Here is a 573,963-nt window from a genome sequence, read left to right on the forward strand (position 1 = left end):
ACAAAATAAAACCAAAGTTCCCGGGAGAAATTTAACAGAAACTCTGGAGCCCTGGTTGAAAAGGCTGGTCTTGGATCAGCTCCCCGCTTCCACAAACTGCACCACGCTGCCTACCCTGCAGTAACCCAGCACCTGCGGCACGAGCCCATTGCCCCATCGGGCCTCTTTGCAGGGCCCGAACGATGCTCTTCGTTCCGCACCTCCTGCAGCCCGCAGCTGGGAGAGCAACGGGGCGGAGTTTCCCCTGGCACTTGCCGATGCCCCACCCCTTCCCGGGTCAGCGCCGGCTCCGCGTGCTGCTGGGGGGCGGTGCCTGCCTTTGCGTCGCCTAGCCCGGGCTCCCCAGTCTGCTCGCCCGCCGGCGCTGCTGGGCATGGCCGCCCCTAGCGCGCCGCCCCGCGCACGGGCTCTTCTGCAGCAGTGTTTGGCTTCCCGGCTGCAGGTGAAGCCCACCGAGCCGGGCTCCGAGGCCGAGTGGGTAGAGGTAACGTGCGCAGCGGGCCGGCCCGCTCTGACGCTGCGTTTGCAAAGCCATCGCGCCTCTCCTTCCTAGCTGCTGCTGTCCGCCGTGGCAGGGACAGCGCCTCTCTCCCGGCTGAGCCCTCCCGCCGCTATCCGCTCGGCGTTTCCGCTCTGTTTGCAATGGGCCTGTTTGCCCCAAGCCCCAGCCCTGCTGCGCTGGGAGCGGTTAGCAGCGTAGCGTGTTTCTTGGGGAAGCCACGCGCCTACCTTGTCTTGTTCTGCTCCTTGGGGACCGGCTCCCCTGGCGCAGTGCAAGGCAGAACAGGGAAGCATTGGGCAAACTCATTGGGCTTGTACTGTTCTCCCTTTCACCCCCAAGCATCCCATTGCGAACATGCTGCTCCCTCGGCCATGGGCGAGTCTCTGGACCTAATTCTCCACCGTTTTGCCGCTGGTCTATTTACTTACACCTGTGCAATCTGTGTGTAAAATACCACCAGCTGGCACACGTTGTACAGATTCGAGTGCCCGTGTAAGGCCGTGGAGAATCAGACCTCTGGGGTAGTCCTGTACATCATTTTGGGCAGGAACCTTGTCTGTTTTAGTAATCTCTTAGGAAGTGCCATGCAGAATGATGGCACTCTATGAATGTTTCTAATAGCCACTTTTCCTTCTCCTTGTTCTCCTGTGCCAGTCATTAATGCACTAGTTGGACATGGGAGCAGTTCATGTGTGGGGGATTATAGGATCCAGAAACAATTTGTTGGCCCAAGTTTCTTTTCTTTGTAATGCTTCCACAATATCATATGTTTATGCCACATTGCCCCAGCCTACGCTTGAGTGAGTTAGGAGGTGGAGAGTAGCAATTGGAAAAGATACAGAGAGAGAATGCACAGAAAAATAGAGACAGTGACATTTCTGCAGTGGACATAGTGAAAAGGGACAGTCTATTAATCATTACAAAGGGGACTCCAATTTACAGGATTGGGAACCACTGTTGTACCCTGCAGCATATATAACATCTGATTCCTTCCTACTGTAACTCCAGCAGAAGTACATTAGGGATGAATTAGTCCCACTGTGTGGTATTTATTGTATTCAGAACTGTTGGTTTTCCCCATTATGAGTGGCTTTTTCAGATATAAAATACAATTTGGGAATGTCAAAAAAACTGCATCCATGCAGCATTTGGAAATGTATCATGGGATATTCCCTACCAGATACTGTAAATGGTTTATTAGTACCTGAATACTCTGTCTCCAGCAGTGGCCATTACCTGGTGCTTAAAAGAAAAGTAACCCTTACAGACATATACAGTACTATATAAATCTGAATCTAACAAGCTTCAGAGCACAATGGAAGATGTCTTATTTTGTTTGTTTTTGTCCTTAGATTTGATTTTATTCCAGATAAAAGGACAGTGGTTTTAGATTGTATCAGGGTGGATGGTTTTGAATAATGCCCTTTGAAAAACTGTATTTTCAATAAGAACTTAGCTGCTATAGCAATAAAGAATCTAAAAATAAATATAATACTGTTCCCTTTCAGCTGTGTATTGCTATAGGTTTGAATGAGGGGTCAGGTGTAGCATTGTGAAAGTACTGCAAGACCCTGTGGTGATATGTGTTATTGTCGATGAGCACTTTTGCTAAATTAATTCAGGTGTATATAGGACCCATCATTTTGTAGCCTATAAGAAAAGATTGCTGAAACACAAAGTCCAAAAAGGTGTGGCATAGGGGCTTAGACAAAAAAGAGGTAGACGTGCTAACATGTTTAAAAGACATATAAATTTAAAGACAGAGTTAAAAGTAATTTTATGTTCTATACCTGCCCCTGAATCCACCCGCTACCAGTTTTTGTTGCTTTAGAATAATTTTCCACCTGTTTTTAAACTGTTTCTCTCCAGTTGCAAAAGAACCACATAAATAACAGAGAAAATAAGGCCTTCATACTGCAATGTGATGTGTGCAAGCTGACCCTTGTAGAGCACCATTGAAATCGTTGGGGCTCTGTGGGTGCAGAAGTCCACCTGCATGAATCATATTACAGAATCAGCATCTGCGTACAAGGAAAACAGCAAAATTGGCTAGGCACTAAGTAAATTAACTTAAATATTTTTCTCTTATCATTCCATTATAGTAATCTTAGGGATTTGTTGTAACAAGAATAGATAAAGTTGCAGAGGGAAATATGATTGACGACTGTGTTCCTTTACATATTCAGAAAAGAGGGATAAACTACAGTATGTTGTGATTTAAACCATTCCAAGAATGCTATGCTGTTTAAATAAATCTCTTATTTCACGTTTTAAATTATTTAACCTAAATCTGTGAAAGAGCAACATCCAATAGAGGAATTTGCGTGAGGAGTTGTACTATATAAGCTAGCAGGTCCCTTCCAGCCATAAAGTGTATTATCAGTGATCACTGCACTTGTATCTTCCCTAGGCATTTCACTGGTATTACAAGATGAGGCGAAAGCTAGTCACTCCACAGCAAAAAGTATGGAAAGAGCTGAATCCCTTAGCATGACTTTTCTTTAGAGGGCAGTGGAAGGTTTGATCAGTAATGAATTTCTGCCATTGTATTTTCTTACTATAATGTTACCACTTACATGCTCACCAACACAAAAATAAAAAAACTAAGACCCAGTAAACTATTACTGATACAAAATTTGTGTGGCTTGGTGATTTACAAGCAATTTAAAAACGTGTCCTTGCACTGAGGAGTTTATAATCTATTGTAAAATAAAATAGCACTTGATGTAGATAACCTTGAACAATTCCAGAGCCATATAAACTCACTATAGGTATTCCCAGAGTATATGTTTGACAGTTCTTTCTTAAAAAGAAAGCCAACAGGTCTTTGTGGGCTCACTCTGGATGGAGAAAGGGTTTGAATGTACATTGCATTTACACTTATGTACCCATTCTTCCATAATCACTTTCATATCATAATGTTTCTCAGCAATAAATGACTCCAACAGTGGAATGGCCTATTCATGGGGAAACCTACATTAGAAGGAATATATGTAATACAAACAAAGTCTTACAACAGAGTACGTGCAAACATAGGACTTCTCTTTTATACATGTAACAAAATAAGATGAAATCCAATGCTTTTCTTCACAATAATAAAAGTGAATACTGTTACAATAAATATAAAGTATGCAGTGGGAACTATCTGGACCACTTCTAATTTTATCTTGTACTGAAGCAGGATCATTCTGTGATTAAGGCACCAGATTGAGACTCAGGAGTTTGGTTCTTGGTTGTGCAACAGATTTCTTGTGTGATTTTAGGCATGTCCATTAATCTCTCTGTGCTTTAGTTGCTCATATGTAAAATGGGAATAATACTATTCTATCCCCGGGTATTGTTAAGAAAATTTCATATAAATATATGGGAAGTGTTCAGCTTCTGTAGAGGTGGGGGCCATGTTACAAGTACATAGAAAACCCTTATAATGACTTATTCTGCAATGAAAACTGGAACAAAATAAAATGTCAAAGAATAATTTACCTGACTACCCAATTTATCACAAGCTGACATCTTAATCATTATGGAAGGGTTCCTACTATATTATATTATATTTTTCTGCAAAAGTTGTAGAGCAGAGATGAAAATACACCTTTTGCAGAATGCATGTGTTACAGCTGCTGAAAGCCTGCACGTTTTTAGCTAACTGTGTGCTGCTTGCAGATTCAGATGAGAGTGCTTAGTGACCAACTGCTAAATAATCCTTTGGTATTAACATTACCTTGGGTAATGCCTGCCCTATAGCATTGTTATTAGCATCAGGTACATGCATTGTGCTGTGTATTTGAATATGTTTGCTTGGTGCCAGGTCTGAGAATTTTTAGTAAAAAAGCCAGGGGTGCCAGGGAACTTGCTGTGCTAGTCTATTTACACAGGCATTTTACTGACAATAGCAAATCCATATACAGTGTGGTTTCCCCATGTAATCCTCTTGGGCACCCTTAGGCCACTATGCAGGTTTACAGCAATGGTTGTCCAGATCTAAATGTTTTGAATTTGTAACCCCCTTATTTATTTTATTTTGCTTGAGTTTTCTAGTGCTGAAGTTTGGACTGAACAGCCAATTGATTAGGCCTTGACTGTTTACAGAGCACTTTATGAACACCGTTGTTTTTGTTTCAGTTCAAAAAGCTTAAACATTCTGAGTTGCACCTCTTACTGGAAACAGACCATCTGACTGAATCTGTTCTTAGAGGATTTGATACAGTACCATTATTACTTAAGCCTTTAATAGAGTGTCCAGCTTGCCAAAACTTAATATACTCAAGACATTTTTTAAAAAATGAAATGTTTTGAATTGGAGTTGTGCACAGTTAAATATAGATAGGGGCTCAAAGGCCTTACACCTGCAACATAAACTGAAGCTTCCCCCAGCAGCTTTAACTTACACTGGGACTGTGCAGCTAAGAATCAGAGCGATACAATCCACTCTGTGTCAGCCCCCTTCTCTCCACTGTGCCCTAGCTTTGTACAGGTGCTGTGGAATACTGAGCCCAAAGTCTGTATCACCTTTTGCCATAAAAGGCTAGGCATGACTTGTCTCCAACAACTAGAGTGTTGCCCATTCCAAGGATTCAGAAATGAGAAGTCAGACCTCAAATCATGAGATTGGCTTGAGTTCCTATTTTTAATTAGGGTTTTATTTTTACTTATTTGTTTGTATTTATTCCTTTTCTTTGCCTCAACATTTAGGCTATATTTGGTTCACATTTTCAAGGTTGTCCTTGTAGCAACAAGGGCTAAAAACTCTTTTTGCTGAGATTCTCATACAGTAGATGACCTCAGGGCAAGGACTTTAAGGAGAACATCAAATATTGAGAGATGTGGCAGAACTGATTATCTCTTACACTGTGTGCTATATACTGTAGGCATTTTTCTCTGGTATAATGGTATAAAAAGTATGATATGATAAAATTTTGATTGGATTTTTCATTACAGATTTATTGGGTCTGTTTTACCAGGACCTTTTACAATATGTATTTTTTCCTTACCAATATCATAATGTTAATCTAATTCTGGAACTAATATGTAGGTGAGGCATATGTATCAATAATTGCAACTTTTGGAAATCTCTTCCAAATGTGTATCTCTCCTTCATTTGCTAGGAACAGATAGTATGGAATCACAGCAAAGCTCACTTGAACTTTGAAGAGTCTAACTTCTTAAATACTTAATGGAATTTGGAATTTAGAAAACTGCTATATATTATTCCACACTGGTCAAAATGAACTTTTTGGAAGGAATTATTTGGCTTTCCAAAAAATATCAGCATGGGACATTTTAGCCCCAAAGAAAATTCTTTATTAGGAAGTCAGCAACTGAAAAATAAATAGGGACTTAGAATGTGTTGCTTTTTTCACCCTTAGCCTTGAGCATACTGGTGAATCCGATACTAACGTATACAAGAGAACAAAGCAGAAGTCTTTACAAAAATAGTTAAGGAAACACAGTAACTGTTACCATAAGCTTAACAAAACAGAAGATATTTGTGAGTGATCTTTCAAAATGCCTTAAAAATTTGGTTGAGATACGGTATTTTGAGGTGATAAACTTCAAGTCCCATCACTGAACTGGGCAGCGTCTCCTAGGGTATGTCTATACTACCTGCCGGATCGGCGGGCAGCAATCGATCCAGCGGGAGTCGGTTTATTGCGTCTAGCGTAGTCTAGATGCAATAAATCGACCCCCGAGCGCTCTCCCGTCAACTCCTGTACTTCACCGCCACGAGAGGCGCAGGCAGAGTCAACCGGGGAGCGGCAGCAGTCGACTCACTTCAGTGAAGACACCGGGGTGAGTAGATCTAAGTACGTCGACTTCAGCTATGTTATTCACATAGCTGAAGTTGCGTAACTTAAATTAATCCCCCCCTCCTAGTGTAGACCAGGCACTAGTTAGATGACTTTCAGTGGTTACTGCAAGTTGTACTCTGTTTTGCTTACAGAAAAAAATATGTTTCTCAGAAGAGTACTTGTTCCTTGAAACTACAGTGGTAGAGCCCTGGGTATTCTGTGCACATATGCTCACAGTAATCCCTCTTTTGCACACAGACCCTGTAGTTAAAGCAAGATATTTAATTTTTTTTTCAATCAGACTAAAGGAATAAGGGACTGAGTACTTCACTTATATTGATGGGTGGAATGCCATTGGCTAAGGGCAGCGATGTTTGTCATTCTCCCTTAATGTAATCACAGTGGGCCACCTATGTGTGTTGAGGGATCTAAATGAGAGAGTGGAAAAATTCAGCACAGTATCTGCCTTACATTTTTTCCACCTCTGGGGCATGATCCCTTATGCACATAACTAGTTCTTACTCAAAACAAGTAGTTCCATTAAATAAGGATTAATCTCATAAGGAATTGTTTGGAGGTTTGGCCCTATATTTGTAACATTTCCTTAAGATCAGTTATTCTTCCTCTGTTGTGCAAAGCAAATTAATTTATCCGTTTAAAAAAATTAAGGGTGAAATCCTTGTTCCATTGAAATCAATGACTTCAGCCAGGATAAAGTGATAAATTATGTTCTCAATAGTTTTAAATATTCTGTCATGATATTGGTCTCTGTGTTTAACAATCTGAGTATGTTTTTACAAAATTGTGATGTGATTGAATATTATGTTAATTTCCTGAGGTATAATCTACTAAATTAGCCATTACCATGATTATCACATTTCAAATGAAGATGAATTCATATTTAAACTGAAAGTGACTTATTTGCATGTTTGATAGGAGAAAAGCTTTGGTTATTATCTGTCTTGAAATTAAGTAATCGAATCCATTAGGTATGAATTGTTTCTGCTGCTTATTTTAATTACAGAGCATCTTTGAAGACACAGTGTCACTATTCATACCTGTCCATGGCTTGTTCCTCCATTAAGCCCAGCCTGGTCATGTCCCTGCATATGATGTCCCAGTGTCTAGTGAGTGGTTGGCCTCTAGGTCAAACTCACCTTGGTTGCGTTTGCATTATTTTCTTTGTCATGCTACCATCTGTTTGGCTTCTGCAGTGTGCCTATCATTGTAATCTTTTTGATTGTAGTCAGTCCTATAACCTGATTTCACACCCTACTCTCCTAACTTCATTTGTCTTAAAATCATTCCACTTTACAACTGCTTCTTTCAAAACACCGTCATCTCTGTTGCGTCCCTAGTCTTCTGATGTCTGTTTCATTTACTGCACTCTCCAGACCATGGAGTAGTACTTTTAGTACACCAGTTTGATAAATTTTCACTCTGGTACCAAATATAATGCTTTCATAAGTCCATAAATTCATCAGTTTCTGTGCAGCACTTGTGGGTATGGCACATCTCTTTTTAATCTCATCCTTCATGGAACCATCAACACTGATCAAGATTCCTAGGAACATATAAGATTCTGTTTGTTCCATGACTCCACTACTGCTGCATTTCAGCACTCATTCCCTTGTCCCTTTTCTAAGATGCAACCACTTTGTCGTCTTGGCATTTATTGTAAGTCCAAGTCGACTACACCAGTTTTCCAAGTTAGCAAAGAGTATCATCGTTAATTCAGATGTGTCTGCCAGTTGTTGTCCTCTGTATAGGTTAAGGACATTAAGAATATCAGCCAAATTGGAGGACATGAGATTGGACAATATAGTTAAACTCGTCCAATCTCATGTCCTCCAATTTGGCTGATATTATTAATGTCCAGTTTAAGAACATGATGACAAGTGACACTGATTCCATGCCCCTTTGTCTTACACCAAATTTTTACTTAAACCAGTTGCTTAATTTTCCACCAATTTTTATGGCACTGCAGGAGTCTTATACATAGCTATTATAATTGTAGTGATCTCATCTGGAACTTGCTATGATTTTGCTACTTTCCATAATGCTTCCCTCCAAACTGAATCATATGCCTTCATGCAGTCAATGAAAAGAGCAAAATCTTTAATCCCCTTTCTCACTTTTTCCCATCAACTATTGGAGCATGGATATGTGATCAATGCAACATTGGCCTGTTCCTTTCCTGCTACTTACCCATAATCTGTTGAAAATTACTTTCATTGTGATTTTTCCCAATACTGACAATAAGCTTGCACCTCTATAATTCTTTGGATCTCCTTTCTTTAAGATTGTTACTGTTACCTTTAGCTAGTCGTCTGGTACCTCCTGTTGCTCCCATAACTAGTAACTTTTTTTCTAATGCTGTGATAGCACTTGTCCTGCCAACTTTTACCAGCTCAGATGTTATATTGTCTATTCCTATTTTTAACTGTTTCACTGTTCTTTCTGTATCTTCTTCTGATGGTAGTTCAGTGCTGATATCCGTTCTGCCTTACCAGCTGCCTTGTTCATCTAGAACATTTAGAATGCTTGAAGCTGAATGATCTGCAGTGCTCAGCATTTTATCAAAATGCTCCTTCCATACTTCCGGCATGACTTGAGTATTTGTTGTCAGTCCACCAGTAGCTTATTTTACTGCTTGCATTGTTGAGCTGATGTTTCCATGCAACTTACCCTTTTTGTATACTGTTTTCATATCTTGTTTTCTTGATGCCTCCTCGAGTTATTGAGCCTCTTCTTTCCAAAACTATTTCTTGTCCAATCTTTGTGATTTCTTTACCCCCCTGTATAAAGCTTTTACTTCTGCTTTTCCAGTAGTCTTGGCTTGGTTACACTTTTCCAGTAACTTTCTTGTTTCATTGCTTGTTTGTTTGCTTACGCCTTCCAGCAACTCTTCTGCTGTGTTTTGTATTGCTTTCTTGTATATTTCCCATCTGGTCTGCAGTGAGATTTCTTCATCATTCAAATTAATGTTCTGAAACATCCTCCAAGCATCACCTTGTGTGCTTCCCTCAGAGAGCTACTGGCACACTCGGCACTTCTATAGAATCTGACATCCAACAATGATTGACTATGCCAGGGGTGGCCAACCTGAGCCTGAGAAGGAGCCAGAATTTACCAATGTACGTTTCCAAAGAGCCATAGTAATACTTCAGCAGTCCCCCATCAGCTCCACACACACACACCCAGCTCCCAGAGCCTCCCACCCACCGGCAACCCTGCCAATCAGCGCCTCCTTCTCCCTTCCTGCACCTCCCGATCAGCTGTTTTGTGGCGGGCAGGAGGCTCTGGGGGGGAGGGGGAGGAGCGAGGGCATGGCAGGCTCAGGGGAGGGGGCGGGAAGGGGTGGAGTGGGGGCAGGGCCTGTGGCAGAGCCAGGGGTTGAGCAGTGAGCACCACCCGGCACATTGGAAAATTGGCGCCTCTAGCTCCAGCCCCGGAGTCGGTGCCTATGCAAGGAGCCACATATTAACTTCTGAAGAGCCGCATGTGGCTCCAGAGCCACAGGTTGGCCACCCCTGGACTATGCCTTTTACTGATCATGTGATCAATCTGGTTTTTGGTTTGACCATCTGGTGAGTTCCATGTAACCTCATGCATGTCTTTGTGAGGAAGCCAAGTACCACCAATAATCAGATTGTGCATTTCATAGCAAGTTCTTAATCTTTCCCCATTATCATTTCCTGTCTTGATGCCATGTTGTCCATCACTGTTCATTTGCTTACCATGCATGCTACCAGCTTTTGCATTCAGATCTCCCATTATCAAAGAAATCTCATCTACATTGCTATCTAGCTGTTGATAAAACGCATCCTTCTCTTCCTCTTTTGCTGTTTCTGTTGGTGCATAACAGCAGATCATAATTATGCACAGTTTATTGTAGGCAGTAGTAAACCTTGTTATGACAATCCGCTCAGACATTGGTTTCTGCTGTTGAAGCTGACTATTCTCTTATTCACTGCTATAGCAACACCATCTCTACGATTCATTTGCCCACTTGAATGTCCAGAATAAAGGAAAGTGTAGTTTCCAACTGTCATCTTTCCTGTGCCCAGCCAGTGTCTCCCCCATATGGCAGCAAGGGAAGCTAGTAACTTCCTTAACTCCTCCACTATGAGCTCAGTCTGGTCTGGAGTCAATCGAGTTCTAATATTCCAGCTCACAATATGTATAATATATGTAGCTATTATCCGAAATCCATGACCCACTTCCATTTGTTAGGTCTGGGTTGAAATCCGTTTAAATCAGTTTGGTTTGTTGTTCTGTTTCTATAACAATTGAGTTTCAGGTATAATGGTTTGTTAGGCCAGTCCACCCTATCCGGTTCATAGGAATGTCTTGTCATAGCCTGCTAGGTACAGATATCAGTAGTTCCACCCTAGTTTACTTGCGTTCCAAGGCGAATGATCTTGGACTGCTCAGTTTTGAAATCAGGGGTTTCCTGTCTCCTAAACAGACTTGCTTGAAGAGGCTCTGAAATTAAATGAGTTTTCCATCTCCTAGATACTCTTGTTTCACAGCATCTTATTCCGTAACCCCTTCTGGGTTTTCCCCATTCACCATGCAGTGGACTTGTCTCTATGCCATTGGATCCCAGCATGAGGAAGAATTGTATATCTGCTTTTAATTTTAGCCTGTGTATTAATATATTGTAAATTCCAATTAAATTTGGGTTAATGTACAGATAATGGATTGTCTTTAATTATATTAGTAAGTACTGTGCAGATATATAAACATATACACAATACTTTTTTTGTGTGTGTGCAATCTTTCATAGATCCAAAGAGGACTGGTTATCTACATATGCTTCTTCAAAGGAGCCAGTGAGGAACTCATTCCAAAAATGGGTATGTTTTATTATTGGTATTCTTACAATAAGGGATAAGCAAAAAATAATGGGCTTAATTATCCAGCAGCTAAATGCATGGAGAAGCTACAGAATCAGGCCCAGTATGAGGTATGACTGGAGAGGGCAATAAGAACAATATCTTTCAAAAGAAACTTTGTAAATGAGAACCTGTAAATTGCAAAATTCACTCCATACTGAAATTATTCTGAGCTGGTAATTTTATTCTGAGTTCTACCTTGTATCTCCCCAGTCATGAGTAGCAGGTAAGCCAAACCCTGGTTGTTCAGCTCCTTATCCTTAGTGAAGAAACTCATTTCTAGTCTCCTTTGCTGTCCTCCTTTCAGTGACTGTTTTGGCATAGCGCTGTAGAGAAGCTCTGTATAGAAGTCCATCAAGCTTGATGACATCAAGCTCCCTGCCTGTGAACCAAGTTTGTCTTCCTCAGTCCATTTGACAGGTGTTTGCTTCTCATCTTGTGTCCATGTACTAGTGGTAGACCCTCTTGGAAGAATGGGTATATTCAATGTAAACTGATTTTATTCTTATTAATAACTGTAATGGGGTTCTCTCACTATGAAGGTGCCTTATGGCTGCTCAGGGGATTAGCTCTGTTCAAGATCTGACACCATCTTCCGTCATTTTCTCTCACTACGGTCCCTTTAGCTCTCTGGGACTCACTCTTTGTGAGTGCTCCCTCTTTGTGACTTGGCCCTCTGCTCAGGTCATTATATGTGTTTCCCCTTCAGGGTGTACCAAAATCTCAGGATTGACTGTCAGGCTACCTTTCCAGGCTGTCCTATAATTCAGGACTATGCTACTTTCCTCAGTGGCAGGTAGGGGAATCCAGGCCCACCCACTACTGTGTTCCAGCACAGGTGTTATGCTATACAAAGCACACAGGATCTTTTCTGGGGGGGAGGCAAATACGCCGCATTTATTGAAAATACAACAGTTAGCGTATGCTACACACACACAGTCCTGCCAGTTGATGTTTATAGTTACCAGTCTGTTGTCACTCTAGTCAATCTAATGGAGCTGGGCTCTGTTGGTCACGATCCGATGCTTAGCAGGACTGAACCCAAAGTTCCATGGCAAAACACCCCAACTTTATAGTTGTAAATTCCCCTTTGAGTCTATGCATTTTGCAATGTCATCCTGTAATCATTAGTCCCTAAGGGTATGTCTACACTACGGGATTAATCCAAATTTATATAATTCGAATTTGTAAAACAGATTGTATAAAGTCGAATGTATGCAACCACACTAAGCACTGTAATTCGGCGGTGTGCGTCCATGTACCGGGGCTAGCGTCTATTTCTGGAGCGTTGCACTGTGGGTAGCTATCCCATAGTTCCCGCAGTCTCCTCCGCCCATTGGAATTCTGGGTTGAGATCCCAATGCCTGATGGGGCCAAAAACATTGTCGCGGGTGGTTCTGGGTATATCCTCCCCCCTCTCCAGGAAGCAACGGCAGACAACCGTTTCGTGCCTTTTTCCTGGGTGAACAGTGCAGACGCCATACCACGGCAAGCATGGAGCCCGCTCAGCTCAAGACAGCAGTCATGAACATTGTAAATACCTCGCACCTTATCGTGCAGTTTATGCTGAACAAGAACCTGGAAAACCAGGCGGCGAGGAGCAGGCTACGGCAGCGCGGCTGATGAGGATATGGACAGGGAATTCTATCGAACCGCGGGACCCGGTGCTTTGGAGATCATGCTGTTAATGGGGCAGGTTATAGCCGTGGAACGCTGATTCTGGGCCCGGGAAACAAGCACAGACTGGTGGGACCGCATAGTGTTGCAGGTGTGGGACGATTCCCAGTGGCTGCGAAACTTTCGCATGCGTAAGGGCACTTTCTTGGAACTTTGTGACTTGCTTTCCCCTGCCCTGAAGCACCAGAATACCAAGATGAGAGCAGCCCTCACAGTTGAGAAGCGAGTGGCAATAGCCCTGTGGAAGCTTGCAACGCCAGACAGCTACCGGTCAGTCGGGAATCAATTTGGAGTGGGCAAATCTACTGTGGGGGCTGCTGTGATGCAAGTAGCCAAAGCAATCACTGAGGTGCTGCTACGAAAGCTAGTGACTCTGGGAGATGTGCAGGTCATAGTGGATGGCTTTGCTGCAATGGGATTCCCTAACTGTGGTGGGGCGATAGATGGAACCCACATCCCTATCTTGGCACCAGAGCACCAGGGTACCCAGTACATAAACCGCAAGGGGTACTTTTCAATGGTGCTGCAAGCACTTGTGGATCACAAGGGACATTTCACCAACATCAACGTGGGCTGGCCGGGAAGGGTTCATGATGCTCGCGTCTTCAGGAACACTACTCTGTTTAAAGGGCTGCAGCAAGGAACTTACTTCCCGGACCAGAAAATAACCGTTGGGGATGTTGAAATGCCAATAGTTACTCTTGGGGACCCAGCCTACCCCTTAATGCCATGGCTCATGAAGCCATACACAGGCAGCCTGGACAGGAGTCAGGAGCTGTTCAACTACAGGCTGAGCAAGTGCAGAATGGTGGTAGAATGTGCATTTGGCCGTTTAAAAGGTCGCTGGCGATCGCTACTGACTCGCTCTGACCTCAGCCAAAGAAATCTCCCCATTGTTATTTCTGCTTGCTGTGTGCTCCACAGTCTCTGTGAAAGTATGGGGGAGACCTTTATGGCAGGGTGGGAGGCTGAGGCAAATCGCCTGGCTGGGAGGCTGAGGCAAATCGCCTGGCTGCTGATTACGTGCAGCCAGACACCAGGGCGATTAGAAGAGCACACCAGGAAGCGCTGTGCATCAGAGAAGCTTTGAAAACCAGTTTCATGACTGGCCAGGCTACAGTGTGAAATTTCTGTTTGTTTCTCCTTCATGAAAACCCGCCCCCTTTATTGACTCATTCATTCTCTGTAAGGAACCCACCCTCCCCGTTCCCCCAGCTTTCTTTCAAAGGAAATAAAGTCACTATCATTTAAAAATCATGTATTCTTTATTAAGTGATTATAAACATAGGGAGAGAACCAACAAGGTAATCTGGGTGAGGTTTGGGAGGAGGATAGGAGGGAAGTAAAAGGCCACTGAACAAATTCAATATAATGACAGCCTTTTGGTTGGGCTGTCCACTGGGGTGGAGTGGGAGGGTGCACAGAGCCTCCCCTCCCGCGTTCTTACACGTCTGGGTGAGGAGGATATGGAACATGGTGAGGGGGGAGGGAGGTTATACAGCGGCTGCAGCGGCACTCTGTCATCCTGCTGCCGTTCCTGAAGCTCCACCAGACGCCGGAGCATGTCCGTTTGCTCACGCAGCAGCCCCAGCGTTGCAGCCTGCCACCTCTCATCTCGAGCGTCCCTCATGACCTCACGTTCACTGGCATCTTTCCTAAATTTAGATACAGTGTCCTTCCACTCATTCAAATGAGCTCTTTCATTGCGGGTGCATCCCATTATTTCCGTGAACATGTCGTCTCGCGTCCTCTTTCTACGCCGCCTTATCTGAGATAGCCTTCGGGATGGAGGAGGGAGGCTTGAAAAATTTGCAGCTGCTGGAGGGAGGGTTGAAAAAAAGGAGAGAAGTTTTTAAAATGATACATTTTACAGAACAATGCTTATACTCTTTCATGGTGAAAAACACTATTCACATTACATAGCACATATGATTTCAGTACAAGGTCGCATTTTCCATCTTAATATTGAGTGCCTGTGGCTTTGGTGTTAGAGATCACAGACGCAGGTCCGGGCAACAGAATTCAGCTTGCAGGCAGCCATGGTAAGCCATTGTCTTTCGGCTTCTGCGCCCTCCTTTCCCACATACCAAGCAAAGCCTGTTGACTGCTGCGGTTTTCCTGTTAACCTTCAGCAGCAGAAAACAAACTAACCCCCCCCCCCCCCATCCAATTCTCTGGGATAATCGCTGTACCCCTCCCCCCACCGCGTGGCTGGTAACAGGGAAGATCCCTGCTAGCCAAACGCGAAAAGCTCAGGGCCAATTCCCCGCCCCCCTGCGCTTGGCTAACTGCAGGGAAGGATTTCTTTTCAGCCACAGGCAAACAGCCCAGTAGAAACGTCCACCTCTGTCCCCTTAATTAAATTCCCGTATTTCAACCAGGTTACCATGAGCGATATCACTCTCCTGAGGATTACACAGCAAGATAAAGAACGGATGTTGCTTGAATGCCAGCAAACACCGGGACCATACGCTGCCAGGCTTTGTCAGGCAATGATACCAGATTACTTGCTGCAAGCATGGCGTGGTCAAGTGTCCTACCATGGAGGACGGAATAAGGCTGCACTGCCCAGAACCCTTGTGGCAAGGCTTTTGGAGTACCTCCAGGAGAGCTTCATCGAGATGTCCCTGGAGGATTTCCGCTCCATCCCCAGACACGTTAACAGACTTTTCCAGTAGCTGTACTGGCCGTGAATGCATCCCAAGTCCTCAGGGCAAAGTAATAATTAAAAAACGCTTGCTTTTAAAACAAGTTTTATATTTTAAAAGGTAAACTCACCTGAGGTCCCTTCCATGGGGTCATGGTCTTGGATACTGGCTTGGGAGGGTACTTCAGTCAGGCTGAGAAAAATATCCTGGCTGTTGGGGAGAACGGAGTGCTGGGTGCTCTCTGCAAGCTCGTCCTCCTCCTCCTCCTCTTCCCCATCCGCAGAATCCTCAGGTGTAGCTGATGAGACTATCCCCGACCCGGAATCCACCGTCACAGGTGGGGTAGTGGTGGCGGCCCCCCCTAGAATTGCATGCAGCTCGGCGTAGAAGCAGCATGTCTGCGGCTCTGACCTGGAGCGACCGTTTGCTTCCTTTGTTTTTGATAGGCTTGTCTGAGCTCCTTGACTTTCACGCGGCACTGATCTGAGTCCCTATTGTGGCCTGTCTCCATCATGCCCTTGGAGATTTTTTCAAAAGTTTTGGCATTTTGTCTTTTCGAACGAAGTTCTGCTAGCACTGAATCCTCTCCCCATATAGCGATCAGATCCAGTACCTCCCGTACGGTCCATGCTGGTGCTCTTTTTCGATTATCGGCCTGCATGGTTACCTGTGCTGATGAGCTGAGCTATCTGTGGTCACCTGTGCTCTCCACGCTGGGCAAACAGGAAATGAAATTCAAATTTTCCTGGGGCTTTTCCTGTCTACCTGGCCAGCGCATGCGAGTTCAGATTGCTGTCCAGAGCGGTCACAATGGTGCACTCTGGGACAGCTCCCGGAGGCCAATACCATCGAATTGCGGCCACACTAACCCTAATTCGAAATGACAAAATCGATTTTGGCGCTACTCCGCTCGTCGGGGTGGAGTACAGAAATCGATTTTAAGAGCCCTTTATTTCGAAATAAATGGCTCCGTTGTGTGGACGGGTGCAGGGTTAATTAGATTTAACGCTGCTAAATCCGAATTAAAGTCATAGTGTAGACCAGGCCCAAGTGGTGTTAATCTTGGGGTTTTCTGCTGTTATCATTTGATGGTTATTGTCAGGCTTCCCATCGTTATCTCCTATTTGTTGTCTCGCCTTCGGGGGTGCCTGCCTCACCTCTGAGGTCGTCGATGCTGCTAACATGTTTAGCATCAGATACAATGGATGTTTTCTGATTGTCTCCTGGTCTTTCCAAGTCTCTCCTCTCACTTTTTCTTGACCATCTGGACATTTGTGATGACTTTCACACCTTATCTTTTCCTGATGCATGCATTCCTCATTCACACAAACAATCTCTTACAGAAACCTTCAAAGGTATACAGACAGCAGTATTTTATGTTCAGCAGAATACATTGTAAATCAAGCCTTGCTAAATCTTATAACTAAAACAATTCACATTGGGGCTTCAGGCCCTCAACATTCCTCTAATCTCCTTAACATAGATACAATACAAGATCCTGTCTCTTACTTACTAAAACCTTAAAACAAAGAAATGTATATTTAACTAGAGTGCCTAATTTGTAATACATATAGGAAACCATAGTAGACATTATAACTTATCCTAAAACAAAAGGGTGACCATAATCAGTCATAAGGATTGTTCTGGTCTGTCATTCCTTTCTGCTATTCAAAGAGGGTGGCTGGCAGGATGAAATCAAATCATACATTAATTCTCATAGTACAATTATAAAATCCTGCTCCTACACAGGGACCCTCTGTTCAGCAACCACAGTTTGCTTACTCCCAGACCCCATTACTATTTCCCTATGCTCCTTCCTATTTTCTCTTCTAGCTCTGGCCCCGCGAGGTTACTAGCAGAGCACCCTCTGCTCCTTGTGGCTATTTAACTTATTTCAGGTTCTTGCCAGAGTGCCTATTCTAAGCACACCTCCCTTCTCCCAGGCAGTGACTGCAGACTCCTTTCCCTGCAGCCTCCTTTTGTTCTCAGCTTGCTGGTTTTGTACCAGCCCAGCATACACCTGTTCACCTGAGCTTCATTTTCTAAGGGCTTGGCTGTCTACCCTAATTCTTTCCCAGGGCGTGCCTGTTAGGTTAACTAGCCCCTTTCCTGCTACGTTAACCTTTTCAGGTGAGGTGTGGAATGAATACCCCATCACAATAACATGCTAGAAAATCTGATCCAAATGATCATATGGTTCCTTTTGTGACATATTACTTATATGGATGTTAAGGGAATGATTTGGATCCAAGATGCAGTTGAACATCTAGAGAAAATAACCTTTCAAATGACACATGGCATGACCTTCAGTTCCTAATCAATCAATCAGACTCCAAAGAGAGACTGCTGAACTCGAATTAATATGCAAATTAGACACAATTAACTTAGGCCTAAACAGAGACTGGGAATGGTTGGGTCATTACACTAATTGAATTTTTTCCCCCATGTTAAGTTCTCCTCACACCTTCTATGGGTCATCTCAATTATCACTTCAAAGTTTTTTCTTCTGCTGCTACTGATAGCTCATCTCAATTGATTGGCCTCTTACAATTGGTATGCGTACTTCCACCTTTTCATGTTCTCTGTATGTATAAATATCTTCTGTCTGTGTGTTCCACTCTATGCATCTGAAGAAGTGAGCTGCAGCCCACGAAAGCTTATGCTGAAATAAATTTGTTAGTCTCTAAGGTGCCACAAGTACTCCTGTTCTTTTAATCAATTAGGAGTATTTTAATACCGACCTCACTATATATTCAGGATATAATGATGTACCGTGAGCCAGCAGAAGGAGTTGGGTAAAATTATTTTCTTCCCTTTTCTTATCAGAAATATTAGGTATATAGTTGGACATTAAAATTCAGGCATAGTTCTCAAGATAAAAAAAAATATAGCAGTGTCTGCAGCTCCTTGCTTCTTGACAGCATAAGTCTTAATATTTGCATCAGGATAGAGATGCTAGGAATAAGGTCAGTTGTTAATGGTGTTTTTTTTCTGTCACTATCCTATGCATCCTTTATTTTCTGTTTCATTTCTTCACTTTCCTTGTTTTTTAGAAGTAGAGATGGATTACCAATGCATTACAATTATCTCTTTGCTTAGGAGCATTTTTTGGGCAACGGTGATATAGTAGCAGTTTGACTGTGTGGTCACAGAATATTTCAAGCTATTTGCTAGTGCTAGCAGAAAGACCGCACTGTGCAAAAGCACAGATGCAGAAGTGCTGAAGGAATGTTGTGCTTGTGAAAATTCCATGGGGATGTCACTGGAGAACAAAATAGTTTTTCATAGCAAAACGGATACATCCAGGGCAGCAGCAGCAGCAGTGCAAGTTTCCCCATACTGCCCACTAACATAATCTGACAGTGATTTAAAGAATAGCTCATTCTCTGTGAGCAGTTCAATCCTTGCCCTTACTGGGACGCCAGTGACACTACCAGTTATTTCTAGGGCCCTATCAAATTCACAGTCCATTTTGGTCAGTTTCATGATTTAAAAAATCGTAAATTTAATGATTTCAGCTATTTAAATCTGAAATTTCACACTGTTGTAATTGGTAGGGGGTCCTGACCCAAAAAGGAGTTGTGGGGGGTCACGAGGTTATTGTAGGGGGGGTTGCGGTACTTCTACCCTTACTTCTGCGCTGCTGCTGGCAGGGTACTGCCTTCAGAGCTGGGCAGCTGGAGAGCGGTGGCTGCTGGCCAGGAGCCCAGCTCTGAAGGCAGAGCAACCGCCAGCAGCAGAGCAGAAGTATGGATGGCCTGGTATGGTATTGCCACCCTTACTTCTGCGCTGCTGCGTGAAGAGCTGGGCCTTCAGTCAGCAGCCATCACTGTCTGGCCACCAAGCTCTGAAGGCAGCGCAGAAGTAAGGGTGGCAATAGTGTAACCCCCTATAAAATAACCTTGCAACCCCCCTGCAACTCCCTTTTGGGTCAGGACCCCCAATTTGAGAAACCCTGGTCTTCCCCATGAAATTTGTGTGCTTTTACCCTATACTATACACAAGACCAGATTTCATGGTCCGTGATGTGTTTTTCATGGCTGTGAATTTGGTAGGTCCCTAGTTATTTCCCATTGGTATGGTGGGTTTGTGGCATGGAGGCCTGTTCACTGACAACTGGAAGGGAAAAACAACTTGGTTCGCATTGCTATCAGATGGCACAGCTTTCAGTTTCTGCTGTTCTGACTTGCACTTGAACTAGTGACCTAGAGAAGAAAGGCTGAGTTTCCATTAACAGTTTTTTAAGTCACCACAGTGTCTATTTTATTAGTTACGTAATCTTTCTAGTTAGTAGTACATTTTCCTTATGTGAATTTTAAAGTTATTTAAAAGAATAGCTGGTTTCTGAATCATAATCCCACCTGTACCTCATTCAAACATCAGCCCTCAGAGAAATTTACATGGGTTTGGAGAGGGATGATGTGGGTTTCCCATTCTTGTATCCCATGTGTGGGGCGGGGGAGTGCCGGTGGAAAATAAATGAGGAGATGATATGTTCTATAATAAGCATACTATGGAAAAAGGGGTATAAGGTAAATAGAATTATGATTGCCTGTTTGTATATATTATGGTTCAAGGATGAAATCTACTTTTGGCCTCTCCCACAGTCTCTTTGTGGGCACCTGTTGTGACAGACCTACAACTGTGCTTTTCTCAGAATGGAGTCCCACATTCACCTCACTTCAGATGGGACTGACTATTCTACACTACCCTCTGTTTACCAGCCATACTATCTCAGCAGGCCCAAGAGGGTTTGGCTCAGACTGTTGACTTCTCTCTGGAAGTTTGTGACTAGTGTGAAATTACAGTGACTCAGGACAGCTACTTCAAAACAAGTATTATTTACTGGTCTTCAGGTATATACCAGAGAGAAAAGGGTTAAAAATTACAAAAGCCTACACATATATTCTCTTACCTATACTTAGCCTTTCCTTGCCATTTTAAGTAGGCCCCACTTAACCCAGGCAACCCCAACACTGGGGCTCGGTGAGACAAGCTTCTGCATCTCTGACAGGCTGACTCCGGAATCAGTGTCCCTCAGGCTGTCTTTTATCCATTTCAAAGTTCCTTTGTTCAAGAGTTCCTGCCTGAGGATCTCCTGAGGTTTCCAGCAGGGCTCCTGAACCTGGTTAAACTGCTTTATGCAGTTCTTCACCAGAGGGGGCCAGGGGTCGTCTCCCCATAGTAGATTCAGTGTATTGGCCCTTTGAACACCAGGCAGAGCCATGTTCCTGGAGTCCTGAGGAAAGCTGCAGCTGGAATTAACCATTCGGGTTCCATAGAGTTAGCCACCCCACAATAACCATCAAGTCCACAGATGTATTAATACATCAAGTTAATACAGATATCTCCCATGTTCTTCACAATATATAAAAACTTTCTTCAGTATGGAAAGTACTGATCTGTGGTTAATATTAACTGTATGGAGATATAATATTTGCCTGGTGTGCATTGATTGATTAATCTTTAGATTTTTTTTCACCTTAGAATATAAATTTCTCTTCACAGCTCTGCTATGTAATTTGATTACTAAAGTTCAAATATAGACATTGTAATGAACCATTTTAAAATGTTTTATTTGAATACATTCTCTTAACCATCCTGACTGAAGTATTTGTTAATATATTGCTTTTCACAGTTATAGTAGGTTTAAGATTAACTAATTTTAGACACACAGTACATTTTTTAATTTAATTTTATTTGATTTTTTTTTTGTTTTGCAGTTAATACGCTGTTGAATGTTAAATTAAGTGAAACTGAAAGTGGAAAGTATGTTTCTCTTCTGGATTTACCAGGCAACTTATTAATAATACCCCAAGCTACGCTGGGTGGTAGACTGAAGGGAAGAAATATGCAGTACCATTCCAACATTGAAAAAGAAAAAGGGATGGAGCTTTATTCCCATTTTGTAACATTGTGTGAAAAAGAACTGGCTGCTAATACGAAATGTGCTGAAGCAGGTGTTGTTGTCAAGTATGGCACATATGGAAACAGACAGGTGTTAAAACTGGATACAAATGGACCTTTCACTCATATGATTGAATTTTGAAAAATCAATTTTATGTATAGTATTATCCAGCAACTGTAGAATTTCTCATTTATAAGGGACAATGCGCTTAAATTGATTGGAATGTGAAGAAACAGACATGTTGTTTCAATAAATTTATACAAGTGTTGTCCAGCCATGAAATACATTGATTATTAAAAATGAGTCTGACATTCTCATGTGTCTTACCCATTTGTGTATCTGAAATATTTTGTTAATAATGATTACTTAAGATTCATTGTAGTGAAAATATGTAAAGCAGTTCTTTTAAAATATATTTAAGATGGGAATAATACATATTTTTGTTGCTTTAAAAAACATGAAGAAAGGTTTAAATTTATTAGGAAGTAGATTAAAAAATTTTGGGGGAAAAGGGGAGCCTATACAGAAGGGATCAATTCCCCAGGTTCAATTCTCCATTCCTCAGTGATGTGGGCAAGTCATTTAGCCTTTCTGTTCCTCAGTTCCCCATCTGTAAAATAGTAATAACAGTACTTTCCTGTCTCACAGTGGTGTTGTCTGAATAAGTATATTAAAGATTGTGAGGCATTCAGACACTACAATAATGGGGGCCATATTAGATCAATTGAACGCACACACAAACCCCACAACCAGAATGGTGCAGGGAAGATGTCTTCTGTGGTGGCACTAGGACCCATACGGCACATCCCTGCCTCCAGTCAGGTACCTTTTTGGAAAGAAACTGCAGGGAACAAACAGCCAAGGAATGAAGCCATCAAAGTAGCTGCAGAAAGCAACTCAAGCAGGGACCAAAGGACACTGATGATGTCATCAAGCTGTGTATTGGAGTTTTCACTGTGAGCATTCTCTGCCCTGTGCTAATTGCTTCCTTTTTCTTTCCATGTACCTAATCCTCTCCTAATATAACTCAATGGAAAGGAGTTAAATAACAAAGGAAAAATAAAAAATCTGGAATTAACGTGACCTCTGCAGCCATCACATACCCTGCCTGTGTGCTGAATCCCTTCCCTCCTACCTTTTTCTGTCTTGTCTGTTAAATTGTAAATGCTGCAGGACAGGGACTGGCTCTTATTTTATGTACAGTACCAGCATTCGGGGTTGGCCTCTAGGTACTGCTATTCTAAATATGATAATTAATGGTGTATAGAAAGTAGATTGGAAGCGTCTTTGTGTTATGAGCCATGGACAATGGAACAAAGGGGCATTCAATTAAATTAGGTGGCCGATTCAAAACTGATAAAAATTTCACTCAATCTGTGATTAAAGTGTGGAATTTTATTGGCACATGTTGAGGCAAACAATTTAGCAAAATTGGACAATTATATGGATATCAAGAATATCCACAATTGTAATGTGTGTGAAAAGAAATCCGGAAAGGATATAAAACTTCATGCCTCAGGATTTATGCCACTCTCTATCAGGGGGTTAGGATGACACCTTCATAGGGGGCGGATTACTCCACCTTGGTTTACTTCACTGTGGAGTTTCTTGCACCTTCCTCAGAATCATCTAGTTCAGACCACTGTGGGAGACAGGATATTTGACTAGGAGGCCACAACTCTGATCCAGTATGGCAATTCCTATGCAACACAATGAGCTGTATTCTATTCCAATGCATACCTTATGAAATCCTTAATTATGGCCCTATATCTGAAAATATTTGACTTGCTTTTAGTTTAGATTCAAATCAAATATACTTTAATAATCTCCAGGCTCAAACTACACCATCACAACAATCTAAATTTTCTCCATAGATATACAGTTTATTTTTTAATACAGGAGATTGATAGGATTATTTCAGATTTGTCAAACTATACATTTGGTGGTAATTACAAAGTGCTTAGGGATGTCTATTTCCTGGCAATTATTTTTTTGCAATTCAAAAGAAAATGGAACTATGCACATAAATCATTTGGAAACATTTATTTATTACCCTCAGTCCCAGATTACACATTTACTCATTAATAATTCACTATCTGTTTATAACAGACACAATGACTCATTTAAATTCCTAGTAAAGAATCCTATATAAGAGAGATTGTTCTTGTGTGAATAATTTGTGCAAATTCATTAAAATTCTATCCACTTGGAAAAACTTTGTTTTTCATACCCTCCTCTGTTTTAGGCCAACTCCTGAAAAATGCTGAGGAGTGGCAGTTTTCACTGACTTGAGGAATATCTGGTAGCCAATACATCTCAAGAATTGATCCTTTTATGTGTTTTCTAATAGAGAATCTGTAGGGTTTCATGCCCTTAATAGCTTCAGAGAATCTTTTGAAGCTTATGAGTTATTTTACTATATTTGAAATATTTCTGAGAAGGGGTGAGGTTGGAGATTAACAAAAGTACAACACAGACGAGATTTCAGGCCAGATTATACCCTGATTTGTTATTGTCCAACTTCACTGACTTCAGTATGGCTCCAGGGCATGTAAATTGGAATACAATTTGTCACCTCATGCCTACAAAAACTTACATTTGTGTGGGTTGTTGCCATTTTGTTTATTTCTCCAAGGGTACTATTTCCTGCTTGCAGGAATTGCCTTCTACCGTCTTCTGTTTCTAACAGTCTCAAAGGTCAATAGTTGCTGGTTGGTGAGCTCATTTCTACTGCTACATCTATTGCTTTATGAGCCATTTATTGAAATAAACTATTTATAAAGTGTCAAATACACTGATTTTTTTCAAATCCAGATGTGCCTATTTCTCTGACGTTAATATATTCCTTAACAGATATCACTACACCATTTTAAACAACTCTTATTCTGTGCCTAGACAAAAACCCGAGTAATGCTTTTCTGTACTGAGGTGCCATATCTTAGTTTCCTAAAAGGTAATATTTAGTAATTCCCCAACTCCCTTTCATAGATTATAAAGCCAGAACCATTATGATCATCTAATCTGGCCTGCAACCTAACACAGGCCATTGAATTTCATCCAATAATTCCAAATCATGTCCTTATGACTTAATTTGAAAGTGTGCACACAAAACACTTTCTAAACTGAGCAATGCACAGACCACAGTGTGGTAACGTGAATAATGTCCTCAGATGCAATAGTTTTCTTTCTGTCCTGAGGCTGCTCTAAGTGCTGCAGCTCCGTTCCCTTGCAGATTGTGGAAGACTTTACCTTTGCTTTCACATACATTATGCAATAGGCAAATATTATAAATGTTACATTAGGCACTGAATTTGGATTGGGGTTAATAGACCTATCTCTATTTTTCAAACAGTCTCGCAGAAGCACATTTCACTATGACCCTGTCTTCACCTGCTTAGAGTACAGGTTTGTGTAATCTGGAAATTGTTTCATTACCAACTGCAAAAGATGATAGGCGAGGTCACCCAACATCAAGTGGAGATAGAGACAGCAATGCTAGAAATAGAGTTCCCTCTGCCCACTCCTTAGAATTCCAGATTTCTTAAAACTTCTGGCATCATATACTTTGCCTGGCCACCCTATGTACAACTCCAAAAATCTGCAGCAGTGATCCACTGAGTCCTCAGTAGTACCCTTTTCTGTTAATGCGCTCTTAGTTTATTGTGGGAAACAGAATGAGCACCTAGGCACCATTCTGCAGGATTTGAGAACCCCAGTTATTTAAATTTCTGAATGACCTTTGGCACATTGGCCACCTTGATCTCACACTTATGCCATGCATACATTGCCATATGCTATGTGACACCTCTCTGACAACAGCACTGAGTGTGTACTTCCAAAACTTAAACTAGTGCTAACTGATTGGCAAATACCTGTGGTAGCTAACACTCCCTTTTCCACAGCTAGAGGTACTCTAATGTAACTGCAGTGTCAAATCTAGTTTATCACTGAGGTATTTGAAAGTCTCCTTCCTCATCCAGAAATTATTCAGCCACTGCTACTCATTTCATGTCTTGAGAATAACTCCATTCCACTAAAAAAGATATGTGATATCTGATTCAGATACAACCGCATTTGCTCCAATCCCTCAGACAGAGACAAACACCTACAGGATCTCTATCAGGCATTCTTAAAACTACAATACCCACCTGGGGAAGTGAAGAAAGAGCTTGACAGAGCCAGAAGGGTACCCAGAAGTCACCTACTACAGGACAGGCCCAACAAAGAAAGTAACAGAACGCCACTAGCCATTACCTACAGCCCCCAACTAAAACCTCTCCAGCGCATCATCAAGGATCTACAACCTATTCTAAAGGATGATCCCTCACTCTCATGGACCTTGGGAGATAGGTCAGTCCTCACTTACAGACAGCCCCCCAACCTGAAGCAAATACTTACCAGCAACTACACACCACACAACGGAAACACTAACCCAGGAACCAACTCCTGCAATAAACCCCGTTGCCAACTCTGTCCGCACATCTATTCAAGGAACACCATTATAGGACCCAACCACATCAGCCACACCATCAGGAGCTCGTTCACCTGCACATCTACCAATGTGATATATGCCAGCACTGCCCCCGGCATGTACATTGGCCAAACCGGACAATTTCTACGCAAAAGAATAAATGGACACAAATCAGACATCAAGAATTGTAACATTCAAATTTGACACCATCAAATTAGGCCTGAATAAAGACTGGGAGTGGCTGGTCAGTACAAAAAATAATTTCCCCTCTGTTGATACTCACACCTTCTTGTCAACTGCTGGGAATGGGCCACATCCACTTTGATTGAATTGGCCTCGTTAGCACTACAAAAAGTAATTTCCCCTCTGTTGATATTCACCCCTTCTTGTCAGCTGTTGGGAATGGGTCACATCCACCCTAATTGAATTGGCCTCATTAGCACTGACCCCCCACTTGGTAAGGCAACTCCCATCTTTTCATGTGCTGTATATTTATACCTGCTTACTGAATTTTCCACTCCATGCATCTGATAAGTGAGTTATATCCCACGAAAGCTTATGCCCAAATAAATTTGTTAGTCTCTAAGAGGCCACAAGGACTCCTCATTTTTATTGATACAGACTAATATGGCTACCCCTCTGAAATCAGTTCCACTAATCAGTGGTCATGATCTGGATCTTCATCCCCAAGTACTGCAGAGAGCCAGGTTCTTCCAGGGTGAGGATTCACCACCTTTATATCCCAAACTCCATCAATGTTTGGTGTTGGTCTCTGGCTATCTGCAGATACTGCTGGAACACCCTCTACTACCTTGCCACAGACACTGGGAAGTTGCTATTCTGAAGCTCCATTAAATAACTTTCAGAGAGGAAGGATGGTCTTATGAATAGTTAAGATACTGGACTGCTCCTCAGGAAATCTGGGCTTAATTCCCAGCTCTGCCACAGATTTCCTTTGTGACTCTGGCCAAATCCCTTAATTTTTTGTGCCTTTGTTGCCCATCTATAAAATGGGGATACTAGCACTTTCTTTCTCCAGTGCTTTAGCATTTCTATTTATATTGTATATTTGGCAGAACAAAGACTGTGTGTGTGTACAGTGCATAGCGCAATGGGGCCTTGATCTCAGCTTGATGTGCTGCAACAGTAATAATAACTTCTGAGCAAGGCGTGGGAGCTGAGAATTCTTCCTGACCTCTATTCTAGGGAAGGATTTAGGAAATTATGCCAGAACCGAGAGGCTTATTGGAATTTCCCCAGACAGGGGGATTTGACAACTTCCACAATTCCCTGAAGATAATTCAAAATTTCAAAGCCACTGCATTAGGGAGCTGTTTCAAGAACTGTAGGTTAGGTACCTGGAGGGCTCTGCAAGTTCAATTGTATAGTTAAGAGTATTTGTAGATAGGAAATAAAAATGCCCATTAAAATAGCCTGGCTAACATGAACAAACTGTAGAGTTGCTAAATTAGTGCTATCCATTTACAGCCGTTGTGTGACTTTGAGCAAGGCAACTCTGCTCCATTCTCTCCATCTGTAAAATGGGGATAATAATCAGGAGTTAAATGGGCAAGAGAAGGATTTAAAGCACATTTCTTTCTCCTCTGCTAAAAACAGAGGGAGAGCTTCCCCCACCTCTTGGCTTCCATAAGGAGCACTCTCTCATGGCTATTTTCTCCTTTTGCTGGAGCCATATGAGCTCTCTATCATCTTTCAATTCTGCCTTAACTACTCATATTACCACTTAACTAATCATGTGGGTGTTGTGAGGCTTATTTAACATTCATAGAGGACTTTGAATACTTAAGATGAAACGTGGTATATAACTATTAGATAATATAATTGTGTATTATTGATTTATAAAATAGAAATGGCCTATGCGGAGAAACTAAATGAATTCTTTGCTTGTGTCTTCATGGCTGAGGATGTTAGGGAGATTCCCAAACCTGAGCTGGTTTTTGTAGGTGACAAATCTGAGGAACTGTCACAGATTGAGGTGTCACTAGAGGAGGTTTTGGAATTAATTGATAAACTTAATATTAACAAGTCACCGGGACGAGATGGCATTCACCCAAGAATTCTGAAAGAACTCAAATGTGAAATTGTGGAACTATTAACTAAGGTTTGTAACCTGTCCTTTAAATCGGCTTCTGTACCCAACGACTGGAAGATAGCTAATGTAACGCCAATATTTAAAAAGGGCTCTAGAGGTGATCCCGGCAATTACAGACCGGTAAGTCTAACGTCGGTACCGGGCAAATTAGTCGAAACAATAGTAAAGAATAAAATTGTCAGACACATAGAAGAACATAAATTGTTGGGCAAAAGTCAACATGGTTTCTCTACAGGGAAATCGTGTCTTACTAATCTATTAGAGTTCTTTGAAGGGGTCAACAAACATGTGGACAAGGGGGATCCAGTGGACATAGTGTACTTAGATTTCCAGAAAACCTTTGACAAGGTCCCTCACCAAAGGCTCTTGTGTAAATTAAGTTGTCATGGGATAAAAGGAAAGGTCCTTTCATGGATTGAGAACTGGTTAAAAGACAGGGAACAAAGGGTAGGAATTAATGGTAAATTCTCAGAATGGAGAGGGGTAACTAGTGGTGTTCCCCAAGGGTCAGTCCTAGGACCAATCCTATTCAACTTATTCATAAATGATCTAGAGAAAGGGGTAAAAAGTGAGGTGGCAAAGTTTGCAGATGATACTAAACTGCTCAAGATAGTTAAGACCAAAGCAGACTGTGAAGAACTTCAAAAAGATCTCACAAAACTAAGTGATTGGGCAACAAAATGGCAAATGAAATTTAATGTGGATAAATGTAAAGTAATGCACATTGGGAAAAATAACCCCAACTATACATACAATATGATGGGGGCTAATTTAGCTACAACAAATCAGGAAAAAGATCTTGGGAGTCATCGTGGATAGTTCTCTGAAGATGTCCACGCAGTGTGCAGAGGCTGTCAAAAAAGCAAACAGGATGTTAGGAATCATTAAAAAGGGGGTAGAGAATAAGACGGAGAATATATTATTGCCCTTATATAAATCAATGGTACGCCCACATCTTGAATACTGCGTACAGATGTGGTCTCCTCATCTCAAAAAAGATATACTGGCACTAGAAAAGGTTCAGAGAAGGGCAAATAAAATGATTAGGGGTTTGGAGAGGGTCCCATATGAGGAGAGATTAAAGAGGCTAGGACTTTTCAGCTTGGAAAAGAGGAGACTAAGGGGGGGATATGATAGAGGTATATAAAATCATGAGTGATGTGGAGAAAGTGCATAAGGAAAAGTTATTTACTTATTCCCATAATACAAGAACTAGGGGTCACCAAATGAAATTAATAGGCAGCAGGTTTAAAACAAATAAAAGGAAGTTCTTCTTCACACAGCGCACAGTCAACTTGTGGAACTCCTTACCTGAGGAGGTTGTGAAGGCTAGGACTATAACAGTGTTTAAAAGAGAACTGAATAAATTCATGGAGGTTAAGTCCATTAATGGCTATTAGCCACGATGGGTAAGGAATGGTGTCCCTAGACTCTGCTTGTCAGAGGGTGGAGATGGATGGCAGGAGAGAGATCACTTGATCATTACCTGTTAGGTTCACTCCCTCTGGGGCACCTGGCATTGGCCACTGTCAGTAGACAGGATACTGGGCTAGATGGACCTTTGGTCTGACCCAGTACGGCTGTTCTTATGTTCTGCAGCATGGAACTGAAAGGAAATAACATTCCTGTCAAATAGTTTGGTATATAGAGCTATGTACATCTTGTTAAAAAAAAAATAAAAAAATATATTTTAATAAGGTTTCTTATTCACTTTAATAGTATTTGTAGAAATGTCATATGTGACCTATTAATCAGTAAGTACTAAAAATGTGGAAGTGAGGATCTTAGGTTGTTTAGATTGCTGCTTTAGAAAAGAGACTGCAACATACATTTTGAATTACTGATGAAGGGAGAAGGTTCTTGGGAGGCCTTAATGGTCAATCAGCAATCCTTATCTGCACCATGTTAACATTTGTTTAATTCTTGTCAGAATAACTTTATTGGTGCTTCTCACAAATATTTCATTGTAGACCTGTCAGAAATAGGATATCTTGTTTTTGATTAGGGAAAATGATTTAAAATATTGATATAGTTAACTTTTCTTTTAAATGTTTGTAACACTTTCTAAATAGTACAATTGCTTCCTTCATGATATATTTATTTTATTATTGTTTCTAATACTGAAAGACCTGTCTAGGAAATATTTGTTTACTTCTCAGCCTACACGTTAGCCAGAGAGTGCACAACTGCAGAAACAGCGATCACTGCTCAGCAGAGGGAGCTCATACATTTTATTTTGCTGTAGTTGTACAAAAAATTAGCAACTGCATTGAAAAAAACAACAAATAAGCAATAATATTTTTAAATGTTTAATTTTAAAAAAACAACACCCCCCCCCCCCAAGACAAATAGCCTCTGCAAAAGCTAGGACAGACTAGACTGTAATGACCAAAAGGGTCTGATCCTAAAGACACATGAGAGTCCTGTGGCACCTTTAAGACTAACAGATGTATTGGAGCATAAGCTTTCGTGGGTGAATACCTACTTCGTCAGACGCTTTTGCTTAATTTTTGCAATAACATTTTTAATCTCTTAATTTACCTGCTATGATATTATTTCTTTAAGATTTTAAAAGGCAATTGAATTTGATTTTGTTTAAACATATTACTGTTTCATAATGTTTAATCCTCTTTAAATAAAGGGCCCAGCCCTGCAACCCTAACTCATACATACATGAGTAGTCCCATAGAAGTTAAGGAGCCAAATTATTTTGTTCTATTGCCTTGGTGTAACTCCACAAATTTGGGGGGAGTTATTCTGGATTTAACACTGATATAAATAAGAGAATTTAGCTCAATGGGATTATTTGATTTTGTAAAGACTACTCCGATGACTTAGGTTTGCAGGATTGGACTGAAACTTTTTTAAATCATTCAACACATTTTTATAAAAATAGGTTAAGTAGTGGAAAGTATAATTAATGGTCTTGTTCATTGCAATTTACTTTCAGTCCTTTGTTACATTAACTACTCTGAATATGGCATTCCCATGACTCCTATGATCAGGAATAATGGGTGAATAAAGAAAAACTGAATTCATATGTAGTAACAGATATAATTTTAATTGTTTTTAAATTTTATAGTAATATTATATTAAAATGTTTATAAATTACGTCTAGAATACCATTTTTTCCTGAGAAGGATTAAGATAAAAACTACATGCAATATTGCCAAAGCATATCCCAATTAGAATTAGCACATGCTAAATTCTCTGTTTATAAATTTTGCAAAAAAACTTTCACGTTAAAGAGCCATAGTTAGCTGACCATTATGAGTAATAACTAGAAATTGGATTAACTGAGTAGGTTAGATTTTCTAACATAAGAATGGCCATACTGAGTCAGACCAATAGTCCATCTAGCTCCGTATCCTGTATTCCAACAGTGGCCTGTGCCAGATGCTTCAGAAGGAATGAAAAGAACAGGGCAATTATTGAGTGATACATCCCCTGTTGTCCAGCCACAGCTTCTAGCAACGAGATGTTTCGGGACACCCAGAGCATGGGTTGCATCCCTGACTATCTTGGCTAATAGTCATTGATGGACCTATCTGTCACGCTGCCTGGTGTGGGATACAGCTAAGAATGCCAGTTTCAGGTCAGACTGCCAGAAACCAGGGCATGTATCCCAAACTGGTGGTATATTCTATCATAAAACTTAACTAAATCAGTAACAAATGTGTGCTTCCAAATTACTATTCTAGTTGTTATGAAGCCACAGATGGTCCCCTTCAGCCCTCTCACCCCTCCCTCATGCTTCCCCCAGACAAACCAAACTTTATGATGAAAACCAAAATTCATCTCAGATTAGGTTCTTCCATTTCCAAAGAACCAGCCACTCACTCCAGGTCAAAATATACTTCAGGATCCCACTCAAAAACCATGCTGGCAGCCATCCTTTAGTAAATTAAAACTAAAGGTTTATTAATATGAAAAAAGAAGAGTTATTAAAAGGTTAAAGTGAATCATATACATTACAGTTGATTTCAGAGTCTAGATCAGGGTAAGAGCAGTGACATTAAATCTGTTAGCTTGTAATAAGTCTCTCTGGTACACCCAAAAGATGGGGGTCCTCAGTCCATTTTTCAAAGCTCCCGTTGTTAGAAATCATAGTCCAGAGACGTGGGGCAGTAGTGAGGAAAGGAGGTTATGTCATTGTTTTCAGTTTATACCCCCAGTCCATATGCATGGAAAAGTCCTGGCTCAAACATGGAGCTATGTGTCATATATTCTACCTGCCCTGCTGAGTCATGGGGCATCCATTGTCCATATGCTCTCTGAGGCGTCCTTGGGAGAGGCCCACTGGAAGAGTTGATTCTCCTTAATGGACCATCAACACATGGCTGACTAGTCTTCATGTAAATCTGTCTTGTGGGTATTACCCAGGAACACATGTTTAGTAATAAGCAGACAGTAAAATTTCATACCTTCATACACAATGGTGAAATATACATTTCAACAAGATAGCACTGTTCAACAGATTACAACTTCATGGGTGATACCTTACATAGCATATTTTGTACAAGATTTAGAGCAATTATGTAACAGTGGTGACAATACTAGTGTAGATGATCAACTTCCTTTTTATACAGTGTCACACTATCCTCCTTATTTCTTTTTAGAACCGAGTTATACTTTTGGACTTCACAACATTCCCGGGCAACAAATTCCACAGTTTGACTGTGCATTGTGTAAAGTACTTCCTTGTGTTCGTTTTAAACCTGCTGCCTATTAATTTCATTGGGTAACTCCTGATTCTTATAGTATGTGAAGGGGTCAATAACACTTCCCTATCCACTTTCTCCAGACCATTCATGATTTTATACACTCTATCATATCCCCCCTTTTTAATCTTTTTTCTAAACTGAACAGTTCCAGTCTTTTTAATCTTTCCATGTGGAAGCTGTTCCATATCCCTAATACTCTGTTGCTCGTCTCTGTACCCTTTCTAATTCTAATATATCTTTTTTGAGATGAGGCAACCAGAACTGCAGATAGTATTCAAAATGTGGGCATACCATGGAATTATATAGTGGCAGTATGATATTTTTTGTCTTATCTTACCCTTTCCTAATGGTTCCTAACATTGTTAGCATTTTTGACTGCCACTGCATATTGAGTAGATGTTTCCACACAACTGTATACAAGAGCTCTTTCTAGAGTGGTAACAGCTAATTTAGAACCCACCATGTTGTATGTATAAGTGGAATAATTTTTATCAGCATTGAATTTCATCTGCCATTTTATTGCTTCATCACCCAGTTTTGTGAGCTCCCTTTGTAGCTCTTCGCAATAATGAGTAGTTTAGTGTTATCTGCAAACTTTGCCACCTCACTGTTTGTCCCCTTTTCCAGATCATTTATGAATATGTTGAACAGCACAGGTCCCAGTACAGCTCCTCGGGGGGGGCCTTGCTATTTACCTCTTTATACTTACGTTTTTAAAGGTCCTTGTGCTAGGCACTGTTAGAAAACACAACAATAAAGGATGTCTTAAGTTTCAGGTCTGAAAAGGCTGTAGTACTGGCTGGAATCATAGGTTCATATTCCAACAGGGCCCCATGAGGTCTTCAGCATTTTGAGGTACCTAAATTGAGTATTAAGTAGTTAATATATGATGGGGTTTTGAAAAAGACCCTGACAACAAGGCCCTGTCTGTTCCTTTCCCTACACTATTTGCAGTCTGCTATGTGCCAGTTGTAGGACACTCTCCATCCCAAAAGTAGCTGCATCTCAGAGGTGCTTGTAAAATGGAACCTGTACAGGAGACACCTCCTGTCACTCCCTTAAGCAAACTGCTGTGTGTCTCTGCCCCAACGTGTTCCCAGCAGCCATACCAAATACAATTCTGTCCCAATGCCACCACTTCTACTACAAAACCTCCTCTTTTAAACAATCCGTTGTTGTACACTGGGTGCCTTAGACATGTTATTAGACAGTAGGATTGTCTCCGCCCCATAAAAGAAGAATCGGGCGGGTTAAAACTCACCAGAGTAAGTAAAATTAAAGTGACGTATTTTTAAAGCAGCTACTGACTTCTAACTATGGCACCCTCATGGTACCAGACCCTTAGCCCTGGGGATCGGACCACGCCTCACTAGGCCGTCGCTGTCTCCCTCGGTTCGGCTGCAGGACTCACACACTTCCACCCCGGGCCGCCCCTGTTTTCATGCGGCCGGGCTGGGGCCGTGCGGAGGCCAGTGGCCGGGGTGCTACGCTGCAGGGGTCCAGATGGGGATGATGCCAAGGCCCGCGTCCCCGGGCCGGCGGTAGCTGCAGCCCGGCGCGGTGCTGAGCACTCTGGCGGGGAGGGGGCGGAGCCCCGGCAGCTCCCCCCCCCCCCGCCAGGCTCTGCCGCGGAGCAGCGAGGCCGCGCCTGACATAGCGGGCGCTCGATGGCTCCAGACCCGATTGCACGGCCCTGAGCTGCGCCTCCCTGCAGCCCGGGGCGGCTGCGGCAGCTCGGCCCGTGGGATAGCGTCGCCTCCGGTGCTGGAGGAAGCCGGCCGGAGCAGCGGCTTTTCCCGGCAGCACGGCGGCACCTCGCCCTGCGGATCCGGAACGGGAGACTCGCTGGCTAGCTCCGTGCGGGCCAGGTAACGCGAACCGGGGGGAGCTCTGCCAGCCCCTCCCCCCCAGGCTGGGCATGGGGGGCTGAAGGGGGCAGGAGCTCTGCCAGCCCCACCCCCCACAGGCTGGGGCATGGGGGGCTGAAGGGGGCAGGAGCTCTGCCAGCCCCCACCCCCCACAGGCTGGGGTATGGGGGGGCTGAAGAGGGCAGGAGCTCTGCCAGGCCCCACCCCCCACAGGCTGGGGTATGGGGGGCCTGAAGAGGGCAGGAGCTCTGCCAGGCCCCACCCCCCACAGGCTGGGGTATGGGGGGGGGGTTGAAGGGGGTAGGAGTTGTGCCTGCCCCTGCCCATTTGGTATGGGTGGCTGAAGGGGGCAGGAACTCTTCCCCCCCCCCATGGGCTGGGGATGGAGTTGAAGAGTGCGGGACCTGTTGTGAGATGCAGCTGGTGGTTCTTGGTCAGGAGGGATGCGGTAATGCTAAAAAAGTGTGTTGAACTCCTGCCAGGTTTCCTTGGCCCAGAAAGGAAGAAGGATGTCTGGACTTCAAAGAGTGATCAGATCCTGTCAGGAACCTCTATAAAGGTGAGGGCGATGAAGAGGGTCCAGGAGCTTTTTCTAGACTTTTTACCTACTCTTTCTTTCCAAGCTCAGGGGGAGATAAATGGAGGAGGTGAGGTCATGCTCGAACTCCACACCCATGTCAGAGAAAGGGACAAGAATGGCAGAACTGGCTTATGTGTTTCTTTGGGGAAAGTGTCTGTCTTGCTGGGATTGGGAACTTATGTGCCCAGAGCCTTACTGCTCCACACAGAAGAACCTAGGCAGTCTGATGGTCTGTCACGTCAATAACCATATTTATTGATCAACAGCAAAAAGCAGAGAGAAATAAACCTAACTCCTCTTCCCCTTGTAGTTGCTGCTGATAAGACAGCTTAGACTGATTTGACAGGGTCATCTCTGTATGTGTGTAATTCTAACCACAGAGCAGAAAGAAAATGAAATAAAGCTCATTCTTCGCTGGATAGTTTCCTGGGGTTTCCGAGCTTTTTCTGGATTAGTTTCACTAAAGGGAGGAAGATAGAAGTGTCATTTCACGAGAGAGACCGTGCCACTTTATTTTCTATTCTTACTTTCATGTGTACTGAATCCCAAAATGCGTTGTGCGGGTAAGTAATACAGAGGGCTAGAGAAAGAAAGAGGTATTGGCAAAAAAGAATAGGTCTTTAACTGAAATTGAAATGGAATGTAGAGTAGATGAGGTTGATGCCCTGTTTTGTTATAGGTAGGCTGTTAAAGATAACAGGTGCTGCAGAAGACAAACAACCCCATGCTGTGAGTATGCTCGGGTTTGGGAGTGTTTATTTTGTCTTGTGAAAAATATGCCACTGGGGGTAGCAGCATTGGAAATGCTAGTATAGACAAGGCTCCTGCAGCTGTTGGCATTTTGAAAACCTCATCCAGTCTTGCCCAGGGCAGATCTAAGTGATGCCAGAGTTTTGTCTGTACAAGGGCTCCTAATATTTCTTCAGTTTGTGGAGCTCCACCTGTGCGGTGATAGTATGAATTTTGGAGAAGAGGGGAAAATCCTAAAACCCTAGTGTAGTCAAGGCTACAGTGATGAGATTGGTTTGGGTGGTGGGGGGACAGGTAATAGAGTTGTGATGTGCAGGAAGGGATTAGAAAGTGTCAAATTGTAGATTTAAGGGTACTTGCTTTCTTTTTGATGTTTCTATAATATAAAGCTGTTTTGTTTTTAAATGTTTCTTTAAATTTGGTTGGATTTTATTTTTAATGAGGGTTAAAATGCTTTTGGTTATTTAGATCTTCTAAGTTGTAAATGCTGAACCTGTGGCAAAAATTGCCTTGCCGTTTTCATAAAGATAGATATAAACAATCAGGAGATATTTATCTTTCTTTTGTTATATGTCATGTTTAAGTATTTTATAATGAGTTGTATTTAATTACTTCAGAAATAAGTTGTGTAGAAATGCTGAAGCCAGATTGTTCCAGTTTTTAATTTATTAGTTGATAGTTAAATCTCAAAGAAAAGAAAGAGAACTGTGTTAATTCATTGCTACAGTGTTAAGTCTAGAGATATTTTGTATACTTGTGTTTGAATCCTAAATTAAATATTTGCTTTAGGGCCAATAAAATATTTGGATAATTGGCTAGTTTATGTGGCCATTGTGCCAACATTTGAAATCTGTGTACAGCTACATCTGCTTTGAGCTGTTTTAGAATCTTCTTTATGAAGCAGTTATTTTCAGTTTCTAGAGAATCAAGTGACACGTAGTACTAACTAGGGTCCTGATTTTGCATTGTGATGTGATAGAACAGGCCCCTGCAGAGTCCCATTGACCGCATCTGTGAGGAGTCCCATTGCTGGACAGTATATCATGTTTCTCAACCTTTTTGATACCAGGGACCAGCTTGCTGCCTTCCTAAACTGTGTCAGGGAAATCTCAGGGACCGTGGCTGGTCCACAGACCAGTTGTTGAGAAACAATCATATCCCAATACAGTTGGAGCCTAGAATATTGCACCTTTAACTTAGAGATGTGATGTCCTGAATGATTTTGGTAGAAGTAAATATGGTATTTGAGAATCTTAGGTCCTGATCCTGCAAACAGTTCCATGTGTGTTTAACTTCATGCATGTGACCATAATACTACTCATGCATGAAATCAAGCATGCGTGTAAGTATTTGCAAAATCAGAGCCTTTTTGAAGTCTTATGCGGTATCTACTCAGCAACACAAAGCATAAAATAATTATTTTTTTCAGTATATGGTGCCTCTGATATGTTTAAAAATGTTCAGAATCCATATAGGTGACTTTTTCTTTAAAACTGATTTCATACTGTTTTGATTTTTCTCCTGATGCTGAAATATTCCAAATATTAACATTTAATAAACATTTAATCTAGTTTCTTATATTTGTTTGTTTGCGTGGAAATTCACCCATTTAGCCATAGAATGAGAGAGCAAGAATGAATTGCAAAGCTCTGAAAATGGACCATACTTGGACAGGCCAATGCATATCTAGTCATAGCAGCAGCAGTCTGTAATTACGTTTTGTGGTTCTGTGCAGTGAGAATTTTAAGGTTTTGTCTACAGAGAAAAGGCACAGCATTACTGGTTAGAAATGCTGATGACATTGACACCTCCCACATGATATTAAGGAAAGAGAAATCATTGGGATAAAAACTAAATATTTAGAGTTTTCCTTGCAGTCATTCTTTAGTTAGTTTTGCTTTACTTTATTGCTGGTGTTTAATCAAACTTTTTTTTTTTTGAATGCTTTTTGTGTACATAGGTGGGTAATTGTTGTCATACCATTTTGAGCAATCTGAGCAATGCTTTGACTTTGTTTAGACTCATCAAAAATTTGTATAGCATGGGGATATGTCTGCTTAAATGCAGTGTTGTCCATGTTTAAATTTCAAATTGTTTTAGCAGCTAGGATGTTGTATTTGTCATTTAAATCAGCAATATCTACTTCTTACTTCTTCTTATTGATGTGTTAGAATTCTATCCTTTGTTAAATATTTAAACTGGTTGAATCCTATTTATATTATATTATGTCACAGTCTTGGTTACCCAAGGATGCATTCCTGCATTCCTTGTGCAATCTAATCTCCCTTTGAAGTCTGCAGGAGTTCGGTATGTGCAGAGAGGGCATGATTGGACTCTGAATCTGTTTTGGTTTTGGTCTGGAAGATAATGTTTGAGACTAAAATTAGGATAGATGCTTTAATGCATTTAGTTAAAAATTTTGGGACAGCATCTGCTGTCAGTTAACAGTCATGCAACCTCAATAAAATTGTCCAGTGTGTTAGCATATATTTTGACCCATAAGATGAGTATAAACACACTCCATCCAATTTTTATTTTAATGAAAAAGCTCGAGAAGTCACATAGAAGCCGTGTTTCTGTTTTGAGGACATAGAAGCCGTGTTTCTGTTTTGAAGACTTTATAGATAGGTATGTTTAAGTGCTTAAATTAGGTTTGAGCATTGATTGTCTTGTCATTCAGTTGGCTAAGAAGTAACGATCATCCTATTAAACTTTTACAACAACCCTGCAGGAATAAAATTGATTAGAATTGTTAATGACCACAGACTAAACGCCTGAGGTCGGAAGACCCAATATATTGGTTACATTTCTTAGATTAATGTTAGAGAACCCAAAGCTTTAAGAAGAAAAATGTTACTGCAAACTAGTTAAAATATTGCTACTTTGGACTTCCCCAGTACCTTGCACTGATGAACAGATACTTGCTATTAGATAATTTGAGTGGCGTTTTGATTTTGGAGGATTGTTGAGGGTTGGTTGTGTTTTGGTAGCCTGCCTAGGTTGATTTTGATTGTCTAGCTTACAGAGTATATGATTAGTTTCAGGTTAGCATCCATTTTTCATTATGGCTGGAATGTAGGGTAGGTGTGTAGGGGAGATTTCATCAGTTTATTGGTTGAATATTTATTTTTATACCAAATTTATTGCATAAATGTTTCAGAACTTAATGTTCAATATTATTTGTCTGAAAATAATGTGTAGGGTAATATTTATTATGAGTAAGTAACTGCAGCTCTTACACTTTGCTTTGAATTTTCACTACTAAGGAGAGGCAGTTGATAATGATTTACTAGATCTTTATTTGAATCTAGTGTCTAGGCACCCAAATCTTACTTGAATAGCAAGAGTCATTACTGTCAGCATCGCAGAGAAAGGCAGCAATGAGTGATAAAATGTTTTTTTTATTCATAAATAGAAAACCTGCAGGTCTGAAAGGAAATTTGTAAATATTGTAAAATAATCACTGTCTACTAGTTCCCATTATTAATCAGTGATCACTCTTGGAATAGTGGGCCATGATTAAAATCTCAATATTTGAGTATGGGAGATTGGTAGGGATAGTTTTTATTTTTTCTGCTCAAAACAAATGAAACACATCTGTGAAAAAAATCATAAAATTGCCATTGTTGCTTAGTAATTGAAAATTGCAGTTCATTAATGTCAGCTATCCTTGTTACACAGTCACATCTGGAGGAAGACAGTAATCAGTGGTAGATCTGGAGTGTTGTTTTTTTTTTTCAGCATGGGTGTGTTTTTAAAGCACAAGTGGGTTTGCCACCACAGATGGAAGTCCAAAGCTGAGACTCATTATCTGTCCTGTCTTGAATTTTACCTTATCTGTGGCTTAGTCAAACCCTGGAATGAATAATATTCTGATGTTCTTGTTTAGGAGTCAGTTGCTAAAGGTAACTTCTCCAAATGTCTCTGACCCCAGTTTACCAGTTCTTTTTTCTTTTTATATAACAAGTTATGTATTTCACTTTACTGATGTCAGGTTTTGGAAACTGAATTATTGTTGAGTGTGTGTGTGTGTGTGTTTTGATGCTGTAAACTCTGCACATTGAAATTATTGTGGAATTTATAAATCTGGTGCCCATTCACTAGGAACTTTTCTTTTGGGAATATATTCTGACTCAGCCTTGCAAAATTCTACTTGCCATGTTGACAAGAAAAATATCTTTCCATTAATATCTTTGCTATGGTAATGAATGGTGGGTGGGTATATTTTCTGCCTTGATTAGTAAATCTTCATGATTCTGCAAGGATGTTATAACTATAAAATGAACTTGACAGCTCATGGTAGAAAGAGCGTATTTAGAATGACACTGTGATCTAGAGCTGTTTGGAAGATATATTTTGTGAGTTTTTTGTTTTTTGTTTTTTTTTCAGCACCATTTTCTGATTGGATCTCCTGCTGACTTGATTTATTATTTATTTATTTTTTAACTAACTACTAAAGATTCTTGTTTAGGATACCACAACTTTCAAATAGCGTATCCTGAAATAAATATCCTGAAAAATGATGTTTTTAAAAATGTTCTTTAAAATAACTTCAGGAACCCATTGACTTGAGGAGTTGAAGAGCTGTCTGCATGGATCCAGTTGCAAGCCCAGGCCCTAAGTTGGTAAATGTAGATGGTTATTTAGGAGCAAATACAAGAGGACAGTAGACCTAACTAGTTTTGGGGACTCAGTTATTGTGTCTTTATTTACAGAATAACCAGCTTTTTTCCTTTGGCCTGCATGTGCCTTTTTTGTTTGAAGAATAAATATGCTTTCAAAGTGAATTGCATAATATGCAGCTTGTTTCATTTAATGAAGATTTTATTTTTCTTTTCTCAGTGGGTTTTTTCCAGAATTTTTAAATTAGAGGTTGAGAAAAATCACAACCTTGATATTCCCCCAACCTTAAGGAAATGCCATAAAATTATACCTGTGTCATATATGGAAACACACTTGTATCCTTATATTGTACACTCTATGGGGTTGAGGTGTTTCTTCCTACATTTGGAAAGTGGCTAGCACTTTTGAGCATGACTACACTAAAAATAATTAATAATATTAGGATCCACCTCTTCCTTACACCATATGTTGACATCCCACAGTGGACTGTCATTGCTCCATCCATGATTTTTGTATCCATGCTCCTTTCTGACTCTAGCACCAGCATGTTGCAGTAGACATTACATTTCCTCACTATTCTCCTTGATTGGAAAGCTGTAGATTGGTACTCTCTTCTGATTTCTTTTTCATGTTCGTGGAGTTGCCAGAGGCTGTAAAGGTTCAGAATAAGTGGGTGGATTGTAGCGGGCACACTAGAGGTGTCTGTAGGAAGGGTGTCGTAGATACACTAAGCTGACGGGAACCTGCTGATATTCAGCCCAAAAAAAAGTCTTGGAAGGCTTGCAGGATGTATTGTGTCGGAAGTTTTGATTACGAAAGGAATACATTGGTGACTGAAAAATGTGAAAAGTCTCCCACCCTATTGGCTTTAAAACAGCATTCATTCATTCATTCCAGTATTAGAATTATCCTTGGGAGAGCAGGAGTCTGGAAAGATCCACTCATCCTGATCTTTTGTCTCAGAGCCCACGATATTGTTCACAGATGCTTCAGAAATCCCTGAGTCATCTTTGTTAGTTACCCTCTTTGTTGATTCATACTTCAGTTCCTCTTTCCGTTTATCATTAGCACATTAAACCAGTTTGAAGATTTTGAAACAATCATGAATTTGTAATACTTTTTATATGTAGATGCATATTTCTTGTGTATAGGTTTATTTTTGCAAGTCCCATGAAGAAATCAAAGAGTGTATCCTTCTAGAATCCTAGCCAGGATATTACTTTAGCTGTGGTTCTCCTCCCCTCCCCCCCCAACACCTTTTTATTTATTTATTTATTTTTTGTTTAAAAACAATTTAAAAGTTGAATATAACATAAACAGAGAAAAGAGATTGTCATAAACTACTGTAGTGAAATTTATTAAATTTTAGGTGGAATACAAAGAAATAGTACATAGACGATTTGAATGTTTTGTGCAGGAGCTGTTCAGTATTGTGATTTTTGGTAGGTGCCCTGAGATGGAAACCAGAAGTAATAGTCGGAACTTCTGAAGTTAGGTTTTTGTCTTTGTGTTCCATAAGTAGGGCAGTATTTCTTGATCTTCATATGCACTGGGTTTCATATTTTATTGCTGAGTAGTATGGTTCTTGATATCCTTCATCCAAGCTGACTCGAAGGGGGAGAGACTGGATTTCCATTGCAGAGTAATGCTGCATTTGATAAGAAGTCCCAGATAGAAGAATCTACTTTTTTATTCCTTTGAAGAGATTTTTTTTTCAAAATAGATTTTATTAATATATTGTTTAATATATGAAAATAAGCTACCCTTTAGCTTAATTTTTTTTTTTTTTTTTTTTGTATTTTTACAACTTTTTTATACGTGGGGTTCTTCTTTGACCATTTTGGGATGCCAGATTTTGCAAAGCAAACGATGCTAGAAATTTGAATTTGAGATCCTTTTGGTTAGCAAAAAACTGCAGCTTGTAATCATCTTTTAAGATGACTTGGAATTGACTGTAGTAGATGATTTAGAAAAGCTTAGCTAGAAACATGCATTGGATGAGCATTAAGGAGATTGTGCAAAGACTGTGTGTAGTATTTCCACACTGTAACAAAGAAGAAACTTTGCCCAAATATGGAATGAAAAGTTTAATCCTCTAGCTCATGTAGGTTAGAGAAAAATGTAAAGTGGATAAAATTAACTAGTATGAATACTCTACTTACAGAGTAAGAATGCTAGCAAGCTGTGAAAGTACATGTAAATAAGCAATTTATATATATAATTAGCCACTTAAATATTTCTTTTGGCTGTCAATTTCTAGTGTAGTGCATTGTCAAGGTGCCTGGTATTTCAGGTATATTTCAAATGATAGTTCATTATAATAAATGATATATGACTAATTTCCTTCGGGAGTAAGAGGTGTGCAGAATGTGTTGAGGGTAATAAAGATAACCTGCCACTGTGCATATGACAAGCTGAGCACTAAATTATTTAGCACTGCTTTGTGCTACCGATTTGCTACTTGATATATCATTTTACAATACAGTATTGCTGCTGCATAGAAAAAAATGCATGTTCAGCAGTCTTAATGACCTCTGGAAAGGATCATTTGTTTTGGAGTTTAAGATATGACACTTGCTCAAAGAATATTTTTGTATGTTATAGATACAAAATTCCTTACTAAATCATATATTTTTGCTTATAAAACCTATGTGACATTCCTGTAGGATAACAAGTATATATTTAGAATTGGTTTTTATTAAATTTGTTTTTAATTATGTTTGGGGGGGGGGGGTGTTAGACCCAAAATATAGTTTTTTGAAGGACTGGTGCAGCAAAGAATCTGGATGCAATTTGTATTGAATTTATTTCTTATTAATTAACTTGTAAAAATAAATTGTCATATTAATTAACAGGAATTAAAAAAAACACATCTCTGACGTTTCTTTAAGAATAAAATTAAGTCCCTATATATTGTGGATAGATATATTAACAGAGTAATGCACTAGGCCTGTATGTGAAATGGGGTTTATATCCATATAGGGCATAAATTAACATGACTTTTAATCTCTGTTTTTATCCCATGATTTTTAGTGCCTGATCAGTGAACTTTACTATAGATTACAAAATTTGTCACCATTGGGCATCATTTTTTCAGTAGATGCTCAACAAGGTACCGGAATTTCAAAATATAGTTGTAGGTGAACTGATAGCTTTGTGAGCAAGCTTACCTGGCGTATTTTGTACTATATCTGGCTTTAATCAGCATGTTATATTAGTACTATCAGTCTCTTACTTCCATGAGCATAAATATCACCAAGTGCAGCCAAATAAAATATTTAATAATGTGTGTATCCATGTGCATTGGTTACTCTTTTACTCTGAAAATTAGTGTTGATATCAGTAAGCTAAGATTGAAATGTGGTATGATTTCTCTTTTTTAGGAGTTCAGTCTTCTGATTCAGTCACTCGAGATTGATGAGGAGAACCCTGATTAGCTACAGCTCTGGGTGTCTTAATCTGTAGTCGTTGAGGAGAGAGATTTCAAGGAATGGAGTTGGCTCACAGTTTACTGCTTAATGAAGAGGCATATAACCAGCTTGGTGAATTTCAGAAGGCAGAGTTCATTTTTGAATGGTTGAGATTTTTGGAAAAACTTTTACCAGTGACTAGCAGGGTAAGTATAATATAATTGGAAAGAAATAACATTCCTTAGAGAGAACTATTTTTCTCCATATTCCTTACTCCTTATACTAGGTGTTTTATAGCTAGGGTTAATTTTAAAGATATACTTGGATGATGATAATATTTTAGATCTTCTACATAATGTTCTTACTGAATTTCAAGCAAACACAACTTTTTAAAAAATTGCTGAGAATTTATGTCCTCTTCTAGTAAAACAACTCTTTGAATCTGGTGAAAAAAATATTTCACAAGATTTCATATTTTACAGGTTTGCTGAATAATTTTTTAGACAGCCTTATAGGTTTAAATGAACAGCCTTTTTGTATTCTTTGTATTTCTGTATATCTGTAGTGTTTTTTTTTTTTTTTTTAAATCAAAACAGTGTGAGAGCTGCTGCTTTTCTGTTTTATCTCCTGTACATACACAGAAAAAAAGTTGAGTTAAAAGTCTGTTTAGTGGCCATGTGATAGAATAAACACTACTATTGCTACTGTTTAGGCAGTAGATCAATGGTGGTAATCCTTGAGCTGGAGAGCCTCTTCATCAATAAAAGTAGTTGGAGAAATAACCACAATGTGGTGATATGATTGTTGCTTCATGTCCTTGCATCAGAATGTCAGCACATCATGGCATAATTATTTTGTGGCTCTCTGGAGCTCCATCTAACACATTTCCTCTGTGGTTCCCCTTTTCTTATTGAATGATAGAAGAGTTGGGGAGGGATCCTGCCAACTCTGGCTACTTGGCTCAGTATTGTCTTGTGTGTTTTAGCTGAGATGGGAATGCCCATATGATATATACTTTGTTTGCTCTGCCTAAGATTAGGCTAAACACAAAGATCTCTGACAGAAACATAGGATACCTGAGAACTTTGTGCTGGGTCCCAAATGCGGCATGTGGCTCCAAAGCCAAAGGGTATATACTTCGCTGATCTAGCTTACTAGTAAATTGATCTAGATAGTAGTCACTTAGGAACTGGGGTAACTATGTTGGAAAATTGTAAAGTGTTTTGACAGTTGCCAATTACAATTTCTCACTCTTTAAAAGAGAAAATATACAAACTGAGATTTCCTTTAACCTCAACACTGTAGTCTAATAGAGGAAAATATTTTCATTAAATTCTGATATTTTTAATTACTCTAATGTTTTTTTCCCAGTGTACATTTTCAATAGTTGTTTTTCTGCAAAGGTGCACTGTTTGTGTGTTCTCTTATGCATTATCTTATCTTTTTAAAGAGAGATGGTGAATGACACACAACCAATAAGAAGAAATTACAGTTTTGTGTCAGAAGGATACAGCTGCTCTGATGCTGTTGAAAATATTCCTGGGAATAATACTAGAGAAAAGTGTAGATGTAAGAATCTATAACTGGCTCACATATTTCAGACTGTCTTCCATTTAGTGGAAAAGCCCAGGAAAAAAATTGACTTTATACATTGAGAATGTCAAACTAGCTGAAACAAAGCAATCTGGGGAGAAGTTAAAGATAATCATGCTTTAATTTAACTGGTTACTAACTTTATTTCCAGGCTGATGTAAGGGAAAAACAGAAGAAACTGGCTGAACAACTAATATCTTTGTTAAATGGTTCACCAGGCCCTCCTACCCGAAGGCTCATAGCCAAGAACCTAGCTATACTTTATAGTATTGGAGACACTTTCTCTGTTTACCAGACAGTTGACAAATGCAATGAACTAATTCGGAGCAAAGATGATTCACCAAGTTATCTACCCACAAAACTGTAAGTAAAACCCCCCCCCCAAACTAGTAATAAGAATAACTGTCTTTTTATATCACATCTTGCTAACCTTCAAAGACTTCTGAGCATTAAAAATAAAGACTAAACTAACATGAACATTGAAAGCTAATTCAAATTACACTCCTGCATATCAGAAGCATAGCAATTTTATTTTTGATGTTTCATATGCTTCCTTTAGGATGGAATGGTGAATGACTTAGTTATTTTGTAACTTTTGATGTGCCACTTCAATGTGATTTCTATCTTTGCAATTTTTGGATAAAAATCTCAGCTCTACCTTCTACATACAGCAGATCAATATTTCACCATAGAAATAGACCATGAAGGCACAGTCAACTTGAAATATCTCCCTTTTTTCCCCTTTTTTCAGAAGAAGCTTCTTGCTGTTCTCATAAACATGATTTCAGAATATTTAGGTTAGGCAAATAGAGAGAGCATTGTTAGGAACCTCAGAGGTAACAAACTAAGCTAGGCAATTGGACAACCTAACAGCCAATAACATTGTGCTTGTCTACATTGAATCTTAATAGGTGTAACAAGGAACAAGAGTTCTAAGTTAACTGTAGCCACTTAGGGTATGTCTACACAGCAACTAGACGCCTGTGAATAGCCTGTGCCAGCTGACTTGGGCTGCAAGGCTGTTTCATTGCTGTGTAGACTTCCAGGCTTCTGCTGGAGCTGGAGCTCTGGGACCCTCCTACCTCGCAGGGTCATAGAGCCTGGACTCTGGCCCAAGCCCAGAAGTCTACACAGCAATGAAACCGCCTCTCAGCCTGAGCCCCGCGAGCCCAAGATGATTGGCACACGCCAGCCACAGATATCTTATTGCTGTGTAGACATACCCTTAAAGAAAACACCCTGGGGCATATCTATGTGGGGATGCTCAGGAAAGTTAATCTGAATTAACTGAAGGTGTGAATTTAAAATGCATTAACCCCTGTGAGGATACTCTACTACTGTAGAATCTACTTAATTGAGATGACCTGTTGTGCAACTTTACTAGTTATATGATTAAGTCCTCTGTAGAACTTTTAAGCTCCACAGGGTCCATAGTCATCAGGCCATAGGTATATTCCACATATATTGTGGCTACTCCTGAGCTAACCTATGTAACAAGGACCGAAGCCTTTGAGCTTCTGACCTTAGAAACACCTTTCCTTAAAAGCTCTATAGTGGTTTCCTTGGACAATCCAGGGGTGTTCATTGAGAGAGACTGCATCTTGTATCTTAATGAAATGGTATGGTAGTCTCCAGTTAGCATCTCTCTTTATCATTAGCAGTTGGTGGTAATATGTTAATTCACTATGAACCCCATTACATAGGTGTTTCATTTAAGACAAAAATAATATATTCATCTTAAAATGCATTTCATTGTTTTGTTTAAGTATACACAGTTGACTGATTTGGAATGTGACAGTTTTAGGTTAGCATTTTCAAAGGGGCCTAAGGTAGTTGGGTGCCCAGTTCCACTTGAATTTCAATGGGAGCTGAGTGCCTAACTGCCTTAGGCTCCATTGAAAATTCTCACTTTATTTAGTAATGGCTGTATGTGAAGGTGTGTGGTGTGTTTTTTTTTAGCACTTCACACTTACTTACAAAAAAAGATGATTGGCAATGTTGTGCTGCTCAATTAATTGTCACAGATGCTTTAGGTGCTCTTTTCTTGCGGCTAGAATTGCGGTGCAATTTTAAGTGTATTGAACGTGGCTTTTTAGATGACATCTCCAAGTACAAATTTTGGGGAGGAATTTGAGAGGAAAGTCTTAAAAGATACTGAAATGAAGGGGAAGTTCAATGGGACAAAAGGGAGTGGGGAATGTTAAAGGGACAAAAACCAGCACAGAATGCTTAAGAAAATACCTATTAAGCATTCTAAATATTATAGATTATATACTGTAAATGTACAGGTTTATTTGGAAGGTTACAGCTTTTTATTATTGCTTGCAATGTAACAGTTTAAGAAAGATTTTCACAATAAGATTGTCATGAGAAGTTGGTACTGTCTGGACTTAAGAGCATCAAATATAGAAAAGAAATGCCTGCAATTAGGGGAGGGAAGCAGCCCTACCCTGGAGGCAGGCAAAGGAGCTTCATATATTCTTTACTCATGACTCTTCTGGGTTGTTGCATTTGTGCACAAGAGGAGCTAGTATTTTTACTGAATATATTCCATTGAGAAATTCTGCTAATAGCAGTGAATTAGTAGGCAACACATTGCTAGAAACTTTTGATTCCTAGGGGCCTATTCACATAACTTGTATTTATGTGAGTGATAGGGTAGTAAAATTACTTGTGTGAGTAAAGATTGCAAATGGGGCCATTATATTAAGACTTAGTTCTTAGTGAAATTTTTGTTAACTTCCTCCCTACAATTAAAATTTGAAGGGTATAGGTTTGGTGTTTCTTGACGTTAGAGTAGGTTCTTGCATCCATCAAACAAGCATTCATACAGGACGACATTACCACTGTACTTTTTATGCCCAGCCAAATCATGGACAAAATTTAAATCTAATCTGTCAGTCTGTAAATTGCTCTAATAAGTTAATCAAGCAATAATGAAGTGGCCTTTGAAGAAACAAAGATGAGAAATGGGAATTTTTCTTACTGTATTTTTGTCATTAGGGAATGACTGTTAATCTTAGTTTAAATGAGTTATTCTGAGAATGTTTTAACTCCCATATTGCTGAACTTTGTGTTTCCCAATTTAATGGAAGTATAATATTAGTTGAATGGATTTTTGGAGAATGTGCAATATTAATACATATTCAGTAGGGCTGGTTGAATAGCAAGACAAATGTGTAAAATATATTGTTTGATTAATTTTGTTGATATTCATCAAAATTATTTGACTAATTAATTATAAATCAGTCAATACCCCAAAAAAGTTTTAATTAAGAAATCATTGTAAGGAAAAACCCACTACTTATATTTTTTTAATACTGTATATGAATATTCAGTGCTTAACAATTTTTGCTTTTGCTAACTGGAGTGCTTGAAAGAAGACAGTATATCAAGTCCACTTATTACTTATTTAACCCTGAAATAAACTAATTTTGGAGTGTGTGTGTGTGTGTGTGTGTTTTGTTTTTTGTTTTGGAAGGGGTAGTGTGTTCATATTTTCATTTGTTTCTTTCTGTTCCCTCATCAAATACTGGAGTAGTTTAGTACTTTGAATTCTGGTACTTACATATTTAATACCTTTGGTGCAAGTGTGTGCCACACTTTTCAAAGACTCATTTTTTCTCTCTGATGTATTTCAGTAATTCATATGTATTACAGGACATTTCTGGGAAGTTGTAACACCCAACTTTTAGACTTGAATTTAAAAAAAAATTGAAATAGATCAGCTGATTACTTCAGTCCTTCAGCCTCTCCTCTGTTGTTGCATTCATCTTAACAAGTTTGGATCTGCTTTGTTTTAGTGCTGCAGTGGTATGCTTGGGATATTTGTACAAAAAACTGGGGAGAATCTTGGGAAACAGCTTTACTGATACTGTAGGAAATGTGCTTAAAGCAATGAAGAATGCAGAGGTAAGGAACCACAAGTTTAAAATATGTTTGCAGGTAAAATTAATAGATTGTGTTTACTCTTAGTAGTGTGAAGAACAATGAATGGGACAAGGTGACTGGTATAAATAAATCATGAAGTTGCTGTAGATCATAATGCCATATAGAAGCACCATCTGCAAATCCAAAAGAATTGTTAGAGAATTTAACTGTAATATATCAATTGAGAAGGATGAATCACAATTATTGACAGTCCCCTTCATGAATGATCTTGATAAAATACAGTTTTGTATCAATCGTAAAACAGCTACTCAATTACGCTTTTTATTCCAAAGCTCACTTTATAAAACTATCTTGAATTTTAATATGTATGTTAATCCTTTCCAGTAGAATTTAGAAGAATAGTTCTTTTCTTTTGGTTACAAAGGTGTAGAACAAATTACCTGCTTTAATTCACCTTAACATGAATAGAGCTCTAAAAATAAAAGTACCAATATATTGCAAACATGTTTAAATAATCTGTATTTTCTTTTTTAGGGTTGTTAGTGTTGAAAAATAATATTTACATTTTCTTCTTTTTGTTTTATCAGTCTCAAGGTCGTTATGAGATCATGCTTAGTTTGCAAAATATACTGAATGGCTTAGGAGCTGCTGCTACCCCATGTCACAGAGATATTTACAAAGCTGCTCGATCATGCTTAACAGATCGCTCTATGGCAGTTCGCTGTGCTGCTGCTAAGGTAAAGTGGCCCATTAACTAACTGTTTTTAGTAATTAATCTTCCTAAATATATCTGTTTAAATAGATGATAAAGAAAAATTAATTTTGCTGCCTAAAAACACAGAAAAGGTTTGCTTATAATATGCATAATTTTTAATTGGTAAAATGTAAATCTATTCTAAAATTGTGTTTCTAGCAAACAAAAAAATGCCCCCCAAAAAATAACTCTGGAATTTTAGCACCTAGCAACAATATTGGCACCTAATTTTGTTTTCTATGTGTCTGAAGTTATGTAGGGTTACCATTCGTCCGGATTCCCCGGACATGTCCGGATTTTTGAGCTAAAAATAGCGTCTGGGGGGAATTTGTAAATGTCCGGACTTCTCCTTCCCCTCCCCCCCCCCCCCCATGCAGAGCGGCTAACAGGGCAGCCGGCCGGATGGTGCCACTTACATGAGGCTCCGACAGCCAGAGAGAGCCCCTCCTCCGCTTTCCCTGCAGCTGAGATCACTCCCTCCCTCCCTGCATTCGCAGATCGCCTCCGGCAGTCTGGAGCTCCTCCCCCGCTCCTCCTCCCCTGCCAGCCAGCCTGCCGGGATGAACGGCTCAGGCCGTTCCTGAGCAAGTTCACAGAGACATTAGGCGAAGGCCAACAACAAGGGGGCCAGGGGGTCGGAGAAGGGGCAGGGAGGTTTTGGATGGGGCAGTCAAGAGACGGGGGGGGGTCGGGAGTTCGGGGGGGGCTTTCTGGGGGAGGGTGTGGATAAGGTTTTGGGCAGTCAGGGTACAGGTAGGGGGTAGGGTCCTGGGGGGCAGTTAGGGGGGGTCTTAGGAGGGGGCAGTCAGGGGACAAGGAGCGAGGGGGGGGTTGGGAGTTCTGGGAGGGGCTGTCAGGGGGCAGGAGTGGGGAGAGGGATCGGAGCAGTCAATGGGACAGGGAGCAGAGGGGTTTAGATGGGTCGGGAGTTCTGGGGGGGGCTGTCAGGGGGTGGGGAGTGGTTGGATGGGGCGTGGGAGTCCCAGGGGTCTGTCTGGGGGTGGGGGTGTGGATAAGGGTTGGAGCAGTCAGGGTACAGGTAGGGGGTAGGGTCCTAGGGGGCCAATTAGGATGGGGGTAGGGTCTCAGGAGGGGGCAGTCAGGGGACAAGAGGCAGGGAGGCTTAGGTAGGGGGTGGAGTCCTTGGGGGCAGTTAGGGGCAGGGGTCCCAGGAGGGGGCAGTCAGGGGACAAGGAGCGGGGGGGAGGGTTGGGGGTTCTGAGGGGGGCGGGAAGTGGGAGGGGCGGGGCTAGGGCAGGACAGGGGCGGGGCTAGGGCGGGGCTCCTCCCGTCCTCTTTTTTGCTTGCTGAAATATGGTAACCCTAAAGTTATGCAAGGTAAGGTTATTACTTCCAAATGTGATTTAAGATGTTATCATATGTCTCACACAAACTGTTACACCCAGAACAATGAGTAAGTTTAGATTACTTGCATTATCTGTTCAGACATTGTCCTGGCAGTAAATAGTCAGATCTCTTTGATGTCAAGGACTGTACGTATTTTTATGAAATCCTCTTATCTTCTATGTATTATCTTGCAAGCTAAAAATTGTATCAAATGCCTAAATGCTTTTACACAATATCAGAATATTTATGGTCAATATATTTTTCTCTCCCCCCCTCCATCCCTTTCTGTCTAGTGTCTTCTTGAACTTCAGAAGGAGGCAGTTTTTATGTGGAGCACAGGTCTGGATAGCGTTGCAACCCTATGTTTTAAATCATTTGATGGTTCCAATTACGATGTGCGGATAGCAGTTTCAAAGCTTTTAGGCACAGTGTTGGCTAGAGCTGTGACATGTAAACAGGCAACAGGTAAAGCATATGTTTTGTTTTTCAGTAAGAATTTAGCAAACCTATCTTAGTTCTAAAAGTCATATATAATCCATAAAATGCAAACACCAGATACTTTGTTTAAACAAACTATTCATACCACTCTTTTTTGCTGAATTTTACAGCATTTTATAATGGTGATGTAGCCCTGTGTTTTTAGTTGGATCATCTACCTTTGTGTTAAAAAAACCCCACATTTGGGGGAAAATTTACTTGGAAATACTACTGTATATACTCGTTCATAAGCCGAATATTTTTGGTAAAAAAGTGACGCATCAAAGAGCGGGGGTCGGCTTATAAACGGTCTACACCAAATTTTGGTGATTTTAAACTCTATGGAATATCTAATACATTGTTGTTTTGTTTACCTGGAGCATCTGCAGGCATGGAGCCCCTCAGCTCCCTGTGACTGCAGTTCACCGTTCCCAGCCAATGGGAGCTGCGGGAAGTGGCACGCCGTTAGATGGGAATGTCAAACTGCAGACACTGGGAGCTGAGGAGCTCCGTGCCTGCAGACGCTCCAAGTAAACAAAACGTCCTGACCCACCAGCAGCTTACCCTGACGGGCCGGGAGCCAAAGTTTGCCAACCCCTGAAATATAGGGTCGGCTTATGAAAGGGTCATATAGTTTTTGCTATTTTTACCTAACCATCTTGGGGGATCGGCTTATAAACTAATGGGCTAATGAACGAGTATATACGGTATTTAGTTCCATAGGCATATCTACTCCTCAGAGTGTGAAGGGATTTTCAGCTACGTGAAGGTGGAATGTGGCTTTGTAAGGGCACAAAGCCCCAGGATCTGTGGGGAAGACTGGTTATATAACCCCAAAGATTTTGAGGACATCAACTCAGAGTGCCTGTCCTTCAAACTCATTGGTAGCATGTTCCTTATATACAAGCTGCACTGACAGTGACAAGTGGCAACAACTGCATGTTCAACCTTTTTTGCTTCTTGAATGGTAGAAGTTCTAGAGAGTTACTGCTCCTCTGTGTAGTGTTTAACATGGGATTGATTTTTTTTCATTGGTTTGCCAGGGCACAACATTGCCTAGAATGGCTTGTTGCTGTATCTTTTCCTTTTCAGCTAGCCATGCCACCTGAAATCAAACATAGTCCCAACTGTGTAGTTGACTGAGTCTTAGTCACACAGAACTCCCAGCTGTGTTCATGCGGAGAACCTCTTGCCCTCTGAGGAAGGGCTAGGGATCACAGATGTCTTCCCTCTTTCTCCTCCCTCTCCCCCCAGAACTTCAGTTTTACCAGTCAGATATGGCAGTGCAGCTGAGGAGCACTCTTATTGGGGACCGTGTCCATAGTATGTAAGCTAAAGCAAGTCATTATGGTTTTCATTGTTGCCCAGCCCATTAAATTATATGTAACAATAATTGAATTAAAGTTTTCCTAAAACAAAAAACGTTTTCTTGACTTTTGAGGAATTTTAAATAGAGATGATATAAATGGAACGTGAAATTTTTTAGGGAGCATGTATCTGTTTCAACGGAGTATGGTACAAGCTGATTGTTGAATTAGTTCACTTAAGAGGCAGTATCAGTGGCTTCAGTGTTTTCAACCCAGATTCCAAATGTAGGATTCTGTAATCTGATCACTGAGCCACATACAATGTTAAGTAATATTCCTATAATAAAGCATCCGCACAGTTAAAGCTTTATCAGTTTATTCCAACAAATTCACATTTAAATCCTCAAAATCTTTCCAGATGGAAGGTCTATGAGGAAAAGGTGATAAAATTCATAGCTGGTATTAGTATACAAGCAAACTAATCATCAGTCCCATCAGTTCAAGAGGTAATTGTAATAGATCCTCATTCAGTTCTTCATGGTGTTCTGTGTTTGCCTTTGCATCCATCATGTTGTTGTTTTTTTGATTGTTGATAATGTGTTATGTTAGAAGAATGAAATATTTAAATTGATCCTATACTCACTGAATGTAACAGGATAGAGAGCTGAATACATGAGCCCACACTCTGACCTACACTCTTGACTTCACAAAAGGCCTTAAGTGTCATGAGTTAGGGTAGGAGAGTAGCCAGGGAAATTATGAGAGAACTTGATTTTAATTAAGACTAAATTAGAAGCTTTCAGTATTTTGGAACTGGGTGTTTTTATATATTCACTCTCCCTTCTCAACAAGCTTATTTATGGATTATTTGACTGCTAAATATCATGTTAAAGAGAACAACTAAGTTAAAGAAAACTACCATATTTTTTTCAGTTTCAAAAAAATTAATGTCTTTTGTAATGTACTCATTCTACAGATAATGTCTATTTGCCTTATTTTCTTCTTTACCCCTTATGGACAGTGTGGTCATAACTACCTAATCTTAGCACTTTAGCGATGGGTGCCTGAGAAAGATAGGTAGATCTTTGTCAGAAATGTCAGGGTTAGTCACCTATTCCCTTCCCTGTTAGTGTTTTCATTTTTCAGTTTAATATTAGCTTAAGACACTTAATGCCCTAAAATTCTTATCAAGTATATGAGAGAGAGAAAATGAATTTTTGTGCTCTTGGCCTTACCATCTGTTTTGTCATGAAATTAAATCCCACAGTTCATCTCTCTCTCTCTCTCAGGAGGCCTGCTGTTTCACTTTTAGCATTAAATTTTTCTTTTGAATGAATATGAGAATTCTAATGGAAGAAAAGTTGTAGGAGAGATGTTAGATGGCCGCTCTTGCAGCGTGGAACCGCCTAGAATCATAGAATATCAGGATTGGAAGGGACCTCAGGAGGTCATCTAGTCCAACCCCCTGCTCAAAGCAGGACCAATCCCCCCCATATGTACTGTAAGCCTTCATAGAAACCCACCCCACTCAACCCCAGATCAGCCAACACTTGGATTATTAGCCTTGTTGCTTTGATACGTGTTGCCACATGGCGGTGAGCACCAGTGGGCTAGGTGCGTCAGCAGAGCAAAGGAAACAGTGATTCAGATGTATGCTTCCTAAGGCCCTGCTCTTTGAAGTCCTATCTGACTTGTGTTTTGCGTGTATGCCTCAAAGTGTATCTTTAATAAAATCAGACACAGAATATGAAGGTATTTAATAATTCCCACCATCAGTAGTGATCTGTAGTGACAAATTTAAGGTAAGGTGATTTTGTTGTTTGCAGACCCTGATGCACTAAAATGTTAACATCTTGATTTGATTAATATTTAAGAACAAGTGGTTTCTACTGTGCTATTTTCAGAAAAATTGAGCAGCAAAATGTTTATCTTGAAGCAGTTCTGGATTTAGGATGGCAGTACTTCCATGTATTTCTAGATCATATTCATCAAAAGGACTCTGAATCCGCAGAGCTTTGATTCTGGTTCTGTTATGAAATTTTGCTTTCAATATTTGGATTTACTAATGTATTTGGGAAAGATTAATTGGTATTCATCACAATTTTTTTAAAGATGCAAAGAAGTTGAAACTTCCCTTTACAGAGGTTTTATTTTTATTTATTTATTTATTTTTAAAAAAATACATTTATGCTTAGCGTCAGCCCGGCAAAATGTTCGCAAAATTTCTCTGGATGAAGCCATGGAACTACTAGGAACAGGCTTTCTGCGTGGGAGTTCTGGATTTCTCCGAGCCAGTGGTGATATACTGAAAGGAATCAGTTCAGTCAGCAGAGATATTAGAGTTGGAGTTACTCAGGTTTGCATTATATTATATTTTATTTTTCTAATATTGCTGTGCATATTTTTAAAAAGCTGTTAGTTTTGTTGTTTTGTGTACTTATTTACTGTTTGTGACAATAAGTATGAAATAAGATTTTAGTGTACCATAGTATGATCCATATCTTGAATTATACTGAAATTAATAGTACACAACAAAAATTACATGAATGTTGATGACTCATCTCCTAAGGGATCTCTGTATTTTAGTTGAATTCCAAATATAACTTTCTATTTACTATTTTTGGAAATTGTTAGGAGTAAATTTGTATGTGTTAAAGCTACAACTAATATAACTTACTGAGTGTTTTGGAGTCCTTTCCTCCAAGTATAATTTTTACATTTAAAATTTGAGGAATACATTATTTTATGTTCTTGTGGCTTTTTTTTATTATTTTTAAGAATTTTAAATTGGAATCTGTCTCCTGATGTATAGTGAAATATGCATTCTCATAGTGCTAGTATTAGAGAACATTCAAAATGTTCTCTTGCTTTCTCTATTAATTTGGCTCATACTCAAGTTGAAAAAGTGGTTCTGCTCTGAGAAGTGATTGTAAGAAAGGCAGCATCTTATTCATTACATCTGATCGTTGTAGGTAAACAGGGTCATTGCTGTTTGCTATAGTAACAAAAATAAGATTTTACTTTTCTACTACTTCTAGCCCTGCAGACCTAGCGCTGCTCAGAGGACGTGAGCTGGATTCTATTCTATTTCTTGTGTATCATAAACAGAATTATTTTCACACAGCTATATTTAGTGGTCCTTAATCAAGCAATACTCCCATTCCCTTCAATAAGAGGTTATTGGCGCTTTCTTACTGGTGCAGTCATTTGCCTGTTATGAACAGTGTGGTCATAATTACCTGATCTTAGCACTTTAGTGATGCGTGCCTGGGAAAAGATAGGTAGAGCTTTGTCAGAAATGTCAAGGTTAGTCACCTGTTGCTTTCCCTGTTACTGTTTTCATTTTTCAGTCAATATTCAATCAGTTATTCCCACTAACTGCTGCTAAGAATGTCCTGAGGAATCTGAAAGACTACACTCTTTCCAAGCCTCCTACCCTTCTGAAGGGAGGGCCTTGGATAGATGAGTCCGTTTTCTACTCCCATCAACTCAAAGTCAGGACCTTTTTAATCTTGTGTCACCTCCACTATGGGGGACACAGTTCAAAACATTGGCAGCTGTACTTCCTCTGTCAAATCTCTTGTCTGAGGGTCATAGAAAGGGGTTAATAAGCTATACGTTGTTGTATTTTGATGGCCAGGTTGTGGAGTTGGGTTGTGGATTTAATACCTGCACACACATCTCACACATCATCCTTGGAGCATATCAGTTAAGAGGAGATCCTTGGAAATTACGGGATCTTTGATAACCCTTAAACTCGTGAGAAATAAGGGGGGAGGGGAGTAGAATTCAGGGAGAAGTTGATCCCTATTTACTGTTTTTGTTACATGGCTCCGGGATGATTTACAGAGACATGAGCAAGAGGGATGGTGCTTCTGATGGTAAATAGAAGATTCAGGGGCCAGAGCATAAGGCGCACCATGTTAAAAGTAATTCTTGAAAAAGCTTTTAAATTTAAAGTCTAGCACACTTTTTTTTAAAATGTGAAAGTAGTGAATCAAGACTAAGGTCTGGTCTACTCACAGACTAGTATAGTTAAAGCTGTACAATATCTTTGTGAAGATAAAACCTAAGTAATTCTGTGTAAAAGTGTTCATAAATTACAAAGTTGTAGAATACTTGCATTTTACAATGTGTAATAATAAAAGTATAGATTATAAACTATTGAAAATTGGAGCACTTCAGAAATAACTCTTAAAATACTGGAAAATGTTTTGTATTCAAGAATATTTAGTATTTTTAGAGCACATAGCAGTTTTTTGTGTACACACAGTAAACTGTACTTTGACTTGCCTAGTAAATGTTCTTGATAAATACAGACCTCCTTACAAATTCAACACAATATGTTTGCTCAGTGAGTTGAGTTCATCATATATAATTTACAGATTGAGGAGAGGTTGGAATACCTTGAGATGAATTTTGAGGGCTATTAAAGTTATTGTCTGACAGTGCTGCAATGTGTGTTTATATATTTGTCAACAATAATTTAGGAAATTGTCAGTCATCTTATTACCACACTGCCACTCCATGTTATCTTAATCCTACAGTTCCCATATCTGTTCTGCTGTTCTTGTTGTCATAAAATATATATTATATTTTTGCCACAGTCCAGTGAAAACTTTCCTTAAGTTGTGGCATTCCCACTACACTATTGTTTTTTTATCCTTCCCTTAAAGTCTATCCCCATATCTAACTTAATCTATACTAATACCCGTGAAAAACTTTTAAGTGGTTTCGTTTGACTTTCATGTTTTTTAGACATCTGGCATATGGATTGAAGCCATTTACAATATTTGCCTTGCCTTTCTAAAATTGAGGAAAATTCGTCTTTACATTTAAATGTGACTGTTTTGTTTTACTAAACAAAGTGCTTTTGAATGCCTCAAGGAATATATTTTTGATTGGCTGTGCAGCACTTACTACAAATCGAGTTGTGTGGCCAAAGTCCTAGACATTACGTATATTCAGTACAAAGTCCCTAGTCTTTAGTATTTGTACTACAATAACACTAGTATCAAATTGGGATCAGGGCCCCGTAATACTCAGTGCTGTACAAACATAAAATAAGACAGTTCCTGCCTGAAAGAGCTTGAAGTTGAGAACTGATGTTATAAATGCATGGTGCAGATGTTTATTAAACACAGGTAGTATTTTTTTCTCCTGACACCCAAATTTCAAGAGACATATTTCAGTAGCATTAAATAACCCTCTAAATTTGTGCCCAAAATTATACCAATAAGTTTGTGTGCAAATTTTTGCAAGCCCAGACTTGTATTTTTATGTGCAAACAGAATGTAGACACTTGTGTGAGCATGTTTTGCATATGGATCTTTGTGTCCTTTGTTTAAAAATATAACCCTGAAGATTTTAAATTGCTCTTTTTAAATGTAAAAAGAACTTTAACAATTGAGACTTCACATCCAACATAGATTTAAGAAAACATTTGTGTTTTGTGGTTACTTAGAGGGTTATAACTCATATAAGTTCCACATCCTGAGCATTCAAAGAAATTCTCTTGAACATGCACATCTGAATGATTCTGTTTAATCCCCATTACCAAAAAAACTTTAAGAATTGATGCCCATACTTACTATAACTGCTGTACAGTAGATATTGAAACAATTTAAAATTGTGATGATAAATTATCTCATATTTAGAATTAAAAGGTCTATGGTTTAGTGGTTAGTATGTAGAATTAGGAATAGGGAGATGTGTTCTAATCCTAGCGGTATTATTGATATACATACTCACAATTTATGAAAATAAAATTGTTGACTCTGCATTTTTTTACATTCAAAAGGAAAGGAAATATAGCAGATATAAGTGGAAGTAGGTTGTTACAGTAAATGTAGAAATTGTTTTCAATTCATCCCATTTGCCCCATCTTTCCTCAAATAGTCCAGTTGTTATAATAATACAGACAGTTAATTGCTCCCTTTATCTTAATTTATTCTGGTTAACCATGTTTCTGTAGTTGGTGTTTGATTTTGCAAACATACTGATGAAATTGATTTCATCTGCCATTGTTTTACTATGAGACCTTGGACAAGTTCATTTAGCTGCCCTATTCCTCATTTTTCCCATCTGTAAAATGGAGATAATACAATGGTGTGTTGTGAGGCTTAATTAATATCTGCCAAGTGCTTTTAGATTGGAGGAAGAAAAGCAATATAGAAGTACAAACTAATATACTCTTTTTAGTTAGGGTTTTCCTTCTCTGCATCCTCAGGTAAAATGATGGGAAACCTGCATACTGACAAACTATAGTACTTAACAAATTACAGCATAGAAAGGAAGTTGTTATAATCAGACATGAGGCAAAATATGCATGGGTTATTGCTATTTTTATAGTGAACACTGTTAATTGCAAACTCTTGTTGTTGAATTTCATTCAGATATACTCACATTTTTATGTGCTCGCTTTTCATGGTGATGGCAAATATGTGCATATAAAACATACACTTGTTAAGCATTTGTAAAGAACTATATTATGCAGCAAGATAAATAATCTTGTGGTGATTAGATTTGTAAAGTAGCTCTGCATTCTTTCTTTTGGTTGTTTGCGACATCTGTAGCCTTTGTATGGGTCCTCTGTTGCAAGACAAAAAACTAAAATTCATTAAAATGAAGAGCTGTGCCTGGTGGTTGCAAATATTCCCTAAATCTAGGCCAGCAGAAACAAAATTCTCTTAGGGATATGGGTTATAGTTTTGTAACACTGTGGTTCTTAAAATGCATTCATACATTAAATTTGGGCTCCATGTGCAGAATGTTAAATAGCTGGAAGCTGTTGTTCAGGGAGGTCAAACACAATGTTTTACATAACAAGTGCCTGTTCAGGGTAAACTGGCACTTCTCACACACTGAAATGAAATAAAATAGACAAGCATCTTGAATTAACTTGCAGTTAGACCAGACTCAGTGCTCCTGGTACAGTGTTAATTGAAAGTAATTTTTAAACACTATTGCCTAAATTGACAGATAAAATAACCTACATCAGAAAGGCAAAAGAACTTCCAACTAAATTAAAACTGAGAACATACACAAAATTGTCCTATAAAGGAGATTAAATATGGTTTCTGTAGAGAATGTGCTTACAGACGTAACAGCAAGCCAACATATAGTGCGGGGTGATATTAAGCATTTACATGGATCTGTAAATGTAAATGGTAATTTTCCAGATGACTTTATTCTAAATATTACTTTCTTCAAATCTTTTTCAGGCATATGTGGTATTTGTCTCCACATTAGGAGGACAGTGGCTTGAAAGGAATTTCTCTGCCTTACTTTCCCATATTTTAGATCTAGTGTCTCAGTCTCACCCTAAAGCTATTCAGACTCAGATGGATGCTATCTGCTGTCGCCGTTGTATTTCATTTATCCTTCGAGCTACAGTAGGAGGTCTTCTTGGAGAAAAAGCCCAAATTGCAGCTGCCAAAGAGATTTGTCAAGCCATCTGGAAGCTGAAGAAAGTTGTGGGTATGGGAATAACAAGATTATCTGTTTGTGGGGGAGGTTGGCTTTTTAAACCAGTGCTAAAATGATTGTTTGCCTACACTAATCCTAAAGATTCTGCAGAAATAGAACTTCTACTTCTGGTTTATTACCATAATAATGTAGAGAAACGGTTTTTGTTTGTTTTGTTTTTTCAGGTAGTTTTATTGATATAAAATAAAAAAAGCTTCTTACATTTGTCACATAGCAGAATGATTTTTAACAGTAAAACACAGATAACAGAATAGATCAAATAAATTTAAACTGTAATTGATACAAATGGGGCCAGATTCTCTTTCCCTGCTCCAGCTATTTCATACTACTCAGGTGGTGCAAAATGACAGATCCTGGCCCAACTAGCCATCTGCAAATTCCCTGGGCGTAAGGGAGATTTTAGATGGCGTAACGTCTGTGCCTGGCTCCTATGCCAACTACTTCTATAGCATTGGGGTTGTGGTGAGGGGACTAGAGCATGCCTTTGCTGTGCCAATTCTCAACTGGTGTATAGTCCTATATTTTACTGCTGGTTAAATCTGTAGTGTCCTAAAATAAAATTTAGTTGACTAACTCTAAATTTTGCTGTGTATGTGCTCCTAGCTTTGCTGCCTTATAGGCTTAGCTGTCTTGCACATCTCTTACTTTTTTTAAAGTGCCATATAATGAAGGTAATCAAACCTGGCACCCATCCCATGTCAAAATATGGCCCGTTCCAATCCCATGGGTTTAGTTGAAAATAGAATGGTTCTTGGTTGCTACCATTCATTGTCACCTGCTAAATTGACAATGTGGTGTTTTTTGTTTTATGATTGTTTTCTACTCTTCCCACCCACCCGCTACTTACCCTTGAACTAAATAATATCCTTTTCTGTGGCAACTTGATTGAGGTATGGAAAGTCTCAACTAAGTCCCATTGAAAATCCTAAATCTTATGTGAGACAATTAATGATAGAAGAATATTTCTAATGTAGCTACCATATCATTGCATTCCTTTATTCTGTCTCTTTGTATTTTATTATTATTTTATTTTAATGTGCAATGATTTCACAGTTTTTAATGTGTTACCAGATGTTGTAATGAGTGACGGTAACTTGGAAACTCGGATTGGTACAACAGATGTAACAGCAAGCCAACATGTTCTTGAGTGTGCATTACACGAACTTGGAAGTCTCATACATGGTTTAGGCACGACTGCTGCACCATTGCTACAAGATTCCAGTACAGGTAATGGATTTGTCTGCAAAATATGTTCCTTGAGATTTTTTTGCAAATTTAATTGCAACAGTGTGTTCTTATTTTTGCAGAATATTCAGGCTAACGTATGGAAAGATAGGAACACAGAGAAGATATAACACATAGGAAATATATGAACAAATTGGAGAGAGTCCAGTAGAGAGCAACAAAAATGATAGATGGTTAGGAAAACCTGACCTATAGGAAAGGTTGAAAAAAGTTGACGTGTTTAGTCTTGAGAAAAGAAGACCTGAGAGGGGACCTGATATGTCTTCAAATACATTAAGGGCTGTTATAGAGAGAACAGTGATCAATTGTTCTCCATCTCCACTGAAGATAGGACAAGAAGTAATGGGCTTAATCTGGAACAAGGGAGATTTAGGTTAGATATTTGTAACTAAGAGTAGTTAAGCTCTGGAACATGCTTCCAAGGGAGGTTATTGACTCCGCATCACTGGAGGTTTTAAGAACAGGTTGGACAACTCCCTGTCAATGATAGTCTAGGTTTATTTGGTCCTGCATCAGCTCAGGGGGCTGGACTTGAGGACCTCCCTTCCATCCCTACATTTCTATGATTCTGTGATTCTATATCAGAAATGCACTCCTTTTTTAAATGTGTAACTTCTGTTGCATTCAGGCTCTTGAAAATTATTGGTGCTTCATACACTGGATCTCTAAAATCTATCAATTTCTCCTTCTGAAGCCTTTGGTTCTCTCCCCCATTGACCACTGCAACCTCCTTTCTGCTGTGCCAGCTTATCATCTTGACCCATTCAGTCTGTTCAGAACACTGCTACTAATATCATCTAGCTGTGTGGCTGCTCTGATTGCAGTTACGTTCTTCAGATCCTTGCTGAAGAGACTTTTTCTCTGTGAAGTTCAAGCTCATCAAGCTCATCATCACCTTCAAGCCTCTGCATAACTCCATCTCAGCTTTGCTCTCATTTCCTCCTGTGCTGTTTGTGACCCTCCCTCCTGACCAGTCCCTTTTGTAACCTTTTCCCATTTTCCTCCTCTTTGCTTAAACTCCCTCTCTCTTCATGCATCAGATAAGAAAAAACGTGAAAAGTTGGTTATTTTTATCCTAAAATGTGCTGCTTGTATAAAGCCTTTCAAAGACTATCACCCAAACATCTCTGCACCACCTCCTGCCTGTACTGTTACACAATGTACTTTTTATCTGTACTCTGAGTATCAGATTGAAAGTATATACTACTTAGGGTAAGAGTTGTCTTTTTAGTTCAGTGTCACACACACTGTGCAATGTGCTCAGTAAATATATTTGACCAAAGTTAAATAACTAAAAATTTCTATTCTCTTATGTTTTCATTTTAGTGAGTGGTCTGTCCTATTTTGCTTTATTGATTTAAAAATCATTACTCCAGATCTGTTGTTATATATTTTACCTCCAATCATGCAGTTGATCTGTGCAGGTGGACATTGGTATCTATGCAGAGCTGTATTGGTATCCATCCATTATAGGCCTCATCCATGTATTGTTATTCATGCAGAGACACTGGTCTGCCTGCATGGATTTACTTGCTGGGTCAGGCCTGTAATTACTTACCAAGGGGCTTTGTAGACATTTCATGTTTGCTTAATGTATTAGAACAATGGTACAAATAGGATGACATTGATAAGAAATGTTGAGTTTGATATTGCAGTCTGGGTTGATAATTTAGTGTTATCTCAGTGCTCCTGGAAAAATTACACATACAGAAGCATAGTATATTTAGTGCTTTTGTCCAAAGAAGTAATTGTGTATTTGTAAATGTAATACTGGACTAGATAGGCCATAAAGAAGCTATCAGGATTTTATATCATTGTCGCTATAGACCAGTATGACGTGGAGGGGATGTGTTAAACAGAAACCACACTAAGTAGGAATAACGTTTCATGTTTCAATCAACTTTGTTTCTCAGTAAGGAATAGGCATTGAACTAATTGAAGTACATGCAATTATGATCTAGTGTAGTGAAGCACTTACCTATGTTTTCACTGAATTTATGTTTGTATTCAAGAAAATATAATCTAGGTAGGTTTATCTGTCTAGGTTCTTATGTAGTGCCCATTACTGTCGCTCAAGGTACACATTTAAAGTGTATACATAAGGCATGTTTCTCTTTCTCCCCTTTCCCTCCGCGCCCCCATCCCCTTCCAGGCAGCAGGGGCAACTGGTCTCTGGTGGTTTTTATTTTCTTATACTTTATTTTTTTGTGGTGTTATGTGGAAAAGCTAAATCAAAAGTGAGTTTTTGCTTTTAACTCTCAAAGCTCTGAGGTTGGGGGTCCTTCTCCTCTCTTGGGAATGTGTTCCAAATTTTGGAGCCAATTGCTCAGCAAATTCTTTCTCTTCCTCAAACACTTTTTGGGTTGATAGTTCCATGGAATGTAGCTGTCATGGAAGTTCAGGATGAAGCAAGGTGAAGCAGTCTGTCTGGTACCTGGGGAAAGTCTCAAAGAGGATTTAAACATTGTGTTTAATCCAGTCCTTTACAGAGAGCCAGGGAAGAGAACAGACAGCTGGATTGTTGTGGTTTTAGTTGTTGAACAGAAGGACTATGTTTTGAAACAATTGTAGCTATAGCTTTTGAAGTCAGCTGCTTCATACTTAATATGATCATTCTTGAAGGTCACAAGTGCATGGATCACTGCTGCCAAGTCTGAATCTTATAAAAGGAGGTGTAATATTCTTGCTGTCTGTAGATGGAAATGGGCATTCTTTTGCAGCTTTGGCTGTTTTGGTATCCATTAGCAGTGTACAGTCTAGATATACACCATGGCTGCAGGTTGTCTTAATGACCAGGGTGGTGTTTCAAAAAACCTTGACCGCTTTGTAAGTTTTTTCCTCTCTCCAACAGCACCACTTCAATCTTTCCAGAATTTAGTTTCATCCAACTGCTCCTCAGCTGGGTTAACTTTTTTAAAGTAATAAAATATTTTAGATTGATGACATTTAATGTGAAATCTCTCTTATTTGTGCTTCTCATTGTTTAAAGATTAGCAAATGCTTAAAAAGTGACCTTCACTATCCCTCAGTGAATACACATGCATGCCTTTAGACAGTTACCTTGTTCATCAGCCAGACTGCTTTGTCCATGTCTTAAGTATATTTATTTTTTCTTTCAGGGGTTCTGGATGCAGTAATTTCAGTTATTCTTCATCCCAGTATTTCAGTTCGACTAGCAGCAGCTTGGTGTCTACGCTGCATTGCTGTAGCATTGCCATCCTATGTGTCTCCACTTTTGGATCGCTGCATCGAGCGGCTTAGTGCCCTTAAGTCCTCCCCTGAAGCAGTGACTGGATATAGTTTTGCTGTTGCTGCTTTGTTGGGAGCAGTAAAACACTGCCCATTAGGAATTCCACATGGAAAAGGGAAGGTAATGATCCTACTAATTTACTTGTAAGCAGTTCTGTTGTGCTCCTTCCTGAAGTGTCTCAAATGTATTTCTTATTTAGTTGTGATATTACAACGCTGATTTTTTTTTTTTTAAATCTCATGATTAGAACACTAATATTTTTTTCTCAAAATATTGATGTAGTAGTTTATTTTATTAGGAAGAAAAGGATCCCTAAGAACACACACAATAATGCTATTTTCTTTACTCCATACATTTAGTCATTTAAATCACTGATCAGGTAGTGTAACATTTCTGAATCGCAGATTTTTCAAAGAAGATCCATGGCATTGTAACAACAGTAAATATTCAGTCTGCTAACTTTTGCTAATTACAGAATAGAGATGGACAGGGTAAGTTGCTGTTTAAGCAGGTTAGCAGTGTGTGTATGTGAGGGGTACTCCCCTTTTTTATACTCTTCTCCTTCCTATTTCCATTAAATTATAAGAAAACACACCTCTTTGAGTCTAAACAAGCCTGAAACTTGGTTGCAGTCACTTGTTGGCTTCATGCATCTGGGGTTTGCTTAGGTGACGCCTTCAGCTCCTGAGGTATGCAGTCTGTTTAATGAATATGCAAGATTTCTAACTTCCTTTGTTTGGGAAAGCATCAGATAACTTAAAAGTTAGTGTTTAACTTTTCTCTTTTTATTCAACTCATTTTCTGAGATATTCCATCAGTTGTATTAGAGTTCAACAGCAAATGAAATTCTATTTTCAAAATTTACAAACATTCCTTTTATATAAAGTTTTTTGTTCTCAAACCAGTCTTTTAAAATTAAATCACTTTATAAAAAGTCTTTAGCTTAAATAGCTGTAAAAGAAGTTGTTGATTCTTTCTTACAGTTTTTCTAGAGATGATTCTTCATCTTCCTGAGTTGGGTGAGTGAGCTGCTTGAGCACTGCCAGTAATTAATTAATTAAATTCCCATTAATATAAATACTCTATATTCAAATGGGTTCTTTCATTAGCAATCAGTTTAGCAAGGTCATTAAATTTTAGGTTAGTGCATAACACGTTTTACCATTTAAATAGCAATGATATTAAGAGCTTTTCATTTAGCAAACAAATTTGCAAGTATGCATTTCAGGTGTTTGGCACTTGAACATTTAGGAAATAAACAAAAAAAATAAAATATTTCCAACTACAATGTTTTTCCTCAAGGCTTTTCTGAATGAAGTTTATAGAGATTATAAAATTCATTTAAGCAAGAATACTTCTAGAATTCTTTGTATGGGTTTACTTAGAAGTTTTTCTGTGAGGATGAAAAAAACAAATGACTTTACACCAGTCAGGTTTTTTTGTTTTAGTTGGTGTCCTGATTTACATAAGACACTCTTAAGGTCTGTTTCTTGACCTAAGCTACTTACAGTTACAATTTGTTACAGCAATTAGATTACTATTAAATATTTTGTACAAAGCACAAATTTCAATAACCAATATATAATACAAAGGAAAATAGTATAAAAGTTAAAGCAAGGTAAAGTTTAAAATGCAGCTTTCCTGAGTTTGAATAACACTCTTAGAGCTAATAAACATGGTTTTATGGCTAAGGAGGGGCTATCTTCTGGATGTTTGCTTACCCGTGGGAGACAGAAACAGACACCACCTCGAATTTCTTTAACCAGCCTGAATATAAGTAACTAAATTAACAGATATTGTTATATTTTCAAGCATCCTGGCTATAACATACTTGTATTTATAAATATTCATTCAATAATGATGCAAACAAGTTTTTAACAACCTAATACTAATGTAAGTTATAATAATTGTATGAATATTTTTGCATTAAGATTGAGGTCTGCCCACCACATATCACTATTGCTTCTGGGAATGAAGGTTGATTCTAAAGAGCTTTGGCTTAGAGAAATTGGAAAGAGGAGGGAGACTGTAATTTGAGAGTAAACTTCTTGAGACCAGTTATGTTTTCAGAATTGTAAATCAGTCAGTTCTGTTTGAAGCCAGTAAAACTTTCTCTGAAGATTAAAGCTTCTGTAACCCTGGCCTGACTTGCAAGTATCTTAAATTGGCAGGCTACCATTACTTGCCCCTTTCCCATGAACATCACAACTGCATTGTTGAGTAAGAAAAGGCTGTGTTAGTCCACAATACAACTGAAGCTCATTAGGTTTTGCCAAAGAAAATGATCTTCTTTTATAAAAACTAATTGGAAGTACATCCACAGATCTGTTGCCTTGCTCACTGTTTTATAATTTTCCTGGATGGACATTCACCTACCACCGACTAAATTGAGTTAACACCTTCCTATGCCTTTAGGTGACTAACCACTGTACAAAATAAAATTTTATTTATCCATATATCCATTCTGCCAAAACTTCCACTAGTCCAAGGTAGAAATTATATAAGATGGTTAAAACCCTTAACTAATTCCAACACCAGTTACATCTGTTCAGGCCATTTGATAGAATTTCACAAAACTATAATTAATTTCTCATATCAACATACCTGTAACATGTTCACACCAATCTACTCCACTAAGGAGGTAGGATATACTGTTTTCTATTAGCTGAAGTTTCTGAGTGGCCTTTGTGAGAAGACCCAAGAAGAACATATTGCAGTGATCTAACCCGGAGGCAATAAAGATCTTGTGATGGAGACTGTTTTGCATCAGTAAGAAAGGCTTTGTCCTCTTAGTGAACTACAGACAGAAAAATATGGTACAGCACCAATGTCAGCTTTCTCTTTTTCACATCTGAGAGAGTCATTTTTCTCGTTTTCCCCCCTCTTCAGCCCTCTGTTTCAAAGCTCAGGGAGCGGGAGCATGCCTATAAAGATGCAGAGATGTTGCTTTACTTAATATTATACCACAGTAAGGTCAAGGGTACATTTTGATAACAGATTTAAAATTTTTATTAAAGCTAATGTTAAAAAAGTTATATAATACATATATTGAGAAAAGTGTCTGTACATCTGGGCATAGTGCTTAGATTATCCACAAATACAAAGTTTGTTTTTAAAAGTAATATACATAGAGTACATAATCATAAATAACCCAAATTTAGGTGAATAGATTTAACAATACAGTTTAGGTATTAGAATCTGAATACTCGGGTACATCACTCATGATGCAAAGTTGTACAGAGATTTGGTTGTGGAAAGCAAAATATATCAATGGATGGAGATTGTCCCTCAGTAATTGAGAATTAGGTTGGTTGTCCATTTAGAAAATACAATCCATGAGGAAAATATTTGTTACTTTCCTGACTGCACTTCTCATCGGCACGCCAGCTCATCCCTCCTGGTATTGCTGGTGTCCAGTGATGTGTTCTATCTACATTGGCAATAGTCCTCTTCACCTGAAATTAATCTTAGATATCTCTTAAGTATTACTGACCACTAACTGTACAGCTGTATTGTAGTGCATACAGTATTAATGGGTTAAATTTTCAAAAGTTCCTAAGTGACTTAGGAATTTAGGTCCCATTTTCAAAAGTGACTTCGGCACTTAGGAGCCTAAGTCCAGGTGATGGAGGGATTGTTTTTGGGACTGGGGAGGAGAACATTCTTAGATGTTAAAAACTTCATTTGCTGATTACTCAAAGCGCTTGAGGTTGGGGAAAAGAGAGAACAAACTAAGTATAGCCTGAATAGCTTAATAACTTAATAGTTAAGAGCGCCATTTAAAATACTGTATACCCAAGTAGAATAAAAGAGAGACTGCAATTTATCTGGAAAACAACACTTTAACAAAGATTTCTTTTAAGAAATAAAGTAAGATGGCCTGGCCTAGGTGAGGTGGGGGGAGAACAGAACAAAAAAAATTCTGTACCAGTTATAGAAGAGTTATAGTAGCTGTTTTCCATTCTATCTCAGGAAAGCTGCCAAATTTCAGAGAGACCAGTCTAAATAGAGCAGTTGGGAAAAGGGAGTATCAAATATTTAGTATTCTGGATAGCAGCTATAGTGTATTAATGTTTTTCCCTCTTGTGAGAGAGAGAAGTTAAAATTGCAGGATCAGATGAAGCAAAACAGGTAGCATATTAGCATATATTTAACATTCCAAATTATTGCTTATATTTCATGTAAAAATACCTCAAAAATAAGTCTCAGCTATTGGTGCATGAAGGGAAATACTGTCAGAAATCAAGACACAATTAAATGAAGCCAGTTGTATGACCCCTGTCATTCATCTGATAACTTCAGTAGAGGTTTGTGAGGGGTGAGAGGTTGTTTTTTTTTTTATAGTGTCATTTTTAGAAGGTTGTTCTTTTCTTTTGTTTTAAATGTACACCCTTTCAGATTATGTTACTTGATGTATAGCTTTAGATTAGTATTATGGAATTGAGAAATTAATGTTTTCGTTTCATTGAGTATATCATGGATTTTTTTTTAAATGTGCAAATTAAAGGAAAACTGTAGTACATTATAAAGCTTTTATGATGATTACCTTGATGCTGATTAATTGTAACTGTACTTGGAAGTCTTGTCTTGACAGTCTCTGACATAATGTGAAATACAGTAAATGCAATTCAATATATGGAAAGCATGAGTGACACAGATGATTTGAAAAGCCTTGTGGAAAGATATGTTCTATTTGGTTGCTTAAAAATATACAATATTATGTATATTAAGCTATAAATAAACTAAGTGATGTACTTAAATAACAACATTTACCTTACAGCAAATCTCAAAAAATCTCCTGCCTTTCCCATCCTTCCCGTTTACTGAACTTTACTTCCTACGTGTCAAATTACCTATTTATTTGTCTAAGGTACATACATGACACACACACCCCCATTACCATAGGTTGTACCTCACAGACTTTCATGTATTTAATTAAACAACACCCCTGTGAGATAAGGAAGTGGTGTGTTTCCCATTGTATGTTTGGGGGCTGAGGCACAGAAAATCTAAGTCACATGCCCAGGGTCCCACGGAAAGTATGTGGCAGAGCAGGGACCTGAACTCAAATTTCTCAAGTCCTAGGCTAGTGCCCTAACCACTGAGCAGTCTTTTCTACCTCATGAGATTGGATATCCTGCTGGAGTGTAGCAGCAAAATGGCACCCTACTCAGGAACATATAACTAGAGTTAGGTATTTCTAGAAATTGTGTTGAAAAAATTATTTAATAGCAGCATCTATCTCCACTGAACTCTTCCTGTGAAGACTGAGATAGCCATGAGAGCAGTACTACTGTTCTCTGTCTGGACTAACACTCAGCACTACCAAAGTCCTGTCTTCATTCATCTCTTGCTGCTGGGGTCAGAATGACTCCCTTCCTGTGACAAGAAACTGTTATGGGGATGGGCCTTGTCCACCTGTTTGTCAGAATCTCACACATCCTCTGTGCGCCTTCTTAATGCAACCCCCCTCTGCATGGTACGACCTCTCTGAGCTCATCTGCAAGGTCCCTGTCATGACCACATTTAATTCCCTTTTAAAGACCCTATTTTCGTTATGCTGCCTGTAGTGAGTTAAGCTAATTTATATGTATATACATTGTATATAAATTGCCTGTTGTTATTCCCTTTTCCATGACCTCTGTCTACTTGCCCGTTCTTAGAGTGTGAGTTCCTCAGAGAAGGGACCTTTCTTTAGGTTTTGGAGAATACCCAGCATATAGTGGGCTAAATAGTAATGCTAAAGAAATATATCTTGATAGAAGGGTGGAGGGAATTACAGCTCTCAAATTGAGCTCAACCAAGGAGAAGACTGGTCCCATGGCTTTATATTTATTTGTTATTTGTATTACCGTAGCACCTAAGATCCCTAGTCGTGGACCAGGACCCCATTGTGCTAGGCACTGTTGATTTTTATTTCTTTTCATTGGTGATTGAGTATAATTGTGAGGCAGGGGGAGGAGGGTTAAAAGGACTGTCCCCCTCATTTGCAGTCCCTTATTCAGTAGTGATCTCAACCCAAGACGTGGGGAAGAGACTCCCTGGGAATAGGGAGTAGTACTACTCCTACAGAAGTGGGATGAGGGCGGTACTTCGTTTTTGTCCTTGCACACAGTGGGGGTGGGAGGGAGGGCATTGTACCAGGGCCCTAGTGAACCTGCTGTACTGGGGGACAGGTTGAAAATTTCTCTTGATCTGCTTACACACCACGCCAACCTGTCCCCTAAATAGTTCAGTCCTGTAGCCTCTCTTTTGGGGCTTATGTTTCTCATAAGGCTTTGTTATTCATGTGTTGACATGAACATGCTCCCATTGAAATAAGTAGGGAAATTTGCACATAACTTCACTGGGGGCAAAATCAATTTTTTTTGTTAGAAATAATCATTTGCATTTTTTCTTTAAGTTGTGTTTGATTTCTGTGTACAATTACAAAGGTAGTGATGCTCTTTGTTTTTCAAATTTTGAATAGGTAATCATGACAGTAGCAGAGGATTTATTGTGTTCTGCTTCTCAAAATAGTCGCATTTCAATACAACGAACGCAGGCTGGATGGCTGTTGGTAGCTTCTCTAATGACATTAGGTAATAGGTTTCTAAAAGTACATATAAGACTAAATTAAAGTATGTGTTTTGATAAATCCATATGACTAGCTTTAATACTTGTGGTCCTTCATTTGCCTGTAATATTTCTTAGTAAAAAAATCCAAAAATTATTAACATAAATTTAAATCTCTGATAAGAAAAGATGCATAAAAGCATTGTTTGTTACCTTAAAACTTCTTATTAACTCAGTGGGAGCTCTGCCCTCAGAACAATGGCAGGATTGGACCAATACTACTTAAATATTAAAGATAATTTGCAAGATGAGTCCAGTAAAATTTGTCATGCCTGTAAATGTTCAGAATTGATTGGTATAATATGTGTCAGCACAAGATGAGGAGGATATCAAGATGCATACAAGATGGAGGGAATATCAAGATCCTTCCTGACTCTGTCAGGCACATGAAATGTTATTGAACTCTAATCATGCTTAATATTGTCAGAGTAATGACCCTGATATTTAAATCATTATTGAAGCCCTCACTAAGTTTTTTTGTGTCTCTTTGCATGTTCCTATTCTCCTTTCAGCATTTGAACCTGTTACTTCTGTCCACCAATCCTCTATTTCCCTTTGATAAGAGAGAGATTTCTATATACCAAGAGGTGCCCAGAAATTTTGCATTTCTGAACATCTCCACCAAATGAATTTTTTTTTCTTTTATGGTGTTCCTCAGCTGAGTCCCTATATGACAAAACTTGGCTAAAGCTAAATAACAGGTTTATAATGAATTTGGGAGAGACAACCTTAACAGTAGCAGTGGGCATGTTCTGTACAAAATGGGGGACAGTGGCAGTAGGTTAAGGAATAATGCAAGAATGGGTGAAGGAAACAGTACAGACCTTTTTGAACATAGGTGAGCTGATTTAATATTTTACCTTTATGGTTTCTCAGATTTGTAATTGACTGTTGTTAAAACTTACAGGTCCTGCTGTTGTCCAGCACTATCTCCCAAGAATGCTGTTACTATGGAAGTGTGTCTTTCCACTATCTCCTAAAGATCTAGAAACAGAGAGGAGTCGGGGAGATTCATTTACATGGCAAGTGACATTAGAAGGCCGTGCTGGTGCTCTCTGTGGTAAGCAAAGTTTAGCATATTCTCTCTCTTTGATTATTTGTCCTTCAGACGACAAAGAAAAACATCAATGCAGAATTTATGCTTGTTTTTAATTACCTCCATAACAGACGCTGCTTGCGTGTGTGTATGTCTGTACGATTATATCGGTAACACTTGTGGTGGTGGGTTTTTTTTCTCATCCTGATGTGTTATATTTCCAAAACAACAACCTATGTAATAACTGTTGCTAATCTTTTTATTATTTTGTATTTATGTTGCAATAATGCCTAATGGCCTCAATCAGGTTGGACCCTGTTATCCCAGGTACTTTACAAATATCTGATAAATGACAGTCTCTTCCCCAAATAGCTTATGTTCTACAAGACAAGATATAATAGGTGGATGAAATAAACGTGGGCTAGGTTGGGGTGGGGATGATGGGGTAACAAATATAATGGGGCGGTTGCACTTCTTAGCCAGGGAGTAGCAGGCTTCACAACTCACCACCTGCCTACCTTTTATCAGGGTACAGTTTTCTACACACATTATTAAAGATTAGGGCTGTCAAGCAATTAAAAAAATTAATTGCGATTAATCACATGATTAAAATAATCGTGATTAATCATGCAATTAATCGCACTGTTAATAATAGAATACCATTTATTTAAATATTTTTGGATGTTTTCTACATTTTCAAATATATTGATTTCAATTACAACACAATACAAAGTGTACAGTGCTCACTTTATATTTATTTTTGATTACAAGTATTTGCACTGTAAAAAACCAAAAGAAATAGTATTTTTCAGTTCACCTAATATAAGTACTGTAGTGCAATCTCTTTATTGTGAAAGTTGAACTTACAAATGTAGACTTATGTACAAAAAATAACTGCATTCAAAAATAAAACAATGTAAAATTTTAGAGCCTGCAAGTCCACTCAGTTCTACTTCTTGTTCAGCCAATCGCTCAGACAAACAAGTTTGTTTACATTTACAGGAGATAATGCTGCCCGCTTTTTGTTTACAATGTCACCTGAAAGTGAGAACAGGCGTTCTCATGGCACTGTTGTAGCCGGCATTGCAAGATATTTATGTGCCAGATGCGCTAAAGATTCATATGTCCCTTCATGCTTCAACCACCATTCTAGGGGACGTGGGTCCATGCTGATGACGGGTTCTGCTCGATAACAATCCAAAGCAGTACGAACTGATGCATGTTCCTTTTCATTATCTGAGTCAGATGCCACCAGCAGAAGGTTGATTTTCTTTTTTGGTGGTTCGAGTTCTGTAGTTTCCGCATCGGAGTGTTGCTCTTTTACGACTTCTGAAAGCTTGCTCCACACCTCATACCTCTGAGATTTTGGAAGACACTTCAGATTCTTAAACCTTGGGTCAAGTGCTGTAGCTATCTTTAGAAAACTCATATTGGTACCTTCTTTGCGTTTTGTGAAATCTGCAGGGAAAGTGTTCTTAAAATGAACAACATGTTCTGGGTCATCATCCAAGACTGCAATAACATGAAATATATGACAGAATGTGAGTAAAACAAAGCAGGGGACATACAATTCTCCCCCAAGGAATTCAGTCACAAATTTAATTAACACATTATTTTTTAAGGAGCGTCATCAGCATGGAAACATGGAATGGTGGCCGAAGCATGAAGGGACATACAAATGTTTAGCATATCTGGCACGTAAATACCTTGCAATGCTGACTACAAAAGTGCCATGCAAATGCCTATTCTCACTTTCGGGTGACATTGTAGATAAGAAGAGGACAGCATTATCTCCTCTAAATGTAAACAAACTTGTTCGTCTGAGCAATTGGCTGAACAAGAAGTAGGACTGAGTGGACTTCTTGCCCCGAAGTTTTACATTGTTTTCTTTTTGAGTGCAGTTATGTAACAAAAAAAATCTACATTTGTAAGCTGCACTTTCACAACAAAGAGATTAACTACAGTACTTGTATGAGGTGAATTGAAATACTATTTCTTTTATCATTTTTACAGTGCAAATATTTGTAATAAAAAACAATATACACTTCGATTTAAATTACAACACACAATACAATATATTTGAAAATGTAGAAAAACACCCAAAATATTTAATACATTTCAGTTGGTATTCTATTGTTTAACAGTGCGATTAAAACTATGATTAATTGCGATTAATTTTTTTGAGTTAATCATGTGCATTAACTGCGATTAATCTACAGCCTTATTAAAGAGAGACGTTTTGAAGAAGAATTTGGTGGTGGCTATACAGATTTTGTCTGGGAGTTTCTTCTACTTGAAAGTCATGGGAAAAACAATGCAAGTTCTTGTCAGAGAAGTGGAGAAGTCGGGTGATTGAGGCTATCATTGGCAGCAGAGCAAAGGCGAGGAATGATAAATAATGAGTGATAAGTTGAATCGGTAGATTTGGACCAGTGCTTTAAAAGTGCAGCAGGTCAAAATAACCTGCAGGCCCAGGGTATAAAAATTCTAAGAGGCAAGCCTGTATTGCTGAGGGGTGCACATTTTTAATACCATCTGTTTGGCTGCTTTTCCCACTTACCCACCTCATGGGAACAAGAAGCAGGTGGAGCTCTCTTTTCCCTCCCCCCTACCCCTCCCCGCTTCCCCAAGGTGAGTCTGGGAGATGAAAAACCCCAAGGTGAGGCTGGGGAGCAGAACAGATGGGGTCTGGAGAGGGCAAAACAGGTGTGGAGATAGAACAGATGGGGGACTGCAGAGAGGAAAACTGATGGGGGAGCTGGAGGATCAGAATTAATTGCTAGACAGGGGGATGGGCAGATGTGGGAATGGTGAAAGCTCCCTTATTTCAGACCACTTTAAGCGCTAGTTAGGACTACGTTTAGAAAGTGACAGCAAGAAGTTTGTGTTTGATGCCGTGGGAAAAGGAGGCAGTGGAGAATGCTACAGAGAATGCTGATGTAGTCCAAATGACAAGCCAGGAAGATTATCTTAGTGGCTGCATTTTGAATGAACTTGAAGGGGGACAAGGTTGCAGGCATCAAGGACATAGAGGCGGAGATAACAGAAGGCAACACATGAAATTATCAGATTTGGACAAGATTTTTAGTGTTATGGGCACAGAGAAGAGGTTAGATCTTGGAAATGTGCAAGATGAAGCTATAAGATACAGATATGACCTGGGAGTTGTGTGTTCTTGATTGGATTTTATTCATGTCCTTTAAAAATGTTTTCCCAGAACAAAATATTATTTGTTTGTAAGCCTACTTAATTAGGTGCTTTGCTTCAAATAAAATTAATAAAAAAAATAATATTGCAAAATGATGTAACTAAATAGTGAATGAGAATCTTTGGTAATACACATTGACTGGGGAAGAAGCTATTTACTTTAGAATTTTAAATACTAATATATTGGACATTTTTCTCTCTCTAGTCAAACTTGATGGAGGTGTAAAAAAGAATTTTTGAAAGTGACTTGGTCAGTTAGAAAGGCCTTGTCTACTCTAGAAAGGGATTTCCAGTTATCACCACCCCCAGTGGAGATGCAGCTTATGCTGCCAAAATAAGTGGCCTGACTTTTAGAGGTGCTAAAAATGTGCAGTTTCCATTTTAATCAGTTTTTTTTCCTATTTGTCTTTAAAATCCTAGATCAATAGTGCTATAAGTATTTTCTCTATTTGCTTTATTTTGAAATGAGCCATGAGATAATTGGGTGTAATTTTCAGTTAAATAAATTCTACTAAGTTACTACCCATTTCTTTTTTTTAGCTATCAAAACCTTTGTTTCCTATTGTGGTGGTCTTCTTACTGATGAAGTTATTCAGAGACTACTTCCTCCCCTCCCATGTGCTGTTGATTTATTGACACGGTAAATGCATCATTAAGTTTTTAAATAAAAGTAAGCTGTAATTTTATGTTAGAAAGTGCTGTAGAATATTCCTCAGGTATCTTCCTGATATAATGGATTGTTTAGACAGATCAATAGACTTTTAAAGTAGTATCTTACAGAGTACAAAAGCTACAGCAGTGATGTAAATAAACTGGTACAGTACTATGGGCTTGCCTTCACTGCACTGGTAGCTCAAGCTATAATTCAAGTTGTGCGCCTAAATCGACTCATGTACACACACACAAATTTCTAGCTCATGTTACGTAGTGTCTTAAGATCAGGCTAGCTGGCCCATCGTGGGTGAGGGTTAGGGCTGTAGGGTTAGAAGTTGAAGTTCCAGTACAGCTGATGCTGGAGCTAATAATGCAGTGGGGATGCAGCAACTCAAGCTACAATTACTCTTCAGTGGCTAATCCAATTACTCAGATGCTAATCAAATCACTTTGTGTAGCTTGAGTGTTTCTCACTGTGGTCACTCATGCTCTCACTCAAGCAAGGCTAGCTCCAGTTACTCAAGATAACTGTTGTAATGAGGACAAGTAGAGCCCTACAAATTTGCAGATATCTACAGACCATTTTTGCAGAGCGGATACAGATACAAATTTTGTATCTGCACGGGGCTCTAAAGACAAGCCCTGTGTCTTGTGTGTTGCATGTCATGCTAAGAAACAGAACATGAAATAACTTTTTTTTTTTTGTTAATTTTTATCAGACACCATGTTTGTCTGCAGTATTTTTATTTTTTATTGTTTTTGCAATCAAGTACAACACTAATAGTGACATTTTCCTGTTTATGCACATACCTCGATAACATTTTTGTGTGCTCTTTATACACATAGCGGGATAGTATTTATGTGTGCATCTGTTCCATTTTGTAAAACAAATATATACACAGTGTAAAATTAATCTAGAGACAGAAATGGTTTATAAACGGACACTTTTTGTATTTATGCTGTTTTTCAACATCAAAGTTGTTCTTTTCCCCTCCTTTGTGTTCAGTATTTTAACTGTTCTGTCACTCTAGAACATTAATGTCTAATATCTTTTGGATGTCAGCTAGACCATGGTGGGACAAAACTACAAAAAGGTTAACTGCAAGAAAGACATGTAAAGTACAATACAATATAAAAGCTTATATATGTCTATAATAGTGCATGAAAATACAGCTTGGGAATAGGAAACCAGGGTTTTATGAGTTAATAGAAATGTAAGCTGCTTGTTGGTATGCTGGCATTGCAAATTAGGCAGCATCTGTCATGTATGTAGCCTCAAGGGTAGTGAATATGAATTACAGTACAAATTAAAGCAAATCTATAACGGAAAATTGTTACATAACTCTTTATCTCTCTTTAACATATGTTATGTGTTTTCTGTATTTTTTCAAGGCTCCCTTCAATACATAAAATGTATGGAAATGCTTTAAAAACACCATCAATGACTTACAGGCACAGACTTTATGAATTATTGGCTTTATTGCCCCCAAAGACTTATGAAGGTATGTATTTTCTTACCAAGAAATACAGTTTTAAGTGAAAAATACTAAGGGTTCATTTGTGAGTTTTCACTTTAATAACAAATGTACAGCTAGCAAGATTTGTTTTCATCTTTTTTTCTGAAATGCCCATCCAAGTTCACATTTCACGGAATTGCATTGAAGCCACTCTGTTTTCAGTTTCCTGTTTGCAACACACTTAAATGTTTATGATCACCCTTTCCTTCTATTAGAAAGCCAGAATTTTGTCCTGAATTTCTAGAAAATTGAAGATAGGCAACCTTTATAATTTTAATTTAACTTTCGAGTTTACTCACTCTGATAGGAATCACTGAAAAGTAAAATTAGTAAATCCAGGAGGAATAATTGCAGTATAAACAAATTGCACATCTATTACAATAGGTTTAATTTACTTTGAATTACTCTGACTAGACCATTACATTACAAATATATTAATCTGGGCCTTGTAGATTACTGGAGCTAAATTTTACCTCAAATGTGTAATAGCGAAGTCTTAAAACAGACTGACTCTTCCATAGCAAGTCATAATTAGCAGCATTTTAACCTGATAAAGGTCAATAATAGCTTGAATAGCTTAGTACTAGACTGCTCATTTTAATTAATTCAGTTGAAACTTCTATCTTTGAATTATTTCTGTTGTGTGTAGGGTTGTGTTTTTTTTTTTTTTTTTTTTTTTTTAATGCTACCATTAACTTAGTTTGCAACAGAATTAAGTGTGGAAAGTACACACATTCATTGTAACAGTCGTTTAGTGACCTGGAAGGTAGAGCTGGAGTGTTTGGCAACTGAGAGCTGGAGAGTGGGACGTTTCTCCAGGGCAGAGGAGAGCATTCACCTCCCTGCCATCTGCATTTTGCTGTGACCTCAAAATCCTGAAGGGATTTCTCACCTTAATATCATCTGCTCCATCGAGCGGTACCAGCTAACCAAAGTTTTAGAAGGATAAATCATCATCATCTCGTTTTAAGTTGTTATACTGGAGACATAGTATAATACACAATTGTGAATGGAGTTAAAAAGACAAAAGATGAGCTACTTATTTCCCTTTTCATTATTTTTACTGAAGGAGCAAAGCTTTATAGAATTAAAATTTTATTTTTCTTTGTAATATTTGGGGATTATTTAATGCAACTGAAAAATAGGCAATGTAATAGCATCTGGCATGTTTAGGTCTGAATAGAGTGATGCAAGCGCAGTGCCCACCCCACGTTGATGTTGCAGCGATCTAGAACTAACAAACACAACGCATCAAAAGACATATTCAAATCAATAGTCACATTGCTAAAGACACTGCAAACAGCCTGAAACTATTATGTCTTGAGCTCATGCAGAAGAAATATATAAAAGTAATTCTTCCTGACAGTTGTTGTCCTGAAGCTGTTCATCCACTTGGAACACAATAATATGGGAATATAAAGTTAGGATATGGAGTTTATTTTCAAAGTCCTTTGGTTTTTAATACAGTTAACTATATTTTTATCTAATGAAGCAAAATATGTTTTACGGAGAAGCTAACTACAGAGACACTTTTCTTTCTGATAGATTTTTCTCTATAATACCTCTCTGCAAATGCTGCTTGTTTAATATTTCCTGATAGAAATGTTAGAGGTTTTTTTGTTTTGTTTTGTTTTTTTAATTAAATAGATCTGAAAACAATGTGATTGTGTAATGTATAATATTTTCTGGATAAACCAGTTTTATATGTTGGAAAGTCCTGGGTGATATTTTACTTTTGTTTTGCATTGTGTTCCTTTTTTCGTGGCTCAGGCAAGCACGAAGGATGAGAAACGTGTAGCAATTCATAGTTTTCTTTTTGTTTTTTATATTTCTGTATATTTTGTATGGTCTGAAAACAATACTGTTTGTCAAGCAGCCCATAATGGCATTTCTTGTCCTCCTTTTTATGCTTCCTGTGTAGTGCTGTCTAAACCAGTTGTGAAATGGGAGGCATTCATTCATTTCTGTTTTTTCTTAACGAGACAAAGATGAACACTTAGAAATAGATCAACCTTATCTCCTCTCTTTCAATTTTCAGTTGTTCTGCATTGGTATAATATTGTTTAAAAGACAATACCTGGACAGGTGGTTGGGGCTAGAAAATGCAAGGTAGCCCTTTGAAGGGTGATTTGAAAAAAATTATTAAAGAATTGGGCTTATGGCAGTGTTTCTCAAACTGGGGTCGCCGCTTGTGCAGGGAAAGCCCCTGGCGGGCTGGGCCAGTTTGTTTACCTGTCCCGTCCGCAGGTCCGGCTGATCGCGGCTCCCACTGGCCGCGGTTCGCCGCTGCAGGCCAATGGAAGCCGCTGAAAGCGGCGTCCAGTACGGCACACCCAGTTTGAGAAACACTGACTTATGGTGTTGGTTTTTTATTTTTTGTTTTTGCTTTTTATATCTGAACTTCCCTGGTTATATTGAAGATCTTCTGTGTCTCTCAGAATCTGTATATTGTGAGTGTAAGCCTTAATTGAAAGTGGGGAGGTTTTCATTCTTTGTTAACAAATATGGCATTTATCCAGAATGTTAATTAGTCACTGAAGTTTATATATGTAGAAGCAGGGGTGAATTAATAAAGGCCTGGGTGGTAGGGACAAGTGGGGAACAGGATCAAAAAGTCAAATGTATGTGCCGTCCCATTGTGGCTGGTCCACATAGAGGATAACAGTCTACTGCTGCTGCCAGTTACTCTAAAGGTCCCAATCATACTAATGAACTATGTAGGCATCAATATAGTTCCACATGATGGAGTTTTTCCTCAGTTTGCTTTTTTAAAAACTTAAGAAAGTTCAATGCCACTGAATGAGTAATAACTGTATGTGATCATTTAATTAAAGATTGTATCATTACGGTTGCACAGGAAAACATATTTCCTAATTTTTGCATGTTTGACTTTGCAACTCTAATGTTCTCTTAAATTGGGGGAGGGCTGTATGTAATATCTGTTACTCCTGGGGGAATTCTGTGCCACTGCATGCATACAGAATTCATGCAGATTTCTTTGCTTCCACGCAAAAAAAATGACTTCTGACAGGGAAGCAAAGAGATGCCGCAAGAGCCATCATACACACCCCTCCCTAGCAGTGCAGGCACATTGTTTTGGGTGCCTGGAACAGCTGGCTGAGAGGTAAATCACCGTGGGGCTGGGGCTCCTACCCTGCACTGGGCTCAGCTGCTAGTCCCTGCTGGGCTGGGGAGGATGGGACTTCCTCTTCCCCTGCAAGGAGCAGTGGGGGCCGGATCAGACCCACCCCTAGAAACCTTCCACAGCTTCAGGAAGCTCCACCCCCTCCCACACACTTCCTTCCCCCATCGCTCCTCAGCTGTGGGGGGAGGGGTCCATGTACAGGGAGCTGCTATCCTGTCTGACCAACCCCCGTGCATCTGGACCGAGCCATACCCAGAAAGCCTCACCCCCTGCATCTGGAGCACCATCCCGCATCCAGATTCCCCCTCTGGACCCCCACCCCTGCACCCAGACCACCCTCCACACTCAGACCCCCACCCCACTAAGCCTCACTCTCCCAGCACTTGGATACTCCTACTAAGCCCCCCATTGAACCCCATCCCCCCCCACACACACCCAAACCACCCCTAGTGAGCCCCAATCACCTTCACCTGGACCCCTCTGTAGAGTCCTATTCCCACTGCATCCGGAACCCCTCAACGAGCCCCTGTGCATCCACATCCCCCACATTCAGACCCCCAGATTGCCCCACACAAAACTCTCTCACCCCACACCTGGATCCCCTCCACACTTGGATCCTGCCGGGCTGAGCCTGTCTGCGCACACCTGGAGCAGGGTTCAGGGCTGAGCGTGCATGCGAGACTGTCCCTCTCACTTGCTATCTTGGTGCATCTGGCATGGACGGGCAAGGCCCTGGGGTGTTTCTGGGGCAGGCCCAGCCCTTGCATTTGTCACAGTCGGGTGAAGCCTCGCTGAGCCCATGTCCTGGGGGTGGGGGGGGGAGGGGCCTACAGGGTGATTTCCCACCTCTGTGCAGCCCGTGGCCTGTGCTCCTCAGTACCATGCTGGAGCCTCCACATTTATTTATTGACAAAATGTGCAGATTTCTGCAGAATTTTAATATTTTTGGTGTACAATTTTTATTTTTTTGGCACAGAATTCCCTCAGGAGTAATCTGTATAAGGTGTGTGGGGGATAGTGTTTGTCAACACAGTAGCTGTAGTGGACATAATTCTGGCTTTACACCAGAAAATTTATCCCAAATCATACTCTTATAGTGGTGACACTTGGATAGCTTAAAATATGCTGACTCTAAATACTTTGTGCCATTGTGCTTTATGTACAGTGAGGCAAAGACCTGTCTAAAGGTTAATCTGATAAAATGAAGAAAATTAATTTAATACCCTAAAGGTTAAATTACTGATCAAAATATCATTATACTACTTGCTGCTGTAGTCTATTCATGCTCTGCTTGATGAGCGCAAACTCCTGAAATATGAGGGTATATACCAGGGGTCGGCAACGTTTGGCACGCGGCTCGCCAGGGTAAGCACCCTGGCAGGCCGGGCCAGTTTATTTACCTGCTGACGTGGCAGGTTCGGCCGATCGTGGCCCCCACTCGCCGCGGTTCGCTGTCCCAGGCCAATGGGGGCGGCGAGAAGCGGCGCGGGCGAGCGATGTGCTGGCCGCGGCTTCCCGCCGCCTCCATTGGCCCGGGACGGCAAACCGCGGCCAGTGGAGGCCGTGATCGGCCGAACCTGCCGTGTCAGCAGGTAAATAAACTGTCCCGGCCCGCCAGGGTGCTTACCCTGGCGAGCTGCGTGCCAAACGTTGCCAACCCCTGGTATATACTATACTACTTGGCTATCTATATTGCTGGAGGACAGACAGCTGATCACCACACTCATAGACTTTAAGGCCTGAAGGGACCATCATAAACATCTAGTCTGACTTCGTGCACATTGTAGGCCACAGAACCTCACCCGCCCACTCCTGTAATAGACCCATAACCTCTGGCTGAGTTAGTGAAGTCCTCAAATCATGATTTAAAGACTTCAAGTCATAGTGAATTCACCATTTACAGTAATTTAAACCTGAAGGTGACACGTGTCCCATGTTGCAGAGGAAGGTAAAAATACCTCAGGGTTTCTGCCAGTCTGACCTAGGTCAGTTGGGTCTTGCCCACATACTTAAAGTCCAATAGCCAGACACCTGGGAAATAATTGTTTGTAGTTAACTCAGAGCCCTCCCCATCTAGTGTCCCATCACAGGCCAGGAATATTTGTCTACATGTTGTTGTAGGCAATCTCATCATACCATCCCCTCGATAAACTTATCACTGCTCCCCTTGGAAGACTGTTCTAGAACTTCACTCCTCTAATACACCTCTACCTCGATATAACGCTGTCCTCGGGAGCCAAAAAATCTTACCGCGTTATAGGTGAAACCGTGTTATATTGAACTTGCTTTGATCCACCGGAGTACGCAGCCCCGCCCCCCCGGAGCACTGCTTTACCGCGTTATATCCGAATTCGTGTTATATCGGGTGGCGTTATATTGAGGTAGCGATGTAGTTAGAAACCTTCACCTAATTTCAAGCCTAAATGTTGATGGCCAGTTTATATCCATTTGTTCTTGTGTCAGCATTGGCACTTAACTTAAATAATGCCTCTCCCTCCCTGCTATTTATCCATCCGTGTATTTATAGAGAGCAATCACATCTCCCCTCAGCCTTCATTTGGTTAGGCCAGGGGTGGCCAACCTGAGCCTGAGAAGGAGCCAGAATTTCCCCATGTACATTTCCAAAGAGCCACAGTAATACTTCAGCAGCCCCCCATCAGCATACACACACCCCACTCCCAGAGCCTCCCACCCACTGGCAGCCCCACCAATCAGCGCCGCCTCCTCCCTGCTCGCTCCTCATGATCAGCTGTTTTGTGGCGTGCAGGAGGCTCTGAGGGGGCGGGGGGAGGAGCCAAGGGCACAGTAGGCTCAGGGGAGGGGGCAGGAAGGGGTGGAGTGGAGCAGGGCCTATGGCAGAGCCAGGGGTTGAGCAGTGAGCATCCCACAGCACATTGGAAAGTTGGTGCCTGTAGCTTCAACCCCGGAGTCGGTGCCTATACAAGGAGCCACATATTAAACTTCTGAAGAGCTGCATGTGGCTCCGGAGCCACAGGTTGGCCACCCCTGGGTTAAGCTAAACAAGCCAAGCTCTTTGAGTCTCTTCTCATAAGGCAGGTTTTCCACTCTTCTGATCATCTTAATATCCCTTCTCTGCACCTGTTCCAGTTTGAATTAACCTTTCTTAAATATGAGACACCAGAATTGCACACAGTATTCCAGATGAGGTCTCATCAGTGCCTTGTATAATTGTATTAACACTTCTCTATTTCTACTGGAAATACCTCACCTGATGATCCTAGGATTTCATTAGTGTCACATTGGCGGCTCATAGTCATCCTGTGATCAACCAGTACACCCAGGCTTTTCTCCTCGGTCGCTTCCAGCTGATATATCGCCAATTTATAGCAAAAATTCTTGTTGTTAGTCCCTAAGTGCATGACCTTGCGCTTTGCACTATTAAATTTCATTCCATTTCCATTACTCCAGTTTTCAAGGTTCTTCAGTTCTTCTAGTGTGATATTCTGGTCCTCCTTTGTATGGGCAAAACCTCCCAACTTTGTATTATTCACAGATTTTATTAGAGCACACCCACTTTTTGTGCCAAAGGCATGCATGAAAATGTTAAATAAAATTGGTCCCAAGACCTATCCCTGAGGAACTATGCTAGTAATCTCCCTCCAGCCTGATAGTTCTCCTTTCAGTATGACCCATTGTAGCCTCCCCTTTAACTAGTTCCTTATCCACCTTTCAATTCTCATATTACCCCTCATCTTTTCCAATTTACTAATAATTTCCCATGTGGAATTGTAACAAATGCTTTTCTGAAATCCAGGTAGATTAGATCTCTTGCATTTCTTTTGTCTAAAAAGTCAGTTATCTTCTCAAAGAAAGAGATCAGGTTGGTCTGGCATGATCTACCTTTTGTAAAACCGTGTTGTATTTTATCCCAATTACTGTTTACCTCTGTGTCCTTAACTACTTTCTTTTTCAAAATTGGTTTCACGGTCTTGCATGCAATTGAGGTCAAACTAATAGGCTTGTAGTTTCCCAGATCATTTCCCCCCCCCTTTCTTAAAAACTGGAGAATTGCTAATACCTGTCATAGGGTATAACTCCCGAGTTTATGGTTTCATTAAAAATCCGTGCTATTGGGCTTTCAGTTTCATGTGCCAGTTCCTTTAATAGTCTTGGATGGAGATTATCTGGCCTTCCGCTTTGGTCCCATTAAGCTGTTTGAGTTTGACTTTCACATCAGATGTGGTAATTTCGACTTCCATATCTTCATTTCCATTGGCCACCGTGACAGTACCCCTAAGCTCATGACCCTTATTAATAACTGAGGCAAAGTATTCATTTAGGTGTTAGACCTAGATCAGTGGTTCTCAAACTGTGGGTCAGAACCCCAAAGTGGGTTGAACCCCGTTTTAATGGGGTCGCCCGGGCTGGTGTTTAGACTTGCTGGGGTGTGGGGCCGAAGCCAAAGCCCGAGCTGCATCCCCGGGGCCGAAGCACAAAGACTTCAGCCCTGGGGATTACAGCTCAGGTTACAGGCTTGCCGTACAGGGCTGAAGCCCTTAAGCTTGGGCGCCTCCTCCTCTCCCCTGTCCCCCGCCTGGGACGGTAGGGCTTGGACTTTTGGCCAATCCTGACCCCCCCCTGCGCAGGGCGACGGGGCTCAGGCTTCAGTCCGCCTTCCTGGGGCTGTATAGTAATTTTTGTTGTCAGAAGGGGATCGCGGTGCAATGAAGTTTGAGAATCCCTGACCTAAATTATTTTTAACCTCCACCCCAGCCTCACTGCTTAGCAGTCCCACTTTTTCTTTCCTTGGTTTTGTTGTTGTTTTGTTTTTTGGTATTTATATCGCTATAGAAACGTTTACTATTGGTTTTAATTTCTTTTGCAGGGTTTTGGCAGTTCTCACTTTTTCCCTACATTTTCTGACCTCTGAGAGGTAGCTTTCCTTGCCAGTTCTTCCCATCTTTCATTCCTTGTAGGCTTTCTGCTTTCTCTTAGGCCTTGGCTACACTTGCGAGTTACAGCGCAATAAAGCAGCCCCGGGCGCCCTAGCTCACTGCCTGTCCACACTGGCAAGGCACGTAGAGCGCTCTGACTCCGCAGCTACACCGCTGCTGGTACTCCACCTCGGCGAGTGGAATAACATTTGCTGCGCCCCTGCTGGAGCGCCGCAGCGCCAGTGTGAACAAGGTGTTGCATTACTGCCCTTTTAAAGCTCTGTTTGGGAGAAGCCGGCTGCTTATCAGCTCTGAGAAAAAGTAAACATTTACTTACTTGAGTGAGTGAGAGAGAGAGGCGGGGTGGGAGAGAGGGGGGTCTGAACTTACAATACAGCATGCTGACACACTCTCAGCCCCCCAAAAACCCACTCTCTCTTTCCCCCCACATACACACAACACACTCCCTGTCACACTCCACCCCACCCCACCCCACCCCCATTTGAAAAGCATGTTGCAGTCACTTGCAGGCTGGGATAGCTGCCCATAATGCACCGCTCCCAACACTCTTTTGAAATCAAGGACCCTAGTTGCAGATACATTTTTTTCATCCTTCCAGTTAGCTTGAGCTGAATTAGCTCATGATCACTTGAACCAAGGTAGTCCCCTACAACCAGCTCTTCTATGAGGTCCTCACTACTCACGGGTGTATTTTTTTTTTTGGGTGTATTCAATCTGGTCAAGACAAGCCACAGCATTTTTATCAACAATGTTCTAGGCATGACGATCTCCAGGAAATTGAGTCATTTTGCAGTCCTCAACAGTGTGGGTCATGGTTTGTGGCTGCTCACATTGACATAGTGGACTGTCTCTAAAACACCACCAAAATTCTGCTGCAGCACAGATTCCATCTCCAGTACAAAACCAATTGAGAAGGCTCCATTGCCTTCCTGGTAAATAAAACCCAGGTTGATGTGGAGTAGGGGCCCAGATAAGATGATTATTTGTCACTTTCTCTGCGGATCAATGAAGCTCTATCATAAATCCCTCACCCAGTAAACTTACCCACAATGGGCATCATGAGAGCAGACGACCATGTGGTGAATTAAACAACTCTTTAGTTAATGGTAGATGTGACATATCATGCAATTTCATCACAATCTTTGCTACGCTTTCCTCTCTGCGAACTGGATGGAGCAATATTGCAGAGAACTGGTAAGCATGGTAGAGGAGTAGATTTAAGTTTGTCTGAAATAATACACATGGTGAAATTAAGTTGTACATTGATAATCCTTGTGTGAGACAAGCGAGTCCATACTAGAGTGCAGTACTCCGCCACTCACCAATACCAAACCTAAAATGGCATCACCTCTTTTAGGTTTGGTGACAATTTGGTAAAGAAATCTGTTAGCTATCATATCCAGGAAAATCTAGGCCCTACTATTATTGGTAGCACTTGTCCTCCAATCTATATCTGGGAAGTTAATCTCACATAATCACACAATTCCCAGTAGTATTTATTTCATTAAAAACACTAAAGAGGTCTCTATTGATATCCAAATCAGATCCTGGGGGTCTGTAGCATACCCGAAGCACTATCCGAGGAGAGCCGCTGGTAGCTTTCTTCCCCAAAGTGATTTTGACCCAAACAAACTGTTTTATCCATTCATCCCTTCTGATTTCTTTACAATCTACCTCATAATTAATATACAATGTTCCTCGACCACCTTTACCTTTATTTCTGTCTTTCCTGAACAGTACATATCCTTCAATACCTGTATTTCAGTCATGATCTGTGTTCCCTGTAAGCTGTGCACTTGAGCGGCCATGCAGAAGAGATTTAAGTGCTGCCCTGCTGATTAGGAGAGTGTGCACAGCTGGCAGCATGTGTTCAGGTTCCCCTCCCCCCACGTTGCACCATCCTGCAGCTGCTCCTGGGACCATCCTGCTGGCTGTGCGGGGCACAGAGGGGAGGAGGATGCTGATGTTAGGGTCTTCCCCCCCCCCCCCCATGTACCCCATCTCCGCAGAGCAGGGCACGGGGACACAGCCTGACTCAGGACTCAAGCTGCTGCGGGGAAGGGTGAGTGGCTGAGTGCCTTTCTGAGAGACAGTGCAGTGTTTCTGAGATTTCCCCAGCAGCCAACTCACAGTCTCTGTCTGTCTGTTTCTCTCTCCCCCTCCCATTGCCCATGTTCCCCATCTCCGCTGAGCCGGGGAGGGGAAACAACAGGGCTCAGGACAGACAAGGAGAGCTTTCAGTGAGTGTCTTAAAGAGACAGCGCAGGGCGTCTCTCAGAAACTTTCCCAGCAGCCAGCACACTCACTCTGTGTGAGTGTGTGTGTGTGTCTCTCTCTCTCACTCACTCACTCACTCACACTCACTCTCTGTGTCAAACACACACTGTCTCTGTGTCACACACAGTCATTCTACTGCAGAGGTCCCCAAACCGTGGGGCACGCCCCCCTAAGTGGGCGCAGAGGAACGTTCGGGGCAGCATGGCTGGGGCCTGTGCCAGCTCCCACCGGGGGCATGGAGGGGACGCTACCCAGCTCTGCTCATGGCCCTGGCCCCAGCTGCCAGCCCCGCACCTGGGGTCCTGGCCCCGGCCATTGGTCCTGGCCCCTGGCTGAGGCTCCATGCCTGCCCTCTGCTGAGGCCCCAGCCTCAGCCTCCTTATCCCTATCCACATCCCCCTTATCCCTATCCACATCCCCCCCTCCCAGAGCCCCACTCCTGGCCCTGGGGGGGGGGGGTGGCGGTGAACAGGGATAAGGGGTGAGTGCGAGGTAGAAAGTTTGGGGACTACTGTGTTACTGCCAGTATCACCTACCTAACTGTTAGCTTCATTGGTATTGGCACTGTTTTTCCTCTTAATGTCCATTCTCCTCACTGCTCTTCCTTTCTCCATTGCTTCTATTGTCTCTCTTCATTTTCTTCTCCCAGTCAATACAGGGTGAGTATTTTAAGTAACATCTAAGTCCCAGATATTTCAGTTTATATTTGGACATGTAATGTATCCCACGCTAACTTGGCACTAACTTCTAGAAAATTGATAGGAGAAATTGGTCTCTCTTCATGGACTTGCATTTGTCTATCTACACAAGCCTGGCTAACTGCTCTGTTGCCCACCAAGTAACTTGTATTGAAGAATAATGGTTTGGAGTCACTTGAAAAGGATGCATTTTATTCTATTTAGCCTTATATAAAAACTAAGACCCTCAATCCCACAACTTCTTGTGTGCAGATGGATTGGTTTGCCCACATCGAGCTCCAGTGAAGTCAGTGGTTCTCCATGTGAATGCAGTAGTCTGTCACACACAAGAAGTTGCAGCATTGGGGGGTCTTAGGAAATATTTTAGATTGTAAATCAGCTTTTCTGTATAAATGCCTTGTTCACAAAACTGCAAGTGGTCAAGTAATTAATCACTATTTTGAATAAAAGTTATTTTCTTTGTCCCTATAATTTGCAGGAAAATTCTGTGCTATTCTCAAGGAGCTAGTGGCTGACTTCACTGCCACTGATAACCAAATGGCTGCCTCTACGTTCTTGCTTCCACCTCTCTGTCACCAGGATGATCTTCTTTTACTTGGTCCTTTCTTGCAAGAGACTGACCACAGATTTATTGAAGAGCAGGTATTTGCAGTACTAGTATAACAATTAGTTAACAGTAGGGTTAGCAGTGATTTGTGACTTAGTCAGGAAATGTTACTGTCATATTTTTGCCTTTGCAGCTCCTCTTAGGTAGCAGTATAGCTGGAGGAAGCCTGGAGTATGACCCTTACTCAATTTATGAGAAAGCTGCAGAAGGTGATTCAGTGCCTAAACCTCTACCTCCCGCACTATCTGTTATCAGTGCTGCAGTCCGTCTCTTTGGAGTTATATTTTCCCATGTAGCAGAATCTCAAAGGTAAAGTATTTACTTAAATTCACCATTAGTTAAACAGAGCCTAAAGAGAGTTAGTATGTTTAAAATATTATTAAAATGTAGACTAAAGGTATGTGAATATAGAAGGTATGAATTATGAAGGGAATTTTCATGAGCTAAAAAGATAGATTTATGGCTGGAAGTTAATGTACAGTCTGAAAATGTCAGCTCTCAGTCTGCAGTTACCGGTATTGATGAAAAGAAAGAACCAGTAAAATGGACCATTATATTGCATAGACAAGATGGGCAATGTAATATCTTTTATTGGACTAGCTTATGTTGGTGAAAGAGACAAGTTTTCAAGTTTACACAGAGTTCTTCGGGTCTGGGAAAGGTACTCAATGTCACAGTTACATAGCACGTGAATGAGATATAGTGTTAATAAGTTTTCCATCCATGTTTAATTGACGGAGAAAGTATTATAAAATGTCTTAGGAGGACAATTCTTAATCCCTGTTTTCTTTCCATGCTTAGTACACCTCTACCTCGATATAACGCTGTCCTCAGGAGCCAAAAAAATCTTACCGCGTTATAGGTGAAACCGCGTTATATTGAACTTGCTTTGATCCACCGGAGTGCGCAGCTCCGCCCCCCCTCCCCGGAGCACTGCTTTACCGCGTTATATCCGAATTCGTGTTATATCGGGTCGCGTTATATCGAGGTAGCGGTGTAGTAGTCTGTTAATACTGAACGTTGTACATTAACAGTTCTTTTTCCAGATAAATATAAAATTTGTCTTGAGAGGATTTTATTGCATACTAATTGTTATAAGGGCTCTTGAACATCAGGGGGAAAAGGGTGGGAAAATCACAGTAAAATATAATCCTCTATACTTGACAATGACAGGCTAAAAATATTTTTTAAGACCGTAATTAGAAAAGTAATAAGGAAAACAAAGTAGTTTGAAAAGTCTAAAAGAAACAAGAATACGTACCCTAAAACAGTAATTTGCAACCACAAGAGAACATAACGGAAGCAACAAAGCTTTGTTCTGTTTTTTTAAAAGTTGTTTTGATTTAGCTTTATGATAGTATTGATTGTTGAATAATGAAAAACATCAACACTTTTTTATGCTGTTGGTCGTTCTCCATTTTTTAAATACAAAAATATAACAATAAAATATTTACTTAGAATATATAAGATTTGATTCAGGATAAATGGTATCACTTATGTTGTTTTGCATTTTCAAAGTACTGTACAATTAATCCTGAAATGAGCATGATTGCTAGTGCTTATGTTCTGTAATTCTATGTAAGGAAGAGAGCTCATTTTAGGGGTCCTGAATCTCACTGTCTTGGCCAGCATAAATTGGGAATGCTGCAGTACTATTATATGTAGCCCTGCTTTGAGTCACTATAGGGCAGCTGCTCTGGCTGACTAAGCAGCAAGCATTGAAGGATCTGAAGGAAATCTTATCCAGGATTATTAAATCAGAAAAAAAGATGGTAATGTGTGATATGGTCTTTCAAATGAGATAGTATAAGATAGGAATTGGCTGATTCTCTGGGCTTCAGCAAGAATCAACCAGTTAACGCAGTATTTTGTGTTGAATTAAAGAAAAAGAAAGAAAGAAAGTGCCACTCAATCTCCCTCCATTCCAGTGACCCATCTGATATCTCATTATCCTTTCCAGCCCACACCATCCCCAAATATTTACATTCACATATCTTTCCTCGCACCATTACTTCGCAAAATACATTCCTGTGCAGTTACCACCATCTCTCTCCTTGTTCTCGCTTCACTAACTTTACTCTTCTATATTTCGCTCTTTTCTGCATCTTTGGTCTCTCTTTTCTTTCTCTCTCTCTCTCTCTCTCTCTCCCCCCTTGCTATTTTTGGCTTGTTTTTTCCTTTATCTGTTTCTCATGATCTCCACTAGTGGTGCTTATAATTTTGTGCCCATAAGGCATCCCAAACTATACCATTCCCAGACACACAGTCCTCTTTAATAGGAACCACTCATTGGTAATCAGATAATGAAAGATGATCTATAAATAAATATCCTGTTATAGAAGCAAGGACAAAAAAAGTACATAAGGATAGTGGAAGTACATGTGCCAATATGGACTACAAAAAATCTTGTTGTAGGCAGAGATATCAAGCAGAGGCAAGAAAGGGATCTCTGTATGTGCATGCAGGAGGATTAGCAAAGTAAATGATGATAAGAAAGAGTAGGATGGGAAAGGAATAAGAGAAAATCTGGAGAATATTACTTAAGAAAAGGAGCTTAGAAAGACAGTTCTATCTTAACTTGTTTTGGTGGTGATGTAGTTCTCTAAAGCTCCCTTCTAGAGCTTTGTCACTTCCTTGAACCCATCTTCAGCATTATGTTGTTTTATGTATGTACAAGGCTTTGTAAAAAGCTAAACATGTGTTGCCCAAATATAGCAGTCTTTGCCCTGAAGTATGTACAATACCAGACAGAGCTTATAGAGTGGATAATATTCTTTTTATCTACAAAACAAATGACAGGAATCTGAATTAAAATGCTTCTCTGCTGACCTCAAACAATTGGCATGTAAATTAGTTGATGAGAAGCCACCACTATATGGTGATGGTAGGATATGGGAAGTCACTTGATGCTTTAGAGCGTTGCATTTGCTACTCAAATGCTTCCATAATCTGAAGATTTTGTTTTATGGTTTTTTTTAAAAAAAGGCTTGACAAATATTTTTTTCTTGTTTTGGTTTAAGGCTCCAAGTGTTAGAAAAACTGTTGGCTTCCATAAAACAAACAAAAGGAGCACGACAGCAGACAGTACAAGTAAACATTGTATCAGCATTTTCTAGTTTTCTGAAGGTAAATCTGCTCTTTTTATAAATATTGGTTTTGATGCTAAAACTTGATGTCATTCAGTTTAAGTGCATATCTTGCCCTACCATGGGAACATTTATGTAATCCTTTCCAGTAACCAGCTTTAATTTATCAACCAACCTGAGGATCAGTCTTCAAATATTAAAAATAAAGTATTGGTGGAGTCCACATCTCTAACAGCCTCTCAGACTGAATATCTGCTTGAAGATTCCCACCTTCCTAAACCACTGGGGATCACAGTTGGACCTTTCCTTATTTCTTATCTCCCCTCCTCTAGCAGAGAAATAAAATACTACACTGGAAGTAAAATAAAGTAGCCTAGCAGCTATATGACTGTTTTGTTTATTCTGCCTTCCTTCATTTTTTTATTCACATGTTCTTGTCTCTGTCCATCTCTCACTTTCATTCTTCCCTTCTTTGGCTTTCTTTCAAGTAGCATAGAAAGTGTTTGTCTAAAATCTTAGTCTAGACCAGGTGTATTTATTTTCTCCTTGCTGTCTAGAGATTTCTCTCCTTTAATTTTCTTGACTCTGAATTTTCTTGAAGATCTGGATGACCTTGTAAACTGGAGTAATAGTAATAGGATGAAATTTAATAGTGAAAAGTGCAAAGCCATGCATTTAGGGACTCATCGGTTAGAAGTAACAGAGGAGGAGAAGGACCTCGGAGTATTGGTTGATCACAGGATGACTATGAGCCGCCAATGTGATATGGCCTTGAAAAAAGCTAATGCGGTCTTGGGATGCATTAGGCGAGGTATTTCCAGTAGAGATAAGAAGGTGTTAGTACTGTTATACAAGACACTGATGAGACCTCATCTGGAATACTGTGTACAGTTCTAGTCTTCCATGTTTAAGAAGGATGAATTCAAACTGGAAACAGGTACAGTTAAGGGCTACGAGGATGATCCGAAGAATGGAAAACCTGTCTTATGAAAGGAGACTCAAAGAGCTCGGCTTGTTTAACCTAACCAAAAGAAGGCTGAGTGGAGATATGATTGCTTTCTATAAATATATCAGTGGGATAGATACCAGGGAGGGAGGGGAATTATTTAAACTCAGTACCAATGTGGACACAAGAACAAATGGATATAAACTGGCCATCAGGAAGTTTAGACTTGAAATTAGATGAAGGTTTCTAACCATCAGAGGAGTGAAGTTCTGGAACAGCGTTCCAAGGGGAGCAGTGGGGGCAAAAGACATATCTGGCTTCAAGACTAAGCTTGATAAGTTTATGGAGGGGATGGTATGATAGGATAGCCTAATTTTAGCAATTAATTGATCTTTGACTATTAGCGGTAAATATGCCCAATGGCCTGTGATGGGATGTTAGATGGGGTGGGATCTGAGTTACTACAGAGAATTCTTTCCTGGGTGTCTGGCTGGTGAGTCTTGCCCACATGCTCAGGGTTTAGCTGATTGCCATATTTGGGGTCGGGAAGGAATTTTCCTCCAGGGCAGATTGGCAGACGTTTTTCGCCTTCCTCTGCAGCATGGGGCACGGGTCACTTGCTGGAGGATTCTCTGCACCTTGATTTAAACCATGATTTGAGGACTTCAGTGGCTCAGACATAGGTTAGGGGTTTGTTGCGGGAGTGGGTGGGTGAGATTCTGCGGCCTGCGTTGTGCAGGAGGTCAGACTAGACGATCATATTGGTCCCTTCTGACTACGACTCTGATTTTATCTTTGGGGAGAAATATCCTCTCCCCTTTTTGCCCCACTGAATTTTCTCATTAAGGTTGTCCTTTCAGCATCTCGTTCTTTTCCCATGTTTTCTTTGTAGCCTTCATCCCTGCCATCGATCTCTCCCTCTTTGTTTTTTTCCTCTCGTTATTTTCTATCTCTGCGTTCTTACTACTGAGTCTGTAGCCTCCTTTTTCTGTCTCTCCCATCAGAAGATTATCTTTTTTGTGGAAGTGGGGTTCTGCATATTGATCCTTCCACTCCTTTCTCTCTGAAAATGTGTATGGCATTTTCCCCGCCAGTGAAGGGGAGGTCTCAGTGACCATTTTTCCCTCCTGCAATGAAAGAGGGAGGAATCCTTTGCAAACTCTTCTAATGCCCAGTTAGTAAGGGAGAGGCAGGGTTTATACTTCACTTTGAAAAGGAGTGAGTAGGGCTCTACTATGCCAGAGGGAAAATCGATGCAGTGGGGGACCCCTTTATCCCATAAACTTTAAGGCCAGAAGGGACCATCATGATCATCTAGTCTGACCTTCTGCACATTGCAGGCCAACCTGCCCACTCCTGTAATAGGCTCATAACCTCTGTCTGAATTACTGAAGTCATCAAATCTTGATTTAAGGACTCAAAGTTTAAAGTGTAACTTTAAAGTTACAAAGAATCCACCATTTAGTCTAGGTCAAACCAGCAAGTGCAGAGAGGCAAAAAAAAAAAAACCCAACCAAACAAACAAACCCCAGTTTGATTTTGCCAGTGTGACTTGCGGAAAAATTCCTTACCAACCCCTAATATGGCAACCAGTTAGACCATGAGCACATCCCAGCCAAACACCGTGAGGATAAAATTTCTGTAGTAACTTGGAACCCTCCCCATCTACTGTCCCATCTCCAGCCATAGGCTTTCCTTCCACTTGCCAAACTGCATGAAGTGCTAGTTTGGACTCTATTGGTATGGATGCAGGGATCTTGCTCTCTTTCTTTGGCACCTGGAGCAACTCTGAGGCATGCTGCCAGTGGGGGACGATTCCCACTCACTGTCCTATCTGGAGTGCCCTGTGGAGAAAAGAATGGAGACGATGAAACCAGTCTTGTAGTGCTCCTATCCATTAAAACAGATTCTTCAGTAGCAGTGCTCTAGGAACACCCTGTTCACAGCTGGAAACTATGGAAATAGGCATGGTAATCTTGGATGTCAGGAAGTGAAGATAGCAGCACTAAGGAAGGAAGGTGCTCCATGAGGAAGGATGATGGGAATGGTGGAGCAGGAGGCAGTACGCCAGCACGGAACAGAGGAGTCGGAGGCCCCGGTCAACTAATATTGCCAGTGCAAGTGGTTGTCTCATTCAGAGAAAAACCACCAGTATGGTAAAATGTCTGGTAAAACTCTCTCTTAAAAAAACAAACAAACAAAAAACCCTAGAAACACAGTACCTGATTTTGGTGTAAAAGTGGAGTAACTTCAGTGGAGTTATACTGGTGAAAGTGAGAAGAAAAATAGGCCGAGTATACTTTTATGTACATTTCAGAGGATAACTGAAACGTGTCTCTCCTCTTGCAGCATGAGTAGTGGTCATTGTAGCTGTATAGCATATTGTTCATTTGGAAATGACTGCTTGTCAAAACACCTTTCCAAATATGTGGCTGTACAAAGGGTCATTTTTACTTTTTCCCATTAAAATCTCACTGATGTTTCCTGAAAGTGCATTATATTTTGATAAAAATGTTTCCCTTTGGTTAATTCATCATTCTCTTTTTCCTTCCTCTGTTTGATGTTTCAGAGTAGTATAACAAAATACTACGGACTGAGTTCATTGCCTGCCTTTTATGTTTGGTATAAAATTATATATTATATTATATTATATTATATTATATTATATTATATTATATTATATTATATTATATTATATTATATTATGTTTGTTTGTTTGTTTGTTTGTTTGTTTGTTTGTTTGTTTCACAACACCCAGTTTCCTGGAATTCTATATTTTAATGTCTTATTGTTTGATGGCTTTGTTTGTTATTGTCTGAGCTTCAAGAAGGGTTGTTCTCTCTTTCCCTCTTGATGTTTAGAGTTGAGCAAACTTAGCTCTTAAAAGCAATTAAGCAGAACCAAATAATTGATATGTTTCTTAAGGATATGTTGTATTTCTGTAATGGTGTTCCTCCAGATTTAGGGAGGAACCAAGAGTGCTATTACCCAAGGTCTACCAAGATTAACAGTTTTTCCATTACAAATACAAAATAAAAAAATACAAAATAGTAAATAGATAATTCTTTGTAACATTGTAATACTTTAGATAGAACTCTCTGGAGTTGATTGCCACTTTGCTTTTCTAACAGACCTTTTGGCTGTTAGATGCTTTATGCCTAGCTCTTGTGTAACTTTCCGGTTTCCTTCTATCTGTAAATATAATGTGGAATGTTTTCTGTCTCTAGATGTGCTGATATTAGGTAAGATCAGCAGTTGTCATCATAAAGGGACCTGTTATATTTTCTGCATTAGCGTTATCTAGTCTGCCCTTGGATACTGTGATGATAAGCACCTTAACTATGTTAAGTGGCAAACAGAATTATGGAAAATTATAGAAGGTGAAAATTATGCTTTCCTCTCTGGCTGCATCTACATTGAGTGTTTTAGGGACATCTCCCACCATTGCTTTCACACCTGTGCAGTTCCACTGGTATTCGCCAGAATCGGCACAGTCAAATTTGAACAGTGTGATGGTAAAACTCAGATGCTACAGCAATAGTTGGAGATGTCCTTAAAATTCTGTGTGGACATGATTTTCTGGCTTTGCTAAATTTCAGAGGAGGTTGTCTGTTCATAATGACAGGGCTTGTCTACACTTAAAGTACTGCAGCGGTGCTGCTGTAACGCTTCAGTGAAGATGCTATCTATGCTGATGGGAGGATATCTCCCATCAGCCTAGCTGATCTACCTCCAAAAGAGTCGGTAGCTAGGTTGACAGAAGAATTTTGACATTGACCTGGCACTGCCTAGACCAGGAGTTAGGTCAGTTTAACTGTGTCGCTCATGGGTGTGGATTTTTCAAACCCTTAGTTTTGACGTAGTTATGTGACTTAATTTCCTAGTGTATACTAGGCCTGATTTTTTTTTTTTTTTTTAATGAACATCATTTCTTTATTTTAAAGGTATGTTGTGGTTTTCAATCTGAATGTTATCAGGTTTGGGCTTAGTATGATCTCCTGGCAAAGACATTACATAGTTCCATGGAACACTTTAAATAGAGTAGCAGGTAATCTATGCCTGGATCTATCTATCTGCATTATCACTGGAATACAGATCTGTTAGGAGAGTTGTAGAGACTTAGCTGGCTTCTAAAATAGCCAGGTCCCAGACCACAGGAAGTTTGACAATTCCTATTTTAATTGAACACTGATTGAATAAATCCTAGTGTTTTTATTAGATGTTCTCCATCAGTCTCAATCACATGCATGTGCTCTCATTAGAACTTTTAAAATCTATATTATTTTATTTTCCTTAAGTGTTTTTCATCCTAATCTTTTTTCCCAGGTTTTCTGCTACAAGCATTTACTTATTGTAGACTACTGCAGGAGAAAAGCCCATTCATTAATTCTTTTATCAGGATTATTTTTGAAATGGTGGAAGTGTTATGCCTTGTATATATTACGTCGCTTATCAGTGCATACTGTACTTCTCTGGAGGCCATATCTGTTAGTCGCAAAGAAGGAGGGGTACAAATATAGTTGCCCGATATTAAATAGAGTGTGCTCACTGAGAAAACCAAATTAAATATTTATGTATGTTTGTTTTTATTGCTGAATCATAATATTTAAAAGGGGAAATGATCTTTATTATGCAGTCTTACCAATTCAATTATTAAATAATTTATTTTTAGCACTTGGCTAGCTGCAAGGGAAGTTTAGGTCCAGAAGAAGTTAGAAGACCTGCACTGACTCTAGTAATGGGTGCCTTGGAAAGCAATAACCCACTTTTAAGATGTGCTGCTGCAGAATCTTTGGCCAGACTGGCACAAGTTGTTGCTGACAGTGCCTTCACTGCTGGATTGGCCCAAGTTAGTTTTGACAAGTAAGTCATTTTAAAAAATGTTCATATTAAGCTGTCATTTACTCAAGTTTATACAAATACTTGCAAACTCAACATGGCTTCAATATTCGTAATATTTTAAAGGAAATTAATTCCTATAAAATAACTTGTGTGGTTGAATCTTGGATACCTTTAAATGTATGGCAAAAGTATTGCCAAATTTATGCACATAGTTTGTGCTTCTGTTACTATAAAAAGACCTGTTAAATAAAGAAATTATGCAGGCATCCGTGGAAGTTGAGTACGTTCAATCTAAATCTAAATACTTGAAAATTGGCTGCCTCACCATTTTTAACACAGTAGAACATCAAGAGTTATGAACACTTTGGGAATAGAGTCCGTAACTCTAAACAAAACATTATGGTTGTTCTTTCAAAAGTTTACAACTGAACATTGACTTAATACAGCTTTAAACTTCACTATGCAGAGGAAAAATGCAGCTTTTAACCATCTTAATTTAAATGAAATAAACACAGAAACAGTTTCCTGACTTTGTTAAATCTTTTTTTAAATTTTCTTTTTTTTTTTTTTTAGTAGTTTGCGTTTAATACAGTACTATACTTTATATTTGCCTCTTTTTTTTTCTTTTTTCTTTTTTTGGTCTCTGCTGCTGCTTATTTGCGTACTTTCAGTTCCAAATGAGGTGTGTGGTTGACTGGTCAGTTTGTAACTCTGGTTTTTGTAACTCTGAGGTTCTACTGTATATCATTATAACATATCACTGTTAATAGCATGGTAACTGTGTGTGTATGCCACATTCACATGGGTAAAAATCACTTCACTCACATAAAGCATGAGCACTTGGTTGTTATGCAGGTCAAGTACTGGGATTTGAGGGAGACTAGATAGGTGAAATCCATCCTTAAACCCAGGGCCACAACATTCAGCTCAGTGCAGCTTCTGCTATACTGGTACTCTGATCTATGAAGGAAAAAGCTTTCTGTGTTGGCTTATGCAGTAGTGGCAAGGAGACAACATGGAAGATGTGTGGAGGCCTACCTGGGTGTTAATTCTACCGACAGCTCCACCAGCTCCGCTTAGGTGCTGCAGAGGACTTTATACAGGTTATCTGCGCCAGGGTAAACTTGTAAAAAGTTAAATTTGTAAGGACAAAATAGACACACCATTTTCTGTCAACATTATATTTTTATTAAATGGTACAAATAAGATTTAGCAAGTCTTTTTAAAAAAATACAAAAAGTCAGCCTGATTTGAAGGTAATTTATATACAGAAATGGTTTTAATATTTGTGAGATATTTGTGACAAAAATAAGGAAATTCAGGATTGAAGCTGAAACTTTCTGGCAAATTGTTTTTAACTTGTTTCATGATAGCTGCACTTCAAAGAGGCTTGAAATGCATTCATTTATATAACGTGTTTTGTTGTATGGCATGGTTGGGTGTGGCAGAGAAGAATATATTTTTTTTAAAGCCAAGGGGTTTTTTTCTCCGACTTTTTCATTTTAAATTTCTATGTTACTTGAAAGTATTTACTTGGACATATCAACATTTTTAAGTGTTGGTGGTTTTTTTTTTTTTTTTTTGCTGTGATAATGGAAACATTTAGGCTCTGATTTCAATCTGTAATTGGAAATTTTATGTATTGTAAAGTTTAAAAGGAAATGCTTAGATTTTGAATCCTCTAAGTGTAGGGACTGTCCTAATGTGTCTGGAGAGTGCCTAGCACATAACGAATGCTACCACAAATAAATAAGACCATACTGATTATGAGACTATCTAGGTTCTTGTTATACCTATTAGGACAGTGGTCTCTAACCTTTCTACGCCCAAGATCACGTTTTGAATTTAAGGGCAACCCAGGAGCTACCCTGCCCCTTCCCCAAGGCCCTGCCCGCTCACTCCATTTCCTCCCCCCTCCCCTAATCGCTCACTCTCCCCCACCCTCACTCATATTCACTGCTGGGGCAGCGGGTTAGGGTTTGGGAGGGGTGCGGGCTCTGGGCTGGGGCCGAGGGGCTCGCAGTGTTGGAGGGGGCTCAAGGCTGAGCCTGGGGCAGGGGGTTGGGGTGCATGAGGGATTGAAGGGTGCAAGCTCTGGGAGGGAATTTGAGTGCAGGGCTCTGGGCTGGAGCAGAGTGTTGTGGTGCAGGAGGGGGTGTGGGCTCTGGGAGGAAGTATGTGTGCAGGAGGGGACTCCAGGCTGGGGCAGGGACTTGGGGTGCAGGAGCAGATTTGGGGTGCAGGAGGGGGCATGGGATGCTGGCTCTGGGAGGGGGCTCAGGGCTGGGGTGCAGGCTCCCACTGGGGGGCACTTACCTCGGGCGCTCCCAGTCGGCAGTGCAACAGGACTAAGGCAGACTCACTGCCTGCCCCGGCCCCACTCAGGCACATTGGCACCACCTCCTCCCCATCACAAGCCGGGCTGTTACCCGGGGTTGTTTTAACCCAAAGCTTTCGGTAACTTTTACTCTGTGCAAGATGGTATTAGGAAATAAATCAAGGGAGACACGGCCGTCCGACCGATAGATGGCTGGCACAAACAGGACAACACAAGAGTGCTTTTACTTAAAGCTAAACTTTACTTAGTCTTAAGCACTTACACACATCCGCAACAGGTTAGTGAAACACCCCCAACCCTCGATAATTACCGAAGCTGAGCGTGGCTTTTCAGTGGCACCGTGACAGGCTTCAGCTGGCCAGGCTTCCGTCTGCCGGTGGGGACCCGAAGATGCGTCCGGAGGGAGCATCCCTGAAGAGCCCCTCCTGAGAAGTCCAATTACCTCAAACTTTCCCCCCTTATTTATACATTAGTAATACAATGACATATTTCTTAAAGAAAACTTGCTAAGCAAGCAGCGTTAAAAGGTCAAACACCTTATGATTGCCAATTAACCAGAGATATTTTTTTTTCCCCAGAGCGTTTATGCCTTTGGGCCCTGACAAACATTCCTGGGGGCACATATAAACAGACTTCTTGGTTTTTTACAATACGTGCATTAGCAATTTTAACACTTTTAGCAGAAAGGGTGCAGGTAAAGCTGATCTGTCTGTGGCACCCGAAACCCCCGCCCCTTCTGTCTGGTTACACTGAGGCCGCTGCATGACCAATTTATGACCTGGTGACTTAGCTATTTTTATTAGCAATAAGCAAGAATGGTTCAGTATGGCCTGTTAACTTGACTACTGTTAGCAATACACAATAGTGGTTTAGGCACTTTACTGGTTTGCCAAAATTTTCCTGAACAGGGCCACCCCCCCACCCTGCCAATCAGTAGTGCACATGTGGCCATGCCGCTCCTGGAAGGGGCCAACACACCCCTGTGGCCCCTGGGGGGGGGGGGCATGTGGCACCGCGTGCTGCCCCTCTCTGCAGGCACCACCCCCGCAGCTACCATTGGCCACAGCTTCCCATTCCTGGCCAATGGGAGCTGTGGGGGCGGTGCTTGCCGGCAGTAGCAGCGTTCGGCGAGCCCTGTCCGTTTCTCTTCCCCCAGCCTACAGGGCTGCTTCCGGGAGCAATGTGGGGCCGCGGCAGGCAGGGAGCCTGCCTTAGCAGCAGCGGGCAGCCCCGCTGCACCCCCGCAGCCAGAGATCGCGATCGACTGGGAGAGTCCCCAGAATCGACAAGTTGATCGCGATCGACAGGTTGGTGACCACTGTATTGGGAAATAGTAAGAGAGCTCCAAAACTGACTAGAAACCTAGAAGGCAAGGGCAATAGATGACATCATTGGTGGTTGGAGAGAAAGATGTGGCTAATGGGGTGGAACAAACTGTCATTGATGCTGAAGATGGGAATGGGTTGGAACTGATTAAGAGTCTTGGTTTGTTAAACTCTGGAAACTTCTGGAAGGTGCATTTAATGTGGTTCCCTGCAATTTCACAGTATTGATTGTATCCCATTTTAACAGTAGCTAATGTAAAGCTGGTGTGACATACCAGGGTACAATCCATACCAATGAGTAGCTGTGTCATCCCTGCCCTGTAACCTGGGGTACCCTTTACAATCCCTTGCTGCTGTAGCCTCCTACTTGGAATGCTCACAAACAGCCTCCAGCATGTAAGTCACTCACAACTATGTCTGTGTGTGCTGCAGGCAGCCAGCCACACCTTGGCTCTTACCAGCCTTAAAGATTACCGCAGGGTGACCCCAATACACTCCCAGTCTTTCTCTCAGAAACGTATGTCCTGTACTGCCCAGCCCTCTTCTGGTCAATACAACTATATTGAGTCCATTATTCATTTAAGGGAATAATACGCACACAACTTGGTACCCCAAATGGAGTTCCCCAGACACTTCAGCTTGAACACAACAGATTTGAGAAAACAATAAAACAGATTTATGAACTACAAAGAGAGAGATTTTTAAGCGAGTACGAGTAAGGAGGCATACAAGTCAAAAGTGGTTACAAGAAAAATAAAGATAAAACATTTATTGGTGCGTAACTTAACAAACAATGTTAGATTTAAAGCAAAGTTTTCTCACCACATGTTTCAGCAGATTACCAACCAAACTCTCAGGTCACAACCCCTCCCCCAGAGTCCAACATCTGCTTTCTTTGTGTCTTCTGGTGCAGTGAATGTGATGGGCAGGGAGAAAGAGAGGGGTCTCTTGGGGTGTCTGCCTCTTCTTTTTATAATTCTGTCCCCCCTTTGAGAAGCATTTCCAGCTTGGAGCAAGGCAACAAGTAGTAGCCTGTGTGGAAGGAAACTCCATGCTGTTTCTTTGCTAAGATGCTCTTGTCCCCTTTCCTGCCAAAGAATGGTCACTTACAGGCAATGGTCCATCAGCCTTGTTTACAGCTGGCTGAGGAGTCCATTTGACCATTGTTTCTGAGGAACTGGTTTAGCCTCTCCCTAGTCTTATCTGGAAAACCTACTTTTAGTCATGATTTCAGCTTATGCTTATAACTTCACATATAATCCTGCTACTTGCATTTTGCCATGATATTATAGATGAGCAAATAACGAGTTTTTAAATGATACCTCACAAGACACGCCTTGTACAAAATTATTACAACAGTGTGTAGGGTGTGAACATGGCTATATTCTGTCACAGCCAGTGGTTACAGTTTATTGATTACCAATAATGTGTGAATTTATTGGAGACAATATGCCTCAAATAGAAGGAAACAACGATTGAAAGGAGTGAAGTAATGAAAGCAGATAATTCTTCTACACTAACATGTAAACCAATTTGTTGAGGAGCAAGATGGAAAGAATTTTTTCTCATTTCAAAATGCTGAAAACAGGTTTCTTTGTTTATTTGGACATCAAATGAAATTTTATTAGAGTAATAAGAGCAGAACATTGAGTTTGGCAAGTGAGACAATTTTATGCGACTTTTATTGTTAAAATGCAGCAGTGATGACTATTTTAGTCCCTATTCCAGGCCTTCCAGCAGCTCTTCAACAGTGTAATTCAGGAGCAATCTGTGTACATCCTAAAATGGCAAAAATCAAGGTGTGATCATGCCAAAAAATTGCACTTGTTTTAATACTGTTTTGTGCTACTGGTATCACTTACAGTGTAGTGCAAAATGAGAATTTAAAGGAACGATTGAAGCATTTCACCCTGCATATAATTTCCTGAAAGATTTTGAACTCCTGCATGCACTGCTAGATACTGCATTTGAAGAAATAAAAATAGAGGTTTGTTAATACAAGATGGTCAGTCATATATGAAAAATGACTTGATAATAGCTTCAAGCGCCCACACAAGGCACATTGATTCTTTGTGCAAAAAGAAAACCACAGAATGTGGTAGCCAGGCTGTTGAAGGTGCCATCTAATGTATAAAGAAAAATATGACAAATTAGGTCTCTTCCATTTGTTCAAACAACAAATATGTAGAAGATAACTTTTCAGATGCAGTCGTCCTAAACTTCTAATGTATGGGCGGGTATTCAGCGTACTATTTAAAATTTTCTGGTTTAAAATGTAATGCCAAACAAAGTGTGAAAGCACATTTGGGAAGTTGGTTGACTGGAAAACACTTGAAGGAACTTTTTAGTGACTCAGCAGACTACAGTCTGATGATACCATTGACACAGTCTCAAACTGGAAATCTGGCTAGATAATTAACAACAATCAAATGGAACCACATAAGGACAATAATTGAAAAAGTGATTCAGAGAAGCTATGAAACCTTTCCCTTACTTAGCTAACATGACTGATTCCAAGTACAGAGTTTGCAGCATGGATACTCAGACTGTGGCTCTTTTCAGCATATGATATTAAGAACATAAGAATGGCCGTACTGGGTCAGACTAAAGGTCCGTCTAGCCCAGTATCCTGTCTACCGACAGTGGCCAATGCCAGGTGCCCCAGAGGGAGTGAACCCAACAGGCAATGATATTAAAACACTGTAATTTAATTAACCAATCAGGATGCTTTTACTATGTTGTTAAACAATTGTAGTTCATAAAATAATAGTACTTATTCATTTTGCTGTGAGAATAATAATATTATATATTTCTCTAGACATACTATTTAAATATGAATATATAGTACTGTAGTAAATGAAACATTGAATTCACACAGAATTCAGAATTAAGACAGAAAATATCATATCATATATTGCCTCTATATAAATCCATGGTAGGCCCACACCTTGAATACTGCGTGCAGATGTGGTCGCCCCATCTCAAAAAAGATATACTGGAATTGGAAAAGGTTCAGAAAAGGGCAACAAAAATGATTAGGGATATAGAACGGCTTCCATATGAGGAGAGATTAATAAGACTGGGACATTTCAGCTTGGAAAAGAGGCGACTAAGAGAGGATATGATAGAGGTCTATAAAATCATGACTGGTGTGGAGAAAGTAAATAAGGAAGTGTTATTTACTGCTTCTCATAATACAAGAGTCTATGAGTCTATAGATTCATGGAAGATAGGTCCATCAATGGCTATTAGCCAGGATGGGTAGGAATGGTGTCCCTAGCCTCTGTTTACCAGAAGCTGGGATTGGGTGACAGGACTTCATGATAACCTGTCTGTTCATTCCTTTGGGGCACCAGCCATTGGCCACTGTCCGAGGACAGGATACTGGGCTTGATGGACCTTTGGTTTGACCCAGTATGGCCATTCTTATGTTCATAGATCGCACTACTGTGGCTCTTTTGAGTAATGTTGATCACTAATTTGGCTCCTGAACCACTGAGGTCTGAGTATCATTAGTTTTCAGGCTGAATTCAGAGCAGGAAAAAGAGACTGAAACATAATCCTGAATTTGTTCCTTCTCTTTTAGAATGTAAAATTTAAGATCCAGATTAATTTGATTTTAAATAGCCTGTATTTACAGAAGAGATTGCATCACAGTTGCATCAAAATGGTGGAAGAATGTGGAGAAAAAATTCAGAAGGCAGGACAGTTGCATTAAAAATTTTGTTAATTTTAAAAAGACCTACAATCATGCCCAGCCAGTTCAGTATCAGCTGAGTGTGTGTCAAGAAGATTGGATTGGATTGGTTTGGTTGAAACTTTATAATAGGCTAAATGTTGAAAAGCATTAAGTTGGTAAAAGGGTGTCAGTGCCTAACTGCACATACAAAAGAGTGGTAATCCTGTCTAGGGAGTAGAATGAGGTCTTGCTGTTGTACTCTTTTATTTTATTTTATTTTATTTTATTTTATTTTATTTTATTTTATTTTATTTTTTTTAAAGCTTAGAAATTTGCAGTCTTCTTAGTTTGGACAATGTTTCTGCTTTTGTCATGTTTGAAGAAATAACATGATTATGAAGTGAATCAGATAGTGTATGTTTTGTCCTAAATTTAATAAATCTTTTGTAATTTTTTTTTTTTTTTTTTTTTTTTAGTGAGTTTTTCCCCCACAGAAAACAATCTTGTATGTTACTGTTTCTAGGCTCAACAGGCAGAATTAAGATTGTCAGCATATCCTAGCTAGTACCAGTTTTTCACAACCCTCTGTTTAAATTGAGAAATGTCCCTTTGTTATTTTGGTGCGACTCTGGGGTAGGAGATAAGTAGTACTAAAATGTCTTAACATATTCAGGCAACATAATGATTAACAAAATCTTTTGCTGATTGCATTCTGCAACCAAAGCACTGAAATCTACTATGTATAAAGATTACCTGGCAGTATCAGCTATTGTAGTCACATATTCTAACAACTTTTTTTCTCCTTGAAATTAACAGGCTGAAATCTGCTAGGGATGTGGTGTCAAGAACAGGACATTCTTTGGCTCTGGGATCACTGTATAGATATTTAGGAGGAATAGGCTCTACTCAGCACCTGAATGCATGTGTTGGAATCCTTTATACCTTATCTCAGGACAGTACTTCTCCTGATGTACAGGTACTTTGTCACATAATTCAAAATATCTGCCCTCTCTATAGATATTAAAACAGAACCAATTGTTTTTTGGGAGTAAAAGTTCTTCTTACATGTAAGAGGAGATTAGACAACAATTCCTTCAGCAGAATTCATGAATTCATACTATTGTTTTGAATTTGATGTACATTCACCTGAATCTTGCTTAATTAGATAGTGCCTGCTTTTTCTTTTCATCTGTATATCATTTTTTGTGTCTGCAAATCTGTCTGTTTCATAGCACTTTTCTTTTATAAAGATGATGTAGTAAATAGCTTGTAGCTAGTGTGCTGCACTAGCTACAAAGACCAGCTTGGTCAGTAGAAAGCTTGCTTGCATGAGTCAAATCGTTGTGAAGATGAAGTCACATGGTTCTTCCTGAGCTAACACTTCCCATATCTGGGAAGGATATTTTAATCACACGTTGAAATAAAAAGGGGTATACATCAAAACTCCTTAAAGTTTAAGTGAGGGGTGATAAAACCCCCTACATGCCCTTTTAAATAGACTGAATAGTAGGCTTAAATTTATCACCTCTATCTACTATCTTCCATACATAGAGGATCACTACAAAATTAACATGTAATGGGTTTGAATGTAGGGCAAAGTGACTGAGATTAAGGCCTTGTCTACATTAAAGGGAAAAGTCGATCTAAGCTACGCAATTTGAGTTACGTGAATAGCGTAACTGAAATCGACGTAGCTTAGGTCTACTTAGTGTGGACCCCGCAGTATGCGATGTCGATGGGGGATGCTCTCCCGTCCACTTCCCTTACACTTCTCGATCTGGTGGAGTACAGGAGTCAACGGAAGATCGATCTGCGGTTGATTTAGCGGGTCTTCACTAGACCCGCTAAATCGACCGCTGATGCATCGATCACCACGCGTCAGTCCCCCGGTAAGTGTAGACAAGCCCTTATGTAATTAAAATACTCTTCAGCAGTTCTGCCTTCATACTTGCTGTAATTCCATCATCCTCGCTCATGAAACAATGAAGAAAAAATTTTATATCTGCAAGTTAGAGCACTTAGTGGGGGACTAACATTACACTTCATCTAAGAAATCAGTTGTCACTGAGGTTTTTGGGTACTAATGATGACAGTGTTAACCAGTTGTGCCACTCCAAAATGTAGAATTTTCCTTACAATATTTATCAAAGAGCCGCCACAGTTTCCAGATATTTTGTTATGAAGAACAAATTGTCTGTAGCATCTTCATCCATCCACTCCCTTCCCACTTCAGAGCACTAGTTGTACCCATGTATTAATTTTTATTTTAATCACAGACTTCACAAAACAGCTTTTAGGTTTATTTTATTACATATAGGTGTGACATGCCTACATCTTTTATTTTACAGACTTGGGCACTGCACTCTCTGTCACTGATAATAGATTCAGCTGGCCCTCTGTATCATGTGCATGTGGAACCTACCCTATCTCTTGTTGTCATGTTGTTGTTGACTGTGCCTCCTGCTTATGCTGAAGTTCACCAGAGCCTTGGTCGCTGTTTAAATGCACTTATCACTACGTTGGGGCCAGAGTTGCAAGGTATGCATAAACAATATTGTCATGTTTGTTTGATTTGGTAATTAGAACACTTAAACATAAGTTGAAACATTACAGACAAACAGTGAATGTGTTCTAGGAACTTTCAGGAATCATTCAGACATTTTTTCTTGTAAATGAACTGTGAAGTAGTTTTTCATAGGCTATGCCTTTATGGGGCCAAGACATGGTGGTAATTACCCTTCCAGTGAGCTTTTTTTTTTTTTTTTTTAAATACCCTTGCCAGAACGTAGTCCTAAAAGCTTCTCATTGGGTTGAAAGTTCTTATGCTTAGTGTCAAGACACAGAGAATTTTATCTGAAAAATTGAGAACAAAATCCAGATTTAGGCACCTAAATAAAAATGGTCTGATTTTTCAATGGAGCTCTGCACTCACAGTATCCATTGAGTTCAGAGCTCAATACAGGTATTCTAGGACTTGTCTACAGAAGGGGGTTAATCCAGTGCTTTTTGATGCCCATCAGATAATGCGCAATATGAAAGCCACACTAATAGCATGTACACAAACCTCCTTTCCATTATTTGAAAGGGCAACGACACCAGAGATCTATGGAGCCTGGGGAAACAAGGCAGGTACAGTGACTTGACAGGAAAAGCAACTGAAAGACTTCAGGGAAGACATTATATCTGGCCTTCCCCTGGGGGGTTAATAGGGAATGTCAGATCAGGCACCATCAATTTCTTCTGTTGAGGCCTGGGTCCTGCAAACTGCTTCATGTGTACAGACCTCATTGATTTTCATGGGGCTTTGTGTGGATGCAGGGTTGTGTATGACAGCTTATAGGATCAGAGCCTTAGTTTCCTGCATCTGTAGCTGTTTCAGTGCCAAAGTCCACTTCCATCCCATTGACTCACCTGCAAGTGTATTCCTTTTATTTATTATTTGTGTACTCTGTCACTGATGATAAATTCACCCAGCCCTTCATATGATGTGCATGTACTACCTTGATACATTTACCTGCCTGCCAATCCCAGGCTTTATTAATCACTTAATCCTTCTCCCCCCCATCCCCGAAATATTATCTTAAAAAAGAAAACACACCTTTTGTATTGGTATGGAAACTTCTACTGAATAAGTGTGCCAGTAGTCCAAAAAGTGGGGAGTGGGATCTAGAGGCTAGAGAAAAGAATTGTCAGGTCTTCTAAGTTTACCACTGACTCACTGTTTGACCTCTCTGTGCCTTATTGTCCCCCTCTGTTAACTGGTTATAATGCCTGCCTACCTCTCAGTGGTATTTTGAGGCCTTCTTGCTTGTTTGTAAAGTTAGAATCATAGAAAGGTAGGAAGGAACCTTTCCTTCTAGCCCAGTCCCCTACACTGAGGCAGGACTAAGTTGTCTGTAACTGTCTGTTTAAAGGTGCAGTAGAACTGCTAAGTATGGTGATTATTATTCTACTTGACTCAATCGCTTGCAGAAACTCCTATGTGAATCATTTTATTAAGAGTGAATGCTTTGTATAATTACTCATATTTGTACCTATTTTTTAAAAAATAAAGGAAAATTAATATGTCGGAAGTATTAAAACACTGTTTTTCTAACTGTAGGCAGTAATACTGCAGTTTCAGCCTTAAGAACTTCTTGCCTCCTGGGCTGTGCGGTGATGCAGGATAACCCTGAGTGCCTCGTTCAGGCTCAAGCTATCTCTTGCTTACAGCAGCTTCATATGTTTGCTCCACGACATGTCAACTTGTCGAGCCTTGTTAGCTGCCTATGTGTAAGTACAGCTATGAAAATGTATTTTTCCCCGTTTTTAAATTTTTCAACCTTTGCCTTGAAACATAAAACATTTAAATAAATTTTCCTTAAACCAGCCAGTTATCAGTTGTTAAAATAAATTTAATACTGTGTTTTAGTAATCAGTCATTTTTTAATAGGGTGAGGTTTTGTGTCTTTCATATGCACGTGGTCATTCTCTCTTCTCCCCTTTCTATTTATCCATTTTCCTTCCTTCTGTTTCCTTCCTTCTGTATCTCTCCCAAGAGCATACCCATTACTGAGAATACGTGCTGCCATTCTTACACAAGCCAAACTTTTGTTGACAAAATGTATGAGTTTTGGGTTTTGCCCACTTCTTAATTCTGGCCAGTATTTCTTCTCATTTATGCGAGGTTAAGGTTTGTTGAAGTAACTGATTACTTCTCAATATTCAGTATAAGTAATATAATTATAATTTAAAGAAATCTAGATTAGTTTACTTTCCCTGTCAATTCTGTACTGCTAGTGAGCAGTTGTTGTTGTGGTTCTGGTACTCAAGACAGCTGCCCCCTCTGACTTAAGTTTCCAGGCATGAGTGATAGGGAACATGTCACTTTTCAGGTCTGTCATCTCATTTGTAAAATATTATACATTACCTTTTAATTGCCATGGTAGCTGCCATGCCCCCAGAATTAGTTAAATCCAAGAAAGCAACCCTAATGCTAACATGGCTGGTTAGTTCTTCGTAAGCAAAACAGTGCGTGCTTTCCACTAAGGTCATGTCCACAGCACCAAATGCAAACTCTACTTGCACAAGTATTGGGTGTCCTAGTTCTATTTTTTTTTCTTTAATCCTGTTCTAGAATCATAGGACTGGAAGGGACCTCAAGAGATCATCTAGTCCAGTTCCTTGCACTCGTAGCAGGACTAAGTATTATAGACCATCCCTGACGGGTGTTTGTCTAACCTGCTCTTAAAAATCCCCAATGATGGAGATTCCACAACCTTCCTAATCAATTTATTCTACTTTGCCTATTCTTCTTCTATCTCAAACTGTTTCCCACACAATAAAATGCCTGCTTCCATAAGAACATACTGTAGCAAGAGAAGGATTTAAAAAGATTTGATCTACCCTCATTATGTATACATGAATTAGCTGGTTTCCCTGTAAAAGTTTTTCTCAGAAGTCAAAAAAAGAGTAAATTTTCTGGATTTTTCTTGTATCTCTACCTTGTCTGTCTTAGAGTTTTTAAGTGTTCTTTTGTCTGAGCAGCTGTTGCATATCATTAGTAGACATACGTTCTGATTTCTTATGGAGTTCACATTTCTTCCATATATGTTTGAGGTTTTCGTAGAAATGTATCTGCAAGATTCAGAGAGAGCCCCACATTACTATTGGGTTTGAGCATGAGCTTGTTTATTTTGGGAGAATTGTACCCTTTAGGGATTCTTCTTTCTTCTCCCCCTTCCACTGTACTTTATTCTTGATCTTCCTTTCAATAGTTAAAAAGCATTTCCACTCACCTTTTATGAAAGCACTCCAGACTCAGGAGTTGCTATCCTTTGATCAGTCAACTCATTAGCATTTCCATCTATTTGCAAATCTATGGAATAAATGTCTTGTCCACCGCTGTTTACAGTAGTACCTCTCTAAACTGCACAAAAAATTGGTCTCTCAGCAAAGATTTCTCAGCAAAGATTTAATAATAGTGTGTTTGTAGTGAGGTTTTGTATTACGAAGACTTCATTGTTTTTACAGAAAAATACTTCAGTATACTTGTGAAATTGTTACAGTAAATTATGGAATACTTCATAAATTAAAACTTACCTACACTTGTCAATTAAAAAGCAAAGTATATTTTGGTGTGTGTGTGCGCGTGTGCGTGCATGTTCATTTAGGCCCCAACCCTACAAGGAGATTTACGTGGGTAGATTCTTGTGCCCACACAGAGTCCCAGTGAAGTCCGGGACTCCACGCAGTTGTAGATTTCTGTCTGTGAGGAGCTCATTGCAGAATCAAAGCCCTCCACACTAATACATACAGTTTAGTAATTGGCAATAGGTCTCTCAGTCATAACTATGAATAAGTGGGGTTTGATTTATACTTTTCTTATTTAGACCACATTCCTGCAGATATCACCATGCAGGTGGACCCTGCACCTGTGCTGAAGCCTCACTGAACTCAGTAGAACTTTGTAGGGCATGCGGTCTGCCTGAAAAATTAGCCTTGTTGTCTTAATAGGAGGCGTGGACACTGTTTTGGGACATGGGAAACATAAGTACAATTCCCAGTTCTGCCACTGGCTTGCTGGGTGAGTTTGGGCAAGTACCTCTCCCTGTGCCTTAGTTTCCCCATCTGTAAAAGAAGGATGATACTGACCTTCTGTAAAGCACTTTAAGCTCTAAAGATGAAAAATGCTAAGTAAGAGCTAGGTGGTATTATATTTTAGTTTTAATACCACCATTCTGTGCTGAGGAGTTATTTGTAACAGACAGGGAGGAAGGTAAAGAGGCTCTTGTCAGAGAAACAGACTGTATTACTGATGTCCATTGAGACACACTAGTGAGGAGAGAGCTGAAAACACTATTGCTGAGAGTGGTTATGTTAATTACCAATTGTAATTACCAGTAGTTATTTGGAGGGGTTTTTTCCTATTTCTCCAAGGCTGTTGCCAATATATTGAAAACTTATGAGTTCAAACTTTATTTTAGAATGTTCTTAAAATATTTAATAATTAAAAGAGGACGACTTCTTATACAAAAAGTGATATAAAAAGAACATCATCATCATCATCATCCCACTTTCATCTTCATTTCCCCCTTCTCCCCTAGTCCCCACCCCTACCCCAAAACAAAACAAAAAAACCAGCATCTTAGAATTTTCTTCCTTTAGAAAGAGGATTTTCTTACCCAGGGCTTTGCATCTAACTGCATGATACTTAACATTCTCTGTCAAGTTCTCACAATTAAATACTTGGTTGTGGAAATAACCTTTTGTATCTAGTGATGACTAATATTAATTTTACAGCTAACTTTACAGATACACACTACGTTCTTATTTATATATCTCATATACATAGGATGGCTGCACGGGGTGGATGCTCAGGTTTTCAGCTATAGGACCCAAAAGAAAACATGTTCAAATACAAATATATATAATAGTTTCGATGACCACTTTCAAGAGCTGTTTTTACATTTATTTTAACCAACGAGTTTTATGGGCTGTTGGTGTACATTTTAAAGATGTTCAACATTATATGATGAGGTATCTGAACTAAGCAAATGTGGAATGTTTGAGATAAGACTCTGAATTTAATATTCTGAATTTACATTTTATGGGTTCCTTGCTGTAGTGAGTATCGTGGTATCTGTATTTTGATTTTGTCATGACTGGTTTGTCATTTGTTTTTGTGCAGGAGATCTTGTTGGATAATTCTGTGTTGGTAGGTCCCTGTGCCTTGTTAATCCTAAAATTTCAGCAGTTTGCAGTGGCATTTTTTATTTCCTCTTGTCTCTCTCTCTGTTTAACCATTAATGTAAAGTAAAATATCTTTAGCATGTCAAATGATGTTCATCTGGTATCACCCTAACCAAATCCCTTCTAACCTTTGGCAGCTGGCACATGTGTTTCATTTTGTGCACTTAATTTTGCATCTGTTTGACTTTAACATGTCCAATGGAGAAATGGTTTAAGTTAATTTTTCTGTGTTGCTTGCATTGTGTGTGTTCCCTTTTTCCCTACTTAAAATGTGGGAGAATGAGAGATATGAAGAATGTGTCTCTTGAATTTCCCAGTAGCCTGACTTGAGTGCTCTGTCCTTCCCTATAAAAATTATCTGGTGAGCTGCAATTTTAAGCATGCCAGATTTCCAGGAAATGTGGCCTGCTTGAATAAGTGTTGCATTAAAGATTCAATTGTACCCTTTAAAATTTCAGTTAAAGTATCTTGCAGAGATACTAATTGACTCATTTCTTTTACAAAAGAATTGTTATGAAGAGCAAATCTTTGTATCTATTAAATGTATAATTCATAATGAGTTTTGCAGATTCACATGCATAAGCATACGAAAGCAGGAGAGACAAATTAGTTTTAAATATAATGAAACTGAGATTCCATATCACTTATTCTTTGTGTCCTTAATTTTTTTATTTTTAATCTCATTTTGAGTGACTGTTGGCTTATCAATGACAAATGAGGAGCATGACCCCTCAGCAAAGGCTCTCTGCAGCAGACTCTCAGCTCTGTCCTTTTTTAGTTACCTTAGAGCAGAGGTTTTCAACCTGTAACCCGTGGACCCCTGTGGGTCCGCAGACTATGTCTAAGCGGTCCACAAAAAGTTGTTGTTACAACAGAACAGTGGTTTTCAACCTGTGGTCTGCAGACCCTTGCACAGACCTTGGAATTATTTGAGCTTGGTTTCCCGTCCCTAGTTGTATCGTAATTTTCTTTCATCACTCATAGCTCTCTATGATGGTGATATGAGTGGAGTTCATTTGGACTGAGTTTTCATACCACACTGTAATTTTGTACTCTGGATAAGAGTAAAATAGGCATTCAGTTAGATCACGATTCAACTTCCATTGAAGTCAGTGACTTCAGTGAAAGATGGATATGACTGGCTCTGTTGGATAATTTCACTGAGAGAACTTTAAAATTACTGTGGTTACCAAAGCATTTACAATATTGTAAACTTTTAATTTTAGATCTACAAAGGTACGCAAAATAGGACAGTTATTTGGTGATGGACTTCACAGTCTATTTCATAACAGTAATCAATCAGAAAGCGCTGGACTACTGCCGTATTGGATAGTTACTACAGAGATTGTGAGCCATCTTACTCTCTCTGTTTGCATATTTCAGGTGAATCTCTGTAGCTCCTACTTGTTGTTGAGACGAGCAGTACTAGCTTGTTTGCGTCAGCTAGTGCAAAGAGAAGCAGCTGAGGTATCAGAACATGCTGTTGCCTTTGTTAAAGACTGCAGAGAAGACTTCACTCCAGGTAATGTACGTCCATTAAGCCTTGAGAGTGCGGTGCTGGACTCATGCTGAACTTGGTTTGTTAAGCATCCTCCCTTCTAAATTAAACTGAGATGGCAGATTATTTGTTTTGTAGCATTTTTAAAAACCTTTAACTCAAAATATTTATTTCTACTAAAACATGATATTTATGTGGTTATATTTGTTGAAGCTTTTTAGGCATCTCCCAGTGATAAAACAATGCTAACAGCAGTGTTGTCAAGCCTCACAATTTTGTCATGAGTATCATAATACTTGGTGTTTTTCTTAAAGCCCCAACTCCTGGAGCCATCCAAGAGAGCGAAATCTCAATTTTCATTTAAAAAAAAAAAAGTTTCTAGCCCCCATGGTTGCAGAGAAGAGCTTGAAAATGTGTCCTGAGTGCACCCTAACAGTGACCATAACCAAATAGTAGATAAAAAAACCATTTTTAAAATTTGTGATCTTTAAGTTAATCTCATGATTTTCTGGAACCTTACTCATGGTTTTTGAAAGCTTTGGGTTGACAGTACTGTAACACTGCAGTAGTGAATTAATATAAATGTGCCAAAAACTTTAGGTCAAGATTTTTAAAAAGGGGTTCCATACTCCATTGCGGTAGGTGCTATTTACGCACACAAAGTCAGTCCTTGCCCCCCAAAACATACAATTTAGTCGGGCATGTAAATACAGTAAGGGGTCTGGTTTTCAAAAGTGCTGAGCACCAGGTGTCATAGGTACTACATATGTGCAAGTTCATCAGCCAGCTTCCATTGCACCCTTTGAAGTTTTGGTGGAAAAAGAGGAAGCCCCGAAGGAGACGCAAAGAAGTTTTAAATTATTTTTGTTTGTTAAGAGGTCCATGGGCTTATCTATATGAATATTTAGTTTGTGGCAAGCTGGGGTGTAAATGTATACCACAGCAGCCTCCCTTACACTAAGGGCTTGTCAACATAGTGCTATGGTGTGTAACACGGGGTGTGATTTCTAAAGCAGGCTAACATGTTGTGCGTTAATTGGTCCATATAGACCCTGCTGGTGCACACTAATATTTACTGTACCTATCTAGAGAAATTATGTGACAATGCTATTTAACATTTAGCAAGCCTCTTTTTTGTACAGTACAGGATTACACCATAGGTGAATTTAGTTAAGGGCCCACTTTACGTTTTGATTTGTAAATTTAGTGATATTAAGCAAATGAGAATAATCAAATGTCGGTAACAACTGAGGATTTCCAGATGTCTGTGTATGTGTATTTTGTTACTATAATGTTCTTTCAGAGCTGTTTCTGTAGATGGAGAATCATTTACCCTTAACTTTGTAGCCTGAACAATTTTTGCACTGGTAATATTTATTATCATCACAGGTTCTTCCCTTCGGGCAGCTACACAGATGATAGTTGTTGAGTACGGAATCAATAGGGGATATATAGATAAATGCTTTACTTAATATCAGAACAAGTCCACTCATTAATATAACTAAACAGCATAAAGAGCTCTTAGGATTGTAAATTTACTCACATACTCCTAAGATATGGGAAAACAAAGATAGAATCAGTAAGTGGAGCATATCAGAGAACAGGTCCTGATTCAATTGACAGTGTTTCAGAAACCTGATGTACCCAGAGTATAGGAAAGTATCCAGTGTTCGGGTTTTTTGGGGGGTATACCTTTGGATTATATAACCCACATGGATCTTGGCCATATTTGCCCATTTCTGTTACCATAAGAAACTTAGGCCTTCCCTTTTGTCTGTGTGTGACCATACTTAGGCTTTCAACTACTGACAAGTTATTCACATCAATTAATTTCTTAATAAATAAAGTGGTTATCTCTATAGTTACATAGTTGCAAAAATCCTCTTTCCCTCCACTCCATTTTAAGCTTATTTATGCAACTACTGCATGCGGTGTACTCGTCTTTCTATGCTTGTCTGTCACACAGCATGAGAAGACACAATTATATGACCTTGGGTTAAGCCTCTGGACCTATTTTGACTAAAAATCAGGCCTGCCACATTGGGCCTCACACTAAAATAAATGTTGCCTTTTTAGCAGAGCAAATCTTAATTCTCTTATTATTTAAATTCCCCTACTTGTGTTCAGCACATTTCACTCTACTAATCAATATAAACCTGTTAGCATTAGCAGTGTTAAAATATAAATTGTGAACTTGATACCCTATGATCTCTACCAAATTCAAGACAAATTCAAAGTTGAAACGGTCTTAGGTCAGCAACTTCAAAGTTAACATTTTTTTTAGGTGTTCAGATATCAAGGGGGGGATGGGCACAGTATGAGAACCAGAGTAGAATAGAATGCTGTCAGAAGAAGCATTTCTTGTTGGTCAGGGACTCAATTTACAGTTAATTAAAAATGCCTTAACTTGAAATCACTGCTACTTCTCTTTGCTCCTCCCCATCCTGGCTGTATTGGTGGCATGAGTTTCTGCCTACAGATCCTCATCATAACTCTCTCACTGGATGTTATTGATGTCTAAGGCCATTTTCAATCTTGTACTTTTGTAATCATTACAATAAATTCTAAGCAAACTATTGAATGACTAGTTACATTAAAAAAAACCTTAATAACCTGCTACATATTCAAAAGCTAATAACAAGGGTTAGCAGACAATGAAGAATTCTTCAGAAAGTAAAACATTAATATGGGTATAGGGATTTTAACCAAGCTAAACATTAACATCCCCACTGGAGTGGATTCTAGTAAATCAGCTTAACATAACACAAAGCCATATTCACATTGGACAGGCATTTCATGACCCTGGGAAAAGCTAGAAAAATTACTGGGGTGCAGTTCATTTGGGGCAATATTGAATAATGTGGTGATCTTAAAGTTGGTTTTGTACCGAGATGGCATGGCATTAGAACTTTAAGCAATCATTTTAAGTGTTTCAAGACCAGATATTTTCTGTTTGCAATATATGACTTGTTATTATTAAGTACTGTAACTGAATTTCTGCACTCCTGTGTTATGGCAATTTTGTGATGCATACCACGCAGGTGATAGACTGTGTTCTTAACAGACATTAACATCAGAGAAGTTGGCCTGGAGGGAGCATTGCTGAGCTTGCTGGACAAAGAATTGGATCAAAGACTATGCCAAGATATCAAAGAGACCCTAAGCCATATGCTTACATCAGTGGCAGTGGAAAAGCTCTCATTCTGGTTGAAGCTTTGTAAAGATGTTCTTGCTGCCTCAGCTGGTAAGTGCTAACATATTCTAGCTGGGAATGTAATAAAAACAAGGCCTACGTATATGATCTCTGCTTTACAGGAGAGAAATAATCAGTCTCATCTCTTAGAAGTGTACAGATTGTGAAAAAGTATATTACTGCTATTTATTTTAAATTGTTTGATACTTGAACTTTTCCCCCTAGAATGGGAAATTACTTGATCTTTCCTGACTGCCTTTTGCATTCTGAAAAGGCCTGGTGAACAGTAACTCTTTCCATGACTAGTCATATCCTACTTGATGAAAGGCATGAGCCACAAAGTTCAAATTTCCACAAACTTTGGAGTGGAACATATCGTAACATCTGAGATAATGGTTCAGACTAGTCATTAATACTAGTGTATAGTGTGTGGATTCCTTTTCAATGAATCTTTAGTTGCTATAAAGCAACATATGCTGAGGATCTTGTGGTATTGGTCATGTCCATGTTATGCAGCTGTGCTTGTACATAATGAAATTTATAGTCCGCACCCATACAGTTAGTAGAGTCTGGGTTAGCTCTAACTAGACAAAGAAAATGATATGTCAATAGCAAGACTCCTTCCTGAAATGTGTGATATAAAATTAATCTTGACAAGCCCTTTTGCTTCGGTCTTGATTCTGCTGTGTTGTCAATTTCTTGTTAATTAGTGGCTGTTCTCAGTAAATAAATAAGAGCAACTAAAATCTTGAAAACCTACATTCTTTGAAATGTTCTGCTGAAATGTAGTCATACAAAAATTATCTGCTATCTTTTTCTACATTTCTGTTATGCTTTAATGGCATTCTGGTATTCAGAACATTCAATAAAAATCATTTTCAACCATAATTCAATAGCAAGTCAATCCTTGTTTTTATAAAGGTCTTGGCTGATAATAAATTTATAAAATCAAGGTTTCATAATAGATTTTGGTTTTCAGTATTGAATTTTGGATATAGGACAAGATATGAGTTTTTGGCAACATGGAGGTTTGGAATAGTTAATGTTCAGAAATTTGGGGTTTACCTCTGGTCCTAGATTTTATTTATTCTCATAGCAGAAATTAAAATGCAGTAAACACTGGGGCTGTGAGGCCTTTTGGGGAACCAGAAGAAAATTCCCTTAAGCTATTGGCTCTCTGCTGTTAATGGAGGAAATGATGCAGAGCTATGGTTCTAAATGAATCATTCAGAGCAGGTTGAACTAGCTACCCTACTGAATATTCTGAAAGGACTGAATTCTAAGAATGGAGAACAAATGATGAGGAGGAACTACAAAGAGAGGCTCTTGGGGAATATTGGGTTCAGGTAAAAGCTATGCCCTCGAAAGAATCAGTTTTGGTTTAAACTATTTTGACTGTTATTTTGATTTATTTTATTCTGGCTAGTTGTACATGAAGAGAACAACTTGCGATTTGGGACACTGATAGTTTCTGTTGTGTCTAAACTCTTTCCTGGGATTTGTTTTGTTTCATTCATAACTCAGTGTCACTTGGGTTTGCTTTCATGATATTGACCTCGGCCGTCCTAAAAAGATTATGTAAGAAACAGAAGATAGTTTTGGTCCATTTGCCTTTTTATTCTAGCTCTAGGTTCTCCAACAGAAGTGGGAAGTGGTGACTCTGAGGAGAGAGATGAACTTGTTAAAAAGTTCAGCTTGCAAAATCGGCTGTAACTTTTCAAGTGAATAATCGTAATAGTAATAAGGAATATTTAGTTTCTTCATGGAGACATGTCCTATAAAACAGCTTTTGGTGCAGATACCAACATGTACTAATATCATCAGGACTACTTTAACCCTAAAGCTCAGTAACATGTAATCTACCTTGAGTCTAGTAACATGACCAAGCCATGACTGCAGAATATCTTGAGACAAAATTATTGACCACTGTCATAACTATAAAGGGAAGGGTAACAGCCCTCCTGTGTACAATACTATAAAATCTCTCCTGGCCAGAGACTCCAAAATCCTTTTACCTGTAAAGGGTTAAGAAGCTCAGGTAACCTAGCTGACACCTGACCCAAAGGACCAATAAGGGGACAAGATACTTTCAAATCTTGGTGGGGGGGGGAAGGCTTTTGTTTGTGCTCTTTGTTTTGGTGGTTGTTCGCTCTTGGGACTGAGAGGGACCAGACATCAATCCATGCTCTCCAAATCTTTCTGAACAAGTCTCTCATATTGCAAACTTGTAAGTAAACAGCCAGGCAAGGCGTGTTAATTTTAACTTTCTCAACTTGTAAATGTACCTTTTTGCTAGAGTGTTTATCTCTGTTTGCTGTAATTTTGAACCTAATGCTTGGGGGGGGTCCTCTGGGCTCTTTAAGTTTGATTACCCTGTAAAGTTATTTTCCATCCTGATTTTACAGAGATGATTTTTACCTTTTTCTTTAATTAAAAGCCTTCTTTTTAAGAACCTGATTGATTTTTCCTTGTTTTTAGATCCAAGGGGGTTGGATCTTGATCCACCAGGAGTTGGTAGGAGAAAGGAGGGGGGATGGTTAATTTCTCCTTGTTTTAAGATCCAAGGGGTTTGGATCTGTATTCACCAGGGAATTGGTGAAGAGTCTCTCAAGGCTACCCAGGGAAGGGAATTAGCACTTTGGGAGTGGTGGCAGTGGACCAGATCCAAGCTGGTAGTTAAGCTTAGACATTTTCATGCAGGCCCCCACATCTGTACCCTAAAGTTCAGAGTGGGGAAGCAGCCTTGACAACCATCTTATGGTACTAACTGAAATAAGTAATCCGTGGAAGGAGCAGCCTGGTCATCTTCGAGGGCTAGTGAGATTAGGTGCTGCAGGAATCTTAAAAGCCACCACATACTTTCTACAGTTTTCCATTAAGCTGTTAAAGGCTAGCACTTACAGGTCAGTAATGTGTTTGAATTCCTTCAGTAATCGGTTGTGTTCCTTCCCTTTTCGGTGTTTTTAAAAATATAGATTTCACCTCAGTAGCTTCAGTGGATACTACCCAAGAAGAGGAGGGAACTAAAGAGGATGATGATGTGTTAACCTCTGAAAGTGATGAGAGATCCCACCCTTTCACTAATCCAAAATGGTCCACTAGAGTTTTTGCTGCAGAGTGTGTTTGTAAAATTATCAGCCACTGTGAAAATGCAGGCAGGGCACATTTTGACATAACGCTGGCTCAGGAAAGGAAACAAAGGGATTCAAGAGGTATGTGTTACACTAACTGAGATACCGAGAGAATTTTATAGTGTGCAAAGAATACTTAACATTTATGTTTTAACATTTGGTGACTTAAGTGAAATTCATTATAGATTTCTTCATAACCTCTATTGCAGCCTTTAATTAAAATGATTAGAAGCCTGTATTCATTCAGGTACAGAGCAATGGTAAATTAGTCATAACATTAGCATATAATTGCAGTGTTGACGCTCACTTACCCAGCTGTTGTAGCATGACATGCAAATAGGGTGCCATTGTTCCTATAGAAAACATTGGCAACTAGAAGCGATAACTGGTGCCTCTGTACTGCAACACAATTTTGTAATCTAGGAATATCCAAGAAAACTAGTGTCACTGCTCTGTTTATTCCATAATCTGCATAATTACCGATGAACACACCATTAATTTTCTGTGCTTCCCCATGCTGATCTGAAGATGTTGATGCCTCAAAATCTCTATGGAAATTTGCTTCAAATATAGAGGTTTTTATTTCCTTCAAAATTTTACCTTAAAATGGAAAAATATTGGCTGATACCATTGCATGATTGGGGAATAGACAAAAGGTGCTCGTTTGAAAGCAAAAGGAACTCCTCACTGTAGATTCTTTGGGGAGTAAAGGCTCCTGTTTAAGATCCACTATATGGTAGTACTCACAAGTGACATGCTCCTGGGTATAAACAACTCCTTAAAGGAAATGCAAGCTCCCTTAGCATATGGTAAAGTAGAAAATAAGTTTGAATGCTTTGGGGCCCAACTATGTAAAAATAGAAACAATTGCATCATCTTTAATATAAATTAGACTTTAGAACAAGTTTGTTTTTATTAAATGATTTTTTCTTTTTTCCCCAGGTGACTTTTTGGTATTGCATTTAGCTGACTTGATCCGCATGGCTTTTATGGCTGCCACAGATCACAGTGACCAGCTCCGTCTTTCAGGGCTTCAGACATTGTTAGTTGTTGTTCGGAGGTTTGCATCTGTTCCAGAACCAGAGTTTCCTGGTCATGTAATTCTGGAGCAATATCAAGCCAATGTAAGCACCCATTGATTATAAAAATTTTATATAAAAAATGGACACCTTGATAACGAAGAGAAAATTTTCAGTAGCTAGTTCTGTAATCAGGGTTCAATTTGTCACTGAAACTGTTGTATTTATTTTCACTTTAGGGTTGAAATTTTCTGTGCTTGCTTAGACCAAAGATTTTGGGTTTGAAAGCAAAATCTGTTTTGTTTTTGAACATGGCAAATGAAAAAGTGAAGACGTTACGTTGTAATTTTTTAAAATAACATTTATAGGTGTGCCCAGAATACAAGAGAGAGGTGCATTTCAAATCTAAGGAAATGGTAAAAACCAAAAAAACTGTGCTCAAGTAATTCAGGTTCCCATATTTTTACAACTTCAAACTTAATGAACATAGTCCTCAGTGAGGAAAAGTCACTGGATAGCTCTGATCTACATAAATAAGAAGTCTTGCAGTGTCCCTTAAATCCTTATTATCCAACCATAACACAAGCAAACAAATATTCAACCCTCCCTATCAGTGCTAACCCTCACAATCCTCATTTCTCCAAAAGCCTGTGAAAATAGACGGGCTTCACAGTGACCTGAAGATCAACAGATTCAGGCTACTTCAGACCGAGGGTGTGAGAGTAAGTTCCAAAGACACTCTCCTCCCAGCAGCCTCTCTTCTCCTTTAAACTGAGGGAGCTCCAACCGAAGGACCTCTGTTTTAGTGTTGCATGGAAAGGGAGGCAGATAGGAAGCCATTTAGGGCTTTGTAAGCTATAACCAACCCCTTTAAGCTCCACTTGGTAATCAATAAGACAGACACTCTACATTTACACTAGTGCTTTGTTATCTAGTCATAATGAGATATCCCACTTAATAAATAGGTTGCTGTATTCTTGCTTGAGTTTTGGTTTCCTAAAATATTTTATGATTTAGTTTCACAAAGAGGTCCTTGCAGTCATCTCCTCTCGAGGTAACAAAAGTGTGGGCTGCAATAACAAGGTCCGTTTATGAAAGAGAAAGTTGAAACCTTCTGCCTGTCGTTGATGAAAAACGCTGTCATGGTCATTTCTCTGGCCAACTAATCTAATCAAACCCTCACACTACACTGCACACCCGCATCAGAAATAACAGACACGTATCCTATATTAAGGCACAGGTATAACTTTTGCCATATTTTTCAGTTTGTATCCCAATCCACCAGCATCACTTTAATTTTATCTGGGTCGATCCTTGGCCAACTTCCATACTCAAGTCTCTAGCAGACATTACATAGGGCACTTAATATATCATCTGGGCTGATAGAAATGAACACACACAACTTTGTGTTACCAGAAAACTTAAGGCTTTGTAGCCCATTTCTCCTTCTTAGCATGCCCTGATAGTCCTCTGGATGAGTGGTGAGAGACCCCGTAGAATCTCACGTTGACATGTCCAGCAACACCCAGCAAGAAAAGAAATTGGCTATCTGTTCCTGCCACGTAAGACAAGTCAACAATACTTTTATGATCAATGGTATCAATGACCACTGATAGATCTGATAATATTGGTATGGGCACCTGGTCTTCATTTAATACGCTGAGGATTTCATCTAATGATGTAACCAGCTTTAGCTTTTTGCTATACTCAGGTCTCCTCATAAAATGATAGGCGTCCAGGAGATCTGAAACAGTTAGATACCCTTAGAGTTGTGTCACCACAACCTGTTCAATAATATTTAGTCAGAAAGAAAAGAAGATCGATATAGGACAACCATTTGGCAAGATTTTCAGCATCAAACAATGGCTTCTTGAGGAAAGCCCACACAGAATTCCTTAAAGGAAGCCAGCAGCTTGCCCCCATTCAGGAAGGAGTTACCCATTTCCACTTGTTATAAATCCAGCTCCTCTCTATTGGTCTGCACCAGCCAAGATGGGCGTAGGTGTGAAACACACAGGCTCTGGCCTGAAGTACTCCCCATATTTCTGCTACCACAGAAAGTTAAACTAGCAGAAACTCCATCTGGATTATCTGTCCACAACAAATTTGAAGATAGAAACTTTACAGATACCCTGGAAACAAATGAATGCTCATTTGTATCCTGCACAGCATTACTTAAGACTTCAAAAAAAATCTTTGACACAATCAGTCATTCAGCATGAGATCTGCGTGGCAAAATTTATAGTGAAATTTGATCTTTGGCTGCAAGAAGCATTTCAATCTCTGGGTCTATAGAATGAATGGTTTAAGCAACTAGCAGGATACTTTTTCAATAGGAATTTGGTCTATAAAATAAGTGATTTTTAAAAAGGGAATTTTGAAAAATTTGCACAATTTAATGAATGTTTCAGTTCCTTTGGGGGGCGGGAGGTAGTTAAGATGAGCACCTTTAGCGTCAAAGTATCAGCTTTCGAAGGATCCAGTGTAAGGGAGAAATTTGAAGAAGAATTTCCTAACTATAGAGACCAGTGCTTAGATCAGGTTTTATCTGTTGTTTAATAATTTTCTTATAGTAGTGCCCAGAGGCCTCAGTGAGCCTCGCCCCATTGTGCTAGGCACTGTACAAGTTCATAAATACATTCCCTGCCCCAAAGAGCAATGCATCTTAATTTTAAGTTTTCGTACGCAAACTTAAGTGCAATGTATCTTAAGTTCTTCTACAAGAACCTTTTGAATCATCAGGGAAAATTTCTCTTCAGTTGCCTTCAGTGAAAGTAGCCCTCAGCACTAAGGATTGGTGAAATCCGTGTGCCTTGATCAGTGTCACTCCATACCTTGTTCTTTGTGAAATGAGTGGGGTTTGTGTTCTGTCTCTTTTACTCCCACAGGTACACAAGTTAAAATCTGTTTGTGCTAATTATTAATATTGTGCTGCTTTCTTTTCCTTAAACCCAACTTCCCCTTCTTATTAAGTGTCTTTAGGCCTATCAAGGTTTGGAGTAATGTTTTGTTAGGTTTGGGAAACTTTTTATCAGGTCAATAGTTCAGGGAGGAAGAAGTTTTCTTTGTTCTGGTTTTAAGACCCTAGCAAACAGGGGAAACAAGCCTCAATCTCACTGTCTCAAAGAGGAAACCATCTCTTTTATGGAAAAACCATAACTGTTCTGTCAGATTGCTCCTCAGTCTCCCCTTTTTCTACCCTCCTCCAAACAAAGACTCTTCATGCCCATCACTGAGGTATCTGGCCACAGAACCAGTTTGTATCTGTAAGACAGCAACATCTTGGGATTCCAAGTAATACTTGGCAGCTAGCTACTAGAGAGAACAATACAGTTCTCCAACAGGAACATAACTAACTTCTAATCATTTTCCCAATCAAATCATGGTGTAAATAGAAGGGAACTGTATGATTTATAAGAAAAATTGAAACAGACCATTATTTTGTTAAGTGTTGAATGATTTCTCTTTAGGTTGGAGCTGCACTTCGACCTGCCTTTGCTCCAGAAACCCCGCCTGATGTCACAGCAAAAGCATGTCAGGCAAGTGTTTAAAGCTAAAACTTTCAAGTGAGACCCTCTCTAAAAAATAATCTCCTCTAATGGATACATACATAGATTTTTAAAGCTTGAAGACTAGTCTGATCCTGTACATCACAAGCAAGAGGATTTCATCCAGTTACCCCTGTTTTGAGCCCAATAACTTTATGCATTGTCTTAAAAGTTCTTCTGAGCAAATTATTTATCACCTTTTGCCAAGTGAGCCTTTAACCTCACTCCCTGTGAAAACAATGGACGATAGCAGCCATTTTGAAAAGAGCAATTCTTTTTTGAATTCTCTGTGTCAAAATATTATTCATCAGCCTGTGCTGAAGAAGATTGTCGTTTATGAAGAATAATGTCAAAAAGTTACCATTATTCTAACAAATTATTTTCCAAAACTATCGCTTACTCTGGATCCATTCAGCAGGGAGGGCAAGATGAGGTAACTCTGCTGATGTACAGGCAAAATTGGGGAATAGGAGGGAGAAGGAACTGTGGGTGTGTTGGAAATGTTGAGGTCACAGGAGGGAGGTGTAGAAGTGGAGGAAACTAGCCAGCATGCTCTGGCTGGTTTCCACGGCCCCGAGTTGGATACAGTAACCAGAGTGTATTCAACATTAATTCCAGTTATTCCATCATCGTTAGTCCCAAATTAAAAATACTGTACCTGACTGGGGAAAAAAGCTTGTTTAGTAACTTTACAGATAAAATTGGACTATCTAAATTACATTTTTTCATGTGATCACACTTTCTATTGTACATCACTAGGTTTGCAGTGCCTGGATAGCAAGTGGTGTAGTCAGTGACCTTAATGACCTTCGAAGGGTTCATCAGTTGCTCATATCATCCTTGACCAAAGTACAAGCTGGAAAAGAAGCACAAAGTCAGTTGTACAATGAAAGTGCCTCAACTATGGAGATATTGGCTGTGCTCAAAGCTTGGGCAGAGGTTAGTAAATTAGATTTATAACAAGACTCTTAGTAACTGTGTGATGAGAGTATTGAGCTGTCCTTCAAGCATAATGAAATAACTTTATACAAATTACAATGATAAGTTTGCTATTCTCTACTGAATTTACACACAACCAAATGCATGAACACCTATACACTCAGGGTATGTCTATACTTACTCGCTGGTTCGGCGGCCAACAATCGATCTTCTGGGATCGATTTATCGCGTCTTGTCTAGACGCGATAAATCGATCCCGGAAGTGCTCGCCGTCGATGCCGGTAATCCTGCTCTGCGAGAGGAGTACGCGGAGTCGACGGGGGAGCCTGCCTGCCGCGTGTGGACCCGCGGTAAGTACCTTGTAGTTCGAACTAAGGTACTTCGACTTCAGCTACGTTATTCACGTAGCTGAAGTTGCGTATCTTAGTTCGAACTGGGGGGCTTAGTGTGGACCAGGCCTCAGTTTGTGATAGCAAAACATGCTTTAAAATAAAAATTAAATGTGGTCACAGAGGTGCATTTTAAACCTTATAAAGTAGTAAACTTGTTAATATTCCATAGTGATTCAATGTCAATTTTATATTGAGATGGCTTGGATACTTGTGGTTGTCCACTGTAGTTATCTACGTTGGATATACATCATTCACCAGTGAAGTTGTAAATTTAATTGGCATTTAATTTGTCACAGGGAGGTTCTGTAGGCAAACATGTCTCAGGCCAAATATACACATTTCTCATTGTGTGACTGCCTGCAAGTTCAGTTAGGCAGTATGGACTTACGCATGTGATCTCAGTGAGTTGGTAAGGTGGGCTCATTTGAACAACATACATTTTAATACAGCCAAAAGCGAGGACATACAGCTGGGAATGAAGAAATATAGATCACACTTACAAGGTGGGGGACTATGTCCTGCAGTGCAGTGATAATGAAAATGATTTAGGGGTAATAATGGATAACCAGTTGAACATGGGCTCTCAGAACAACGTTGTAGCTAAGAGGATAAATACAATAATTGGATGTAGAAGCAGGGGAATATTGAGTAGAAGCAAGGGGATGGTATAACCTCCGTACACGGGATTATTGAGACCATTACTGGAATGCGGTCTCCAGTTCTGGTGTCCACACTTGAAAAAAGCTGTCAGTAAACTGGAAAGGGTTCAAAAACAGCTATATGAATGACTACAGGTCTGGAAAACATGTCTTATAGTGAGAGACCCAAGCAGGTCAGTCTGTTTAATTTATCCAAGAGTAGAATAAGAGGTGGCTTGATACTGGTCTACAAGAAACTACATGGGGAAGAGAGTTGATAATACACAGCTCTTAAATCTATCAGGAAAAAGGATTAATGAAATCCAGTGGTTAGAAGCTGAAACTAGAGGTAAGAAGGGCCATACTGGGTCAGATCAATGGTCCATCTTGTCTTTCAACAGTGGCCAGTGCCAGATGCTTCAAAGGGAGTGAACAGGAAAGAGCAATTTACTGAGTGATCCAGTCCCAGCTGCTAGCAGTCAGAAGTTTAGTGACGCCCAGAGCATGGGTTGCATCCCTGATCATCTTAACTAATAACCATTGATAGATTTATCCTCCCATGAACTTATCTAATTCTTTTTTGAACCCAGTTATGCTTCTGGCCTTCACAACATCCATTGGCAATGAGTTCCACAGGTTAACTGTGTTATGCGAAGGAGTACTTCTTTTGGTTTGTTTTAAACCTACTGCCTAGTAATTTCATTGGGTAACCTCTGATTCTTGTGTAATGTGAAGGGGTATATAACACTTCCTATTCGCTTTCTCCACACCATTTAGGACTTTATAGACCTCTATCATATTCCTCCTCAGTCATCTCTTTTTCAAGATGAAAAGTTCCACTCTTTTTAATCTCTCTTCATTTGGAAGCTGTTCCATGCCCCTAATCATTCTTGTCCTTCTCTGTATGTTTTACAATTCCAATATCTCTTTTTTTGAGATGGGGTGACCAGAACTACATGCAGTATTCAAGGTGTGGGAGTACTATGGATTTATATAGTGACATTATGATATTTTCTGTCTTATTGTCTATTCCTTTCCTAATGGTTTCTAGCATTATGTTGGCTTTTTTTCACTGCTGCATCATTAAGCAGATGTTTTCAGAGAACTCTTCACGATGATTCCAAGATCTTTCTTGAGTGGTAACTGCTAATTTAGACCATCAGTTTGTATGTGTAGTTGGGGTTATGTTTTCCAATGTGCATTACTTTGCATTTATCAACATTGAATTTCATCTGCCATTTTGTTGCCCAATCACTCAGTTTTGTGAGATCCCTTTGTAACTCTTCGCAGCCCACTTTGGACTTAACTATCTTGAGTAGTTTTGTATCATCTGCAAACTTTGCCACCTCACTGTTGACTAATTTTTCCAGATCATTTATGAATATGTTGAAAAGCACAGGATTCAGCACAGATCCCTGGGGGACTGTGCTATTTACCTCTTTCCGCTGTGCGAACTGACCATATATTGCTATCCGTTGTTTCCTATCTTTTAACCATGAATCTTTTACTGATCCATGAGAGGATCTTCCTTCTTATCCCACGATCGCTTAGTTTGCTTAAGAACCTTTGGTGAGGGGCCTTGTCAAAGGCTTTCTGACAGTCCAAGTACATTATATCCACTGGATCACCCTTGTCCACATGTTTGTTGACACCCTCCAAGAATTTTAATAGATTGGTGAGGCATGATTTCCCTTTACAAATGCCATTTTAACTCTTCCCAAATATCACGTTTATCTGTGTGTCTTATAATTCTCTTCTTTCTTTACTATAGTTTTAACCAGTTTGCCTGGTACTGAAGTTAGTATTTTCCAGGATCACCTCTGGAGCCTGTTTTAAAAATCAGCTTTGCATTAGCAATCCTTCAGTCATCTGGTACAGAGGCTGATTTAAGTGATAGGTTACATGCCACTGTTAATAGTTCTGCAGTTTCATATTTGAGTTCCTTCAGAACTCATGGGTGAATTCCATGTGGTCCTGGTGACTTATTACTGTTTAATTTATCAATTTATTCCAAAACTTCCTCTATTGATACCTCAATCTGGGGGACAGTTCCTCAGATTTCTGTCCTAAAGAGGTATGGGAATCTCCCTCACATCCTCTGCAGTGAAGACCAATGCAAAGAATTCATTTAGCTCCTCTGCAACAACCTTGTCTCCCTTGAGTGCTCTTTCAGTACCTCGATAGTTCAGTGGCCCTGTTGATTATTTGGCAGGCTTCATGCTTTCTAATGTACTTTAAAAAAATTGTTTTTAGTTTTTGTGTCTTTTGCTAGTTGCTCTTCAAATTCTTTTTTGGCCTGCCTAATTATATTTTTACACTTGACTTGCCAGGACATATGCTTCTTCATATTTTCCTCAGTAGGATTTGGCTTCCAATTTTTAAAGGATGTCTTTTTGTCTGTACCCATCTCTTTTACTCTGTTGTTTAGCAATGGTGGTGGGGTTTTTTGGTCCTCTTAATGTGTGTTTTGTTTTGTTTTTAATTTGGGGTACACATATAGTTTGCGCCTCTATTATGGTGGTTTTAAATAGTTTCCAAGCAGATTGCAGGCATTTCACTCATGTGCATGTTCATTTTAATTTTCATTTAACTAGCTTCCTCATTTTTGTGTATTTCTCCTGAAGTTACATGATACTGTGGTGGGTTTCTTTGGTATTTTCTCCACTACAAGGATGTCAAATTTAATTACATTATGGGCCACTATAAAAATATAACCAAAAGCATGAATGTATTAACAAGGGTAAATCAAGTAGGAGCACAGAGGTTACATTACCTCTGTGTTTGGCACTGGTATGACTGCTGCTGGAATACGGTGTGTGGTTCTGGTGTCCATAATTCAAGATGGATGATGATAAATTGGAGTGGGCACAGAGAAGAGCCACAAGAATGATTAAAGGGTTGGAAGATGTGCCTTATAGTTAAGGTCCTGTGTCAAGGTTTGTTCACTGCAACATCACAGGAAAGTATTTTTGAATTTCATGCACTGACTCTAAGTTCTGTTCTCCCCACCCTTCCCTCCCCAACTGCTGCAATTTTTCCAACAGTGGGGAGACAGAAGTGGGCCATTCCAGCTTCTGCCTCCTTGCCAAGGCTGCAGCTGCTCATGGAGAATTAGCAGGCTGGTGCCATCCTGGAGGAGGGTGGTGAGTTGGTGGGCCGAGGGGGGTCGATGTCTCACCATGTAGTGCCGTCTAGCCCAGCTCACTCCACACTAAGTCCACCACTGCTATTTTCCGTTTGTCTGGCCAGTAGGGAGAGTGGGGCAGTACTCACAATGCGTAGCTATTCGGAGCCCCAGGCCCATCCCCTCACCAACAGGACTGGGGGGAGACACTGCAGCACCAGTCGGCAAGGAGCTGAGTCCAGAAAGCTGAGCCCAGGATCACCATTTGGAACATGAGCAAGTGTGTGTGGGGTGGCGGGAGTGGGGGGGTGGCGTCCTGCCCTGAAATGGTGTCGGTGGGGGGAGGCCTATAACTGTTGCTCTGTGTCTCAATCTTTGAACAGGTTTACATAGTTGCAGTTGAAAGAGAAAAAAACCAAAGTGATGCACACAAGCAAACTTTGACCATCACAAACTCTACAGATGAAAGCTACAGAGATTTTACTTCGTCAGCCGATGGACTTCTGGACCTAGTCCAGGCGGACCTTGGGACCCTAAGCAAACTCTGGCTTGCTGCACTTCAGGATTTTGCTCTCTTAACTTTGCCTTCAGAATATGCCTCTCAACTTCCGGTTGAAGGTATGAAGGCACCTGTGTACTTTTATTCGTGTTTGATATAATTTGTGTGTGTGTGCTTAATAACATCTCAGCTGAATTGTGCCTACTCACAGTATATAACTTTTTCACAAAAGAAGATGTGGTTGATCCAGAACCAGCACACTATAATTTTACAGCTATTTACTACAAAATCAATGACTAAGTTTAGGATAGAGTTTTCTCTGGGATGGAGTGGTAGTGGATTTTTAAGATGAAAGGAAGAAAAAAGACTTAAAGAAATGTACTTGATTCTACTTGCTTTGTTATTGATAATTTTATTTATTAACCACAACCCACCAGGTCAGCTCTGGCTGTTAAACAATTAAGAAATACAATGAAATGTTATAAAACACAAATACCATTATAACAACAGAAAAGAATCCCAAACCTGTAAGAGAAATTATTTCCAACGGAAAATAGTCACATCATTTAAAACTCTGACTGTTCTTTTTTTGTAGGTGGTGCATTCTATACTGCGGAGACAATTGAAAATGCAAGACCACACTATCACAACTCCTGGGCTCTAATTCTTTACGCTACAGCATTATGGCTCACCAGCACAGGTTTCCTTGTGGTTGATCCAGATGAAGGAGTAACTAATCTCTCTAGACCTGTCACCCCAACTACAATGTGTCAGGATTCCTCCTCCAGGGCTGCAGTGAAATCTCCTGAGGATGTGAATACTGACATATTTCATCTTATCTTGGGTTGGTTGATGAGCGTGTAATCTGTCTGGATTTTAAATTATAAACAGTCATTTTAGTATAAATAATACTGTTGACACTCTGTAATGCTTTGGTTGTCTGCTCTTAATTGTGTTGGTGAAGAATTGATATGTTGGAAGTACCTATGGCAAGAATTGCTTTCTGTGTTGGGGACAGAATTGCTTCCTGTCTTTCTGATTATGCTGGGAAAAAATATCCAATGCAAGGTAAACAGAACACATGCCAATTTACTACTATGCTCATAAACCTACTAGTGCTTCTGCTTTGAGCTTAGGAACAGATTCAATTTTGGTTACACTGGTGTAATTACAAGGTGACGCTACTGACTTGATTGGAGTTACTCTGGAATATGGCCCACAGTTTTAAATAAGTTTTTGTTTAACCTGGCAAAACATAGACTCGGCATCCGAGGCCCAACAGAAAAGTTTTGTTATTTCCTTCAGGTCTAGGGTTAGCAGGCCCAGGGTTCATATAGACTTCTTTACCACATTTAGCTAGTGAGGTGGGGTTGGTAAATACATGATTAACTAAAAACTTCAGCCTTTTTGTGAAATAAAAATACTAAGTCTCAGATAGCCTTTAAGTTTCTAAGCTATTATTACAGTTTCTCTGTAAACTCATCTTGTCATGTAAATCTGTATGTCAAGAGTTCACATACTACATTCCAGGTTCTCAATTTCATACTAAGGCAAAAATTCTGTGGGGTGCCTATAAGAATTTTCCTCCTAATTAGTGGACCCAGATCTCAACATTTTCATCTTCTATCTCTGTGATTTTTGAAGCTGATTATTATTTATTTCTGTTCTATTGCCCAGAAGTTTCAGTCTGTTCATCATTGTCTTAGGCCTGGTCTACACTCGGGGTGGGGGGGATCGATCTAAGTTATGCAACTTCAGTTATGTTATGCTGAAGTCAACATACTTAGACCTACTCACCGCGGTGTCTTCACTGTGGTGAGTCGACTGCTGCTGCTCCCCTGTCGACTCTGCCTGCGCCTCTCGTTGCGGTGGAGTACAGGAGTCGACAGGAGAGCGCTCGGGGGTAGACGCGATAAATCGACCCCCGCTGGATCGATTGCTACCCGCCGATCCGGTGGGTAGTGTAGACATACCCTTAGATTCTGTATATACATAAAGGAAGACAAGGTCTATAATGTTAATTTAGATGGAATATAGGGGCCCAAAGATGTTACCATAACACAGTCACTGTCCATCATTAAACAATGTTAAAAAGGCCTGGTGTCCCAGGAGATGGTGGGGGTGGCAGTCATGATGATGAAGCTCACTCCAGTGGCCTCTGTCTTTTCTTCCATACTTCCCCCAAAGTCTTTCTTTAATGACCCAAAAGGGAGTGATGGGTGGGTAACCGATTTTCTTATTTTGCCCATCAGTTAGGCCTAGTTTCTGACACACTAATTTTGGTTCATTAATTTCCGGACCCACATTTTCTTGTTTACCATGCATGATCTCAATTTGGTCCTTCAGTTATATCAGAGGGCCTTTTTGTTTGGACTACTCCCGGGGGGAGGGGGGCTGGTCTGGTTTTCTTGCACCTATTATAAATTCTGTGTTAAAAATAACTTGACCTACTTTTCGTGGTTAATTCCCAAGCAGGCAAGAAGTTATAGGCCCAATTGATACAAGTCCCTGCCCAAAATGTTTACAATTGAAGATTAATTTGCTTAGGCATACAGGAATATAAAAGATGCATATGCTATTTCCATGTCTTTTCAGCACATTGACAGCGTACTTATCTTGATTTACAAAATTACTTTAAATAGGTTTTCAGTAAAGCCTGTTTTTGTTTTTTCTCCTGCCATTTACAGGAATAAGTGTGGAATTTCTCTGCTCACCTCGATCAGATTCAGCAATGGAAAACATTACTGCTTGCCTACATGCTCTGCAAGCATTTCTTGATGTTCCTTGGCCTCGGTCTAAAATAGGTGGTGATCAGGTAACATGCTAATTTAGAAAATATGAGTTGGAATTCCAGGGTATTGTGACAGTGTCTGGTATCACTTAGATCTCTCAGCTGTCCTTGAATCTACAATGATTTTTCATTTACTGTTCTGTGGCACTGATTGTAAACACTGTTGTCTGGTAAGAAATGTGGCAGTTAGTTATTTCTCTCTCTCGTAGATTCTGAGACTTTTTGGCTCTCTTTGAATGTGTTGGTACATTGACCTCACCTAAAAGTTCAGATTTTGCATTCCAAACGTTGTTTTATTGAAAATTTTATAGAACTGGAAAGAAATAATAAACTAAAAGTTAATTAAAAAGAAACCCAGCTATGTGACTACTATAGAAATCATTGCTAGACTGCAACTTAGTTATAGTTTGTTGGAAGATGACTTAGATGTGTAGCATGGCAGGTTGTCATTTCTCTGACTGCAGTCAGGGAACAGCATGTCAGTCTCTGGAAGGAAGGAAGGAAGCTCCCAGGGTATAAGTTAATGTAACTGGGAAAACTAATCAGATAAACCATCCTTTCAGAGGATATGTCTTCACTACAGAGTTAGCCTGGGCTAGGCTAGCATGGGTGGGCATCCCCACTACATAGCCCTATTCATGCCAGACCTATGTGAATGTGTCCACAATGGGGCTATACTAACCTATTTGCTGGATTCTACTTCTAGCAAAATATTCCATGGGTCTTAGTGGTATATTAAACTGAGCCCCTCTATGAATTCATGGAAGTGCTCTTGTGGTTCTTATTAATATCACACCACAGCTTTACCAGAAGGCTAGTGTCAGCTTCTGGTCAACTGGCAGCGTGGGAGAGGACTTCTTGGATGGCATCTCTGTTCAAATGGTGTGGAAAAGCAGTAGAAATATTTTAAACAGTGCAGAAGAAGGGAGAAATTAGATGAGAAAGTATAGCCAGGGTAAAATTGTGAGATTGGAGGATTAACAGCACCCAGACTTGATTAGCCTGTATTCTCACTGCAAGGTAGGCAGTGAGCAAAACCCCTGAGCCCAAACCTTCACCCTCAGTCATGCCTGCTAACAATGAGTTTAAAGCACCCTCGAGCCTGGGTTAGATGTTTTTCTGTGTAGATGGATCTGGGGTTAGGGGCAATGCCTAAGCCAGGGGTCGGCAACCTTTGAGAAGTGGTGTGCCAAGTCTTCATTAATTTAAGGTTTTGTGTGCCAGTAAAAGGTTTCGCGTGCCAGACTGGCAGCGCGGGCGGCAGACGGAACCCTAGACCAGCAGCGGGCTCTGTCTGCCAGCCCCTGCCATCCAGGGTCCCGGCCGCCAGCCCTGCTTAGCCTGCTGCTGGCCCGGGTTCCATCCATCCAGGCCGACAGCAGGCTAAACGGGGCCGGCGGCTGGGACCCCGGCTGGCAAGGGCCAGCAGCCGGGACCCCAGACCTGCAGCAGGCTGAGTGGCTCATCCCGCTGCTGGTCTGGGGTCCCGGCCGCTGGCCCCACTCAGCCCGCTGCCAGCCCGGGTTCCGTCCATCCAGGCTGGCAGTGGGCTGAGCGGGGCCAGAGGCCGGGATCCCGGTTGGCAGCAGCATGCCACCCAAAATCAGCCCACATGCCGCCTGTTGCCGACCCCTGGCCTAAGCTATAGCCCGGGCTAATTTTGCATTGAAGACATGCCCTGTGTAGTCTCTTTTTATTTTTATTTTTTTTTATTTTTAAAGTACAAATATGAAAAATGTTTGGTTATTACAGGACCACATTTAGTTTTTCTTTTTACAAATATTCACACTTCATCCTAGTTCTGATATCTACAATCTAGGGGGATAATATTTTCTGTAAGTATCAATTTTTATTGTATCCTTTAAAGTACAAATTCTACCCACCCATCAAAAAAGTGTTGCTCTTTTATCCGTTAGGCATTGCGTACGTATTAACCACTCAGTCATTATTTTGTTGTTCTGAATGAAACTTTTAAAATGACATCTTTAGAGGCCTGCCTGAACACATTACCTGGGCAAGTCCTGACTGTTCTGGGCCATTGTTTCCAAAACCACATTATAAAATAAGGCCTCTTCCATTTCAAGAGCAAACTGTGCTGTACTGTATCTTTCAAAGTACTGTAAATAGATATGATTTACCCTTTTGGAAGTAAATATGTATCACATTACTTCTGATTATGACTAATACTCCTCCAAAAAACCCAACCTTGTTTAATTAAAGGGACATGTCATGTTTTAGTTGCCATATGACAAATCCACAAACTACTCAGAGTATCCCAGCCTGGCCTCATTGTAATCTCTGTTTGTGTACAGCACAGTTTAAATGAAAAATATATACTTAGGAAGCAAAGCAGATATAGCAGTCTCCCTTCATTTGTGTGAAGTAATACTTGTGATTTTTTTTAACAAAGAATTGAATGCATGCAAAATGTTTACCTAGCACAAACCATGACAAAAAGTATTTGTTTGAAGAAGGCACGAAAGCTGATACATTTGTGACCAGAACCAAGACTTTTGCTGGCACAACTGAACTCCTCATACCGTTTTAATTGGAATTCTACATTTCAGTTGCCCCTTAAAGCAAGGAAAACTGTCTGCTTTTTAGACCCCAATTTACCTCCTCCTTATGAAAACCTTGTCTTCCCCTTTTACTGTTGGGAATTCTTATCACTTTACAGTTCTGTATCATACAGAACATTCAATAACTTCTGTAGCTTAAATAATACTGCTTACATCTTTAGTTTCACGAATCATTGTTTTAATTTTCCTACTTTTTTTTCTTCCTGATCCTATGTTTGGCGCTTGACAGGTTGGAAACTAATGTATGTTTGGTGTAAGCAACGAGGCCTCTCCTTCCTTTAAGATTTTTGGGAACATTGAGGGGGAAAGGTCCTTCTCACCATATGCTCCAAAATTTACAAGTGTAGATTGGTGGGTTGTTTGTTCAGCTTCAACTTCTGATCTTCTGTGTGAAGGCAGTGGGGTTGCATGTGCACAGAAGTAATTAGGAACAGAATTTAGCTTGTCGGCTTAGGTGAAGGTAGAGGGAGGCTTTCAATAAAATGACTCTGTGGAGTTAAAAAAAAAATTGCATTAATTCCTTCTGTTTTAATTTTATGCATTGAAACAGTAACATTTCAGACATCAAGTACTTGAGGTTAGACAATTAATATGTAGGGGAGCATCTGCGCTTTGGCAAAAACATTAGATAGATAAAAAGAAAAAGAAAAAAAGCAATGATTTTCAGCTTCTCCTAATTAGAAATGAGCAAATAAATGCAATGAGAATATAGTTCACAAGACTCTGACAAAAATGTATACCATCTTATTACAGTTTTATATTTACACAGTTGTCCTCAATCTGTTTATCACGGATGACTTTGTACTCGCATCTTAAGCAATGACTCTGTGGAATGGGCAGTCTAGACACAGTCCACATAGGTATTTTGAAGACATTATGTAAAGACATAATAAAGGAAAGCCTGGAGCTAGAAAGTGAATACAATAATAGCTTACTACTACTTTGAAGCTTCATTTTGTATCTCCTGTCTCACTCTGAGGTGAATAGAAGTTCACCATAGAGTATTCTGCAGTCCAAGCTGTTGTTTATGTTCAGTTTATGTAGTATGTTACATTTTCAAAGCATTGTATAAATTTACATTAGAATACTGAACCTCTGATGCTTGTGGGTAATAAGTAAATGAATGTGAATAGCAAGACTTTGAACATTTCTCTTGCTACAGGAGCTTGGTGTGGAGTTGTTGAATGTTCTGCATCGACTGATACTAACCAGAGAATCGCCTGATATTCAGCTTGCTACTCTTGAAGTAGTCCGACAGATTCTTTTTGCAGCTCAAGAACATGTGAGAGAAAAACGGAGAAGTGCAGAAGGTATACAATATACTGTTCTACAATATACTGTATAAACTTTTTATGACCAAACTTATTCCATCTATAATCTGTAGATTAGTGGCTTTATTTGTCAAAGGTGCTAAGAAGTCACTAATCTCGTTGACTTCATTGGGAGCTAAAGATATTCGGTACTTTAGAAAATCAGGCCACGCAAGACTAAATAGGCCAGTTGTGAATTTGCAACACAGGAAGCATCAGCTTTTTCCTCATGTGGCAATATAAAGTGGAGTTTTTAAATAAAGCAACTGTGATCAAGTTACTCATCCAGCTCCTAATAGCATTGAGTACAGCCATTGAATTAAGCATTTTCTCCTGGATTAGATATACCCTTTAACATTCATTATAATTAAATTACAGGTTTTTCTTCTGTTTAGAAGATGTGGAATGAAACCAAATTTTATTTCCTATATAATTAGTACATATGCACAGAATTTTGTACCAAAACATTTTTTCTTCTTCGAGTGCTTGCTCATATCGATTTCAATTAGGTGTGTGCATGCCACGTGCACAGTTCACTGGAAGGTTTTTCCCCATCAGCACCCGTTGGGTTGGCTCTGGAGCCCCCTGGAGTCACGCCTTCATGGCGCTGCATATAGGGCCCTGCCAACCCGCCGTCTCCATTTCCTTCTTACAGTCCGTGATAGTGAAAGGAGCGTTTCGTCTCGACTTCAATGAGCGATCCTCTAGTGTATTTTCTGCAAATAGTTAAAGATAGTTTAAAAATTTGTTTTAGTTAGTTAGACATCTGGACTTGGGGCACTGGGGGGTGTTTCCCTCCCCTGCTTCCACATCCCTCTCCTGAGCCCAGGGCATGCCTCAGACCCAGGGGTTTAAGCCGTGCGTGGTTTGCCAGAAGCCTATGCCCAAGGGCGACCCGCACTCAGCTTGTCTAAAGTGCTTGGGGGAGTCTCATGAAGCAGACAGGTGCAAGATCTGTCAGAGCTTTCACCCCTGCATGAAGAAGGAGAGGGATCACAGACTAAAGTTGCTGCTAATGGAAGCAGCTCTCCGCCCTCAGTCTGAGTCAAGCCCCATGGGTATGGCACTGGGCTCCTCAGTGTCGGTGCACAGCACGCTGGCTTCGGTCCAGGAGGTGCTGAGAAAGGACTCTGGGGTCAGAGACCCTCGGCACCGGCACTCCCCGGCGCCAAGCACGGCACGGGATCAATCTTGGCACTGCTCACAGTCTCCCGTCCCGAAGAAGAAGCACAGGAAGACTGATAGAGGGCGCTCCACTTCCCGAGCATGGGAACGTGAACCCAAGGGAGGGAAACTGGTGCAAGACTGTACCTCCCCTCCAGCTCAACAGCCGGCACCGTCGACTCCAGGCCCATGAGAGGGACTGTTGAGTCTGGTGCCACCGGAGGAGACCCAGGTGGAGGATGTGGACCTCTCTTCCACACCCAAGACTTATGAGGCAGTGTGGGACCTGATAACATTGACAGGTCCACACTCCCCCGATCATGGTGTCACAGCACCGGTCCCAAGGCCCCAAACGACTCAGAGACCAAGGGCAAGCCAGCTATGACTTGGCAATGATCTACATCGCCCTGGCACTGATTCCCGACACTGACAGGCACTGACTCATACGTGTCCCGGAGAAGCCGACACTGTAGCCACTGGCACTCCCAGTCAGCGGGGATGACACAAACTTTCTCCCCGGTACCGTGGCCACAACAGTGGCAGGTACCAGCTTAGATGCCGACCCAGTAGCCCTTCTGGACCCCGTGGGCTTACCACCAGTCCCAGGAGTCCACTTCAGTATGCTCCTTTTCAGTCACATCTGAGAGAAGGACTGCGTCTAGGGCCAGGGATTTTTCCCGGGCATCAGCCACCGCTACCGCCACAATTGGTACCGCACCCAGCACCGGCAACAGACTCGGCACCGTGGCTACACTCAGTGTCACGGATGGTACCAGGGCTGGCACCAAAGTGGACTACAACTTGGCGGTGGAGCCTCAGCGTTTTGAGGAGCCAGATGGGCAGGAGGGGCCCTCCCATATTCTGGGCTCCTCCTCATCGTCTCCAGATGAGGAAGTGGCAGGAACATCCTCAGAGCCTCCCCTTCCTGACAGCAGAGCCCATCTTGAACTTCTGAGGCGGGTCGCTCAGAACCTCGGGGTACAGATGGAGGAGGTCACCAAGGTGTCAGACCCGATGCTCCTTCCCCTGATAAAGACTATTCTGGAGAACACACAAATCCTGTGGCAAACACCATCCTTTCTGGCTCCTACCGCTGACGAAGTTGAGAGAAAGTACTTTGTGCCCTCCACGGTCAATGAATATTTGTTTACCCACCCCCTGACAGACTCATTGGTGGTAGCAGCTGTTAATGCGAGGGAAAGGCAAGGGCAGCAAGGGCCTACCTTCCAAGCTAAGGACGCAACGAAGCTAGACCTCTTTGGGAGGAAGATATATTCCACCAGAGGGCTCCAGCTTCGTATCGCAAACCAGGACGCGATCCTTAGCCGTTATAACTTCGTCATGGGATGCAATGTCCAAATTCTTGGACCTTTTCCCACCAGATTCTAAGCCGGAATTCTCGGCTCTTGTGGATGAGAGCAACACGGTCTCCAGGATGTCACTGCAAGCAGCATTAGACTTGGCCCACTCTGCAACGCGGACGATGTCTTCAGGCATCGCAGTGCACCATTGCTCATGGCTGCAGGCCTCAGGCCTCCCTGGGGAGTCCCAACAGAAAATTCAGGACCTACCGTTCGAGGGGGCCACATTATTTTCTGAGAAAACGGACTTGAGACTCCACAGTCTGAAAGACTCCCGAGCCACTCTAAGATCACTGAGTCTGCACACCCCTGCCACCCAGAGTAGACAATTTAGGCCTCAACCCACAACACGAACATGCCAGGGGCAGTTTAGGCAGGACCAGAACCATAGGCATCCCAGAAACCAGAACTGTCATCACCAACCCCAACCTCCGAATAATAGGGAGTCTGGGTCATCCGGGCAGCCACCAGGCCCTACGCAGACCTTTTAAGGATGCACCCAAGGGCATTATACCAACCTCTCAACTGGATCCTTCTCTCCCGTTTTCAGAACATCTATCCCATTTCTACCGAGCGTGGTCCCAAATCACCTCAGACCATTGGGTCCTGCACTTGGTAGAGATGGGATATTCTCTCCAATTTTCCTTGTCCCCACCTGCAACACCCCTTACCCATCCCTCTTCAGGGACCCCTCTCACAAGCAACTTCTCGTCTAGGAGGTACAAACCCTCCTATCAGCGGGGGCTGTCGAGGAGGTTCCGCCAGAGTTTAAGGGAAAGGGGTTTTACTCCTGGTATTTCCTAATACCGAAAGTAAAAGGGGGGCCTCAGGCCCATCTTGAATCTGCGCAATCTCAACAGGTTCGTGAAGAAACTAAAGTTTTGAATGGTCTCTTTGGTCACTATCATCCCGTCCCTGGATCCAGGAGATTGGCATGCTGCCCTCGATTTGAAGGACGCATACTTCCACATTTCCATAATTCCGCCCCACAGGCATTTCTTAAGGTTTACAGTACTACCGTTTGGCCTATCATCGGCACCTCAGGTGTTTACCAAATGTATGTCAGTCATGGCCACTTTTCTGCAGAAAAGGCAATTTCAGGTATTTCCTAGACAACTGGCTAGTCAAGGGTCAGTCCAGAACACAAGTGGATCAACATGTCTCCCTCATAAGATCCACCTTCAATGCATTGGGCCTCCTCCTAAACACTCAAAAGTCAACGCTCACCCCTACTCAGAGAATAGAGTTCATAGAGGCAGTGCTAGACTCAGCACAGGCCAGAGCATTCCTGCCCCAGTCCCACTTCCAGGCCATTCACAACATCATACAGGACCTCAAACAATTCCCTATAACCACAGTAAGGAGTTGCTTAAAACTCCTAGGTCACATGGCATCTTGCACGTATGTAGTGCAACATGCGAGTCTCAGACTCAGACCTCTCCGAGCTTGGCTGGCATCGGTGTATCGACCAAGCAGGCACAGTCTAGACATGGTGGTTACCTTCCACCGGACGTTCTCAAGTCTCTTCACTGGTGGCTCGACCCGCACTTGGTGTGCACAGGGGTCGCATTTTCCAAACCCCGTCCATCCCTATGTCTGACCACTGACGCCTCGGCCATGGGGTGGGGGGCACACTTTGGGGAATACAGAACTCAGGGCCTCTGGTCTCAGGAGGAACTGATGCTTCACATCAATTTAAGGGAGCTCAGGGCAGTCCGGCTGGCATGTTAGGCCTTTTGGCCTCTCCTGGAGGGAAAGTGCATATCGGTCCTGACAGACAATACAACAGCAATGTTTTATATCAACAGACGAGGGGAGCATGCTCCTCTCCCCTATGTCAGGAAGCCCTCAAGCTCTGGGAGTTCTGCATAGCAAACTCCGTACTTTTGGCAGCGTCCTATATTCCGGGTCGCAGAACGAACTAGCAGACCACCTCAGCAGGTCTTTTCACAACCATGAGTGGTCTGTCTGCCAGGATGTAATAAACAATATCTTCCAGCAGTAGGGAGTTCACCAGATGGATCTGTTCACCACAAGGGCCAACAGGAAGTGCCTACAATTCTGCTCCTTCCTAAACAACAGCCCGAATTCGTTGGCAGATGCGTTTCTCCTTCCGTGGAAGGACTACCTCTTCTGTGCGTTCCCTCCCATACTGCTGAGTCACAAGGTCCTCCTCAAAATCTGGAGCAATGGAACCTTGGTGATCCTGGTGGCACTGGCCTGGCCACGTCAGCACTGGTACACCACACTACTGGAGCTATCGGTGGACACTCCAATCACTCTACCGCTAGTTCCGGACCTCATCACTCAACATCACGAAAGGCCTCAACACTCCCAATCTCGAGTTTCTCCACCTCACGGCTTTATCTTGGACTACCTCATAAAGTTGAAACAGCAGGGCTTTTCTCACTCCTCGATAAAGGTTCACCTGGCTGCTATATCTCAGCTTTTCACCCAGGAGAGCATGGATGCACCATCTTCACTAATGAAATGGTGTGGCGGTTCCTCAAGGGGTTGGACCGATTATATCCTTGTATTCGGCGGCCTATCCCCACTTGGTACTCTCGAGGCTGATGGGGGGGGGGGGGTTCCCGTTCAAGACCCTAGCAATGTGCTCACTCCTCTGTCTTTCCTATAAGGTGGCCTTTTTGGTTGCAATAACATCAGCCAGAAGGGTGTCCAAGCTCAAGGCTCTCACATCCGACCCTCTGTATACTATTTTCTACGGGTGCAACTGCGACCCCACCTGGTGTTCCTCCAGAAGGTGGTCTCAAATTTCCATGCCAATCAAGACACATTTCTTCCAGTCTTTTTCCCAAAACCCCATGCCAATAGCTGCGAGCAGAGGCTCCATTCCCTGGATGTGCGGCGTGCAGTGGCTTTTTCTATTGAATGAACTAAGCCGTTCCGTAAGTCAAACGAGCTGTTTGTTGCTGTGGCGGACAGAATGAAAGGCCTCCTAGTATCCACGCAAAGGATATCGTCGTGGATCACATGGATCACAAACACGTGTATCCAGGCTTGTTATGACCTTGCTAAGGTCCCTGCCCCATCTCTGACTGCACACTCCACCAGAGCTCAGGCTTCTTCGGCGGCCTTCCTGGCCCAGGTACCAATCCAGGAGATATGCAGAGCAGCTACGTGGTCTTCGGTCCACACCTTCACTTCACGTTATGCCATCACCCAGCACGCCAGGGATGATGCAGTGTTCAGCAGGGCTGTGCTTCAATCAGCGATTCCATAAACTCCGACACCACCTCCTAGGTAAGACTTGGGAGTCGCCGACTTGGAATCGACATGAGCAAGCACTCGAAGAAGAAAAAATGGTTACTCACCTTCTCGTAACTGTTGTTCTTCGAGATGTGTTGCTCATATCCATTCCAAACCCACCTGCTTTCCCCTGTGTTGGAGTATCCGGCAAGAAGGAACTGGAGAGGCAGTAGGTCGGCAGGGCCCTATATGCGGCGCCATGAAGGCATGACTCCAGGGGGCTCCAGAGCCGAACCGACGGGTGTTGCTAGGGGAAAAATCTTTCCAGGGAACTGTGAACGTGGTGTGCACACACATAATTGGAATAGACGTGAGCAACACATCTCAAAAAACAACAGTTACAAGAAAGTGAGGTTTTTTTTATAGTTGGTAGTGGAAAGAAACTTAGTACTGTAACAGTGTGTTTAAAAATACTGTTTATATTTTCAAAGGTAACTATGTAAAAAACATCTTTGTAGCATATTGGTCATATTTGCTAAGTAAGGCTCCGAGCCCGTGATTTGCTCTGTGCAGAACAAGTTGTAGGATCAGGGCAAAAGAGTCTAAAAGTCTGAGTACATGCTATGAGGGATTATATAAATTGAGGCATATCCTAGAAAATATAATTGTCCCTTTATCACTTACACTTCAAACATCCAACCATGGATCAAATGCTCTATTATTTTGACCCTTGATTCCTGTAGTTCTAGATTTGCTACTGAATCTGAGTGCATCTATTTTTAATCATCATTATAGTAAAACATAGCTCTTACATTGCCTGTGTCATTTAGTGCACTCAAAGGGATTTGCAAACATTTAACCCTTAAAAACACACCTGGGAGACAAGTGTTACATGTATTTTATGGCTGAGTAAAGTGAGGCAAGTGCGACACAGAGATTAAATTGCCCAAAGTCAGACAGTGATTTGGTCATACACCTGTACCCCAATATAACGCTGTCCTCGGGAGCCAAAAAATCATACCGCATTATAGGTGAAACCGCGTTATATCGAACTTGCTTTGATCCTCCAGAGCATGCAGCCCCACCCCCCTGGAGCGCTGCTTTACCGTGTTATATCAGAATTCGTGTTATTTCGAGTCGCGTTATATTGGGGTAGAGGTGGAAATTGAACCCATCAGTGCTGGCTGCAGGCCCCCCGTTCTAATCAATAGACTTATTCTTTCCTATGTTGATGGATAAGGTCAAAGATCTAGTAACTTCAACCATGCAAGAAGTATGAACAATCTCTAAAAGTACACATTATCATGAGTCATTTCTGTTCATTTAATGTATAGGTATGACTAAACAGGCACTTTGGAAAAGAGGTAGATGAGGCATTTCTAGAGCAAATAACAGAAATATTCAAAACACAAGACCTGGGCCAAGCCTACACTAGAAACATAAGTCAACCTAACATAGGTTGACTTACAACCACCTTGGTAATTATTGCGGTGGTTCATGTCCACACTACCCTCCTTTTGTTGGTGATGCATGTCCTCAACAGAAGCGCTTCCACCAACTTAAGAGGGGCCGGGGGTGGGGAGGCTGAGAGCCTAGGCTCTCAGCTCCACACGCAGCTCCTCGCTCCAATCCAGACTGTGCCCTGGGCTCCCCACTCCCCATGGAGAGCCCGGCAGCTGCCCCAAGGATCCCGGCCCCCCTCCGGGAGCTTGGGAACCACCTGGACTCCAGGTGAAGAGCTCCCGGCCAATGGGAGCTGCTGGGGGCGGTGCCTGAAGCAACAGCCACACACACCCCTGCACCCCTCCTTCCCCAGGTTCCGGCCTCTTCCCGGAGCGGTGCGGGGGTGGGGCAGGGCAGGCAGGCAGGGAACCTGCCCTGCCCCCGGTGCGCGTCGGGCCGGAGCCCACCCCCCGAACCTCTCCTGCAGCCGAACCCCCTGCCCTGAGGCCCCTGCCCCACCCCGCACCCCTCCTGCACCTTGACCCCCTGCCCTGAACCCCCTCCTGCACCCTGACCCCCTGCCCTGGGCCCCCTGCTGCACCCCTCCTGCACCCTGACCCCCTGCCCTGAGCCCCCTGCCCTGAGCCCCCTGTTGCACCCCACACCCCAACCCCCTGCTGCACTCCAACCCCCTGCCCTGAGCCCCCTGCCACACCCTGCACCCTCACCCCCTGCCCTGAACCCCCACCACACCCCGCACCCCTCCTGCACCCCAACCCCCTGCCCTGAACCCCCTGCCACACCCCTCACCCCCTCTGCACCCCACTCCCCAACTCCCTGCCCTCAGCCCCTGCCACACCCCACACCCCTCCTGCTCCCCCTGGGGGCAGGGAGGGGGCGGAGTTGGGGGTGGGGATTTCGGGGAAGGGGTTGGAATGGGGGCAGGGAAAGGGTGGGAAGAGGTGGGGCAGGGGCGGGTCCTCATGGAAGGGGTGGAGTGGGGGCGGTGCTGAGGGCGGCGGGGGGAGGTGTCAGTAGATGCGCCCCTCGGGCCAATGTACTAGTCCTCATGTGGCCCTCCTGGTCATTTGAGTTTGAGACCCCTGCTCTTGCTGGAGCTAGCTCCAGCATGGAGCCATGAAATTGACAAGAATTGCAACCAACAGCCGATGTAAGTAACTCCCCACCACTGGAAGATATTGTTTATTACATCTGGATGGATAGACCACGCGTGGTTGTGAAAAGACCTGCTGAGGTGCTTGATTTTGCTACTTTGATGATTTTAGGAGGTTTTTGTGTAGAATTTCTTAGGTTTTTTTAAAAAACCCATCGGAAAAATCAATAATTCCATCACGTGGCATCGTACTGTTCTCCAGCTGTTTCATCAGCAAGGTTGAATCTTGAGATCCACCTTCGAGATCTCTGCCACTTGAGTTAACAGAGTAACTGTTAGCAGTAGTTGGTTGGCATCTGCTCTGTGGACTACACTAGAAGGGGACGAGGTGCAGTTTACCAGTGGGTTTCACAGATATTTGCAATGCTGACAGCAGAGGGACTCAGGAATCTTGGGTTCCATTCCACACTCTGGAGAAGTGTTCTCTCATGGTTTCAGAGCCTACCACCTGTTGGTCCTTCTCCCCACAGACTTGCCTCTGTCCTAGTCTTGTCTCTTCCCTACTTTGGCTCCTCGTTGTAGTCCCATTCTCCTAGTCATCTTGCCCAGCAAGTCCTAGTCTTGTCATCTGGGGTCCAGTTCCAGTCTTATTGCCTAGCCAGTCTCATTTCCCCTCTCCTGTCTCTTCATCTAATCTCTCTCCTTCCCATCCTGTCTCCTCCACTGGCTACCAGTCCCAGTCTCCATCCTTGGGCTCCTCATCCATCTCAGTCCCTATCCTTCCCCGGCTCTTGGCCCAATTTCCCCCCCCCCCCCCGGCTCCTTGTCCTAGTCTCCTTGCCCAACCAATCCCATTGGTCTCCCCACCGTTCCTTGTAAAATCTCTTTCATTTCCCAACCCGCACCTTCCCCCACACACAAAAAAATGTATCCCTCTCTAACACCCTGTCTCGTTGCCCAGCCAATCACAGCCTCCCTTCCCAGTCTCTCCCACTTCCCCTCCCCCAACTCTTCATGATAGTTTGTTTTTCTTCCCCTCCCTTCCAGTCCAACTCTCACTGGACACTTTGTCCCAATCTACTCCATTCCTTCCCTCTGATTCAGCTCTTGTCCCCGCTGCACTTGAGTCAGGTGGCTTACATCTCTATGCTGCCTGAATGCCAGCAGGGGGGTAATTGAAAGCACAGAGGAGAGAAGCTCCCTGTTTTCAGCCCCACCACAGCCCGCAGCAGCCAGGACCAGCAATTCTATTGGAAGCCCAGCTTTGCTTCTGTAGCCTTAGGCTGGAGCATGTTCAGTCATTCTGTGGGGGATGAATGCACAGTTTGTTCCTACGTAGGAGCTCTGAGGGGTTGGAGCATGCTCAGTGAGGATGAAATCTGCAGACAATTTAGCTGCTGCAGTGACTGATAAGAGAGAAAGAGAGAGTTCCTTCTGGAATGCATAGAGGTATAAATACCCCTCTCCCCTGTGTACATGGTGGTCAGTGCCCCCAGCTGGTCTGGCCTCTTCCTGTTGCCCCCTTGGCTTTACTTAGGTAAGTCCATCCCTCTTTCTTCTCCCTCGTAACCCAAAGGACCCTTAATGGAGCAACATCCCTTTCTCCTGCCGACAAAGACCCACCACATTCAGTTGAGGTGAGTGCATCCTTATAAATTTATTTCAAACTACACTTGTTCTCTATCAGAACTTTTAACACTGTGCTGCATTAGAATTTAGAACTGTAAATTATCCCGACGATATGACAAAGCTTCAAGAAGTAAACTTTTGTCAACAAAACACTACATGCTTAATGTTCTTATTTCTTCTTTTCGTTATAGTTGATGATGGTGCTGCAGAAAAGGAGACCTTGCCAGAGTTTGGAGAAGGCAAAGACACAGGAGGACTGGTGCCTGGAAAGTCATTAGTCTTTGCGACGCTGGAGTTGTGTGTTTGCATTCTAGTGAGGCAGCTCCCCCAGCTTAACCCTAAAGTAACTGGTAGCCCTGCAGTTAAAGCTGGAAAACCTCAGTTGTTGTCAGAGAGTGGAAGTAGATTGGTATCAGCAGCATTAGTTATCCTCTCTGACATTCCGTCAGTCTGCTCTCCTGAAGGTAGGATGTGGTTGATACCAATATGTGATTTCGTTACAAGGGAAGATTAAATGAAAAGATGATGATGATGATGATGATCATAGAGTAACATATACTTACTACATAACTTTCTCTGTTGGATAAATGTTGGGGCAAGGTCTAGAGCCTCAATTTAGGAATTTATAATACAGCTGTAAAAATGTGCTCCAAAGGGAAATGTGCCATATCATCTTTGTCCAAAAGTCATCTTGTAAACTACAGAAACACAAAATAGGAAGGTAGTGTTTAACTCTCATAGCATCTGACCGTCACCCCAGACTTCATTTTTCAGTCACCAAACCTTGTTAGATTTTTTTTAAAATAATATAATTACATAAAATATGTATCTATCTTATCTTGTTACCTTTCACTGTTGTTATCTTCATGCTCCCATAACCCAGCTTTTTTCATATGTTGCTGAGTTAGGTCTAATTTAGATCATAATTTCCTTGAAACAGAGTCCTGTCACTGTATTTATGTAAAATACTATTCATACCTATCATACTGTACAAACTATAAATCCAGCAATTCCTATCCTTTACATCTACCAACCCCTTTTCCCACTTACTTGCTCTCTTCTATTGAGTCCTTGTGTCATGGTCATCATCCTGCCAGCCCAAAGGGATGATGATCTCCTTTTGGAAACAGTCACTGGCTCTCCTGTTCAATCATAAGGATTAATGTTGGGTGGTGATGGCCTTTTGTTACATTCAGTCCAGTGATCGTCATCTTTCAGAATGACGAGAAAAGAGCTTGGACATGGCATGGTTTGGCTCTGAGAGGCACTATTTGTGAGGAAAATTAGTTTGCTCCTTGGGTTGAATTTGCTCCCTGCTGCATTCTTTGCCTTTAACAGTTCAGGGAGTTTTACAAGCAAATTGCTTGCAGGATCAGATTAAGTCAAGAGATCAGGACATGGAATTGAACCCAGGTCTCCTATATGGTAGTGCTTATGTATAATAATATCATAATAAATGGACTGGTTGTGCTGATCTTCAGTAGCTGTTCCTCCCAAGTTCCTGCAGTTAAGCTTCAGAGATTTTTTTTCTTTTTTCTTTTAAGGAAACAGAACAAGAACCTAAGGCACCAGTTCAGTAAGGCATTTAAGTACATGCTTTAGTCCATCACCATTCAATCTGTTTTGCTGAATAGCAATGGACTTAAGCACATTAAAGTTAAGTGTGCACTTTGACTTTAAGTGTGTGCATTGCTTAATCAGGACCTAAAATAGTGCACAAAATGTATGTGTCGACTTTACTCCATTGACTTCAGTGGGATTCAGCTGTCTGCACTAGCAGAGCCCAGTCTAAACATTTAAGCATGTTGGCACATAGGCACTGCCAACTTGGGTCAGACTCAAGTTCTGTCTAATTCAGTATTCTGTTTCCAACCGAGGCTAGCGCCAGATGTTTCAGAGGGAGATGTAAGAACCACACCGTAGGCAGATGTGGGATAACCTGCTCTGCACATTAGGTGTGATGCTTTCCTAAATCTTTGCTAGCTATAACTATTATAACGCTAGATGATATTATGCATGTTCAGTGTCTGCTTTCTTTTTTAATCTTGCTAAATTCTTAGCTCACTGACTTCCTTCAGCAAAGAGTTTCACAGTCTAATTATGTATCGTGGGGAAAGTATTGCTTTTTATCAGTTTTGAATTTGCCACCTGTTAATTTCATTGAATGTCATCCCTGTTCTAGTGTTCTGAAACAGACACAACAGAAGCTCCTGAACTACCATCTTTATTTTGTGTGTTTTATTATGTCCCTTTTTATTTGTCTCATTTCTGCAGGAAACAATCCAAATCTTTTAATTCTTTCTTCATATGCATTTTTCCACATCATTATCATTGCCCTTCTCTGAACCCCCACTAATTCTGACTTTTACATGATAAACTTTAGGTATGTGAGTAGTCCCAGTGAAGTTAATGACTTTCTGACTTAAAAGGAGAGAGTCCAGCATCTCTTTAAGTAGCCAGTCTGCCTCTGTTTGACATTAAAAATCACATGCTGTTTAAATACTTTTTTCTGGAACCAAGACTTACAATAAGTAGGCAACTTTCAGAAATGAAAACTGTTTAGACATTATATATAAAAAGGGAATTGAAGAAAAGTGATTTATAAAATAACAAATTCTGGAAGTCTTTCACTTTATACAGTGACATACCAAGCATTTGTTTTGTCTCCTAGGAAGTGTTTCCGTACTCCCTACTATCCTGTACCTAATCATTGGAGTCCTCAGAGAAACTGCTGTCAAATTGCCAGATGGCCAGTTACCTTTAACAGTTGCTGCATCTTTACAAGCTCTTAAGGGGATATTGTCTTCTCCTATGGCTCGAGCAGAGAAGAGCCGAACTGCTTGGACTGAACTTCTTCGTAGTGCTTTAGTCACAGTTCTTGACTGCTGGGATCCAGGTAACCAAAAGTGAGAGGGGGCTGATGAAAAGATGCTTGGCGTAGATAAAATTCAAATAACTCTAGAAGATTCAGACGGTGGTGGAAGAACTGAACTACCCTTTATTAAGATAACTTAATATCTAAGGGTGAAACTTACTTAACCCACATAGTCCAACACTGATGTTCTTAAGTACAGCCCACTCCCATTTCTGCTACTATAGTCCAGGGGTCGGCAACCTTTGGCACCTGGCCCGTCAGGGTAAAGCCGTTGGTGGGCCGAGCTGGTTTGTTTATCTGGAGCGTCCACAGGCACGGAGCCCCACAGCTCACTGGCTGCGGTTCACCGTTCCTGGCCAATGGGAGCTATGGGAAGTGGTGGCTAGCACGTCCCTTGGCCCGCACCGCTTCCCACAGCTCTCATTGGCCGGGAATGACGAACCACGGCCAGTGGGAGCTGCGGGACTCTGTGCTTGCGGACACTCCTGATAAACAAACCGGCCTGGCCCACCAGCAGCTTTACCCTGACGGGCTGGGTGCTGAAGGATAGAATCATAGAATATCAGGGCTGGAAGGGACCTTAGGAGGTCATCTAGTCCAACCCCCTGCTCAAAGCAGGACCAATCCCCAGACAGATTTTTGCCCCAGATCCCTAAATAGCCCCTTCAAGGATTGAACTCTCAACCCTGGGTTTAGCAGGCCAATGCTCAAACCACTGAGCTATCCCCTTCCCCAACCCCTGCTATAGTCTATAGGTTGGAGTAGCCACCACAGTCTCTCCGTGCTTCTTTTGGGGTGTAGTGTGGAGGCAGATTTCATGGTTCCTCCTGTGGCTTACACCCAGCCTCAGCCCATTGCTATCCTCTGCCTCAGCCTGTGTTGGAACAATGCACCCAAAGGGTATATCCACTGCAGTGGTGCTCCCCCACCGAGCTCTAATGTGGTGTGGAAGGCTACATGCTTATCCTCTGCACCAGGGCCACTGGTCAGAATTAAAACAACACTTTCACCATCAATGGACCTACCTGCTTTCCTTTGGGCGAATCCCCTCTGACAAGCAAGGGGCTTTGCTTGTGCAGGCAAATGTAATTTATGCAACTCTGTGCCAGATTCAGCAAATCTTGTTCCTTGAGTTTAACTTAATTATGCAAAAATACAATTGTGTGTATATGTATGATTATATTAATTATAAAACTTCATAATCCTGAATTTATTTTTGAAATTACAATATAATTTTCATAAATCATTTTGGTGATTGATGTGTGTCTGCAAGCAATACTCTAGAGTGTTGCTGTATTTAGTCCACAAACATTTCACATGGCTGAAACCATGCAGCTTTATTCTTTACCTCACTGAACACTTATTGCAAGATGTGTGTCATGCATCAAACACACTCTTTCTTGTATTTAATTATCATATTCTCTCATATTTACATACATGGGGTATGTTTCCCTTTTGTGAGATATACTGTAATGTCCCCAGAGGCCACTGGTTCTCTATAAATAAAATGCGACAAAGTGTCCTGTGGCACCTTATAGACTAACAGACGTTTTGGAGCATAAGCTTTCGTGGGTGAATACTCACTTCGTCAGATGCGTGACATTGGTTTTAGATTCTTCTGAAAACAGTTGTATCAATAAATACAAAAGAAAAAATATTTTCTTAATACAAAATTAATGTGCTTGCACCACTGTAAAATTCCATTTAGACATAATATAGAAAATGCCATGCCAAAAAAATGCTTCATAAGCACTCTTTACATCACTTTAGAACATTACAATTTGCAATATTACTTTTAGAATGTGAATTTGAGACTGTTTTATCTTTAGTAGATGGAGCTCAACAAGAACTTGATGAAGTCAGCCTGCTTACTGCCATTACAGTATTTATTTTGTCTACAAGTCCAGAAGTTACTACCATAGAGTGCCTTCAAAAGCATTGTATTGAGAAGTTTAAAATAGCACTTGATTCAAAAGACCCTGTCGTAAGTACTTTTCTAGCTAGAGGAGTATTTCAATTAGAAGCATTCTAGCACATTTTCTGTTGAGCTGTTTCACTGGGCCGAACTAAAAGTGTTGATTTGAAAGAATTTTTTTTATTCTGTCCAGTTTAGATCTGTTGTATTTTAAAGTACAATTTTAAACTAGTTGGCCAGAGCTAGTGGGTCTGTGCTTTGCCTTGCTTTTAACTGTTATTCATTAAAATATTCTGTATACAAATTAAGTATTTTCTATATTATTGTTTCACCATCTGGGAAATAAGAACTCCACACTTTGCTAAATGGGTAAGAAAGTTATCTAGTTTTGCAGACATTTCCTTAATTTTCTCTGTGCACTTATTTTAGACCTTAAGGCAATACGCTGCCAGGTCATCTGTTTTGATTCTTTATCTGTACTCTTGACAGAAACAGCACATTAGGAGGATTTTTTTCTTGTTTCTTACATGGTGGAAGTATACCACTATCACAGCAGTTCACCCTTTATCACACTGAAAGTGCAGCTGTAAAGATGATACTCCCTTGGGCTTTTGTTAATTAAATAGTAGTTCCCCAAATGTGGGCTTTATGTTGACCATCGTAAACCAGTTTTTTTTCCTCCTCCTCCTATACTGATTTATCAATCAGAAAGTCAGCTTTATTTAATTTTAATTATCAAAGTTGATGACTCAGATGCTAGAACAAGATGGAAATATTTACTTTTTAAGTCTATTGCTATATGTCCAATTTTAGAAATCTCAATTTTTAGCAGGATGGCTGTCATTAATAAGAATTTCAGAAAGCCAGGTGTAATTACAAGAAAAGAAATAGTGACATAGGGTGAAATTTTCAAAAGCATCTAAGTAACTTAGGCGCCTCAGCCTTTCAAAAGTCCCATAGACACTTTGACTCCTAAGGCATTAAGCATTTTTGCAAATTTTATCCATAGTTTAATAGTGAGGTGACATTTGTATTCTAAGCCCCTGCTTTTAGTCAAGTGTAACTTTCTCCAAAAATTTCATTTTAATATGGTTAGGAAACCTAGTGGGCTCATGAGCCTAAAACTCTATTTAGACATTTTTAGTTATGAGTGCAAGATGTGTTTTATGGTTTCTTCGTTATTTGTTAAAATAATTCTGAGATACTTTCCTGACATCATTTAACTTTTCAAAGTATGTTTTACAGTTAGCTAATGATGAAAAGTTTCTCTTGCCGTGTGAATTTTGAAGCTTTTGTACACTTTTTTTTCTTATGAAAGCTTTATCTTTAAAATTGTGCCAAGGCATTCTGACATGTAGTTTTAAGTGTAACTTTGTTTACATTCAGTATTGTAACTGTAACTTTTCCCCTCTAGGTACAGCTTAAGTGCTATCAGCTGCTGCTTTCCATCTTTCAATATCCCAACAGAGCTGTCTCATATCCTTACATTCATTCTTTGGCACCATCTATTGTGGGGAAATTGCAGGAAACAGAAAAAACAAAGCCTGAAAATTCTGCTGAACTGCAAGTCATTCAGGAAGGAATAAAGGCGGTAGCAGCTCTCATAGCCATTGCTGAGGAAGAGCATCGTAAGTCCCTCAATTCCAATGCCTTTTTAATGTCTTAAGTGGCTGTGGGGAATCAACTAAAATAAAATGTATTCCCCCATAATTATAATTTTGAACAAAATTTAATTATTAGTTACACTATTTAACAGTATGTCTTAGAAAAATGTTGACTCTCTTTATGTAAGCTTAGTAGTACTCATTAGGATTTGGAAACTTAAAAACAAATTATTTGATATCTAAGTATTGTTTTTAATTTTTATAGGTGCTTGTTTGGTGGCCTGCCTCCTGCCCCTCCTTATTTCCTTTCTTTTGGATGAGAATTCTTTGGGGTCAGCCACAAACTCAGCAAGAAATCTACATGAGTTTGCTTTGCAAAACGTGATGCAGATTGGTCCACAGTACTCATCAGTTTTTAAAAAAGTAATGGCTTCCTCTCCAACTATGAAAGCCAGGCTTGAATCAGCTGTAAAAGGCAATCAGGAAAGCATTAAAGTCAAGACAACACCTAAACATGCAAAGAATCCTGGGAAAAGTTCAAGCATCCAATTAAAGACCAACTTTTTCTGAAGTATCGTAAGCACTTTGATAACATTGCAAAAAAGTCCCTTTTCATTTCTAATTACAGTAGTCAGGAAGAGTTGGTTTCAGTTTTCGCTCAGTTTTGACTTGAAATCCAGATGATTTTTTAAAAATAACATTCTTTAGAGATTTGCTTTCTAATAAATATAATTGACTTTTTACATTTGTCTGAGCACTCGGAGTAAAACTTATCAAAAGTAATATAAACTATATATTTGCATTAATAAAATAACAAATCTGTGAGAACTGTGCATTTCTGATATCAATTCAGACAAGAAATAAGACTTAGATATATTCAGGAGCCAGCCATTCTTATTCATTAAATAAACTGAATTATTTTGGCAATACTTGTTTAAAACAAAAGTTACTGTGATTATTGATTTTTGATTTAACTGGGGCATAAATTTACTTGCTGTTCATAGTCTTTCCTAAGTCCTAATTTAACTTACTGCATATATGAAATGTCCTTGTAATCCTTAAGATAAATTATTGTTGAGCTCTAATATCCAACTACATTTAAGGTAATATTGACTGCTTTAATTAAATGCTAATAAACTCTTGAGCTGTCTAAGATATAGCAATATAACCCTTGCTGTTATATCACAGCTTCACAATGCCTTTTCACTTAGGCCCCAGTTCTGCAGGAACTTGCAGTGTGGGACTAATGTGCTTACAGTTAAGGCACATGTGTAAGTGTTTGCACGACTGGTGCCTTATTGCTTGATATAAAGCCTCACTTTTCAGGATATACTTTTTGATTTCACTTTATATTACGCTAGCCAGACAGTTGAAACTTGCATATCCTGAAAAGGACAGCAGTTTTGATGCACTGTGGCTCTGATTCAGACATCTATCTGGCTGCATCTATTCCATGATTTTTAAATGATCAGGTATCTGTACATGACTCTCACTAATATACGTATCTTTTCAAGGAGGGGTGGAAGTGTTTGAAGTCTTGTGTCAAAATACAACAAACTTAAAGAAAAAGTACAAAATATACCGTAATTTTTATCAAGGAACATATTTTAATATAGTAAAAAAATCTTAACTACTAAAAATGCAATGGCTATAGAGTATTTTCTAATGTATTGCCTTTTTTTCTTTTGTGCCAGTATTAGCTCAGTAAACCAAATACTGTCAAAATGAGTATACTATTTCCTTGTTAAAAATTAGTCAAGAAAAGAAAAGCATCTACGGAGCTGAGAAACACACTGTGACTCAGGAAGAGCGTGATGTACTGTATTTTATTATAAGATTTGTATATAAATACTATTGTAAATTGTACAGAATTAACCATTTGACCAAAATTCTAACAATTCATTTTTCTAATTCACATAAATAAACCTAATTTTCTTCAGTGAAGTTTGTTTTTCATTTTACCTGATAGAAAGACTTGCATTAGAGTTACTTTAAAAATCTGGATTTTAATTCATTAATATTCCCAATCCATACAGTGTCCCTATCAGACCCTCTATAGACATATTTACCATAAGATGTAAAAATGCAAGTAGAATAACTCAGAATTAACAACGGCCAATGAGAGTTTAAAAAAAACTCCCTATAATGGGGTGAACAAGCCTTCTCAAGGTTATGATAGAAACACTCCTAGAGCAGCACTAACCTGTTCCTGAGGAGGAAGTGACCTTGGGAGATGCAGATTGACCCAAACTTTAGGGGCCAGGCTGTCAAAGATATTTTGGCACCCAATGGGATTTTCAAAAGCATCTAGGTGCCTAACTTCCTTAGAAACCTCTCTGCATCTTTAAGCTCCTAAATACCTTTGAAAATCTGGCCCTACAACAGGAGTTTCATGAGCACCGTGGATTGGAACACTCTCCGCCCCATTCCCTCTGTGATGACCTATCAGACTGGCATTTGGTCGTGTCAGTCAGTCTCTTTTTTGAACTAGGAGAACAGAGCAGTTTGGGAAATGTAGTTTGTAGGGCAGCCATGATAGTAGTTGTAGTTAGGGACAAGACATGCTGGTAAATAAGGAATTTGGCTACCCCTATTGGGTGTTTGAGAGACATGTAATGGTTCTTTTCCCCTCTAGCCTGTTCTGTCAGTAAAGAAAAATGGTGAACAACGCAAAGAAAGCTAAATGTAGAGTCAATCATGATTATTTCATGTGTCTAAGAATTTTTACTGCACTTACTGGTGTAGTATATGAATTCCTAGCAAAATTATCATCATAATATAAAGACCAACCAATTGTTTAGTTCCCTCCCATCTTCCCCTGAGGGAACAAGGGATGATTTTTGTCCTCCTCTCTTATCTCTACCATCTTTCCATGTATTGTTTTTTGAAGAATTTTGTTTTCCTTGGAAAATGGTGAAATCTGCGGTCATTCTTACCAATGTCGGAGGGGATTTCTCTAGACTTAGAGCTTTTTCAGTACTGACCATCTCCTGATCTCATAAATTTCATCTTTGAAGTTGACAGTTTTATATTTCCTGAGGAAAGTAGTTGCCTAGGAAGATTATTGTTTTGGACAGCGAGGTGGGTAGAGAGGGTGCTCTCTTAAATACCTTGGGCCAATTTCTTGTTTGGAGGGCCACAAAGAGTCGTCCAGACTTTGAATCTGACGTGGTATTTTATAGTGTAATGAGCGGCACACTAGGGTGATGAACTCTTGGGCAGAAGTGTTACTGAGAAGGCAGGTTGCTGCATTTGGGATCTATATTAATACTTTCCCCCCTCCTTTAATATATAAAGGGTTGCATCTACATTTTTATTTAAAAAAAATTCTGACTGTGCATTAACATTAACATTTTTCATAGTAATGAGGTTATGAAATTTTACATCACTGACATACTTTTCTTAAAAACAGTTTCACATATTGCATTAGCAGCAAGCAAACCTGCTAAAAGTTTTTTGTACTCGTATTCATTTCACCCTGATGCCAACCTTTTCACATAGGGAAATCAAAATATATACCTTTTTTGTATTAAAAAATATATCCAATGTTAAATTAAAATGCGTTAATAAATATTCTAAGTATACAGATAAAGAAAGAGAGAGTTTGGAATATGATATTTTAAATACTATGCCAAAGGCAAAATAATTTGCCATAATATTGACACGCTGCAGTTTTATTTGTTTAAAGTCATATTTGCCATAGTCATTTAGGAGTATCCTGCAATTTTTTGAAAGTTGTCATTAAATTTAAGCAAAGCATGCAGAACTCTGTAGTTGTCCTAATAGTCTTCACTATTTGCATGTCTAGAGTAATTAATAATCTGACTCTAATTTGGTATGCTTCAGCATGCACTTGGCTACAAACTGAGATGCCAGAAATATTTTAAGCTGTGAAGGTCAATAAAGCTCAGACTCATTTAGACTGATGCAATATCCCTCACAAAATAAGATGATTTCATGTAGAGGAGGTGTAGCAGTCCTATTGGACGGGTGCACTAATTATTGAATTTTTTGTGGGGATCTCTTCCCAAACAGGGCCACATGAATGCTGATGTGGGTCACTGGGAATAGGGAGAACTGAATGAACTGTAGAATCGGAGTCATCTTGTCAACTATTTTGTAGTCATAGTTGTAATACATGACAGTAGTCACCAGTGATCAGGCAGATATTCAGCAGAATCTGGGTGTGTGTGGCAGTGATCCCTTTTAGAGATGCATGAACAGCTGGCTTAAACTGTCTGCAGTCCCATCTAAAACTCCATTCCTAATATATTTTTTTAAACTTTATTTTAATTGTTTATATATAAAATAGAAATACATAATGAAACAAAACATATATAAATGCATGCATAAAATGGAATTAACATAAAACAATTCAACATTCATTATTAAACAAAAAGTAAAAACAAACCTGAACCTGTAGAGGTCAGGCAGGGTACAACGTATTAAAGTGACTAAATGGATAAATAAATGAGAACATAACCTATGAGTATCAGGGACTAATGTATACTAAACTACAAAAGTATGCAATAGTTTCATGTGTGACCAGACATTCTCATATTTTTCCAAACGTTTCTATTTAGACAGTCATTTTTTTCACTTACTGCAGTAGTAGAAAGCTCACTAAGCCAGTCTGTGTACTCTAATTTAGAATGCGAGGCAAAACTTGTTTGGCAATGATGCCTTCTGCTTCCTGAACTGTAGCTTTAGTCTTATAGCAGATCACATTATGGGCTTTCTAATAAAAAGCTTTTATACAACAAATGTGCAGTGTGAGTTGCTGGTTTAGATCCAGCTGAACCTAAACCAGTCAATGCACTTTCTTAAACAGTTTTAAAATGTTCTAACAAACAGTCTGAACTTTTCCTCTGGTGAAAAGTTGGTGGCTGGGAAATGGAACCTTAGTGAGATGAGAAAATTGGAAAAAAATTATGCAGAAGACCCCTAGAAAACAAGTAGTGTTCAATGTTTACTCAAAGTGTTCAATGTTCTCAAGATGTATATTATCCTTATTATCCTTTCATTTGATACCCCAAAAACAGAATTCAAATATCCCCCAAGGGTTTTCCTGCAAAACAGCCCACCTGTTATAACCAATCTATTCTCATCAGGTGTGAGTCTGCAAGGGGGCTAAGGAATATCTTGGAGGATACAGATACAGCTCTCCAATAAGTGATTGACAAGTAATATATTTTCCAAAACAAAGCATCCTTTCTTGGTGCAAACACAAATCCCTACACACAAGCTAAAAGCACCCAAACTGCAACAGCATACAGTTAAGATCATCCTAAGTGGCTGCTCCCTGCTTCAGCTGATCAGTCTTCCAAAGGTTGCTGACAACTTCTGGTAATAGTTCTTAGATGTTCTTTAGGTCAAGTCTCATCTCGCTCTGGTCTCTCTCTCTTCTTGGTCTTCTTCCTCTCGGTCAGTGACAGACTTCTCCTCCTCCTCCACCCACTCCCGCTTCTCTTCCAAATCTGCACAGACACACCCCTAGAACTCCGACCAGGGGTATTCTATCTGCTACCCAAGATCCATAAACCTGGAAATCCAGGATGCCCCATCATCTCAGGCATTGGCACCCTGACAGCAGGATTGTCTGGCTATGTAGACTCTCTCCTCAGGGCCTACGCTACCAGCATTCCTAGCTATCTTCGAGACACCACTGACTTCCTGAGGAAACTACAATCCATTGGTGATCTTCCAGAAAATACCATCCTGGCCACTATGGATGTAGAAGCCCTCTACACCAATGTTCCACACAAAGATGGACTACAAGCCATCAGGAACAGTATCCCCGATAATGTCATGGCAAACCTGGTGACTGAACTTTGTGACTTTGTCCTCACCCACAACTATTTCACATTTGGGGATAATGTATACCTTCAAGTCAGCGGCACTGCTATGGGTACCCACATGGCCCCACAGTATGCCAACATTTTTATGGCTGACTTAGGGGACGAGAGCTGAGGAAGCGTTGTTCTAATGCCCCTACTGTACTTGCGCTACATTGATGACATCTTCATCATCTGGACCCATGGAAAAGAAGCCCTTGAGGAATTCCACCATGATTTCAACAATTTCCATCCCACCATCAACCTCAGCCTGGACCAGTCCACACAAGAGATCCACTTCCTGGACACTACAGTGCTAATAAGCGATGGTCACATAAACACCACTCTATACTGGAAACCTACTGACCGCTATACTTACCTACATGCCTCCAGCTTCCATCCAGACCACATCACACGATCCATTGTCTACAGCCAAGCTCTAAGATACAACCGCATTTGCTCCAACCCCTCAGACAAACACCTACAAGATCTCTATCAAGCATTCTTACAACTACAATACCCACATGCTGAAGTGAAGAAACAGATTGACAGAGCCAGAAGAGTACCCAGAAGTCACCAACTACAGGACAGGCCCAACAAAGAAAGTAACAGAATGCCACTAGCCGTCACCTTCAGCCCCCAACTAAAACCTCTCCAGTGCATCATCAAGGATCTATAACCTATCCTGAAGGACGATCCCTCACTCTCACAGATCTTGGGAGACAGGCCAGTCCTCGCTTACAGACAGCCCCCCAACCTGAAGCAAATACTCACCAGCAACCACACACCGCACAACAAAAACACTAACCCAGGAACCTATCCTTGCAACAAACCCCGTTGCCAACTCTGTCCACATATCTATTCAGGGGACACCATCATAGGACCTAATCACATCAGCCACACTATCAGAGGCTCGTTCACCTGCTCGTTCACATCTACCAATGTGATATATGCCATCATGTGCCAGCAATGCCCCTCTGCCATGTACATTGGCCAAACCGGACAGTCTCTATGCAAAAGAATAAATGGACACACATCAGACGTCAAGAATTATAACATTCAAAAACCAGTCAGAGAACACTTCAACCTCCCTGGTCACTCGATTACAGACCTCAAAGCCGCAATACTCCAACAAAAAAACTTCAAAAACAGACTCCAACGAGAAACTGCAGAATTGGAATTAATTTGCAAACTGGACACCATTAAATTAGGCTTGAATAAAGACTGGGAGTGGATGGGTCATTATACAAAGTAAAACCTATTTCCCCATGCTAATTTTTTCCCCTACTGTTACTCACACCTTCTTGTCAACTGTTGGAAATGGACCATCCTGATTATCACTACAAAAGTTTTTTTTTCTCCTGCTGACTATATCCCACCTTAACTGATTACTCTCATTATAGTTAGTATGGCAACACCCATTTTTTCATGTCTTCTGTGTATATATATCTTCCTACTGTATTTTCCACTGCATGCATCCGATGAAGTGGGTTTTAGCCCACGAAAGCTTATGCTCAAATAAATGTGTTAGTCTCTAAGGTGCCGCAAGTACTCCTCATTCTTTTTACCTGCTTCTGTGTCTCTGACACTCTCTATTCAACAGGCTTGACTGACAGTTGTTTTGCTTGCATCTTTCTGTCAGCACTCTGCCTGTGCCACATCGCAACATTGTTTCTAATGTAGCCAAATTCATGATCAACAATTACCTCGCCACCACTTTTCCCTGCCAGTTTCTGCCCCTGCCAATTTCAGAGTTGCGACCAGTCAGCCTCCAGCTAACCGTGGGATGGTACCTTAGTGATGTGCTTGCCTAACTCAAAATGGAGGCAAGGAAACAAAATGGAGTCACTCAAGATCTCCAGTATCACCTTGGACACAGAGTATCATAAAAAGGCAGATTTGCTGTCTTGTAACTTGAATTTAGTGCTACTTGGCTGCTGTTTACTGAGGCCCCAGTCCTGAAAACAGTTACTTTATATCCTTAACTTTATAGATTCATAGACTCTAGGACTGGAAGGAATCTCGAGAGGTCATCGAGTACAGTTCCCTGCCCTCATGGCAGGACCAAATACTGCCTAGACCATCCCTGATAGACATTTATCTAACCTACTCTTAAATATCTCCAGAGATGGAGATTCCACAACCTCCCTAGGCAATTTATTCCAATGTTTAACCACCCTGACAGTTAGGAACTTTGAGCACAAGTAGTTCTATTGAGGCTTAATTATTCCATTTGGCAAGTGAAACTCTTCTTAAAACTCAAGAAATTTAAGAGAAAAGTTGTTACAATTGCTAGGGCAGTTCTTAAAAATATACACAGTAAAATCAAATTTAAACTGCCCTTGCTCTGTATTTTATACAACCATGTGCTTAAAAGCTAACTTCTAATGCATCTATTCCCCTCTCCTCAGTAACCTCCTAATCTATTGCCATAGAAATTTACTAAAACACAGGATTGCAGTTCAATTATCTGGAGACTAATTATAACAAAGGCTTTGATTATGTCACGGAATCCATGACTTCCACAGACGATCTTGGCATTTTCTACCATTTTTTCCCCTAGCTGCTGGGCGGTGGGGGTCCCCGGAGCGCCCAGACTCTGTGGGCTGCAGAGGGACCCCAGAACTCCCAGCCCTGTGGGCGGTGGGAGGACCCCAGAGCTCCCAGCCACTGCGAGAAGCAGGGAGAACCTCGCTGTGTGTGCTGGACCTTCCTCCCTCCCCATTTTGTCAGGGATATTTTTAGTAAAAAATCAGAGACAGGTCACGGGCTTCTGTGAATTTTTGTTTATTGCATGTGACCTGTCTGTGATTTTTTGTTACTAAAAATATCTGTGACAAAATCTGAGCCTTAATTATAACACATGTGATTCCTACTTACAGGTTCAACCCAAGCTATTTAATAATGGGATATAGCTACAGGTACATCTATAAAAGTGGAAAAGGCATTTGCCATGATGTATGATAAATATGCAAGAGACCAGGTAAAACGTAAGCATGTAACTTCAAAATTCAACTATATAGTTACGTAATAGCGAGTAAAGAAAGATTTGATGTCCAATAGAACCTCAGAGTTACGAACAACTCGGGAATGAAGGTTGTTCGTAACTCTGAAATGTTTGTAACTGAACAAAGCATTATGGTTGTTCTTTCAAAAGTTTACAACTGAACATTGACTTAATACAGCTTTGAAACTTTACTGTGCAGAAGAAAAATGCTGCTTTTAACCATCTTAATTTGAATGGAACAAGCCCAGAAACCGTTTTCTTACTTTGTCAAATCTTTTTTTTAAACTTTCCCTTTATAGTTTTAGTAGTTTACATTTAACGCAGTACTGTACAGTATTTGCTTTTTTTCCTCTCTGTCTCTCTGCTGCCTGATTGCATATTTCTGGTTCCAAATGAGATGTGTGGTTGACCGGTCAGTTCGTAACTCTGGTGTTCCTAACTCTGAGGTTCTACTGTATTTAATTTATCTTCTAGTTTGCAAGTCCCAAAGACTGTAAGGTTGCCAGTGTTAGGCTTAGACCCTTTGCACAATGTTATATAGATTTTTCTCCCTCTGTTGATGTACAGTTTGTTAGTATTTTCTACTTCAATATTCTGCATCAGATTCTAGGAAGTCAGTGTAACCTATTACATATAAAAGCATATGGGAAAATGGTATCTAAAAATAGGGTTCATGTTTCTTCTAAAGTATCAGAGGGGTGGCCGTGTTAGTCTGTATACACAAAAACAGGTGGCACCTTAAAGACTAACAGATTTATTTGGGCATAAGCTTTCGTGGGTAAAAAAACCACTTCTTCAGATGCAACCCACATACAACTTCGCTCCCATTGAAATCAGAGATAAAGCCTCATAGCCCCAGTCACATGAAGTGTTGAACACTTTCAAGTTTCATACACACAAGGGAAGTTGTGGCACCCCACAGGACCAAGTCCTATATTCTAGAATGTGGAATTTAGTCTTACGACCCTCTGTTCTCTCATATCCTGGTAGCAACATGGCTACAACATCACTGCATATAAGAAGTGGAAGAGATTTAGTCTCAGTTTAAAATCAAGATGGATTGAAACATTTTTTTACCTCACTAATGATAATAGATTCAGCTTCTTACCAACAAAATCCTTCGGACACAGATTCCCTTAATGCCAGCACTGATGGAAGAAAACAGATTGACATGAGTGCCAGACACAGCAAAGCACTATCACAACATGCAAATTACTTACATGTACCAATGTGTCCTGATAATACACAGAAAAGCCTATTATATCTATTTATATATGTTGGGGAATTTGAGGATGAAGGGAATCTGTGTCTGAAGGATTTTGTTGGTAAGAAGCTGAATCTATTATCGTTAGTGAGGTAAAAAATTATTCAATCCATCTTGATTTTAAGGTACTACATATTATATCCTCAATCACAGTATCTACCTATAAAAGATTAGTAGGATTTTTAAATCTGTTTTCAAACTGAGACTAAATCTCTTCCACTTCTTATATGCAATGTTGTTGTAGCCATGTTGATACCAGGATATGAGAGAGACAAGGTGGGTAAGGTAATATATTTTATTGGACCAACTTATGTTGGTGACAGAGAAAAACTTTGGAGCTTACACAGAGCTCATTAATCATATCACTGACATTACAGTGTGCTTTGGATAGGGATACTTTGCTTTTTGAGAGTCTTAGCTGATACCAGTACAGAGTATTGTTACTATTTATTATGACATCTGAGGAAGTGTTTGATTATAGGACTGTTCGGTGCATTTTCTACATTCAGCCTCTCAGTTCTGAAAAAGAACAATAGATATTTGTCCAAGAGGATTTGAAGCATTTCTGTTGGAAGTATACCCCAAAGATTCTAGATCCTGAAACACTTATCCTGGTTTACAAGTAAAAATGTGAATGCTATATAATTTGAAAATACAATTTCTGTACAGCCTTTAACTCTCATTCCATCCCACATGAAATATATGATAAAACATCAGGAGAACAAGATAGTCACTGACACATCCATATTTTCTGTAAAACTTGACTAAATGAGGACTTAAGGGATAACCTTGGTGGCAGTATTTGAATTGTTTATCTAAAATTTCTGTTTGAGTCAGATACTGTACAACTGTGTGCAGAAAAACTCACTCATGTTTCACTGTATTTCACCATATCGCTTTAGCAAGTGAGCAGCTGTGATTGAAATGGTCACATTGCCCAAACTATAAATAACATTTTTCTGCTTCTGTCCAAATTTTTCAAATCATTCTATCTGAAACCCTGTTGATTGAACAGCGGTATCCTGTGGCATGTGTGTTCACCTACTCTGGCAACACAAAATGGAGGATTTTGGAACAGACTTACTAGCTTAGCTTAGCAGTCATCTGTATTGCCCTGGGGGAGACCTGGGTGTGACTTGCTGTGGTACTGAGTTTACAGTAAATGTTCAGTTTGCAGGGGAATCCAACTGTATTAGTATGGTCAAGGGGAGGAGGGAAAGAGAGCTTGTTTCCTGTCACATTTTCCATTCACTCCTATTCTGAGGCCAGCCAATCTAGGAGTATGTTGCTGTTCCTAAGGCAATGGTTGCAGCAGCCTCATTTGAAGAGTTGCTTAGAAATGCACCATGTTCTCTGGTGCCAGCCAGCCAGCCTAACTTAGATGATGAAAAGCAAAGTGAGGCTCTGAGCCCAAAGGGTTTCCTGCCTTCTATCTTGATTTTCCACCATGACACCGGGGAGGAGAGAGGATGTATCACTAACCCAGCAGACATAGGAAGAGAGGAGTAGTATGAATAGAAAAATTGTCATTCACATCTGCACTACAGAAGTGCTCCCTAGCTGAAGAGGGCTGAAGCTAGGGAGCAAAATGGGCAGCGACTACTTTTAAGCTACCTATCTGGCTTCTCTTCATATTCTTGGAGCAGCTACTCAGCCAGGGTGCCTGTTCTCTGCTTCTATCACATAGGAAGCCTAGAAAAACAAATTAGGTGCCTGGCACTGCAAATGGGAATACTTCAAGAATTTTAACTTGATCTCAATCTATTCATGCCTTTGGTGCTGTTTTCCTCTTCTGATTCACAGGAACTACTTACCACACTCCTCTTGAATTTCCTTCGTTGTGATGACCATTCTGTAGCCTCCCTTAAAGGCCAGACACAATGTGATCAACTTAAATATTAACCATTTAGAATCTTCTGTCAACAGAGGTAGACTCAAGGTGTGATATGCCAATAACATTGCATTATCTCTCTCTACAGTAATGCCATTAACTCGTCTCATCATTGTAAGGATGGGCAGACCAATTGTTGATCACCAAATTAGCAAGTAAGTAAACAATACAAAACAATCAAGGCTAATTTACCAGGAAATGGGTTGTTTGAATTTGTTGACAAATTAATTTAGTTTAAATATTTTATATGTAGTTTAGGAGTTGGATGTGCAAGTGGGGTTTATCCTCCCGATGGATGATAAGAGCGCGGGCAGGGATGCATGCATCCCGGAGATGAATGCATGGCTGTGCAGATGGTGTCAACAGGAAGCCTTCGGCTTCCTTGACCATGGGATGCAGTTACAGGAAGGAGAACTGCTGGGAAGAGATGGGGTCCACCTGACCAACAAGGGGAGGAGCATCTTCAGACACAGACTTGCCAACCCAGTGAGGAGGGCTTCAAACTAGGTTCAAAAAGGGCAGGTGATGAAAGCCCACAGGTAAGTATAAAAAAGATGACCGTAAAAGAGGGCTAGAAGTTGAAGGGGAAATGGAAACTTATAATAGGGCCATAGAAGAACCAAGAGGGAAAATAGTGGGGGAACTGGAAGTCTTAGCATCAAAGCTAAATTATGACTTAATTGGCATCATTAAGAGTTGTTGGGATAAATGACTGGAATATTGGTATAGAGGGTATAGTTCAGAAAGGGCAGGCAGGAGAAAAAAGGGAGTTTAGGTGAAAGTGATCATGAAATGACCATTTTCATGATTCTAATGAAGGGAAGAAGTGAGAGCAGCGGAATAAGGACAATGGACTTCAAAAAAGCAAATGTCAACAAACTCAGGGAACAGGTAGGTAAAGTCCCCTGGGAAGAAAATCTAAGGGAAAAAGGAGTTCAGGAGAGCTGGCAGTTTCTTAAAGAAACAATATTAAATGCACAACAGCAAACTATCCTCATGTGAAGGAAAGATAGGAAGAATAGTGAGAAGCCAATATTGCTCCATCAGGAACTCTTTATGACCTGAAAAGCAAAAAGGAATCCTACAAAAAGTGGAAACATGGATAAATTGCTAAGGATGGGTAGCACAAATATGCAGGGACAAAATCAGAAAGGCTAAGGCACAAAATGAGTTACACCTAGCAAGGACATAATAGGCAATAAGAGGTTTCATAAATACATTAGGAGCAGGAGAAAGATGAAGGAAAGTGTAGGTTCTCCACTGAGCAGGGAAGGAAAGCTAACAACTGATGACATCAAGAAGGTTAATGTGTTAAATGCCTCTTTTATTTCAGTCTTCATTAAAAAACATAAATAGTGACCAGATACGCAACTGCCGCGACAGCACTTTAACGTGCCTTGTGTAGTCGCAGCACAGTGTTGGGAGAGAGTTCTCCCAGCACTCTAAAAAAAACTACCTTCATTAGGGGCATAGCTCCCAGCGCTGGTGCACTGTCTACACTGGCACGTTACAGCACTGAAACTTGCTGTGCTCAGGGGCGTGTTTTTTCACACCCCTGAACGAGAAAGTTGCAGTGCTGTAAAGTGCCAGTGTAAACAAGCCCTAATATTAACAGCAAGGGGAAAGGAAGACCAGACAGAATAGGGAAAGAAGAGGTTAAAGAATATTTAGATAAGTTAGATGTATTAAAGCTGGCAGGGCCTGACTAAATTCATCCTAGGATATTTAAGGAACTAGCTGAAGCAATCTAGGAAGTATGGAACCATTAGAGATTATCTTTGATGAACTTATGGAAGATGGGTGAGGTCCCAGAGGCTGGAGAAAGGCAAACATAATACTCTAAATAGGGGAACAAAGACCCAGGGAATCATAGACCAGTCAAACTAACTTTGATACCTGGAAAAATACTAGAACAAATTATTAAACAATCAATTTGTGAGCACCTACAGGTAATAAAGAATTAAGTAACAGTCAATACGGATTTGTCAAGAACAAATCATGCCAAACAAACTTAATTTTCTCTTTGACAACGTAACTGAGGCCTAGAGGATAGTGGGGGAAGCAGTATACGTCATATATCTTTATTTTAATAAGGCTTTTGACACAGTCCCATGTGATATTTTCATAAGCAAACTATGGAAATGTGGTTTTGACAAAATTACTATATTGTGGGTGTACAAGTGGTTGAAAGACTATATTAAACGAATATTTATCAATGTTCACTGTCAAACTGAGAGGACGTATTTAGTGGGGACCAGCAGGGGTCTGTTTTGGGTCCAATACTATTCAATATGTCAATTAATGATTGGATAATGGAGTGGAGGGTATGCTTACAAAATCTGTGTATGACACTAAGGTGGAAGGCATAGCAAGCACTTTGTCTAACAAAATTAGAATTTAAAATGACCTTAACAAATTGGAGACTAGTGAAATCAACAAGATAAAATTCAATAAAAACAAGTGCAAAGTACTTCATTCAGGAAGGAAAAATCAAATGCACAACTACAAAATGGGGAGTAACTGGCTAGGCAATAGTACTGCAGAAAAGAATCTGGGAGAGGGTTATAGTGGATCACAAATTGAATATGAGTCAACAATGTGATGCAGTTGTGAAAAGGGCTAATATCCTTGGGAGTGTTATCAGCAGTGGTGTATGTAAATCATGGGAGGTAACTGTCCCATTGTACTTGGCACTGGTGAGGCCTCAGCTAGAGTACTGTCCATCTGTGGACACCACACTTTAGCAAAGATGTGGATGAATTGGAGACAGTCCAGAGGAGAACACCAAAAATGATAAAAGGTTTAGAAAACATGACCAATGAGGAAAGATTAAATAAACAGGGCATGTTTAGTCTTGAGAAAAGAAGCCTGAGGGTGGACCTGATAACAGTCTTCAAATATGGTAAGGGCTGTTATAAAGAAGACTGTGATCAATTGTTCTCCATGAATTCAGTGACTCTCAGGACCCTTCTCTGAGTCAGCTGCACACTTCAAAGGCACTAATTCAATATATAATGTATATTTAACCTATCTGAAATTTTGCACCCATTAAACTATCTGCTATCTTTTGTGATTATAAATGATAGCTCATGCCAACAGGAGTGCATTTAATACAAATCTCTTTGTTTTTAATCCCCATCTGTGATTCAAGCTCACCGCAACAGAGAGTAAAGCATCACTAAACTAAAGCAGGAAGTATTAGTACATTGAACCACTTTGCTGGCTGCTGCTATCTACAGAAAGCTGCTTAAATTGGGTACAGAAATAAGAAAAAAAAATTAGCATTGGGGTTCAACACTGCTGTATATTGGATTCAGTCACATGCCCAATATACAGAAGTATACCATCTTAAAATATCTAATTTTATTAAGATAAGTGTGCTGTGGACATCATATTATATATTTCTAATCAAGAGTAAGGAGCATGCAAAATAGTAAATGTGGCACAGTGGTACATGTGTGCAGCCATTTTCAAATTCTCTTGTTCTGTGACACTGGAGTGGGTATAAGTCCCAGGATCCTGTTTCCTACTCTGTTAATCAAGAGGAAAAGCAGATAGAGCTACAGTCTTTGTCTCTCATTGTCTTTATTATTTAAAACAGGATATCCCGCTCCTACTGCATAGTTCTTGTTAAAGTATACATAAGGTGGCTGACCCTGTACACAGAAGTCTCATCTTTCTGGTGCCTTGGGAGGAAGTCTAAAACCTTCTAATTCTCTATACGGGCCAACAGATACACACAAACTGAAACCCTGCTGATTTAATTACTGGAATTGCACAGGTCAATGGGATTACACTGGTGTAACTGAGGGAACAATTTAGCTCTAGAAGCCCTCTCATGACTACTTTCTCAGGAGCTTTGCAGGCAGCAGGAAGTAATAATAATAGGTAATGTTGGGCAACATTAATAATAGGTGGCATTAGTAGCCCCCATTTTATATATATATAATATTGGGCTGGATTCTGGATGTAATTTACTACCTGAGAACTAACGGAGAGGGACTATTGAGGGTGGAGTGGAACCCACCTCTGGGTGCCTTTGTTTATCTTCTCCCATCCTTTGTCTTGCTTGTTTATTTAGATTGTAAGCTCTCTGGGGCAACGACTGTCTCTCATGATGGCTTTGTACAGTGACTAGTGCAATGGAGCACTGATCTTAGTTGGGTCTCTTGGTGCTACTATAATATAAATAATGCATAATAGTAATTCTCTGACAATTCTCCATGGTGTATGATCCTTTAGGGGCCATAGCCCAGTGACATAAGATGCAGCAGCCTCCAGGGTTTTCTCTCACATGCAGGGCCATGACCTTCAGAATCAGGCAGCTGTCCTATACAAAAGGATTTCTTGAAGGTGAAATTCTCTGAGGAATAATTCTAACACAACAAAATAAGTTTTTACAAATATTCCACATGTCAAGCGTTGCTGAATTCACAAATGCAATATAGTCCTTTTTGAACATGTGGTTAACATGATGTATTTCTCCATCAAAATAACTATAATGCATCTGTAACAAACACTATTACTTTGCTGCACGTGGACATTGCTTTTTTCCCCAATAAGCAAATTAAAAACATATAACCACACTGTTAGTTCTTTGTGTTCCCACAGCTCCAAATATGAGCAAATGAGGATTCTAGCTAGACATGTTATACTCAGGTCTGTGGAAAGGAACTGTATTCCTGCATAAAAGGGGAACATATGCCACAACCACTAATAGCCAAACATTTACTGGAGATAGACCAGAAACAAAATGCCAGATCCAAGCGCTGATGAACTTCAGAATAGTTTGGATCTAGGTTCGACATAAAAAGCTAAAACCCATTAAGAAAAATTATTTCTAAAACTTTGCAAAGTGATGTTTTTTGAGACTCAGTTTGGTCCAAATCTTAACAGCGGGTTGTATGCATTGGGACAAATTCTCTGCTGGTGTAAATTGGTAGGTTCTCTTTTACTTCATTGGAGCAGCAATGTGGACATAAACACACAATTCTTAGTCATGTTAATAAGTTACCTGTGTACACTCCGAGCACAATATTGAGCAATGTTTTCACAAAAGTGCATCTGAAAACAAAAACTCACATGAGATTATGTTCACCAACATGGATGATTAACTGAATCTACAATGTACTATAAAGCTTGCACTGTATATACACTACACTATAAAAGCATGTCTGAAATGTCTGAATAACAAAATAATACTACTGTGTCATCATAACTATCCAATGACTCCATAAAAATTGGACACAGATTAAAAGCCTAGCCACAGCAATTTGGGTTAGGAGCTAGGTTTTATTTTTAACTTCTCTGAAGCCAACCTCATTTTTTCATTTGTTGATTATATTCAAGATGTTCTGCATTGGTCCTTACCTTAGAAGAACTGAAATTCAAATTGTCAAATTTGCAAGGGGCCAGCTATGCAGTGTGTGACACACCCACTGTATCCACGAAACCACATATTTGTAGGCACTAATCAGTTACTTCCAGAAAAAGCATAATGTAGGGTGTTACAAGCACAATAGTGCCACCCACATTTTGTGCCACTCAATTGGCATTTGGGTCTGAAACTCACCCTTGGGCGTCAAAACATATTTGCTGAAACTGTTCAGCATGGTCAAAAATATGTTAATAAACATGCCCTACTATGTCTTAGTCAGGATTATAAATCACACTAGCCATCTTAAACATGTTTAAACTATATTAGACTGAAGTGCTTTTTAAACAGCATTTAAAATCTCTTTGACAAATAGACTGACCCCAGTGTGGACAGGGCATAAATATTTTTATAATGTGACCACTTATGAATGAATGAATTTGTATATAGGGTTTTAAAACACACAGTACACATGTATTTCCTTGCAGTACTATACCTTGCAATTTGAAATCTATTGTTGACATACATACATAGGTTGCTCTTTTGCACCTTTCCCACTGCATCCCCACCGAGGTAGATCTTCTTTTATAACCAGTCCACGTTGAGGGAAACATACTGAGATTAGAACCAGTTGAATTTTTTTATTCTAAGCCTGTTTTTAATGGCAAATGACCTTTTTTCAAAACTGAAAATTTTTATTTCCTTTTTTCCAAAATGTTCTAGTTTTTAATTGATTTTGAAATTTCAATTTTTTAAATGTTCATTGTTTTGTTTTCCCACTGCGCGGTGCTGCCAACCAGACAGTCAATGGCCTGGTCAACGATGCTGACTGGAGCTGCCAGGATCCCTTTTTGACTGGGTGTTCCGATACAAAACCAGACACCTGGTCACCCTAACAGCAGCAGCCTTTTGGCACTGTGGGGGAGCGAAGGGACAGGAGCTGCTTCCAGCCACAGGAGAGGAGTGGGAGGGGAAAGGATGATCTGGCCTGTGTCTTTGCAGAGCTCATCTCTTTCCTCCCGCCTCCCATGTCTGGAAACAGTTCCTGTCCCTTCCTGCCTGCACAGTGTGGAAAGGCAGCTAACACCTCCTCCAGGCTGCTGCTGGCCACCGACATGACATCACCCACCTCCTGTCTTTTCCCCCTTCACCCTGGCTACAGCACGGGTAGGAAGGGGTTAAGCCCTAAGGATGCATTGTGCACCAGGGCCCAGGGAACCTGACTTCAGCAAACCCAGCCAGAGAGGTGGCTCAGCAGCCTAGGGGACAGAGCAGCCTCGCGCTCCCTGGGGGCAGGACCCAGGGCAGGGGAGGCAGGTGAAGAGGGTGCTAAGCCCCTGCCTAGGGGGCTGCTGTAGAGCCTGCAGAGTTGGGGTGTGAACAGGCTGGAAATCACTTCCTCCCACCACCACTCCAGAGCTTAGCTGAGGGGTGGAGATGCTATCCTGTGCTAGCACTGTGCGGAGCTTCAGCACACACAGGGCTTGGCTCCTCCTGGCCAGTGCCCCGAGCTGGAGGGTCTTGGGCTTTCCCAGGGCGCCAATCCAGCCAGAGACAGTGGGGGAAGGAAGGAGCCTGCCGGCAAGGCTGCTAGGTGAACTGAGCACTCCGACCAGGGGCTGGTTCTCCACACAGTGCTGGGAGCAGGACGTGCCCCGCCGGGGGTATATGGGGGAGAAGCAGGGCTGGGGGGGTCGGTGGGGGTGAAGGGGCAAAGTAGGGAGAGGACAGTGAAAGGGGGAGCACATACAGGGCTGATGGGTGGGCAGTAGATGCGACACGTAACCGGCCGCTGCCTAGCACCTGCCTGCACTCACTGGCTGCTGCAGCTCGCAGTGTGCAGCCAGCGCTGGCCAGAAACGGGGGTTGGGGCGCGGCTGGCTGAGAACCAGCATGCAGCGGGGGCTGTGCTGATGGACCAGCAGGGGGAGTGGTCAGCCCTGCGTGCTGCAGCTTTGCCCCACCACCAGCCTTGCACACCCAGCCCTATCATTGGCCACTGGACCCTCCCACTCACCACTGGTGGGCGGGCGTCTGGCGAGCAAGGATCCAGCCAGCAGCAGGACCCACCAGCACTGATGGGAGGGGGAGGAGACAGAAAGTATGGGACAATTTGCCCATTTTTAAGAAAAAGTCAGGATACTTGTAGGAGGGCTTAAATACAGGACTGTCCCTTTAAAAACAGGATGTCTGGTCACCCTACCCCAACTATATTAGAACACATTTTGGTCTTGCCTGATTATGTACATTCTGTGCACTGAATGGGGCAGGGGTCCTGTGGAAAAAATAGTATGTGATCAAATGGGTAAAGACTGTATCAGAAAGGGCACAGAAATAAGGTTGCATGCATAACCTTAATTGTGGCATTTCCTAACTTTTGAGTGCTTGATTTTACATCTTAGACCCTGAACTGTTGAGTGCTTGATTTTACATCTTAGACCCTGATCCTCAAGCTGATTTGTACAGGCTGACTCCTAAACCTATGCAGAGCTCCACTGATTTCAATGGGGTCTGTACAGCTGCAGGGGTCTGTCCAAGCAGAGCTCTTGGCAGGATCAAGTTCTTAATATTGTTATTTTAACATAGTAGACATTGAATGTAATAATGTAAGAAACCTACAAATAGACTTTTATCTGTATTTGTTATGGCATAATAAAAATATGACTACTGATCATGGTTGTAAAATAACTCTATAAGGATGTATCAAAATGAGAAGTGTAGGTGGAGTTATAGAGACAGCAGTGAATCAGTCCTTCCCATTCATTTCTCACAGCTCTTGCAGCATCCATTCCAGTGCACTTTAAAGAATAATTTAACAGATTTTCTTAAGTGAGCATAATGTTCATAAAGGCACTAGGTTAGCAGTACATGAAGCTGACCGGGGCAATGACAGTGCCATTTTGCCCATAGGTGTGTCTGCTGAGAATACCACCAATACATTAGCCAATTGTGATGCAATTTTTGTGAACATCTGTCCAATAAAAACAAAACCCCAATTACCAACTTCAAACACCCTCCAGATGGTAATGACTGTTGTTCACTATCAACTTGGGCAGGATATGTACCGGAATATTTGAATTAATAAGTTTAAAAGATATATCAGTGCAAAGTCTCTTATAAATTTAACTCTTGTCCACTCTTGTATTACAGTGGGACCTTCAGTGATTATGTTAGCTCTCTGCTCCAACAAATTAGTTAGCTGGTTTGCTCCTCCACAGTGCAATCCAACACTCTACGAAGAATCAAATTCCAAGGGAGTTACTTGGCAATAATGGAAGAGGGGAAGGTTAAAGGGGAGAGTAAGAGAGAGACTGACAGACACTGACATGCCTGATTTCCCCCCCTTTTTAGACCTTTATCTTCTCCCATAAAGGAACTCTCCTGGATGACAGGACATAACACTCAGCATCAGCATCACCATCCCTTTCCTGCATCAGAGCCTACCACATGCAGCATCCTTTAGTTGAAGGCCGAAGACATGACCTTCAGAACGCTGCTTCCCAATAAAATTTACCAATAGAGGTTGCCAAAGTAGACACATGACGCTCTTATTTTCAATTCTGAGGTATTATGTGATCTCTCAGATGGTTTCTCCCTCTGGTAGCTTGAGAGCCAAACACAATCAACCCCCCACAAAAATCCCCCAAACCCAACCCCACAAAATAGGGATTTCAATTATAAATCTTTGCATGGCATTTTATCTTACTACTAGGCCACCAAACCAGCCCTAAAATAATTTAATTAAGTTGGTTCCTTAAACCAAAAAAACCGAAATATACTGGAATGTTGTTGCATTCTGACCAATTTTCATTTTCTCATGATTAAAAGTTTTTAATAAACATTCTAACACATTTCATGACCTCAAAAACATTGGTAGTTTTCCCAAGTCCATTTTAGACTTTTGTATCTTCCCCCAAAAGTAACGGAAATTAGACCTTGCACAGGCAACAGGGTGGCTCAGAGTTGGGAAGTCTGAGTCCCCGCTAGCCCTAGCTACCCACCGTATATGCCCCATGGACTCCTCCCACCCACAGCATCTCCCAAGGCAACCAAGCAACAGAGGCTTTGGGGAGGAGTGCAAACCTCAGAGGGAGTCATTGGGAGAGGGGCTGTGCAAATTTTAAGGTCCCAGAGCATCACTCCATCCTACATTTCAGTTGTCAGAGTGATGCTCTGGCAACACAACACCCCTGAAAAAGTGGTTGGGCCATGGCCTGGGTGGCACCCACATCTGGCTATGCAAGCTATGCCTTGTGTCTGTTGGGAGAGTCAGCCACCATTGTCAAAGAGCAAGAGACTTTCATGGAAGAACTTCTCTCCAAGGTGTTTGTGAAAAGTTTGAGTTAAATATGTTTTAACATAAACAAAGAACCCTAGAAGGTTTTTAACAAAGAAAACAAAGGTTCTGTCTACAGTGTCAAAGTTGCCGCAACAGTCTCCTAACACAACTTGGTCTTGTAACACAGACAGGACTGTTAGTCATGCTTTAATTGTATTCAGGAAGCAAGATACTGCCCTGTAAAACATCAGACTGTAGGAGGTTTCGAAAACATGGTAAAAACATGATTTGCTGCAATTTATGTTTTGGGACGGAACCACACTTTAGCTATTGTGGGAAACTATTCAGTTAGAACTAATGTTACCAACACAGTAAACGGAATCAAAAAGGTTAAAAAAAATCCTTTATAATCTAGCAAAGAACTCTGTACAATGCTTCTCTTTACTATTCTCCATTCCTTCCCCCACCCCTTTTTGTTGACTACTATAAAATCCTATGAATGATTGTTTAATTTATTGTGGGTGCCTGGCAGGGCCAGCTCTAGGTTTTTTGCTGTCCCAAGCAAAAAAAAAATTTGGCTGTCCCCCCCCCCCCTCCCCGCCCCGCACCCTCCTGCCACCCCAGCCCTGGGTCACTGGTAACTCACTCCCACGGCGGGTTATTCAGCAGGAATTTTGGATGTGCACAGAACACAGACAGGATTGGTTCCCATATGGTTACAGAACTGCAGTAAAGTGGAACAATTTTCAGCTTGTGTGATTGAAGGCTATCTGGATGCATATTATAAGACTGTCCTACATAAATGAGGAAACGTTGAGGTGCCTTTATTATTCTTTGTTCCATTCTTTGTTTCTATGGGGAATTTGCCAATGCAATATCACTGTCTTCCTTTTAAACAAATAAAACTAAAACTTAAAAAAATAATAATAATAATAATAATAAAAAAAGGCAATGGCTGTTGAAAATAGCAATTCCAGTCCTAATAACCACTGGGAAGCATTTCTTGCTCAATTTATTCTACTTTTTCTACAGCAAGTTACAGTGGATCAGTATATTTGATTTGGGAGAAATGAAGTAACAGCTGCCCAAACTGAGCTTGAGCACTCCTGAATTTTGAGGGTGTTCAAATCTGGAAGGCAGGAGCTAGATTCCCTTTCTGAATATTAGCTAAATCTGGAAAAGAAAAGTCAATTTCTGCTTCCATGGCTCAGAAGTGTAAATCCTCCTACGTGCCTGGTACTGTATCTAAAGCTGCCCAGTCTAGTAGAGCCTCCCCTCCCTTACTTTTCATTTTAAATTCTAGTGGGATCCACGTACCTGCCTTGCTAGGCTTCAGATAGAGAGGTGCAATGTCCATTTAGTCCACCCAATTCTTTCTTTGGGGGACAGCCCAGGGCTGGGGCAGCAGGAGGTGCAGGTGCGGGCCAGAGCTGAGGCAGCAGGGAGTGCGGGTGCAGGGGGGGGAGAAGAACCTAGGGCTGGGGTGGCAGGAGATGCAGGTAGGGGGAGAGCCCAGGGCTGGAGCGGCAGGAGATGCGGGTGGGGGCCAGAGCTGGGGCGGCAGGGGGTGTGAGTGCAGGGGGGAAGAAGAGCCCAGGGCTGGGGTGGCAGGAGGTGCGGGTGGGGGGGTGGGGGGAAGAACCCAGGGCTGGGGTGGCAGGAGGTGCAGGTGGGGGCCAGAGCTGGGGCGGCAGGGAGTGCGGGTGCAGGGGGGGGGGAGAAGAGCCCAGGGCTGGGGTGGCAGGAGATGCGGGTGGGGGGAGAGCCCAGGGCTGGGGCGGCAGGGGGTGCGGGTGGGGGGAGAGCCCAGGGCTGGCAGCAGGGGGGTGCAGGTGGTGGCCAGAGCTGGGGCAGCAGGGGGGGTGGGCGGGGGAGAGTCCAGGGCTGGGGCAACACAGGGGTGCGGGGGGAGCCCAGGGCTGGGGTGGGGGGGGGTGGCAAAAAACCTAGAGCTGGCTCTGTCCCTACCATTTACAGCAAGCTGCAGCATGAGGTTTCAGTTCCACACTCTTTCCCCCTCCCTTTCCTGTTAATTGCGGCCAAAGGAATGCTGAGAAATGTAGTTCTTTCCCTGCTCCAGGGCTGGCTCTATAAGCAGGGAGCTAACCAAGGAACTACAGCTCCCAGGGCTCCCTGTTGGTTCTTGGCTCCCATGCTGGATTCTTGCGCCCCTGCAAATTTGCCGCCCCAAGCACCTGCTTGCTTTGCTGGTGCCTAGAGCCGGCCCTGGTGCCTGGCCAAGTAAACTGAGATTACAAAGTCATTTTTAGCCATGTTCCAAGGTGGAGGTCAGGCAGAAATGTATTTTGTCTTGACAAAAAAATCTATAATAATAATAAACATTTTAAAGCATGTATATATATTAGTTAACTCTCTTTTAAAGGATTCTATGATACACTTTGTTTAAAAGAAGCTATACCAAATAAAATAGCATTGCCTTTATTAAGCTTCCAGCTTGGAAAAAAATATTATATAGTTTCCAGGAGCTGACTTATTTTAGAATTGTCTAAATGCATCTCACTTACCAAGAAAAGTTTAGCTGGGACTACTTGAAGTTTTCTGGAAGTTGCATCATTCTCCAAGTTTTTTGCACCAATACCTCCACCACGCAGCTCTGGGGATAGGAGTCTTCCACTCAGTATAAATGGTTTTCTGAGGAACACAGGGGCATCATTTGCTATGGGTTAAAGGGGGCATTCCCCACCCCCACCTTGGTTTGCCTCTCCCCCCAGAGATTTTTCATAGGTCTATATGCTCCATTATGTTTTCCACTCCCCCTACCCTACTCTCCAGCTGCCCCTACTTTGCAGGAATAATATAACCACATATGATGTTCTACATGCTGACCCAACACCCTCCCCTGCCAGATTTCTCTGAAATAATACCTCCTGGAAGAACAGTCCTACTTCAGAAAACAAAAACAGCCGTGCACTTTCATAACACCAGCTATAGTATATCACTCATACACCCATCATGTCAATATGAGTAATCATAGTAGTTGAGCCACGTAACATGCAACCTTTCACACAGTGCTTGTTACAATATATTGCACAAGACAGCATTTGGTAAACACACAGTGTTTTATATCTGACGTATAGTTGCTCTGTGATTGCCAGAAACCAAGGTTGCAAACATTGACACTTACTTCTGCAAAGCCAAGAGGTTCACATTGCGTTTGTGTTCCCTACTGTTGTGCAACAGAGAAGTGGGTGGGAAGGATCTAAATACAGAGCTTCCACCAGACAGGGTTTTATTTATGGAAAAAAGAAAACATTTCTTTCAGGATGAAAATATGTTTTAAAAAAATGCTTCAAAGGCAAGAAGTATAAAGTAACCAGTATTTTTACAACAAAACTCTATCAGCTGGCAAAACAAGTAAGTACCTGACCTTGACAGCCCCTTTTCTTGCTCTGATCTATTTAATGCAAATAGCTTGATATTTTTAGAAACATCACCTTCCCACGTGTACAGAGCTGGGCAATGAGGCTAATGAAAACACACATTTTTTATGTTTCTAGGTCAATTTAAAATATAAACAGGAGGGTTTTTTGTTTTTTTGTTTTTGCTAAAAGGGCTCCTGACTAAATGTATCTTAATGTCATGTCACAGAATGCTAATAATTTCTATCTAGATTTTGTCATCCTTGTCTCTCTCTCTCTCTCTCTCTCTCTCTATATATATATATATATATACTTTTGACAAGGTAACTTCCTACGATAAAGGAATTCTATCTTTAGTTTAAAATGTCATCAAGCTGAAACTTTGTATAGAAAATGGGTCTGATAATACAAAAGCAAAAATATATTTGTTAAATTGTCTTTCAGTTCTATAAGGAAAAATACTTGTTTCTATGACCTCCCATGGTTTTTGCCCAGTTCTAGCAAAACATGGTTTATTTTCAAATAGAATAATATTTAGCATTTATGGAGTACCTTCTGTCTGAGCAATGCATGGTGTTTCACAAATATTTAGCCTCCTAACAGCAATCTGAGGTGGTTATTACTATTCCATCATTAAATCATAGATGAGGAAACTGAGGCACACAGGGGTTAAGTCACTTGCCCAAGGTCACAAAGGAAGTATGTATCAGAGCTGGGATTAGAATTTAGGTCTAGTTCCCAGTCCTTTTTCTAACTAGAGCTGGGTGAACAATTTGCAATGAACATTTATTCAGTGAATGTACCCCCTTTATCTTCTGTTCATGAACAAGATGGGACTTCTACAAGCTTGCTCAAGTTTCATAATTGTTTGGCTACTTTTTGCAAGCAAATTTCAGCCTGTGGATTCAAACATTCACACACTGTTCACTGTGATTGTTCCCACAAGCATTTTGATATTCAATCTATGTGACTTGTCACCCCAGTCACATTATATTATTTCTGATCCCTGACTGGATAAACAAAACTTTATAATTCTGCCTGAAACTACTTTAGTTTAATGATGAAATAAAGGACTTGAAATTTACTGAATGAATATTCATATGAACAGAATTGTATGCACATGAAAGTTCACTTAAAATAAATAAGTATGCAAATATGGCTGAAGCAAATAAACTATTTTTACTAATTACCTAGCACTAGTTCTGCCCTCTAGCCAATTTTCTCTCATTTCATATATTAAAAAAGCAGTCAGTTTTGAAGATGGATTAATATTTAATGTTTTGGTGATGTCTGGAGACAGCCTGAAACAATAGCTGAGAGTGATGTCAACTGCCACATTTCATTTCAATTGAGTGTTTACTCTGAAGACTAATGAGACTATTTTAATTGTCCATTGCTGACCAAGGCATACATGAAAAAGAGTGACAATCTTATCATGAAGATATGCATGATATACTGAAAGAAGGATAGACTATGGGGGGTTCAAGTGGGCGAAGCATGCGTAAGTATCACCCCCTATTTTTCCAATTCCATTCTGGGGAATGAGAGTCACTTGTTCAGAGACACAAAACAAAAATAGAATATTCTCTGAACTATTATGTTATTAAAGCCTTGAGAAGGAAAAACTTTGGTTGGTGTCTGAAGTAGTACTAAGTGTCTTGGCACTGTACTTTAATTCATTAAAGATAAATAAAAGCAAATCAACATGAGATACATCAGATGAGATAATGAACAGAATTAGGAGTGTATGGCTTTGTTTTCAGCATTTTAGGAGTACAGGGCTAGATCCACAAAGTGGATTAAGGCTCATCATTGCAATGTCAAACTTTTGGTACCCTGCTGTCCAGTGGAATCCTCATCTAGATTTGGGCACCTATACAAAGCATGGGGAGAGTTAGGCACCTAAGAGTGGGACTCACACAAGTCAGGAACCTGAGAGAGGAGCTGCCTAAACTAGACAATAGGAAATGCAGAGGAGAGTGGTGGAGTCTAAGCCCTGCCCATCAAAGGATCTTAGGCTCCTAACTTCAGACCAGAGGGAGGCACCTATCGTTGCTTGCAATTCACAGCCATGAACCCTCTCTAGGAGTCAGATACCTAAGACAGGTCAGTCCTTTTTGTGAAAAATTGTGGTGGTGCCATTGCTGCCCCTATATCGAATAACCCCATGGTTAGAGCACTCAGCTGGGGTATAGGAGACCCTGGTTTAAATGCCCTTTTTGCCTGATACAGAGTATGTGATACACAAGACAATCACCACCCTTGGGGCAACGTACTGAAGTTTTGCCTAGGGTGGTGATTGTCTTGTGTATCACATACTCTGTCTAGTTTAAGGAAGGTGCCCCCCGCCCATTTCCATAGTGCACAGGGCCCAAACATTCTTTAATTTGGGCCTATATGAAATGCTTAAATATTCATTGGGCCAGAGAGAGAGAGAGAGAGAGAATTACTCTGTAGCCTAGTGGTTAGTGCACTTTCCTGAGAGACCCAGGTCCCAGTCCTTGAATCTACTGATTTGGGCTCTGTGGACAAAATAGGTAGGGGTACCCCTTGTTTGAGAATCCTACCAGACCATGAGCAGCTTGGTGGTGTCAGGACTTAATGGCTTTACACATGCCCAGCAGAAACGTAGGTGCCATGGGGACTTTACGAGTGGAAACTTCCAGGGGTTCTCAAACTTCATTGCACTGTGACCCCCTTCTGACAACAAAAGTTACTACACAACCCCAGGAGAGGGGACAGAAGCCTTAGCCTGCCCGAGCCCCACTGCCCCGGGTGGGAGCCAAAGCCGAAGCCCAAGGGCTTCAGCCCCAGGCAAGGGGCCTGTAAACTAAGCCCCACTGCACAGGGCTGAAGTCCTTTGGCTTTGGCCCTGGACGATGGGGCTAGAGCTTCAGCCCCAGGCGGTGGGGCTCAGGCTTTGGCCCAGGGCCCCAGCAAACCTAAGTCAGACCTGGCAATCCCATTAAAATGGGGTTGCGACCCACTTTGAGATCCCAACCCACAGTTTGAGAACCACTGAATATATGGTCTGTAGAAGTCAACAGAGTTTGGCAGCAACTGAACAGGATTTTGAAGATCAAAATATTAGATTTGGGAGCCTCATGTGGCAGTTGGGTGTCTAAATCCTTTTGTGGATCTAGCCCACAGATATATAACAGTGGAAGTTTACTTCCAACCTTTTAAAGCATATTTTGTGTTTATAGTAAATAAATTTTAAAATATGCTATTTTTTATTCTAACATGTTTTACAAATCGAGATTTATAACAGATTCAGGGACAAAATCATAATTTGACAACCTTCAGCTTTCTTATTATCAGACATATCTGTCAGCAAAAAAATGTACTAGTTGTCTACAAGTACAGCATATGTTTGACTTTTTTTTTCATTGTTCTTTGATTTTCAGGAGAAATTCACAACTATCCACATTTATGAAGTCTAAACCTTTCAAGCTTAAATATAAGTCAAAGGAAATTGTTCTAGCACCATTAGATCTGAATGAGGTCGCTTTCCTGGTGCAGTTCTCCTCACTTTGGGCCTCATTCTTCTCTCACTCATAACACTTCAGTACCAGTGTAAATTAAAGGAGACTTAGGTTCCTTAATTTTAAAGACTAAGGTCCAGATCTTCACAGGTATTTTGGTGCCTAACTCCCATTAACTTCGGTGGGAATTAGGTATCTAATAATCTCTGAGGATCAGGGCCCGTGGCCCCAATCCTGTAAAGACTTACACATGTATTTAAGTGTGTGAGTAGTCCTGCTGACCTCAATGGGATACACTAATTCATAAAGTTAAGCATGTGCATAGGACTGGGTCCAGTGACAGAAAAGATTAAGGTAAAGCAGTAGGCTACCAATATGATGCACAGGCTCAATGATCTTTGCTATCCAAAAACAAAGATAGAAAGCTGTTTTTCGTTTTCTCTTACAAAGATGCTTTCAGCAAGACAGTCTGGATAAATAGGAATCATTCTACAGATGGTGTTTCTTAATGAATGATGCAGAGACATCGGCATGTGACAGGTTCTAATTGCGTGACATGGTGTGACTCCCATTGCTTTTATGCCCTCTGTATACACCCATTCTTCTAATTACAGGAAATGTCTTTAATATAAGCAGCAGTGATACTCAAACCTGCTATAGTCTTGTTTTACAATATTTATATTATTGAGCCTTATGTGACTAATTTCCTTACCAAACCTCCATGTGATCCCACAAAGAAGAAAACTATTGTGAAGGCTGATTGTATATGAATATAGAGATTTTTGGTCTTTAACTCTAAATGTATAGCATTTTGCTTCCTTTGTTTTTAGAATTAAATGGGATAATTGAATAACTATTTACAGTGTGCACTAAAGAGTTTATAGAGGGACACTACCCTCCTATGACAATTTTCATAACCAAAAAATGCAAAGTTTATACTTTGTGAGTGAATTAATGATTGTACAGTGTGAAGTTACTTCTGCCACAAAGGGCTTGTCTACATTACAAAATGTTACTGTGTTTGAACACAGCTGTGAAGAATCAGGTTAGCTGATATGATGCTGATCATGGTTTAATGATTTGCAGGACTGCCCCCCCCCCAGCTGATTAAATATAAAAAAAGGTCAAATGCACATGAGTTAAACTTAAGGCAAGTATACAATGGCTAACAAACCAAAAGTTTGGCAAGAATGGCTAACAAAACAAAATGGGCAAGAACTAAAACAAAAAAAAAGATACTCTCATACAAAGAAAAGGAAAAGGAAATGGGGGGAGGGAGAATCTTGTTTTGCATTCTTTTCCTTCTCCCATTTTTGTCCGCTTATCAGCCAGGTAGTGCCTGATTCTGCTACCTCTTAAATGGAACTATTCATGATTAATGGTAAAATCCGTCTTAGAGTGAAGATTTTGGGGCAGCATCGTGTCTTTCTACCTAGCATGTTATTGTACCCTATAAAAAGAATAATTCCTCAGACTGATGTTGTGAAGGTTATTTAGTTAATGTTTGCACAGCACTTTGAAAAAAAGAAAAGGGCTATTGTCAAGGCTGATTCCCCACTCTGGCACTTTGAGTACCCTTGGGTGGGTAGATGCTGCCACCACCCAAGTGCAAAAAAACCCCTTGGGACCCAAGGAAGGCTCACTTGGGAATTCCTTCCTGTGGGGTACCCTCAAGCCCTTTCAACACCCCCCCTCCCCTGGGAAAGAGCTGAGAAAGAAAACAAAGGAAATTAGCTGTTGCCTCGAGCTAATTAAACAACATGTGCACAAACCTCTTAGGACACCAAAAATCCAATACTGTTCTTAAAAAAGGTAAATTTTATTAAAAACAAAAAGAAAGAAAATACATCTGGAACTTAGGCTTTTGCTAGATTTTAAAAACCCACTTACAAAATTTAAACATCAAGAATAACTTTCTTGAGGTCCAGCTTAAAGGTTACAAGCAAAACAAAAGCATCTGGGGTTAGCACAGAGGAGTCCACAAGACAATAAGAAATGAACAGAAGTAAATCGAATTGCGTCTTTCTAAACATTTCTGATCTACTTACATATCTGGGTTGTTAAATAAGTAGTTCTAGATATGACCTGATGATTTTCATTCTGGCCTTCAGCTTCTCACAGCATAACTGCTTCCTGTTTCCCTCTTTCCCAGAGAACAATAACACACACACAAAGGGAAGTTTTCCCCCCAATTTTTAAAAGTTCTAGCCCTCCCATTGGCTCTCTTGGTCAGGTGCCCACTCCTTTCCTTTTACCTGTGGGCTTGTTAACTCTTTACAGGTAAAGCAAGTAAAGAACAGCTACTAAGAGGAATTTTATAGCTAACTGGCTGGCTGGGTGGGTGTCCATAAAAGGGAGCTACCCTCCCCCACTTCATTTATCACAGCTATAGAAGCACTAAACATGATTATTTTATTCAATTGAGTTAAGATACCATGATCTACCTTACATCTAGGCTAGAGTACTTAAAAAAAAACCATTGTTGTCATTTTCAAATGGTTATGCCCTGATCATGCTGGCTAGATAAATACTGTTTAAACAAAGTTAGCATGAACTGGGTATAGATTCCTAGATTACAAAGCCAGAGGAGACCATTGTGATCATCTAATCTGATCTTCTACATAATACAGGGCATTGGACATCCATTAGATAGTTTCTGTTTGAACTAGGACATGTTCTTTAAAAAAACATCCAGTCTTGATTTAAACATTTTCAGTGATGGAAAATCTACCACAACCCTAAGCAAGATGTTCTAATGGTTAATTACCCTCACTTTTAAAATTTTGCACCTTCTTTTTAATTTGAATATGTCTAGCTTCAACTTCCAGCCATTGGATCTTGTTATGCCTTTGTCTGCTAGATTGAAGAGCCCTCTATTAGTCAGATTTCTGTTCACCATATAGGTACTTACAGATTGTGATCAAGTCACCCTCAACCTTTGCTTTGAGAAGCTAAATAGTTGTCTTTCAGTGTGAAGCGTTTTCCAGTCCTTTAATAATTCTTGTGCCCGTTCTCTGAATACTCTCCAATTTTTTAAAAAATATGAATAGCATAAACTAGTTTAGCCAACATATTATTAATAGTAAACATTTATATTGCGGTGATACCTAAAGGCCACCATCAGGTAATATATAATAAGCAGAACTAATTTAAAACTGGAATTTCCATCCCATGGAAAATTCCAATATTTTGATATTTGTTTTCATCCTGAGTCAGGACAAAAAGTTGAAATGATGTGATCCAGACCATAGCAGAGAATGGAGGAATGAGGTATTTGGAACCATTGATTCAGCGATTAATGTCAAAATGAAATGTTTTGGTTTGGATTGCCAAACTAAAACAAAACCTTTCAATTCAGCATGTCTTAATGTTTTGTCTTTCTCTGTGGGTGAGTTGTCATGGTGCATCATGGGAGATGTAGCCTCACCAAGACCCATAGCCCATAAGGGAGAATGGGGGCAGTAGGAACCTGGAACTACAACTCCCATGAGGGACAGTAGCAGGTCAGGTAGGTGCAAAGATTAGTATTAACGTAACCTGAAATGATGTTTCATGTCAACTAATTGACAGGAAACATTTTAATTTGGGTTGTCCCCTAAACATTTTTGTGTTGATTTTTCCGAATGGAAAATAATGCCAAAATCAATCTTTTCCTTTGAATATTTTGCTTTCAATTACAGAAAATGTTTTGCTCAAAATGTTTTGACCAGCCCTAATAATAAATGACAGTCACTGCCCCCAAAGAGCTTACAGTCCTTCTTCCTCTTCCCACTTCTGAGTGACAAAAGAAACAATGAAACAAAAAACAACAACCCCGTCTGGGATGATCCTGAACCCATAAAACTAGACAGCTGGCAATGTGTACTGTGAACTCTTACAGATTTCCTGGGACAGCTAGCTCAAAAAAAAGACAATCCTGGGAAAAACTGGACAGGTGACAACCCTACCTAAAAGCCTGTTATGGAGAGGATATAGTTAAACTCTGTGCAACTCTTCTCTCTCTTGCTTCTGTATGGGGATTTCTACTGATAGGAAAGGGAGGGACATAGGACTTTCATCTTTTTGCACCTGCATTAGTGAGATAAGCATCTCTATATATCTGAGAAGAATGAGAGTCCCAATAAGAAGTGTATCTGTACTGTTTAAAATTATACAATAGAAGAGTGTAACTGGGGTAGGAGTGTTTTCTTTAAAGACCCAGCTCTTGGAGTCAGGTGACTGAGAATCTCAGCTTTCATTAAAAGAAAAACAAGTTTTTAGCTCTCAGGTCTGTGGAGAAAAGCTGAAGCCAGTTGTAAGCTAAAGGCTCTGTAACCAGCAGGTGAATGAAGAAAGCCCAAATGGCATTCCTTTAAAAATATCTCATGATTTTTAAGTCAATCTCATGAATTTTGAAGGGTTGGTAACAGCAGGAAGGGAGAACGGAAGAGTTCAAAAAAGAATTATATAAGTTCATGGAGGATAGGGCCAACAATGGCCATTAGCCAAGATGGTCATAGATGAAGCCTCTGACTGCCAGAAGTTTTGAGTGGCCCATAGGGATGCATCACTTGATAATTGCCCTGTTTTGTTCATTCCCTCTGAAGCACCTGGCACCAGCCACTGTTGGCAGACAGGATACCGGGCTAGAGGACACATTGGCTGTTCTTACGAGGGCGATGAGGGAGGGAAGGCAGGTGTGAGAGGCAGGGATTAGGGGAACAGTGACTGGGAGAAGAGGAATCTGGTGGCCGGCGGGAGCCCGCCCGCCCGCAGAGGAGGAGGGGGGGGGGGCTGTATTGCTGCGGTGCGGACCAGACGGGACAGCTCGGCTGGGGGTGGGCGGGACAGCCGCCCTCTCCGAGCTTCGCCGCCGCAGCAGCGCCCCCTCTGTGCGCGGCCTGCCCTGCTCCGGGGCTGAGCGTGACTCCGAGGCTGACTGGCTCGGGCTCCTCCTCCTGTGTCTGTGGCGCGGGTGGTTTCCCCTCCCCCTCAGTCCCGTGCCGGGCGGATCACGATGGATGCCGCTCGCTGCCTCCTGCTCCCGGGCTCGGGTCGCCACCGCCTCGCTGCCTTCCCGCGGGACTAAGGAGGGAGGGGGCGGCTCCAGCGAGGAGCGTCCGGGGCGCTGGGGTAAGTGTCTGAGTGGGGGAGCGGCGCTTCCTCTGCCAGCCCCGAGGAGACGGAGCTCCGAGGGGCCTTTCCTGAGCCGCCAGGCCGGGTCACCCTGCGAGGCCTCCGGCTTCCTGGGAACTCGAGTGCCGCTGTCTGGCCTGGCGGGGTCGGTGCCGCTAGGGCCCGGGCAACCTAGCAAGGAGCTTCGCCCCGCGTCGGGACCGCGGGGCGGCCGGGACAGCAGCCTGCGGGGAGGCGATGCGGTGCGTCAGGGACCCCTGGAGAGTGCGGGGGACGGCAAGTCCCAGACAGGCCGTCTCCTGGCTGGGGAGGAGGGAGCGGCAGGCCCCAAAGAGCCCCTCGCCGCCGGGATCGTGGCGGTGGGGGGATGCGAGGCCGGTTGGCTTCAGACTAGAGATTTCCCTTCCCCCGAGAACGTGTATGAGGCGCAGGGCCCCAGAGACCGCTAGGCGGTTGGGACAGGAGTTTAGCTGTGGCCTGGCCCCTTCCCTGTTCTGCGTCTGTGCTGGGGGAGCCTGTGTGTGTCGCTCTGCTGTATGTTTGTCTGTTTATTTGGGGGGTGTTTAAAGCTGTCTGGGGCAAAGGAGCAGCAGGTGCCTCTATTGGGCACGTCCCAATGACGCCGAGTGTGACACTGGTTTTTACAGGTTAGGGGTCAGCTCCCTCGTTGTCTGCCGATTCTATTGCTTTTTTCCCCTTTCCTTTTCCAGTTGGAGTTAATTATTTTGCATTTTAAATGTTTTGGAGTTTGGACCAGTAGTGTCCGCAGCGTGACCCTACTTGTTCTGACTGGCATTACTTTATTTAGTCCTGGAAGAGAGGATGCCAAACATGTGATCCTTCTGGGGATCACAAATATTTTGTTAATCTTTTTTCTTTACTTTTAATAATATTTTAATGACTTTCATTACAGAAGTATCCAGTCTAAAGAGACTGAGATAATAGAAGTAAAACAAATTTAATGAGCAATCATTTTGATTATTTAACATTTGTTCTTTCATCAGAATCCTAAATTACAAAAAACTGTTTTTGTTTCAAGCCTTTGTTACATCTTTGGGTTTTAAGCCTGCAGGAAGTAGTATTGCTGATTCAGTGTACATCTGTCTCTGTACTGGGAGACAGTATGTTCTTTTTGAATTCCTTTTGTGAGTTCCTTCTTCCATGCCCTCGATGAGGTTATCGTTTAACCACTAACTGATCATGAGTAAACCAAGAAATCAGACCTTGTCCTGTGGAAGTTTAAACCCTTATTTGTGGCTCCCCTCCCCACCCCCCAGATTCTAGAGAATGTACAGGGGTATACTTTTTCAGCATTTCACCTTTGCCACCAAGTTTAATAATGTAATTTCATTTTTGCAAAATAGGGATTTTAATAGCTATGTTTTAGGTTTTATGGCAAGTTTCATATGGGTAGGTTGGTTCAAAGCCTTTGTTGCAGCTTAGGTATGCAAATGATATTTATAGTTGTGTTGATCTTCAAGGACGAAGTGTATAAAGTAGATGTGACTTCTTGTTGATCTAGTGCAAGGTGGTACATAAGCATATACTGTAGGTCAAAAACATCTCTTAAGATACTGATAAAGGGGCCTTCTTGATCCTGAGCTTGCATGTGCTGTGTCTTACTAGACCAACAAAAAATGCCATTTACCATATAGGTACATCTGAAACTCTGAATTTTTTAATGTACATTTGTAAAGGTTGAATAATTCGCTTGAAAAAAACTCCAAAACATTTAAAATGCAAATGTTTTAGAAATATTATTTTCTCTTTTCCCATTCTCTTCATTTACAATCGTATTCTACTTCTTATCCATTATGTTAGAAATTTTAATTATCTATAATCAAATAGAGCTTAAGGCCAGAAGGGATCACTAGATCATCTAGTCCAGTGATTCTCAACCAGGGGTACGTGTACCTTGGGGGGTATGCAGAGGTCATAAGGGGTACATCAGCTCATCTAGATATTTGCCTACTTTTACAACAGGCTACATAAAAAGCACTAGCGAAGTCAGTACAAACTAAAATTTCATGCAGACAATTTGTTTATACTGCTGTAGATACTATATACTGAAATGTAAGTACAATACACCTCTACCCCGATATAACGTGACCCGATATAACATGAATTTGGATATAACGCGGTAAAGCAGTGCTCCGGGGGGGCGGGGCTGCGCACTCCGGTGGATCAAAGCAAGTTCAACGTGGTTTCACCTATAACGCGGTAAGATTTTTTGGCTCCCGAGGACAGCGTTATATCGAGGTAGAGGTGTAGTTATATACAAATTGATTTATTTTATAATAATATGGTAAATGTGAGAAAGTAAGCAATTTTTCAGTAATAGTGTGCTGTGACATTTGTATATTTATGTCTGATTTTGTAAGCAAGTAGTTTATCAGTGAGGTGAAACTTGGGGGTATGCAAGACAAATCAGCCTCCTGAAAGTGATACAGTAGTTTGGAAAGGTTGAGAGTCACTGATTTTGTCTGACCTCCAGTATATCAGAGGCCACCAACACCATCCAACACTCACACCCTAAACCCAATAACTGAAATAAGACCAAAATATGACTAGACCAGTGGTTCTCAAACTGTGGGTTGGGACCCCAGAGTGGGTCGCAACCCCATTTTAATGGGGTCACCAGGGCTGGTTTGGCCCCTCTGCCTGGGATGGTGGGGCTCAGGCTTCGGTCCCCCCTTCTGGGGTCGTGTAGTAATTTTTGCTGTCAGAAGTTGGTCGCGGTGCAATGAAGTTTGAGAACCCCTGGACTAGACTATTACATGCCACAGGCAGAGAATAGGAGGGACTCAGGTGCACCAATGCCTGAGGTCCCTGCCACTAAGTGAGAGATTTCTAGATGATCCCCAGCAAATTATGTAAACCCCACACTGCAAGGGAAGGCAAAACCTCCACAAGATTGCTGCCAGTCAGACCTGGGGGGAAGTTCCTTTCCGACCCCCACATATGGTGATGAGTTAGACCCTGAGCATGTGAGCAATAACCAACCTGCTAAACACCTAAGAGATTGTTTGGTGTTACCTCATAGCACCAGCCCACCCTGTCCAGTGTCCCATCTCCAGTTGTGGCCATCTCTGATGCTTCAGAGAAAGGAGACGACCAAATAATAAAAAATAAAAAATAAAAAAAAAAAAAGCGCAGAATATGCTGTTGGGTGGGGAATCCCTTCTTGACTCCTGCAGCATGAGGTTACAGGAACACAAGGCATAAAATGAAGGGACCCCCAGGACTGCTGACCTGGGCCCCCACTCCATCACAAGTAAACCCGCTGCACAACTGCACTCATAAATTTGTCCGTCTCTCTCTTAAAACCAATTAAGTTGTTTGCCCCCAGAAATCCTATTTGGGAGGCTCTTCCAAAGCCTCACTCCTCTGATGTATAGAAAACTTCTAATCGCCAGCCTGAATTTTTTCATAGCTAGTTTATACTCCTTTGTTCTTGTCTCTTCATTGTCCTTTAGCATAAATAACTCTCCACTCTCTGTAGTATTTACCGTCCTGAAGTATTTATACAGAGCAATCATATTTCCTATCACCCTTCACAAGCCACACTCTTCCAGCCTTCTCTTATAAAATAGGCCCTCCATTCCCTTCATCTTCCTAATAGCTCTTCTCTGCACCTGTTTCAGTTTAAATTACTCTTTCTTGAACATGTTTGACCAAAATTGTACAAGGTATTTCAAATGTGGTTTTATCATTGTACAGTGGCAATAATACTTCTCTATCTGTACTGGAAATGCCTTGCCTGATGCATCCTATGATCACATTTGCCTTTTTTGTAGTTGCATCACATTGATGGTTCACAGTTATCCTGTGATCAACCAGTAGTCCCATCTCTCTTCTTTGACACTTCCAACTGATGAGCCCCCCCCATCTTATAGCAGAAATTTTTATTAGACCCTAAGTGCATGATCTTGCACATTGTACTATTGAATTTCATCCCATTTCTGTTAGTCCAGTCTTCAAGGTCATCTAGATCTTCATATAATATTCCAGTCCTCCTGTGTATCACTCCCAACTTTGTATCATCAGCATATTTTAGTAGCGCACACATACTTTTTGTACCAAGGTCATTAATAAAAAATATTAAATAACATTGGTCCAAAGAACTTGAGGAACTCCACTAGCAACCTCCCTCTGGTCTGATAGTTCACCTTTTAGCAGAACCTTTTGCCTTCTCCCCTTTAACCAGTTCCTTAACCACTTTACAATTCTAGTACTAATCCCCATCTTCCCTGAGGTCAGACTAATGGGTATATAGTTATCTTGATCGCTTTTTTCCCCTTTCTTAAATATAGGTCAGATGTTAGCTATTCTCCAGTCGTATGGTACCACAAAGAATAGATTTTTATTAAAAATTGTTGATACTGGACTAGTAATCTCATGTGCTAGTTCTTTCAGTATTCTGGGATACATGTTATCTGGTCTCCCTGATCTGAGCATATTAAGTTCTTGAAGTTTTTCTTCCACCTCATTTGTGGCGATTTCCATTTCAGTCAGCCATCCTGCCTTCATGCTCATGTTCCAAATTATCATCCTTATTGAAAACTGAGGCAAAGTATTCGTTTAGTTTTTGGGCCGTTCCTAGATTATCATTAATCTTTTTCCCATCCACACTGCATAGTGGCCCAACCTCATCCTTCCTTATTTTCTTTATATATATAAACTACAAATACTTTTTAAATTTCCTTGGCAAGAGCAAATTCATCTTGACTTTTAGCAATTCTCGTGTTATTCGTACATTTTCTAACTTCCAAGATGTAGCTTTCTTTGCTGATCAGTCATTTTTCCGTTCCCTATAGGCTTTCTGTTTACTCCTGATAATCTTCTCGAGGTGATTATTCATTCATTTGGTTCTGGAGCCTTTCTGTACAAGTTTTTCCCCAGGTATTTGGGATGCAAATGGCAGACAGTTTTTGTGTCCAGGCAGACAGCACACACTTCTGTTCTCTGTATCTGGCCTATCAATTCTTCTTTGTATGGAGGCCCCAGTTACATAGACCTACCTGTCTCTTCCTGATGTTCATCTCTTATGTTCTCTCCCTCAGGCTTTTGTACATTATCCTCATATTTTCCATGTGCTCTGATCCCTGGAGGTCTTCATATTCATAAAAACTCTATAAAGGTTTCCTTCTGAGTCTTAAGTTGCATATCTTTCTCAGTAAATTTCATTTAATGCCTGTCTGAATGGATACATACCTGTAAAATCTCTTGAAATTTCTTATAAAAAAATATTTGAGCAAAGAGATGCTTTAGCATTGGGGAAGTCGTATCTGTTTTTTGAAAGGTGACATCAGCTGAGTTATTCTTCAGAAAATATGTATCTGAAAAATAAGCTTATAAGAAAATGTAAGTTAAGGTCTGAAAAATTGTTCCCCTCCAAGCTTTAAGCTGTGAGTTTTCACTAAAAATAGTAGTAGAATCTAAAGCTTGCTTGCCTGTGCCTGGGAAAGAAGGCTCTTGTTTTAAGTTAAGTAGAGCAACCTAATTAGGTTACACTCAGGTAGGTTTAAAAAAAACAAACACCTTGTCATAATCTGTTGTGAGATCTTAAATGATAAAGAAATTAAAGATCCAATAGATGGCTGAAAACATGTTACAGGAGGAACAAATGGAAAAGGTTAATAAGACAGATTCTGATGAGTTGTTTCTTCTTTCCAGGTGAAGACTGCAAAAATCCGAGTCTGACTGGAGGGAAAGTTCCACTGTACTCAGGCTATCCTGGCTTGAACACTTTAAGGATTTTTTGGTACTTTTTAATTCAAGCCAAGGCGGCTTTTTAAAACCATGGCAGATGTGGACCCAGACACGTTGCTTGAATGGCTACAGATGGGGCAGGGGGATGAAAGGGATATGCAACTAATAGCTTTGGAACAGTTATGCATGCTGCTTTTGATGTCAGACAATGTGGATCGTTGTTTTGAAACGTAAGTACATTTCTGTTCTTCATTTGCAGGGGCTTTCTGTCCTCCATTTTCAGGCTCTGGCAGTGTTATTTAAGAACTTTTCCTTACTAAGTCGGTATATATAAAGTTTGACATGCAGAACTAGAAGCTTCCGTAGTCTTGAAAATGTTATTACAGAAAAAAATTTCTATTGCTGTGCCCACGCAATGCTCACTTCCAGAGTATTTTGAGTACCTACTCATTTTGCAGTGAAATGAAAAGTATGGCAACTGTGCAGTGGACAAGAAATACTAATTTGTACACAGTTTTTTTTTTTTTTTTTTTTTTTTTTTTTTTTTTTTTTTTTTTTTAAAGCTTGTTTGGTGTTGAAAAACTATATTCTTGTTTACCCCTATTAGAGAGCATTACATTATCTGTTTTTTTAAATAATAGAAAATAGCCTTTTTACACTAAAATTTGAACTATTCTGTTTTATATTAAAATGCCCACTCTGAGATTTTTAAGCTTTCCTCATGTGATATACAGTAGCTCTTATTTTCAACTCTGCAAGCTAAAAAAAAAAATCATTAACATAACTAATGCTGGCACTTAATATTTGATCGTTGATGATCCATAGTAATGTACATTAAATATATTAGTTTCTGTAATTGCTAAATAGTGGGTCTAGAAAGGATGGATTTCGATACAAAGGCATGAACAGAATTTGATCCTTTAAAACTTTTTAGTACCTAATGCAGTGGTTTCCATTCTCCTTTTTGTTGGAGCCCTCTTTGCAGTGTTTTGGTGGATAGTCCATCCTCTTGTCTGTCATTGCTCCTCGGGTTTCCTTGTCTCTCTGTCATATATTAGTACAATTTCTGATTTTCTTTTCTGCTCCTCCATCTCTGCTCCCCCCTCCAGCCCCCCCATTTTCTTCCTCCTCTTTTCTGTCTAATCACTAGAAGAAGACCTTGGGGTTGCTAGAGGGTTCCCTAGTGCAGTGGTTCTCAACCAGGGGTCTGGGGCCCCCTGGCGGGCCGCAAGCAGGTTTCGGGGGTCCTCCAAGTAGGGCCAGTGTTAGACTTCCTGAGGCTCAGGACAGACAGCCAAAGCCTCACTGCATGGGGCTAAAGCCTGGGGCCCTGAGCCCTGCCATCCGGGGCTAAAGCCAAAGCCTGAGCAATTTAGTTTTGCAGGGGCCCCTGTGGTGTGGGGCCCCAGACAATTGCCCTGCTTGCTACCCCCTAATGCCAGCCCTGGCTTTTATAAGTAGAAAACCAGTTGTTGTGGCACAGGTGGGCCATGGAGTTTTTATAGCATATGGGGGGCGGGGGGGAGGGTGTCTCAGAAAGAAAAAGGTTGAGAACATTTGCCCTAGTGGATCTCTTGGGTAGAAGTATATGCAGTTGTGTCTGAACTGAGTGCCAAGGGAACATTTTTGTATGCATGGCAGGGACCTTCTGGATTTTGCAGCCGTATATGTGTGAGCAGCTCCTGTAGTAAGAGCAGTCATGGAGGGTTGTATGGCGTTTAAGGAGTCTATATTCCATGGTGACTTGAAAATCAGAAATTGATATAAAAATGTATTCATTACTGTGTTTTTACAGAATACTTTAGTGATTAAAAATGAGTCTGTGGCCTGAAGAGTTTACAATCTATAGATATAATTAAGAATGGATATTTGTCACCGAGACGTGCATTTACTGCTCCTTTCCTCTGACTGTCAATCCCTACTTGGGCATGGGCCCTGCCACCTCAGGCTGAGAAACACTAATTTACTGGCTTCTTAACTTGGCTTCATTGACATAGGTTTGAGCAAACAGTTGAAAAATAACTGTTCTAGTGTATATTTTAGTTGGGTTGTTGAACAAAAGTTGAAATGTAATCACAAGCTTTTATAGAAAGATGTTCATTTCTATGTTTATTCAAAAATAGGTCTGAAATATAAACTTGTGAAACGTAAAGCTTGTGGGGGTGTTACTTATTTTATTTATAGCAGATTTTTGTCTTTAATTAAATAATTCAACTTCTAATACAAAGCTTTTGGTTCCTGTATATTTTGTGTTCCTCTTTGTAAAAGCATATATGATGAACACTGTGCTGTTGTTATAATGTTGTGTTTTTTTTAAACCGTTATGATTTATGGTTCCTAAAATGAGATACTTGAGTTTCAGGAGAGGGAGAGAGACTGAAGTGTCAATTAAACTACTTTAATTATTATTATTTTTTAATAGACTAGATTTCAAGTTGATTTTGTTCCTTTATGAGCCTCTGTTTACAAAATGGATTGTGTCTTGAAATTGGTTGCAATTTATAGGTCAGTGCTGGCTAGCCTGTCCACATGTTGATAGCATAACTAATAGTTCTTGAAAATACTTATTGAGTTGCTTTTCAATAATATTTTAAAAGAAATGATGCCTTGTCTAAATAGGGGATCACTGTGTGGCACATGTGTGTTACAAAACATAATTTTCAGTAATTAATCTTGAAAATAGTTTCAGGGCATGGCCCAATTTGTAATGTAGACAGCTCTCTGACCTCCAGAAAAATGTCTCTGCAAACTTAAAAGCATGGTTGTTTGTGGTATGGCAAATCTGTGAGATGCCAAAGCAGATGTTATGCTTTTACGACCTTTGATCTGTGAAGAAATGTGATCGTTTATTTCAGGAACCAGTAAAGAGTGGCTTTGATTGGAAAGGATTGCTTTGAAAAATTCTTCCTTCACTAAATTGAGAGTTGAATGAGATCAAATCTTGTATATTTTTGGGATACAAAGTGTGTTCTAAAATTAGTGGGAGATTAACAGTGTGAATTGCTGATGCTGAGCACGCCTTTGAACACGACAGTGAAATCAGTCTCTGAATTTAGAGAAGTTATGACCAAGTCAGAAAGATGGGGAACAAGCATACAAAAATGCTTGCTCAGTATCATGATATAGGTGGAATCTGAGCTTTATTGGAGCAGATTCCAGGGTGTAAAGCTAATGACAAATTATGGTGCCAAGTAGTTAAAGTTTTAATGGCTGTGTAATCCAAGATACTGGCATTTTACAGATAATGAAATTTTCTTCAGTGGTTAGTAACACTAATGTTAATGAGTCACTATTTCGTTCATCTTCTAGTGACAATGATTCAGAGAGAGACTGACTGTTAGTCACTCAGCAGCTAGAATGGCTAGAATTTCAACCAGGAACAAAAACACCAGTAGCTCAAGTTGCTAAAACTTGGTGCGATATGATTGAGTAGAAACATAGTTCAGTTTCAGACAGCTGAATTTGAGGAATATAATTGTTAAAGCTAGTCAAATACCTCTGTAGCCTAAGGGAACATTCCCTGAACTGGGAAAGAGAAGACCAAGAGTTGAAATGTAACCTCTTATGATTGTGTTTATATTTCCATGCATCGCACATCCTTATTATTGACAAAGGCTTCAAATCCCAATCCTATAAGGTAGTTAGGTATAGGTTGCCACTCCATTTTACAAATGAGTTTTTTTTTTTTTTTTTTAAAGAGAGTTTACAGAAAGGCACTGCAGGAATAGAAGCTAAATTTCTAACATGGCAGCTCCAGTCAGCTTTAATCAACTACATTGTCTTTCAGATTTATTACGTTTAGGCATGGGAAAATGTGATTTTTTTTTTTTTTATAATTTCAATATATAATAGCGATATTTATTGTAAAGCTTTTTTTATTTTTATCAATTTCAGTTTTCACAGTTACATGAAATTATGGTCGGTCAACATCACATGTCAAAATATACAAAGTAAATATCCTTAAATCAAACTCTAATAAATTTTCAAGCAGCATTTTTCTTACTTTGTGTATCTGTAAATTTAGATTATTATGACAAGTATTTTTTGTCAGTTTGTGTGTGTACATATAATCAAAATTTATCGATAAAAATCTAATCCTTCCAAACGTAAATATTCTTTGGTTATCCTATCTGTAACCACAGAACCACACACTTTTCCCCTGGATGCATCTTTACTGGAGGGGAAAGAATGTTCTTACCTCATCTTAGCTGACACATGGTAATATAGTAAGATCCGAGTGCAGATAAGACAGTTTGTAGTCTTGACACAAGTTACACAGGTTGAAGTAAAGACTGGGGGGGAGCCTGACCTGACCTGTCAAAACAAGAGTTTGTAGTTTTAACTAGGATTTTACCTCATGTTAGTTATTATATGTTAGCTAACATATGAAGTGAGAACAAACCTCTTTCCCCCTAGGAAAGACGAGGCCCCAGAATCAGGGATATAACCTGGGATTCCTAATGTCCAATGTGCTGCTGTTGTCTAGCAAAAAATTGTGTAACCACCAAGGAAAACATGTCTAGTCCGTCTCTGTTGGCTGAACTAAACATAGGCTAGCAGTTACTCTTGTAGCTCCAGAGGTAGGACTCTGAGCTGGGAGCCTCCTGTTGACTCATGAGAGGGGCTGTTGTAGTTGCTTGTGACAGTTTTTTTTTGTAAATTTGCGTTTTAAAACTTTTTAATTCACACAATGAGACTACATACCATAACAGATTTGTAATGTAAGAACTAGTATAATTTTTGGTGCTTTATACCATCATTTACAGTAACTTCAGCAGTGTTAAGGTAAAATATCTTTCCGAACATATAGATTATGTGACAGCCAAATATACTAATTTGATGATAGTCTCAGGTCACTGTTAAGGTTTTATGCTAGCGTGCAAATTTGATTAAGTAGGGGTAGGTATAGGTATTGCTTTTTGATATCTGTTGTAGATGTAAGTGAAATCCTTATAGATTATTGGATTGGGTTATCAGCAGTGTGGTAGGTAATGTGAGAATGGCAATAAATGCAGGATTTTTATTTCCCTGCTTTTAAGGTTTTGAGTTGGATGTGTGTTGTGACCTTAACTGTCACTAAGCAAACCTTTTCTGTGCTTTAACTACTAAGGGCTTGTCTAGACTTACAGTGCCACTGTAGGTGCATAGTGAAGATGCTACCTACACTGACAGGAGAGCTTCTCCTGTTGGTGTAAGTACGCCACCTCTCAGAGAATTGGTAAATATGTCAATTGTCGAAGCCCTCAAACTTTACTATAAAAAACACTTCGAGAACACTGCTAATTAAATTGTGGACAACACAAAGATTGGTATAGTGGTGAATACTGATGAGGACAGGGCAGTCATACAGAGCTATTCAAACAAAATACATTTTACTACAGCCAAATGCAAAGTTATATACTTAGGAACTAGAAATGCAGGCCATACCTAAAGGATGGAAAGACTGTACTTTGCAAAACAGTGATTTTGAAAAGCATTTAGGGCAGTGGTGGGCAACCTGCGGCCCACGGGCGTTCGGTCAACATCAGCAAAATGTCTCGCAGCCCACAATCAGATTACCCTGATGGGCCACATACGGCCCACAGGCCGCAGGTTGCCTACCACTGATTTAGGGTTCATAGTGGACAAGCAACTGAACGTGAACTCCCAGTATGATGCTGTGGTATAACAGGCTACTGTGATTGTTGGGATGTATGAACAGGAGAGTAGGAGTAAGGAGGTGATTTTAGCCTCTGTGTATGGCATTGGTAAGATAGATACTGGAATTCTGCATCCAGATATGGTGTCCAAATTAAAAAAAAAAAAAAAAAGGGGGATTTTAAAAAATTGGAGAATGTGTGGAAAAGAGCCACAGAATGATGTAATGGTTGGAGAGAATGCCTTACCGTGAGAGGCTTAGAGAGTCCATTCAGTATATCAAAAAGAAGATTGAGAGGCTACTGGATTACAGTGCATACATACCTTCGTGGGGAGAAAATGTCTGGTATTAAAAGGCATAACTATGACTGGAAGATAAAACCGACAAATTCAAAATAGAAATTAGGCACAAATGTTTAACAGTGAGGATGATTAATCACTGGAACAAATTATTGAGGGAAATGGTGGAGTCTCCATTTCCTGATGTCTTCAAATCAATAATTGGATGTCTTTATGGAAGACATGCTTGGTTAAACACAAATGATCGGGCTCAATACAGGAATAACTGAGTGAAATGTGATGGTCTGTGATGTACAGGAGGTCAGATTTGATGATTAAATGATGTCTTCTGGCTTTAAACACTACTAATATATGAATATTACAATTTCCAGAGCACTATGCAAAGCTAATTAATGTGCATAACACTGAAGAAGATGAGAAATAATATCCCCATTTTATAGATGGGGAATTGGACAAAGAAGTTAAGTGACTTGTTTGGGCTGTTATGATTGTGAAAATAACATTGCAAACATGAATTTAATCAGGTGGTACTAGACTGTTTCTATGCTAATGAGTGATTGTGTTAGCAGCTGATGCATTGTGTTCACTTTATTTTTAGCCTTAGGGCTTGTCTACATTGGCAATTTACCGCTCTGTAACTTTCTCACTCAGGGGTGTGAAAAAACACACCCTTGAGCGCAGCAAGTTTCAGCACTGTAAAGCGCCAGTGTAGACAGTGCACCAACGCTGGGAGCCACGCCCCTTGTGGAGGTGGGTTTTTTTTAGAGCGCTGGGAGAGCACCTGCTGGAATAGCTGCAGGGTGTGTTGTTTCTTATATGGTTGATAATTGGACAGAGTGCTGAGAACAGGTGGAATTTGAGGCTCTTATTCAGTTATGATTCCAACTGGTAGCTACAGGGTGGGATCCTCCTACCTAGGGTGGAACAGGATTTGTGAGGGCAGGTTTAAAGTTTCTGCTCCATGACAATGCAATGAATTTAAAACGCTGAAATAGAGTAATCTGTTACAGATTAATCATTTAATCTCAAAATTTGACGATGTTGGTTGATAAATTGACTTTTCAGTTTGTTCATTGTCCAGAATATTCTAAAAAACTGAATTTTGTTGATTTATGTTGAGATACAAGGTGGTACACCCACATTTAGCCTGATGCTGTTCCTTTGTTGTTTTGTTAGGTATTTTAACTCCTATCCCCTTCTTAGGACTACCACAAATGTATAATATGTTTTCTTTGCAATGTTATTTGAGTTAAAAAAAAAAAAGCCAGAATTATAGAACACCCTTGCAGAATATGTAGATAATGATTAGAGGGCTGACTGTATTTGGGACTCTCTAAACAAGAAAGCTGTTTCGTCATTCTTTCTTAAAAGTAGTATGTATCTGGATACATAGAGTCAGATGTCATCACAGATTTAGGTAAAATTAATTTGATTGTCCTTATATGTCAAAACAGCAAAGAAAACTGTCACAGAATGAGATTATCAGCAATATAAATGGTATATTGGACAGTGCACACTTCTTACAATGTATAGAGTCTCTGAATCCTTTATTTCAGTGATAGTTTTATCATCTTAATGAGTTGTTCATGTTAAATGTTATTTCCAAGAATTTATATTTCAAACTCTCTAAAGGTGCCATCTGTGCAGGATTTTCATTCCTGGGGTCTTAGCTCCTCAGAGATCAGGATGACTCCCTGAGCAACAATGTCTTCAGAGCAAAATGCAAAACCCACTTCTTTGACATACCCTTCTGCAATTACACCACATCTAAAAGAAAAATTAAAAAGAGCTTGCTGTTGAGAGGGATGATAATATATAATAGAAAAACAACGAGGAGTCCTTCTGGTAAACTTTGAGACTAACAAATTTATTTGGGCATAAGCTTTTGTGGGATATAATCCACTTCAGCAGATGCATGGAGTAGAAAATACATGAAGCAGGTATAAATGTACTGCACATGAAAAGATGGGAGTTGCCTTACCAAGTGGTGGTGGTGGTGGGGGGGGGGGTCAGTGCTAACAAGGCCAATTCAATCAATGTGGATGTGGCCCATTCCCAGCAGTTGACAAGAAGGTGTGAGTATCAACAGAGGGGAAATTATTTTTTGTACTGACCAGCCACTCCCAGTCTTTATTCAGGCCTAATTTGATGGTGTCCAGTTTGCAAATTAATTCCAGTTCTGCAGTTTCTCGTTGAAGTCTGTTTCTGAAGTTTTTTTTATTGAAGAATGGCGACGTTTAAGTCTGTTGAGTGTCCAGGGAGATTGAAGTGCTCTCCTACTGGTTTTTGAATGTTACAATTCTTGATGTCTGATTTGTGTCCATTTATTCTTTTGCGTAGAGACTGTCCAGTTTGGCCAATGTACATGGCAGAGGGGCATTGCTGGCACATGATGGCATATATCACATTGGTAGATGTGCCGGTGAACAAGCCCTTGATGGTGTGGCTGACGTGGTTGGGTCCTGTGATGATGTCCCTTAAATAGATATGTGGACAGAGTTGGCAACGGGGTTTGTTGCAGGGGTTGGTTCCTGGGTTAGTGTTTCTGTTGTGTGGTGTGTAGTTGCTGGTGAGTATGTGCTTCAGGTTGGGGGGCTGTCTGTAAGTGAGGACTGGCATGTCTCCCGAGGTCTGTGAGAGTGAGGGATCGTCCTTCAGGATAGGTTGTAGATCCTTGATGATGCACTGGAGAGGTTTTAGTTGGGGGCTGTAGGTGATGGCTAGTGGCATTCTGTTACTTTCTTTGTTGGGCCTGTCCTGTAGTAGGTGACGTCTGGGTACTCTTCTGGCTCTGTCAGTCTGTTTCTTTACTTCCCCAGGTGGGTATTGTAGTTTTAAGAATGCTTGATAGCGATCCTGTAGATTTGTCTCTGTCTGAGGGATTGGTGCAAATGCGGTTGTATCTTAGGGCTTGGCTGTAAATTAGGCCCGAATAAAGCCTGGGAGTGGCTGGGTCACTACAAAAAATAATTTTCCCTCTGATACTCACACCTTCTTGTCAACTGTTGGGAATGGGCCACTTCCACCCTAACTGAATTGGCCTCGTTAGCACTGACCCCCCACTTGGTAAGGCAACTCCCATCTTTTCATGTGCTGTATATTTATACCTGCTTACTGTATTTTCCACTCCATGCATCTGATGAAGTGGGTTATATCCCATGAAAGCTTATGCCCAAATACATTTGTACTAACAAGTTCTAGCAATTTACTGAAGTTTTATAGTTTGAGTCCTAAGCCAGGGCACAGCAAAGAGTTGACATGTCAGTGACCTGCACACACAGGAAAGAGCCTTGCAATAGGCAAGGAGGCATCAAAGAATTGATGTGCTGGTGGCACCCTCCTGTTTTACAGATCAGGCCTTGTTGAAGAAGGAGGAAACTAACACCGGTTTAACTTTTAAAATGTATTAGAAATATTTATTCATTTTGTAACATTTTAAAAAAAATGCATCTATAGGTGACTATCCTGTGCTGTGGGCACTTACTCCATAAATTAAAAATTACAACATAAATGTAGCCAAAGTCCATAAATATATCCACCTCAATATTCAAGCTTAACAAAGGCGTGGAGGAATAATTCTCTTCTCCCATCACTAGTTTTGTTATAGGTCCGTCCAATGGAGGCACGCTGTTTTGCATGACAGCCCATTCCTTATGGGGGAAAAAGAACTGTAGAGTGAATGATAAGCTACAAGAGTGTTGCAGTGAAGGAATATTCATGGTATTATCCTATTTACATAATGCTAATCAATTCATTAATATTAAACAGTTATAAATTAAATAAAAATAGTTGAAATAATTTTCCGTTTTAATAAGGTGTTTAGATTAAAGGGATTTCAGTTACATCATTAAAACTAGACAAGCATCTTAAATTGTAATATACAGTTTTTAAAAACAGAAACATTTGCATTCTGAAATCAGTTTAGACTAGAGCAGTACAACCGTACATTAAAAATCTATTTCCAGTGCACTCTCCTATTAACAAGTACTGGTTTGAAAGACACTGACACCAAATTTAAATTTTAGTATTATGGGTGGCTGTAGTTTACCAAATTGTCTTCTAATTCATTCTTTTTAAGTCACTTGAACTTTTTTTTAATATAAAAATTATTAAACAAATCATATGGTTGGTGTTCGGTATCTGAAATGTTTTGAAAATCTTGAGTTACTTTAAACATTATTTGATAACCTATTTTAAAGTGGAGCAGAACTTTTCTTACAAAAGAGGCTGAATGCATATATCGCACTTCCGGTTGTCCTTTGCAGTTGAGTATTTTAAGTATGTAACATGATTACTGGCAAGAAACTGAACTTTATTTCCACTTGTCATATGCCCTGGGCCGAGGCTCTGAAGCCAAATATTCCTGTTACATGACAAGTATCTATATGTACTGAATCCAGTGGTTACTTTTACTTTGGGTAATATAGCTTCTTCATGGAAGTAATTGCTGTAAACCATTTTAGGAACATATTTTTTTTACAGCATTTAGCACAATGGGGTCTCAGAGGATGCTACCAGATTGTAAATAATAATGAAAATAATTAGCAGTGAATATTTTTACTACTTTAGTATCTTTTTACACTTGCATTACTCAGAAGTTATTGAGCTGATTTCATTTGGGACTAAGGGCTTGTCTACATAGGGAAAGTTACCAGTTTGATTACACTGCTATAGTTGCATTGGTGTAACTTACTGTCGATACTCTCACATATTCCGGGAAAAAACACTCTTATTCCAGAATAAGTATTCACATATGGAATTATACTGGGGTAAATATAGTAGTATAGTTATATTGGCAAATTTCCCTGTTTAGATAAGCCATTAGAAGAAGTTCTCCCTGATGTGACATAACGTATTCTGACAAATACATCAGGATGTTGGCAACTCAGGTCCCTCAATGGATTAATATTTGTCTCAGATGTTCAAATTGCTAATTCAGGTTGCTAATTATACTTTTTATAGTGTTGCAGTTGTTTCTTTTCTTGGCATTTTACCAACCTTTTTAATTTTCAGAAAATGTTTTTCAGGTTGCTTTAACTTCCCACAGAGAGAATTGATATTATATGGAGTTTGTGGGCAATGATCTTTATTTTCTAATAAATCCATATTATTAATGAGGGCATCTGAGATAGTCTCAGACATAAATAATAGCAGTATTAGCATACATTATAGATATTGTAATTATAGACAGATTTAAAATCAATTTATCTAATATAGGAGACAGAGACTGCCCTTCTAAATAGGGAGACAAGATTTCCCTATTAATACCAATTACAGATTGAAGTAGGCATTAAGGACAAATGTTGATTTAGAATAAATTTGATCTCAAAGACTCTTATAATGTATTAATCATAAACCAGTGCTCCAATAAAATCTTTGGAATGTGATAACAGAAGAATCACAAGACAGTTTGCAGCAAAAGTGCTGATCCCACTATAGAAACAGTGAATCATGTGTGGACACCCACAATGAGAGATGTACAGTAAATACATCTCTACCTCGATATAACGCTGTCCTCGGGAGCCAAAAAATCTTACCGCGTTATAGGTGAAACCATGTTATATCGAACTTGCTTTGATCCTCCGGAGTGCGCAGCCCCCCCCCCCCCCCCGGAGCACTGCTTTACCACGTTATATCAGAATTCGTGTTATATTGGGTAGCGTTATATTGGGGTAGAGGTGTAGTAATAACTGCAGCACTAACCTGTTGTCTACTCAACACCCTAAAGCTGTCTCCTTGGGGTGTTTTTTTAGGACTCTCTCAAGACACTTTTAAGAATTGCCTGACCTCTGTACTTAAATTATTAAGTTGTTATAATAAATAATGTCAGGTATTAAAAACTAAAATCCAGAAGGAAATATTTTGATTAAATTTTTAAAAAACATTTTCTTGACATTTAAAAAAAATAATTTTGAAGTATAAATCATTGTTTGACCTGTGTTTACCTGAACTTTAAGGACAAAATTAAAATAGCAAAGCTACTACAGTATACTGAAACAAAAACTTATTGTGCTATTTTAATTTCATTGTTCCTTTCATCTGAAATTCTGCAGTCTCTCTTTCTGGTTCCAGCTTTGAGTCCTCCCTCAACTTGAAGCATAGTATATTGTAACAAAACATGTACTTGTTCTGCAATCATATGTTCTTCTCTCTGAAATTCCTGATTCCTTTCAATAAACCTTTGTCACAAACGAAAATATCGGGGTAAAACCAGTTCTGATGCTGGAATGATTATTATTTGTCAGAAACTAGAAAGAATGTAGTTTGCTTTTTCTTGACATTGGCTAGGCCTGTGGTGATGCAAGGTTTTTGTCTTTCAAATGAAGAACGCCATTGTAGTAGTAGTAGAGGGAAGTATATACTCGTATATACTCGATCATAAGCTGGTTCGTTTATAAGCCGACCCCCCCCCCCAGATGCATAAGTAAAAATGGAAAATTTTTATAACCCGTTCATAAGCCGACCCTATAATTCAGGGGTCAGCAAACTTTGGCTCCCGGGCCATCAGGATAAGCCTCTGGCGGGCCAAGATGGTTTGTTTACCTCGAGTGTCTGCAGGCAAGGAGGTAAACCTAAGTAAACAAAGTGTCCCGGCGCACCAGCTGGTACCCTGACGGGCCGGGACAGCAACTGGTGGGGAAATATTTTGGGGGGGAGAAGCTGGGAGTCAGGGGAGTAACCCCTGTGACCACCCCCACATGACCCTAGCCCGGGATCTCCCCACTCTCCCCATCCCATCCTTTCCCACCTTATCTGGGGAGGGTCAGGGGAGGATGTCTGGCCTAGCTGGAGCTGCTCCGGCAGTCTGGGCAGCACGGCCGCAGCCTGCTCCGGCAGGCCAGACTGGGCAGCGCGGCCGCAGCATGTTCCAGTGGGCTGGGCCGGGCAGCACGGCCACAGTGTGCTCCGGCGGGCCGGGTGGCGCTGGGGGGCAGGGCCAGGCGGTGTGGCCACAGCGTGCTCCAGCACCCGGGCGGCATGAGACTGTCATGTTTACTATTCGTTCAGTAGAGAGCTGAAAATAAAATGAAAACATTGTTCTTCTTCAAGTGTTCACACAGATTCTACTTTTGGCGCATCAGTTTCCTTGTGCGGGCAAGATTAGATTATTTTGGCTAGTGCTGTGTGCTTTCACTGTGCCTACACCCTAGGTAGTCTTCCACCTCCCCACCTGAGGGCAAAAAATGGTGGAGCAGGCCATACTGTCCCTCAGGCCTCCTTACCCTCCATAGTTGCAAGATGGCATCCATGGCAGTGTCTACTTTTGCACACTGCGATTTAGCTTAGCTATTTAGTGTTGTTACTATTAGTGTAGAGTAGTTAAGTTTCCTTTTGCCCATTGGTCTATATAGAAAAAAAATTAGCATAGCTTAGTCAGTAGTCTAGAAACAACTTCCCCGCCACCCCAATACAGGGGTACTAGAATCATGGCTGAGGCAGTTACCAGGATTTAAGACTTGTTTTTCATGTGATGCTGTCATATCCATTACTGATGGACTCTCATGATATTGATCTGTCTGAGAATCACGCAGAATATGCCTTTCTCTAAGCACACCGAGAGAGCAAGGGAGGAGGCTGAAACTTTTTCTGCTTGAGAAGTTGATGCAGGCCTCCTCAAATTCAGAAGATATTTGGAGAAGCCTCAGCCTGTGGCTGTCCATTTTCTGTCAGCACCTTTTAGAGCTCTGTAAATCCACAGATATCTGCTTCATATCTGCGGACCATTTTTGAGAATAGTGGATCGAATCTTTTAGTACAGAGTCCCGACAGGTTTCACGAGGCACTCCAGCATATGGAGGAGGAGTCAGCTAAGACTGGTCTTCATGTTTCATGGTCAAAGATAAAACTGCAAAATCTAGGGCCAGGTCCACCCACGACTCCAATCTCTTTCAACAACGAAACTGTCGAATCAGTTTTCAGCTTTTGCTATCTGGGTTCTATACTTACTAGCTCCTCCAAATCTCACATGGAGGTTCTCCATCGAATTGGCATCGCAGCATCTGCCATGGGCTGTTTACAGCGGATATGGAATCAACATAATCTTAGTATGACAACCAACTTCAGGATTTATTCAAGCTGTATCCTTCCCATACTGTTGTACGGCTGAGAAACATGGACACTCCGCTCAGACTGGACAAAGCTGGAGGCTTTCCACACAAAATGTCAATGTCGTATATTGGGCATGAACTGGAATGACTTCACCTGTAATGCAGATGTTTATTGTTGCTCGGGTCTACAGACTACTGGGGCCATTGTTCTCAGGCAGCACCTTACACTTTTTGGAAATGTCGTAAGGATGCCACAAGACGTTCCAGCGACCGTCATTCTCTGGGTGACTTGTAACATCCGGGATAAAACTCCACCAACCGAGGGGTGGAGGCAGCCCAGAGGAAGACCCCCTATTACATGGGTTCACCAAGTCTGCTCCGATGTTGAACTCTCAGGCCGTCAAGCCTTTGTGGTTGCGCAGAAACAGACCAAACTGCAAACAGTCGCTATGGCAACTGTCTGGCTAAGCGTTGAAGAGAGAGAGGATCGGATGCAGATACCGCCCACAGCATCCGGCTCGGGCGGCCCGGGAGGCGCAGTGCGCTCGGGGCCGGCAGCCAGTAGCTGGAACTGGGCAGCAGGCCGGAGTCTGGGCTGTCCATCATCCGCTTGCCGTGTCACTTCCTGTCCAGCAGCTCGGGCCCTTCGGGCAGTGCCAGTGTCCCCACCATGGCCCAGCCTGGCAGCACTGGCCATGCTTCTAGTCCTGGGCCTGGCCTACCGGCTCCTGGGCAGCAGGGCCCACCCCTGGCCACAGGGATTGGCGTAGGCGGGGCCCCAGCGCCCCACTATGATGCAATACTCACTGCTGCTGCCGTGTACCGTCGCTCACAAGCCCCCAGGAGCAGCATGCGATGTGTTGCATTTTCCCCCCTCTGCGCTGCCCCTTCTCCTCTAGACCCCGCCCCCGTGCTGCCCCTCACACCAGTCCCCGCCCGTGCGCTGCCTCTTCTCTCCAAGACTCTGCCCCCCCCACTCGTTCTCCCTCCCACCCCCCGGTGCTAGCCCCTGTGAGACAGCTTGCTGCTGCATGTGCAGATGCAGACACAGGTAAAAGATGGCTAGTGGATCAGATCGTGGGTTGATCCTTGCGGATGCGGATCCATATTTTTGTATCTGCACAGGACTTTACCCTGGTGATCCATGACTCCCCTGTGAGCTCCCAGGCTGCTTCCTCTCAGGGGCAACCATGGTGGTGAAGTTCACTCCAGTAGCCTCCATCTGTTCTTCTCTCTTTCCCCCCCAAAATCTCTTTCTTTAATGACCCAAAGGGGGAGTGACGAGTGTAATAACCTATCCCCTCATTATTTTGTCCATCAATTAGGTTTAGTGTTCGAAACACCAGTTTTGGTTCATTAGTTTCCAATTTCACACCCTCTGTTTTTTTTTACCAAGGATGATTTTAACATGGTTCTTGAACCATATTGGTAGGTTCTTTTGTTTAGACTAATTCAGTCTTTGTCTCCGTTTTATACCTTTTCTCAACAACATTTCTTGTTGTAGGTTATTGTGACACCTTAGGAATGTTCACATTACTTTTTACAGTTGAGCTCACAATTAAGGTAAGTTTGTGTGCCCAGTTATCACATCAGAGGTAATGATGATTCCAGTCATCTGGCATCTCTAGAGCGGTCCAGGCAACAATCAAGGATCTCCCATTTGAGATCTCCCATCCCTCTTCACCAATGAGACTGACAAAGCCCCCCAGACTTTATTATAGGGTAACCCTTGACTCCTTGGGGTTCTGTCGCAACTCCTAAAAGGAAGCAGCCTTTACACAGTACTGTGGTCAACCACCAAGATCTTGTATGCCAGTGTGGAAGAAGCAGAGATTTCACCAGGGTCAACCCTCTGTTGATTCCTTGACAGCCTCACAATTTGGGGCTTCAAATAGTGAGCCAGTTTGATGCCAATGTAGGGTGCCTGCTTGGACTACCACAGGATCTCTTTTGGTTTACTTCCTCCTCCATCCTTTGGCAACAGTCTGTTTTATTTTCAGCATTCTTGGGGTGGGATTATCTGGGGATCATGAGCAAGTGGTATTCCATTCAATTCCAATCTCCTCTGTCCTTTCCTTGTCCCTTTTCAGGAACCCTTCTTCTGAGAGACTGTTAAAGTAGGAGATAGATTCCCTTTTGCAATTAGGAGCAATGGAGGAGGTGACCTTGGAGTTCAGAGGCAGATGTTTTTATTCCCACTAAATCCCAAAGAAAGAAAGGGGTTTGGAGACCCATACTCTATTTTTATTTCTCAACACCTTCAGCTGCTGTTTCAGATACAGAATAGTGACCCTAGCTTCTATAATGCCTTCATTAGATCCCATGGTCTGGTTTGCAGCTCTTGGCCTACAAAACAACTATTTTTATGTCTTCATACCACTGGCACATGGATTCCTGGTAGGAAAATGTCACTGCCAGCACAGAATCCTACCTTTTGGCCTTTCTGCAGGTCCAAGACTTTTCACCAGTTGTCTGTTGGTAGTGGCAGCTCATCTAAGGAGACTAGGAATCCAGGTATATCCATACCTAGACAACTGGGTAACTGAAGGAAGATCACCACAATAGGTGATCAACTTTGTACAGACAATCCTGAAACTCTCTTCTTCCCCAGGTATCAAAGTAAACAGAGAAATACACACTGACTCCACTCAGAGCATAGTTCATAGAGCACTTTTAGACTCCACATCAGTGAAGGCCTACCTTTCACAGCAAAGATTTCAGACTATATTAGACCTCATCTATCAACTTCATGCCCATCCAAGAATACTACTGAGGACATGTCTCAGACTTCATGGATACGTGGCTGTGTGCACTGATGTCACACAGCATGCCAGACTTCACCTTCCATTCATGCAAGGACGGTTGAGATTATTGTACCTGCCCAGCAGGCACTGAATGAACATGATGGCCACAGCAACACAAGAAGTCCTTGCCTCATTGAACTGGTGGACAGAACAACTTTAGGAATGCAACAGAGTTTTTTCTTCTCCATGCTCCTAGCTACAAAGACGTTGGTAACACAGACCTCAACTCAGGGATGGGGGCTCATTTGAATCAACTGAAAACTTAGGGACTGTGGTCTCTCAGGAAATCTGCTTGCACATAAACATTTTGGAACTCGGCATGCAAGATTTTCCTGCCTCTTCTATGGCGATCAACAATTCAAGTGTTGACAAACAATACCACTGTGAACCCTCAGAATGTCAGTTTAGACAGCACTGTATCAACAGATGGGAGTGCAAGATCATCCACACTTTGTCAGGCCATGCGTCTTTGAGAGTGGTATATTCTGTACCTTTCCAGTCTTCAGAATACATTGGCAGACCATCTTGTTAGGGACTTTTTTGAAAACCTTGAGGGGTCTCTTAAAGACATTCACACAGAGCATCTTTTGCAAATGGGGATTCTCAAAAGTGGACCTGTTTGCCACCAACCAGAACAAGAAATGCCAAACCTTGTGCTGCAGATGGGGAGTGAGGGAGGGCACAAGCCCAGGCTCTGTGACAGATGCTTTCTTCATCTCTTGGACAGTGAGATTGATGTATGTGTTTGTGCTGATCCCTAAGATTCTGAAGTTCATGAGGAAACTGAGACATGGTGCAGGGCAAATGATCATGGTAGCCCCAGCATAGGCCTCAGGCAGTTAAGGTGTTGGGTGCTGGTGAGCTTTGATTACTTTACCCATTCTGCCTGACATTTTCTCCCAGAATATCAGTCATATCCTACACGTGAACCCAGCGTTTTTTACATTTGATAGCCTGGATGCTGGCAGGATGATATCCACTGAAAGAAGCTGTTCAGCTGGGATTGAGAATATTCTACTGTAGATCATGAAAATCCTCAACCATATTGACTTACAGAGCTAAATAGAAGGACTTTCCTATTTGGGCACCTTTAGTATCAACTTTCTCTCCTGAGAGCATCAGTATTATCAGCACTGGACTACTTGCTAGAGCAGTCTTTCCATCAACTCGGTTAGAGTCCATCTGCAACAATATCTGCAAATCACTGATATTCAGAGCCATGCTGTATTTTCCCAACCCACAGTATTAACGTTTCTGAAGGGTCTCGTGCATGTTTTTCCCCTAGTTTGAGAGTCCGCCTCCTTTCTAGATTCTTAATAGCCAAGTTGTGTGCCCCTGCTTTGAAAACTCTTAGGAACCTGTTCCCTTTACCACTTGTCAATGAAAACTGCTTTTCTGCTTTTCCCATTATGTGAAGTAGGTCCAGCTCCCCTGTGCCAGAGCAGGTACTCCCATTTGGCCAATTTGGAGAACGGGGCAGCATTTGGGGGTATAAAGGATCAGGGAACGACCTGGTGAGGTGGAGTTCTAGTGAGTCAGAGCACACTGATTCAGTCAGGAAGGGCAAATGAGAGCTACCAGAGACCAGGAGATTGGAGGAGTCCTGAAAGGAAGCAGAATGTGGTTCCTGGGAGAAGGCTGAAGGCAGGAGATCACCAAGAGGGGTTTGCTGGCTGGCGTCCCCGAGCCAGGACTGGAGAGAGCTTGAAGGCAGGAGGAGCAGTAGCAGAGGGAATTGTTTGCTATCTTTAAGCTGAAGCCAAGGGCTGGAGCGGGCTGAGGGCAAGGGAACAGTGGAGGAGCGTTATCCACTGATGTTTCCAGGGCCAGAAAGCAGGACCCAGAGGAACTGTGAGGGGTGCAAGAGGAGTGAGGGATGCTCCCTTGGCAAAGATGCTCCTAGCAGAGAGGCTGTGGAGTTCCCACTGGTTGGAGTTGGGTTGCATTCCATTTGGAAGAGCTGGGGTGGCTGTCCTGGTACAACGACAGGAGAGGATTGATAGAGTCCGGGAGTGGTCAAAGGCACTGTGTGTGGTATGTGGGGCAACAATGGACGAGATGTCTTGAGTTTTAATGACTGCACTGGACTGGGGTGAGAAATGGACTGTTTGGGACTTCTGTTATGGACTATTTGGACCATGCTGTGGTAATAAAACAGCCGGAAGGATGGGGGGTAGTGAAGTGAAGTTATTGGGTCACTTTAAAGGAGAAACTCCTCTGGCCTGTAAAAGCTTCATCTTCACTAGGGGCATTGCCAGTATAGCTTTGTTACAATTCAGGGCAACTGCATCTGTATTTCCTCTTGGTCAGCAAGGACACCCTCTCTAGGCTCCCGGCTTCTCAGCCATTCACCTTTCTTGAGTGGAGATTTGTCTCTCTATCCGTCTTGACCAGGGTATTTTCAGACTGCACAGCACCCTGCCTACACTGTGAATTCCCCCGGATAGTCAGACTGCCTAAGCAGGCCTGCTTTACTTGTCTCCTCTAAGCTGGTAAACAATGTAATTGCCACAGTTAAGTCACCACACAGTTCTTTCAAAGCAAGCACATTTATTCTTAAGGTAAAAGCATTAAGATAAAATCTATTAAAACAATAAAAGAACCTACAAGTATGCTAATAAGCTTACCAGAGATTACCTCAACTCCAGCAAGGACACTGGTTGGTGAACAGTCCTTCAAACCCCACCCAGGAGTTTTTCTGTAGTCCCATGATCATAAAAGCTGTTAGCTCAGTACAAGCACACACATGAATGAGAGTCTCTCCTTTATCCACTTTAGGATTTGAAGCGATTGAATAGGTAATAAGCCAGGCAAAGGGTTTCTCAGCAAGGCGCAGCTTTGAAAGGATGGATCTAAAGGAGGGGAATTTGTATTCCCCTCCTTCCAAGTGTATCCTAGGAATCGCACTTAAGTTTGTTTGTCTAGCATGCTGTTTCAAAGAGTCCTTTGATGCTCATAAAACATCCCCGGGTTTATATTAGCCATGTCTCCTCCTTCAAATTACACAGTATTCCACAATAATACATAAACATTTGCAGTCTTAATACAAAGGAATCCTAAAGTACATACACTTAATTCAATAAGGTTTAACTTAATTCAGTAAGGTTTGTCCAGGATATTGCAGAACCTTGTCATATCTGTCACAAACTCTGCTGGCAAAGCTTTTGTTTAAACTAGCCCTGAGCTGCTAGTTGTAGGGAAAGGGTCAGAAGAAGGAGGGGCCTACCCTGGAATAGCGTTCCTCTCCAGTATTCAGCCCCTGTCACTGGACACTCTCAGAAATTACCAAATCCGTTGTCTCCAAAGAGACAGTATACACAGCAACCTGTTGGCTCAGCTGAGGATTAGACTCTAACACAGGGGTCGGCAACGTTTGGCACGCGGCTCGCCAGGGTAAGCACCCTGGCGGGCCGGGCCAGTTTATTTACCTGCTGACTCGGCAGGTTCGGCCGATCGCGGCCCCCACTCGCCGCGGTTCGCCGTCCTGGGCCAATGGGGGTGGCGGGAAGCTGCGGCCAGCACATCGCTTGCCCGCGCCGCTTCTCGCTGCCCCCATTGGCCCGGGACGGCGAACCGCGGCGAGTGGGGGCCGCGATCGGCCGAACCTGCCGCGTCAGCAGGTAAATAAACTGGCCCGGCCCGCCAGGGTGCTTACCCTGGCGAGCCGCGTGCCAAACGTTGCTGACCCCGCTCTAACATATTGCACTGGAAGAACTTATAGTGAAACCAAGAATAAGTTTATTACGATCAGAGATTTAAGTGATGATAAGCAAATGTAATAGAAACAGAAAATATTTACAAATAAAACAAAAAATAGCATGCTTCTAAGAGAGTTAATGGAAGCCTAGCAGTCTCTCTGTGTCTTATCTACAAAATATGCTAAGTTTGAAGAAAAAGTATTCGTTAGCTTTCAAGTTAACGTTTTAATCTACTTATATCAACTCAAACTTAGTGATTTAGAACTTTAGGGGGATCTTTGAACCACTTTAACTATGAATTGGTCTTGTACTACCTTTGTCCAGGGGTGCATCACATCTGAATGTAGTATGTGTGTGTGACAAGGTGGGTGAGCTAATATCTTTTATTGGACCAACTTCTGTTGGTGAGAGAGACACGCTTTCTTCAGAGTTGTTCTTTTGCATGTAGCATGTATGTCTTATCTGCTTCATGACATGACTCTGTGCAAGTAGCCAAACATTTCATTGGGCTTTTTTGCCTCCATACATATTTTTTTATATTCTTAAGACTTGTCTTTCTCTGTCTGCTTTTGATCAATTAAAGTTTGGGCCTTATCGCTTAACAGAATTTAGTGAGTGTGTGTTCTCTCTTTATATATTCTGTATATGTTTATATAAAAATTGTAGACTAAACTTTGATAATCTCTCTTTTTAAAAGATAATGGAAAAATTAACTTCTAAAATTACTTATGGGTACTGCATTAAAATATATAATGAAAGCTGATGCTCAAAAATGAGTGGACTAGATATTTGTAGAATAGAGCAAACATGTACAATGAGTGGATAATCAATTTACAAATTGAAATGTACTAGAACAGGGAATGCATAGATTGTTCAGTACGTTTCATGCTACAAGTATAAACATATTTTGTGCAGTTTTGCAATTTAGGCTATACATTTCATTTACAGTGGATACTTTATGCTGCATGGGTGGGGTGGGGAGAGGAGTGATTCCTGAAGCTCTTTGAGTTTTACTAAGGGTATGTCTACACTTACCTCCGGGTCCGACGGCAGGCAATCGATGTTCTGGGATCGATCCCGGAAGTGCTCGCCGTCGACGCCGGTACTCCAGCTCAGCGAGAGGAGTACGCGCCATCGACGGGGGAGCCTGCCTGCAGCGTCTGGACCTGCGGTAAGTTCGGACTAAGGTACTTCGAATTCAGCTACGTTATTAACGTAGCTGAATTTGCGTACCTTAGTCCGAAGTGGGGGGGGGTAGTGTGGACCAGGCCTAAATGCATTATGTTTTAATCTCTCTTCCTTAGTTTTTCTCTTCAGTTTGTACTGCTCTCTTTTTAATAGTTTGGAGTGTTTCAGCTGTTCAGCAGTTTGTTTAGCTTAGTGCACTTGCCAACTATCTGATTGCCAGTATTGTTTCACCAAACTGAAAGACACAACTAATGAGTGTTAAACACAGGCAAGGAAGAGAAAGCAGAGAGAACTAAAAAATTGAGGCGGGTGGAGGAAATTGTGGAAAGGGCATTAGAGGACTTTCAAACTGGGTAGATTGATTTAAATCAAAGTGATTTAAAAATTGTTTGTAATCATGTTTTGCATTTGTACTTTTTATTTATTTTCTAAAAGAAAGGTTAATTTTCGTCAGTTGGTAACCATTACCAATAGCCGTTACACTAACTTTAGTGTATCTTTTTGCTAACCTGGACGATACGCTCTATCTATACCTATTTATTTAAGCAGTTCTATAGCTTAACTTACTTACTTACTTTTTTATTCAGTTTTTAATTTTTACATTTTTTTATTGTTAGAATATGGTGAATGTGATGCATTTCTTATTTACTAGATTATTTTTTACTTGTGATTTGTGTCAAGCTCTATTTGGATTGAAATTCAAATTCAATTAAAATCACAAAAATAGGACTCTAATATTTTTATGAAATAAAGCCACCAAGGTATTTACGTGCCAGATATGCTAAACATTCGTATGCCCTTTCATGCTTCGGCCACCATTCCAGAGGACATGCGTCCATGCTGATGACGGGTTCTGCTCGATAACGATCCAAAGCAGTGTGGACTGACGCATGTTCATTTTCATCATCTGAGTCAGATGCCACCAACAGAAGGTTGATTTTCTTTCTTGATGGTTTGGGTTCTGTAGTTTCTGAATTGAAATGTTGCTCTTTTAAGACTTCTGACAGCATGTTCTGTATCTCGTCCCCCTCAAATTTTGGAAGGCACTTCAGATTCTTAAACCTTGGGTTGAGTTCTGTAGTTATCTTTAGAAATCTCATATTGCTACTTTCTTTGCGTTTTGTTAAATCTGCAATGAAATTGTTCTGAAATAGAACAGTCTATTCTGGGTCGTCATCCGAGACTCCATAAAATCTATGGCAGAATGCGGGTAAAACCATGGACCAGGAGACATACAATTCTCACCAAAGTAGTTCAGTCACAAATTTAATTAACGCATTATTTTTTTAATGAGCGTCATTGGGATGGAAGCATGTCCTCTGGAATGGTGGCCAAAGCATGAAGCATATGAATGTTGGGCACATATATACCTTGCCGTGCTGGCTACAAAAGTGCCATGCGAACACATGTTCTCACTTTCAGGTGACATTGTTTACATTTACAGGAGATTTACAAACTTTTTGTCTTACTGATTGGCTGAACAAGAAGTAGGGCTGAGTGGACATGTAGGTTCTAAAGTTTTACATGGTTTAGAAAGTTGCACTTTCATGATAAGAACAGGAGTACTTGTGGCACCTTAGAGACTAACAAATTTATTAGAGCATAAGCTTTCGTGGGCTACAGCCCACTTCTTCGGATGCATAATTTGTTAGTCTCTAAGGTGCCACAAGTACTCCTGTTCTTTTTGCGGATACAGACTAACATGGCTGCTACTCTGAAAACTTTCATGATAGAGATTGCACTACCGTAAATTGTATGAGGAACTGCAAAATACTATTTCTTTTGTTTATCTTTTTTATAGTGAAAATAGTTGTAATAAAAAATAATATAAAGTGAGCACTGTACACTTTCTATTCTGTGTTGTAATTGAAATCAGTATATTTGAAAATATAGAAAAACATCCAAAAATATTTAGAAGAAATTTAAATTGGCATTCTGTTATTATTTAACAGTGTGATTAAAACTATGATTAATCACGATTAATTTTTTAATCGAGTTAATTTGTTTTGAATTAATCGCTTCAGTTTACTGTGATTAATTGACAGCCCTAGTATTTATTTCATTAACAATATTAGAGAGGTCTCTAGCCATTTCCAAATTGAGTATTGGGGCCTGTAGCAGACCCCAAGCACTGTCCCAAGGGAGCCTCTGATAGTTTTCTTCCCCAAAGAGATTTTTACCCAAAGAGATTGTTTTATCCATTCCATCACTTCTAATTTCTTTACAGTCTACCTCATCATTAATATACAGTGCTTCACCACCACCTTTACCTTTATTTCTGTCTTACCTGAACAGCACATACCCTTCAATACTTATACTCTAATCATGACTACTATTCCACCATGTTTCTGTTATTGCTATAATATCTGGTTTCTCTTCCTATACCAATAGTAGTCATTCCTCCATTTTGTTACCCAGACACCTTGCATTGGTGTACAGACATGTTAGTTGTTTCTGCTTGGCTTCACCCAGTTTCCTCAGCCAATTGAGTATAGTCATTCTACTATTAGTATTGCCTACCTGACTGCTTCATTGGTATTGGCATGTTCTTTCCTTTTGATGTCCATTCTCCTACCCTCTGTTGCTCTTTTCTCCATTGCTGTATCCTCTCTTACTTGATTTTCCTCCTGTTCAGTGTTAGAATCGAGCATGGAGATTACATGAGTGTCTCCCAACCATCTTCTCTGATTTTTAGTTTAAAGCTCTTTTAATCGGTTATGCTAACCTCCATCCCAGGTGTCTATTTTCCTCCCTACTCAGGTGGAGTCCATCCCATGAGCACAGTCCTTTGTCTGTGAATGCCTCCCAATGGTCCAACATTCCAAATCCCTCCTTATGGCACCACTGCCTGAGGCATCTGTTGATCATCATAATCTTGTCTCGCCTTCGCTCCCCTCCTCTAGGGACAGGTAGAATCCCATTGAAGATCACCTGAGCCTTCATTTCTTTAAGCATCTTTCCAAGCCTGGCATAGTCTCCCTTGATGCATTCCAGTAAGAATCTAGCTGTATCATTTGTTCCCATGTGAAGGACAATCAGTGGATTCTTTCCAGCTCCCATTAGGATCCTCTTCAGCCTCAGGTCCACATCCCATATTTTAGCTCCCAGCAGACAGAACACCATTCTATTCTCTGGATCAGCTCTGGTGACAGGCCTGTCTGCCCTTCTTAGTAGGGAATCCCCAGTCATGTAGACCTGCATCTTCCTGGTTGTTGGTGCCATTCTCCAGGCTTCCCCCTTCTGTTCTTTCTGGCTGCAAGTCCTTTTGTCTTTTTCTCTCAATTGCAATCTTCTGAGCTCATCCTGTATACTCGTAGTGCTCCGGACTCTGGCTATCTCCATTAACGTGTCTCTTCTTATAGGTCTAGCAGCTCTTCTCTTCTTCCTGGCCCTCACACCTTCTGTTACTGCCTGCTGCTCCACTGGTTTCTGATATCAAAATGGATGAGAGTCCACTGCAGAATTTTGGCACGTAATATTTAGAGTGGCGGGGGGAAAAGAGCACCAAAAATATAACACTTTGACCTTTTTCATTCTGCTTTAAAAAGGGAATGATAAAACATTGGCCACAATTACCTCTTTTTATTTATTTTAAAAAACTATGTCTGTAGTTATAGAATCATAGAAATGTAGGGCTGAAAGGGACCTATAAGCAGACATCTAGTCCAGCCCACTGTGCTCAGTCAGTACCAGGTATATCTAGATCGTCCTAGACAGGTGTTTGGCTCACCTGTTCTTAAAAGTCGCCAGTGATGAGGATACCTATCACATCCTTGACAGGTGCTTGTCCAATCTGTTCTTAAAAAAACTCTGATGATGATGATGATTCCATAACCTCCCTTGGAAGCCTATTCCAGTACTTAACTACCCTTATAGTTAGAAAGTTTTTCCTAATATCTAATCTAAATATCCTTTGTTGCAGATTAAGAGCATTACTTCTGGTCCTACCTTCAGTGGCCATGGAGAACAATTGATCACAGTCCTCTTTATGACAGCCATTAATATATTTGAAGACTGTTATCAGATCCCCCCTCAGTCTTTTTCTCAAGACTAAACATGCCCAGTTTTTTTAATATTTCCTTATAGATCAGGTTTTCTAAATGTTTTGTCATTTTTGTTGCTCTCCTCTGAACTCTCTCCAGTTTATCCACATCATTCCTAAAGTGTGGCGCCCAAAACTGGGCACAGTACTTCAGCTGAGTAGAGCGGGTCATTTATTTCCTGTGTCTTAATATAACACTCCTATTAATACATCCCAGAATGATATTCACCTTTTTTGCAACTGTATCACATTGTTGACTCTCATTAGTGATTCTCTATAACCCCCAGGTCCTTTGGAGGGGTACTGCTGCCTAGCCAGTTATTCCCCATTTTGTAACTATACATTTGATTTTTCCTTCATAAGTGTAGTACTTTTCACTTGTCTTTGTTGAATTTCGTTCTTGTTGATTTCAGAGTCAGACCATTTCTCTGATTTGTCAGGGTCATTTTGAATTCTAATCCTGCCCTCCAAAGTGAAAATGAGGTAGGACCAGATTCTAAAATCGGGAAAGAACAGGTCAAAAATTACTTAAACAAGTTAGATGTCTTCAAATCACCAGGGCCTGATGAAATGCATCCTAGAATACTCCAGGAGCTGACTGAGGAGATATCTGAGCCACTAGCAATTATCTTTGAAAAGTCATAGAAGACGGGAGACATTCCAGAAGACTGGAAAAGGGCAAATATAGTGCCCATCTATAAAAAGGGAAATCGGGACAACCCGGGGAATTACAGATCAATCAGCTTAACTTCTGTACCCGGAAAGATAATGTAGCAAATAATTAATCAATCAATTTGCAAACACCTAGAAGATAATAAGGTGATAAATAACAGTCAGCATGGATTTGTCAAGAACAAATCGTGTCAAACCAACCTGATAGCTTTCTTTGACAGGGTAACAAGCCTTGTAGATGGGGGGTAAGCAGTAGATGTGGTATATCTTGACGTTAGTAAGACTTTTGATACTATCTCGCATGACCTTCTCATAAACAAACTAGGGAAATACAACCTAGATGGAGCTACTATAAGGTGGGTGCATAACTGGTTGGAAAATCATTCCCAGAGATTAGTTATCAGTGGTTCACAGTCATGCTGGAAGGACATAATGAGTGGGGTCCCGCAGGGATCGGTTCTGGGTCCAGTTCTGTTCAATATCTTCATCAGTGATTTAGATAATGGCATAGAGAGTATGCTTATAAAGTTTGAGGATGATACCAAGCTGGGGAGGGGGGTTGCAAGTGCTTTGGAGGATAGGATTAAAATTCAAAATGATCTGGACAAACTGGAGAAATGGTCTGAAGTACATAGGATGAAATTCAATAAGGACAAATGCAAAGTACTCCATTTAGGAAGGAACAATCAGTTGCACACATACAAATGGGAAATTACTACCTAGGAAGGAGTACTGTAGAAAGGGATCTGATGGTCATAGTGGATCACAAGCTAAATATGAGTCAACAGTGTAACACTGTTGCAAAAAAAGCAAACATCATCCTGGGATGTATTAGTAGGAGTATTGTAAGCAAGACATGAGAAGTAATTCTTCCGCTCTACTCCGCGCTGATTAGGCCTCAACTGGAGTATTGTCTCCAGTTCTGGGCGCCACATTTCAGGAAAGATGTGGACAAATTGGAGAAAGTCCAGAGAAGAGCAACAAAAATGACTAAAGTTTTTGAAAACATGACCTATGAGGGAAGATTGAAAAAATTGGTTTTGTTTAGTCTGGAGAAGAGAAGACTGAGAAGGGTCATAACAGTTTTCAAGTACATAAAAGGTTGTTACAAGGAGGAGGGAGGAAAAATTATTCTTCTTAACCTCTGAGGATAGGACAAGAAACAATGGGCTTAAATTGCAGCAGGGGCGGTTTAGGTTGGACATTAGGAAAAACTTCCAAACTGTCAGTGGTTAAGCACTGGAATAAATTGCCTGGGGAGGTTGTGGAATCTCCATCATTGGGGATTTTTAAGAGCAGGTTGGACAAACACCTGTCAGGGATGGTCTAGATAATACTTAGTCCTGCCTTAAGTGCAGGGAACTGGACTAGATGACCTCTCGAGGTCCCTTCCAGTTCTCTGATTCTATGAAAATGCTTGCAACTCCTTCCAACCACCCTCCACTCCATTATCCAGGTCATTAATGAAAATATTGAATAATACTGGACCCAGTACAGACCCCCTTTGGTACTCCACTAAATACGTCCTCTCAGTTTGACAGCAACCATTGATAACGACTCTCTGAAAACAGTTACTCAGTTGGTTGTGGTCCCACCTTATAGTAATTTGATCTAGACCACATTTCCCTGGTTTGCTTATGAGAACGTCATGTGGAAGTGGGGGAGGGATAGCTCAGTGGTTTGAGCATTGGCCTGCTAAACCCACGGTTGTGAGTTCAATCCTTGAGGGTGGCCATTTAGGGATCGGGGCAGAAAAAAAATTGATTTAGTTGGGGATTGGTCCTGCTTTGAGCAGGGGGGTTGGACTAGATGACCTCCTGAGGTCCCTTCCAACCCTGATATTCTATGATTGTATGACTGTGTCAAAAGCCTTACTAAATCAAGATATATCATGTCTACAGTCTCCCCCCTATCCACTAGGCCAGTAACCCTATTAAAAAAAAAAAAATCAGATTGGCTTGGCATGATTTGTTAATTCCATGTTCGCTATACTTATAACCCTATTATTTTCTAGGTGTTTACAAATTGATTGTTTAATAATTTGTTCCAGTATCTTTCCAAGTGTTGAAGTTAGGTTGGCTGGTGTGTGGTTTCCTGGATTCTCTTTGGGCAGGTCTACACTAACCCCCCAATTCGAACTAAGGTACGCAACTTCAGCTACGTGAATAACGTAGCTGAAGTTCGAAGTACCTTAGTTCGAACTTACCTCGGTCCACATGCGGCAGGCAGGCTCCCCCGTCGACTCCGCGGTACTCCTCTCGCCGAGCAGGAGTACCGCAGTCGACGGCGAGCACTTCCGGGTTCGACTTATCGATAAGTCGAACCCAGAAGTTCGATCGCTCGCCGCCGAACTACCGGGTAAGTGTAGACCTACCCTCAGTTCCCTCTTTGAAAGATAGGTCATTTGTTTGCCTTTCTCCAGTCCTCTGGGACTTCACTGGTGCTCCAGGAATTGTCAAAAATAATTGTTAATGGTTCCAAGATTGCTTTAGCTAGTTCCTTATGTCCTGTAGGGTGAATTTCACCAGGCCCTGCTGACTTTAATAGATCTAACTTACCTAAATATTCTTTAACCTGTTCTTTCCCTGTTGTGGTTTGTGTTCTTTCTCCTTTGTTGTTAGTATGAATTATGTTAAGTGTCTGGTCACAATTTACCTTTTTAGTGAAGATGAAGGAAAATAGGGATTAAACACCTCAGCTGCCTTGATGTCCTCTATTATTAGCTCTCCTTCCCCACTAAGTAGAGAACTTACCTTTTCCTTCATCTTTCTCTTGTCTTGCTCCTAATGTACGTATAGAACCTCTTTTTATTGGCTTTTATGTCCCTTGCTAGATGTGTAACTCATTTTGTGCCTTAGCCTTTCTGATTTTTGTCCCTACATGCTTCTGCTATTCTTTTGTACTTTTCTTTGGCAATTTGTCCATGTTCCCACGTTTTGTAGGATTCCTTTTTGATTTTCAGGTAATTGAAGAGTTCCTGATGGAGCCATTGTACTCCATGTATATTATTAGTAGATGCCACTGCAATAAGCTTAGTTGACAAGTGAGTTTGTTTTGTTGCCAAACTTATATGGAAGATGTACCCCTGTTAACTTGATAATATGAACCTGTTAACTTGAACCTGTATGAAATATTGTAACATTGAGGAATTTGTACAGTAATTGATACGTAATTACCTCTTTCTACAGGTGCCCTCCTCGTACTTTCTTACCAGCACTCTGCAAGATTTTCCTTGATGAAAGTGCGCCAGACAATGTGTTAGAGGTAACAGCTCGTGCCATAACTTATTACCTGGATGTATCAGCAGAATGCACCCGTAGGATTGTGGGAGTAGATGGAGCTATCAAAGCACTTTGTAATCGTTTAGTTGTTGTTGAACTTAACAACAGAACCAGCAGAGACTTGGCTGAGCAGTGTGTAAAGGTAAGTGTTCTTAATAGATTTCTGCTTTCATAGAAAGCAGAATATTTAAATATTTTTGAAAAATCTGTTTATAATATGAATTTAAAAACAGGAATAACTTATTTTATTCAGTCTGATAAAATTGCTTGCTTGTACTTTTATTGTCTTTGCTGTCGATTTGTTATGCCAACATTTCTGAAATTATTGTTCAGAAAAAACTCAAAGAATATAAAATGTGAAATCAGGAGAAACTTGAGGCATTAATGTGCATATTTTTAAATATAAATAGAAAGTTGATTTTTAATTTCATAGAACTGTAGAGCATTTTCAAAACTCCACAAAAAAAGGGATTAGGGGAGTTGCCTCTGATCAGAATAAGACAAGAAAATTAAGCTTCCATTTGAAACCTCTTGGTTTTATATTTTGTATATAATTATGTGTGGACTTATGCTGCTTGTCCAGTTACCCTAGCTATGATCTTAAAGCAGCCTTGCAAAATGGTCAAGAAATTTGACCAACCCAAACAAATATATTAAACTACTCTTATCATATAACTACTGCCCCTATAACTGCACATGAAGTCCCTACACACCCCACCCATACACATCTTTTCCTTGGAGTTGCAAACTCACATGTTTGCTCAATGCCCCACTCCTCCCCCACAGTGGACTATCTCTTTCATGACCTGAAGAAGAGCTCTGTGTAGTTCAAAAGCTTGTCTTTTTCACCAACAGAAGTTGTTCTAATAAAAGGGATCATCTCACCCAGCTTCTCTCTAATATCCTTGGACTAACACGGCTACAACACTGCAAACAATGATCACTCCGGTTGTTCTCAAACCACTTTACCATTCACTCACTCTTGAACTGCCCCAAGTTGTCACTTGTTCATCTCCCCATCCACTTAGTTACCATTCATACCCTAACATACGTTCTCTCCCCTTCCCACTAGATCTATTAACTCTCAGCAGTTTCTCATCAAGGTCTCCTTAGGCCTGCAGCTGCCCCTTAGTTCGTCTAGAGTCTTTTCCTGTTGTGAGGCAACTCTTCTCCTGGCTGGTCCACATGGAGTGCCCCATATGGATTCTGCTGTATTTACTCCCTTGCTTAGAGGGGGAGCATTGGAACTACTGGAAACTTTGGATGCTGTTGATGGAGGAACTGAATTTATTTTGGTTTGCCCCCTCCGTCAGCTGAGGAGATGAGGAGGGAACAGTTGGCTAACTAGTAGTATGTACTTCATTACAGTTCAATTTCATTGTATTACAGGTGTTAGAACTAATCTGTACCCGTGAATCAGGAGCTGTGTTTGAGGCCGGTGGGTTGAACTGTGTGCTGACATTTATTCGTGATAGTGGGCACCTAGTTCATAAAGATACTTTACATTCTGCTATGGCAGTAGTATCCAGACTTTGTGGCAAAATGGAACCTCAGGATTCTTCATTAGAAATCTGTGTGGAATCCCTGTCTAGTTTATTAAAACATGAAGACCATCAGGTAAGCAATTTGTAATGATTGTTTATGTAGCACGAGAGTTACATCAATATATTTTTAGTTTGCTATTAAAGTAAAGTACAGGTTAGATGTTAATTATATTTTGCAGTATCCTACTTCAGCTGCCACTATAGGTTAGTGAATGTATGACATGTAGACATATGCTATTGTTGTTGGTATGTTGAATTTGTTACAAATCAACAATTTAATTGTGCTTAACGAATCATCAGTTGGAATTTTTTGTACAGTTTCCATAAGGAAGGAAAAATTTGAGACTTTGAATCATTGTGATAGTTCTGATTTTTTCAGTTGCAAGCAAGAGAACAAAAATATTGCTTCATGCTGTCTGGCTATATCTAGCCCTAAGCTTTTATGGAAACAAACCCTTGCAAGATCTCAGAAAACTTGCATGAGTCTCTTCAAAGAATTTTCTTAAATAAAAATTACTCTGAAATTTTTTCAGCTCAGTCATTGTGACGTTGTATGTGACGTTTTCTTGTCTAACCTGTAAGGAAAAAACCTATCATAAATAGTGGAAAATTATATTAAATATTCCTTCTGTCAGTTTATGTAATCTGAATTGGTGCTGCCCAGTGAGAAATAAATGAACTTGTTGAATGCAGTGTGTGTGGGGTGGGGTCAGCAGCAGTTGGAGTTTTATTAACAGCTAATGTGAAAGTTTGAGTAGTCCTTTTAAGCTAACTCTAGGAGATGGGAACGTATCCTTTTCTAACAGTAGATGAAAGGACCCCTTGCTCTGCATCAGATTGGATGGTCACCTAGCAAATACTTAAGCACTTAAAGCAGCCAACCTTCTATAGAGTTTGAGCCCTCCTTTGTTCAAGTCTCCATCATCCCCAAACTGTTGCATTTCAAGCACATCAAGACTGGGAAGCTCTGAACCCCATGCACCTGTGGTCTAAATTGTATGGCTATATTTTTGTAATCCTTTTGTAAGAATTACCTTTCAGAAGCATCTCATACCCTAATGGCACACATAATAGTTTAATGTCCAGCTACGAATCCATAAGTAAATCTGTGTCAATATCCTTGAGAGTTGCTTGAGAATTGAAAGAGACCTGAGGAATCATAAAAATATCTGTGTATTTCATAAATTTCCTATGTAATGTGTTTATATTTATATATATATGTTTATATTTATATATGTGTGTTTATATTTATATATATATATATATATGTTTATATTTATATTTTTACATAGGACTTTTCTAGGGAAATTTATATCCTTATCCTTGTTGATACACTTCTGGTTCAGGTCACTTACATCATGGGAACAGTTGTTTTCCCACACATGTCAAGCCAGGAGTTAAGACCAGAATAATTTGGCCTTGGGGACAGTTCATTCTAAATCTGTTCTCTTAAATCACCGGCTCTGTGCTGATGATGAGGTCTGATCATCCATGTTTCAGTTTCAAGTCACGGACAGGGAGCACAAACTGATCCCACTACCATACTCCTTATGCTTTCAACAGTGATTCAGATCATGTTGTGCTAGAATCCCACTTGCAGTCTGTCTGTCACTTTTTTTTGCATGTTTCTGAGCCCCAAATTGTATTCTCTTCCAGTGATTCACATAGCACACAAGCAGTCTGGATCACTCTAAGAAGGCTAGATGAATGACTGAATAGTCTATGGGAGAGATGATACTCATCTAGATTAGATATATTCCTGGAAATATTCAGAACAACAACACATGCCCATAGCCTGAACCTAATATGTGAAATAGGTTATTCCAGCCAAGGGGATGGCCACAATGCAGAACTAATGTGTACTATTCTAAAGGTAGTCACTCTCAGAGCAGTGACCTGCTGAGGATAGCCATGGTCCCTCAGAAGGAACAAATTGCATTTCAGTATTCAAATGTGTAAAAGGTGGGAAACTATCAACTTTTAAGGTAAAATTTAAGGAGAAACCTTTAGTTTCTTTGATAAACTACCACTTTTTTTTTTTACTAGTGCTGTACTCATACAGCAACTTCAAAAGTTTTTCTCTTTTTCATATAGGTAAATGATGAACTGCGTTTTTGTTTTTCAGTAACTTTGTCAAACTGCACTTTCTAGTGGGAGGTATAGGTAAAATCACAGCTTTCATTGTTTCAATATCTCCGTCATGGAGATGTTAAAACAATTATAGGTACTATTAAAAACTACTCTAAAAATTATTTTTATAGTTTAGGATAGCTAAAATATTGTACTTATAATGCTGATGCTTTTCTTTAAAGCAGAGGTTCTCAAACTTCACTGCACTGCGATCCCCTTCTGACAACAAAAATTACTATACGACCCCAAGAGTGAGGACCGAAGCCTGAGCTTGCCACCTTGGGTTGGGGGGGCCCAAAACCCAAGCCCCACCGCCCCAGGAGGGGTGGCCAAAGCCAAAACCCAAGGTCTTCAGCACTGGGTAGGGGGCATATAACCTGAGCCCTGCTGCCCTGGGCTGAAGCCCATAGGCTTTGGCTTCGTCCCCAGGCAGTGGGGCTCGGGCTTCAGCTCCCAGCAAGTCTAACACCAACCCTGACGACCCCATTAAGGCGGGGTCCCGACCCATAGTTTGAGAACCCCTGCTTTAAAGCACTGTTGTTTTATGTTTATACGGTGAGCCTCTATTCTCCTTAAGTGACAAATCTTGAGCATCTTATATACATCTTCCACAGGTTTCAGATGGAGCGCTTAGATGTTTTGCTTCATTAGCTGACAGATTTACACGTCGTGGAGTTGATCCAGCCCCATTAGCCAAACATGGACTAACTGAGGAGTTGTTATCACGCATGGCAGCAGCTGGTGGTATAGCATCAGGACCATCTTCAGCTTGCAAACCAGGTCGGAGCAGCACTGGAGCACCATCTACAGCTGCAGACTCTAAATTGAGTAATCAGGTGTCAACTATTGTGAGTCTGTTGTCAACCCTCTGTAGAGGCTCTCCAGTAGTAACGCACGTAAGAATCATTTAAATGCTACAGTTCTTCACTTTTTCAATATTTTTCTTTAAAATGTAAAAGTTATTTCTTGATATACTTTAAAAACCTCTATTCGTGATGATAAAAAATTGTGTTTTTTTTTTTTGTAAAGGAAAAAAGAAACATTTCCTATGGAAATAAAACCATGTATTTTCTAAAGTCCTATATATTTTTTTATTGTTCAGACTTTTAATTATTTCCAGGATCTCCTAAGATCTGAACTTCCAGATTCTATAGAAAGTGCATTACAGGGTGATGAAAGATGTGTACTGGATACCATGCGTTTAGTAGATCTTCTTTTGGTGCTACTGTTTGAAGGGCGAAAGGCCCTGCCAAAGTCTAATGCTGGATCTACAGGCAGAATCCCCGGATTGCGTAGACTGGATAGTTCTGGGGAACGTTCTCATCGGCAGCTAATAGACTGCATCCGCAGTAAAGATACTGATGCACTAATAGATGCTATTGACACAGGAGGTAGGCAAAAATATTTTGAAGATTGCATGTTTAATTAATTCAAAGTCTAACTTTTATAGTGAATTAAATAATGTCAGAGTAAATAGTTGATATCTTAAAGCTCTTATCAACAGTGTGAGTTAATTTACATTGCTTAATCAGGCTAGTTCTTGCTGTTAACAATCCTTACTTTGGGCTAGATTCACAAAAGGACTTAAGTGCCTAACTGCTGCCTTGGGTGCTTAAATTTCAGAACCAGACCCCACTTGGATTCACAAAGCTGTCCCTGAATCCTGTGGGTGCCTAAACTTGTTCAGTACCTGAATATTTGCAGTAAAAGTTCCCTAAGCGCTTATGTTGCTGCCTCTGAGCATGCACACAGCAGCCCCGTGCCAGGGGTCTGGATGTGTAAGCCACAGAGTAATTAACAAACTGGGTAATGATAGATTTCAGACTGGTAGCCGTGTTAGTCTGTATCAGCAAAAAGAACGAGGAGTACTTGTGCATTCTTCCACCTACCTCGCTGGCGGGGCCTGATCCAGTAAGCATAATCAGAGCTTGCCTACCGAATTGGGCCTCTAGAGACGAGCTTACACAAAATGGGGGGACAGAGGAGCAGCTTCTTGCAAAAATGGCATAGGCGCCTAGCACCAAGAAGGGGTTTGCAGCTGAGAAATCCAAGCAAAGGGAAGCACCTTCCTGGAGCCCAGACTTTGGTTCCTGTCTCTGAGGCGGTGGAGCTTAGCACGTACTCTGGGGCTTGACTCCTCCCATTGGTTTGCTGAGGTGAGCAGCCACCTGCTGTGCTGGCTTTTGTGAAGTGCCTATTTCTCCCCATTCATTGTATAGGGAGAGTATATGTGGAACTCAGTCTTTGTGAATCCTAGTGCTTTTCTAGACTCCTAAAAGTGTGGTAATGCTGAGAATCTAGCCACTTGTTCTTTATCCTTGATTCACAACTAAGACTTTCAGAATATTTTTAGAAATCTGTTGAGAATGTTTAAAGTTTGTTTAAAGACCAAAGAATAGTACATTGTTACTTTATTTATCGGAAATTAATGGTGTCAAATGTATGGTACTGTGACTTTAATTAGTTATCTTGTACCTAATACTTTCAGCTTTTGAAGTAAATTTTATGGATGATGTAGGACAAACTCTTTTAAACTGGGCATCAGCTTTTGGAACTCAGGAAATGGTAAGTTAAATGTATTAACTGAAATTAAGTAATACAGATTATTTAATTCTCTGTGCAAAGAGATGTATAAATAAGGAAACTAGCTTCTGTTTCTTTATATTTTATAGGTGGAATTTCTCTGTGAGAGGGGTGCTGATGTTAACAGAGGTCAGAGGTCGTCGTCATTACATTATGCAGCATGTTTTGGAAGGCCTCAAGTGGCAAAGGTGTGAATTCAAACTTCTGTACTGTTTTTGAAGCAGAAATCATCTGTTGTGCATGTACTTTTTAAAGTTTCCTACAAAATAAGATAAGTTCTGTGATGTAAAGTGTCTAACATAAGTGTGTTCTCAAATAGTTAAATTCATCATGTTCCATCTCCACTGTTTGTACAGTAGAACCTCCGAGTTAGGAGCACCAGAGTTACAAACTGACCAGTCAACCACACACCTCATTTGGAACCAGAAGTACGCAATCAGGCAGCAACAGACACACATCCCCTCCCACCCCCCCTCCAAAAAAAGAAGTACAGTACTGTGTTAAACGTAAACTACTATTAAAGAAAGGAAAGCAGTGTTTTTCTTCTGCATAGTAAAGTTTCAAAGCTGTATTAAGTCAATGTTCAGTTGTAAACTTTTGAAAGAACAACCATAACGTTTTGTTCAGAGTTATAAATGTTTCAGAGTTATGAACAGCCTCCATTCCTGAGGTGTTCGTAACTCTGAGGTTCTACTGTATTGGAAAGCTAGCTTCTGGTGCTGCTAGGTCAGTGAAACAAGTGCAAGTCCACTTGAACTTGTTTCACAGACAACTGTAAGTATCACATACACACAATGTTCTACTATTGTAGGTAGGTTCATGAGAAGCCCAGGAATGAGCAGGTTGATAATAGGGTTAGTTACTTAGAAAAGGAATTTTACTAGTTTTCTCTCTCAAAATTTGTTTGCCTGTAGACTCTCCTGAGACATGGTGCGAACCCTGATTTGAGAGATGAAGATGGAAAAACTCCTTTAGACAAAGCTCGTGAAAGGGGGCACAGTGAAGTGGTGGCTATTCTTCAGTCTCCAGGTTAGTGTGAATTATTATTTCCTGACTCTTCTCTTCTAGTGGTACTGCTTGCATTTTTCTTCCCTTTATTTTCTCCTGGTAGAGGCATAGTGGAGTAAAATAGTAACTGTTTGGGCATAAGCATCTAATATAGAACTCTTTCTGTGAGTTTTCCCATTGAAGTTTAGTAGTGCTTTCAGTATGTGGCCCTTAATTTGCCACATACTGTGTTGCAAAAATAATCTTTTGTTTTCTGGAAGTATGTGTATGTGTGGTCAGGTTCCCAGCCATGATCGGAGATGGATATTTCAGTTTTATTTGTTGGAAAAAGATTGGGTCAGTAAATGTCTGTCCCAAAAAAATTACATTTTGCAGGTGACTGGATGTGTCCAGTTAACAAAGGAGATGAAAAGAAAAAGAAAGATGCAAACAAAGATGAAGAAGAATGTAATGAACCCAAAGGAGATCCAGAAATGGCACCTATATACTTGAAAAGACTATTGCCTGTATTTGCACAAACATTTCAACAAACTATGCTACCTTCCATAAGGTAACAATTATTTATACCAATCGGTATCCATACATCTGTAGTATGTGTATTAGTTATACAAACATTTGTGATTTAACTCAATAGAAAATGTCAATAGGGTACTATTTCTTCAATAATTAGCTAAATCATCTGAAAATTTGATATTTGCAAGTGGCTAATGATCTTTTTTTTTTTTTTTAAATGTGGAGACTTGGGGCGGGGAAAAGTGCTGCTGCACTCATCCTGGTACTTACTATTCTAAGGATAAAGCACATGTAACCTCAATAGTTTGATGTGAAATGTAATGAAAAGCAATGTGATTGAACAGAAATTTAGCATATATGTTCCATGATTTTTGCTTGGGGCTTTTAAATATCATTTTTTTTTTCCTCTGTAGAGAGAGGTAGGATTTACAGGTGTCTTGGAAGAAGTGTATTTTAGCAAGGGGCTTGGAGGAGAAAGCAGGGTGAGATGTGACAGGCTAAGGGAGAATGCTCTAGCTTTGGGATGCTGCATGGGAGAAGTCACAAAGAGTATTATGTTTGCACAATGCCTAGCACAATAGGCTCCTGATCTCAGTTAGTGTCCCTTGCTGCTACAGTAATACAGAAATCATAGTAGACTGGGAGAAGGACCAGAAGTGATGTCTAGTCAGATGGATTGGGCAAATAAAAATATATAAGAGCAAAGGGGCTAGGGAAGAGCTAGTTTAGAGAGCTTTGAAGGCCAGGAGAAACAGCTTAATTTGAAGCAGAAAGAAAGTGGTAACCAGTGAAGGGTACTGAAGAAGGAACAGGGCTGTAGTTGGAATGGCAGATAAAATTTCAGGAGCAGTATTTTGGACAGATTGAAAAGAGTGCAGTGAGAATCTGGAAAGCCTGAGAAGAGGTTATCATAGCCAAGGCAGGAAATAATCAGGACAAAGGTTTACTCTTTGGGCATGAAGAGAAAAGGGCATATTCCAGAAGAACTGTCAGGATTTATGCTGTTGATAAACATAATGGAAGAGAGGAGTTGAAGGGGACGGCAAGGTTGCAGCTCTTTGGAATGGAGAGGATAGTGGGATTAAGGATGGAGGGGTCATGGTAGGCAAGCATCTCTATCTGAACTTCAAGTGTAATGCTCTGGCAAAAAGGACTAATGTAATCCTTGGTGTTGTATAAGGTAGAATACTGCGTGCAATTCTGGTCTCCACTTTTTAAAAGGGATGTTAAAAAAAATTGAAGAGGATGCAGACAAGAGACACAAAAATTATCAGAGGGCTGGAGAAAATGCCATACAGTGAGAGACTTAAGGTATGTCTATACTGCAATAAAACACTGTCAGCTGACTTGGGCTCACAGGGCTCAGGCTGCAGGGCTATAAAATTGCAGTGTAGACATCCAGGATCGGGTACTATAGGGCTCTTTAATCTAGTGGAGAAAGGCATGACAGGAACCAGTGAGTGGAAGTTGAGCCAGACAAATTAAATTAAAATAAGACAATTTAACACTGAGAGTGATTAACCATTGGAATAAATTACTGAGGGATGTGGCAGATTCTGTCTTTTGATGACTTCAAATCAAGCCTGGATGGCTTTCTGGAAGATACACGTTAGTCCAACACACATTATGCTTTAGTTAAACACAGTTATTGGGTTCCATACCCGGGTAACCAGGTGCAATTTAATGGCCTATTATATACAGAAGATCAGACTAGCTAGATGATCTAATGGTCCCTTCTTGCCGTAAGCCTTTGTCTTTCTAATAGTAAATGGATGAGGAAAGAGGAGTTGAGTTTTCAATGTATTGAGGTTGTTGGGATTTGGATATCCAGGAAGGAGACAGAGAAGCAAATCCAGTGTGGTTTAGCCAGGAGTGGAGAGAGACGTTCGACATCTCCAGAGTGGTAGTGGTTGAGTAAGGTTGCATGGAGATAAGGTGTGGAGGAAGAGGGGGACTTCAGATTTCTGCACTTCTTGATTCTGTTTACATATAGGTTAAAAGAATTAAAACTTGAGCTGACATTCCAATATTTCAGTCCCAGTTATCAGATATAATTTTTAGAGATAATATAATAATAATAATAATAAGTAGAATACAAAAACCTTTGGAGCTCGTTTTTTGAGACAGTTTTTATCACTTGTTGTATGATTGTTTAGCTTTGCAAGGAATAATTTTTTATTTTAATTTTTAAAGGAAAGCAAGTCTTGCCCTCATTAGAAAAATGATTCATTTTTGTTCTGAAGCATTGTTAAAAGAGGTTTGTGATTCTGATGCTGGTCACAACCTGCCCACAGTATTGGTTGAGATCACTGCTACTGTCCTTGATCAAGAGGTGAGCTTATTCTTTTTATTATTTATGATATAACACTGTATTTGAGAAACAAAAAATTTCCCCCTTTTAACTTTTTGTACTGCTTTTACAATGTATTGAATCTGTCTGTGAAATAAAGTTCAGTGTTTTGTGATTACTTGATATTAGGCCATAGCATATCACCTTGTCTTTGACCAGATGTTTTTTAATTTTGATAAATCAATAGGCCATGATGTGAACAGCTTAAGTGGTGGACTAACAATCCTTAAAATTTGAAATGGCTTGCAGTAAACACCTCTCTCCTTTCTTCTTTCCCTCCTACGCCAATTTCTTGCAGGATGATGATGATGGCCACTTGCTAGCCTTGCAAATCATAAGGGATTTGGTAGATAAAGGTGGTGACCTTTTTCTAGACCAGCTTGCTAGGCTGGGTGTAATTAGTAAAGTGTCAACTTTGGCAGGACCATCTTCTGATGATGAGAATGAAGAGGAGTCCAAACCTGAGAAAGTAAGCACAGCGTTATCTAGCTTTGTCTGTTCTACAAAGCCATCTTCTGTCTCTACATCTTTGCAACTTCATGAAAATGTGAAAAAATACATATATAAATCCAGTAGTACTTGATGTATATGTTCTGTTAAATTGACTCCACTGTTTTGTTCGGTAATATATGCATCTGAACAGTAAATCAAGCTCTCTCCCAGTGTTCCCATCTGTAAAATAGAGATAATACTTACCTCTTTGAATTGTTGTAGGGATTAATTAGCTGATATTCATACAGTGCTTTGAAAAATTACTGAAATATAACTGATAAGTAGGATTTATGAATCTATTTTCAACTGTAGTTTAAAAATAGTCATATCTAAATAGCTAACATTTCTAAACCTCGCAATAATGGTCTTAAAATAAACATAACTAAGAAAAATACTCCCTTAAATTACAGAAAATTTGAGAATGCGTATTTAATGTACAGTACTTAATGTATCAATTCCCAACTACCATGTAATTGACTACTTGCTACCATCCCAGCTAATTTCCATCATCCATTCAACTTTAACTTTGACTCATCAAATCACCTTTGGTGATTTTCCTCTCATCTAGGTGATGTAATGCTATACCACTGGAGAACAAGTTGCAAAAAATGCAACATTGCCTAAACTGAAAGCTTTTTTTTTTTTTTTTCTTGGTAGAAAAAGCACAATAGTAGATCTGTACTTACAGACCTCTGAAGGAAATGAACAACAGATCTGGAACACTTAAATAGGTTTAACTACAAGAAAAACCTAGAAGTTAAAAAATTAAATATGTTGAAATAGTAGACAATAAAACATTATTTCGTTAAAGCACGATGGAAACTGTTTTGTAGTCTCTTATGTTAAGTTTCCTCCTTGTCAGTGCCCCCCCACACTACCATTGTTGTACTAAGATGGCTGCTCCAACAGGTAGGTTTTTAATAACATTTATAATGGGTAATTTATGGAGAGAACTGCTGCTTATTCGGATTCTCATTAAACATTCCTTAAAGAAAACTTTTAAAATCAGTATTTTATGGCTTACGGTTATATTTTTGAATATTTAGTTTCTATGTCTAACTTTTTGTATTTTTACAGCAAGTTTATTTAAATTACCTCTTTCCTGAATTACTTTATTTTATCTAACTTTACAGGAGGATGAACCCCAAGAGGATGCTAAAGAACTGCAGCAGGGTAAACCATATCACTGGAGAGAGTGGTCCATCATTAGGGGAAGGGACTGCTTGTATATCTGGAGTGATGCAGCAGCCCTGGAACTGTCTAATGGTAGCAATGGATGGTTCAGATTTATTTTGGATGGAAAACTGGCAACAATGTATTCAAGTGGGAGTCCTGAAGGAGGATCAGATAGTTCAGGTATAATTTCTTCTCAACTTCACAATAAATGAAATCTTGGTTTATTTATATTGTTTAATTTGATCTATTCGGTTTTATAGAAATTGGTGTACTAAATAGTAAAGCATTAAAACAGATAGAAGGTGGTCAGTTAATTGTGATGCTTCTGTCAAATATCATGTGACTATAAATTGACTTTCTTGGTGATTATGTTCAGAAAACATCTCGCCAGTAAATGTGTATTAACTTCATTTTGTTTTGATTTTTCATGCAAGCTTAATTTTATCATCCCAATCATTAAAGGCACTTTGTAGTGGCCATCCCAGGAAAACAGGTTGAAATGTTAATTTACTGTTTGCTTTTAGCTGGCAGAATGAAATTGCCTGTGTTGGAAGACAAAGGAAAGTTTCTCATTAAGCTTGGGAAACGTCACAGTGTCTTAACTGGTTGTTAAGGGGATTAGGTGACAGACCTGGAGCTATAAGTATTCTGCAACATATTTTCTATACTCTGTACAGAATGTGCAACTTCTATTAAGTAAGAGTGTTGATTGCTGCTTTTATCCAGGAAGCAGAAGCAATCCTCTTTGTTTCATCTTTTCACTAGTGCAACAGTTCATACATTTGTAAATCATCAGCTGCAGTGTGCTATTACACCACACAATAATTTGTGAAATTTAGTAACGGGGTGTTGTGGTTCATTATTGAAACAGGGTGTAATGGCTTTATCAGCCTAGTGGCTTGAAACTTCAAAGAAGAGAAGGTTGGAGTTCCACTGTTGAAAGCTAATGGAAATTCCAAGAAAAAAATCTGAACTTGAGTTAGTATCTACTGTTAAAAGGGAGAAACCCTTAAACTTTGTCATTTCTTCATATGTTAGTCTGGAATGTCAAAGTTAAGATTATATTTGAAAAATAAAAGTATAGAAAAACTCAATCACTGAAGCGAATTTAGCTCTGCTTTCTACACTCCAAAAGGTGGTCCACACTGCACCTTTTATGAGACAGGCATGTTGATGAAGGACATCTAATAAAGATGGTTTTGATAATGGAATCAGACACTATAATAATGTAACTTTAGACCAGGGGTCTCAAACACGTGGCCCGCGGGCTGCATGTGGCCTGCGTGGTTCTTTCGTGCGGCCCGCCAAGTTCCCCACGCCCGCGCACCCCCCCCCCCCCTGCCTACCCCGTGGCGCCGCGAGCCCCGCACCGCTCCCTGAAGTGGCTGGAACTATGTCCCTGCAGCCCCGGGTGGGGTGGGGGAGGGAGGGAGGAGTAGAGGGCTCTGTGCTTTCACTTCCAGGCACTGCCCCCCGCAGCTCCCATTGGCCGGGAACGGGGAACCGTGGCCAATGGGAGCTTTGGGGGAGGTACCTGGAGGAGCAAGAGCAGCACATGGTGCCATTCCGCCCCCCCCCCCCCCCCAGGACTCCGGCTGCTTCCTGGAGCGGAGCGGGGCCGGGCCGGGCCAGGGCAGGCAGGCAGGGAGCCTGCCCTGGCCATGGTGCGCGGTGCTGCCACCCCGCAGCCACTCTAGGTAAGCGGCGCCGGGCCGGAGCCCGCACCCCAACCCCTTGTCTGAAGCCCCATGCCACATCCCACACCCTCCCGCACCCCAACTCCCTGCCCTGAGTCCCCTGCCACACCCTGCACCCCAACCCCCTGCTGCACCCTCACCCCTCCTGCACCCCAACTCCCTGCCCTGAGCCCCCTGCCGCACCCTGCACCCCGACCCTCTGCCGCACCCCTCACCCCTCCTGCACCCCACACCCCAATTCCCTGCCCTGAGCCCCCTGCCGTACCCTGCACACCGCCTGCACCTCAACTCCCTCCCCTGAGCCCCCATCACACCCTGCACCCCTCCTGCACCCCAACCCCCTGTCCGGAGCCCCCTGCCACATCCCACACCCTCCTACACCCCAACTCCCTGCCCTGAGCCTCCTGCCACACCCTGCACCCCAAACCCCTACTGCACTCCTCATCCCTCCTGCACCCCACACCCCAATTCCCTGCCCTGAGCTCCCTGCCGTACCCTGCACACCACCTGCACCTCAACTTCCTGCCCTGAGCTCCCATCACACCCTGCACCCCTCCTGCACCCCAACCCCCTGTCCGGAGCCATATTAAACAGGGGTTTAATATGCTTTAACTTCACACCTTTAGTTAATTTGGCTTAACTTTCCTGGATGTTCCTGTGTAGAAAAGCCCTAATTTGGTTCTGTGAGGTTGATCTAGTAAGATAACTCTCCAAAGTGATCAAGAGAATAGCATCCTTGGTTTCTATTTTCTATCCAGAATTGCAATACACAATGTGAAGTTATAATTCAATGTTGATTAACCCCAGGATGCACCTTATGTAATTTATTATTTTTATTATTATATTATTTTGTGAGTGGGTGAAAAGATGTTGAATTACAGAGGATTGCTGTTGAGCAATAGAATTGAGTAGTGTGAACAATACAAAGATACAAACTCTGTACAGAGTGTATAAGTATACAGTGGACATCTTAGAAAAGTCCTTCTTTACCGCTCTTCACATTTATTTAATATTGGCTGGTTTGAATTTTTAGAAGACAAATCAAAACTTCAGTGCAAAAATAGCAATAATTTAAATTTGAATTTTGAAATTTAAAGCGAGTCAGGGCAATCTTACATATACCTACGTGCATATTATCACAACACTTGTCAATATGGTGTACTATATGGTAAATGTTTAATTATGGTTTAACTAGATAAATTTAGAAATGTTTCACTAATTTAATTTACTTAATTGTAACAATGCAGGTAAAATGACAAAAAAGATTCCAATAATGCCAGGCAGTAAAGAAAATATTTTTACACCTCTAAAGACTGCATGCTTAAATCATTTTATGCATATAAATTTGTTTTGTACTATACAACAGTAAAATGGCAATTTTTAATGGTTAATGTGCTTTATCTTCACATCTTTAGTTAATTCAGCATAACGTTCCTCAGGGTCCCCATGTAGAGAAGCCCTACATCTGCAACTAAAACTAGAGCAGCACACTGGGGCTTAGGTTGATATAGCTATGGTGCACAGAGGGTATGGATTTTTCACACCCTTGAGAACAATAGCTATGTCAACCTACGTTTTAAATGTAGACCAGGCCGAAATATTTGACTGCAAATCAGGGCCGGCTCTGGCTTTTTTGCCGCACAAGCTTGGTGGGCTGGTGCCTGGAGCCGGCCCTTCTGCAAATATTACTAGGCCTATTTTAACATGCTTCACTAGATAAGGTTGAAATTAACCTTATATTACAAGCCTGATTTTTATCTGCCCTCACCCCGACTTCACCAAAACAAATACAATCTCACTGAAGTTTCACAGATACAATCTTAAACCAGGAAATTTCCCTGATTTAATATCATATTTCTGGGTCCCCATATAGAGAAGCCGTAAATTTGCACTACAGGCACTACAGCAGCCCAGCTACAATGCTGTAGCTATGCTAATCCCTCCTTTTTTTCCTGACACATTTGAAACAAATCAGACCTGGAATCTGGGAGCTATAAGGATTTCAGAAAGTTAATTATCTTCTAGGGCATTTTCATAACTACCATTACCAGTTGAGCTAAGAAGTTAAAAATTTCTTTTAATCTTTTCATTTTGGCAAGGATTGGTGGATTTCACTATACTATTTTATAGATGGGTTTAACAAAAATAGTTATTAAAAGTGGTTTCCATATAAGTTATAACCTAGAAACAGGTTTATTAAACTCCATATAACCCTAGTCACATTGATATAATGGGCTGCAGGAGGAAGAAAGCACACTGAAGGATGGAAAGTGCATCTAGCAACCTAGAAAGCACTCCCCAAACAAATCTACTTTACATGTCTCTCCCTTTGCTCCCACATCAGTATAGTTTTCTCTTCAAAAAGGGAAACAGGAAGGCATGGGAAACTTGGTCTAAAGCAGGGGTCTCAAACTCAAATGACCACGAGGGCCGCATGAGGACTAGTGCATTGGCCCGAGGGCTGCATCACTGACACCCACCCCTTGCTGCCCCCGGCCCCGCCCTGCCCCCACTCCACCCCTTCCATGAGGCCCCGCCCCTTCCCTGCCCCCATTCCAACCCCTTCCCCGAAGTCCTCACCCCAACTCTGCCCCCTCCCTGCCCCCAGGGGGTGCAGGAGGGGTGCGGGGTGTGATGGGGGCTCAGGGCAGGGAGTTGAGGTGCAAGAGGTGTGCAGGGTATGGCAGGGGGCTCAGGGCAGGGAATTGGGGTGTGGGGTTCAGGAGGGGTGAGGAGTGCAGCAGGGGGTTGGGGTGCAGGGTGTGGCAGGGGGCTCAGGGCAGGGAGTTGGGGTGCAGGAGGGTGTGGGATGTGGCCATGGGCTCCGGATAGGGGGTTGGGGTGCAGGGTGTGATGGGGGCTCAGGGCAGGGAGTTGGGGTGCAGGAGGGTGTGGGATGTGGCAGGGGGCTCCGGCCCGGCGCCGCTTACCTAGAGGGGCTCTGGGGTGGCAGCACCGTGGCCAGGGCAGGCTCCCTGCCTGCCCTGGCCCCGCTCCGCTCCGCTCTGCTCTGCTCTGCTCCAGGAAGCAGCCGAAGTCCGGGGGGGGGAGGGAAATGGCACCATGTGCTGCTCTTGCTCCTCCAGGTACCTCCCCCAAAGCTCCCATTGGCTGCGGTTCCCCGTTCCCGGCCAATGGGAGCTGCGGGGGGCAGTGCCTGGAAGTGAGAGCACAGAGCCTTCTACTCCCCCCGCCCCCCCACCCCCCCAGGGGCTGCAGGGACATAGTTCCAGCCACTTCAGGGAGCGGTGCGGGGTAGGCAGGGGGGCACACGGGCATGGGGAGCTTGGCGGGCCGCACAAAAGAACCCCGCGGGCCGCGTGTTTGAGACCCCTGATCTATCTCGTGTATGTAGGTCCAAGCACACAAAGGAACGGTTAGTGTGTATCAGCAGGGTCCACACGAACACTTGTGTGCGGCAGGTTAGTGTGAAGTATGTTTATATCCAAGTTGCCTACAAACTAAATGTTCATGTAGACAATTCTTTAAGTGTGAACTAAGGCCATTCTACTTCGGAATGAGAGCATTCACACAGGGGTTTAATATTGCTTAACTTCACACCTTTATAGAAAACAACATATAATGACAGCTATATGAGATAATTGTTAGGAAGCCTAGGTTGAGACTACCCTAAACTCTTCTCAGATATACTGGATACTGTTCTGTTCCTCCTCTATTAAAATATTATCTCATATACATAATTGATTTTGTCAGTCCCTTGAATGATGCCATAAGACTGCTTTCAGTGTATTATTTAAACTATTAATATTGGTCAAAATGAAATGATCATTTAGAAGATGGAAAAACCTGTCTATAGTTGTTATAGGTTTAGTTTCCCTATGTTGAGAAAAATATTATAACATAAATAAACTGACAGAGTAAGATGTTCCCCTCTATGTGGAGCAAAGGACCTAAAAAGTAGTCAGCAGATTGGGAGTAGTGGCATCTCCTTGGCATGGTCTCCTGAATCTGCAGCAGCCCCCTTGTGTTAATATTGAGTAACTGTTGCTTCTTATTGCAGTCTCTTTACCAACCCCCTTTTGAACTTCCAAGTTGCAAATGCTGTTTCCATTTTAGTGTGTTTTTCTGTTGGAGGGTTGATTTGGGCTCCTATTACTCTTGTTTGGGCTCCTAGAGAACTTCATAGTAACAGTAATGAGGTAAATTACTTATTAGATTTTTACAAGATTAAATTAAAGTTTAACATGGATTTGTTTAACTTCACTCTGTGTTACACTTCCTAACAAACATTATATTGCACTGAGTATATGTAAAGTCAAACTTTTTTCCTGAAAAAACCAACTTGTGCTTGAAATATATTATGTTTAAAGTCAAGCATTGGAAAATTGTGTGTGTGTTTTTTTTTTTCCCCAATAGAAAGTAGAAGTGAATTCTTAGAGAAGTTACAAAGAGCTCGAAGCCAAGTAAAGCCATCCACCACAAGTCAGCCAATTTTATCAGCACCTGGGCCCACTAAACTTACTGTGGGAAATTGGTCACTCACCTGTTTGAAGGAAGGAGAAATTGCTATCCACAATTCAGATGGTCAGCAAGCTACAATATTAAAAGAAGATCTACCAGGCTTTGTTTTTGAGTCCAATAGAGGAACTAAACATTCATTTACTGCTGAAACCTCTTTGGGTAAGTATGTAGGTATGTGTAATAAACAGATATGGGCAGGGAAGTGTGTGTGTGTGTATGTTTTAAGTATTGTGAAATTTTAAGAATTTTAAAATTGGTTTGCAGGATCAGAGTTTGTGACTGGCTGGACTGGCAAAAGAGGTAGAAAACTGAAATCCAAGTTAGAGAAAACAAAGCAAAAGGTTTGTGAATGTGTTTGGTTTTTGTACTTCTAATCAAATTTGTGGGCTGCTATATTCTTAATTTTTCTTAGGTTATGAAGAGATGCATTGCTATAACTGAGGTTTTTAACAACCAAATTAGTATTTATTGAACTGAGCAATTTTTTTTAAGATTTGAGAGAAATTGAGCCATGTTGGTTTAAAAAAAAAATGTAATTTCTCTCAATCTACAGTAATTTTATGGCTCTCATCCACTGTTTCTGACAAGCCTGGTCTTCTCATCCTCTAAAATATTACTCCCTGCTTTGTGTACATTCATTAACTGCTGTAGACGAAGATGGCACCTCTCCCTGTTCACACCTATGCAAAGTGACACAAACGGAGAAAGTTATAAGACCTGTGTACTTGTTTCCTACAAAAATTACTTTTTGAACCTGCCTGTTCCTGCTCCCATTTAAATAAATGGAAGTATTGTCATTGATTTGATTGGGAACAAGTTTAGTCAGAGAAGAACTAATTTTTCCCATCTCAGACTTCTCTGAAAATTGCCAAAATGCCAGTTTTAGGCAAGGTCAGCAAATCAAACAAACCTGAATTTTTGGCACTTTGTTTTACAGATATTATACAGTTATGTGATTGTGCAAATGGCTATATATTTACATTTTATTCTTAATTGTGCTCCAGAAACTAAACTTTCTCCTTCTTAAAACAAGTCTCTAACTCATATGGTTGTGACTGAAGCTTGCAGAACATGAACCAAATATGCTTGGTATCTATGGTGATGCAGTGTTATCTGCCTGAGTCTATAGATAGCATGCAACGATAGCCCTGAGGAAAAGTGTCTTCTGTCTACCTACACCTCAATTTGGTGGTAACTCAGGGCTAGATGAAGTGACAAATATTGGGATGGGGTGCCCTAGGACAGTTACTGGGAAGGGTGGCAGTGGTGAGAACAAGAAATATAAATCAACTCAATTAAAATTCCTGCTCCAAAATGGCAAGTCACTTCTTTCCCTCCTCAAAATGAGGGGAGAAATAAGACATGCATCCCTTCCCAAGTACCAAAAACTTCAGCTGGGCATGAAAACCGAAACTGAAACCACATTCTGGGTCCCAAAAGTCCAATCTTCCTTCTGAACCTCAAAGCCTCCAGCTTTTCCACAACAATTTTTGTAATGCAGTTACACATTGTAAATACAAAAATATGTATCACATGGAAAATTTAAATCTGGAGGAAATGTAAAATTGAATTTAATATAAAAATAAACATAAATACTATTCTATTGTTCCGGTTGGATGAGGAGCAGTGAAAGGAAGAGGTCTTGGAGTAGGAAGGGAGGAAGTGTTCCAGAAATCCAGAGTCTGTACCAAGTAATTGCTGCACAGAACACAGGTCATTATTATGAGGCAAAAAATATTAGAAAAACTCAGAAAAGCAAAATACCTAATTTCCTGAATATTCACTTAATGAATGCCTTCTCCTATTGGCCTCAGGCTTTTTAGAAAAACGTCTTCCTTCATGTAAGATCAGATAGGAAATTTTTTGGGGAGTTGGTTTAGTATTGGTGAAGTGGGATGGAGTGTTAGGAAAAAGTGGGTTTATAATAGAAAGTTAGTTTTAACCTTCACTATGAAGAGATTAACATGTCTAGAATATGAGTTTAGACATAAGCAATTCATATAGGTTCTGTAATCTTTGTGTATGGTGCCTGCAGTTACAAATTAAGCTTGTTCATAAGCATGGCACGTGTGCTTGAGATTTAGCAACATGCACTAAGGTTTTCAATGTACAAATATGCAGTTTGCCAAGGCAGTGTGATTACCCTTACTCTAGTTTTCTGGTTGTGTGATCAGTTTATATTACTTCCCACTCATCTAAATACTGTTGTCATGGACATCTTTAGCAAAGAAAACCCAGATGCTAGAATTTTGAAGAAACTAGAAACTTGAAGAAAGATCTAGTAATCTCACATGTATATTCTGGTATTTTGCTAAAGAAAATTTATAGTACAGTCGTCACAGTTGCTCCCAAACCTGTTATCTCCTCCTCCTCCGGTTCTGAATAAAGATGATAATAAAATATTAAACTACAGTTGTTTTTATATTTGTACCCTCTGTAAACATCAAGATAATCTGTTGTGGATGTTGAACCATATAATTTGTTTGCCAAACTCAGAAAAATCTTGCCACCTGCTCTGTAGCTATTCTGTATGCTTCACTATCCATCACTCCTTTTTCTGTCTTCATCTCCTTATGGAGCATCTCCTGACAGAAGTGGAGCACCTCAGTGGTGACAACATCACCTTCTACGAGGAGCATCTGTGGAACAGGCTATGGTGCCATGTGTAGAAGGGATTTTTTTGTCTAGCCTGCCACTGTTCTCCCCCCCTGCCATCAAGGTATCTTATGGGGAGAGTAGGGGCTCCTGCCCCTCTCCTGGCATTATAAATTCACTTTCTACAAAGATTGTCATTCTGGCAGTGCCATCTGTTGTGGTGGTGTGCTTTACTTGATTGTTATGCCAGAGTATCTCTAGGAATCTCATTTGTGTTGGAGAGTATGGAAGCTTTGACTGGGGAGAGAAAATGGGCTATAGAGAGGGGAAGATTGTGCTAGATATGAATTGCTGAGCAACAGTTATGGAGAAGAGCCACTTAAACTGGAGACGAACAGTAGCAGTCCAGTTAAAATTTTTAGAAAGGAAGTTTAGGCAAGACCAAAATTACCGTCCTATCTCAGTTTCATATGCTGTTACTTATGAGATATCCATACACCTCAGGAGGCTAAGTGTGCATACTAAAATATAAAAAGAATATTTTAATCCTGATCCTTAGAATAATTTTTGGCAGGTACGAACTATGGCAAGAGATTTATATGATGATCATTTTAAAGCTGTTGAAAGCATGCCTCGAGGAGTAGTTGTAACATTGAGGAACATAGCAACCCAGTTAGAATCTTCTTGGGAACTTCATACAAACAGACAGGTAAGTACAGGCTTTCATATCTTAATGTATCTGTCATGAAACAAGGAAAAGTTGCAATAAGTTTAGACATGAAATGTTCATGTTTACAATTTTTGCATATTTTGTCAAAAACTGCATATGTAGTAGTACTTGGAATAATTCTTCAGTTACATTATACTAACTTGTCTCATCTTACGCTTCTCTTTGTCTCCAGTGCATTGAGGGAGAAAATACTTGGAGAGATTTAATGAAGACTGCTTTAGAAAACTTAATTGTGCTGTTGAAGGATGAAAACACTATCTCACCATATGAAATGTGCAGTAGTGGCTTAGTGCAGGCACTTCTTACTGTTTTAAATAATGTAAGTTTACTGAAAAGTTGGAGGTGTTGAGAAAAGAGTACAATTTACTTGAAAAATGGAACAATTTAAAATAAAGGGATAGATCCTCCCCTGGTGTAAATAAGTGTAGCTTCTCATTGACTTAAATGGAGCTATGCAGACTTAAACCAGCTGAAGAAAATATATATATTATGTTATGTTGTTTTATTTTTATATATATATATGTATGTATGTATATATAAAACATAAAAGCAGTAGTTTGTGTGTAACCAAAAGATAAAATCAAGTTTTTCAGATTTGCTTAATTTTCCTTTATTTTTGTACTGGTAGCAGTTAGTAAGTGTGAACAAGTTCATTTTCAGTGTAAAGAAGCAATATATTTATTACTTTGCACTATTTTACATATTTTTAATAATATTTTTCTTTTTCTTTTTTTGTTAGAATGTGGATTTAGATGTGAAGCAAGATTGTAGCCAACTAGTAGAGAGAATAAATGTGTTCAAAACAGCATTCAGTGAAAATGAAGATGATGAAAGGTAAAAACACAAAATAATTTGCATTCCTTTGTGAAGCAGTAACACAAAATAAGACCTAAACAGTTATATTTGCCCTGGGGTTTTTCATTTTAGTTTTGGTCTTCCAGTGGTGAAATGGAAAACTAGTCTTAAGTGACAGCATCTGCCATTAAAGTACTAATTGACTGACCAGTTTGCTCTATTTATGCTAATTCATAAGGGCATAAAGTAGCTTCACATTAATCAGTCATATGTGGCCATTTTCATTGTACAGTGGCATAGTAGACTGTTTAACAGTTGTGGAATTGGTGACTGACATAAAAATGTTCGAGTGCTGTTTTACTTAAATAGCCATTAGAGAAAATTAATTTCCAGAGGGTATTCACAAAATAAATATGTTGTCATTAATGTGTGGTGCCTTCTATACATAGTTATTTGAAAATATGTACATTCTTAATTTCTCATTTATTTTCTTGATTTGTCATTTTTTGTGGCTCTGTGGTACAGTTTGATGGTATCTGGTTTCTCCCCATATCAGATCTGTTTTATAGCCCAGAGCTTCACTATTCTCCTGTCCCACTGTTTCCTGTATTCCTCCTTTTTTCCATGGCCTTTCCTTTTTAGTTCCAGTACTTCATTATCCTAGTACCCTTCCAGCTGGTGCTTAGTCTGGTTGGACATTAATTGCCAAAATGCGTAAAGAGTACCTGACATGATTCAATTGATAACGTATCTTGCCTGCAGCCATCAGTTCATATTTGATTCTGATAATGGTTACACAGCAAAAGTAAGAAACCCATAACTTTAAAAAATTGCATTTTTCATTTTTTCTGTGATGCTTGTGCTGCATCAATATCTAAGTCCCCTGGTACAGTGTGTCATCAGGAAGTTTGTACTGAAGCAAGCCTCAAGTTAAGGGTATGTCTACACAGCAAAGAAAAACTCATGGCTGGTCCTTGCTAGCTGACTCGGGCTCAGACTGTGGGGCTGTTTTCTTGCTGTGTAGACTTCTGGGCTTGGGCTGGAACCCTCCCATTCTACAGGGCTCCAGCCTGAGCTCTGAAATCTACACAGCAATGAAACAGCCATGCAAGCCCAAGTCAGTTAGCATGAGCCAGCCAGGGGTTTTTCTTTGCTGTGTAGATATACCCTAAGGAAATTAAGAAGGCCTAACAGTTTTGAGTAGCTGAAGGAAGGAGGAAGTAGGGGGGCCAGAGAAAAACAAGGAGTTGGAAAACATGGGAAGACTGTTGAGTTGTAGGCTGAAAGCAACTTCCACTGTTAAAGGGTCGCCAAACATCCCTTCAGCTATAGAAGATAGGGTACCTAAGAAAGGAAGAAAGACCATTGGACCTGTATCTTTAAATGTTTGTTAAAGATATTTTTAATTACCAAAATGTTTAATTATTTCAAATATGGGAGTGCCATACGTTTGTCAAGTTATCGTCTTAAACTGTCTGATTTCACCTTTCTTCCAAACTTTAAAACAAAACATTGCTATCCCCTGAGATTTATTCAAAAACATTATCTTGAATTTTCAGTGTGAGGTAATTTTTGTAATGTCTAACTGCTTCCCTTCACAGTCGTCCAGCAGTTGCATTAATTCGGAAATTGATAGCAGTGTTAGAATCTATTGAACGTCTACCTCTCTACTTGTATGATACACCAGGATCTACATATAATTTGCAGGTAACAGTGTATTGCTATAGTAATGTATAATGTTGAGTTTCATATTAATTCTAGGAAAAAATCTCAGTCAAGCTACATGAGGTGTATTCCTGTCAAGTTGTAAAGAATTAGAGAATTTTTTTTAACCTTAAAAAAGATCTGACCACATTCTTTAATGTTCTGCTACTTGCTGTACTGGTCAGGTTTTTCAGCAGTTTCATTTACTTTTCTTATAGAAAGTGAGAGTACAGGTAAATTCTGACTGAAAAAAGAGGGGATTTGTCAACTGTTCCTTGTGTCCAGTGATATTCCCCATCCTGTATGGGAATAAGCTGTACCGGTACGACCACTTTACCTTGATATAACTGCATCCACTCTAGCCGGTTGTACTGTACATACTTTTGTATGTAGACAAGCCCTAAGAAAAGAACAGCATAGGGAAACATCCTAGTTTATCTACTGTGATTTTTTTCATTATTACTAGTTCTTGGTGCTGGGGGACTCTGTAATAAAGGACTACTACTTCAGCTGTTCTGTTGGTCATCTGTACCATAGTTATTGACAATGTAAAATCTTCAGAGCTGGAGCTGTCTTACCGTACATACTCGATCATAAGCCGGTTCGTTTATAAGCCGACACCTTCCCCCCCCCCCCCCCCCCCAACGTGGATACATAAAAATGGAAATTTTTTATGATCCATTCATAAGCCGACCCTATAATTCAGGGTTCAGCAAACTTTGGCTCTCGGGCCATCAGGATAAGCCGTTGGTGGGCCGAAATGGTTTGTTTACCTTGAGCGTCCGCAGGCACAGAGGTAAACCTAAGTAAAAAAGTGTCCCAGTGCGCCAGCTGCTTACCCTGACGGGCCGGGACAGCAACTGCTGGGGAAATTTTTTTGGGGGGGAGAAGCTGGGGGTCAGGGGAGTAACCCCTGTGACCACCCCCCCAAAGGACCCCCCCCTAGCCCGGGACCCCCCCTCTCTCCCCATCTCATCCCTTCCCACCTTATCTGGGGAGGGCCAGGGGAGGATGTCTCTGGCCTGGCTGGAGCTGCTCCGGCAGTCTGGGCAGCACGGCTGCAGCCTGCTCCGGCAGGCCAGACCGGGCAGCGCGGCCGCAGCATGTTCCAGCGGGCTGGGCCGGGCGGCACGGTCACAGCGTGCTCCGGCGGGCCGGGTGGTGCAGCCACAGCCTGCTTTGGGGGGCAGGGCCGGGCGGCGTGGCCACAGCCTGCCAGCCCTGGAGCTGCAGCTGCTTCGGAGGCTGGGGGGAGAGCAGCATGGCCAGAAGCGGAGAGACTCTGGCCCCGCCTCTTCCCTTCTGGCTGTGCTGCCTCTCCTTGCTCCCTCTGTTGGGGGGAGGGGCTGTGTCCCACCTCTCCCTCTCTATACCCGTTCATAAGCTGACCTCCTTCTCTGGTGCATCCCTTTGTTACTAAAAAAAATTCGGCTTATGAATGAGTATATACGGTACTTTGCTTGCACTGAAACAACCAACCTGTGCAATAATGTACAATAAGATCATTTGTAATATTTCTGTAGTTATTTGTAATGTTGCTGGGTGCTGCATAAACACAGAGCAATAAGATAGTACCTGTCCCAAAGAGTTTATAATGTAAGACAAGAAACAACAGAAGAACACACATGGGGGAGTACGAGGAAACAGTGGCTGATCAGCATGGTAGGCAGTGGTATCAACATACCGGTTGCCTAATTGTTGTCAAGTTTATTGTAGGCATCGTTCAAAGAGGATAGAGGATAATGAAAGAGGATAATGGGGTAGTTTTGTAGATGTTTAAAGGGAGCTCTTTTTAAGAAGGGCAGCATGGGAGAAAGCACCAAGGTGCTTGTTTAAAAATTTACCAAGTGGGTGATGAAGCCTGGTATTACTGGTTGATTGGAGACAGCTACTGTGAAGGGTTACTGTGGCGGGAACAAGAAATGTAAATTAACTCAAATTAAACTCTTGCTTTCCCCCCTCAAAATAGGGGTAGAAAGAGGAGATGCATCCCTGCTCCAGTACCAAAAGTTTCAGCTGGGCTTGAGAATCAAAATTAAAACCACATTCCACAACCTCTTGGGGGTGCCAAAAGCCCAAACTTCCCTGCTGTCCTCAAAACTTCTAGCATTTCCCCAGCAATTTCTGTAATGCAGTCAATTTTGTTGGTACAAAAATCTGTACCAGACAGAAAATTAAAATTTGGCTGAATAAGAGATGATGGATAGGCCAGGCATAGGCTGTAAAGAGCCTTGAAAGTGAGAACAAGTGGGTTAAGTTTGATGTGATGGAGAAACCGGGAGCTAGTGGAGAGATTCAAAGAGAAGGCTGACTTGGTTAAAGTGATAGGTGATGAAAATGATCCTTGCAGCAGCATTCTGAATGAATATAAGCAGGGCAAGATTGCATGTGTCAAGGGCAGAGAAAAGGATGTTACAGTAATTGAGATATGAGATTATAGTCTCAATGATCCTTTTAGCTGTGTGGATGGATTGCAGAGACTGTATTTTAGACACATTATTCAGAAATAAACTTTAAGATATAGATATAGCCTGGATGTGAGGACCTGGAGAGAGATCAGAATTGAAGATGATGCCCAGGTGATGGGACTGAGTGACAGGCAAAATAGAGTTATTGTCCACAATGATCAACATAGAAGGGAGAGCTTAGGGGAAGATTAAGAGCTCTGTTATAGCTACTTTGAGCTAGAGCTGATGGCTAGACATCTGTGAGATGACTGGCTGAGATTTTAGTTTGGACAGAAGGAGACGGGTTTGGAGTAAAAGCCCAGAGTGCAACCCCTACAGAAAGTTGGAGGGGGGATGAGAAGAATCCTCCAAGAACATGCTTGAAGGTGCTATTAGAGAAGTAGGAGGAGAACCTGGAGAGGACAGAAATGAAAGCCAAAGGAGGACAAGATTTCAAGAAGGGTATGATGGACTGTGTTGAATGAGGCTGAACTTCAACTAGGAAAGAGGTCATTAGAGACTTTGGTGAGAGCGGTTTCAGTGGAGTGCAAGTGGCAAAAGCCAGCTTGGAAAGGGTCTAGGATGGAACAGGAGGGAGAGAAATTGTCAGTTTAGAGATGAAAAAGATGGATTGGTAGTTGGAGAGGCAAGTGGCAGCAAAGGTGGCTTTTAAGGTTTTTTTTTCTCTCTTACATATGATACTTTAAAATGGTTTTATTTCTCATATGCCCAGTTTATTATCTCATCAGACCAATGTGGAGAAGCGTTGCCATTGCTTGTCCATAAGTTAAAAGTAACTGACATTGTTCTAGTCTGGCTTATTTTAAGCATCTGTAAAAAGGGGGAAAAAATTCAAAGTTTATTGCTCCTTAGTAAGGTATAATGTTTGATGGATAAACTTTCTAAGGCCAGCATGCTGCACGGCAATTGTTCGATTTCTTGTACTGACTCTCCATCCTACTTCCCGTACATTTGATGCTGACAAATTAATTCCTGGTATTAATATAAGAATGCAAGAATTTTTAGGAATAGAAGGGGCTCTCTGTCTTGCAGTAACTTTTGAAAAGTAGGTATTTAATCCTGCGGTACTGCTTTTCAGCGTTACCAATAATTTTTCTCAATTGCCATTTCTGTTCTTGCCATCTTTTGTTTATTAAAAATATTCTCTAAACCTGGGTTCTCTTCAGCTTAATGTTGTGGTTAAGTCATCCTCCTATGATTATGAATCCAATCTCTTTCCATGAGAATATTTAGAATGTCACAAACTTAGCATTTGTAACCAGAGAAAAAAACGAGGAAAAAATTCTCAAGTACAATGATGACTTGCCTGAGAGAGCTTGCAGACTGCAATGTCTTAAGCTACATAGAATCAGTTATACATATCTTGACCGTTTCAGATGGAACCAGTGTCCACTACATATATCTACCAAAAACTGATCCAGTCTTCAACTAAAGAACCAGTAGAATGTGAAAGTGGTTAACTTTGGCTTCTTTTGTAATATTCTGTAGCTGTGGGATTGAGGAAAACTGTGTGAGGGGAAAGATGGTCATGTGGCTAAACCCTGATCAGGGAGACCAGTGAGACATGACTTCTGTTTCTGCCTTTGCTACAGACTTCCTATTATAACATCTGGGTGCTGCAATTTCCCCATCTGTTTATCCATTTCTGCCAAACAAGTGTTGAGTCTTAACTCATTCAGACTTGAAAGTAGTTATTGAGATCATGGAGGCACTATGAAGTGCAAAGTATTATTGCTACTGTTAATAATAATACTGTTTAAATTACCTAAAAGTAGCTAGGGGAAGTTATGAAAAACACTACTTTAAAACATATCCAATTTATAAAGTATTTTCAAGTTTTGTATTCCTGATTAATAGACATTACTATAAATGATTTTGCTTGAATCAGTAAAACTTTTTATTATGGTGAAATGTGTCAACTTTCATAAAACTGACAAAAAGTATGATTAGAAGAGGCCTTGATTAATGTTTTGGTACACTTGAGTTTAGATATTAACAAGAAGGTTGAGGTTTCGTTTGGAACGTGCTTCTGGGGAGACTTCTTTGATAGATCGAACTGGCAGAATGTTGAAAATGGAGCCTTTGGCAACAGTTGAATCCTTAGAACAATACCTCCTGAAAATGGTGAGCAACATCCCACACAGATGAATTTGCAAAGAGTAGAGGCATTCTTTCTTGATATCATTTCAGGTTTTTTTTTTATTCTTTAGGTAGCAAAGCAGTGGTATGACTTTGATAGGGCTTCATTTGTTTTTGTACGAAAACTACGTGAAGGCCAAACATTTGTATTCAGGCACCAGCATGACTTTGATGAAAATGGAATTATTTACTGGATTGGGACAAATGCAAAGTAAGATTCTTCAGAGTTAATTTATTTAAATCAAATGTTATATGCCATAATCTCCAGGAGCAAAACTGAAGGAAATATTGTAGTAAAATGGACTACACTATCATTTCAAAAAGAACTATATCTCCTTTTTAGTATTCCTGGATAGAATTAAATTTGTGTGTATTGTACCTGAAGACTAAAAGAGCATTATGAATCTTTGAAGTTGTCTTGGGAATTTTCTATTTCTATCTTTATCTAAGACAAATAGTTTTCTCTTTCAACTCCTCATAGTAATATGAAAGTTTTGGATTGTCTCTTAGTTATTTAATCTCTCTGGGGTTCTGACTATTTTATAATTTAATATTAATTAAAAATTATTCTCAGCAGTCTGTAAAACTTTACTGATCTGTTATTTTAAAGTAAATGATAAATGAATAATACAATTCTCTTTTCAATGTAGAACTGCATATGAGTGGGTAAATCCAGCAGCCTATGGGTTAGTAGTGGTTACATCTTCAGAAGGAAGAAATCTGCCTTATGGACGTTTAGAAGACATCTTAAGCCGTGAGAGTTCAGCTCTGAATTGTCATACTAATGATGATAAGAATGCTTGGTTTGCCATAGATCTTGGTCTTTGGGTAATACCATCGGCTTACACGCTACGCCATGCTCGTGGTTATGGAAGATCTGCACTCAGAAATTGGGTTTTCCAGGTATCCAAGGATGGACAGAACTGGACTACTTTGTATACCCATGTTGATGACTGTAGTCTCAATGAACCAGGGTATGTTGAAAATATTCTAGGTGCCTTTACAAAGTTGAACTGTCAATTAAAAACATGCTTTGCTATTTCCTAGCTTTTAGATGTAGGCTTTTGCATCTCTAATTTTAAACCCTTCTTTGGTTCTTTTAAGAGCATTTCTAGTTCACAAACTTAGTTTTGCATTTTAATTTTCACTGATGCATTATGGACTTAAATGTTCATAAATATTGAAAATCTATACTGTGCATTTTCCACAGAGTTGCTTCTTTGTTATGATCTTGTTAATGGATATGAATAATGAAGAGATGCACTGTTAAAAAGTGTCTGCCCATTATCACTTTACACTATGAAACGTAGAATGTAACAAATGTTTGATCTCAATATAGTAGTAAGATCAGATTGTTGCCTAATTGTTTCTAATGTTTGGCATAGGCAGTGGATATATGTTAGAGCAAATTTTGTTTACTGTTCAATTTGAAGTCTAACACAGCATTCCTCTTATTCCGGAATAAGTTGATGTCATATAAGCTTAACATGCATTGTAGCAACATAAGATGGTTTAGAGTAGTTTTCCCCAAACTGTGGTCCATGATCCACTGAGCACTCGCTGCTGGTTTGTAGCAAGTTGGCTGATCATTTGATGCTGGCCTTCCCCTTTGTTTCTGACTTGCCTTACATTATATTAAATGCAGCTAAAACAAGCTACTAATGTACTTAATATTATTTTTTTCCTGTAAGCAATTGCTGTGGTAGCTACAGGAATATTATGTAATTGTGACTGGGAGGCTTAAGTGCTCCGTGCAGTCAAGAGTGGGGAGGAGAAGTGTTCTATGAGACTCTTAATGTGTGGTTCACGTGATGGAAAAATTGAACTCCAGGTTTAGAAGATGGCTTCGGTTTTCTTTTGGAGAAAGCACGTAACACTTGTGAATTCACACCAGCACTCATCCAAATTTTGTAACCCGTAAAGCTTCTTATTTTCATATTTTTCATGTTCTTGTCAGTTTTCATGCATTAGTAAATTAGCATTAGTAAAAGTAACCGTCTCTTCTTTTCCCCCCAATTAATATGAAGTTCTACAGCAACCTGGCCTGTAGATCCACCAAAGGATGAGAAGCAAGGATGGAGACATGTAAGAATAAAACAGATGGGAAAGAATGCCAGTGGGCAAACACACTACCTCTCCCTGTCTGGTTTTGAACTTTATGGTACTGTGAATGGAGTGTGTGAAGATCAATTAGGTAAGGAAAAGAATACATCTATCCAATGTGCTTTCCCACAAAGTGATAGTGAATGCATGGCATGAAGATAAGTGAATATGGGGAAAGTGATAAATTGAACTTTGTCATGGACCTTTTAAAAAAAAAAAACCAAGCTCAAAATAAGTGTGCATGCAATTTAGCTTTACCTTTTAAACATACTTTTACAATCTTGTCTAGATTTTTCTTTAATCTACATTTCAATTACGGTGTGTAGGAAAAGCAGCTAAGGAGGCAGAAGCCAATCTGCGGAGGCAGAGGCGACTAGTTCGCTCTCAAGTTTTGAAGTACATGGTTCCTGGTGCTCGTGTAATCAGAGGAATTGACTGGAAGTGGCGAGATCAGGATGGCAGTCCACAGGGCGAAGGCACTGTTACAGGAGAATTGCACAATGGTGAGGAAGTGCTTATTGAATTTACAAAGGGTTTTAGATTAATAGTTTCATGTTCTATTGCATTGTGATTATGAAATCATATTTTTGTTTTCTTTGCTACACTTCGAAAGGCTAATGCAAACCTAGAATGCATCAGGCAAGGTATTTCCAGTAGAGATAGGGAAGTGTTATTACCATTATACAAGGCACTGGTGAGATCTCATCTGGATACTGTGTGCCATGCTGGTCTCCCATTTTAAGAAAGGTGAATTCCAGCTGGAACAGGTGTAGAGAAGGGCTATTAGGATGATCAGAGGAATGGAGAACCTAAGGGGCTTGGTTTATTTAATCTAATCAAAGGAAGGCTACGGGGAGATAAGATTGCTCTCTGTTAATACATCAGTGGGATAAACACCATGGAGGGAGAGGTGTTATTTAAGTTAAGGGCCAGTGTTGACACAACAAATGGATATAAATGACCGTCAACAAGTTTAGGCTTGAAATTAGACAAAGGTTTTTAACCATCAGTGGAATAAAGTTCTGCAACAGCCTTCTGAAGGGAGCAGTGGGGGCAAAAATCCTAACGGGTTTCAGGAATGAGCTTGAAAGTTTGTTGGAGGGGACGGTATGATATTGCCTACAATGTCATGTGGCCCATCTGGGATTGCTAGTAGCAAATATTTCTCCAGTGTCTGAAGATGGAACACTAGATGGGGAGGCTTCTGAGTTACTCAGGGAAAGAATTCACTGTAGTACATGACTATTTGTACCCCCTATGTGGATGATTGACCCTCACCGCTTACCAACTGTGTCTTGATCTCGCCCACCGCTTACCCCCCCATTGGAGACATCACAGTCTGTATGTATTATGTGTGCTGCCAACCCCGACATCATAACATCCCCCCCATACTCAGTATGTTCCCCCAATGATCGACAACTGACTCTTCAGATCTTTTGTACCGTTTATTTTTAAATATTCTCTAATAAAAATTTAAATCTGGCTGGTGGGTCTCACCAATATACCCAGGATCTAACTGATGACCATAATTAGGGTTTGGAAGGAATTTTCTCCCGGGTTTCATTGGCAGACCCTTAGGGGCTTTTTGCTTTCCTTTGCAGCATGGGGCACAGGTCACTTGCTGATTTAAGCTAGAGTAAATGGTGGATTCTCTGTAACATGAAGTCTTTAAATAATGATTTGAGGACTTCAGTAACTCAGCCAGAGGTTACAGATCTATTACAGGAGGGTGAGTGGGTGAGGTTCTGAGGCCTGCAATGTGCAGGAGGTTAGACTAAATGATCACAATGGTCCTTTTTGGCCTTAAAGTCTGAGAGTCTGAGAAAATGTTATGATGTTTGTAGGGCACAGATGATTAATATTTTAGAGGAGGTAGATTAAATGTTATGATTGTCTTTTCACTGTTGCAGTTCAGTTGTGAAATTCTACATTTTTCTTTTTAAAGCATGAAAATAGTCTGTTCCAGTACATATAACAAGTACAGTAGAAATTGAGTTTGTTTGGAAATGATGAATATGAAATGAATATATCTTTAGCATTTTGCTTCATTAAATACACCAAATTGTTATTGCAGAATGTGTGTGACATGATAAACAGTTTACAGCATGTAAAATTGTTGATTAGTACAAGATGATGAACTATGCTTCATATCTGCATTATCTCAAGATACCTTTCTGCATCTCTTCTAGCTTAGCATTTGCAACATTTTTCTTGGCCTATTTACTTATTTATTTTATATTCTATACCTTTCCTATCTTGCTAGCTTCACTGGGATCAGGTCACTGTTTGCTTAATATAAAAGCAATTAACTTAATGTTAAGGGGCTGATGTAAGCCTACAACAGCCATGGAAGTCAGAGTTCAGGAGGCTATAGAGTGCTGTCAAAGAGGCTCCAGAACAGTGATGATTATACTGTCTGCTTCCTTATTGTTTTCTCCTTCAAGTATGCAATATCAGCCCTATTTCCGAGGCCTCCTGAATATAGGATCACTCCTTCCTTAGGTCTGTATTTTTTCTGTGTGCAGTTGTTAGCCCTTTAATATTATTTAAAGACATAATATTGTTTGGATTTTTTTTAAACTTCAGTGTAGCGTGTAGGGAACTTTTCCATGGTCAGTACACTACTCTTAACAGATGCAGCCGCACCCACAGCCATATTCTTATTTGCAATACCTTTCTAAGTATGATTGGTGAATAATATTTTTATCATGCAAATCTCCTAGTAAATCAATGGTTTATCTCCTTTTGCTAAAATTGTATTATTTAAAATAAATGAAACTACTGCTCAGCCTTCTCATGTGGTTATGTCAGATTACATAAAACATACCAGCAAATTCTTTATCTGTACTATAATCTTCCTATGCATTGTTGGAATATTGCAAGAAACATCCCAGTGACTTTAGTGGGACTACTCATTTCTGAATTTTAAGCAGATATTGAAGTGCTTTGTTGGACTGGGGCAAGAGTACCCAGCACCTGCAGGAGCAAGATTCCTAATGCATAGAAAGTGACCTCATTTTATATATATATATATATATATATATATATATATATATATATATATATATAAGTATATATATAAGTATATATATTTTATACTAGGAAAAGTATATTTGGTTGTGCTTTTCCAAAATATTCTCTCCTGAACCTCATAAGGAAATTCATATTTGTTTACCATGATAAGGGACTTATCTCCCTATCTTGTGTGTAGAGTTTGGCAAGAAAAGCATTTGAAATCCTGAGTTTTTAATGGAGAAAAGGAAAAATTCAAATTTTGTGTCTCATCTTTTGCATGGCAAGTTTCAGTTTGAGATGGCTTGAAACAGTTCATATAAAATCTCTTAAATGTTTATCAGTGCATAGTAAAAACAAAAATACTTCATAAACTGTAACACTGCTAATGGGGATACCTATTTTTTACATGTGAAGATGGTGACCATTTAAAAACACTCTTTTTCTCCAAAATGCAAGAGTGTGTTGGCCTATTTTGAGAATTGACTCTGAACTTGTATTTTGTTCTAAAAAATTATGCCTTTTGGGTAGAACTTTGCACACACAAAAAAAGCATCTGAAGATGCCAAAAGTACATTTTAATGTTTAACTTAAAAATAGCTCATATCTGTTTTTTTTTTATTTGAGAAAATAAAACGTGCATCTGGGCCTGACAGTTTCTAGGTCTCATTTCTTCCTGATGTCATATAAAATGACTAAAAAAAATCCCAAATTTTTATGAGTTTAATGGAAAGTGCTGATCAGTTGAAACAGTGCTACCAAGTTTCATTATAACAATGTATAGTAAAGCTTAAATTAAAAAAAAAAAAAAAACCTTTATGAAACGTTAAGATTGTGATAAACATTTAGACAAGCAGGAAATTAAAACATGAGAGTAACATTTTACCCTTTATACATGATGTGAGCAGTAATAACAGTAGTCTGAATTAAGGGTTTAGATGTTAACTTTACCTTTTGAACTTTCTTACGTTACTCTTTTATCACAGTGGTGTTAGAAACATCTTCTAATAAAAGAATAGAAATCTTGCATCCCTTTTTAGAGCTATTTTCATCTCAAGTAATCAACTAGTCAAGCATTCTATTAAATTATTATTCTTTTGCAATTATAGAGTCCAAACCTGCCACCCTTACTCAAGCAAGTAGTCCTTACCTATATAGTCCAATGGAAGTCAGTGAGGCTATTCATGTGAGTAAGGAATGCATGATTGGGCCCACATTAATTACTGAACTGAAAAACTGAGTTTCAGTAAAACTTTGTATTTTAAATTGGAATACAAGAATGAAAAAAGTCCCCGTTTAATCAATTTCATTTTTTAAATATGCATTTCTATAACTTAAAGATGCTGGCACACATAATTTCAACTAAGCAACATATATAAAAGTGTTATAATTATACAGTTTTGCAGAAATAAGTGAAGACATGAGAAATTTTAATACATAATTATGATTTTTCTGACTTTTCATTCATTAAAAATTAAGAAAGTTATTTCTAAATTTACGGGAAACTATTAGCATCCTTTGTTATAGTAAACATTTTATCTTACAAATACTTCAAGCCCACTTATATGAAACTCATATCCATCTTTAATTAAACTAAAGATCTTTTTTTTTTTAAAAAGGATAAATGCCTGTTTAACAGGCATCTAGTATGCCAAATTCCAGCCTGGAGCAAATTTTTTTTGGCTGGATTCTCAGACCCTGAAAATAGCGATTAATCAAGGCATGTGAATGCCAACTTGACTTAGTAAAACTATCAAATTATTTAAATTCCAAAACTTTTTTCATTTTTAATTGGCACTGAAGGCTATTTACTAATTTTAGTAACTCAAAGAGACAGCCCTGATACAAAGCTGATCCCATATTGTGGAGCTACTGTCTTACACGCTCCTGTCTGCTTTCTGCTGGGTCTCATAAACTCCTGTCCCTTTCCAGGCTGGATTGATGTCACCTGGGATGCTGGTGGCTCTAACTCTTACCGTATGGGCGCAGAAGGAAAGTTTGACCTCAAGCTTGCACCAGGGTACGACCCTGATTCAGCGGCATCACCCAAACCTGTTTCATCCACTGTTTCAGGCACAACGCAGTCATGGAGCAGCTTGGTGAAAAACAACTGTCCAGACAAGACGACTGCTGCTGCAGGCTCCTCAAGTAGAAAAGGAAGCAGCAGTTCTGTGTGTAGCGTGGCCAGTAGCAGCGACATCAGCTTGGGTTCGACCAAAATGGAGCGGAGATCAGAGAGTGTAATGGAACAGAATATAGTTTCAGGCACTGACGTCCACGAGCCAATTGTTGTTCTGTCTTCTGCTGCTAACATGCCTCAAGCTGAAGTAGGGTCATCATCCAGTGCAAGCACCAGCACCTTAACAGCGGACATGGGAAATGAAAATGCAGAAAGGAAGTTAGGTCCTGACAATTCCATACGTACTCCTGGGGAGTCTAGTGCCATATCCATGGGAATTGTTAGTGTGAGCTCTCCTGATGTTAGTTCAGTATCTGAATTGACCAATAAAGAAGCAGCTTCCCAACGACCCCTTAGCTCTTCAGCAAGTAACAGACTTTCAGTGAGTTCTTTGTTGGCTGCTGGTGCTCCAATGAGCTCCAGTGCAAGTGTTCCTAATTTATCTTCACGTGAAACTTCTAGCTTGGAGTCTTTTGTACGAAGAGTGGCAAACATAGCACGTACCAATGCCACTAACAACATGAATTTAAGCCGAAGTAGCAGTGATAACAACACTAATACTTTGGGAAGGAATGTCATGAGCACTGCAAGTAAGTAAGATATATTTTTGTCAGAAAATGAGATCAAATGCTTCATGTAAGAGGGATGTGGAAGGATGTGTCTGCCCTTGGCTTCCTTTTAGACTTTAAATGTGGTCCATTCTGAAAGCTTGATATGGAATTTAACTACATCAGCCCCCATTTCCTGTGTTCTTGTATAACTCATGAAGAGTTCATTGTATTTGGGAAACGGCGTATTGCTGTTTCTTCACTAATTTGTAACTGTTTTGTTGTCAACAGTCCTTGCTCCCTCTGTAGCATTCTCCAAACAAGAAAAGAAGTTTATTCCTGTAACACATTTTTGAAAACTTCAACAAAGTTAGAGATGCTGGAAAATTAACAGCAGCTGATTTATGAGGCTGCCTCTTTAATCTGTTCCATATTACATAAATTTACACACATGCAGAGGTCTTATCTGCCCTGAGGGGGAAAAGTATATATGTAATTACCAGTATTACTAGGGGATTTTCCTACGCATTGTGAATTGATTCTGTAGACTTGAACTTAAAGAACACAATAAAGGAAAAAATAGTGTATAGTAGAAAGATATTTTAAAATTTCCATGAATTTCATTTCCCACTTAATATTAAGGCCAACTGCAATCCACTTTACTGAATTCATTATGATGTGTATAGTTTGTGTATAATCAAGGCTTTGATCCAACAAATCTTATGCATATGCCTAACTTTAAGCATGTGTGTAGTTCCATTGTTTTCAATGGTACTGTATGTATTTTAAGGCAAGGTATGTGCTACAGTCCTTTGCTGGATTTAAGGTATAATAAGGGAAGTATATAAAATCCTACTATTTGTTATGAGTTAGGTCATTCTTCTGAATTTTAGAATGGCCCTGTCTCCCTCTTGGTGTATCATGAACTTGTAGATGTTTGTTTTGTAAATTTGGCCAATTATAGTATTCAAATTAGGGGAAGGCATTGATGAGCAGCCTTTTATCAAATTGACCAAGTTCAGAGAAATGAAGTCATCCTAGCCAGAAAGCAACAATTCAGTTTCATATTAGAATTGCCATACCTTTTGTGTTCCTTTTCCTTGTATTCTTTTTCTCCAAATAGGTGAATGACCAGCCACAGTAAAAGGGATTGCTCCTTGCTCCTTTTGTGTGTGTGCATGTGTGTTAATCTTTTTTCTTTGAATGATGATGTATAGAAAACTTTTCAGTTTGTTTTGCTATACATTCTTATGTTCATAAAGTGAGATCAGGAAAAATAATTTAACACTTTGGGGCAGGCATAAAGATAAAGAGGAATAGAGAGAGGAGTAGAGGAAGGAAGAGGTTACTGGCTTTTTGTTTCATAGAGCAGGAGAACAGTGCCAGTAATGCTGAAGTTAATTTGTGTTGGGGGAGGAGGGGAAAGGCTTTGATTGAAGACAATAGTATGTGTTTTAATAGCACACTTAATTAGCTTCCTAGAATTTGGCAGCAGGTTACGACATATATTGTGAAACAGTAGTGATGCAAAGTGCAAATAAACCCAGTCCTTAATTTGCCAATTGCTTATTTCAAAATTAAATCTTAAAAAAAAAAAAAAAAAAATTCTCTCCTTTTAGGAATTTTGAATTTTGTAAATGGAGCAAATTGCATCTCTACTAGATGCCTTAAAGAGGCACCAAGGACTAAATTCAATAAGGGAACCATACTTAGTGTGATGTATATGTAACCCACACACCTCCTGGGTGTGGTGTTCTGTCCCATCTAGTGCCATCGAGACCACTTATAGAGAAGTTAATGAGTCTGTTCTACAGTCTTAGCTAAGAGCCATATGGCTTTAAGCTCAGGCTTGTGCACTAAGCTCCAGAGGTCCCAGGTTCGATCCCATCCGCTGCCGACCAGGGTCTGTCGGTGTTACAAGTGGGGGCTTGTCTGGGATATTTAACTGGGAAGACTCTGAAGCTCGGGACGCACTGTGGTTACACATAGCTAAGTGGAAGGCCTGGAATTCAGATACATTCTGCATATAGGGTTGTCCAGAAACCATCTGTCTGAAATTACAGATGATTGGGTCTGGGGATCTAGCTATAACGGTTGCAATTTAAAAATATCAGCATTTACCAGTAGTTACTATGCAGTGGTATCTGAGCTAACCAATTTCTCTACGCTTATATGGTAACTGTGTAATAACAGCTGGCATGTGCTGACTTTGACTTCTACTGTACCTCCTCCTTATTCTAGTAGCAACTTGCTGTTGCTACTGTGGTTATGTATGAGAAGATATTCACACTATTATAATCCCCATTTTCAGGCTCTTAAAACTTAAAAAAAAAAAAAAAAAAAATCTTTGGGCCTGAAATTTCTCATGCTTGTCTTTAACCCAGAAGTTTGTGGGTTACTTTTTTTAGAGGTATGGGACAGTGAGAGGTCTCTTTAGGAGGCAAAGTTAGCTACTTAAAGGAAACCTCAAAATTCAGATCTAGTTTGTGAAATTAGTTTCAGGTACTATACCTGCCTGGGCCCTACCAATTTTTGTGATTTTCCTATTTGCATTTTCTTAGTTTTAATTTTTAGTCTGTTGTATGAGACTCTCATCAACAAAGGTGAAATGACTGACTACAGAATGAAACAGAAGCAGTAACGTTTATTATACACAGCTCTGTGAAATGCAAGGAGTAAACAAACTGAATTTTTTTCTAAACTGTTTCTAATGTGATTAAATTGCCTGTGTCCCTTTTGGAAGCAATTTCCAAAATTGCTTTTTTAATAATTAAAAAGCTTATTTTTAAAACTTCAAACTTTATATTTCACATGTTTTATAGAAATAATATTTGAAAATCACAGAGCATGCAACAAGCTTTATTTTTATTATAGCCTGCGAACCTGCACAATCTTTACTTCAGGCATGTGAGAAATCCCATTGAAGTCAACGGGACAATTCACATGCTTAAAGTTAAGCATGTGCAGAAATATTTGCAGGATTGAGGCTTAAGTGTTTGATTTCTTACAGATATACTGTACAGCGCTGCACATATAATCATGGTCACCATGTAAATACTCAGAATTCTGCACATTGAATTACAGTAAACATAGCGGCACATATGTCAGTTATCATTAAGGTCCTACTTCCTTCATGATATTGTGGATCCTGCAATACTGGGCTACCACTACAATTTTTATTTTAATTAGCTTATCTTGCACAGTCCACAAATTTGCATAGATTTTGAGTATGCATTTAGTACTGCACTAACAGTAAAATGTAAAAGGCTAAAGTGAATGGACTTGATTTCTACAGCAGTTGTATTTAAGACTTATATAATCTTCTGAAGTTTATATTGTACTGGTCACCTTTTTTTTGTAATGAATGTACTATTGTTGCAGCATAATGTCTCGTTATTAAAAAAAAAAAAACAGACATAACATAATATTTGAGTGTTTTAAAAAAAATTGCTGGAAGGATATAAACAAATAGGTCTTCTCTGGCTTTTCCAAATTACTGCTATTAATAAATGTCCATTATTACTTTTCTGCGATTTTCCATGTCTTGGCTGCAACTCAGCCGCAATTATTTGAAGATCATCCAGCGATTCAAGTAGGACCTTAATTATTATACATTTAAAATAAAACGCATTTAGTGTATTTTATGAGGATGCAGTCACAGTTCACTTTTTTCTTGTTTTTAGTCTTTAATGTTTTTTAAAAAGGTAAAGACATATTAAATTCAGAAATCGATTTTAAGATAAAATCATGGCTGAGATTTCGAACACAAGTATGGAAATTAAGTTACATTTTTAATAGCACTTGTGACTGAAGCGCATTGCCCATATTACTGAATAAACACACTACATAGAATTAAACAAAATACTACATATGTGAGAGAATGTCAGGTTATGGTTTCTGTAGGATTTATAAAATGCACAAAAATCAGAAGCTACAAAATTATATCCGTATTTTCTCTGTATATCTATTAAATTGTATTGACATTAGTTAGAGAAGCGATCAAATCAGATTAAACTGGGTTTTAAAGAAGATACTGAAGATTTCCAGGGAATTGTATACAGTGGGATGTATTTAATAAAATTTTGCTTAGTTTACATGCAGGTTGTCCAAACTGGACATGTGGTCTATTTAACATCCCCAAACAGTTGCTGTATACCTCCGTGTTTAGGACCCCTCTTCTCATAGACAGGTTACCCATGGTGACTTTCAAGCCAAAAAAATCCCCTCCCCCCCCCCCCCCCCCCCCAACACAGGACTCATGCATGTAAATTGTGCTCTTCGAATCATTTATTTTATCTTACCATATCTTTATAGCTTCTCCTCTTATGGGTGCCCAAAGTTTTCCTAATCTGACTACAACTGGTACCACATCAACAGTGACCATGTCTACATCCAGTGTTACTAGCAGCAGCAATGTAGCTACAGCAACTACAGTTTTATCTGTTGGTCAGTCACTTAGTAACACTCTAACTACTAGCCTAACATCAACATCTAGTGAGAGCGATACAGGTCAGGAGGCAGAATATTCTTTATATGGTAAGTTTCATTTTTAAATGAACATAAGCAGAACTCCCATTAATGATTTTCCTTTTCTTCCTTACCTTTTTAATCGTTTTTTGTTTAGCATTTTATTTACTGAACAGTGTTTGAGAGTTGAGCTGTTCACCTGTCATTAGTTATGTAAGGCTGTACTCATTCAAAGGAATTTTGATGTAATGGCAGTGTTTCTGTACATTTTGGTTTTTTATAGTCTAAATCTCTCTCCTGCACTCTTACTGATTTTTTTTTATGTAGGCATTTAAATATTATATTTGATTTTTTTTTTTAAATTGGACCAATGAGTTTAATGTCTAAAACATTCAGTAAATAGGCGTATTTTAAAATCAAACATTCTTCTTTGTGTGTTGTATAGATATATTGCTTCAGATTTTTAAAAGTATTTAGGCGTTGCTGTGCTGCTTAGCATTGCAGTTCCTAACTGATTCAGGAGCCTAAATATCATTTTCAAGAGAGTCTGAATCCCTTTTGGAGATGTTTTAGGCTCCTAAACCAATTAGATGTTGCAGTGCTATGCACAACAATGCCTAAATACCTTTTAAAAATCCAGGCCATTGCCTTTTATCTCAAAGATAACATTTTATTTTATGAAAGAGTAGTGTGTGTGGTTCCAGGAATCCCAATACCAGAGGAATGTCAACAAATTGAAGGGAATGATTAAGAGGTTGGAATGATCTTATTTATGAGGAAAGACACAAAAGAACTTAAATGCACAATACACATTGGCTTGGCTAAATGATAACTATGGGATAGGATAAACAGTTAAAGGGTGTAAATACTAAAATGGAAAAGGGGGAATTTAGGGTAATCTAAGGTGAGTGATACATAGGAGTTAAAGGGAAATTTAGGCTGGATATCAGGAAACAGTAGCATAGAGGTTTATTAAACTGCGGAATAGCCTCCTAAGGGAAGTCCTGAGAGCGCCATTACATGAGTCATTTAAAACTAAAATGAACAAAGCACTTAAAGAATGTAGGGAAAAGTTCTGTCTTGGGCCCTCATCTAATGCCCATTCACTTCAACGGATTAGGCCCATTTGGAGGGGATTGGTCAAGATGTCTGAATATGCCTTTTCCATTTCTAATTTCTTTGTTTCTGTGATACTAAATGGAACCAGTGTCACTCAAATATCTACATGTTGACAAAAACTTTTGTTCTGGCTCAGTGGCTGGGCTTAAAGTACACCGTATTTAGGAGAGACTGATGTGGTAGTTGTCTTAGAATTCCTGCTGGAGTCTTGAGAATGACGCAGAGATTGCTTGGATAGATGAACTTATTTGTTGTTCTCTGGTAGAGCCTCCATAGCAGAGGTGTGGAAATATGAAGAAGGAATCAGAAAATATATATGCAGTAAAAAACCCTCTTTAGTAGACACTAGGGGAGTATGGGCGAGCTGTATGCCCATACCAAGGCTTTTGTTGCATAATTCTTATTATTATACATTTTATCTTTCAAAATGGTGTTAACAAATATATTATCAGAAGTCTGTTACATTATGTCATTTGTAAGGCTCCGTGTCTGTCACGGATGTCGCGGAAGTCACGGATTCCGGGACTTCTGCAGCGGCCCCCCAGCTAAGATTTAGTCGGGTATTTATAGTACAAGTCAAGGACAGGTCACGGGCCGTGGATTTTTGTTTATTGCCTGTGATCTGTCTGTACTTTTACTAAAAATACCCATAATTAAATCGTAGCCTTAGTCATGTATTATGGTTTGGAACACACACTTAATGTTAGTAAAAAGGACACCATCAATTTGAAATTAGTTCTAAAAATGAGTTAAAAGTAGTTGAAGGTCGTAACCACCCCTGAGTACCACTATCCATCTTTCTAGTTTTACAGTCCACATATTTACACAAATATGAAAGACCCACATAGAAGGGGAAACTGACTGTGTGACTGTATATAAAATGCTATGAAATACATAATGTAAACTGAAGAGGTAAAGGTTTTTTTCCCCCCATTGTTATCCGTTCTGTGATTTTTAGGTGTTACTTCTAACAAGTAGTTAGAAACACATATACTGCTAAACATTTTTATCCTTTGAACAGACTCCTGTTTCTTTGCCAAGTGTGTTATCTTAGGTGCTTTACCATTTTTTCTTTTCCACACACATTGCCAGAGTATTTTGGACTAGGTTTTAGCCCCGTCTTCCTTAATAATTATTTTGCTTAAATGAGATCTGTTTTCATTCTTTTTCTCCTGCTTTTAGTTTTCAAAATTATTTCAATTTTTTTGAAAACGGGTTTGTGTCTCTTTTATTTTATATATAGATTTTCTTGATAGCTGCCGGGCAAGTACTCTATTAGCAGAGTTAGAGGATGATGAGGATCTGCCTGAGCCAGATGAGGAAGATGATGAAAATGAAGATGACAATCAAGAAGATCAGGAATATGAGGAAGTTATGGTATAGTATATACCTATCATACAAAAATACTTTCCAATTAAATAAAGTATGCATATTAAAGGATATGTAAAAAACCCATAGATATGTTGGCAATGTGGAGACCTAGAACTGGCTTTTCTATGCTTAGAGCTTATTTAGAGTTATAATAAATACACAAGAGTACCCGTCCCATGTTCTGAGTCAACTTGACAAATTCTTAAAACAATTTAGCATAAATAGATGTTGACAGTTACTCGCTACTAGCACTATGCCAGCATTAACATAAATATACCAAATTAATAAACCTCACCAATTAAACCACTGTACTACCTCCACAATCTGACCCTCAGTCTGTTGGCCAGCAATTAAAAATAGGGCTTGCAGTGTGCCCTGAATGGTAATAAGCTTGGACAGTTACAGACCGTGATCAGGGGATGAAAGTTAAAAGGTTCAGGGCCCTGATAGTGCCCTTCCACCAGCCCCTTCTTTTTTGTACCAAAGGAGCCATAGCTGAGGTGCTTCCATGGCAGTATCTCGGAAGGAGAAAAGGAAATTTCGAACACTGGCAGGTCACCGCCTTTTCAGACCTTTATAGGCCAAAACCAGCATCTTAGAATCAGACCAGAAACCAATGAACAGCCAGTTCAGATCATAGACCACCAGTTTAATGTGCTCATGAAATGACACAACGTAACAAATAGTCTGCCAAATTCTGAGTACCTGCTGCAGTTTCTGGGTGGATTTAAGACACAGCCCCATGTAGAGAGCATTGCAGTAATGTAATCTCCAGGTGACAAAGAAAAATGATGATAGTTGCATCCAAAGTTTACAGTTCACTGTCAACATCAAAAGCAGTGGGTACAACCTTCTGGCTGTGTGGAAGTGAAAAAAGCTGATCTGCCATAGCTGCTACCTTCTCTCCTGTTATCAGTTGGGAGTCTAATCAGACTCCCTGACTGAGAACCTGATGCACAAATGATGGTAACACAACTTCAATAACAAGAGCCAGTGTTATTCTGGCCAAATCTTCTACTTGCTTCCCCTAGTTCAGTGATTCTCAACCAGGGATACGCGTACCCCTGGGTATATGCAGAAGTCTTCCAGAGGGTACATCTAGATATTTGCCTGGTTTTACAACAAGGCACTAGCGAAGTCAGTACAAACTAAAATTTCATAGCAGCAATGACTTGTTTATACTGCTCTATATATTATACACTGAAATGTAACTACAATATTTATATTCCAATTGATTTATAATTATATGGTAAAAATGAGAAAGTAAGCAGTTATTCAGTAATAGTGTGCTGTTACACTTGTGTATTTTTATGTCTGATTTTGTAAGCAAATAGTTTTTAAGAGAGGTGAAACTTGGGGGTACCCAAGACAAATCAGACTCCTGAAAGGGGTACAGTAGTCTGGCAAGGTTGACCAGCATCACTTCAGTGGTAATGGTGGTAATGGGTCTGAATTTCCTCTTAGTTTGCCTATGAAGTAATTCATCACATCTTCTCAGATGTGTTGAACACCTACAAATCATCTTGACTTCATTGGGATTCATGTGTGCTCACACTTTTGTAAATCTGGCCACTCAGATGCCTAAACATAGATTTAGAAACCTAATTTTAGGAATCCAAGTTTGACAGCTTTGGCCTTACTATTTTATCTTTCGAGGTTTCCTTAAACATTTCAGTTATTTCCATGGGAATTTGTGTACAACTTCTTGTGGCTAATTTAACGAGCAAATTGAAGTATTTTTAAATCCTAATTTTTGTTAGTGAATAAGAGATCCTGGTAAGGTTGTGCTTTCAGTGAAAACTTTGAAACTATCTCTAAATATAGATAACTAAATGTTTTCCAGTTAATTATTTTTAAGGCTAAAATTTAGTCATGGGTATTTTTAGTAAAAGTCATGGGCAATAAACAAAAATTCACTGCCCGTGACCTGTCCATGAGTTTTACTATAAATGCCCCTGACTTAATCTTAGCTGCTCCTTGGGCCCCAGGACACTGCTACTGTTCTGGGGCCACCCACTGGGATATGGCTGGCCCTGGGGCCACTGCAGGTGTGGAAGTCATGGAGGTCCCGGAAAGTCACGGTATCCATGACTTGTGTGACCTCTGTGACAGACTCTCAGCCTTAATTATTTTCCCTGTTGTCTTGTATTGATGAATAAAATTGTTGGGATTGGATGGGAGTGCATTCATAGCTACAAACAGAGTCAATTTGTGAATAGTATTCCCAATGTGTATTTAATAGTAGTATTTCCAAAATGTAGATCTCAAAGCACTTTACAAAAATGGGTAAGTATAGTTAACTCCCATTTTTTACTTGAAAAAAATGGAGGTTTTGACCTTGCTGAAGGTAACTTAAGAAGTTAGATCTTGGGACTAGAACCCCAGTACCTCCTTTCTAGTTCACTTTTAGTTTTACCTTTTATATAACTCTGCCTTATTTTGTAACTAGTCTTTTTTGTTTAACTGTTGATCAAATGGTTTCTGTGTGGAATCTTGCTTCAACAGGAAGAAGAGGAGTATGAAACTAAAGGTGGACGCAGAAGAACGTGGGATGATGACTATGTATTGAAACGTCAGTTTTCTGCTTTGGTTCCCGCTTTTGACCCAAGACCTGGCCGTACTAATGTCCAACAGACAACTGATCTAGAAATCCCTCCACCAGGTATGTTGGAAGAACACTGAGGTTACGTCTACACTGCAATTAGACACCCATGGCTGGCCCATGCCAGCTGGCTCGGGCTACAGGGCTGTTTAATTGCAGTGTATACTTCTGAGCTCTGGCAACTGCCTGCCTCGCAGGATCCCAGAGCCTGGGTTGCAGCCTGAGCCTGAAGTCTACTCTCCAATTAAACAGTCCCACAGTCCAAGCCCCCTGAGTCTCCTTCAGCTGTCATGGACCAGCCGCTGGTGTCTAATTTGCCCTGAGAGTTCTTGTTCACACTGTAAAAGCAAGTTACTGTAGGTCTTTTTCTTTCTATCTGTAGTGCCCAATAACTGGAAGAGAGTTGTGGCTTCAGCCTGCAAGAGGTGTACAATAAATAGCCATCCTTAGTACAGACAAATTGAAAAGACCCAGTATAAGGGGATGATATTAAGGCTTGAAGGAGAAATTTAAGTGCATCTGGTAATTTAAAGGGAAGGATGTTGTCAGGTCCCTTGCAATCCTTTGCTACAATGGGAGAACCTGATAGTGAAAGTGAATGAAAGAAATAAAGTAAACTATTCTGCTTTCATTGTCAAAGCTGATAAATGCAAAAAATAAACAAATAAGTAAATCTAGATTTTAGGAATTCCTTTAGCTGTTGGTAACATAGATATATCATGCTGTTTTTAATATAATTTTATCCTGACAGTTCCTTTCAGATATAGACATTTAATATTAAATCAGTAAATGTTCTTATAAGGGCATATTATTATTAATGTTAAGTAGTATGTGTGGAGAGTACTTATGTTTCATGAATTTCTTGTTAATTGTTTCTTAAATGATTTTACAAATACAGGTACACCCCACTCAGAACTCCTGGAAGAAGTTGAGTGTATGCCATCACCTCGTTTAGCTCTTACCTTGAAAGTTACAGGTCTTGGTACAACTCGGGAAGTAGAGTTACCCCTAACAAATTTCCGATCTACAATCTTTTACTATGTACAGAAATTACTGCAGCTTTCCTGTAATGGCAATGTGAAATCTGATAAACTTAGACGTATTTGGGAGCCAACATACACGTAAGAGATTATAAATATATCAATACATCTACAATGGTTTTATTTGAGGATGACTGGCTAAGAAATTGCTGTAAAAATGTATGTTAAGATTTGACTGCTTTTTTCTCACAAGAATCAAAGAAACTGATATCATATGCAACTAATAACTTGAGGGAGACAAGAGGGATTTTTGCAGCAATGTAGAGTGGATCTGAAGAGGGTTGCTTCTGCCTGCTGCTCTTCTAAAGATACAGTGTTGAAGGAGGTGCTGGGAAGTAATCAGTGTCCTTATTAAAACAGGGCTGCGATGGCCTACTGGGGATGTGACTCACTCCGTGGCCATACCCTGCTATATAGACTTTATGTGAAAGATCTAAACCTTTCTTACATTCTGTTGCTTGTATTCTAATTTTTTATATATGTTATTTTATTGCAGATTCATTGTGGTTTTTGTAGTGCTTTGTAGAGTTTTGGCATGGCTGATTTTGTATCTCTGATTTCAATAATGAAATTAGTGTTCATTACAGGGGGGAGGTTTTCCATTCCATGAACTGTGAAACATCATACATTATTAATGTATTTTGGTTTTCTTCTGAGTCCCTATCCCAGTTATCTTTTCAGTAGTAGTGTATGTTCACTCATCCTTACCTTGCATCCAAGGAACTAACAGGTTTTTCTCTAAGAAGCCATTTTCAGTATTGTTCCCTGAGGGTATGTCTGTGCTGCAATTAGGAAGTATGTTTGTAGCAGGTGTAGACATACCTGAGCTACCTTTGATCTAGTTAGCCTGATCTACTTTAGAAGCCTTCAGTCATGTGCTTCAGGGTATATCTACACTGAATTCAGGAAGTGTGATTGCAAAATAGGTAGACATATCTGAGCTACCTTTTGATATAGCTAGATCAAAGCTAGCTCAAGTATCAATAGCAGTGAAACTGTGGCAACACAAGAGGCTGCACGTGCTAACCTCATTCCCCCGCAGGACTCTAGTACAGATGTGAGCAGCTGCCAGGGTTTCACTGCTATTGCTACTTGAGCTCACTTTGATCTAGCTACATCAAAGGTAGCTCAGATATGTCTACATACGTTTGTCACACCTCCCGATTGTAGTGTAGACATACCCTGAAACATGACTGAAGGCATCCTAATGTAACCATATCCTTTCCCTACCTCTAGATAAATTCTGTTAGCACCATTCTAGAGACCAGCATTTGTAAGATCACTCAGGCCCCATTTAAGAAAATGGGGCTTAAGTGCTTTGCCAAAAAGGAATGGCCTTAAACACGTGTTTCTGAGCATGAGTTGAAGTGTTCTGCTGAGTTGGGACATCTCACACTTGCTACCTGGAAGAACTGCTGCTACTGCTCTTTCGCAACTTCCAACAAAACAATAAAGTATAACTGCAGAATGTAGAGGCTGTACTAAGGATTCTGAGTGAATCAATATAGCATTATTTAAATATCTTCTGCTATTCTGAAAAGCTATTTAAAAACATTAACACTAATGTTTTCATGTTTAGAATCATGTACAGAGAAATGAAGGATTCTGATAAAGAGAAAGAGAGTGGAAAAATGGTAAGACTAATTTTGGTACTTTTGCTAATCCCTACATTGTGTGGCTGTTTAAATTATAACAAAACAAATCATTGCAGTTTGCGAAATGCAACATTTTTTTAAAAAGCACTAACATAGTTCTTGAATATTTAGAAGATATGAGTGAAAATTTTTGTAAATGCATGTTCCTAAAGAAATTGTGTATAATGCATGTGAAATCTTTAGGACTTTACAATCAGGAAAGACCAACATTTGGTGGTTCCTGTTGTAGGGTTGCTGGTCAATAGAGCATGTGGAACAGTACCTTGGCACTGATGAATTACCAAAGAATGACTTGATAACCTACCTGCAGAAGAATGCAGACTCAGCTTTCCTGCGCCACTGGAAATTAACCGGCACTAATAAAAGTATTAGGAAAAACAGAAATTGTTCTCAGCTCATAGCTGCATACAAGGTATATGTCCGCATCCAAACATTTTTTTTTGGTTGGGAATGGCTGTGTGCTTCGTTTTGCAGCTTTGAAGGTTCTTGAGGAGGAGGGGTGTGAGGTGTGACTACAAAATTGCTGTATGGTTCATGTGCCAATATCAAGTTTAGTCTTTGCTGGCTCCATTTCTTTTGTATGCCTCTTTGTCAAGAGCATTAATATTAAAAAGCGCTCAGATCGTAGCCTGGACCATAGTACTGTTTGTACTTTTAAAAGTTTTAATTCTCTAAAAGCCTAAACACAGTAACCCATTCTTGTTTGTAAAGTGATTAATTTACTTTGATACACTGTTGTAAAAATACTAGTCTCTATATTTTCATTCTAATAACCCTTTTTACAGGATTTTTGTGAGCATGGATCCAAGTCTGGATTGAGCCAGGGAGCCATTTCCACTCTTCAGAACTCTGACATTCTTAGTTTGGCAAGAGAACAACCTCAGGCCAAAGCTGGTAGTGGGCAGAATTCCTGTGGTGTGGAAGATGTTTTACAGTTACTCCGTATTCTGTATATAGTTGCAAGTGACCCTTACTCAACACGAACTTCTCAAGAAGGTTTGTAAGTAGCCTAACATGGTTTATTCAGCACTTTACCAAAAACAAAATAAACAAGTTCTTTTCATATTTTCAGAAGGAGATGAGCAGCTTCAGTTTAATTTTCCACCAGATGAATTCACAAGCAAAAAAATCACTACAAAAATTCTGCAACAGATTGAGGTAAACATAATCTAAATGCTATAATTTTAAGACTGTTTATATTCTTGATTGCTTTGGTTGTATGAAATTTAATAGCTGATTTGGTCATTTAAACTTCTGGATTCTTTTGCCCTTATTTGTCACATAGGTAAATTTATTTCCCTATTTTTAAAATCATTACCTTTTTTTTTAAGCAATACAGTCTAACCAATCCAGATATAAAATATGATGGAAAAAGAGGAATCTAATCATATTAAAGATTGCACAAATATTGTGCCCTCCAGCCCATGAAAAATAAATCAGCTGAGCCTACTAAAATGGAAAAATCTCCTAGCTGGCACAGTCAATTTATCAAAAAAACCCGAGGAATACTTGTGGCACCTTAGAGACTAACACATTTATTTGGGCATAAGCTTTCGTGGGCTAAAACCCACTTCCATCAGATGCATGCAGTGGAAAATACAGTAGGAAGATATATATAGATATAGATATACACATACAGAGAACATGAAAAAATGGGGGTTGCCATACCAACTCTAACAAGACTAATCAATTAAGGTGGGCTATTATCAGCAGGAGAAAAAAAATCTTTTGTAGTGATAATAAGGATGGCCCATTTCAAACAGTTGACAAGAAGGTGTGAGTAACAGCAGGGGAAAAATTAGCATGGGGAAATAGTTTTTAGTTTGTGTAATGACCCATCCGCTTCCAGTCTTTATTTAGGCCTAATTTAATGGTGTCCAGTTTGCAAATTAATTCCAGTTCTGCAGTTTCTCATTGGAGTCTGTTTTTGAAGTTTTTTTTGTTGAAGATTTGTGACTTTTAGGTCTGTAATTGAGTATCCAGGGAGGTTGAAGTGTTCTCCGACTGGTTTTCTAGTGTTATAATTCTTGACGTCTGATTTGTGTCCATTTATTCTTTTGCGTAGAGACTGTCCGGTTTGGCCAATGTACATGGCAGAGGGGCATTGCTGGCACATGATGGCATATATCACATTGGTAGATGTGCAGGTGAACGAGCCCCTAATGGTGTGGCTGATGTGATTACACAACAAACTAAAAACTATTTCCCTATGCTAATTTTTCCCCTACTGTTACTCACACCTTCTTGTCAACTGTTTGAAATGGGCCATCTTGATTATCACTACAAAAGTTTTTTTTTCTCCTGCTGATAATAGCCCACCTTAATTGATTAGTCTTGTTAGAGTTGGTATGACAACCCCCATTTATACTTGCTCTTTGTTTTTTATCTGAGATCCATCACAAATTCCATCATCCTTTGACAGCAACATATCTAAAGATCTAAAGGCAGCCTTCAGTTGTCCATAGAGCTGCCTGTGGAAGGGCCTATGAGGCATTCTCAACATCTTCTTGAGGTTAATTCAAGATCTGCATAATGACTCAGGGGCACAGGTGCAATGGGGGACGAATAGGTTTGACAAGTTTTACACTAGATCTGGATTGAAGCAGGGATGTGCCCTGGCTTCAGCCCTATTCTGCAGTGCAATGGATTGGCTCCTTGAACAAAGCTTCGCCAATACTGGTATAACTGTCGGTTCAACTCCTTTTACTGACCTGGATTATGCAGATGCTGTTGTTTTCTTTGGCCCGGATGCAGACGACCAGCTTCCAGCATATGGAAGCTGCCCTTGGTCTAAAGGTTTTTTGGGCAAAAACAAAAATCCAGTGTCATCACAAAAGTGATACAACACAATTGTGCTGCTGGACAAACTGTGAAAGTAGTGGATGATTTCATCTGGGTAGACAGTAAATTGTTGTTAAATGGGCACAGCAAGCCAGACATTCTAAGGAGAATTGGTTTAGCAGCCTCTGTCATGAAGGACCTGCATAGGGTCTGGAGCCAGAAGAAGGTGAAATTATATACCAAAGTACGGGTTTATCAAATCTGTATGCATCTAATCTTCTTATATGGATCTGAAACATGGACATTGCTTAAACAAGGCATTAGGAGACTGGAAACATTTCATATATAGTAAAAGCTGTTTTATCCAGCATGTTGGGGGAATAGGGGGTCCCGGTAAATGAAAAATGCCAGTTAACTAAGAGGGAGGGAGTTTGGGTGTGGGTGCGGGGTTGGGGCACGGGAGGGGATGCAGGGCATGGGCTCTGGGAGAGAGTTTGGGTGTGGGAGGAGTGCGGGGTGCCGGATCTGGGGCCGCTCACCTCGGGCGGCTTCCCGCAAGCAGCTACCTGTCCCGGCTGCTCCTAAGCGGAGGTGCAGCAGGCGACTCTGCGTGCTGCCTCCTCAATTCCCATTAGCCAAGAATAGCAGCCAATGGGAGCTGCGGGGGCAGCGCCTGCGGGCGGAGGCAGCACACAGGGCCGCCTGCTGCGCCTCCACCTAGGAGCAGCGGGGACAGGTAGCCGCTTGCGGGAAGCCACCCGAGGTGAGCGGCCCCAGATCCAGCACCCTGCACCCCGTCCTGTGCCCCAAGTCCCCTCACGCACCCATACTATCTGTCAGAGTTCGCGCTCCACACCCCCTCCCATACGCCAACCCCCTGCTGGCCCTGTGCCAACTGGACTGTAAACTGGACTTTCAATGAAGATCAGAAATGCCGGTTTATAGAGCATTCCGGTTGGTGAAGTGCCGGATAAAACAGCTTTTACTTTACATTGCTAGTGGCGACTGCTGGGCATAAGGTGGTTTGATTATATCCGTAATAGGGATGTATTATTGAAAACTGGCCTTAAAAGGATTGAAGACCTCATTGGTTACTACCAGTTAGCATTTTCTGGTCATATAGCCTGCCTCAGAGATGAAGTCTCTATATATCAAGCCCTGCAGATTGGACTTGAGGTCAGGAGATGAGATTGCCTGGCCATGCACTGGCAACAGCCATGTGGTTGTCCGTGATTAACCTACCTCCATTAGATTAGTAATCACCCTCTAGAGCTTTTAGACACCTTGGTATAAAGCCATACAGTATGACCACTGACATCGTTCACTACAGACCCTTGCTATCTAAGAGTGATGATGGAGGTGGTGTTGTCGAGGCCAATGATATGGAACAATGAAGTGAAGTAACTAGGTTGTGGCTCCACTAGATCCAATCAGTGGAGTAATTTAGGCCTAACTTGGAGTTTGACAAGGAGCTGACTGTAGATACCAAGCCCCCTGCAGAATTTTGTTCAGGTTTATGCATTATTAACTTAACTCCTGTTCCAGGACCACATTCTTCCTTTGCTTATATTTGTGTAACATTTTGATGGAGTGCCATTGCATAGGTATAACTCCTTTGAAGACAATAGCATTGCATTGGTGTAACTGAGGGAAGAATCTGGCCTTCAGTATCTGTATTACTGATGATATTGAGAGCTAGAAAGAATTTGATATTTAGATCAGACTGAGCTTGCAAGACTAGCACTTAGAAAATCCATCTTTTTATATGTAAACTGATCAAATTTGATATGAAGTTGTTGATGCACAATAAAAATGAAACTTGAAGATATGCTATTTTTAAAGTGGAACCACATTTTATATCTAATAATTCTGACATTCCTGATTCTTAAAAATTCTTAGTTCCTTCACTCATTTTTGTGTGTCCCCTTTAAGGTCAATCAAAATTTCTTCAATTCCGCACCCCCCCTCCTTCCCCCCCCCCAGATATCTAGATAATGGCCTCAGGTTCTATAAATGAGTTACCTGAAGTCTTCAGATTTTTCTTTCAAGTTTTTCATGGTCCTGTGTAGGACATCCAGGTGCTTACATTATCTTTGCTCTGCTTAATCATTCCTGCAGTATTATTGAGCAGATCAGGAGAAACTCAACCTCAATTCTCAGGGGGAAAAAACGTTGGTCCTTGGTACTTCTCTTCCATCCCTTGTCCCAGTGGTTCATTATGTTTCTCAGTGGCTGGCTTGCCCTCAGGCACCTTACATCCCACTCAGACAGAGTCCTTGAAACTTCATCAGCCTTTTCATTCACTGATTTTAAAAAATGATTTTTACCCCAGTAGGCGTAAAAAGTCAGTTCAGAGTAAACCTTGTTCTCTGTGCATCTGTCGATCATGTTGTTTGGCAACCTGAACTGGTATTTTAAACAGTTATTTCTATGTTAAATTACAGGAACCATTGGCACTGGCAAGTGGCGCTTTGCCAGATTGGTGTGAACAGTTAACTAGCAAGTGTCCATTTTTAATACCATTTGAAACTAGACAGCTGTATTTCACTTGCACAGCATTTGGAGCATCAAGGTAAGAGACGTGATCATATCAGAATGAATGTATTCTGAGATGTCTTGATTTGTTTATTTAGGTTTTACAGTTCACTGTAAAACCTTTCTTTGACTTCCCTTAGCATGAAAAATTGTAGGAGTGTTTTTCTTTACCTATTTAAGGAGTTTTTAAAATAAACTTAATTTCTAAGAAAAGGGGGAAATCTGTGAATGTTTTTAATAAGATTTTTTTGATAACTTACAGCTATTTATTTATGCACTGTGCCAAGGGGTTCTGGGGTGGATGGCCTTTCTGTGGTTTGATGTTCCATAGGAAACGTCATGTTTGATCCTCAGCATGTCAGTTTAATTTGCATGTGTGCTGTAGCTGGCAGGTAATGCGATAACAGCTAATGATTTTGTTGGGTCTCAAATCAAATAGTTTATTACATGTTTTAATTTCAGCACAGACCACATTGGTAAGCATAGTTGTAAGAGAGTATAGACCAGGGGCGGGCAAACTTTTTGGCCTGAGGGCCACATCGAGTTTCCAAAATTGTATGGAGGGCCAGTTAGGGGAGGCTGTGCCTCCCCAAGCATGGCCCGGCTCCTGCCCCCCCCGCCCCCCTTCCCCACTTCTTGCCCCCTGATGCCCCCCCCCCCCCCCCGGACGCCTGCCCCATCCAACCCACCCCTGACTGCCCCCCGCCATCCCATCCAACCCCATTTCTCATTCCTGACTGCCCTCCCGGGATCCCTGCCCCATCCAACCACCCCTTCTCCCTGACTGCCCCCAGAACCCCTGCTGCCCCATCCAACCCTCCCCCCTTCCTGTCAGTCCCCACTGCCCCCCCAGGACCCCTGTCCTCATTCAACCTCCCTGTTCACTGCCCTCTGACCGCCCTGACCCCTATCCACACCCCCGCCCCCTGACCACCACCCCAAACTCCCCTGCCCTCTATCAACCCCCCCCACCCCCTTACTGCGCTGCCTGGAACACCGGTGGCTGGCGGCGCTACAGCCATGCCGCCCAGAGCACCAGGACAGGCAGCCGCACCGCCCAACTGGAGCCAGCCACCTCACTGCGCAGCACAGAGCACCGGGTCAGGCCACGGCTCTGCAGCAGCGCTGACCGGCAAGAGCTCGCAGCCCTGCCGCCCAGAGCATTGCGCCGGCGGCATGGTAAGCTGAGGCTGAGGGGGAGGGGGAATAGCAGGGGAAGGGCCAGGAGCTCAGAGGCCGGGCAGGAGGGTCCTGTGGGCGGATGTGGCCCACGGGCCATAGTTTACCCACCTCTGGTATAGACAATTAAGACACATTTGTGAGTTTAGTTTTATGTAATGAAAAGGAGAAGGAAGCATCATTGAACCATGGTAGCAGAGACTCGTGTTTAATACTCTAGAACTTTGATACTTCTAAAACTTTGTTACGTATGTGACACCTACAAACTACGTGATGGTGCAGCATGATATAAAGGTTTTATTGACATTAGTTTGGGATAATCTGCATAACTCTGCCAAAGTTGCATCAATAAAAATTGATACCCATATACCATGCCAGCATATTACCCTCTTCTTCCCCTAGCATTTCCTGTACTGAGCACAAGAAAGAGGAAAGCGAGACTTTGGTCCCTTATATCAGTTTCTGTTTATATATAAACAAAATATTTTTGTTCTGTAACATGCTGACATTAATCCTTCAGAGAAGTAGTGTGGAACAATGAGACTTGACATTTTCTCTGCCTAATGAAAAAAGTTCCTTTTTTTTCTAGCTCCGCGTTGCCATGAAATCTGAGTTTAAAATCTTGGTATTTTTATAGAATGGTATATAGCAGTGATACTCAAACTGAGGCTTGCGAGCCGCAAGTGGCTTTTTAATGTCTCTCCTGCAGCTCTGTGCAGCACATGATATTAAAATACTGTGATTTACTTATTAACCAGTCAGGATGTTTTTACTATATTATTAACCAATTGTAGTTGATAAAATAATATTTGGTCAGTCATTTTGCTGTGAGAATAATGCCTATATTTATCTATAAAATATAAAAATAGTAAATGAAACCATGAATTCACACTACTGTGGCTCTTTTGGGTAATGCTGATCACTAATTTGGCTCATGAATCACTGAGGTCTGTATCACTGCTATATAGAAAAGCTGAATCATGAACATCCTAGGCCTTGGGCCGGTATAATTTGAAGGGAGAAGGAGAAAACAGTTCTCTCTTCAGCTGATGAATGTGATGGCTGTTTGAAGTTGCTCAGGGATTTGGAATATTGAAATAACTCCTTGTTAGATGGATAAGTAGGTTTGTGATAAATTGCACTGGTTTGAGAAACTTAAACTGCACAAGCATGTGAAACATATCACATGGCTGTTATCTCCGCATTTATGTGCATGTGTTTATAATGCATATAATACAAGATAAATGTTTTACTGTGTTCTTTACATATAAAAGGCATCCTCCAGAGCATATTCCTGCAATTTATTTTTAATACTTTGTATATCTTTCAACTTACAGAGGCTCTCAAAGCACTTAAAAAAATTAAACCTCTTAGTAGCCCTGTGGGATATATAGTTTTATATAAAAATATATTAAGTGACTTGCCTACAGTTGAAAAGTAGCCAAGTGTGTAGATTAGGGAGTAGTTTGTTGATGATGATGATGACAGAGAGTATGAGAGAATTAAAAACAATGCCTTTGGATAGGTGGTGGTGGTAATAATTGCAGGTGTTCTTGTTTAATTGGTAAGGGCTTAAAAAACTTAACAGGGAGACAGACCCTCCCTGTGAAATTCTAACAGTTTTTAAGGAAATTATGGCTAAAATTACTTGATTTCTTTCTATCCTTTACACTGTTATGTTTTTACTTTTTCTTCTCTTAACTACATGTGTGAATGACAGTGTTTCAACCTTACTTGTGCATTTTCTGGCTTGTCTATTTGTTACAGTATTGGGTTATGTAACATAAAATACTCATCTTTATGACCAGTATAATGTATTCCTATTTCACAGACATAATGTGAGTTTTAATTTAATAAGTGTCTCCTTTGAGAACTTCAGATATAAATCACTACTGTAAGTGCAAAGCATTATTTCCTTTTATTCACTCCCATTGCAGTTAGTAGGAGTTATGCACTCAGGTCAGGTATTATATATCGGTGTTGTGTTTTGCTATATTGTTCATTTAACACCAGAAGTTGAGGATGATGCATTATATTAATGCAAAATGAATTATTACTTATTTGAATTTATAAAACAACAAGAGGTGTGTATCTAAACATTCTAGGTGCCTCTGAAAATGTTTAGAAATGCAACAAATCAATACAGCACATAGCGTTTAGGGCTTAACAGCATGTCTTGCACATCCACTTATCTCAGGGTTCCCATGAAAGAAATATGTTAGTAACTTACAATTTTAAGAAATATCTATATTTTTTTCTGTTACCAGAGCAATCGTATGGCTACAGAACAGACGTGAGGCCACTGTTGAACGGACAAGGACCACAAGTACAGTGCGACGGGATGATCCAGGAGAATTCAGAGTTGGACGCCTCAAACACGAGAGAGTGAAAGTTCCACGAGGTGAATCCCTGATGGAATGGGCTGAAAATATCATGCAGATTCATGCAGACCGAAAGTCTGTTCTAGAGGTAAAACATGTCTCCCTAGCAGAGTAGTTTTAAAACACTTTTATGGAAGGCAGCTGAGTGATATAGTTAGCTGACAAACATTGAGTCTTTTCTTTTTCTAATATTTCTTTTCATTCTTAACTTTCATTGTGTATTTCAGGTGGAGTTTTTAGGAGAAGAAGGAACAGGCCTGGGGCCTACATTGGAGTTCTATGCACTGGTGGCAGCAGAATTCCAGAGGACAGAACTGGGAACTTGGCTTTGTGATGACGATTTTCCAGATGATGAATCACGTCAGGTATGGATCATTTTTACTTGTGGTTGTTCAGAGAAAAACAAATACTATATGGTAATAAAAGTAGCTCACTGGTACTCTCACCAGCTGTTGAAAGTCTTGAATCCATGTGTTATAGGCAAGCCTGGTAGTACCACTTATTATCAAGGTTGCCTGACACTTCACATGATGACAGTACTGTTTTGGGGTTTTTTTGTTGCTAATAACTATGCCAAACTTTAACCATATAGGCTGAAATTTTCTATGCCAGGGATCTACCTTGGATTGAATTTTTTTGGAAGATTTCAGCTAAAATGGCTCCGCTGTTTCAGAGAACAAGATTAAGGGAAAATACATTTGTTTTGTCCACGTTAAGAAATTCTCAGCGTTGTTGATGAGAAGCCCTAGCCCCTCCATTCTGGCATTTTCTAACTATTGAGTGCTTGACTTTCATACTTTATCTTTTAATGTAGGGTTGTGTGTGTGTGTGTGTGTGTGTGTGTGTGTGTGTGTGTGTGTGTGTGTGTAGTTGATGATCTGAGCTGAGCGAACATAGGATTCAGGTTGCTCTTCTACTTTTACTACATATATTTGGATTACTGCATATTAACAAATACCACAACAACAATATTGAGTGTTATAGCTACATTTGAACTGAAATGAAAACTACAATTGTATTGGACTTGGAAGTGTTTTACATTTGAATAGACCACTTCTACAAATTTGTTAAACTGAAGGATGTTTATTAAATGTTTTTCTTCTGAGAAGGTAAATAGACTAATATAAACACAGTGTCTATATTTAAACTCATCTTGCACAAAGCTACCATTTCCCCCTTTTTTCCTTAAATCCAGGTTGATATTGGAGGTGGATTAAAACCCCCTGGATACTATGTACAGAGATCGTGTGGACTTTTCACAGCACCATTCCCACAAGATAGTGATGAACTTGAAAGAATAACCAAACTCTTTCATTTCCTTGGAATTTTCTTGGCTAAATGCATTCAGGATAACAGACTGGTGGATTTGCCCATTTCTAAACCTTTCTTTAAACTCATGTGTATGGGTGACATTAAAAGTAATATGAGTAAATTGATCTATGAGTCTCGGGGTGATAGAGACTTGCACTGCACTGAAAGTCAGTCGGAGGCTTCTACAGAAGAGGGACATGATTCACTGTCAGTAGGAAGTTTTGAAGAAGACTCCAAGTCAGAATTTATCCTTGATCCACCGAAACCTAAACCCCCTGCTTGGTTTAATGGAATTTTAACATGGGAGGACTTTGAATTAGTAAACCCACATAGAGCCAGATTTTTAAAAGATATTAAAGACCTTGCAGTTAAAAGACGTCAAATTTTAAGTAACAAAGGTCTTTCAGAAGACGAAAAGAACACAAAACTACAGGAATTAATGCTGAAGAACCCATCAGGTTCCAGGCCTTCGCTTAGCATAGAGGATTTAGGGTAAGAGATTTCATTTTTATATTTATACATACATTTATTCATACAGTTCTGATTAGTGGGATTACTAATATCCATATGTACATTCATAAAATACAAATTTCAGTTTCATTTCTGAAGACTCCAGTGATATATTTATTTAAAAGTAGTGGTGCTATCACAAGTTTTCTGGCAAAACCCAGGTTGGTTAATTACATTCTGTATCCTTAAAATTCTTGCATAGTGGCAGCTTGAAAATGTTTTTTCATTCCCATATTAAATGATTGCTGGGCACCATGCATTGTTTGCCATGTGGACCCTCAGAGTAGGCTGCATTTCATTATTGGATGAAATCATAACTTTGTTCAGATACAGTTTGTGAAGCCCTTTACTAAGAAAATAAAACAGTAAATACTCTGTTTCATCTCAAGCATATTTGTGATGTATTTTAGAAACATCCTTTACATGGCATTAACTGGTAATACCGTTGTTGTTTTGTTGTTGTTTAAAAACTTTAAACCCAGTATATGCTGTTTATATTTATTTTTTCTTTTGGAACCCAGACTCCACTGGGTTTACACTGGTTCTCTATGATTACAAATTAGCATGGCAGCTCTGTGTGTGAAAGCAGAGTCCACAACAGTGACAAACAAGAGTCTGGAGATCTGTAGAATTTGTCTGTATTATCAGTCCATTAAGGTTCCAGTCCTGCCACAGGCGTGACACATGCAGATCCCCGCACTGTCACATATTCCCATTGACTTCAGAGATGTTGCATGAGTACAAAGGGGTCCATCCATGCTGAGCCTGTTGCAGGATCAAGGCCTAAATGTCTAGTAACTTCAGTGGCTTCATGCTACCGCTGATGATGTCCCTGGAAATATTGAGAATGTTTGTTCCTGGTTGTATGATTTTAAACTAAAAGATGACCTACTAAAAAAGGTTTCAAAATTTAATTATAAAGATATTTTATGTTTAACTGTTTGAAACTTTAGACACTTGTCAAAGCAGAGTGGAAAAAGTGGACTATATGTGTAAATACACAAATCCATTGGAAAAAAATCTATATTTTATTATGTAGTCTATTGCATTGCTTTCTAATATGGTGTCAGCGTTCACATACTTATATAAAATGATCCACAAGCTGTTTTCATAGTAGTAAGATGAGATGCTATCCTTTTTTAGATACAAATCTAATATTTTCTGCAAAAGCAGTCACTGATTTGAATAATCTATTAAAACCTGTCCTTATTTTGCAGTCTGAATTTCCAGTTCTGCCCATCATCCAGAGTATATGGTTTTACAGCTGTGGATCTCAAGCCAAATGGTGAAGATGAGGTTAGAAAACAAACCCCCTTATGGGATTTTAACAGTATGCCATCTCAGCAATCATGTTTAATGCAACATTGACTCTTTTTTATATCATGTATATTTTCTTTATAGATGGTAACTATTGATAATGCAGAGGAGTATGTGGAGCTAATGTTTGACTTCTGCATGCAGACTGGCATACAGAAACAGATGGATGCATTTAGAGGTAACTTAACCATAGCAGATTATGTGCACATTTAGCTGGACACGTTGGCATTCAGGATCTCCTGTTTTAATACAGTGGTATAGAATGTCACCCAAAACCACGGTTTTAAAAACAAACTGCATATGGTAGAAAAATAATTATGGTTCCTAACGACTACTAACGTTAATATGTGTAGAAAATGGAAATAAATTATGGAGCTATACCTATCTCATAGAGCTGGAAGGGACCCTGAAGGGTCATCGAGTCCAGCCCCCTGCCTTCACTAGCAGGACCAAGTACTGATTTTTGCCTCAGATCCCTAACTGGCCCCCTCAAGGATTGAATTCACAACCCTGGGTTTAGCAGGCCAATGCTTAAACCACTGAGTTATCCCTCCCCCTGACACATTTTAAACTCACTGACATTTAGTATTGTGGTGCATGCTATTGCTAGCAAATAGTTATATACACACAAATCCCAATTCTAAACCAAGCACCAACTAGTTTAAAAGACTAGATGATTTGCTCAATTTAACCCAAACACTCATTTTTAAAAAATAAAAATGAGAGTTAAGGCATAGTAAACAGTTGATGCAGACAGGCTGACTATAGTGTTGACCAGTAAAGCTGCTGCCATTACTAACATTTGCTTTAAGTATAGTAATCCTATTTCTTCATTTGACTTAGCTAAAGAACCATAGTTTAAAAATATTAGTTCTAGTTTAATGATTAAAATGTTTAAAAGCTGAAATTATTTTGGATGCATTCTTGTGACTAGATTTTTTTACTTGTATCTTTATAAATTAAGATGGTTTCAATCGAGTCTTCCCAATGGAGAAGCTGAGTTCCTTCAGCCATGAGGAAGTTCAGATGATTCTTTGTGGAAATCAGTCACCATCTTGGGCAGCTGAGGATATCATCAACTACACAGAACCTAAACTTGGCTACACACGAGATAGGTGCCTATTAGTCTAACCTTGTTTTTAACATCACTTAAGAAATATGTGTAATGATAACATCCATATATTCCTTACATGAAGATTCTAAATTGGAGGGACTGCTGATCAGCGTGAAGACCATGTGGAACAAACACATGGCAGTGGATGTAATCTTTGTATTTCTCCAATAGATAGTCTTAATTCTGGATGAGGAGTTTGAGGTGGTGGTGGTGAAAAAACAGAAAAATGAGATTGACATTCAAAAGAGTAGGTTACTAGAACCCCAATGTTAACTTCTTGCCACAGAAACTTTTAGAGATAACATTAATTTGGTTTTATTTTTACTTACATGGTGTTTAAATTGTAATTCATTTGGGAATTATTCTGGAATCAATTTTTATTTCTATTAAGGAAGGCTGCTAGAAAGAACCCATGCAGTTTTGTGACCTCCCTCAGCTGGTTTTGCAGCAGTAGAATACAAATTAATTTTTCTTAGGTGTATTGGTGTTATAGTACTGAAGATGCTGTGTAGCAGGGGTCTTCTGTGTACCCATTCTGTTTGCAAGTATGAGCATATGCTGGCTGATGCACTGCTAATGCATTGTCAGGGTGCAGTTCATTAACTCTATCATTGATATAAAGGAGGTGGGAGTGTCTCTTTGTTTGTAGGGAACCAGAGTTTAAAACAGTGGTGTCTGTAGGGAAAGCATGGGGGAGAAATTTTAGGCTGAGGCTTATGTTTTAATAGTTGTTTGAGTTACCAATTAAGTGAAAACACAGGAAGTGGGTATGTTTGAACACTGAAGGTTGAATTCTCAGTTACACAAATGCCCCTTTGCACCACTCTGGTGGTGTGAAATGATTTTAAAGGGCCCTTCATGTAACTGAGACGAGGCCCAGTATGTGTGGATTCTGTTAAGAGCAGGCTTGGAACTCTACCTAGTTACCAATTCACACACAAGGAATAAATGGAGATCTGTTAATTCCATCTCCAGTAGTAACATGGGGAATTGATATGTCCCTCTGTAGGTTTTGCCATGTAACATCTGGCAAAGAAATTTTTAAAAATATAATTTTCATCTTTTTCTTTCTTATAAGTGCTTTCTTAATTCAGTAATGAACTGGCATGAATGTTTTAAACAAACAGTTGCCTTTTAAGTTTGTGTAAAGACGTTGGTTTTAATGTCTCAAGTTACAAAATTCTCTTTCCTTCATCACAAACATTTTGTTGATGTTCATATATTTTTAATTTTTTTTTTTAGTCCTGGATTCCTTCGATTTGTGAGAGTTTTGTGTGGTATGTCTTCGGATGAAAGAAAAGCATTTCTCCAGTTCACTACTGGCTGTTCAACACTCCCACCAGGAGGACTGGCTAACCTACACCCCCGGCTCACTGTTGTGCGCAAGGTATAGGCTCTTCAGGGTACCTCTCAACTTAAGCTTTTTGCTTACAAAAAAACTACATCTGCCACATAAATAAATGTTAACCTTACATCAACACTCACTATTTTCTGTCAGCCTTTCAATGCCAAACTCCACTCCAGCTCTTCTCTGACTTTGTACTCTCATATATATTCTCATAAAAAGGAATTAAGGAAATGTGTATGTAAACTAAGTACACTTCAATCTCTCCTAGCCTTTTTCTGGTTGATACACCCATCCTTTGGCATCTCACTGTTTTATGTAGGAAGTAGAGCTGGGAGGGAAGCAGTTTTCCCGTCTTGTGAAAATTTTCAGAGATTTCAAAAATTTTCCCTTTTTACATTGGGGCAAAACTGAAACCTTTTGAAATTTTTCATCAGAATTGAGAGAGAGACCGAGCATGCGCACCATCCCAGAATATCCAGTAGCCCAGTGGGTGAGGAAATCACCGGATATGTGGGACGCTCAGGCTCAAGTCCTTGCTCTTGCCGGATTTAAAGTAGGAACTTGAACCTGGATTTCCCACATCCCAGATGTGTACTCTAATCACTGGGCTATTTGGTATTCTGGGGTGGGTTCCTCTCTCTCTCTCTGGGTTTGACTACACATTTCTGGACCTGGGAAACCTTTCCGAAGAGAATTACACTGAAACGGATACGTTTCTGCAAAAAGTTTCAATTGTGGCAATTTGGAATTTGCCAAAAACAACAACAGAAATCTGTGAAAAAATTCCCAGCCAACTCTAGCATGAAGTAGATTGTAAATTCAACAGAGGAGAAAGGACCTATGTATTTTTATCATATATGTATAATACAATAAACTATAGCAGTACATAAATAATATTCATCCTTCCCTATTCTCAGGTTGATGCTACAGATGCAAGTTATCCATCTGTGAATACCTGTGTGCATTACCTTAAATTGCCTGAGTATTCCTCTGAGGAGATTATGAGGGAGCGCCTGCTAGCTGCTACTATGGAAAAAGGCTTTCATCTCAATTGAATTGCTCTGTGCAACATGGGACATGAGAAACTGTCTATGATATTAGTGAAGCCTCTTGTGTTTGTGTGCAGAAAATATGATCTCCACGCTGTGCTCTGATGAGACTTACCTTTTTTCCACCTGTGAGGCTTTAGGAACACGTGGAAAAAGTTTGTTAGCTGCTAATGACAAAACAAATCCCTGTAACTACACAGCCAGCAAGTAAATGGCACAGAACACTGTGTGATGCTTCAAGGGCTTGCACGACTGGAAATTAAGGTGGTTCTCTTTGACTGTTCCAAAGAGCAGATCTTCAGATTTTCAGTGTTCACTGATATCAATTTCTAAGTGTATTTGTGTAAAGTTTGTCATTTAATACCTTGTACACTACAGTTGCCATCACTGATCCCTGTTTTGCTGGCTTTAAACTAACTGGTCAAAAACTTGCTTCCTTAAATCTTAGAGTTAATGGGCATCACAAGCTTTTTCTTTCTTTCTTTTTAATGGTGCCTGCACTATTGGAGTATTCTAGTGTTGTTTTTTCTTTTGGGAGGGGGGGGGTTGTTTTTTGCATATAATCATGCACAACTTTTTTTTTTTCCTTTCAACTGGGAATATATTTTGATTTCTTAAATGCCCTGCTATAAAGATCAAATCCTTAAGTGTGTTAGTGCAGCTCAACAATAAAGCTATTAAAAAAACAAAACAAAACACTGGTTTCTGGTGCAAGGCACACTTAAAGCAAGTTTTACTTTTGGTTGTACTTTCCTTGTATATTATAAACATTTATTTAACTTGTTGCAGTTTGAAATTTAAAAAAATTTCCAATGTGTATGCTCAACAATAATCATTAAAATGTTTGCAGCGTACAAAAGTGTCTCCTCTGGCTATTTCTCTCATACTCCTCAAATATGAGTACATAGACTAGATATCTTTATTTTGATTTGGTCAGATGTAAGTGTTCTGAAAGCATTACTTTTGAAGAAATTTGGCTTATTTTTCTAAGTTTAAGAAAAATAGAAATTGGGGTATAAGAGCAAATAAGTGACCTGTTCATTAGCTTGTCTGTTGGCTAAGCCAGGGCGTTCAGAGTTTCGCAGTGTAGCTTTCTGAGAACTAGCTTGGCAGATACTGAAGACACTGTGCAGCACTACAGCTGTTTTTCAGACATGATATGAACGATACTAAGTTTGCATATTGCATCAGAGTGAATGACTGTACCCCACAACATGCAATTGATTAAAGTTTTTTGAGGGAGCAATGGCTGTCTTGATTGAACCATGTATTGTAATTTTTTTGTGGTGGTCAGTGACTGCTTATAAAGATGAAGTAAATAAGATGTTACTACACTTTTACCAGAAGTGTCTTGAAACAATCAATAGCTTATAAGAAAAATGCATATTTCTCAGTCCCCTCCATGTAGCAGTCTTCAGCATGGGGTGTTTCCCATCTCCAGGTCAACTGCAGACAGACCAGATCTGTGCTCTGAGCCTGGGCTTGGGACTGCCTCTCAAAAAGAACCCCCCAGAATTCTAGGCCTCCAACCAGCACACATGCAGACTCTAGGACTCCCCTTTGGAGAAGAGCTTTCCCAGGATTTTTAAGAGGTTTTTTTTGTTTTTGTTTTTACTGTTTCCTCATTGGTTTAGAGGGCTTTTTCCTCAAAACTAAAGAGGAGACTAACAAATTTATTACCAAGTGTGAGGTCAGTCTAATGAGACATTCATTTAACAGCAGGATACCAATGGAGGAAAAATAACTTTTGAAGTAATGAGAGTGGCCCATTTCAGACAGTTGACAAGAAGGTGTGAGTAACAGTAGGGGGAAATTAGTATTGGGGAAATTAGGTTTAGGTTTTGTAATGACCCAACCACTTCCAGTCTTTATTCAGGTCTAATCTGATGGTGTCCAGTTTGCAAATTAATTCCAGTTCTGCAGTCAGGTCCAGAAAGACAATTTTTTTAAGGAGGGTTTGAAGAACAACCCCTCTCCTTCCCCCGCCTTTCCTCTCAGAAATGGCAGACAGACAGCAGACCACAGGAACCCAGCTCCCAGCTGGCGTGTGGGCAAGTTCCATGCCAAGATGGTTGAGCAGGCCCCACTGTTGTACTGAGGCAGTTCAGCAGGCCTCCTGGAAGCTCCTTTCACCAAGTCCAGGGCAAAAATCAGTGGCATGGAGACCAGGAGTAAGTAAGTAAGGGTCAGACTGCCTGACAGGGAGGGTGCTAGAATGAAAATTTTATGCAGCTGATTGTACTTTTACCATAACCAAATGGATGTCTGGTGTAAGAACCAATGGGACCTACCTTAAATATGATAGTCTAAAAGGGAATGAAGATGGATAGTTTAAATATGGAGGTTTTCACCTCTCAATACCAGTCTGAACCTAGTTTACAGTAGCAGGTGATTAGAAAATGAAAGTAATTACCAATTGAGTTCTTTAGTGACTTTTGTGAAAGATGACAGACAGTTGTCCATGTCACAGTATTTCACTTAAAGACCAGTCATTGAGCTCTCTTCTACTGCTCCTAAAGATTTTTAGATTAGTTTGGGTACATTTGGTCGGTATTAGGAAACTTACAGATCTGAGGCACCTCTTCTGTAGATTTTACTCAAGACTTGGACAAGCAGTGAATATACTGCGAAAAACACCTAATGGTATGCTGAGGGTTGGGGGAAGAAAAGCTGTGGTGATTGTGATCCCATTACTAACAATTTTGTGGGCTCCCCCAGCTGGCAGTTGTGAAAGAATACTGATATTACAAACAAGAAACTGATGTGAAAAGGAGAACCTTTATTTTCAAGTTTATAAGCAAAATACTAAAACATTACACTAAGAAAATTAAACTACTCAAGTAGCAACTTCCTTTTGAGTATGATAAAGAACAATTAACCTTTTATTAACATAACAGAATTAAGTGTCCAAATCGTTTAGTTACAATTTCCATAGTATTCAGTAACCTTTATTACAGCCATCACTGTAGTATTTGAGTGAACACAAACTTTACACTCGGTTCTATACAAAAGCATATAGGATAAACCTGTCCTTGTGAAGACTGGACCTAGTAGAAGATTGGTCATATCGGTACAGAAGTTAAAGAGCTTAAGATACATAACTTATGAAAACAAATTTGAATGATAATATGGTATAAAGTATTAAAGCAAGAACTGAAACAACTTGGAATTATACTAATATTTTCTAACTCATCTTCTCCATCCCTCCATCCTTTTTTTGGAATGAATGAGGTGAGGCCTGGTCCATACCTAAAACTTAAGTTGCCCTAGCTACATCACTCAGGGCTGTGAAAAATATCATACCCTGTGCAATATAGTTAAGTCTAAACTTCAGTGTAGACACAACTAGGTCCCGCCTCTCAAGTAGGTGGATTTACTACTGCAGCTGAAAAACCCTTTCCGTTGCTGTAGTAAATGTCTACAGTACAACAGCGTAGCTACAGCTGTGCTGCTGTAGCGCTTGTAATGTAATGTATAGCCACAGACATACAAGGCTTCATGAATATTTTTCCCCTAACAGAATTACAAATACTAAAACAAAATGGTTACTTTTTAGAAAGACAAGTGCTGTGTCAACTGACATTTGCCTCTTTGAAAAAGTTCCTGTTGATCCCTCCCCCTCCCAATTTTTACCTTTACATTGACATGGAATATTTTGTTCAGGGGTTGGAGGAGAAAGAAAGAGGGAATATGCATTAGATTTCTTTGCTTCAATATGTTCCAGCAAGTTGAAAATACTGCAAGATTTCACCTTAGGAAGTCTCAGAAAATAGCTGTAGGGATGTTGTGGGGTTTTCAGAATACATTCCTTTGTAAAATACATTCCTCAGTAGGCTTGTTTCTTTCTAGCTTTCTGCCATTTTGTCAAGAACAAATAGAGGTGCAAGAATTCTATTCTTGTTGGTTTCCACGATGCAGCCATTTAACACCATTTCATCCAAAATTATGTGCACTCTATCCAAGTTGAACATTATCTAGGAACATTTCAAGTTAAGTAATTTTTATTTACAAGTATTGAACAGTGAAGACTCATTCAGAGGAAAATCTTACCTGCCTTTGTCTTAAGCATTTCATGTTCTCAACCCTCTTCTCTGATTAAAACTTTCAAGTGTGGGTATTTGTAAATTTGCACCTTGAGAGTAGGTTAAATTTATTTTAGTAGCAATAATACCCATGTCAGACGTAATGTGTTTCACCTTTTTATTGTGTTAGTCACATGTCGAAGTGTCAGTGGGAACGGATAACTGCAGTTGTCTCTCTGTATTAGAGAAGATGAGGCACTGACAGCGTAACTTAATTTGAACAATTACTATCTGGACAAAGTTTTTAGTATAGGCTTGTCTGAGTTCACTGCCAGTTGATGGATTTTACGGAAAGAATAGTTTCTGCTTATCATAGATACAAAATGCAATCAGTAAGATACCACAAACTTGAATGTGACTATGAATAATGCTAAGGATATGTCTCCATTGCACCTGGGAGAGTGCCTCTCAGCTAGTGCAGACAGACACACTAGCTGTTCTTGAGTTACCATAGCGGTTGCAGTGTGGATGTTGCAGTGTGGGTGGCAGCCCAGGCTAGCCATCTGAATACATAACGTCCATGTGGCTAGTTTGTGTGCTAGTAGAACTAGCGCAGGAGGGCTGCCCGGGCTGGGAGGCATGCTCTCAGCTGCAGTGGAGACAGACCCTAAAAGCACATCTATGTACACTGCATTTCCGTTAAACAAGATAATTCTTAGTCTGTTCACGTCTGACTGATACCAGCATTTTCAAGGCTGACCATTTTGGGTTTTTTTCCCCCCTCTCCCTAACATCACTTATTTGGTGTAATGGAAAAATCAAGTTTCAAACTTGTCTAGTTTTATAAGCTGATATGCTATTAGTCTATTGTAATTTACACAGAGGATAGCTAAGAGTGATTTCATTAATTTACACTCCTTTGTTAAGGAATAGAATTTAATAAAGGTTTCATTTTTAAAATGATTTTAAATGTACTTAGCGCCTTCAAGATTTGCCTAGTGAAATGGGGCAGCTGAAAGGCAAAAATCTGAAGCTATACAAATGTGTGTCCTTTTGCGCTATATGAAACTCCTCCATTAACGTATCTTAACTGCTTTGGCCTTGGCAAATAAATGACAAGTTTTATACCAGCAAAAATATGTTCTATACACACTAGTATTCATTGAACAAATGTGATGTGGGAAAAGTGGGGCTAAGTAAAACATGTCCTGCTTTTCCTATTTATCTCTATTCTATTAAATAGAAATTGACATCAAAAACGACTAGGTATCATGGCTGTCTCCCTGATTCAGTACAATCTACAGGGGAAGAAGTTAAACCTCTCTTCTGCCTTGTCCCCACCTGTTGCTGCTTTTCAGTCTTCCCCTCTGCTCTACAGATCAATCACAGTTTCAGCTTCACTCCTAGTAGTTCTTGGCTGTATGTTGGGGATTCTGTTTATTGCAGTGGAGCCAGAAAGAAACTTCACGTTCCAATTTGCAAACACATCTTTCAACAGTTTGGGGATGGTGGGGTTTGTTTGTTTGGTTTTTGGCACCTTCACTACTGCCTCCCGGAACTTGCTTGCCACGAATGTTATTTGATAGTATGGCATGAACTCAGAAAGACAGATGGTCAGATTTTGTTCTATTACTCTGCATTCACACTAGTGGAACTCCACTGTCAGAGTACTCGTTCAGGCCCAAGTTTTCAAAGCTACTTAGGGTATGTCTATACTAAAAATGCTACAGCAGCACAGCTGTAGTGCTTCAGTGTAGACACTCGACAGTGATTGGAGGAATTCTGCTGCCACTGAAGTTAATTCACCTCCCCTAGAGGCAGTAGCGAGGGCGATGGAAGAATTCTTCTGTCTACCTGGCACTGCTTACACTGGGGATTAGATTGGCATAGTGACGTCTCTCAGGGGTGTGGATTTTTCACACTCCCACAGCGATGTAGCTATGCCTATGTCCAGTGTGGACCAGGAGAGCGTGGATCAGCATTCCCGTCACACTCCCCGTCAGTACCAGTTCCTCGCCGGGGAAGCTAATGATCCAAGCAGACAAAATTTGGTGATGAATCCTGGTCATGTGCCACCTGAGGCACGTTGCGCATATGCTAAGAAATATAGACCAGCCCTAAGTAATTTAGGTCTTGCAGTGTGAGTGGAGCAACGCTTACACATCTTTAAAATCTGGGCCTCTGCATTTAATTTAGCCTATGCAGCTTGCAGGCTACAGGTGTTGTAGTTGGCTCTCCATATTATACTTTTCAAACACATCTCACTATCTTGCAAGGAATATTTTAGTGTGGAAACAGTTACAGCATGAGTACAATAATTTGAGAATTTATGGAAAACAGAATTAGCCATTAAGTTCCCATTCACCATCACTACTGTGATGCAATGCTGTACGTGTAGGAAAGAGGGCCTGTTAAATTCAGATATTAATCTACAGAGCTTTCATGAATAGTCCTAAAATGCCACTACAAGCTTCTTTAATTTTAGCTTTGTACCAAAGCCAGGCCATTTACGCTGTCTGATAGAACTCTCATGGGAAAAGCCCATCCAGTCTTTCTAAAATAGCAAGACCCACACACACAGATCCTAGATCCTAAAATTTAATGGGGAAAAATATCCCAAGTGAAACCAGGTACAGGAAGGAGAACTCTCACTCTCTAGACCAGTTTCCCTGGATTACCCTCCCTGAAAAAGAGTGAGATCAGTGATTAATTTCTGAAAGTGTTTGTATATCACCTGAGAAAATTACCCATCCGTTTCCCAAACCGCAGGTGCCTTGTAGCAGTTCACTCACAGATAGCATATCATTAAAGAAGAATGCCACTTTTAAGTTTCAGGAGCATTTCAGCTTGTTTCAAAATTAATGGCATTGACTTTCCCTTTTAAGTTATCATTTTTAAAAACCTAAAACATACTTAATGGCTAGAGGCTCATTTTTGTTACAGGGAGTGAAGTGGTGTCACATCTTTCCACCTGTAACATGTTAGCCCCTCCCTGGCAACATTCCACAGCTACACAGCCCTCATTCCGACAGCAGCTATCTCACCTGTAGCCTGTATTTGGCTAGCAGTTACCATTCCAGAGAGATTGCACACCTTGATTCTGGTAAGTCTCCAACCTTCCATTGCAATTCTCCCCCACCTCCTTCTCCCAGGCTGCTCTTGGCAAACATTCAGCTTTAGACAATGAGCAATCTTGGCTCATTTCTCCTTTCCTGCAAGTCTCACGATGCCCGTTCTCTGCTGTTACGTCCTTCTGTGTACACACTTAGACATTTCATTCTGATTATACCCAGGCCACTGTGGGGACATCTGTCCATCATCTTCCTAGTTCTTCTACACCAGCTGCCCCCCTCCTGCTTGGCAAGAAACCCACACTACAGGGTGTAAATCATCCAACCTGTGGATGAATCCTGTGTGGAGAGTAGAAGAAGGTAAATCTACCAGATCAACTAGTGTGGGGAAAGGCTGGGCAAGGTGTGTACTTTGACATCTAAATCCAGCTTAGGCTTTACTAAAGGGCCACTTCCAGTGAGGTTCCTGATCTATTGCACATAAAGAAGGTCTGTGTAAAAGCCTTGTATTAGTAAGATTGCAGCTATGCAGTCAAAGACTTAAAAAACTTGGGGGGAAGGGGAAATTTTGTTAATTTGAACATATAAATAAAGCGCTCTGATTTCAATGGAAGTTAGGAGCCTAAATACCTTTGGGGATCTGGGCCATAAGGTGCTGATCTGAAACACTCATAATAAATGATAGGTCGGTATATGTGCTGAGCTCCATGTACCCTAGCCTGCAGGGGTGGCGAGTTGTATGGGCCCGTGGTTCCTGGCTTCCAGCAAATTCAGGGCCCTGGGGGCCCGGCTCCACCAATGTTTGGGGCTGGGTCTCTCCCCCAGCCTCGCCTGTCACCCCCGCTCGCCCCCCTCCCCTGAGCGTCGCTGCCTGCCCTGGGCAGCGGATGGCTGCGCTCCCTCACTGGTTGCTGCTGGCAACAAGGGAGTGGCACTGGGGGCAGGCGGTGCATGGCAGCCCCACCTTCCCGTGGCAGGTGACTCTAAGGGCGGGGGGGTGCTTATCCTGGCTGGACCTCCTGAGCAACAGCTTGGGGGGGGCTTGGGTGAGTGTCGTGCTGGGGAGGGCTCCCCCGGAGCTCGCTGCTGCCGGCAAGGAGAGGGCTGGGGGGAGTTCTCCTTGGCCCAGCCCTGGGGCAGCCTGCCTGCTGCACCCCAAATTCCTCATCCCTGGCCCAGCCTCGCACCCCCACCCTCTGTCCCAGCCCAGAGCTTGCACCCAGCACCCCAACCCCCCCAACCCTCCTGCACCCCATCCCAGCCCAGAGCCTGCACCCAGCACCTAAACTCCCCCAGAAATCCCACATCCCTCCCGTGCCCAGAGCCTGCACCCCAAGCCCCCTCCCATACCCCCTCCCAGAGCCTTAGGCAGGGGTGTGTGTGTGGTGGGGGGGAGGGGTTGGGACTTGGACCTGTTCTGGGCACCACCAAAAATTATACAAATTTGTTGTCCCTGCTAGCCTGCATGTTGAAGAAAAGGCCATTCCAAGTATATAGATACATATTCAGGTTGGTCTCTAGGGGCTATGCAGGGTGTGACTTGGAGAGCTGCCCCTACAGAGGAGCTACTATCTTCCTTTCTTCTTCGTATACCTGGCATAAGCCCTATTAGTAAAACTGCACATAAATTAATCCCTTGTAAAAGTTACCTTGCAGTAGTGGCACTTTCTAATCCTATTCATGAGTATTTATGGCACACATACTAAAATGAGGTAAGTACAATAAGTTATCTTGCTTTCCCTCTGCTCCCCTATCACTTTACCATGCAGCAACAGTGAAATAAGCAGATATGCTCGCCATCTGGCTTTGAATTCTGGCGCATCAAGATGCGGGTGCAAATGTACATATCAAAGAGAATATTTTCTCCTTCACAAGGTGGCACCATTTAAAGTATCGGAGGGTTTTCTTTGATTTGAAGGTAGGGGAATGGGTACATGTGGTCTAAATTGGCAATGAGGAGGAGCCAGCACCTTATGAGTAACCAGCTCTCCCAGGAACACTAGCAAGTGATCTGCAGACCACAGCTTGAGTGCTTAGGCGATAGACAATTTGCCTTTAAGTAACTGATGTACAACATAGATTTCCTTCATGGCCATTCATTTTCAATCACAGGTTAGATTCACAAGGGGGACTGAAGCACCTAATTGCTACTTTAGGTGCTTAAGTCTAACATTTAGGCACCACTGACACTCTCAAAACCCCAAATTCAAGTCCCTGCCCTATATCAGGCAGAGTGGGCATTTGATCCCTGGTCTCCACATCCTGGGTGAGTGCCCTAAACCACTGGGCTAAAGATGGTTGTTGGTGGGGAGGGAGACTCCTGCTCCTCAGCTTTTCTTGACAAATAGCTGACCTGACCTAAGCACCTAACTCCAGGAGAGGGTTCCTGGCTCTGAATCCCAAGTGGAGGGAGGTGCATCCTTCCAGCCCATACTTCCGTACCTACGCCCAGCTCCACAGGCTCCTAACTTACACTGATTTCAAAAGGTTAGGTGCCTAATCACCTCTGTGAATCTGGCCTCTAACTCCTTTTGAGTGGCCCCACCACACCACATTTCCTACTGGCTAGCTTAGGTATCTCCCTGCTCAATGTGTTGGCTTTTGTGGATCCCATTCTTAGGTGCCTAACTCCCCAGGCATTGTGCAGGGAGTCTGGTCACCTAACTCAGGATTGCAAATTCCATTAGGCACCAAGGTACTTAAATGTTAGACATTGAAGTGCCCAAGTCCTCCTGGTGAATCCCACCCCTTCAAACATCTCACTACTTGACTTTATCATTACTAATGATCACTCTTATTAAGTAACTTCTGGACTATCTACTGGCATAGAAATTTCAGTCACTGACATTTCCGCCTCAGGAGGCTATCTTAAAATCTGCTATTAAGAGACTGTCTGTACTTGTAAATTCCAGAACATTTGTCTCATCCTGATGTTGGAGCACTAACTGTTGGCTCCTCCTCTGATCATACATTCTGGATGGAGGGTTGAAAACTGACTGATCACAGTCAAGGTGAAAGTCTGCTGGGAGAGCCTTTAGCTGGTTCAACACATCATGGTCCTGGAGAGGGCTTCTCTCTTATTGTGATAATTATTTGAAATGAATCCTATTAGGTTTCCATTTTATCCAATTCTTTTACAGTGTAAATTGAAGTATATACTTATAAACATTGAGCCTAAACTATTCATTGAACCAACACTGTAACATTATAATTTTCCTCCTGATTACTTAAAATTGCCCAAACTTAAAGTTTGAAACTGCTACTTTAGTGGACATTAAAGTTTCTGATGGATTCACTTGGGAAATTCCCTATATCAATGTTTTTCAGTTGTCCAGAAATAAATAGTAGGCTAATCACAATGGGACTCAATGATTTTCTTAACTCAGGAAATTGGTCTCCAGACCCTTGGTTCTCTGGGGATCCAGACAGAAACCTGAACATAAACACCTGTTTTTTTCACAGGCTAATATCTGGTTCAGAATAAACCTTGTTTTGTCAATTTAAACTGTAGAAAACCAACTTTTCTTAATTTTAACAACTCCTACACATAACAGCATCTAGTCTACACAAAACTGCTGTGATAACCCTTTCAATTGTCACTTTCTTAATCCTTGTAGTGACTCATCACAGCCAGAAAGTGACTCCTACGCCATCTAAACTGCAGCTGTTTAAGAGCTTAATAAAATTCGACCCACTTAAGCTCTGGTTCTGTGTATAAAAAATCAGGGCTATTAAAACACTAAACAGAAACATTTCATTATTAATGGTATTAACACTGTTGTCCATTTAAATGGTCCATCAGCACATCTGGTAGAAGTTGTTTTAAAAATGTATTTAAAATACAGTTCTGAAAATATCATGATCTTTGCTTTGTGTGGATTCTTAATTATGTGCAGAATAACTAATTCCCATACTAAAAGTGGAAACTTGTCTCAACCATTATCTAGCCTCTTTACATATAAAAGCTGCTCTCAAAACAAATGGCTACTCAGAATTTAATAAAATAAAGTGGTTGTCTAAAATATCACCCTTTAATTGACTAGTGTCATCAGTTTTCATTGCTGCTATGTGCAATATGTTTAAAGCTGTGATCTTGCAACCACTTACTTACCCAAAACTTTAGGCACATGAGTAATCTCATGGAAATCAGTAATTGGGTTACTTGTGCTTAAAGTTAAGCAGGCACACACATAAATGTTTTCAGGAATGTGGCCTTGGAGAATATATTAAAACATTAATTTGATGAAAAATGCTGGTAAAAATATGACTAAATATATGTTCATACAGCCTCTTACTTGTCTTATTTTAAATTTGGTAGCAAAAGCTTGGATCCAGCCCTTTTGCTTTTAATGAAAGTTACGCTGACTTTTCCTGTTAAGTTTACATTATTAAAAATAACACTTTTGGGGCAGTAAACAATGTAAACCTTAGCATTAACTTGGAAGGTTCTTCTTCTTTCACATAGTTTTTTTGGACTAGAGTAAAGCATATATTGCTCCTTGTAGGAGAAACAGCAGGATTTTTCCATCCATTCCCTTACAGTAGTTGATTGGTTAACAGGCGGGAGGGTAGATTTGTGTGACACATACAGGCTTTTAGTTGGGACCAGGAATTAAGTTTTCTCTTGCAATATATTATCTCTACAGAGACTTGAAAACTGGAGTTATTGCTTGTGTTCAGATTGGAGGATAGTGGTTTCCTGTGGATTGTTGCACATCTTGGTTTAGCTGGGATTGCTGTAACATCTTAGTTGGGTACTCTGAATAGTATTAGTATTTAATTGTGGTTTTGCTAATTTATTGGGAATTTTTTTGCACTTAGTTTGGGTTTTCTTGGCCCTTGACCCCTTTTCTCAAAGATTTAGAGTGGGTTTGAGAGAAGTTGGGGCTAAAAAACAGCAGGGTAAATGGGTATAGACAGGTTGTAGAATCTGGCTCCGATACAAAATGCATGCTTCCATCAAGGCCGATTTCCCTGGATGAAGGTTACATTTAAGGAACTGCAACTTGCCTCATTTCAGACTGGGGCAGTCTTTTGTAGGTTGTGGGGCTTTTGCAATATTTAAGAATAATCACAAGTACTAAATTGGATTACTTAATTCTTTGCCCCAAATTTAAGTTGTTAAAACTGCAGCAAGAGATGTAAGATGCAAATAAAGTCCACATCTGTATGTTTCTTGGGGCCTGATGAGTGGCAGCAGCAGTCTTACCTTAGTGTGCTACCGTTCCCGTTGTTATATAAAATGGGCAGTCTGACAGTGTTAACATTGCGGATGGAAACTTCACTTTGCTTTTCCTGAATTTTTTTTTTAAATTTGGTTTTAAATGTGTAACCTTAATGTACCTTTAATGTATGCTTTACATTTTAATATGATCATTTATCAGGATTTTCCAGCATTTACTAATAATGTGCTTTTGCAATATAGGGTAATGGAGTTGGAGCACTTGGCACCTTAAGGCAGCCCCTGGAGTTCTACACTGCAGATTGGTGCTGCCCTCATCTTTCATATGTAGCTATATATAGATTGCTTGGAGTTAGGGACTCAGTCAAACAATGTCTTCAATGGAAGGTGTGGGTACTTAGCACCTCATGGAAGGGAGAGCTCTTGGTGAATTATATATTTGGAATATGTGGTAATCACCATTCTGATTATTTTTCTTTGCAATTGTAAAATATTTGTTGGATCATGTTATCTTCAGTTCTTATCTTGTTTTCAACATTAAGTAGACATGATCACTTTTAAAAACCAAATTCATGTGGATTTGTATACATCAGTGTTACCATAGAGGCAGGAAATCATCACAGGCTCTAGCCAGATGCCCAGTGTACTAACACATGATATATCTTGCATATGCATTTGCTGCTACAGACATTCACATTGTATTTTTTCATCAGTTATTTTGAATGAAACTGGAGTAAGCTCAGGCTATTTGGCAACAGAAATGATTCATTCCCAGGCCATGACGGTTAGTTTACATGCTACAAATAGCATTTTGATGGAATAGTTTGCACTGCAATAACACCTAAAGGCGCTTGTAGTCCAAATGTTACACTGTTCTCTGTCTATTTATCTGCTATTCAAACTGCTATCAAAAATAGATACAAATCTGAATGGTTCACATCACCACCACCACCACTTATATAGGCACATGTTCACACTTCACTCAGCATACTGAGGAACTGGCTTTTAGTTTTTTCTCTACCCTCTAGCCCACAAAAGGTTCTTCCTTTCTCTAAATGAGACAGGAATTTTTTAGTTTGTAAGGAAAATGTTTTAAAATAAAACTGCTCTCCCTCCAAAAAGAGTGTACTGGTGTACTATAAAATTAAAGATAAGAGGCCTAATATATAAGTGGAGATACACCAGGCAAGAATTTGGCCCAATAGTTGTACTAGCAAGATTTGAGAACCTTTTCTTAAGTCAATATTATCAAATAAGATAATTTATATGCTCCCTAAATTCCATAAACCCCCATTCAAATTTCCAGGCAAGTCTATTAGGCTGGTTTACAATTGGAAATTTGAACCATTGCTGAAAATGATTTTCTCATGGGGTCTCTCTGACAAAGAGGTGAATGGGTTTAAGGGCTAGCATAGGCTCTCAGCACACTGAAACAGTATTGAAAATCATCATTTTCAGTCTACACCAGAGTTCCCCTAAAGTGTGTAACCACACACCCTGTTGTCAAGTAATGCATGCAGCAGGTTGCCAGGTGTGCGTCTCTCAGCCACTAACTGTGTCAACAGTGTGTGTGTATGTGTATGTGTATAAATCTGATTAATCTTATCCATGCATTAGTTAGCAAATTCCTCATAGTGTGAAAATTCTGACAAAAGGCAATTAGGATTCACAGGGATGTCACCACCCTAAATGATTTCAAGTTCAAATTTGGATAAATACATATACAAAATACAGCCATACTGGGGCATAAGTAGCCATTTGTATGTACAATTACCCAAATTGTACGCTTAGTCCCCAACTCAGCAAAGCACTTACACACGTAATTAAGTCCATCCCTCTTCAACAAAGCACTTAAATAAGCACATGTTTAAGTACATACAAAAATGTAAGTGCACAATTGTCTGTGGACCTCAAGACTCCCATTATGAAAACAGGACCCCATAAGACAGACATTTCATCCGCCACTCTTTGGTTTCAATTTGGGGGAACTCTCCTGGTTAATTTATGTTCCATGAATGCAACACAGACAGTGTACTATTTTTTTTTAATGCTACTAGATGGACAAGAGAGTTCCAGTGACGTCTGTTCTCTATCTTATGTGTAGATGTACATGCTTTTAAGAAGTTATGGGGGGGAAACTACATATGATGCCTTTTGCTGCATCAGTAAAGAAGTGTAAGAACAAATAGATGAAAAATAACAAAAATGTTTCTATATTTTAGCTATATATTACTCCTTGAATAAGGCATTGAAGTAACATTATTCTGAGTATTTGAGTGTAGGGTGGTTAAGTGTGTACAAAGACATTTCAATCATTGCTGCTGTCATGACCGATACCCAAGATTCCCCATCAAGGGCATACTCTTGTTCCCATTGATGGCAACAGCAAAACTCCCACTGACTTCCATAGAAGCAGGATTATAGTCCATGTTTAATCCTGTAATAATGGGAACCTTTTTCTACAGTGGCTGAAGGCACTACTGTGATGTTAACTTTCTTTGTTATTGGCAAGGTATTTAAATTTACAAAAAATGGTGAAACAAAAAAGCAAACCAAAAAATAACCCATCATCACACTTCTCTGTATCCAAACATGATTATACAGTTCTTCTTTGTAACTAAGCCCTCCATCTCCTTTAACAAGTTACCTTCAGAAAAAAATTGCTCCACACCAGCATTGTCTTTATATTGCTACTGAGATTTTAAATAGAAGGTTCCTCATTAGCAGCAGCCTCTGCCGCCACTGCTCCCAGACCCCAGGAGTGTGCTACTTACTCTAACTGCAGTATTCATTTATTAAATCATAACCTGGTACTGCTTTATCTTGAATGTCTGCCAAGTAGTACTACAAGGCAGTAAGAACAGGAATACAGAAAATGACAAATGGATTGGTGATGATACTGGAAAGGATACATCTAATTCACTCTGGAAGAAAAAAGATAGGTGGGTATTAGTTTTAGTCAGATGATAATGTGAATTATCGTTCACCTCATGGTCATTAAGCATTACATACCACTTCTCCTTTGGATGAAAAAGGAAAGGCCTGTCAGAGCAGATATAAACTTCCAGGACAGCTTGATTTTCTGTGGTGGTTTGTGCAGGTCCATGCTCAGTTATATCATGCTCATTAATGTGGGATCTGAGTGCTTGTGATGTATTATCCTAGCCTCCATGACAAGTTAAGATTCTTCAGAATTTAATTTTTTATTGAAAAATTAAACTTCAAAGAATTATGGTTGCCAAGCAATAAAACTTTCTGAACATATGACACTATGCAGTGCTGTCTTACTGAGTCTTAAGAAAGACAGCCTGAGACAATAACTGAGCGTAGGGTTGTGGATGCAGCTGTGCTCCTGAGTCCCAGCAAAATGCTCTGTTCCAAGCAGTGGAGCTCTGCTGTGTCATCTGTTCCCTCCTTGTTTTCTCAGTGATTAAAATTCTGCCATAGAAGGGTGGAACTTCCCGGAAGAGAGATGAAGTTGCCACTGGGCTTCCTTATCCCTAGTTCAGGGTCCAATATTCTACCCTTGATTTTTATGCAAAAGTCCACTGACATAGTGAAAGAGTTGCTGTGGATTGAGGATATCATATGGCAGAAACTCATAGCTCTGGTTTATGGACCCTAAAGAGAACCATAATTCAGCCCACTCCACTGAACGAGTTCAACATCCTCATTTAAAAAGTTTTTGTATATCACAAAAATCAAACTTCGGGTGACTGATCAATTCAGTTTATACTTAAGATTTTTTTTAAAAAAAAAGGTCACTGGGCACCAAGAGGCACAGATTCCAAACAGTGCGCCTGGTTATATTTGTGTAGCTACCATCAAAATCAAGGGGAGTCCCAGAGTCAAATCCCATAGGTAGCTTTGAAAACCTGCTCCTGATTCTGTGAATGTTTTCTCTGGTACAGAAGCATAAGGTCTGATAGCTAAATTTAAGAATGGAAATTCCATGAGATAAAAATAGCACATGCAAGAATGTTTAAAACTCGCAAACCTAAAAATATAAAGATGACAAAATGTCCCTCTAGAGCAAGACAGATGTTCTTTTCTTTCCCACTGCTTTTTTTGCTTTGTTTTTCTCTTTGTGTTGTCATCATCACAACTTAGAGTTCTGCTAGAATTATGTAAACAACGAGGAGTCTGTTGGCACCTTAAAGACTAACAGATTTGGGCATAAGCTTTCGTGGGTAAAAAACCCACTTCTTCAGATCTAGAATTGGGTTTTTTACCCACGAAGGCTTATGGAAGAAGTGGGGTTTTTACCCACGAAAACTTATGCCCAAATAAATGCGTTAGTCTTTAAGGTGCAACCGGACTCCTCGTTGTTTTTGTGGATACAGACTAACACAGCTACCCCTCTGATACTAGAATTATGTAAATACTCAACATTAATTTAGTACAGATTTATTCCCTTGGCTCTGTGGTTTCCACCAGAACCTCTGTCTGGAATTATAGGCCTCTTATTCAGTGGCCTGCTATTTATTCTATGTGTTATATGTTATTAAAAATAGAACTATGGTATGTGATTTCTCTAACCCACCCCTCTTTTTAGTTCTCCAAGTTTTAAAGCCCAACTGCTTTGAATAATACAGGTTCTGTAGCATAATGCAAGCAGTAAATTGCTAATAATTATCAGCTTTTAGCCTATATACACGTACAAGAAATGGATGTGCAGCATCTGTTAAAGTTAGTAGATTCACAAGGTACTAGAGTATATTTGTGCTAAGGCAGACAGACTTTTACTATGTTAATACTGCCTCTACTTTCATTCACAGCTGAAACCATTAAAACTTAGGAAAAAGCTGGCAGCAGACTTAGAGCAATTAGACAAAGAAAATGCTAGTAAATTCTGCTACACATGAGAAATCAAATTCCATTCCTGGTACGAGTGCTAAGGTTGTGACTGCAATTGTAGCAATGAGTTTCCAACCTCAATGCATTAGAGAACTGGGGCACACTGTAGTGGCCAATCTTCTATTAGCCTGAACATGGTTAGTTGGGAATTTTACTCCTAACACCATTTGACCCATATTGTAAAGGTGATAGATTCAGGCAAGGTTATCTTCTGAGTCAACAAATTTACACATGGAGTAGCTTTAAGATCAGCTCTGCCGGCCTAAGTCTGCTGTAGAAAATGTTTGCATTATTATTGGGAAATCAAAGTTCTACACCTGATCTTTAGTATGTACAGTTATCGATGGCACACCATGGAGTTGATGGACTCGAGAAGGAATTGCACCCACCCTCTTTTGCCAGAGGAAGGATAACTTTTAGGGTATGTCTACTATTAAAAAATAAATAAATAAATAACCTGTGTTAGCAGGTTAAAATAGCAGTGAAGACATGGCAACTCAGCTTTTAACTCTATTTAGAAGCTCAAGTTCAAATCTATATGGCAGGCTGAACGTGAGCTTCAACGCTGAGTTGCCATGTCTTTACTACCCTTAGCTAATCCATGTTAAGAACACTTTTTTCCAGTGTAGATACACCCTTACACAGAGCCTTTGAGCCACTCATGCTGGGGAAAGGGTAGGATATCCAACCAAATTAAAAAACCAGGTTGAAACTGTTAAAATACATCTTTATCTAAATTTGTTTCTAACATGATTTGTCCATCCTGTGTGGACAGGACCAAACAGTGTCAGAACTATGTAAAACAACATGTGTTTTAGTCTATGATCACAGTGGGTGGCCAAACTGAAACCATATCAGAACTTGATTCCCAGACTCTGACTGTATCTATGCAATACCTTTTCTCTTAAAAATTCCCACTGCTGCATTGCTACCAATGGTAGCAATAGTGGGAGTGCCAGTATAATTGGCAGTTGGTGTTTCAATCAGTGCTTTGTCCAACCCTGCTCCGAGTGGGAGGGTACATTAGTGCTTTCTTCACTTCTAGCACCATTGGAGCTTATCTGTGGGTGGCAATGGTGGGAAATTTTAAGAAAAATAAATCTAATATAGAAAAGACCAGTTTAAAAGCTAGTGTAGATGGGGCCATTCAGAGTGGGATGCATGTAGGTTCCTGAAGGACCATTTGGTGGATAAACATACAAAAAGACTGTTTCCTAGCACAAATATTTTTGCATTCAATGTCTAATAGTTGATAAGCCATATATACTTATATTATTGTATGTTACAAAATAAAGAACTTTGAAAAACTTCCTGATACTGCCTTGTTACAGTTGTCACAGTCACACCAAAACTCTCCACATTTTACATTTTTATAAACAAGGATTCCCACCCCCTCTTTCATTTATGTTGTCTCTGAACAATCTGTCCACAAAGGCTTTCAAAGAAAGGACATGTTTTGCAATGGATTCTATGTCTCACTCACCACTCTGCTGAAATATCTGTCCAAAACCTCCACAAAATTATGAATTAGTTCATATACAGCCATCTCATTCTGAAATATAATTTGAAAGCAAGTGAAATATTAAATGAATGGATAGAAGATATGCTACTCGTTCACATTTTATTTCAACGTGAGATGCATGCTTCTTTGAAATCAATTAGAAAATAATTAGTGAGTAGCACAAATAACTATGCAAGCTTAGGCTCTCTTAGTAGTACCTGTAGAAATGTACATAGACCATTATTATGTACTATATCAAAGCCGAACAACCTGCTTAAGGCATACGCCAGTACAACTCTATGGCTGACCTAGAAGAAGTCATTACAGCAATGAGCAGCCTCTATCCTCCTTGGCATGTGGCCATGACTATGTTACAAGCTTTTGTATTCATTTTAAAGACCTAGTACTGCTGAAACAGTATGAATACTAATGTAGAGTGGGCTCAGGCATTGTCAGCATAATGTCATAAAATACCAAAGTGTAGACTCTTACATAAAAAACAGTGCTAAATGCTCAAATCTGGTGTACATTACCAATGACACCATTGCTAACACTGGTGGAACTGAAAAATGGGTACTAAACTTAGCAGTGTAGCCAGCAAAAGATCTGAGCCATCTCTTTCTCCTTGCTATCCCACTCAACAGTAAAATATAAGTATTTCCATTACTTCCACTGTGCACAATCACGTTGGTCTTCTCTGCACTGGGAAACTTTTGCTAAAATTTACTATTGTTGTTCACACTGATTCAGCTCAACCAGTGGGAGGGCCTGTTTACAAAAAGAACCATCAGCTGCTGGTGTTTTAAGCGCTATGATATATTGGCCTGCACTGAGCTGGGTTAGGTGACATATCACCTAGAGTTCTGTCTATACTAGTGCTACTTGGGGGGAAAATTTTAGCAAAATAATCCTTGTGTAGACACACTCATTGTGAAGTTTATAGGCCTGGCTACCAGAACTTCCTTGAGACCAGATTCCACGTCTTGAATTGGCCAAAATTGCTCACAAGTGGCAAATGACCCCTGCTTCCAAAAAAAAAAAAAAAAAAAAAAAAAACAACAACAAAAAACCCAAGCTGTCCACCAAAAAACCCTATTGTGAGCCAATGCAGTTTTTACTCAAGGAGCCAAATCCTGAAATTTCGCTGAGAGTTTTTTTCCGTGTGTAAGAATTTAGTACAAAATTGAGTAGGCACTTTCAGATCTGGCCATAATCTTATAACTTGTGGGATTTTTTGTTTCAGATGAATTGAAAGAAAAATACCAAGTTACAAGAATTAGGGCCAGATTGGGAAGTATCCTATTGGTTTTACTGACTGTGGTTCGGGTTAGGGAAATCAAAGTTATTCAGGCCAACACTTAAACGTGCTTAATTCCCACTGAAAATTAAAGGTAAGCATGTGCTTAAGTGTTGCCCTCAACAGAAATGGACTTAAGCACATGCTTTAATTGTTTTCCTAAATCAGAGCCTAAAATAATAGTAAATTTCAGTCACAGCACTTCTTTTTCTCACCAAGAACAGTACATCTGCCTAGCCTATCAGAATGGCAGCTGCTTGCTTCTCTGGACCCAGTTGTCATGGCCAGTGACATCTAGCACAATGAGCAGTTGGGACAGCACCTTAGAGCAGGCATTTGGCTTGGCTGTAATGATGCTGATATCTATTGAAAAACCCCAACTCCATCCACCAAGTATCAGTTTGCAAGATAGTATTAGTATCACACTCATTAGGAAACTCCATGTGACAGCAGTTCAGACTGCTGAAGTAGTATGAAGTCCAAAGAGACTACTACTTTCTTTTCCACCACACCACTTTTTATTTGATAGAAATAAGGGTGCTTTCAGAATGACACCTTGAAATTCTGTAATAGAAATTGTGAAACTGCTTGGGGAAAGAAGATGGAATAGGAGGCTGTAGTGAGGAGGCGTGGCCTCCCTCAGAGGCGGATGCGGAGGGAATGTCACAAGCCGCCTGGTGGGTGGAGCCTGGAGGACCACGCTCTGCACGTTGGAAACAGAGAGGCGGGACAGGAAGAGGAAGTATAAAAGGCCAGCCCAGCAGCTCAATTACGGGGGAGCTGTTGAGGGAAACAGATGTCTTCCCTGCTGTGGGAGCTGGGATGCTGAGGAGAATCAGAACTTCCCTGAGGGCCTGCATGAGCTTCCGGAGACCCCTGTCACTCCTGACACTGAGGAGCTGCTACCGCTACCCGGGGTGGTATATCCCAGGGAGATGGAGGATGACCCCTGGATGCATGTACACCTGAGGCGGAGAGTAGGAAGCAGCCCAGGGAAACTACTGTTAGAGCCCTGGGCTGGGATATGGTGGAGTTGGGTGGGCCTGTGTCCCCTCTGCCACCTCCTTAGGCCAGGAGGCCTGTGCTCCTTGGACATCCTTGCTAGAGCCCCTTAGATGGTGGTTGGGGCTCCAGCTCTGCCTGACTGCAGGCCAGAGCCCTGACTGTTTACTGTCCCGCCCTGCTTGAAGGCTGGGCATATGAACAACTATACCTCTGCCTGACTCCAGGCCAGAGCCCTGATTGTTTACTGCCCCGCCCGGCTTGAGGGCTAGTTTATAACTTAGTATATTGCTCTGTCCTGACCGCTGGCCAGAGCCCAGACTGTTTGTAGAACCTTCCCGCTTGAAGGCCAGGGCCCACTGAGTACCGCTAATTCCCTCTAGCAGACCAGACTGCGAGGAGGAATGGCCTCCTTCGGAGGCGGACGCGGAGGGACGGCCATGACTGCCTACAGAGGCATATTCAAAGATTAATTTAAATCCACATTTCTTACATTTTTCACAGATTAAATGTAATCTCTTACCTCTGTTTCATTGATTCCAACCACTATGAAAAGGGCTGCATATTGTCGGTACACCAGCTTAAAATCCTTATATTCAATGAAAGAGCACTAGATAAAAATGCAAATGGTTAAACATTAACTGCCACATTAGACATAATTGGTTACTATACACAATGTGCTTATTAAATATACTGTTGTGTACACACATAGGGCCCCGTCTCTCATTTACAGAAGTTTCATGAGTGTAACTTGTTCACTTTAGTGAAGTCACTCCTGACTTACAATGGTGTAAAGGAGAGAAGAATCAGCTCCACAAAGTATGAAGGGTTTCTCAGTCTTCACCCCACAATCTCCCTCTGGAGTTAAAGGAAATTAATAAAATATTAAGTTATTAGATAGGGCTTTTCATCTGTGGATCTCAAAGCACTTTACATCAAAGAGAGTTTTATTCACTCTTTACAGATGAAAAATCTGAGCCACACAGAGGTAAAATGATTTGCTCAAGGTTACACAGCAGATCAGTTGGGCATCCCTCTTCTCTTCCCTTACTTCTCCAAACAGAAACATTTTAGAAGACAACAGGGAGAAAATCATTGTCAGGTAGAAAATTATATCTATGATATTGATAGATAGATGATATTAGGGCAACGGGTTTCCATTTTTTGCTTTCTATCTTTAGACTTGTGGGGGAAAACAGAAAACATAAACATCTATTTCATAATCTATATTGTTATGGCATGAGTCACCAGATGGTGCTGTTACACACAGTGTCACAAGGTCTTTTTTCTTCAAATGTGAGCACGGTTAAATCTTTTTAAAAAAATGCTGTATTGTTGTTAGTTTTCTGATTATTTTAGGGGAGCTGTTGCAAACAGCCGCAGAGTTTGCTCTCAACCTTAATCTCTCTAATTAGAGTATATTATTGAGGCAAAATTCCTTCCTGGGAACTGGGCAATGGTGTCTTTGCTGAGATTCTGGAAAGAGGGGATTGCCTGTGTACTGTTAGGCCACTTCTGTTCTAGGACTGGTGTGCAGAGTGTAAAATAAACAAGTTGCAGTAAAAAATATACCCACATTCCATGTAATTGATTTCTCCCCCAATGGGAAACTGACCTGCAAGAACCTGACATCTGTGCAGTATAGACAAATCTTGCCATTTTATTGAGTATTGAAATATTTGGTGTTTTTCTTAAAGCTCCAACTCCTGGAGCCATGTAATTACGTGAGTATCCCAGCTTTCATTAAAAAAAATTAAAATATATGTTTATAATCCTTGTGGCTGCAGACGGAAGTCTGAAAATGTGAAACTCAAATGCTCAAAAACCAGAAGGGAAATAAGACCCAAAGTTTGTCTTCAAAATCATGAGATTTTAAAAAACAATCTTATGATTTTAAGAGTCTGACTCATGATTTTTGAATCCTTAGGGCTAGCATTACTGCATCCACTACTGCTTGGCAGAGCTGTGATAATTTCTATCTATTATATATAGGTCAATCTGCTAGGTCTGATGAAAATATCTAGGCAAGGGAGAAAAATATATTCCTCTTATCCTTTGCCCTGGAATTTTCAGCCTCCCTAGGAAGAGGTGGAATCCTCTGTCAGAAAACCAGGTTTCCAACCTGAAAAAAAATAGCCTATGCAGTATACAATAACCACTTACTTTTAGTCTCAGCATAGATACAAATAGAATAATGACATACAATGGATATGTATGGCTCTTCTGTTGTTAATTATTTACACAATTTTTTTTGTCAGAAGAGAAGTTAGACAACTCCTAACACAGGAGAAATAAATAACTCTCTATTACTGTCTTAGAACTAATACACATGCCATCTTGTTCACTTTGGCACCAGCTGGTTGTCACTTATTTTCAATATTGTATATTATACCTAAAAACATGTGAGATGTTGCTTCTGAGGCAATAGAACATCAGTGGGAAAGGAAAATTCACAAACCCCAAACAGCCATATTCTGCCATCTTATGCACATTGAATAGTACTGTTCTATGCAATTAGTCCCATTAAAATCAACAATAACATTCTCCCAGACCATCAGGCGTAATAACTTTGCTCTTTCAACTCATCTTCCCTTAAAAGTTGAGGAAAGAGAAGAGCACCCTAAAGTCAACACACTTGATCAAATACGGAAGTGAATTCCAGAGCTGAGTACCAGTCTCTGGAAAGGCACGGCCTGCAGCCCATTCCCAGTTTAACTAGGGGTGCTTGTAGGTCAAAGAACTTCAGCTGGTCTCAGTTACTGCAATATCATATGATGGACTGTGAGGTAACCAGGGCTAAATTAGTGAAATCTGAGCTCTATTGAAGTCAATGGCAAAACTCCCATTGCTTTAATAGGGCCAGGATTCCATCCAGGCTATTTAGTGCTTTACACATCAGAACTAACACCTTGACTTGCACCCAAAAACAATAGAGAGCCAGTGCAGGCTGCAGAGAACACGTGCAAGGATCTCCCTGAGAGAAGCACCACTGAGCTGAGCAGGCAGGCAGATTCTACACTAGTTGAAGTCTTTAAATGTTCTTCACGTGCAGTAGAATATAAAATGTATAGGAATAATCCAATACAGAGCTAACAACGGTACAAGTACCTGTGTCATTATCATGTATTGATACATGGTTAGGAATATTGGCTCATACATGAGTTGATGAGCCCTCTAAACTTCATTTCAAGTATCATATCCTTGTAGGGCATGTCTAGAATTCTCCAATATCTATGTAAAAAGAGGGACTTTTGTATCAGGTAAAATGGAAGATATTAAAAAAAATCCCCAAAAGTCATTCAAGTTCTATAAAAAAACAATTGTGTTTTTACTAATCAGCTCTGGAGTTGGATAACTTGGAAACCATATACCATATCAGGACAGAATTCCTTAGTAGTAATTCATCCAGAATATGGCGCAAAGCCACACCATTATTTTAGCCATCTGACCTTGAGGAAGGCTGCATGGACAAAATATCGGCAATTTCAGGAATACAGAGCAATGTTAGCATTAAAGAGAAGTGCAAGTTTTGTTTCTATTAGTTAGCAACAGCATGCATATGTCAATTTCTACAGCATGTTTGGGGAAAAAATGGATTTTCTTGAGAGAACCTGATTCTTGCACTACATTTATAATAAACCAACTACAGAGAAAAAGAAAATAGATTTATATATGAACTTTCATGTCAAGAAGCAAAACCTAACACAAAACATTCTAATATTTCTTGAATGTAGTTCACTGTGTAATATTCTTTCCTTGGTTCCATTTCAAATAAAATGGCTAGCTCAAAAGAAAAAAAACCTTACTTGCTCTTTTGAACGGGAAAGGCAATTTTTGATTACTTCAGCTTCCAGTATTGTCCGCTTATGAATTTCCACATGTTCATAATACCTGGAGAGTCTTGTTTGACCTTGTTTGTTCACCATGAGAAAAAACTTTATCATTTTTCTGTTCAGCTCAGAAATAGTCTCTTTGTTACAGGAGGCAGGTAAGCGGGAACTGTATTTCTGAAGAAAACAACAACAAAAAAGATACATGGAAGTTATGAAACACTTTTGAAGAAGCATGTAGTTGGTGTTGAATTTTGTATTCACTGGGTCTGATGTCAGTGTACAACTGATGTAAGCAAGAAGAAAATCAAGCCCATTGTCTTTCCTAATACTGTTGGTGTTTTTAATTTGAACTCACTATTGTATGAAAGCACTGACCAAGCAGAAGCCCAACCAAGATTCTTCTACTGTGCAATAACACCAAAGATAGCAACCTAGATATTTTCAGATTCTTGCTGTAAGGGCAAGTATCATTTTACTAGTAAGGAAGAGACTTCTAATGGGATAACATAACTTAGTGTGAGAATTAGTATGCTAATATCTGTATTAAACCTGTGAGCATGGTGTAGAATTAGTCTGGTGTAGAATTAGTCTGAGTTTAGTATTCATGCAGTTAACTGATATGCTGTGCCTTCTCTCCAACCAAATTTCCTTGTAAATGCTCAGTAAACATTACTTACTTCAGAGTATTCTCTCTTAAAAGCATTAACCATATACATAGGAGCTATCCTTTTTGTTCACAACACACCGGCAGAAATCAGCATATGAATGTTAAAGGATTTTAATTCTATTAGAAACTGTAAATGTACGGCAGCATTTTCCTCTCCAGTGTGTATAATGGGTTTCAAGGGTCGAATTCTGGCTAGTAATTGTGCCTATGTGTTTGCAGGAACAACCTTGGGTCACAGGAAAGCACAGAACAGATTGTTCTCCTGATCCTGGACTTCTCCAAACCTACAAAAATGTTACTCTATGATTGTAGATATCGAGTAGAGGGGCCTAGGTGACAGGGGTGTAGCCATCTTTCACTTCATTGGCCTTGTGATCTGGTAGTGCAGTGCTTCCCAACCTACCCAATAGCATTTTGTCTGTTTTTATGATTTGCCATTACATATATGCACCAGTCTGCCCCAACTATCACAACCCTAATCCTGCCCTGGCCCTGGTGGGAGTGGTTTGAGAGCAAGTCTGCCCTGCACTCACCGCACAGTGAGGGCTCCTGTCCTGCATGGCTGGGCCCCGCTCCCTGCTCTAAGCATTGTGACTTGGTGCATGGGGTTGAAGTCCCATTCAGGTCAGGTCCGGCCACCCTCCATCATGACAGAGGGGCAGCTGAACCAAACCTAAGTGAGTGGCATTGCGACATGATGCTGAGCCCCTGTGCACCAGTTCGCAATGCCGGAATGGGGAGCTGGGCCCAGACCTGTGGGACAGCAGCCACCACTGCAGGGTGACCTTGCTTTAATAACCCTACTCCATCCTCTTTGTCCTCCCCTGCAAGGGCCTCAACTCTGCAATGAGCCAGGAGGAGTGTATGTTTGCAAATGCCAGGGCCCAGAGATGGATTAATCTGGTCCTGGCCATTGCAATCCATCTAGAACCTTCCTGTTACCCACTGCTGGGTTGGGAACCACGCTACCATAGTGGTCCCCAAATGGTATCTTTTAAAGTGTGCACACATGAAGATTACTCTTGTGGATTAATCCACAGGAATGTTTGTGCAGTTGGCAGAGCATGTTCACATATTTACCTTACTTTTTAGTTTCAATATACATCTGTTGAAGTGGAAGTTTAGTGCTAGAAATTGGCCCCATATACACAGTTCAAATGTCTAAAGCAGGGGTCAGCAACGTTTGGCACGCGGCTCGCCAGGGTAAGCACCCTAGCGGGCCGGGCCAGTTTATTTACCTGCTGACGCGGCAGGTTCGGCCGATCGTGGCCCCCACTGGCCGCGGTTTGCCGTCCCGGGCCAATGGGGACGGCGGGAAGCCGCAGCCAGCACATCCCTCGCCCGCGCCGCTTCCCGCCGCCCCCATTGGCCTGGGATGGTGAACCGCGGCGAGTGGGGGCCGCGATCGGCCGAACCTGCCACGTCAGCAGGTAAATAAACTGGCCCGGCCCACTAGGGTGCTTAGCCTGGTGAACCGCATGCCAAACGTTGCCGACCCCTGGTCTAAAGCATATTCTGCTCTCATTCCCCCAGCACAACTTCAATTTTTTCATGCAAATGTGAGTGCAAAATATACAACAGAGACCCATTTTAGCAATAATAGTTAATTTCACATTAAGAGTTCTGTGAACTGCAGTGGACAATTTTCCCTTGGAAACATGGCTACTTGCACATTTTTCTGCTAGCATCCTAACCAATATGGGTACTTTCAATCAGCAAGTCACACAGTCGGTATCCTACCAATATATAAGATTAATGCAGCGTATGCTGGCTCAAAGACACAAAGTAGGCCTGCTCACACTTTCTTAACTTGGTGACCTAATATCTAGCAGTTTCAGTGGAACTATTGTTAATGAGGGATGACCAAAGCACAGAATATGATAATGTGATATATGACTGTGCGTTCTTTAATACAGTGTCAGCCTCCTGGGACTAGTACACAATTCTCCATCTTGATCTGGGCATTAGGACCTACTGAGACCTGTATTTTCCAGTCTGTATCAGTGTACTAAAGATAAAGGCAGTATCTTTAGATAAGATAAAGTGGCTCCTAGGGTACGTTTACAGTGGAGCTGGAAGCTGCCTTTCAGCCTAGGTACACAGACTTACACTAGCTCCATTGGAGCTAGCATGCTAAAAATAGCAGAGCTAGCCACCAGAGTCCAAGCCTGTCCGACCCCCTGGGTCTGAGCTCGGGTGATTAGCCCGAGCCACTGCTCTTTCAGCAACATCCATGCTATTTTTAGCATGCTAGCTCGAGTGGAGCTAGCATGAGTCTGTCTACATGGGCTAGGAGGCACACTCCCAGCTGTAGTATAGATATACCGTTAGGCTCTTGATGAGATGTCTGTGGACCTTAGACGGCCAAAGTTTGGGTTAACAAACTTGGGTTCAATAAATGTTAACACAAAATGCCACTGAAATGCAGTTTGGAGCATAGTATATATTCTACACACAATATCTAATGAAAAATTCTATTAAAAGAGGGTTGAATATATATGCAAAAGCTGCCTTTTAAACTTAAAGAACTGCCATCTAATATATTTCAAAGAAAATACAAAAAGCTTTTCCAAGTTGCAGACTAACAGCCTGCAAAATATAATTTTAAAAAATGAACGGGTTTTAAGTTAGAACTTTTTTTTTTTAAAATACCAGAAACCAGCCGCAGTAATGTTTTCCATCTGTCTTTCTCTGGCTGTTTGGACTTACTGGCCTGTATGCTCCTGTGGTTCGTGTGTTAAAAGTGCAGCAACTTGCTGCAAAAGCTGTCTCAAAATTCTAACCCACAAGTCATGCTGCCTACCTCGTGCTTTACTAAGCTGTAACATCAAAGAAATGGTTCCATAAGAGCTGCAAATTCCAGCAAGGAGGTGTGGCCTAAGGAAATGTGAGAGAAGTCAGGGCAAAACCCCAATACAATATATACTACCTGGAAAAACAATGTACATTAATACAGAAAGTTGAAAGGGAAGCAATTCAGAAAACAGAATAAATCAGAACAACCCTAAGCAGCATTAACATGTTGTTAGCAAACATCCGCACAATACTACCTTTTCAATAGATACTGTATATACTCGTTCATTAGCCCGTTCGTTTATAAGCCGACCCCCCAAGATGGATAGGTAAAAACAGCAAAAACTGTATAACCCTTTCATAAGCTGACTCTATATTTCAGGGGTTGGCAAACTTTGGCTCCCGGCCCATCAGGGTAAGCCACGAGCGGGCCTGGACGTTTTGTTTACCTGGAGCGTTCGCAGGCACAGAGCCCCTCAGCTCAAAGTTGCTGCGGTTTGCTGTTCCCAGCCAATGGGAGCTGTAGGATGCAGCGCGAGCCGAGGGACATGCTGCCCACCACTTTCCGCAGCTCCCATTAGCTGGGAACGGCGAACCACGGCCACTGGGAGCTGAGGGGCTCCCTGCCTGCGAACGCTCCAGGTAAACAAAACGACAATGTATTAGATATTCAATTCAATAATTCCATAGAGTTTAAAATGATAAGCTGACCCCCGCTCTTTGATGCTTCACTTTTTTACCAAAAAAATTTGGCTTATGAACATTTATATACGGTATTTCAGCGTACTTTGACCATTTGCAAATGCTGAAGATGAGCGGGTGCTATCTCAGACTGCAAAGAACTTGGAAACAATTAGCTGAACACTTCCATTCATTGTAGCCACTCCCGCAGATGTTGCCATATGTGTAATAGTGCAGGGCTCTCCATTTTCTCGAATATTTCATCCCCATTTTTTGCATCTCTTCAGTAGGTGTTTCTGGCAATAAACATTTTTTTCTTCATGACTAGATAGCATTTTATGTATTAACCTATACAGCTATTTTTGTAGTATATTTTTGTGAATCTCAACTTTCTGAACCTTTTTACTACATAGGGGAGCATAAAGCCCACAGAAATTAAAAATGGAACTAGGTTCTTAGATTGAGTTCTCTAGACCAGAGACCGTCTATGTTGCTTGCACAATGGGGCCTTGATTGGTTCTTTAGGTGCTGCACTAGAAATAATAATAATCTTGTTCATGCTGCTACCAATGCAAGATTGTTCCCGATAGTATACAGTTTTTCTTTTTGTCCAGTCCTGTTTTAAGTTTCAAGTGTCAGTACTCACAACCTTACTTTAATTTGAACACTATTCCACAGTCTAATAGAACTAATAATACACACAGTAGATCAAATAAAATTAAGTTGATGGTTACCACCAGCTTTTTGATCACATATTTTAAAAACGGGCTTCTTGATTAAACATTTGCTTGCCAAATTCGAGCCAAGAGGGGAGTATCAACACATACAGGTTCCAGGCCTCTGAAAGACATAGGCTGAGATTCTGTGCTGTGCCTCCCACTCCTGATGTCAGGAATTGCAAGGGGGCCTACAAAGGACCACGTAGTGAGGCGGAGTGGCCTCCCATTGAGCTGGAGGGGGGAGGAGTCACTCTGTGATCCCTGGTGGGTGAAGCCAGGCCGGGCTTGCCCCTTCCACCAGAAGCCAATGGGTGGGACAGGAAGTATAAAAGGCTGAGTCTCTAACCTCTAACCCAGTTCAGTCTGAGCAGTCTGAGCCAGGGAAAGGAGCAGATGTCTCCAGGCTGCTGCAGCTCCCCAGAGCTGAACCCGTGCTGCACCACTCCCTGGCCCTGGAGGCGACTGACCCAAGTGAAGAGCTACCAAGTCTACTGCTTGCCGCATATCCCAAGGAGATGGAGGATGCCTGTAGAGTGCAGGTACCCAGCAAGGGGATCATAGGAAGTAGCCCAGGGAAACTAGACTTTTTAGTCTGGTTGGGTTGTTGCCTGAATCTACGTCAGCGTGTTTTGGTTGGCTCCCTGCTGACCCACTGGTGGAACACTCTGCCACTGTTAGGGCCCTTGGGGTGGCAGCCTCCCCACTGTAGGCCAACAAGCCTGTGTCTGTTAGCCGCCCTGCCTGAGGGCCTGAGCCTAAAAAGTGTTTGTTGGTCCTGCTCTGCCTAAGAGCCTAATCCCTGATGGTGGTGGCGCTCCAGAGGGTAATGAGGCAGAGTGGCCTCCCACTGAGCTGGAGGGGGAAGGACCATCACTAACTCACTACAGGCCACTTACATCTGACCTCCACGTTGCCTGCACCAGGAGGGAGAAACTCTACCCTAGATGGCTAAGGGGCTTTTACAGGTCCTGTTTGCCATTGCAGAGGCAAACTCTGTAGCCAGGCAGTATCTTCCACAGTGTATAACTGAAATGCTGATTGAGCCACGCCTACAACACTACTGCTGTGTGTCTATTATTTTTCAGATTACACCAGAAATTCCCTGTAATACAGTATTTGAATTTACCCACAGATACATCAGTTATTCTGATGAGGCCTCAGCAGGAACCTCTGTCAGTCTTAGAGACAATACTGATTACAAGTTTAGGTACTGGTTCTGCAACCATTACTCACTCTGAGTAGTGCTCACTTGTGAATAATCCCATTTAAATCTATGACTACATGCATAGTGCTACTCATTGTGAGTAATGATTGCAAAACTGGATCATGATTTCAGTACTTTGATATTGACTGAGACCATATGACAATCACCATCCTTATCCTTGTTAATCCAAAATAAAAATGGCAAATGGCTATAGTCCACAGAAAAGGACAATGTTACTGGTACTGTGAATTTATCAATATACATAGTACTTCATATGTTTCCCATCATCATAGTATCTAGCTACCCCTCAAACATTAATTAGTTCATCACATCCTTGTGTAAAGTATTAACTCCTTTTTATAGACCGGGAGCTGAATCCAGACAGATTAAGTAATTTGCCCAAAATCACAGGATTCTGTGGTAAAGTTTGGAATTGAAGCCCGCTTCCCAGCCCACTGCCTTGACCACTGACATTTACATTTAATGCAAGCAATATTCTGCATGTGAAATAATGACAGGCAGAAAGGGAGATTAGAATTTTTTTATGATGATTAAATTGTTCTCAGTGAAGAAATGGGTGGTTTTAGCACTGATGGATGGGTGTATTTTTATGTCCTTGGTCTTCTCACTCACTGTTAGGAAAGAAAGTCTCTATCTAGCCAGTTCAGCACAGCTTAGCACATAAAGAGATTAGTCACAATAATAGCTAAACATATTAAATAAATTTAAAGCAAACGGTATTAAACATGTGTACACCACATATGCAATAACTCTGAGGATACAGACTTTACCTATGGTGATATATGTAACCTAATTATTTCTTGACAGCAAAGCCACTTATAAGTATTAAGGTCACCCATATCTCAGGAATGTAATTTCATTATCCTCAGTGTAGTCTGAGTAATTCCTTAGACATTGCAGTTTAGGTTTTGATATGAAATTTATCTTCACTAGTTAGTTGGGGGATGACGTCATAAAATCTGGAGCGAGAAGTCATCCCCTAAGAAGTGAAGATTAATGATCTATTTACAGCTAAGTAAATATATATGCAATATTTATAACCTCAGAAGTATGCATTTGCCAATCACAAGGTTGATATACAAAGTACTGAAATAAATAGTTGAAGGAGTTGAAAGGATTTAAAAATATTAATTTCAATGTTGCCCATCATCAGACAAACATTTTAATTATTATAAGATGCACTAGGGGCATTTCTAATCTTTAAAATAGAACCATGTGACCTAAATAGTTTTTTAAATAGATACTGGAAAAATCATGTAACAAAAACCATAGAAGTCAGGAAATTAGACTTGTGCACATGCACAAATGCAATGTACATTCAACAAATCAACTGGCCAACACAGCTTGACCTATTTCAGAAAAGTATCCAGGGCAGAGTTACATCACTTCAAAAAAAGAAAAGACAACAACAAATGTTTAATGACTAAATTCTTGAGCAAGATCTGTATAAATATTGTCCTTGGATAGAACTATCACCTTAATTGAGAAATAATACCTGAGACCACAGGCTTCACAATCTCACTACCTTTAATATCCCCTGAGCAATACACAGCCATAGCATCCCAAACCAGATAACTTTACACTGGAGTACGGGGGAGAAGGGGAATATGCAGGAGCATGTCATTTCACTCCACCCCAATTGACACGGCTGTGAGTTCCACCACTTAAACTTGTGGATGTCTCCCAGATATTGCAAATTTCAAGGGATTCATGTGGTGGCCTCCTGCCTTGCACTGCCTCCCACATTTCCTTATCTCTCCTGGACAGCATGGCTCTTACAGTAGCTATGCTGCAAAGCTCTCCCCTAATTGGCAGTGACTTGTGGAATACCCTGAATGAAAAAGAAGTCAATAGTGTAGAGGAAGCAGTGTAAATTACTGCAGGATTTCGTTGGTGGTGATGACAAACTGGTGAAAACATACCAATCTTTCCATCTCTTCTAAACACTGCAGAGCCTGTTTATGTTGGGTGGCAGGCCTCTTTTGTTGACCCACCCTGTTAGAATCCTAAATAAAGCAGCTGAAGTTCAGTGCTAAATGACTATGACAGATACAGCTTCTCAACTCCACCTGGCCTTGTAGGAATGATCTCTTTGAGCAAAAGGAATTAGGACAGAGGAAGGCCTAGATGGATACTCTAGGGACATCCAAGCCAAGGGAGGAAGCTTAGGTTAAAGTTTGTTTTTTGTTTTCTGAGTTTTCTTGAGTTACCTACAAAGCAATATAAAACACGCATGTGCAGATATAGGTATATAAAGTGTGGATCCTATTGCAGGCGGGCCTTAGTCCTAACGGTGCCTTCATTAATCTGACCTCTTATATAGATAATCCTTGTGTCAAGAGGCAGATCTTAAAGATACTGTATCTTTATATGGCTAAAATATTGTTTTTTAATGTCTTGGATTATTTTACATGTGAAATGTTTTGGATCATATATATATATATATATAATTTTTTAATTCTTACCAATTTTCTAATGTAGAATCATACTGATAGAATAAAAGTTAATCATAGATTTAGTAAAAATACAACCTTAGAAGAATTTGAACCTATTCTTTTTAAATTCTGAAGCAGACTATCCACTTCACTACATGGTAATTGACTAACATCTGTAGGAATGTACAAGTATTATTTTGGTTACCAAAGAACTCACTTTTTCTACCAGCCTCGAAGCTGATATCCAAAATGAAAATTATGCCAAAGTTGAGTATCAATATCAAGTAGTTTAATTTAAAAAAGGTTCTTTAAACAAAACTGACAAGTTCCCTCATGAAAACTAAAAACCACATGCATGCAAAATTTCTGGAAAAATCAGATTTTAATTCACTGTTTTGCTTCTATGAAACACAAATTATAAAAAGATTATTTCTTTTTAGCTACAAATATATACACAGTATCTGGTGAAATGAGTTGTGCATCTATAAGATGTTACAGTGATCTGTGAAATGGTGTACATAAAAAAATAAACAAAACAAAATTCCATCTCTGTATTTTTTGGGTAAAATCCCCAATTCTCTCTCCCATCCTGGACCCATCCCCAAACTACTCATGTAGGTGACTGCATTTCTTACAATGTGATTCTTACCTATTCATTTATTTATGTATATGTGTATGTGTATATATATATATATGTTCTTTGTATGCATTCTTATTATAACTAATGCTGTTTTTATAACTTGGCTTAAGTTAATTCTATGACTCAGTAATAAGAATTTTATATATGGAGAATTAGCTCAAGAGATGAGTAATGATATGCAGAGCTTTCCATTTCTACATCACTAGTTCAAATCTAGCTCATTTCAATAATAAAGAAGACATAACCACCTGAGATCTGTTTGATGGCCTATCAGAAGTGAGTTGGCAGTCTCAGTTCAGTTTCCATTGGACAACTGTTTACATCATGAAAACCACCACTGCAACTGGTACTTTAATTCATAAAAATCCCTCTCATAACAGAACTGGACTTCTTAAAAAATGGGTCTATTTTATGAACAAGCTCTCTCTCTAATCCAGAAAGAATCATGTTGTACAAAACACAATCACATACATAAGTAGGGGGTTGTTAAGCAGCTTTAATGGTTTCTGATAGCAGTTCCTGGACTGCTTTGGAAACTCAGAAACATAAGTAAATAGGATATACCCATTATGATCAAATCAGATGATAGCTGTTATCAGCTCAAAGGAAGAGGGGGAAAAACAAAGGCAAATAAGAGGGTAAAAATGTGTAAAATGTGCCTGGGATAAAACACTTTGTTTACCACCAGCATGAAAATGGACTAATGCAGTTACCATTGTATATTCCATCTTCCTCTCAAAAGACTCAGATAATTTCTGACAAATATGGGAAATATTAAGGTAACATGATCAGCAGAAAGGGAATAAAGACAGGTATTTTCTTTGTGTTGATTTCTATTTCATGAGAAGCAAAACCTGATGACACAGAGAATGCAAGACAACTTGTAAGAGACAGAACAGTGACTTTAAAAAAAATAATCAGAAAGGTGAGAAATATCTGTAACCTTTCCCTTAAAACAAATTATCTTCATCAATGATTTAATAAGGAGGATACCTTGGTTCCCTTCTGTATTTCCTCTGCATTATGCCTTTTGATATAACACAATGGGGTGTATACAGTAAATAAATTAATTACTGTAACTGCAGTAATCTAAGTACCCTTTGTTACACTCTGTTTAAGAGTACAGCCTCGTAGAACATCTCTTGGAGATATTACCTAAGAGGTATTATGAGTGACTCCAAGTGCAAGACTGGTAGGGCATGCAACCCATGGAGCATTACGAAACCTTGGCCTGAACTCAGTCCACGTCAGTGGTTAACACAGAAAACTAAAGATGGTCTAATCAGATAGTGGTTGAGACATCTTGGAAGGGCAAAGCCTGCACTATGGTTTCCTGAATTGTATCTGTTCTGTGCATCCACAGAAGCACTTAAATCACCAGAGCTACCAATCTAGTACCTTTCCTGTGCACTAAAGAATGTATTTTAATGCAAGTACATCATCTTCAAACACTCGTTAATCACTAGAAGCAAAAACATGTCTGCAATTTATTTTGTCAAATATTTCACCAATATCCCTTGGTACGTCTAATAAATAAAATACAAAAACTGAACACAGCCTGAGGCTGCCTCAGGGAAGTCTCTATGTGTTAATGTAATTTTTATTCAAATCAGATGTCTGTATGTAACCTGAAGCCACTTTGGTGGCCTCATGCCCAGGATCACTTTAGTTATTTCACATTCTAAAACAAAGTGTGGTGGTTTTGTTTGTTTGTTTGTTTTTTGGTTTTTTTGCAATACAGTACTTTAGGGCTTACAATTAAAATGTGAATAAGAAATTACTCAACTGTGAAATGAGATTCCATGAATGCTTCATTACAAGACTACTTTAAAAAAAATTAAAAATAAATGTTAGAATTGTAAGCCTATCCCTTACTTAATTGTTCCACTAAACATGCTTTAGCTTTAATACATAAAATCATGATCTTTAGTTTTTAGTTTTACACTACTCAAAGTTATGCTAATATTTAAACTTAATGCTATTGTTAAAGGTTCTTATGCTTTAAAGCATAAGTTAACATACCTTAAAAAAAAAGCAATAAATCATTGAAATTCTATTCAGGTGAAGAATTGTATTTATGAAATACAATATTTCCTCTCTCTTCCCCCAAAACAGCATTACCACTGGCTGATACAAGATGCATTGGTACATCACTGCAGGCTCCTGTACAATATATTACTGCTGATGTGACAATTTACCTGATAGGCTCTCCACAGTTACATTTTTTTTGCCTGTTGCTGCTTCCATGGAATGATTAACCACCTTAAAGGGGCACAACATGTATGTAAAATGCCAATTTGAAAACCTAATGGAAATTTCCACTTTTAGACAAGTTTTCTAATTAGTGTGTTTTGGTCCAGTATTGCTTATTTCTGAACCTCCTTTTCCATCCCTTGTCCATTTGGGATTCTGGCATGGTAAGTACTTTTATCAATGAATTAATTACACTCAAATTTGGCTGTTCTATGGTCTAACTATTAATACATCAATCTAGCAATAGGTCACAATCAATCACTGACTCATGTTATCTAACAAAAGAAAATCCTGGAACAAGCACAGATTTTGAGGCATTTAAATAATTCTCAATTTGCCCAGGGCTGTGTTTTCATCTTCCTTTATTTGTGTATGATTTTGCATTTACAATAAGTTATCCAAATGACTTGGTGTGCTCCTTGACCTCTATAGTTTGCTGTTATTCTCTTTGCTGTGGGCAACTACAGTAATGAGAAGTGGGCAACACTTTAGAATTTCCTTTTCCATTGTACTTGCACTATATTGTCCTCAAATTTACATTCTGAATCTCTGCCAGTTCTTCTCCAAGATCTTCTTGTGTTTTACTATTTGCATACTGGTTGATTGCTGTTACATAGGTGGACACTGGATATCTGTATGGGAGATTGTTGCCATGGCTTATGATGGGTATGTAAAAAATCCTATTAACCTGTTATGTATATAACTAAATAAGACCAACATTTTTCAAAAATAGAAATCTAAAGTTTGGCTCTTAAATCCATATTTAGTTGCGTAAGGGTGAGATTTACAAAAGGGCCTAACTCACTTAGGAGCACAAGTCACAAAATACACATCTTGTTGGTTTGCCCCCCTCCTATTTTTTAAAATACTTAGTTATATGGTGTTTTGGAGGGGCTGTGTTTTCATTATGTACTTTTTGAGCATATACACTCATGCATGATGATTTGGGGAACAAAATCAGCAAGAGAAAGGTAGGAAATGGAACTAGTATGAAGTGAAATAAAGGAGTGTCTAGATCGGGGTAGGCAACCTATGGCACGCGTGCCAAAGGCGGCACGCGAGCTGATTTTCAGTGGCACTCACACTGCCCGGGTCCTGGCCACCGGTCTGGGGGCTCTGCATTTTAATTTAATTTTAAATGAAGCTTCTTAAACATTTTAAAAACCTTATTTACTTTACATACAACAATATTTTAGTTATATATTATAGACTTATAGAAAGAAACCTTCTAAAACGTTAAAATGTATTACTGGCCCGCGAAACCTTAAATTAGAGTGAATAAATGAAGACTTCGCACACCACTTCTGAAAGGTTGCCGACCCCTAGTCTAGATCAGTGGTTCTCAAAGCCGGCCCGCCGCTTGTTCAGGGAAAGCCCCTGGCGGGCTGGGCGGGTTTGTTTACCTGCTGTGTCCGCAGGTTCGGCCGATCGCGGCTCCCACTGGCCACGGTTCGCCGCTCCAAGCCAATCCCTCGGCCCGCGCCGCTTCCCGCAGCCCCTATTGGCCTGGAGCAGCGAACCGCGGCCAGTGGGAGCCGCAATCGGCCGAACCTGAGGACGCGGCAGGTAAACAAACCGGCCGGGCCCACCAGGGGCTTTCCCTGAACAAGCGGCGGACCGGCTTTGAGAACCACTGGTCTAGATGAATAAGAGGTAAGGACAAGTTGTGGAGTTGGGGGGGGGGGGGGAGGGAATAGATGAAGGGAAAAGGTTAAAAAATGGCTTGTGCCAAGGTGAGAATCTGGAAGGCAAAAGCAAATGAAATGGTGAGGGTAAATAAGTTTGACGTACAAATGACTTTATATTGAGAACTCTTTAGAAATCACACCATGTGGCTATGATCTTATTACCAAAAGAAAGGAAAGTGTACAGTGAGGAAGGAGAGCTCACGTAAATCTCCCTTTTTTCTGCAAGTCTTGAATCTGACCCAGGAGTAGGACTTTGTTATTAAGTCTCTGTAAAGCATCATGCACCATTATTAATATTTATCAATAATAGTAATTTTTGACATAGTCACCATCCTCATCTACTGTTATGTGAGTTACAACACCTGTGGTGCTGGAGTAACTTCTGTGTAGCCTTAGGTGGAGAAGACACGGCCTTCAACTTGAGAACCAAGTACTTGCAAGAAAATCCCAAACCCCAAAAGTCCCTACTAATCTAGGGAAATCAGGGAAGAAGCAAGGAGCAAAAAGTTTATCCTAGCTTCTTAACTACCAAGGAGCACTGCATGTCTATTGAAACAACACTGAAACCACAGGATCTCAAAATTATGTACTGACATTGCCAAAGAGTTAATCATATTTTTAAGAGCAATAATCTTTCCCACTCTTCCCTAGATACTGATAACGATTGAAATTTGAGATCTCACTGTCTTCCCCTCGTTTCAGTTTTAAACACGGAGATTAATTCTTTAAAATTACCTTGTTAATACTTTTTTTATATATATTAGGCCCTTCACATGTAGTACCACAGAATACTTTATGATGAGATGCAGAAAGATATCACAGATAACATAGTTTGATCCAGGGACTTGAAAGGGGAAAACATCACATAAAGATGAAGTTGAGTAAGAGAAAAAGGCTGACTTGGCTAAACATGTGTTCTTGCAGATTAATAACTACAGTCAGTGGAGAACTGAAGAATCTGCTAATATGGAAAGGGGAGCTGGGTTTAGCACAGGCTAAAGCAACCATGAAGGTTTTAAGGTGAAGCTTTAAGAGGAAGTGACTCAATGGCTGAGGAGGGCATTCCAGAAAGGAATTAGCAAAACAACTGAAACTTTAACATCCAACTAGGAAGAGTCATCAAGGTCAATACTGGAGGACCAGAGGAGGCAGGCAGGGAAGCAGACAGATAAAATTAAAAAAACAAAACAAAACTGTCCAGTTTGAGCAACTGATCCAATTCCAGATCATCTACTGATGGAAAATGTTAAAGAAAGTACTGTTTACGTAGGGAGGGTGGGAGGAACACCCTACCTTGCTTAATTATGGGTGACATGCAATGAGTTGTCAAGTAGGACGGGATAGATAAAATCCCTTTAGGTTTATGTAATCAACATAATTGTTGAATTTCAGCGCAATGAGGCTGTGACAGTTTGGCCTTACCTACACTAAAGCTCTGAATGTTGCTATTTCACTGGTGAAATTGAACTAGTTGTAGCAAGTAGGTACATTTTTCAAGATTTCCTTACTGTGAAGAGTTCTGAATGAACTAGATGACAAATAAAAAATAACTGCCTCATTGAATCACATTGCAGAAATCCTTCATCATTAAGATATTTTAAAAAGTTGCTTTAAAACTAATTCAAAATCAGTTTGTCCCTTCATGAATGATATGTGGCAGGTGTGTAAAATTTTCATATAAGTTTCATTGTCCGTTTAAAAAGCATAGTCAAAAGAAATAATCTCCTTACTTACAAAACAAATAGCAGATTATATTGTTAAAAGAGAAATAATTGCAAAATTACTGAAAAGTAAATCAGTTTTTTATTCAGCTAAGAATGAAATACAATACACACTTTCACTTCTGTCACTAGTCAGTTTCAAGCACACTTCAGTTTTGAGTTCTCATATACTAGCAGAATGCTGCAATGTGTGAGTTTCAAATTTAGCAGGGTATGTTTTTGTTTACCCCGCTGTCCCATCCCCCCAACCACCCCTGTTTCCATTGCTATTAAAATCACATTTCTAGTGCTCTTTTGTTTTGTAAAAGTTTATTTCCAGACAGCCTATATTTTGGGCCATGTTTGCTTTTGTATTATTCCTTATAAGAAAGAGGGTGTCATAACTATAAAGGGAAGGGTAACAGCTCTCCTGTGTACAGTACTAAAATCCCTCCTGGCCAGAGACTCCAAAATCCTTTTACCTGTAAAGGGTTAAGAAGCTCGGGTAACCTGGCTGACACCTGACCCAAAGGACCAATAAGGGGACAAGATACTTTCAAATCTTGGGGGGGGGAAAGGCTTTTGTGTGTGCTCTTTGTTTTAAGGGGTGGTTCGCTCTTGGGACTGAGAGGGACCAGACATCAATCCAGGTTCTCCCCATCTTTCTAAACAAGTCTCTCTTATTTCAAAATTGTAAGTAAAAGCCAGGCAAGGCGTCTTAGATTTACTTTGTTTTCTCAACTTGTAAATGTACCTTTTACTACAGTGTTTATCTTTGTTTGCTGTACTTTGAACCTAAGACAGAGGGGGGTCCTTTGAGCTCTTTAAGTTTGATTACCCTGTAAAGTTATTTTCCATACTGATTTTACAGAGATGATTTTTACCTTTTTCTTTAATTAAAAGCCTTCTTTTTAAGAACCTGATTGATTTCTCCTTGTTTTAAGATCCAAGGGGGTTTGGATCTGTTTTCCCCAGGAGTTGGTGAAAGGAAGGAGGGGGGAAGGGTCAATTTCTCCTTGTTTTAAGATCCAAGGGGGTTTGGATCTGTATTCACCAGGAGTTGGTGAAAGGAAGGAGGGGGGAAGGGTCAATTTCTCCTTGTTTAAGATCCAAGGAGTTTGGATCTGTATTCACCAGGGAATTGGTGAAAAGTTTCTAAAAGCTTCCCAGGGTAGGGAATGGTGGCAGCGGACCAGAACTAAGCTGGTAGTTAAGCTTAGAAGTCCTCATGCAGGCCCCTACATTTGTACCCTAAAGTTCAAAGTGGGGATACAGCCTTGACAGAGGGCCAATAAGGCTATGTAGCCACTCTTTGCTACAGCTGTGTCTGGTCCAGTTTTAGGTAGTGTTGTTGTAAGCCACGGTGGTCCTGGGATATTAGAGAGAAAAATAATATCTTTTATTGGACCAACTTCTGTTGGTGAACGAGACAAGCTTGAATGGTCCCTTAAAATATGTGTTAATTACTTATGCTAAAGCATCGGTTCCATCCTGTATTTAACCGTGACTAGGGTGATCAGAAAGCAAGTGTGAAAAATTGGGAGGGGGGAGTGAGGGGTAATAGGTGCCTCTACAACACAAAGTTCTGAATATCAAGAGTGTCCCTATAAAATCAGGACCTTTGGTCACCCTAGCTATGGCACTGAGTAAGTGTCCCAGAGCTGAAGAAGAGCTCTATGTAAGATGGAAAATTTGTCTCCCTCACCAACAGAAGCTGGTCCAATAAAAGATATTACCTCACCCACTTTGTCTCTCTAACCTTCCCGTTTTAACCAGTCCAAGTGGAGGAGCTCCCACTGTTTCCCTTGGCTACAGGGGGACTCCGGTACTGTCACAAACTTCTTCCCTGCACTCGCACTAAATTTTACCTGCCTTAAGTTTCATTCTTTTGCTCTCCGTTTCAATGTGACACGAGCCTGAATACATCTGTTCCTTCGCCCCCTCTGGGTGACAAAACAGGAAGGTGAGGAGGAACGGCAAAGCCAGAGCCTCCCCTACCCCGGAGGGAACCGGGCCTGCTTGGAGGCCCTGACACTGGCTGTCAACATCGGAAGAATGCGACAGCAATGTGAGGAATCTGCGGCCAGTGGAGCCTGCGAGCCCAGAGACCGTTTTAACCCGACAAACCGCAGGGACGCCCCGTGCCCACGTGGGTGGTTGGGGGGGCAGGAAGACCCCCGCCCGCCCCACAAGAGGCTGCTGGCACGTCTTTTAAACAAACCCCACCCCAGCCATGCCTGGGCAGAGCGGATCGCAGCCTCCCCCACGGGCTGGTGGGAGCAGGGGACCACTTGACACTGAGTCAGGCCGGACGAAGCAGCACCACCAGCTACTGTCCTAGCGACTGTGCACCAGCAGCCCCTGTTGTTGTTATGTCACTTACTCAGTGCCTGGAGCGGCGCTGCCCCTGGCCCCCTGCTCTCTGGGCGGGTCCGGGGGGAACAGACACCCCCAGCTGCAGCACCGCCCGCCCAGGTCCCCTGCTCCCCCCCACCTCCGGTGCGCATGCGCACGTCAGCGGGCTCGGCTGGGAGGGAGGTTGTTTCCCGGCACGCCCCGCGCGGCTCCCTGCTCCTCCCCCCTTCGCAGTGGGTGGGTGTGAGATGGATCGGAGACTGTAATGGCGGCCGGCGGCGGCGGCTCGGCGCTGCTCTGACACCCGGATACTGCTCGGCGCAGCCTCCCCCTCCTCCCCGGGCCCGTCCCGACCCCTTCTCCTCCCCCCAGCCAGCGCCGCTTCCCCACGCCCCTGCCCCAGGCCCGCAGCGGGAGGACGAGGAGGAGGAGGGCTCCCCGCAGACAATGGACGAGCACCCCGGAGTCGGAGGCGGGATGGCGGCCGCTCCGAGACCGCAGCCGCCGCCGCAGCCAGGGGGGAATATGAATGTGCAGCCTGGCGCGGGCTGCGTGGGGGCCGGAGGGGGGCAGCAGCCTCAGGTCCCGGCGGCCGCGGCGGGTCAGGACGCGGGGGACCGCGCGGAGCTGTCCCGACCCCAGCACTACACCATCCCGGGGATCCTGCACTACATCCAGCACGAGTGGGCCCGCTTCGAGATGGAGAGGGCGCACTGGGAGGTGGAGCGGGCCGAGCTCCAGGTAGGCTCCACAGGGGGGACCGGCTCCAGCTGCGCGGGGGGCTGGGCTCCAGGGGCGGGGAGCGAGTGGGCCGAGCTCTAGGTGCGGGAGAGGTGGGGGGGTTGACCAATGGAGCTTGCCAGTCCCCGAGGCCGCCTGCGCGGGACGGTACCTGTCCGAGGTGTGCCCGGCGAGGCGATGTCCCTTGTCGGTGAGGCGGGTGGAGGCGCAGCCCCTCACGGCCCGAGCTGAGCTCTCTTCCCCGGGGCAGCCATTTTAGTTTCTAGTATGGCGCCCGCCTGGGCTCCTGGCTCCGGAGCCAACCGTGCTCTACAGGCCTCCCCCCACACTCAGCTTGCCGGTCCCGGTGGAGACCGGGCGATCGGGCGCTGTCTCCCCGCATGGACATTGGCGCTCCCGGGGAGAGGAAGACGCGCTCTGACAGCTGCAATAACCTTCCCGAACGCAGTGACTCGGGGGCTGCCGGGGCCTGCCCCTCGGGGCCGGCTGTCTCCACAGCTCTGGCTGCGGGTCACCGGGAGTAAGAGCCCCCAGGCCTGCAAGAGCTCAGCCCTCCCCCAAATCCCTGGGAGTAAGGTGCTGCGGATTCTACCTCCCCGGAAAGGGGAAGACTCGGGTCAGGGCCTAAGTAAGGGAGCTTCCCAGTGACTGAGGCATGGGATAAGTCTGGTCTCCCCAACCCTTGGAGACGCTATCAACCAAACAGCTGAGGTCAGTCTGGACTAGGGTGACCAGATGTCCCGATTTTATAGGGACAGTCCCGATTTTGGGGTCTTTTGCTTATATAGGCTCCTATTACCCCCAACCTCCTGTCCCGATTTTTCACACTTGCTGTCTGGTCACCCTAGTCCGGACTATCACCACCTTAAAAGGTGTAGTTGTAGGTGTGTGTTTATCATGAGTAAAAGAGAAGATTGAACAAATCTTTCAAAGTGGGTGCATGTATGGTGTTTGAGTCTCATTCCAGTAGAGTTTGTTATACATCTTTCCTGTTTTGAGTAACTTAAGTAATAGATACAGTTTTATTCCTACATACAGATGTAACTAAGTACTCATGTTACCAAATATTCAGAATTAGGTTGTGTGCTATAATTGGGACACTCGCATATAAATGAATACATGTATAGCTGAATAATTAATCATTTTATATACGATAAAATTTTGAGGGGGTTAACAAGCACGCAGACCAAGGGGATCCAGTGGATAGAGTGTACTTAGATTTTCAGAAAGCCTTTGACAAGGACCCTCACCAAAGGCTCTTACGCAGAGTAAGCTGCCACAGGATAAGAGGGAAGGTGCTCTCGTGGATTGGTAACTGGTTAAAAGATAGGAAACAAAGGGTAGGTATAAATGGTCAGTTCTCAGAATGGAGAGAGGTAAATAGTGGTGTCCCCCAGGGGTCTGTTCTGGGACCACTCCTATTCAACATATTCATAAAATTTGCAGATGATACAAAATTACTAAAGATAGTTAAGACCCAGGCAGACTGCGAAGAGCTACAAAAGGATCTCTCAAAACTGGGTGACTGGGCAACAAAATGGCAGATGAAATTTAATGTTGATAAATCCAAAGTAATGCCCATTGGAAAGCATAATCCCAACTATACATATAAAGTGATGGTCTAAATTAGCTGTTACCACTCAAGAAAAAGATCTTGGAGTCATTGTGGATAGTTCTCTGAAAACATCTACTCAATGTGCAGCGGCGGTCAAGAAAGCTAACAGAATGCTGGGAATAATTAAGAAAGAGATGGATAATAGGACAGAAAATATCATGTTGCCTCTAGATAAATCCATGGTATGCCCACATCTTGAATACTGTGTGCAGATGTGGTCGCCCCATCTCAAAAAAAGATATATTGGAATTGGAAAAAGGTTCAGAAAAGGGCAACAAAAATGATTAGGGGTATGGAGCGGGTTCCGTATGAGGAGAGATTAATAAGAATGGGACTTTACAGCTTGGAATAGAGACGGCTATGGGGAGATATGTTGTTTACTACTTCTCATAACACAAGAACTAGGAGTCACCAAATGAAATTAATAGGCAGCAGGTTTAAAACAAATAAAAGGAAGTATTTCTTCACACGATGCATAGTCAACCTGTGGAACTCCTTGCCAGAGATGTTGTGAAGGCAAAGACCATAACAGGGTTCAAAAAAGAACTAGATACATTCATGGAGGATAGGTCCATCAATGGCTATTAGCCAGGATGGGCAGGAATGGTGTCCCTAGCCTCTGTTTGCCAGAAGCTGGGAATGAGTGACGGGATGGATCACTTGATGATTACCTGTTCTGTTCATTCCCTCTGGGGCACCTGGCACTGGCCACTGTCGGAAGAAAGGATATTTTCTTTGATCTGACCGAGTAGGGCCGTTTTTATAAGAATACAGAGAATGGTGTGGCAAACTTTTATAGGCCCACAAAAATATATCATACACATCTAATTAAATCCTGTAAACAATAGTGATTGAGTGCATTCACTGTTTTGGAACACGGTACCATAAAGTATTACCATAAAAAACTCAATACTATAAATCACAACAGAAATTTCCTACTTGTGATTATATAAAGTGTTTAATCGTCAAAAGAGACCAGGGTATCTGAGCTTAGGCAGTTTGTCATATCACCAGACTTCTCAGTCCTGATGTAAAGAGAACACTATATATTTTGTACTGTTTTGGTTTGGTTGTATTATTGTCCAATTGAAAATGTTCCACTATTTACATCACTTACTGTCATCTTACTGTATTCAGCTTTTGTGATCTAGTTGCTTCTAAAATCAGTTTGGAGGCACTGACTTTCATTTCCTGAGGTAAGAATATCTAGGGTCAGTTGCATGGCATTTTCAGTAAAAGGCACTTGCCTATGCATCTGGCTTCCTCTGGTGTTTCATCACTGCTCGTATTTATATTTTAATAAAATAGTTGTTTGCAGCACTTAAGCAACTAAAATTGTTTCAAAACATTTGACTTCTGTAAAGGTATATTGTATTACTATAGCTTGACATCACACCGTTGTAAATATAAAACCAGTCTAAATTCTTTAAAGCTATATCAGACTGAAAATACAGTATTGATGTTGACTTGTGTTTGGTCTCTAGATGTCATGTTGATGAGCACTACAGGAATCTTTGGATATCATATATATGGGAGCATATATCCCGTGGCTTAGTATTTTAGATAGAATACTATCCTCGGGTTCGGGCTAATGTCGTAACTCAAGTTGTGAAGCCATAAGCAGTGAGAACAGCCCTCATTTAGCAACCCTAACAGTGCAAACACTTATGCGTGTAAGTGGTCCCATAGAAGCCAATGAGAGTACTCCACATACATAAAACTCAGTAACTCTTTAGAGAATTGAGGTCTGATATGTAGATGTTGAACACTTATTTCAATAACATGAAATACATGTATATAACTAATATGAAACTATATAGCATAAGAATTGGATTTCTTAGATGCAAGTCACTCTTCTGTGTGTGATTTCTTCTTCTTTACAACATTACAGTACATTTTAAAATCTTTTTTGTGTTTTTCGGTTTAGTGGTTCCTTCCTACTTCAATTAACTTAATATTAGTGATCCTTTGCGAATGGCACTTTATAAAAGTAAATGAAAACCAAATTACTTCATAAGATTGGCACATACTACCTGTGTAGCTGGTTGAATTTACTGTAATTTTGTGTCTTTCTGGGGAATCCAGGAACTGTCTCACCAGCAAAATGAAATTAACATGCTCTTTGTTTCATGTTCTGTTGTATAAATAGAGGCAAAGGGATGATCTTTCCCATCTGCTGAGGGTGTTCTGCAAGTGACAGGTAATCAGGACACACAGAGAGGAGACTAACAGTGTTACCCCACTCTTTTTTGTTAATCTAATATGAAGATATAAAACTTCCGGCCCACTTGGTCTGTATGGATATTGGATAAGTGTTCTCTAGAATAAAAGTTTTCATTTAAAAAATTGTTTTCCATCCTTATATTTCATACAATAACTGTCTGGTGTTTGGTCACAACTCTTTGGAGGTGAAGCAGTGTTGTACTGTCTTAGGCCATGCCTATACTACAAAATTAAGTCAAACTAACTTATGTCGGCATACAGCTGCTGCAGTAATTACATTGCTTGTGTGTGTCTACGCTTTGCTCCTTGTGTTGGCAGTGTGCGATCTGACCAGGAGCATTTGTACTGATTATACTGTCAGCGTGGGGCATTGTGGAATGGCTTCTGAAAGCCAGAAACAGTTGATTATAAGCAATACAGTGTCTACAGTGAGACTGCATCAATCTAACTACATCAACGTTGACTGCACCTCTCATGGAGGTGGAGTTAAGTCGGTATAGCGGGGCAGTTATGTTGGCGGGAGCAAAATTTTAATGTAGACCCTTCCATAATTAGGTCAATGTAAGCTGCCTTGCGTCAACCTAACTCTGTAATGTAGATCAGGCTTTAGCGTCAAACAACATTGAGGGGACTGAGCCTCCTCATTAATGCTGGAGCTTACTGATGGATAATGTTTTAAATGCTGTAATTTCAGATAATTTAGGTGTGCATTTATACATCTAATTTGTGCATGGAGGTACTGCAATTGTACATGCAAGTTGGGTGCTTGCATGCATAAATGTCAAAGTAAATGGAAGAAATGGAGTTCATCCTAAAAGTATCCTGAATACCTCAGTATCTTCATTAACTATGTTAGTAGTTGCTATATAAGGGCCATATTCTGTCTTCAATCAGTGTTATCAACTGGACATCTGCTATGGGTTGAGGGGAATATACAACTCCAGCTGTAACCATAAAAATGTAATTTTGCCCTTTCCAGAGAATGAATTCGATATCGATGGATATTAGGTTGGGACAAAGTTCAGTCTCTTGAACTATACTCAGTCCCCTTTGGCTAACTAGTATTGATGGACTACAGATGGAGTTATATCCAACCTTTGAGCAGAGGATGTAAGATGTCTAAGATGAGAAATCTGTGCTTCTGGGAATATGTCCCCCCTTTCAGTTAAAGAAACAGTGGTTCTTATTTTATTTATTTTTTAACTGTGGTAGATATTGGAGAGAGAAAAGATGAAGATACAATGAAGGAAGTGAGGGTCAGGGTGGGAAGAGAGACAAAGCTGTGTCATAGGGAAGAGGGATGGGAAAAAATATGTACAATACAAGGCTGCAGTCATGCAATCTGATCCACATGGGCACCTGTTGAAATCAGTGGGGCTCCACATGAACACAAGGGTTTGCAAGCTGATCTGCTTATGTAGAATTGGGGTCTAATTGTTAGTCAAGAAAGAAAAAAAGCAATAAAACTAAAAATAAAATTAAATTCCTCTTGGGCTTTTAATTTTCAAATTTAGTTGAAAAGATCGTATTAAAAATACAACTAATTATAGCCTGTACTTCTGATAGTTTTATAAAGCATAAGGAATGAATGAGAAATATTTTATACACTAAATACTCTTATCAGAATGTATACAGTTCAGTGCTCCAGAATGTTCTGGTTAATGTTTCTTATTTTTCTGACATGACTTTTGCAGTACTGAGTTCAGTTCATACATTAGTTGCAAAATGTCCGTTTACAAATCCAGATACATTATAACAAAATGTTCCCATAAATATAACCTTTTTTATTATTTTTCAACTGTGTAGCATGCAAGTTTGGTTGCTAAATTGTTTAAAAGGAAAACTGGATTTTGCTTGGATATAATCAGTTATAGATGCACCTTTTTAACAAAAAAGCATCCATTACTGAAAGGGTTATAAAATTATGACTGCTGAGAACTTAATAAAGAGTGCATTGTGAAATTTTAATGTGCTAACAATGGGATGTATATTTTTTTAAACTGTGACAGAACACACCTTTCAAACCAAGCTAAAAGAGATGAACATTTTAAATAATTGCTAATTTATGTATATATATAAAATCTCTGTGGGTAATCTATTCTGGGTGTATGTGTGTAAAATTTTATATGATGAATTGGATGACTCTTCGTTTCAGAGTGCAGATACCCAGTATTGCAACAGCATGTTTCAACACTTGCAAAGTGTGGCAATAATGACTTGCTGTACTATGTTGTTGCACACACCTGTCTCTGGTCTGTTACAAAGTTGAACAAGGAGATATTATCAGGAAAGCTGGTACCTTTTATGGGCAGAGAAAAATCTTGTTGTAGGGAAGACATCTTCCGTTACTGTGTTTAATATCTGTTTTATACTTTTTGGCAAGTGAATAACTTCACTGTTTTGAGGCAACATGGGAAGTAGTGAGGAATGTAGAAGGTGCAGTATCACTAACCAATAAAATAGCACTTAAATGCTTTAAGCTTTTAAAATATAATTGAGATGTAGCTACTATTTCTGTTTATACAGCAGAACTAAACTGTCTGTTTTGTGTACTGTGGGTTTTATTTTAACTTCTTTATGGGGTGAATTCTCACACAGTACTTCTGATAGTTGTAAGTAGTAACACAATTATGAGATGCACACAGTATATTAAAGCTAAGCTTTGTAAATCTGATGTATTTTATTGCTGTTTGAGATGGTATATAGCTGACATTGCTTATGTTGCTAACTAATTTACTTAATTGATTGTGTAGTTAAGCGTTAATGTCTCTTCTAAAATCTGGAACATAAGATTATAATAACTTTTAATGCTGTGATTAGAAAAAGAGAAAAATTTAAACAGTGGCAAACCTAGGCTGAAGCAAGTTGCATAAAGATCATTTATTTCTGTTGTTGTTTGAAAATACCTGTGTTCACCGGCATTTGGGAGTAATGCAGTCATCCTCACAACCCATATGTAGTAATGTTTTACCAAATTTGAAATTCCAGGTACAAATACATTGTTCTTAAAAAGACTGAAATCTCCTTAAGGAACCATTATTTTCTATATAACTAGTACTACACGTAGCCACTACTATGTTTTTGGTATAAGAGTTACAGGAAAATACAAGCTTTTATTTAATATTAGTATTACTTCCCCCAAATCTATGGGGGAGACCAGTGCAAGTTATGCGGACATGCACAGTTTGGAATACCCAATTGAGAGTTTGTTTATTTTTGGGTAGTCGTAGTCAGTGAAGCCCCTGTCATGGATTTTGAAGAAGTTCTGTTATCAGCAAAGCGAGAGGCCAGTGGCCTCTGTCAGAAAAAACTTTGGGAACAGTGATGGCATAGTATTTACCAGAGGAGGTTTTTAACCAGGTAAAATTACGAAAAAACTAGTTAATCCCCGTTTACAGCATTTTCTGTTTTAAAAAACTGTTTCATTAATGCGTACCGTATTACACTTAGTTTTAGTTACATATTCAAGTTGTGGTTACATAAGGCAGTAGATTCGTAGATTATTTTAGGGTTGTACAAATAGAAACTTAAATTTGTGGTGGGCGTCATACTAATATGTAATAATAATACTGAACATGGGAATGTGTATATTTTGGTTCAGTATTTTCTCAAGGAAGCTATACATATGACTCATTTCAGTTTTCAATATTGTATAACAAAAGTAAAAAAACCAACAACCCATTCAATTATATGAAAATGAGAGTAATGCAGAATTGTAGGCTACCAGGCCAGGTCCATTTGGCCATGCAGCATTCTGGCAGAAGACCAGCTTTGATGTAGTGGATAGACTGAGCCTATACCTCAGTTTTGAATGGATGTATCCAAAGTTTGAAGAGAGTCATTCTATGCTTGTTGAACTTGCCAGACACTGATGCAGTTATTTTCCCCAGTTTCCTGGTTTGAACTGGTTTTAAGCCACTATTTACCACCACCCTGTCCTAATCTAGTTCTGTCAGGGAAATTGCCAACCCTCCCTGGGAACCTGCTTGATAAGGACTAGAATGACTCACTTCCTGTGTGTCTCTGGACAAATCCTGTCTCCCTAATGGCAGCATTATCAGGACACTCAGGTGAAATTCATGGAGTTTCCACCACTTCATGTAGGAGTAACCTTTGTAGGGAAGAATTTAGCCATCAGTGAGGAGTCATTTCTTTCACAGGAATTTGTCATTAGAGACAAGTACAAAAATGTGAAGTGTGAAACTTGAGACATTTGAAGATAATTCGAATAAGCAGGCTTTAGATGGTGTTTCTGCAGCTTACATAAATGTACTATTAATATTCTGTGATTGATTCTTTCGTTACTAAGTATAGATTTTTAGGATGGCAATAAGGTTTTGACATTGTGGAGCCCTGCTGTTCCCGTTTTCATCGGCTCCCTTAACCTTCTTTCTTCATTGCTTTACCAGCTTATTTAGTTCTCTAACAATGTTCACTTTAAAAAAATGCATTTCTTACCATGTATAATCTGAGGTATGGATTCATTTAATGGTAATTGGATAACTAAGAGCTTGTCTACACAAGGAAATTGACAGGCGTAGCTATTCTAGTGTAGCTCCCTTGTGAATATTGTTCCAGAATAAAGTTACAGAGTGGAGTAATTATTCTGGAATAAAATCACTTTTACTCCAGAATAGTGTCCACATGGGGAATTATTCTAGAATAGCTAAATTATACCGGAACAGTTATATCAGAATAGCTGTGCCAGTCAATTCCCCTGTATAAAAAAAGGCCTAAGAAAGAATGTGTATGGTAGGCAAAGGTTTGGTGTGTCCCTTGCTGTGCAAATCCTCTCTCACCCTTTGCTTCCACCATGTATCCTCCCGCCCCTCAGTCTCGCTATGCCAGTACTCAGTCACTTCACAAAATATGCTCTCTGTCATGTATTTGAGGGTATGTCTATACTGCAACGTAAGCCCAGGGTTGGTGGGACTCAAGTCTGCTGACCCACGTTAAGGAACCCTTGGCTTGACTGTCTACATTTTTAACTTTGTTAAGACTTTTCTAACCTGTGCTCGAACCTAGGGCTCTGGCATCGATGTTGCAGTGCACAGACCCAAAACAAAGTAACCATATCCCAGAGTCCCTAGTGCTTTCCTCCAAAATCTGACCACTCTAGCTCTAGGACTATGTTGCACTATGGGAAAACTTTACTGCCCACCCTTCACATTACCAGGAAGCAGATCAGAAGAGAATGGGTTAACCCTGACCTGAGCTGCTGCTGTTTGCAAAATGGGGGTGGCTTCCATTTTCAGTATAGTGGATTGGAGATTGTTGGGATAGAGAGAACTAAAGAAATTGTCCCATGGAATTGTGGGATACTTCTGGCTGATTCCTGGGACCCAAATCAAGCATGGCTGCATCTACATTGCAAAGCAATAGGGCTTGGATTCTGGCTTAACTCTAGCTTGGACCTTCCAGACCAGCAGGGTACTGGGACTCTGGGTCCAAGCCCTGCATTAACATGATTGCAGTGTAGACACAAGTGGGGTTAGGCTTGAGCCCAGATTCAAGAATGGACTTACATTGCAGTGTAGACATACTCTTTGAGTCCTGCTTAGACTTCAGATTCCTCTCACTGGGCATCTTGAGAGAATTCTTTCACCCTCTCCTCATAGACTATGGTGGAGATAAAAAACTGATTGCATCTTCCCTGTGCGAGTGGGGAGTTCATCTTCTTTGTCTCTTCGCAGGCTGTGGGAGATGGGTTATTCTCTGTTGTTCTTTCCCTAACCAAGGAAGAGCGAGGCAAGGAAGTTCTGCAGGCTTCAAGTATGCAGCACTCAGGCCAACACCATCATTTTTCTCTTTGTGGGTCCTTCCATTGAAAGTATTAAATGCACAAGACGAAAGCAATACCTGCGCTGCTGGAAGAGCGTTGTCTTAGTGTCTTCGGCTGCTTGTCCTATAGTGCAGGCAGGGGCTTAAACTGCTCAAGAGCTTTTGTTCCAAATGTCTTAGGGACTCTTGCCCTAGCATAATGTTCCCACCTGCCTTCAACCATGCACCTCTATTGATGCTACGAAAGATATATACCAGACATTATTATTATTAAGGCCTCATCTTGAAAGGTGTTAATCTATTTTCAGGATTAGTCCAAATGTTGCCAGTGTGGATTCTAGTAGACTACAGTAGAGCAGTGAAAAGTGCTCACCCTTAGCAAGTCATGAGGCCCTGGGAAGAGAAAACTGAGAAAATGCTGCTGCTGCCTTGAAGCATATAGGGAGAATATTTTATATTGATGGGTAGGTTTATCACCATCTGTGTTGTCATCTTCCCAACTGCCGCACAGTTGGGAGTGGGGGTGGGCTGGCAAAAGTAGGGCTTGATTAGTTTTCTTGCACCCTAATGATCCCCGACTACCTGTGATAACTGAAATGACTTAGAGCAACATTGAGACTGTTCTCTTATGCCAGGGGAATGGCCAAGATTGGGAAGTGCAAAGACCATCTTTCCACCCCAGTTTGCCCTATGAACTCCTTTGTTACAACATTGTGTACAGTATAGCCTCTCTTTAACTGGTTGGCTGTTTTGTAATTAGCTTTATTTCTGTAAAGGACTTGATTCTACTGCCATTAGTGATTGACAGTGTTACCATTTACTTGAATGGGATCTTAAAGCTATACATTAAATATGTATTCTTATTTTAGCATATGTATAAATCTGTTTAGCTTTAATTCAGATTCAAGTTGGTCTTATTTCCTTGTAACAGCTATTCCTTGGGAGTAGTGTGTGTGTGTGTGTGTGTGTGTGTGTGTGTATACTGAACTGCTTTCTCTGAACATGGTCTAGAGTCCTGATGCCAGATTCTGTCACCCTCTTGTTAAACTTTCAAACAAGCTTCTTCATGCTCTCTCCTAAGCTGCTTCTCACATTTGGGAAGAGTTCCCCTTAAATATCCACAAAAGTACTTGATTATCTTCACTTTCCTTTTCTGTAGTTGCCCACAAAAAACTCGTAGGCCATTGGTGCGATGAGATCACAGCCTATCACATTGACTAATATTGTCTCATTGCTTCCTTAACAGATATACTCCGGTGTCTGTTTTCTGTCTATCTCATTTTATGCTTGGATTGTAAGCTCTTTGGGGCAAGGACTCTTTTTTTGTTCTGTATTTGAACAGTGCCTAGCACATTAGGGTTCTGGTCCATAACTAGGGCTCCTATGTGCTATGGTAATATAAGTATAATGATAGAAGCATAGGACTGGAAGGGACCTTGAGAGGTTGTTTAGTCCAGTCCTCTGCACTCAAGGCACTATGTAATAACTAGACCATTCTTGACAGGTGTTTGTCTAACCCAGCGGTTCTCAAACTGTGGGTGGGACCCCAAAGTCAGGGCCAGCATTAGACTTGCTGGAGTCTGGGACTGAATCCTGAGCCCTGCCACCTGGAGCTGAAGTCCAAGCCTGAGGGCTTCAGCCTGGGGTGGCAGGGGCACAGTCTCAGGATTGGGCTCCGACCTCCCCACACCTTTGTCCCGCCACCTGCCTAGGGTCATGTAGTGATTTTTGTTGTCAGAAGGGGTTGTGGTACATTGAAGTTTGAGAACCGCTGGTCTAACCTATTAAAAACCTCCAATGACAGAGATTCCACACCCTCCCTAGCCAATTTGTTCCAGTGCTTAACCGCCCTGACCGGTTAGGAAGTTTTTCTCATGTCCAACCTAAACATCCCTTGCTGCAATTTAAGCCCACTGCTTCTTGTCCTATTCTCAGAAATTATTGAGAACAACTTTTTCTGCCCCCCCCCCTTTCTAATAATGTTTTATGTACTTGAAAACTATCAGTCTTCTCTTCTCCAAACTAAACAAATGTAATTTTTCAGTCTTTCCTCATAGGTCATGTTTTCTAGACGTTTAATCATTTTTGTTGCTCTCCTCTGAACTTTCTCCAATTCGTCCACATCTTTCCTGAAATGTGGCGCCCAGAACTGGACACAATATTCCAGTTGAGGCCTAATCAGCGTGGAGTAGAGTGGAAGAATTACTTCTCATGTCTTGTTTATGACACTCCCGCTAATGCATCCCAGAATATTTGTTTGTTTAAAAAAAAAAAAAAAAAAAAAAAAAGTTACACCATTGTCTCCTATACTTGTGATCCACTGTGCCCCTCAGATCCCTTTCTGTAATATGCCTTCCTAGGCAGCCATTTCCCATTTTGTACATGCACGATTGATTGATCCTTCATGAGTGGAGTACTTAGCATTTGTCCTTATTGAATTTCATCCTATTTACTTCAGACCATTTCTCCAGTTTGTCCAAATCATTTTGAATTTTAACCTTATCCTTCCAGGCACTTGCAACCCCTCCCAGCTTGGTATTGTCCACAAATTTTATAAGTATATTCTCTCTGCCATTATCTAAATAATTGATGAAGATATTGAACAGAACCGGACCCAGGACTGATACCTGCAGGACCCCACTCAATATGCCCTTCCAGCTTGACTGTGAACCACTGATAACTATTCTCTGGGAATGGTTTTCCAACCAGTTATACACCCACCTTGTAGTAGCTCCATCTAGATTGTGTTTCTCTAGTTTGTTTAGAGAAGGTTATGTGAGACAGTATCAAAAGCCTTACTAAAGTCAAGTTATACCACATCTACCGCTTCCCTCACATCTGCAATGCTTGTTACCCTGTCAAAAAAAGCTATTGGGTTGGTTTGTCATGCTGACTGTTACTTATCACCTGATTATCTTCTAGGTCAGCAGTTCTTAAACTGTGGGTCAGAACCCCAAAGTGGGTTGCAACCCTATTTTAATGGGGTCGCCAGGGCTGGCATTAGACTTGCTGGGGCCCAGGGCTAAAGCTGAAATCCGAGGGCTTCAGCCCTGGGTGGCAGGGCTCAGGCTTTGGTATCATCCCTGTGTGGTGGGGCTCAGGTTACAGGCCCCCCATCCGGGGCTGAAGCCCTGGAGCTTCAGCTTTCCCTGCGCCCCCACAGGACAGCGGGGCTCAGGCAGGCTCAGGCTTTGGTCCCCCCCTTCTGCGGCCATGTAGTAATTTTTGTTGTCGGGGGGGTTGCAGTGCAGTGAAGTTTGAGAACCCCTGTTCTAGGTGTTGGCAAATTGATTGCTTGATTATTTGCTCCATTACATTTCCACGTACTGAAATTAAGATGACTGGTTTGTAATTCCCTGCATTGTCCTTATTCCCCTTTTTATAGATCAGCACTATATTTTCCCTCGTCAAATCCTATGGAATCTCTCCAGTCTTCCATGAGTTTTCGAAGATAATTGCTAATGGTTCAGATATCTCCTCAGTTACACTCTAGAATATTCAAGGAGCTATTTCATCAAGCCCTGGTGACTTGAAGACATCTCATTTTGTCTAAGTAATTTTTAACTTTTTCCCTCAGATCCTACCTTGTGTTCACTGGTATTCACTATGTTAGACGTCCAGTCTCTTCTAACCTTTTTGGTGAAAACCGAAACACAAAAGTCAATGTAGCACTTCTGCCATTTCCACGTTTTCTGTTATTGTTTTCCCCCCTCATTTAGTAACAGGCCTACCCTGTCCTTGGTCTTCCTCTTGCTTCTAATGTATTTGTTGAATGTTTTATTGTTACCCTTTATGTCTCTAGCTAGTTTAATCTTGTTTTGTACCTTGGCCTTTCTAATTTTGTCCCTATATGCTTGTGGTGTTTGTTTATATTCATCCTTTTTAAGTTGACCTAGTTTCCACTTTTTGTAGGACACTTTTGAGTTTCAGATCATTGCTTTTGTCCCTTTAATAATGTCTCTCTAAAAAAACTGCCAACTCTCTTGAACTGTTTTTCTCCTTAAACTTGCTTCCCAATGGATCTTACCTACAACCTACCTGAGTTTGCTAAAGTCTGCCTTCTTAAATTCCATTGTCTTTATTCTGCTGTGTTCCCTCCTATTATTCCTTACAATCATGAACTCTACCATATCATGGTCACTTTCATCCGAGCTGCCTTTCACTTTCAAATGCTCAACCAGTTCCTCCCTATTTGTCAAAATCAAATCTAGAACAGCCTCTGCCCTAGTAGCTTTCTTCACCTTCTGAAATAAAAAATGATCTCCAATGCATTCCAAGAACTTGTTGGATAATCTGTGTCCTGCCATATTATTTTCCCAACAGATGTCTGGTAGTTGAAGTACCCCGTCACTACCAAGTCCTATGCTTTGGATGATTTTGTTAGTTTAAAACAAGCTTCATCCACCTCTTCTTCCTGGTTGCGTGGCCTATAGTAGACGCTTAACATGACATCACCCTTGTTTTTTACCCCTTTTTTTCTTACCAAGAGACTTTCAACAAGTCCATCTCCTATACATCTTTGATAAACAAGGCAACATCGCTTCCCTTTTTTCCCTGCCTGCCCTTTCTGAGCAAGCTGTGCCCTTCTATACTAATATTCCAGTCATATATATGTAATGTATATGTATAATGTATAATGGAAAAGTCATGTATAGTGTAATGTAATATAATGCATTCCCAGTTTTTGTACTGACTGGATTTACGACTTTGAACAAGTCGCTTCACCTCTCAGAGCCTCTGTTTTCCCTTTCATTCTTCATCTGTCTTGTGTCTTTAAACTGTACCCTTTTTATGTCAGGGATTCTCTCTTATATTATGTGTTTGTATAGTATTTCCCACACTGTGGCTTTGGTCTCAGTTGTAACCTCTCAGTGCTACTGTAAAACAAATAATAAAATGATAGCTAGTTAGTGTCAGAATTACTTAAAAATCAAATGTGTCCTATCATATTTTACTTGTAGAACATATTTATTGAAGTTCTAACCTATGTATCTTGAATTTTTAATTTTAGTGTACCTTGTGCCTGAGGTATTGTTGTGCCACTAGCAGTGTAAATATTTGTAATCTCATCAAAAGCAGTTGTTTCTGGTACTAGGTCAGTATGTAACTAACCTTATGATATGTGCTTGGGAGATTTTTGGGAAGCTGTTATAACTTTTTATGTACCAAATTAGCTCTGTTCTTTAAACGTTTGGAAGATTTGAGTAGCCAATTGTAGAAATTTTCAGTTAAAATTTGGTATGATTTTGGTATTACCTTTTGTAGTATAAATAAAAATAGACATGAACAGCTTTAAAAACTGAATAAAATAGCTTTCTCTAATACAGCAAAGTGCATGGTCCTATATCTAGGAACAAAAAGTGCTGTGAACCATGGAATGGAGAACTGTATTCTGGAAAGCATTGACTTTGAAAAGGATTTAGAAGTCATAGTGGATAAGCAAGTCAACATGAGCTCCCAGTGCAGTGCTGTGGCAAAAAAGGACTACTGTAATCCTTTGGATCTACGAAAGGGCAGTAGTGAGTGGGAATAAGGAGGTGATTTTTATCTCTGTATATGGCATTGGTGAGTCAATACTGGAATACTGCGACCAGTTCTCGTTGGAGTCTGTTTTTGAAGGGACTCTCACAGACCTCGGGAGACAGGCCAGTCCTCGCTTACAGACAGCCTCCTAACCTGAAGCAAATACTCACCAGCAACCACACAACAAAAACACTAACCCAGGAACCTATCCTTGCAACAAACTCAGTTGCCAACTCTGTCCACATATCTATTAAAGGGACACCATCATAGGACCTAATCACATCAGCCACACTATCAGGGGCTTATTTACCTGCACACCTACCAATGTGATATATGCCATCATGTGCAAGCAATGCCCCTCTGCCATGTACATTGGCCAAACTGGACAGTCTCTATGCAAAAGAATAAATGGACACAAATCAGACATCAAGAATTATAACATTCGAAAACCAGTCGGCGAACACTTAAACCTCCCTGGACACTTAATTACAGACCTAAAAGTGGCAATTCTTCAACCAAAAAAACTTCAAAAACAGACTCCAACGAGAAACTGCAGAACTGGAATTAATTTGCAAACTGGACGCCATCAAATTAGGCCTAAATAAAGACTGGGAGTGGGTGGGTCAAACTAAAACTGTTTCCCCATGCTAATTTCCCCCCCTACTGTTACTCAGACCTTCTTGTCAGCTGTTTGAAATGGGCCATCCTGATTACCACCACAAAAGTTTTTTTCCCTCCTGCTGATAATAGCCCACTTTAATTGATTTGTCTCGTTAGAGTTGGTATGGCAGCCCCCATCTTTTTGTGTGTGTGTGTATGTGTGTGCACGCATCTGATGAAGTGGGTTTTAGCCCACGAAAGCTTATGCCCAAATAAATTTGTTAGTCTCTAAGGTGCCGCAAGTACTCCTCGTTCTTTTTGTTGATACAGACTAACATGGCTACCACTCTGAAATAAATGCATCAGTTTCTCAACTATGATTATTTAGCTCCTATAGTGCTTTTTATCTGTAGATCTCAAGATGCTTAACAAAAGAGTGTAAAGGATTAGTGTCCTCATTTTACAGATGGAGACAAAGAGGCACAGAGAGGTCAATTATTTGTTTCAAGTCACACAGCAGGTCCATGTGAGAGCTGGGAATAGAATCTAGGTTTCCTAATTCCAGTCCTACGCCCTAGTCTGAAGGAGCTATGGCCTTTTTTGAGGAAGGATGCTTGGCTCTGAAACACATCTTATATTTAAAAAGAACTGAGCCTGTACAGACAATATGCACTTATTAACAGAACATTTGTATATCTATAATAAGTCTTATCAGAAGCAAGGTTTGCCTACATGGTAGTGCCGGTCAGTGGCCTATATTAATGGCAGAACTGTAATATCAAGATCATAGAATCACAGAAGATTAGGGTTGGAAGAGACCTCAGGAGGTCATCTAGTCCAGCCCCCTACTCAAAGCAGGACCAACCCCAACTAAATCATCCCAGCCAGGGCTTTGTCAAGCTGGGCCCTAAAAACTTCTAAGGATGGAGATTCCACCACTACCCTAGGTAACTCATTCCAGTGCTTCACCACCCTCCTAGTGAAACAGTTTTTCCTAATATCCAACCTAGCCCTCCCCCACTGCAACTTGAGACCACTGCTCCTTGTTCTGTCACCTGCCACCACTGAGAACAGCCAAGCTCCATCCTCTTTGGAACCCCCCTTCAGGTAGTTGAAGGCTATCAAATGCCCCCTCACTCTACTCTTCTGCAGACTAAATAAGCCCAGTTCCTCAGCCTCTCCTCATAAGTCATGTGCCCCAGCCCTCTAATCATTTTCGTTGCCCTCCGCTGGAATTTCTGCAATTTGTCCACATCCTTTCTGTAGTGGGGGGCCCAAAACTGGATGCAGTACTCCATATGTGGCCTCACCAGTGCCGAATAGAGGGGAATAATCATTTCTCTCGATCTGCTGGCAGTGCTCCTACTAATGCAGCTCAATATACCGTTAGCCTTCTTGTCAACAAGGGCACACTGTTGACTCATATCCAGCTTCTCATCCACTGTAATCCCCATGTCCTATTCTGCAGAACTGGCCAGTTGTTCCCCAGCCTGTAGCAGTGCATGGGATTCTTCCATCCTAAGTGCAGGACTCTGCACTTGTCCTTGTTGAACCTCATCAGATTTCTTTTGGCCCAATCCTCCAGTTTGTCTAGGTCACTCTGGACCCTATCCCTACCCTCCAGCGTATCTACCTCTCCCCCCAGCTTAGTGTCATCCGTGACCTTGCTGAGGGTGCAATCCATCCCATCATCCAGATCATTAATGAAGGTGTTGAACAAAACGGGCCCCAGGACTGACCCTTGGGGCACTCTGCTTGATATCGGCTGCGAACTAGACATCGAGCCGTTGATCTAGCTCAATGATCTAGCCAGCTTTCTATCCACTGTATAGTCCATTCATCCAATCCATACTTCTTTAACTTGCTGGCAAGAATACTGTGGAAGACCATATCAAAACTTTGCTAAAGTCAAGGTATATCACATCCACCGCTTTGCCCATATCCACAGAGCCAGTTATCTCATCATAGAAAGCAATCAGGTTGGTCAGGTATGACTTGCCCTTGGTGAATCTATGTTGACTGTTCCTGAACACCTTCCTCTCCTCCAGGTGCTTCAAAATGGATTCCTTGAGGACCTGCTCCTTGATTTTTCCAGGGACTGAGATGAGGGTGACGGGTTTGTAGTTCCCTGGATTCTCCTTCTTCCCTTTTTTAAAGATGGGCACTATATTTGCCTTTTTCCTATCGTCTGGAACCTTCCCCGATCGGCACGAGTTTTCAAAGATAATGGCCAATGGCTCTGCAATCACATCAGCCAACTCCGTCAGCACCCTCAGATGCATTAGATCTGGCCCCATGGACTTGTGCATGTCCAGCTTTTCTAAATAGTCCTTAACCCTTTCTTTCACCACTGAGAGCTGCTCACCTCCTCCCCATGCTTGCTGTCCAGTGCAGCAGTCTGGGAGCTGACCTTGTCTGTGAAGACTGAGGTAAAAAAAGCATTGAGTACTTCAGCTTTTTCCACATCATCTGTCACTAGGTTGCCTCCCCCATTCAGGAAGGGTCCCACACTTTCCCTGACCACCTTGTTGCTAACATACCTGTAGAAATCGTTCTTGCTACCATTCACATCCCTTGCTAGCTGCAACTCCAATTGTGCTTTGGCCTTCCTGATTACACCCCTGCATGGTCGAGCAATATTTTTATACTTCTCCCTACTCATCTGTCCAAGTTTCCACTTCCTGTAAGCTTCCTTTTTGTGTTTAAAATTACTGAAGATTTCTCTGTTAAGCCAAGCTGGTCGCCGGCCATATTTGCTATCATTTATAAACATAATTTAACAGTGAGTGAGAGAGTAATAAGATGTCTGGATTCAGAGTAGCAGCCGTGTTAGTCTGTATCTGCAAGAAGATGTCTGGAGTTACTTTTTAAGTAAGACCTTTAATTGGCCAAGCAAAGCCATGTCTTATGCTGAACTCAGTGCCATCTGTTTGTCATGCAATAAATTTTGGATGCCAGATCTGACCAATTCCAAAATGTCAGGGGATGTTCTCTGCATTAGTAGGCAATACCCTATTGCTTTTGGTGAGAATCAGAAAACTGGAAGATGGGAATAACACACACAGTTCCTTGCTGCTAGTTAGCAGACCCAGCAGCTTCAACCATCTCTGTAATTGGCTATAGATCACAGAACTGGTTAATGACAGTCATATTATCATACAAGTACACCCCTCTCAGATCTGCCCATCTTCCAAATACAATTTAAAACAGAATGGATTGATTTTTTAGATCAAAGCAATTTAAATCACCAGTTCTAATCATGATTTAAATCAGCAAGAAGGAAACCTAAATTCAAATAATCGATTTTAATTGTTTTACATTTGTCCTTTTTAGGTATTTTCCTAAAGAAAGGTTTTCTCATTGGTTGGTAACCTTTAAAACACGTTGATTAGCAACTAAATATAACATTTAGGCTAAATTTGGTACTTTTTTGCTAACAGGAGTGCACGCTATATTTATACACATTTAAGCAATTGATTGTTTCTAGTATCCTTATGTGCTTTGTCCTTCAAGATTTAAGAACTAGTAGATCTCATCCACTCACATCTAGTTTTTATTAATAGATTCACCGGTTCATAGGTTTAACTTTCCTTTAAAATTGAGCAGTAAACATGTAACTGCTGCTTATTGTTTATATTTAATGTAAATGATTTTAATAATTATAAGTTTAGTCCTTAACTTTAAATTTAATTTTAAATACATGGTTTTAAAAAAATACTTAAAATAAAAAAAAAACATTTTATTTGTTTTATTTAAATTAAGTAAAATCATTGACTTTTATCTACTGTTTAAAATTTTGACACCCCAAATGACTTATTTTCTCAGACAGATATAAAAGAAATAAGGCGGATGGGGGTCTTGAGAATGAGGGCATGTGGAGGGGGGAATGTTGGGCATGTGGAGACCTGCTATGGTGATGGGAGGGGGGGAGAATGTGACAGTGGAAGGGGTCATGGGGGAGAGAGCCCCTGGCATGTGGCAGAGGAGGAAATAGGGAGTGGACACAGAGCATCATGCATGGGGGAAAGAATGCCCACAGAGCCGTTATGAGGAAGGAGGATGGGGGGCACTGCAGGGAGCCCTTAAAATAGAAAGGGATGGGAGGGTGCTTATGTTGGGCAATGAAGGAATGCAAGGAGCCCTGGTATGTGCAATGAGCTTGGTCTGCTGAAGTAATGAAGTGCGCAGCCCTCTAGCATAACTTAATTGTATTTCTTTAGAAAGATTTTGGTGGTCGTCCTGGCTCTCCCTAAGTTGAACCATAACTTGAAAAAACTTACCTGACACATTTGCGTGAAAGATTGATATAAAAGATGGGAGGAGATACCAGGGTGAGTAGGGTCCAAGAGCAGCACCTTAATGACAGATCCAGTGTGCCTGGTCCCTGGCTAGTTGGGGTGAGAGTGCACTGGGCAATTCCTATCAAAGTGCAATTTCTGGACCCTGCATCCTTCATAGAGTCCATTCTTCCCTTAACTTCACCTCCATTCCTCCAAACTACACTTTGGTTGCTATCAGTTATGAGCTTTTTGTCTCCTTCTGCATTCAGTCTCGTCTCCCTTTCCCATCCTTTCCTCCAAACAGCCTGGTTGCTTGAAAAGAATGATCTGGTCAGTTTCATTTCAGCACAGTCCTGACAATGAATGACTGGTTAGGACAGGGGTAGGCAACCTATGGCACACGGGCCGAAGGCGGCACGTGAGCTGATTTTCACTTGCACTCACACTGCCAGGGTCCTGGCCACCGGTCCGAGGTGCTCTGCATTTTAATTTAATTTTAAATGAAGCTTCTTAAACATTTTAAAAACCTTATTTACTTTACATACAACAGTTTAGTTATATATTATAGACTTATAGAAAGAGCCCTTCTAAAAACATTAAAATGTATTACTGGCACGCGAAACCTTAAATTAGAGTGAATAAATGAAGACTTGGCACACCACTTCTGAAAGGTTGCCGACCCCTGGGTTAGTAGCTATTGTGAAAGTCTGGGAGATTTAATCCTTCACTACTGAAGAGTGGAGAGAGTCAGGTAAATGAGTCTCTTCCCATGCCCCAGTAGTTGAACATATGAAGTCTCTGTCTTTGCTGCTGCCTTCTGAGCAACTAATTGAAACCTAAAATATTTATCCCAAGATAAAAGCTGCATTAAAATGGAGGTAAGCTAGAGAGTACTTTTCAGAATTTAAGGTAAAATACATTGAGGATGTTGTAATTATCCAAAAATGGAGGATTATAAACCCAAGAAATTCAAAGTTGAGGCTAAACGTAAAAAATCCAGACACCTGATAGATAAGAAATTATAGGTGAGATATGAATGTTTGTAGTCATAAATTAAACTTATTTTTTTTTTTGAGAGAGAGAGAGAGAGTAGATTTTTCTTCTCATGTTGCCTCAGGGCAGAGCTTGGGTGCTTTATCTGAATTTCCATATGTTACCATGTTTGTTTTTCTGTTAAATTTAATCTCAACTCTGATTTTCTGGAGTTACTTTGATTTCAGTGTGGCTCATTTGAGAATTTCCTTGGTTTAAACAAGAAAATTAGAGAATGTTGCCATATGGCATTACTAATCACTTTAAGATATAAAGTATTAACTTTGTTTTTTTTATTTGATTTTTATGACCAGCTTCTCCTGTAGCCCCTGGCTACTCTGGAGTGGCTCAAGTCAGCCAGAACGTACTGGCCAATTAATCTGATTTTACAGCAGCTTTGTTTCATGAGATTTACATAAAGCAACTGGAGTACACTCCAGTTGTTACTCTTTTCTGAGCCCCGTAAATTTTCCTGCACATACACACATCACATCCTTTCTCCTTTCCTTCTCCCCTCTCTGAAAAATTGTGGTGCAATGAGTAGTTTTTGAAAAGAAATATTTAGGATTAATGGTCATTTTTGGCCATTATTTTTCATAACTAAAAATACCTGTGACTAAAACGTAGCCTTATTTATAAACAATACAGCAATACTGAAAAAGGACAGCCATGGAGTGAATGGTGATAGCCAATTATTGCACTGTACAACAGTGGAGAGAGTGAAATTTTGTGAAATTTTGGACAAGAAAGTTGGGCAAGACCTTGTTTGCAAAATGTCCTTGAATCTTTAATATACATCCAGAGTAGTCAAAATCCTGTTTCTGAATTTGCATCTGAAAATTTCCCCACAGTAAACTGCATGGAATTTAATCTATTTACCATAGAAACGTGAAGGATTTAATCAACCCTGCAAACATTTGAGGTCCAGTATTGTGCTTGGTGCTGTACGTGCAGACATTTTCTGCCTCAAGAAGCTTATGCTCTAAATTATACATACATGTTGTAGATAATCAATATTTACCACCGTTTTGCTATCTGAGGGCATGCTACACATTCCATTTTGGGGTAAGGAGAGACACATTCATGTATGCTCTTTAAGATGGAGCTTTTGTAATACAGCTGCTTGACTATGTTCCATCTCTTCCCAAAACATTTATAAGCCTTCTCTTCCCTCAAAAGTCCAGAGTAGATTTAAAAACAAAACACACCAACAAACCCACCACCACCACTGTGCTGCTTGTATCCTGGTCAAGTACAGGTGTATTTAGATTTCTGGAATATGTAACTGGTATTTGAGTTTTAATTGTTTCAGTTGTATTCACTTTTAAGCCTTTAAAAATTTAATTAATCATGTTATAATTTTTATTTTTGTTACAATCCAGTAGACTCTAATGAAGCAGAAAACTTTTGTGGGTGTACAGGAAACTGTTGGTACTCCAACATCATGAAGGGTATTGTTTGCCGTCATCTGCCTTCCAAGTTTCACTGCTTAATTCAGTTTTCACACTAAACTTTTCCTTAATATTTCTAGCTGGACTTGGGATTTTTGGCAAACTAATTCAAACATTATGCACAAATTACACTCTAAGACCATTGTTAAGGTTTCACTGTCAAGACTTAAAAGTTAGGAAACGCCTGAATTAAGGTTGCCTATGCAACTTTAACTTGGTCCTCTTGTACATGTGCATATGTATTATGATAGTCTTTACACGCTCACTCACTAAGTATATATTTCTGCACAGGATCCCTGTCTTTCAGTGCACAGATTGGACTTGCTCTGGGGATGAATCAAGGTTATATAGCGAAGGAGGCTTGTTTGTAGGACTCCTGATTACTTTGTTGTATAAAGTGGCAGGTGTGAGGTGAATGTGTTTACAGGAAGAGAAAGGACAGTCTCATGGCTAAGGCAGTTAAATGCTGTTCTGAGGAACTGGATTCTGTCCCTCTCTGTGCCAGTGTCCCTGTGTGATGCTAGATAAGATGCTTAAACCAAATTTTTCACAGGTAGTCACTAACTTGTGTGTTCCTTTATTATTTGGGTGCCCAATTTGCAAAGATGCTGAGCACTCTTTTCTTCAGCTGAAGTCAATGGGAGCTGTGCTTAAAACATATAAAGTACTATATAATGCTAATTACTCTGAAAAATGAGGTCTTAGGTGTGTCAAACTGAGTATGCAAAACAGATGGATACTTTTGACCTAATCTCTGTCTTAGTTCCCCATCTGTAAAAGTGGGGTTCTATTATCCCCATATCTCACAGGGGCATTGTGAAGATAAATAAATTAATGTTTCTGACACACTCCTACTATAGTGATGGGTACCATAAAAAAGCCCATATACAAGCAAACTCAATTCTGCCATTTCCTAACTTTTGAGTACTTGACATTTATAATCTTAATCATGTTGTTTTAATATATTTGTGTGTGTGTGTGTGTGTATGTGTGTGTAATTTTAAGGGTTTTAAAAAAGCAAACAGAAGAACACAGAAATTCTATCATGTGGCATCCTATTGATACCTACGTGGCTCATCAGTAGAGTTGAAAAGTTTAGATACACCATACAGACCTCTGTCACTTGAACTGGAGTAGAAATAGCAGTGGTAGGTTGTCATCCTCTGTTCACTTGTCAGTCAGTTTCAGAGATATTTGCTGACAGTAGAGGAATGGGGAGACCCAGGAATCTTGGGTTCCATTCCAGGTTGTGGAGGGCAGTGTGGTCTAGTGGCCATCAGATTCTTCTTCTTGTCCCCCTGGGGGGGAAAAAAGCTTTGACTGCTTTTGCCCCATGCCTTCAAATCTCCAGTCCCAGTCCTATCTCTTCCCCACCCATGGCTCCTTGTCCCAGTCCCATTTGCTTCTCATTTCAATTTCTTTGCCCAGCTGGTTCCAATCTCCCCCCAGGGTTTCAGTCCCAGTCTCCTTGCCCAACCAGTCTCACACTTGTCCCCATTTCCCCCCCTGTCCCCCCCCAGTGCCCAATCAGTCTCCCTCCAGTCCCAATGTCACCAGGCTCCTTGTTCCAATCTGCTCCTTCCCACTCCAACTCAGTTCTTGTCTTCTCTGCGGGGGGTCATTGGAAGCACAAGAGAGACAGGCTCCCTGTGCTCGTTTGATTGCCTGTCCCAAAGCAGCAGGTAGCAGTAATTACAGGGAAACTTCTAGTGAGCTCCTGTAGACTAGTGCTCCTCTGGAGCATGCTCAGTTGCTGTGTGGGGATGGCACATGCACAGTATCATCAAATATAGGAGCTGTGAGGGAATGGCATATGCGTAGTCTCATCAGTGCTAGGAGCTGTGAGTATGTTCCCGCCCCTCAATGTGGACTGAATCTTTGGAGATTTTAGCTGCAAAAGTCTGAGTATGTGTGAACTAAGATTTTTCAAAATCTTGTAATTTAACCAAATTTGGATAGATTTTCACAGAAAAGGCACGTCTCTGACACAAAGACCACCCTCTCCCAAATTTGAAGTCCTTGTTCCAAAGCCTGGGGGCGATGGAACTTAGCAACGGAAAGGTGATAAGATTTTTATTTTTATATATATATATATATATATATATATATAAAATAACCTTGCAAAACAATGTATTTTTCTGTAGCCTTGTTCTCAGAAATGGATGAACTTTAAAAAAAAAAAAAAAAAAAAAAAAATCAGCCTGAGGCAAATACCTGACATGTAAAATTTGCCAAATTTAAACTGTTTGGACTGAAAGTGATAAGCAGCTGAAAAAAGGATCTTACAATGAGAAGTGTCAGGCAACCTTAATAATAAGTGCTGCTAACAGTCTTGCTTGTAACTTCCCCCCCTTCAAGATTAAGGAAAATTTGCTTACCTTTTTTTTTTTTTTTTTTTTTTTTTTTTTAAGTGAATCTTACCAGGACTAGTTGCAACAATTCAGTTCTATTATTCGAAGTTTTCATTGTGCATGGTGCTGTATGAAACGTAAAGCAATACTTCTGAAAAGTCTTGCACATTTGCTACAGTTGTTGCTTAAGCAACCAAAATGTCTCATTCTTTGCCCAGAAAACTTCTCTGATTGAGTTATGTTCTTGTACATAAAATTTGGAATCTTTGTGAATATTCTAAGCTCGTACAGAAGTTCTTTTGTAAATTTTATGTCCATATAATGCTGCTAAATTCCTACAGTAACTGCTATGATGAAAGTGTAACAAAAGAACTGTGTAGGGAGAACTTTAAATTTAGTCTGTTTAATTGCAATGACAGATCTCTACAGTTGAACAAAAGCCACATGATTTAGATTCTGCATCTTGAAATTAATGTAACAAATGCCACTCATAACATCTCTTAAAGCATGGTAATAAACAGTAATGGAATTATACTTTGCAGGCACACTTTATAGTGATCTGTTTATAGTTAATTGCAGATCCAAAATATCTGGGGATTATAAGCTATTCAAAAATATTTGGGCATCAATGATATATTTGGTTTCAGTGCTTGCTAACTGAATTAATATTTAGTGTCCATACTTCAAAAAAAAAAGCGTGTAAACAGCCATAATAATATATTTGCTCATGTAAGCTGTTACATGATATGAAGTAGCTCAATTATAAGTACTCAAAATGCTTTGGTTATTGGTTAACAATTCTAATATGTCATGCACAAATGAATGTCATGATTCATTGATGGACTGTGTTATTTTGGGTAAGTTAGTCAAGTCTCTACACACCATCTGATACATTAGGAAAACAGGTGAAAGCAAGGGACAGAAATAGAAAGCTTGTTGACTAGAATAGTTGGCAAATTAGCTCTTGTGCTGAGTAATACTGTATGCGTGTGTGAGTAGGTGGGTGACTTCAATCCAGCTTTGTAAAGTAATCCTCCAAGGCAAATAATTCAATTACTGGGTGAAATTCTATGGCCTCTTATGCAGAAGATTGGACTAGATTATCATAAATAGTCCTTTCTAAATTAAAAACTATTCTAACAACAAAACATAAAACCCACCCACACTCTCCACCTGTCATTAAGGTTACAAAATCCTGCATTTAAAAGTAAGGAAATGCTGGAATTAAGGTTGCCCATACAACCTTAACTTGGTCCCCTTGTGTGTATGCTTTAGATAGTAAGTGATCATGAAATTAGTGACTATTTTTTTCAGAGGATCCCTGCCTCTTTTTGCGAATTAATAGTTATTCAGTATTTCCTCTTTATCCTCCGTATTCAGTGTACGATACCAGGCCCTACTTAATGCACACTATCCATACCCTGCACTGAATACAAAATTATTAATTTCCTCATGAGCATTTCTGTGGTTTTCTCACCACAGTGTCTGAATGGTTCACAAATATTAATGAATTTATCTTCAAATCACCTGTAAAATTATATAATGGTGGTATTCCCATTTTACAGAGAGGGATCTGAGAAAGAGAGATTAAGACCAAAATTGTCAAGTGTTCTCTAATTTTGGGGCCTGACTTTTCGGAGTACTTACTATTTTTATAGTATCTCACAAGTTCAAAGCATATCTCCAGTTGACTTCAATTGCAGGCAGTTGAAGTACTCAGCACTTCTGCAAATCTGGCTTGATGTGTCTCACTGGGCACCAAGAAAATGAGGACTAGACAATTAGTGGCTGACTTTGAAATGTTTGGTTAAGTGATTGCCCAGCATCTTGCAGAAACTCTGAGGCATAATCAGGGATCGAATCAGATTCTCTAGTGTGGCATTCAAACTACCTTAATCATAAAAGACCATCTTTCTCTTTTTGCAGTCCCCTGCCTCATTCATTACACACCTTCCAAACTGTGCAGCAAATAAGGCAAGGGTCTGACAAACAGCAGCCTTATTCGCTACACAAGTTTGATTCTTCCACAGAGCACTGTCCATCCTAGAAAGTGATGATGAGAACCACACTTCACAAAGTGGATTTCATTGTTTCTTGTTTACAGCAGAGAAATGTAGAGACTTGAGACATATAAGTTCAGTTTCAGTCTAGAGAGGAATGTGCTCTTGTTGCTATACTCTTCTATTCTTGTGCCCATAGCCTGTTCCTGTCCTTTTACGCCTATCCTGGACATGGTTCTGGACCATCTCCATCTCTGTGCGTCTGTTCATCCCTCTCTGCTTCCCCCAACCCTCACATCTCCTACAACTTCCTCTCCTGACCTACTGCTATTGTCCCACTGTTCTCCCACCGCTGTATTCTTGTTAGTTTGCATCCTCCTTTGTCCTCCACCTGAGTATCGGATGAAGGAACATTTAGAGCACAGGAGAGACAATCTCCTTGCTTTTGGTTTCCTTGCCTGGCGTCATAGTATGGAAGTTCTCAAAATCCAAGAGCTATAGCAGTATTGCCAACCCAAAGTGTCTAAAAATCATGATAGGCTCCAAAAAATGATGATTGGCTTAAAACTCAGAGATTTATAAAATATGTTGTTGTTTTTTCTGTTTTAAGACTGTATACTGCCACCCATTGCTGTGGTATGAGTGCTTCCATGCAAAATTGAGAGTGGTAGGTTTTTTTATTTGCCTTCTGGTATTGGACTGCTTAAGGCTCTTGTTTTCAAGTTCTTTTCCTTGGCCACGAGAGCTAGATAATATATATATATATATATTTTAAATAAAAGCTTAGGTTCTCAGGTGGTAATCTGATTCTGGCAACTGTGGCTTTAAGAAAAACACCAAATATTGTGAGACTCGTGATAGATCTGCAAGAGTTGGCAATTCTGGTACTGTGTTTTCAGTTCATAATGTTGTGTATCTCATGCACTGTATTTTAAAGACAGCAATTGTTTAGATAACACATCTGTTTAAAATACTATGCAAACATTAAATAATTATTCCTTTTTCTGTTCAGGTATTTGTTCTTCTTTTGCTTAATTCCACAGTATAAATTAACCTAAATTCAAATTCATCATTATGGTTTAACTGTAGGATCCAGTAGATAGAGATGAAAAGATGCAAACTCTTCCTGATTCTGCTGCTGTATATGCCAGGTGCAATCTTCATCTCCCTCCATTGTTGTCTAATTTGGTATGATTTTAGTACCCCAGAGGAGACCAAGGACATTTACACATTTTGTTCCTTTGGAAAATTGTAGACAGCTTTCTCAATAGCAAATCTCCTGTAGACATTCCCTCTGTTAAAACCCCAAGGGAGATTAGTATCTTGAACTGTAGCGCCTAGATGGTAGCTTACTTGGTCCAGGACAGAGGCTCATTATATAAGCTGCTGAAAGTGCTGCAGAATCCTCCTACAGAATTCAACAGGCCTACCATGCAATATGGGAATCTTCAAGGAGGGAGCAAAACCAGTCAAACGGGGGAGGAACCCTAGAGCATGTTTATTGCAAGAAGCCAGGTTCTCTCAAGCCACGAACATTTTTTTATTTTTATTTTTTTGTTCTCATTCCAAACTACAAACTGTTTGGGCAGGACATTCTTAACCAGATCTAACAAGAAATTGAGGCTTTATCCTTGAGAATTGCAAACAGTCCTCAACTAAATGTTTTTCTCATTTTTGTAGGAAAGACTAATTTAAGACTTGTTGTGTCTTCAGGTGCTGGTTCCTGTGTGTATTCCACATGTGGATATGCCTGCACACCATGCGCCTGAGACTGGAAAACCTTGCAAATAGTGACCCTTTGGTTTGCACCCACACCCTAGAACACCAAGAGTGTAAGGGGAGGTGCACCAGACCAACCACCTCTCTAGTTTCTTCTTACTATCACATGGCCTGACTTGGAATCCTCTATATCTGGAGCTATCGTCACGTCCACCTTCATCTCTGTAAATATTTTTGTATTTAGTTGTTAGTAGATTTTAGTGTGTTTTATAGTACTTTATATAGTTAGTGCAGCTTAGTTTTTCCCCACTTCAAGGACCATCTCCTTTTCCCCTTCGCTTTTGGGAGTAGTACTATGACCAGCATTCTGGATTCAAAAACTGTCTCCTCTGCCCTCCTTTTTGGTAAGCGATAACCACCAGTATGGCCTTTGCTGTCTTGAGATGGCTTATCTGTCTGCCAAGTGTACTATCTGTCACTCCTTCCCACCCCGGACCCGAGAGTAACAAGATCTCTAACTGAGGAAGCACCTCATGGAGAAAGCCATGAGATCCCAGTCAGATCCAGGCCAGGGAGCCCCCTCTACGTCAGTGTCAATCCTCGAGCAGCACCTCTCCAAGCAGAAACTCTAAAATAGAGGCCAGATCAGATAAATCTAAAGACCTGATGTCCTGAGAGTAAGTGGCACTCTCACAGACATAAAAACAGATCCTTCTTTAAGCCTGCTTCCAGAGAAGGGATCCCTCCCTGATTCCTTTCAAGTCTGGTGAGCCTTTGTGCTCAGGTCCCAAGGCCTTAGGTCTCCCTAAGCCTCCTGACCATGAAGGGAAAGTGTGCAGGAGCAGAGTTCCAATGGTACTAGCCCTATTACTGATGCCTGGCCTGGCCTGGCTTGGTCCCATAAGGACCCACAACCACAAAATCTGTCATGACACCAGATCTAGCAAAACTGTCAACTGGGACTCCTTTTATTCCAGGACAGGCTGAGACATATACAGAAATTCACTCTCCTGGACCCACAATCTCCTCTGCTTTCTGTCCTAGTCTTTGAGGGACATTTTCACCCCAGCAGAAGATGCTGCCTCAAGTAGAAAGAGTTAGCCGTCTAGTCCATCTATGAGCTAGAGCTTCCTCCCACCGGTACCACTGATGGAGACAGATCTAGCCTTCTCATTGGCTGAATCCAGTGTCCAGGATGATCCAATACCTCCCCAACCCAGGGAGGTTAGCCAAAACAGGGCTTTGAGCATGGTTACCCTCCAATGCCTTGCCTGTCACTTCAACCAGGCCTTTGACCCTTCATACTAGCCCCATTTGGGTCCATGGTATCCTTATGCACGATGTCTTGGATCTGTGCACTCTATCACAGAGTTGCGTCATTCCTCTCCTCCTATACATCAGCTGCTGGCTGCGCAGGAGTACATGGAGGAGGAGGAGAATGATCTGGATTTGTCAGTATAGGTGGTAACAACAGTGTATCATCTTCCTCACCCAATGAGGCAATTGTCCCATCTTCACCATTCCTACCTGATGACCATAAACAATATCAAGAACTATTGCAGAGTGTGGTAGCATTACCTCAGATTCCATTAGAAGTTCAAAATAGGTAGCACAAGATTTTGATTATCCTGTAGCCCATTCAGGCAGTTCTCCCAGTGAATGAGAATGGCTAGAGTAGTATGGCATACACCAGCAATGTGTACCCCAGCTTCTAAAAGGGCTGTGAAATGTTTATGCCTGCAATGGGCAGAATTCTTGTTCACCAACACAGCTCCCAATTCCCTAATATAACAGACAACCATGGAAAGCAGCACTCTAAGACCACCCTGTGGACAAAGAAGCTAAACACCTGGACCTTCTGGGGAGGAAGGTACTGTATTTTCATCCACCAGCCTCCAGTTCAGAATTTCTAACTACCAGGCTCTGTTAGTAAAATACGATTTTTCTGAACTAATTGAAGTTCCTGGAGGTCAGAAATAAAGTCCCACAGGATGACAGGGCTCAATTCCAAGCCCTTGTTGAGGAAGGTAGACTTGGGGCTAAAACCTCACTGCAAGCTGCAGTGGACGCAGCTGATGCTGCATCAAGATTTATGGTGATCGCAGTAGTAATACAGCGACAGTCATGGCTTCACTTTTTGGGGTTCCCCAGGGAGGTTCAGAACCCCATTATGGACTTCTCCATTCCCTGGGCATGTATACCCCAGCCCTGAAAAGGAAGAATTATAAACAGGTCTATAAACCAAGGCCTCTTCCACAGCCTTTCTACCACCAGTGACCATATGAACTGCCACACAAGTGTCAAAGGGTACAGAGGCCAAGATATGCATCCCCATCTATCTCGATAACAGCCACCCAATCTCATCAGCTAAAGGTTACATTTGATGGGATGCTAGAGAGTTGTGACCTACCAATGGTGCCATCCCCACCTGTTTCTGAAGAACACTTTGACCAGTTATTGTAGTTTGCCCACAACTGGAGGGCTATAGCAATGGACAAGCAGGTACTAGATATCATTCCCTTTGGCTATACTGTCTAGTTTTTCTCCACCTACAAAAATCCCCTTTCCAGCCCTTCTTCACAGACAACTCTCACAAGGAGATCCTCTGAAAGGATGGAGGTGGGCTCTCTCCTCTCACAAGGAACTATAGAGCAAGTGTCTCCTCAGCATCAAGGGAAAAGGTTCTACTCAGCTATTTCATAGTTCCCAAGAAAAATGGAGGATAGAGGCCAATTTTTGACCTAGATCAGCTGGATATTTTTATTCACAAATTAAAATTTCTCGTCAGTAATTCATTTCTTGAAAAAGGACACATGGTTCACAGCTCTTGACACAAAATATATTTACTTTCATGTGGACATCCACTCATCATGACAGGACAGAATATTCCTTAGGTTTCTGATAGGACAGGAACACTACAAGTTCTGGATACTCCTGTTTGGTCTGTCAACAGCACCTAGGGTTTTCATAAAGGTATTCAGTGGTGGCAGCACAGATGAGACGAAACAGCTAAAGTCTTCCCATATTTGGACAGGTGGCTTCTAACAGGCAGATCTCATCTGGAAGTTGTCGGCTACCTTGTCCTTTTCCTGTCTTCTGTCATCTCTGGGAATCTGTGTGAACATGGAAGGGTCTACTCTGACTCCCACACAACTCATAGACTTTATAGGGGCAGCCATGGACTTGACTACAGCAAATACCTATCTCCTTGGGGACAGTGTTAAGGGCTTTCCCTTCGCCCTTCCCCTGGCTCTTGTCACAAAGACAGAAAGCAGAAGACCAGGAGTCCAAAGGGCAGGCAATGCAGTCTTTATTGGGATTAATCAAGCAAGCATATCCATAGCTCTGCACACCGGTAGAGACTTTTTCCCAGTATCCCCCTCCCCTTCCTTAGCAGGCATAATTATACCTGCAGTGCATGCCTTTGGTCCCACCCCTTACATTTTATGGTCATGTTCTGTTTTGGAGGGTCTTGGGTCTGGGGGCTTTAGTACCACCTCTTTTGTATCCATGGGAGGGGTAAGGAGTGAGGTTGTGCTCTGGTCAGTGACAGGCATTTTTTTCGCTTTTAGTGTTTCTCCCCCATCCCCTTCGTCCCTCCCAACTGTTTGCTTGACCTTATCTTGGGAGAGGAGTTGAGGCAGGACTGTTCAAGTGTACGCTCATATATTAAACTCCCACTCTATCGAGCAACACTTTAAGTCTGTCTCATCTCTTTTCACCTCATCTGCTCGTGAGCAGATGTAACACACAATGTCTTTGTTCTTTATTCACACACATTAAAAAAATCAAACCCAAAATTCTATCTCAGGCTAACAGGCCCATATACTAACAGGCAGATTCCATGCCATGAGCAGTCTGATAAAGCAAGTCACTCACTAACCCCAAACAGTCTAGATCTTTGTTTCTTTATTAGGCCACATGGCTTTCTGTACTTAAGTAACATGCACCAAGCTCCATCTCCATTGTCTGCAACCCTGGATCAAGTCAGTATATATGCCAGAGAGTCACAGCATAGTGACAGTCTCCAACAGTGTCAGGGCTTCACTCACCTGGTGGATAAACTCGGAACATGTATGTGTTTTGAGTCCCTTTTTCTAACTCCCACACCTGACATGATGATAATTACAGATGCACCTATTATAGGCTTGGGAGCCCACATGGGCATCCACCCAGCACAAGGTATGTGGACACCTTGGGAGTCAGGACACACATTAGTCTCCTGGAACTAAGACTAGTCAGACAGGTCTGCAATGCATTCTTCCCACTCACGTGATCCCGTCACGGCCAGATAATGCTAGACAACATGATGACTGTCTTCTATCTAAACAAACGAGGGGCAAAATTCCTCCCACTGTGCATATAGGTGATCAGCTTATGGAACTGGTGAATATAGAACCTCATCAATTTCTGCAGGGTACACCCCAGGCACTCAGAACATGCTGGTGGACAGCCTCAGTCCACCTGGGAAAACATCTGTATGGACAGATGGGTTTTAGATATTACTCATTTTTGATTGTCATACAATTTCAGGCTATTCACCCTTACCATTCCTCTCCCTCTCCTTTTTCAGGGACCCCTTTCACTAATTGCTTCTACGAGAGGAATTTCAATGTCTGTTAGAACTTGGAGCTATAGAAGAGGTTTCCTTTCAATTAAAAAGAAAAGGTTTCTATTCTCATATTTTCCTTCTACCACAAATAAAATGGAGACGGTCGGGTCATTCTAGATTTGAGACAACTCAAGACTTTTCAGAATGGTGACTCTTGTTTCTATACTTTTGAAAACTCTACTGGATTGGTTTGCTACTGTGGATCTGCTTAATCCATATTTTCATATCTCCATCCTGCTCCAAAAAAATTGCTAAGATTTGTGGTAGAAACGGCCCATTACCAGTACATAATATTTGGCTCCAAGTGTCTTGACAAAGTGACTGGCTATAGTGACTTGGTATCAGAACTGGAAAATTGTTCATCCAGACTTAGCATCCCTGTATCTGATAGCCTGGATATTAGCTGCTTGAATGCGGCTGAGAAAATCTGTTCTTAAGAAGTTCAGGACATTTTAATAAATAGTAGAAAACTTTCTATGGGAACTACTTACAACTGTAATTGGAAAAGATTTGATGCTTTGATTGGATTATTTCCCTTTTCTAGGCTGATTTTTCCTTTCATTTTAGATTACCTTCTGTCCTTAAAATCCTCTGGGTTATCAGTTCTATTAAAGTGAATCTAGCTTCAGTATCTGCCTGTCATCCTAAGATTAATGGTTTTAATATATTTTTCTCATTCTATTTCAAAAAGATTTCTTAAGGGTCTACTTCAAGTATTTCCCCTATAAAGGATCCATCTGCTCTATGGTATCTGAATATTGTGTTGTCAAGTTTAATGAAAACCCTGTTTGAACCATTTGCTACCTGTCTGTTAAGTCTTGTATCCATGAAAACAGAGTTTTGAGTAATGATTATTTCTGCTCATGGAGTGGGTGGAATTAATGCTTTGATACCAGGTCCTCCCTATAAGATTTTTCATGTGGGATAAGGTTTCATTAAGGTGTCATCTGAGTTTCCTGCCTAACTTGTGTCTGAGTTTCATGTTAATCTTACCTTAGACTTTAGTTCCTCCTATGCTGCTAACACATCAGGTAGACCAGTTCCAGTGGTGTTTGCTTTTCCTAATCTTGTATGAATATCTTTCACAGCTACCTTCAAATATCATCACCCTCCCCACATAGCAGAACTCTTCTACCTGTTAAATTTCTTTTCCATCCATGTACATCTTTGCATTTGTTGTTCAGTTTCCTATCTTCATAATCTTGGTTTTCTCTGCATTTACTTCCAGTCCATTTTTTACAGCTCCCTATTCCTACCTCTAATGTAAGGGCAGTCATTCCATTTGATGTCATACTTAGTAAAGCAGTGTCATTGGCAAAGTCAAGATCATGAATCTCATCTCTGCTAATCCATTTTACACCATTCATGATGCCTTTTGTTTCCCGCTTCATCACCAAGTCTATTGCTAATACAAACAGAATTGGTGATAATTTACACCTTAATCTAACTCCTGTCACACGCTCGAGCCACTCACCCAGGCCTGTATCCTATTTTACTGCGCATCCGCTTCTTCACACAAACTTCTTACTATGTTGATCAGCTTGTCTGGCACCCCATAGCTTCTAGCAATATTCCACAGGGTCATTCAGTAGACAGTATTGAAGGCTGCAAAGTCAGAAGAAGCAGCACAGAGGGGCGGCGTCAAGTAGCTCTAAAGAATAGTGAAAGACTTCTCAGGAAGAACCAGACCATCACAGGTGATGCTGATCAGGGACATTCATGGGCAAATGTTGAAAATGCATGAAGAACAAGTCAGATGATAGAACATTTCCATTCCGTATTAAACTGTCCAGAGCCAACTATCATTCATGGGTTTGAGAGAAATGCCAGTGCTAACTTAGAAATAGAAGAGGGACCAAGAACACCCGATGAAATTAAAGCAGCCATCAAAAGCCTGAAACAGGAGACCGCTCCTGATGTTTGACAGAATTCAAATTGGTATGAAAGGTGAAATTCTGAATGAGCAGCTAACAAAACTCTGTAATGAAATATGGGTGAAGGAACAACTGTCCAAGACTGGAAATGATCATGGGATTGCAAAAAAAAAAGGGTGATCTTAATGAACAAACTGGAGAGGTATTGTACTACTATCAGTCTCAGACAAAGTATTGGCTATTGTTATGCTGAGTAGAATGAAGAAAGCAGTGAATGAAATATTACAAGAACAGGCTGGGTTCCGTCCAGATAGATCATGTTGTGACCAGATATTCACTCTTTGACAGATCATCAAAAACTATTGCTTGGCAAAAACTCCTCTTAATTACGTTAACGAGCCAATTAATTAACCAATATTTTGTTCAAAATCTTACGCTAATAGAGAGGACTCTACACTCTTTATATGTAGATAGAGCTTTAGCTTTCTATCTGAAGAGGACTAAATATTTTAGGATTTCTTCCAAATCATTTTGTGACACATGCTCACAGAGTTAAAGGTTAAACCAATTTCTTCTCAAACACTTTTGAACTGGATTTTGTGATGTACTATATTGTGCTGTCACTTTTCTGGTCAGGATCCTTTGTTAGTAGTTAAGGCACATTGTACAAGAGCACAAGCCGCTTCTGTAGCTGCTTTTAATAATATCTCCTCTTTTGAAATTTGTAAGGCAGCCACATGATCTTCTATTCATACTTTAAGGAAACATTATGCAGTTGGCCAGGTATTTGTAGGAGATGCAGCCTTTGGTAGAGCAGTACTTGAACTCTTACATGAATACAGATCTAATACCCACCTCCATCTGTTAACTGTTTTCTGTCTCCAAGAGTGGAAGACATATTGTGACATTCTATACCTTGGGGGGGAGGCGGGGGAGTGTACTGTAATCCCCATATTCCTCATTTTCATATACTTGTGATCTTACGTATACAGCATGCCTTGTAAGGTATCAGGGGAAAGGTTTATGATCTGCTGAAAGTCTTTTTTTTTCTCTCCATATACACCTCTACCCCAATATAACGCTGTCCTCGGGTGCCAAAAAATCTTACTACGTTATAGGTGAAAACCGCGTTATATTGAACTTGCTTTGATCCACTGGAGCGCGCAGCCCCGACCCCCTCGGAGTGCTGCTTTACCGCGTTATATCTGAATTTGTGTTATATCGGGTCGCGTTATATCTGGGTAGAGGTGTATGTGTATCATTAATGCATATGAAGTTATGAGAATTGTGTTGTATGGTGGTCACAAAAGCATGCTGTAAGTTGGGGAATCAGCCAGATATTAGCTCCCCAGAAGCAACAGCAAGGAAAGTAACCAGTGCCTAGGCGGGGTGTCAAACAACCCATCAACAGCCATTGTCCAGCAAGGGAGCTACAATGCAATGACTCACCTGCATGAGGCCACACCAGGGGAATTGCTCAACCTTGCTTGGAGAGACTCAGCAGTGCTCTCCAGACATGCCTGGACTTGTGCTCCCCAAGCACATGGACTGAGAGTATAAAACAGACAGAGTGGACACATACCGGGCCCTTCTCCTGCCCCACCTATGCTAGGGTTACCATACGTCCGGTTTTTCCTGGACATGTCCGGCTTTTTGGTAATCAAACCCCCGTCCGGGGGGAATTGCCAAAAAGCTGAACATGTCCGGGAAAAATACCGGCCGGGCACTTCCCCTCCCGCGACTGCTCTGCTCCTCCCCTGACTCTTCGGCTCTGTTTAAGAGCCGAGCTGCCCGAGCGCTACGGGCTTTGGGCAGCCCCCTTGCCTCCGGACCCCGAGCCAGTTAGTTAATAAATCAGTTCGTTTATTTTACTGGAAGCAGTGCATTTGGTTTGAAGCGTGTCAGAGACTCCCCTTGGGATAACAAGCCTGGTACTTATCAATTTCTTTGTTAAATTGACAAACTCCTATAAGCTTGCAGCGTCCAGCGGGCATAACTGGACACTGCAAGACAGAGGTTCCTAGGGTTGTGTCTGGGACCAGAGATATTGGCTAGTGTCATTCGCTTGCAAGTAGCTGGGAGCGACTTACATGCCAGAGGCTGTGCGTGAACTGCCCAGGAGTGGGGGTTCTCACAGCAGAGTAGGATAAGGCTGGCTCCCAGAGTCAAGGATTGGAGTGGCCTAGCAGATCACCGGTCTAGATAACACCAGAGGGGAATGTCACACATATAAACAACTCAAATGAAGAAAAAGAGGTTACTTGTTCTTTGAGATGTGCTGTCTGTGTATTCAACAACCTGGCCTGTTTCCCCTCTATTTGAAGTCCTTAGAAGATTTCAACTGGGGAAGGAACTAAGTGTTTGGTCTGCCTTTCCCCTGTATGCCTTTGGTTGGGTAGCATTAAAACATTCAGTGAAGCAAATATTTGTCAGTAATGCTTTCAGCTACAAGGATTGAAACTAAATATTACCAAAACAAACTCTTGTCATTCAGTGAACTAGATTGTGTTTATCCGTACTGCAGGTGAATGGAACAAAACAAAACTATTCTTTGTGTTTTCAGGCTCGGATAGCTTTTCTACAAGGAGAAAGAAAAGGTCAGGAAAACTTGAAGAAAGATTTAGTAAGAAGAATAAAAATGTTAGAATATGCATTAAAACAAGAAAGGTATGTTTTCATGTTCATTCAACATTTATCTGTGCTGAAAGATACTTTACAAAATAGAGGGTAATTTCTTTACATTTTAACACTTGGTCTAAGGTACAGGAACATTTCAGAGAACTTGAGTAAATTAAAGGAACTCTTCATTTTTTTTGCCATCAGTTTGGTCTAAACTGAAATTTAGTCTGAGAAAGAGTCTGCAATTCCTAAATATCCTACTGAAAAAATCCCTAAAACTAAAGGCCAGTTTTTTCTTAAACTGGCTGTTTTGCTGGCCTACAGAAATAGAGTTTTGTACTTCTGCTGCTGCCACAATAGCAGTCAAATAACAACGTTTTCAAAGTTGAATATTATGATGTATGAAGAAATGTTGGTATAATATCCTGTGTAGTAGTAGTAAACACAAAGAGCATTGTCCATTTCACCTTTCATAAATCAGAAAATAATTGTGTGACAGAAAAAACCAAAACTGGAATCCACCACTGTTTTTCAGACTTCTAAAGACATAGAATAACTAAAAAATTTGCTGTGCTTCTCCTGCTCCATGTTATACAGACGAGACTCAAATCATAAAGAAAAGTAGGATTTTCTTTTTTAATCATTTTTTAATTCATTTGTTTCACAATGTGAAATGTGCATTTTACATTTCAAAGAGCAGCATTCCTTAAGCATTAATGTCACACTCTGAGGTGTTGTTTCTAAATGAGGCATATGAAGGCATATGAAGGTTACATAGCGAATACCTAACATCACTTGTTTCTCACCTATTAAACTAGTACTGACACCTTAAGAATGTCACATAAAGATTGTTTTGCATTTAGTGAATGTACATTATTGCTGCCCTTTCAAACCTAAACAATTTTCTATTGTATATTTTGGTTGAATGCAAAATATAGTACCTGTTTCAAAGATATTTAGGAAATTACTGGTGATATGACAATATTTTTAATGGTAGAGTCAAATTTAGTCCTCAGTTTGAATCTCTTACAAAGTAGGGAAGTTCCACTCAGTGTTACTCTAAGTATGCATTGAAGTATGCCACCTCCTTCCCCCAACTTAAAAATAAGTACATAAATAAATACTCCAACCTATTGTGTAGATCTTCAGTAACCCCAAACTATATTTGGCAACCGCAGTCAACTCAGATATATTTATCCATGCACGTCCTTGACATCTTCAGGCTAGTTGCCCAAGAATAATTCTGTCTGCATATCCTCTTTCTTCACTATAGTGACTTGTATTCTAGATGAGTATTGATATGGTGAAGCAATTAAAAAAACTACCTTAAACTCTCCTTCAGTAGTCCCTTTCTAATAAAAATTGTTTTTGGTAGCATGATCTGGTCGGTCACTAAGAAAGGGTATAACTTAATTAAAAAGTAGTTGAAAGCTGTTATTGAGACTATTGGTAGAATTTTCAAAAGCACCTAGATCCCATTTTTAAAAGTGACATAAGCCACTTTTGAAAATTTTGTGTGAGGTCACTAAATTCTTTTCAAACCCCTAAAAGAATTATTCTTCATAGGGAAAGTCTGCCGATCCATTACAATGGGTCTTACATCTGCTTGCAGCTCCGTGGAGGCGTAAACCAGATCTGTCAGTCAAAACATGCTGGGAGTGGCCACACCCTTAAAGGGCTGAGCCAGCCAGTTTGAACTGCCTCCTGCAGCTGCAGGAAGGCTTTATCAGACCTCCTGCTCGGAACAACAAAGCAACAAAAAATGAATCATTTTTGTTCGTCTTAGTGGGTTTATTGCCTTCTAAACATTACTGGGCTTCTATTTTTCTGACCAATCCCCAAGGCTAGACGCTGGCAATACCTTTCTGTTACTGAGAGAGCTGATTACAGCAGCTTCCAGTGCATTGTCTGGACCAGCCTCTCTGGCACAAATACCTCACAGGCAACTAGAGGAATAGAGAAGTCAACAGAAAAGGGCACAGAAATGCCAGGACTAACTGAACGTACAAGTGCATTTTGTTACAAGGGAATGTCCTGTAACAGCAGTATTCCTGCTTAGTTTTTCTAATCTCCTACTATTTCCAACCTCTGCTTTAGTGGACAGTGCTTCTTGTCCATTCAAAGCAGACAGAGCTGTTGTTTCAGGCTGTCTGCAGACTTAGGAAGACATCATTGCATCAACGTACAATTTCATTCACGTGTGGAACATTAGCTTTGCAACCATGAGGGTATGTCTACACTACGAGGGTATTTCGATTTCACTTAAATCGAATATGTGGAATCGATATTGCAAAATCGAAGTTGTGTGTCCACACTAAGGACAGTAATTCGACTTTGTGAGTCCACACTAACGGGGAAAGCGTCGACATTGGAAGCGGTGCACTGTGGGCAGCTATCCCACAGTTCCCGCAGTCCCCGCTGCCCATTGGAATTCTGGGTCGAGCCGCCAATGCCTTCTGGGTAAAAAAAAAAAAAAAAGGGTCGAGGGTGCTTTTGGGTAATTGTCGTCATCCGTCTGTCACTACCGCCCTCCCTCCCTCCCTGAAAGCGCCGGCGGGAAATCAGTTCGCGCACTTTTCGGGTCAGTGACAGCGTGGACGCCACAGCACTGCGAGCATGGATCCTGCTGCGACCATCGCTGCAGTTGTGGCCCTTGTCAACGCCTCGCAGGTTATCATCCACCTTTCCCAGAGGCAGATGCAGATAAACCAGGCGAGGAGGCTACGGCACCGCGGTGAGGGCCTGAACTCAGAGGGGCACAGACCTCTCACAAAGCACGGGACCCAGCTCCGAGGACATCACGGTGACAATGGGTCATGTGGATGTTGTGGAACGGCGATTCTGGGCATGGGAAACAAGCACGGACTGGTGGGACCGCATAGTGCTGCAGGTCTGGGACGAATCCCAGTGGCTGCGAAACTTTCGCATGCGGAAGGGGACTTTCCTGGAACTTTGTGAGTTGCTGTCCCCTGCCCTGAAGCGCAATGACACCCGGATGCAAGCAGCCCTGACTGTCCAGAAGCGAGTGGCCATAGCCCTCTGGAAGCTTGCAACGCCGGACAGCTACCGGTCTGTCGCGAACCAGTTTGGCGTTGGCAAATCTACCGTGGGGGTTGTTGTGATGCAAGTAGCCAACGCAATCGTCAAGGTACTGCTCTCAAAGGTAGTGACCCTGGGAAATGTGGAGGTCATCATAGATGGCTTCGCCGCGATGGGATTCCCAAACTGCGGTGGGGCTATAGATGGAACTCACATCCCTATCCTGGGACCGGACCACCAGGCCAGCCAGTACATCAACCGAAAGGGCTACTTTTCAATGGTGCTGCAAGCACTGGTGGACCACAGGGGACGTTTTACCAACATCAACGTCGGATGGCCGGGCAAGGTTCATGACGCTCGCGTCTTCAGGAACTCTGGTCTGTTTAGACGGCTGCAGGAAGGTATTTACTTCCCGGACCACAAAATAACTCTTGGGGATGTGGAGATGCCTACAGTGATCCTTGGGGACCCAGCCTACCCGCTAATGCCCTGGCTCATGAAGCCCTATACTGGCGCCCTGGACTCTGAAAAAGAACTCTTCAACTACCGGCTGAGCAAGTGCAGAATGGTGGTGGAGTGTGCTTTTGGACGTCTCAAGGGGAGATGGAGAAGCTTACTCACTCGCTGTGATCTCAGCGAAACCAATATCCCCATTGTTATAGCTGCTTGCTGTGTGCTCCACAATCTGTGTGAGAGCAAGGGGGAGACCTTTATGGCGGGGTGGGAGGTTGAGGCAAATAGCCTGGCATCTGATTACGCCCAGCCAGACAGCCGTGCGATTAGAAGAGCCCAGCGGGACGCGCTGTGCATCCGGGAGGCTTTGAAAGCCAGGTTCCACAGTGAGCAGGGTAACCAGTGACTTTTAAGTTTCTGTACAGAGAAGCTGAACCTGCCCCCGTTTCTTTACCCAGTTAAGGATGACTATCCTCTCCAGTTACAGACCCTCTCCACCCCCTTCCAAAAAAATAAAATCAGTTTTACTTTTGTTATTGAACACCGTTGTCTTTAGTACTGTTTTCGCGGGAATCTTTGAAACCGGGGATGCAGACTGTGGTGGGGAGCGGGTGTAGTGTACTGATGCAAATGATCCTTCTAAACTCCAGGAATGACAGGATTCACAGTGGCGGACTGGTTGTTTCAACGGAGCCTGCCAGCCCTCCTGAGTGGGACTGCGTGTATGTGGGGGCTATGTGACTTTATGGCAGGGGGAGGAGGGTTACAGATCCCCTGCTGCGTGGCTCTGTGATCCAGGACAAGGACCGCTGCATACGATCTGTAACTGCCCTCCCCCGCCACAAAGTCACAGAGCAACTAACATCCACCCGCCCCCCACAGAAGATGAAAACCACCTCCCAGACTGACCAGGGTAACTAGTCACTGCACTGTGTATGTGCCCTGCTGCTGGACCTGCCCCCGCCTCTGTAGCCTGCTAAAGGTGACTGTCCTGTCCAATTACCAAGCCCCTTCCCCCCTTCAGACAGACTCTCCCTCAAAAGAGCCTGACTGAAACAGTAATGAACAGAAACGTATTTTTTATTAACAACCACACATGAAACTGGGGGGTGAAACTTGGACCGGGGCTTGGGTGAGGCGGCCAGGAAAGGACTTTTCAAATTTTGGGGAATGACAGCCTTCCGGTGCTTGAGCAGTCTGCAGGGGTGGAGTGAGAGTTTTCACGGACTCTTCCGCCCCTCCTTCTTTGGACTTTGGGCGAGGGGGGTATGGGACTTGGTGGCGGGGGAGGGCGGTTACTGATAGACTGCAGCGGGGCTCTGTCCTCCTGCCTCCGTTCCTGCAGAACATCAACAAGGCGCCGGAGCGTGTCCGTTTGCTCCCTCAGAAGTCCAAACAGCGTTTGAGTCGCCTGCTGGTCTTCCTGCCGCCACCTCTCCTCACGTTCCATGTATGTCCGGTGCATTTGGGACAAATTCTCCCTCCACTGGTTATGCTGTGCTGCCTGGGCTCGGGAGCAGCCCATTAGTTCTGAGAACATGTCCTCTCGCGTCTTCTTCTTCCTCCGCCTAATGTGCGCTAGCCTCTGGGAGTGTGATGCCAGGCTGGGTTGGGAGACAGTTGCAGATGTGGCTGTGGGAATGAGGAAAAGGCAGTGAATTCCTCCGAAAGATAAATGTAGTTGTGAATCAAGAACATAGTCTTTCTCTGTGAACAAGACCATGAACCACACCTATCACATGCGCACTGAGGACAAGGTCGAATTTTCGAACCTCGCCTTCAGTGCCTGGGCTTTTGCACTGCCGATCTGGGAAGCGGGGCAGGACACGGTACTCTCTGTAGCAGGCAAACATGGTAAGCCGTAGACTTGTGGCTGCTTAAAACTTTAGGAGTACCGCTGGCCTCCTTTCACATTGAAAGCACTGCCAGTCTGTGCTGCCAGCAATCGGCCAAGCAGGAACTCTGGCCCTGTCCCACCCCCTCGCGGATGTGCCAGGGAAAGATCCCTGGATGCTGGCCTTCTCCCGCCCCCACCGCGTGGCTGTAAACCAGCGGTCACAGTTCTGTAAAGGAACTTGTTGCAAGCAGTCCTAATACTAACAGTCCCATACCTAATTCAAAGCAGGTTGTCATGAGTGACATTACTCTCATGAGGATCCCGGACACCGAGATCCAACGGATGCTTCGAGAAAGCCTGCAGAGACCGGGGCCCTATGCCGCCATGCTATGCAAGGCACTGATACCAGAGTACCTGCTTGTCTCCTGGCGCGGGAACGTCTCGTACTTCGGAGGACCAAGTAAAGCCGCTCTCCCCAGGAACCTGATGAACAGGCTATCCCATTATTTGCAGGAGAGCTTTGTGGAGATGTCCGTGGAGGACGATTGCTCTATCCCCGGACATCTAGACCGGCTTTTCATATAGCTGCAGTAGCAGGGACTAAAGAGTGGAGCAGCTTGGGCAGCACAATCATGCACAACCGGACACTGTTTGATTTTTTTTAAATAGTTGTTACTGATTACTTAAGCGCCCAGGGGGAAGAAATCATGAATCACAGATTGTTCTTAGTCTTAATATTCAAGTTTTGTAAAAAATAAAGGTTTATATGTTTAAAGCACTTACCGCTTGATCCTTCCCCTGAATCTGTGTCCGGGTTAAATGCTGGGGAGGGTTGGTAGGGCATCTCTGTAAGGGTGATGAAGAGCTCCTGGCTGTTGGGGAAATCAGCTTGGTAAGCGCTGTCGACTGCCTCGTCCTCCTCATCTCCTTCCTCATCTTCCCCGTCCGCTAACATGTCCGAGGAACCGGCCGTGGACAATATCCCATCCTCAGAGTCCACGGTCAGTGGTGGGGTAGTGGTGGCGGCCGCACCAAGGATGGAATGCAGTGCCTCGTAGAAACGGGATGTGTGGGGCTGGGATCCGGAGCGTCCGTTTGCCTGTTTGGTCTTCTGGTAGCCTTGTCTCAGCTCCTTGATTTTCACGCGGCACTGCGTTGCATCCCGGCTGTATCCTCTCTCTGAAATGGCTTTAGAGATCTTCTCATAGATCTTTGCATTCCGTCTTTTGGAGTGCAGCTCGGAAAGCACGGACTCATCGCCCCACACAGAGATCAGATCCAAGACTTCCCGATCAGTCCATGCTGGGGCCCTCTTTCTATTCTGAGATTGCACGGCCATCTCTGCTGGAGAGCTCTGCATCATTGCCAGTGCTGCTGAGCTCGCCACGCTGTCCAAACAGGAAATGAGATTCAAACTGCCCAGACAGGAAAAGGAATTCAAATTTTCCCGGGGCTTTTCCTGTGTGGCTGGTCAGAGCATCCGAGCTCGGACTGCTGTCCAGAGCGTCAACAGAGTGGTGCACTGTGGGATAGCTCCCGGAGCTATTAGCGTCGATTTCCATCCACACCAAGTCTAATTCGATATGGCCATGTCGAATTTAGCGCTACTCCCCTCGTTGGGGAGGAGTACAGAAGTCGAATTTAAGAGCCCTCTATGTCGAACTAAGTAGCCTCGTGGTGTGGACGGGTGCTGGGTTAATTCGATTTAACGGCGCTAAATTCGACATAAACGCCTAGTGTAGACCAGGCCTGAGTTTCCAGATTTTTTTTTTTTTTTTTTTTTTTATTTAATGAAGGCTAAGGTGTTGCAGAATCTGAATATGCAAGGAGGCCACATAAATGTATTAGGCAGATTGAGTGTTTAACAACTGTGATCTAAACTACATTTTAGAATTGTTTTATTGGCTTCTGATGAGAGAATATTGGTTTAATTTCTTGACTGCATATTCAAAATTAGTTTGCATATTAAAAACAAATCTTATCTAACACGAAGAATAGACTAATCACATCTTACAGTGTTTTCATTAAAATATAATTTGAAGTGATTACTTTCTCTGATGTCCACTCAAATTGGATACCTATCTTATGTCTAGGTAGAAGATAAAATTGAATCTATGTTATACATTGAAAGTATAGCTCTAAGATCAAAATTATAAGTTCTTTCTTAAAATATTTGTTCTTTCAAACTTGTTACATGACATTTGCTTTTGTTTTTATAAATTTATTGGAATGCAGTTAAGCCAAAATACTTGCTGTACTTTCAGAAATTATTCAGTAAAATACACAGTATTTTAATCATGTGCTTTCTTTATGAAATGTGAAATAATTTACAAGAAATCTAAAATCTTATCAGTTCATTTTATTTGAAAAAGTAAGTCCAGAGCTCAAATATGTTTTTAAAATTCCAAAGATGCAACATGTGGTATTTCTGAAGTCTAGGCTTAATTTCTCATGTTAGAGTCCAGTGTAAAAAAACTTTCAAAACCTACTGAGTCACTTTAATAAACAACTTTAAAATAGCTGAAATTCCAACTAATTAAATTTTTTTAAATATTTCAGAAGTTTCTACAAATACATTTTAAAGATAAACTGAAAGGCTCTGTTCCTTTTAGGATTTAAGTTGAGGTGCTTAGGATTCTGTGTTTTACTGCAGATAAATATAGGCAGAGCCAGTAGTGCTACTTATAGCTAAGGTTGCCTGACACTTTCCCTTATAAGATCCAGTTTTCAATTGCATATAACTTTGCCTAACTTTAACCAATTGGTCTAAAATTTTCCACACCCGGTGTCTGAATTTATTGGAAAGTTTCATCTAAAATGGTTCATCTGTTTCAGAAAATCAAGTTGGTGGAAATACTGTTTTGCTTATGTTAAAAAAAATTCTTACAACTGCTTCATTGAAAACCTCTAGCATCTCTGTTTTGGAGCATGGACTTGAAATTTGACACGGGGTAAAGGGCAGTTGCACTGGTGCCAGGAGTGGGCTTTTTGCCATCCCTGTGACAACTTGGTCAATTTAGTCAAATTATAAGCCTCTGCAGGGCTTGTCTGCAGAGGGAGGTTATCAGGGAGGTTATCAGATTAAGGTAGGATGTGAATTTAAAGCAGAATAGCTATTCTGGAATAACTCCATGTATAGACAAACCCTGAAAAATCACAATTGACACATGCTCAGTAGAGACTTCAGATTTGTCAGCTAAGTTACCAAAAATGGTGTCTGCACTGGGCATGCTCAAGCCCAGGGCAGCAGTGTCTGAGCAAGATTTTCCCTGAGACTTTAGTGAGAGCTTTTTCAGTGGGCAGAAAGCCAGATTGGAAAGGCTATAGAATGGAATTGGAGGGAAGGAACTTCCAGGCAGGATTGAAGGTGGCACATCTAATGTTTAGGAGGTGATGGAGAGTTGGAGAGGCAAGTGGGATGAGATTAATGCATGCTTGTATTGCAATGGGAAGTTATTAGAGAGTGAAAAGTTAAGGAGAGGTAAAAAGAGGGCATAAGAACGGAGCCAAGAAAGATTAGATGTGTTGAGGTCACTTGGCCATGTGAAGGGATTAGAGTTGGAGAACAGGTGTGAAACTTCATATGTCAGTATTGGGAGGAAAGGAGGAGAGAATGATAGGAAGGGGAAGGAGATGGTCGTGTCAGATCATGTAGATTTTTCTATTTCAAGATCTCGGCAGGATACTGTGAAGAGAGGGAAGTAGAGCTGGGGAACCAGGAATGGGGATGGTCATTGAACTGAACTAATTGAATAAACTGAAGTGAAGATAATATTCTTTCTGCAACTTTAGAAGAGGCTACTGCTCTTGAAACCCAGTTTAGCACTTCAACAAGCTCTGGTTCCAGATGCTTAGTCAGTGACATCCACCAGTTCAGTGGTTTGACTTTCTTTAATACTTAGTCAGGAAATGTGCTATTTTTATATTATGATTTTTGTTTAATTTAAATTATTTTAATAGGTTATAGTAAATTCAGGCCCTAATACACATTTTCATAATTTAAAATTTAATTTTAAATAGGTTATTTTTAAAAAGAAAAATATATTAAATTAAAATTTTTAAAGTTTCAATTTTTAAAAATAAATCCTTGTCTTTATCCATCCTGACTAGATTGAACAGCCTGAAAAGCTTTTTACCTACTGACATAAAATAAAATCCTTCATAAATAACACACAAGTTCTCAAATACAATTTCTTTACTAATAAAGTTTTGGGGTATATGTGGTTATGAGAAATGAGCACACTTTCATGTTTTTGAAAATGTTTGACTCGATGGTTCAATGACCTTTCAGTAATTATCCAAATAAAAGTATTGAAATATGTATTCTGTATCTTAACATGTTTGTTTAATTGTAATATTAAGAGGTGTATGAGTTTAAGAAATTATTTTCTTTTTTATATACCGATTATGCTTAATTTTCAGGGCAAAATATCATAAATTAAAATATGGCACAGAACTGAACCAAGGTGACTTGAAAATGCCAACTTTTGAATCAGGTAACTTTTTTTTATAAATTTCACGTTTATTTTCATTCTTTTGCTATCTGCTTTTTTTTAGATTTGCTATTTATGCAACTCTTAATAGTTGCCATAATGTGCGCAGTCATTAATAACGAAAGTTCTTTGTCGAGTGCTTGCTCATGATGATTTCATTCTAGGTGTGCGCATGCTCACATGCGCGGTCATCAGAGATTTTTGCCTTAGCAGTATCTGTAGGGGTGGCAGTGGTGCAGCGCTGATGCATCGATATATCAGGTGCCACCGATCCTACGCCCTCTCAGTTCCTTCTTACCACCTGTGGTGGTTACTCGGAGTGCCTTCCCTTGCATTGCAAGGGCTAGCTGTTTTCGTCTATTGTCTTAGAGACTTAGGGCCTTATAAATAGTTTTATTCATAATAGTTAACAGTTAGGGTTCTTTGAGAACAAGTGCTGAATTTGTAAGAACTTCCGGCCCCATACACAAAAAGAGTGGGATATTTGGCTTCAGGCTCTCCTCATGGAGTTCCCCCTGCACCCGGCACTGTTCCCCGTTGCCAGTGCCCAAAAAGAAGTCTAAAACCCCGGCACTGAGCAAAAAGGGCCATGGGCCATTGGGCAAAGGACCTGCTTCAGGCCATCTGGCCACTCCGGAACCGTGCACTTGCACCCCTCCAACCGGAGCTCTTAGTCCTGTGAAAGGTCCACCACTGACTCCCAGGAGTGGCATGGGACCCAAAACCCTGGCGGCACAGACACCTTCGCAGGCTCCTCCGGCACCAAGAGAGCATTGCCGCTGGTGCAGCATGTGCCATAGGAACCAGCAAAGGCTCCCCACATGTGCAAATCAGATGCGAAGAACCCTAGAGGGCAGTGGAGCGCTGCCAATTCCCCGAGACGAAGAAGCGCTCTCCACTTCTGTGCTGCAGGTCGCCGGAGCCTGGATGCCCTGGGGCTCATCCTTGGTCACTGGTGCCACATTTCCGGTTGCCACCGTCTTGACGTGGATCGCCTAGAGCAAGACGCCAGTCGCCATACTACCTACGTCGCTCACCCTCCTGCAGATAGTCTTCTAGGCACAGGTCCTGGTCGCCCGCATCGTGGGAGTGCTCCCCATTGCATCTCTGGTCCCCTTGATACTGGCACTGATCACCTTGCTCCGGCACCAGTCCCTAACAGCAATGGCCAGCAATCAGACCCAGGTGTTGACGGCCCCACCGTGGTCACCGGAAGGGGATTTCTCAGGCACGGAAACTCTGTTCATCCTCATATCAAGTATGCACCACCGTGAAGAAGCCCTGGAACCTCCCCCAACGGTGCAATCATCATCCTCATCCCTATTCTGGACCTGTGATGCCTCAACAAGTCTCTCAAAAAGTTGAAATTTCGTATGGTCTCCCTGGATCCAGGAGACTGGTACTCTGCCCTCGACTTGAAGGATTCCTATTATCACATCTCCATATTCCAAAGTTACAGGCATTTCCTCCAGTTTATAGTGGGCGAACGCCATTTCCAATTCATGGCGCTCTCCTTTGGCCTCTAATCGGCCCCAAGGGTTTTTACCAAATGTCTGGCGCCGGTGGCTGCTTACCTCAGATGTTGAGGGGTCCAGGTGTTCCCATACCTCGATGACTGGCTCATCAAGGACAGGTCCCGGAGCCAGGTGCAGAGAAGTCTCAATGTGGTGCGTTCCACCTGCCACGACCTGGGCCTGTTGATAAATGAGAGAAAATCCACATTAGGGCTGGTCCAACGCATAGTTCATTATAGCAGTTCTCGACTCCATGCAAGCCAGAGCTTTCCTCCCAGAGGCGCATTTTCCAGCCATGTCTGATTTGATCTCTCATGTGAGGAGCTGCCCGCTCACCACAGCTCACACCTGCCTGCAGTTGTTAGGCCACACGGCCGCCTGTAACTATGTGGTCAGTCATGCCTGGCTCCACTTCCGGCTTCTGCAAGCGTGGCTGGGATAGATCTACACCCCCAACAGAGTGATCTAGATTGGGTGGTCAGGGTGCTAGATCACATCCTATAGTCCCTGGATTGGTGGTTGGAGGCTGTGTCAGTATTTCAGGGAGTCTCCTTTGCGACCCTGTCCCATCGTTGACCCTGATCGCTGATGCTTCAGACCTGGGCAAGCTGAGCACCCAGGGCTGATGGATGCAGGATGTTCTGTCCCTCCACATCAATGTCGGGGAGCTCAGAGCAGTTCGCCTGGCCTGCCAGGCCATCTTGCCCCACCTGAGGGGCAAGGTGATGCAGGGACTCGCAGACAGTACTACCACGATGCATTACATCAACAGACAAGGAGGGCTGATGACCTGGCTCCGATATCAAGAAGCTCTCAACCTTTGGCACTTCTGTGTGCGGCATGCCATTCATCTGGTAGCTGCACACCTGCCCAGCACCAAGAATGTGCTAGCAGATCGCCTCAGCAGAACCTTCTTGTATCGCCATGAGTGGTCGCTCCATCCGGAGGCGGCCAGTATGATCTTCTGGAAGTGGGGGACTTCCCAGGTGTACTTGTTCGTGTCCCACCAGAACAGGAAATGCCGCATGTTGTGTTCGCTCCAGGGGATGGACAGGAGTTCCCTGTCAGATGCTTTCCTACTTCCGTGGTCAGGGGCCCTGATATACGCCTTCCCACCCATCCATTGATCCACAGAGTCCTAGTGAAAATCAAGCGGGACAGGGTGAAAGTTATCCTGATAGCTCCCTAGTGGCCTCACCAGCAGTGGTTCGGCATGCCGCTGGACCTTTTGGTAGCCGAACCGTTCCGACTCCCTCTCTGGCCAGACCTGCTGTCTCAGAATCACGGCAGTCTCCTGCACCCGAACCTGGAGGCGCTGTACTTGACTGCATGGCCGATGCATGGCTAAATGCAGACGAGTGGCAATGCTTGACCCTAGTGCAACAGGTCCTGCTGGGTAGCAGAAGATCGCTTTGGTGGAGGGCTTATCGGGCAAAATGGAAAAGGCTTATGTGCTGGGCCTTGGATCGGCGTGTCCGGGCCAAGTAGGCCTCCCTGCAGGTGATCTATCTCCTGCACCTCAAGCTCCAAGGCTTGTCACTGTCATCAGTCAGGGTCCACCTGGCTGCTATTTCGACTTTCCACCTTCCATTCCATGGCAGGTCAATCTTTGCTCACGACATGACAGCTCAATTCCTGAAAGGTCTGGAGAATCTTTACCTGGGATCCGGTCCCTCCTGGGGATTTGAACCTTGTGCTGTCGAGGCTCATGGGATCTCCATTTGAGCCTCTGGCTTTCTGTTCTCTTCTCCTTCTCTCTCCTGGAAGGTGGCATTCCTGGTGGCAATTATGTCCGCTCGCAGAGTGTCTGAGCTCAGGGAGCTTACGTTGGACCCGCCTATACGGTGTTCTAGACATGGTCCAATTGCGGCCGCACCCACCGTTCCCGCCTAAGGTAGTTTCCCAGTTTCATACCGGCCAGGACATTTTCTTACCGTTCTTTCCAAAGCCACATAGTTACAAAGAGGAGCACAGGTTGCATGCCCTGGATATCTGGAGGACACTGGCCTTTTATATCAACAGGACACGGCCTGTCAGTAAGTCAACACAACTCTTCATTGCTGTGGCAGACTAGATGAAAGGTTGCCCAGTGTCTGCTCAGAGGATTTCGTCCTGGATCACAGCCTCCATCTGATACTGCAGTGAGCTCACAAGTGTGCCTCCACCGACGATCGTCAAAGCGCACTCGACTAGAGCACAGGTGTCATCAGCGGCCTTCTTGGCTCAGGTGCTGATCCAAGAGATCTGTAGAGCTGCTACCTGGTCATCTGTACACACGTTTACATTCCATTATGTGCTGACCCAGCAGGCCCGGGACGATGCTGGCTTTGGCGGGGCAGTGCTGCAAGCTTGCAAAACTGTGAACTCCGAGCTCACCTCCATTGGCACTGCTTGTGAATCACCAAGAATGGAATCTACATGAGCAAGCATTCAAAGAAAAAAACTTGTACCTGTTCTTTGAGATGCATTGCTCATGTCCATTCCGTTACCCACCCACCTGCCCCTCTGTCGGAGTCGCCGGCAGGAAGGAACTGAGAGGGCATAGGTTCGGTAGCGCCTGATATACTGACACATGAACACGGCACTCAAGGAGACGCCACTGCAGACCTTACGGATACCGCTAAGGCAAAAATCTGACGACCACGGGCATGGGTGTGCACACACTTAGAATGGAATGGACATGAGCAACACATCTCGAAGAACAGCAGTTAGGAAAGCTAGGTAACCATTTTTTAATTCTTTGAGAACAGATGTTTGGTTCCAGGGAGCTGTGTTACTGAATATACTGGTGTTTGGCAAGTGTTTTATTTGAGCCTTTATTACTTCCGTTATCTTTCTCTCCTTCAGAAAGATCCAAATGTTGAGAGAGGTTTTAATAGATGAATAATTTTTTTTGTTTTTGGTCTGATATCTTCTTTCTACCATCAGCCCTTGAAGGCTCTTACAGTGTCTATTGGGATATTGCACTCTTTTATTTACTTGGCAAAATAAACTTCTTTGAGATCACTAGGGAGAAAATTGAACAATGGAATAAACATTATATATGTAGAAAATTTCGACATGTTTTTGTTCTCTGTTATTGTATAATAAAAATTTGTGTTTGCTTTATCCTGGAAAAGTCATACTTTTTTACATATTTTTAAAAAATGGACAGGGTTGTGTCAGATCAAGAAGAAATGCCCTGATGCAAATCTGTGTGCCCACATTGGCACATGGAGTGCAGTAGACTTCACAACATAGGCAATATGTTACTTATAACTAACATTTCCACAAATTCTGTCTCTTATAGATCTGAAACTAGAGGAAGATTTTTCCCTTGATTAAATTTGACTGTTTAAGAAGTAAGGATGACCTTTATTGCATGGCTGGCCCCTCCTTGAAATTCAATTCTTTGGGACGCTATGTTATAAATAAAGTTTGGCCTTCCTCTTTACTACTAACTGGAAATGCAGTTATACCCACAAGTCATCTAGGCAATGAATCTTTAAGTGTCAGGTTAGACAGTCTCTCTCTCTCTCTCTCCCTTTTTTTTTTTTAGTATGGGCACATCTTCAGGCACTTCTTCCTTGCTTGAAAGTATAAAATATTGTCCAGGTTATGGGCTTGGTGTTCATTTTTTAACATTTCTCTAAAAGGCATGCAAGTCTGACTTCTGAATTCTCTCTATATCAGTATTCCTCTTAGTTCTTTACTCCACGATTTATAGGCTGATATAATAGAACACCTGTTAAAGTGGAATGGGTTCAAGGTGTCAGTTGCTGCTGGAGAGTAAAAGTGGTGGCATTCCTTAATATTGTATTCATGACAGTTTAGCTTAGTTTTCCCCACATATAAGTTAATGGAATTTATTTAAACAGTATTAGTAAAAAATAGTGATTTCTTGTTTTTTATGTATTAAAGTTAAAAAAAATTTACAACTATCTTCCTTCAAGAAAAATCAAGTTTCTGCTTACCAGTTTTGTTATACTAAATTAATGGACATTAAATATATTTGAATAGAGAATCAGAATGAATCTTTTTCTTAAATGCTCCGTGTAGAGCTATTTAAAATCCCCTAAGGAATAAGGGAGTTAATTAGCCAGAGCAGGTCAGCTGCTGTAATGTAAAAAATGAAATGAAATAGTTGGCATTACTTTGAATAGCCTTTAAGGGATGCTATCTGAATAATGGCAATTCGTCAACTTTGTACCAGAAAATTTATGTTGTAAGCTAACGGTAGAAAAAAGACTAAGTGGTATGTACAAATGTCCTAATATGTGCAACAATGTGAGACTTTTTGATAATGGTTAAATCAAGTTCAGCACTTCCAAGAACATTTATAACTGTTTAATGGTGATCTGCTGATCATCAATGAGGTTGTGGAATGTGGATTTGTAAAGGACACCATCTGAGTCTAGCGTTAGGCTCATTAAGCAGATGACACACCACTGGTCTCTGAAAAATTGTATGGAGTCTAAAAAATGTTTAAGTGAAATCTTCACTTCCCTCTGTGGTCTTTAAAATTGGCAGAGTAAAATGAGCAACACTAATGTGTATCGCCTTGCATTTCAGAAGAAACCAAAGACACAGAGGTTCCTACAGTACCTCAAAATAGTCAACTGACCTGGAAGCAAGGCAGGCAATTATTAAGACAGTAAGTAATATAGTTGAGTATCTATATTTGTAGTCAGTTTTTCTTCTGGAGCTTTAGAAATTATTTACATGTTTGCACTTTGCCTTGGAAATTCATGTAGTCAAGATGGGTAAATATTGGTTCAGTATGCAAGACTATATAGATTGCGTTTTTCTTTGAAGCAGTACTAGCAGAGATAATCTTTGGCTGTGTCACTGCTTTAAACCCTGGGAAATGAAATGAGAAGTAAACCACAGGTGGAACACCTGGATTTTGGGTGGAAGGGGTCCTTTCAGTAAATTATGTGGTAAACTCCGTTAGCTTCCCATCTCCTCTTTAGTATTATCAATTTAATTTTTTTATTTTATTTTTTAGCAACGAACCCTAGATCCTTTCTCTTTCTCATAAATGTCTTTTTCTCTTCTTTCTCTTTTCACAACCAACCTAGGTATCTTCAGGAAGTAGGTTACACGGACACAATATTGGATGTACGGTCCCAGAGGGTAAGGTCTTTACTTGGGCTCTCCAGTTCAGAACCAAATGGCTCAGTGGAGACGAAGAACTTAGAACAGATCCTTAATGGAGGTGAATCTCCTTCATCTAAGCAAAAGGGACAGGAAATCAAAAGGTAGGCAGAGATGTAAAATTGTGATATGCTTGATAGTTGGCTAACATACCCTACTTATATTGTTAATATGCTATTTCACTTATTAGATTCAGACAGCTATGTTATGCAAGTAGTGAGAAACCGGTTAGGCTCATATAAGCTTCAGGTCTTAAAAAAAATGATCTGGTCAGTGGCACGTTAGTCAGTTATATCATCCAAATATTGCAGCTATGCACGAGTGCACGAGAACCTGAAAGTAAACTGATTAACATATAAGGAGTCTATAAGCATAACTTACTATCACTAATCATATTTTTCAGATATATCAACTTGTACTGTGAAAATAAGTAGTGCATTATGTGAACATTAGATTTTTGTTTCAGCTTTAATAATTTAAGTTGGTGTTATTAACATAAAGAATTGTTTTTAAATTCTGCCATACATGTTGAGTGGTGCTTTTCAATTTTGAGTCATCCCATAGATTTAGATGGACAGAGTTTTCCTGGAATTTTTTTTATTGACTTTTTAAAAACTTTTAAAAGTTAGATAGTAGAGTTATATTTGACTTAATCCCCTAAATCCCTTCACTATAAGTCAGCTAGTAAATTTGACCACTGTAGGCTTTTTGTTTTGTTTTTTGTTTTTTTTTTGTAGGAACTCTGGTGATGTTCTTGAAACATTTAATTTCTTAGAAAATGCAGATGATAGTGATGAAGAAGAAGAGAATGACATGATAGAAGATATTGCAGAAGGAAAAGAAAAGCATCGGATAAATAAAAAACACAAAGTAAAGAGCTTTTACTGTTGCCTTTTGGTCATGTACATCTGACATATTGAAAGCAGTGCTTATAAAATATAGCCTGGTGGAAGCCCATGTTTCAAATAGACATGAATAAATTACGCTGAAATAAGTACCCTACTTTATCTGTATGATATGTAAGTGAACATGTGGTATCAGCACGTTTTGGTGTAGCTCCTTATAATAGTGTTTTTTCATCTTCAAAATGTTTTAAACATGAGGTAATTAGTGCTCATAACATCCTTGTGAGTAGATGTGAGTACAATAACTAAGATTGCTACCAAAGTCTTATTCTGTTTTTGGTTTCCTGCCAGCACTTAGAGATGGAATAATTTTGTATTTCATTCCTCCTCGCAGATGTAGCTTTTTAGAGCTTTCTCTCTTTTTGCCATTTTTAAAATTGTATGTTAATAACTGGCTTGGTGACCTTGTGGTAGTGTTCTCTGTGTAGATCCAAGTATATTTCCTATTCTCAGTCTCACTATGTCAGCCAGCTAGGAGTAATGCAAAGGCAGTATACTCTGTCCTGTTAGGCATGGTTACTTGATTTAGCAAGAACTCTCATCTGAACATGGAGCTGCAGTGATGAGCTCCCAAGAATCTCATCTGCTTCTCAGTTTGGTGGTGATTTGTTTGTTTTGTGGGGCCTATATAATGGAGGGTGCTGTGTAAGAAAGGGTGTATCCTGAAGAAGTTCTGGAAAAGCAGGGATTATTTGCAAGGGGAAGAAACTAAATGCTTTAAGGTGGGCTGGGGAGAACATTCCATCAGAGATGCGGGTTTTATGCCAGCTTCGCAGATGGAGATTTTTTTCCCTCCCATCCCTAATGTTCTTGTGAAGTTGCTCCTCCTGTATAGGACTTTGCTGTTTCTTCCTGAAACTTTCACTAGTCACTTAGTTAGTGTTGGATTAGTTTACGTGATGTATGGTCATTGCGATGGAGAGCTTGATGTTCTTTTTTGGTCACTGAAGCACTTTTCATCATGATGGCCATCTTGCTGCATTGTATCTTGCTTTTTCTTTAATAGCTGGAGATCAGAGCTTTGACTTGAGGTGAGCCTCTTATCCTGCCTTGTCAGGTGCTTGGTTTTTGTTTAAATTCTGGAGGAGCTGAAATAATACTATAACTAGTTGTACACACTTTGCTTTCTGCACTTCATACTTCAAAATGTTCTTCCCTTGCAAAAAAAAAAGTCCTCTTTAAAATGACCTGTCCCATTCTTAACTCATATTTTAGATGAGTTTCTTCTTACTGGCAGAAAATTTGTCTGCTTGTGTGATAGACGTAATCTTCTTAAAACACAGAATATATATTTTATTATCCACTTGCAGATTGGTAATGAAGGTTTAGCTGCAGACCTTACAGATGACCCTGATACTGAAGAAGCTCTGAAAGAATTTGATTTTTTAGTAACAGCAGAAGATGGAGAAGGAGCTGGAGAAGCAAGAAGTTCAGGGGATGGGACAGAATGGGGTAAGAAGCTAATAACATATGTTTAGCACTATTTGAACATTGTTCATAACAATACACTTATGAGCTATAATATGTGCTGTTTAAGACAGAATGGATGTGTGGATGCTTGTGATGATTAGATGCTGGCAAAGTAGGAGATAACTAGGATGTTGGGTATTACAAATTTTATCCTCACACACCGTAATGCTAACAATTGGACTGTGGTTAATTTATTTCAAATTCGTCTTTGTTTTGCTGTTGAGAGGTTTTTTTTCCATCTTCCATATTTTTTGCTGCTCCTGGTCTATATTCCTGATCACCCCTAAAATCCTTCTTTTGGATTTTGGGATCAACTTTTTGCCAAATCTAGATTTTAGATTTGGTTATGGTCTGGAGCTTTAATTTGTGTTGAGCCCTGTGTTAAATTAATTTCTGTTATATGGACTAGAAGAATTATTAAATTAAAACTATAATTATATTATTTCTTGTCCAGATTTTCAGAAGCTGACTGCTATATAGTCTTTATTAATAAAATCAGAAAATTGGTAATCTTTATACTGCTAGTTCAGATTTTATTTAGATAATGAAGTAAGATTGCTAAACAGTTCCATGTGATATAAAAAGCACTAAATGTCTCTCAAAAAATGTCATTCAAAAAATGATGTTTGAAACTTGTGTGGTTATTTTTTTAAAGAAATGGGGAGTAAGGAAGAGTGGGGTTAATTGGGGCTCCAAATATCCATCAGTTATTGCCTAATTGAATGTGCTATCTGTAGTTTTTAGTTGGTAAAACCACCTCACACTTAAACATGATTGACAATCTTTGCTCAGGTAAGGCCCAGGACTAAAGTAACAGTGTTAGAGGTACGGTTTGCAGAATTATGGTATATAATATAGGGGCTGCTTGGGAAAGTTTACACGATACTTGTCTAATGTGCCATATTTTTAGTGTGTTCTTTTCATAAACACTAAAATTCACTGGATTTTTAAAAGAACAAAACACAACAATTAACTTATCAGATTTATTTCCTTAACCTCCTTAGTGGTAGATTTAGAATTTTATTTAATCTAGTTGGTCTAAGTGCTTTACTGGGTGGGCATTCTGAATTGTTGCTGCTTGAGGAGACAAGCTACCTAAACCCCTCATTATTTTAAGTAGGAGAAAATAAAATGTCTTTATATGAAGTAATCTTAAAACTGTTGAATTTCTGTAGTCTGTCTAGGTATTGAACTGATATTCCAACTTAATGGTCTGAAGTTTTACGTCAATACATAATTATACATGACGGTACATTTAAGAAAAAAACATGGAGCAAGTTGTACATTTTAATTATTTTATACCAAGATAAAACAGATCCTTCATTGCAGCACAAAGCTAAAGACCAAACATCAAGTGCACATTGTCAGTATTCTGTGTAATTTCTTGGAATGTAGCGTTTTAACTTTGACATGATATACCTTAGTCCCAAATTATTGGATTCTGTTGTACATTATGGAACTTTTGCTATGCCTTTGAACTACAGCTTTTTTATCTCAGATATTTTATTAGTGTTGACTGGTGCACTGTTTCTGTCGTTAACTGGTGCTGTATTTTAAAGATATTCTAATTTGGTACTCCATTGTTGTAGTGTTTTTGCCCATAACATTATATAAGGATTATAACTTTAGTCTTCCCTTTAATCCAAGTATCTGCTCTCCCCTCAAACTGGATGTAGGCAGATTATTGCTACCTCAGACAATTTTCTCCTTAATATGTATCTTTCGAATTGTGTATGCAAACTTTCTTCTTTGCTGGAGTTGATTCCAGTTGCACATTACACCAGTTTTATACTAATATAACTCCATTGACTTCAGTGCAGTTCCTTTTTATTTAGCTGGAATAATTGAGGATTGATTAAATCCTGAGCTCTTGGGATTGAATAAACATACATTTTCTTTCGTGGTCTTAAAATATTCAAGATTTCAACTTAGTTTTATTTTGCACAAAGGTTAAAGGTCATAAAGGTTAAATTCCTCATGGTGTATCAGAATTGGATACAGTATTTCAAATGTGGTCCCACTTTAGTACTGTCTATGACTATAAATTACCATGAACAGATTTACATTTTTTAGTCTTATAAATACCTTGCATAACCTTTAGACCTTTTTTTAAGCTAATAGTCCCTGAAGCCTCCCCAATCTCCAGAGTGATTCTGTTGGGAGTCCATAGTGATTCCTAGGAATTCCAAGGGTTTTTTTTCCCTCCCAAATATTAGCATTATGTAAAACAATGCCATCTCTTCCTTTACTTGTCTTGTCTATTTCTTCTAAACAATCTACTTCAGCACCAATCTGAGGCAGATTTGAGTTTTGCCTGTTTAAATCATTCTTTTCCTTTGCACAAATGCTTCTGCCTATTTTTCCTTTAAGCGTCTTACATTTGCATATAGAATAGGCTAATTTATACATTATATTTATAGGTTATATTCTGAATATGGGTCAAATTATGAAGTTTAACTTGACTTTTACTGAAGCTCAGTTCCATTTGTTTCTCTTGTATCCCTCTTCATCCTAGTTTTTATGCAACCTTAATTTTTTTTGCTGTTTATTTTACTTTTATCCCCATCCTCCTTGCTGCTTTAATTTGTTACCCTCATAGCTTCATTTATTCTTTTTGTTCCTTTATTATTTTTGTTTCATTAGTTGGACATGTACAAATCCAGTTGTTTGTATGCCCTATGTATGTAAATTAATTTCTAGTGAATAAAACTTTTATTTCTTTATTGTACTGCTTTCTCAGATTTCTAACTAGTTTCCTGTGTGCAGGTCTCCAGACCTACGACCAGGTCTTGCTTTGCTGCCACTCCAGTTTTGAGTGGACATTTTAACTAACTTTCTTAGTTACTTTTAATTATTTTTATAATTCTCAGTATAGATTAACTGCAAAGATCCGTAGCTTTTGACATGTGATCAACAAGTTGGCAGCTATATTCAAGTTATATCTTTCTCAAAGGAGACTACTGAAAACCAGCCACTGGCTTCATCTCCCTGTAGCAGTTTTTCATGAACATACTTACATATTTGCAAACATTGTTTCCTTTTATTTATGTGTTTAGTCTTATAGTTATCGCATATTGGGGTTTGCAGCCGCCTTTCATGCAACAAATTTTGCTAACGGCTGACCTTCAAAACCATGAAAGATGAGAAAATTCAAACTATATTAAACAAAGAAGAAAAATAAATTTACACAGCCTTCAAAGGGATGGAGAATGTCAGATTAAAATATTTCCACAGATTTCCTGTAAGGATAATAAAAATCTACCAAACATTTGTTTTGTCCAGTCAGAGAGAAATGGAGAAAGTAAATGTGCAAAACACATTTATAAGATTCTTAAGGGGCATATCACTATAAAATCTAAATACTACAGGTACATGCATGAATATATCCCATCCCTGTGAGTTAAGGAGCTATTCTCTATTTATAAAAGGTAAACTGAGACTCAGAGATTAAATTTGCCACCTGAGGAAATCTGGACAGAGGCATGAACAGAACCCACATTTTATGAGTCCAAGTTTGGTATCTTAACCAAAAGACTTCCCTTTCTGGTCAAATCAGGACCGACTAATTAACTAGTTACTTTAACTGTCAAGATTTTCTGCACTATTTCAGTGTTAGCCTGTAATATTTTGATTACAAAAAACAGTGCAGGGAATTGGTTGTATGTAGAATGATTAACAATTTACTGGTCTTCTGTTTTAAAAAATATTTTGTAAAATCCTAAATGTCAAGTCCCCAAATGTTGTCCCTGTATTATGTGTAACTTGAGGACTTTAAAGTTGAGGAAACCTTTGAAAATTTGTGACGTAAGCTATTTATTAAAGATAGGGTTTTTTTAAGCAAGTACTCTGCCCTACCTCTACCGTGTACTGCTGCTTTTGAACATTCATCTAACCCAGAAATGAGATGATGAATTTGTGACATCAGAATCATTCTGTGGAGACACTGATATAAACATGATTAATTACAAGAATTAGCGCCGCCCCCCAAATCCTGCTTGGTTTTGTGGGAGAGAAAATTGTTTTAACCAGAATACCTTCAATAATAAAGGAGAACACACAAGATTTAAGAAAAATGCAGGCCAAGTTCATTTGCCTTTTGTTTTACATAATTTTTTTCAACTTTACTTTATGTAAAAGTCCTTATTTCAAAATTACATTTACTTTAACTTAGCAGTAATTTTTCTTTCTTTTCCTAATCACAGATTTCCAACTAAATAGGGATTTGTGATGGTTGGTTAACAATAGCAGGGGTTTCCTTTTATTTAGCGGATACAAATTTGCTGTGTTGTTTCAAAAAAGAAATGATGAGCTTTAAAAAATATATATAATGGAGTCTTGGGTTTCTTCTAATTGTAATTAAAGATCAGAATGAGGATGTCAAACTGTCTTCACTTTTGTGAATGTTCTTTATTAACCTTCATATAAAATGTTGTATGTGAAATTGTGTGTGTCTTTCTGGTAACATTTATGCATCATGCCCTTTAATTGGTAAAGCCTTGTCTTGTGCATGTAGGATTAGCGTGTGAGAGGATGCATGTTGGTTTTTTTCATGAACAAAATGACACTGACATACTCAGCTTGCACTTTCATGAGGTGTACAGCATGAAATATATTTATTTGCTTATTCCAAGCTGGCTGAATAATTCCTAACACTGGCTTTCTAAAGATGCAGTAATCTTAAGTACGTTAGATACCTTTGTGTATTTAGTAGTGTCTATCTATTATTCAACATGAACAGCTATTTAAAGAAAAAACTCAAATTGTTTTCTCATTGGTAACAAAAATTAGCATAAAATAATATTCAGACGTAATTATAGTAAATAGTTTAGTGAAAACTGTATAGAATGGGATTAATACTTTGTAAACTGTAACTGACAAAACTGAGACTGCACCTTTAAAATATTTTAAAGTATAACCTAAGAAATTTTTATTCATGATTATGTTGAGCTATAACAGTCAATCACCAACAGCTTGCATTGCCAACTGCTGATTTTTTTTCTTTTAATAATATGCTGCATGTAGACAAAGATGACCTGTCCCCAACTGCTGAGGTTTGGGATGTAGACCAGGGACTAATAAGTAAACTGAAGGAACAGTACAAGAAGGAACGAAAGGGGAAGAAAGGGGTAAAGAGTAAGTGCAGATTCTGAATCTTGAAATGCAGTTCTTTTTATCCATTTGGAAAACAGTTTTTTTTTTTTTTTCCTTCCCTTCTGCAAATTCTGTTTTTGTTTTTGCATTAAGTATTGTTTTCCTTGATGGGGGCAACCAACTTTAACTTTCTATCTGCTAAATCTGATCATACAAGAAATACCTTGTGCCACTTGTGAGAATAGAAATGTGAAAACACTTATAAACATAAAAATCTAGGGTTAAATAGGAAAAGAGAAGTAACTACCTTGAAATCTAAGTACAGTGATAGATTTTGAACAGTATTGGTTCTGGGAATGCTGTCTCGCCTTTTCCTGAACTTTAACAAAGTAGGCTAAATTTCTCCATTTGTAAAAGAAAAAGATTCTTGAACTGACTTCTTTCTTGAACCTTGCTTTGAATCATGATTCAGTTACATTGTTGGGCCTATATTTGTGTCTGCTAGAAGGCAGCATGAGAATGAAAAATATGCCTTTCATGTAAGGGAAAGCAAACATTTTTGTGGATTACTCTACAATATATTTTTGCCTTGATGTTGACATTCATTCTGCCATGCAGTTAACATCCTCTGACATTCTAAAGAAAAATACTGCCATTAGGAAAGAAGAAAGGATTAAATTCTGTCAGATTAAATGACTGATGAATAAGGCTTCCACTTAAAAATATGTAAAGTATTTAGAACTCCAGATTTTAATATTATGAATTGTAAAATTAGATACATAATGCTACAGTATATAGAATTCAATTTGTTTTATAAAGCTTATATAGACAAAGAGCAACATTAGTATTTGAGTTGCACTGGTGTAATTTTGGAGTAACTCCATTGAGTGCAATGTTTTTACACTATTTTAATTCAGAGCTATATTTGGTCCAAAGTAATTTTACATGTGAGTTCAAAAATTTTTGTGAAGCACTATAAGCTCTGTGTAAGTGCTAAATATATACCTAAATTAGACTGTACATTATTTTCTAACATATGTTCTTAGATTTATAGATTGCAAAGCCAGAGGGACAATGTCTGATGTGCTGTATAACACAGATCATAGAACTTCCCCCCAAATAATTCCTAGAGCATATCTTTTAGACACATCCAATCTTGATTTAAAAAATGTCAGTGATGGAGAATCCACCATGACCTCTGGTAAATTGTTCCAATTGCTGATTACTCTCACCATTAAAAATGTATGCCTTATTTCCAGTCTGAATTTATCTAGCTTCAACTTCTTGCCATTGGATTGGATTGTAACTTTCTCTGGTAATTTGAAGAGCCCATTATTAAATATTTGTTCCCCATTTGGGTACTTAGACTGTAATCAAGTCACCTTCTCTTTGTTAAGCTAAATAGTTTGAGCTAATAGATTTTAAATATAAAGGAAGGGCTTTTTTATTTAAATGTTAAATTACTTTAAATGTTCAAATACTTAATGCTATTCTGCTTTGTGTGTGAGCTCTAATGTCACTTAATTATAATTTAGTTTGTGCATGTTTGTTTTTAAAGTTTTGCATGACTTGTTTATGTAATAAGGTGTAATTTTGTCAAGGTCAGAGGTTACTTAACTATAAAAAAAGGGTAAGAATACCTAACTGGAGCCAAACTAAAAGTAGTAAACAGGTATGCACAAATGTGCACCTGAATTTAGCATGTAAACAACCAGTTAGGCAATTACCAGCCTTGCATGAACTATTTTGGAAATAGGTTTACAAATTTATTTTTGAGTACTAAAGTGGAGGCATGCCTTTGAAAATTTGTCCCTGGTAATTTGGATCCCTTTTTAACTTTCAGAACTTTTTTTTTCAGGCTGTGTACAACCCATAGTGACAATAAAATTCATAAACGCACTGGTATCTTTCGGTTTCTGAAAAGAATAAACTGATGTGATGTAGTTACCTTTTCTTAAATTTGGATTATATATAAAATGATTGAATGGTAGGCTTTGAATGCTGTTGAATTTGTACTTGGATTAAAGTTTTGCTTTAAATGCACAAGCGTACCCTCCACTCCCACCCCCATCAGATTCTGCTTTCTCATGCTCATGAAGTGAGTAGCTCAGAGAAACAGTGAGAACAGAGGATTACACATTTTGCTGTGGGAATATATTAACTGTTGTGGAACATGTCAGGGGCTGCAGCTTTTCAAAGCCCCAAGAAGGTCTGCTGGGAAGATACAGGGTCCACCTAACCACGAAGGGAAAGAGCAGTGTAATGAGGAGGACTTTAAATTAGTTTCAAAGGGGACGGGTGACAAAAGCCCACAGTTAAGTATTAAAAAGAAGTGACCTTACCCAAGGTCACTTAACCGAGGACTGTTGGGGTGTGATATGGAAAATTACAATAGGGTCGTGGGAGCAACAAGAGGGGAAACTGCTCAACATCTTAGCTGTCTATACACAAATGCAAGGAGTCTGGAGAATGAACAGGAAGAATGGGAAGTATTAGTACATAAACTAAATTATTACTTAATTGGCATCACAGAGACTAGGTGGGATAAGTCTCGTTACTGGAATATTAGTATAGAGGGAGAGGAATAGCTTGTTCAGGAAGGGTAGGCAGAGTTAAAAGGGATGAGGTGTTGTCTTATACATCAAGAGTACGTTCACTTGTTCTGAGGTCCAGAAGGAGGTGGGAGGAAGACCAACTGAGTCTGTGGGTAAAGATAAAAGGGGTAAAAAATGGGGATGATGACATGGTAGGGGTCTACTCTAGTTCACCAAACCAGGAAGAGGAGGTGGATGAGGCATTTCTAGAACAAATAGCAGAAATATCCCAAACATGAGACCTGGTAATATGGTGGACTTTAACTATCCAGACATCTCTTGGAAAAATAACATAGCAAAATACTAAATTTCAAGTACATTTTAAAACTTTACTGGGGATAACTTTTTGTTCCAGAAAAGTGGAGAAAGTAACCAGGGGGACAGCCATTTTAGACTTGATTCTGACCAACAGGGAGGAATTGTATAGCAAATCTGGAAGTGGGAGGCAATTTTGGTGAACGTGATCATGAAATGATAGATTTCATGATTCTAAGGAAAGGAAGGAGTGAAAGCAGCAGATAATGGGACTTCAAAAAAGCATATTTAAACAAACACTGCTCACTATCAGCACCTGAGCTGATTCATATGATTCAGCTCAGGATCAGCACCTTGCTTAATATCAGAACACTTAAATATATTTATACTGAAAAACAAGGGTTGGTTTATTAAAAATGCAAGATTTAAGTGATAGTAAGGATATTGGAAACAAAAGGTTACATATTAAACAAAATCATAATGCCTTCTAGAGACTAAGGTTAACCTCCTGTCCAAAGAAGTTACTTACCCAGAGGCCTTTTCAGTATTTCCAACCAAGGTTAGCTGAGATCCCATTTTCATGAGTGTAAACACACTCTCCGTTTACTTCCTAGATGCAGGATGTTGGGGTGTCTTCTTTGCCTTATACTTGTATTCCCCAAAAGTTCGTCAGAGACAGGATACTCACCTGTGACTCATTTTTTCCTGTGCGCTGTTTTCCTGTTGACTGGAAGAGTAGGAAAGTCAAAGTACAAAAATCATTATTTCTAAAAAGCCTGTTCTTGTAAGATATTACTTCCAGAGAGGTGTGGGACAGATTTCAAGTTATATGAAAGCTGGGGGGGGGTTTAATTGTCGCATATCCTGTGCCCTTGACCTGAGGTATTTACTAATGATAACTTTGACATCTCAGCTGAAAAGTAGATAAAGGGCCATATTCTTCTCACTGAATCTGTGCTTTTTGTCTTTTTCTCATTCACTTTTTTTTTGGCGGGGGGGGGGGGGGCGGCGGCGGCTGATGAGACCTTAGTTTAGTTTGGAGTCAATTGGTGGATGCTCATTCCCTTATTTTAAATCCACCTAAATCAGAAGCCCTGCTTTTCATACATTTAAAGGAGGGTACTAAATTCCTGCTAACAATTGCTTTCACAAAGCAAGTTAATGAGTTGTAGGCTTTGGTTACCTATTACCATTTTCCTAAAATTCCGGTGATCTTATTTTCGTATTAATCATTCATTGACTTAATAAGCTGTTTTATTTTTTTTCATTGTCACCTTTTTCAAGGTGAAGCAGTTTTTCTTTTTTTTTAGGTTGAACATATTTAGATATGACACTTTCAACTCTTAGTTTGTAGTTTTATCCAGTGAAGGTATATCAAATTATTTCACACTCTTCATTAGTTTGAGACTATACTTTCCAGTCTCGTGTGCATGTGAACCTTGTGCATGAGAGTACTGGACTGAACTTAACCAATGTTTGCCTGCTTGCTTACATTCAGAGAAGCCTGACCAAGTCACTTCCATTCTTAAACAACCTTTCTGTGTCAGGTTTCATAGGCTTGTTGGAGTACAATCTAGAACAACCTACACATGTTCTTGTGTTTTTATGTACCACCTTCCATCTGGGCAGCTCCAAGTGCTTTGCAAATATTAAAGAATTTAGAGTCCCAATACCCCTCTGAGTTTGGTAAATATTATTGTCACAGTTCTGGGGTTAACTGCACCTCTGCCCCTTCAATTGTCTCATTCAGGGTCCCCCTGTTAGGTGTAAGGCCTCCAACTATCACCTCTCTGAGTGGGGACCTGTGACCAGAGATTTAGGCTTGCAGTGCCCCTGAAATTCACTGTGTTTATGCCAGTAGGTCTGACTTCAGTCCCGCTCCTGAAATTCTCTGTCTCAAGGGAAAATGACAGCGTGTACCAGTAACCAGTGAGCTTTCACAAAGCACAGTATGCTTATTTTAGGACAATAGTATTACAGGGGGGAAAATCCTAAAACAACAAAAAATCTGCATGCATGCTAAGCTTACAAGGTTCTGTCTTCCACGTGGAGACATTGGCAGGTTCCAGTCCTTCAGATTTTCTAATAGGGCTTTTCCCTCTGTAACCCTATCATGTCTTTTCTTAGATCAAAATGAGGGTCTGAGTTAGTTCACACTGCCACTTTATGCCATAAGCCCTTACTTTGTCTGCTGAGCCTGTTGATCCCAGTCTGAACCAGTATATGCAATCTCCCCCGTGGGGGGGAGGGGGAGGGGGCGAGGGTGGTAGTTGTCTGGAGTTTTTTACCTGTCCTGGGATTTGCAGTAATTACCCCCCGTTTTAGTTCCTGGAATAAGTTTGGTAACCCTTCCCATGAAGCTGAATACAATCCCTAACTTAGAAAAATATATATAACATTTATACAAACATTTGTGAATAATCCCCATGCCTATGGCATCTGGTTTGCCTTGATAAAATAGTCTTTTGAAGTTTCCACACTTCCAGTATCTCACATTTGTCTCAATTACTTTCACTTACAAATGAGGAAAAAGTTAAAGGGATTTACCATTCTATTGTCCAAGACTAGATAGAGCACTTGGTCAGGTAAGGCTGTTTTTCTGTCTAAACTAAGGGTATGTCTACACTGCCGCGCTAGTTCGGCGGCTGGGGATCGAAGTTCCGGGTTCGATTTATCGCGTCTGGTGTGGACGCGATAAATCGAACCAGGAAGTGCTCGCCATCGACTGCGGTACTCCAGCTAGACGAGAGGAGTACCGCGGAGTCGACGGGGGAGCCTGCCTGCCGCGTCTGAACCGCGGTAAATTCGAAGTAAGGTATGTCGAATTCAGCTACGTTATTCACGTAGCTGAATTTGCGTACCTTACTTCGACTTGGGGGGTAAGTGTAGACCAAGCCTAAGAATAACTTGTCCATCACCATAAGCATTACTGCATGCAAGTCAATAAGAATATGAAATTGTGCAAATGAGTTAAGGAAGAAGAAAATTTAAGCTAGTTTGTGAGTAGCATTGTGTTAGGTGTTTAACACTGGCACAAAGTTCCCCTTTTCCTGTTGGTTTTTAGGTTGTCTTCTTGAACAGAATTAGTTGAAACTGAAGGGGGCACAAGCAGTACCATACTTAAGTTTTGAAACATTTATCAATGCTTGTGCCCCATCTACAATCTGCTGAGGAAAGGATTGCTCCCAGCTTTGTACACGTGAAAGTGCACTAGATCAAAAAAAAAAAAAAAAGAAAGAAAATTGGCATTATCTGGGCTATTAACTGAAGCACCTTTGTTTACTTATAACTAACCTAGCTTTCCTGTTACCCCTTTTGCTATCATTAACTACGTCTTTCAGCTTATATATAAATACTGTATTTCATTGTTAAATCGGTTACCTTGTCTCCAGCAGAATTAAACCTAACTTAATTTAATGGTGGGTATTTTGTTTTTGTCTAATTGACTTTTTTCTATCAAAGTAGAAGTCTAAAATCTGAGGGTATAGATTAAGTGCTATTGGAAGCACTGGTTTTGGCAAATTTCATCTTTACCTGCATATACTACTCAAAGCAGGAGAGTGTTTATCATCTGTGACCACACCAAGATATAATTTTTGGTTCTATTGAAAACTAAGGCTATGTCTACACTACAAAGTTACATCGACGATTGTCCACCACTGTAATTAAACCTCTTTTGTACATCCACACACTGCCCTTTGTTACTGTGCAGTGCATCCACGGTTGGTGCTCTTGCATTGACAGAGAGAGCAGTGCACCGTGGTTAGCTATCCCACTGTGCAACTTACCGGTATCTGCCGCTTGGTGATCTGGGAAGAGATCACAGTGTATTTCTAACTAGTGCTACAGTGATATGTGAGTGCCAGACTTCACATCCAGTTGAGAATATGCATCTGTGCAGGGAGAAATAAATAACATATTTTGATAAGAGACAAAAACTTCTGAATATGTTGACTAGTTTTAACCCAGGACGACTTTTTATCTGAAATGTTCTGCTTGTAGAACCTTTAAAGTTATTAGTTTTCCTTTTTGTCTGATATTTTATGGTAGAGGTCCATTTTTCCTTATATCATTGTATCTCTTTTCAAATGGGCTAACATAAAATGAAACTTTGAAAAATTGTGCTTTTTGCAAATTTATTTTCTGCCTTTTTTCTTTACCTGTATATTGGATGTGAATGTAGCAGTTTTTTTTTTTTTTTTTAAACCATCCTTAATGCAGAACTGTACTATGTAAGGTCATACATATTTATCAGCACTATATCCTCTACAGATAGAAATGCCAGTGACAATTTCAAATCAGACTCTTTAAAATTAGAAACTTAATTGTAGATATATGTAAGTCTATTTTGAATGTGGCCCTAACTAATCATGATTGGGCTTAATAAAAATTTTGCACAAAGCATCATTTAAAATGCTATTTTAAAAACAAACAAACAGGGAAAGTTAATTGTTTGTTGCACCCCCGTTACAAGTCATCTCTACTTCTTCTTTCCTTTGTAAGGTAACTTTCTGTTTGTACTTGAGATTTTCTGTGTTAATTCATGTAGTGTAGTTAATACTGCAAATGTTTAGTTCATATGTTTTTTGTTTAAAGGTTACTTTCTATAACTGTTACATATTTGGTTTTTCATAGGGACTTGAGGTGCTGGGTTCTTTCTTTTCCACAGCAAAATATAAAGCTGTACTACAAATGAACAAGACAGTTCTAATCAATTTTTTTGACTTGGTGGATAAAAACCACTTACATATAATTTTCAGATTCAGTGTTTAACTGGTTTTCAAAATTTCCAAAAGAACACTATATAACAGTTAAAGCATCATAACCAAAAATAATAACCAATGTCTTTATTCTTTAAGGAGGTTCCATTAGTAATCTTTCTTGTTTAATTAGGAAACTGGATTTATTGACTGCTGTCAAGTCAAGCGGTAGCAATCAAATGAACCTTTGCTGCTGACATTAATTTACAGGGGTCAACAGGACAAAACTTCACGACATGATAGCTGATCTGGGCGATGATGAGCTACCCCACATCCCTTCAGGAATCATTAATCAGTCTAGGTCACCCTCTTCTAGAATGACTGATGAAGGTTCAAGAGCAGAGGAAGGTACAAAAAAATTCAGCTACTTATTATATTTTAGAAGGTTTTAATTTAAACACACGCTATCACTTATCCCCTCACACTTAATGCTGTTACAGTTGTCAATAATAGGACATCAACACTGCTTACAAGTCTGTTCACACAAGTTTGGGGTTTTTTGCACGACTACCACTTGAAGCTTTTGTGTCTCAGAGAAATATAAATCAGAACTTTACATGTCAAGTGTTTTTTTTTTTTTTTTTTTTTTTTCAAATTTTATGTGAAACTGCCTTGGTTTTGTCTTTGTCAACTCTTAAGTCCCTTGTTGCAGAATCCCTTTTTAAAGTAATCTTATCTGGATGTTACGTAATAAAACTTAGTATAAAAAGTGGTGATTGTAAGTTTGATACTCAATTTGTATTGAAAGGTGAAATAAAAATAGTTACTTAAAAGTAGTTAAGTAATTACAAAGGATGAATTTGGCTCTCTACCTTCAAATTATTATTAATGCTTATATAGTTAGAGTACTTTTTTAATTAGCTACTTTTGATCTATCCTATCCTTAACCAACCATTAGCTCCAGATGCAGTTGAACTATCACTTTCATCCCACCTACTGCAAGAAAGGCACTGGGAAGTTGACTTAAACTAGTTAAACATGTGGAGGGAGTTGGTTACAATATTTTGTGCATCTATATTTTTTAACAACTTGAGTTATTTAGATTAATACAGCATCTGTACTAATGCTGCTTACTTCAGTGTTAGTCTCATGCCGAAGCTCACATAGTTATGTTATAAACTAAGATTATAATCTGTTTTTCTCACAAAACGTATTGAAGTATTTATTGCAAATTCCAATCTTCAGGGCTTTGAATAGCTTCTAGCCCCAATGTTGTCATAACTGCCCCAAAAGTGGTGAGATTTATCACAATATAAAAACATCAGTCTGTCACTTTGCGTCAGTCAAGCACAGCCTCCAGTGTCCATATATTTTCCAGTGTCAGTAAGAAATTGTCCTTTTATTTCACAGTAATCTGTTAAAAATAAAATTGGACATAGTCTTAGGGCTTGTCTACACATACACGTTGCACTAGTGCAAGACTTACCTGTATAGCGCACCGGAAAAACTATTTTGGTGGGTTGCAGTCACACTGTGCCACTTGTACCTGTGCATATTGCAACAGTTGTGGCCACATCGCAGCACGCTGTATCGCTAAAAGCATGGAGTGCCCTGGCAGGGGATCCATGTCTCCTTTATATTGCCTGCTGCCTCCCTCCCTTATGAGAAATTTTTGCTGTGTATACCTGTAGGGATTTCTGAACTCACGCAATTCCCTCCGAACTGCCTATAGATCACCTCTTCTCCACTGTCGTCAAACTACCTGCTCCAAACCTAGATGAGGCACAGAGGAATGCAGCACTCCTCTGCTGTTAGGACAGGATGTGATTCTGTCAAATTGAGGACTTCATAGCTGTAGCAAGATGAATTACAAAACTCAGAATAATGTTTGGAAAGACAGAAAGAAAGAGAGCAAATCAGAATTTGAGGAAAGATTTCTTTCAGTCATTTGGGGCCATAGTTCCCATTGTTTGGGGTGCCATCTATTGCATCTTTATCCAGAAACTCTGCAGTATTCTAGAGAGAGGACTACATATGCCTAATCTCAACTGTGAACCCTGGAATCATCATCATAAAGCAAGGCATGTTTCTTGCTTGGATTTTTATTCTTGTGTTTTAGGAGTCATTGATTCATTCTAAAATACAGTACTGTAATCTGGTTAAAATATTGGACCATAAAAACCAATACTTCCATTTCCATGCCTTTTCAAAATGTTTTGTTGCATAGTTCACATGAATCTGAGTGGACAGGTGGAGGTGGGTGAGTGGTCTTCTCAGGGAAACGTTATACCACCACATGCTTTGGATGATTAAAAATTGTCTGCACTCAGTACGTGCACAAATCATTCTGAAAGAAGGTGTCTCACTATTTCATACTTTTTGCCATTTCACACTATTTGCCATTTTGTTATGTGAGCATATTTTTCAGCCCATCAATTTGTTTTGCTGTTCTTCATATACTTCTGTAGGTAAGAGCTGTAGTGTGAACATAACAGTAATCCCATGTGTCTTATTTTTTTTCCTTACCTTCCTGTGACTTTTTTTAAAACAGAGTTTTAAAATTTAAATTTTCTCTCTCTCTCTACTAGTTGTTTTAGTGGGCCTTTGACAATATTGAACAAATATTTCATAATCCATGTCTACACCAGATGGTATGAAGTCAGTAGTAGTAGATAGGTTAGTCATCTCGTTTGCAGAAGTTCCAGAACAAAATGCAAATCTTCATTGTATTCCTTCTGTCCATGTTCTGCTGCTTTAATAAATTGAATGAGAAAGGCATATTTCATTATCATGAATAAAAAAGAATTGAGCCATAAATGACAATTGTATCTGAACAGCATAATACTTCCCAGTTATTTTATTTCATCTAACTATTTCAAGCAGTTTTGATTTAGGACATCCACTATAATCCTCCTTACCAGGCCACAGTAGCTCAACTATTGAGTTGCAGTAAGCCATAATACGTCTCTGGTTACACAAATGGCCTGTGTAATCCTTTGCTGCAGTACAATGTAATGTCACATTGGAAACCAGAATTCTGAAAGAAAGGGAGTGCTTGGCACTTTCGTTTGCATGCCAATAACCAGAACGCTATTCAGGCTCACATAGGTTTCATGGTACCTTTGGTGTGTGAGCTCTGATACAAAGAGGTTTGGATGTGATTGTGCACAGGTGGTTTTTTTCCCTGTGCTTCACAAGATGAAATATAAACAATTATCCTGTTTTAAAATATTTCCAACCACATTTCAACTATTTTAATGTTTTCATCTCAACACAGCTAGTTACATTGATGCAAACTGAAACTTGTCATAGACTAATACACTTGGAAAAACCTTAAAATGTAACAAATACATTTGTCAGTCTTCCACTAAAAAACACACTGAACCAGCTACATCTTCTAATAATCCTGCACTAAAATTTCTGAAAACAGGTTAGTCCATTGGTATAGTCCTGCGGTCCTCCATTGTGGTCTTACTCAAAGCATGGTTGCTTTCTAAGCCTTCTCTTCGGGTACATGAGTAGCTATGCAGATTTTTTTTTTTTTTTTTTTTTTTTTTACGGTTGCCTTTTTAGGCAAATAGTGTTAATTGACTGATAATACTTATTTGTATACAGTACATAATGTTGGCTGCTGTTGTGATAATTATAAATAATAACCTCTGGATGATAAATGTTTGATTAAAGAATAGACTAAGAGGGAAGGTTTTTGTGATTGGACTAGTCAGTTATAAGCACATCTGATTATGTATTTATAGTGCAATATTTAATCCTTAGGGTATTGGCTGGATTTCATTTGTTTATGCATAATGTTAACAAGTTTGAGTGCAAGGATGGCTGTGCATCCTTTTACTCAGTCTCTGCCATAATAAATATTATACTAGATCATAACTTGTAATTGGTATGAATATGATAGACAATGACTTCACCAGAACACACTTGTATTTAAATTGGAGGATAATAATAACTATACAGGTCTATACTGCATGAGCAAATAACTCTGGTAACCTTAATTCCTAAAAATCCTTAATCTTTAAACAGTAGTTCATCAGTGTTAATTATATATTTTTTCTTTGGAATATTTCAGGTAGGTCCATTGCAAGGGGAAAAAATGTTTTTGCTATTCAAAGTTTGTTCACCTGTTTTGATGATAGTTGTAAGTTCGTGTGTCTTTCATTTTTATTACTTGGTTTCCATTTATTTTTATTAAAACTTTTGACCATATTTTAAAAAACACTTTTCATAATTAAAAATGTTGCTTAAATAAAAAAGCCCCAAATTTAAAATGATAAATTTAGAACAGAGTTTCATGTTAGAACTAAAATTTTGCTTTTGGAAAATTAGTTTCCAACTTCTAAACTTTTTGTTCACCTTTTTTGAAGTTTCAAATACAGATGAGTCTGAGTATAGTTGCTGTAGATTTAGGGGCGGGAGTTCTGAATTTCTCTTGATAGTGAGAGATACACTGTCCCAAAGATTGCTCTGAGATGCATTGTACATTTGGGAAGCAGGATATCTCCTACAATTCCCAGGTGCGGAGAGGGTATGTTCCTCTTACTACAACCTCTTATGGGGTGCAGCTTACTACTTGAATTGTAACTGAACAGTTCTATTCATGGTGCCATGACTTTGCCCCAAGGGAAGTAGTAAGGGAGCAGACGCTGGACTATGAGGGACTGGAATTTTTGAATTCTTCTTATGCAGGCTCAGCAATGGGAGAAAGGCTCTTCGGGGCTTTTACTTGCCCTTTGCCTTTCCCCTCCTATATTCCTTGTTCCTTGTAGGGGGTAGGCAGAACATGGACTTCAGTGAACAATCCTAATTCTTTAAATTTCTTTTAGTGAAGATTTTGCGGGTTGTGTTTCTCCGTAGAACTTTTGTCATGTCATCTTAATTCACATTTCATGTAGAACATAATGGATCTCTTCCTTCTGTTCTTTACTGCTCTATCCCAATACTTCTGCTGGAACATCAATATTGGGAAATTGAGTTGGTATAATTCGGGTGGGTGACTAAACTAAGAATAATGTTTAATCTTGTAAGGAAACTCATACATCCATACACACTGAAAATAATTTAGCACATTTTACTTATCGGAAGTATGACTCTTTGGGAAAATAAATCTGATTGTGTTAGGATGCAATTACTTGACCCTTTGCATATGCGAGGTTTCTAATGAAATATTGGCAAAAATGAATACTACTAAGGGACATTGTCAAGTAGTTTTGGCCCAAAATTAACACAAGAAATGGCTCGCGCTCTCGCACACATGCAATTTTATCTGGAAAGTTTAAATCAGGAATATATTTTCCCTCATCAGGTGTCCTAATTTTGTTCTTTGGAAAGTAATACCAAAAAATAAAATAGACCCCCACCCACACCTCTTTCAGTAAGGCAGATTTTTTTCTAGAAGCTGTGTGTGTAAATCCTTATTCAAATACCTTGCAAACAAATTGATTTTTTTGTGGGGAAGCAGTGGGGAGTCATAGATGATACTGAAGGTTAAAGAGTGTGAATGAATGCTGGAGAAGATGATTCAAGCCTGAATTGAAAATTAACATTTGTTCAAAAGCTGCATTGTTTAGTATTAAATGATAATCAAAAAGAAAAATGTGTAAAGCTTCAGATGTTTTAAGGAACATGCAGCTAGCTAACATGAATATCAGTTGTCTATTTTTAAACTTTATCCAAACATTGTTGATACAGTCAAATGCAGAACTCGGTAATTGCAAATGTTGTAGGTTCTTGTGTTTTAAAACCCTGTCTGTATATGTGTGGTGGAGGGTGGTCCTTCATGGGGAATTATATGAGTGCTAAAAAATACTTGCTTATGGAGGTAAATGTTTATTGCCTTAATAGCTTCAAATTTAGAGAATTATTTTCAAATGTATGTATGTATATGCTCATGTTTTCTTTTCCACTAGGAGGAGGAGATTTTACCATGATTCATATCTAGTTGTTAACAGTTCAGCTCTTATACACTGCTGTGCCTTTAAGTGATGACTGATGCAGCTTTTTCATATTGTAAATTTGAGGTTTTTTCTCAAAACTTAAACTGTTTTGTTCTTTGTAGCGGAGCCAATAACGTTTTCATCTGGAGGAGGCAAGTCATTTATTATGGGTTCTGATGATGTTTTGTTAAGTGTACTGGGCCTTGGAGACCTTGCAGACTTGACAGTAACAAATGATGCAGACTATAGTTATGATGTAAGTGAAATTTTATTTTAAAATTCCTTATACGGTTGAATATAATTAATGATAGTCAATTTTTCAGAATATTTCAAATTTATAGGACAGCTTATTTTAGAGGCAAAAGCTACATTTTTGTATAAAGAAACACCTCATAAACTAGCAAGACAGCTTGTGAAATCAAATTGAAATATGATTAGTTTTTTAAAGAATTTGTAATTCATATTTTAATTGTTTTGTTTTGTTTTTTACTTAAGTAACATGTTTTCCAAACAAGATTTTAGGTGAATTATTTTAAACAAAAATGGGAATTGCCCAGAAACTGAACACTAAAAAGTTGGAGCTAAACCCATATATTGCTAGTAACTTAAATTTCTAAATGTTTGCTATTTTTATGTATAAAATGTGTGTATATATAGTAGTGTGTAATAGCTTTTTTTTGTAGTGTGAATTGTAGATTTACAAGTGTGGAATATTCTTTCATTTTATCGTACTGCAGAGAGTCCTACATTTTTTTTCCACTGTGCACAAAATTACTGCCCATGGTAACATTTTTAATATGGAGTTTGTACTGGCTAGTAATGTTGGGTTGGGGTGGGATGGGGGATTGTTCGTGTGCATCCATTCGTCCAGGAAGTCTTCACACGTTGAGGTATATTTTAAATAGTGTTGCATTGTGTTTTTAGATGAATAAGACATTTTCATGCTTTAGTTATTTCTATAACTTTTTCTGGATTATAGTGTCTGCTTTCATTTTTGAATGTTAAGATGTATGTAAATACTTCTCTTGGGAAAATACTGTCAGTGGTTTTCTTAAAAAACACATTGCATTTTATGCACATTTAGGAAATGAAAACTGTATTTATAATATATCCTAGGGTCTTAAAGTGCCATAAGTGTTAGAAGTGTACATCTTGGTTTAAAAAAAAAATCAGTTTTTCTTCAGTATTACGGAAGAACCTGAATTCTATCAAATATTTCAATGTATTCTACCATATTTCAGGATTTAGTGATGGATATTTTTTCTTCCTAAAATGACAAACATTAATTGTTCACACTTCTAATATTTGGATTATAAAAGACTAATTATAGCATCCTGTTCTACGAAAAATAAAAAGGTATTAAGCAGTTTTGGAAAAAATGTTTTTTTACAAACACATTACAGGAGTTCTAGGCTTTAGAGGTTTTACTACATTAGATAATATACAGTTTTTGTTACCTTTAAAGAACTGAATTATTTATTAAATAGTTTTAATTCAGCATTAACACTGAGAAATCAAGCACGAAAAAGTTAGAAAAACCAAGTTTTAAATGGAGAGATGAAGTTGAAATCAGAGAATTAAATTTATTCTTAGGCCTTAATATATTATGTTTTCGTATAACTCTAAATTTATCAAATGCAGCACAATACAGATAATATGAAGCAGCCTGGAGTTTTTATGTAATATCTTACTGTAAGCTACAACACACTCAATTGTTAGATTTGGTTTTAATTTTGTATAGTTTCAGTGAAATCCATAAAACAAGTTTTGAGGAAAAGTAGTTCATTAACTTTAAAGCTTTGAACATTCTGAAGTTGCAAGCACAGAGATTGAGAAAAACCAATATTCTTAACCTACTAGATTTGATTACTTAAAATTGAATGGAAAAGTTACAATTTACTGACTCTAGTTTTTCATTATTTTTAAACTTCTTCGTCATAGTTCTTCAAACTTTGTTTATCCTTAGCTATTGGAGGATTTTAGCACAGAACTATGTTAATAAAAATGAGTGCTTTCATCCCAAGGTCCCATTTTAGGATCTCAGTGTTTTGATTAAGCCTCAGCTCAGACTTTAGGGTGTTCTACATATTACTCCCATTTTACAGATGGGAAATTGGTGCCTTGTTGTCCTCCATACCCCACTCACCAGCATCTTCACAGGATGAAAGCATGGAAGATACTAACAAGGCTGCAAAGAAGATGAGTTTTACATCTCCTAATAGAGACCCTTCTGTCAATTCAGAGATTGATAGGCTTGGACAACATTCAGAGCTTGCCGCCTAGTGGACAGGTTTATGACTCTAACAAGCCTCATATCCAAAGTTAAAATAAGCCCTTGCACAGGAAAGTTGTGGTCCTGCAACACTGAATTGGTGGTTAGACCCCAGAAAAGTTCAAAGAGGGTGGTGCTGTTTAACTTTCTTCTGATGGAGATACTTCTCATGGGTACATGAGGCACATGTTGGGGAGCCCACCTGAGCCACCTCCAGATACAAAGGACAAATGTATTGGAACTAAGAGGAATCAGGCTAGTTTGTATAGTATTCTACAAAATCCACCATGCAGATTCTAACACAGCTGCAATGTGTTACGTAAACAAGGGAGTGTCCACTTGTCTCACCTGCATCAAGAGGCTGTTAAGCTATGGACATGGTGTCAGTGTTGTGGGGAGACCCTGATAGCTATCCACCTCCCAGGAGTCAGCAACTTCCTAAGTAGACAATACATAACCAAATGGTTGCTAAAGAGGCCTTTCATAGATCTAATATTGATCTATAATAATGATGGTGAAATTCTGTAATGGAGGCAAAAAAGTCTAAGGACATCACAAAATCTCCAACCTTTCTTTCCAGGGGAAACATAAGCCCTGGCTCCCTTCAAGACTCCTTCCACCTACTGTGTACCCCAGGACTTGCATATGTTTTCCCACCCATTCCCCTGATTCCCGGGTTAATATGCAAAATCAGACTGGACAAAGCCAAAGTAATCCTAATAGCCATGCTGGCTGAGATTATTCTGCCTAACAGACTTTCTTTGGATGTCTATTCAGCCTCTCATTCCGCTTCCAACTGTCAGGACACAGTATTGCAGAACTAAGGTCAGTTACTTAATCCAGACTTTGAAGTCACTGCATCTGACAACCTGGATCTTTGTTGGTTCAGTGCTGCTGACAAAGACTGCTGCCTACAAGTGCAAGAGATCCTCCTGCAAAGCAGGAAGGCTTCCACACGGAAAACGTATTCCTGTAAATGAAAAAGATTCTCAATTTCAGTGACCCAAAATAACCTATATCCAATGGAGTCTCCTATACTAAAGATCCTGTGTTTAAAAGACTAGGTCTTTTTTTCAGCTTCATTTTATCAGCAATCTCTTCATCACCCATCCGCCCAGTCCTGTTCAATCTTCTCACATCCTACGGTATCTGGATTTTTGAAAGGGCTGCTCCATGCTTGACCCACCAGTCAAAAAGCCATCCTCTGTAAGAATTTCACTTATCTCTGCAAACCTAATGAAGCTCCCTTTCTGAGTCACTTTTGGAGTACTTATTACACTACCTTATCCTCAAGAAGATCAACTTAGTTGCCATCACATTGGCGAGGGACAGTCAAGCAAAGTGTGCTCACCTGCAGCTCAAATTGACTCTAATCCTTCCAAACTGATCTCACTGCTCTAGATTTATCTCAGCTAGTGAATGGCACCTACTGCCCCTTTGAGGATGCATTATTGAAAAAGTTATTGACAGTTAACTTAACAACTAGATTAGTGAGCTAAACTGATGGTCCAGTGAGAGTGAAATGTATGTGCAGCAAGGCTAGGGCTCTTGTGAAGCCAGAGGCTATGTTGTTACAGAAGCTGGGTGGCTAAAGGTGATGTGCTATGGTAATTGAATCTGAGCTACACCCATGCATCAAGAGTTCCAGGCCTACCCATGGCAGCTTTCAGAGTTTTCATCCCTCTCCCCATAGTTGCAGCACTCGTGAGCCTGTGCCATGTACAGCTCTTAGCTCCCGACCCCAGCTGCAGCACTGCGTGTTTGGTACGTATTCTGAGCACACCTTGTGCTCTGCTCTCAACTGTGATCTCAGTGCTGCATACTGTGCCATGCATTGAACAAAGGCTGCTGTGACCCCATACCTCTGTCAGCTCATCCTCTCCTTGGTCTTTTGGTTTCTTCCACTGCATTGCAGCCTGATGTCAACACAATTCATTGAGTGGATTCCTCTGTCCTAACCCCTTGACCAGCACTGATTTGGGGGTTGTAAGTTCCAAAAACTTTTACCCTTTCATACCTCTCTTTAGAAGTTAGTGTTCTCACTTCTTTGGGGACATCTGTGTGAAGTTACACATACAACAGTCATCTTAACTAATGAAACAAGATTTCATTAACAGAAAAAATGAAATTAAAATAAGCTGTTTGCTTCACATATCTAGACTTGTAGGGTATCGTACACAAATTTATTTTTTCCTCTTTTTTAAAGAAGCTAGGAAATTACATTTTATATCAAAAGCATGTTATTAGGGTTGCAAAGTCAGGAACTCAAGGTTTAAAAATGTCATTGTTAAGGTTGCATATCTGACCTCAATTCTTCCCTCTTTTGCGTATATGTTATGAGACTATCTTTAATCACATGACTACATACTATATATTCCACTTATTTAGTGGATAGCATGACCAGTCTTCAGAGAATGACTTGGAGTCGTATAGTTCATGAGAATTTACAAGTTCACTGCCTCATTTGAGGCAGAAATTGGATGGTGTACAGTGATTGAGGCAGGGGGCAGCAGGAAGAAATAGAATGCCCTTGTGTTTGACACCTTCTACTATGACCCTGGAAAACTGGGTTCTGTCCTTGGTGCGATCACAAACTTCCTGTGATACTACATGACCATTAATTGTGTTATTTCCTGGGTGTCCAATCTGAGACAATTGAGGCCCAATTTTGTAAGGCATTTAGACACTAATAATTCTGTATTTAGTGCTTAATTCTGATGGTGTGCAGTAAATAAGACATGGGTTCATACATTGAATAATGTGGTTAAAAAATATTGAGCAGCTCTCTTGTTCACTAAACACTTCCCTTCCTGAATGCAAAAGGGTGTGTGTGGAAAAGTAGTATGAGATCATGTAATCAAAGATGATATTATTATGCATACATATGGGGGAGGATTTAAGGTTTCATGACCAACCTTAATTCTGGCACTTTGTAAATTATGATTTATTCACTTTGAAATTGTATCATTTTAATGTCGTGTTTTGCATATATGTATATTATTTTATTTGTATTACAATAGCACCTAGTGGCTCCAGTCATGGTTGAGCCCAGTTGTGCTAGCGATTGAGCAAACATATTGTAAGAAACAGTCCCACTCATGAAGGACTTAAAAGCTAAAGAGAGAAAAGATGGGAGAAAGGAAGTAGTAGTCTCATTTTACAGATGGGAACTGAGGTTCAGAGGTTAGATGACTTTCCCAAGGTTGTACAGGACATATGGAGAGAGAGAAATGGAACCCAGATCTCCTAGATCCCAGTCCAGTCTCTTAACACCAAGCATATCTTTCCTCCCTGTAGTTTTCAAAGTAGCTACATCTCAATGTACTAAATGTAATATTTTTATTATGGAAGGGGATAATTGGAAATGAAAAGGTTAATATTATGAAATGTGGTGTTTGTATGGTATTGGAATATGGAATTCTGTGTTATAAGTCTGCATTTGTAAGCCTTGTAATAAATGCATTACTTGATATGGATAATTTGGCATAATGTGTTCTTGTTAAACTGAAATCTATTCATATTAGGAAGCTGTGTTTCTAGCCCCCAATAGCTCTTTAGGCTAGTGTATGTAATTTTTCCAATCTTGAAAGGCCCAAGGGAAGATTGAGTGGGAGTCGTAAATCAGTTTAGAATAAGGATTTGGTCCAAGAAAAGGCACTATAACAAACTTTACTTTATTCATTACTTTCAGACCTCTTTAAAATACTGAATGATGATAAAGGATTTAGCATTTTAATATGCCTATGTTAGTGGCATAATTAACTTTTAGGATGTGTGAGTTACAGTTTGGCATGGTGGAAGTATAATAGTTGCCCACAAGGTAGCTAGCCCTGAGTGACACCATCTAGATGCATGTTACATTGAAAAATATACAAATAGAAATTATAATACTTTCCTTATATCTTGTATCTCTAGAGCTGTTTTTATGATTTACATGTTGAATGGGCTATACTGAGTGAGACATAATGAGCAGGCCGTTTACCCACCCCCATAATTTCTAAGGCATCTGCACTTGACAGCCTACATAAAACTTATATACATTTATATGTTGCATTTCTGGGGTCACTACAGTTTTGAATGAAGAACAGTAAAATTTTTGTTTTTCATAAAAGCCTAGATGAATAGTATAGACCGTGTTGTTGGAGGAATGGTAGTTAATTTGATAATAGAGAGAAACAATTCAAAATAAAACTCTATATAGAAGATTTAGATTTTACATTTGCATAAACATAATCTGAATCCGGTCCAGCTATTAATGGAATTTAATACAGTTGTTAGCTACTAGCTAATTAAGTGCCTGATTGTGAGGAGAGCTGAATGTTAATCACCTTTCAAGATGCCCTCTTTACTATGCAGGATCAGGCCCTGATTGTCCAGCTCTTTTCTTTCTTTGGATTCTGTTTTTCTTTGAGGGACTGATAGATTTTTACATACTCTACATATTATCTAAAAGAATTGAACAAAATTATAGTTCATTATATTGTACAACTGCAGTGTATAAAATGGATTTGAAGATTTAAAACGGGAAAATAATATCTCGTATTCTTTTGAATTTTTCTCCTTTTTAATTTTATTTCTCTAAAAGTAGTTTGGTTTTTATTAAAATTCTATTTATGACCTTGGACATTATAGTATTTTATGACAGAAATTACAGTTAAATTTTCTCATAGAATAGATGTTAAAATCAGAAGGGATGGTTATGATAATCTAATCTTATCTCCTGCATAACATAGGCAATAGATCATCCAGTCTGACAACAATTATATACAGCAAATGTCAGCAATATTTAAGGCTTTCTTGGAGTAGGAAAAATCTCACTGAAGAGGAAAAGAGAAAACTAAGAATCATTTTTCAGATTTTAAAATGAAGACTCTAGTATAACAGTAGATTTGAGTAGTATTTTAAAAGTGTATTTCCGACAGGACATCAAAAATGCTGTGTTGGAGTTAAAAAAAAAAAAATTGAGTCCCTTTCAAGATTTTTAGAAAAGATGCTTTTACCGCTTGCTACTGTTGTCATAGTCAATAAGTATTCTTGTCTCTTAACTGGTATGTCTTTTTACAAGATACAAAATTGATGCATAAAGTACTAAACTCAATATTAAACAGTAATAATTGTTGTATTCTAGTCTGTGTGGCCCTAGAAAGATTGGGAATAATATTAATCCTGTATTTGTTATATATAGACTTTTTTCTATTTAGAGCTGAGGCAAAAGCTACAATTACAACAGAAGAAAAACTTGCTCTTGCAGGTTTAGATGGTACTGAGATTTGATTTGGTATCCTGAATACCTTTCTGGAAAGATGGATCATAAAAGCTAAAAAGGAGATACTAAATAATTTCCCCCCAGATACTATATGAAATCCCAATATCTTTACATTGGTTGGTTTGTACACAAATATTGGTTGTCTCTTTAGTTCTGTAGCCTATAAAAATGAAGAATTGTGATGGATACTGGTTCACTGGAAAACTAGTCCAGTGGCATTTTATATTTTGTTTCTCACTTGTTAGTAAACTTTTAAAAACATGCCAGAAATTAGAAACCATTTGGCAAATAGGATTTCTTTACTAAATTCCCATGCCTTTTTTGCAGACTCCTTGGTTTTGTCTCAGTATTATTGATACAGCTCTCAAAATTTTGTTTGGTGCTGCAGAGCTAGCAATGGATGCTTGAGTTTTTTGTATCTCCAGCAAAATAGTACTTATTTAAATCCATGTCCTAAACACTTCAGTCTTCAAACACTAACATACAGTATATAATTTTATATATAAGATCACTAAAGTTACTACATAGATATTTTTGTTTGTTTTTGTTTCTAGCTGCCAGCCAATAAAGATGCCTTTCGGAAGACATGGAATCCTAAGTATACGCTACGCAGCCATTTTGATGGAGTGCGAACATTAGCTTTTCATCCTGTAGAGCCTGTGCTGGTTACAGCCTCTGAGGACCACACTTTAAAACTTTGGAACTTACAGAAAACAGTTCCTGCCAAAAAGCAAGTATATGGTGGTTTTCTTTTTTAAAGTTTGTTGTATATGTTGTTGTCTGATAAGTTGTCTCTCTCAAATCTTTTTTCATTACATTCAATTTAATAACAACATTTTAACAGATAGTTTAGTATAATCACCTTTCTGTTTTTTTGGTTTTTTTTCAGGAGTGCCTCTTTAGATGTAGAACCTATCTACACGTTTAGGGCCCACATGTAAGTGTTTGCCAGTTAATACTTCAGAAGCAGCCATTGCCACCTATTATGGATTCAGTAAAATGTTTAGGCTTAAAGATCACAATTTTATTAACATTATTTATGCGTGGTGCCAAAGATGTGCATAATTGTTTATAAAGCGAGTAAAAGTCTCTGTCCTGAGGAGTGCACTGTCAAGATAAAAGAACGACGACGACCACAGGGGATAACAAATGTAGAAGGCTTAAGGGGAAGGGACAGAGGATGTGGAAGAAGACACTGAAATTGTGCTGTAATGAAGACTGCCGGGTTTTTTATACAATATGTAAAGTCTGCTTTAAATGGATTTTGAGAAGAAGCATAGGAGGTGAGGGTGGAGGTTTAGTAGATGGATTTAGGAAGGAAGCTTGGAAAAGGATACAGAGGGCAGGCATGGGTTGAGTGAATAGAGTGGATGTGGTGAAGAACAAAACGAGACCAAGCGTAGATGTTGGAAGGATCTAAATTGCGTAGGGCCTTGAAAGTGAGAATGACTGATCCAAATTCAGTGCCAAAGGCAACAGAGTTTATGAAAGGGATCTCGGGTGGGTTAGTTTGGACATAGGTACCAGTTGAGGCTGATGTTTTCACATCAGAGTTCTGAATAAGATAGCGGTTGGGAGTGAAGCAAATGCCAGGAAGTCCAGTTGGGGGAGAGTTGAATTAATCAAGATGAATTATGATAAAAGCCTGATCATGACTTCAGCCAGAAGATCTGCAATGCCAAACCAGACCACCTTTCCCATGGATCTTGAGTTTACCTATTTTTGTGTTTGGTTGGGTGTCTCATCTGAGATGCATCATAAAACCTATTCCCACTTCCCATATCGCAATCCCAAGTTTTGGGAAGAGGGGCTAGTGCAAACTGGTTTACCCCAAAAGGGATTTTTGTCCATCAGGTTCTGACAATAAACTCACTTGAACAAAATAAGGCCAGTGCAACCTGTCAGCTGCTCTGTAAAGCAGCTGATCCAGCATTTATAAAAAAGATGCTGATGGTAAATGACTGTCAGATCACTGAACTGTTGCACAGCTACCTGAGACCCAGTCAACTAACCCTGGCTTCTGACTGAGCAGAATAAACTAGAGGAAGGCAAAACAAAATAACACAGCATGGCATTGATGCACTGAGGGGAAATTCCTTTCTCTTGGGTATGGCAGTCAAGAATAACCAGTCCCACATCCAGCAACTACAAGCTCCAAAGTAACACTCTGAGGTGAAGGTGTGGAAAACTTTCTGCTTCTGAAAATGGCATATGCTTCTTTCCCATCCAGAAATATTTATGGATTATCCTTCCCTCTGACAGAATAATTTAGCTGGTAAAATAAATCTAATCCCATGCCAACCCACAAAGGAGGCAAGCCTGCAGCCCCAGGACCTGGCCCTGTGCTAGGTCTGACAAGTACAATTGTTCTTGTGAGAATTGCAGGGGTCATAACTGCTTAGGCACATTCTAATCTTGGGGGAATTCTGTGCCAAAAAATAAAAAATTCTGCGCACAATATTTTAAAATTCTGCAAAATTGTGCATATTATATTTGTCAAAATAATGCAATATAAACATGCCAGTTTCAATTATTTTTGATAATTTATTTAAACTACAATACAATGGATGGAGAATGGAACTGGGGAGCATGGGAGAAAATCCCCAAACCCCCTTTGTCTAAAGTAATGTAGCTAGGTTTGACCCTTTATTTCTAGTTATTAGTCATAGAATCATAGAATACCAGGGTTGGAAGGGACCTCAGGAGGTCATCTAGTCCAACCCCCTGCTCAAATCAGGACCAATCCCCAACTAAATCATCCCAGCCAGAGCTTTGTCAAGCCTGACCTTAAAAACCTCCAAGGAAGGAGATTCCACCACCTCCCTAGGTAACCCATTCCAGTGCTTCACCACCCTCCTAGTGAAAAAGTGTTTCTTAATATCCAACCTAAACCTCCCCCACTGCAACTTGAGACCATTACTCCTTGTTCTGTCATCTGGTACCACTGAGAACAGTCTAGATCCATTCTCTTTGGAACCCCCTTTCAGGTAGTTGAAAGCAGCTATCAAAATCCCCCCTCATTCTTCTCTTCTGCAGACTAAACAATCCCAGTTCCCTCAGCCTCTCCTCATAAGTCATGTGCTCCAGACCCCTAATCATTTTTGTTGCCCTCCGCTGGACTCTTTCCAATTTTTCCACATCCTTCTTGTAGTGTGGGGCCCAAAACTGGACACAGTACTCCAGGTCTGAGGCCTCACCAATGTCGAATAGAGGGGAACAATCACGTCCCTCGATCTGCTGGCAATGTCCCTACTTATACAGCCCAAAATGCTGTTAGCCTTCTTGGCAACAAGGGCACGCTGTCGACTCATATCCAGCTTCTCGTCCATTGTAACCCCTAGGTCCTTTTCTGCAGAACTGCTTCCTAGCCATTCGGTCCCTAGTCTGTAACAGTGAATGGGATTCTTCCATCCTAAGTGCAGGACTCTGCACTTGTCCTTGTTGAACCTCATCAGGTTTCTTTTGGCCCAATCCTCTAATTTGTCTAGGTCCCTCTGTATCCTATCCCTACCCTCCAGCGTATCTACCACTCCTCCCAGTTTAGTGTCATCTGCAAACTTGCTGAGAGTGCAGTCCCCGCCATCCTCCAGATCATTAATGAAAATATTGAACAGGACCGACCCTTGGGGCACTAATATCGGCTGCCAACTAGACATGGAGCCATTGACCACTACCCGTTGAGCCCGACGATCTAGCCAGCTTTCTATCCACCTTACAGTCCATTCATCCAACCCATACTTCTTTAACTTGGCGGCAAGAATACTGTGGGAGACCGTATCAAAAGCTTTGCTAAAGTCAAGGAATAACACATCCACTGCTTTCCCCTCATCCACAGAGTCAGTTATCTCCTCATAGAAGGCAATTAGGTTAGTCAGGCACGACTTCCCCTTGGTGAATCCATGCTGACTGTTCCTGATCACTTTCCTCTCCTCTAAGTGTTTCATAATTGATTCCTTGAGGACCTGCTCCATGATTTTTCCAGGGACTGAGGTGAGGCTGACTGGCCTGTAGTTCCCCCGATCCTCCTTTTTTAAAGATGGGCACTACATTAGCCTTTTTCCAGTCATCCGGGACCTCCCCCGATCGCCATGAGTTTTCAAAGATGATTGCCAATGGCTCCGCAATCATATCCGCCAACTCCTTTAGTACCCTCGGATGCAGCGCATCCGGCCCCATGGATTTGTGCTCATCCAGTTTTTCTAAATAGTCCCGAACCACTTCTTTCTCCACAGAGGGCTGGTCACCTCCTCCCCATACTGTGCTGCCCAGTCCAGCAATCTGGGAGCTGACCTTTGTTTGTGAAGACAGAGGCAAAAAAAGCATTGCGTACATTAGCTTTTTCCACATCCTCTGTCACTAGGTTGACTCCCTCATTCAGTAAGGGGCCCACACTTTCCTTGACTTTCTTGTTGTTGCTAACATACCTGAAGAAACCCTTCTTGTTACTCTTAACATCTCTTGCTAGCTGCAACTCCAAGTGCGATTTGGCCTTCCTGATTTCACTCTTGCATGCCTGAGCGATATTTTTATACTCCTCCCTGGTCATTTGTCCAATCTTCCACTTCTTGTAAGCTTAAGAGGGACAGTCTCTCTCGTTCACTCACTTCCACGCCTGCTCAGCCCACCCATGTCCTCCAGTGATGATTGACATCTCCTCTGGCTGTACAGGCTGCTGGGGAGGAGCGAGTGACTGTTCTTTCGGCTTCCCTTTGCTTCCCCGTAGAAGTCATTTTTCTGCGGGGAAACAAAGAAATCTGCAGATGACATGAATTCTGCTCCTGCACAGTGGCACAGAATTGCCCCAGGAATAACATTCTGAGGAACTCAGCAGATGAGATCTTGCAAATCTCTATAATATATTTCAGCGGTTCTCAAACTGTAGGTCGGGACCCCAAAGCGGGTCACGATCCCATTTTAATAGGGTTGCCAGGGCTGTCATTAGACTTGTTGTGGTACAGAGCCAAAACCTCAGGACTTCCGCCATGAGTGACAGGGCCTGGGCAATGGGGCTCAGGCTTCGGTCCCCCCTCTTAGGGTCGCGTAGTAATTTTTGTTGTAAGAAGGGGCCTATGGTACAGTGAAGTTTGGGAACCCCTGAATATCTGTACAGAAAGGTAGATGGCATACTGTTATGGATAGTTGTCATTGTTTCCAGTATATGCCCTGTTCTGTGATTTTTGGTTTGGTTTTTTAAAGGAGAAAAAAATTGGGGGGATTTCTAGGTAGCTTGTGGATTTTTTTATTTTTATTATTTTATAACAGTCAGTTACTCTTCAAAAGTGGCTGTAATGGATGCAGCCTTTTTTTCCCCCAGTGTTGTTTATCCCCAGTCTCTCCTATCTCAAAACAGTAAATGCAGTAAACCTATTGCACTATTATAAATGTTATTGCCTAAACTGATGGACAAGATAATCCAAAATTAAAACTGAAACTACATTTGTGTCTGGGTCCTGCAGCATTTCTGTGTCTGAAATAATCTAGAGACTCTGTATAGTGCTTCAGATTTGTCATAGCATTTTTTTTAATCGAAAGTCACAAAAAAGTCATGATAAATGTAGTAGAAATTATGGGTTTAGGAGGAAATGGTGTGTAAAATCATGGGCGCACTTTTTGAAAAGGGGGGGGCGGATGACCATGTAGGAGGGTTGCCTTCTGTCCCCGGGGGGAGGGGGCATGTTACAGAGCAAGTCCACCTCGCACTCATCCCACAGTGGTGGCTCCTGTCCTGTGGGGCTGGCCCCGCTCCCTGCTCCTGCCTTCATTTCTTGCCACAGTGTGCAGGCAGGGCCCTGATCCCCACTCCCCCCCTTTCCTGGCCCTGCAAGGATTGTAACAGATGAAGTTAATTCTTCCTCCAACAAAATGGGCGGCAGGTGGGGACTCTGCCAAGAAGTGAAGTGAAGCTTCCTGGTCTGTGTGGTGGTGGCAGCCAACATTTTCCCTTATAGGATCATAGAATCACAGAATTGTAGGGCTGGAAGGCACCTTTGGAAGTAATCAAGTCCAGCCCCCTGCACTGAGGCAGCACCAAGTAAACCTAGAGCATCCATGACAGGTGTTTGTCCAACCTGTTTTTGAAAACTTCCAATGATGGGGATTCCACAATCTCCTTTGGAAGCCTATTCCAGAATTTAACTACCCTTATTTGAAAGTTTTTCCTAATATCTAACCTATATCTCCCTTGCTGCAGATTACATCCATTACTACTTGTCCTGCCTTCAATGGATATGGAGCACAATTTATCACCATCTTCTTTATAACAGCCTTTAACATATTTGAAGACTGTTATCAAGTCCCTCCTCAGTCTTCTTTTCTCATGACTTAAACGTTCCCAGTTTTTTTAACTTTTTCTCATAGGTCAGGTTTTCTAAACTTTTTGTCTTTTGTTACTCTCCTCTGGACTCTCTCTCTACATCTTTCCTAAAGTGTAGTTCCCAAAACCGGACACAGTATGCCAGCCGAGGGCTCACCACTGCTGAGTAGAGGGGAACAGTTATCTCCTGTGTCTCGTGAATGACACACCTGTTAATGCACCCCAAAATAATACTAGCCTTTTTTGCAACTGCATCACATTGTTGTTGACTCGTATTCAGTTTGTGATTCTCTATAACCCCCAGATTTTCAGAAGTACTACCAACTAGCCAGTTATTCCCTGTTTTGTAGTTACGCATTTCAACCAGTTGTGCCACCTACCTTATAGTAATTTCATCTATACCACATTTCCTTAGTTTGCTTATTAGAATGTCATTTGGTGTCAAAAGTCTCACTTAAATTAAGATCTGTCACATCTACTGTTCCCCTTTCTGCCAGAGCAGTAACCCTGTCAGAGAAGGAAATTAGGTTGGTTTGGCATGGTTTATTTTTGACAAATCCATCCTGGCTATTTCTTATAAGCTCCTTTGGGAGCTTGCAAATTGATTGTTTAATTTGTTCCAGTATTTTACCAGGTATTGAAGTTAGACTGACTGGTCAGTAATTCCCTGGGTCCTCTTTGTTCCTCTTTTTAAAAGATTGGTATTATGCTTGCCCTTCTGCAGTCCTCTGGGACCTCACCTACCCTCCACAAGTTCTTGAAGATAATTGCTAACAGTTCCAAGATTGCTTTAGCCTAGTCCCTTAAGTACCAGAGGATGAATTTCATCTGACCCTGTCGACTTGTATACATCTAATTTATCTAAATAATCTTTAACCTGTTTCCCTCTTTTGGCTTTCATTCCTTCCCCTTTGTTGTTGTTAATTGAGTATCTGGTCACCCTTAACCTTTTTAATGAAGACTGAAGCAAAATAGACATTAACATTGCAGCTTTCTTGATGTCATCAGTTACTAGCTCTCTTCACCAACTTCAACCATTCTGTTTCCCATAGAATTTTATGTAATACATTGAATCTTAATAGAAAGACTTGTAGGTAAGATTATTTCTGGGAAGTGTGAGGTTTTTATGCCATTGTTTTCAAGCACCATTAATAAAGTTGCAAAAAAAAATCTTAATAGAATAATTTTACTATTTCATTAGAAATTAAACTTTGCAGAGAAAAATGAATGCAATGGTTTTCAGTTGTCTTGTTTTTTAAACACATGCTTTTACAATTTTCATTTCTGCTCTATACTTTAGCCAGTAATAAAATAATTTTTTCTTTTCTTTTAACAGTGGACCTGTACTGTCATTGGCAATTAGTTCTAACGGAGAACAGTGTTTTAGTGGTGGCATTGATGCAACCATCCAGTGGTGGAATATGCCTAGCCCTAATGTGGATCCTTATGATACATATGGTAAGTGTCTTCTGAGAATGAAAGATTGTCAGCATATAGACCTTGATGAGACTTCTAATACTATTATTGTTTGATTCTAAGGTGGTTCTGAAAGTCACAGGTTATCTGAATTACTACAAACAAATCTTTATTAATGTGCTTTTGGGTATGTCTGTACTGCAGTCATAGGGTGTGATTGCAGCTCAAGTAAACATAGCTAGATTACACCTGGCTCAGGTATCTTGGGTACTGGAGCAGTGAAGCTGTAGTATCTCACACTTCTGTGTGGGCTAGCCCGACAAGTAATTCCCCAGGGTTCTGAGTGGGCTTGTGTAGCCTGTGCTGAAGCACACACTGCTGTAGCTTCACTCTTCTGGTACCCAAGTTAAGTAGATTAAAGCTAGCTCAGGTATGTCTACTTGAGCTGCACTTGTACTCTATGATTACAGTATAGATGTATCATTTGTGTTGTGTATTCTGCAGGTGGGATATGTGCATGTTGTACATCAAATGTATAAGTATGACAAAGTATGTTATCTCATTTTCTGATAATTTTTAGTTCCCCAGATAAAGAAGAGGCTTATACCCTATCTTCCAGTACAGATATTGTAGTTTATTTTTGTTCTAAAGCTATTGATGGGCTTTCTGAGTGAGACTAGTGCTTAATATATGTGCCTTCGTTTTCCACCTGTAAAATCAGGGTAGTTCTTGCTCACTTTTTGTGTAGTGATTTGTGATCCTTGGATAGAAAGTGGTATAGAAACACAGAACTTTTAAAACTGTTTTCTAAGTTCTGCCGAACCCATCATTAAAATTATCAAGTGTACATAAAGATATATTTACCTTTCTTTCTTCCTTCCTTCCAGTCAGCAGGAAATGTGCCTTTAATTTTTTTGGTTTTGTTTCTTTTGTGGTGGTGGTGGTGTTAAATGCTACAGATGTGCTTTTTGTCATCTTACACATGATCTGTGTAAAATCTAGAAGGTGCATTAAATTAAGTTGGAAATTAAAATACATACCATTTTGATGAACAAACATTTAAAATTATCTTGAGTGACTTTGGAATAAGTTATTTTAAATATCAGATATTGAAGATGTATTAATTAGTTCAAGATAGTGGTACTGTTTTCAGTGTGGTTTCTGGCAACTGTTAATTGATATGCTTTCCTGGAACTTTTAATGTTTTTTTTTTTAATGATCTCCACTTCGTGTAGATACAGATTCTATGTAGAAAAACTAGTATATTAGGAGAGGATGTAACAGCTTTTATGTGAAAAAGGAGTTCTTCCTAACTCCCTATTTTATGAAGAGTACTAGTTTAAAGTAAAATTCTGATACATATTGGACTAATACAGAATCTATTTAAAACAAACAAAAACTTTCATTTGTTCAGTGATCCCGATTCTGAGAATTTTCCAATGTCCTAAACTTATGGTTTGCTAGTGCCTTCAGTAACCGTACCTCATAAAAAAAAATCTGTTTCCAAAAATATCAGCGCCAAAAAAAAAAGTCTGTCTTTCACACTCCATTTCCTGTTGTCTCTGATAGTGACATAAGTTTCACATTTAGGCTAGGATACTTCTAGGACAATATTTAGATGCAGATTTGACTGAGTAGCCTAGCCACTTAATGAGCAGAAAGGAACTGAAAGTGGCATAATTTACTTAGGGAAAGGTGGTTCTTCATCAAGTGGTTATCTATATGTCTTCGATTCATGGGCATTGCGTGCCCCCAGCACCAGAGATCAAACTTTTTTTCTTGTTAGCAGTCCCCTCTCAGTCTGCCCATGCTCATGGAATCTCCCCACTTCTCTGGAGGACATAAAGGTGCAGTGCAGACCAACTGTCACTGTTCCCTCCACTGACAGCATTGGGCCAGAGATGGAACACTTCAGCAATCCCAGTAATCCTGTTTTAAACTCGCGTAGTTTCATGTGTTGTAAATAGTTTTTGTTTTAGTCAGCTTTAGGTTAGTTCTTTTTTAGTATTTTAGTGAGAGTATTTTAAGATAGTTTTAACATTGTTAGGTGCTGGTATCCTGTGATAGATTTAGTAGCCAACATAGCTTCTTGATTTTAAAACGTGCCCCTCCTGTAATGTTGCAATGCCAGCCAGAGGCACTCATGGGAAGTGTCTTTACTGTCTACGTATGGGACATATTCCTAGTACATGTGCTAACTGCTGTTCTTTCAGCAAGCTGTCTCAGAACAGCAAGGAAATTTAACTCAGGATATAGCTTTTGGACACATCCGTAACATCTGACACAGCCTGGTCTGTCGGATCAGTCTGTTTCCAGTGTTCTCTCTGAGTAGTCCTCCTGCTGCAGTTATAAGATTTTCAACTGAAAAGGCACATAACTTTAATTTTCTGAGTTCTTAAAAGGAAAAGAAGTCAAGGTCACTAGAGCCCTGTGCTGATACACAAATGTATCTGCGGATGCAGATATCTGCATGCGCTGATACACAAATGTATCTGCGGATGCAGATATCTGTGGAGCCTGGTTGGGGAGACCTGTGGGCAGCTGTGGGAGCCCACGCAGAGTCGCGGACCCTCCACCTGCCCTCGGCCGGACGGGGAGCCTTGGGGGTGGGGACATGGCCTGGGCTGCTCTAAAACCCCTCCCCCGTGCACTGCAGGCAGGTGGAAGGTCCACCGCGGCTCCCCGGCTGGGCTCCATGCTGGCCTGGGTGGGGGGAGACCTGTGGAGCTGCCCGGGGAGTGCTCTAGATCCCCACCCAGAGCAGGTGGAGGGTTTGCCACAGCTGTCCACCTAGCTCTTACCGTGGCTGGGCTGCGGCTCCAAGCCGCCCTCCCTCCCCGGCCGAAGCCGGGTCAGGGGGAGCCGCGCTGGGAGCTGTGGGGAGCCACGGCAGACCCTCCACCTGGCCTAGGTGGGGGTCCTGAGCAGCCCCCACCCAGGGCAGGTGGAGGGATCCAGGTTATTCAGCTACAGGATCAATACCAATTTCTTCAGCTCCCTCATCCATGGTACCATCAGATGTATTGGAATCACCTCTACAGGCTCATGCTGACATTCCATTTTGGTATTGTGTATGCGTGAATCATTGGTATCTATTGAACATCTGACTGCAAGATCTGGCACTCCCTTAATGAAGACTCCTCAAGCCTAACTGGTGTAGGGCTCAGAAAAAAACTGGGTCCATCTGTGAGCAGCCCTATATTTAGGATGGAAGCATTGTTTTGGGAACCCTGAGTGAATTTTTCTTAAGGTTTGTCAGAAGAGTGCCAGCTGGAGAGGCAGGTTTTGTTAGATATTTCTAGCTTCTTTCTGAATTACGTTTTTCATTAAAAGAACGAGGAGTCCTTGTGGCACCACCAAGGTAGGAAAAATAACTTCCCGCACTGTTACTCACTCCTTCTTGTCAACTGTCTGAAATGGGCCACTCTCATTACCACTTCAAAAGTTATTTTTCCTCCCTTGGTATCCTGCTGTTAATTGAATTGTCTCGTTAGACTGACCTCACGCTTGGTAAGACAACTCCCATCCTTTCATGTATTTATACCTGCTCCTGTATTTTCCACTCCATGCATCTGATGAAGTGGGTTCTAGCCCATGAAAACTTATGTCCAAATAAATTTGTTAGTCTCTAAGGTGCCACAAGGACTCCTCGTTGTTTTTGCTGGTACAGACTAACACGGCTACCACTCTGAAACCTTTCATTAAAAGATTACTGTATCCCTGCCCCTCACTTTGTTCCTTCCCTCCCTGTCCTTTTCTGCTCCCAAATTAAATAAATAAATAATGCCGCAGGGATGGTCATGCCCAAAGCCTGATATGAAGGAAATTTAAAAGTATATTGGAGAAGGAGGGGAAGAGGAAGAAAGGACATGTTTTCCTGGAGCCACTCACCCCAAAGCAGAAAGAGAGCCTCCAAGAGCTCTTTCATGTTATTTTTTTGGCAAGGAGGCTGGCACTGGGTGTAAATACCCTTCTACACGAGAATCCTAGAGCTGTCAGGTTTGTGAAAAGGGAGAGCCTGGTAAAAGCAGCTACTAGAGCTCGGATCTTTTCTTCTCCTTCTCTCCCAGCTACAAACAAGGCACATTTCAGCTTCTCTGCTCCCTATAACTGGACATCCCTTTGAAGCATCACAGGAGCAGAGAAGAGCATCAGGCTGTGTCTGGCCAGCCCCTTCTGTTGTCTTAAGAAAGAAAAATTGCCTTACTTATAGCCATTTAGTTGCATTTTATTCATTTGTCATTGCGAACAGCTGAGGTGCCTTCAGCCATGAAAATTAATTGATATTGTACTATTGATTAAAGATGAAAGTGCCTGCGATCCAGATCAACGAGTAACTGCTACCTAAGTTATCATCTGGTTGGCTCTGTAACTATGGAACTTTATTAAAATAGTAATTCTTTCTGTACATCGGAGTTCCAGGTGAATCATACCATTATTATAGGTGTTATGCAAATGATTATTATGAATATGCTTTCAATAAAGCATATTACTGCGTGAAAACATTTACATTGATTTATCTAAAATATTCATTGTACTAGCCCATTTTATTTTATAGAACATAGGGCAGGTCTACACTTACTTCCTGGTCCAGCTGTAAGCAATCTATCTTCTGGGATCGATTTATCGTGTCTTGTCTAGACGCGATAAATCGATCCCGGACGTGCTCGCCGTCGACGCCGGTACTCCAGCTCGGCGAGAGGAGTACGCGGCATCGACGGGGGAGCCTGCCTGCCGCGTCTGGACCCGCAGTAAGTTCGAACTAAGGTACTTCGAATTCAGCTACGTTATTAACGTAGCTGAATTTGCGTACCTTAGTTCGAAGTAGGGGGTTAGTGTGGACCAGGCCTAAGAGATTGAAATTAGGTTTCCAACCTCATCTACTGACTGACAACTAAAGTAACACACACAATGTGTGAAATTACAAGTGCCTGCTTTGGATCCAATTTTAATTTTTCGTTGCAGTTTAGTTCAGAATTCTATAATCTCCCTTTTATTTTGGGGGGGATTTTTTTGTTGGTTACTGGTTAGATTTTCTCTTACTGATTTCTACAGGATTGTTACATGGTTATGAATCTATATTCTATTAATTACTGAAGCTGGAAAATACCAACTGTGGGTTTTGAGTTTACCATAGGAATTATTTTGTACCTAGGTAAAAACAGTTTTTTAGTATTTCTCATTTTCAGTAAAAAGCTTTAACTTTTAACTTTGGAATTTTTTTTCCTTTCCAGAGCCAAACGTTCTAGCTGGCACATTAATTGCTCATACAGATGCAGTCTGGGGTCTTGCTTATAGTGGTATAAAGAATCATTTACTATCTTGTTCAGCAGATGGCACTATTAGATTATGGAATCCACCAGAAAAATTGCCCTGCATTTGCACTTACAATGGAGAAAAGGGTGAGTATGATGTTTGCGTTTTTTTTAAAAAGGCATTTTTGTTTAAAAATTTGTGTGATGGGAAGGGGATAAGTTTGTTTCCTCAGTTTGCCCAAACCAAGTATCAACTTGCAGTATTTTTAGGATTAAAGGAAAACTACTGGAGCTCCAAGGAAATGCAGCTGTGATGAACCTCTTAAGTGAAGCCTTCACTCCCTTCTACAGCCATCACATCCTTCCTCTTCAGATGTTAGCTCTTTAAGTGGAATGAGTTCTGCACAAACCTTAGCTGGTTTTGGCAATCTTACTTTTTAAAATTGCTGATTATTATTATTGCTGATAATTAAGGTAGCTGCTTTATTTCTTTTTGCAGCATTTTGTAAAAACTCTAAAAGGAGTTTCTTTGGTAATTACTGTGGAAGAAAAATAGGAAAGATCATTTAAACTTTTTTAAGCCTATAAGATATCTTAAGGGTTTTATTTCTCTAATCTTTTTTTTTCTTTTCTCCTTAGAACATGGAATACCTACATCGGTTGACTTTATAGGTTGTGATCCTGCTCATATGGTCACATCTTTTAGCACTGGCAGCACAGTCATTTATGATTTAGAAACATCCCAATCACTGGTAATACTCTCATCACAGATAGACTCTGGTAAGTTAATATGAATTAATTTTGTCTCATATGCAGCTTAGATGTGTGCTCTTTCAAAAGCTTCAGTGTATGGTGAGCTAGAAGAGCTTTATTCCTCTTTTTCTGTATTGCACAAATTCACATTTTAATTCTATTCTGACTTTCTTACTCTTTGATTGTCATGTGGAGATGTCAAATCATAGAAATAGGGGGACTAAATGAGGAAAGGAAATTTCTTGGCAAAGGGAAATTTTTTCATCTTTGTTTAAAAAAAAAAAAAAGTTTGAGAGAATCTGGAATGATCTGAAGGATAAGGATGGCGATAATTCAGAAAGGGTTACAGAGATGCTGAACGTGACAGAACCTTGCCGAAAAACTAAAAATGTAGCTAGTCTTTCAAGAACCAATTGCCTGAATTAAATATGAAGGAACAGAGTTCGAACTACATAGGCATATGCATGAATACGTTAAGTGCAGGCATTATGGTTCTAACATAAGAGAGAGTGTAGAATTCTGAATGTACTTTACAGAATCAGTATGTCTTAATTGCTGACTCTCTGTCTTCTGGACTGGGAGGTTGAGCACCAGGATCAGATCCAGTGCTGAGAGTGCAGTATAACATCAGTGTTGCCCTGTTGTAGGTGCTGGCATTTAAACCCCTTCTCAGTGAAATAACGTTGAAAATCTAGTATTGTAAGAGGGCAACGTACTGCTTCATATGTAACAGCTCAGTTTGTCTAGTGTTTAACCTGATAGTATTTAATGGCTAGTATTAAGCACCTTGAGACCACTAGATTATGAAAGAAACTATAGAGAATCATAGTCTGTTATACTGGCCTTTATACTAAGATAGAAGCCCAATTAAAGGGAGGAACATATCTTTGGTTAAGGATAAAAACTTAAATAGCTAAACATCAAAAGGGAAACCCAAAACTTCAGCGAAGTATCCTTTCACAAGGTAAATGATACACCAAGATATAGGAGAGACTATTTTAAAGACATTGTATGTATCATTAAATAATTTAAGTAGAAATAAGACATTTGTGTAGTGCATAGGAAAAGGGAATCTAGTTAGTAGGTTAGGAGTCATAATATATCTTTTTTGTGACACACACACACACACACACACACACACACACACACACACACCGCCCCCCCCCCATTACTACTATCATGAAATACAAACATAATCTGTTCACCTTCTCTCTAAAGTATCTTTCATACATATAGCCCAATCACACAATTTTTCTCTTCATAATACAGTGATTAGAGTGCATGTGGATTAGTCCCTGCCCTGTAAAGCCAGAGCACATCACATGTATTTTCTGTCTTTCATTACATGTTTTATTCTAAAATGTCTCATTAATTTTCCTGACACTTGAAGGTTCCATCCAATATGCTCTTAATTCACTGGTTATTTTTAAATATGGTGTTTTCTTGGGCAATATTATTACTTGCTGACTGTATTTTTACTATTTATCCATCAAATATTTTACCTATAACTTTCTGTCTTTTCAGGATTGCAGTCAAATAATCATATTAACAGGGTAGTAAGTCATCCTACACTTCCTGTAACAATTACAGCTCATGAAGATAGACACATCAAGTTTTTTGACAATAAAACGGGTAAGGATACTGAATAAGGTTTAAAATAAATCTGGGTGGATATGGGAGGGTAATACCACACACAACTTGTTGCAGAATCATAGCATAAATTTGTTGTTCCACTGTTACATGTTAGTATAAAAGAAACATTCCCCTTACAGTAGGAAAATAATATTGGAAAAGTTATATATCTTCATAACCTTCATCAGATAATCCTGCCTATACTTACTTTGATATAAGTGAAACATCACATTTTGCATTTTAGTCATATCTTGTTGTAAATCCATAACTGACCGAAAATCTGAGGCCTTTTTAAAGGATTAGTTCTCAATTGAAATGTGTGTGGGGATGGGGGGAAATGAGCAAAATATCTTGATAATCATCCATAAGGCTAAGATTCAGTCATGGGTATTTATAGTATAAGTCATGGACAGGTCACAGGCCGTAAAATTCTTTTGTTTATTGCCTGTCCATGACTTATACTATAAAGACCCCTGACTAGATAATAGGTGCTCTAAGGGGGCCCCAGGGCACTGCTGCTGCTCGGGTGGTGGAGGTTGGGGAAGGCTCTGGGGCGGAGCTTGGCCCAGGGTGCCACACCTGCTCGGGGGTGGAGGGCAGCCTGGGGTCTTTTTTTTTTTTTTTTTTTTTTTTTGGTTCATACACAAGCCAATTAACTTCCAGATTAGCCACTCCTGTGTCCTGGTCAGTCCCCTTATATTTCTCTCTTGGGGCTTCTGACCTTGCTTCAGCTTGCAGCAGAGCCAGGCAGCTCTCCTTGCAGATAGGCCTGAACAACATGACCCAAGATTCCCAGGGGCTTGTCAGCAATTCTGTAACTGTGTGAAGGAACAGTTAGGCTCTCTGTTATTTACGAGGGACCTATCATTTTAGCCAGTGACTGCCTGTACTAAGTCATCAGGGGAAGGCTGTTTTTTCTTTGTTGTTTTTTGGGGGGGGGGGGGGGTATGATGAATTCCCTTTCTGTACTAGCTTCCCAGTTAGTGCTCTACTTCCTTTCACTGAATCTTGGCAGCTGCTTCTAAAAGCCAGTCTTCCTTGGCCAAAAATTTCCCTTGTTAAATATTATCACAAATCCAGATTTCAATAAAGTAACTTCTCCTTTCATAAACCAGTAGATATCAGCCTAGATCTACCCAAACTCTTTCCAAGTATGGCTGAAATGCAGTAAAGAGCCCAGGATTGGGTTAGGAAGCTACATCTGAGGTAGTGAGAGAATATTTTCCCTTTGGCCCTGATGGGCTTTGATTACCATGGATAATAGGTCCTCTCCATCATTGCTAAGTACTACCTTATCGAGTGCCTCCCCATTCCCCTTGCCTTATTCTTTCCCATACCCTGCCTCTCCCCAAAAATTAAACATGTCATCTGTTTCTCTCCTGTTAAAGATCAAGGTCATTACCTACAGACCTGTTGGAACAAGAAGTAATTTATTGTGGCCAAGGAGTTGTGATTGGGGCTGCTAGAGGCCCATTTTAGACTTAAAATGGCTTATCTGTTTTATAAGCTGTAAGCTCTAGAAAAGGAGATGAGATGAGAGAATGGATAGAAAAATGTAGACACAGCAACTGTGCTAGGGTATGTCACAAGATGTTCCTATACTGCAACAAAAAGATTGAGAATCGCTGTCTTCCCCACATGCTCAGCGTCTAACTGTTCACCATGTTTGGGGTCAGGAAGGAGTTGTTCCCCGGATCAGATTGGTAGAGATTGTGTGGGGTTTTTTTTGCCTTTATCTGCAGCTTGGGGCATGGGTCACTTGTTTGAACTAGAATAAATGGTAGATACTCTAACTTGAAATCTTCTAATCAAGATTTGAGAACTTCAGTAACTCAGCCAGAGGTTACAGGCCTATTGCAGGAATGGGTGGGTGAAGTTCTGTGGCCTCCGATGTGCAGGAGGTCAGACTACTAGGTGATCATGATGGTCTCTTCTGGCCTTAGTCTAATGAGTCTGAGTTTATTAGAGTACTAGCTTTCTGTTCTTTAGAGCATCTGTCTGCTCTTCCACATTGTACACCGCATATTTACAATACTTAATGTATATGTAAGGATGTATTTATTTGGGTTTAAATAAACATATTCCAAATGGCTATACCAAATTTTGATATCTTTGCCATAATTTTAAAAACAGAAGAGTGGTGCATTTCCTTCCTCTTGTTCCCATTTCCCATACATGTGTATATATAACCACCAAAAAAAATAAATTATAAACCAAATCAAAACATTCCCAAAAGAAAACCAGCCCCTTATGCCTTCCAAATTCCCAGGGCTGATTCCCCAGAGCCTGCCTTCAATTGGAAGCTTGAAACCTAGAATAATGCCCCTCTGTTTTCCTTGTGTTTTTACTAGAATGTTCTCATTTTGTGAAAAATTTGAACCACCTCTAATTACATCTTGTGCATTTGTTTTGCGGCAGTTGCAGTTACAACAAAAGTTATTTAATTCTAGCACACATGCATATATACAAGTCATGGTCATGAAAGGTCATGGTGATGACATTGAAACTGAAATTCTTCAATATTCCTCATCCTGCCCTTCAATGGGCCTCAGTGATGACTTGTGGACATTGGGGCAATACACGTGTAACAGTGTAGTCATCACCATGTCCACTTAGTCTTTGGTGGTCTTGTTATGATTGCCAACGAAGGTGCTAAGCATTTTAGAGACATGGTGTCCCTACTGTGAATATGCCTATCTGAAAGTCACTCAGGACCATCACCATGCTATATATAGGCTATGAAGCATCTTTCACGTAGTTGTTAAAAATTAACAACAAATAGTTAGAGTTTAAAGTGATATAAATGAATGTCAATTACAGTATGATTCTAACATATTTGATTTAAATCTATATTGTTGTTTGCTACCTCATATTAAATTGATTCCTTAATATAATTCTGTCAAAAAAATATTAAGACACTTCCCGGGAATTGATACTTTATTTTGCTTTTAGGTAAAATGATCCATTCTATGGTTGCTCACTTGGATGCTGTCACAAGTCTAGCAGTAGATCCCAATGGAATCTATTTGATGTCTGGAAGTAAGTTTTAACTTTATGTATTGTCTACCAATTTTGCTTTAATAATATTTAAAGGATATGAAAACCTAACTTTTTGTATCTTTCTTTTTAACACAGGCCATGACTGTTCCATTAGATTATGGAATTTAGACAGCAAGACTTGTGTACAAGAAATAACAGCCCATAGGAAAAAGTTGGATGAGTCCATTTATGATGTAGCTTTTCATCCATCAAAAGCATATATTGCCAGTGCAGGAGCTGATGCCCTTGCCAAAGTATTTGTGTGACACAACAAAACAAACCTGCACCATAATAGCAGGTCTGCTTGGACAAAAAAAAGAGGGAATGCGTCACTGCCATCAATGAAACGGCTACCAATAGGACACTACATCTGATCTGCCTGGGCGAAGGCTGTATGTGGGGCAGGTTTAAGTTGGTGAAAAGTCACCACATCTTGAATAATGTCAGGCTTATTAATTTAACTGTAATTACTGTATTTTTTTTTTTTTTTTTTTTTGAAAAAAAGAAAACCAGTATTTGTAGCCTGGACTGAATATGAACTGAGCATATGTCTGTTCTTTAGGTGTCTTTAAGCAAACGTGGAGTCTGATCTTACAAAAGACTTTTATTTTGGACTCTGTGTGCTGCCTTAGGGTTAGGAATGTGGTGCTCTTGTGGGGGGAAGTGAGCTCCAAGAGTAGCTTTCTTTTCATCTCTTAGTGATCTTCTGTTTATCAGTTGAATGCCACAGATCCCCTTTTAAACTTTTATTTTGCTTTAAAGAAAAGGAAATTTAACTTAAAATATTTTAGCATTAGTTGCACAAAATGTTTGGATAAAATTCTAGTTTTTATAAGTCTTTTTATATATTTAGCCTGTCACAACAGTGCTCAAGATTGTATTGATAATGTTTTTTCTGCATTATAGAACCCTAAAACACAGAGATCTCACTGACCCGCTGCCGTGTAACCACAATCTTCCCTTCTTTTGCCTAACACAGCTCAGCTAAGTCCTTTCATTAAGGATGCTAATTCATCATCATCGCATAACTGTCTTCATAAATATAAAGGACTGTAAAGAAGTATGTTTAAATGAAACACAGAGGGGTTGTAATACCCTCCCAGTGAACTCTTAAAAAAATTAATCTTGGCATCCTATCACTATGTGATATTTTGTACATCTTACTGTATTTACAAGTTTATTTATCAACGATTACCCATCTTGCTAATGGCCTATTGTTATTTATTTCACTTTTTGTTGGTCTTTATATCCTTTTATGTAGTGTGTTAAAGGGCCCTGTATATCTATTATGGCACTCTTTGAACAGTCTAAAATAGACTAAAAATGGGACATTTCATAGTTTTTAAAGTTACAAACCAAGATTTTTTTTCCGGTTAAGTATCTGGAGTGAAGTTGATTCCAGAAAAAACAATCTTGTTTCAGAACTTTTGGAGTGAAAAATGTTTATTTGCGTTTCAAATAGAATACAGAAGTAGTTGAATCAAGATTCATAAATCTGCTGTGTTTGGACTAGTTATTCCCTGCTTTTATTTTTTTCAAAAGTGCTTCAGTTTATGGTGTAACTAAAGATTTTGTTTGTGTAATGCATGATTAAGACAATAAAGTATTTTTTCTAGTCTTCCACAAAACTTTTCTGATCAGTTTGCGGGTTTTGATGAGTTTTGTAAGGTTTCTGTTTTACAAACTATGAATCAGCAAATTTTTAAGATTGTACCACGTAGCAAAAGTACAACAGTTGAAAAATAATGTATATAAAATGCATATAATAAATATTAAATGGTGTACCTGTATGTTACTGTTGGCTACATTATTTTGTGTTGCACAGTTTAAAGATGACATTTTATTCTGAAAGTTACTAAATTAAGAAATGTCTAAATTTTAGTGAAATTACATCTTTTTGTGCTGTTTAAATAAACTGCATTGTTTTTGAAAACTGGTAGTATTTGTTGGGATATAAACAATTTTTTAGTTACCAGCAGCAACACGCCATATAAGAACATGTCTCTAAAGAGTGAAACTTGTACTGCATTTTTAATTGATAGTTTTTCTGTCTGAGAATAAATTGAAAATGACTCTGACATTTTTAGGGCATTTTTGGAATTGTAATCATCATGCTCTTCAGTTATTTCAAGAGATGAAGTGATATGAACGTGGGATTGGGGTCGAATAGATACCCAGGTTTTATTTCCAACTCTGTCAACTGACTCATGATGAATAAGCTAAATTTTTGTGCCCCAGTTTCACTCTCTGTAAAATGAGGTCTACTCACCTTTATAAAGTTCTTTGGGATCCTCCAGTGAAGGAGGATTCACCGCAAGTGAAGAGTCTGCTTCTGTTAAAAGCAGACTAAAGCTGACATTGAGCCAATTTGCATGATGACTCAGTTTGCTGAAAACGTGTTAGCTGAATGGAAATTAAAAATGAATATTGCATTGTGGTCTGTAACTTTCTTTGTAATAATTATCCCTTGCCCACATATAAATATGCTTTGAGGCCTTTGAAAATGTTCTTATAAGTGGTGACATCTGTAGTTGCATGTGATCCATCCAATTTAGCAATGAGAAGGTAGATCTCTCCATCTAAAGTCAAGCAAATTGGATGAAAAACAAAAGAAAACTGATGTGCCCGTGGGAGGCACAAAACAGTAATCATTCTGAAATTAATTTTGTTTTTAGGAGCAATATGGTACAGTAAGTTATATTGCTTAGAAATTGGAGAACTTTGCCCATTACCATCAAGGTGGGCCTTTCAGTGACTGCTTGTTAGGACAGTTTCTTTCTTTTTCTTTTCTTTTTTTTTAATAGCTAATTTGCACTTTTGTTTGTTTGTTTCAATCTAAAGTGTTCAACTAATCAACAGACGAGAGTGTGATTTGAATTTTATTGGAAGTAATTTCATGATCACCTTTTCTGAAGCTGAGCATTGTTTCTGGCAGCTTTTCCAGACTGCTGCATTTTAATGCTTAAATGAAATGTGATTGTTTATTAAACATTGTCATGCATAAACATTTACCTCATTTTCTTTAATTGTATTAAAATTGAAATGGTAAAAAAACTGTTTTTCTTAAGTTGAATCTCGTTGTTATGGTGTTTTTAGTGTCTTAATGTTATGCTGGACCAAATGATGTATCTTGGCTTCATTTACTGAATACTGACCTTACCTCTAGTATAAACTGTTATTTAATTGATTGCAGTCCTAACATTAAAAATGCTATCAGTTTATTTAAATTACAGAACAGTTTATGGCATTGTCGATGGAACAAGTTGACACTGTGTGTTGCAGAAGACACTAATTAAAAACAAAATCTAAAATAAATCCTCTCCAGTTTGAAATGGGTGTACCATAAGGACTGACTTGCTGGCATTTCTGCAATCAGATGTCTTTCTGCTCCTGTTTCAAAGAATGCATCTATTGTCATTCTCTCAGCTTGCCTGTGTGTTGCAGGATCACTCCCCATCTTGTTACTCATTATAGGAACTGTTTTAAGCAAATGAATGGTCCAAATTGCCCAGTATCATGTCTGAGAGGCCAATATCAAATGCTTTGAAATGTGCTTTTTTAAAAAAAAAAAAAAAAAAAAAAAGTCAGGCACCTTCATTTGTGAAATCATAGGGGGAAATTTCTTCCTCAATTCAGCTAGTGATAATCATATGCCCCGAGGTGTGAGGATTGACGGCCCTTGTCATTTTATCCTCATTGGTGAACATGTGGTGTTCTTACAAAATAGCTGTTTTTGGATCTTTTGAAGCTTATTATCTTTTTGAATATTTTTATTTATTTTCCTCAGTAATACTCTGTGGCACATGCAATTCCATAGGCTAATGATATGCTGTGTAGAAAGTACTCCTTTATTCACTGTAGATCTGTTTACTTCAAAATTCATAATGCTGCCTTGGCCTACCCATTTGTTTTAGGTACTTCTCTAACAGCAGTTGGTTCCTAAACTGAGGTCCATGGAGAGCTGTCTGGTCACATAATGTTGGCTGGCTTCCTTATTTTCAGCTGCTACATCACATAAAAGGCAGCTAAAAATAAATACTTCCCATGTAAACAATCTATATAGTTTAATAGGGATGTTAAGTGTTTCCAATTAGGAAGAGAGATTGTCCACTTGATAGTGAACAGGAGATGAAGTTCATTGGACAATCTTTCTCTAGTAATATGTGATACATCCTATGAAAATATGAACTACTTTGTCTTACTCTTCTTTTCACAATAAATATTCAGTTTTTTACTCTCATCGAAGATCCCTATCTATCATAGCCGCATGTAGCAAATGGGATAGCAGAGACAGAGAGCCAAGGAAGAGCTGAGACAAGGTGATTACAATTAACATTGCCTTCAAGATGAGGATGAATGGAGGTATATTTTCCATATTCTGTATTCTCTACTATTGATGCACAGAGTGCACTTCCTTGAGCTGAAACTAACTTTCTATTCTTGAGAAGTTACAACTAAATCAGAACACACTGATGATAATGTATATGAATAGTTCAGATTATTTTTTAAACATAATCACGTTGGTATTTGCTTCACTGGCCACAGTGTGGCCCAAAGAAGGCATTTGGCCCAATCTAAATAAATGTCAGCAAATGTTCATATTGTTGATTTTTAAATCAGTAACAGCTCTTTATCCTTTCATCCTTGTTTACCAGGATTCTGTAAAGGCCCTAAGAGGGACTTCACCCAAACCCCTCCAGACTAGCCTTCACAACCTTCTCAGGCAAGGAGTTCCACAAGTTGACTGTGCGCTGTGTGAAGAACTTAGTATTGATAAGACTCTCTCTGTTAAGGCCAGATCCAACAGTATACTCTAGCTACTTTGAACTACTCCAGAGCAACAAAAAGCAGCCAGAGCATGCTGGCCATTTAAAATTAGTTACTTTGCATCTCTGGAGCAGCACAAAGCAGCTGCAGCATACTGCTGAATATAGCCTGTAATATGCTATCATGCAACCAAATTCTTAAGGGCAGCCTCAGTTGGGGAGAAAAGGGCAAGTGATCCACTGATGAGAATTCTGGTTTTGAGTGTGCACAGTCCACCCCATTGACTCAATTCAAGCAATAGAATTGCACCATGCTAGTTAACTGGGGAAGGATGAGTGATGATTGATTATTACGAGTATTACAATGACCTGACTTGAGAGACCTGAGCTGTTGATTTGGCCTTATCTGTTAGTCTCTAATCCATAATAATTGTTGTAATTATTAACTTGGCTTAATTATCACTTATTTTTTTCAAATGTAGTCAATGTACAAATTTAAATGAGCTTCAGCAATGTGGAAATCTTGAAGAGTATATTGGCTCTTTAAAGGATCTTTTAAATTTATTTTATTGAAATTAAGTAATGGATTTACCTGTGAATTTTCAGAACATTAATTCTGTACTTATACCAAGTATTGTAAGTGTGAAATGGATGCATGGTATTCTTGGTATATAAAGAAGTTGAATCCCTGCTTTAAAAGCAAAGTTGCAGTTGTACAGATACAACTGATTTTTTAATATCGAGAGAAGGAACACTGGGTGACTTTCTGAAATGAAACAGTGGCTAATGATATGTGCTGAAGACCATTATTGTATGGGGTCAAGACTCCTTCATATGAACTTACTTTGCTGACTAGGAGCCCATCCTTCCAATCCACTATTTAAAGTGAATTGGAAGGATTGTTTGAGAAAATGGCCTCTGTTAACATTTTGGCATTCTTTGGTTGCAAACTGGGTTAGTTGTCAGAAAGATAATGAGAAAAGCCAACTGACTCTACCTTGCTATCTAGCTGGTAGAATCATTCCTTAGGAAGAAAAATTAGATTAGCTATTTGCCTCTGTTTGTTTTTGGCCTTCAGAGTTACCTAAACAATGCCTAAATCTGCTTACTATCTCTGATAACTTCATGCTTGTGCAATAATAAACCCTACAACATTTTCCATATGAACAATCCAGTATGTCTCCAATCTTGCAATTTTTATGCCAGCAAAACACATTAGTTTGTGGGTTTGTTTTTGTTTTTTTAAATTTGATTGCAGGATTGGACCCTTTATGCACACACGCGCACACACACACACACACACACACCCATCCTATCACAGCAGAGGGGAAGTTTGGTTGTACTAGGAGTATGCCAATCCCCAGGCTCCTGAGAAAAGAGAGGAATGCCATTTCAGAGCCATATAACTCCTCCCCAATTCAGAGTCCACAAACAGATTGTGCCTGGGTGTAAAGAGAAAAGGTGTCTCTGTCCTTTGACCACCAATTGGCCAGCCCAGTGGGGAGTTGATTGGCAGTCATGACTTACCATGCACCATACACTCCTCCTCCTTAGCATATGAGCAATGTGCCTCAGGTGGTATGTGACCAGGATTCATCACTGATTTGGTCTACTGGTTCCTTCTGCATGTAAGCAGTCCTGAACCCATGCCAGCCATCTTGTTACTGTTGCTCTGCCCTCTCTATCCTACCATTTAAGTATTCTTTTAAACTGTGCATTCAGTGGAAGCAGGTCCAAAAAGAAAAAACTCTTCTTTCTTCTGCCCCCCCTTCTCAAAAAGAAACTGACTACTCTCACTTGCTTCAGGAGTTAAAACAGTTCAGTCTTGCCTTGTATTTACTCATATAAACAGGAATTTCCTTTGTCTAGATGGAGACATTGAAAAGAAATAAGTATATTTCCAGTTGAAAGAGTGGTGTATGAGATTGCCAATTTTGGAATGACAGCCTCATGAGTGCTACAATTTACAGAATAAAGCCACAAATAGAAGTATCAAAAATGAAAGTTAGACTTGTGTAAATTCTTGGGATGTTGCCATGCCCAAATTTATACTGAAAGTTCGAAAAGTTGGTTGTGTTCGGTTATTAAAATCAAAGACAGGGTCTGACATTGGATCTTAATTTCTAAAAGGACTCATTTTTAAAATTTAGCTTTAACTCAATGAATTTGCTTCTGAATTCTTACAAAAATAATTCCATATTCCGAGAGGAGGTGCTGTGTGTTTAAAAAAAAAAATTGAGTGGGAAGCGGGTGTGCACTTTTTCATACATAACAAAAAAATGTTTAATACCTGTCTTACAAGCAATACTCCTTTCCATCTTACGACTCTATAATGTTAAGTGCTCAGGAGGCAAGGTTGTTTGGAGAGAAGATTCCAGCACTTTCATTTACTGCATTAACACTCAACTCAAACCGAGGGTATGTCTACACTACGGGATTAATCCGAATTTACAGAATTCAAATTTTGGAAACCGATTGTATAAAGTCGAATGTACGCGGCCACACTAAGCACATTAATTTGGCGGTGTGCGTCCATGTACCTGGGCTAGCGTCGATTTCCGGAGCGTTGCACTGTGGGTAGTTATCCCATAGCTATCGCATAGTTTCCGCAGTCTCCTCCGCCCATTGGAATTCTGGGTTGAGACCCCAGTGCCTGATGGGGCAAAAAACATTGTCGCAGGTGGTTCTGGGTACAGCCTCACCCTTCCCTCCATGAAAGCAACGGCAGACAACCATTTTGCGCCTTTTTTCCTGGGTGAACACTGCAGACTCCATACCACGGGAAGCATGGAGCCCGCTCAGCTCAAGACAGCAGTCATGAACATTGTAAACACCTCACGTTCTCGTGCAGTTTATGCTGAACCAGGACCAGAAAAACGAGGAGAGGAGGAGGCAGCGACGGCAGCGCAGCGACAAGAGTGATATGGACATGGACATGGACACAGAATTCTCTCAAACCACATGCCCCGGTGCTTTGGAGATCATGTTGTTAATGGGGCAGGTTCTATCCGTGGAATGCCGATTCTGGGCCCGGGAAACAAGCACATACTGGTGGGACTGCATAGTGTTGCAGGTGTGGGACGATTCCCAGTGGCTGCGAAACTTTCGCATGCGTAAGGGCACTTTCATGGAACTTTGTGACTTGCTTTCCCCTGCCCTGACGCGCCAGAATACCAAGATGAGAGCAGCCCTCACAGTTGAGAAGCGAGTGGCGATAGCCCTGTGGAAGCTTGCAACGCCAGACAACTACCGGTCAGTTGGGAATTAATTTGGAGTGGGCAAATCTACTGTGGGGGCTGCTGTGATGCAAGTAGCCAAAGCAATCACTGAGCTGCTGCTACGAAAGGTAGTGACTCTGGGAAATGTGCAGGCCATAGTGGATGGCTTTGCTGCAATGGGATTCCCTAACTGTGGTGGGGCGATAGATGGAACCCATATCCCTATCTTGGGACCGTAGCACCAGGGTACCCAGTACATAAACCGCAAGGGGTACTTTTCAATGGTGCTGCAAGCACTTGTGGATCACAAGGGACATTTCACCAACATCAACGTGGGCTGGCCGGGAAGGGTTCATGACGCTCGCGTCTTCAGGAACACTACTCTGTTTAAACGGCTGCAGCAAGGGACTTACTTCCCGGACCAGAAAATAACCGTTGGGGATGTTGAAATGCCAATAGTTATCCTTGGGGACCCAGCCTACCCCTTAATGCCATGGCTCATGAAGCCATACACAGGCAGCCTGGACAGGAGTCAGGAGCTGTTCAACTACAGGCTGAGCAAGTGCAGAATGGTGGTAGAATGTGCATTTGGACGTTTAAAAGGTTGCTGGCGATCGTTACTGACTCGGTCAGACCTCAGCCAAACCAATATCCCCATTGTTATTGCTGCTTGCTGTGTGCTCCACAATCTCTGTGAAAGTAAGGGGGAGACCTTTATGGCGGGGTGGGAGGCTGAGGCAAATCGCCTGGCTGCTGATTACGCGCAGCCAGACACCAGGGCGATTAGAAGAGCACACCAGGAAGCGCTGCGCATCAGAGAAGCTTTGAAAACCAGTTTCATGACTGGCGAGGCTACAGTGTGAAATTCGTTTGTTTCTCCTTCATGAAAACCCGCCCCCTTTATTGACTCATTCTCTGTAAGGAACCCACCCTCCCCCTTCCCCCAGCTTGCTTTCAAAGGAAATAAAGTCACTATCATTTAAAAAATCATTTATTCTTTATTAATTGATTATAAAAAGAGGGAGAGAACCCGGCTGGGGTTTGGGAGGAGGATCGCTGGGAAGGAAAAGGCCACTAAAAAAAGGTTAAAAAAATGACAGCCTTTTGCTTGGGCTGTCCACTGGGGTTGAATGGGAGGGTGTACGGAGCCTCCCGCTCCCCCCCCCCTGCGTTCTTACACGTCTGGGTGAGGAGGCTATGGAACATGGTGAGGGAGGAGGGGGGTTATACAGGGGCTGTAGCGGCACTCTGTTATCCTGCTGCCGTTCCTGAAGCTCCACCAGACGCCGGAGCATGTCTGTTTGCTCACGCAGCAGCCCCAGCGTTGCATCCTGCCTCCTCTGATCTTCCTGCTGCCACCTCTCATCTCGAGCGTCCCTCCTGTCCTCACGTTCACTGGCATCTTTCCTATACTTTGAAACCGTGTCCTTCCACTCATTCAGATGAGCTCTTTCACTGTGGGTGGATTCCATGATTTCCGCGAACATCTCGTCTCGCGTCTTCTTTTTCCGATGCCTTATCTGAGATAGCCTTCGGGACGGAGGAGGGAGGCTTGAAAAATTTGCAGCTGCTGGAGGGAGGGGAAAAAGGAGAGAATTTTTTAAAAAGATACATTTTACAGAACAATGCTTATACTCTTTCACGGTGACCAACACTATTCACATTACATAGCACATGTGATTTCTGTGCAAGGTTGCATTTTGCCTCTTAATATTGAGTGCCTGTGGCTTTGCTGCTAGAGATCACAGACGCAGGTCCGGGCAACAGAATTCGGCTTGCATGCGGCCATGGTAAGCCATTGTCTTTTGGCTTCTGCGCCCTCCTTTCCCACATACCAAGCAAAGCCCGTTGAGTGCTGCGGTTTTCCTGTTAACCTTCAGCAGCAGAAAACAAACTAACCCCCCCCCCCATCCAATTCTCTGGATGATCGCTTTATCCCTCCCCCCACCTCGTGGCTGGTATCAGGGAAGATCCCTGCTAGCCAAACGTGAAAAGCTCAGGGCCAATTCCGCCCCCCCCCGCGCTTGGCTAACTGCAGGGAAGGATTTCTTTTCAGCCACAGGCAACCAGCCCAGTAGGAACGGCCACCTCTGTCCCCTTAATTAAATTCCCGTATTTCAACCAGGTTACCATGAGCGATATCACTCTCCTGAGGATTACACAGCGAGATAAAGAACGGATGTTGCTTGAATGCCAGCAAACACTAGGACCATACGCTGCCAAGCTTTGTCATGCAATGATACCAGATTACTTGCTACTAGCATGGCGTGGTCAAGTGTCCTACCATGGAGGACGGAATAAGGCTGCACTGCCCAGAAACCTTGTGGCAAGGCTTTTGGAGTACCTCCAGGAGAGCTTCATGGAGATATCCCTGGAGGATTTCCGCTCCATCCCCAGACACGTTAACAGACTTTTCCAGTAGCTGTACTGGCCGTGAATGCATCCCAAGTCCTCAGGGCAAAGTAATCATTAAAAAACGCTTGCTTTTAAAACAAGTTTTGTATTTTAAAAGGTACTCACCTGAGGTCCCTTCCATGGGGTCATGGTCTTGGATACTGGCTTGGGAGGGTTGGGAGGGTACTTCAGTCAGGCTGAGAAAAAGATCCTGGCTGTTGGGGAGAACGGAGTGCTGTGTGCTCTCCGCAAGCTCGTCCTCCTTCTCCTCCTTCTCTTCTTCCCCATCCGCAGAATCCTCAGGTGTAGCTGATGAGATTACCCCCGCCTCGGAATCCACGGTCAGAGGTGGGGTAGTGGTGGTGGCCCCCCCTAGAACTGCATGCAGCTCGGCGTAGAAGCGGCATGTCCGCGGCTCTGACCCGGAGCGACCGTTTGCCTCCTTTGTTTTTTGATAGGCTTGTCTGAGCTCCTTGACTTTCATGTGGCACTGATCTGAGTCCCTATTGTGGCCTCTCTCCATCATGCCCTTGGAGATTTTTTTCAAAAGTTTTGGCATTTCGTCTTTTCGAACGAAGTTCTGCTAGCACTGAATCCTTTCCCCATATAGCGATCAGATCCAGTACCTCCCGTACGGTTCATGCTGGTGCTCTTTTTCGATTATCGGCCTGCATGGTTACCTGTGCTGATGAGCTATCTGTGGTCACCTGTGCTCTCCACACTGGGCAAACAGGAAATAAAATTCAAATGTTCGCGGGGCTTTTCCTGCCTACCTGGCTAGTGCATCCGAGTTCAGATTGCTGTCCAGAGCGGTCACAATGGTGCACTGTGGGATAGCTCCCGGAGGCCAATACCATCGAATTGCGGCCACACTAACCCTAATTCTAAATGACAATATCGATTTTGGCGCTACTCCGCTCGTCGGGGTGGAGTACAGAAATCGATTTTAAGAGCCCTTTATTTCGAAATAAATGGCTTCGTTGTGTGGACGGGTGCAGGGTTAATTCGATTTAACACTGCTAAATCCGAATTAAAGTCATAGTGTAGACCAGGCCTGAGTCTATTCAGTCTTCTGGAAACATCTGGTTTACAGTAGACATGTTCAGAGATTTAAAACAGGCACTAATGTTGCCAGTGGTTCATCTTATATATGTTCCAAAATATTAGCTTGACTTATATTTATATTCCCCATGTTTACAACAAGGAGACGATTAATACCCCTTAATCCCTTTTTCTTACTTAATTGGGTCCTCCTTATGGCTGCATCTGGGGAATAGCTCCACCTGGTCTAAAGCCCCTTTTGTCCCTTGTTTGTGCTGCAACCCTTTTGACACTTCAGAAGTTAGAGGGCTTCCTCTGGGAATCAGGATGCTCCTTCTTCATGGGTTGGTCCTCAGGCCAGATTACTTATAGTAGTTCTTTGAGTGATTGCTCATGTCGATTCCAAGTAGGTGTGCACGCGCCACGTGCACAACCATCAGAAAGTTTTTTCCCTAGCAGCACCCATCGAGTCAGCTGTGGAGCCCCTAGGAGTGGCACTTTTATGGGACACAATATATGACCCTGCTGACCCAGCACCTCCTCAGTTCCTTCTTACCGACTGTGACAGTTGTTGGAACTGTGGCATCTTGCTTAGCGAGTTCTCCACATTTCCCTAGCTTGTTTTATAGTAGTTATAACTTTTCTTTAGTTCTTGTATTTTATTTTTGTTGTAGTTAGTAGCAGTTGGGCTGGGGGGTTTACCCTCTGTCCCAACTGCTTTTTCTTGGGAGGTCTTTCATGCACAAGTCCCAAGGATTCAAAGCCGCAAGTCCAGCTCCATGCCCATGCAAACAGGTGACCCCCACGATTCTTGTCTGAAGTGTCTGGGGGAGGCTCACCAAGCCTATAGGTGCAGGATTTGCAAGGGGTTTCATCCTAGGACCAAAAAGGAGCATGACTTTCACCTTAAGCAGCTCCTTATGGAGGTGGCACTTAGCCCTCAGTCTCCTTCAGCACCGCAGGACCCGGCACCAAGTTCGGCGGCAGTGGTGAAAGCAGCAGCGTGGATGGACTCTGGCAGACACCCGCGGCACTGCTGCTCCCCGGTGCCGAAACTGGCGGCATCGACCCAGCACTGCTCCCACTCCCCAGTGCAGAAGTGGCACCAGAAGCAAGGGAGGAGTGGCTCTCCATCCCAGAGACCCCCCCCTCCCCCGAAGCCAGCCAATGGGGCATGTCCCAGAGAGGAGAACCCAGGGCCAAAGCCTGTGAAAGCGGCATCGTAGACTTCGGCCCCACAAGGGGGACCGTTGAGTCCAGTGCCATTGGACTCCCCAACCCCCAATATTGAGGAAGTACAGCTGCTATCCACCCCGGACACCTTTGTGGCCGCGAGGGACCTCCTCGCCATGATGGCACCGAGATCGCCTACGATCCGCGCCAAGCCTCCAGTACCACAGCATATGGCACCGTCTTGAGGCAAACCAGCAATGATCCGGCCATCGGCCCTGCTCCCCATCGTGGCACTGGTCGTACTCACGGCACAAGTCATACTCGCGGCGGCGCTCCAATTCACGGCAGCGCTCCTGGTCGTGATGCCAATCCGCTTGCTGGTCACCTTTGAGGAGCAGGTTCCGGACCCAGCACCGGTCCTGGCGCCACTCGCCCTCCCCGCGTAGCTCCAGGTCGCGGTACCACTCCATGTTGCGGCATCACTCCCCAGCCTTGTGGCACCACTCGCCAGTTCAGCTCTGCTCGGCGCCACCCTGGCCCTCATGGTCCCGATCCCGTTCCTTGGGCTCAGAGACAGGGTCTAGGTACTTAGAGCGGGACCGGCACTGGTCAGGCCGTGGACGCCCTGAAGTGGGGGCAGGGCCATGGCCAGTGCAGTGGCAGGGACCAGCTCAGTGACCATTCTGGACCCTGTGGGCCTATCACCAGGCCCAGGGTGCACAGTCTAAAGACTTCCGGTCGGCCACCTCTGAACTGAGAGTGCCAGAGGCCTCAGCTAGTCAGCCCACCCCTAGGGGTACTGAGGAGTCGCCGTGCCCCCATACCTCCTTGGAACCAATTCCAACCCCAGTTCCTGAGCCAGAGGCGGACAGAGAAGCAGGTCATCGGGCTCCTGATGAACAGGAGGGTCGGGAGGACCCTATTCCCCCTTGGCCTCTTCGTCGTTGTCCTTCCCGGACGAGGCCGTTTCTGACACTTCCATATCCGGGCCACCTCCCATAGACACCAGGACCTTCTGCGCAGGGTGGCGCACATCATGGGCCTGCAGGCCGAGGAGGTGGTGGAGTCAGAGGACCTGGTGGTAGACATTTTGGCCCCGGAAGGTCTATCAAGGGTTGCCCTGCCCCTCATCAAAACTATTCTGGCCAATGCCAAGACTATCTGGGAGACTCTGGTCTCCATCCCCCCTACAGTCAAGGATGTGGAGAGAAAGTACTTCATGCCCTCTAAGGGGTACGAATATCTCTTCACGCATCCACAGCCTTGCTCTCTGGTGGTTGCAGCCGTGAACAAGAAAGAGAGGCTGGGGCAGCAGGCCCCAGCACCCAAATCCAAAGAGACCAAGCGACTGGACTTATTTGGCCACAAGGTGTATTCCACGGGAGGAGGGCTCCAGCTCAGGATTGCCAACCAGCAGGCAATCCTGAGTCGATATAACTTCAACTCCTGGAACTCGATGCTCAAGTTCAAGGAGCTTGTGCCACCTGAGTCCAGGGAGGAGTTTGGGGCTATAGTAGAGGAGGGCAAGGCAGTGGCATGGACCTCTTTACGGGCCTCACTGGATGCTGTGGGCTCGGCGGCACGTACCTTGTCCTCAGGAATTGCCATGAGGCACACCTCTTGGTTACAAGCCTCGGGCCTACTGTCTGAGGTTCAACAGACAATGCAGAACCTGTTCTTTGACAGGGCAGGCCTGTTCGCGGAACAGACAGACTCTAGGTTGCATAGCCTAAAGGACTCGAGGGCGACCATGAAGTCCCTGGGTATGCACACCCCGGCAACCCAAAGGAAACACTTCAAGCCCCAGCAGCTGCAACAGCGCTCTTACCCTCCTTGGCCAAGGCAGGACTTTTACAGGTGGAGGGGAAGGAACGGCAGAAAGAAGCCTTTCAACCCCCCGTCGGAACAAGGCCAGGGCCCGACCAAACCTTCGTCGGGTTCCAAGCAGGTCTTTTGAAGGGACGCCCGCGGACGGCGTACCACACTTAACCCCAGATCCTTCCCCACCCTTTTTGAATCATTTGTCCCACTTCTACCGTGCATGGTCCCAAATAACCTCGGACCGCTGGGTCCTCTGCACAGTGGAAGCGGGATAGTCTCTCCAGTTCTGCTCCTACCTGCCCTCCCACCCTTCTTCCCCGTCGCCTCTTCAGGGACCCCTCTCATGAGAAACTTCTCATACAAGAGGTGCAGGTGCTCCGTGCCATGGGAGCGGTGGAGGAGGTTCCGCAGGAGCTAAGGGGAAAGGGCTTCTACTCCTGATACTTCCTAATCCCAAAGGCCAAAGGGGATCTCAGACCCATTCTGGACCTATGTGGGCTCATCAAATTCATGGTAAAGTTGAAGTTCCACATGGTCTCCCTAGGCACTGTTATCCCCTCCCTGGATCTGGGAGACTGATTTGCTGCCCTCAACATGAAGGACGCGTACTTCCACATAGCGATTCATCCGGCTCACAGACGCTTCCTGCGATTCATGGTCAATCACTAACATTACCAGTTCACGGCCCTTCCATTGGGCCTCTCAGCAGCTCCCCGAATATTCACCAAGTGCATGTCGGTCGTGGCCACCTTCCTCCATTGATGGCAGGTGCAAGTATACCCCTACCTTGACAATTGGCTGCTCAGGTGCTGCACCAGAGTGCAGGTGCACTCCCAACTCCACCTGGTCAGGTGTAGGTTCAAATGGTTGGGTCTCCTCAACATGGGGAAATCAACTTTGGAACCGACCCAGAGAATAGAATTAATTGGGGCAGTGTTAGACTCCGTTAAGGCATGGGCCCTCCTACCGGAGTCCTGATTCCAAGCTATCATGGACATCATTCAAAGCCTTTAGCAATTCCCAACCTCAGCAGTAAGAGGGTGCATGAGTCTCCTCGGCCACATGGCATCTTGCACTTACGGGACCTGGCACGCCAGGCTCCGTTTCAGACCGTTGCAGCTACGGCTCACCTCGGCCTACTGCCCAGGGTGCGACAACTTGAATTCAGTGGTCATGGTGCCAGGATAGGTCCTCGCCTCCCTTCACTGGTTGCTCGACCCCCGAGCAGTGTGCGGAGGAATCCCCTTCCACAACCCTCAGCCTTCCTTGTCCCTGCTTACGGATGTGTCAGCTATGGGGTGGGGGGCAACTCTGGGGAACCTTCAGACACAGGGCCTGTGGTCTCAGAATGAGCTCTTCCTCCATATCAACGTCAGGGAGCTAATGACGGTGCACCTTTCTTGCCAAGCCTTCCAGGCCCAACTGCACGGACGCTGTGTAGCTGTTCTAACGGACAACACCACAGCCATGTTTTACATCAACAAGCAAGGGGGACCCGTTCCTCCCCCCATGCCAGGAGGCCCTTCGACTGTGGGAGTTCTGCATAGCTCGCTCCATTCACCTGGAGGCATCCTTTCTCCCAGGAATTCAGAACATGCTGGTGGACCGCCTCAGCAGGTCCTTCCACACTCAGGAGTGGTCTCTCTGACCAGATGTCATACACCCCATCTTCCAAAGATGGGGGTTTCCCCAGGTCAATCTGTTTGCCACCTGATGCAACAAGAAGTGCCCATCGTTCTGCTCCTTCCAGGGTCACAGCCCGGGCTCCCTCACGGATGCATTCCTGCTACCCTGGAGAGGTCACCTGCTCTACGCCTTTCCTCCATTCCCTCTCATGCACAAAGTCCTGCTCAAGGTCCGCAGGGAGGGGGCAAAGGTGATTCTGATAGCTCCAGCGTTGCCTCACCAGCACTGATACACCACGCTGCTGGAGCTGTCGGTAGATGTATCCGTCACGTTGCCTCTCCTCCCTCACCTACTCACTCAGGACCACGGTCGCCTCTGTCATCCCAACCTACGGTCCCTCCACCTCACAGCTTGGAAGCTTCATGGCTGAACCCCCCCGGAACTTCTGTGCTCCGATCAAGTAAGACAAGTCCTGCTAGGCAGCAGGAAGTCCTCTACTAGAGCCATGTATCTGGCGAAGTAGAAAAGATTTTTGTGTTGGTGTGACCAGCGCCGTACACACCCCCTCCAGACACCGGTACCTCTCAACTTAGAGTACCTCCTTCACCTGAAATAGCAAGGCCTGGCGGCGTCCTCCAAAAGGGTTCACCTCGCTGCTATCTCAGCCTTCCACCCGGGAGCGTCTGGCCACTCGGTTTTCGCCAACCCTATGGTTGGTCGCTTTCTCAGAGGCTTGGTTCGCTTATCTCCTCAGATCCGTCAGCCTGTCCTTCCGTGGGATCTTAACTTGGCCCTTTCGATATTTATGGGGCCCCTGTTCGAATCGTTGGCCACGTGCTCTCTTGTATCTCTACTAGAAAACAGCCTTCCTGGTTGCCATTATGTTGACAAGACGATTCTCTGAGCTAAAGGCCCTCACTCAGAACCACCTTACATGGTTTTGCACGAGGATACGGTACAACTCTGACTGCACCTGGCCTTTCTTCCCAAGTTGGTCTCGAACTTCCACACCAGTCAGGACATTTTCTTACCCTTCTTTTATCCGAAGCCTCATGCTGGTACCCGGGAGCAGCGGCTACATTCCCTCGATGTCCGAAGAGCCCTAGCTTTCTACATCGAGTGCACTAAGCCGTTCAGAAAATCGAACCAGCTATTTGTAGCGGTGGAGGAACGGATGAAAGGCCTCCCGGTCACATCTCAAAGAATATCCTCCTGGATCATGTCCTGCATCCGCACTTGCTATGAGCTAGCCAGAGTGCCCAGGCCTCGTTAGAGGCATTCCTGGCCCAGGTCCCGATCCAGGAAATCTGCAGGGCAGCGACTTGGTCCTCGGTACATACCTTCACCTCTCACTACGCCATCGTCTAGCACGCCAGGGACGACATGGCTTTCGGTAGAGCGGTGCTACAGTCAGCATTCCTTAACTCCAACCCCACCGCCTAGGTAAGGCTTGGGAGTCACCGAATTGAAATTGATAAGAGCAATCACTCGAAGAAAAAACGGTTATTCACCTTCTCATAACTGTTGTTCTTCGAGATGTGTTGCTCATATCCATTCCAATTAGGTGTGTGCATGCCGCATGCACGGCCATCGGAAAATTTTTCCCCTAGCAGCACCCGTCGGGTCGGCTGGAGTGGCACTTTTATGGCGCTCGATATATGACCCTGCCAACCCAGCGCCTCCTCAGTTCCTTCTTGCCGGCTACTCTGACAGAGGGGAAGGTGGGCAGGTTTGGAATGGATATGAGCAACACATCTCGAAGAACAACAGTTACGAGAGGGGAGTAACCATTTTTTTCTGCTTCCAGGGTATCAAAGGCTCACTGGATTGGCTGTTCCCAACAGTCCTCCAATTCAAGGCTATGCCACTTTCTCAGTGGTGGGTAGGGGAACCCAGGCCTCCCTCTACCTCCAGGTTCCAGCCCAGGGACACTCAAATCAGCAGTCAAGGTCTGCACTGTCCCAAACCTTGCTGCTGTTTCCCTGGGTCTTTTCCTACTCTACCTCTATCAGGCACTCCACTACCCTTCTGGGTAAATCCTTCCTTCAGAGCCAGGATCCCAGGGCTTCTACTCTCCCCTTGTCTTTCCTCCTTTCCCTTTTTAATCCTAGAGGGTGACTGCAGCCTTCTACACTGCTGCCTCATTCTGTCCACATCTCTTGGCCTCATACCAGTCCCAGCTGCTCCTGCCCAGCTGCACTCCATCCTCAATCTGTGCTTGACTATCAGGCCTAACTTTTCTTCGAGTGTGACCTATCAGGTTACTTAAGCCCTTCTGAGCTACATTAACCTTTTCTGGGATCACCCTACCACACTTATCTAGTTTAATTAAAATACCATTCTGCATGTCAGTAGACTATAAAGTACAAGTAGTAGAGACATGAATTGTTTTGTATTAACACACAATTCGTATATTCCTTAACAGAACATACATCGTATGACAGATTCTGCCCATATGAACAAAGGCTGGAACAATTTAACTCTTGGTAATTTTGCACAATAAAATTTGACATGAGGACAAGGTATTCTGGGAAATACACTTTAAAATTCTACAACTTAGCATAAATACAATATTGTCTAGAAATTATAATACTAGCTAACAATGTAGACACTTCCATACATGATACTGATCTTTGTAACTAGCTGGCTGGCTTGCTTTCTTTTTCTTTCTTTGTTTTGGCTACTTCTAAGTTAAGTGTCAGAAGAATTGAAGTAACATATGTAATTGATTAAAGCATTTAAAATACTTTCCAAATGTCACTTAATTAGTATTATAATTTATTCAGTCCTGTCTGTATCTTGTTTTTGTTTCTCAGGACACAACTGCTAGCATAACTCACTCTAGGTTTTGATGGTTTTAGCTTCAGCAAGGGCTGGTTGGACTTGGCAACTTTGGGTCTGATCCTGCTTGTATCAGTACAAATACTCCCTTACCCACATCTGATCCTTGTGTAATTAAGCTTTCACCCCTTGAATTTCTCCTGTATAAACCAGTGTCTCCGGAATTCAAAGATATTTCAAATAAATGTCAGATTTATCTGGTACCTTTAACTGTTTCTACAATATATGACTGCATCTGCTATAAAGGTATTAACTTTCTTTTCTTGAGCTGTTATTGGTTATTCTCAAGCAGATCAATTGTCTGTCAGTCTGAACTGTGGTTTTATGTCTGTCATAGTCAAATTTCATTGTTGTATTTGTAAGTGTGATATATGTGTGTTTGAGGTAACTGGTGTCTTGTTGGAAGTGAAGTTTTTGTTCATGTACTCACTAGCATGTGTGCTGCACAAGCCAGTCCTATTATTGATATATTTCTAAGATCTGTCAGGACTACAGCATATCCTTATTGTCACATTTCCCATCTGATCACTTCCCTCGGCGCTTTTTTTTACGCTATGCTTATTTTTTTTTTTGCAAGACATGGTCTGCCTGTTTGATAGGGTCTCAGAGAATTCCTGAAATTCTTCACTTGTGAATTGGGTTAGTTGTCAGTAATGGACCCTCTTGTATTCCATTCTTAGCAAATTGTGAGTTGCTGGTGTAACTGCCATTTTGCTACTAAAGTTTGTTTGCTTTGAAATCTCCATGAGTTTAGAGTAGTAACTGATTAACAGTAAGTTTCTTTGTCTTAGTCAAATTTAGTTCTTTCCTACCTTTTGCCACAGTCTTCACTGAATTTCTCAACCCTGTGTTGTCTTTTCATTTGTGATCTTTGGAAGAAATTGCACATCACTCAGGTTATCAACACACTGCAGAACAAAATATCTTACACTTGACTTACGTTTTTTAATACTCAGATTACTGAGATATATTAGAGGCCAGATCTGGCTTCACTGGGAGTTGGGTACAGCCCTAAGGGAGCATTCTCTAAAAATACTATCTGGGCAGGATTCTCATGCCTGAGTCTCAGCCTCTTTCTGTGAAATTGGCAGAGCTCTCCTAGTTTTCCATGGTATGATTGAGGGTTTGAACCCTCCTCTCTCTTTAACCTGTCAGCTACAACAGTTTGCCGCCCTCCTCCCCCCATCTGGGGACTGGCTCTCCCATTTCCAGCAAGTATGGGAGCTTATCACCTCAGACAAATGGGTGCTGGAAATAGTATCATTAAGCTATGCCATCCATTCCACCTCCCTCTCTCCTCATTCCCCTTCCTATCCCTCTTCAGGGACCCTTCTCACAAGTTCCGACTAAGACAGGAGCTAAATTCCCTTCTTCCTGTAAGAGCGATAGAGCTGCTCCATGCTCAGCACAGGGAAGAGACTTCCTCGTGCCGAAGAAAAACAGAGGGTGGAAACCAATCTTAGATCTAAGACTCCTAAACAAATTTGTGAGGTCTCAAAAGTTCAGGATATTGATTGTGACAGCAATAATTCCTTCTCTAGATTCAGGGGATTGGTTTTTGATCTTTGACCTTCAAGACTCATCCTTCCATATAGCAATACACCTGTCCCACAGCGTGTTCCTGCATTTTATCATAGTCCGGGATCATTTTCAGTATCGCGTACTCCTGTTTGGTCTCTTCTTGGCTCCAAGACAGTTTTCAAAGGTTCTATTGGTGGTGGCTGCATACATGGATCATCAGGTGATCATAGTGTTCCTGTGCCTCAGTGACTACTGAACAATTGGTCATCTCAAGAAGTGTTGTCCACTGCACAGAAAGTGCTTTCTCTGTTCTTGGACTTGGCTCTTCAGTTGAATGTGAGAAAATCCACACTGATTCCCATTCAGAACATACAGTTTCTGAGACCCAGGACCTTCCTCCCCATGGACAGATTCATGACGCTATCAAACCTTGTCAGAGCCCTTGAAACTGTGTTCAAATTCTAGGTCACATGGTGGCTTGCACTTTTGTGACAGAAATTGCAAGGTTATTCCTTCACTGTTTCCAGAGGTGCCTCAGATCAGTTTACTTGCCAAACAATCACAGCCTAGACAAACAGGTGTCAGTTCCTCAACAGGTCAGATGCTCCCTAGAATTGTGGAAGGTTCATCACAATATAGGAGAGAGGGTATCTTTCCTCCAACCAACACCAATGGTAACCATAACCACAGATGCATCTCTGCTAGATTGGGGGGTGTACCTCAATGCTCTAACAGGACAGGGCAGATGGCCACCTCAAGAATCCAACCTTCGTATCAACCTGTTGGAGCTCAGAGTGGTCAGAAATGCCTGCCTTCATTTTCTGCCTCTCATCTCAGACACTATATTAGACTTGGTTGTCTAGAAGGGAGCCAAGGGTTGGAATGCCTGAAGGGGACTGTTTGGCTTCTTGTTAACCAGTGGGGTGCCACAGAAGCTCTTTTGATACTGGTTTGGTAACTCTGTTATAGAATATAAACCACCAGTTTTGGAGTGTGACATTCTCTGTGCGCTCCATCCAGGCACCTGGTCACAGTGGCTACTACATCGGCCCACAGAGTCTGAGAGATTGGGGCCTTAATAGCAGACCCTCCTTTCACAGTGTTCTACAAGGATAAAGTTTCCTTATGATCACACCACATGGGCAAATGAACACTGCTAATGAACACGCACCTAAAGTGGAGCACCCATAGGGGGATACATCTTGAAGAACTACAGTTACTGCCCGGGGTGACTAAGCTTCTCTTTTTATGTCTTAGTCACAGTAGGACAATTACTTTGCTCCTTGCCCATTCAGTATAGAATAGTTTCACTAACCATAACAACACACGGGTCTGATGCTGGGTCTGGCCTTATTACACTCAGGTTGTGGTTGGGATACAAAAGCTGGTTTTGAGCTACATTTGCTGTTCCCACATCCTGAGTGCATCACTATGAAAACTGCTGTACATTATGGTGGCTGCCTTTGCCATTTCCCTAGACCCTGCCCTTGTGCCAGCAAGGAGGGGGGAAGCAGATCGCCATTGTAACTGCTTCACAGTATCCAAAGACACCCCTGTGCAAGTGGGACTTCTCGCTGGAGGCTAGGGGAACCAAGGATCTGGCCTCTATGTATGTCATAACTATAAAGGGAAGGGTAACAGCTCTCCTGTGTACAGTACTATAAAATCCCTCCTGGCCAGAGACTCCAAAATCCTTTTTACCTGTAAAGGGTTAAGAAGCTCGGGTAACCTGGCTGACACCTGACCCAAAGGACCAATAAGGGGACAAGATACTTTCAAATCTTGGGGGGGGGGAGGCTTTTGTTTGTGCTCTTTGTTTGGGGGTTGTTCACTCTTGAGACTGAGAGGGACCAGACATCAATCCAGGTTCTCCAAATCTTTCTGAACAAGTCTTTCATATTTCAAACTTGTAAGTAAACAGCCAGGCAAGGCGTGTTAGTTTATCTTTGTTTTCTCAACTTGTAAATGTACCTTTTACTAGAGTGTTTATCTCTGTTTGCTGTACTTTGAACCTGAGGCTAGAGGGGGGTCCTCTGAGCTCTTTAAGTTTGATTACCCTGTAAAGTTGTTTTCCATCCTGATTTTACAGAGATGATTTTTACCTTTTTCTTTAGTTAAAAGCCTTCTTTTTAAGAACCTGATTGATTTTTCCTTGTTTTTAGATCCAAGGGGGTTGGATCTTGATCCACCAGGAGTTGGTGGGAGGAAGGAGGGGGGATGGTTAATTTCTCTTTGTTTTAAGATCCAAGGGGTTTGGATCTGTATTCACCAGGGAATTGGTGAAAGGTTTCTCAAGGCTTCCCAGGGAAGGGAATTAGCTTTGGGAATGGTGGCAGCGGACCAGATCTAAGCTGGTAGTTAAGCTTAGAAGTTTTCATGCAGGCCCCCACATTTGTACCCTAAAGTTCAGAGTGGGGAAGCAGCCTTGACATGGTGGCAGAGCGGTGGGAATCATTTTAAACCCAAAAGCCAGTAAAAAATTTTTTTCCTTCTAGCTGCTTGGAAAGCAGAGCTGAAGGTAGATGCATATCTTATCTCTCCTTGCCTGAAGGCAGAGGTGTTAAGTTTTTTTTAACAAGGATCTTTGTTAAGAGAAGGGTTCAATCAATGAGCAAACAACTGGTAAAAGGAATTTACAAGCTGAATTGTTTTTTTTTCTTTCTACCTCCTCAGAAATAGCTAGTTAGAAAGTCTCTGTTACCTCAGCAGCAGCCTGAGCTGAGGGCATCCCAGTATCAGTCAACTGCAGAGGGGTGTGGCCCAGCACAAGAAAACAGGAAAATGACTACCAAAGAAGTAGCTAACAAAATAGAACTGGCCAGACTAGAAGCAGAAGAAAATGACAGGAAACATCAGAGAATGCTTCAATTAAAAAAACTCGAGAAAGAAGCTGATGAGAGAGCTATAGAGCAGAGAGAAAGAGAAGAAAAAGCCAAAGAGGAGGCCCACAAGAGAGCTATGGAGCTGAAAGAAAAAGAGATGGAGCTGAGAGAAAGAGAAGAGCAAGCCAAAGAGGAGGCCCACAAGAAAGAGATGGAGCTGAGAGAAAAAGAAATGGAGCATGAACTGGAATTAGCACAGGCTAGGCCGGGTACACCAGCCAATCCTAGCAACCCCTCTCCAGGTACCACTTCCCATCCCAGAAAATTCCCCACCTACAAGGCAGGCGATGATACTAAGGCCTTCTTAGAAAATTTTGAAAGGGCCTGCCTTGGATACAGCATCACTGCAGACCAGTACATGGTAGAGCTGAGGCCGCAGCTCAGTGGACCCTTAGCAGAGGTGGCGGCTGAAATGCCTAAGGAACACATGAACAGTTATGAACTTTTTAAAAACAAGGCCAGACTCAGAATGGGACTAACACCCGAGCATGCCTGTCGGCAGTTCAGAGCCCTAAGGTGGAAACCAGACGTGTCATTTACCCAGCATGCCTACCACATTGACATAAATTGTGATGCCTGGGTATCAGGAGCAAATGTTAAATCTCTGGAAGATCTGGTTTCCCTAGTAAAAATGGAGCAGTTTTTAGAGGGTGTTCCTGAGGAAATAGAAAGGTACATCCTAGATAGGAAGCCCAAAACTGTAACCGAGGCGGGGGAGATTGGAGCCAAATGGGTGGAGGTGGCAGAAAAGAAAAAAAAGTAGTAGCAGTTGGAGCGAATATCAGAAGGGGCAAGCCGAAACAACACCTTACCACTGGGGACAACCCAAGGCCCCACCCACATCCCAAGGGAAACCCCAGACGCCTTCTCACCCCACCACACCAGTCTCCACCAACCAACATCGCCCCGGTGATACCTTAGCAGGGCGATGTTTTAAATGTAATGAACTGGGACATATAAAGGCTCACTGCCCCAAGAACCCCAACCGATTACAGTTCATTACACCACAATCACACCAAAGATCCCCAGACCCAGATGCCTCTCTCATACCCTCGGAGCGAAGGGAAACCTTGAGAGTGGGCGGAAAGAAGGTTATCGCTTGGAGGGACACTGGGGCACAAGTGTCAACTATCCACCAATCCCTAGTGGACCCCAAACTCATCAACCTGGAGGCTCCAGTGACAATTCAACCCTTCGTGTCACAGTCTGTAACCTTGCCTACAGCCAAGTTGCATGTCCAGTACAAGGGCTAGTCAGGAATGTGGACTTTTGCAGTCTATGACAATTATCCCATCCCCATGCTGCTGGGGGAAGACTTGGCCAACCATGTGAAGCTAGCCAAGAGGGTGGGAATAATCACCCGCAGCCAGGCTAAGCAAGCTTTCACCCCCATCCCTGTTCCTGAGCCGTCCATCAGGGCCCTGTCTGTGTTACCAGAGACCCAAACAAAGGTGGTGGAACCGGATCCCCTGCCAACGACTGCAACAGCCGTAGTGGATCCAATCCCGGAGACCCAGCCAAAGCCAGTCCCAGAACCGGAACTGGCAACGCAACCAGCACCAGAACCATTGCCAGCACTGAGTCCAGCGCTTGCAAACCCGTCTACAACTCCAACGCCAGAGGGCACCAGCGAGCCTGAACTGGCGGAAGCAGCAGATAACCCTACCCAAGAGGCTCAGCCAGAGCCTGAAATACAACATAGTGCACCAGCGGACAGCGGTTCACAGTCAACGGAAACAGCCCCAGCACCTGCATCGCTTCCAGAGGGACCAAGCCCCAGTCCACAGTCCAAGGAGGAACTGATGTCTCCAGCATCAAGGGAACAGTTCCAGGCCGAGCAGGAAGCAGATGACAGCCTTCAGAAAGCTTGGGCGGTTGCACGGAGCACCCCACCGCCTCTCAGCTCTTCTAACCGATCCCGGTTTGTTGTAGAACAAGGACTTTTATACAAGGAGACTCTTTCTGGTGGGCACCAGGAAGACTGGCATCCTCAAAGACAGTTGGTAGTTCCCACTAAGTATCGGGTAAAGCTCTTGAGCTTAGCCCATGATCATCCCAGTGGCCATTCTGGGGTGAACAGAACCAAAGACCGGTTGGGGAAGTACTTCCACTGGGAGGGAATGGGCAAGGACGTTGCTAATTATGTCCGGTCTTGTGAGGTGTGCCAACGAGTGGGAAAGCCCCAAGACCAGGTTAAAGCCCCTCTTCAGCCACTACCCATAATTGAGGTCCCATTTCAGCGAGTAGCTGTGGATATTCTGGGTCCTTTTCCAAAAAAGACACCCAGAGGAAAGCAGTACATACTGACTTTCATGGATTTTGCTACCCGATGGCCGGAAGCAGTACCCTTAAGCAACACCAGGGCTAAAAGTGTGTGCCAGGCATTAGCAGACATTTTTGCCAGGGTAGGGTGGCCCTCTGACATCCTTACAGATTCGGGAACTAATTTCCTGGCAGGGACCATGACAAACCTGTGGGAAGCTCATGGGGTGAATCACTTGGTTGCCACCCCTCATCACCATCAAACCAATGGCCTGGTGGAGAGGTTTAATGGAACTTTGGGGGCCATGATACGTAAATTCGTAAATGAACACTCCAATGATTGGGACCTAGTGTTGCAGCAGTTGCTTTTTGCCTACAGGGCTGTACCACATCCCAGTTTAGGGTTTTCACCATTTGAACTTGTGTATGGCCGCGAGGTTAAGGGGCCATTACAGTTGGTGAAGCAGCAATGGGAGGGGTTTATGCCTTCTCCAGGAACTAACATTCTAGACTTTGTAAGCAACCTACAAAGCACCCTCCGACACTCTTTAGCCCTTGCTAAAGAAAACCTAAAGGATGCTCAGGAAGAGCAAAAGGCCTGGTATGATAAACATTCCAAAGAACGGTCCTTCAAAGTAGGAGACCAAGTCATGGTCTTAAAGGCGCTCCAGGCCCATAAAATGGAAGCGTCGTGGGAAGGACCATTCACGGTCCAGGAGCGCCTAGGAGCTGTTAACTATCTCATAGCCTCCCCCACCTCCAACATAAAGCCTAAGGTATACCATGTTAATTCTCTTAAACCCTTTTATTCCAGAGAATTAAACGTTTGCCAGTTTACAGCCCAGGAAACAGATGACGCGGAGTGGCCTGAAGGTGTCTACTACGAAGGAAAAAGGGATGGTGGCGTGGAAGAGGTGAACCTCTCCGCGACCCTTGGACGTCTGCAGCGACAGCAGATCAAGGAGCTGTGCACAAGCTTTGCACCAATTTTCTCAGCCACTCCAGGACGGACCGAACGGGCATACCACTCCATTGACACAGGTAATGCTCACCCAATTAGAACCCCACCCTACCGGGAGTCACCTCATGCCCAAACTGCTATACAAAGGGAGATCCAGGACATGCTACAGATGGGTATAATCCGCCCCTCTAATAGTGCATGGGCATCTCCAGTGGTTTTAGTTCCCAAACCAGATGGGGAAATACGCTTTTGCGTGGACTACTGTAAGCTAAATGCTGTAACTCGTCCTGACAACTATCCAATGCCACGCACAGATGAGCTATTGGAGAAATTGGGACATGCCCAATTCATCTCTACTTTAGACTTAACCAAAGGGTACTGGCAAGTACCACTAGATGAACCCGCTAAGGAAAGGTCAGCCTTCGTCACCCAGGCAGAGGTGTATGAATTCAATGTACTCCCTTTCGGGTTGCAAAATGCACCCGCCACCTTCCAAAGACTTGTAGATGGTCTCCTAGCGGGATTGGGAGAATCTGCAGTTGCCTACCTCGATGATGTGGCCATTTTTTCTGATTCATGGACAGAACACCTGGAGCACCTGGAAAAAGTTTTCGAGCGCATCCAGCAGGCAGGACTAACTGTTAAGGCTAAAAAGTGTCAAATAGGCCAAAACAGAGTGACTTACCTGGGGCACCAGGTGGGTCAAGGAACTATAAATCCCCTACAGGCCAAAGTGGATGCTATCCAAAAGTGGCCGGTTCCAAAGTCAAAGAAACAGGTCCAATCCTTCTTAGGCTTGGCTGGATATTATAGGCGATTTGTACCACACTACAGCCAAATCGCCACCCCGCTGACAGACCTAACCAGAAAGAAACAGCCAAATGCAGTTCAGTGGACTGATGAGTGTCAAAAGGCCTTTAACCAGCTTAAGGCGACACTCATGTCTGACCCTGTGCTAAGGGCCCCAGACTTGGACAAACCGTTCCTAGTAACCACAGATGCGTCCGAGTGGGGCGTGGGAGCAGTTTTAATGCAGGAAGGACCGGATCAAGAATTCCATCCTGTCGTGTTTCTCAGCAAGAAACTGTCTGAGAGGGAAAGCCACTGGTCAATCAGCAAAAAGGAATGCTACGCCATTGTGTACGCGCTGGAAAAGCTACGCCCATATGTTTGGGGACGGCGTTTCCAACTATAAACAGACCATGCTGCGCTACAGTGGCTTCATACCGCCAAGGGGAATAACAAAAAACTTCTTCGGTGGAGTTTAGCTCTCCAAGATTTTGATTTTGAAATACAACACATTTCAGGGGCTTCTAACAAAGTGGCTGATGCAGTCTCCCGGGAAAGTTTTCCAGAATCAACTGGTTAAAAATTGTTCTTGGAATGTGGAACATATTGTTAGTTTTTATATAATCAGTAGTATGTCTAAAGGTGCATGTGTCTTATTAACTCTGTTTTCTCCTAGAGCTCCAGGAAGAAATCACAGCCAGTGTGGAACCGGACGTCCAACACTATCTGTGATTTGGGGGGCGTGTCATAACTATAAAGGGAAGGGTAACAGCTCTCCTGTGTACAGTACTATAAAATCCCTCCTGGCCAGAGACTCCAAAATCCTTTTACCTGTAAAGGGTTAAGAAGCTCGGGTAACCTGGCTGACACCTGACCCAAAGGACCAATAAGGGGACAAGATACTTTCAAATCTTGGGGGAGGGGAAGGCTTTTGTTTGTGCTCTTTGTTTGGGGGTTGTTCGCTCTTGAGACTGAGAGGGACCAGACATCAATCCAGGTTCTCCAAATCTTTCTGAACAAGTCTTTCATATTTCAAACTTGTAAGTAAACAGCCAGGCAAGGCGTGTTAGTTTATCTTTGTTTTCTCAACTTGTAAATGTACCTTTTACTAGAGTGTATATCTCTGTTTGCTGTACTTTGAACCTGAGGCTAGAGGGGGGTCCTCTGAGCTCTTTAAGTTTGATTACCCTGTAAAGTTGTTTTCCATCCTGATTTTACAGAGATGATTTTTACCTTTTTCTTTAATTAAAAGCCTTCTTTTTAAGAACCTGATTGATTTTTCCTTGTTTTTAGATCCAAGGGGGTTGGATCTTGATCCACCAGGAGTTGGTGGGAGGAAGGAGGGGGGATGGTTAATTTCTCCTTGTTTTAAGATCCAAGGGGTTTGGATCTGTATTCACCAGGGAATTGGTGAAAGGTTTCTCAAGGCTTCCCAGGGAAGGGAATTAGCTTTGGGAATGGTGGCAGCGGACCAGATCTAAGCTGGTAGTTAAGCTTAGAAGTTTTCATGCAGGCCCCCACATTTGTACCCTAAAGTTCAGAGTGGGGAAGCAGCCTTGACAATGTACATCCCAACTATTCTTTTCTTTGAAATTAACACTAGTGTGCAACATAGGAAACAAAAGGTAACAGAAAGGGAAGAGAGAAATCTGGCAGCAATAACCTTTGCTAGTAACCATCTATCTACAGCTATAAAACGGGTGGGGGAATTGAGTACCTTTCTGTCCTGCCTCCTACTCATGTGACCAAGAACCAGATTGTTCATAGGGAGCAAAACATGGCGAATGGGAAGTCTTAATTATCCCTAATTTTGTCTGACCCTTAGGAGCTGCACAGGCCTGCATAGGGTGTAAATGTTTCAAATGTGCTCATGAGAATTAGGCACTTAGCTGATTTAGAACATTCTACTAGTGCCTAAATACCTTTAAAAAACTGGCCTTAAATGCCTGTCACTTTAGGATACAGGGCTTAGACTCCTAAGTCACTTTGATGCCTTTAAAATTTGTACCATGTGTGCCAAATGTTTAGAGCCCTGGTCAGCACAGGCTATTGCATTGTCTGCAGCTCCTGGGATATGTTGTCTACCTTCTGCCCTAAGACAGGTAGATATTGAAGCACCTGATCTTGAAAAACTGCTATCTGGGCATAGTCTCCACTGGGAAAACAGTTTGTATGCCCTATGACCAGTAGTGGCATAGGAATAGATCCAACAATAGTTACATGCACATGTACTATGACAGAGGCTTTTAGAGCAGAAGACAACCCAAAAACTGTGTGAGCAACTTACTCAGCTCATTCACTATACAGTAACTCCTCACAGGAGGAGAACGGGGGGACTAATATCAGGGTGTCCCCCTGCTCCTGCACCCCACTTACCCCTTCTCCATATAGAGCAGGGAGGGGATACAAACGGAGAGAGACAGAGAGATTCTGGGGCAGCAGCTGCTGTCTCAACTTCCTGATCCACTTAAAAAGACAATGCACTTAAGAGTGGGTCAGCTTACTTAAAGGGGCAGTGTGCATCTCTCTCTCTCTCCCACACACAAGGTGTGTGTCTGTCTCTGTCTACCATGCTGTCTCCCCTCCCTCCTGTTCATGCTGCCTTGATGAGAGACTACATTAGCAACATGTTAACCCTTGAGGGCTCAGCCAAGTGCTAGTTCATCATTTAGCAGCAAGGCATTCCCTGGGAAATATCCCTCTCTCTTCCACCCTCTTACTCCGCCACCTCAACCAAGCTTCACAATCATCATTGCTGTGAACAGTATTAAATTGTTTGTTTAAAATGTATACTGTGTGTATATCTATATAATATATAGTTTTTTGTCTGGTGAAAAAAATTCCCCTGGAACCTAACACCCCCCTCCCCCCCATGTACATTATTTCTTATGGGGAAATTGGATTCGCTTAACATCGTTTCGCTTAAAGTTGCATTTTTCAGGAACATATAACTACAGCATTAAGCGAGGAGTTACTGTACTATTCTGCCTCCCCAGTGTCCACAGTTAAAGTACTGTGCCTTCTCTGTGTGTCTGCTATTGCTGCAACATGCTCTTCTTATGACAGCATTTTGTACACAGAAAGAGCACCCTTTCTCCCTAACATCTCCCTTTTGACCTCACACCTGGTCAAGCAGTAATTCTGCCCACATTTTGCGCCTACAGCATATAGTAGTTGTGCTCACAACTTTTCCCCTACATGTAAATTTTAGTGGGGTGGGGTTAAGAATTTTTGTGCATACTAGTTCCTGAGTTTACAGTGATTGGGTTGTACTAAGAGTGCAATCTGTCCTCATTGGCTGCATCAACACTTAAACGTTTAGCAATTCTCCCACTGCTGGCTAGCACCAGTGCAATTCCGCTGGTGCCAAGAGCACCAGTGTAGAAAGACTACAAGCATTTCTTGTTTTGACTTGTTCAGTGCAAGTGTAGACAACAGCGATAAACACACTCCCAGTAGGAGCACTAGTTTAGACAATTGCTAGTATTTGTGGAATTGCACAAGCATTAGAACAATGGTGAGATAACAGCTAAGTTTTTTCTAGGGTGGAGAAGGTCATATGCACGACTGGCCACATTTTGTACCTTTTTAGACATTAACAATGAAATATTTCATTGTTTTAAAGGGTACGTCTTCACTTACATCCGGGTCCGGATGTAAGCAATCGGTTTTCTGAGTTCGATTTATCGCGTCTGGTTAAGACGCGATAAATCGATCCCGGATCGATCCCGGAAGTGCCCCAAATCGATCCCGGAAGTGCTCGCCTTCGACGCTGGTACTCCAGCTCGGCGAGCGGAGTACGCAGCATCGACGGGGGAGCCTTCCTGCCGCGTCTGGACCGCGGTAACTTCGGACTAAGGTACTTCGAATTCAGCTACGTTATTAACGTAGCTGAATTTGCGTACCTTAGTCCGAAGTGGGGGGATTAGTGTAGACCTGGCCAAAGATCCAAACTTGACCTGTTTGTGTTCAAAGGCTGTATCTGTGAAAAGCTCTGTGGTTGTCCCTTCAACAACAATAAACAGAAAAAAATTGTGCGCCACAGAACTTGTGAATTCACTAACTGGTGAGTGTGTTTGTATTCAGTTGTTTACATTTACCATCATATTTAGCATGGAACATTGTTATTTTGGTATTAGTAGACTCAGCAATCATGGACAGATGTATAACTAGTATCCTTTCATTTTGGTTTTTTTTTAATGCAATTCCATAATTAAAATCAATACTGATACTTGCATTCTTTATTATGTTTGCTTTATTGATGTATTCAGAATGTATTATGGGGGTTCAACATAGAATGGTTTTTGCATTACTGAATATTAAAATAGCTAGCTGCAATCTCAGTCTAAAAGTTTACTTGCAATAGGTGTATTTTCATATCAAAAGAGAAAGCTAAAATGTTTATAGTCTGCACAATGCTGATATTTTACTTTGAATACCTGGACGATTCATACAGGAATACCTGAATACTGTATATCTATAAACATATACAAAATTAAGAATAACAATTAATAGAAAAATACAAGGCATCTTTGCCATTCATGTTTACTGTAATATATAGCCAGTCATAAGTTATTAAAAATATACACTACAAAAAGCCTGATAAATATGACCCTTTCTGTACCATTCGTAACTGCTTAGCATTTTACAACCAACAGCACAAAATGAGAAAAATGAAAGAAACCCCAGATTGATAGTTGAACAGGAAAGTGCTGTGGTTGGTAACAAAAGCTTACTACCTATAAAACAGGTTATAAAAAAAATATTTGGGTCAGAATGTATTGTCCACTTCAGATGCTTGATATATAATAATTCATTGTAAGGTATTTAATTTTAACCACATGCATATATGGGTACAAATATGGACAAAATCAAATGGAAGAGAGATTTTTCAAAAGCTGTTTTTCATATTTTAAAAACAATATGAGGGTTTAAATCTGTTTTAAGTGGCTTCATAAAGAATTGTTCCAAAAGTAATCACCTGCTGGCTATGGTATACTCTATCTTTCTTTCTTCCTACTTACGTCCCCTCCACCTGGTTGAGTAACTCACTATAGACAAGTTAAGGTTGGTGATCTGAGCTCATTTTGGATGTCAGTCTGTATGCCCTCAATTCCAACTGAAGGCTCTAATCTAGTCTCTATGGCCCTGCCTGGAACTTTGACTTTTTACAAGTGTAAATGACTAGACAATGTAAAACACTACTAAATAAGCATGGCAGCATTTTACTCCCACATGTAAATGACTACCCTATGTGCAAGGCAGTGGAGAAAATCAGACCCATTGAATTTACTGGGAATTTTGCCATTGACTTTAATAGGAATAGGAAGACAGTTTAGCCCAAGGCCCAGATGGTCAAAGCTATTTAGGCATCTATCACCCATTGAAATTGATGGGAATTAGGTGTCTAAATATCTTTTGAGGATCTAGGCCTAAACACTTGATAGGATTGCTCCTTGGGAGCTGGCGAAAGTGACCAGGTATTCTTTTGAAACCAGATCTACTAGCCAAATTAGAGTGTCATTTGCTGTAGAAGGCTCTCATCCAATAGAACAAGACTCTTTTGCTTTATTCTGACACACATCCTCTTACAAACCACCCATTGTAATAATAGCTGAAGTAGCTGTTGCACAAATGGAACACTGAAAACATTTCTGTGAAAACTACGTGTTCCCAATCTTGTCTTTTCATCACAATAGTGAGAGCGCCTTCTGGAATAAATCAAGAAACTTCAACTGTATATTTTGAATACAAGGTGTTAGATAGCTAAAAGTATATTAATTTTCATGTGTAAGGAGACATTCAGCAAATGACAGCCCACAAATGTAGGAGCTAAGTTACCTTGTATTTTTTGTATATACATACAGCTGATATCTGGTACCTTAAGTGTAATGTATGCTTAACTTTAAATATGAATTGAGGGCTGTTAATAAACATTTAAAATAGCTTTTGGCAAAATCCTGCAGTCCCTAATCAAGCAAAACTTGCAATGTCGTCACTGGACTCTTTTATTTGAGTTTAGAAAGCAGAGTGCGATTCTTTGTATCTTATCCCAAGACTTTGACTGTGTATTAAAAGAATGGGATATCTGCACTGTAGAGAGACCTTCCCAGCTTTCTTGATTTAGTTTCAACAAAGTGACCAACAGCCTTTCCTTTACTGTTTAGAGTTCAAGAAATCTCTACAAATGCCTCTAACAACATCAGGAACAATCTGCTCCAATCCTGTGAACTCTCTTGTGAAGAAATTGTGCGACTCTCTTGGTTGGGAGGCCATGTCTTTCAGATCATCCAGTGGTGCCCAGGCAACACCAATAGAGAAGACTGTAATACCTATAGTATTTAAAAAAAAAAAAAAAAAAAAAAAAAAACACATGTAAGCCCAAGAAGTTTGTAGATAGAAGGAAAATAGCTCTCCAAATTTACATTTACTGGATTAATTTGGACCAAAAAAAAAGCAAAATATGCAGCTGGCCAAAGACAATGGGACTCTTACCACTAGACTTCAGCAGGAACAACATTGGGTCCTAAATATTTGGAACCAGAGGAGGTTTTCTGCTTTCACTTAAACAAGTTTACAGTAAGAAGCATGGAGCAACTTATAAGGCTAGCATTTTAGATATTTTATAATACTGCCTATGAAAGAAGTAGTGATGTCATTAAACTTTGATAAGACACACGGAATGGAAGTCTGATCTATTGTGTACTAGATACCAATTTAATAGCTGAAAGATTTTCTGAACAATAGGACTGAATCATTGTGCTCAGTCAGTTCTCTCAAGTGACAGTAGTTCAGAGAGGCTTTTTAGCCAAACCACCTTCCCCCCCAGTTGATGATGATGGTAGAAGTCAAGTTTAATACCATACTGGCTATGCCTCAAGCTTGAGCTGATAGGATTTTTTTCTTTCAGATTTTCAATCTGTAATAACCTGCTTTTACTTACATATGTAAATTTACAACATTTATACTGCACATAATGAGACAGGAAAATAGCTAAAGAGCAATGACTAGAAAAAGACCAAGACATTGCGTCTGTAGTTTTGGTGAGTAGAGTGCAAGAAATTTTCAAGTCTGAAAACAGGATAGTTGGTTCATAAACTGTAATGTCAACTGATTCAGATAATTTTCTTTAAAAGTGTCATACAATTATTTAAAATAAATGGGGTTGTTTGGTGTTTAGAGCAGAGGACAGGGAATGGGGAAATCTAGTTTCTATTTCTAGCTCTGTGACCTGTAGGAAACCATTTAACTCCGTTTTACAAAGATGCTAGCTGAGGTTAATATGTTATGCTGAAAAGTGCTAGTAATTGCTAGTAAAAGACAGCCAGTGGGTGTGCCATGCATTCTTTCAGGTTCTACAGAAGGAGCAATCAATCTCCTTCATGTATTGAAAACAGCTGCAGACAGTGGAGGTGATGGCCCAAGGCAATAGGTTGTGTGGCCGGCCAGAGCTAATGCAGATAGCTTAACAGGAGTTTATCTGGTTACAAGCACAGTGGTAGGATATTGTTTGTAGACTGTGGGTGCTGGAAGCAGAAAGCCCGGAAAGGAGGTGAGTGTATGACCCGGAGAGGAAGCAGAGGGACAGAGCTTCTTGGGCACAGAACTTGCTGGAGTGGCAGAGTTGCGGATTTCTGAGTAAGGAAGTTGCCTGCTGCTGTTTGTCGCTACTATGATCAGGGAAACAAGCCTTTGTGTGCCTATTTTATAAATAAACACGATGGCACAAGAAAGCACCCAACTCATGTCACTGATTTCTCACCCTAGCAACCAACCTTGCAAGGTCCTGAATTGTGGCTAACTGTTTGGGCCAAAGGGGCAACAACACTTTACTAGCTCACCGGGGTAAAATGAGATTTAATTAATGTCTACAAAGTTCTTTGAGTCCTTCTCCCCCCACCCCCCACCGTGAAAGACACTACAGGAGTGTGAAATATTGACCTCCAGTTTCTTTTGTTGTGTCTCAATCATTTTACCTGCTTTGTGTGCCGCAGCAGCAGGACCTCTAACATCATCGTAAGACTGACCATCAGTCAAAACAACAAGGAAATTTTTGTTGGGTCCATCTCTCACAGGTCCAAACACGTTTCTGGTTGTGAAAGAAATGGCATCACCAGTAGCGGTACCACCGCTCATGTAACGAATGCCCCGCACAGCAGAGAGAACCTTCTCCTTTGTGGTATAGTCAGTGAAGCTGAACTCCATACGCTGATCATAGGTGAACTGCACGGCTGCAATTTTGGAACCAATATCAGAGATCTCAAAGGCTTTGGCAACATTACTGATGAATTCAAGCACGAGGCGGAAGTTGCTGTCTCCAACACTGCTAGAGCCATCTATCAGAAAAGCTATATTGACAGAGTTGTAGCAAGTTTTGCTACACAGCATCTGCTCATGAGAACACAATTTTTGGACAAGAGGTTTTACGTATTTGGTAGTACCAAACCAGGTGGGTATATGGTAAGAGAAGAAGCCATTGTTTCGACAGACAGCCTGTTAAAAAAACAAAACATGCATACAAAGATTTCTGTTGAATGTACTATTAAAGATGTATATAAATCATTTTAATTTAATAGTTTGATAGGAATCTAGGGTCTTATTTCCCCCAACCCCCTCCTTCCCCGAAATGCTGACCACCTGGAACTCCAGTTGAAGTTAATGTTTACAAGGAGTAATGGTCTCAAGTTGCATAGGGGAAGTTTAGGTTTGATATTAGGAAAAAAAATTTCACTAGGAGGGTGGTGAAGCACTGGAATGGGTTACCTAGGGAGGTGGTGGAATCTCCTTCCTTAGAGGTTTTTAAGGTCAGGCTTGACAAAGCCCTGGCTGGGATGATTTTTAGTTGGGAATTGGTCCTGCTTTGAGCAGGGGGTTGGACTAGATGACCTCCTGAGGTCCCTTCCAACCCTGATATTCTATGATTCTAATGGGAGCTGTAGATGCTGATCCTCTCTAAGAATTAGCAGTACTCCTAAAAAGATGAAGGATAAAAGCTGGAAGTTCTAATTATACATTTTAAATCTTGAACCAAAGAGACAAAGGGCATACAAGTATATAAAGAATGGAGGGTTTTAGATTTTGCTTCAAAGTATAATTACCTAATTTTCTGTGATGGCTTCTAATTTTGCAAATACAATTTTGTATATACGGTTAATTGTAGATACAAACATGTAGTCAGATGTCTGCATGAAATCACAAATCAGGTAAGTATCTAGTTACTATTATTTATGCTAGCGAGCAAGGATGGGCATAAAATTGTGGGAGGCAAAACCGTGCCCACTAAAATGAGTAGAAAACCTGGCTCTAAATAACTTCATTTTTAAATGGCCTTTTCAACATTTATGGAGGAGTCTCATATAATTTAATGGTTTAAAACCAAGAAGGCTATACAAAAATCACAGCAAAAACCTTTAGAATATAATAGTGATATTATTCCTACAGAGTGCTTAAACCATCCTTTAGAATTTTATATCTGGGATATAATTCACTTATTGTACAAGATGGTTGACAAACTCTTTTAAAAACTCTATTACATATGTATGACTTTTTCATTTGGAGTTTAGGCTGGAGGAAACTTAGTCATTTGAAATGTGTAATACCCATGAGTGAAGAGTAAATTACATTGAGGATATTCTCTCATACCTTGTCAACAAAACCAACATCTTGAACCATTCCCTGTTCCTCAGTTGTGGGTCTTGCTACAGACACAATGAATACATTAATGCCAAATTCTCTGGCTACTATTCCAGCTTCTTCTATATCATCTGAGGGCCAGCCATCTATGAAAACTACGACGATCTTAGGAATCCCTCTGCGTACTCCATTTTCCAGAGAGAAGAATCTCTGAGCTGTGTGTTTCAAGGCTTTTCCTAGTTTTGAACAGGAAAAGGAGAATCTGAAGAAGCTATTTCACAACTGGGAAATTGGGTTTCTGTACCAGTCGAGTAGTACTGGATGTAACCCTTTCTAAAGCAGGTAAAGACTGTTCATACTGAGGAGAAGACCAGATACTGGGAATGCCACCTCTCTTCAGAGAATTTTAAAAACATCTGGTGGAAAGATTTAATAGATCTGTAGGATACGTAATTTTAGTTAATCAGACAGAACTTTCCTGGCTGTACTGCCAGGATTATAAATTAAAGGATTTTTAAACATTTTGAATTGTTTCTTTCACACTAACTTGATAGGGAGAGTAACACACAAACATGAGTACCATGACCTTCAAAACAATAAACCAACCTAGAAACATCCCTATTCTAGCTCCAGGCTAATTTCCATTACACTGGTTGGAGGTAGGGTTGCCAACTTTGTAATATTTAAAAAACGGACACTCCAGCGGAAGTGCTGGAACCTCCCCTTCCCCCTGAGGACCTGTCCCTGCCTTTCCCCCCTAGTCCTCACTGCTGCCCCAAACTCTTCCCCCACTGCCCCTCTCCTGCCCTGTCCCTTTCCCCTGAAGCCCTTCCCCCCGTTAGTTCCTCTTTTCCCCCCTCTGTCTGTCACTCACTGCTTTTCTCCTTTCCCCCGCTCCCTGTGTGGGCCGGGAGGGACTCGCCTGCAGAACTAGGGCTGGGAGCTGCAGCTGCCTGATGCCGGTAGGAGGTGGCCCTGGTTGAGTAGGGGCTGACATGGGTGATGACTTGGTGCCTCTCCCACCTGCAATAACCGGACTTTGGGTGTCCAGTCAGTAGATCTGACTGGACACCATCAGGTCCCCTTTTTTACTGGACTTCCTGGTCGTAAACTGGAGACCTGGCCACCCTAGTTGGAGGACTTAGATCTTCCTAAAATGTAGAATTTTCAAAAGGACCTTGGAAGACTGAGACACAAATTCCTCTCAGTTGGAGTGTAAATCTGGAGTTAGTCCACTGACATATATGATGTTACTGTGGCTTTATCCCGGTGTAATAGCAAAATTTTCTCCTGGGAACTCCAGATAACACAGAAGTTTGAGTGGCCTGTAAGTCACAAATCAATAGAAAGTACAGTAATTTCCAACTGAACAAAAGTAAGTGGAACTTTATGCGTAGGTCTAGTCAGCCCTATGGAAATAAATACTCCAAGGAAGCTCACTTGAAGTGGAAGGGTGAAACTGAGGCAGTGGTGGAAGTAGAGTTTAACTCTTACTGGAACGGTTCCGACCCCGCATCCCCCCCCTCACAAAAAATGTTCCGTGACTAGAGCCCTGCGCGGATATAAATTTATACCCACGGATGCAGATATCCGTGGATAGAAATCGGTATCTGCTGAACCGCAGGGCTCTCCCAGGAACTAAAGTGGTGAAAGGAGCAGAACGTGTGGCCGCCACTCCCGAGAGCCCACACCGGCAGCTCCTCCGGCATGGCTGTACCGCCCTCAGCCCTGTACTCTGGCAGGTCTGTACAGACCCCAGACAGGAGAAGCAGTTGCGTAGAAGGGCTGGGGGCAGTACAGCCATTCCAGAGGAGCTGCCGGTGAGGGGCAGTGGCTCCTGGGAGCAGTGGCCCCATGTTCTGCTCCTTTCACCGCTGCGGTTCCCAGGAGAGCCCTGTGGTTCAGCAGATACCAATTTCTTTCTGCAGATATCTGCATCTGCGAGTATAAATTTGTATCCACGCAAGGCTCTACAATTCATTCTTGAAAATGTCTTTCTTGTATGGAGTACTGGCAATAAATATCTTAACAGTATGGCTTACCTGACTGTACTGGCTTACTAGCACCACTGAACTGAGGGCACTGTTCCACTTTGCTTCATGACTTAATGTGTATATATTTGAGATATTCTACTTCTTCCTCTCATATTCCATTTCCCTTCAGAAACATTTACTTTTTTTTTTAATATGCTCTGATTACCCCAGACAGTCTGCAAGTCGTTCTACTATAAATGATGCATATTTGTTTCAGGAAACAAAGCTGTTCCCTGTAAACAAATCCGTGACTCTTTAAACAGTGGAAATTACTATCACATTTGTATTGTGGTGCAATGTTATGTGGAACTTCATCTTCTAAAAACTGAATTTAGGACAGGCCAACATTTTAATACAAAACAAAGTGACAACAATAACATTCTTTGGTACAATTAGTTCTTATCCTGTCTCTGATCAGATTTGTACTCACCTGTATTGGAGTTGCCTCCTCTGAAGCCAATTTCCTTTATGGCAAACAAAACATCTTTTGCTGCAGTAAAGTTTTTCAGATAAAATTCAGTTTTTGGATGCTCACTATGTGAAAAATAAAGCAACCAGTTAAAAAGCAGACATACATAACCAATCTTAAAATAGAAATGAAATGCCTTTTACCCTGCTTAAGGGCAGAATCCAGGATTCTGAGTTTTGTCAGCAATAGTTGATGATAATTCTTAAAACAGAGTAGGGACCCTTACTCTTTGCAGTGTCTGTGATTATCTCAAAGACAGCAGAAGGAATCAAATTCAGAACAGAGGTCTTGGCAGGTAAGGAGGGAATGATTTTTGTTAATTTTAAAATGTATTCATTTGCTGTTTTTTGTATACTGTTATAGGGACAAATTTTGCTCTCAGTTATACCTCTTGTAAATGGAACTACTTTTGAGTCACATTGGAGTAAGTCAGAAATGAATTTGGCCAATTTTTCTATTGTTGAATTTGGATCTTAAACATTTGCTAAATATATTTTATTTTTTTAAATTTCTTTTAAATGAAAATAGTTTGAGTAATGTAATTTGTATGGATTTTAGATGTGCTAGCTAATTACTCTTTATTTTTAAAAAAAGGAAAATTTTAGCTGCAATGAATTTCACCCTCTGACTCCTAATTTAGGGCAATCAAAACACTAAATTAAAAACTAGTTGTGTCGTGAACTGTAAGAAGTACATTTGGTCTCACTTGCAGTTGAAAAGGACAATTGTTATGAAGTCAAGGTCCTGATGCAGCATCAGATGGACCCCTCTGCCTATGCAGAGTCGGATCTGCACAAGTGGATCCCAGTGCATGATTTTTGTTTGTTTTTTTGTTTTAAGATATGAGGATCATTGGAGGGCAATTGCCATGATCCATTCCAATTAACGGCTTGATTCTTCAAGGTACTCAACTCCAGCTGACTAGCCCCCAAGACAGCCATATTTGCCCACTAGATAATTACTCCACTTTTTGGGACTGATTCTCCTCTCATCCTATCTTCAGTATTCCGTCCACTCATCACATAAGACTTTCTCCAAGCCTTTTGGTTCAAACAGTTGTTTTGGCTATTTATAAATTTCCTGACAAATCCCATGGTTTGGAAAGAAAATTATTACAAATAAATGAAGCCAAACAATAATAATTCTCCAGGAAGCAAAGTCTTCTTTGCTAATGTGGTCAGCAAGTAATGTTGCAACAATTTTCTTTTCAACTGAACTGGAAAAGCTGACATGGTAGTTGATGATCATCTTGATAAAATTAAATTCAATTTTTCCCCCCAGAAATTTTTGGATCCTTTTGTTCAGTATCTATTTTAATAATGTTTAGTATCTTTTTTTGCACAACATTCACACAATATCTGTGATTGTTTCTTGTTACCTATAATTTAATACAGGCTTCTTGATGAGAGATGTGGGAGAGACCTCACTTTTTAATCCACCAGATATTTCCATTTTTAGAAGAAACTTCCTTTACACCAGAAGCAATTGCCAAAGTGGCTGGGCTCTGGAAAATAGTCACGTCACAAAACCAGCTGCCCAGGACTTAAATCAAGCTAATCCGCAAACAAAATTGTGGGGGGTGTTTTTAAAGAAAGAAGAAAAAAAAAAGCATTAGGCTATTGGGCTGGCCGTTCTAGTACCTGACAGTTTTATGCTATAAGCCATAATACAACCCAATGTTGTCTTTTTTTTTTTCTTTTTTCAATTTTCATTAACATGTTTGGAAGTATCTGTTGCGATAAGCTGATCAAGGATACTCCATTTTTGTGTGGTATTAAAAATTACTGACCATAATATCAAAAATAGGCAAATTTTAGAACCCCCACTCTGCTGAGCTCTTCCTCATCTTTTTTTTTATTTTTTATTTATTTTTATTTTTTTATTAAGATGAGATACATGACTGTGAAGGGTGCTGGCAGCCCTGGAGGCCCAAGTCCTCTCTCCACAGATCAAGGACAGGGCAGGCAGCAAGACAACTTTCTCTCATCCTTCCACATCAACTCACCTCAAAACTAACATAAAGGAACGCTTGCTGGAGATGAGAGGATAGTTTGTTTTCTATGCCCAGGCACTCATTGTGGTTGTCAATTAGTCCCAGTTGTGTTTTTGTGTACTGGACACCAGTCCAATCAGAACTGGACTGAAACCACAAACACACTTCACATAGATGAAACAACTACCATGAAGTGGTTCAAACTGGCATTCACTATGTACCATTATTGGGGTTGGGTATGAACTAGGGACTTGGAAAAGAAAGGCTCTGTGTCCCACTATCATTGTCCCAGCCCAAGTAGTACCCTACCTGAGGTCTGTGGAACTTGCTGATAGAATGCATAGACCTGCCTGGTAGCATGGTGCTGGCTCTACTCCTTGTTTTCCGCTGCTAACTCATATAAAAAAAAGCGTAATACTGTCTTAATATTGCTCCTGTTGTCATGGGGATACTACTGGATCATCAGTAGAAAGGGAGGTGTCTGTAAGACTTGCTGTCTCTTAACAATGTAGTTCACACTAGGAAAATCTTTAGAAACCCCTGTCCTAAACAATCCAGTCCCCTGTAATACATTGATTTTAGTTGGATGTCTCAACTACAACCGTTCCTAAGCAGAATGTTATAACTTATACTAAAGTAGTGGTCTGTTGAATAGGATATTTTTATATGCTTCAGCTTTCTCATTTTAATAACTCAGTTTCTAGAGTTTTCTTATAATGGTGTAGATACCTGGCTTGCACAACTCCCACATGTGGTCCTTCAGTTCCAATTCTCAGCATCACAGCTACTTTCCCAACAAAGTTCTTCTGCAAATTAAATCTACGCTGGCCAATATTGTAGCTTCCATCAATCAGAAAAGCAATATCCGCTTTACAGTCTGTGAACACCCAAGATAATTAGATTAATTGAAAGTCAAATAAACAGGAATTTGCTTTGCATGAGTTAGCTATGTGAATTCCTACCTTTGTTCCCAACTGTTTTCTCAAGAAGTTTCTTAAGTCGTTTACCTAAAATGTAGGAAACAGCAGGATTATGTAGGGAACAACAGGCTCAATAGCATAAACTGAAGCTAGAAGAGGCAAGACCTGAAAGGCGCTAGGTTCTAACCTTGCCATCTGTCCTGTGTAAGAGGTGGCACATACGTTTGCCTTCCTAGGGGCATTCAGGAAATTGTGATTCCAGCCCTGCTTTCCCCCTCATCCTTTTTTCATGGTGTGTCTCAACTCCCCTTTATGCACCTGGCCAGCTACTTGGCTAGGGGTTGAGGTGGACAGGGGGAAGAAGAGTCAGGGCTACTCCCAGTGGAGAGTAGCAAGTGAATAACCCGCTCTCCTCCCCACAACCAGACTCATAGTCTCTCTTGCACAACTAAATACTGTGACACTCTAGCTCTGAAGGAGTTTAGGAGAAAGGTCTTAACATAGAGTAATATGTAGGACAGATTCTGCCAGAGGCAACAACTGCAACTGTGAAGATATTTTAAAAAAGAATGCTAAGCTCTCAGAAGAAACTTTGCATGGCATGAATGTTGGACAGGTTGGTAGTTCAGTGGCATTCCATCCACCAAATGTTAATATGGGGCCAATTGTAGCTTTGCAATTGCCCCATATATGGGACAGTACGTACCTGTACTGCCCCAGGAGCAAAACAGGACTCAAATTCAGTTATGTGCTTCCTAGTTTTCCCTGCCTTCAGGAAAGATATACCTTGCATAGGATCTATACCAGGTGCAGCACGCTTTCCCCAGCATGCTGGTGCAATTACACTAGTTAGTATGTCTGGGGGGCGGGGAAGAGGAGCCAAGACTCTGTCCATTCCCTCATCCCTTCTTGCCAACTGATGCAGGAGGGCAGTAGTGCCCCTGCAGCGGCTGCTTCTCCTTTTGTGCTTCCACCCACAGCACAGGTAGCTGGAGCATTGGAGTAAGGTGTACCTTATACTGTCTTACCCTCCTGTATGGTCCTGAAGGACCAGCTACAATCTGGCCCTCTGTTATTAACATGTCACTCACCATGACAGAGAAAAATATTGTTACTGCTTTGTTATATTGTTACTGTTGTAAAACAATTTAAAGCAAGGTCCTTTGTCTTTGCCACTCTGTGAATATAAGACTCAAGTTATGATAACATGAAGTAACAATATTTAGTTGCAGCACAACAGAAAATTGATACTGCTGCTTCCATGACCCGGAGAGGAAGAAGTGAAGAGAGGGAGTTGCTGTAGGAGCCAAGAGGGATTCATGGTTGCTAGAAACTCAGCTTGGTAAAGAGTTTACTTTGTTTTGATCTGAGATTGATTTTCATCAAACCCTTTATGTATGTGTGCTTCTAACAATTATCATGAGGGACATGATGGACTGGGGATTAGATGTCTTCAAAGCAAGGATTGATTCTTTGACCAGTGAAAATCCTGACAAGGAATTACACCCTTTAGCTACACCCAAGAGCGCATTCACACAAGACTGCCCATCTTTTTTCTGGCTCTGTCCATTACCAATGTATCAACTCCAACTCCAATATTGTGCCAGATTTTTTCCTTACTTTCCTGACTTTGACCAAAATCATGGCTGCTGCTGTTAGTTCTTTAAAGTGCAGTAGCTGAACTACAAACACATGTCTGAGTGTAAAATTTGGTGGGGAAATGCAGGCACTTAATTTTTGTTATTCATCTTTGTTTTTCAGAAATACACAGGCTCAAATACTGGTAAAGTTATGGCAGCCTTAAACCTGTGGTAGTGAGCATCAGTGGCTCCCCGACAGGCAAACCTGGGAGAATGAAAACTATTTCTATAGCTTTGTCAACTGTCATCTGAGCAGTTATGGGATCATATTGACTTTGAATACAATGTATAATAAGAATGACTTGGTATTGACTTATTTCCTTTTCAATGTTTCTACATCTGAGCTGATCAAGACTGACTACAACTGCATGAATGACAAGAATTCTCCAGTCTATCCTTGACAGTGCACCCATCACCATGGTCTGAGGATCTAAACTTCACCAATACACTGAGTCAGACAGACAACTCTCTCTCAAATTCCCTCTCTAAAAAGGAATGCATTCGCCTTATTTTCATCTCCACCACTTGATGGAAATGAAAAAGCCCCTGAGCACACAACAGGTTTCCTTCTTGAGTTATCTTTGTGACTCCACTGTGTTCACTCAAGTTTCTGCCAGTTTACATCAGCATAACTGAGATTGCAATCAGCCCCATAGATTACAAATGCTACCTGATATTGCCTGTTAAGTATATTGGGTAAAAAGTCTAACTTTATTCAAAAGATGAGTTGATCCTATGAGTCTTGCCCTATCAGGCAGCCATTCACACATGAGGGTACATTTCACTTATAGTGTGGAAGGCTTCCCTTGGGAAGATCATCTATTAGAAATGTTTCAAACCTGTGGAGGGGCGTGCTGTTGATAGTGGTCGTCCAGCTGCTTCAAGTGCTCCACTCTTGGTCCCTGTATAATATTGAAAAGATGAATTCATTGCATCTCACTGCAGTCAAATTATATTGCAGGTGTTTAAAAAGTAATCAAATTTGAAAAATGTACAGTTGATAAATAATTAGAGCACATCTAGTTTATAATGGGCTTGTGAGCTAAGGCTGACCGCTATGGCTCCCACTGAAGCCATCTGGATTTGATGTCACTCAGCACCACTCAGAATCAAGGCCTTAATTTGTAGTGGCCACCTTATGGGAATTACTAGTGTCTCATAGACTTGGCAGGTAGAATTTATGTAAACAGTTTAGAAGCACTACAGAAATTTTTAATTCTCCTGTAAAATAATAATCCAGAAACTACAGAAGCTTTCTTCTGTCGACGTATACTTCTGAAACCAAAGCCGCAATGGACGGCCACAGTTTTGCTAAGGGGCACCCTCAGATATATTCCATCTGATCCAGTGGTACCTCTGACCCTGCTTGCCAAAAATCCCTTTTATAAATTCCTTGTCCCAATGCTCTTTAGAGAATGAAAGCCCTAACCAGGCATGATACAGATAGACACATAGCGGAGTCTCTCCTTACAGGTAGTTTTACTGTATATACTGAAATCCTCACAAGAAACAAGTTTCACAGAAGACCAGGTTTTATCTGTCTGCATGATGGGAGGTAAAGGAGGAAAAAACTTGACTGGCCATTCTTTAAGATTAAGGTAGATCAACAAATGCCAGTTAACTGATAGTACAGACAAAATTCTCTTTAAGGATATGTGAACCTACAGTGTAGAGGTTCAAAGGAGACACTTAAGCACATTATACCTAACTAAGGTCCTGATCCTGTGAGGTACTGAACTCCTATGAGAGTTGAACACTGGACAAGACAGGGCCCTAAATGAAAAAACATACAATGTGGTGTTACTGACCTATATGATCCCCTATCTTTATTCAGTTTCTCACAAAATGAGGACAGGAATTTTCCTGGAGGCCTTTGGCAAGGTTGCTTTTTGTGCCATTTCCCTAGGATGAAGGCTATAGCATTCGGTATCCTAAGAACAGTAACAGACTGGTCAATGGGTACTGGTGCCCAGATCCTCAATGGGAGTTGAATTCAGTGGGAGTTAGGTGCCTACATACCTTTGAGGATCTGGGTCTGAGTAACTCAAGTCCACTTTATGTATCAGAGTCAGCAGCAATCATTGACTGAATAGTCCAAATTGGAATAGTATGGTAAGGGGATTATAAGAAAATGGAGGATAAAACAATGAGAAAAGAAGAAAGTCGGTCATTGTTTCTACAGCATGCTGTATAGCCACAGGCCACTGAAAGGCCTGGACAAATTTGTTAACGTTGCAAATATGTTACTAAATAATAAATACTTGATCCACCTACCAGCCACCGAGAAAGATGAAGCCCATCTAGTGAGCACCTGAGACTGAATCCCATTGGCATATACGGCAGAGTAGTTCTCTTGTCCTGGCAGGGTTTGTACCCTCACAGTTCCTCCCGCATTGGTGATCACCCCTCTGGGATAAAAGAGGACGGTCTTACCACAATGCCAGCTAAATACTTTACAAGTATACAGTAACATTTTTAAAGAGGCATTAAAAAAACCATGGAAAGGACAAGGTCCTTAATTTTTAAAATTATTTTACTATTACCAACTGCCACTATTATAACCAACTAAGCTAAGTAAAAGTATGAAAAAAACCGACAGCTGAGGTAAGCAAGGTTGGACACTGCTGAGACTCCATCTCAGGCAGAGGTGTTTGAGAAGGAACCGAGGATGGTTCACCCACGCAGCTCTATATAGCCATGGTGCAAAGCACAAGGCAGAGTAGAGCACGTGCAGGCTGACTGGACACTGCTACCTAAAAATCTCAGATCGAAGGTGCCTGGGGCACATGCACACCTGAAATGGAGCACCCATAGGGACACGACTCGAAGAAGAACCAAAGGCTCTGATCAAAAGAGGTAAATTAGAAAACTATAAGGGGATGGGGTGAAGGTGAGCTCCCAGAATTTCTACTGAACCTGTTCCAGCACAGTGCTGTATGCTTAAATTGGGAACCGTGGAACGGTTTAAGAGATTTCTGGTTAGGAATCCTGAGGTGTTCTCCCGGGCCAACAAAGGTATTGGTTATACTGCACTGCTCTAGCTCTAGATTGATAGGAGCAGAAACCAACCAATTAAATAGCTACCTCACTGGTTGCCAGTAGAAAAAAGGAAAGAGGCACTACAGGACATTGAGGAAATATACCAGGAAGACATTATTGAGCCTGGGACTATGGGTTCACCCATAGTTCTGGTTAAGAAAAAGGAAGGCAGCACAAGACTCTGGATGGACTATAGAAAATTAAATGAAGTCACTTTAAAGGTTTCTTATCCATTACCACGAATAGATAGTACCATGCATGCTATAGCAGGTTCAGTCTGGTTTTCCACACTGGATCTTAAAAGTGAGTATGGTGAGTGGAAGTGGATCCAAAAGATGGAGAAAAAATTGCTTTCACAAGAGGACAAGGCTCGTGGCAATTTAAAGTAATGGCTTTTGGCTTGTGCAGTGCATCAGCCATATTTGAAATGCTAATGGAGAGGGTAGTACACGGCATGTCCCTCACAGCCTATCTGTTATGCCTACATGATATCCTGTGCATGGTAAAACCTTTGAACAGGAACCAAACCATTTACAAAACGTCTGTGAGATGCTGAAGGCAGCCAGTTTGAAACTGAAGCCGAAGAAATGTGAGATGTTCCAAAAAAGAGAGAATCTACTTGGGCACACGATTAGTAGGGAGGGAATTTTCACTGACAAAAGAGAATTGAGGTGGTACAGAGCTGGCCAACTCCCAGACACTTATAGATGTACAGAGTTTTGCAGGGCTCTGCTATTACAGACGGTTAATTTGAGTATTGCAAAAATGATGGCATAAGTTGGGTGGGAAAGGGAAACAATTTCAGTGGTCAGCAGAGTGTGATATAAATGTTTGTTTTTAGAGTTGGAAAAGGCTCCACTGACTGGTCCTGTCTTGGCCTACTTACGTTTCAAACTCGTTGGACAGAAAGGCTGGTGCTTATGGTTTGGCAGAAGTATTGACACAAGAACTCCAGGGACTTGAGAGGGTGGTAGCTTATCATAGCAAAAGTCTACATTCTCCTGAGAGAAATCATTGCCCCACCTGAAAAGGAACTCCTAGCAGTGGTTAAATCTATAGAATGTTTTTATCACTATTTGTATGGGAGGAAGTTTATGGTCAGGACAGACCAAGCTTCTCTGCAATGTCTCTTTAGGTTCAGAAATCCTGAGGGACAGCTTGCCAGATGGTTGGAGAAACTGCAGTGCTATGATTTCACAATAGCACACAGCCCTGGTCATATGCATGTTAATGCTGATGCCTTGTCCAAGCAGCCTTGCTGCAAACCCTGTCCTAAGAAGGAGAGCAAGGAATTAGTTGCTCAAAGGAATGGGAGTGCTTCCCTTCCTCTAATTCGCAAAAGGGCCCATGTTTCTGATTCATCCACTTAACCATGGGGTGGGGTTGCAGGAATGAACCCAGAGCAACTCAAAACTTCCTAAAGACAGGATCCTGATAGTAGGGTAGTATGTGACTGGAGAATCACCTTGCAAACGCAGCCACCTTGGAATGCAGTAAACACCACAGTCAAAGCTTTCTAGTCACAGTGAGAGAGCTTGGAATTTAAGGATTAAATATTGTATAGGAGCAGGGTGAAACCAGTGGTTGATGGATCCAGATATCAGTTGGTTGTACCAGATACATTGGAAAAGGAGGTTCTGAGGTTATGTCATGATCTCAAAACTCCTGGACATTTTGGGATTACAAAATGCTAAGGGAGAATTTCTATTAGGTAACACGCAAGCAGGATGTAGAAAGCTGGTTCAGGAAATCTGATCCTTGTGTTACAAAGAAGGGTTCCTCTAAAACTGGGAGTACCCTCTTGCAGCAATATCTTGTGGGGGCAGCAATGTAATGCATTGCCACTGACATTATTGGGCCCTTGCCCTGTGACAGAGGCTGGCGATTGATATTTGCTGGTAGCTATGGGACTACTTTACAAAGTTGCCTGAGGTTTACCCAATAAGAAATCAAAAGGTTATGACAGTAGCAGAGATCCTTGTGAATGATTTCTTCACCAGATTTGGGATTCTGAGTGAGTTACACACAGATCGGGGTGAAACTTTAAAACCAGGGCTTTGGAGCTGTGCTCCGGTTCCGCTCCAGCTCCAGGCAAAAACCTGCAGCTCCACTGCTCCGGAGCTGCTCCGCGCTCCAGCTCCGGGCTCCGCTCCAAAGCCCTGTTTAAAACTAAAGAGTTTCAACAGGGTTGTGAGATTCTAGGGGTCCACAAAACTTGCACCACCCTGGCACATCCACAGTCTGATGATGGTCAAAAGGTTCAACAGGACTTTGGGGGTTCAGCTAGCTACCGTTGTAGAACAGCACCAAGAGGACTAGGACTAGCATATCCCATTCCTTTTGATGGCTTATAGAACAGCAGTCAATGAGAGTACAAAGTGTACTACAGCACGCCTCATGTTTGGGCATGTGCTAAGGCCCCCTCCCAGCAAACATTTTGTATGGAGTTTCTGAAGAGGAACAAAAGGGTTTCAACCATTTGGATGATGCAGGACCCCTATAATCCAAAACTGAAAAAGTTCACAGCTTTGCTAGGAAACATTTGAGAACAGCTGCTGATAAAATGAAAAGACTCTGTGACCTGAGGTCAGACGGGGAAACTTTTAAAAGAGGAGATGCTGGTCTGGTTCCACAATCCTAGGAGAAAAAAGGGTAGGCGCCCTCAACTGGATAAAACTTGGACAGAACCCTACACAGTAGTAACTCAAATAAACAAAGTGGTGTGTAGGATACAGTTTGGTCTCAGGACTAAACCCAAAGTTATCCATAAGGACCATATAAAGCAGTACCAAGGGGTGTAGCATTTCAAACAGAATGGGCAGGAATTGTCACAGCCAGCAAGTTCCACAGAAACAATAGACATGTCTCAAGAGCACACTGAAACGAAATCCAGGGAGAGAAAAGCCCCAAAGAGATTTGGGTGGGAATAAAATTATTTTATGTTGGGGATGTGAAACTGTCCTGACAGACACCATGCATATGTAAATAGTTAATTTGTAATTTGTTAAATTAGTTCTTTTCTTTTTGTTTGGGATGTGTTATTGGGTGTCACCATTTTGGGCCTCATTGAGACTATTGACAAAGCTGAGGTTGATGTTAGGTAGGCGGAATGCACACTTGATATTAGCTGAAATGAAATAACCGTATTTCTGGTATCTGTTTTTGTTCATTTGTTAATGAATTTGGAAAGTTCATTTTCATGATAGCTCAAGATTTCCTTTAAAGGTGAAATTCACCTTATACAGAAGGTCCATGTGGGAGCTAAGCAGAAGGGCTTGTGAATTTCCGCCTAAATGAAAAAAACAATTTTTGCTATCAAAACCTGATTTATATTTTTACAGAACCACTGTATTTTACTCTGGTGCCAATGCCTTGCGCGCCAAGGCTGTTTTAGTTATACTGGAACTTTATACATTTTCCAGGAACGCTTTTCATTCTATTTGTTAACTAATGATCACCACATTTTTTCCTGTTGTCCTATCAATGCCTGACAGTGACAATCCACAGAAGTGGGCAGCCCTTTCTCTTGACCAGCTGCACTGTTGGTAATAACCATGGTTTACATTTAGACAATTCTTTTCATTCCAAAACACGCATAAACAAAACAGAGTTACACGTAAACCATTGAAATGCAGACACACAGAGAGGGCCATCCAATATCTCACTGCACAATACTGCATGGGAGGGGGAATTTTGGCCCTGGACATCAAAACAAACGAAACAAACTTCACTATTATGAAAGGTATAACTTTAGTCCAAAGCCCCTTGAAGTCTCTCAACATGTTCATTTATCTTTAGATCAGACCCTGGGTAAGCAGACAGGACTCCAGTTTTTAAAGTCTCATCTTCCCCTTCAGAGGCATGGAACTCAATGTACCTATCGTATCTCAGAAGGTGATGAAGGGCCGGCTTAACCTTCTCACATTTTTGGCATGTCTCTTTCCAGAAGGTCTTGACGTATCAAGCCCAATTTTTAGACTATTAAGCTATTCCTCCAGATAGTAGAGGTGGCCTTTTTCTCAGATACATGTATAAATCAAATCAAACTATTAACAGCTGCTGGAGCAGTCAGTGGTAAGCAAAAACAGTTCTACAGTTCAAAGAAAAGGGAAATCACAGATTTTTGCCTCATAGAAATTGTTTTCCTCTGGATAAATGTTCAGTCACTTTGGAATTCATGATGGTCCTGCCAGGTTTTTCATGTGAAGAGGGGCCCAGCAGCTCCACACAGCTCTCCTCAGCAGCGCATAAGCTACTTACTTTAAAAAAAAAAATGTTATTTGAGATGATGCCAAGTGCCTGTTCTCTTGACTGGGCTCAGAGTAACCTAATGTTCAGATCGATGCAATTGTCTAGGGAAGGACAAGACAATGCCAAAACACAGTCCATGGAAGTGGATAGAGATGATGTTATCATGCAAGGACAGGAAAAAACACGTCAAAATGAAAGGAAATGGATGTTACCTTTAAACTGCGGAGTCAATGTTCCCGTGGAAAAACACAAACATCAAGGAGCCCAGAGCTGAGGCTGCGCCCTTAACAAAAGTGTGTACTCATTTGACTCAGTCCAGAAATCTAAAGGCAAACTTCTCCTAGCATATTTCGATGCTAATAGTTTTGCTCTCCAGTTGATGTTTATGGGAAATCTACATGTGCTATACAGGGACAGAGCAGAATACAGAAGTCAGGATCTGAGAGGGGATACAGAGATACATCTCTGAGAAGGGAATTTTGCCCTGGAAGTTTCCATGATAAGAAGCACTTTTTACCATGTTTCAGAGTAGCAGCCGTGTTAGTCTGTATCCGCAAAAAGAACAGGAGTACTTGTGGCACCTTAGAGACTAACAAATTTAAGGTGCCACAAGTACTCCTGTACTTTTTACCATGACTACACTGTAAAATGTGTTTGTAAATAGTTAATTACAGATGTCATTTCTGATGGAACTCAAGGATGAAAACAGAACCCCAAGTGATGACAGCTGAATTAACTTGGCTCCCATCTTTCTCTCCCTACTCCCTGACTTCTAGCTGCTAATGCAATTCCTTCCATCTCCTTCCTCCCCTGTGGCCACAAGAAGCGGCATCCTTCCCAACCGCAGCTTGCTGCTGCTGGCTTGCCTGTATTCTCCGTCTTTGACCCAGAGCTGTTCTGGGTTCAGTGCCAGCTTCTCCCTACAACACAGGTTCTGTTGTCTCTGCTTCCACTGCACTCCATGTTTCTGGCGTGACTTAGGAACAAGACCCAGCAGGAGCGGGCAGTGGCCCAAAGTTTCCCAACAGACCTAACTGCCCAGAAGTGCATTCCTCTGGCCAAACATACTCTCTGCCAATTTTCTCCTAGTGAACACCACAACTCAGGAAATTCTCATACCCCTTGGGATTAGCCTGTGTCCTAAAGACTAATATAGCTAACTTGGTAAAAGTGTGACATTTCTTGTGACACTGGCAGTATGGGAGTCCAGTGTCAGACTTGAGGCATGTCCCACCTCTGACTAGGCTTTAAAAGTTATCTAGTGTTTAGCATATACCATCTAAAAATTAACATATTGGGCCAGATCCTCAGCTGGTGTAATTTGGCATCTAGGCCACTATTACCCCAGCTGAGGATCTGATCCTCAATTTTGCCTTCTGATTATTAATCCAATTAATGTCTCAAGGGTAGCTTTAGCTCAGTTCCTCATGTCTAGGCATAATCATCAGTAGGTTCCCCTCCACTCCCCATGACAGAGATATACCTTTTATTGTCTAGTCAGGAAAAGGCTGGCGATGTTCCGTATCTTGACAGTAATTAGGCATATTAAAAAGAAAGGAAGGATTTAATACAATAACCAAAAATGGGCACAAAACCTCACATCAGTTACAGTATAGGGAATTATTTGGGGCCATATTCTACAGTCATTACACATGTCAAATAGTATTACTCTAGCAAGTAGTCCATTGAAGTAAAGGGGACTACTCGTGTGAGGAAGGATTGGAGAATCCAGCCCTGAATTAGTGATGGGTTAGTTCCAAATCCTGAATCCAGATTTGCATCTAAACTGTCACATGGGCCTATTTTTTATTCAAATACAGTTTTACTGTGAAGAATTCTTTCATTTTTGGTTGTGAAGTTAGTTCTTTAATAACTCGCATTAAAAGTTTTTACAGCACATTCTTGTGCTGTTAACTTTTTTAAATCTAAAGTACTGTACTGTATTGTATTTGTACTCACTAAAAAGCATACAAACTATTTGCGTAGCTTTCAAGAAACATACACAATACTATTGTACAGCAAGTAAATGACTCTACAAACTGCGCCTTCAAGAAGAGTTCAGTACATGTGTAGAGGGTAGTATATTGCCCATTACCTAACCCTGGTTGGGAGTGTGGTGGGAGTTTAAATTTCCCCAGCACAACCTCCTCATGCTCATACTTTACATAGGTGAAGTGGTTTTCACCCTAAACGAATAAGGAAAAATACCAGAGAAATAATAATTTCTTAAAGAATAATAATTATAGTTATTACTAGTGAAATAGTGTTTCCTAGTATCCAACCTAGACCTCCCCCACTGAAACTTGAGACCATTGCTTCTTGTTCTGTCATCTGCCACCATTGAGAACAGCCGAGCTCCATCCTCTTTGGAACCCCCCTTCAGGTAGTTGAAGGCTGCTTTCAAATCCCCCCTCACTCTTCTCTTCTGTAGACTAAATAACCCCAGTTCCCTCAGCCTCTTCTTGTAAGTCATGTGCCCCAGCCAATCACATGCAGTGGGACAAATCCTTCCTTAAAAGCTTTAGAACATAGATGATTCCCCAAGTTTTAACCCCAAGAGCTACATAGTGCACAAAAACTACACCATAATTTGAGTAATTTTGTTTTAAGGTCATAACATGCTACATTGCCTAACTTCCATAATTAATTACCCTTAAACGGAAACAAATTCTTTCTTTTAAAAATTATATTTAAAATACTTAAACATTTCTAACCCACACTAAATGCCTGATGGCCCATATATTTACAGTAATTAAAAATATATTCAAAATCCTTTTCTTGCTATCCAAATACCCAGATTCATGGGCAAAATTTTGCAGCGACATAAGTGGTGGTGTAAATTACACATTGTGTAAATTGTAGTCTTGAAAACAAATATAATTGGTAAATTAATGTAATATTGATTAATACTGAGCTTGTATGCTGCATGCAGTAAATTGATCCTGATCATTGTTGTCAGCTTACACTGGGGCTGAAATTGACTTGAGCAGTGTTGACTTATGGTGTGGCATAAGAAAGTAGGAGAGCGGAAGCCTGCTTTATCTTACACCTTCCAACTAGTAACTTTTCAGGCTATAGTTTCCCCACTTCCACCTCCCATATCTATAAATTATACTCATTGCGCACCGGTTGCCAGGCTAGTGCAAGTTATTCTACTTTGTCATTTACACCAGTTTTAAGAGCATCTTTCTATCATTATCGTCACTGTTGAATTTGTCCCAGAGACTTCATGAAAGTTACAGCCACTTACTCCAAGCTGTATTTGACTTGAAGTCTTTTAATGACACTTTGTTGGTGTGTTTTGAGAATTGTCAGGAATATCCATAATTTGGGTGGCAGCCAAAGGTTACAACTGAAAAATATAGTTAATTTCTAAAATGTGTTTCCTTGTCATCTTGATTAGTAGTCTTCTAGCTTACCTGTGAATGGCAGCTCCACAGATGCTGGAAAGAGAGGCATAAACTACATTCCCAAAGACATAGAACTGCCATAGCGGGCAGTCTGCTGGACAGAGGACATCTGCTCTCGCCTTTCTGAGATCAACTCCCCTTGTAAGGCATGTGATGGTAGTGGGGGCTAAAGAGGAAAAGAAAAATGTGAGCTCTGAGGCTTGAACAGCCTATTAAAATGAATCTGGAGGATCATTTTCAATCTACCCACCGTATCTCAGCTTAAAGCACACATTTTAATTTGAAATTAAGCTACAGCCTTGTCTTGTACTGCAGTCTGGCTTTAAGGATTTGGGCACAGCATATATCATGGGCAATGACAAGGAAGATTACACACTCTTGTTTCACAATCATGTTGGAAAAAGCAAGAACCAACAAGAAATGATTGAAAGCTGAACTACATTCAGCAGAGGACAACACAGATGATGGTGGCAAGCTGGAGGGCATTGGAGGAGAAAGGCACCAGCAGTTCAAAGCAGCAGCAGCAGCTTTCTCTATTACTAGGGCGTACGGGCATGAGGAAGGCTGCTCAGAGCCAGTGAACCCCCAAAAGTGGGCAACACTGTCCATGAAAGGAATGGGAGTCAGGGATGTGTTGATTCAGACCATCCCCTGGACAACCTCCACCAACAGAGCTCCTAAGAAGCTCTCAGCAGAAGCTAAAGCCACCATCGAAGATGGAATTCATAAGAGAAGGTGACAATGGTACCATCTTCACTTCACTTCAATCCCATTAAGACTATCAGAAAAATTGAGGCCAGTGCAGTGAGGTTAGATATTCATCTGTCTGCCCCAACAAGAGTGAATTAGGTCTATTATTGCAATGCTACCTATTTCTAGAACATGTAAACCACTGCCATGGAGAGTATAGGAGAGACAAGGTGGGTGAAGTAATATCTTTTAATGGACCAACTTCTGTTGGTGGAAGGTACAAGCTTTTGAGCTTCACAGAGCTTGTCTTCATGGACAGTATAGAAAGCTTAGTGCAACTAACTGAAGCTGCTTTTAGTCAGTTGCATAAAAAAAATATCATCTTTAAGTGACAAAGGACACAGTGAAAACAAGTCAACCACGTGGTCAATAGACATAGATAAAATGTAACTTGGCAAAGTGAAAACTTCATGTTTGTCCTTGGCTGGGATTTTGAAGAGCACCTCAGTGAGTCAGATGCCTTTGTCCCATGAAGTTGCTGTCTCTTACTTCCGTTTTTTCTATTGTTAGCTCAGGCATATTATTTTCTCTTTTTAGCAACAATAACTATTTAACATACAGTACATTACAATTAGTATAGTAGTTAAAATACACCATAAACATTCAATCATTAAGAGTAGCATTTACAAGACAATTTACTTAAATATTTAAATAATAAACTTGAAAAGAAATCACAATATCCAATATACTACTTCAGTTACTGTAGACAGTTCCCTGCATCAAATATATTCCCACTTTCTGAGATTCCCAAATACAGCTGTGCACATCACAAGTACCTAAAGCTATTTTCCAGAGAGGCTTTCCATTATGTAAGTATACAAAGGGAAAGCCAAGTTATTTTACAAGATATTTCTACGTAATGGAAATGGATGGTCAAATGACTTAACTGGATGTAGGGGTCTGGTTGAGGCAGTGTGCCATATTAGCACTTCTCTTTTATCTCCATCAATGTCTGCAAAATTTGTTTTTTATTAAAAACCAAAAATATTACTTGGTAAATTTTTGAACTGGTGAAGACATTTTTCAAATATGAACCTATGTCATAATTCATCTTCAGAGAAACAATAGTTCTAAAATGTGTGAACTGCTCCATTTCGCTCAATATGCTGTATGATGTTAATTCTGAAGTATAATGATGGTTACATAAGGGGCAAGTTTTCAAAACTGAAAATCAGAAAGCCTTGCACCTACACTGTGTGAACAATTACTGTGACTGTATGTGGGAAGTTGACAGTTAGTCACGCAATGATTTTAGATGACTTACCATATGCAAATATACATATGGTAACGGCACACAAATGTAGGGTCACTCCTCTGCACACATTTTTGCATAAGGATCAAGCCTAGTTCTTTTGAAAACTTGGTATTTAATGTGCAACATCATTAACTATTCAATCCCCAGTCAATGTAGCACATCCAACTAGTGTGGGAGTGTGGCAAACTTGGTTTTTTTTCAGGAGTAACATCACTTCTGCCTCACAATCTGACCCCTGACTGGATACCGATATTGACTTTCTAAGAACAAATCTTTCCCCTGACGTCTTTGCAACAGATTTTTTTCCTCTCCGTTAACTACTGTATCATCAGCTATTCATCCTATAGGCCTAAAATGTAGAAATTTTACCAGCATGAAGAGAAAAACATCTTAAATGGATCTGAATAGATTCCAAGGCCAGAAGGGACATTGTGATCATCTAGTCTGATCTCCTGTAGGCTATTGAACTTCCCCAGTAACTTCCTAGAGCATATAAAATAGTTCTTCACCAACTTCACATACCCTGGGCTGCAGAGATTTTTAGGGGGGTCTGGGACTAACTCTGTAACTGAGGCCCCCTCACCCTGAGAGGAGGCCCAGATGCGGGGTTGGGGGTCCACCTTGCAGCAGCAGTTTGATTTGTGTCCTGAGGGACTGAGCCTGGCTCCCCACTCTGGGCATTGCGACCCGGTCATCATGACAGAGGGACTGCTGGGCCAAATTTCAATGAGTGTTGCTGTGACCCGGTGCACCAGGTTGCAGCACTACTCGCTTTGGGGGCCCTCTCAAATAGGAAATCCTGGGGCAAACTTCCCCTTCTCCCCCTCTAGGATGGCCCTACCCATATCACTCATACTTGCAGCAAAGATCACATGTGATACTATTACTAAAAGTGCTTTACCTTGGTATCACAGCAAACAATTCTGTTTTTCATTAGCATATTGAACATACTGCATGTCAGTGAGACTACCCAGAAAGTCACATATTTTTATCTCATTTATTTTATAAATGTGTTAGTTAAGATTTTTATCAATGCATTTGCCAGTAAGGGCCTTATTTTCAAATTAGCAGAAGTGCTAGGGACAGAAATGCAGGAGGAGTTGTGAGATAACTTGCTGGATATTTCTGTGTGCAAATACCATATTACACATTTAATCACAGTAATTGTGTGTACCAGATAGGCATACAATTGTGCATATGGTTTTGCAGATGAGCCTTGGCATCTGATATTTTGAACATTAAACCCATAATATGAGAGACTTAAAATGGGGAGGGGGGAGGAGTGAAATGAGGACCTCTAAGCTTTCTGAAATCGTTTAAAAATACACTTTTTTTTAAAAGTAAAACAAACGTTTTATAAATATCCAAAAAAAAAAGTTAACATCTTTCTGTGCCTCTATGGTCCATCTTGTCCTGTTTAGATTGTAGGATCTTCAGGGCAGGGACAGGGACTTCTAAAATTTGAGTCTTATACAGAACTAAGCATATTGTTAGTGCTTCTAATTCTCTGAAAGTGACAGCCACAGCACTTAAATTCTGCACGACCCTCTGGGTACTACTTGCTTTCAGATATAATACTTACATTGGGTCAGAGCCTAAGCCACAGGGTATTATTATTCAGAAAGCTCATGCCACTTGCCTCAAAAAATATTTCCAGTAAGTAAGGCAATTGTACTTGAACAAACAGGTTAAGTTTCATCCAGACTGGGGTTTTTTTAATGTAAAGGAAACAATTTTATCTCTGTAAATAGTTTCATATGATTTTCAGATTAAAAAGTAGCAGGTCCAAAAATCTGACTATATATTTCCAGGAAAGCAAATGGCTAAAATAAAATCAAGAGCATATTGGCAATGAGGGTATAACTCCTCTTCTATAAATTATGTAAGGAAGTGTCTTCAGGCTAAGAGATTCCCCCTTTTTTGTTACAGTCATAACAATACTCCTATCCAATTCCATTAGTATCAATGGGAACTGTGTACACTTCCAAGAGCAGATGAGGCAGGTGGCATGGTATAATTGTTTAAGTACAAGTCTGGAAGTCCAAAGCTCTATTCCCATTTCTCTTGCTGACTGGATAATACATCATGGGATTACCTGGTTGTCAGAGGTGCTGAGCAGTACATCCCCAGCTCCCACTGAAATCAAGTATCTTTGAAATTCTGGTCATTAACTTCTCATTCTCAGTTTCTACATCTATAAAGCGGGGACAAATACTTACCAGCCTCAAATGAGTGTTGTGTGGATTAAGTAGTTAGAGTCTGTAAGGAACTCTGAACCCACAAAGTGCTTATAAAAATCCTCTGTATTATCATTAATTAGGGTTCCCACAGTCTCCCTTCCCCAATGATCTACTTATTTAAAGATGCCACTGTACCCATCACTACAAGTGAGCAACCTAAAGGTCCTTTCCTCTGACTCACTGACAGTATCATATAGTCTACACTCTGCTTCGTGCCAGCCCATTGTGTGCAAGGTTGTAGAACTAGTCTGTCCCTGTGGTAAGAGAAACAGATTTTCCTTTTGATTCTAATTTGTTATTTTAAGTTCATCTCAGGGAATTAGTGACATATTTTTATTGGTTTAATCTTCATAAATTCATGGCTATGTAACGGTGCCTGTTGCCACGATGCCGATGTATCCTGACAGTCCCTTACCGGGCTTTCCTCTTTCATTTGTCATGTGTCTTCATAATCTATGGAAAATTCAGTACTCTGTTTAATTTTAATTGACTTTCTGAAATTCACATTACTCATATTTGCAAGCAATTAAACTGGCTCCTGGTGCAATGGCTAATTTAGGGGCAAATGCAGGAACCTAGTATTCAACCCAAATAGTGAGGTGTACACTGGTTATCTCTAAGGCCTGGTCTACACTAGGAGTTTGTCGAATTTAGCAGCGTTACATCGAATTAACTCTGCACCCGTCCACACAACGAAGCTATTTAGTTCGACATAGAGGTCTCTTAAATTCGACTTCTGTACTCCTCCCCAACGAGGGGAGTAGCGCTAAATTCGACATGGCCATGTCGAATTAGGCTAGGTGTGGATGGAAATCGACGGTAAGAGCTCCGGGAGCTATCCCACAGTGCACCACTCTGTTGACGCTCTGGACAGCAGTTCGAGCTCGGATGCTCTGACCAGCCACACAGGAAAAGCCCCGGGAAAATTTGAATTCCTTTTCCTGTCTGGGCAGTTTGAATCTCATTTCCTGTTTGGACATCGTGGCAAGCTCAGCAGCACTGGCAACGATGCAGAGCTCTCCAGCAGAGATGGCCGTGCAATCCCAGAATAGAAAGAGGGCCCCAGCATGGACTGATCGGGAAGTCTTGGATCTGATCGCTGTGTGGGGCGATGAGTCCGTGCTTTCCGAGCTGCGATCGAAAAGACGGAATGCAAAGATCTACGAGAAGATCTCAAAAGCCATGGCAGAGAGAGGATACAGCCGGGATGCAACGCAGTGCCGCGTGAAAATCAAGGAGCTGAGACAAGGCTACCAGAAGACCAAAGAGGCAAATGGACGCTCCGGATCCCAGCCCCAGACATCCCGTTTCTACGAGGCACTGCATTCCATCCTAGGTGAGGCCGCCACCACTACCCCACCACTGACCGTGGACTCTGAGGATGGGATATTGTCGACGGCCGGTTCCTCGGACATGTTAGTGGACGGGGAAGATGAGGAAGGAGATGAGGAGGACGAGGCAGTCGACAGCGCTTACAACGCTGATTTCCCCGACAGCCAGGATCTCTTCATCACCCTTACAGAGATCCCCTACCAACTGTCCCCAGGCGTTAACCCGGACACAGAATCAGGGGAAGGATCAGTCGGTAAGTGTTTTAAACATGTAAACATTTATTTTTAACAGAACATGAATATTAACAATATTAACAATGGGTTTTGCATGATTACTTTGCCCTAGGCGCTTAACGTTTCAGTCCTTGGCAGTGCAACTACTGAAAAAAAATCTAACAATGTCCGCTTTAGCATGATTGGTTTGCCCTAGGCGCTCTACTGTTTAGTCCCTGCCAGTGCAGCTACAGTAAAATCCGGTCTATATGTCTGGGGATAGAGCAGAAATCCTCCTGGGACATCTCCACGAAGCTCTCCTGGAGGTAATTGGAAAGCCTTTGCATCAGGTTCCTGGGGAGAGCGGCCTTATTGGGTCCTCCGTGGTACGAAACGTTTCCACGCCAGGAGACAAGCAAGTACACCGGGATCATTGCCTTGCAGAGCATGGCGGCATACGGCCCTGGTCTTTGCATGCTTTCCCGAAGCATCCTTTCTTTCTCTGTCTCTGATATCCTCATCAGAGTGATGTCGCTCATGGTGACCTGCTTTGAATTAGGTAGGGGAATGTTAGTATTGGGACTGCTTGCCTGTTCCTTTACAGAACTGTAACCGGCGGTTTACAGCCACGCGGTGGAGAGGGGCAGCATACAGGGATCTTTCCCTGGGACAGCCGCGAGGGGGTGGGACAGGGGCAGAGTTCATGCTTGCCGGATTGCTGGCAGCAGGGACTGGCATTGCTTTGAACGTGAAAGGAGGCCAGTGCTGCTATTAAAGTTTTAAGCAGCCACAAGTCTACGGCTTACCATGTCGGCCTGCTACACAAATTCCGCTGTCCTGCCCCGCTTGTCTGATCTGCACTGCAAGACCCCAGGCACTGAATGCGAAGGCCGAAAATTCGACCTTGTCCTGAGTGCGCATGTGATAGGTGCTGTGCATGGTCTTGTTCACAGAGAAAGACTATGTTCTTTGTTCACAACTAAATTTATCTTTCTGAGGAATTCACTCCCTTTTTCCCATCCCACAGCTGCGACTGTCTCCCGACCTACCCTGGCATCACACTCCCAGAGGCTAGCGCAGATTAGGCGTAGGAAGAAGAGGACCCGGGAGGACATGTTCTCGGAACTTATGGTCTGCTCCCAAGCCCAGGCAGCCCAGCAGACCCAGTGGAGGGAGAACTTGTCCCAAATCCACCGATCACACATTGAACGGGAGGAGAGGTGGCGGCAGGAAGACCAGCAGGCGACTCAAACGCTGCTTGGACTAATGAGGGAGCAAACGGACACGCTCCGGCGCCTTGTAGATGTTCTGCAGGACCGGAGGCAGGAGGACAGAGCCCCGCTGCAGTCTATCTCTAACCGCCCTCCCCCGCCACAAAGTCCCATACCCCCCTCACCCAAAGTCCCAAGAAGGAGGGGCGGCAGAGTCCATGAAAACTCTCACTCCACCCCTGCAGACAGCTCAAGTACCAGAAGGCTGTCATTCCCCAAAATTTGAAAAGTCCTTTCCTTCCCGCCTCACCCAAGCCCCCGTCCCAGTTTCATCCCCCAGTTTCATGTGTAGTTGCTAATAAAAAATACGTTTCTGTTAATTACTGTTTCCATCATGTTCTTTTAGAGGAAAGTCTGTTTGAAGGGGGGGAAGGGGGTTGGTAATTGGACAGGACAGTTACCTTTACCAGGGTACAGACGCGGGGGCAGGTTCAGCAGCAGGGCACACACACATTGCAGTCACTAGTTACCCTGGTCAGTCTGGGAGGTGGTTTTCATGTTCTGTGTGTGGGGGGGCTATGTGACTTTGTGGCGGGGGAGGGCGGTTAGAGATCTTATGCAGCGGTCCTTATCCTGGATCACAGAGCCACGCAGCAGGGGATCTGTAACCGTCCTCCCCCTGCCACAAAGTCACATAGCCCCCACACACAGAGTCCCGAACAGGAGGGGTGTCAGGCTACGTTGAAACAACCAGTCCACCAGTGCGGAGCCTGTCATTCCTCGAGTTTAGAAGCGTCCTTTGCATCACTACACTACACCCGCTCCCCACCACAGTCTGCGTCCCAGGTTCAACACTTTACCGCGAAAACAGTAATAAAGAAAACGGTGTTCATTAACAAATTTCAAGTGATTTTATTTTTAAACGTGTGTTGGAAGGGTGGGAACGGGGTGAATGGGGTATGTAACTGGAGAGGATAGTGAACATTAACTGGGTAAAGAAACGGGGGCAGGTTCTGCTTCTCTGTAAACAAACTTAATAGTCACAGGTTACCCTGCTCACTCAGGAACCTAGCTTTCAAAGCCTCCTGGATGCACAGCGCGTCCCGCTGGGCTCTTCTAATCGCACGTCTGTCTGGCTGGGCGTAATCAGCGGCCAGGCTACTTGCCTCAACCTCCCACCCCGCCATAAAGGTCTCCCCCTTGCTCTCACAGAGATTGTGGAGCACACAGCAAGCTGCAATAACAATGGGGATATTGGTTTCGCTGAGATCAGAGCGAGTCAGTAAGCTTCTCCATCTCCCCTTGAGACGTCCAAAAGCACACTCAACCACCATTCTGCATTTGCTCAGCCGGTAGTTGAAGAGTTCTTTTTCAGTGTCCAGGGCGTCTGTATAGGGCTTCATGAGCCAGGGCATTAGCGGGTAGGCTGGGTCCCCGAGGATCACTATAGGCATCTCCACATCCCCAACAGTTATTTTGTGGTCCGGGAAGTAAATACCTTCCTGCAGCCATCTAAACAGACCAGAGTTCCTGAAAACACGAGCATCATGAACCTTGCCCGGCCATCCGACGTTGATGTTTGTAAAACGTCCCCTATGGTCCACCAGTGCTTGCAGCACCATTGAAAAGTAGCCCTTTCTGTTAATGTACTGGCTGGCCTGGTGGTCCGGTCCCAGGATAGGGATGTGAGTTCCATCTATAGCCCCACCGCAGTTTGGGAATCCCATCGCGGCGAAGCCATCTATGATGACCTGCACGTTTCCGAGGGTCACTACCTTTGAGAGCAGTAGCTCAATGATTGCGTTGGCTACTTGCATCACAACAACCCCCACGGTAGATTTGCCCACGCCAAAGTGGTTCGCGACTGACCGGTAGCTGTCTGGCGTTGCAAGCTTCCAGAGGGCTATGGCCACTTGCTTCTGGACACTCAGGGCTGCTCGCATCCGAGTGTTCTTGCGCTTCAGGGCAGGGGACAGCAACTCACAAAGTTCCAGGAAAGTCCCCTTCCGCATGCGAAAGTTTCGCAGCCACTGTGATTCATCCCAGACCCGCAGCACTATGCGGTCCCACCAGTCCGTGCTTGTTTCCCGGGCCCAGAATCGCCGTTCCACAACATCAACATGACCCATTGCCACCATGATGTCCTCGGCGCGGGGTCCCGTGCTTTGTGACAGGTCTGTGCCACTCTCAGACTTCAGGTCCTCACCGCGCTGCCGTAGCCTCCTCGCCCGATTTCTCAGCATCTGCCTCTGGGAAAGGTGGATGATATGGTGCGAGGTGTTGACAACGGCCATAACTGCAGCGATGGTCGCAGCGGGCTCCATGCTCGCAGTGCTGTGGCGTCCGCGCTGTCACTGACCAGAAAAGTGCGCGAACTGATTTCCCGCCGGCGCTTTCAGGGAGGGAGGGCGGGAGTGACGGTTGGATGACGACCGTTACCCAAAACCACCCTCGACACATTTTTTCCCCCCAGAAGGCATTGGGGGCTCGACCCAGAATTCCAATGGGCAGCGGGGACTGCGGGAACTGTGGGATAGCTGCCCACAGTGCACCGCTTCCAATGTCAACGCTTGCCCCGTTAGTGTGGACTCACAAAGTCGAATTACTGTCCTTAGTGTGGATACACACGTTCGACTTTGTAATATCGATTCCACATATTCGATTTAAGTAAAATCGAACTACTCTCGTAGTGTAGACATACCCTAAGAGAGACCTCTCCATAGACTGCTGTGCAGCTACAGAGCCACTGCCCAGGGTATCTCAGCTCTGGTGGCTGAGATAACATGCCGTACCCCACACATGCATCACAGTAGTGATTTTTGGGAACAGAAGAAGGGCCAAAGGGTCAAGAGCCTCTGGTCTTCCCACAATCTCTCTCTCAGCTGCACAGTGATATGCATTTCTTGCATAGCCCATCCCCCAAACAATCCAACTCCTTTCCTAGTTCAGCAGAACTACATCAATTCTGCTGCCAGGAAGAACTCTGCAGCCACAGACATGGGAGCTGGATTTGATTTATACTCTCACCCTTTCCATACTTGTATGGCGTCTAGTAAGTTTTCCTCTACTTTTAAATGTTCATTTGTAGCCCTCCACCAGTCTCCCCATGTTACAGTTAATATTACTGTTATGTTTGTAGTGTTCTTCTCCAGTACAGCAATTTGGTCTATGCATAATTAATAATAATTTAGAAATTAATAATCATGTTGGTCTGATGCTAAACTTTTTACCTTCTTAAGTACACATCCAAATTCAACACTGAGGATAAAGCCTGTTCAATGCATTAAAACATTTGAAACATAGAGAGGTCCTTTTAAATATTCAGTGGTTTGACTATCTGTGCCTAGCTTAATTGCAAATAACAAATGTAGTAGATAAATGCTAATGAAAATAGTTGTTACCCATAAGTTACACCCCTAAGTATTTTTCACTTGATTCTCGTTCTATTTCTGAATTAATTTGATAGAACTTTCCCTTAATTTCATGAAAATGTTTTGTGATGGGAATTTGAAAACATAGACCCTAAATCTAATTATGTTGCAGGAGAAAAGCTTATCTTGGAATATATCATTACAGATCCATTCATGTCCACTATAGACTCCCAATGGCGTTTGGAGTGCACAGTGAATGAAGGATTGGGCTTTAAAAACTCCAAGAAAATGACCAGACTCCCACTCTATCATGGCTTGCACACACACTCTATACTTCACAGAAACACAACACCTCAGAATATTGTGTGGAAACACATTGTATTTCTTCCTGATTTAAATATGATTTAATGGAGGAAGTTCCATGTAGAAAGATGAGGATGGATGTCTTGCTTCAGTGCTGGATCTACAAAAGACAGGGGAGAACCTATTACAAAGGCTTTGAAGTCTGTCTTCTCTCCTATGACATCCATCAAATAACCATACCATAGGTTTCAACATTTTGTGACCCAAGAATCTCTTAATGCCAACGCAAGGGAGTGCAGAAGGGTTACAGGAATCTCCTGATTCTGGTGTGTGCATTCTGGTTCACCAAAGAATGCCATGTGAGGTCTCAAATGAAAGCAAGTGTCACGCCAGACAGCAACATCATTGTGAAATTTATGTACAGATGCTATGTAAAGAATTATGTATATATATTAGGGCCGTCACATGATTAAAAAAATTCATTGCATGATTAATCACGCAATTAATCGTACTGTTAATAATAGAATACCATTATTTAAATATTTTTGGATATTTTCTACATTTTCAAATATATTGATTTCAGTTACAACACAGAACACAAAGTGTACAGTGTTCACTTTATATTTATTTTTTATTACAACTATTTGTGCTATAAAAACAAAAGAAATAGTATTTTTCAACTCACCTCAGACAAGTACTGTAATACAATCTCTTTACCATGAAAGTTGAACTTACAAATGTAGAATTATATACAAAAAATAACTGCATTCAAAAATAAAATAATGTAAAACTTTAGAGCCTACAAGTCCACTCAGTCCTACTTCTTGTTCAGTCAGTCACTCAGACAAACAAGTTTGTTTACATTTGCAGAAGATAATGCTGCCCGTTTCTTATTTACAATGTCACCTGAAAGTGAGAACAGGTGTTCACAGGCACGTTGTAGCCGGTGTCGTAAGATATTTACGTGCCAGATGTGTTAAAGATTCATATGTCTCTTCATGCTTCAACCACCATTCTAGAGGACATGCATCCATGCTAATGCAGGGTTCTGCTCGATAATGATCCAAAGCAGTGCAGACCGATGTATGTTCACTTTCATCATCTGAGTCAGATGCCACCAGCAAAAGGTTGATTTTCTTTTTTGGTCTTTCGGGTTCTGTAGTTTCCACATCAGCAGGGCTGGCTCCAGTGTTTTTGTTGCCCCAACCGGCAAAGAGGGGGAAAAAAAAAAAAAAAGCCACAATCGGAGCCGCCGCCGCTTCGTTCTTATGCAGCAATTTGGTGGCAGGTCCTTCTCTCCGGGAGGAACTGAGGGACCCGCCGCCGAATTGCCGCCAAAGATCCCCTTTCTGTTGGCCGCCCCAAGCACCTGCTTGCTGTGCTGGTGCCTGGAGCCGGCCCTGCACATCAGAGTGTTGCTCTTTTAAGACTTCTGAAAGCATGCTCCAAACCTCATCCTTCTCAGATTTTGGAAGGCACTTCAGATTCTTAAAGCTTGGGTCGAGAGCCAGGAGCCAGTTTAATTTCTTGCAAATATGAGTAATGTGAATTTTAGAAATCTCACATTGGTACCTTCTTTGTGTTTTGTCATATTTGCAGCAAAAGTTTTCTTAAAATGAACATGTGCTGGGTCATCATCCGAGACTGCTATAACATGAAATATATGGCATGAAATATATGGCAGAATTCTGGTATTCTGGAACTCCCCCAAGGAGTTCAGGCACAAATTTCATTAACACTTTTTTTTAACAAGCATCATCAGCATGGAAGCATGTCCTCTGGAATGGTGGCCGAAGCAAGAAAGGGCATACGAACGTTTAGCATATCTGGCATGTAAATACCTTGCAATGCTGGCTACAAAAGTGCCATGCGAACGCATGTTCTCACTTTCAGGTGACATTGTAAGTAAGAAGCCAGCCACATTATCTCCCGTAAATGTAAGCAAACTTGTCTGTTTTAGTGATTGGCTGAACAAGAAGTAGGACTGAGTGGATTTGTAGGCTCTAAAGTTTTATATTGTTTTGTTTTTGAGTGCAGTTATGTAACAAAAAAAAATCTACATTTGTAAGTTGCACTTTCACAATAAAGAGTTTGCACTACAGTACTTGTATGAGGTGAATTGAAAAATACTATTTCTTTTGTTTATCATTTTTACAGTGGAAATATTTGTAATAAAAGTAATATAAAGTGCACACTGTACACTTTGTATCCTGTGTTGTAATTGAAATCAATATATTTGAAAATGTAGAAAAACATCAAATTTTAATGGGCAGTCCTTGTTTAAAAGTGAGATTAAAACTGCAATTAACTCAAAAAAATTAATTGTGTTAAAAAAATTAATCGTGATTAATCACGTGAGTTAACTGTGATTAATTGACAGTCCTTATATATATATTTTTCTTAAAGTTTGTATCAAGGTGTTAGTCACCAGAAAAGGTGAAAAACAGGTTATCTGTCAGACAGGAGATATCTATCCATCTATCTGTTTACATGTGGACTGAGTATTGTTTCATTCAGAATGGGTCCCCTATCACCAGTCTGAACTGAATGCAAATGAAGGATTGTAAAAAAGAACTGCCAGGAAGGGAAACACAGTGGAGATAGAGAACTATATCTTGAGGTGCATATAGGAGATTTGCTTGAGTATATTGGGTGGGGCAAAGAGCCAGAACAGGCACCCTTCACTGAGGAAGAAAAAGGACAGCACTTTTGTTTCATAAACGAGGGGTCTAGGCCAGGCTTGGTTGAAAATGGAGGCTGGAGAATTTAGGGTGAGTTAAGTTTCTTTAGACAAAAGAGTAACTTGCTAGTTTAGTCTCTAGAAAGCGAGTTATGATTTTGTTTTTTATGTATCCATTTGTCTCCAAAGTTCTTATTCACTATTATTTGAATCTCTAATCTTTGATAATAAATGTATTACTGTTTTCACTATAAATATATCTAAGTGCTGTGGTGTTAAGCAAAGTGCTGTACTGAGTTACAAGATGGTGTACACTGTTCCTTTGGGAACAGCAGACCTGGTAATTCTGTGAGTGTTCAGTGGATAAGGGGCTGGACACTGCAGGGAACACTGAGTATTCGGGCATGGGTCTGTGCTTGAACAGAGGGAGTGAGGCCTGCAGGGGTCTGGAAGGCAGCGCTTGTGCTGCTAGAGGCCACTGGTTTCAGAGAACTAACCCACAGCAGGCACAGACATAGCTGCTTCATGCTAAGGGGCAGGCAGTGGTGAGGTGCTTCACAACCTTGGATACCCCTAGGATGCATCACACATTCCATAGCTCTTCTATCCAATACTTTCCTAAATTACCATCTTTGCACTATACAGTTCTGCTACTTATTACTGCAAAAAATGAACAACTTTCACACAACTGTCAAACAAGAGTCACTAAACATTTAAAGGGAGTCTTATCAAGGTAAAAGCCACAACTAAATGTTGGGCTATGTTGCCCTGTGTTGCTTGGGTATAGGAGAGAGCAGAATCTGTCCCAATATATTTAAAGAACAGTTTCATTGTAAACTATTATAAAGCCAGGGATTATAAAGAGTGAAATAGCTTTGAGTCATGTCACTGCTTATGCTGGTTTTTTTCCTTTTGCCATTTTTGTACTGCTTGGACAGTGAAACTGAAGTATTCACTTTCCTTTTCTGCCTCGAGCCTTCAAACAAGCATGTGTTTAAATTACACAGAGAAATAGTCCCACAGGTCTTGTCTATACTGGGAAAATGCATCATGTTGGAAAATGTGTTAACTAACAGATTTATACTAATACAATGTTAAACACAATTTTGCCCTGAGCATAGACAAGGATAACTGGGTTTAAAAATGTGTTAATGGCTATGTTGTCTGGGTTTTTGTTTTTGTTTGTTTGTTTGTTTTGACATTTCATTTATACTGTTTTGTTTCCTTTTGAACAGCCTATGGTTAACTAAGACCAGCTAACAAATTATCAACATACACAGGTGTTTCCAGGATTGGGCAGATACGGTCAGTTTCATTTGTGGCATCTAGAGCCTAATCCAGCTCCCATTGAAATGAGATGAAATATTCCTATGGATTTCAATAGTAGTAGGATCAAGAGTAAAAATTTTGAAAGCACCCAAGTGATTTGGGAGCCTAAATCCCTTTGACTTTCAGTGAGACTTAGGTTCTTAAGTCACTGTTGAAAATGGGATGTAGATGATTTTGAAAATGTTGCCCCAAACCTCTGATGCGCTAAAGTCATGTTGTTGAGTGAGTGTGGGTGGGGAAATATTTTTTAAACTTATTTTCATTTTTTTTAAATGAATACAAATTTCTATTAATATTACCTTATGGAAAACCATTTAAAGCAACCCTAAGCAAGGGCATAAATTAAATTGCCAGTGTCCCTTTAATATCTCTTTAGTTGCTTTGACAGATACCTTTAATTTACAGGACTTTATCCCAGTTAGGAAGGATCCTAAAGAGTTCTTCTATTGTTCCCTGCCAGTGTTGAAAGCTATTCCCTCTCTTTATATGTACCTGCAAAAGAAATGGGCAAAATTGATCCTGGTTTAGGTTCTGAATTACTGCCTAGTTAGAAGATCCTCAGTAACTATTTCTATCTATCAATTGGATACCAGGCCATCATACTAACATTACAGAGTTTGCCAAAAGTTAAAACAAATAAACAAACAAATGAAAATAGCAAATGAAATTCTGATATTATACATACAAATTTGAAGTCACTCACCATTTAGGGTCAGGATGATGCTCTGCTTCCAGGAATTCATCACTGGACAGGAGGGATTCTGGCTCCTTTCTTTTGCCCTTGCTTCTCTCCCATTGATGGAGGGAATGGAGAGAGTTTCATTTGGGAACATGGTCCCCAAGACAAAGTGGTTGCACTCCTTAGTTGCTCAACTGATTTGCCTTCTTTAATTTTTCTACTGCCATGTGTCCACTTGGGTGTGATTCCGGCTCCATGGAGTCACCGTTCTCCCAACAGCAGAGTTTCACTCATCCGTGACACTTCGTCAATATGCCACCCACAGTCTGTTGGGCACTTTCTGTATGTCTCTTCCCTTCCAGGGTAAAATCATGGCAGAACAGGCTTAAAGTGTTTGCACTGAGTCTTATAGTCATAATATGTTTGTAGGTTGTCTGATATCAAATCCTTTTTAAGCTTCGTAAGTGTCTCTAACTCACTCTCTCATATACATGCACTACTACATTTACCGTTCACTTTGTTACACTATATAAAAGTTTGATACCTTTGCCTCCTGAAAGTTTTTCAACCTACCCTGTACCGATTTAAAACCAAACAAAACTGGAAATACCAACCCCCTCCATTCTCCATCTCCTTCTATGCTTCTCAAGTCTTGTCATATAGCTATAAACCTATGTTCTCCCTTCAAAGAATTATGTCAAAATAATAAGGAACCAACAAAACAAAACAAAACAAACATTCTATACAACATTGCTCAATTATTTTACTTTTTGATGTTTGCTATCTCCCATGTTTGATCTGTTTAGTTTATTAGCCTTTTGGAGCAGGTATCTTGTCTGTGAAACACCTAGCACACTATTGGTACTAAAGAATAAAATAATAAAAATATTTGTCTTGTGTATCATTGTATCTGGATAATCCCATTTGCAAGCTGTGTTTTGTTTATTTTTTTTTGGCTAGAGAGAGGGCGGATAATATAAATTCACAAGGAAGTGTTAGTTAACAGTTACCCCATCACAAAAGTCTCCTTCACAACCGGACAGATAGTATGCAGGGAAGGAAAGGCTGGTGCTACATCCCATCCCATATGGAAACAGCATTGTTTTTTTTCTTCAATATATACATGTGGATTTCAGAGCACTTTGAAAATCCAGTTTGGAACAGAAATGGTGCTGCAGTCGTAACTCTGGAGCAGCTAGCAGTGGCTCAGTAACCCAATGACGGCATGATAGGGTAAAGAGATGCAGCTAGCATCTAAATTCAACAAACAAATAGTCCTATGAGCTCTGAGATGTGATCCCATCAATGTGGTATTAGTCTGAATATTTGCCTGTTTAACAGAATTTGCTAATACTATGCGAAAAGCAAGGACAGGCTGGTGCTAGTCTTTATATAAAAGAGAAAAGGCTACTGTGTGTTCAGTCATTTCTTACCTTAGAGCACAAACAAATTCCTGGTAGCCCATACACAAAGAATTATTATTTTCCTATCACAGTTACAGTAAGAAATTTTCAGGTGAGATAGAAAAGGATTCTCCAATCACAAGACACGCTGCTTTTGTACTTGGTTTAACTTGCACTTGGTGTGTGACTATTAAAGCCGTGAATAGTTACAGAGATGCTTGAACGAGCCCCAATTAGACATTTTAAACAAATCTAAATAAAAAAATTAAGTTCCCTTGGAAAAATCAAGCGCAAATTTATATGTAGCAATTGCGGAACTCCCTTAAGTCAAGCCCTACGCTGGAAATGTATGTCCGGGGTTGTAGAGGGAGATGATCGCTAATGTGTCGAACTGGCTCAGCCCTATGTATAAAACGGAGCCTCTGAGAAATAACGGAGAATATCAACTCACCCGAGCCGTCGCTTGCCCGCACCGGGCTGGCCAGCAGGAAGCCACCTGTAATCAGAGACAGAGGGATTCAGTAGCGGTCCCACAGCCGAGCAGGGTAACTGGGTGCAGGCGCGCTTGGCCGTGGGGTTCGGAGCGGATCGCCGCGCCGCGCCGCGCGGGCAGGCGGGGTGCGGTGACCGGGGGACGCGGAGGCGCTACCCACCTAGCAGCATCAGCACAGGAGACATGGCGGCCGCGCACACTGGCACCTGGGGAGAGGGAAGAGAACTTCAGCGCAGCGCTCGGCAGCGGCAGGGTTAACAAGGCGCCCCCTCCCCCCGGTGTGTGGTTAGGTGGAGTTAGGGGCGTCGGTGGCCAAGCCTCGGGGTGTCTCTGGCTCCGGGCTGGGAGGTGGAGTGTGGGCACCTGCGCGGGGCTCGCGTGGGGAGGGCGGGCTTTCCTGCGCCCAGGCACGGGCTGCTTGGCTCCGCTCGGACCCTTGGGGACCAGCCCCGGGAGCTCCTGGCGGGCACAGCCTGGTGGGGGCCGGTGGAAGACAACCCACCCCCGGGAGCTGCAGCACACTGCCTGGCTGGCGACGCTGCCCAACGCGCTGCTGCTGCGGCTGGTGCCTGTGACAGCGCCGCGAGTCCCGCGCTCGCTTTAAACCCTTCCACGAGCGCATGAGCACTGGGCAGGCCCGCGCTGCCTGGGTGGCCTGGGCGGGCGACCCGGCGGGGAGGGAGCGAGCGCCAGGCTGGCGGCCTCACTGGTAAATTGCCTGAGGGCAGCAGCAAGCAGATGCGCGGGGCGCCGGCAGGGCCTCTTCTCCTGGCCCTGCAAGCCGATCGGAACGGATTCCCAGGCACCCGTGTAAACCTGGCCGCCTGTGGAGTGACTCCGGAGTCACACCTGGACAAGTGAGACCAGAACTCGGCCCGGGGAGCTCTACTCTGCCCCCAGAGGGCCGATGGACACACAGGCAAACAGCCCTGCCGCCCATCCGGGCCAAACCTTGGCGATCGTGTACAAGTTCATAGACAGTCCCTTACCGTCTGGTGGGATTGCACTGTGAGCTGCATCTTGTGCAAGGACAGCTCATTGCTGGGCAGGAGGGAGCTCGGCTCCTTTCTCTCGCCTCCCCTTCTCTCCCGTTGATGGAAGGGATGAAAATTTTCCTTTGGGAACAGGAGTCTCCAAGACAAAGCCGTTGGATTCCTCAGCTGCTCAGCGGATTCCCATCCTGTAGTTTTTCATGTGTCCACTTGGGTGTGACTCTGGCTCTGTGGAGTCACCCTTCTCCCATCAGCAGCGTTCCACTCACGCCTGACCCTTAGCAATATGCAGCCCACAGCCTGTTGGGCATTTTCTGTACGTCTCTTCCCTTCCTGGGCAAAATCGTGGCAGAACAGGCTTAAAGTGTTTGAATTGATTCTTGTAGTCAGACCAGGTTCGGAGCTCTGCAGATGTCAAATTCTTGAATGTCTTTGAGTGAGTTTGAATCACACACACACACGAGTCAACTGACCCTTTTCAGTTTGTTACACTGTGGAGATACCCTTGCCCTCTGCAACAGCCTCTCAAGCCTCTGCCTGTATGATTTTTAAAGGTTTAGGGGAGCTATTGTTCCCTTTCCTTACTCATTATGTTATCTGCAAAAACAAGGAGGATTCCTTGTGGCACCTTAGAGACTAATAAATTTATTTGGGCATAAGCTTTCGTGGGCTGAAACCCACTTCGTCCACGAAAGCTTATGCCCAAATAAATGTGTTAGTCTCTAAGGTGCCACAAGGACTCCTCGTTGTTTTTGCTGATACAGACTAACAAACTAACACTTTTAAACCAGTCATTATCTTTTCTGGTTATTATGATGTTCCAGGTAAATCTTTTGTAACATAACGTTTTAAGCAAATGTCAGCCGGCTGGGCTGTCGGTTACCTCGTCACAACATTTTGTTCTGAATAGGAGATATTTTAAGTGGCTAAAGAAATGAGGGGGGCTCTTTGTCTTTTCATAGGAAAATGGCACGTTTTATCCTAGCTCTTTGTACAATCATTGGCCCAAACTGCAAACCCTGTATATAATGGAAATCATTTCAAGCCAGGGGGTGCAGCAGCACCCCTAGTTCCAGCACCTATGTGTACAGTCGCAGCGTGGAGGGTGTAGCCTGGTGGAAAATGAACTGCTGCAGCTGGTCTCCTTAAATCCACAAGGCAAAAGTCCCGTCAGGTCTGCGATGGAGTGGCACCCGCCTGGTTATAAGTGGCTTATTTGCGTTTTTAATAGAATCTGGCACGGGTGTCTACTCATGCCAACAAATCCCGTATACCAATTAATTTGAACCTAATTAGACTAAGTGGTCTCTAAAATTGCTGTTTGCGTTTAGATTTGTTGAAAATCTAATCCGATTTTGGTTTAAATCATTGGTATACAGCTAGTTACTTCATCCCCACCGATGAACAGCTATGGGTGAATCCAAGCACACACGAACCATGCGCTTTGCCTGGATAGTCGTTTCCCCCCAACCCCTCTTGAAAATGTGTACAAAAACGTAACTTTTCCTTATAATCTGATTTGCATTTGTTTTGAACTGAGTGTTCTGTGTGAAATGCTGATGATGCAGGACGGTTGGGCACCACAGATACTATCGCTGTTTGGTATGATCATATTACTTATATATGGAGGAGTGAATACTAGTCTGTAAGCATATTTTCAGGGATATTTGTACGAGGTTTTTTTGTTTTTTTATGACTTCAGCCACGTTCCTGCTCCTTTAGCGGTTGCTGTCTATAAACACCCATGTAGTTGACTGTTATTTAGCGCAATTGTTCCTGGAAAGGGAAATTCAAAATTGCACATGTGAGTATTCACAGAAATTAAAATAGTAATTGGCTTTCCACGAGCGTTTGTAGCAGCAGATTGATTGTAAGTGTTATTACACTTATCCAGTCAGTGAACAGAAATGGCAGCATGGTTCTTTTGTGACAAATCTAATCAACACATATCGAATTTTGGATTCTGAATAACAAATTGCAAAATAATTGAGTTTTGTGAAATACATCAAATAATTCTGAATAACAAATACATCTGAGAAAACGACAATCTGTTCACTGACATTTTGCAAATGGGGGGGGGGCGGGGGAAGGAAAATGTTATCAGATAAATGATTCATCCTTAATTATTTGTTCAACTCTGCTGTCAGTTGTTAAATTGGAATTGTGTGTATTAACTGCTGCCATCTGCTCTGATCTCTCCAGAAACATATTTCTGTGTTTCCAAGATTGCAGTCCGGAATCAGATGGGTGGAAGGAAGAGGCGGTACACTACAAAGTTCCACCCACAAAATTAGCTCCTCCTATGTGAGTCACCAAAATCAGATACTGCTGATTAGGCTGTGTGGATGTTCAGAATGTGAGCATGTGTTCACTCTGAGCTCTACTGGGATCCTTGATCTTGGCTTCCCTAGATGGGGCTTCATTATGTCTATGGACTCTGCTAGGCTCCTTCAGCTTGGGTTTTTCTTAACGGGGAGGAGGGAATAGGTGGTATCTCCCAAATTTACCCATTGAGATGGCCCTCTCAGTAAATTGTGCAGATCTGTGATCCTCCCTCTCTGTTCCCACATAAGAAATGAAATATTTAACAATGTTGACATTTACACTGTGATCATCACTGGCCTCTGAGTTAAGTCCTGATTGAGATGATTAAGTCAGTTCATATCTCTCTGAGCGATTATTCCAGACTTTCTGCAGATTCACATAGATACCTGTTCCTTGGTTACACTCATGTCCACACTACAAAATTAAATAGGTCAACACACAGCCACTGCAGTAATTAAAGCAATGTTTCATGTCCACACTATTCTCCTTCTGTTGGGGGTGTGCATCCTCACCAGGAGCGCTTCCACCAACTTAACTGTCTGGGGCATTGTGGGGGCACTGACAGCTGGAGCCCCCCCCTCACTCTGGGCCTGACAGCTGGAGCACCTCATTCCACCCCGGGGCTGACAGCATCTGCTCGTAGAATATATCCAATTCATTGTCACCTGGTCCATTTGTTGGTGGATATATTTGGATTATTGTATACTTGACGCACCTTGGTTGCAGCCTGGCTGTTGTTATTCTGTTGTTTACTGGCTCCCAAGCCAGCAGGGTCTTCCTATAAGGTTACCCAAAATAATTCCTATAGCTCTTTCATCCTGAATATCAGATTCTAGCACCATCAGACACCATCTTGCACACCTTGACCATATCGTCTCACTGATGCCAAGTATGTTCAGAGGGTATTTTTTTCATTTCTTATGAAACCTGTGCCAGCTTTTCCATACTATACAAAGTATATACGTTCTATGTGCCTACTCTTGTACAGATCAGAATATGATGTCTTGAGATCTCAGCTTCCTTTTGGCTTTCACTGGGCTCTGTCATACTTGGGTTTTGAGCTCCATCTGCCCCTCCTGTCCTCAAGTTTTGGTTTAACTGAACTGTTTCTATTGCATTAAGGGTTTTACCTGCATGGGGCACAAACCCAACTGCAGAAGCATCCTCTTTTATCTGGGCTTTATCTAGAAGGCCTTTGTTAACTAAACTTTAATTTTTATTCCATTCAGTTTCTTTCACTCAGAAAATAATGTCTCACACCTCTATTCATGCACTTTGCTGCTTCTCTTTCCCATTCTCCTTTCTCTATTTTTCTCCCTCTTTCCTGACTTTGTGTCTTTCCTCTTCTCTCTGCATTTCTTTCCGTGCAGCAACTCCCAATCCTGCCTCTTGGAGCTTCATTCCCACTGGCTCCCTAACTATTCCATCCAAGAAAATGATCAGCAATGAAATGGTCATTGCTGACCTTTAAATGTCATCTTTAGTCTTTAGCTTTAACACATGTTTCGTGGAGTCCAGACCTTTCAGAGCCAGGGGGCTGGAAGCACGAGGGAAGCGGTTAAGGCTCCAGCAGCTGCATGGATTGTGTTCATACCTGTGGGATGGGGCCAAAAGAACTGAGCACCAGCAAGAACAGAGCTGTGCCATCACCCCATGTTGGATCATGGACTCCCAGTGGGCCCATGATGCCCCAGCAGGGATAAGTCGTTTGGTGGGTCCTCTGAGTGCACTGGCAACCTGCATTGGAGCCCTAGTGCGAGAAGCCACCGAATTTAGCAAAGCAAGGACTGACTGCATCTTTGTCTCTGTGTTTAATACAATCTCAGCCTTTCTTCCCCATAAATCATGTTTCTTCCTGTCCTTTCTGAAACAGTGGCACCAATGTGAGCCTGTCTTTAGAAACTCTCTTCTAATGTTACCTAATTAGAACTTGGAAGCTCCTGTCTGCCTACTGGTAGTGCATGAAGATTGTACAGATTCATTCACTTGTGTGTTCTCTCACAATATTTAGAATAAGATGATGCACACAATTTGTCACCAGGCAGCCTAATTTGCTAATTCATATGATTGTGCTGGTTGCTTTAATGTCTTGTTTGCAAAGCATTCATGCTGTTTTGCGCTTGAATTATTTTGGCATGTTAGTAAAATTCTAAACATAAACATGGCTACTCAGAGAAAAATGAAAATATTGATTCAGAAAATATCTTGCACAGTACAACTGTTTGTAAAAACATTACTGCATATTGTCACATGATCCAATCTTCTGTGTATTCTTCAGCATTTTAATTTTATTAACCAAAACTGGATATCAAATGCCTACAGTTCATTCTGGGATGTATATCAATAACGAAGTATTTTGTACTATGTTGCAAGAACCGTCTGAGTATCAACTATTAATTAGCAAAACTAGCAGCAGGATGATACTAATACACATATATGTATCCTTCTATTAAAGAGAATGATAGGAGACACTGGGTATGTCTACGTCCACCCACCCCCCAGTGTCCAGCCCGAGCCTGAAGTCTACAATGCAATTAAACAGCCTCTTAGCCCAAGCCCTGTGAACCCAAGTCAGGTGGCACAGGCCAGCCATAGGTTTTTAATTGTAGTGTAGACATACTCACTATGACCCAGCGAATAGGGCAGTGGTGTGGGAATGAAGAAAGCTGGGTTTTATTCTAATCTCTGCCTCTGCTGACACAGTGGCTTTGGGAAGTTATTTAACCTCGCCGAGTCTCAGTTTCCCCAGATAGTGATATTTATCTTCCTTTAAGAGCTACAGATGAAAAGAGCTAAATATTATTATTGTATTAAGACATAATCTTATGTATTTTGCTGTAGTAACAAGGACAAACATGCAGAGAAAGGACAGATCTATAGAAAATAGACATCTCATTTATGTAAGTGATTTTACAAGGATAAAATGAAAAATATAAAGATTTTCAAAAGTGGGCTATTGATTTTGAGTGCATTTTTTAGATGCCCAGCTGGAAACACCTGAAAGGGGCCTGATTTACAGAGAATTAGTGCTTAGCACTTTTTGAAAATCAATCCCTTTAAGGCATTTTCAGGTGATCCCCCCAAAACCCGAGGCACACCAAATCACTGGTCACTTTTGACCACCTTAGTCATTGTTTATAGTGAGCAACATTGTATTTTTTAGAAAATACATAGATTTTATAACAAAAATAACACTGTAGTTTTACAACCATTTGAAAGCATTTTTCATGCAAATGTAGAGGGCTGGTAAATAATTAGAAAAGACAAGGCCAGCACACTTCCTGCTGCAGCACACTTGCTTCTCTGTTTCATTTTGGATGGGAATCGTGCTGTAAGAAAGGGTGAACTGCCAACCTGTGGAAGTTATTTTTTATTCATTGGTGCTGGGAGGCCAGTATTTTGGAGCACAATTGTGCTTTGTGAAATAAATTATGATTTCCACCCATTTAAAATTATTTTCCGGCAGCTGCCACTGATAGTCTGAGGGTCCATCTCTCCAATCAATTTTCAAGTAGTGCCTCTTGTTTTAAGGGCTTAGCAAAATCTTAGGTAAGTGTGTAGCTTCAGGTGAGTAATATACAATATTCCCCGTTCCTATAAACATTGCGGTAGGCTGTTTTGAATAGAAAGTGCCCTGGCAGAGCCTGCCTCCAGTCCTATTGGTGTTCTTGAACATACAGCGTCTGCTATTTCTGGCTCTGCTACTGATGAACATGTTGTTCCTTCCATTTCCTCTGCTAATGGTCATCTGCACATTCTGAGGATAATGCAGGGGACCACCCACCCACTCATGCATATTCTGGCACAAGTTATAAAAGGACAGATAGAATGATGGATATTTACTTAGTTTAACCTTTAGTTATAGAGTGGGATTGTGGAAGGGAAATCCCGTATAGCAGGCACCAGATTACAATTTGGATAGCTATCTTTTCTCTTCACTCCTGAAAAAGAGAGATATGGGGCAACCAGAACAAGTAAAGATAGCTAGGAAACAAGATGAAAGGATGGGTGACATACTAAGATCCATAATGGCACTTCAGTAAAGTAAATGGTAGTTAACACAATCATTGCTCAGGCCATCTGAGGCAAGGAGAAAGGTTTGGGATTACTATAGGCTTATGTTTTCGAAAATGACTACTGACTTTGGGTGTCTCAATTTTTTGGTGCTCAACTTGAGACAGCTTGAAGGATCCAGATTTTTGGAGGGCAAGTTCTCAGCATTTCTAAAAAATCAGGCCCATTTCAGGTATCTCAAGTTGAGCAATCCAAAAATTGAGGCAGCCCAAATCACTAGTCACTTTTGAAAATTCAGCACAGAGTATTTATTTTCAATATAACAAAATAATTAAAATATTATTTGGGAACAGTTAATTAATTGAGGGGTGTGAAGGTACAAGGGATACCATCCCACTGAGGTCAGAGCTGGCTGGCTGATTAGCCCCAACTGCTGCACCTGGGTAAAGACTTGCAGCTTAACTGGCTGATGCTCATAAAAGGAGGAGCAGGAAGTGGTAGAGTGAGCTGCAATACCTGCCAGAGGCTGAAGCAACTGCTGGGAAGAACTGCCCTAGAAACAAATGAACAGAAGGGAGACTGTGGGAAATCCTATTATTACAAAGGCTCTGAGGTAAGCACCAGGACCTTTTGGGGTGATGAATTTACAGGTGTGAGGGATAGACTTGGGAAAGTTTTGATCTTGTTGTGTTAAGGAGACTGGGGGGGGGGGGGGAGAAAAGAAACCACAACAACTCACTCTGCTGGAAACTGCCTTCCCTGGACTCTGTAAGAACGTTCCAGGCAGAATTCCCCAGGGAGGGCACTGCTCACCAAGAGCAAGCCTGGGTCCGTCTGGATGCTGCTGCTATAAGACAGGCCCCACTCCTCCTCCTTATTAAGGGGGAAAAAATCAAGAATAGTTTTTGCTGAATATTATTTAATCACCTAAAGCCCTGCCTGATCGTGGGGAAACTATGAATAATCTATCAATCGAAAATTTTGAATAAAATATTTAATGATTTCTTTAGTTCTAATAAAGGAAAAGAATTTGGACTGCAACAGAGAATATCTTTGAATAACTTTTAAGCAGGAAAAAGCTTTACAAAATGTGTTTGTATAACATTATTATTGACTATTGGGATTATGGTAGTACTCAGAGGCTCCAGTCAGGAGCAGAGCCCCATTGTACAGCATCACGCACAATCTTATAAAAGGATGCTGTCCTGGCCCAGAAGAGTTTATAATCTCACTAAGAAATGGTCAAGCATCTTTATTGTAACAGTTAGAGTACAAGATTGGGTGTCGGGAAAGATGGGTTCTGTTCCTGCCTCTGACTACTCATTGCTTAACCTTGGCTACTGTGGAACTATTTCCCCAAAAATCATTGTATTTGTTTTCTGATTGAGTGATTTGTATGCTTGGAGTTTGATTTGCACCCCAAGACAGTTCAAGAGCAAATCACTTAGAGCTCAATCCAATGCTGACTGAAATCAATCAGAGTCTTTCCATTGACTTCACTGGGCTTTGGATCAGGCCTGTAGCCTCTCTGTTCTTGAATTGCCACCCCGTCCTCAGCAAAAACCAGGAGATGTTACACATTTTATGTGTGTTTTTCTTCCTCGTTACTAATTTCTTAACCCATCTATTTCCCCCATTAATAATTATTCCAATACATTTTATAGCATGAGCCCAGGGCCGATGGAAGGATGTTTCGCGCCCTAGGCGAAACTTCCACCTTGCGCGTGCGCCCCCCCCCTCCCTGAGGCGCCCCCCCGCGGCAGCTCCCTGCCCCCCCACCCTGAGGCACCCCCCCCGCGGCAGCTCCTCACCCTGAGGCACCCTCCCACCCCAGCTCACCCCTGCCCCACCTCCTCCCCGAGCACACCGTCACTGCTTCATTTCTCCTGCCTCCCAGGCTTGCGGTGCCAATCAGCTTAGGCGCCGCAAGCCTGGGAGGCGGGAGAAGTGAAGCAGCCATGGTGTGCTCGGGGAGGAGGCGGGGCAGGGGTGAGCAGGGGCAGGGAGTTCCCCTGCTTGCCGCCCCCCCCTTGCTGCAGGTGGCCCTCCCCGCTCTCCACTGCCCCAGCTCCCTCCACCTAAATGCCGATGGCGACTGGGGTGGCTGAAGATCCGGCCACCACGGTCGCTGCTGAAGAAAATGGCGCCCACCCAAATCCTAGCGCCCTAGGCGACCACCTAGGTCACCTAAATGGTTGCACCAGCCCTGCATGAGGCATATCTGCCAGCACTCTTAAAAAAACAAACCAAAAAAAACCAGGGGGCACATACTGAATAAATCCACAAATACCTGGCATCAGTGCTGTAAACAATGCAAAAATCCAGCATCTACATTTCAAGTATACATTGGCTAGGGGATAAGGATAGTTGAAAGGAAATTGCTTGGTCCTTCCCTCCTCTGAAGGAAAGAAATCATCTTTTTTTGGTGGATTAGGGTGAGGAGCTGTGGAAAGCTGACAGCATTTGAGAGGCTTACCCTCTGCTCAGGCCTTTGCTTCGGCCTAGGGCTCCTGGCTCTGTGTATATGTGAACATGCGCACAGCACTTGACAGGGCTTCTTTGATTCTGCTTAAATCAGCCTAAAGCAAGACTTTAGCTCTCACACAGGCATATAGATTTGGGACTTCCAGCAGGAGGAAGAGGAAAGAGTGCCCTGAACCTGGAAAGATTCAGAAATCAATCTTTAATCTGAGTTACTAGTCAGATCTGCTTCAATTATGGATGTCTGAAGGGCAGCCATGGGTGAGAGAGAGAACATGCAGATATCACCTGCCAAACCTGTAGGTGAGTTGACTGGTCTTCTCAAAATTGCAGCAGAGAGGCCAAGGATTGAATGGATGCAGAGACCAAATGGTTAGGTGCACACCATTGAATTGGATAATTCTGCTCTGTAGGCAAAACAGGTGTTTGCCTAGGGTAGGTAAGATGTTTAGAGACTATTAAGTTATTTTGGAAACACAGGCAAAAAGAGGGGATATTTTCAAGGTTGTCTAGGGCAGCCCTTCATGAGTTCCTTGTGTTTTTTTGTTTGTTTGTTTTTTCCCCCAAGGAAGCAGGTTTTCTTGGCGTATTGACAGGCTGTTGTTTTTTTGTCTTTCCTCTGGCCTCTCATTATCAAACTTGGCTCTATCTCTCACTCACCTGCCGTGTGAATTATTATATTGTGTAGAGTGGTGTAAGGATACTATTGCCAGTCTGTCTTTAGGAGACTCTGGGCTTCCAGGAGAGGGGAGGTAATGGATTGGCTGCTATATATACAAGTTTCTGACTGCTAGCTCCATTCCTGTATCTTCGGGCAGGTTATGGCTCTGAATTAATAATCCCGCCCCCTTTTTTTACACTACAGCTACAACCCAGTAAGGGAAACTGGTTACAACATGATTTCAGTGTAGCTGGGTCCTAGCTGTGCCTCCATAACCAGCTCGAGTCTTGGGCCACACATTTACAAAGCCTTTGCTAGGTCCATCTATGCTACAACATTTGTTTTCTCTGGGTCAGAGACAACTGTAAGTGTGCCCCCTTATTCACTTCTCTCAATAATTTCAAAGCCACCCTCAGCTGTTGACTCTGCCATGTGTGTTTTTGATTAATAGTGTCAATAGAATTAATCTTTTCTATGTTAACTGCAATTTTTGTTTGTTTGTTACTACTAGGTTTGGAAACCTTTGCTTCCTTATTTGAGTTCTTGGGGTGGGGGCAGGAAAGGGGGATTTCTTCCACAAAGAAATCCTTATGCTCCCCCCCCCCCCAACATTTGTTGCATCTTGTCTTGTACTGACCTTGTAAGTTCTTCAGGGAAGGGATTGTCTTTGTTCTGTATTTGTACAGTGCCTAGCACACATCATGGGGTCATGGTAAAGGTCTGGGGATCCCATATGCTACTGCAATCCATATAATAATTAATGGCTATCTTGGGCTCTTGGATACCACAGTGATCAACAACCTTAAACTTGGATGGGTAGATGTTAGTGTATTATTGTGCTTCTGAATGCTATATGAAGTCACTGGGTATGACTCTCAGTAGGGACAGCTCTGGCAGCATAAAGAGGTCTTAATATAACTGAGAATTAGGTCCATAATGAAGAGACTACTCCAATTCTTGAGCAGGTGTAGTGGGGATGCTTCTACATATGGGAATTGGGCATCTAAAAGGAATAAAAGTTAGTAACAAGCCTATACACAAGTTTCAGTGGCTGGCTATCTAAAGGGGGATGATTCATTATACATATATGCTGGGTGTTCAGGGTGAAAAATTAATCACTTAAAAATTGGGTGGGTGATATAAGGTTAATGCATAGATCCACCTGGTCCAGGTCTTCAATAACAATTCTTTTAAAAAAAGAGAGAAAAATGTTCCCTTCATTTCTAAAATAGAGGGTATTTCCACCCTTTCAGCCCCAGTTATCAATAGTGACACCTGACCTCTTGTACACTGATCAGTTAAAGTGTGTTAGTCCTCTGGACAGCCCATTAAGAGATTTCTAGGATTCTTACACACTGGCCCACACGTTGGAGATTTGGACACATTTGAAAATATAGGCATCAATATAGAAGAAAATTGCATTGGTCAACATGATGACAATGCTTCAAATGTGAGTGGAAAACATTGTTGTCTCCAAGTATGGCTGAAGTACAATAGTGTCTGACTAAAGGCCCAATCCAAAGTCCACTGAAGTCCATGGAAAGACTTCCACTGAGTTCAATGGGCATTGGATTAGGCCCTAAGTACTTCAGACTAGTGATTACTAAATGTGGCGAATCATTGCACACAGAGGCAACGTGTCGGGGGGCATGCAAGGTCATGTGCCTTCCACCTAATTGCTTCTTGGCTTGTACTGAGCATGCTCACACTGACTGAGAGTGCTCATTAACATCTGCTGAAGCCATTGCCCTCACTCTTCTCCCCTCCCCCTCACTACCTTCAGGTATCGGTCATCTCTGGTTGCACAGAAGAATGTTGTACCATGGGTTTTGTACACATAGTTTGACTCTGATCAAGACAGATACGTTTTTCTGTCAGCATCCACTTGCTATTGTGAAAGTTAAACAGTGCTTTTTGGGGGAAGGAAAAATGGTGCTTACCTTTCTTCAACCAGGTGGTTGGCAAGAGCAGATGCTGCTATGGCTCTTTACCACATATATGCAGAAATTAAAGACGTTTTAATCAAATGTAGCCAAGCTGAGTCACTGATTTCTGCAAGATTAGGAACTAACTGGTTAGCTCAAAAGCTGAGCTATTGGAAAAATGTACTAATAGTAACATGAGTTATGACAATTTATGAGTTAGAACTACTTGTGGATGGGAGTTCTAATATTGATTTCCATGGGAGTAGGAGCCAGCCCCATGTGAGGAAGGGTTTGTAGGATTGTGCCCTAAGATTGTCCATTTTCTATTGCCAAACAATTTAGGCCAACTTTTGCCTTACTTAAAATTCTTAGTAGTAGTAGTGGCACATGGAGTCTAAATTTTATTTTCTGAAATATGAAAAATGTTCACTATTCCTACCTTACTCATCTTTTCTATAGTTCATGGTATTGGCTATTTCTTTTCCAAAATAGTAACTACATAAGAACACTGGATTGTGGTTTTATGCAATCTCTACTGATTCTGAAGTCTTATCTGAATAAGAAGTATATTGACTGACTGACATCACAGGTGATTCTGATGTACAAGTAAACAAAACACAGCCATATTGATTTTCTTCATGAATTTTGAGCTGCATTATTCACATGGGTGAAATAATGTTTGTCAGATAGAAAGACCAAAAACAGAAATTGTATTTTAAAACCACTAGAAGAGTGTTTAAAAACAGAAAACAACAACAAAATCTCTTCAGAAACGCTGTTACAATCATAAGTAGCCAGTTTTTAAAAAGTATAAAGGGAGAAAGTGTAAAGGATACTGATAATGGAAGCTTGGACAAAGTTTGAAATACATAAAGGTTAAGCAGCAAATGGAAAGGGCCAAATATTGAGGGGCACTGAGTGCCTGATGTAAGAATACAAGCACCAAATACAGGTCCTCATCCAAAGAGTTGGTCCACTGCTGATAGGATTTCATGATACTACAAAGATAGTTCGCAAAATTCTGCTCACACCTGGATTAATTCCACTCACTTCAATTAAGTGATTATCCTGAGTGACACCAGTATGACAGAACAGAACGTAGCTTAGAATAAAGTGAGTTTTAAAATATTTGTGTTCATATAACAATATTATCTAATACTATTATACTTTGTTTACATTATATAAAATCAGTGCACGATGAGAAAATAAACAGCAAACCATACACACCCAACAAAAATAACTTAAGTCCATCTGCAATAGTCACGAACTCCATTTTCAGCATCAGACTAGCAACCATTTAGGAGATACTGGACAACTTAAGGAAAAGCTATTCTGTATTTCACTTGTTCATATTGCTCAAAAAGACTGACTTGTCAGAGTACATTTCTAAAAATCCTGCATTTTTAGCTTCTAGCACCATTATGATACACCTATGTAGACAGGAAAATAATGTTTATAAATTACCAACTAAAAGAAAATTAATCAAAGCTAAAATGAAAGCAAATTGCTTTCAACTCAAGGTATACATGAATCCTCTAGATTTTGTATCTCCAAGTCTCTGCCTGTAATTCATTCATTTGACATCCTTTGTGCTTTCACCAATAATTGTTGTGGCTATCTATTCATCCTAGAGTTGGTGTCCCTTGCTAGAGTATTTTATGTGAAAGAGAATCATTGCTTCTATTCTCCTGACTTTGGCAGTTACTATAGCATCCTCTAAGAAACTTTTTTTTTTTTTTTTTTTACTGGGCATCCTGGAAAGAAAGTTCTTGTTGGTCATTTTAGTTTTGCAAATAAAAGAAATTTCATTCTATTTTCATTCTTGACTTGTATATTGGTTACGTGAAAATGATTGTGCTGCCAGTATTACATTCTTCATTACTCAAAGAGATCCCAGTCCTGGCATCAATGAGTTTTTGGGTCCCAAGGCTTTTCTGAGCAGGCAGTAGGTCTGTTTAATATAAATGGATTCATCTACACTTAACATCTGTAGGGCCCAATTTTCCTCTTCTTCAGCAGCCAGTGGCAGGCTCAGCAATCTTACATTTCCCCCCATGGATTTGGATCTCTAAAGGCATCAGTCTTTAACAGTTGATCTCATTGTAATGATGTGACCCCAGCTACAGCTTTGTCAAATTTCTTCCTGGGAGCAATACTTCATGTTCAAATTTGCTGTTTGTCTCACAGTACTCCCGCAGAATCTGTGTGACCCACTGTTGATTTATTGCAGGTGCCTCCTGCCAGGAAGACATTTCTTTCTGACCTTTATAAATAAAGCAATTTTTAATCAAAGTTTAAGAACATTTGCACTGCACCAATTTGACCACAAATAGGAATATTGTGGATAAGATATAAGTTCACTGGTCAATAACAAAATGTATTCCAGGAAACCACAGTGTTAAAAGATCAAAACTGCTAAAGGATTTTTTTAATGCAAAAGTATAAACCTGTTAAAAAGATCATACTGAATGCAATTTCTTAAATGGCCACTATTGGGCGCACTGTGCTACAGATCTTATTTAGACAAAAGTCCCATTATAAAAGTCCCATGAGAGCTGGGCTCAAGTGAGAGCTGTAAAATCTGATGTAAGGTCAATGTGGACCAAAAACAGGGTTCTGGTGGTAAGCTTCTGTAGAACTAAAGGCCAATACAAACGTATCCATGAAATAATTTTTAAAATACCAGTGGAAGCTCTTTTTAAAAGACTACCGACAAATAGATCGCAAACAAACATTCCTTTGTAACACATGTTGCAGCATTGTGCTAGTTAATGAGAACCAACAAGTAACTTTTTTTTAATCCAGATTTCATAATCAAAAGTGTATTAGTAACATAGCCAAGGGGATTTGGTTTTAAAAATGTTTCTATTTAACATGACCATGTCACTTTTTAAATACAACCAAGATAGAGAGCATATTCCCGCAAGGAGCATTTAACCTAATGTGCTGTAAAAAGTTTGCTAGGCTAAACATACAAGTAGACTTAAGCTACTACCAGTGAATATTGTATTACAGAAGAAGGTTTTAATAATGCATTAGGGGCTTTGAAATGTATTCCAATTATATGAAAAACACACATTAAATCTGAAATATTCCTTTAAATAAATGAAGTGGATATTAGCAAAAGAGCCAGAGTCTGCAATCCTCTCTCACACTGAGTCGCATTAGTGATGTGAATCATCTCACTGCTTGTGTGAGCAAGTGCTACTCAATGTGAGTAATGCTTGCAGGATCTGGCTATAAATTAGGATGCATATTGCATCCTTGCTTCCAAAAGAGAAATGTCATATTGATGCCAGCACTTACTGATAGGTCAGCACAGCTTAGAGACCGTGAATACTTGCTCTTGAAAATAAAATAACACTAAGCAAAGCAACCCTTTGACCAAGAGGGGATTGATCTCCATCACAGCTGGAATGTACAGAGCTATATCTAACTGTTTTTTCCTTCATTTTCCAGAGAGAAGGCGCCTGATAGTGGGTGCAAAAAACAAAACCAAAAAACCCAGCATCCCCCAAAACAAAATACCCCAGTCCCCAGCCACAATACACACATTGTGCTACAGCAGTCTTTTGCTTCCAGGGTTCCCTTTTCCCTCTCAAGTGTTTAACCTTTTATTTCTTCATTATTAAAGAATTTTTCATAGGGATCAAATATTTATTATAGTTTAAAACATTCCTCAATGTAGTTTTCAGACCATGTAGAGTCTTTCTCCCCCCCCACCCCCCGCTCATACAAGGGGCATTAGAGTTCAAAGAATGAAATAGGACTTAGCAAATCAGAGCAGGAGTGGCTAGGGACATGTGTAAAGTAAAGCTATGCAGAATAGCCGCTTTTTTTTTTTTTTCCCCCCCCTTTAGGAAGTACAAGTAACAGTGGCTGTGTCACAATATTTAGAACCAAGTACAATTTGGTTTCATATAGTGTCATTAACGTAATAGGAATCCCAAAGTTTAAGAAACAACAAGTAAACCGCCAGTGATCCAATGGCTGGGTAGGGAAACATGGTAAACCGTGATGCACTCAGCAAAAAACACATGCATATGCATGCATGTGTTTAACTAGGGGGCAGGAATACTCAGGAAGACCAGGGCTTTAAAAAGCCTGCTCCTAAGCGACCAGAGGAGCTTGGGAACAGGAGCGGCTAATGGGAGTTTTGCAAGGAAGGTTTTTTTTTGGGGGGGGGGGCCTAGATACACCTAACATTCTTTAAACTTAAAGCCAAAACTACCCCATGATAAAAACAAAACATCAAAAAGGAACCAGCGGCAGGAGTAAAAAGAGAATGCAGGCAGAAGTCCAGCAACAGAGTGGGGGCTATCTAGTTTATTGTCCCTAATGCAGCATGTATGATTACCTGCTGTATGGGCAGGTGGCGTATGTGTGCATTCAGTGCAAGGAGCTCTTGGCCCTCAGAAACCCTGTTTGGGCTTTGGAGACCAGAGTAGCTGAACTGGAGGAGCTAAGGGAGACAGGGAGGTACATACATGAGACTTCCCAGGACACAGTAGAATGGTCCCACCCCTGGTCTCACTGATTTTGTGCTGTTGAGGAGGATGAGTCTCAGGGAAGGAAAACATTCAACTGGAGCAGAGGGAAACGATCCCATAGTTGGGACCCTCCTTCCAGATGTTGTGGTATCCTCTCGCACTGAGGATACCTCTCTGGGGGAGGGAACTCCAGTTATTAGGAAGAGACAGGTATTAGTAATGGGCGATTCAATCATTAGAAACTTAGATAGTTGGGTTTGTGATGACTGGGAGAACCGCATGGTGACTGGTGCAAAGGTTGCAGATCTCTCGAGACCTCTAGATAGACTTACGTGTAGTGCTGGGGAGGAGCTGGTGGTCATGGTACACCTAGGTACCACTGACCTAGGGAAGGATAGGAGAGCGGTCCTGGAGGCCAAATTTAGGCTGCCCGGTAAGAGATTGAAGTCCAGGACCTTCATGGTAACATTTTCTTAAATGCTTCCGGTTCCATGCACAGGGCCAGTTAGACAGGCAGAACTGCAGGGTCTCAATGCATGGATGAGAGGATGGTGTAGGGAGGAGGGGTTTAGATTTATTAGGAACTGGGGAAACTTTTGGGAAAGGAGGAGTCTATACAGGAAGGATGGGCTCCACCTAAACCAAAATGGAACCAGATTGCTGGCACTTAAAATTAAAAAGGTCATAGAGCAGTTCTTAAACTAAGGGCTGGGGGAAAGCCAACAGGTGTGGAGGAGCACGTGGTTCTGACAGAGGCATCCTGTAGGGGAGGATCTATTAATGGAGATTCTCTATGTCCTAGTAAAGAGGAGAGAATGAAAGATAAAATATGGGTAGGATCTGATGAGAAACTGTCAAATGAAAGAGTTCCATTCAATTACATCATGTAATGGCAGACAGCTAAAAAGTGGCAGTTTTTAAAGTGCTTATGTACAAATGCTAGATGTCTAAATAATAAGATGGGTGACCTAGCGTGCCTCATACTAAATGAGGATATTGATATAATAGGCATCACAGAAACTTGGTGGAATGAGGCTAATCAGTGGGACGTAGTAATACCAGAGTACAATGTAGGAGCAGGATTTTATAATTGTACTATGAGAATTAATGTATGATTTGATTTCATCCTGCCAGCCACCCTTTTTGAATAGCAGAAAGGAATGACCTCCCTGGGACTATGGGATTCTGTTTCCCATATGCATTACAAATTGGGCCCTTTTAGTTCTTTGTTTTAAGGTTTAGTTAGTGTGTCTATGTTAAGTAGATTAGAAGAATGTCGAAGGCCTGGGCCTCCATGTGAATTGTTTTGGTTATAAAACTTAGCAAAGTTTAATTTACAATGTCTTTTTGCTCAATATAAAATACTGCTCTTTGTATTCGCAAAGGTCTCTGTAAAAGACTGTTTGTGTGAATGAGGAATGCATGTATCAGGACAAGATAAGGTGTGAAGGCCATTGTTAACCAGATGGTCAAGAAAGGAGGAGCAAAGACACTTATCGAGACTTATTAACACCAGAGAACCATCAATGTGCATCCATGATTGAGGAAGGGCAGCTTGATGACCCTGAAGTGGAGGCTGGCACCCTTAAAGACAATTGATTAAATCAATTCTGGGACACGATGACCCTCTCAGAGGCGTTTTGGAATGTTTACATCAAAAGATAACACCAATTAAGGAGTAACTGGTCATAAACGGACACAGCAAAATCCATAGACTTCAACAGAGAAAAAGACTATAAGATCAGGGTGCTTTGCCATGGGACTTTGGGTTCATCTTGCCACTACTCCAGGAGCATTGGATCACGACTGACCGAGCCTGGCTCCCCTCTGCGACCAATCTGGCTGGCCACTAGATTGATCCAGACTCTGGACTGGTAACTATAAACATCAACTGGTGGGACTGTGTGCATGGTGGGTGGGTGTGACTGAAAAGCATATGCTAACTGCTGTATTCTCAATAAATGCGGCATGTTGCCTTCTCCCCTATAAAAGATCTCATGTGCTTTGTCTAAGCATAACAAAATCTATTGGAAGGACAGAACAGGTCGTGCTAGTGCAGGAGTGGCATGAGGTGTGGAAAAAAGCATAGAATCCTATGAATTAAAATCTTCAATGAACCAGCTGTACCATGGAATTTCTATGGATAGTAATTCCATTCTCTAATGAGAATATAGCAGTAGGAATATATTACTGACCATCTGACCAGGATGGTGATAGTGATTGTGAAATGCTCAGGGAGATTAGAGTGTTTTATTTTAATAGCCTATCTAATAATAATAATTAATAATAAATAATGGGGGATTTCAACTATCCCATGACTGGGTACATATTACATCAGGATGGGATGCAGAAACAAAGTTTCTTGACCCCTTAAATGACTGCTTCTTGGAGAAGCTAGTCCTGGAACCCTCAAGAGGAGAGGCAATTCTTGATTTAGTCTTAAGTGCAGCGCAGGATCTGGTCCAAGAGATGAATATAGCTGGACCACTTGGTAATAGTGACCATAATATAATTAAATTTAATGTCCCTGTGGCAGGGAAAACATTCCAGCCGCCCAACACTGTAGCATTTAATTTCAGAAAGGGAGACTTCACAAAAATTAGGAAATTAGTTAAATAGAAATTAAAAGGTAGAGTGCCAAAAGTGAAATCCCTGCAAGCTGCATGGAAACTTTTTAAAGACCCCATAATAGAGGCTCAACTTACTATGCTTTTTTTAATTTGGAGTATACATTTAAGAGAACCAAAAAAAAATGCCACTGTGGCTAAACAACAAAATAAAAGAAGCAGTGAGAGACAAAAAGGCATCCTTTAAAAAACAGAAGTAAATCCTAGTAAGAAAAATAGAAAGGAGGATAAACTCTGGCAAATGAAGTGTAAAAATATAATTAGGATGGCTAAAGAAGAATTTGAAGTGCAGTTAGCCAAAGATTCAAAAAGTAATAGCAATTTTTTTTTTAAGTACATCAGAAGCAGGAAGCCTGCTAAACAACCAGTGTGGCCACTCGATGATTGAGATGCTAAAGGAACACTCAAGCACAATAAGGCCATTGCAGAGAAACTAAATGAATTCTTTGCATTGGTCTTCATGGCTGAGGATGTGAGGAAGATTCCCAAACCTGAGCCATTCTTTTTAAGTGACAAAACTAAGGAACTGTCTCAGATTGAGGTGTCATTACAGGAGATTTTGGAACAAATTGATAAATTCAACAGTAAGTCATTAGGACCATATGGTATTCTCCCAAGAGTTCTGAAGGAACTCAAATGTGAAATTCCAGAATTACTAACTTTAGTTTGTAACCTATCATTTAAATCCGCTTCTGTACCAAATGACTGGAGGATAGCTAATGTGACACCAACTTTTAAAAAGGGCTTCAGAGGTGCTCTTGACAATTACAGGCCAGTAAGCCTGATTTTAGTACTGGGCAAACTGGTTTGAAACTATAGTAAAGAACAAAATTGTCACACATAGATGAACATAATTTGTTGGGGAAGAGTAAACATGACTTTTGTAAAGGGACATCATGCCTCAACCTATTAGAATTTTTGAGGAGGCCAACAAGCACATGGACAAGGGGAATCCAGTGGATATAGTATGGACTTAGATTTTCAAAAAGCCTTTGACAAGGTCCCTTACCAAAAGCTCTTAAGCAAAGTAAGCTGTCATGGGATAAGAGGGATCGTCCTCTCACGGATTAATAACTGGTTTAAAAGACAGAAAACAAAGGGTAGGACTAAATGGTCAGTTCTCAGAATGGAGAGCAGTAAATAGTGGTGTCCCCCAGCGGTCCGTACTGGGACCAGTCCTATTCAACATATTCATAAATGATCTGGAAATTGGGGGTGAACAGTGAGGTGATGATACAAAACTACTCAAGATAGTTAAGGCCCAAGCAGACAGCGAAAAGCTACAAAAGGATCTCTTAACTGGGTGAGAGGGCAACAAAATGGCAGATGAAATTCAATGTTGATAAATGCAAAGTAATTCAGATTGGCAAACATAATCTCAATTATACATATAAAATGATGGGACTTAAATTAGCTGTTACCACTCAAGAAAGATGTTGGAGTCATTGTGGATAGTTCTCTGAAAACATCCACTCAATGTGCAGCATCAGTCAAAAAAAGTGAACAGAATGTTGGGAATCATTAAGAAAGGGATTGATAATAAAACAGAAAATATCATATTGCCTCTCTCTATGTATGTATGTCCATGCTACACCCACATCTTGGATACTGTGTGCAGATGTGGTCACTCCATCTAAAAAAAACATGTATTGTAATTGAAAAAGGTTCAGAAAGGGGCAACAAAAATGATTAAAGGTATGGAACAGCTTCCATATGAGGAACAATTAATAAGACTGGGACTTTTCAGCTTGGAAAAGCGACGACTAAGGGTGGATATGATAGAGATCTATAAAATCATGAGTGGTGTGGAGAAAGTAAATAAGGAAGTGTTTACTCCTCCTAACTCAAGAACTGGGATCACTAAATGAAATTAATAGGCAGCATGTTTAAAACAAAAGGAAATTTTTTTCACACAATGCACAGTCAACCTGTGGAACTCCTTGCCAGAGGATGTTGTGAAGGCCATGACTATAACAGGGTTCAAAAAAGAACTAGATACGTTCATGGAGGATAGGTCCATCAACGGCTATTAGCCAGGATGGGCAAGGATGGTGTACCTAGCCTCTGTTTGCCAGAAGCTGGGAATGGGCAACAGGGGATGGACCACTTGATTACCTGCTCTGTTCATTCCCTTTGGGGCACCTGGCATTGGCCACTGTTGGAAGACCATATACTGGGCTAGATGGACCTTTGGTCTGACTCAGTATGGCCATTCTTATGTTGTGGATTGACTGTAATCTTGAAGACGAATGTTGACTATAACAAGGTTATTCCTCTCTAGTAATGGCTGGTCTCTAGCAATGGCAAAGCAAGTTCTTCTGGCATCTATCCCAAATCTAATTCCAGACCTTCTCACAGAAATGAGATTGGGGAGTGAGTGAGTGGCAGCCTGACATGAGAGGTGACTTACTCTATTGAAAATAGACTGGTAGTGTGGGAGCAGTCAGAAGAGCTCCTATGCTTCAGGGAAAGACCAGAAGTTTGTGGGTGTGATGGTCTGGAAAATAAATGAATCTCAATGTCTCTTCAGACTGATTGTGAGGGGAGGAAGAGCACGACCATGCACACCTTTGTGCATAGCATGTGGACAGGGAATGTTGCAGGAGAATGTTTAAAGGAGAGTGAAGGAAGTTCTCTCTGGGTGCATGCATGTTTGTGTGGGTGTCTCAAAACTTAGAGCATATGTGTGTAATAATTTCTAAAGTGTGGTGGCATGGGAACTATACTGATGAAAATGCATGTAATGGGAAGGGGATTGCAGTGTGAAGGGTGTCAGGAAAAATACTGTGCAGTGAATGTGTATATGCCTGGTGGGGAGAAAAGGTCAGTTGGAGTTGGGAGCACCAGAAAGGAGTGGCTTGGGGGCAATCAGGGAGGGACAGAAGGAGAAAAGAATAGATGGAAGAAGGAGGCAGAGTGTGAGGGAACCAAGAAAGATGGCAGAGAGAGCAGGACAGAATGAGGGAATAGTGTTTGGGTTTAAGACAGCTGCTAAATCCTATGCCAAATAAGATTTCATCCTTTGAGGCCCCTGCCTTACTCTTCTCAAAAGTGTTATGGGATCCAGTGCTGTTCAGCCAGAAGTTACCAGCAGAGGTGGGCAGACAGAACCTCAGTTTCATTACTTAACTGATCATAGCAAAATGTCAGGACTGGGCATAATCCCAAATCATGGTGCAGACTAATGGTCAACATTTAAATCCAACATGCCACATTTGAAGAGTATAAAGCGTTGCAAAATCCAATAGCTAACATTGATACTTTTCCTGCGTATGGAAGCTCCCACAGTAAAATCCTTGGTCTTTCAGCAGACAGGCTGTCTGCATGGGTTGTTCAGCCAACAGCTGGGAGAAAAAAAAAAAAAAAAAAAAAAAGTAGAATAGATCTCTTGCCTTTCTGCATTATTGTCACTCAACACATTCCTTCATCACAACCTCTTTTGGGTGTATATATGTTTTCTTTTATCTCAAATGTACTGACATTTCCTCTCTAATTCAGACTCTACTGTTGAGTGATACCATCCCTGGACACGTGGGCACTTGCACTGGCAGTCACTACATTATTGCTATTGGAACCAAGTATTTTTGGTGTCATTATCTGGCATGTAAAGATTGGAAGAAATTGCTCCAATGAATGTCATCACTATCCAGTTGTCTTTGTATTCAAAGTCTGCTGACTGCAGTCAGAAAAACATGGTGCAAACTGCTTTTTAATCATGTTACTACTGTAGAGCCAACATAGGTATGGGAGAATGAGCTGTATTCTCGCTGTTTTATAGATCTTAAATAGAATAGTTAACTATTAAACTTTAACACAAGGGAGGGTGTTAGAATATAGGTATTCAGGCCTGCCTGTAAAGGCCTATACTTTAAGAACTTAGGTGTATTTTTATCACTTAGTTAATTATAGAGGTATAAAACAAAGAATCAAAATCACAGTCCGCCTGTGTATGGGCCTTCTCTCACTATGATAGTCTAAGGCCTTGTTCTTAGGCTAAGGCCTTTGGCTAAGTAGCAGGGGCAGCCATAAGCTGGGGAGCCTACAGTCACATCCCAAACCAGTCACATTGAAATAAGGTGGTATTGGGCTGTTAGGAAGATGATCCTCTCCTGATAGTGCCCATCACCACCAGATAAAGAAACAGATCTTAAAATAGCATCCTGTTTGGCAAGAAATCACTTATCAATGGTTGAGAAACCCTCATTTCTGTATGTTTTATCTTTATGGCCCCCACTTTTCTATTGTTAATCTGTCTGATTGTCTAATTGTTTCTATATGCTGTATAATTAATTTTGCTAGGTGTAAGTTAATGAGGGTAGTGGGGATATAATTGGTTAAAGAATTGTTACAATGTTAGGATTGGTTAGTTAAATTTCAATAAAATGATTAAGGTATAGCTGAGAACATTACTATATAAACTGGGGTCAAACAGGAAGGAGGAAAGGGAAATTGGAATCATGCTTGCTAAGGGGGGGAACAGGAACAGGGATTAGGGAACAGGGACACAGGCAAGGCTCTGCAGCATTAGAGCTGGGAAGGGGGACACGGGGAAACATTCTGCGGTGTCAGAGCTGGGAAGGGGGACATGGGGTGAATGCTCTGTGCACTGGGGAACAGACTCTATCGGCATATAGAGATAAGACCGACTGGTGTGAAGGACTTCAGAATATGCTTGCTTGGAAATTAACCCCAATAAACGTTGCATTGTCTGCACTTCAGACTTCTGGTCTTTTGCTTCTTGCTGTCTGCATGACAAGAACCAGGGAAGTGGGAGGGTTGAGGGAAAGCCCTCTAACAGAGGGGTTCTACCCGCCTATCACCCATACTCTCCTATACCAGGAATGTAATTGGTTCCAGTATGGGGATTACAGGACTCCTTACCATATAGCCCATAACTAGTGCCAGGGTTACAGGGCTCCTTACCATATAACCCATAATGCGGGGAAGGCTCTCGTCAGCATACGTCAAAGGAATCAGCTCTCTCTGAATCCTAGCATCATCCCTGTCATGGGCGGGGGGGGGGGAACAGAGGGTGCAGCAGGTTGGGGACCATGGCGCGTGAGGATCACAAGGTCTGACAGCCCATTAAGGCCACAAGGTCTCACCCTATCACATGAGCCCAAAGTCCATCACCAAGATCTTTTTACCTTCATTTTATTCTCTTAACCACACTGGAAACAGGCCACAGGGGGTGCCAGCGACTAGCTTGGTCCCTCTTCAGCCAGAATCACAACACCTGCCCAATCCATGGCTGCACATGTCATAGCTGTATGTCAGCACCTCTGTCTGACATGTACACCATCATCCCTGAAAACTTCCAGCCAATTGTAACAGATGTCCCTGTGCTGTATCACTAAACCCCCTTTCTCTAGGAATATCTTGATGACCCCCTTATTTAGTTTCTTTCTAGCATTGTTCACATGGCCTGGGTCTGCTCACAGCCCTTGCCTGTCAGTGAGTCAAAAGTGGCATGAGCTGATCCTACTGCATGTTTCTTCTGGATACGAACAGCTGCAGCCCTGAAGTCCAGCTGAGACCTGGCTGCTGTTTTATGGGCCCAATGCACTATAGAGTGCCTGCAAATCCAAACGTTGCATGTGCTCTGGGTAGCTTCTGAAACAAACAAGCACGTTGGGTTAGTTACGTTTTGCCATTTCTTGCCATCTTTTCCTTGGTGCAGACATAAGTTCTGTAGCACCTTGATTTCCAGTGACCTATTGCCTGCACCTACTGCAGGCCAAAACCCTCTGCAACTGCTGATGCTGCTGCCCCAATCCTGAAAGAATGAGTACCAAATTTACCTGGGTTAAGACTGCAGTAGCAGAAGGTTTTTCTCAGCACCGTGCTGAATTGGTACCTTGTCAGGAAGCTGCTATCACCGTGTATGAGCAGCGGAACTGGCTGCAGGCCCCAGATTTTTAGTGAGGTTCTTATCACCTTTATGGGGCATGAGTGCTCATCTGCACATGTCCCCAACACAACATAAGCTCCCCCCGCTTTCCTTCTGGTCTGTTTTTGGGTATCTTGTGTGCAGGCACACTGCTCCTGCAGACAGTTGCACATCTGTTATGTTTAATGCATTCTGGGACCTGTCTGAAGCTGCCATCAGTGCCAGCTCACTCACTCTCTCAAAGCACAAAGAAGGCAACAACAAATGCCACCTTAAATAACATGGCATCCCTCCCAGAGCTGCAGCTCAGGCAGAGCCTTTGACACCTCTGTCAGGGTTTCAGTGTTATGGGTAATCTGTTGTCCCTCTGGTGCCCAACCCTCCTGGACCACCCTAAGAATTTCTTACTATAAAATGCCCGCATGGGTCTGGGATACCTGCTAAACTGCAGGAGGATAGGCCCACTAGCCAGCCAGAGATAGTGGAGGGAGCCCACCCGCAGTTGGTCAAAGGCACCACATATTGAGCCACCTGGTGTGTTGGTATGGGCTACACATAATGAAGCCCTTCCAGTGCCCTAAATTCATGAACTCTGAATGGCTGGCCTGCAGATCCCTGCTGGCCAGTGAGGTGAGTTCCTGGCATCTGATGCCCTGAAATTGAGAGAGCATCAGCAATGCCCTTATCTATTCCCAGGGCATGCACTGTATGAAAAAGGATGTTAAACTGCAGACAGTATAAAAACAAAGACTTTCGTCAGCCTCGTTACCTGAGCAGTCTTAGTCAACTGTCTATTTACAATAAGGACCACAAATTAGTTGCCACATCAGAAACAGACTGAAAGTTCTCCCCAACTAGTAACTGCCACCAGTACAGGAGGAAAAAAAAAACCAACTCGAGGAAAGTAATGTCCCGGTGATACCCTGAGCCACATAGCTTTCTAGCCACCTCTGTGCACACTACTTACTTTGAAAGAACCCCAACAGCTATACCTTCCGAGGCATCGGATTGTACCTGCAGCTCATTCTTGAGCAACCAGTCTGAACGCCATGTCCAAGGGGTGCCTGAGACTCCCAGGGGGGACATGGGTGTGGGAAGTAGGGGTGCAGTGGATGCTGCAGCACCCTCAGGTTTTATGTGGGGCTGCTGGTTCCATGCCCAGGGCTCCACTCCCCAGCTTGGGTCCTGGGGGCTGGCCCTGTGCCCCATTCCCCAGGCCCTGCTCCCAGCCCTCCACCCAGGACTCTGCTCCCTGGCCCTACACCCGGGGCTCAGGTCCTGGCCATGGTCCCTGCTCTCTAGTCGCTGGCCCTGTGCCCCGGCCCCATGCCCAGTTCCTGGGGCTCTGCTCCTGGGGTCCTGGCCACTGGCTCACCGGCCACTGGCCCCATGCCCAGCCCCACCCCTTGCTCCCAGGACTTTGCTCACGGAGTTCCATACCTGGTCCCCTGCTCCCAGGGCTCCGCTCCTGGCCCCAAAAGTGGGGTCCCAGCTGCCGTCTCCTGGCCCCATGCCCACCCCCTGCTGTAGCCATGGCCTCAGTCCCCTTACCGCTGTCCAGGTCCCCCCTCCTGGAGACACAGCCCTGCTCCCAGCCTCAGCTTGGGGTGGGGTGGGGGGTGGCCACAGACAGGGGTAAGGGGGCTGGCTTTCAGCACCCCCATGACTAAAAATGTTCCAGTGCCACTGAGGGGGCTAGCTATTGTCCCTTGGTGAGTGTTTCCCTTCCTTGCTACTGGCACTGTCCACCTTTCTCTTCTGGCCCCTTGAAGTTCTCCTGTCCATTGATGTGATACATTGCAAATGCTACCCATCCCCAAGTCCCTTTGTTATCAAATCCACTAAGCAGAGAAAGTGGGGGGGGGGGGCAATTTCCACAGTGCCCCAAAATTCTTTCATCTGGCCCTGTCTCTGAAGTCAGAGGGGCTGTCCAGGACTGCCTTGATGCAGGGGTCATGGATCAGATTGCAACATCAGGGCCATATTCATACCTATATTGATACAGACACCTATATACATAGTTCAATAATAAGAGTTTTATTTTTTCCCCTGAATTGCAAAGTTAACGTAGCACAAGAGAAATTCTCTGTGAAGAGCTCTGTTCACTTAGATCCAGTGTTTTATTTGTTTTTGTTTTTAAATTAACAAACCCAAACTGAACCAGCTTTGAAATAATTCTGCTCTTATGTTAGAAATCTCTGGTGTCTCTCATCTCACTGAAGTATCACAAGACCGAGCATTTTTATAGTATTAGAATTGGAAATCCTACTGCAATGTTTTCTCTCATGATATGTCACAGATATGCAGTTTGGGAACAGAAAGCTTGCAAGGGTATGTGAGGACATGAAACCCTAATGCACTCCGCTTACAGGGACACACAAAATAACAAAACAACGCCTACCCCCAACCCTGGCTGTCTCAGAACAAAAGTGCAGCCAGAGAGATTTATAAACTGAAGTATGAATACAAACTGTTAGACAAAAACACAATACAGAAGCATAAGCATCTTATTTAAATGCACATATTAAACAAAGCCAGACTGCAATCTATGTCCTCCTCTACTGACTCATTTAACTTGAAGTATTCAGGCAGACTAAATTACCATAAACAGAATACTGATTGCAAACATCTGTTACAAACATCTGTTATAAATGAAAAAACTGTAATAACTAACAACAGGGATTAAAAATTAGACTTGGTGCATAGTCCCAGTGTTGGCCTATTCCAGGGGGAATTTCACACCTTATTAGCTTCTGTAGCTCCCACCACTGCAAGCGGAGTTGTGGGTACTCAGAATGTAGCTGAGAATGGTACCAGTTAATGGAGTAGCTACATGTCTAACTACTCAGTTTACACTTGCAAATGATTGAGCACAAAACCCTGCACAGGAAAGGCTGTTTTTGAAAATGTGGCCCTTACTGTGAAAACCTTAAGCATGCAGAATTCATGAGGGGTTAATGTGGGTGTCAAGACCACTTCAAGAGAGTTTCCATTGTAATTCAGCAGTTATTAATCAGATCATTATTTTTAGTGCTATCAAAAGTAAATAAATACTAGTATTTCCATACTTTTAATAAAGCTCTTATTTTATTTTTATGTATCCCAAATAAGCTCTGTGTCTGATCCTCAGCTTGTGTAAATTGGGGTAGCTCCATTGACTTCAATGGCAATATGCTGATCTACACCAGCTGAAGATCTGGCCTTGTGTGTTTAAATTCCTTTCTATATGGCTTGGGCTACATTCTGCTGACATCCATGCGCAATGGGGTTGAAATCAATGGAACTACACCAGTGTAAATGAGGGTGGAATTTGGATTCTATCTCTAGTAAATATGGATTTCACAGAATATATTATAATCATAACTTGAGGTTGCTTCCTCTGTGCAAAGCAATATCCAGATCCAGGGCTGAATAAATTTGGAGGCTGAAGGATGAGATACTTGTAATAAAGTGTGATTTGTAAAAGACTGGTTTTTATTTCCTGGTCACCCATATGACAAGGGTTACAAAAGGTTATAGTCCTGCCACTTGGCTACTATTACAGTATATATTGTAAGAAAATTCCAGGGCTGATGGCGAATGCTTTTAGTCACACATAATATGGTTATTTTTGAATCAAGAGGAACTATCCTCAAGTTATTTTTATTTTATTGACATTTTTAGTATTGAAATTCAGCTGAATAGAGTGGGAAACTGAGGTGGCATCCGTGTCAAGCAGCGTCACAATTCTGAGTCGAGGACCCTGTGACGCTGTATCCCATAAGGCTTTATGGGAATATGACATAACTGGAATATGTTTTGTGCTGTCTGTGCCATGTAACATATCTCTGTAAAGGTTATGGTCTACTATATCTATTCATCCTATTTGTACACATATATCATTTTCTACTTGAGGTTAAGAATATGGGCTGTATACTTGCTTGCTTTGTGAGGCATTTGGTCAGCTTCTTTAGGAAGGAATTCGCAAGGTTAAGTACCCAATCAGGAAGCACTTGGGGAACAATGTATCTTGGAATGCTCCAATCCACATAAGAAGTCTTCCTGGAGACATACAAGATACCATGTGGACAATGGCTTCTGCCTGTAAAGATGTGAGTCATGCATGGACATGTGACTTGCCCAGGTGACTCCAAAACTCCATCTTGGAGCTGGATTTTGCATAGGAGTGAGGAGGTCTCCACCCACAAGAGAAAGTCTATTTAAACCCATGGGAGACCCCTCCATTTTGTCTTCAGCTGGCTAAAGAGAGAGCCTCTCCACCCTCCAGGATACTTGAAAGAAACTGAAACAAAGGACAGTAACTACAGGGGGTGTGAGTGATTGCTGGACCCAGGCTAAAAGGAGATTAGTCATAAAAGGGAGCATTCTGGAACTGGTGAGGATCTTATCTGTATTCAGTTCGATTAGACATAGGTTTGCGCATTTTATTTTATTTTGCTTGGTGACTTACTTTGTTCTGTCTGTTACTACTTGGAACCACTTAAATCCTACTTTCTGTATTTAATAAAATCATTTTTTACTTATTAATTAAGTCAGAGTATGTATTAATACCTGGGGGAGCAAACAACTGTGCATATCTCTCTATCAGTGTTATAGAGGGCGAACAATTTATGAGTTTACCCTGTACAAGCTTTATACAGGGTAAAACGGATTTATTTGGGTTTAGACGCCATTGGGAGTTGGGCATCTGAGTGTTAAAGACAAGCACACTTCTGCTAGCTGCTTTCAGGTAAACCTGCAGCTTTGGGGCAAGTAATTCAGACCCTGGGTCTTTGTTGGAGCAGATGGGCGTGTCTGGCTCAGCAAGACAGGGTGCTGGAGTCCTGAGCTGGCAGGGAAAACAGGGATAGAAGTAGTCTTGGCACATCAGGTGGCAGCTCCCAAGAGGGTTTCTGTGATCCAACCCGTCACAGACCCAATCAGAGCAGAGAAATTACAATAACCAGAGCGAATACAGGCATTTGCACATTCACTATATAGTTATTAAGAAGCAACTGAACAGTTACGCAAATACTTTTATTGGCCAGTCAAAATACCTGGAGTCACATACTGTGTACAGTTACTGAGAATAACTATAGAAAGCTGATGCAAATCACAACCCACAACCAGAGTGCAGGTAACTGAATAACTGGTGTGTGTGTGTGTGTGTGTGTGTGTGTGTGTGTGTGTGTGTGTGTGTGTGTGTGTGTGTGTGTGTGAAACTGTATAGTCATGCATCGGTAGCCGTATAATACACCTGCACTATGAAGCCTTGTCTACTCTGCTGATTTTCTGAAAACCTTCCACAGTCACTCGGGTACAGCTCCACAAGTGCTACCCATGGAGCGAGTTCTAGCATAGATCATCTTCTGGTGTTTTTATTACAGGTCACTTAGACCTGCTCTAAGCAGTGTTAGCTGACTCTGTGGTAAAAATGATGCTGAAAGATCTACAGTAGCACTACTGTTATGTTCATGGCATATATACAGAGACGTCAGATAAACACATAAATACTCTTGCTGGAAGATTGCAATGTAACAATACTTTATTTCTTAGAATTCAGAATAACACATAAGAATCGCAAAGCAGAGAGAGAGAAAGCAGGCTGCTCCATAAAAACAGAAAGGTCCAATGCACCCTACCTTTCTCTAGGCTGGCTCAGATGACTCAGATCACATGGCTTCCTCGGAGCCACCTGCAAGCAGAACCAGGAAATCCTTCACATTTAAAACGATCGCTTGTCATTTTTAATACCATTTCCATTACACCACAGCACAACTACAGCTGCTAGAGCAACACTGGGGAATTTTTCTAATTTTTTTCAAGGCAAATGCAACCTAACTGCTGAAATCCAATTGTTTTACCCAGACTTTTAGGTAGAAAATAATAGAAAGGTTTCAAATAATGACTGAACAGAGCAAAAGCCAGTGAAAAGTGGTGAGTTAAGAGAATTACCAGCTTGGTCAAAAAGGAATAGTTCTATGATACTGCCATTGTTATGACACAGTTGCAATGCAAATTATCTCTGCAAAAATAATTTGTCAACACACATACAAAAATGAATAGCCAGCAACCACGGTTATAAAACACTGCAGCTTAAAAAAAGATATCTTTAACAGTGTATTTTTCTGTTTAAACCAGCACCAGACACTGAGTCCAACTAAAATAGTCAGATTTCAACCGTGCTAATTACTTCGGAGAAACTCTGACCTTCATAAAACATTCCATAAAGAGCAAGTTTAATAAAAGTATTTATTGTAAAAAGGGATCTCTATTATGTGGTATGGGAATAGCTTTTTTGCTACACTTAATCAGATCCAGTTTTTCTTCTTTTTTTTAAATTTGTCATAGATACATTTTAATTTGGGCCTTTATTTAGCTTTATTTTCAATATGATTTAAAAAATATGGGATTAAAGTGTCCTTTTATTTTTTTTAATACATCAGAAAAACACACGGGCAGCTGAAGCAGCATATATATGGGAGCATAAAAGCACTATTCTTAGGGGTAATATGAGTTCCCCTTTGGCAGAACATTTTCTCCCATATAAACAAAATCTCTCTTGTTTGCAGTTCACTGGGATTGAAAGGTTATGGTTACATCCCAGGGGTGGTGATATAGGCAATTTGCAGTACTCAAAAAGAAAGAAGGTTTTGGATTATTTTTAGACACCTAAAAGCCGGCCCCTAGAATACTAGAAGGCTCTTAATACCATGACAATTAAACATATACAGTATACTGATGCTGTTCTCACTGCAGGGGACCTGATGACCACTCCCTCCATCCCCTCTCTCAGACACATGCTTTTCTGTTCAACCCTGCTTTTCCCCATTTCAATATATTTAATCTAGAAGTTTAATTATATAAAATCCATATATATATATATATATATATATATATATCATGCCAAAAATATATAATGCCACAGCATAACTTCGCAGAAGTCAATGGATATTTTGCCCTACATTTTTTTTCTATCGTTTGTTGCACAAGAGAGCTTGTTATATGAACTGCATTTTTCTTGTCCCTCCTCCGAGGACTTCTGTACTGGAATGTTGATAACACATCTGGGCTCAGTAGTCAGTCTGTTGTTGAAAGAACAAGTCTCTACGGTAGCATTTGCTTTTGTTAAGGCTACAAAAGATTTCTTTCTATACCCTCCCATGGCTTCATATATACTTATATCTATCTCAAAACATTCTTTTTTTGATTTGAAACTTTCTATATTTGAATGCTGGAAATCTGGAAGGATAATTTTTTAAATGAATGAATGAAATTCATGCAGTGGGTGTTTTAAAGTTATCCATGTGTGAGATTAATATGGCTTTAAAAGCAGCTCCCCTCCCCATTTGTACATGGATAGCTTAAACTATGAACTTTAAAAGATGGAAATATCTGCTGGTTCTCAATGAGGGAGGATCTCTTGCCTATTTGGAAAAAAATTGCCACATTTTTTAGTTAAAAGATCACTGTTTTGCATGTGCAGTATGGAATTAAGTTTAGCTATAAAACAGAATAGGATTGGCTATAAACATATAACATGCCCTGCTCAGGTTTCAGAGTGGTAGCTGTGTTAGTCTGTATCAGTAAAAGTCCTTGTGGCACCTTAGAGATGAACAAATTTATTTGGGCATAAGCTTTCGTGGGCTATAACCCACTTCATCAGATGCATGGAGTGAAAAAAAGTAGGCAGGTATAAATATACAGCACATGAAAAGATGGGAGTTGCTTTACCAAGTGCAGGGTCAGTGCTAACAAGGCCAATTCAATTAGCGTGGATGTGGCCCATTCCCAACAGTTGACAAGAAGGGGTGAATATCAACAGAGGGAAAATTATCCCTGGACACTCAATCTCCCTGGACACTCAATAACTGACTTAAAAGTGGCCATTCTTCAACAAAAAAACTTCAAAAACAGACTTCAACGAGAAACTGCAGAACTGGAATTAATTTGCAAACTCGACACCATCAAATTAGGCCTGAATAAAGACTGGGAGTGGCTGGGTCACTAAAAAAAATATTTCCCCTCTGCTGGCCCCCCCCACTTTTGGGGGCTTCTGCCACTCCTCGAGTATACAAGGGCTAGTGAGGAGGTCTGTAGGGTTTTTACAGCAGCTCCCCAGGTCATTCCTGTGAGTTTCTGAATGAGATTTATGTGCATCTTTATGCTGTGATTTTTCAGGTGATGGCGGTATGTGATGTAATGTCACACCAAGATATTTCAGGGTGGGATCATGTCTTAACTGCTGACCACAGAAATTCATGTGCAGTTACTCCTACGATGCTGACTTTACAGGTGCTTAATTTCAACTTTAACTCCAGTTACTGAAGGTTTTTTGTGTTGGGTATATCTTTAAGTTTTGACTAAGTTTTGTAAGAATGCATCTCACACTTTCGTGTATCCATAGGTTTCAAGAGACATATGTATTGGTCTAGATATCCTTTCAGTATTGATGCGGTATTATCCCACTAATAAAAGTCAGTTAATACTGAAGCTTGGAGACATGGATTTAAACGTACTTAGCTTTACTATGAAAGTTTGCTGCTAGCTGATGCTGACATCTGAAGGCACCCAAGCCACACTGGCCTTGACAGGGGTCTTAAAAGGTTCATCTACAACATAAGGCTCACATTGCATAGCAGCACCAATGTGGGCCTTTGGAAGTCTGCAATGGCCCTAAGACATGTATGATATGGCTGCTGAGATGCAGGCTTTAAGAAGCCAATAAACTGGCAGTGTAGATGTCTTAATGTGCATCTGGCCTGGCTGCTCTCGTGCAGGCCTTAGGTTGTTACTTTGGCTTATTGAGACCTCTGAAGTGCTGCCAGAGAACAGAGAGGTATTGTAATACCTGCATCATTCCGTGCAGGTATGATAATATCGTCATGGGACCAGACAGGTTTCCTGCAATGTCTTATCTAAAATCTCAACCTCCCACCATCCCCCACAAAACCCTAACCTTCAGCTTTCAAAAACCATCAAATGCACTAGTTCTTTCCAGGGCCATCAGCCTAAAACAAATATGGGGTTGCTTGGCCAAACCTTTTTTGAGCTATTACAAGCCAAAAATATTAGGAAACTTTTCAAGAAATTCAAATACCTCCTTTTTTTTTTAAAGCACTTCTGTCTCCAAAATGCCTTGTCCAATTTGCTTCAAACTCTTCATAAAAATTCTACCCTGTAATAGGATCACACAGGTGAAAGGTAAGGCAGCTTGATTTAGTTTTGGCTTATAATGGAAAGCTAGCTTCAGGTGCAACAACCAATGGACACATTAAATAATCCATCTTCACTGATGTTTTTAAAGTTTTCCTTACCGTTTTGAATAATTCTCATTAGATGAAACTCAGCATGTTTCTCATGTGTGTAATGTAAATATTTGTGAATAAATTGTCTGCACACCCATGGAACCGAAATATGGTTGATGAAGTGCGTTTGGCTCCTCCAGGCTCAAAGGTGTTATAGAAATATAAAATATTAGTGGTACTCACGTTCTAGAAAATATTGTAATGAAAGTTTTCTGGTATCCTCTATAACATTATAATTGCTTTCTTATTTTAAAAAAAAGTGGTGTTTTTTTTTATTGGCTGCATCCACATGCATGTAGCTATGCCACAAATAATTAGCACAGTCAGGCTAAAATCTACAGTACATTTGAAGGTGTTCGCATAAATAGCTATGGGCCAGATTCCCATACACTTATGCTTGATATGTGGTACCTTATCTTCACAAGTGACCCTCATTGATTTCTAGTGATGTATGGTACTATTCATCCTGAGCAAGGGAATAAAAAAAAAAAATCTGTTCCTGTATATAAACCAACCCTCTGCTAACTTGAACCCAGAAAGATTCTGGGCAGTGAATAGGAAAATGTGTATTCAAGATTTCAGAATAAATATGTGAACAAATAGCACATTCACATATTATCATTGTTTTTTATTGGCCACAAAACGAAACTTCATAGATGAATCTTCTGAATAGCAGCACTCCTTCCTGTAGAAGCTTCCTTGAAATGACAGGTATCATGCCTTTCTTTCATCAGTGTGTCCTTTGTACTCATCCATTAGCCCGCTCACTGTTATTGCCATTATTGTACACAAAACACAGTATAAGATGGGTGGCACTTGAAGACACAACAGTTACCGTGCAGCTGCTTGTTATTTTATGAATGAGCATAAAACAAAGCCTTCAGTACCATTAGAATCTCCATTTCTCATGTTAGTATTTAACTCCAGTGAAAATTAGATTCAAGTCACTCATTTTTGCTATGTCAGTCATGACTGTAGAGTGAGGGACTTGAAGGAGAGGGATCATTTGCAAACAAGGAAAGGGAGAATGTTTTAAATGTAAGGGGCAGCATGAAGGTACAATACCAAGAGTGGAAGAAAGAGATAGGGGTAAAAGGGATTGGGAGGAATTAAGGGACTGAGAGAGGGAGAAAGCTGAGATGGGAGGGGGGAATATTATATAGGGTCTTGGAGGTAATGTTGAAGAGCTTGAATAGCATGCGGTAAATAGGAAGCCAGTAAGAGGTTTAAGAGCAAAGAATGAAGAAAATGATGTTAGTGTCAGTGTTTCGGATACACTGACAGATGGAGAAGAAAAGGTGAGAGATGACCAAGAGCGTTAGCAGTGAAGATATTGAGTAAAGGACAGATTCTGGTGATTTTAGAGAGGAAAAAGGGATTCATGAATACCCATGTCTTGCTTAAGATGTCACCAGAATGTGATAAGACCTACCCGAAGAAGGAGTCCTTGTGACCAGGAATGGTTACAAGCCAGGGACATGTTTTGAACTCAATTGGAGTCTACTATAAAGTTGCATTCAAAACACATGGAAATCTTGGTTCCTGTGAGCAGCTTAGAAGAAAGCTACACTTTAATGTAGGAATAGCTCAGCTGAGGGGTAGGGTTTCTGGTCACACAAGACAAACTTGTTGAAATGCAGTTCGAATATGAACTAGTTGGTGGTTTGTTTTAAATGCTAATATGAGGCTGAAAAGATTCTGCCTGTTTAAATAAGGTAATGCATAATTAACTAGGAAGAGGAAGAGCAGCTGGAAAGTGTTTACAGTTGGGTTGAGCTCTTCTTCTCCCAGCCTGTAAATGGAATAATTTTGTCTTTAAACCAGACTTTTTGTCTGATGAAAGAGTTCTTGTTCTCTTTAAAGAGATCTTACCTAATCCCATTATATAATTTATTGATTTATAGAGCATTAGTCACATGTATTAAATACACTTTATAGTAATGTTGTTGGGTGCCCAAGAACACAACTTTAAATTGTTTAAGCAGCTTTATGAATTCCTCATAGAGCTTTTCAAAACAATATAGGGCAGAGACCTGAAGTTTACAGTCTCATACACTCTATGATCTATGTTTGGTTTTACTATTAAAAGTTCCCCCCTGGACTTTATACAACAGAAAATACCATCTCCATTAGCCTCCAACAAGAAGAATGTGTAAGACCATTAAAGACACCAGTGCCAGCTGTTACTGTCAGATTCCAGGAGGCACACTGATAAATGTGCTGTGGAAATACTCCATACGTAAAGGATTTGGGGGAAAGTTTTCTAGGCTTTCCTTCATTTTCCAAGTGTCTGATATGGTGGGCAATTGGAAGACTTCAATATCCCTACCTATAGTGTACTGGATGTGTGAATTTTGTGATTTGGCTTCCTTGGAAAGGAGTGCATACTAAATATTTAACTGATTCTATTTGAAAGCAGATTTTCTTTATTCCTCAATATGGATGTTAATGATTCATTATATTGTAAACCCCGGGATCATACTTCAACCTTATGTGCTCTTCAGTCACTAAATCCTGTGACCCACCTTTCTTCTTTGCATCTTCCTTTCTTATCCCCTTCCGTTCATTTTTTGGAGGAGCTGCATATGCGCTTCATGTGCTTGTATAAAATCCAAGAAAAACTTTTAACCTAAAATAAAAAAAATTACTTCAGTTTCTCAACTTGTTTGAAGATTTTTGCATCCTGTTTTCAATTAAAAAAATATCCATGAGCACTTCTCTGAGTCTTGATAAATGGAGACAGATTCATACACAGTTGCCCTCTCATTATTAAGCCGACCTTTGTTTGCCAAAATGCCAGCGCTTCACCCAACAGCTAGAGGGAAAAACTTGGCAGAGCAATGCTACATTTAAGTGAAATTCTCCCATCATGTTGCCTGGGGCCTGGAAAGAAATAATGCTTGAAAGTTTGTAGTATGACACTAAGAAGCTGTTCAACCACAGTATGGACATATTCTACTACAAAAATTAGATACAATTTGGAAAACATATCATGCTACATCAGCTGCCACATCTGTGGTGTCTTGGTGATAGATACAAACTAAGAGCTTACATGATTAATTTGCCAGAATTGAAAAAGTCTGGGTTTCATCATATTCATATCACAACCAGGGCAAATATTGATATTTATATAGAGGAGCAAGGAAGCTAAACTACACAACTGAGGCTCAGGAAATCAGGGTTCTGTTTCCAGCTATGAAATTATACAAGAGATGAGCTGCAGCCGGTGGGGCTCTGCAGAGGAGCTTCTTTAGGTTGCTTAGCAAGGTCAGGGCAGATCCTCAGCTGCTGTAAATTGACTTCAATGGCATGCAGAGTATTTCAACCTTTTGTTGATGTAGTGAATCCCAACACAAAGGGTTAATGTAGCTTTTTGCACAGAATATTCATTTATACAAAACCTAATTTCTAGCAGTGGTTTAGAACTCCGTGTGACCATTAGCTGGAAGCAGCAGCTGGGGAATGTATTATTCTCCCTGAAAGGAAAAAAGGCTGCATAATTTAGCCTAGGTTTCTCAGCAAGAACAAGTCCAAGGAATGGTGAAATGAAACTGAATAGAGATCATTGTTGGAAAGAGAGAGACACTGAAAATGGGCTCCTTCCACTTGTGGACAGAAACCACAGAAGGATCCAAGAAACAATCCTATGTTATTCTGAATTAAAGGATTTTTATTAACTGGGACAATTCTGGAAAATCTATCTAGCACACAATTTGTGCCTTCCTTGTTAAGTTTCCCAGGCCAGCAAAATTTACCCAAAGTTAGTGGATAATTTCAAGTGCGTTTGGGGGGGAGGAGAGGGAGGAATTTAAGACAACAGTAAATAAATTGGAGCTAGATTATAGCCCCCTCTAACCAGCTGTGCAGTGGAGCTGGGGCAGGGGAAAAGGAGGGAGCAAGGGGCATCACACCCTTCTTGTGTGGCTCATATATTTGTGATCCAGAATTGCGGCGCCAGCACTCAGTACAGCACAAGCCCTACTAGTCACAAGAAAGGGAGTAGGGAGAAGGCAGAGCCATGGCTACACCTCCATGCACTTTAACGAGTGTGTTGCAACTTTTAAAGGGATGTCATAGATTACCCTCCCCCCTCCCACTGCTCCAGGGAGATGTGGAGGGCATTCTATCTCTCTGGAATATGATGCCCCCCCGATACAGCAGTACAGCTCTGAACTACACCCAACACGGGTGCTGTGACTTAGAGAAACAATCTAGGCCTTCTTAGTTATACAACTAGTACTACAACTAGCCAAATTTTCTCAAACTGCCCATAGCAAATGCTACTCATTATAGACAAAGGTTAGTCATTTTGCATGATTCCTACTCCCATACCATTTAAAAAGAACAATTAATTTGCCATGGAATAAATTCAGTTTACATGCTTTCACAATGAAAAAAATAGCTGAAGAGATTTCACTGAGCCTTTCCAAAAATATTAACCTCTGAATAGAGATAAAGTGTAGGAAATTTCAGCCCCATTGGTGAACTTTTCAGAAAGTTGGCTGTTTGAAACAGAAGGTGATAATAGAAGCTGATTTGCAGCCTTAACTAATGTGATGCCTATTGGCAACCATTACAATAACCAGCCAGGCACACCAAGAAGTACAGTTACTGGTGACAGGGCAAAAGCCCGTAGATGGATTTTGTGGCTAGGAGGATTGTGTCATCAAGGAGAGGTTTGACGTATTGGGAATGTATTGTTGCTGGAGGGAACTGAAAGGGATATTAATAACTTGAAAAGTGCCAGCTCACATCACTGTCTGTACAGCTGAACCTGGTCACCCAAGCCACCTTTTATTGTACGCAATGTATTAAGCTTGTGATGAAGTACAGCTTGTTGCTAAAACTGACTTGGTTAGCAGGATGTGAGTACGTGTGGGAGAGTGTATTGGAGGTGGTTGTTATTTTATAAAGAGATTTGGGACAGGGGAAAATACTGGAAAGTGCAGGTGATAATAGTATAGTATACAGCTCCTTGGAAATCCTCTAGGTTTGACCTGAAGTTTTCTGGAGGTTGTTACGTTCCGAGGTCTCTGCTTTCTCTTTTGAAAAACCTCTTAGTGGACTGCCTATACCTAAACACTAATAAGGTGTGCAGCTCTTAGTGAGTGACATCCCAGGCTGCAGTATACTCTTATGATCTGCCAAGAAAAGCAATAAAGAATTCAACCTGTGTTAAGATTTAGGAGCTTCTGGTTGGCTGAGCTTACTCAGAATCAGCATGTACATATTTCAGCCAGGCTCCTCTGCTGATTCTTCTTTTTCCGGCTTCACTGTCTGCACAGGGTTAATCTAAGATAACTTTTTTAAATGATATTTTTATTCATTTTCTTCCCCCTTATTGTTATTGTCCTGATTACTGTTGTCTGTTTATGAAGTTAAATCAATCTGGAAAAGCCAGACTGAAGCAGCTACCAGGAACCAGGGGGAAGAGGACAGTGCTTTAACCGGTGATGTTGGAAGACAGTAGTAGCACAGTCTATTTGGAAAAAAACATGGGGAAATTCTGGATTAGATTCTGTCCTCATTTATGCCCATGAAGCCACCTTGAAAGCAATGAAATTGCACTGGTCTAAGTCTGGACAGAATTTGGCCCTTAAAATTAACAACCTCACAAATAGGAAATGAAAAAAAGTTAGGTGAGATTTAAAAAAAACAACATCTTGTTCAAAGAAAGTTATACTTTCAGACCAAGATCCTACAAACACTTATGCATTATGTAGTTCCATTGACTTCTGTAGTGCTGCTCTAGCATGCAAAGTTAAGCATACAGGTAAGTGTTTGCTGGATCAGAAAAAAGGTTACCTAGATGTAACCGTTGTTCTTCGAGATGTGATTGTAGACGTGTATTCTACTTAGGTGTAGATGCACGCAGTGCACTGGAGCCAGAGAACTTTACCTAGCAGTACCCATGGGGCGCCATTCACACCTTGGAGCCCTAGCCCTTCCCCTGCCCATATAAGGGCAGCACCACATTGAGCCCCTCACACCAAAAATCAGAAATACAGACCTCACTGCAAAAGGGGATGGAAGGTGGGTCACGGAATACACATCTGCATCACATCTCAAAGTTAGAGGTAGGTAACAGTTAGAGGTAGGTAACCATTTTTCTTCTTCAAGTAGATGCAGCCGTGTATTCTACTGAGAGGATTCATAGGCACTGACTTCTGCTGGTGCCGGAGGGTGTTCGACCCCCCTCGGCCCCCGGCCCTGACCCGACTCCACCCTGCCCCGCCCCCTCCTGCCCCTGCCCCACCCCCATTCAACCCCTTCCCCAAAGTCCGCGCCCCAACTCCCTGCCCCTATTCCAACCCCTTCCCCAAATCCCTACCTCGGCTCCACCTCTTCCCTGCCTCCTCCTCGAGTGCGACGCATTTCCGCTCCTCCCCACTCCCTCACGGAACTTGTTACACCATGAAACAGCTGTTTTGTAGTGGTAAGTGCTGGGAGGTAGGTGGAGAAGTGGGGACACGGTGCGCTCAGGGGAGGAGGCGGAGGTGAGGTGAGGCGGGGGGGTGGGGAGGGGAGCTTGGCTGCTGGTGGGTTCAAAGCACCCACCAATTTTTCCCTGTGGGTGCTCCAGCACCCACAGAGTCGGCACCTATGAGAGGACTCACAGGAAGTATTCAGAGGAGGTGGGGTTAGGGGGCCATTTAAACAGAGACTGCAGGATTGCCTTCCCAAAGTTTTCATCTGACCTGGATGCAGTAGTAATGGCACATTGGTTTGTAAAAGTATGTACAGAGGACCAAGTGGCAGTCCTGCAAATGTCCAATATAGGAATGTCACTTAGAAATGCCATCAACATCACCAGGGCTCTCATGGAATTAGCTTGCACCCTTTGAGGAGGTGTAGCCAGGGCTACTTCATATGCTGTCATGATACAGGATATTATCCAGCTGGAGACAGTTTGTGAAGAGACTGCTTGACCCTTCATTTGGTCTGCATATGAAACAAACAAACAAACAAACAAACAAGATGAGGAACGGAAAGGTTTGGTCCTATCCAGAAAAAAGATAAACATCACCTGACATCCAATATGTGAAGAGATTTACCCTCTGGGATTGAATGCAGCATACAGCTTGGTTCAAGGGAAACTGGGAAACCACTTTGGAGAAAAATCTAGAGTGTGGCCACAAGGTTACTTTGTCTTTAGAAAATTGCATGTAAGGAGGCTTTGCCATCAAAGCCTGCAACTTATCCACTCTCCTTGCAGACATTATCGCCCCAGGAAGGAAGTTTTCTGTCACAAAAGTGAAAAAGAAGAAGTTGACAGAGGCCCTATAAGAGTCACTAAGACACTATTAAGGTCCCCACAAAGGAATTGGCTCTTTAACTTGTGGGTGGACACAAGTGACTCTTTTCAAGAACCTCAGTGCTTCAGAGTTTGAAAACACTGGATGGGCAGTTGAAATATCAAAATCGCTGCCAAGTGGACTGTCAATGAACTAAGTGCAAGACCAGAAGACTGAAGGTGTAACAGGTACTCCAAGATGTCTTGAAAGAAAGCTAGTTTTGGTTGGACTTCCCAGGCCAATTAACCATATTCCGCTTGGCTGTGAACCACTTCTGCTTGGCTGTGAAAGACAGCAAGGAGTCCAATGCAGTAAAAATCTTAAATGAATCAAACTACCATAGAATCTCTATGGATAAAAATTCCATGCTTGAATAATAAGACTATAACAATAGGAATATACTACCGACCAGGATTGTGATGGTGGTTGTGAAATGCTCAAGGAGATTAGAGAGGCTACAGAAATAGAAAACTCAATAATAATGGTGGATTTCAGCTATTCCCATATTGACTGGGTACATGTCACCTCAGGACGGGATGCAGAGATAAAATTTCTTGACACCATTAATGATTGCTTGTTGGAATGGCTAGTCCTGGAACCCACAAGGGGAGAGGCAATTCTTGATTTAGTGAATTGCCTAAGTGGCACGCAGAATCTGGTTCAAGAGGTGAATATAGCTGAACCACTCTGTAATAATGACCATAATGTAATTAAACTTAACATCCTTGTGCAGGGCTGGGGGAGGGGGAAAAATCAAAGAAGCCCATCCCAATAGCATTTAACTTCAAAAAGGGGAACTACACAAAAATGAGGAAGCTAGTTAAATGGAAATTAAAAGGAACAGTCACAAGAATGAAATGCCTGCAAGCTGCATGGAAACTTTTAAAATACACCATAGAAGAAGTTCAAATTAAATGTAAACCCCAAATAAAAAAATAGTAAGAGGACCAAAAAAAAATAATAATAAAGCCATCCTGACTAAACAACAGAATAAGAGAGTTGGTTAGAGGCAAAAAGGTATCATTTAAAATTAGATGTCAAATCCTACCAAGAAAAATAGAAAAGAACAAACTCTGGCAAATCAAGTGTAAAAGTATAATTAGGCAGGTCAAGAAAGAACTTGAAGAGCAATTAGCAAAAGACACAAAAACTAACAGCAACATTTTTTTAAAGAGCATCAGAAGTAGGAAGTCTGCCAAGCAATCAGTGGGGCCACTGGATGATCAAGGTGCTAAAGGAGCACTCAAGTAAGACAAGCCATTGTCTTGAAGCTAAATGAATTCTTTGCATCAGTCTTTTCTACAGAGGATGTGAGGGAGATTCCCACACCGAAGCTATTCTTTTTAGGTGACAATTCTGAGGAATTCAGGTTTCAGAGTAGCAGCCGTGTTAGTCTGTATCCGCAAAAAGAACAGGAGTACTTGTGGCACCTTAGAGACTAACAAATTTATTAGAGCATAAGCTTTCGTGGGCTACAACCCACTTCTTCGGATGCATATAGAGTGAAACATATATTGAGGAGATATATATACACACATACAGAGAGCATGAACAGGTGGGAGTTGTCTTACTTAATTGGCCTCTCAGAGTTGGTAAGAGAAAAAAAACTTTTGAAGTGATAATCAAGATAGCTCAGTACAGACAGTTTGATAAGAAGCAAGTGTGAAAATACTTACAAGGGGAGATTCCTTCAATTCTGAGGAACTGTCTCAGCTTGAGGGTCTATAGAGGAGGTTTTGGAACAAATCAATAAAATTAAACAGTAATAAGTCACCAGGACCAGATGGCAATCACCCAAGAGTTCTGAAGGAACTCAAATATGAAATTGCAGAACCAATAATTGTGGCACGTAACCTATCACTTAAATTAGTCTCTGTACCAGATGACTGGGGGATACCTAATATAATGCCAATTTAAAAAAAAAGGCTCCAGAGGCAATCCTGGCAGGTAAGCCTAATTTCAATACTAGCAAACAGGTGCAGGGCTGACACCTGGAGCACCGCTGCCCCAGGGCTGACGGTTCTGGCTGTCATCTCTGGGGCAGCAGGCTCTGGCTGTCAGTGCCCCACAATGCCCCACTTAAATCAGCACAAGTGCTCCTGGTGAGAACGTGCACCGCCGACAGAAAGAGCATAGTGTTGACACAAAGAGCAGATTTAATTATTGTGGGGGCTGTAGCTCGACCTAACTTAAGTCGACTTAATTTTGTAGTGTAGACGTTGCCTCAGTAAATTCAAAGCAAAGTCTCTCTTATCTCATGTTTCAGCAGTCTTACTGACTGAATTTCTTTTAGTCAGGATTCCTTTCCCAGTCCAATACTTCCTTCGTTCTTCAGGTGTTGCAGATGCTGTAGGAAAGGAAGGGACCATTTGGGGTGTCTGCTCATCCTTCTTTCTCTTCTTCGAGAAGCATCTCCAGCTGAGGTTCAGGAGTCAGAAAGTCTGTGAGAACGGGAACCTCAAGCTGTTTCTTTGTCAAGAAGTAGATTTTTTTGCCAACACTCTCTTTCCCGCCAAAGACTTTACATTCAATTTGCCACACATATTTTACCAGGACAGTAATGATCAGCAAATTATGAGTTTTCAAATGATAGCTCACAAGGCATACTTTATAGAAAAATTTATCATAATCCTGCGAAAGTGGTGAATGCAGGGGTACAGGCAATCACAAGGGATCAACAAACATGGACAAGGATGATCCAGTGAGCATAGTGTACTTAGACTTTCAGAAAGCCTTTGATAACGTCCCTCACCATAGGCTCTTAAGCAATGCAGTCATGGGATAAGAGGGAAGGTCCTCTCATGGATCAACAACTGATTAAAAGACAGGAAACAAAGGGTGGGAATAAATGGTCAGTTTTCAGACTGGAGAGAGGTGAGTAGTGGTGTCCCCAGGTATCTGTACTGGGACCAGTCCTGTTCAACATACTCATAAATGATCTGGGAAAAGGGTAAACAGTGATGTGGCAAAGTTTCCAGACAATAAACAATTACTCAAGATAGTTAAGTTCAAAGCAGACTGCAAAGAGTCACAAAGGTATCTCACAAAACTGGATGACTGGGCAACAAAATGGCAGATGAAATTCATAATTCATTTTTATAAATGCGAGTTAATGCACAGTGGAAAACATAATCCCAACTATACATACAAAATGATGGGATCTACATTAGCTGTTGCCACTCCAGAAAAAGATCTTGGAGTCATTGTTGATAGCTCTCTGAAAACATTTGTTCAATGTGCAGCAGCAGTCAAAAAGCTAACAGAATGTTAGGAATCATTAGGAAAGGGATAGTAACAAGACAGTAAGCATCATAATGCCATTATATCAATCCATAGTATGCCCACACCTTGACGACTGCATGCAGTTTTGGTCACCCCAACTCAAAAAAGATATATTAGAATTGGAAAAGGTACAGAAAAGAGAAAAAAAAATGATTAGGGGTATGGAACAGCTTTCATATGAGAAGAGATAAAAAAAGCTCCGGTCTGTTCAGCTTGGGAAAGAGATGACTAAGGGGTTATGATAGAGGTCTATAACATCATGAATGGTGTTGAGAAAGTGAATAAGTGTTACCCCTTCACATAACATAAGAACCAGGGGTCATCCAATGAAATGAATAGGCAGCAGATTTAAAACAAACAAAAGAAACTACTTCTTCACACAATGCACAGTCAACCTTTGGAACTAATTGCCAGAAGATACGGTGAGGACCAAAATAATAATTTGGTTCTAAAAAGAATTAGATAAGTTCATGGATGATAGGTCCATCAATGGCTATTAGCCAAGTTGGTCAGGGATGCAACCCCATGCTCTGGATGTCCCTAAGCCTCTGACTGCTAGATGCTGGGACTGGATGACAGGTGATGGATCACTTAGTAATTGCACTGTTCTGTTCATTCTCTCTGAAGCATCTAGCATCAGTCACTGTCAGAAGACAGGATACGGGGCTAAATGGGCCATTGGTCTGATCCAGTATGGCCATTCTTATGAGTAGACCGCTCTGGTGGAGGGCTTCCTACTATTAAGCAAGATTTGCCTGAGTGCTTGCAAACATCACTTCTCTTCCTCCTTTAACCATGCAACATCCATGCTGTGAGATGCAGAGAACTGAGTGCTGAATGCAAAACCTGACCATGATGCTGAGTGAGGAGGTCAGGATGAAGAGGAAGGGATATGGGAGGCCAAACAGACAACATGAGGAGGTTGGAGAGCCAACATTGTCTTGGCCATGCTGGAGCAATGAGAATGAGCTTGGCATGGTTCTATTTCAGCTTGAGAATGACCCATGGGATGATTAGACTTGGGGAAAAAGCATACAGGAGTGCGGATTCCCAGGTCAGTTGAAAATCATTGGTCAATGAGCCCAGTCTAAGATCCCAGCTGGCATTTCTTGTTCTCTCTCATGGTGAACAGGTCAATCATCAGGATGCCTCAAACTGCAAAAATGGACTACAGGATGCTGGGTTTCACAGACCACTTGTGATTAAGGGAGAAGTTTCTTCTGGGGTGATCCACCATGTGATTGTGGATCCCAGGTAAGTGATCAGCCACAGGGGTAATCTTTTCCCCAATGCAAAACTGCCAGAGCCTGATTGCTCCTGACACAGCACGTTGGAATGTGCTCTCCCTCTCAGTTCATATAGTACATCTCAATGGTATTGTCAGTGAGTATGAGAACCGCTGAGTCCCTGATGTGGTCTTCAAAGGTCTGACAGGCATTGATATGCTGAGAAACTTGCCGTTCTGATCACTGGCCTTGAGCTTTCATTGATCCCAAATGCGCTCCCCAAACCCATCGGTGACTATAGTCCTGATTGGTGGGGATTGAGTGAAAGGAAGGCCCTGGGCACACATTGTCTTGAATTGTCCACCACCAGAATGCATCCAGAATTAGTAGGGGGTGTTGGCCAACCTGTCCGAGGGATGATGAATTGGACAATAGATTAACTTCAGGAGATACAGAAGATACAGGAGCAGCCTGGCATAGTGGACTACCTGTATGCATGCAGCCATATGGCCTGCCAGCCTCAGGCACTCTCAGGCTGTGATTGAAAGTTGAGACCGCAGTTCCACACAGAGGTGGCGACCCACCTGGAATCACTTGGTCAGCAGACATGCTCTCAAACTCACAGAGTTTAGCAGGACTCCAGTTAACTGAATTTTGAGTTGGAACCAACACTGACTTTCTGCTGTTTAGGATGAGACCTAGACGATCAAGTAGGTGTAGTGTGAAGCGAACATGAGAGAAGACTTCCTTTCTGGACTTGTCCATCAATAACCAATCATCCAAATATGGGAAGATATCAATTCCCCTCTTCCTGAGGTATGCTGTTACCACAGTCATACACTTGGTAAAAACTCGGGAAGTGGAAGACAGGCCAAAAGGTAGCATGGTGTACTGACACTACTTTGAAGGTTCAGGGCAGCAAACCAGTCACTGTGACTTAAAGCAGGAAGGATGATTGCTCTGGTGACCATAGAGAATCTCACATATCTGATGTATTTGTTGAGGTCGTGGAGGTCAAGGCTAGGTCTCATCCCTCCCTTAGGCTTGAGGATCAGGAAATACAAGGAGTAGAACCCCTGTCTTCAGTGCTGCGGGGGACCTTCTCTGAAGCCCATAGAGCTAGTGAAGATTCAACCTGCTCAAGGAGCAGTGTCTTGTGAGAGGGGGTCCCTGAAGAGGGACAAGGTTGGGGGTGTGGAGGATAGACGAAGAAAACCCAATCTAACAATGCTTAGTATCCAGTTATCTGTGGTAATCAAGTTCCAAACACTGTAAAAATGAGCCAGTAGGTTTCTGAACAGAGGGGATGTTACCCTAAGATTTTGACATCAATTATATTACCTACAGATTTGTCTAATTTTAACTAAAGGGTAAACAAGGTTGTGACCCGCCCTAAAGGAATTGCCAGAGTATTACCAGGGGGCTTTTCTCTGAACTGCAGAGGGCTCCCCAGAGCAAGCTTGTCTTGCTAACCCTTGGAAGGACATGGATACAACCGTCTGATTAAGGATAGATACACAAGCAGCAATTCTTCAAAAACAAAAGAAATATTTATTTAAAAGAGATAAGAAGTTACAGGAAATTTAATAAAGGAAGAAAGAGTGCATAGAACATAAGAAAACACAGTAGAATTACATGCAGTAGTATAGCGCAGCAAATAAAAAGACAGACTACATACAGAAAATACAGTGGTTTCAATGTAACAAGCATATAGAGGTCCTGCATACACAAAGGCTTTTAGTTCTAGTGATACAATCTAACCCTATACTTAACACAATGTAACACATGTGGCTTCTATACACACACCTCAGCACATTCACAATTTAAAACAATTACTTATTAACATTGATAACTTAACATTTAATAGATTGACATCCTGTGACTACTGATCAGGCTGTCACAGAATGGGTAGGGTAGATCTGACTCACACGCAGGTGTCCAGCTTTATTGACAGGCAAAACCCATATGCTCTTTAACAATAAATAGGAAGAAAAATCAGACTTACACTCCCACAATCAAACTCTCTCTGATTCATCTGTTGGTCCGTCTGCTCTGCTAATGATGATCATTGTGGCCATTGAGGCTGCGGTCTTCCCAGTTACTGCTGCTGCTGCTGGCTGGGCTGCTTAGGAAGCTGTTGCAGTGGTGACCTTAGAATGCTGCTGCTGCTGCTTCTTGCAGGTAGCTGCTCTTCAGATGTCTTACAGCTCTGCTCTTCTTAAGGATCCCAAACCCAGTACAAGTTCAGCCTGCTAGCTGTCAGCCTTATATACTGGTAGCTCTCTCAGGCTCAGCCAGTCAGCTTCCAGCCCGTCCCCTATGATGTCATCCTTATTTTAGGTAGGACAGCCTCACTCCTATGATGTCATACCTATTTTTAGGTAGGAAAGCACCACCTCTGGCGACATCTTGGATTTTAGACAATCATAGAATATCAGGATTGGAAGGGACCTCAGGAAGTCATCTAGTCTAACCCCCTACCCAAAGCAAGACCAATCCCCAGACAGATTTTTACCCCAGTTCCCTAAATGGCCCCCTCAAGGACTGAGCTCACAACCCTGGGTTTAGCAGGCCAAAGCTCAAACCACTGAGCTATCCCTCCCTGCTGAATTATTCCCTATCAGTTAATGGAATTTTCCACTATGCCACTCAGTATCTTTCAGAGATGGAATCTTTCACTACATCATCCCTATATCCGCCATTTTGGTCAGCCATGTTGCTGTTGGATTTTCTAAATTTAAACTAACATTAATTTCTACTTAATTTGAACCTTAATCTTCAAACTAATTACTGTTTTATGCAAACTAATGTGTCTCGATGATGTCACCACTCTTTTTATGTCCAATTAAGAGAATTGTAATTTTACGATATTTAAACCCCTTCCGAGATTTTTCTGCAGACTTCAGTCAGGATGCTGCTGGGTATCCTAGAATGTTCAGCATAAAAATCTCTCGCTACAGCGATGGAGTAGAAGAGGTCACCACTGAATCACTTGTCTGGACACAAGTCAAAATGGGCACTTGCTGGATATCAGGGGAGGGAGGGAGGGTGTGTGTGTGTGTGGGGGGGGGGGGGGGGCGGCCAGATGGTTAAAACTAGAGGACCTTCTCCTGTGGTCCTTCCAGGAGCAGTTCTGCTGCTTTACAGAAAAGGGGGACTATCTGAAGAAACACTGCAAGCAGTATTGCTGCTGTTGCTGCAGACCACAGTAATGGCATCTCTTCATGGCTGGAGTGCATATTCACAAAGAATGGAAAGTAGCTTGGGAGTCTTAAAAGAGTGCAGAGTTTTTTTTCTGAAAACAAAACCTATCAAAATTTAAGTCCTCACTGATCTGCTGCATCTCAGATGCAATGCCCATATTCTGCAGTCTCCTGGTCACAGCTAATGCCATAATTCTGGCTGTGGCATTCACCACAAACAGAGCAGAGTGCAACAAGGTCTTGGCCACCAAACAGTCTTCTACAATGAATGCCTCAAACTCTTCCCTGGAGGCTTCTGGCAACTTGTCCACAAACTTAGACATCGCTGCCCAATTACCAGTCATATTAAGAGAGCGTTGCCTTCTGGTTCACAATGCGCATCTGCAGGAAGAGGAGGTATAAATGTTTCTCTCCATCAAGTTCAATCTCTTGGACTCTTTGTCCTTAGGTGTGGATTTATACCTTCCCTGCCATCCTCTGTCATTTGCAACATTTATCACCAGAGAGTCAGGGGCTGGGTGGGAGTAGAAACCCTCAAAACCCTACATGGGAATGAAGTACCACTTCTCCGGATGCTTTGCAGTGGGAAATAATGAAGCTGGAGTTTTCCAGAGGGCCTGTGCAGTGTCCAAGAGAGCCTAATTTATCCAGAGGGCTACTCTCCTTGGAGCTGATGATTGGAGAATATCCATCAGCTTATGCATCTTCTCCTGCAGGAATTCTTCCTGGATGCCCAAGGTAGTGGCCACATTCCTCAGGAGGTCCTGATATGCCTTAAACTCCTAGGGCATTGAGGGAGAGGAAGATTCCAGCATGGAAGAGTCATCCAGAGAGGATGAAGAGGTGGTTTGCTGTGCCAATGTTGGGTCCTGTTATTGCACCAGAGGATCTGGTCAGAATAACCCCGTAGGTCCAGAGGAAACAGGCTCAGTGATCACTTGCAGCTGAGGTGCTTTGGGAGCTGGAGCCATCATTGGGACCAGTGATCTTGCTCTGGACCGGGTGAAAGAGCGGGACCTTAGGGACTGAGGAGTGTCCCAAAGATTCCAAGGAAACCACCGGGCATGCGGGTAAGGCATTGGTGGCCTGTAGGCACTCAGCTAAGACTGTCCTGACTGCACAACAAATGCCAATGGTGATCCAATGGTGCCTATCAGGCTATGATGAGGGGGAGGATGACCCTGACCTGGATCTGGAGGGATCCTTCCAGAGACTCTGAAGCTATTGTTGGTGCCTTAGGATAGGTCCCCTAGAGGCTCAGTCCAGCATTCCAGGAGGTGATAAACTCCAAAAGGGGTTACATAAATATAAGTAAGGTACATTGTGATTGTAGTTGCAAACATATTCTGCAAGTTAACATACAGTACATTCATGATGAGAAAAAAGGGAGAGAGAAGTAGCAATGTGAATTATATGAAGCTAAAGAAAGAGATTCAGCAGCCCCATCTTTTGGATAACTTATAGAAGGCTGAACTTAATTCTATGAGACACTCCATCTCTGTCTTTTCTCTGTAAAGTGTTTTGTGATACTAAGTATGAAGAAGTACCTTCAACCTTAGTTTCTCCTTTGCTGCTGACATATCGGGCACTGCAGGTCTTCCACTCGATTTCTCTTTCCTCCCTTGGGTACCCAGTTCAATGCCTGCTTCCAAACAGTGTATATGTCCCAACTACCTGAGCAGTCTTTCTTTGATGATATTTTATAAAATGTCCTGTTCTGTTAGATCCCTTACTCTCACATTTATTATTTAGTCTTTCTATGAAATGTGTAATATCTTCTTCCAACATCTGTGGTGGGCAGCTTCCAGTCTTCGTAATCCACTGTCATTGGTCAAGTCGCTTCTCCATACAGTAGTGTGCTCACTACAACCGAGTGGTATAATCTGACCTTTATTTTGGTGTGGAGACCTCTGTTTGACCAGATGTTGTTCATCCTTCCAAAAATGTTTGCTTTTCCTAATCTTGTATGAATATCTTTATCTTAACCACCTTCAAATGTCATCACCCTCCCCAGATAGTTTAACTCTTTTGGCTGTTTGATTTCTTTTCCATCCATGTACACCTTTTCATCTGTTGTTCAGTTTCCAACCTTCCTCATCTTGGTGTTCTCTGTATTTACTTTCAGTCCAATTTATCCCACTTCCTGCTCTACCTTTGATGTAAGGGGAGTCATTTCATACAATGTCATATTTAGTAAAATAATGTGATTGACAAAGTCCAGGTGGTGTAACTTGTCTCCACTAACCCATTTTAAGCCATCCATGATGTCTTTTGTTGAGAGAGACCTGTTGGAATATTGCTATAAGCCACTGGATTCCAGACAAGATAATCAACATAATAAGAAGTTTATATAATGGAAGTAGAAGCACAGTAAGATCAGATATAGGCTTGGGTGAGTGTCTCAATATTGTGAGTGGAGTTAGAAAAAAGTGTGTGTTATCACCAATCCTCTTTTCATTACCAATAGATTGCGTGATGAAGTGGGCAACAAAAGACACCAGAGATGGTGTAAATAGGTTAGCAGAGATGAGTTACATGACCTTGACATTGTCGAAGTATGAGGAATTCCGTAAAATAATATTTTAGAATGCTACTTTTAAAATATGCTTTACTTTTTCTCCTCACTTGCTATGGTAAGATAGATGTTCATCTATCCAGAATTACAGGTGATTTTCACCCTTTATAGCTAACAAAACTAAAATATTTCACCTGATACTTCATCTTCTTCTCAGGGTAGGCTTATTCTGGAAAATAGGAGTCAAATTAAAAAAAAAACTCCTTTGGGAGAATTTAGGGCTCCAGAAAAAATGATATGATCTCACTGCTTGAACATTTCCTAACTTTTTTGGCTCACCATAACTGCAAAACAGCCCTACATAGACGCTCCAAATGGATTGATTTATTCTGTTGGTCTTGGCAAGTACTGGTGACTTTGACTGGTCAATAGTTAAGCAGTTGTTGGTGGAATTATTGAGTTGCTAAAAGCAGTTTCCGTGTACTTACGGGCTCGAAGAGCTCACAAACAAGGCCAGTATATCCTTCGGTCATATAGTGATGGCTCCCCAAATAAACCCACTTTGATTGCCCCATCCCACATAGCACTCTCTTTGTGATGAGAAGAGTCAGAGGCAAGGAGCCCGGTGAAGATCAGAGGGTCCACTTTGGGGCTCAGGAAGGAGGTTGCTATCTGGGGAGATGGGGTGTGATATGATGAGCAGTTAAATGTATCCTTGAGCAGCCCAATTCTAGTTACACTTAGTGTACATCTACACTACCAACTGTACACTTGCCCATGTGTGGTCTTTTGCCATTCCCCCCCCCCTCCATAGTGCATACTGAACTCCCCCAAAGCATGTGTCTCAAGGTGAATAGAGGGCAAGCAAGCTAGCATGCCTGTGTGGGTAAGCACATACGGCATCTGTGGCACAGCCCTGTATCCATGCCAGTGTGCAGCATGGACAGGGGCAAGGAGTGAGTACCAGGTCTCGAGTTTCAATAATCCTCTCCTCACAGTCCCTCAATACACTGAACCCTTATCTTCCAGACCCTTACACAATCTATAAGGGTCTCCCTTCTTGCTGTTTCTACTAGTAGTAGCATGCTACACTGACCACATCAGAACAACTTTCAGCAGCACACTTTACAGATCAATACAGGTGACAATGGATCCAGTGCCGAGAGCAGATGCTCAGCCTGCTGAATACACCTGGGTGCTGATCACTGACTGGGAGGCATATACCAGCCTCCACAATTTCAGCTGAAGCAGCAGGAACATTCACCTTCACCAGGAAATTTCCAGGAGGCTGAAGCAGGTGGGCATTCAGGGGACCCCAGCCCAGTGCCAGGAACAGATGAAACACGTGAGGTTCCTGTACCGGAAGGCCAAAAACTCAAACAGTAGGTCCAGGAGAGCTCATCCTATACACCTCTACCCCGATATAACGCTGTCCTCGGGAGCCAAAAAATCTTACTGCATTATAGGTGAAACCACGTTATATAGAACTTGCTTTGATCCGCTGGAGTGCACAGCCCTGCCCCCCCGGAGCACCACTTTACTGCGTTATAGCCGAATTCGTGTTATATCGGGTCACGTTATATCGGGGTAGAGGTGTATGCCCCTTCTATGAGGCGCTTGATGGCGTGCTGTCAAGGACCCGTAGTGCTGACCCTGTAGTGGGCTCACAATTTCCTTGTAAACCCACCAGGTCTCATGGTCTGACAGGACCCTGAGGCAGGTGAGAGAAAGGAGACAGCAGGGACTGCAGAGGACCTCCCAGAAGATCCAGAGGACAAGGAGGAGGTTATTCTGCACTTCTATCTAGAGATCCGGGTTTCAGAAACCCCTGAGGAGGACCCTGTGCAGCAACAGGAACCAGACTCTCAGGCTGATAAGTTACAATGCTCCCCTCCTCCCCACCAGTATACCCTCTTGTGGTGCGAAATTCCTGATTTTAAGATGGAGGGCATTTGCAGTAATGTGCCCTTATTTGTCCTCCCTGGATAATCTGCCATGCATTGCTCAATGTGTGTGTGTGAAGTGCAGTTCTGGAGCCACACCATTATCACACACCATCCCCTTACCAAACTCCCCCAACTTCCCCTTCTCCATCCAATCCCTGCTCTGCTGTTCCACCCCAAAAAGGTCAAGGGAGACAGAGGTAAAATTCAATTGTTTTATTGACTTCTGGTGAACCACAATTACACGGTCTGTGGCTTGGCTTCCAAAGCTTACTTTTAAACACTTGTTTGAAAGTAAAAATCTGCATGCCCCTGTGTCTGTGTGCATTTCCTGGCCCCCTATCAGGTAGCAAAGGTCCCAGGGCCATGTGGCTGGTGGTGTTTGTGAAAGGGTCCCATGTGAGGAAGGGAGCTAAGCTTTAGAAAACTTACAGTTGGTTGTCTCAGGGAAGTTACTTACAGCACTGTTTTGTCCCTTAGCAGTTTACAAACTTTGGCCATGTCTATATGTACAGTGCTGCAATGGCACAACTGTACCGATATAGCTGCTCCCCTGCAGCATGTCTAGTGAGGACACTCTATGCTGATGGGAGAGCACAATAAAACCGCCTCCTCAAGTGGCAGAAGCTATGTTGGGGGGGGGGGGGGCATGGTGAGGTTCTCCTGCAACCAATCGCTGTGCACACAAGCGCTTATGTGGGTGTAACATATGTCGCTTGGGGGGGGGGAGGTTTTAGTCACACCCCTGAGTGACATAAGTTATGCTGACATAGTCTGTAGTGTAAACATAGCCTAACAGTATCTGTCAATTGTCTCTGCCCTCTCCCTGCAGAGAGCCATGAGGAGTAAGCCAGAGGAGTGGGGAGAGAAGGAGGAAAAACGGTGCAGTGTCCCTCTCCAGTTGTGTTTAGCAAAGGCTTTTAGCACTTTGCTTGGTCCTTGGGAACTTTCCAAAATTAGTGGCTGTCCCTGCTCTCTGGCCTATCCCCACAAAGAAACATGCTGCTAAAGTTGGGAGGTGGGGGAGAATGGGTCCAGTGCCAGCTGTAGAAAATGAAGTGCTGTGTCCCCTTCCAGTTGTCTGAGGCAAAGACTTGTGCTGAGCTGGACTTTCAGGACACCTAAGAAAGTTGTGGTGTTTCTCTCCTTCCATGTCCATTTCACCATCATTAGGCAGGCACAGGGGCAGGATTTTCTGGTGGAGGTAAGAGGGGGAAGCCATGGGTCAGATCTCCTTTTGCATGAAGTCGCCCCCTCCTAACAGAATTTAGTCTATTTCCATTTGCATTTCCTTTCAATCCTGCAAGCATATTTCAACAAATTTCTGTTGCAGCAGGAACTTCATGTGGTTTTTGAGGTTCACCAGCAGTGCAAATCTGCTTGGACTAGCTTCATAGCTGACCAAACACCTTCATTCAGCAATGTGTAGAGGTGTGACCATTAGCAGAAACATCTTGCTGGCATAGACTGCCAGATCCCCTCCCTAGGACTGGAAAGTCACATTTTTTCCCCACTGTGGTACTTTGATAACTCCAAAAGTCAACCAGTCTTAGAGAAAGAAATTGTAAACTGGTAACACAGCCCCGGGAAGGAATTTCCCCACCTACCCCACTTTCTTGAGACAGTATCAACATTTTAAATTGTTAGCACCACTATTAAATTTTCCTAACTATTATGTGCCTCTGCTCCTTCCTCATGGGCTGCAGTACGTTTCAGAGAAGCAAGGATGTTGAGCCAATTGCTTTTGAACATTCCAGGAATGTATCAAAATTATGGCCTTCTACGCTAAGTTGTATTAGTGGGGGGGTTTCTCAGCTTGTTCCAAAGGCACAAAATATAACGCTTTCTTTCGTTTTGAACTGGTAGGACCTTTCGCTCCAAAGAGCAAAACCATGCTTCCAAGAAGGCAGGAGTAACAGCCCGCAGAGGGCAGGGATAGATTGAGAAGGGTCCTAGAGGAATTGCTTATAGGGATGGACAGGAAAAATCAGGAGCAATTGAGTTCCTCAGTGCAAGGGAGGAGTGGTCTCTTCAGGAGGAGGAGAGACTTCTGGACCGGTTCTTGGAAGTGGAGAAACAGCATAAGGAGACCATTCCATAATGGAAAGGCTTATTGGACTAGTGGCTGACAGTGCAACATTTGCCTGCTGAGGAGGCCCCAGAACCACTCCATCAGCTGCCACAGTTTCCATCTCCTCTGACTGCAGCCCTCAGTGCTGTTATTCATCCAAGAACCCCCTCTGACCAGCCAGGAGGACAAAGGTGGGAACTCCAGCATGTATATGCCCCCAAACCTCTTGAAGGAGATGTCCCTGTATTTCACCAAGAGCCATTTCCTCCCCATCATTCACCCCTTCTGACATGGAGGGGAAGGAGATCGGTGCAAAAACATTCAACGGTGGACAGAGTTCTCAGTGTTGATCACTTAATTTTTATTGTTCTGTATTTCAAAATATTTCCTTAAAACATATTCTAAGGACAATTTCACTTTGGACATTTTTAATGGTTTATTGATTGCATATCTTACTTTAATTGTTCTTGTAACATTTCTCCAGAAAGTAGAGTACTTTCTACCTCATTGTCTTAGTAAATTTTATAATTTGTTTAACCGTGTGTCTCCTCCTTCTTCATTATGGTGACCTGAAGGTGTTTTTAGTTTAAAAATGGGGCCCAAGCTTCCCACCTCATGTAAACAAATGGTGGTGTAAAATGTTTTTACCATGACAGTGGAAATCTTTTTGAGTCTCCCTGAAGATTCACAAATATTTGAAGTCCTAGAGATAAACGGGAGGGATGGGGAAAGTGGAGTGAATGTTTTCTGTGCTGTAAAAACCACTACTAATTTTCAACTAAACAGATGTCTTACACATAGGCAGTAAGGGGTGAATCAATGTCTTTTTTAATGCCTTTATTGTATATGTTGCAATTAAAACAAACAAAAAAGCCAATCACACAGTGTCTACCTGTACTAACTCCCCCCCCCCAACCTTAAACACTGTCAAGCAGACAAGGGATTAGGGGTTTCTCACAGCCGTGAATAGCACTTGGCACTGACAACAATTGTTGCATTCTAACAAGACCCTCCCAGCAGTCCATCAAAAACATGTTAAAAACATTGAAGTACTCCCTATAACAAAGGTTTCAAAGGAGGTGTGAATTATGTCAGGCACTTAAGGCACCAAAAAAGTTATGCAGGATCACAATGACAACATGTGTTTTTCATCACCTGGGAAAACAGTTCTCGAAATTTTGAAATTAGGGGTTCCATTGAGCAGTGAATTGCGTTATTCAGTTACGTACTTTGAAACCCATTTTTTCACAAAAGAAGTGCAAATGGGGCCTTTGGCCATTCAAAGCGAAATCAGAAACCATTATGTGAAGTGGGGGGTCCCCATACAGTTATAAATGGGGTAATGGAGATGCAAAATTTAAAAATAGTCATACATAACAATGCCTGAAACAGTTGCCATCATCAGTCCTGCCCCATTACTTTTAAAAAGTCAATCATGATGGATTGGCTTACTTTCAGGAGCGAATAGTGAGGACAGAGACATTGAACCATGAGTGCAAAACAACACAGCTCTGCAGCAGAAACCCAACCGCAAGTTGCTAACACAATGTACATCCCCTGTAACAGCTGGTTTTAATGTACACATTGTGACATGCAGCAACAGATAATTAACTTAAGCTGCAGCATATCAAATGGGAACAAATCCCTAATAAAGCCATGCAGCCCCATAAGTAGGAGGGTATGTGCCCTCATGTACATTTAAAATAGAATGACCAGATGTCCTGATATTATGGGCTTTGTCTTATATAGGCAACTATTAACACGGCCCCATCCTGATTTTTCAAACTTGCTATCTGGTCACCCTAAATTAAAGCAGCTTCACAGAAAGGATATGAAGGTGTCCCTCCTCACAAGCACAAGGCAGATGTCATCCTCTGATGCCCGGCAGTGCCAGGATATGTGCACATATGGCATCTCTCATTTCCCTGGCCTGCTGGGACCTGTATTCATGTGTGTGGGATCTGGCTGGCTATACAGCATTTCCAAACCAGATGTGTCCTGAGCCCACTTGGGATGGCAATACTTTTTTTTTTCACCCCCACAAATGTTGTGCAGTGCACAGCACGTGACGATCATATGAACTGCATTTGCCACATTAGCATCCAGATGGATGTGTACGTAGCACCAATGAGCCTTCAACCTATCAAACGCACATGCCTCAACCATTCTGAAGATACTTAGTTTTAAATTTAATGCCCTTTTCCCAGGACCATTGATGTTGGGGTAGGGTTTTATAAGCCAAAGCAGGAGTGAGAATGCAGGGTTCCCTAAAATAACAATTGTCACAGATACATCATACCGAGCAATATTGTTTCTAAGGAATAAGTCCCTTCTTCTCCCCCTTTAAGTACAGTTCTGATCTCCTCAGTATCCTAGCATCATGAACCTTTCCAGTGTTCCTCACATTAGTATACCTGAATCTGCCTCTGTGGTTCAGCAAGCCTTGCAGAATGATGGAATGGTAATCTTTTCTGTTCACATACTCACTTGGCCCTTGTGGTGGGCAAACCACTGGGACATGAGTGCCATCAACGGCTCCTGCACAGTTCAGAAACCTCACTCTCTGAAAATCGGTGATTATTTCTGGAACTTTTCATATGCTAACCACCTATGAGTAAATCACAGTGTTGATTGCCTCAAACACCTGCATTGCCACAGCCCTAAAGTAGTTTGTCATGAACCTACAGCTTCCACAGGGCAATAACAACCTGCTTCTGAATCAGTATGGCTTTCGTGAATCAAGTGTCCTGCCACTGGAGGAAGCGCTTCACATAGCTTCATGAAGGTCTGTTTCCTCATGTCAAAGTCATGAACAAGGTCAGATCCCAGACTTCACGAACAAGGTCAGCTCCCAGACTACTGCACTGAGCAACACAGTATGGGGAGAAGGTGACCAGCCCTCTGTGGAGAAAGAAGTGGTTTGGGACTATTTAGAAAAACTGGATGTGCACAAGTCCATGGGGCCGGATGCACTGCATCCGAGGGTGCTAAAGGAGTTGGCGGATGAGATTGCAGAGCCATTAGCCATTATTTTTGAAAACTCATGGCGATCGGGGGAGGTCCCGGATGACTGGAAAAAGGCTAATGTAGTGCCCATCTTTAAAAAAGGGAAGGAGGAGGATCCGGGGAACTACAGGCCAGTCAGCCTCACCTCAGTCCCTGAAAAAATCATGGAGCAGGTCCTCAAGGAATCAATTATGAAACACTTAGAGGAGAGGAAAGTGATCTGGAACAGTCAGCATGGATTCACCAAGGGCAAATCATGCCTGATTAACCTAATTGCCTTCTATGAGGAGATAACTGGCTCTGTGGATGAGGGGAAAGTAGTGGATGTGTTATTCCTTGACTTTAGCAAAGCTTTTGATACGGTCTCCCACAGTATTCTTGCCGCCAAGTTAAAGAAGTATGGGCTGGATGAATGGACTGTAAGGTGGATAGAAAGCTGGCTAGATCGTCGGGCTCAACGGGTAGTGATCAATGGCTCCATGTCTAGTTGGCAGCCGGTTTCAAGCGGAGTACCCCAAGGGTCGGTCCTGGGGCCGGTTTTAATATCTTTATTAATGATCTGGAGGATGGTGTGGACTGCACTCTCAGCAAGTTTGCAGATGACACTAAACTGGGAGGCGTGGTAGATACAATAGAGGGTAGGGATCGGATACAGAGGGACCTAGAAAAATTAGAGGATTGGGCCAAAAAAAAACCTGATGAGGTTCAACAAGGACAAGTGCAGAGTCCTGCACTTAGGACGGAAGAATCCCATGCACTGCTACAGACTAGGGACCGAATGGCTGGGTAGCAGTTCTGCAGAAAAGGACCTAGGGGTCACAGTGGACGAGAAGCTGGATATGAGTCAACAGTGTGCTCTTGTTGCCAAGAAGGCTAACGGCATTTTGGGCTGTATAAGTAGGGGCATTGCCAGCAGATCGAGGAACGTGATCGTTCCCCTTTATTCGACATTGGTGAGGCCTCATCTGGAATACTGTGTCCAGTTTTGGGCCCCACACTACAAGAAGGATGTGGAAAAATTGGAAAGAGTCCAGCGGAGGGCAACAAAAATGATTAGGGGTCTGGAGCACATGACTTATGAGGAGAGGCTGAGGGAACTGGGATTGTTTAGTCTCCAGAAGAGAAGAATGAGCGGGGATTTGATAGCTGCTTTCAACTACCTGAGGGGGGGTTCCAAAGAGGATGGAGCTCAGCTGTTCTCAGTGGTGGCAGATGACAGAACAAGGAGCAATGGTCTCAAGTTGCAGTGGGGGAGGTCTAGGTTGGATATTAGGAAACACTATTTCACTAGGAGGGTGGTGAAGCACTGGAATGCTTTACCTAGGGAGGTGGTGGAATCTCCTTCCTTGGAGGTTTTTAAGGCCCGGCTTGACAAAGCCCTGGCTGGGATGATTTAGTTGGGAATTGGTCCTGCTTTGAGCAGGGGGTTGGACTAGATGACCTCCTGAGGTCCCTTCCAACCCTGATATTCTATTCTATGAACCCACTGTTGGTCAATCCAGGTTTCCAAGCCAATGTGATCCCTCCACACTGTGCTGGTTCTCCTGCAACAGACGTGACAGTCAACTAAAGGGCATACCATGTTGTGATCAGGAAGTGCCATTAGTAAATGCATGGTAGCCAGGGAACAGTATCAACACCACATCACAAAATGGTTCCTAGAGCACCCCCCTCCTTATATGTTCTAAGAAGTTTGAAAACATGGCTGGCTGGTTGATTATAAATCCCAACTAAAGAATATTACTAGTCAATCAAATCTATAATATGAATGGGTAAGTATCTTAATACTGAAATCAAAATTATTATTTAATGTCTGGAGCACAACCTCAGAACCAAGTATAAAGCTTCCGTCTTATATTTTAATTCATATGTGATGGCTCTCTCTCCCCTTTTCCCCGAACAGAGATATTACAATGCAGACTTTTGTAGAACACTCTTGATAAGATGAAGTTTGACAACTCTTATTTACCAGGAATTGTAGATGACAATCTTAAATCTCTCAGGACTTTTAGACACAGAACACATCTAATAAATATATTTATGAAACAATATTTAGGTTCTGTTTAAACCTCAGGAACATTTCTTTCTCGCACCTTCCACATGGACATGGACACACCACATGCTGGTACTCAGTAAAAAGGCTGGGTTATCTCCCAGTTAATAAAAAAACTAAGCCAAGAAAAGGGGAAAAGGAACAGTAAGGCTTTGGTTACCTTACAGTTGTACAGCTGAACTGATGCAACTGTGCCGCTATAGCGCTGTTAGTGCAGATAAATAAAATAAATAAATTAATGGAGATATCCTATCTCCTAGAACTGGAAGGGACCTTGAAAGGTCATTGAGTCCAGCCCCCTGCCTTCACTAGCAGGACCAAGTACTGATTTTGCCCCAGATCCCTAAGGGGCCCCCTCAAGGACTGAATTCACAACCCTGGGTTTAGCAAGCCAATGCTCAAACCACTGAGCTACCCCTTCCCCCTTAGATGCTCTAAGCTGGTGGGAGAGAGGTCTCCCATCAACTTAATTACTCCAGCCCCCATGAGCAGCAGGTAGCTGTGGGCAGTATAATTTACGTCACTCAGGAGTGGCTTATTTACACCGCTGAGCAACATAAACGTAGACTGCCATAAGCTGTGGTGCATACATAGTCTAAGATACTTAAGAAAATAAGGGGTTTGCAACTCTTCAGCTCGCACAGTCTTCTGGATGCCTGTGATGTAGGAGCTGGAAGTGCAATCAAGGAATCACAAAGTGATGTTCTGCTGACACTGTGCTTCTTGTCAGTGGGCCTCCTTCAGGTGCAGGAAGAGACTGGTCAAAGGCTGGGGTGGCCCAGTTGTTGATGTTGTGACTTCCTGGCCCCAAGTTGATCAGTTTTGGAGCTTCTGGAACGTCAGTCTTCCCTCAGGTGCCTTGTTGACAACAAAGGTAATATATCCTGGCCTTACCCTTGGTTCTTATGGTTTATGAATTTCTCTTGCTCTGCCTTGCAGCACCTCCCTTCAAGGTCTTGGGATAAATCAGGTGCTGCTAATTTGGAGCAATGCAGCTTGGTCCAATCAGATTTGAATTAGATTATCATTAAAGACAGTCATATTTAAGCCAGCAATTTAAATAATAGTCTATGTTTTGCGTATCAGAGCTCATTGGTCTGTGAACCCCACCCCCTCGCAAAATATCAAAATTCCACACACCACTTTGAGGACGATGACATAGTGTTATCTGGGTGAAAGGTTTTAAGATATTACGTCACCAATTTATGGAACAGTTGATATAAAATCCCGATAGCAATAGCTACTAGGAAACACCATAGCACAACAAAACAAGTTGCTCAACATTCATTCATTAGCAAAAGTTTAATAAATTCAGACTTAAGATAAATTTGGTCACCTCCAGTCACATGTTCTTATTCTTATTGCAAACAGGAATTTCAGTAACCCTTTTAGTTTGGAACTGGACTACAGGTCACACAGCTTAATTTCTGAACTCTAAATCTTGTGCTGTCTGCAATGGTGGAAAGGTCAGAAAGACAACTACCCTGTGTCTGGAGGTGGTGTTGGGAGAGAATTACATGTGGAGGAGGCTGATCAGGGAGGCAATAATGTGAAAAGTCGGCAAGGGAGTGAGCAGTTTGTGTGATCTGAACTGTTCACTTGCCTGTGTTCTAGTGTTTGGGTTTATAAGTGTAACCTTAACTTTTAATTTTATGGCATCCTAATATTTGTGGGTTTTGAGAAAAGTGAAAAGCTCTTAGATATGCTCCCCTTAACTCCAGCTTCATTCAGGTTTTATTTATATATATTTTTTTTTGCCTGTGACTCTATTTATTTATTTTCCTACAAAAGTTGTGGTTAAGCCTCCCGCCCCCAATATTGGTAACAAAACAGTTTGCTCTTCTAGCACTCACAAACACCACACTTCATCCTGGAGATGTATGATTCAGGTGGTGGCCCCCACATGATCTAAATACAGTGGAGCCCATTTATATGTACAATACCAAGTGTGCATAAGCTTACCCAGTGAAATGTGCTGCCAATTCCTCTAATGTGGAGCAGAGACTCTTGGCTCCACAACAAATAAGATGATCGCTTTTCCAAACAACATTAAAAAACCCAAAATAAACAAAAGGGATACTGTGATGTCTCAGACCAGTATAAAAACCCTTTTTTGTGTATGTTTACAACATGTATTCAAAGGGAGAGAGCCTATTTTAAAAGGCTATTGCCACAATTGATAGTTTCTGTTAGTAAATTTCATGTTATAAATTTGTTCAAGATTCTCCTGATAGATCAAGTCAAAATATTCTGTGGTATGGCTGTTGTTACTAGCATATCTACTCCCTGAAATCAGGAGAACTCCTCCTAGAAGGATACCTGTGATTACGGCAGAGTGGTGACTCATAAGATAACAAATGTATATTATTTTTTAAATAGACATTGCATTAGTTTTTTAGGATTATTATTTTATTCCGCTTCTGCTTTTGTACTGTCATTTGAAGGATTTCCTCCTTGTTTTAAACTGTGGTGGATACATTTTTGATGAGTGCTAACTGAAGATTTGTAAATGAGAAATTAAATCTGTGAGAAAAAAAAAGTTAACTAGAGAACAAGCTGAGAGGGAAGTAATTAGGGCAGAAAATGGGAATGTGGTGGGGTCACCTGCCTAGAGCAAATTCATAAGCAAAGGGTGGACACCCTCAGTACTAACAGAGGCTTTAACCTGCTTTTTTTTATTTAATTTCCTAGAAGTCAGAAAATAAAAGTAACCAAATTAGTTGCAAAAGCTACAGCAGCAGATTATGAGTAATAAGTGTATACATGGGGTAATGGTGTTTTGTTTTTTTTAATTTTTAAAACACTAGATTCTCTCTGGGATTTAATTAGCTTCCTTTCCACCACTGTGATCTTCTACATATTTTCCCATATGACCTGAAGACCAACAGCAGCCATCCTGTTACCATGGGCTGGGATTTTTAAAGGGGCCTAAAAGATTTAAAATCTTGCCTCAAAGGCATTATCTCTGCATAGAAGTTGCCCCTGTTTAACTAAATTGATTTCTAAACTGATGTAGTTAAACCAGTGCAAACCCTTCATGTGGACACTCAAATTGGTATGAGAGTGACTTATACTTTGCCTGTGGGCCAGATGATGGATAATGGGATTTTGGGCCCCTTTTTTCCTGGGCTATTTCTTTTACCCAGCACAAAGGGGCCAGAGTGAGGGTCAACATCTCACCCTGTGCACAACTGTGCACCCACATTACTTGAAGTGGGATTTTCAAAGGTACTTAGTATTGGCTTATGGGCTTGTCTACATAGAGAGTTACAGCACAGCAAGCCAAGATGTGAATCGACAGCACACCAGCTTGCTGTGCACTAACATCCTGTGTGGACACTGCTACAGCTCACTGAGACTTACTGGGTACAGCTTAGCATACTATGCTTTCAAGTACAGGACACTAAGATGCACTCTGGGACTTTCACTGAGCTGTAGCATGGGATGTTACTGCAGGGCAAGCTGGTGGACTATAGATTCACACCCCAGTTTGCTGCTTAGTAACCCACTGTATAACTATGGCCCAATTCTGCTTCCATTGAACTAAATTGTAAAACTCCACATTTAGCAACTGAAAAATAATTGGACATTCATCTACAGAACAAGAATATCCAGAGTAGTAAATTCTTTAAAAAAAAAAAAAAAAAGGAATTGTTATAGGGAGGGTTTATAAAACCTTCATGCTTCAAGAATTAATCCAGTTGCTAACTATTATGGGTTAGCAGGAATCTTGTTTTAGGGGCAGGTTATCCCTGCTGTGGAATTTCTTATGCCTTCCTCCAAAGCATCATGTACTGGCTACTGGAGCCAGGCTACTGGACTAGATGAGTCACTGATCTGATTGAATATGGCAGTTCCTATTTCCTATGTTTCATTAACTTCAATTGGAGCAGAGGTGAGCCAATGGTGAGCATTTTTGAAAATTCCACCCATAATATCCAATGTATGCATAGATATACACATTGTTTTATTAAACCAACCAAGCCATCTGCAAATGCATAGCTTTGAGTTTTCCTTGCAAACCTTCAGAACACTGTGAAACTGCATGACTGAGTGATGATGAAAAGAAATGCAAAGCAGACATGAGATTTACACAGCTTTAAAGATGTTACATTAATAAGGTTAGTAGGCCAAAAATGTAACCTGCTTTGACTGCGGAACCATCTGTAAAACCATCACTGTAGGTGTCAGTCTTTAAGTTGTTTTCATAATTATTCCCAATAGTATGAATATATATTAAAAGGCTCAAGATTTTAAAAAATTGGTGCACTTGTTAATATACTTTATATGTTGCTAAAATTTGTGATTAGACTTGGAATGAAATGACTTCCTGAAAGCGAGGGATCAGCTTATGTTGTATTTTATATTGATACACATGGTAAATATTATCAAAGTCAATATATATGCTGAAATTTTTATTTTCAGGATTTTTTGGCTAAATCTATTTGTCTAATTCATAATTTTCAGAACCTTTAAGTTTAGATTTTGCTACACTTGAATTAAAGGAATAGTGTTCCTGTAGTCGTTAAGAAACCTGCAGTATTGTTTTTAGGATTTCACACAAGACGCTAAATGTCTTCAAAAACACCGCTGGAATTCCAGGATAGGATTTTTCAGCAAGGTTCGGTATTTGGACATGTTTATCACTGTGACACAATTGGGTACTTTCACTCTCACACTGAAGAACTAGATCCACTGGGCCAACAGCAGAATAAGCTTGAAAGGGCTCTTTTACCAGGAAAAAAACCCCCTGCACCTCTAGTCTTAAGCAATTTTTAGATACCTGCATTTTAAATATTACACAGAGTATACATTTGAATATTTATAAACCAACTGCTGCTTAGCCTGCGTTGAGATGCCAAATAAGTTGTTTGCTTTCACCCTGCAAAAACATTAGTTGTGCAGAAGCACTAGGGAATAAAAATCCTCTTCCTTTCCCTTCATTTCGAGCCGTGATGAGTCACAAATCAGTGGAAACACTTCAGCTCTGCTGCATGGAGAGCAGGACAGGATGTGGAGAAACTGCACAAGAGGTCTTGGCAGCGCTGCAGGTTGAATGGCCTAGGGGATCTGAACTGCATGGTGCTACTGCCCACGTGTAAGGTGTGGGGGGAGGCGGAAGAAGCTGCAGATCCTTCTACAGACTATGGATTGTAGTAATGGCCACAAACTGGCCATACAAGTGCCCTGTGGCCTGTAGCCAGATTGAGCATTTCCCCCAGGCAAAGCCCATTTGTTCAGGCTTCATGTGGGAATGAAGTTAATCCAATGGCTTCATTTAACATACACAGATAAAGCAGATTTCCGCATTATGGACCATGCCACTGCGTCAGTACAGGCCAGTTTAAAATGAATTCTATCGAGAGGTCACCTACAGTTCACATCATCATCATTCATCTCATGAAAGCAAGTCCTACAGGAAGCCCATTCAGACACCTGATTGTTGTGAAAATATTTTCGTAAAGCAAAAGCTTTTATTCTGCGTCCTAGCAATGTTGGTTTTGAATTTAAGTGAAATACATTAGTTCACTAAGGCTGCAGACCAATGTATGAAAAACAGATAAGGCTAGCACTCTTTGTTCAGTCTGTTGAAATGAAGCATGTTTTGCTTTTGGTGGTTACCTTGTTTTTCCTTTAACAAAAAAGTCTTCAGCTACATAGTTTAAGATCTGAAGTATATTTAAAAAATGATAATTTAACCAGTGTAGCCAAAATAGCTCTGTTCTGAAACAATTCACAACATGTTCTTTAAAGCAGAACACCTAGCTCCTAAGCTGTTCAATGGCATCTCAAAACATCTGCTGAAAAACAAGTCTATAGTAGATGCATTGTTCTAGGATGAGGGTATGGGTTTTTTTCCCCTTCTTTTTAAAAAATCTTGTTAAATAGCCTGTGTTTAATTCCAGGAGAACAGGGTCTTTTTCTCGTACCATAGGAGAAAGGTTCCCCTGTGAAGGATATTGTAATTTTAGTGACACATCAGTCATTTACCTGCTGTTTGTGGCAACAATGGCAAACTCTACTGTGGCTACACAACTAGATTATCTGCATGCAAAATGCTAGGGAAAAAAACTCACTACAACAGAAATTCAAACGAACTAATATGGGACTACATTTCCTCATCCATTATTTTTATTTCCTTCAGCATCTGAAAACTCTAATAATCTCTATCCCAATTCTCACTCCTTCATTTCTGCCTGTGTCTAATATTGTCTCTTCTCCCTGAAAAAAAGCATCTCCTTTCCCTGGTGTCTATTCTCTTGCAGTTCCCCACGGTACACTCTGTCTGCACTTGTTTCCTCCCCCCCTCCACTACTACCGCTTCTCTCTCTTCCCTTTGGCTCCCCTGTAGCCTATGGTCCCCCCACAACCCTTGCCCATCTCTCTCGCTAAGTAATAAAATAAGTGGTGCATTCCAAGCCACATTGCCTCTCATACTAATATGCTGCTTCCCCACCCACCCCCACCACAGGGGCACAAATTGGCTGTTTAGCAGCAGAGAAGGTAGCTCAATTAATTAGTCTGTGAAACCTCTCTCATGTTCTCCTCCAAATAATAATAATAATCAATCAATCACCATCATCAGATTGATCATGGCCCTTGTGCGTGTATCATGGACCTCAAAGGCCAAGCCAGCAATGCCTGCAAAAGGTGGAGGTTTTTAGGAAAACTTAATGGCAAACTTTCGACCCAAGTAGTTGGTTTACACTTTCAATATAAATTACTGTATCTTTGCAATGATAGGGCTAAGAGCTTACTTGTCCAAAAATGAAAACTGAGACTAGCTTTGACATTTATAGAGTTCTCACAATGAGAGGGGTCCTCTGGAGAGGGGGGTAAGCTAATGCTGAAGAAGTCTCATATGACTCTGAAAATAGTATATTGACTGTAAACGATCCAGGTATACAGCCTGGTTACAACAGTATCTGCTGCAGTCCAAACCTGGAGACAGGGCAGTGTGTGCAAACTGGAAATTAGACATTGCTGCTGCTGCCAAATGCTCACTGGACTGTTTTATTCAGATCATACTTGGGAAATAAAATTTTTTTAAAAATGAATTATGCAAAATGCTTTCTTCAATTAACCAACTAATAGAAATTACATTTTGCTTTAAGTAAGTATCATAATATCCAACTACCAATCAAGGTTACCAGCAATAACAAGTAAATGTTTACACACCAAACAGCACCAAATGTTTCAAGCTTCATTGTTATTATTATATACATTTTATAAGTGTTCCTGCATTTAACCAGCAACTAAAAGCAATTGACATGTGGACTTTTACGTTTAGACTGGTCCAGTCCTTCAAGACATCATGTGTGCAAACACTAAGTGAAACAGCTTTTAGAAAGATGTCTCTCCAGTGAGAAACATGACCACACATGAAATATTTACATCTCTAAGAACCAAGTCCAGCTACAGAGACTCTATGATGGGGGTGTATGAAGCATTCATTACCTCACGGCTGGAAACCCCACTGCTTTGGTGCATCCCATCCCACGCAACATCCCTTTGCGAAGGGCAGTGAGTTTTGAACATCTGGGGTTGCCTAGAAAAGTCTTTCTGGGTGAATTGATGATGGAACCAGCGAGATTTGGTTCTCCAGGGGCTGGAGGAAGGCCTAATAAAAAGGACTGGCTGCTTTTAGCAAATGGCAGTTCCTGAGTGAAGCCAGGAAGGGGAGGAATATTCCTCCCTCTACCATAACCCAAAAAGCCAGGCCCAGCCCGGCTCTATTGCTGACAACAGTTGTGTTTAGGTCATGGAGAGAGAGGCATAGGCTGGACAATTGGAACAGGTGAGCTCACTTTGTGAGAGAACCCAGCTCAGGCGTGACAGAGCCCTGATCCAGGATTTTCAGTATGCAGCTGACTTTGTCCTATTTGTTTTGTTTTGCTATTTTTGTTAATAAAATGTTTACAGTATAGCAGCCAAAGTTAAAAGTATAGAAGTTTCTGGGTTGTAAAAGTTTAGGGACCCCAGAAAAGAGCAAAAGGAGGACTCACAAAAGCACAAAAGGAGGCGTCACAAAAGCACAACATTAAATGTGTGGATGATAATATTTCTATGATTTTAGGTTTTCATTATTAGGACCCTGATCCTGTTATCTGATTGTGAATCCTATTCTTCACATGGGGGGAGGAATCTGACTACACAGATCTCATTGCAGGGTCATGGTCTAAAATGGCATTCTGTCTTTGCCTTTCCTGACAGAAATTACTGTGTCTATTTCTGCAGCACAAGAGCATTTATTTTTTTGCCAATTTCTGTATCTAGACTTGGGTAAGGTCTTTTTTTATGAAGTTATCACATTTCATTTTTCCAGTGGATGGTGTGTTCCAGACATCACTGGAAGACGCCTGCATGCTTCCTACTAGACCAGATAGAGGCTGCTATGACTATGGAAACTAAAAAACAATCAATTTTCATCCCCCTCCCCCACCTGAATTGGCCCAGGACCAGTGCTTGGGAAAATGTCCTAAGTCGTGAATGCTTTTGGTCTGCTCTACCACAGTGCTTCTAGGTCTGGGAAGACAGGAGCTATTGGACCTAAAAATCAAGGGGTGATTCTGGTCTTCACTCTCACCCCTATAAACTCCTCTGGTGGCATATATGGGCTGTAAATGAGATGGAAGGGGTTGGGGTGGCATTCCCCTGGTTTAGGAACAACATAAGGCCAGCACAAACAACTCTACATTGTCTACCCTCACAAACCCAGCATACCGGGTGTGTCAGGGCTGGCCCAGGCAAGGAAGTAGCTGTAGGACCTGGTGCTACAGACATTCTGAGCTGCTTTGCAGCCCATAGGGAGCTGTGGTGAGGCTTTTGTAACTTAAGTCTACTTCAGCTTTGTTCTGGGGGCCATTATAGACCCTGTAGCAGCCTGAAATCCAAATGGCACAAACAGCAGAAAGCTTAGAACATAAGAATGGCCATAGTGAGTCAGACCAATGGTCCATCTAGCCCAGGATCCTGTCTGCCAACAGGTTCCAACAGTGGCCAGTGCCAGATGCTTCAAAGGGAATGAACAGAACAGGGCAATTATCAAGTGATCTATCCCCTG

General features: G+C 41.1%; 6 protein-coding genes and 1 long non-coding RNA gene across 7 annotated transcripts; 4 read left to right on the forward strand and 3 right to left on the reverse strand.

The window, feature by feature from the left end:
• The first annotated feature begins 355 nt into the window (after positions 1–355).
• Positions 356–21,734, forward strand: DTD2 (D-aminoacyl-tRNA deacylase 2). Its single transcript, XM_065404105.1, has 3 exons — positions 356–484; positions 11,084–11,153; positions 21,241–21,734. The coding sequence occupies exons 1-3, from the start codon at positions 374–376 to the stop codon at positions 21,564–21,566; spliced, it is 507 nt and encodes a 168-aa protein (XP_065260177.1). The 5' UTR covers positions 356–373; the 3' UTR covers positions 21,567–21,734.
• Positions 21,735–28,707: 6,973 nt separating this feature from the next.
• On the reverse strand, positions 28,708–34,279 carry LOC135878631 (uncharacterized). The gene is made up of 4 exons (XR_010561396.1): positions 33,995–34,279; positions 33,443–33,592; positions 29,496–29,615; positions 28,708–28,860 (listed from the first exon to the last, which is right to left on the reverse strand). It is a non-coding gene; the product is annotated as an uncharacterized LOC135878631 (long non-coding RNA).
• Positions 34,280–44,044: 9,765 nt separating this feature from the next.
• HEATR5A (HEAT repeat containing 5A) lies at positions 44,045–155,481 on the forward strand. Its single transcript, XM_065402944.1, has 36 exons — positions 44,045–44,170; positions 45,709–45,920; positions 49,361–49,469; positions 50,036–50,185; positions 51,843–52,014; positions 55,529–55,689; positions 60,557–60,812; positions 61,893–62,048; positions 65,186–65,436; positions 71,786–71,897; positions 72,839–72,991; positions 76,715–76,814; positions 78,221–78,330; positions 89,860–90,023; positions 90,122–90,297; positions 93,009–93,114; positions 98,693–98,883; positions 107,021–107,180; positions 108,553–108,742; positions 110,307–110,476; positions 113,874–113,900; positions 115,319–115,457; positions 118,498–118,677; positions 121,602–121,838; positions 122,700–122,881; positions 126,247–126,315; positions 127,084–127,263; positions 131,801–132,035; positions 132,512–132,760; positions 134,604–134,731; positions 138,449–138,596; positions 148,709–148,981; positions 151,189–151,413; positions 153,222–153,376; positions 154,722–154,935; positions 155,177–155,481. Exons 1-36 carry the CDS (start codon positions 44,045–44,047, stop codon positions 155,479–155,481), a joined length of 6,171 nt encoding a protein of 2,056 aa, XP_065259016.1.
• Positions 155,482–194,342: 38,861 nt separating this feature from the next.
• Positions 194,343–288,800, forward strand: HECTD1 (HECT domain E3 ubiquitin protein ligase 1). Its single transcript, XM_065402935.1, has 41 exons — positions 194,343–194,482; positions 223,830–224,064; positions 225,312–225,539; positions 228,211–228,492; positions 228,717–228,987; positions 230,085–230,161; positions 230,269–230,367; positions 231,094–231,208; positions 231,563–231,737; positions 233,894–234,032; positions 234,349–234,519; positions 235,676–235,898; positions 241,793–242,056; positions 242,162–242,238; positions 245,067–245,201; positions 245,395–245,541; positions 245,962–246,056; positions 247,619–247,724; positions 252,179–252,313; positions 252,400–252,539; positions 252,979–253,302; positions 254,356–254,522; positions 254,758–254,934; positions 259,376–260,212; positions 264,485–264,706; positions 267,000–267,133; positions 269,633–269,789; positions 270,628–270,850; positions 272,349–272,403; positions 272,654–272,836; positions 273,210–273,420; positions 273,497–273,582; positions 277,650–277,777; positions 281,187–281,388; positions 281,528–281,665; positions 282,496–283,103; positions 284,339–284,417; positions 284,523–284,616; positions 285,403–285,553; positions 286,795–286,939; positions 287,818–288,800. Exons 1-41 carry the CDS (start codon positions 194,343–194,345, stop codon positions 287,953–287,955), a joined length of 7,713 nt encoding a protein of 2,570 aa, XP_065259007.1. The 3' UTR covers positions 287,956–288,800.
• Positions 288,801–290,715: 1,915 nt separating this feature from the next.
• Positions 290,716–329,962, reverse strand: AP4S1 (adaptor related protein complex 4 subunit sigma 1). Its single transcript, XM_065404211.1, has 6 exons — positions 329,899–329,962; positions 312,688–312,888; positions 309,405–309,491; positions 306,565–306,633; positions 303,137–303,148; positions 290,716–291,923 (listed from the first exon to the last, which is right to left on the reverse strand). Exons 2-6 carry the CDS (start codon positions 312,823–312,825, stop codon positions 291,795–291,797), a joined length of 435 nt encoding a protein of 144 aa, XP_065260283.1. The 5' UTR covers positions 312,826–312,888; positions 329,899–329,962; the 3' UTR covers positions 290,716–291,794.
• Positions 329,963–330,317: 355 nt separating this feature from the next.
• Positions 330,318–435,166, forward strand: STRN3 (striatin 3). Its single transcript, XM_065404210.1, has 18 exons — positions 330,318–330,611; positions 368,236–368,339; positions 378,043–378,116; positions 384,179–384,260; positions 384,688–384,867; positions 385,501–385,633; positions 386,979–387,120; positions 392,161–392,271; positions 400,049–400,186; positions 405,849–405,982; positions 413,819–413,994; positions 414,154–414,201; positions 420,914–421,035; positions 426,228–426,395; positions 426,888–427,028; positions 428,526–428,633; positions 431,586–431,672; positions 431,769–435,166. Exons 1-18 carry the CDS (start codon positions 330,318–330,320, stop codon positions 431,936–431,938), a joined length of 2,412 nt encoding a protein of 803 aa, XP_065260282.1. The 3' UTR covers positions 431,939–435,166.
• A 29,957-nt stretch (positions 435,167–465,123) lies between these two features.
• On the reverse strand, positions 465,124–504,235 carry COCH (cochlin). Its single transcript, XM_065404037.1, has 12 exons — positions 504,116–504,235; positions 503,774–503,819; positions 503,572–503,616; positions 486,365–486,521; positions 477,930–478,063; positions 476,495–476,557; positions 474,058–474,102; positions 473,825–473,972; positions 471,064–471,167; positions 468,610–468,836; positions 466,944–467,460; positions 465,124–465,299 (listed from the first exon to the last, which is right to left on the reverse strand). Exons 1-12 carry the CDS (start codon positions 504,233–504,235, stop codon positions 465,124–465,126), a joined length of 1,782 nt encoding a protein of 593 aa, XP_065260109.1.
• Positions 504,236–573,963: the final 69,728 nt, after the last annotated feature.

This window comes from Emys orbicularis, chromosome 4 (genome assembly GCF_028017835.1).
Source record: "Emys orbicularis isolate rEmyOrb1 chromosome 4, rEmyOrb1.hap1, whole genome shotgun sequence".
NCBI lineage: Eukaryota > Metazoa > Chordata > Testudines > Emydidae > Emys > Emys orbicularis.

Bases quoted from the DNA above. Each gene is read 5' to 3' on its own strand.
- AP4S1 (XM_065404211.1), bottom strand. From the start codon at position 312,825: ATGATAAAGTTTTTTCTCATGGTGAACAAACAAGGTCAAACAAGACTC. The intron at 309,492-312,687 runs GTAAGGTTTTTT...ATTTTTATCTAG, and splicing joins TTTCCCGTTCAAAAGAGCAA to TGCTCTTTCATTGAATATAA. The intron at 306,634-309,404 runs GTAAGAGATTAC...ATTATATTTCAG, and splicing joins TTGGAATCAATGAAACAGAG to AATGAGATGGCTGTATATGA.
- HECTD1 (XM_065402935.1), top strand. From the start codon at position 194,343: ATGGCAGATGTGGACCCAGACACGTTGCTTGAATGGCTACAGATGGGG. The intron at 247,725-252,178 runs GTAACAGTGTAT...ACTTGAGTTTAG, and splicing joins GATCTACATATAATTTGCAG to ATATTAACAAGAAGGTTGAG. The intron at 281,666-282,495 runs GTATGGATCATT...CCTTAAATCCAG, and splicing joins CAGATGATGAATCACGTCAG to GTTGATATTGGAGGTGGATT.
- DTD2 (XM_065404105.1), top strand. From the start codon at position 374: ATGGCCGCCCCTAGCGCGCCGCCCCGCGCACGGGCTCTTCTGCAGCAG. The intron at 485-11,083 runs GTAACGTGCGCA...AATCTTTCATAG, and splicing joins CCGAGGCCGAGTGGGTAGAG to ATCCAAAGAGGACTGGTTAT. The intron at 11,154-21,240 runs GTATGTTTTATT...TTTGTTTTGCAG, and splicing joins GGAACTCATTCCAAAAATGG to TTAATACGCTGTTGAATGTT.
- COCH (XM_065404037.1), bottom strand. From the start codon at position 504,235: ATGCGCTCGTGGAAGGGTTTAAAGCGAGCGCGGGACTCGCGGCGCTGT. The intron at 503,617-503,773 runs GTGGGTAGCGCC...CTCTGATTACAG, and splicing joins TCCTGTGCTGATGCTGCTAG to GTGGCTTCCTGCTGGCCAGC. The intron at 467,461-468,609 runs GTATGAGAGAAT...TTTTTTTAACAG, and splicing joins ATGTTGGTTTTGTTGACAAG to GCTGTCTGTCGAAACAATGG.
- HEATR5A (XM_065402944.1), top strand. From the start codon at position 44,045: ATGGAGTTGGCTCACAGTTTACTGCTTAATGAAGAGGCATATAACCAG. The intron at 55,690-60,556 runs GTTTGCATTATA...AATCTTTTTCAG, and splicing joins TTAGAGTTGGAGTTACTCAG to GCATATGTGGTATTTGTCTC. The intron at 78,331-89,859 runs GTATGTATTTTC...TATAATTTGCAG, and splicing joins GCCCCCAAAGACTTATGAAG to GAAAATTCTGTGCTATTCTC.
- STRN3 (XM_065404210.1), top strand. From the start codon at position 330,318: ATGGACGAGCACCCCGGAGTCGGAGGCGGGATGGCGGCCGCTCCGAGA. The intron at 378,117-384,178 runs GTAACTTTTTTT...CTTGCATTTCAG, and splicing joins AATGCCAACTTTTGAATCAG to AAGAAACCAAAGACACAGAG. The intron at 392,272-400,048 runs GTAAGTGCAGAT...ATTAATTTACAG, and splicing joins GGGGAAGAAAGGGGTAAAGA to GGGTCAACAGGACAAAACTT.